Source organism: Semicossyphus pulcher, unplaced genomic scaffold (assembly GCF_022749685.1).
Source record: "Semicossyphus pulcher isolate SPU_LCO1_2020_fin unplaced genomic scaffold, fSemPul1.0.p SCAF_15, whole genome shotgun sequence".
Taxonomy (NCBI): domain Eukaryota; kingdom Metazoa; phylum Chordata; class Actinopteri; order Labriformes; family Labridae; genus Semicossyphus; species Semicossyphus pulcher.
Window position 1 is genome coordinate 13,132,697 of NW_027211659.1, and position 427,712 is coordinate 13,560,408.

Below are 427,712 nucleotides of genomic sequence, written 5' to 3' on the forward strand. Positions count from 1 at the left end.
TCTGCTGAAAGGTAAAGCATATTTTCTTGTGTATTATTCTACTGAATGTTAGGGTGCTATTAGGCCTATCTCCACTCATCCCATCTAGTTAGTCCACAATATTTCAGTAGAAAATTGTATGAGTTTACTTTTGTGTCTTTATTATTCAGTCAAACATAACAGAATTGAGAATGAAAATTTCCACACTGCAATTAAAAAATTGTTATTTCAGAGCAACTTTTTACACTGCAATAAAAAAAAATTAAGTGATTAAAATGTTTTCTTGCAGGTCAAAAGCTAATGTTTGCCAATTCATTATATTATTATTTTTTAATCCAAAAAATGTAGCTCAATAAAACATAAAAGTAACCTCATAAAAATGTAATTTTTTGGTCCCTCTGATTGCTGTTGCTCTGTACTGTTTTTCAGATTACATTTTATTCATATATAATAAACTGATGAAATATGATGATGCATTTATTCCTGTATCTATAAAACTATAGATTCGTTTGACAGTAGTTAAATTAATAAAGTCTTAAAATGCACCAATAATTCAACAATCTTCATTTGTTTTTCTTCTTTAATTTAAGTACGTTTTGTTGGTTCTGTAACCATTGAAATTCTATGTATTCATTTTTGCTCTATTATGCAGCTTTGGTGAATTTTGTGTGCCTCAACAATGCCATCTGCTGGGTCTCCTATGTACCTACACCCTCTCAGGACAACAGCATGTTCAGGTAGAAACTTTGGATTGATGTCATACCTTTATAAACAGGTGTTTATCACTGGGATCTGGAAGAATTATCCGTTTCCCTTCTTCCTTTGAAACAAATATAGACACCTAACCTAAAACTTTCTGAAAGATGAGTAATGAGCCTTATAGCCACCTTCTAACTATACGCATAGTAGAGCAATATCAGTGATAACCTCAGCTTTGTTTTGAAAGTTGTAGTTCTTTTAATTCCGATCCCAGCTGCTGTTGATTTGATCGTCTAATTATGTCAGAGCAGAAAAAGCAGCCAGGGAACATGTTAGAGAATTACACTGTCTCTGTGATCACACAGTGATAGAGAGGGATATCATCAGTGCTATAAAGAACATGGGCTCAAGGAGCAGATTCATGTATATGTAGGTGAATATCTCTGTAGTGCAGCAGCTCTTATCAAATAATTTGAAATAAACTTGCTCAGCATTTTGATTCTCCTCATCAATCATCTGTTATCCTGTCAGTCTAGGTGTCCCCTAACGCTCACCTTGATGTGGTCTCTGCAGGCTGCGCTGGATGATGCTTTAAGCTTTAAATACATCATTCAAGAGAGGACATCAAGCTGTGGCGTGATACAGTCAGACAGGAAGATTTTATTCTTGGCATTGAGAAATTCTAATTTTACACTTTGGATCTATTTTTAAATGTGCGAACGGTGACTAAGGAAGTTATTAATTTGGCAGTAAATTTGAAGAAAGTCTTTCCTTAAACATGTCTGTAAATCACAAAATTGATATAACTTTTCAGTAAGACATGTTTCCAGATATAAATACAGGAATGTGTCTCTTACTTAAGGGATCAGTAGAAAGCAGGGCTCTACAAACTCAACATACTTATTCTCCATGAAAAAACAAGATATTGCTTTCAAATATGTTTAGTTCTGGTACACCATAGATCAACAATAACTCTAAACTAGCTGCAGATTCCCTGACTTCTCTCTAATGACGAGCCAGTTCAAGAGAGTCAAACGTTCTATGTTGCTACAGTAGATCATCTTTTAACCCTCATGGCACTTTATTTTAGGGTGGAGTAATTCTGTATTTAGGTCCTGAAAAGCAAATAAAACACATTAGTTAGTAATTTTATTATGATTTCAGATTATTGTGATCTCTTCTTTTATTTAATAGCTGTTAAAAGTATCCGTCCATCCATTATCTATACCGCTTATCCTGTTCAGGGTCACGGGGGGCTGGAGTCATTTGGCGAGAGGCGCTGTACACTCTGGACTGATTGCCAGTCAGTCACAGGGCTGACACATAAAGACAGACAGCAATACATGCTCACATTCACACCTACAAGCAATTTTAGAGTCACCGATTACCTAATGAGCATGTCTTTGGACTGTGGGAGGAAGCAGGAGTACCTCGAGGGAACCCACGCATGCACGGGGAAAACATGCAAACACAGTGTTAAAGTATATGTAAGATAAAGAAATCGCATTTCTTACTCTTAACTTGCATCTATCATAGGTAGTGAAATAAACATATGCGGTGACTAGTCGACTATTATACAGTTTGTTCCGACCAAGCAATCTGATTGGATAAGAGGCATTCCATGAGTATGAGTGCTGATAAAGAGAGAACATCACTGGGACTTTTCCCTCTTTGTATCACTCACTTACAAAATACTGTGTATGTCTACATGGTACCTCTGAAGCACACAACAGACACTTATTTCACTGGTTGATGATAAATTAAAACAATCAGATAAACGTACGTGATAAGAAACAAACAGCTGATCTGTGGTAACCCGTAGACACAGAGTGCAGGAGAATATTGGGGTTGCTTGGCAACAAAAGTCCAGTCTCATTTAAGTTGTGGAACTAGTTGAGTTGGTTGAGCAAAAAATAATTTGTTGTTAATTGTTACTTTTCACTACTATTTGAACTTGCATAACGCTTGTAAGGCCGAGTGCGGCCGAGTGCCTACGACCGAATCACAGCTGTGATGGTATTCAGTACAACATCACTCCCTCTCATGTGATATTGCTTAAATAGCTCACTTGAAAGAGAATATTAATTATCAAGTATATTGATAATTGTTTCATAATTTATGTGAAATTTTAAGCAAAAATAGCGTACTTTAAAGAACTTACAATTGATGCTTCTGCGTCTTCAGTATGAGGTTTGCTGTTTTTGTTGTGTTGATTACAAAGAAATCAAGTTTTTCGCTGGTTATGAAACAGACTGAAATTTATTCTGATGACTCTACATGAGCTACAAAAGAAAACCAGACCATCAGCGACAAGATTGATTATTTCTATATAGTTATTTTTAATGCCCGAAACTGCTGGCGGGGGGTAGGTGTCAGACGAAGCGATTAACTGCACGCTGCCTTTGTTTACATTTTCCAGGGCAAACATTTAAAGTGAGTGATGCATATGACTGTTAAAGAAAGCAAAACCACCACTTAAGCATGTACAGGACAAAATCAGCAAAGAGATAAGAGGTACAGCTTTGTCCACAGGGGGCGCCAAAATCAACACAAACCGAAGTTCCTCATAGTAGCTTTAAAGATGCCATGTTAGGCTGTTTTATAGACCAAATGACCAATCAAATACTGAGACAATAAAAACAATCCATAGTAGCAGCTCTAATCTCAACACCTTACTCTAACAGATCTTCATATCCATTATTTACTACCAGTGAGAAAAGCCCTCTACAAGCTGACATTTGCTCCTTACAGTAGCAGATAAATAAACTCTGTATTTCACAGGGAGCTTGCTGACGCCTTAAAACTCTGCGATCACTGGCGTGGATAGCTCCCTCAGATTTATACTTCTTCAGTCCTGTAAGGAATTTACAACGAACGCTGCAAAGGACTGTTTTGTGTCAGACACTTGTGTACCAGACTGCAGGCCAGAAATTATAATGCTCATGATTTGGTCTTGTTGTGTCCCCTTAACACACTTAATTTCCACACAGGAAGCAAACATAAGCTGATAGTTCTTAATGCGGGGTTATTCTTCCGTGATGAAAGGTTGTCTAATAAATGCACACTCTGTGCTGACACACTTTACCCTGTTGTGCTGGGAGGCAGAGATAAAGCTAAATGAATTAGAACAGCCTGTGTTTAGATGACAGAGCAGCAGAATGAGCAGTCGTCACGTCATTATTGTTGTTATTTATCATTTTAATTCCAGCAGCGTCAGACACATGTTTCCTGTCCTGACCCACAGTTCCTGTTCAGGGGAGGAAAAAAAATGGCTGAACCAGGACTGTAGCAGCACTAGATTACTGTCATGGCCTTACTGGAGGTTGTTCTGTTCATTTAGCATGCATGATAGCAATCGCCACTCAGACGCTTGCTTAGCTGCAGCGTAATTGCTCCTGGGTGCTCGTGCTTATTCCTTTAGAAAACGTCCGACAGAGACATTTACTTTAGCAGCCTTTCAACTTTAACAAGCCCCACATTAGCTTTACACTCCCCGGCTGTGGAGACAGGCGGGTTACAGTCCCTGCACTATTAATCTCCTGCTTAAAATGTACTTTCTGCCAGGATTAATCAAGCCGTGGACACGCAGTCAATAAGAGGAGGCTATTTAGATAAGTGTAACCCATTATAATTACTTCAGAAGTCAGGGGCCTTAAGGTGTTACGATTGATTCTGTTATCATGGTTTTTTAATGTCAAGCACACCTCCTGTTTAAGGACATATTGTGGTGCCACACAAACACCTTCATTGCACAAGAACCTCACCTTTAAATTGAACTTTAAGAGCACAAAATGCTGCTGGACTGTGGAGTTTTTGAGTAAATAAGGGAATTTAAATTGCAGTCATGGCTGCATGTGTCTATTAATGTAGTGTGGAGAGAAGGGGGGAAGGGCTGGCAGGCCGCCCGCAGTCAATATCATCATCATCATCATCATTTCATTAGACTTGCCTCGCACAATGGGAACGTCAGGATCTATCAGGAAGCTAATGTGGCAGCGATTCCCAGGGGCGGCAGATATATTTGGCACATCAGTGAATCCACTGACAAGATTCATGGACATATAAGAGAGAGGAGTAACACGGCGGAGAGAGGAGAGTTTATTGTGTGTGAGAGGAAAACTTCTGACCTCCGAATATTCACAAACAATCAGAGGAACAAAAAGCCTCGTCAGTGATGGAAATGCTTCTTGCACACACTAGGAGAGAAGGCGACGGCGCTGTGAGGCCAATAAATTTGATGGTCTTTGTTTCATTTGCAGTTTTTTCCAGCGAGGGTGGATTGTGTGTGTGTGTGTGTGTGTGTGTGTGTGTGTGTGTGTGTGTGTGTGTGTGTGTGTGTGTGTGTGTGTGTGTGTGTGTGTGAGAGAGAGAGAGAGAGAGAGAGAGAGAGAGAGAGAGAGAGAGAGAGAGAGAGAGAGAGAGAGAGAGAGAGAGAGCCAGGTGGGAAATGGAGGGTGAAGAGACTAGTGCAGAGACAGACATTTCACAGTCTGGTGTTCAGAGCCGGCCTCCCTCACACACACACACACACACACACACACACATCCAAAATCCATCCTCCAGACTCTACTGCATAAACAGAAAAGCTCCAGCTTCTTGTTATTAGGACCGATCTCCTCTTGATCAAAATATGATTACGTGTAGAGTTGATAATGTATTAAAGTAACAAATGGGTTTAAAAATTATTTCATAGTATTAATCAGCTACAAACTTGTTCTTTCTATACTATAAGATTTTCATGTAAATAAATGTCTGTTGAGTCACTATCTATCGCTGAATGATGTAACACAATGGTGATTGAGTCTATGGCCCACTGATGAAAGCCTTTGCATTTGCAGTATTAGACTGGGTGTCTGTGGCGACTTTTGCGTGAAAAAAAATCACAAGCGGCGCCCAGTTAGTGACACGTTTTCCATCACCCAGCAGTGGTTGGTCTGCCAGAGAGGGTAGGCGGAGCTAAGCGGCTGCTTTTCCGGTCTCTGCAAGTGTTGCGAGTAAACAGTAATCTACTATGGCCGAACAAACAAAGAAAAGATCGATGACTACAGATACAACTTCAAAAATAAATGAAAATCCAAAGAGAAAGAAACAAACTTGACACTCAGATGAAGGCAAACAGTCTAAAAAGGAAAGCGACCGTCAGAGAGGAAAATCCGGAGTTATAACCGGAGCCAACCGTGGACGTCACACATGCAACACTGTCTGGATATCTGGGAAGTGTGCTCCCGCAGTTATTGTTTATCACCATAGGTGCCGCCAAAGAGAACGAAACTGAGATTTTCAGTATAACTTTAAAAAAATGTTGATTTCATAGTTTTAATCTGCTACATGCCGGTTCTTTATACTTCCTATACTAAGAATTGTCAATTTTATTGTTTGAATCAGCTATGTTTTATTCCTTCTAAACATTCTATAGTAATATGTAAATTTCATAGTTTTAATCAGACACAAACCAGCTTTTTTTCTGTACTTTCTGTACGGAAAGGGGGGGGGGGGGGGGGGGGACGCAGGTGCAGACCCAGGGGTGTTTCAAAGTTATCCCCGAGGGATAACCACAAAATCGCAGTAGCGATAGATTAGAAAGGGGAGGAAAAAGAAAACGAAACTGTATAGAGCCGCTACAGGCTTCCTTAATGAAATAAAGCACTAAAATGATTAACTAAATCACCGCTGCCAAGCAGCTGACTCAAAACCAAAATTGTCCAGTTGACCCAGAAAACTCGAAGCTAAAGGCAAAGGCTGCCCGGGAGGCCTTTGATAACCCAAAAGGCTGGAGTCACACAAACTCTCCAGCACCCCAAATGATTCCCTGGGAAACAGGCAATTGACCACAAGTACACACAAAGTTCTGAGTTGGTGTTTGCAGATACACCAACAACTAGAGAAACCACATGGAGAACCTCTCACTACCTCTGAAGGTGAGATAATGAGTCAGCCCAGGGCACTGGAGACTCAGGGTATATGAAGACTCCCCACACCTGGGCTTAATCAAAGCCAATCAGTGCCACACACACCTGATTGCAGTGAGTTGATTGTTTCACCACTCTCACAGGGCCGAAAGGTTGAGTGCCCTCACACTTTCTTGCCATAAAATACCGAATAGAAATGCATTTTTGAACAATATTTCTCATATTTAATAGACCAAGTGATAATTGTATAAAGTGATTGGTTCTGTGATTAGGGTACTTTTATTTTGAAGGCCATTCATTTAGATGAGGCCTGGTTTCATTTGCATTCAATCATTGTAAGATTCTCCAACACCTGCTTCCAAATTAGCCATGTCATTATGTTTAGCAAGTTTAGCTTCAGTGCTATCCTTACAGCAACACACAAACCATCACTCTTTCTTTACATGTGGCAAGATGTCAGGGGTAATTATTTCTAATATCCCATCTTACAGAATGAGTAGTTATCCCTTGAATCCTTTGTCTGCTGTAACTTTACACAGCAGCAGCAGCAGCAGAGACAGCGGCTCCGTAATGATCGCTGCACTGAAGCATGAAACAAAGCAGCAGCGTCTGCCTGCTGGAGGATGGGAGGAGAGAAACAGCCAGTCCCTCTACGGCTGTGTGGAAATAAAAGGCAGCCAGGCACAGCCTCCAAATAGGCGCCTGAGAAAAAAAAAACGGTGAAGAGAGCACAGTCTAATGCCTTTTATGATAAATATCTTAAAAGTGAGAGTAATGAGAGGAGTGGAGGAATTGGCAGGAGGGACTCGTGAAATCTCAGCTGTGAGATGATCAGCCAATAAAATAGTCCCTCCGGGGTGATTAATCTGACCAATGGCTGGTGACAGCCAGGTGGAAGGAGAGGATGGAGAGAGGTTTACACGGACTATATCAGGACGGGAATGGTTAATTAATCTACCATATTAATCCTTATTTAAATAATTTTATATGTTTGTGTAAAGCTTGGATACAGTTTTCTTAGTCACTAACTGTCAACTCTTTAACACCTTGGTGCACTCTTGGTGACCCTGGGCTCTTTTACCTGCTCAAAAAAACAAACTTAACATTGTTTTCTTATATTTTGATAAATCATGACCTGTCCTTATTTTATAAGAACTGCTTATAGAGACGATTCAGAACCAATGACATGAATCAGATTCTTTGTATGACATAAGTTTGGTTTGGATTTTGGTAGACCCCAACTATGAAACATGTTTAAATATATGGATTTTTCTATGTGTGTCTATGTTAAGTAATTGCAGTACTTTTAATGCAGTACTACCCCTCCCAAATACTATAATGTAGTTCATTTGTATTTCCATATATTCATAAGCGATCTAGCCTCTCACAGTGTCTGATGTCACAAACGTCTTAGTGTTTTCTTGCTCATGCATAACCTTGATATTTTACACTTTGGTGTAATAACAATGACTCAGTGTGATTTTGACATTTTGTCAAATGTGCATGTTTAGTTTGTTACAAAGGGAGGGCCTACCACTTTAATACATGATGCAAATTTATGACCATGTGCAATATTGCTTTTCTATATCTGGCTGTGTTATGTTAATTATCATGTGCAATATCACTTCCAATAGCAGGGGGCATACTTATATTTATAGACTCATGTGCAATACTTCTGCATATTATTGGTACCATTGTGTAATATTACATTCTATATCATGCGCTATTTTTGAATTCATAATCTTGTGCAATAAGTTTTTACTTCTGTCAGTAATACTGTCAACTTACTTTCAGCTTATTTTTGTAGATAACTTATTGTAATATTGTTATTCTATTAGTCTCTTGCATTAACCCATACACTTTATATTTTATATTTTCACTTATATTTGAGTTGTTTTTTGTAGTTCACTAATTTTGTACTGTACTTTTGGAGCAATCTGTCACTATCATTTTCTTTTAATTTAAATAAAGTTCTATTTATCTTAAATGGTTTAAAGACATATGTAGAACTAAGCTTAGCTCACCAAAAGTTAAGGTAAGTTTTCTCCAGTGTTATTTGTCATGCATATTCATTCTTAAAGCTTGTATGCCATTTCACACACTGCAAAAAAAACAAAAACGTGCACACAGGTGTACAGCTCATGTCTTTATTAGCGCTGTGGAAACAACAGTAATACTCTGCAAATGATGGCATGAAGTTAAAGTGCCTACATTGAATTTTCTAATTCAGGAATGTACAGTTAATCAATAAATAAATCTTATTACAGTAGCAAACTGTGCATTTCATTGTTCAAGCAAAAGTCTTAAATAATCCCAGCTTCACATATTGTTTTTCTCAACATAAAGAGTTCCTAAACTGAGCTTTTTAAGACAAACTAAAATGTTGCATATTATAGTTTTACTCCACTTAACACTTACAGACAATCATATGTCCAGAGAATAAAAGCTGCCCCAGCATTGTGCTCTTCATCTTTAACAAAGCTCCCACAGCAGCGGACGCACTGCCTCACGCTTTTAACTGACTGTCGTGACAACATTCAGTCAGTGAATCACAATGACATTGCACGGTTACACAACATAGATTGCACAAAAGTTAAGGGCGCTAAGTTACATATTCTTACATAACTGTCTTAATGCATCCATAAGGGAGAATAAGGGCCATGTTCATAAATGCAACTCAACCCTTCTTTGGTTCACAAATACACTAAAAGACTTCAATGTTATTTAAACATTGTGATATAATACAGTTTCCAAATAGGAAAGAGGATACATTACAAATGGACAGCAGGTAACCTATACACAATTATAATCTCTGGATATAAATAATGCGATTCATCTACTATACTGTATGGTCCATTTTCTCACTGTAAAACTAGGACACATTTGGCACAAAGGCAATGTAACAATACTATACACAATCTACACAAAAATGTCTAAAAACACAGCGATCAGGTACAGCTCTGCTTACAATGACTGTGTTATATAACTCCACCTATGGAATATCAAAGGGAAAGAACAGGAGGGTACAATGTGGCGGTGCATCCGGCTTTATAATTACATAGACGACATGAAGCACCAACAGTCAGTACACCATATATTTATATATATTTTACATTAATACTGTTTAAGTCAATGCTATAAGGTTAACCTACATTGTGCTCTGTGTATTGTGAAAAAATATTTTGATCTCATTCTGTTTTTATTGTTGAGTTTCATAATGTACAACAGTAAAATGTTTTTGTGTGGAAAGAATCAGTGAAGTGTTCGGATATTCGTGCTACGTCGTATTTACACGAACGTTAAAGCGGGGGTATTATGCTAATTTCAAGCTTCTTATTTAAAAAAAAAACCCTTAACACCCAGCTTTGTTGCTTATTGGTATTCAGACCCGGGTCAAATGACTCTGCAGTAGACCCGGGTAATTAACGCCTCGGCTCCGAGCGGCATTGATGGGAACAGAAAACCCGGGTCGACACGCTAATCTCCTACCCCTTTCTGGTGCGATTCTGTGACGCGCATTGAAGTTCTGGCTGCTGTCGTGTATATGCAGAAGAACAACATATTTATACATATAGCAAATTTGTTCTTTGTTTCGTGCAAGATGCAGCGACACTGTGACACTGAGAGAGCTTCTTCTGATCCGAGGGGTTTCCGGCGTGTTTGTGACGTCAGACGGTGATGCAGCAGAAAAGAGATCGAAAGCAGTGTTCTCCACTGGCAATGGGAAAAGAGACGATCGGCGCCGGTCTTCCCGGGTCTGAAAAACCCACGTCAATGCGCTAATTTTGGTGGGAAAGGGGTAACAGTTAGCTCTGTCCCTTTAAGAAACCCCGCCCCTACAAGCTCACTTTCCTCTGATTGGCCAGCTCTCCGAAGCCTGCTGAGGGGTCACAAAGTGCAGGGAGTAGAAAAAACTGTGTGAAACCTGGCGTTCACAGCAGCCTGCAGACTGAGCTGAGAAGCCTGGGGATTACTCCAACATACTTTTACCTACAGATTTGAAACTTCACCCCTGTTTAGTCTGGACATCCAACATTGTAACATTATATATATGTCTTAAAATGTGAAACAGCATAATACCCCCTCTTTAAGCATTTATTTAAACTTTATTTGACATTATATATGTAGGTCTATTTCAATTAACGTGGTTTAGCGAGAATACCAGTGTGCTTCTGTGATTCTTTCCAGCTTTATCTCCTTTATACTCCATGTGTGCAGATGTTTTACATATAAGTCATCGCTGCTAAAGACACAAGAGACAGACAAGAGACACACAGGGCGTTTTTTTTTTGTTGTGCATTGCCAGAGAAGGCCTGTAAGCGAAAATGTCACCGTCTTTATGAGACAAAAGGGACGTGAAGCCAAGCTTGTGGCTTCCCAGAGTTGCAAAAGACCAATGTTTTGGTGGAATAAGGTGGTTAACGTGTTGCTCTTACAAGTCGTTCCCCAGCCGCTCGAGCTCCTCAATAAGGAAGTCGATGTCTGACCTGGTAGCGGCTGGGTTGGAGATGACCATGCGGAAGAAGTTGACCTTTTCACCTTGTGGCTGGTAACCCACCATCGTAGTCCCGGACTCCATCATCAACGCCTTGATCTTTGGCGCTACCTGTAGTGGAAACCATGCAGTGATATAATCAAAACACCAGCATGTGCATAAAACTTTGCACACCCAATCTCGGAGTGCCATGGAAAATAGAAATATAGCTAAAAAGGCAGATTGACAGGTTATTTACCTTGTGCAACCTCTCCCGCCTCTCCTGGCCATCAGGCAGGCCGCGCAGGCTCGGTGGAAGATACCAGAAACACACATTAGTGTGCTGCGGCTGATAAGAGAAAATGGGAACAACATTTGTAATGAGTGCAGATTAAAAAAAAAGCGCCTTCTGTAATTTCAGCTTTGCCTGTCAAGTGCAATCAATCCTCAAACCGACTTAAAAAACCAAATATATTGTTGTTTATTCATCAAAGAGGACAAACAGATGTTTAGAAGGCAATTATCTCTGATTTATATTCATGTGATAGCTCGGAAAATAACATATTTAGTTACTACTAATGATCTCACCTCTCCATCGAACACCATCTGGTAGCCTTCTCTGTTTTTTATTTTATTGTAGAGGTACGCCGACAGATCCAGGCACCTGTCAATATGCTGCTCAAATCCCTCAGTTCCCTTTGAGGTAAAATAAAGACATGTTATTAACATAGTATGGAAACGGCACAAAAACGGTTGATAGAGGTGTTAGAAGAGAAACAACTGATCAAATGAATACCTTTGCTTTCCACATGAGCCAGAACTTAAAGATGTCGACGTGCCGTCCACACTGAATGGCCTTGTCTCCCGTGTCGTATGTGATGTCATACTGTTTATCAGTCTGGAAGAGGTAACCGGCACACATGGAGTTGCAGCCTTGTAATAATCCCTGCACAGTAGGACACAGTGACGGTGGAAGAAACAGGAAGGTTAATAAAACACCGGCAGAAAACTGTTATTGTTCTTTGTATGTGTTTCTGCAGGAGTGTGGTGTTGTGTAGCAGTGTGTGCAGCAGTCTCACCCTCTCTCTGACCAGAATGGCGGAGCACTGCAGCGGCACTCCCATCATTTTATGGGGGTTCCAGGTGACTGAGTTGGCCCTGCGCAGATATTGAAACAGTAAACACAGCTCGGTGAGGGAGTGTGTGTGTGTGTGTTTGTGTGTCTCAAGTCTTGGAGTTGTAATCTTAGAGGACTTTGAAATAACTATGCTCTTTTGAAAGATACAGCTTGAGAAATCTGTGGTTGTGTAAAAGCTGACTACAGATCTGAGAATGTTTTAGCCCAGGTTTTAAAGGGGCACCCCAACAATTGTATATACCCATTCAATGATGATGAGGGGATTGGGGTACCATAGTAGCCTAGGATTTTAGGTGAGCATGAACCAATCCAAGGCTGTATGTTATTCCCAATCGGTCTCTCTCCTTTGTAAACAAAACATATTGATACAGCTTTTAGAATTAAAATCTTATCAGCATAACACAAGATATCCTGACTTTTAGTCTCAGGTTTGGGTCTTTCCACCAAAACACAGGATCCTACATTTCCAACAATGCTATACTCAGCATCTATCCCATGCCCATTTCTATAAAACTCAACACCAATGATGTATATAAAGATGATGACGTGTCTCCATCTACTCTCATTGTACAAAATTGAAGCCTCCTCTACTCTGCTAACCCGGAACAGATCGGCTGCAGGAGCCGTATTTGTCAACAAAGCTGTCAATCATCCTTTTTACAGCGTGAAATAACTAATTAAAAGTAACATGTCGGAAAAATGAACTGTTGGACATAAATCAGCATGATAATAACTAGCTATAATGACAGAAACCATGTTTGAGAAACATTTATTTGCCGTGTATTTTGATTTTATAGTTTGACTCATGTCCCATCTGTTAACATGGAGGAGGCCGGCTTTATGACCTATACTGCAGCCAGTCAGCAGGGGGCGCTCCAAATGTTTTGGCTTCACTTTTAGAGAGCTGTCATGTCGTCCATCTTTTTGTACAGTTTATGCTCAACACCCCTAGTTTTTACAGTTTTCATTCCTAATATCTTACTGTCTCCAACCCTGATGACATCATAAGGTTTAAAATAGCCCTGCTGATGTCTCTCTACAGAGAACCTGGTGTCTTAAAATTGGTGCAATCCCCCTTTAAAAAACACGTCTCCCTGTCTGCATTAATTATCATTTACATGTTTTTGTATTGTGTTCTCTTACCTCTCGACTCCGCTCAGCTTGTGCCTGTGTTTCCTGGACATGAGCAAACCTCCTCCCCATGCGCCCTGCACAGGAAACATCACATTTATAACAGTAAGGATGCTAATGTCTATCACAGCAAATGATTGTATTGAGGATTATTAAAATTCTCTTACGTCCACATGCAGCCACATGTTGTACTTTTCACAGATGTCTGCGATCTCATTGATGGGATCGAAGGCTCCGTACACGGTGGTGCCAGCGGTGGCATTCACAAACATGGGAACATACCCCTGCAAAGCAAAGAGATGAGGAAAGACATTGGCTACAGTTCTGCTCTGAATTCAAGATGTTATGTTCATCCTCCCTCTCTGATTGTTAACAGACTGAAACACATCTCTCAAGTAATGCACTCCTCCAGTCTGCACCTCCTGCTTTTCCATTACTTTTAGTCTGCACATCACTTTGACTTTGAAGAATTAGTTCCAGGAGAGGCACTTTAGACCGAGGCAGAATCACATGTGAGCAGAAGGAAGCATTAACCTCACTGAAATAACCTCGCAGCTCCGGCTCACATCAGTGTTTCCTTTTCTACAGGTAAACTCGACAACTCAGAAGAGTGTTTCTCGCTGTTACTGATAGGAACGAATAAATAAGTTAGTCTGAGTCACTGTTGTCGACATTCACCTTCTGCTTGGCTTCTATTACTTTGGCTTCCAAATCTGCGGGAATGACTCTCCCTCTGGGAAAGAAGAAGACACACAGGAGTGAGACATCAGGATATTTGATCTTTAACCAGACTGTCTACATGTAAAGCATAAAACAAACCTCTCATCTGTCTTCAGAAGGATCAGGTTCTCCGTCCCGAAGCCCAGAGCTGCACTGGCTTTCTTGATTGAATAGTGGCTCTGCAAGAACACACGTTCATCAGTCATTATTCTGGTATTAATGGTCAAACTTAAATAGATAAGAACAATCTGCGATCCAGAGGCAGTGTTGGACCTACGTGCTCTGAGGTGAAGAGGATCAGTCTGGGTGCAGCTGCCATGCCTTTGGTCTTCACTTCAGGGAAGAACTTGTATCGTGCGATCATCACACTGTACATGTTGGAGATGGCTCCTCCTGTAGAAGGTACACATTTGCACACAAATGTTTACTTCCTGCACCACTACTTTAATGTGGCGGCCTAAGTTTCAGATCCATAAAAGTAATGCACAAATAAATTTGGATGCATTCTTTCAGAATAAAGTACCGGTCAGTTTATGAGGTGGTTACAGTTAGCCCCGTCTTTTCAGTCTGCATACACTGTGTTGCATAATGAGTACTGTATATTTTGATGCTAATATTATTCTACCTTTACACAAGCACAAACTTGAATGTATGACTTTTAGTTGTTTTAAAAAGTAATTAGCAGAGATGTGGACTGGAGTCATGGTGACGTGGACTCGAGTCGACTTGAGACACAGTTTTGATGACTTACGACTTGACTTGACAAAAAATGACTTGAGACTTGACTTGACTTGAGTCATGATGACTCAGATGACTTGCGAGTGTTCATTAGTTTGAATGTTAGCCGTGTAACTATCAAGTATGTACGCAGCGCAAACTGGGAATCATGATTGGATGACTCAAAAAGCTCCCCGGTGTGTGATTGGCATGATTGGATGGCTGGCTGTCAGTCAAACTCCTCGCTATGGCAATGCACAACATCAAAGCCTCATCAGTCGTACTTGTAACTACTCAATACGGTCTCTGACCAGACCATCATCATGGCTGCGTCTGTCTTAAGATAATGCAGATCCAATTCATTGTCATACTTTTTGAACATGTTTTAAAAATTGGCCAATAATATCATTATTAGACGGGCTATTAATACCTGATCATTTCTCTTTGTAAGGCTGGATACTACAGGTAAGAGTGCTGCATCTTTGGTGGAAAAAAAGTGACTTGACTTGCCTTGACTTGACATAACATTTGACTTGACTTGAGTTGCCCCCCCAAAAAGTGACTCAAGACTTGCTTGAGACTTGGACCGAATGACCTGAGACTTAAATGAGACTTGAGCAAAGATGACTTGCTCTCAACACAGGTAATTCTATACAGCGGTACTGCAACTTTTCCCCGGGTAAAAGACACTTCTTGTTTCTGATCTATGACATAATAATGAGTGTTACACTAAGAGTTACTGATCTCCTGTTTTGCTCTCACCTGGAGAAAATATTCCATCTCCTTCTCCATCACGCCAGCCCACGATCTCTCTCATCTTCTTCAGCGTCAGCTGCTCCATGAGCACAAAGACAGGCGCGATCTCATAGGTAAACCTGGAGCAAAAAAACACTGTAATATAAGGCCCGTCTTTCATTCCTTATTAAACAGTTATCTTTAAATCTGTGTTTTATTGTGTGTTAATTGCACAGTGGTTTATAATATAGCTTTCTCTGTTGCAGTTTAATTAAAGCAACAACAGTTTCACGTACAGGGTGATGGGATCGATGGGCAATACACCCTTCTAACAACATGCATTTGTATCCTCTAATTGTACAGCATGGTTACTGCGCGTGCTGCTCTCTCAATATAAATGGAACACATACAGCGTTCAGTACGCAGTCACACTTCAGTGACAGCGCTGTGTTGTTGCTTAAGAAATTGCCTTTTGCTGCAGGGAAACGATGCACCATCTTAAGCTCATTTGTACAGTAACAGTGTGTTTTTGCAGAATAGTCAGCGATATATCTGAATTATCAAAGTGCATTAAAAGTGCCTGAAAGAAAAGCACAGTGGATTCGGAGTTAAAGCACACGCAAGGCTCATCCGTCTTCTCCAGGCCTATATTCCTCTAATTACATAAGTATCTGTGTGTTCATGCACAGAGAGTAAATGAATCAGTGGGACATTAAAGAATGTCACATTGTGCCCCTCAGCATCTTCTGCCTATACGAACACACACACGTTGAAATATGGACGGAGGGGAAGAAATAAACAAGTCATATGCCACGTCGCAGATGTCGCACATTAATTTCATCGCATTCATTCATGCAGACACTCAGTCACCCTGATTATGTAAGACCTGCATGTGATTGTCAGTCTATTAGTGTCAGTCAATATCTGCCAGGGGTAATTAGGGTTGATGGAGTAATTAATAAAGGTAAATTACAAGTATGTACGCAGCCTCCACCCTCTGGTTCAAGTCATCCTCGCTGGAGACAACAAGAGCAAACAAGCTAAGTACAGTGTGATTTTGGAACAGGCTGTGGAAGAGAAGCTGATGGATGTTTGAACCAGCAGGAAGAAACACGGCTGATGAAAACATGTTAGAGGATTGTTAAAGAGATTCTGCAAAAGGTCGAAGCTTGTGTCAGAACTGAAATGTATTCCTCAGAAGGTTCCCAAAAGAAAATATAGTACCACTTTCTTAAGAGGCATGCTTTATAACGGGGTAATACGTTCAAATTAAATACTTCATTATTGGTTTGTAGGTAATTTACTCAAGCTTTCAAAATCAGCCATTTATAAGAAAAGAAGGACAAGTCCCCTTTTCTGATGTTTATCCTACTTGTATTTATAACAATACAATAATAAACATTAGTAATTGATTAATTAACACTTAATAATTGGTTAATAAATCAGTTTTAGTTCAGATTTCTTGCATGTCTTTTCCAGATGGTAACTTACCATACCAACCATACAGTCCTGTCAGTCAAAGGGATTTTTTAAAAACCAGGCATCCCATTACTTGTTAATGTATTATTGTTAATGTATGTTTAAAGAATTAGTGAAGCACTAATAGAGTCAGTAGTTTCATGTTATAAATGAGAGGGCGTTACAAAGTTTCTCTCCATCTGAAATTAGACTTATTAGCATTAGGAAATATTTCCGTCTGTATTGCCATCTCCACCAACCGATTTTATTGTAGGGATGGGAATCGCAGGCAAACTCACAACACAATATGGTACGATACGATACGATACGTGTGACACGTATGGTACGATACGGTACGATACGGTACGATACGGTACGATACGGTACGATACGGTACGATACGGTATGAAACGATATGGTATGATACGTATGATTCGATACGGTACGATACGGTACGATACGGTACGATATGATCTTTACGATATGTATGATACGATACTTATGATATGTATGATACGATACGTATGATACAATACAATATGTATGATACGATGAGTTACGAGGCCCACGATAGCGATAAGATACGATACCGGCCCATGATAAAATCACGATACATCGATCCTGCGATAATTAATATATTTCCAAACAATCATGCAATGATACATCATGAAATCTAATTAACTTCTGAACTTCTTCGGCCAATTAATTTAGGTTACCCTCATTCATGTCACAGGTGGCACGGCGAGGTGTCATGAAGTAGTGGCGCAGAGAGGCAAAATTGCGAGGAAATCTTTTTTGGGTGATCTTTTTTGTAAATTGATATTCCGATATTCGGCGCCAGCCTATCAATAATTGTATTGCACGAGTTGCACAAGTCAGGACGACGATATATTGCCGTATCGATATTTTGTCCCAACCCTATTTCACTGTGATATTGCATGTTGTGTTACCAGACTGTAAGCTGCATCTAATCCCACTAGTGCATTTGTTCTTTATACACTTTCTTTAATGATTCCACTGGGATGTCACAAAGTTGAGGTTATATCCCCCGAGCTGGTTATTAGCCACTAAGCTACCAGCTTACAAAGTACAATTAAAAGCAATCAAATGAAATCGCCTCAAGAAACATATTTTGTCCAACTCCATTTCCACACATGAAGGGACACAAAGTTGAACAAACAGCTCTGTATATATATTGTATATTGTCGATAACTCAGAAACTGCAGCGTCGTGAAAAACCAAAAGAAGGATTTATTGCAGTGGAAGAACTCGCTGAGTCTCAGTGAGGGCTGTTCATGTTGTGTACAGATGGTCCGTGGGGCACGCCGGGTCCCCTCCTGGCATTGTTATGTCACAGGAAGTAGCATTAGATGAAACAAAGACAGCATGTAAACTGTGAATGCAAATCAATATGCAATTTAGTTTGCCTGCAGGGCTGAATGATGTGACCACAGCCTGAGTGCGGGGCAACAAGGACAATACTGTCGGGGGGGTTGGCTACACAAATATCCCCCTTTGTGCTTTTTATTTTCCTGCATGATTGACAGCCTATGAAAGCGTGCAGGGTAATCTTTAACCGGAGATGGTAATTGCTGTATGCCACTTTAAGTATTCCTCCAAATTAAAAGCCTCAATTCTGCAAGGGCCATTTAAAAACCGCTGAATGCAGGAAGGCTTTAAAAAGAAGGAAGAATTAAACTGACTTAATGATGCTCTAATTATTACGGTTTTAATCCGAGTAATTAGCTGTATTTATGGAGCGATACGATTATTAAAACATGACACTGTATCACTTTACTTACATGTTAGTGTTGGCTGTAGAGGTGAGCCACTCTCCTGCCAACCCAACGATATCTAATCCAGTGGACAGCTGGTTAAAGAACCTGGGATGACCTGAGACAACAAAGCAACATCATCCACCAGAACACCATCAATCACGTGAGAATCTCAGTGAGAAAATGGCTTATCTGTAATCATTACTCTGGCATGTAAGCTAATGAGAGTTATTGATCGCAGCAGGCCACACTGCGCCTTCAGGCCTCTTTGTTCTCACCTGTCCTCACGCCGTACTTCAGAGTGTCCCTGCAGTCCACCAGGATCTGCTCCAGGGACTCGGGTTGATCGGAGAGCTCCAGGTTGAAGCCCTCCATGCCCTCCAGCAGCTGGTGAGGGTGGTGGAAGTCCAGCACCTTGGTGGATCTGTCGAAGGTCTTCCGGACGTAGTTGGTGAGGATTTCCACGACCTCCAGCAAGAACTGCATGGTCTGCTCCTCTCCATTTTTGGCAGGCAGAAGATCTTCAAAACAGAATGCATCCATTAAAGATCTGTTAGCTGAGAGTTTTTACACGTAAATTTGATAGTTTTCTGATATACGCAAGTTGACTGAAAGGTTACGTTACATTACAATACCATACGATGCAAAACCGTACGATACAATACGATAACGTACAATATGATTTGATACCGTACAATACGATATACGGTACACTTTTATTGTAGGGTGTGGATTTTGTTCTGGACTCTAACGCCGCACACATTTAGCTGCCTCAACAGCACTATTGATAAATAAAAAATACAACACAAAAACACAGTTGTAATCAATATTGCACATAGTTTACCTAATACACAACAAAGGGTTAAAAACAGAACTGAATTAATGCCAACCAACAAATGCAATAAAGGTCACAAAATAGGATTTGCTTAAGAGTTATTCTAATATTTTCCTGCAGCAATTCTATGTTTGTCTATATTACATTTTCAACACAATATTAGATTTTATGTTTAAACATTTTTTTTATTTAAATAAACGTAATTTCTCCAGTCAAGCCTACCTCTGGCGTACAGGTTGGAGAAGTCGGTCTCTGTGCGTCTGAAACGCGCCTCTCCGCCGCTGTTGTCGCAGGACAGCAGGTTTTTGGCGGTGCGCTCCTTGAAGGAGCTCACAATCCTGCTCCTCTCCTCCAGACTGTTGTTCTTCTGCAAAAATCCTAAACGTTTACAGGAAGAAGAGGAGTCCGCAGGGTGGTTACAATTTCCGTACATGGTGACAGCTGTAGCTTTTTTTCTTTTCTTTTTTTTTACTCTCTACCAGGCCTTTTAATAATTCTCCTCTCCCATTTCTCACTTTTATCTCCTCTATATCTCTTTCTCCGGGGATCTACTCTCTCTGTGCTCTTCTGAGAAAAGGTCCCATCCTGCACAGGGAGTCCTATTTATGGGCGGAGGGCCCTGTGGGATGTCGAGCCCGGTGACATCAGCATCAAACTCCAGTCAAGCATAAACAAATGGCTGTCATGTAGCGGCTGTAAATTCTTATGGATGCTCCTCTGATGGTCTTCCCTTGTGTGTGCAGCAAACAACACAGTAGCCGATGACAACACAGCACCAAGGGGCGTTGGATAGAAGATTTGAATTGATCAGAAAAGCGTCTTTTTTTGGGAGAATATCGTATTGAAATAAATTTAATAGAAAATCTCTATAGAAATTCGCACATAAGCTTCTTTGGTGAGACTAAATCTACTGTTTACCTCTCTTATAATCCAACCAGAATGCTTTTTTGTTTTCCTTTCCTCCTTATTATGTTTTGCAGCTTTTTTTTATGGCTCTGGATAATTAAATGTCTTTAATGAAAGCAGCGGAACGTGTCGGTCAAAAATACCTGAAAATTGCGTTGCGCACTGACGCATGAGATTTACCATTATAGCAGATGCCAGTCCGTCTTTAGTTAGAGCAGTGTGAGGCTGAAATAGACTGTTGGAGAGGGAATGGAAAATCCATCCTGCAATAATCTCCTCTTTTATTTCATCATGCAACACAGGGACAAATGTGTGGTTTTAATGCTCCTTTTATTCATTCATTTTGGTTAAAATACCACGATCAGTTGTGATGCTCGTTTAATATGCTAGAATATATTGGTAAATTTAATGTTTCATGCTTGTTTGGATGACATTTATACATCATTCAGTGTAGTAATCCGTGTTATTTCCCACTTAGCCGCAAGGAACACGATGCAGGCCGTGCAGCCTTATGGGTGCAGGAAACCTTTGCACGTGATGTCTTTCTGAAAAATGTTTTATTTTATTTAAAAATAGATTTTAAAAAAGGGAACTTACCACATATCTTCATTCCCAATTTTCTAGTGCATCCATGCGCAACTCCATACCAAGCATCATAACCTGAAATGATTTAAGGAAACATTTAGAGGGCCTCACACAGAATTAAAAAAATGTGTATTTTTATCTTGCACGATTTATATGTGAAACACATGAGGGCACGTGTGAGGCTGGAACAAAAATATCCACAATGAGAGTCCTGGGATGATTTCACGTTAACTCCCCCTGGCCCCTGCATGCGGATTATTAGCCCATTTCCACTGTATGTCACCGTTCATGACCCGGGCGAGGACTTAAAATTAATTAGCCGTTTGGATCCGCGCCAGCCTCGAGATCTAATTGAGTGAAAAGATGCTGGTTTTAAAACGCGAGCATCGGTGGACATGGAGCGGCTGGCCGGTGACAGATAGAGAATTACTGCGTTATCAAGCGCTCACAGCCACAGCGAGAGAGAGGGAGGGAGGGAGGGGGGTGGGATGGGGAGGTGGGGTACCGTGGACCAAATCCTCAAAAGCAGCAATTTAGGGGAGGAGGGGAGGGAGGGAAGGAGGGGCAGTACCGTTCCCCACATCCCAATTTAACCCTTGCTTTGGATCATTAGATAAATCATTGGCCTTCTCAGCTCATTGGTCGCACTTTAACTCGGTGTTCAGTGATTTTCCTTGCACGCCAGAGGAAGCGAGACGGGCAACAAAGAAACAACAAAGAAACAAGAAGGAAACAGGATCATGAAGAAAAGGAACAAGAGCACATGTGCTGACGAATGGCTAAAAGGAACAGACTTTACATTTGCAAACAAGCAGTCTGGAGGCAAAGTGCAGGCTATTTCTGCAGGGGCCTAACAAAATAAAACCCCTGCTTAGTAACTGACACGTGACAAAACAAAGTAATTCCTCTATTAAAGTCAAATTAAAATGTGCATTTATGCACGTGCATGAATTATTATTTCCAAAAAGGTAACATCCCCTAATATCTGCAAATGTCACGTGATTTTAGACCTCTATACTCTGGGATAAATCAGGCTTTTATTTTTGAGCTGGCTGCCAATGAATGGACGGTTTTCTACAGTGGCCCTTCTCCTCTTCTTGAAGGCTACAATGCTTAAGTGTGCCATTAGGGGCAATTTACAATGGCTGAATTAAAAGCCACTTCAGGGGCAATTTGAATTTTTTTTTTCCTCCATGCAGGCACTTTATTCTGCAAGGATGCATTTAGGCAAGCCATGAAAAATATACAAAAATAAAAGCATGGATGCATTACCAATAATAATTATTATAATAATAATAGAAATAAATAATAGAAAATAAAAGTTTCTGTTGATAAATATGAATAATAAAATGTGAAAACGCTTCCTGATCAGCAGTTCCGGTGCTGCAGCCTCGGGCTAATAGCTTCAGTGTAATGTTAGCGGAGGACAGCAGCTTCTGACAGCACATTCTTCTGTCAGCAGAAGCCGGGAGGTCTGTGATGCTGAATGAAACGCAGCGGTGATTTGTGGCGAAGGAAGCCTCCTCAAATGGCAGCGGATTTTCTTTCCCCCCCCTCTCCCTCTCCCTCTCTCTCTCTCCCTCTCCCCCTCGATGAAAATGATTAATGGCATTGCCCACAAAGTAAATAGCACACGTGAAATAGCATTTTATCTGTGATGGACCTACTTGAGCCCGGTGGTTGTAAATTTGTCGAGTTGGGATCCGGTTCGCCGGCAGAGGAGGAGGAGGAGGGTGCAGACGCCGCCATCACTCCGGAGACCCTGTGCCAAAGTCCTCACCTCAAAAAGCCTGGGCACTTTTTTTCCCCTTAAATGCCCCCAAAATCTCTTTTTATCTTTTCAAGATGAAAGAAAACACAAGAGAAAACCCACAGAGCGTTTAAGATGCTAAAAGAGATGCTCAAGTTTGCGACCTGTAGACAAGGACACGGTCTGCCTTACAAGTTATCATCCAATTATTCGGCTTAAGATGCAAAAAGAAAAAAACAACAAACCGAGTTCCGTTACAACATTTCACTGGCAGAGGAACTAAACCCTCCAGTAGTCCCACTTTAACCATTTAAAAGCCAGTGACAGGAGCACATTATGTCTTGCTCCTGCTCAGGATGGATAATGGTTGCAAACACTAAAAGAGAATCTTATATTTGAAGACAAGGTTATTAATAAAAACAATCAGATCGTAAAAAGTAGGCTACACACTGAATTTCTGGAGGTGAGGCCATGTGCAAAAAAAGTAATAAAATATGCAAATAAAATCCTGCAAATATTAAATTATTTGTCATCTAACAGTATTGATCATACGGCCTGTGTGGCCACCAGTACAGCCTGGCTTTGTCTTCACAAACAGCTCAAGGTGATCATTGCACTGGTGACTGATGCAGGTTAAAGTGAGACACAGAAAAGGACGACATGCATCCCGTTTTCCAAATCGGTTATCAAAGGCTGTCAGCTTTTTTTTAAATCCTGGAAAACAATTAAACATGCGCACTATTAACAGTTTTTACACACGTGCAATTCACGTGCAATCCACAGGCCATGTCATGTCTTTTAAAGCTGCTATTATGCAGTGACAAAACCTTTTAAAACACCTGTTAGAGCATCTCAATGACAATAAAGAGTTCGTTTGGTTAAGAGGCGTTAAGACCACTCAGATAAGCAAATCCACTTACCTTAAAGATGTGTGTCCAGGTAACAGGTGCAGTCCAAAATAAAAAATAAAAAAGTGATTTTAGCACCAAATTAAGTCCTGAACAAGAGACTGCTGCGCTCTTGGTAACACTCCAAGAAGAAGAAGAAGAATCAGAGCTGTGCTTCAGTCCTCCGTTAGATCCACACAAGGTGACCTTGCTTTTGTTGAAGTAGGCTTGATTTGCTGATATTTAAAGCAAGCCTTGTCTGTTTATTGTCATTGCGCACGAATGAATCACGGGCAGCCCTAATACCTCCACCGGTGCTGCACATTTGTGGAGCAGAGCCCGTCTGCAGCCAGTCTGGCAGCTTTGACACTGATCGGCGCCGCTTTCGGCCCCTAAACTGTGACTTTTTTTCTTTTTTCTTTGGGGAAGTGTTGATTGTCTTCTGATCTTTATAGCTCTGATTTGAATCCCGGTCACGAACGTGGACTTGAAGTTTGATGCGATGAGCAACACATTACGTGAGGAGGGATCAGGATCAAAGAGGGGCGGGGGAGAGATGGAGAGATGGTTTTGTTCTTGTGGAAAAAAACAAGAGGACAACAGAAGACAAAAAGAGCCACAATCACGATCCTAAATTCTCCTTTAATTGCTTTTATTTATTAATTCATCCCTCTCCAATCACATGCATGATTTTACCAGCTCAGCATCATCAACTGAGCTCAATAAAGAAGACGATCTTGATTATTCTTATCTAACCTTCTATCTTATCCATCTAATTTTTCCACTTTCTGCACAAGCCGGATGGTTACTGAATGGTGAAGACGTAACCTACGACATCATGACACTCTCAGAGGTACAAAAAAAACACTTACATCCACAAGGTGGCAGTGAGAAACCAAGAATGAGTCCTGCAGGCGCAGAGCACAAATGGGCCACTACAAAAATACTTCATGAAGCTAATTATAAACCCAGCCATTAATCTGGAACACGTCACCATCACACATGAACGCAGGGACGTGAGTGGACACACACAAGACAAGCCAATCAGAAGCAATCACCCACAATTCCCCAGGAGATTTGTGTCCTCACATATCATGAATCTGATTAAAGCCCATGCAGTGAAAGTGTTTGTATACAACACAAAGATCACATGACATCACACGCATGGACAGTGTTTGAGAATAAAGTGTTTCAGCACTGGACAGCTCCCCAGTCTGCTCGTGCTTTAACAGGCTGCTTCAGTCACATGCTATCTCCTCCCTCTAGGGCCCCCAAGGTTTATTTTATGCCTGATAGGATTTAGTAATTTGACCTAACATATATTTATTTTGCTTTATAGAACATGTAAGCATAATTTATTATTATTTTATGTGCAATAGAATAAGTTATATCTACAATACCTGCCTTTAAGAATGGGTTCATATTTTTTTTTTGCCATTTTAAGCATGAAATTCTCCTTTTGTTACTGTGACTACACTGCATCTAAGTGCAGAAACATGGTCTGTTAAAACACATAGAGGGAATTTTGTGCTAAAAACACTGTAAGGTTGAAAACACCCACTCATCCACTGAGCTGAGGGCTCATAATGACCTGAACCTAAAAATGCATTTCCAGTATGGACCGAAGAAAACTATTACAGTGACAAATAACTCTTCCAAAGAACATATAGGCATGTGATTATGTGTTAAAATAGATTTGGGGGAGAAAAGGTGAACCAGTTTTAAAGTCCCATATCGTACTTTCTTTGGCAAATTATCAATTTTCAAACCATAACCATCTTTAATGTTCAATTATGTGCACACGTACAAGAAATTTGACTCCAGTTTTAAGTTGCTATTTTTGTACTTATACACAGAAAAATTAACAGGAAGATAAAGGTATAGATAAATCGGAATAAACAAGGTAAACATTAACATAAAACTATACAAATAGGTGAGAAAATAGTCCAGCTTTACCCTTCACAATAAAAGCACTTCTCCTTGTCACACATCTGCTGTATTCTTGTCCTCTGTGTAGAAAAAAACACCCAGCAGTGGCTGTGACGTACAAAAAGCTTTTTTTGTTTCTCAGCAGCAAAGGAGCGGATAAATCCATGGGAAAAGCTGTAGGGTCGTTTGGTTTTTTTCACCAGTTGCTGTATAAAACTGTCCACAAGATGGAGCATTATCCAAATATACAGAGTGAGAAAGAGAGTGAGAAGAGGGGGTGTCAGGGAGACAGACTAGTCCTGCATTTGTGTTTGTGACAGTGATTATTTTCACTGCAAGCTGTGAGCAAAGTCTGACTCACCAGTGGCCCAAAAAGCCTGAGAAAGACGTAAGAAATCACCACGTATAACACGGCCTTGTTCTTGTTGGCGAATATTCCTCGACTGTCGCACAGCCTCTCTCGTGTCCACTCCATCCTCGAAACTTTTTCACCCTTTTTTTTAACTTAAGCACACATGCATCAAAAATGAAATTCAGAAGCCACTGATGAAGTTCTTCTTCACCTTTTTTCCCATTATATGGCAGGTGGCAACCAGCAGTCTGAGTTTTTTTTCTCCTTAAATCACTCTATCTGACATCTATTCTAAATCTCCGCCTCTGGCAAACATTCACCTGCTGAGAGAAGAGGAATGGTGGTGACGTTTGACTCTTAACCAAGTGCTCAGAACTAAGGATTAAGGATAAAATGCACACTCTAAAACCTCTGTTTGATCTTTTTAAAGCAGGGAATCTGTGATAACATCAGCAGTCATTATCCATGTCATTTCCAGGGCCGTAGCCAGAATGTAAGAAGAGCTGGAGCCATCCAAGTCCCCCTCTTCACCCCCCCTTCCCCAACACCAGTAATAATTATATATTTCTTCTGACCAAGGCTGTTGCCAAACCAGGCTGTGATGTTTCCTGTCAGAAATTTTTTTTAAAGCTCCAGAGAAGGTCTGAAATTTCTCAAAAAAAAACCCTGAGCTGGTAAAGGCGATTCCTTCGCCTTTCTCACCAGAGTGTCTGTGTCTGCTGTCCAGGTCAGATCCTCAGTGATGTGGACTTCCAGGTATTTAAAGCTACACACGCTCTGCATAGTTGTTCCACTGATCTTCAGTAGCATGCTCATCCTTCATTGTTGTGCTGTCTCAAAGTCCTGAATCAGCTCCTTAGTTCTGGCAACATTACTGAGCAGGCTGTTCTGACACCAGAGATCAGACCCAACGCCACTGTGTTTGGAGCTAAACCTGGCAACACAGTCCTGTGCACAGGGAGTTAAGTAGGGATAAGATGACGCAACCTTGGGACAGATCTTGAGCTCAGGGTGAGGAAATTTGAGGTGTGTTTGCCCTTGTCCGAGTTCGTTCATCTTACAAGCAAATCTGTGGACAATGGACTTCAGCAGAAGTGCGACCAGTTGACAGCAACCTCACATAGCCCCTCTTTTAGCTGTCAGGATGAGAAAGGTTGTGGAGATCCTTGGACACAACATCATCCATGGATTGGTTTGGCTGGTACTGTAGGTTCACTGGCAAGCGAGGCATGCGAAGATGTGGTCCTTGATCAGACTCTCGGAGCATTTTATGACAACTAAGTCATACATGTGGATGGGAGAAGCATTCAGGCACAGACACAAATGAAGGACCTCTATAAGCAGGCAGGCCTAGGAAAAGTTGAATGGTTTGGTGAACACTTAGTACAGGACCTCAGTACTCATCAAGGCTATCTTAGCCTGCAGCTGTCCTGGTGTTGACACTGTCAGGGCTCTCCGCATGTTTTGCTCAGTCATAGAGAATTTGTGCTCCAGGCCTTTATTAGAGACCAACTGTTTCCAACGTTTGACCGCTTTACAAAACAATCAGGGTCTTGTTTGGGCTCCTTGTAATGTTTCAGATGTCTGAGCTGTTAGTAGTTCCAAGATCACACAGACGCAAGTGTTCTTATCAATGCCTGGTGTTCTCTCTAAGTACACCAGCACTGCCACTGCCTTTGACCATGAACTGGTCCGTAATAAAAAGTGACAACTGGCTGATTATCTCATTAGCACGAGATGACCAAGCTAGTGTTCTCAGAATAACAAGATAATTGACATGTGGCGCCTCAAGATGATGGCATTAATAAGAAATTGCAAGCACCGTTATCGACTTCCACGTTATTGCATTTATAAGACATTATATTATTTTGTCACTATAAATGTCAATCTACAGCAACTGTTGTTACGCTTACCTGTGCAGAACATATTGCATTAGAAGGGCGGAGGAACTCTGGAGATTGACTTGGAGACCAGCGACAAGACAGCTCGTGGGTTTGACGTGGTTACTGATGATCTTGACAAAGGTCAAGGCAGGGCCTCAGGCAGGACAGGGAACCAGGAGAAGGTGTCAGAGGTCCCCTCCACTGGAAACCAGGAAGGGATTGTGTCAGCTCTGTAGCACCGGGCAGCAGAGTCTCTTGGTAGCTGAGTAGAACAGTCTCTGTGACGTGGGCAGGTGAGGCTCAGACCACAGTGCAGGTACATTCTTGGGCGCTGTGCAGCGGAGACTCTTGGGAACTGATGACATTAGGAGCCATGATGACAACCTCTATTTCTGTTGCATCCAAGAGAATGAAAATGGCGAGGCGAGTTCCCGGCCAAAGAGATTGCTAGATGTCAATGTGGATCTTCAAACTGTCCACAGAAGGCTCACATATTTCAGATTGAGCTTCAGAACAGGCAGGCGTTGAGGTAGCCTGCTCAGGACAAGCAGCTGGGGGCTAGATGGCAGGCTTGACAGCTTTTGACAGGAAGGTTGAAGGCTCACAGAGGAGAACCTTACAGACTGGAGAGCTGGCTGAGAAGAAGGCTTAAGGCCAGAAGGCTTTGAATAAGGCTGGTAAGCTAGTAAGCCCAATGCTAGCTGACAAGGACGCAAGCCAGAACAGCAGGCTGAGGTGCAGTCTAGAGATTTTGGAGTCCAAAAGCTTGCAGATTAGGTGCAGAGGTGCTGAGAAAGTCTGCGGTCCACACAGGAAATGAGTCCCCTAGCCAATGCTTGGCCTCTTGGCCCTGTTTGCCACTGACAGGGCTGCCTTTCTATTTTCTAATTTCATCTGAGTAAAGAAAGATCACAAATTAATACCCCAGAAGGCTCACAGCAATGAGTAGTGATGATGAACTTACAACTAAACAAAGGAAATGGTGTGCTATATACGTCATGAGCATAATGAGTGAATGTCAGACAGGTGAGCAGGAAGATAAGATCATCTCCAGGGTCATAACGTTGAACAAGAAATTTTATTATCATGGACAGAGTCAATCAGATTCAAGTCTTAGTGCTAAGCTAAGCTAACTAGCAGCTGGCTGTAGGCCTGTGAACAGATGTGGTGGGCTTCTTTTTAATAACCCTGATAGAAAGTGGATACAGCACAAATTTCCCAAAAGTTAAATATTTCCTGAATTATATTTCCCGCAACTCCTCGAAATGTACACAGATTAAGCTCAAACAGGGTCGAGGACAGGAAGTAGCTCAAGTACTTGCACTGCTTTGTATTATTAGGTGTACACGAAGCTAAATATTTATCTGCATCTAAACATACTTATGTAATTGATAAATTAGTTATGAATAAAAATGACATGTTTTAATTACATTTAAATCACTGTGTGTGCACTGATGTAGAAAACATGGAGCACAGTGTGAGACAGACTGCTGACCTCATACATATAAGTCTCCCTTAAAGAGTCGCCATTTTAATCAGAACCGGCATGAAATTACTCTTTATCATGTCACTTTTATATGGCTACATATAAGAAGGCAATGTAAAAATCCAATTAGACAAATTTTCATGGTTTAAATGCTCAATACTCCCTTTTTTCTCCTTAAAAGCCAATTAAAATATGCAAAAGTACAATCCTTTAATTTTCTCATAAAAATGTAAATGACTCAAAGTGGTTCATTACAATCAGAGGAATTATTTAAGAATGGAAAATAAGTCTTCATGTCCTCATGAAACCATAAAGCAATGACATCTCTGTAATGTAACACATGTACATTAAATAAACTATGGTACAGCAGGGACATTAACTCTTCTTCTGATGCTGATGCTTTGAAGACGCAATGAGATGCAGTATGAGGTCATCTTAAAGAGCCTACATAATGAGGCTTATAGTCTCTGTATGATCGAGTATGTTGTCCTAACAAGGGGTCTCCTGTAAGACATACAAACTCCCTCTCACCTTCTCAAGAGCAGAGCTTGAATCTCTTACAGTTAGTCCACTTTAAGGGTGTCTGTAGTGACAGGTGCCAAAGCAGCTTTCTTTTTACTCATATGCACGAGAGTCCAGGCTGAGGGTGGGAATTAAGAAGTCACACTTAAGAAGTGATTCAGATTGTTTTTGTGGGGGGCCAAATGGTGTTTTTTTTTGCTTTTGGTGCCAGCCTCCAGTGGACACTCAAGGAACTGCAGTTATTTGCACTTCTGCATTGGCTTTATTTTTTCTAAAGGTTGCAGCTTGGCTTTAGCGAGTGTTTCAGTTTCACTGCTGAGCAACCAATGCTCTTTGTGGTTACTTGAGTGATGAATGAACTTAAATGCTCTGGAAAAATATTTTCCCTAAGTTACACGGTCCCACGGGATCACAGAAATAAAATGTAAGAGACATCATGAACCCTATTACATGTCATTGTATGATCCAATTAAAATGACAGTTTAAGATAAAACTAATGTTGCTTTAAAGGCGCAGAAGCATCAACGAAGATTCTTCTCAGACTGCTCACTGATTTAACAATCAATTATTATACTACCCTTATTCTATTATTATATATTATATTATTATGTCCAGACAAACTTTTTTTGCCACACTAACTGTAACACCTGCTGCACTTTCTTTCAGGCACTTCATAACCATCCTTCATAGAGTGCAGCAGGGCTGTTGACATCAGGGATTTGATTCATGCCACTGCTTGTCAGTCATTTTATTTTGAAAAGCCTCTGCAGAGCCCATGCTACGGTGAGGTAGGATCATGTCTGATGAAAGAGTCTGTCCTGTTGCTGACTGAACCTGATCCTCAAAGCTCAGGTGACTGCAATGGATTATTTACTCCATTTTAGGTCTAAGCTTTGATTCCTAAACATGATAGTTAAAGGTATAATAAGTAGGCTTTTCCTAGAAAAATAAAATATAGACTTTTACAAATATAATACAGTATAAATCTCATCACTTATACTCTATAAATGTGTGTTGGTGAGTGTGTGTGCAGACCCTTGTGAGACCCTTCCCTCTGCATTTCTTCTGTTGTTTTGCTTTGCACGGGACGTTTTCAGGAGGGGCGCTGTTGTGGTTCCCTGAGCCACAGCGTATCTGTGGGAGTGGTTAAATTAGCAATTGGGTCCCGTTCAGACCGGCGAACATGGCGAAAGAGCGATGCGGAGTTGGCCTTTTTTCTGTTGGTCAGGTAGGTGCCTCGAACTGGGTAGGACGAGCTAACGGGCGGTTAGCATGCTAGCGCAAAGGTAACCGGCGGTTAGCATGCTAGCTCAAAGGTAACCGTGACGCTCTCGGTGTTAGCTCGGCGGGGTGGGCGTGTTCTCGCACGAGAGAGTGAGAGTGAGCTTCTGGTGACGAGGAGCCCAGGAGGAGGGGCCCAGTTTGAATGTGTTGTTGACAAAATGCAAGGAATAATCCTACTTATTATACCATTAACCTTGAAAACATATTTCTTTCTCCAAACCAGAAGTTTGATTATGAACTTCTTTCAGCACTCATTGTCACTTTTAATGTTATAGTTTAACACTTGCTATGTCTCTTCTATACAGCATGAATGCAGTGTTATGTAGTCATAAGCAGGACTGTGTTAACTGTATTTGATAACATCTTTAGCTTTGATTCAAAATTAATGAAAGATTGATGACACAGTGTAAAAAGTATTTACATGATAATACATATTAACTCAATAACTCATGTAGGTTGAGCCTGAAAGTTGATTCTTGACTTTGGAAATAGTAAACATTAAAATATCTTACCTCCAAGTCCACTGGCTAGAAGGCCTCTGGCGCCATTAGCTGCACTGGGTGGTCTTCATCAATGGATGGTGTTTGCAAAGTGGTCATGAGGAGGGAAAAACATTTAATAAAATAAGAAATAACAGAGATGATAATTAAACAGGTTTCAAATAATGAATATCAAAAATCTTAAATAACAAATACCTTGTATTATGTAAATATGAAGACATATCTCTGCTGTTTTACATCTGTTTACACTGTTACAATAAGTGGATTAAAAACGACTCAGTCAATATAGCACCGATACAGAGCTGGGTTAACCTCACCTAGTGCTAATGTGTTCTGACTGTTGGGTTGTATAGCCAAACGTGTTACTGTAAATGTGTGAAACATGTCATGTATGTTATGTTAGTTTTAAAAAATTATTTGTGTTTGTGACATTCAAAACTGCAAAGGACACACGTTATATTCAGACACAATAGTGATGTTAATGTTTAAAAGAGCTACAATAGATGACAACCACATTGTATTTTAGTTTGAGTAAATAACCCATTAATAATAAAAAATATAACGCTATGCACAGTCAAAACTGCCCATCGTCAGGTGGCTTAACTACGCGTGGTACTGTGTATATGTCACCTGTTATTGCACTAGTGTTTGACCCAGGGATTGTTTGTGTATAAAAACTAACTATAGATGCTTCACAGGAGTTACAGTTTAAATTGTCAAACAATTAACATTATAGTTTGTTTTAAATTATTATATTCAAATTGATTACAGAATAAATTACAAAAAATGTGTGTAGCCCTGAAGAGAATGACACACAGCATGAGATCATTAGGAATAAGCATTTTATCTGCAATAATACTAATACTAATAACGTTATTGATTCTTTTGTTTCTCTCAGACAGTAAAGATTAATGATTTTAAATCGTCCACAGACAGACATTCCTTTCATTAAATTTAAGAAATAGACTTAAGCCACAACATATGATATCTTCTGTATGAACAATGAAGCTTTTTGGCCTCCTGCAGAGTTAAAGAAAAGTGACTCTGTCTTGGACAATGAAGCCAATCAGAGCCCGGCGATGCCTTTGTGCCGCCTGATGCATTCAACTCATCCATCCATAGGCATCAGTTTATAATAGGATCAGAAAATTTGGATAAAGACTTTACAGTTCAAATGGTCACATCCCATCAGACTACTGTAGGCTTTTTCTTATCGCCTCCTTTTATGAATGTGTGAATGTATGTTAATAATCCTAGAGATTGTTCATTCTGAGGATTTTAAGAAACTGGATACAACTTTTACGGTCCATCTTGCACAATGAAGTGCATATACTGTACCAACACGTGTGCAACAATGTCGTAAAATAGTGTACTATAATTCAATATAATGTGTCTAATTTCCAAATACATAAGCTGATAGAGTTAACATTAAACTGCAGCAGTTTTAAAGGTCCAATCAGTCATTTTTAACCCTACAAATTACAGCTACTTTCATTGTATACCAACACTTTTATAACTTGTGTTGTCTAATGTTGGTCCCTGAATTCATTATTAATATGTTATAAGGTTATTTAAAAGTAAAATATAGATTAAAATGATCACATATTATAAAAGACGTAGGGTAAAAAATATGAGATGTGGGGCTAGTTTACTGCTAACGTCTTTGGTTAGACTTTTAAATTCAGGTAAAGTCAGTTCGGGATATAGGTTAAAATCCTGCATTTTTTGTGTGTGCGCGTGTGGTCGAAAACACTTGTTTACATTTGGATGACCAATTTCACCTTAAAGTCACTTTAAGCGACAGGATCTCAAACTGGATCTCAAATGGCAGAAGCCTGAGTATATGCACACTCTAAAGTTTGAGCAATAAGTGTAATGATGAATGAAAATTGAGGGGTACAAACAACTCAAACATGTTGATCACTCAGTATATTAAAACTCGCAAGCTGTAAAACGATAGTAAAAGTCTTTTAAATGCTGGTCTTTAATGCATGGACCTCTATAAAGGAAAATGTGTCCGCTCTGTTGAACTACTGAGGCAACTTACAAAAGGGGGCGCTGTTGAGGCAGAAAAAACAGCCGGTTTAAAGATGTCGATGAATGGCAGCGGCTGTTCTCTTCATCCTGACATTTCCCCTTAAAACAGACATACGAGAGTGTCACTGCTGGACAGAAGTAAAGTTTCTCTCTGCTTAACTGAAATCCTACATTAAATGTTTGGATCATTGAATCATAGATGTGTTGGATACTGACAAGTGCCTTACTCTTATTTAGTTAGTTACATGGATACTTTAAGGTTAAATATAAAGGTGTTTATTCCTCAAAGGTCACTTTAGATTCTCATTCTTGATGAGAAAATGTGGGTGGAGGACGACATCCTGGACGCTGATCAGATTCCAGAGAGCAGTTAGTTTAGTGCACTTAAAGCAAGGCACTGCTGTGGTAAATAAAAATCAATATTAAATGACAATTAAGGTACAAGTGTGACATTATAAGTGTGTCATTAAGTCTTAAAATCGGACCTACAGTTGTAGGTATTTCCACACTCTGCTGAACAGAAAAAGAGTAACTTCCTAAAGGTCAAAAACATGATTGTCGTTAAGGCTCTGAAAACCTCAGTCGGACAGGTGAGACATTAAACTAAACGTGCTGCACATCCTGCGTGGAACAGTTATAGTGATATTCCAGCCAAAAGGCGAAGTGTTTATCAGTGAGTGGTTGTCATCTCAGCCTACGGTGTCACTGCAAAGTCCTCAGAGGTGAATGTAAAATGCACAAACTGGCTCATCAACATGTTTTGTTTTGTAAGTGTTCTTACAGCCGAATCTAAAGGCAGAAAAATTAACATCAAATGTGGGATATTATTTAAAGCACCGACTGTATTGTTATTTTATTTATTAAGTGGGTCGTTTGCATTTTAATCCATTTAAAGGTGCACGTTTTTAACTAAACATCTTATTAATGACCGAAGTTAACACCTTGATAGTACACATTAAGTTTGGAGTTAAACAATTATGTTTCAAAATAAAAGCACCTGCATGCACTTTTAAATTGCTCAGGCACCTGTGATGGAGAGGAATCTCTTTAACGCTTTATGTCAGTTTTTACTCAGTTGGCGGACACGTTTTGGGGCTGGTCCAGCTATATTTCAGTATTCAACACTTAAGTTAAATTGTTTTAAGACACGTGTCTAATTTGTAGATTTTCAAAAAGAGTACAGACCAACTCAATCAAGTCGTCACTTAAATATTGCTTTTCTTATGATAGAGGTTAAACAACACCGACCAAAGAAAATGGGATTTTAAAATATGCAGACGTCTTATTAACGTTCAGTATGGCCAAAGTTAATATTAAACATGCTTCTATTTTAGGGGAATTCATCATTTTTGACCATCACCAACATCTGGCAATTTAACTTCAGCACACTTTTACTCCTCAATCACTTAAATTTAAAATTTAACTTTACAAAACACAAAGAAATAAAAAGACTACCTGTGTTTAACTCTCACAACTTTGACAACAATTCACAAAACACACGCTTCATATACCGAATGGATTTCTTTTGACCTAAAGCCTGATAGTTTCACCGTCCGTATACCTGGATGATACCAAATGAATTATTCTGAGTTGAGGAAAATGTTATAATCTTTATTCTCACACAGTATTTGGGTCATATCAACAATAGCAGATCTTTTCAAGAGCATGCTTAAAAACACCCCATATGGAGCAAAAAACGGACACTTTCATTCAACAAAAGCTATTAAATAGAATTTACAGGGGAGTGAAATCTTCCACCGAAGACAATGATCAAAACACAAGTTGAAAACTTGTCCTCCTGCTATGATATAGACAGTGAATTCAAACTCATGAGCTACAACTTCTCCATGGTCCCAAATTAACTTATGAAACTTTGTATATATACACACATGTGCTACACACACCAGCAATGTTAGAAACGGTTGTCAGGATGTGAGAAACCAACCAAGGAAAGAAAGTAAATATAAAAACTGCAGCTCACTGTGTACTAATGTAGGACTGACTGTATTGCACTATAGTGATGTCTACTGTTTAAAACGACTACAAGGTGTGTTACAACATATTCCTCGTGTCCTCCCTTTTCACGTGGTCGAGTGTCTTGTCGTGGCACTTGCTTTTTTTGTTCTGGTGAGTTTTCACATGTTTTGCCAAGTGGTCACTCCTCATGAACCTCTTGCAGCAGTCCGGGCACACAAAGCGCTTCTCCCCCGTGTGAGTCCTCAGGTGTCTCTGCAGCTCGTCCGACCTGGTGAAACTCTTGCCACAGAAGAGCCAGTTGCACACAAACGGCCGCTCCCCAGAGTGCCACCTCAGGTGCGCTTTGAGGTGCGAAGTTTTCCCATAAACTTTCCCGCAACCCGGTATGTGACAAATGTGCTGCTTCTTCTTCCCAGGCTCGTCGCTGGACGTGGATGACTGGCAGTTCGGACACCTGCACCTCCTGCAGCGCCGCGCTGTCGCGAGAGGGGACTTTGTGTGCAGCAGAGCCGCGATTTGCGTCTGATATTGCGCAAAGTCCGTATGTCCCAGAACCAAGCCCCTCTGCAGCTGGAAGCGATGTGGACCGAGAGTGGAAGAGTGGCTGACATGGTTCCCCTGCTGCAGGCTCCACCACGGGATATCCTCTCCAGGGTTTGGGGACAACTGTCTCTGCTGCTGGTGGTGCACGAGGCCGGAGGGTCCCGTGACAAAACTTGGCATCGCGGGCGGAATGGGAGTTGGAGCTGCGTAACTGACAGCGGGGACGTAGGTGGGAGGGCAGGTGGACTGCAGAGACTGCATGGAGCAAGGTAACATCTTCACGGGGGAGAAGTCATAGGGGTACGAGGGGTCCGCCGGAGGGGTGAGAGGCAGTTCGTGGTGCGAGCTGAACGAGCTCTGGATGTGCGCAGACAGCTGGGGCTTGGAGGATAGTCCGAAAGTAGAGTTGCCGGCCAGGCTGCTTTGAGGGTTTCCCTCGTTAGTCCACGGGTGAAATAAGCGCGAAGGGGAGCCCAGAGTGGGGTCGTAAGGGACCTGGAGGAAATCTGTGTGGTTGGATCCGTGGTGATGCCCGATCCGGTTACAAGTGGCAGCCAGGAGAGCCAGCGGAGAGTGCTTACAGTTCTCTGGAGAGGAGTTTGGAGTGCGATCCTGGATAACCGAGACAGACATTTTCTGAATTAGAATCATTATTTAACACACTTTATGATGTAGGAAATCAAGAATAATGAGCAACGCGTTAAAATTCAGCAAATAATAAAATAGTTTGACTAAATAGTTTGAATTTAAACTGCTCTAAATCGCCTGTGTAGCGCGAGGCGGTACGACGTGACATAAAGTTAGCGTTATGTTGCAGTAGAAGTCATTAACACGCAAACAATTAGCGTTAGTAATTAAATTATATGACACCAGACCATCAAAGTAGCACGACTTTCTTTTTTTTATCCTTCAGACTCGTATCCTGACCGTAAATCAACTCGCACGAGTGATTTCACAAGTTATTAAAGTCGTATAAAGTAAACAGAAAGTTGCGCACAAACCTGGAGAAAAGCCTGGAGTGTTTCATTCCGCAGTACAGCCACTGCTGCCATGGTAAACGTCCTCCTCCCTCTCGATGAAAGCAAATAAAAAAGAACAGCTCTAATTTAGATAAATGTGTGCATTCGCAGTAAAATATCGTGTCGGGCAGGTCTTCACTCCTCGCTGCTTCCTCTCTCTGAGATCTCCTTGGTCTATCTGAAGAGTGAGGGATCACTTCTTAGAATTTGATAAGGACTTTGGTGGGCCGCCAGCCAGTCAGAAATAAGATTTATTACTTTGAAGTTTGCCGCTGCCCAATCATCAAAGAATAGCGGCTCTTTGAGAGGGGAAAGCAAATCCTTTGAATCCACAAAGCTCCTATGGTGTGTTTGTTGGTCTGGATAAAGGAGCTGATTATTAGGGGGGATGGGAAGGGAGGAGATAAAGGCGGGACAATTAATGAAGTAATCACTATGTGGGAAATGTATATACACAAATAATTGGATTTTCTTGATCAAAGACCCCCATGCCGCCTGGAGACCCCGGTATTGGATGCTGTAGTCATCTGATCCTCTTTTTGTAATTAAGGATTTGTAGCAGAACCCTGTGTGACAATGTGACATTGTTATCTCTGGAGATCTCCAAGAGACCGTTTGATGGAGGAAAGAGACCAAATCAAGTGACTCAACACAAAGTTCTCATCTCTGAACAATCTGCGTCTCTTTTACATTTCTAATTTGAATTAAAATTTCTTTGTTGTTCCTTTGAACTGCAACACGGCATTAAACACTTAATTATGCCCTCTCTGAGATATTTAAATAAGCATTTCTTCTTCTTCACTCATTTGTTTTATCAGAACCGTACCCCTAATTTTTCCCCCTCTTTGTTGAGCATCAAAAAAATGTAAGCTTCCAGAGCCCGAGGGTAAACTCCCAGCAGCTAACTCAAATTAAAACATGTTACTTAACATGACACAAAAGGGGAACCTCTGTTTTAAGTTAGGTGACAAAAGCAGCACTTGAAAATGGTGATGTCTCAATTATGTTCCTTATAAACTTGTCAATATGTCTCGGGGGAAATGTTCACATTAAAATGCACTGAAGCATCCAAGAGTTAATGTACGATGACTTTAAAACAAAGTATAAGCTGCTATATAAATATCATGTTTGGTCCTTTTTTGTTTCAGAACATTAAAGCAAAAGTATAAGTTTTTTTAAGATAATATCCCAACTTTTGCAGCAGAGCAGCCGAAATGGAAGTTGCAGTTTTCAATATCAACCCTCTGATCTTTATCTGGCTTCCCTGCAGAAACAATCACTGTCCTCTCAACTAGTTTGGAGCGGCAGATTTTGAATTAGATCTGTTCCTTTGAAGGGATTAATGTTCCCAGTCCTCTCCCACGGCTTTACACACAGTCATGAGGGAAAGGGGGAGTCCTGCTGGGCTGAACTGGAGCCATGTTAAACTACAAAACTGGCTACAGGAGCGGTGTACTCACACTGTAGTTGACTGATAAAAGACTGGTGGAGATTAACCTTGTTTACATCAAGTTATGGTAGCAGTGGAAGATTAAATTATAGTATATAAAAAACATGCAGAAAAAAGGAAGTGCTGGGCTTTGAAACCTGGATAATGTCGTATTAAAACGGTTGTTTGGACAAGAGAGTGTCTGTACTTCTGGAGTAGCTCTAACGACTTAATTTACCTATAAATCATTAACTAATGCTTTAAAAATACTTCATAAGCCACAGGAAAGAGTTTCAGGTTGCCAGGTTGTGAGGTTTATCTTCCTCCATGAAAACAAGACAACATGCACTGTCTTTTTAAATCATCAGGAGGATTCAAAAACACGTTATTGTGACTTAATAACATACTGCAGACTTTTTTTAGAAAGTGAGAAAGCCACGTAAATCTGTTAATCTTCTACCAACATTTATGACACATCCCAATCAGAAGGATAAACACATGCAAAAGGGAATCTGTCACAACCTGGCAACCTCAAACTTATTCTCATAATGGTTTCCAAATGATCTGTAGAGCATTCAGAAAATGATTTACTCACCATCTATGAAGCTGTTAATTACTTCTTATGAAACGTACATCATTATATTACATGTATTCAATTTGGGCGTCTTTGTATTAAAGGATTTTGACACAAAGGAGCTGAAAACAGGTGCAAAGAGAATCATAAAGGGGCCGAATGGTTTATAGATCAGGGTTGCCAGGTTGTGAAATATTCCTTCAACTGGTGTTTATTCTTTCTATTTGAGTAATAATTCAGTTACAAATGTGGGTTAAATATTAATACATACTCCCGGGTTTCGCACTTTCTACTAAGCATTGAAGTCTGCAGTGTGTTGTTAAGTCTTATTAAAGGGTTTTTATGTTGGAAGAGGATAAACAACAGTAAAAGAGAGCCCAAAGTTATTGTTGTTGACGGCTTATAAGTGATTCATAAAGCATGAGAATGAGTTATGGACCATTTATAAAGCTGTTAGTCACCAGTTATAGCCGGTTTATAAAGGACGGCTTTATTTAGAAGGTGAAATCAAAGGAAAAAAATAGGTAAAAAGTGAATTAAAAAATGTCTACTAGCAGATACAAACTGCATCACTGACTAGCTCAGACATCACTGCTGTAAACATTTTTAAAGTTTGTATTTGTGCAGAAAAAAAGGTGTCAGCTAGTTTTTTCCTCTCAGGTTTAAATGTCAGATAAATGTCAAATGTTGTAATCTGCTCACTGTCAAAGCGCACAACTGTTAAAGTAAAGGGACAATCCACCCTAAAACTGAATCCACATCTTCCTGTGATCCTGAACAGCAGCAGCGATGTCCGGATGTTAAAATAGCAGACTGATTTAGGGTGGATTTCCTCTTAAACCAGCTTTACATGTGGGCTGTCATGCTATGCAAAGGGAAATTTCAGCCACATATGACAACTGCATGAATTTTGCGAACCATCAGCGTTACAAAATTATTGATATCTTCCTTTGAGATACTCGCTTCAGCCCCAAAAGCAAGCTCTTACATTTTAATGCATCTCAATAGGACTCCAGCTGAGGGATGGATTTGGCTGAGCAGGACTTTGATATAGTTTGTAAGAAATTCATGACTGCGGGCTCGACACAATGTCCAATCCCCGAGGTAATTTACTTGCTCCAGACCTTTACCGTCTTACGGCCGAGCCTCGAGTTTTACAGGGTCACCTCGGCAGCGGTTTGGGCTTTAGGAATCTCTTCCTGCGGCATGATGGGAAAATTTACTCGGAGGAACCCCCACTGCAAATGGTTTCTACCTGTAGTCTCAAAGGTTTGAACATGGAATCAGTCTGTAGCGTCCGTGTATTACATACAGTACTTTAAAGTATTAAGCAGAGTCGATGAGAAATACTGGTGCGAGGTGGAGAAGTGAAGCTGCATTTAGGGATCAGCAGAATGTCTGAAAAAGCAGCTGCAGAATTTACAGGAAGCAAAACTCACACAGGTCTTGTTTATAAAAGGTAGAGACTGAAGCTGAAGGTATTTTTCAACAGAGTTAAAAGTCAGGGAAAGCATAAGTCAGTTTTTTGTTGCTCTCCATATTTTGGCACATATTCCTGCTTTGATCAGAAATGTGAATTTCCAGACTTTAAGACAGATTAAACATTTCTAGAAGTTCAACAGGTGATTGTCATTCCTCTAAAGGTAGTAGTTTAATTTTGTCTCATTTTTTGGAGCCTTTGAGGACAGTGGATAGTTTCGGAGACAGAGGAAGAGAGAGTGCGGACGACACATGGCAAAGGGCCGCAACATCGAGGGCCTCGCCTTGCCTGATTTTACTGCCGAGCTAAACCAGCGCCCTCTTTCGGCGTTACTTTTTAACTTTTAAAGTGCTAGTTATAGCAGATTTGAGACAGTTAAAGAAGGTTCTGTTATGATTTTACTGTAGATCATCCTAAAAAAGACAGCGTTGTCGAAAACCGATCAAACTGAGATTAAGTTAACTTCAGCTGTGGCAGTAACTTTGACGCCATTCTGGGGGGTAAATTTTGTTCTTCTATCTACTTTTGTTTTTCAAGGTGTTGCACAAGATATGAAACGGACACCAGTGAAAAAAAGAAACCAAGAGTCAAAGGTCACTTGTTTGAGCAGATTTATTTGACTCATATAAAACAGCAGTGTACTAGAAATAAATAAAAATGTACAGTAGATGTAGACGGTGAGTTCGTTTTGGTTCAGGTCCAGCGCAAAGATGAAGAAGGCAATCTGCAGAGGAGAGAGAACAACGCCGTTTACATTCAGGTGTTACAATGCTTTATCATTGTTCAGCTTTCAATCCATATAGTTTTAGTTGTAGGATTTCAACTTATAGTACTGACCCCGGATGGGTCTTAGAGAGCCGAGCTGAATGTGATCTCGACGTTTTGATGCCTCTGACAGAGACAGCGGAGGATTTGACAGAGTCGAGGGGCAACGCCAAAACACGAACCCCCTTTTTTAACTTTCCATATTCTCCGGACAGTCGGAGAGAAAACAGGTTCCACATCTGTCTCATACGAGAGATATCAGAGGCTGGGGGATGAGGGTGAGCGGGGAGGAGGGGTGCATGTGTGAGAGTGAGAGTGCGTTTGAGTGTGTGGGAGAGAGAGAGAGAGTGAGAGGAGAGAGAGAGGAGGGGAGGGAAAGACGCTGGAGGCTACTGGGTACTTGAGCCGCTATAATGGTGTCTCGTATGAGAAAACATCTGTGAATTTCCTCAGTGATCTACAACAAAGTATAACTCAGAGCAGTCACTCAGCAGAGCTTTGAAGTTGCTGTCTGACAGAAAGCTGCCATTGTTCGCAGCCCCCAACACACAGAAACTCAAACTTTGGTCTCACTAATTTTCCCTGCAATGTGATACAACTCTTCCCCCCCCCCCCCCTCCCTCTCTCTTCCGAGCCCATGAAGCCGGGGATCTGTGCATATTCAAGAGCAAAGAGCAAAGCCTTGGCAATGTGCAGGGTTGGCCTGGGGTCACGGAGGGCGGGGCAGGTCATTTTACCTTCCCTCAGCCCACCCTGGATGCAATAATCCGGCCCTAAAGAGGGAAACTTGCCCCGTATGTGATGATGTACAAGCTAACAGCCTGCAGTGCCCTAACAGGAAGAATTACAATGATAGATCTCATCTACATCATCATTTAGGCTGTGAAAGAAATTCAGATTTTCTCTGTTTTTAAGAACAGGTTGTTTAGGTTTATTTAAAAACATTAAAAAAATGTTTTTTTGACTTCTTTCCAGGTGTTTTTGCTCCAGAGCAATTAAGCAAGAGTTGCTGCATGCGTCTTACAACTTTTGGTACAAAATGATGTAATTTGGGGAAATAGTGGCACATACAAACACTTCAACTGGTTACAACAAGGTGTTGGCTCTCAGCTCAGCGAGAACACAACAGGAGGGTTTTTTGACTTCCAGGTTTGTATGTTTTTTTAACGTAACAAAAAGATCCTGGGGTAAATAACCAACATAAATGCTTTTAGCTCAGTATATACTGAAATAAAAATGTTCGGAAGAGAACACAAAAGCATGTAGATAGTACGCAAGGAGGTGATCTTAAAGCTCCTGTGAGGAACTTTCGGTTGTGTTGATTTTGGCGCCCCCTGTGGACAAAGCCGTACCTCTTATCTCTGCTGATTTTGTCTGTACATATGAGTGGTGGTTATTAAAAAAAAATCTCATCCTGCTTTCTTTAACAGTTATCTGTATCACTCACTTTAAATGTTTGCCCTGGAAAATGTAAGGCAGCGTGCAGTTAATCGCTTTGTCTGACCCCTACCCCCCACCAGCAGTTTCTGGTATTAAAAATAACTATACAGAAATAATCAATCTTGTCGCTGATGGTCTGGTTTGGTGTTGTAGGTCATATAGAGACAGCAGAATTAACTTCAGTCTGTTTCATAACCAGATAAAGACTCCTCACAGGTAGGGATGTCACGAGAACCGATACTTTGGTACCAAGTCGATGCCAAAATTCTGAAAACATGATGGTACTCATTTTTTAACGCCGTCCAGCCGTCCAGTCCCTATTTCTCCCTGATAATGTTACATCGGGAACAACAAATCCGTGCTGAAATAGGCGGGAGGAGAGCTAGTAACGTTAGCTGTTAGCAGCTGGTAGACAGCACAGTCCTGCTTGGCTAAATAACAGAGCTAACAGCTAGACAACGGAGGTTGCATTGAGTTACATTATGATGCGTTCAAGCTCTATTCAGTAAAAATGAGTATTAGGTTATTAGGTTATTAGGCAATGTTATCACGATGTGTTCAAATACAATCTTGTAAAATGTAGTCTTTGGCGACAAACATGAATAATATTCAATTGTTTAAAGGAGATAGAAAAAGAGAGATACTAGTATCGTGACATCCCTACTCACAGGAGCTTTAAGGGACCAAAATACTATAAGAAAATAAATAAGACACAAATAAGAAAAATCTCTGACCCGACTTAAAACAAAAGCTTGTTTGGTCGCACACGAGGTCGTACGTCCCTGCTCCTCCTGGCAGGGGCAAAAAGACAAGCTTTCTGTTACTCATCCCAAACTGCAACAAGGCCGTAGTAATTCTCACACTGTTACCCGTCCAGCGTTTATTCAACGGCAGCTGGTCGCACCATCTGGGAAAGCAGCACTGGGGCAAAACAAAACAGGTTACACCTTTGGCCATGCCAAGACTGCGAGTGCCCCACTCCGTCTACAAACTGAGAGAGGCTAATCACAATTTCACGCTCTGATTTGTCAAATCCCATTCCAGCACCGGAGGCACAGAGAAAACTTTTAAGTCAATAAATTTCATGCTGTACGGGATAACAGCTTTCCCATACTGCTCCTGTTGTTCCAAGTAAGCCCTTTTCTAAGTGCTCCTCTACATCTCTGTGTTGCAAATGAAGAGGAAGCTGTAATTATGACCAAAACATTCGGTCACCACTAAGATTAGCAGCCGGGGACAAACTCTGATCTCCTCATGCATGCATTTTATATTCATGCTAATGCTAACAACAAAACAGTGCATGCATAGAGCGCCCTCAACAAACTGCAGGTGTGAGGAAGCTGAAACAAAAGCCACTGGAACCCTAATGGCATCCCTTGTCATTAAGAGACCTTTGATGTATGTACTCAACAGACTCTTTTATCTCCTCCTTCCTCTTACTGCCTCTGTCCCTCGCCGGCCCGGCCAGTTTCTTTATTAACGCCGTCTTTAGGGAGCGTCCTTTAGCTCAGAGGCCTCAACACACTTCTGACATCTGGGTGACGCTCATGCATGTCGCTTTCTTTAACAAGCAAAGAGCGCGACAATGCTAACTTTGGAGCTGTTTTAGACGTCTATTTATCCCGTTTTCTTGAGGCAAAAAGCCTTGGATTTAATTCTTTACTTGTGGTTTGCAATCAAATATAGTGTGATTTATTCCCACTGTGTTGGAAATCTGACACATCTGGATTCCAAAAGCACGTAAACTGCATTAAAACAGTATTGGAAGAGGCTTCACATGAAATACAGGTATTCAAACGTTCCCTTTGAACTCAGAGGATATAGAAACAGGACAATGTCGGCCTAATCGTGCTCCCCCTTTGAAGTGAGACATCACTATTAGGTGAAAAGGTAAGTATGTTTCTTTGGAAAATAAAAGCTTTTCATCATTTGTTAAGGCTGCAGCTCGGGTGATTTTCATAAGGGTGGTTTCAAACTTTTGATAACAGTGTTTGGGGAGCTGCCTGGGATGGAGCTTTAATGAAAGTGCTGCGCATGAAGCAAATAGCTAAAATGGTTAGAATAACAGCAGCAGCAACGTTAGCCACATTAAAGCAGTCCTCTCTCCCGCACCAGATGTTGTCAGATTTAATGAGGAAAAACAAGAGGGAGCGGGATTTAGGGAGACGTATTAAAAAGAAAACACAGGTGTCAGGGCCTCGAAACTTAAGAGTCTAGTTTGTGTCTTTAGCAACCAGGCAGCCGAGCCCGGACCAGCAGTCTTAGCAAGCACTGAAGGCTCGGATCATTCATGACGACAGGATTTCATAACATTTGCCTTTTGCAACACATAATCAGCTAACCAAGGCAATTATGTACACACCTCCGCTCACCTCCTCTCATATGCTAAAGCAGGCAATCAGCCAGGGAGTTAATTTGGCAGAGAAAAACAGGGGAAGAAACACCCACTCTGGAACCATTTGTCACCACAGTCCAACCTTGTTATTCAAACTAGTGAGCCTATTTGAAATTCCTCTCCGTGGTAAAAACAGGGCCAAAATAATCAAGGGAGCATGATCACACTTAATTGATTCAGTGTACTTTTAAGATGCACTACAGGGTGCTGGGGTGACCTATTTCAGACTGCTCTTCAGAGGAGCCAACTATCCCAGCAAGGGAGTAATGCACAAGCAGGATTTTAATTATTGCAGGATCTGTGGCTGCGACCGGAGGTGAAATGCTTCTGAACCGACTGTGACAGCACATTATAACACTGCCAGTGGTCTGGGATATTACTCTTTCAATTTTAATGCAGAGTTTAACATGACAATGTGTCGAAAAATAGAACTTTATTATTGATGCTGCTTAAAGATGAGAGCTGATTCTAAAGTCGAAACAGCTTTAAGTAGTTGTCCGCAGATAAATGGAACCAAAAATGACAAATTTTATACACATATTGTTTTTTAATTTAATTAAATAAGAGCTTCTCTTAAAGATGTACTGCGTTTAAGTACAGTTTTTTGGGTACTTAAATTGTTCTATTTACTCCAGTGCATGTGTAACAGCTGTATTTATTGGCTCCTTTGCAGATGATGATGTTTTATACACATCGCACATTAAGCCCAACAAGTTAAAAATAACTCAATCTCACTAAAAATAACTAGCTGCTATATAAAATGCTTCTAACGCACTCATGCATAAGAAATAATAATACAAGAATGAGTAGTTAATAATGTATATGACTGCATATGATCCTGCACACTTTTCTGCAGGCAGCCTTGTGCTTTTACTTGTTATTGTGTATTTTACATTGTTGAAAGGTGGCTACTTCTGAAGTAAAGCATCTGAATACTACTCTATGGGTTGTGATACTTCTAGGAGATGTGCTACAAGCATTGTGCGCAGCCACAATAACACTGCAAACAGACTGCAATGGTTGGAAAATGACAGGGGGTTTAAACCACGGTGTTGACATGCGACACAACCAGTGAACTTTAAACCATTCATCATTTAAATTTAACTCACATGTTGTTTTAAATACATTCAATCTTAGAGGAAGAGGCGTCTAAAGAATTGTTTTATGTTAAAAATACAAATATGACATATTAGCAGTGATGTTTATGTGATGAGTCTGAGTCCTGCGTCTGACCCTCTCTGCTCTGAGCGCTGGGGTTTGATGAGCCTCTTTAAACCCACCAGGATCCCTGTGAACCTGAACCTAAGTGGAGCCAGTCTCGCTATCTAGGCAGAGCTCTAATGTTTTCCCCGCTGAGCATAAGGAGGATGAGCTCCTCAGTCATACCACCCCACTCTTCCTATTAAGATCAAAATCTCCTCTCAGGCCCTCGGGTGTCAACAAAGGGAGATGCAGTAAATGATATGCAAATTGAAAAGAAAAAAAAAAAAAAAGCTCCACAAATCAACTCGCCAGCCCTGCATTTCCGACACTTCACATCTTAAAAGAAAATTCCTGTATTTAGGGTGAAATTCAAAGTGAGGTCTCGCGCTGCCTCTGTGAGGCTATGTGTGGTGATTCCAGCTCTCAGACAGCACAAAGCCCCTCGAACTGCAGGCGGCTCGCTGTGGGAGAACTCGCAGAGAGACTTGGGGGTTTCAGGAGGATTTGTCTCTGGATCCTTCTCAGACAATAGACATAATGTTAAAAAGCAGGTAGATGTTTCCAAGGCAGGTTAATACACTGTCTGCAAGATAATGAACCCGTTAGAATGAATGTGGAGCAATGCTGGAGCGATAATAGAGAAGTCAACTGAGGGAAAATATCTAACTGAGGTAACACGTTAAATATCTGCTTGTTAAAGCTTATAAAAAATAAAATAATTTGTTTGCTTTCCTTCAGTTTATAACATTATAAATCTCTAACATAGGTAATAAGAATAATCGCTTATTGCAGCCCTGACATGGAGCTACAACACTGAATGATGCGACATTAAAGCTACGAATGGAAGCTCAGCTTCAAGTGTTTCTTTGTGACTCTGCAAAATGTTTTATATTACTGAAACCTCCCCGCCCAGTGCACCACATGATGATGTGTTCTTTGTGGTGCGTGTATTGTGATTTATTTATTTATTGATGCAACATCTGTACCATTTGACAGCAGTTTGTGAGCTGAATATTAAGTGGATTTAAGCGTCTGGAAAAATGACAAAAACAAAAAATTATTTGCGATGTTTTCGACATGTTGAGAGGCACCATTGAAGCAACATATGTAGCCCTCCTTCTTGCCAAACTTTAATCAAGCAATATTGCTAAAAATGCTGTAAAAAAACACGGCAAATCTTTCCTGCTAACGCTTTCCATCCACTCTGGATTAACAGCCGAGGGCATCGCCTGTTCAGGTCGCTTATTCTGCACTGCTGCTACTCGCTCCACATACCACAGCACATCCAACACGGAGCATGTTCTTTGGAGTGTCTGTCTACATGTCTGCTGCGTCTGTCTTACCGGTTGACATGGTTGTAAGGCTCAGCTCTGACTGACGAGAGGCCCGCTAGAAAGGGTGGGAGGGGGGTTGGTCGCGTACTCCTCCTCAGGGATGGAGTCCACAGTTGACAGTAATTTGTAGTACTCGTCCTCTCCATCCAGAACTTTGATTTGACTGGGATGGGAGAGAAAAACCAGGAGTGGTGAGAAGTAACTGGGATAGAGAAGATTTTCAAAATAAAAGAAAAATATTTGCACATACAGGAAAGCTTTCTGATTTAAAACAGGATGTCATTTATAGAACAAATACAAGTCAGACCTTCAACAATTAAAATTAGCATGCTGACAAAGCCTTTATATGTAACCCCCCACTCTAATGACGCAGAGCAAGCGCTCATAAAAAGCCTGTTATTTTCAGCTCTCCATTTACATTGTAAGAAAACAACTCCATTTCTGGATTCTCCTATTCCACAAAGGGCCTGCTCTGTTTAGAGCGGCTGTAAGTAGGAAAGCAGTTATTTACCCAAGTTTTCTCGGCTTCCTCTTGCTCCCCTGGTAATCCAGAGTTCTCTGAGGAAAGGGCCAAGAGCACACAGTCAAAAGATGAGCAGAGAGTCATTAATTTTTAATTCAAAGTGATTTTGTGTTGAATGCGAGCAGATGCTGATAATATCAGAAGTCACAGCATAATTTTTTCTGATCAAAGGGCTCAAGTGAGTCTGATGAAGCATGCATCTTGCTCAGCTTTGATAAACCACATCAATTATTCACCGTGAAGGCAGACATCCTGACATGAAAGCAACAGATAAAGAGCATAAGCACATGTTCAAGACAAGAGGCAGAGAAGCGTGGGGGTGGGGCTCCAGGGTCTGGCACAGGTAGGTTTAATTGTATTATCATGTGGAACCAAAGTCAGACAAAGGCCTTTATCGGCACTTTGAACTCACATTTAGCTGGTTGTAGTACAGGCTGTCTTCGGGGCTGTTGAGCAGCTTGGGCTGCTGGCCCCGCCGGCGAGGAGTTCTCTGCTGCAGCTTCATCACTGGACCTGCAACAGAGGAAAAACCGGGGCAGTGATCCAACCGAGCAAAACAACAACAAGCAGCGACACGATACTGACGCCGATGACGGCGGCTGCAAACAGATTCTGCCCTCGACTTTGCTGAAATCTGTACCCTCGTGTGACAAAGTGGCAGAAACGTTAAAGATTTACTTTGGTTTAAGATTATGTAATTTCATTAATAAGCTGACTCAATAACAGTTAAACATTACATCAACTCTGCCACATAAAGCAGATCTAATTATATCTCCTCACAGGTGCACAGCAGACTACAGCACTACTGCTGCAATGGTAGGTAATAAGGTAAGGTAATAATACTTAAACAATAGGTGAGAGAATGCACTACAAATAGAGTGGATAAAGAGCATTTATTTTCAGTACATTGAACATTTGTCTCAGGAAGGAGCTATATGTTAATGTATCCTGTAATTGAAGAAGTAGTTAGTTTAAGCTTGTTTCCTGTTGCAGAGTTTAATGAAGGAGGTTGTAGAGAGTTGTTCAGAGTGGTTGTTTTAGTTGTTTTGGTGACAAGAAGATTATATATTTATACATAATGAACATTGTTGTTTGGAACTAATCATGTGCTAATAAACAACATCAGAGTTACAGTGTTGGTTCTGGCGTTCTTCAATTGAAATTAGCCTACAACAAATTAGTAGAGAATAACCACTTAACAGATCTGAACTATAGGTATAATTTAAAATAAGATCAACACATTTATGTTATAAGTTATTGAAATATAATGATACAGCTAGCAGCAGGTTAACTTAGCTTAGCATAAAGACTGGAACTGGTGTAAAACAGCTAGCCTGGCTCTATCCAAAGATCTAGCAGCAGGTTAACTTAGCTTAGCATAAAGACTGGAACTGGTGTAAAACAGCTAGCCTGGCTCTGTCCAAAGATCTAGCAGCAGGTTAACTTAGCTTAGCATAAAGACTGGAACATGCGTGAAATAGCTAACCTGGCTCTGTCCAAAGATCTAGCAGCAGGTTAACTTAGCTTAGCATAAGGACAGAAACGCATGTAAAACAGCTAACCTGGCTCTGTCCAAAAATCTAGCAGCAGGTTAACTTAGCTTAGCATAAAGACTGGAACGTGGGTTAAACAGCTAACCTGGCTCTGTCCAAAGATCTAGCAGCAGGTTTACTTAGCTTAGCATAAAGACAGAAACGCATGTAAAACAGCAAACCTGGCTCTGTCCAAAGATCTAGCAGCAGGTTAACTTAGCTTAGCATAAAGACTGGAACGCGGGTAAAACAGCTAGCCTGCCTATGTCCAAAGATCTAGCAGCAGGTTAACTTAGCTTAGCATAAAGACAGAAACGCATGTAAAACAGCAAACCTGGCTCTGTCAAAAGATCTAGCAGAAGGTGGACGTAGCTTAGCATAAAAACTGGAATGTGGGAAACATTACAAAAACAGCATTATGCTAACATATTAACACATTATACTTCAGTTTTGTAACCCAGTAAAACTTGTCATTTTACACTTTAGTTTATGTGTTGATTAAATTACTTAAATATTGAACTTTAACTGTGCTGCCATTGGTTGTTTGTTTTTAGACAAGCTGTTCCACCAGTTTCGAGGCTTTATGCTAAGCTAAGCTAAACAGCTGCTCACTCTAGGCTAATTTTTAGTGTACATGCATGGGAGTGGTATCCATCTTCTTATCAAACTCTTCACAACGATGTAAAAAGGGTATTTCCCAAAATCTATAGTTATGTGTAGCAATGACATTACCATTTTAAGTAAAATGGCTACCATTAGCCTTCCTATAAAAAGTACATTTGCACGATTCACACTTGAAAAAAAACCTTATAAAAATCCTATATGACTCAGCTGATCTACAGGACTCTAGATGTACATGTTAACCCTCCGTCTAACTGCCTAAACTACTGACATAAATCTGAACCATGGCAAATGTTTTAAACATAATAAGAAGTCATTTTCACATTCACATTCCCGCCCATTCAGTGACTTCTTCTTCTGCTGTTTTTTTCCAGCAGATGACAGAATCTTTGGCAGACAGTAAAGATGTTTTCATGATTTTTCAAAACAGGATTAATTATTCATCGCACCACAGAAAATAAAAACGTTACTAATAATTTAATAAGGATAACGAGATATGTGATTATTACCTGAATATTCAAACATAAGACAATGAGAAGGCTTATTATATTCTCCTGCTAAAGCACACTCGAGGTTTCAAAATTTACAGGTTTTCAAAGTGGGTTTTAAGCCGAGACACCTTTACAAGGAAGCATCTATATTTAATGTCAGATAACGTTTCATCTTCTTTGCCTACGTTTGGGGTGAGACAGGACATTTCTTCATCATCTCTTGCTACCTCGGCTTCTCTACCCTGACTAAAGCTGCATTTGCTTTTTCCATCTTAACACTACTTTGTACTCACTTTGAACAGACCTCATCACATCTCAATCCTATACATCAAAGAGCAAGGCCCCCCCTCCACCCCCACCCTCTTTCCACCCCTCCATCTTTCCTCGGCTTTCTTGATGTTATTCAAACCAGCACAGGTTTACTAAAGTCACACTTTGTAAATGCCCAGAAAGTTCCTGTCAGGTCTGAGATATTAGCCAACTTTTACCGTGAATCTTATCTCTCTGTGCCTCAGAGGTGCAAACCGTCCACTGTGATGCCTTGTCACCCCTGATTATATTAAGGATATTTGGATGGATCTCATGTACTGAGGAATATAACTGTGAATAAAAAAGCTGTGCTAAGTAGCTTTAGCTGCATCAGAAGCACTTTAGTTTGAATATGTCATTAAAATGGTACAATGCTGCTGCTTAGCTTTGACAAAGAAAAGGACATGTTGTAGTGAGGAGGAGATATTTCCACCCTAAATATTACTTAAACAATGTCTGTATGTAGGACAGTGTTCTGCTAATGATGCACAAAATGGAAAAGCAAATGTTTTATTCCCCTGAAATAGCTTCAAAGCACTCAATCACACATAATGAATCCTAACGTCCTTGAACGGAGTTAAAAAAAACTGAATCATATCTAAAATAGACTGCAAAGAAAGATTATGTGCTTTTGTTATCTCACAAAATAGCAACTCCACAAGTAGAAAAAGAAAGTTGAAGTGGCTGCATTCAGAGCAGCCATTAAAGAGACTATAGCTGTGTCTCAATTCAGGGGCTGCATCCTTCGAAGGATGCGGGCTACGAATGATGAGTCACTCGTAGCCTGAGGAGACCGCTAAGGCCGAACTGAAATGAGATGGTCTGGCCTACAGAGGATATCCTGTTTGCGTCACCAGCTGTTCCCACCCTTAACCTTGAGTCACCAAATGCCGCTACTGTTGCCTAGCAATAGGTAGCTAGCAGGCTAACTAGCTATCACAACTATCGCACGTAACATAACCTATTATTAAAGATAATTTCTGTCTGTTTTTTTAACATTTGTATTGCTAGCTATTCGACTGAGTTGAAACCAAAAACCACCATCTCATTTGAATTGGCGCACAATGAATCTTGGGATACATTGGGCCATGAAGGATGCATCCGATGGATCCTTCCGCAATAGTCAGCCGCACCTAAAGGACAGCCTTTGATGCGCTGCTGTACACAATCGGCCTTCAAATACGTCCTTCGAAGGATTCAGCCTCTGAATTGGGACACAGCTTATATTTGCTTTAGATGCTCTACTGTGGCTAAAAACAAGATCTGTTGTAGGGAACACTTTGGTTTTAATACCAAAATGGCGATTGGAAAGGGAGCAATTTACTAATTGCAAGTGTTGTACTTTAAATCCAAACCAACCCTGTCTGAAAACTTCAGTAAGGGAAACTTAAACCTGGCCACTACTGATTCCACCTGTTATAAAAACACCTGCCTCTGGTTAATTTACTCAGCTACAGATAATTATATAAATTCTGTGAGTTGGCCAAAATGCAAGACAGAAGGTCGAAACAACTCACTACTCTTTATACAGTCCACTCTCTTAATGCTGTCTGAATGGGTAGTGAGAAATACTGTAGTCAATGTAGTTACCCATAATGCATTGTGAAAAAAACGTACGACATTAACAGAACACTATATACTACGTGAGTAGGCTACTTAATTTGCCGTGTCTGAAAGCATTTTGTTAGCTTGCGATATAGACCTCTACAAACTAAACCCTAGAAAGCTATTAGGGAGTAGTGAACGGATAAATGAGGTGGAAAACATTGAACGTTTTTGCTGTTTCCAGATCAATATCCTTTCTGTTTGTTATGCTACACTACATCAGTCTTAGTCATGCTAGTAGCCATGCCCTCCAATTTAGTCAGCGACATCTATCTCCACTTTGGTGCATGCTAAAATTTCTCCACCAGCATTGATGGATTTTTTAATATCTTGGTTGGCAAAACAAAACATTCCAATCATCCACGCCTTGTTTTTAGCGCTAATTAGCAAATATTAGCATGCTAACACACAAAGCTACATTTGTGAACATGGCAGACATTATAGCAGCTAAACATCAGAATGGTAGCATTGTTGCTGTTAGCCTGTTAGCATACTGATGTTAGCATTAAGCTAACGGCAAAAAACTAAAGCCTGAGTGAGCCTCTCATGACCGTAGACTCTTTTACAAAGTGGACAAAAGCACGATGGAGGTTTCTTCTAATGCTTTATTTTAGCTGTTTGTATTAGTGTAGACATGAGATTATATTGTAATGCTGCTTGGTTTATTAAATGCTATATATACTACAAATACAAAGTTGATAGGAAATAATGCATTTTAAATTAACATTTCAATATTGGTTGGGAAAATCTCATGTTTTCCTGAGATAGCACAGCCGCTGAATCTGCAGCTTCAGATCTGGAGCCCAAAACATGACACACGGGGGCTGAGCATCACCATTTATCCACTTTGACCTGCAGCGATTAGAGCGTGTAGCAGATCAGAGGATGGGTCAGGCCTCCCATCTCTGTGCCTCTGTTTGGGAAATCACTGCCATTTGATCCAGGCCAGCCCCAGAGGAATGCTGCTCCTGCAGATATATTACAGGCCAGGAGGCTGCCAAACTGGCTTCTGGTGTGGGAGTGCGGCTCGGACATGGGCAGGCAGAGCTGGGAAGGGGTCAGACAGTGGCTCACACCGGGGGTTTGCTAAATGATCGTGGGTAATGTCTGCTGTTTGGGGTGGGGAGGCATAATGGTCGACTGGGAATACAGAGGCAGCGCAATTCATACAATATTGATTTCTCCGTATCAAAAGGGAGCCAAGCCGAGTTTGCTCCTCTTGGTGAGAGACTTACATATTGTACATGTTTGCTTCTTGAGATAAAAAGGGCTGGAATTCTTTTGGAGATAGGTATTTCTTTCATTTTCAAAGAGCAGCAGATGACTCGCATTACATCTCTAAATACCGCTTTGAAATCCCTTGAAAATCAGAGTGCTGCTCAGAAAACAACATAAAAGAGCTGCTAAAAGGGATTTTTAGTGGAATAAATTAAAGATGTATCGATTTACTTCCCAAATCACGTGCTGCGATCACCTGACTTTTCCCAGACCACAGAGAACCACTCGGGCTTTGTTTATTCAGATGGAGGGAGCAGAGGCACCAAAAGGCATGGATTATAAGGAAAAATCATCAGCAGGGGCCTTTGATGTCTAAATGAGGCATGTGCAACCCAGACCCCTCTCTTTACCTCACAACCGCCTCTTCTCACACACACACACACACACGCGGCTGCATAAACACAGACACATGCAGACGGTCTCGTGCACACACACACACATGCATGCATGCGTGCACATTAACACAGACATTAGTCCTCGGTTGCAAACAAAGACTCCAAACAGATATCTGAAGCTGAAGAGGATTTCCAGAACTTTTCTGAGATTTATTACCGCTCTCGTCATTTTGGACATCATACTCAAAAAGCAAGTCATGTGCTTTGAATTATAAGCCAAAATTGGTCATGTCCTGCAGATAATGCTGAAAAAGAGTAGTTCCTGCATCTGTTTTCACTAATGCCTGCAGAGGATGTTGTTACTTACAACCAATTTTTCACACTGAAATCAATCATTTCCCCTGACAGCAGATTTGGAACTTTGACTCCTTAAGAGATGTTTGCGTGAAGGAAAAAACACACTGAACTTTGTAGAAGTCCATCATTTGTCAGAGATATAACACAGGTAATTTATAACTGTGACCTAGCAGGATGAGTAACAAGTAAGAAGTAAGGAGGGAGACACAGATGTCAAGGAAACCAGGCCAAAAATAGATTAAATATGTAAATGAGTGATATTAAGCTTTGTGGAATCCCGAGTAGTTTTATACAATTAAAATATGTAAGAAAATAACAAACTAATAAGGTTTTGTGTTTGAAAAACTTTGTTAAAGAACATCAAATGAGTCAGTCTACATGTGCAAAATCACAGAGAAGTTGGAGTATGCTTTTCCACCTTGATTTTATGTCTGAGGAGATTATTCTGTTGGAATTGTGATGATGAGTAGTTTGGAAGTACATCCTGTTAACTACTCCCACTGACATTAAGAGGATTACGTAGGTAGCGTCAGACAGAGGCAACTCCTTCCGTTAAGTTGAGTCTTTCCTATCCCTTCCAAATCTCTGCTGCCGCTACGTCGAGCCTGTAATTTGCCTAAAACTGAAGGCATCCGCTTGAGACGCTGCGATACGTGGAGACAGACAGATCAATCAGAAGGCAGAGAGACAGCGAGAGGGTGGGAGCGTATTTGTCTCGAGAACATGGAGAGGGTTGGATCGTTTGTCGGGCAGATGCGTGTGGATATGGTGATGTGGCTGCTACTTTGTTGGTTGTGGTGGTGGTGGTGCTTGTGGGTTGAGGAGCAGCACCTGGTGGCGGCAAACCTCGTGGGAGGACATGTGGGAAGACGTTTAAGAGCTGAGGGAGGGAGCGAAAGTGAGACGTTCTGCTGAGGGTGGGTTTGACCTCAGTGTGGGTAAAACGGAGTCCACGTTCCCGTTGAGCTCCTCCAGCTGCAGCTGTAAAGCGCAGAGAGAGCTCAGGGCCACAAACAAAATCAATTCTTATTGACTACACCGTGTTATGCACTGAGGGGACATAACTAGAACCAATAAGTCAACGTGAACTTTTCTTCGCACCGTTTTCATTTCTCTCCTCTCTCATCCTTCAAACGAGCAGGTTAACTATCTTCCAAGGCGCGGTGGTAATTGCTCTCTGTGTTGTGGCTCCACTTTATCACTGTCTCTCTCTTGACATGTATGTTTACCACAACTATAATCTTCAAAAAGCCTGTTAACATAAGTAGCTCAGCTTTCATAAACCATAAAGTCAGCTCTGACTGATCCTCAGCACCATCCTGTTTACCACGCTGAGGAGCATAAGCAGCACTCTGATCATATCTGCCGCTTGCTAGCAAAGGCTTTCTTTCCGCGCACGCCTCTGTGACTCATTTCCAAACATGTTGTGTTAATATTCAGGATTGGGAGACAGGTGACGAGAGGTGGCATCGTTTTGAATGTGCAGCTTATACGAGTACGCTGTGTATGTGTAACTTTTTCACTCACAAACACGGGAAATCAAAGGTTGGAGCTGCAGATATCTGAGAGCGCCTGGAGTACAAAGTGCTTTAATGCTCTCTTTGCACCATAAAATGCAACATTTGGGGTTTATGGCTAAAGAGGGGGGGTATTTAGCTAGCCCGGTGTCAGATATGCACTAAAACAGACATTTACCCACATCATCTCACCCCCTGGTCTGCCTTGTTTCATACATGAAAGAAAAACCAGGCTAAGCACGTCACTTGCAACTCTCGGCTTTGTTAAATCACTTAGAAAAGACCCAACGTCCGTCAAACCCATTGAGGGGTTCCAGGTCATGCCCCGGCGTTTTGGCATTAATGGGAGCAGGGTGTAGAGTGTGCGCGAGTGTCTGGAGGGGTGGGGTAATTTGATTTCCACGGCTAATTTTCTGTTTTTTTTTTTCTCCACTGGTGTCCTGAAACACTCCAGGTCGAGCCGCAGCCCGGAGAGAAAGCGACGCGATCACCAGAGGCGACAGCAGGATGAGACGCAGGAAGGAGCACGGTCTCCAAACATCTGGCAGGGCAAGGCTTCTACGACTCGCTCAACCTCGAGATGAAAAAAAAAAAAGGCCCTCAGATCTGCGGGGATCAAAGTGTGCCCTGGGTGCCTGAGCCACCGTGGCCTCCCTCAGCATATTCAAATGGGGTTTCCTGAAAGAAGTCGGAGCCACAAGCAGAGCGGGGAAACGAGGCAGTGACGGTGAATACCTGAAAGTCTGTGTGCTCAATCATAAAAATACAAAAAGCAATCGTACAGCCCATGGCGGATTAGGATCTTTTTTAAAAGAATAAACTGAAATATCGTTTAAACAATGTTCATGTTCCTACGGGTAATTAAGTCTGAACAGAAATTAACCTTACAACAAAAAGAGGTTTGAATGAAATTAACTAAAACATAAATGATCAAAGCAAACTACCCTTCTTACAAAGAAACTTTTGCTTGTTATATGAGTCAGTAAAACCTTATGCTGTTCTGATACATAAACAATAAATCAACTTTTTTCCACTGTTACAAGTTTAAGACTTTTCTTCATACTAGATCAGCAATTGTGCTCTTCCTTGTTTTAAGACATTAACCCTTTTTACAGCGTTTTTGAAGGTGTAACACACACGGCGCTATTTTGCCCTGCCGGCTCCGCTGTTTACACTGACGCCATTTCGCCTCTGTTACTACCTCCGATGCCGGCTCAGAGGCGGAGCGACTTCGCCCCACTGTTCCGCCTCTGTGCGTTTTACATAGAAGACGAAACGTAACAGAGGCGTAATAATCCCGCATTGAACTGGCAGTGTAAAAAGGGCTACTGACACTGTTTTCAAAAAAGTTAAAACAAATTTATTTCTGTCAAAAAACGTTTGCATTTCCCTTCACCTACTTACAGAAAGTACTTAAGAACACAGACTTGTGTCTGTTATGATCAAATGATCAAATCTTAAAGAAAAACACATGCTTTGAAAATCCTTTAAATTGAACAATCTGAGTTCACAGCTGCTTTTCCACAGTGAGGTCACAACCTGTCAATAAGGGTTCTAGGTAGACATGGCTGAAGGGGTCACAAGCCTTGATTTGGGGATGAGTGCATTAGGTGATACAAGACAAAGTAGATGATTGTCCTCGGGGTCATGCTTCAAAAGCTCTACTTTGATGTTGTTGTAATCAAATAATTTAAACTCAATTTAAGCCAGTAGGGATCATTAGTGCAAAGGAATGTGACTTTTACACAACATATTATGTCGCCAGGTTTCAAACTAGAAAGAAATGAAAAAGCACTGAAGTAATTCTGCTAATATTGTGTGTTAAACAATGACTGGAAGCTTCAGGAAACAAAACATACATCTGAGCAAAATGCCCTCACACTGGCATTCACTGCAACGATTCCTCCATAATCACTCTGACATTATAAATTCATCAAACTCTGCCTCCCTTCAGCAGCAGTGATGCCTGGGAGCGGGGGGTCACCTGTATGCAGCATTACCGAATTAGCCGCTATCTAACCCAGACCTGCTGTGGCGTGCTGACACTAATCCCGGGCTCGCTGGAGAGCCCTGTCTGTGTTACATTATCATGTCTAATCCCCGTAATCTCTCAGCCGCGCCGCTAAACGCTATTTCACCTCCGTCTCCTACCTCATACCCCTCTAATAACATTAATGAAGGGCCGAGCCCCCATTACCCAGGCTACCTCGGCGGTGACGGCCGTAATCAGAGGCCCCCTGCACAGCCACCCACTCAGCCTTCCAGGCAGCAGGAATTAATGTAATTCATCGCCTGGGGCAAAAAGCAAACCAAACATATGTTCAACAAATCAGGGTTTGTGTATTTTCTTGTCACCGTTACTGTGCAGGTCTATTAGAGTCATTGATGAGATCCTTAGTGAAGGGCTCGCCGTGCGGGAGAACGAAAGCTTTGAAGTGCTCATGCCACTTCGAAAAAAGCCCCCCCACTTGCCACGAGACGTTTATGATGAGCTGACCTGGGTTATTAAAATACCTCAGAAATGATCACCCATAATGCTCCTCTCTTTTTGCTGTCAACGAAGAATGGCAGCAGAGGATTGGCTGGGATGAAAGGTTGAAAGGGGCCCCGTATTAAAAATGGCACTTTATCCATTAAAGCGGGATTTCTGCTGTCTCTTTGTGTAATTACCTGCACCCGCCAGCTCTGTGCTCGGGCTTACCTTGTTTACACTGCATGTCTCGCAGTCTAGCTGTCTCCCTGCAAGGCTTCGTTACACTGTCTTCTGCTCTGCCTTTGTCTCTCTTGATGTCTTTCAGTTGTCTGTCTCGGCTGTCGGGGCCAACCTTGAAAGAGGAGGCGTAAAAAACACACCCAGAAGAGCAATGTCAATGAAAGCAGCGGATAAATAGACACAAGTTAAAGCAAGCCCCGTAATGTGTGTTTTTTTCAATTTAGTCATGTAGACGCTGTATTCATTTATTTACAATTTACAATTTGGCACTCATATAACTCAAACCCATTAATGTGCTTTGCAATGTTAATCAAATGCTAATGCAATTGCATATCCCCCTTTGCTAGCCCTACCTCCTAGCAAACAGCAGCACACTGACTTAATTGTGAGGGTGAAAAACAGCTCATACAGACTTCCTCTCATATTTAATTTTATCTTTGAATAAAAGAGCTATAGGAAAGTATTAATCTGCTTAACATTTCTAAGTACATCCTCCAAAGGATTTTGCTTTTTTAATCTTACATATGCTCAGCAGAGTTACTGGCAAAAACTGTACATTTTCCTCATTTCATCCTTTCAACATCAAATGGTGAGCAGCAAAAATTGGATCAGACTTCAAAGACTGTGATGTGCTCCAAGTCACGGAGTGGCTCTTCTATTTCACATATTGAATCCGAGCAGGATATCAAAGTGCTACCAAAGAACCTCAGGTCTTTACTAAAAAAGGGGTCTAACATCTGTAGAAAGAGGAGCGCAAAGACAAATCACCTCAGGGAAGAGCGAGCATTTATTCTCAGCCGTGAATTTCCAGCCTTTTGATTCTCTCGTTCCCGTACCACCCTGTCTTCTCCGCTGAGATGGAGGTTGGAGCAAGAGAACTCTTTTGTCTCAAGGACTCAGAAAAAATCCCAAAGAATAATCTGGGTTAAAGCTGCTTTGTGGAGGAGCAGCGTTTTGCATACACGTCTAAAGTCAGGCATTAGAAAATGCTCATTGATATTCTGTTACTTACATTTCCTCTGTGTATGTGATCCGCATGTGCGTCTCTGCTGTTTGGGATGTGAGACCTGTGAAAGTAAAAAGCATATGAACATAAACATATTTGTTACTACATATTAATAGAGCTACTGTTTAATGGTATAAACAGCTGTGCTTTATGATCATTCCACTTGTGCAGAGCAGGAAGAAGATATTGTTCTTTGTGATCTTTTTCTTCTGCATTATTAAAAGAAACAAACACCAAAAGAGACAACATCTGCTAACCCAGTGCTGCATGCCAGCTGCACTCATGCTTCTGAGTGTAGAAAAACAAAAATCTCATCCAGCTCGGATTTTCGTGATGCAACTGGAGGCTCGTGCTGTTTGGACGCAAACCCAGCATTCATGCGTGGCAGAGAGAGGAGTGATATCAAAAGGGAAAAGAACAGCATGTAGGTGAGAACATAGATTTTACAGGAGGAAAATGGGCCAGATCATGTCAAAATAAATCTATATGGAGAGATTCCAACGCTGATTAAACAGAATTGTTAAGTGGAGGTTTGAAGTTTTTCTCACCAAGGAATATGATTGTAAACACGGAGAGAAAAATCCCAGATGAGGCTGCGCTCGGTTCGAGTATACAACAAGCATAACATTTTCAGATGTGTAAATCTAGTATTTTGGAGTTGGAGTCTGGAGAGAGACGCACGGCTTTGACCAAAAGTCACCCAAGACTTTTGAGATCTTATCACCCCGTGAGGAATATGTGCACTGACAGGCAATGTTATTATCATAATTATGTTGTGTCCTTTTCCTAACCTGCCGCACATAAACACCATTTTTTAGTCTGTGTGTTTTAAACTTACATTATAAAGTGTGAGTTGTGGTGCAGAGAGAAGCTAAAAAAAAAAGGAGCTAAAAGCCGTCATGCACACCACGTGTGTTGCTGTTCACTCGGTGGCTGCTCTCCTGCTAAGCGCATACTTTCTTAATGACCGGCCGGCCCATATGCTGAATAAACACAAAGTCTGCAGCTCGTACATCTGGAGACCAGTGCAGCGCCCAGCCCCATTTGTGGTCAGACAAGTGTGGTATCTTGGTGGAAAGATATTTATTACGTTTATAAAAACTCAAAGAGGTGGTGCGTAGGGAGGAGCTTTCTCTCCTGCTTGAAACAACAGAACATAACTGGGCGAGACAACACCGTCCAGCAGGGCTCAATGTGAGTGATGGGTATGCAGGACCTTTTGCTCCAGAGGCACTCTCTAACCTTGGTCTCATTTTTAGGTCATATTAGAAGAAGATGAAACCAATAAAGAAATAACAAAAATCTAACCGTGGAAAAATAGTCCCGAACCCTGAAGGACAAGAGATGTCAAAGCTCACCCCGTATGTTCCTCCTTGGTGGTCTTTCCTCCCGCCTCAGGGTGACATCTGTGCCTCTGGGGTCTGCGGTCCCGACGCACCCGATGGCCTCTGTAAGCTGCGCAGGATGAGAGTGTCAGACATGCTCTCGCATGGACAGAAAACCATGTACATTTAAACAACAATATAGTCCAGAGAGGTAGTTATGGTTCCAATGAACACGATTTACAACAACCTATGAAAGCACTGAAGCAGCCTTGTATTAATAACACTTAATTTGTAGGAGGAAGTGAAATGTGTTTAGCATCAGTATGAGGAGTGGGGAAACACTGTGTGATTATTGAGACATACTGGGCTCAGATGGACGGTAAACGCAGCCCGCTGACTTCCTCCATCGACCGGCATTGTGTTTTTCTTGTAAAATTATATGCGCAGGAAAAGAAAGCTCAAGTACATTGTTGAGCCATGGTTCTATTTTGCATGGTCTAATCTGATCGATGGTGAGCATGTCCCCCAGGCCCTGCTGAGATCTGAGAAGCCACCAGGCTCATACATTTGAAAGGCATCTGTTTATTTTCAGAATGCAAATGCAGCCCACCTCAAAGGCTATAAGCTGCAGAGAACACACAATGTGAATGTGCTGGAGTGCTCCGCCGGGGGGCTGAGGCCCCACTTATGTCAGGTTCAGACCCCCCCACCTCCCTCCTTCCTGAACCCCAGCGGCCACACACAAACACACTTCTAGAAAAAGAAAGACAGCAGCGACAGAGAGGCTTTCCTCACGCCGAAACCATGTTTACCCATTCTGCAGCGTTATTTACAAGGGTTTTAATGGAGGACATTTACACAAGGTGTGCAGGCGACTGAGATGCTCCATGTGCCAGATGAGGGCAGCCCTTAGGAGAGCCGGGGGAAACAATGCCAAATCTCCTCCCCCTGCCCTCCTCTCTCCTGCCCCTTTTGGCACCCTCCCTTGTCCTCCAGTGAGAGGCTCCAAAGAGGAGGGGGAGGAGGGGGGGGGGGGGGGGGGGGCCCGGGAAGGTTAATGTGCCCACTTTGATCTTCGTCAAGGCACACTGAGTAAGAATTAATTTACATTTCAGATGAAAAGGTTGACAGTATAAAAAGGCATCTTGTTTCTGGTATGTGAGAGCTGTGTAATAGGCCAGGAATTTGAGAGAGGAAGTCGTGAGGAAACAGAAGGGATAAGCCCCTCTCTTGCCTTTACTGGGAAAGAGATGAAAGGAAAAAAAGGATCTCAGTATGCACTGTTCTTCTGAAACATGGGGACCAAATGCTGCCCAAACTTTCAAAAGCTTTTCTTTATGCATTATTAATTAATTATTACTGTTTCGGAGGCCACTCATTGAGATCAAAAAGGTGTTTCACAAAGATGGAAGGTTTTCAGGCCTTTATTTCTTCCCCTTTTGAAAATGAGGGGAAAAAAGTGGCGCGTATTTCCACCGGACACGGGGCGACATGAGGAATTCCAGCGGTCGGCACTTGAATATCTAACTTCAGAGGAAAAATGTTAACGTTTCTTTACCTGACTGAATGCGAACTGCGGCCTCTTCCCGCTCCTTTTTTATTTGCTTGAGGTTCTGCCGAGCAACATGGCCCCTCCAGGCTAGAGAGAGAGAACAGACAGTGTGTGTGTGAGAGAGAGATTGCTGACCTGCCTCTGTGAAACAAAATAGACTGCACATACTACACAAGATCCCACTTCAAAACACTGCTAAACCAGGTGGCAGAGGGATGGATCCCTTTGAACTCTCTGTGGTTTTATTGTCTGCTGTGAAGCATTGCTCTTAACCCTCGTAGGTCAAGCTGTGGTTATCAAACTCATCTCTTTTATCAAGACTCGCCCGCACATAATAGACTGGAGGTCATTAAGAAACAGGAGGTCAGATTCACATCAAATTCGCACCTGTTTCATAATTACATCTACATTTTCAAGTATATTTGGATGTTATGGACTGAAGCTTCTTTCCTCTGTCCACTGTTGAACTGATACGAGCGTACCTGACTGGATGATGATGGCTCCGCGGTTTCTCTTCTCCTTCTCTTTTCGGTACCGCCGGGCGCCCAGCCAGCCTTTAGTGTAAGCCTGCATCACCACCACCCGAGCTATCACCTCCCTCAGCAGCAGGTTCAGCTGCTCCACGTGGTAGTACCTGAGAAAGACCTGACAGGATGTTCAGCCCAGGTTAGAATAACCACTTTTTTATAGAATTGGATAGTTTGGAAAATGTTTTATACATTAATTGTTGGCACATGTGATACCTATTGAACAAAAAACACTGATTTCTTTATTGTTTCATATTACCTTAGTGGTCCCCAGCACCCAGCCTTCCAGTTTGGCCCGCTTCAGGATTATAACAGCATTTTCTTTGCTCCTCTCAGGCATCTTGTGAGCACGAAATGCAAGGTAGTAATATCTACAAGAGACAGGGTAAAACTGTTAAAGATTTTTTCTTATATAGTTCAGCACTTCAAGAGCACAGTCGAGTTGTAGCAAAAGTTTTGTACTCGATATTTAGTTTGATGCTTTGCAAGCTTGAGTTTAAAGCTTTGCAAAACTCATCAAAAATTACATTTTTGAAAATTATAGTTAAGAATGGCTTTATAAGTGTTATTTTTTATTATTATTTTATTTTATTTTTTGGCCTTTCATGCCTTTACTGAGAGAGGAGAGTGAATAGTGTCAGAGACAGGGGAAGAGAGTGGGGATGACAAGCGGCAAAGGGCCGGGGGCGGGAGTTGAACCCGGGGCCGCCGTATTAAGGACTACAGTTTCTCTATATGGCCGCCGATTTAACCACCTATTACCTTAGACTAGGGTGGCAGTGGCTCAGTGGCATAGTGGGTCTCTCAATTGGAATACTGGCAGTTTTATCACCTACTTCTGCTATCTACATGTTAAGGTGTCTTTGGGCAAGACCAATGACTGTATAGGTACAACGTGTCTCCATCTGCTTTCATTATGCGGAATTGATGCCAAAATATCTCCCATGATAGGTGCTGCCATCTTGCGATGGTGACGTCATCTGGAGCCAGAGATCGGCAGGGGGAGCAGCTTTAGCCACTTCTGCTAAAACACACTTAAATTACCGAGAAAAAAAACAGCATCCCGCACGCCGGCGTATTAAACAGCAGAACAGCTTCTTGTGTTGGTCTGAAGCAGACGTTCACAGATATGGAAACTTCAATGACTGTAGTGACTGTTTTAGTTACGTCTCCTCTCGTTGTTCCTCCTCTACTCTGCTAATCCGGAATAGATCGGCTGCAGGAGCCGGATATGTCAACAGAGCTGTCAATCATCCTTTTTACAGCATCAAATAACTAATTAAAAATAATTTTGTCAGAAAAATGAACACTTGGACATAAATCAGCATGATAAGAACTAACTATAATGACAGAAACCATGTTTGAGAAACATTTATTTGCCGTGTATTTTGATTTTATAGTTTTACTCATGTCCCATCTGTTAACATGGAGGAGGCGGGCTATATGACCTCTGCTGCAGCCAGTCAGCAGGGGGCGCTCAAATGTTTTGGCTTTCCTTTTAAGGAGCTGTCATGTTGTCCATCTTTTTATACAGTCTATGGGCAGGACACTGCTCCTGAAGGCGTGTGAGAATGTGAAGAGTGTGTCATGACGGGATTTAAGTGGTTGGAGGAAAAGAAAAAGTGCTGTATACAGTAAGTGCAGTCCATTCACCATAAGGCAGGGAACAGGGGAAACAGATAGCCTGGCTCCGTCTAAAAGTAACAAAAAAACAACTAGTCGCACCTCAAAATCTCAGTAATTAACATGTTATACATTGTTGTTTGTTTAAAAGTGATTAAAAACTAAAAAGGTAAATAAGTCCCCCACTGTCAGTTGCTTCCTCGGGAGTGGTACTGATCTCATCATCCAACTCAAAGCAATAACATTATTTATTTCAAATAATGTCAAAATACTTTTTTGTTCTTTATTTTTTTTTAAGATGTAAAATAACAGTTGTGAAAATATGAGCTCACTCACAATCAACACTTCTACATTTAAAAGACAAACACCACATATTTGTGCGAATTAGTGCTAACTGTGAAATTTAGGATAACTGGACAGTGAAGTATCAGAACCTAGAAGTATTTTGTTTTGATACCTCAATCGAAAAATGAATTAAAAAAAAAAATCCTACTCTTCCGTCACCGCCAACATTAATGCAATTTAACTCTTTCATCTTTCCCACTTTCTTGGCCCAGCTGGTCACGGCAGATGGCTGTCCGTCACAAAGTCCAAATGCATGCTCATTGGTGGATGATTGTTGGGTCTCTGTAAATTATATTACATAGGTCTGGACCTCAATTTGTAAAGTGTCATAAGATAACTTTTGTTGTGATTTGGTGCTATATAGATAAAAAATGATGACAACTTTCCCCTCACATCTACTGGAAGCATCCCCACAGCTGGAAAGTTGCCTGCTCACTCAGAGCAGAAAAATGAGCCTGACTGAGACATGAGTCGTCAACAGAGGCCCTTTGTTGGGAGCTCTTTTGAATGAATCATCGTCTCTTATTTCAGTGGCCACAGAAAATGCCCATCAGCCCGGCCCTATCAGTGTTCATCAGCTCCACTGCATGTTTATCGCTCACATTGTCTGGATCCGTCCACTGATCCTCTTGTTGTAGTTTACAAAATACCAGCATAGGACCAAAATGGCTCTAACTGTTTGCTCAGGGACATCAAGGCTCCAAAACGGCTGGTTCATCTCTTGTGTTCTGGAGTTGGTCAAAAAAGAAGAACAACAAGAAGAAGAAAAACTTCTTTGAACTTGCCTCCCCGCCTCGGTCTACAGCCTTTCATTCTAATTCCTGTTGATACCTGTTATTTCTTTGATGGTAAATACAAAGCACTGCTTGGCAACATCAGACGAGCCTTTGATATGAGAGCACAAATTTAAATCAGTTTTCACTAAAGGTGCAGTTTAGCCGGTCGGGTCTGTCTGTATGACTTCTGCCTGGCTTAGGTAGGATGATATGGATTCAGTAGTGAGGTTTAAAAGTAGTCTGAAGAGCTCATACACCCTCTCATTCACACACTCATGCACAGGTGCTTGCGGAGTAAACAGTAGACTCATCTTCCAATAATTGAACACTCTTTAAAACTAGGACATTCAGGGAGCATGTGGTCATTCAAAGTTTTAGGTCACAAAAATTTTAAAGCTTCCCTGAAGCAGTGAGACTAACCAGCCATCTCAGAAGCTTTCCTTCCCACAGGCCACAAGCCCAATTTAATTAAATTTTATATCATATTAAATCCTCCACATTAGAGGTGGCTGGAATATTTTTCAAAGGAAAACTGATCAAACATAAGTTTCCCTGTATTTTCCCACAGACTCGTCTAAGTGTGTGTTTTCCTAACAGAGCTGGGGATGTGAAGGTGTGCGCTTTGTAGATTTGCTGCTCGACATTTGAACAGGAGCGTGTAACACTTATTAACATTTATGTTATCCTGTCCCACATTTTGAAAAACAAAAACACCCTTACGTAAAGTCCTGCTAATGATGAAATCTTGTTTTAATTTTGCTTTAATGTAATTCCGATGGGACACACATCTGAGCTTTTCCAGGTCACTGAGTTGAAGAACAAACTCTTTATAAATACATTAAAATGCATCACCCCTTATAATCACAGTTCCTCCCTGTTTGAATTGTGTCCATATTTTGCAGAGCGGAGCATCCACCCTGTTAAGAGAGCTGTAGGATTTACTCTTGCACTATCACTAATGACTGCCAATTAGTCAGCCTCTTGCTCTGCTTAACTCGTACCCCTATCTAATTAAAGAACGCGTGTTTTTGTGTGATGCAGAGCACGGCTCTCCTGTTCAGCTCCGTCTCTGGGGTTGTGTTGACGATCAGCTTGTGTGTGTGTAGGTGCTGCCTGTCTGGACGCCTCTCTCACCTGTTGACAAACTCTTCAAACAGGATGCGGTGGGAGTAGCCTTGCCGGCGGATGTTCACCGTCTCCAGGATTCCCGTGTAGCGCAGCTGCACCATCACCCTCTCCTTGCAGAAGCGCAGCGCCTGCCTGTCGTCGTTTGGTTTAATGCAGCGCACGAAGTGGGGCTTACCCACCACCATCTTAGACAGCAGGTCCATCAGGGAGAACTGCAGACACACAATGGGACGACAATAAAGAGTGGGCAGAGATGAGGAGGGAAAAACAGTTATCATATGAAGTCACACAATCAGTTGTTTTTAACTATTTGCACTTCCTCTTGAGGATTCTAAATGTGTGTCTTTGATAACAGCAGACAAGCTGGAAAGTTATCAGAATATATCAGTCCCAACAGGTTCTGACAGACTATTTTATGTAAAAGATATAAATCATGAGTTAACAAGGAATAAAAAAAATAAAGCAACAGTATTTTTTCTGTTATTCTTTATCATCAGTTGTGGTAATGTTTAAAAATTGCGTTTAAAAATAAAGTAAGTGTTTGTTTTATCATCACTGTATTAAGTTCTTATGGCAAATGTGCAGACTGTTACATTATAACAGATCTAGCAGACATGGACCAACACTGTCATTCATTTGGAGAAGAGTTTCCGACCACCTGGAGAATTAAAGTTCAATATTAAACTCTCCTTTTGGCTCCGTTTTGGTCTCTACCAACCCCTGATGCTAATATTTAGCTCTCTAGCTGCTTTACGCTCTGCACCAGCTTGCTTACTTTGTGTGTCTCCTGTTTGGTGTTGGAACTACTGTTAATTCTCAAGTTAACTCTACTGAAGAGACATTGCTTTACCTGAGAAGGACTTAACTTGAGAGACTTGTACGTACTGAGAAAGTTCCTTGTTGCTTTGTTATGATATGATGTTACTGCTATTGTCTGTAAAAGCAAACTCATCACATATTTAGTATGTTTCCTATTAAAAGCCTTAAATCTTTTCCTTTTTATTAAACAGTGATAAATGTCTACAGGAAGTGCTGTGTTTAATGAAAAGCAAACTGAAATTGAGAAAGCAAAGTAGAATTCAAGATTTAATTACCAATGAGCGCAAATAGTTTCTTTTTATGAACAGAAACTGAGAGAAACATGAGGGTTATGTTGTTGTTGCACTGATGGAAATTTAGATTACGCTGAATTTACTGTGTCAAATCTTTTAATCAAATCATATATGTGTACACCTCTAGAGGGAATGATTCATGTGTTTAAGATGATTTCTGATGTGGATTTTAGCTAATTTTTTAACGGTTTTAGTTGTTTCAGTACATGTATACAGCAGGTTAAAGTAAATTAAATTTGTATGACTTACTAATACTACGATTTGATTTACATAAATGCTCTGACAAACTCTGGCAAAATTTGGCTGTTTCAGAGCACAACCTGTTTTTTTTAACATATTTTCTTACATCTGGGTTTGAAGTGGATCCTTCTAGATGCTTCTCTCACAGAGGTTTGTGACGAGCTGAAACTATGCTCAATGTGTGGTGGTCTGCTGGCTTTAACTCCACTGATCCTACTGCCCATACTATGTTTTAGGCATTTCCAAGCAGAGTGTGTGAGCACTTTCTTTCATATATTTCCCAGAGTGGTATAGGAATTAAATATGTACGTAAGTTGTAATATAAAGAGTTGTAACACCTTTAATTGAGACGTATGATTCAAGCTACACCATCAATATCTATGGGCTAGTTTAGAGATTTTGTTTTGTGTCTTTTTTTTTGCTTTCTTTCAAGACTTCATTGGTACATTTTTTTTAAATTGTGGAACAGATTTTTGCAGCGACACCATCATGATTTCCCAGAGGAGTACATCACATGTTCAACAGCAGCATGAAAGAGAAACACCTACACGGAAGTAGGACGCTACAGTCTGTCTCCTCATGCTGGTGGTTTCTCCTGGGTGACGCATCATCTCCATGGTGTCCACCTGAACACAAAAACAATGAGTGAACACACTGCATGGACAAACAGGCCAGAATCAGGCCAGGTGACTCACTGCGCAGGCAGCAGATTGAAATGAGATGCAGTTTATGTGCAACCTGCCGACTGTGAGAGATAAAGGTGTTTTTCCAGCAGGTCTCCTTCGTCTAAATGGGCCAGTTGGGGATACACAGCTGTACTAACTGTGCCGTCTGTAAAACCTAGCCCCATAAACACTTAAAACTAACAATCTAGAGAATAATTCTGCACTGCTGAGGGGCATGGGAAAATTGCAGAGCATTCTGAGTAATGAGACTAGCCGTCACCGAGCAGACAGTCATCCCGAAGACGACGGATTAACGAGGACACAATATAAGCTTTCTAATGGCCCTCGTGGTTCATGGCTTCATCAAAATTAATGATGCAATGGATATTTTATAGTAAGTCTACCAAGCAAAGTGCATATCTTAAAATTTTATTTCATCCTAGAGCGGAGATAGAAAGGTACGACAACTGTTTTCTGAGTTACATGAAGGGAATCGGGCGCTTTGACACTTTGCTAGTTCGACTGAGATCACAAAGAAGCACAAACGGTATCTAGAAACACTTTTCTAACAACGTCGCACAACTTTAATCTGGTCCAACTTTTTCTAAGAGTTTCTGTCAACTTTTCCAAACTCTGATTGAGAACATGACGACATACATATTACATCAATCACACTGAGTTGTCATTAAGACGGCCTCTCTTGTTGGAGAATAAGCGAGTAGGTGCTGAGGGGACGTTCAAGAAAGTAGAGCAGATTGTTTCCAGTTATTTTAGCCCCTCATTGAGTATTTCTATAATCTAAAAAGATACAGCACAAAGCTTTTGTTTACATTAGAAATTGTGAGGCTGCGTGAAAAAATTGTTCAAAAGAAATCATTTACATTTTCCAAAAGCCAGACTGTGATTGATGTTTGGAAGCTGCACATGATTCAGAGTTAGTGGAAAAACAGGTCAAGTTTCAAAGCTGATCAGCAGATTTTCAATGTATTTTCTGTGATTTAGAAATACATTCAGACACTATTTTCTTACCTTCAAGAGGTATTTGGGTGACTGAGTACGGCATATGTCGGTGAGTGACATGGACATAAAAGAAGAGAGAAGTGGATAGACAAGAGAGTGACCTTTAAGGGGGGTTTCCACCGTAAATCATAATGTGATTTCTTTGATCGCTTTAACAATCAAAGAAACTGTTGAAATGGGTGAAGATATTTTCAGTTTCATATCTTACAGACATTATGATTTGACCAAATGTTTCCCCTTAAATAAAGTAAAACAGACACAATGAAAGGAAACAGCTGGAGTGTGAATTCATAGGTGATGAAATAAGAAAGCACCTGCTATCGCTAACACACTATAATCTGTGACACCATGAAAATACATGAAGAACCTCAGTGTGAATATGACTTATATTGGCAGTCAACACTTTCAGTGTGCTTCCTAGAAATGACTTGGAGTGTTGATACATTAAGGATTATTGCAGTCATGAAGCCATCGTGGCCTCTTAATAAAGTTATGATCTAGAAGATCTCAGTTTCGTTCTCTTTAGCGGCACCTATGGCGATACATGGTAATTGCGGGAGCACACTTCCAGTTCCACTTTAGTGGGCCCTAGGCTCAATCATTGTTTTACGTCATTCAGCGATAGATAGTGACTTGACAGACATTTATTGAAATGAAAATCTTCTAGATTATATCTGTTAGTCGCTATCTATCGCCGAATGAGGTAACACAATGGTGATTGAGCCTATGGCCCACTGATGAAAGCCTTTGCATTTGCAGTATATAGTATTATTACAGACTGGGTGTCTGTGGCGACATTTGCGGAAAAAATTCCAAGCGGTGCCCAGTTAGTGATGCATTTTCCATCATCCAGCAGTGGTTGGTCTGCCAGAGAGGGTAGGCGGAGCTAAGCGGCTGCTTTTCCGGTCTCTGCAAGTGTTGCGAGTAAACAATAATCTACTATGGCTGAACAAACAAAGAAAAGATGGATGGCTACAGATACAACTTCAAAAATAAGTGAAAATCCAAAGAAAAAGAAACAAATTTGACGCTCAGATGAAGGCAAACAGTCTAAAGAGGAAAGCGACCGTCAGCGAGGAAAATCAAGAGTTACAACCGGAGCCAACTGTGGACGTCTGGTTATCTGGGAAGTGTACTCCCGTAATTACAGTTTATCACCATTAGGTGCCGCTAAAGAGAACGAAACTGAAATCTTCGAGATTACAACTTTAACAGACATTTATTTAAATGAAAATCTTTTTCATTATTATAGATTATAACTTTAAACACACTGAAGTCTGTGTGACACCATGAAAAGGTGCTGAAATACACTTATTAAGGACCTCAGTGTGATTATGATTAACACTGGGAGTAAACACTTTCAGCATGCTGCCTAGAAATGACTTTTAAGTGTTGCTACATGAGGAATTATCGCACTCATGAAACTATCACAGCCTCTTATTAAAGTATATTGATGCCATTGTCTTCTGTGACGACCTACAAACAGTTTCACAACACTATAATACTCATTAACAACCCAACAACAATAGTTAGTAACTCTAAAAAAAACTCTTTCATGCCGTAGACACCAAATGCCAGATGGCGATGCTGCATCACCACAAGCAACACGGCAAACATAACAGGGGTAGTCAATTAATGTGGCTATGCTCCACAGCACATGTTTTTACTGGGTTTCTTATGGTGCGATGCCTGTGAGCGACTCATAAAAACACATTATGTTTGTTCTCAGGTGGTTTGTGCAACAGGAGCGCGAGCCTCACCTTGGTGCGTCCTGAGCTGAGCTGAGGCGGCAGAGAGCGGGAGGCGGCGGTGACCCGAGCTCTGGACGTCGCCAGATTCCCTGTAAGAAACCAAGCCATAAAAATAGTCATACGTTTGAACAGTTGTAGGAAATTAACATGGAGACACAGTTAACACATTTCCTCTTATTTTTATAAGTAGAAAATACAAGTAAAAGAAGAGACAATCTGCTGTATAACATTAAGAATAGTCTTTATACTGCAACACAGTGTTAAAGAGTGCAGGAGGCTCAATGTGAGACGAATCCCTTGGACTCAGGAGTACAGCTGCGTGCACAGCAGTCCAACAGCCCCACACACAGCGGAAAGGATATGAACATAGCATATGCAAGACAGTCTGAACATTTCAAAGTTTCTGCACAAGATGTCCAAATGTTTTCTCTGGCTATATCTTCAGAGGCTAAACTGTGATTAATAGCAGTGAAAGAAGCCTTTGAAGCAGGATTGGTGACATCAAAGTCCTAATCCATGGGTGGCAGGATTTTTATAATGAGTGGGAAGTATCTTAACACATTTCAAAGGGTTTACTCCATGAATAAACAATAGCTGCACAGATGTGCCACACACACCTTTAGAAAAATACGTCTGCAGACACAGGAGGCAGCGTTACCCAAGCAGCCGTGTGTGGCAAGGAGGAAAACCTTTGTAAGTTTTTAAGATAAAGCTGAAGTGACAGGGCAACAATTGTTCTAGATTTTATGCCGCGTGCAGGCGAACTTCGAAAATGCAAATGTGAAGTCGGCTTCTGCTGTAAAATTTCAAAACTCACGTCAGTCGTTCGGGACATAGTCTGACAAGGAGCCAGAAAACTTAAACACCGGATCAGCGACGGAGGACTCGGCAACATTAAGAGTGTATTAGAAGCATCAATCAAACACTGGGAGAGATCAAAATCAATTTATGATGGATTAATTAGGAGCCAGACCTCTTCTAACTTTAGACAAAGAATGCCTCGCGCGTGCCAAAGGTTTTAAAGTGAGGCGGAGAAATGTGGCGTCTCATGGGCAAACACACACACACAGAAACGGACACACACATGCTGTAGTCAAAACAAGCCAAAACATATGATGTGGGAGCACTTCAAAGGACTCAAACGGTCTTTTAAGCTAGCGATGATGCTGCTTTCTGCGTTTGACAGTTATCTGCTAACTTTTATTTATTTATCTACTCATTTATACATTTTGTAAATACACTCAAATCCAGATATTTTGTCACACTAAAATATGCACTTTTAAAATGTGCTTGGATGAGCATCCACATGTTCAGAATCAGAGCCTAAAATTAGAAGAAAGGAACGTGTAAAATATGATAACATGGAAATATGAGCAGCAAATTGCTTATTATAAACACATGTTTGTGAGCGGGCCTTGTGTTTAGTTTCAAGGGGGACAGATTTTACAACCTCCAACGCCCCTTTGGCGCAATCTTAACACAAAAAAAAACACCACGCACACACACAAAAAAGTATGATCTCTGAGAACAGGAGCTGTTAAACTGTGTCGGGTATATTAGCAGCACACAGGCAGGGAGGGCCCCGCTCCAATTAGCCCAGAGTAAAGCTGGATGGATTAATTGGAGTGGGTCTTGTGCAAATGAAGTGCGCTCTCTCCTCTCCCCATTAGTGCTGCTGGGCCAGATCATCTGAGCACATTTGTCATGATGAATTAGCGGCTGCGAGTGGAACGGGCTCGTGGAGTGTCACTGTGCTTTCACGCCTCTCACTTCCATGACACCATCAAGGGGAGATGAAGGGGCTGCGCCGCGATGAGAGAAACTATGACAGTTGTACCTAAGCCTCGCAAATGGACACTCGCTTGCTTTCTTCGTGTATTCCTTGGCGGGTCGTATTAATTCATTCTTCTGGCGGGTTTCATATCCCCTCCTGACTACATGATTAGAGCACGGGTTAATAGTCAGTATCCTCAAAGATTCCTGCCTCTTGAGACATGAAACCAAGGGAACACCTGTGATGTCCGGCCTGAAAGAAGACCTTCTAATTTAGATACAGTGGGGAACTTGTCTAATGATGTGGTGGATAATTATTCAAACCACAGAGACGGGCAAGAAGAAGGAAGATTTGTTCTTTGACAGAGGATTCAGTTAAAGAAAAAAGGCCATGTGTTATTAGTTACAGCTGGAGGCCATTTTTACTTTCAGAAACAGACTTTTGATGGAAATAAAATAAGATACAAAGATTGTTTATTAAGAGAGGAGAGCAGGTGAGGGGAATATTTCCCATCAGGTCATAACGTCTCGAGAAACAGGCGGCGGAGGAGCGTCCCACTGATCGTCTCTGCTTCACGCATGTTGCTCTTGGCATGGACTTCCAGGACAAACACAGAGCGCGGCAGTGCAGTGTGTGGGGAAGGGAAGTGGAGGGGGGGCAGAAGAGAGAAAAAGCCTTCCTTGGCATCTGTGCATTCACTTTGAAAATTAAGCCCAGCAAGAATCCTGTAGGAAAAAAAAAGCTCAAGCTGGCAGTTGTATTGGGGTTCTATTGACAAGAATAGTCAATGTGCTTGGGATTAAAAAGCAATCCTGCGTTCAATATGACACCTCCCTACATGCTTTTATGAGTGCCAGTGTGCGCCTTGTACTTCAGAAGCTGTGGATCGAGCTGTCGACACGGGGGACAATCAAAGTTGTAAGAGAGAGCAGCCTTCCCGAGCTGAGTGAGCAGACGCTCGCTGGATATCTCCGCCGCTCTCCCGCTCTCTTTTTGAAAACATGTGATCTAGAAACTCAACTCAGCACCCAAGCAAATGAGATTAAAGCACCCATAACCCCCCGCCACCCACCGCACCCTCCATAACCACCACCGTTTATGCCTAGAGATGGCTCCGGGGGCTGTTGATTTAAATGCCATCCACTACTGTCAGAGCAGATCAATCATAAAAAGCATGGTGTAATTGGCTTTTAGTGACACAACACAGTGTTGCATTTATCAAAGGATGTTGTACCATGTGACTTAGGAGAGCTGGCTCCCTGCTATTGATGTGCGAAGCCGTCAAAAATCCCACTGCTGACTCAAAACATTCTCCGATACTGCGATTTAGGGAGAAATTGAACAAAAGTATTACTTGGTGAGAGGGAGCGAGTGGAAGCGGAGCGGGAAGACTGTGGCGTTTGCCCACTGGGATGAAAAAGGCTTCTGCTGGGAGAGAACAAAGAGGCAAATGTGTCATATCGCAGGGAGAAGCCCGTCATTTCAGGAGAGGGGGATCTCCTAACATGAAGGGAGACGCTGAGGGCTGCAACTGTGGCTTCACATGAAGATGGAAAAAGAATGTAAATTGCTCGACATACAAGGTGGACTTGACCTTTTGACCTCTAATATCCCTGGAGGATGTTGTCTCTTTTATTAACCAAACAGATTTAGAGGTATAAACAGTTCCCTAAAGAGAGAAACTCAAGGAATGTCGTCACTCACAAGAAATGTAACACCTGAGATAGAGTGGGCTTAATTTATGGGTTGCATTATTAGATGTATTACGGTAAAATTAACCCTGTTTTGAATAAACATTGTTTTCCCCACATATCTTATTTTAAAGTGTTAAAGAAAAAACATAAATGGGGACATCAATATCGAGGAAACATACATTAAGTCTCATTTCATTGGGCACACATCACTCTGCACGTCCTCCCTTTTCATCGCACTCTAACAAAGGACTGGCAGTCTGGAGATGCTGTGTGTGCAGATGTGCTGTTCTACAAGCTGCTAGGCCAGACAGCCCTGCAGCCACACACACACACACTCCCACAGAGACCCATATACTGTGACCGCAGGCTGCCCAGGCCCTGGCAGGCCGCACCGAGCCCAGCCAATTCAAACACGGTGATCCCCATGATCTGGGAAAAGGCCCCAGCTCTGATGAATTTGTCCATGCAAATACATCCCATTTCCTCTGACAAAACACCACCACATGTCCGAGCCTCAAGGAGCCGCATTCTGCAGGGCTCAAGTGGCCTTGCTGTTCACCGCCTGGGAGCTTTTTTTTCACTTTCCGGGGGCGCTCTGTTTCCTACTGTTCTTCAGACATGAACTGCATCTGAGAAAGCATCACATTTTCAATCTGGCACGTGGGATGAAGGTGTCTGGAGAAATATTTCATAAATTAGGACAGTGTGTGTGTTTGAAACTTTAAACAAGATATAAAAGAGTAAAATTCTAATGTTTGGCTGGAATATTCCTGTTCCAGTGTCGTCTCATATGTGCACAGAAACACTAACATTCCCTGCAAGTATGTGTGTAGTGTGACATCCTACATCCAGTGTTTTATCTCTGGAACTGTGTCAGTCTGCAGGTCTACGAGGGTGTCCCCTAGTGGTGACACTGCGACGAGACGACCCAGAGTGTGAAACCACCCCGGTGTAAAACAGATCAGTTCCATCAGATCCCCCCAGATAAAGGTAATTTCACAGATAACAGTGAATCTATAATGTGAAGTAAAATGCAAATTAAATCCCCCCACCAATTTTACCCTGAAGAGTAGATTTATAATTTTCTTATGCTATACTGTATCTCACTTTAAACGGAGCTCCATCTTTTCCAGAATGATAAGCCGGAGCCGAGTGTTTCATAGCTTTTATCTAACTAGATGATCTGTGCTTTCACAAACTGCAATAAGAAAATAGGACCTCCAACTCCCAAAAATTAAATAAATACTGCGAGCATTTTTGCAGTTAAACTGCTTTTAAATGAACAATAAGAAAGCAAAAGAATCTGTACACTTCCTGTGAGCTTTGGTGGCGCTTTTAAAGAGAAAAAGTCCAGAAAAATGATCCCATTGGTCTCTTCCAGCAGTCTGAGTGGCAGGACAGACAAAAGTGCAGAGGAAAACAGGAAATAAGGAAGCTTTTAGACCTAATTGACAATATGTCATTGGCAGTAAACATTACAGCACATCTAAGTATCAATTCAGGGCACTGAAATAAAGTGTGCACTGAATTTGTTGTTATAGAGTACTCCTCTGAAGCTGTTAATTGCAGAGGGGAAGTGTCTGAAAGCTCCCTCGTGCACAACCTGCAGTTGCAGTTTACAGACACATCTCACAGAGAGTCTCAGCTAAGGTGCCTTTTGTGAGTAGAAGCTTCTCTTAATGCCACTGGGACTGAAAGCAGGCATTTACAGGTCCCTAAAAAGGAAGTGAATCACATAATGTGGCTTAGCAGAAATAAAGAAGGAAGTGGGAATCTGATAATTTAACACATCTATTAGCATTTCAGCTAAGTCAAGTGACCAGGAGGCCTCAGCCACGGCTAATGACGAGCACATTACTCTACCTTCATTTAACCAACAGAAAAGAGGTGGGAAGAGTTGCTTTTGTGTTCTCTAAATACTGTTTCTTCATCCCCCGGGTATTTAGGAACCTTATCATAAAAATATCCCACTGCACCCACAATCTGTAGATAGCATTCAGCAGTGGGAAACCAAGAGGGACAGCTTAGTGAAAATAAAAACAGAGCGCCGTGCAGAGAGCTGAGCCTCTCAAGAGATAATGGAGGCTGCAGATTTATCCGAGCACCGCACACAGAGGCTTGAAACGAAGGGGGACCAGGAGATGCCTGCGAGCCGCGTCTTTAAGAAACCCACTTACCTGAACATTTATGGAAGCAGAAGACACCAGCACAATTCACAGAGTAATACAGCGAGGACCCGGCATTGTTAACAATAGTTAGTCTAAAAGAAAAGTTTCCATCTCCATTTCCATTGTGGCTAGCTGGTGAATAATCTGCCTGTTAGTGGGGGAGATTTTCTACATATTGAGGCCTATATGATGGCATACCTGTTTTAGTTAAAGGGCTGGAAAACAGCTGCTGCAGAAGTTTGTTCTCTGATGTTCGCAGGACCACGACGATGTCCGCAGGGAGAGTGTCTCTGTTCTTCTCCAAAAATCCATGCACGTTGTACATTACCTGTTCAGTAGGACATAAGACATACACACAAAAACAATTTAAATATTATTCACATTTTAGTCAGGCAGTCTGGTCTGTCTGTCAAAGCAAACCAGACCATCAGCGACAAGACTGATTATTTCTATATAGTTATTTTGAAACCTGAAAATGCTGCTGGGGGGGAGGTGTCAGACGAAGCGATAAACTGCATGCTGCCTTTGTTTACATTTTCAGGGGCAAAAAATTTTAAGTGAGTGATACATATGACCGTTAAAGAAAGTATATATTTTTTTAAACAACCACTTATGCATGTATAGGACAAAATCAGCAAAAAGATGAGAGATGTGGCTTTGTCCACAGGGGGCGCCAAAATACACACAAACCAAAAGTTCCTCACAGGAGCTTTAAAGATATAACCTCGAAGATTTTCATGTCAATAAATGTCTGTTAAGTCACTATCTATCGCTGAATGAGGTAACACAATGGTGATTGAGCCTATGGCCCACTGATGAAAGCCTTTGCATTTGCAGTATATAGTATTATTACAGACAGGGTGTCTGTGGCAACATTCGCAGAAAAAATCACAAGCGGCGCCCAGTTAGTGACGCGTTCTCCATCACGCAGCAGTGGTTGGTCTGCCAGAGAGGGTAGGCGGAGCTAAGCGGCTGCTTTTCCGATCTCTGCAAGTGTTGCGAGTAAACAGTAATCTACAATGGCTGAACAAACAAAGAAAAGATCGGTGACTACAGATACAACTCCAAAAATAAGTGAAAATCCAAAGAAAAACAGACAAATTCGACGCTCAGATGAAGGAAAACGACCGTCAGCGAGGAAAATCAAGAGTTACAACCGTAACAAAGGGAGCCAACCAACCGTGGAAGTCTGGTTATCTCGGATGTATGCGCCTGCAACTGCCTTTTATCACCATTATGTGTCGCCAAATAGAATGAAACTGAGATCTTTGAGTTTATCACTAACTAATTAATCATAACCCAGTAATTCAAATTTAAACAGTATTTGAATTCTCTCGCAGCTGATTTACCTACAAATTGTTCTGAAAATTGTGGATTTTTAAAAAATCTCATGTTCTGCCAGCTATATAATCATTGTGCAAAGCATATTACTTTATAGAAATACATAAAGTAAGTAGAATTTAACTTTTTTGTGAACATTCAGCTAAATCACCACTCTTATGACACCAACGAACAAGGCAGGAAGTTATTGTTGTTCAGATCAAAGACTAATTTCTTACATTTCCTGCATAATGCTGAATCCCAAAACAAAGCTCCATGCGTTTTGGTATCCAGAAGTACTTGCAGCGCAGATTGTCTTCAAACTTGTCTGTAAGCAAGAAAGGTACAAAAAAAGCATTAAATAGAACAGTTAGGAAAGTTTGACATTGTTTCAACCTCGTGGCAAGAGCTGCAGTTGCATTCCAAAAAGCAGTGACCCTTGACCTTCATTCTTTCATAGTTTTAGTTTGTTTGGTGTCCGAGCATGTTGCATGAGCAGCTCCGGTCTTACCCACTAAGGTCTGGTCAGTGGCCTGAGGGAAGCGGCTCTCCTCGTCCAGCAGCGACAGCAGACCCATGGGCTTCTGCAGGAACATGTCCAGGATGGGCCTGTTGTCCTCGTACTCCACCAGGCTGGCATCCACCCCCTCGCTCTGGTATTCCATCTAATTAAAAGCAGTGAATGTCGCATAATCTAGTTAATGATTTCTCTAAATGACCCAATTAAAAAATCTTGGCTAAATATGATTTGTGTATGTGTGTGGGGGAAAAACAGTTTCTAATCAACAAAACCAAACAGCTGCAGCCGGCTGAGAGTGTCTCTGACTGAAGTTTACAGCATAATAGAGTCTTTTACTGAATGCATAAAACAGAGCAGCTCTGAACTAACAAATAGAGCCACTTACTTATTCATAATTTATTTCACTTTGCAAATAACCCAGAGTCAAATCATATTATTGCATCTATTAAATTTCAGATCAAAAAGTTGTTTTAAATATATATTTTACTAATAAAGTGGAACCAATGGATCTAAACCGTCCTCATGTTTAAGTCATTAACTCAGAATAATCAGTTTCTTTGTGCAGCGGGACTGAAGACATCTACACCACATAAAAATCCCTTTCCACAGAGCTGCAGCCCTTCATCGGGGGCAGCTCGCTCTGGTTTGTGGAAGAGAAACTTTTCAACAGGCCGTATTTCAATGATCACTGCTGTAATTAAAGTATGAGGGGTAAATGTAGCTTTGAATTACAGTTCTGTTCCTGGAGAGTGAAGGAAAATGTAAATTAATAAGCAGGGAGTATTATCAGATTTTATTACACGGCTGTGTTAACACTTGATTCTGATTGGTTAATCACAGCATTCTGAAGTCTGTTATTTCCCGACAACAGACCGTTGCTATGAAGAACAGACCGTTGCTAGGGATGCGGCTCTAATCACACAATCTGGAGGGCTAACTGTAATCATATCAATCCGCTGAAAGAAGTCCGGTAAATTTGATGTTGGTCTGTTAACACAGGGAAAAAAGAAAAGAGACAAAAACAGCGGAGAGAAAGCTTTATAGGCTAAAAGATGCAAAAACTGTAGGCTACGACAGAGAGATCTACAACACTGAAGACAGGACATGAAGTAAACATTAAACAAAACACAGTGTGGGATACGATGGTGTTTAAAGAATGGAAAAGAAAATGTCAACAGACTCTGACAGTGACAAGAGAGAAAACCAATCAAGTGCTGTGCTGACTCCTGTGGTCCCGTTAATTGTGTCTGACTTCACTAGCAGTGAAAATGTTTCCATTTAATGTGAGTAAAAACAGCTAGCTTAGCTCATTTTAATGTGAGTAAAACAGCTAGCTTAGCTCATATTAATGTGAGTAAAACAGCTAGTTTAGTTCATATTAATGCGAGTAAAACAGCTAGCTTAGCTCATTTTAATGTGATTAAAACAGCTAGCTTAGCTCATATTAATGCGAGTAAAACAGCTAGCTTAGCTCACTTTAATGTGATTAAAACAGCTAGCTTAGCTCATATTAATGTGAGTAAAACAGCTAGGTTAGCTCATTTTAATGTGAGTAAAACAGCTAGCTTAGCTCACTTTAATGTGATTAAAACAGCTAGCTTAGCTCATATTAATGTGAGTAAAACAGCTAGGTTAGCTCATTTTAATGTGAGTAAAACAGCTAGCTTAGCTCACTTTAATGTGATTAAAACAGCTAGCTTAGCTCATTTAAATGTGAGTAAAACAGCTAGCTTAGCTCATTTTAATGTGACTAATATTAGCTAGGTTAGCTCATTTTAAGAAGGCTAGGGTTAACCGTTGCTATGGACTCAGCTCTAAATGTGAGTTTAACAGACTATTTTTAAATGGAAAACAGACATAATTTCATATTTAAATTAATAAAATCATTTCCAAATCAAACATTTGTGTAAATTCCTGATTTCATATAGATATAGCTGTGTAAAAAGCAGGATGATATGTAGTGAGCAGGTTGTTATCGCGGAGGAACCCCTTCAGGGTGAGACAAGACCACAACCTGCTCACTATACATTATCCCTTATGTTTGACATCCTGCCTGTTAGAATTATCTTGTTTGTATGTTATTCAGTGTATTCTTCTGTTCATGTATGCATTTAAATGTAAAGCAGGTTGTTTCTTTTAGAAGGATGGTGGCCACGTTGAAGCAACAAAATGCTTCTTGATTAATGTCTATCAACTTCCATCAAGGATAATAATAAACTGTTTTGTACTTCAGGGTAAACAACTCCATTAAATCAATTAAGAGAATCATTTAGTGTTCCACAACAGTATAAACAAACCTTTACACAGCCTGGCTAAAAGCATTTCTTTCCTAATGGATGTGATAACACAAATAATATTAACATGACTCATTTATGTACCCTTGTTTTACAGGGAATTTGTTTTTCAGCGTCAATTTATAAATGCATTTATACAAAGCATGTAACAGTGAAAACTTCAGTATCTCTGTGTTTTTAACTTACCTGTTCAAGGGCAAATATGTGCTGGTTGAAGTAAAACTGGATCTGCTCGTTTGCGATGTTGATGCACAGTTGCTCAAATGAATTCTTTGTGAAGTTTTCAAATCCAAAGATGTCCAGGATTCCCACATTCATGCCGCTCTCTGCGGCACTTCAAAGGAGGAAAAGGGGACAAACAAACTTATTCTTCTATGCAACGAGCAATGAGCAAATCCCCAGCAGTCATATTAATTGATAAAACTTTAATGATAATCCCAGTTCAACCCAAATACAGAATCTGGTCCGGACTGCCACAAAAACATCAGTTTTCAAAAAGTCGGAGCTGCTTAAATGGTTTTATTTCAGCCTCTATTGATTTAACCTCCAGTCATTTTCAATATCTGCACAAACAATTCTCATTTCTACAACACAGCGTGAAGACCCTGCATTTTATATTCAGTGCTTGGAGCTGCTACTTCTCATCATCAGTCATAACCCACTGTATGTAGAGGTCACCTTTAGTCTGTGCTACGCGGTTATTAATGGCAATAAGGAAACAGCAAAGATGACTGGAATGTAGACAGGAACTCTGGCTTTTGTACATCTCTGAGAGACAACTCCTTGACAGTCGACGCTCATATTTATGAAGGAATTCTTGTGGATCAATGAACAGCCTCTTTGCAGTCTCTCTGAAGTCTTTTTAATCATCTGAATATTATTTTCTCTGCACGCAACTCTGTATCAAAAATTTATTAAAAGTGTTTTTTTATTCGCTCTCCTTTTACTTGTCTTGTGCTTGCCCATTGATATTCTCCTCTGCATGTTTGCATCTACCTCTACAGACTTCCACAAAGGTCATCAGAGCTTGGCAGAGACTCTGCCTGATCACTCGAGATAATCAAAGAGGAGAGGGTAACATCGAACGTCCGCGCAGATGTCCATCACCAGCGAACACTCACCATATATTCATGTCAGGCTGCAGCAAGGAGTTGATGCGGTTGACTATCCAGCTGAAGAGGCGGCCGTACAAGGCCTTGGACATGGCGTCTCGGACGTCGGTGGCTTTGTCCACCGTGTTCGTGCGGATGATGGTCTCGCCTCTGGTGACCACGCACTGGGAGGTCAGCGCCTCCTGCAGCTCCTCCGGGCCGATGCTGAGGAGAGACGCAGCTGAGAGGAAGACGAGAAAGTTAATCAGTCTGATAATCAAGAGCTCATCTGCCTTTAGGATTAGCATAATTTTACTCTGGGTGTCTTTACATTTGTTATGTAAATAGGAAGGGGTACTGTGCTTGTATATATTATGCTTTCATGCACACAGGAATTCTGTTATGGCTGATTCATTGTATATTTTAGGCCTATATGACAGCTGATATGCTGTTGCCTTTATAAGTTATATAAACATAAACATAAAAAACAAAAAACAGGGCCCTGTGAACACATTTCTCTTAAAGCTTTCATCCAGAAATCTTCCCCCTGCAGAGAAGAAGGTGATTTCACTCAAAGGTGCACTCCTTAAATCATCACACATAGAGGGAATAAAACATAAAATAGCCTCCTTTTTAAAAAAAAATCTCATCTAAACCACAAATAATCTCCAGGGAGACCATTAAAGCTACCTGTTTCTCTGGCTTAAAGGAGAGTGTTGCTAAGTATTACAGCACACACTGCCCAAATAGATCTCACCGTTCTCTAAGGCCTCTGCGTTAGGCACTTCGCTCTTATCAGTCTGGTGTTGGGATGTGATGGAAGCAAATTCAATGTTGCCGGTGTTCAAAATGGCTGAGAGAATTCTGTAAACAGAGTTGACCTCCTAAAAAAAAAAATACAGATATCAAATATGTTAAATGATCCACAACCACATACGTATTTATATACGGTTATTTCATATATTTGAAATAGTTTTCAAGTACCTCTTCCGTAAAGCCGATGTTTCGGAAACACTCCTGAATCGCGTCAAAGTGCTCCGTGTACAGTTTGCTGGAGATGATGTCTTGCACCACTTTGCGGTGCTGACTGTCAATATACCTGCAGATGCACATTTTGACAATGGGTGTTTATTTCCAGGATGGGAAGGAGTACTACAAATATGTCAATATTAGCTGCTATGCTAACCTGGGAGGAGTCTTGTCTGGCAGCCTGTACGTCTTCAGCTTGTCTTGGTGGTAAAGACCAGCGTACATGTAATAAAATATGTGGAAGTTTTTCTCCCCCCTGAAAGAAAACAAACATTATTAAGAATAACATCAAAGGGAAGCCAAGTCACACCGAGTCTGAGGAGCACATACGTAGCCTGCTTGATGACCCTCGACTTCTCCAGCAGGTACTCGGATATCTTGGCCCCGATGACCGCTCCAGTGGGAGTGAACTTCATCTCCAGGTATTTCCCGAAGCGGCTGGAGTTGTCATTGATGGCCGTACAAGCGTTTCCAAAGGCCTCTACGAGGGGGTTCACCTGCAAGATCTTCTCACGCAGCGTCCGATTGTTTGCCTAAGAGCATCGATATGTTTCTTTAGAAATAGCTTAGAGTTCATGCAGTATTCAGCACTCGTAGATTTAATGAGGGAGGGAGAATAAAGACACTGCTGCTATACCTTTCCCAAGAAGGTTAGATGTTGAACAATCAAATGAGCGCTCTCTGTTTTCCCCGCACCGCTCTCCCCGCTGATTATGATACACTGAAACAAAGGGAAACAAATCAACTGAATAACACATCAAGCAAGGAATATTTACATTATATTACACACTTTCTTCCCTCACAAAACTAGGTACAGGTCATATAAATCATATATTCAAGTCAGAACAGGAAAAGGAACAGGAAGAGCAAGATAAAATCTAAAGAGAACATCCCATCCCATTTTCATAAAACATAAATGTTGTCAATTTCAAAGTCAAATTTAAATGTTTCCACTCATTAAATGACGTAGGTGTAGAATACCTGGTCTTTGCAGAAAGTCACCATGCATTGGTAGGCTGCATCTGCAGTAGCAAAGATGTGAGGAGGGTTGTCAGCCCGCTTCACACCGTGGTACAGCTTAGAGAACTACAAGAAGGCAAAAACAGTTTTACCAATAAAATCAACCTGGATTCATTTTTCTATCCATATATCATTGAAATTCACATTTTCACCTATTTAATTTTGCATGTTAGCATGCTAACAATTGCTAATGAGCACTACACAAAGAGCACAATTTAGGCTGATGGGAATAGTTTGGCAGGTATTTGGTCATAAACAAAAGTATGGAACAAACTGACACCTGATGTGACCTGATTATGGGACTAGATTAGGATCATGAGTTACAGTAATATTTGAAAGAATCATGAATATTTTTACCCAATTTCACCAAAATCAAACATAAATTTATTGTGATATTTTGCTCAAAACAAAGAACCTCACAGGGGATGTGAGAAAGGGGATCAAACTATATAGAATTCAAACTTTGGGGAATATTAAAATCTGTACAAAATTCATAACGATTTATTTAATAGTTTTGAGGTTTTTTGTCCTGGACGAGGTGAAGGTGGTGACCAATTGACCAGCCTGTCATCGGTCCTAGAGCCACGGTGCTAGCATTGCTAAACAAATGATTAAACTTAAGTGTGTGAGAGAGTATTTTAAAGTCTGATTTTAAGGTAGATTTTTGCTGCTAAATAACAAGCCTTATACATACAGTTGAGCTAAGCTAGGGCCAGCGGCATGCTTGTGACTGGTCCGTGACCAACCTGGGGAGAGTAGATGCTGAGATTCTGGAAAGGATTGAGGGCGATGAGGATGTCACCAACATACGTGTACACCTGCAGCTCATCATACCTCTTCTGGAGATGGCTGATTATTTTCTCCTGTGAAGAAAAAAAACGTCAAGAACATTGTACCTTGCACCGATCAATGCACGATGAGATAAACACATTAAATCTTACCTCATCTAAGAACTCCAGGTTTACCAGATCATCATCGGGACAGCTCTCTATTATGAGGGTTTTACGAGTATTGATCCGGTCGTGCCTGTATAAAAGCCAAGGACATGATAATGCCTCAGAAAGCTGTAAAGCGACCACCGAATGAGAAACAGTGGTTTGACTGTGTGGATGTAAGACCCAGTCACTTCCAAGGTTTGTGTGAAGCCCTTAAAGCTCTCCCAGGGGACACATCTCCCATTATCACAGGCCGGGATTGCACTTCATCTGTGTTTTGACCTATCACTCTACAATGAGCCCCAGCGGGCAGAGGTCAACACTGAGCCAGCTGGCTCTAAGGGACTGTGGAAATCCTCTGGGGACACCAGAGAGTGTGTGAAAGAGAGCATGAGAGAGCGGCGCCTGTGAGTGCCTCCTGCTTTATGTGCCTATACATGTGAGTAAATATGCACAGTTGGCTTCAATGTACATTTAACAATCAGCCATTTATATTAAATCTAAAGAATAAAGTTAGAGATATATTATGTGTTATTGTCATCAAATCCCAATAAACATTAAAACCAACACTGACTAAGTGAAGCTGCACAGGTAAATGTTGATATAATACGAACATTTGTAGCGACTATTGATGAAACCCTAGCTTAAAGCTAGCTTATGTAAACAGGAAGTCACTGTAGCATCACAAACTGAGGCATAACTGTAAAGAAAAACAGCCTTACGGAGTCTTATTATAAAATATATATTAGAGCTAATATATTATATTATATACATTAAAGCTAATACTCAGTTTTTCGTATTTTCAAACATAAAAAGATGGAGAATTATGTTGAATTACTAGTATTTGTGTAGATAAGAATGAGTGGGAGATATCCTTGCTAATCTAACCATACATTTTTTGTGCTTTAGTCTCAATTTAATCTAAATAGTTATTAATATTTTCTTGTTTTGTGTATCAAACACTGTTGGGTCAAAAAAGTCATACTTTATATGACCTCCTTTACTATTCAATCGCAACTGATGTACATTAACAAGCTAATGTTAGCTTAAACAGTTAGCTCACCTTGCTATCTAACAATCACATCTAGTAGTTACTCAGTCTAAATATTCAATATTAAATAAGCTCACAAGAGAACAAGTTCATGTGGAACAGCCTGTTTTAATGCACAGACCTATAAACAACCACTTATACTATAACTAAGGTGTGTTATTAATATGTTACACCTGTTTCCTGAGGGCTATTTTATATTAGTCCTCAGTTTAAAACAGTCTCACAACAAATGCACTATTTACTCCATTGTGGTCACGTTTTGTTAAGTCCTCAGCTGTTTTGTCACTTTTTTACACGTCTTTACTGCAGCAACATAGTTGTAAACCATCCTAAAGTATGTTTTTGTACAATACAAATGAATGAGCTAAGTGCCACAGAGCAGGGAAGTCAGAAAGAAGCGAATGATGGTCTCAGGAATGTTAGTTTTGTTCTTCTTGTGAACATTGTTGACAGTCATGAAAAATATAAAAGAAACAACCTTTAAATCAGAGGTACTACAAAGGCATACAAACTTTTTCTGGTGACTTCTCAACTCTCAAAACTGCAAAAACAATAAAATATCCTGTTCAGAAGCTGTATCTATATTCTATTATAATAAATAATCAATCATATCATGAAGGAAAATATTCAAGCTTCAGGTTAGGAATTGTTTCCTCCTCTGCCTTTGTTTTCATTCTGTATTCTGAATAAAGTGTAAATGCAGCAGCGCGGTAACAAAGTCTCGATATGTGGCCCCTCTAAAGTGAACACTCGTCATCAGACCTCTAGCCTCCACCTCTCGCCTGCTTTGAAGTAAATCACACTATTCCACCTACGGCAGCTACTTTTAACTCCTCTGTGTCTTTATTCTTATCTGGAGTCATTGTGTGCTGATCTGTGGCATGAGAGACTAAACCAGGCGAGCCCAGTTCTCGCCCTACAAGCTCCTAATCCCATTATCCACTTTCACTGTGGACAGGAATTCGGGATCAGGCTCAGACTCTGCACACTCTCTGGAGTAAACAGAGCTGGCACAACATCAACTCTCTCTGTCAAGGGCAGGTTCAGCGAACTCCTTTATAATGAAGATTAAGCTTTGCCATAGTCAGTATTTCTGCAGTAAATAACAGGAGGCTCTCTGATCTGTCATTGGCTGCAATGAGAGTGTCTCTGTGAACTATTTATCAAGACATATTAAGGAAAGAAATCTACACACTGTCTCTGCGTATGTTTCCACATACACTTAATACGTATAAAAGGGAACTTTAAGAGACACTGCTATTATAATCTATAATCTAATACTTAAAAAGGAAGCAGTATGGTTTAAATGTGGCTTATTTTCACAAGTAAATCCGTCTTGTGCAGAATATTTACTCCATCATTTGTTTAATCACACGGGTGGAGACGAGCTTTGCACTAAAGACCCACATAAAGAATGGTTTCCACATCCACTGGCCTAAATGGCATTTATTAATCTAAGGTTAGTCAGCACAATCACTCCTTCTGAATTAGTTACACTCCCCTAACTTCTCTTTAATCACACACTGTAATGTCCATTACTGGGGCTCATCATCATCTCAAGAGTGTAAGGAGATGAGAGCCTGCCCCCTACTGGACAGAAAATGTATCACCACTCGGTCAAAGCCCTTCAATGACAGCACACAAATAAAGCAACCAGTCATGTTATGGCAGCAATGGCATATTTAAAAGACAATATCATATGATAATAGTTGTTACTCACTTAGTTCTGGTTTTGCAGCCCACTTCCTGCTGCTCCTGGATGAGAACAGCCAACTGCTTTTGGAGAGCCACGTCTTTGCCGTGGGCCTGTTTGATGAAGGGATGCTCCAGGAGGTGGGTCACAGACGGACGAGCCTCGAAATCCTTTATCAGACACCTTGCAATCACAAAAAGAGAGGGAACGTCAAACACTGCACACGCATTATCTATAATTTTCGGAGTGAGTTAAAACACCTAAGGAGCAACCCTGCAATCACCTGAACATGGCAGAGAGCTAATTTGTCTGGATCAGCACTGGCAGATACTCACAGCAGCAGGTGTTTTTAAGTCTGGGTCACTAATCTGTCTCTCTCTGTCAGAGTATCACATGGTCGCTATCACCATGGCCCCAGAGTCCAAACAAGCTATAGCGGTCCTATCTGTGATGAGCAGTGTTTGCCAGTAGGTAACGTCAATTTGTGATGCAGGCCCGTGGCTGCAGTTCAGCATCAGTTAACTGCTGATACGAGTGGCTGCAAAATATTGACTGTACAGCAGCAATGAGTAGATTTTGCTTCTGACACTTTTGATGTATTGTGAGACACAAACTATGAAATTAGAAGGGTTGAACTTTCTACCTGAACTCAACAATGCATACATCAACAATCCACATTTGTTCAGCTAGTCTTTTAACGCCTGGATGTGTGCATGTGTGTGTGTGTGCAACAATTGCAGCAAGAGGCGAGATAGTAGAAAAACACCAATCTAATTCCCACCACCTAATCTAACCGAATTTCTGTTTCTTTTATCAGTTTGTTCGGCTCCGAGAGTTAATTCCATGAATTCATTAGCGTCAGGACATTAAGCAGAGGTTGCTGCTATTAGCAGGGCTGCGCTGCCGGGATGCCGAGCGGCAGACCACTTTGTCACAGGAGTCAGCTCTTTGGCTGCACAAGTGCAGACACTGGTGATGGATTTATTATCCCGAAAACAGCCCCCCTTCCTACCTCAGTTCCCCCTATACACACATGGACACACACACACACATAGGCCTGACAGGGCTGAAAAGGCTTCACAAACAGCCTGCAAAGCTTGATAACATTGTCCAGCCTCCCCACATTCTGGGCTTTGTTCAGATTATTTCTGATATGATATCACACAATCCATTAACGCAGATTAAAGAGCTGCAATCCAGAAAGTATCCCATGAAAACCATTGAAATAACACTTGTAAAAATGATAAAAACTAGCTTAACAACAATGCGTGTTAGCTAGTTTAAGAGGCAATATGTGTCGACTCTCCTAACCAATCAATAACAGCGTCACAAAAAAGGCCTTCGAGCAAGATGGTCTGTTTGTTTTTTCAATTACTCCTCTTCAGTTAATGCGTTTCAGTCCAACATAAATGTTAGCCAGAAACCGCCCACACAAATAGTCCTGTGAACAAATTGAATTTTATTTTCTCATTATGGTTCTAGGCTCACACACACCTCTGTGCGGTGTTATTAAGGTTGTATATTCTGAACAACCATTACAAGCCAGCCCCGGACATTATTAGCTCTGCACAGTGGAGGAAATGATAAGTGATCTGGGCCTCAGATAGAACTGATAACTCAGGTGAATTAGTTTGTTCCCTGGTGGCAGATTTACACAAATGAAAGTCAATGAACAGAAAGACAAGAGGGTTGATAGAATCTGGCTATAAAATATCAATTTCAATTCCCAAAGTGTTTACATGCACTTTCCTGCCTGCTGGGAATGTACTATAGCTGTTCCTGCTTTAAAAAATGTTGTGACCATGTACGTTTTATTGTTTCCTACCGGACAAATGCTATGTTCTTATTTTCCAATGGTAGCTTCTCATCGAAATGCTGATTTAGATGATTCTCTCTTTTCGTGTTGCTGTCTACTGTCTTCTTGGAAATAAACCTCTTTTCCAAACTCTATTACAGCAGAAGGACAAAGGTTGTCAGGTTAAAGTTAGAAGACACTTACTGGCCGATGAAATGGCTAAAACTCCTGCACCACTGCTCTGGACTTCTTAATGTAGGAGACGGATTTCTGAAACAAAATAACACATTAAAAAAAAGTCAGCAAAGTGAATTCAAATCGTGTTCATTGCTAAAAAAATTAAAAGCTACAGGCCGTCTCCTGAGCTATCTGACAAATGATCGCTGGCAGCCGGAGTGTGACCGTCAGACTCCTGTGAGAGTTTTTGGTCCGAGGAAGAGCTGGTTGGGGTCCAGGTCCGTGGCAGCCGCAGAAAAAGTGACAAATGATAACAGCTCCTCGACTGTCTGGCAGCAAGCATCTGCCACGGGGAGCCAAAAGTTATGGGAGCTAGTTATACCTCTGTCAGCAGCATTTACGGAGGCCATCCATAATGAGGCTAATACTTTTCAAGTGAGCTCGATGACAGGAGGCAGGTCTGCATGAGGAGCCAAGGCTGGACTGGACGGGCCTGAGTACAGTCGTCTTCGCAGGGAGCTGCCAATCTGACAGCTGGAGGCTGAGCTGTTTGTCACTGTCATGAAAACAGTGACAGACATTTATTAACCGGGGTAATTAGTTCAAACATGTTGTATGACAAAGCTGGCAGACAGGAAGAATATGAAAGTCTCAGGAGTAAACGAGGAAAAAATGCTTGAATTTGGGTTTAAAAACGGTTTCATTTTGTTTATCACAAACAAACCGGAGGTAGACGCAGCTACACTCGACATTTCTGACATTTTCTTTCCCTTTCTGTGGAAGGGAGGGAAGGATGTTGGGGTACAAAATCTGTCATTTTCCGCAGCACTAACTTAGTCGAGTCTTTGATAAGGATTCAGACAGGCAATCCTTTCCAAAGTGCAGATCAAAGCCAGTAACTGACTGCTTCAATGCAACCTCTAATATGAGCCTGAAGACACGTTCTCGCCTTGATGTTGTACCATACTGCTTATACATTACAAAGTCAATATAGCAGCGCACTGCTGATAACACTGTCAAGTGCGCTCATTGTGCTTAGCAAATTCAGGCAGTTTTTTTTTTTCTTTCAGTGTTTGTGAGAGTGCTGGCTCATATTGTAAACACAAATGGCTTATTCAAATCCAGGTCCAGGCTGAGCGTGTACTGTCAGACGCTCCTCACAGTGGATTGAGGCAAAATCACAGAGGTGTCAACAGCGCTTGACGGCTGTAACTAAGCCATGAAGGAGGACAAAAATCAGGCCAAATGCAATCTTTGAATAAGATACTTCATATGCAGAATTAGGAATTCCTGCCTTTCCCATGTGATGCAAAACACTGTTCGTTTCATTCAAGGAATTCTTCAGAGCTACACTTTGTTCGACCTATCAGAGCCCACTCATGCTTAAGATCTCCCTATTAAAGCAATCAGTTTTTTTCCCTTTACATAAGTTAGAAAGGATTATAAAAATACATAAAATTATTGCATAACCTACTAGGTGTTTTTAGGAAGTCGATTAAATTGGGGAACAAGAATATGAGGTGAGCAGTTCTGCAAATAAATCAAAACTGCATTTAAGATTCATAAACACTGTTAAAGGTTTGATGTATTTCCGTGCTTTAAAGACATACAGTCGGTCTATTTTCAGAAAAAACACTTCCCTGAAGCAGAGACACACTGTGGCCTTTACACAGGCTCAACAGGGAATGACTACACAGGTCCAAATAAAGACTTATTCAGCGAATGGACCTCCTGCTTAAAATTTCAGCTCATCCATCACCGCAGCCACAGCAGCAGCACTTCTTAGCGCGTACATGCATGAACACGGAGAAGTACTACTACATTTATCATGTCTCTGGTGGCCACTTCGCCAAATGCTGCGGTCGTGGACACCACACAGAGCAGTGAAATAACAGCAGCATCAAAGAGGAGGCCTTTTACTCATGATTGGAAAATCATCCAACCAGCCAACGAGCTCCTGTCAGGGGTCAATGCTGCATCCGAGTCTGTGACATTACGGTGTATGTATCCCAGCAGCCTTTTTACACATAAAGTTGGAAAGTGGAAAATCAAAGTCATGCGAGTTCTTTTTAAATGATGGTTGGACTTCACAGCAACAATGAGAGATTTCGTGAGAGAAACAGGAAGGCCGTTTCTCTCCAAATCCAATGCAAACTAATCTGTGACAGTTAGCAGCGAGAGCTAGCACGGCTCTAGTAATAGCACTGTTAGTTAGTGAATCCACCTATTTGGTGTGGACCAGACTGAAATATCTCAAAATATGTTGTCTTAGTAGCCATATAACTTTGTACAGACATCCGTGGTCCCTGGAGGATGAATCCTGTAGATTCTAGGGACCCCTAACGTCCCTGCCACCAGCACAGCCACTAGTTAAACTAATCTTTCTGAGTTAAATGTCTTGACATCTATTTGATAACTAGAAAATGTAATGCCTGAACCTGCGCTTTGATTTATTTTCAATTAAGCCTCCGCTAGTGCTGATTAGCAAACGTTAGCATGCTAACACTCTTCACTACATGGTGAATTTACACGTGGAATTCAAGCTCCTTAAGTTCAGCGGGTTAGCGTTAGCATTATGAGCGAGTAGCATTCTGCTATGAGCATTTACCTTAGAGCCAGCTGCTAGCATGGCTTTAGTTACGTGCATGATTACCAGAATCTTAAAATACATGGGAAGCAAATTCAAGCTAATCTGCAATGGCTCTTAAATATCTACATATTTCAGGTTCATCTATGTTAATCAACACACAGGGAAGGCACCTAATAACTGTGTTGATGTCCTTCAGGCTGTTCTGCTCCACAGATTTTAACTCGGGCTTCTCCATGAAGAGCTGTCTTTCACCAGCACACCGGTCTGGATTTCATGATTTGATCAGCCTTTGTTGCCTCTGACAAGCCATCATTTACTCCTCCTTTCCATCTCGCCTGTTCATTCAGACAGCTACACGTGCTGTTAAATATGTGGCTAATATCTACAGGGATCTGGACGAATAAACACAACCTTGGACGCCTTTGCCATTTGCCTCTAACCTTTACAACACATTTTACCCACGCTTTGATTTGACTCTACATGGACACTGTCCCTGTTATGTGTTGAGATCACTGGTGCAAGCAATTAACCTTCCTGCATATTAAATATCACAGACCATCTCTTTGTCTTGAGTGTGTGTAATTAATTTTGCAGTTGATGATTTTTACAACTTTACCCTCTGACATGCTCCATTACCTTCATCCATGGTCACATATCTGTCATTAGCATTCTTACATCCTCTTTTGAATTAGAAAAAAGACCTGATTCACAAAAGCCTCGGATTCACAACTGAAGCTACAAAATATAGTACAATGATCTACCGGTACTTGAGATTATATGCATGGATGGACGGTCTGTCACAACTCATCAAGTATCAGATAATTCTGAAGCACAAACAGACCACGCACCAAGGTGACCCTAATTCATGGAGCTCATCAGCGTCCCCTCTGACAGATATCAGAGCTCCTCTTATCGTTTATAGCCTGCTGGGACGAGAGTCGTTTCCACCTGTGCAGGTTTCCCCTGTAGCAGAATCAAAACTGTGACATAATGGCTATCTGCTGCTGGCCCCTGTAGGCAGAGTGCTGATACCACTGAGTGTTTATTTGCTTCTCTTCAGAAGCCATTAAATCTTTAGCTTTACAAGAGGGACTGTTTCTGGGAAACTTAGCGTGGTATTCTCAGAAGAAGAGAGAGACAGGAAACAAGAGGGACGGAGGGAATTGAACCGTGAAAAAGAGCTGATGTTGAAATGTATAACATGAGCCACAACTGGGTCGTATTTTTCTTGTATTGAATCGTATCTTGTAAATCATATTTTGTGTATAGGAGGAGGGATGATAAGGTGGATGAAACACACAAGATTAACTACATGACAGTGAAGCCTTTAGCCTGGAAACACATTACACTGTGCAACTGTAAAATATCACAGTGATCAAAATGCTTATTGCATGTTTTAGTGCTTGTATGGTTTCATAAAACATGTACTTCCCAAGGACAATCCTTCCTCTGCTAACGCTTTGTGACGTGTTAAATAGAGAAAAAAAAATCTCAAACTTTGCAATCATCAGAACCTGCGACGATGAATCTCTTTGATTTCATCATGAATCACTCTCACCGCCACTAAACACCCAAAGGTGAAACACGTTTCCCTATTTAGAAAGTAATTCATTCAGGAGTCATAATTTACGCCACGTTTTCCAGCGTGATTTTTGCCTGCCGTGCCGCGGCGGTGGGAAAATATATTTGAGATAAATGACATGTTAACAGAATCATTTCATGGTTCAGCACGTTTGCTGTGATTTATACCACAAGCGGCGAGCGTTTCAGGTCCCGATTCGCACTGAAAGGGCAAAATATCTATTTTGATTGCAAGAGAGACGGAGGAATGACGGTTAGAGATATATGTCGAAATCTATCAACGTCCTAGTTATCCACAAAGTCAAAGAGTATTAGAAACCTGCTGTATTGAAATAGGATTGGACATTTATGATAGAAATGCATATGCCCCCTCTTATGATGGCTGTTGTTTGATAAGGGAAAGTGATCATCCTGTTTGAGGTTGCTCTTTTAAAACAATCACTATAACCTACACCAACTCCACCAAAAAGCTAACATACTGAAAAGTGCACGTCAACCTCATCCTGAATTAGCAGCATTCATTTCACCGAGGCTTCCCACTCCTCGTCATCCCTGCTCTTCTAATTATTTTCCATTCTGGCTGAATTCGGTGCTGATGAAATGCTGCGTTAGCTCCATAATTCCTGCCACACAACCCGTCCCGTGTTCCTCCCCTGGCTTTGGCGGGGAGGAGATAACATTGTGACGGGGAGGAGGTGACAGCCTCATCTCAATGTGAATGGAGCTAATCACCAATGCAAATTGCAATCAGAAGGGCATATCTCCACCTAACTGGGAGATAATTGCGTGATTGTGCTGATAACAAAAGGTCAACCGCGTGCAGCCACTAAGCTCTCAAATGATCATCAGACACACACACCGTCTCCAGCAGTGAATATTTTTACAGATTGAATCAGTGCATTAATTTTAAGGCCAAACAGTGCTACTTTTTTTTGATGATGAAGATTTTAAACACTGATTATTCAGCAGATGCCATCCAGTTTAACTCTTCGTTTTCTACATTTAAAGTGACGGTAAATTTAACCCAATTTATCAGGAAAGCCACTGTTATTTCTTTCACCACCTCTACTGTCAACTCCACTTCGCCATTGTCCTCCTGACATAATGGAAAGCAGTATTTGTGTGTCCTTGTGTGTTCGGCCTCCAGCTGTGTGGTAGGAGTGCCCTCTAGTGGACTCACCGTGGGATCTTGAAGAGGGCTTTGACTGGATGCATCTCGGCCAGCGGGGGATCTCCGTCTGCCAGCTCGATGGCTGTGATGCCGAGCGACCACACGTCACAGCGGGCGTCGTACGAGTAGTCGTACTGCTGTTCGCAGGCTATGACCTGGCGGCATAACACAGCAAGTGACCATCTGTACATCTCATTTAGGCTGATATTGATGCACACATGTGGAAATGTGATGGTTTGGAGAGCTTTATTTAAATTTTTACCAATTTTTTTTGGTCAAATTCTTGCAATAAAGCTTTTGTAAACATCAACTTGGAGAAATGAATTCATAATGTTGAGAGAATATGGTAGTAAAAGCATCATAAAGCTCTGAGTGAGTAACTACTTTAAAAACTGAAAGGTAGGTTAGTTCAGCTGCCAGTAGTCGTTTCCACATTCAATAATTATAACTGACACTACATTTTACAGCTGAGTTTATTCTAATTGCCCCTGAGGTCCCTCCCTACCATCCCAATCACCACACCTCATCCCTGCCAAAGAGTAAGTGGTGGGGCCTCAGACTCCCAGCTATTAACCTTGAGGCGACCTCCAGAGCTGCACCCGTGGAGGGGAATACACAATGACAAAAGGGGGGAGTCACACAGAAATAACTGAGCCCCCTCTCCTGCCCTCTTTGTGGCACACTTTGCTCATTTAAACTGTCCCATTAAGCAGTAAAAGATGTGTGCTATTTAACTGCCAAACTATTTTAATCGTAAGCGTAGTCTCTGACCTCAGGAGCCATCCAAAACGGAGTCCCGACTGATGTGTTCCTCCGTAATCGTGCGCTGGTGAGTTGAGCTGAAACACCTTTAAAAATGAAAAAAAATCTTATTAAACATAAAAATTAGCATGTTTATCAGTGTGACGTTGCTAAGAAAGAAAATATAATTTATGATGGAGGCTATCAATAAAAACCTAGCATATAATTTAGTGTGGCAACCTGCCAAGCGGTAATAATAATGGGCTATAATCGTTTCAAATTATGTAGGACAGATTTTTATCAGCATGAGTCCACTTCATCTCCGTGACACAGAGGACATAAACATGCCTAGGGGTGACTCCAAGTCATTTGCCAGAACAGCTTTCTTTTAATATGCAAAGGATCAAATAACGCAATTTAAATGAGCAATAATAGCCCCGGGTTAAGGCTACGGTCCATGAAATAAAAAGATGTTGTGGTGAGCGTGGGACTAAAGTGTGGAGCACATAAAATGGTTTATCTTATGCACGTGTTCGCCTTCACAAACAATTTTGCAGGAATGTGCCGCTGACACTTCCCATAGATCAGTCAAATAGCAGAAATGAGTCATTTATCTAACAATGCACTTCAGAGAAGAGATAAAGCTGAGAGACCGCAGCACATTTGTCTCTTTCTATGAATTGGTTAAATAGCCTCTTTCAAAGATCATTACCAAAGTCAACCAGTTTGACTCCTCCCTCAGTTGTCAGGAGGATGTTGTTGCCTTTGACGTCACGATGGATAATCCGGTTGTTGTGCAAATGCTGAAGACCCTTTTAAGTTAGAGGACAAAAAAAAACAAAAGGTTCTCAGTGTGAATCACAATCTTATTATTCCTCATTTGTCATCAGTATAAATTAGAATAGGTTGCATAAAACATTGAGTGGTACAATCTATATAAAAGAACTCCCACAGCTGTTGAGAGGGAGAGACATTCATTACTGCCTGCCACACTCCCCCCGCTGAAAATAAATCCTCAGCACGCTCTCTGCGTGTTTGCATCCCACCTCCCCCCGAACATTAGCAGCTTTGCAGCGGGCCATCTTACCAAGAGGGCACTGTATAAGATGTACGAGATAACGGGCTCCTGCAGACGCTGGCCTCGGATGAGCAGGCCTTTGATGAGTTCTGTGACAGAGCCGCCGTTGCACAGCTGGGTGGGAGACAGAGAAACTGGAGTGACTCGTCCATCACTCACAACTCTAGATTATGATTCATGGCGAGAGCAAGCCCACACGCAAGCAAGAGGAAGCAATGCAGCATCACATGGCAGCACAACAGCACAAACATTTAGGTGGGATGGTTTCTGAACAAACTATAGGCCTACTTTAATACTTCAGAAGTACTATAGGGTCTCACTTAAGAAACCAAGCTATCAGTCTGAGACACAGAAATGCAGAATTTGGATGACAGTGAGTAGCACGAGTTAAAGCTAATGTGTGGTATTGTAAACCAACAGTTATGTTTACATTTAGTTTTTCACATCAAAACACATCAAGTTTAGCCTTTAGGCTCAATACAATACACGTTTCTTCCTCACAAGGTATTAGCAAAGCAAATTTTTCAATTTTGTTTAGTTTGGCCAAACCACTCTCGCAAGTGAAAAATGTGTCCTGTATTATTTAATTTTTAAAAAGTATCATTGTTTGCTTGGGAGGGTAACTCCAGATTTTTTAACTTGGTCAAAGAAATATGTTTAGTATAAATTCTATATTCTTTAAGTGGACTTGGAGCACCCTGTGCAAGTTCTTCATGGAGCTAGCTAACTAGCTACATGTATGTAGCTAACTAGCTAGCCATATAGGCCCATTCTTAGTGTTCAACTGTTCTAATCGTGGAAAATTAACGTGAATGGGCACGATATCAGACCCGTTTGTTCAGGTCTGGACTAGGCTTCCACTAAAAGTCCTTAAAAAATACGATTGACATTTTGAAACATATGCGTCTTTTTTTTTTTTTTTTTCAATGAGTAAGCTAGAAAAGGAGATCAAGATCTCATATCAACAGCTAGCTGGTTAGCTTGGCAAAAAGACTGGAAACAGAAGGAAAATAGCTAGCCTGTCTATGGCTTTTTTGTTTTATTTCAATTTTTGTACAGATTAAACCAAAAACATATACATTGACAATTCGGTATCATTAGACGTGAACAGAGCCAGGCTAGCTGTTTTGCCTGGTTTCTATTCTTAATGCTAAGGTAGGCTAACTGGCTGCTAGCCCCGGCTTCATACCGTAGACAGACATGAGATTGGTCTCCATCTTCTCGACTAACTCAAAGCAACAAATGGTATTTTATATAAAGTCAGACAGATTTTTTTTTGTGTGATATTCAAAACTATTTACACTAGCACATTGTTAGCATTTAAATGCTTCACTGTAGAATAAGGGTGGGAACTGCAGGGTTACTCACAATATGATACAATACGATACACAATACATGGTCCAAGATAACGATAATATCACGATACAGCGATTCTACGATCATTGATATATTCACCTCAAGTACCAGCCATAGTTGTCCACCTGATAAGTTGTCTGACTTGTAGAACATGCCGTAAAACTTCACTACATTTGGGTGGTTTGACAGGGACCTCAAGATGTTGTACTCGGCCTCGATCTCCTCGTCCACATCCTTTAAACAACAACAAAACAGGTAAAGCTAGGAGGTAGAATTGCCTAAGATGTAGCTGTGCAAATGAGAAGGACAGACACAGTGCAATGTAATAAAAGTAATATTTATGCCGTTATATATCAGGTTGTGTTTCATTTCAAAACAAGGCATAAAACCAAGTAATAGGCTGACTATAATTAGACTCCTACAGACAGGGTTATAAACTCTGTAACAAAGGGAGGGACGGCAAGGGTGCTAAACTATTTCTGGAAGTGCTTTTCTATCAAAGTAAATCTCAGAGGAAGGGAAGAGCTGCAGTCAGAGAGGCAAAATTTCTCTTCCTGGATGTCTGAGTGATAGTGTCAGCGGTCTAATCAGGGAGAGGGATGAGAGAGGAGGCAGCTTCATCTTCACAGCCATCAGGGGAGCATCATGGTGGATAGCGCTGCCAGGATGGGGATTGTTCCATTGACACAATCACAGGCAGTTTCAGACCCAGTCTTACTAGCACAATACGGTGCCAATGCAGAGTCTACTGCGCCCTTATCAAACAGACAAATGAACGGATATACTGAGAGGATACAGCCAATGCAGGAACTACATTCTCTGGTAAGGGACTGTTAGACTTTACATGACAGGAAATAAATGAAAAGGGGAGACGTTGATATATAACTGGAGGAAGTACAAGTACAACTGCATCAAGATGGAGAGGGGGGAAAAGAACGGGCAACTTACTCTGTTTGAGTGGCTCGTGTGCTGAGACAAGTCACATAGTTATAAAGAAAAACACAAGGGGTTCAGTCTTTGATTTTTTCTGTCACAGTACTATGAGTTCTTGCAGTTATGAAAAAAATGTCACAGTGAGTGGGAGTTGGAGTTTACATCCATCAAGCCTAAAATTAACTATATTTTAACCACTTTTATTAATTCTATTTTCATATAAAATTAATCTATACTGTGTTGTTGGACATAGATGATAACAGAACATGTATGATAATAATAATGCACCTTAAACTAAATCAGTGGTTCCCAGCCTGTGGCTCAGGTCCCTACAAGCAGGTTACTTGATCAATCCCGGCGTTTATTAATTAATTAATTACAATGACGGTAAAACAGGAAATACTTTTACTGCCACGTAAGAGCGTCTGTAAGGCTAGCCCTAAGCACAGCCGTACTTCGAGTTTAATGCAAAAGTCAGAATACTAACACGCTAATGTTTAGAAAGTATAGTGTTCAACATTTGAGCATGCTAACATTTGCTAATTAGCACTTAAGGCATAGCAAAGCTTTATTTATTTTTATTTTTTACAATTTCAATAGAAGTTTATAATTTTGTTCGGATGGTTGATCCAAAGGACTTTGACCATACTGCCAGCAGCTAGCATGGCTTAAAAGTGCAGCTACACATTTTTTCTTTTCTCTTTACTTATCTTAGATTTTTGTTTTAAACCTGATAATTCTTCTTATTCTAACCTCTTAAATTAAAGTGGTAATCTCAAAGATCTCAGTTTCATTCTCTTTGGCGACACCTACGGCGATAAACGGTAATTGCAGGAGCACACTTCCCAGATATCCAGACAGTGTGTCACGTCTACGGTTGGCTTCGGTATTAACGGTTGGAACGGTCGATTGCTTTCCTTTTGAGACTGTTTGCCTTCATCTGAGCATCGAATTTGTTTCTTTTTCTTTGGATTTTCACTTATTTTTGAAGTTGTATTTGAAGTCATCCATCTTTTCTTTGTTTGTTCAGCCATAGTAGATTACTGTTTACTCGCAACACTTGCAGAGACGGGAAAAGCAGCCGCTTTACACATAAGTGTGCTTGTTGCGTTTGTTCCGCCCACCCTCTCTGGCGGACCAACCACTGCGAAAATGCGTCACTAACTGGGTGCTGCTTGTGATTTTTTCCGAGAGAGTCGCCATAGTCCACAATATGGCAAAGGCTTAATGAGCAAGTGAATAAGTATCTGAATGAACTGATGGACTAGAGTATATAACCTAAAAAGTACCAGGGACTTTTGGGCCATATATTATTTAATGAAGCCCTTGATGATTGTCATCATCATCCATAGAGCTAACTCTTTTCCTATAACGCGTTAGTTCAAACAGCGAGTGAGGTCTGTAATGGTTATACTGCAGTCAAGCAAAGCATAAGATCCAAATCTCCTTTTTGCTCACTGGCTATCAATACTAGCTACTTGAGGCAGTCAGTCAGCCTTAAAAGAAGCTGTATCAAGACATTAATGGAGTATATAACAGATGCCATCCAGTAGCAACAGAGGTTCTGAAGTAAACATGGCTCTATATCTGACTTACATTGATCGGGTCCAGCACTTTCACTGCGGCCTGACTCCCATCCTTCTTGTTGGTCACTCTGTACACTTTGCCGTACGTTCCTTTGCCGATGGTCTCCACTATATCCCAGTTACCTGATGGATCGTCTAAGTTCTCCATGCCTATCATGCTGGACTTGTAAGGATACAGTCCATACAGTGACCTCCTGGAAGAAGAAACACAATCCAAGATGTGTGGTGGAAAATGCAAGATCAGTGACAGAAAAATCTTAACATAGCTCTTGACATAATAGTTGAGCCTAACAACAGATCAGACTTTTACCCTTAAAATAACAAGTTAACATCACAGAGAACAAAGTAATTAATAATAAAAAAGCATTAGCCGTGTAGAGCTGTGCATGTATGGCACAGAGGAGTACATCTATTCCCAAAGGCCATCTCATTGAGCTCAGTGAAATGACTACATCTGCCAAGGGAGCCACTTAACAGGTTTAACGCAGGAGAAATCAAAGCCAAGCTGGAGGTGGAGACGAACGCACTCTACTTACATGGCAAGTGTTATTTTCTTCTGACTCATCAGGGCTGAGAAGAAATACAGCTAAAGAGTCTCTTGTGGTCATAATATACCAACGCCGATAGCAACAGCAATCGCTTCCTCAAGAGGACGGGCAACAAGTGGCGTTTCACAGAGACACTGAATTAGCCCTCTCCACGGGGACCTCGTCACTGGCCGTTAAGAAGTGCAATCTCCTCAGGATCAATTGGATTGGACAGAGATTAACTTGACAAGTGGCGTCCTGAATGAGCAGTGAACCTGCATGACACCTCCACACAAACTGATTATAATGAAGAGTGTGTTATAAAGTGATGTGCATTATAATGACTAATGATTAACAGCGATGCAAAAGTGCAACATAAATCACCCTCTACGTCTACAAGTGATGTTTCTGTGCAAGTGTCAAAACAGCTGAGACGGAATAGCATGATGGATTAGGAAGTGATGCTGCCATGTTGGGATGCATGCATCCTACTTTTGGAAAAATGGCACACATTCTAGATAAACAGCGACGGAGAGGAATGTTTGTGTGCGATATCACGACTGCTCCACTCGTCATAAACGTGTTGCGCATCAGAGAGGGTGTGTGACCCTGAGGGAGGGGGACGTGGACGAGGGGGAGATCAGAGAATTTGATGTGAAAAACATGAGTGATGTTTAACCCTCGGCTGCACGTGAGGACAGATTTATGGATTGTTGTGCATGCTGGTTGAGCAATGGGGAAGATATTAGATGGATGAACCGCTTTAGTGAGGGGACGTTCAAACATGCAGCGCTGAGATCAGACCGATATCCTTCAGTGTGTCCTTCAGGGTGCATTTCTATAACACACAATTAAATACTTATACTTGTAACCACTACAAATTAGAGATAGACCGATATGGTTTTTTCAAGGCCGATACCGATACCGATAATTAGTAGTCAAGGAGGCCGATAACCGATATTTGAAGCCGATATTCATTTGCAGTTAAAGTGAAAATATTGGCGTCAAATACAAACTCCAACACTTAACTTTGTTTAAATGCCTTTAAGCATATGCATCAGAGCCAAAATAACCCAGTTTTAAATCGATCTCTTATCGGCCATCGGATTAAAAAAGAAAAAAAAAGAAAAAAAAAGGCAGAAGCCGATATGCGTTAAAATGCCGAATATCGGCGCCGATAATCGGCCCAGCTGATAATCTCTAAGGTCTATCCCTACTACAAATATCTAATAATCCATTGATTGTTGTAAAGCTAATCCTCCATCTTAAACTGTGTGAATGATGCATCACACACCTGCCTTCTCCATCAACAGGCCCATTTACTTCCCATTTATTGTACACTATAGTTGTTTTGCAACATGTCTAACCCGCTATGCGCTAAAAACATCACCCGTTGCCGAGATACCATTACCAGCCTTTTTCTAACAGACGTATCATATTTCCATACATGCACTCTTCGTCTATAAAGACCATCCGCAGAGGAAACCTGCTCTAAAATATCAAAGTTTTCTGCAATTCAAAAGTTTAAACCCCAAATGTGCAGCAGCAGATTATATGAGAGTATAATGTTTAAGTGTCTGTGTGCGCAAGAGTTAGTCCTCAAAAACTAGAGTCAAACTGAGCATTAGATGATCATAGTTATAGGCTGCACAGCACAAATAACCTCACCTACTTGCAGAAATTCAATCATAAACATATTAAGAGTCTGCAGCCATCATTCACAAAAAACTAATGTGGTTCTGCATCTTTTCAGTGCTTAAAAAGTGGTCAAAACATCTCTGATCATAAAGCCAAAAGTCACACGTACCTGTCTCTGTGAAAGTGTTCGTCTCTCCCTCGCAGCAAAACGCTCCACACTAATTCATGCTAATCTACTGGGATTAATAATTCACCAGTAATCTGCAACGTGATCTGCCACAGGGTTAAATATTCAGGCGGCAGACGCATCCACTCATAATAGAGGCTGATATGAAGCATCTCAGGTTGCACGCAGGTTACCAGGAAGTTCATGATAGTTGCTAAGTCATGTGACTGCTTAGTCTCCCCCTCTCTGTACATGGTGTTCTTCATACATCTATTTGACAGGGACAACAATGTTCAAAGCATCTCTGCAGCTACTGTATGAAAGCGCAAGTAGAAAGTTATAATACTACCCTACTAAGTGTCTGTCTATAAGGTCAAATTACTGTATATTACAGAGCGACAGTGACTAAGCACAAGACATTGTTCCACCTGATAAACCACAGCGCTGGATGTTGACGCTGCCATGAGTTTAAAGCCCCGGGGGTTTAAAGGAAGTGAATATTACAAAGAGATGCGAAGCCTTCCCACCACAAACCACCTCTTTGCTACATGGATGTGTTTTTATTAAACACTGAGGCGACTTGTAACAGAAGGAGGCAAGTTTAATGTAATTGAAAGAGACATTTTTTTCATGCATGTTTCCTATTTCTGTCTATTAATAAGTATGTATGCAGTTTTACACACAAAATAGCCTCAGGCACCAGTCACCTCCCCGCAGGCCTGAGATACAGATCACTCACCTTCAGGACTAAGAGAGCTATGTCAAGCTTTGTGCCCACATCCATCACACGCATGGACAGTTGAATTATTTATTTTAAGACCATTCTTTTTTTTTTAAAGATTATTTTTTAGGCTTTTTGCCTTTAATGGAAAGGACAGCTGAAGAGAGACAGGAGATGTGGGGAGGAGAGAGTGGGGGATGACATGCATCAAATGATCGGCAGACCGGGAGTCGAGCCTGCGATCAGTGTGTTGAGGTATGTCGCCTCTGTACCTACCAGCTGAGCTAAACCAGCGCCCCCAAAAAATTGAAACATTGTTTATTGTGTATTCATTACGTCTTATGTGTTATGTTTTAATACCTTAATTTACCACTGTGGATTGCTCTACAAATGTTGTGATATGCGATATGTGTGTGTGGTATGTTGTTGGGTACAAATGAAGTTCCTAACCGATAAATAAAGTTATTTCAATCGAATTGAATTGAAAAATGCTCTCCTGTTATATACTGTTTAATGACATTGAAAAGTAATGGTGCCAAACATGTGGGTCAGGGCCCCTTTAAGGGGTCACAAGGTTATTCTGAGGGTTGCAGGAAGGTTAAAAAAATAACTTATGTTACACAAAGTTAGGTTTGTTTTCTCAAACTTTTATCTAATCCTTGTTTTGCTTTGTGTAGATTATTGGGTAAGTTTCCTCCTGTAGAAATACTCTGAAAAAGAATAATAATCCTTGGTTGACCTGATTATAATGTGTTGGCTAGGGATTAGCAAGGATATTTACATTGTTTTTCATTGATTGTTTTATTTGCTAGCCGCTAGCAACAGAGCACTCGATTTTGTTTATTGTTCCTACCTCCCTCTGAAGTTTTTGCAGTGGTCTCTTTGCCAGTTTTGGGAGTTTGGGAACCAGTATTTAAATGTACCTGACAATATACGGCCTATCTGACAGAGTTAAAAATAATTGCAAATACTAAGCTTTCCTTCACTTGTACACCTGCTGTCAAACTTTGTCTTATTAAGCCAAAGCAAACAGAAAACACAAAACGCTGTTCTCTTAACAGGACAGGATCATCGCTGCTTTAGAACAGGACACCACTGATCCTAGATGGCATCGCTCAGGTTACCCTTTGTTTACCATGCTGTGTCAGCATACCTAAAAAGGGACATTGTATCTGCTGTAATAAATGCAGGTCAGTGAGTCTCTGTGACACTGTGAAATTGCTTTTAAATAATTGCCAATTACGCTTAAATCTTTGAAATGTGTATAAAAACTGAGCTTAAGTGTTGTTTTGTAATAATAGTGAGCGCAGATGCCTCTGAGCTTAAAAAACACGCCCTGCAACATGTGCATTTCCTGCGCATCTGCATAATTCCACGTTTCAGTGGTTGGAGGTGGTATCAGCTTTAGAAGATGTGAACAGCTGCAGCACACGGATCGTCTTTGACACCAGAAACAGAGCAAAGTGAGAGTGAGTAATCTAATTTTCTGCTTCCATCAAACTCGCACAATCCCACCCTCTCTGGTAAATGCCTTACGGGAACTCCACTCGGTAAAACCCTTTGGTAAGTCTGTGGAGAGGAAAAAAAACTCCCAACTATAATCCCTTTTAAGGGGATATGAAGAGGCTTTGCAGTAAACCTCCACTCGCCACGAGCCAGACCGAAAGCACCGTGCCCTTGTTCTCACCCTGAATGACCAAAGCCTCGCACAACCAGACACAAACATTCATTTTTTCCTCACAAGAATAACCCTCCCAAGTTTGGCAGTGCAGCTGCATAATTAATAATTTCCAAGTGAGAGCTTTGGATACACAAAACATCAACTTAATTAACAAGAAGCCGACATCATCAGCAAAATAATCAACCTAAAAAACACAGTCAGAAATTACGCTTTGCCATCTAATCAAAAAAGCACAGCTGTTTTAGAAGGCAACACAAAATATTAAGTGACGTTGATTAAAGCGGCTCAATCAGAGTCACGTGCTCAGAGTTGTGTGTATTCTTTATCATCAAAGTCCTTCCTGAGGTTTCAGTATTTTAAAAGTGGTTGACCTCAAGGTCAATGACAATGCAAAAGACAATATAATGTAACAAACTCTGACCTCTAAATACTAAACTCTACCATTGCAAAATAGTCAAATAGTTGCATGAAATACAGCTTAAGTTGCAATGTTATTAGCATACACCTCATTTTCTTTTATGATTGAAATATGTCAAATTTGATGTGTTGAAATGTCGTTACCTTAGTGTTTGATACATATTACAAAAAGTTATACTCAAACAAAACAATCGGTACAAGCTTAAGGTATCTTTACTTTACTTGATGCAACTTTTTACATGTATTTCACAGCTTTGGTTACTTTGCAAATTGAAATTACTACCATAAAGTATTAACAAAAAATCGTTATATGGATGTATAATACATGTTAAGATAAGATTTAATACGTAGGGAGAAACTCACAAGCTACCTGGCCATATACAAAATAAACTACATTGTCCCAACCTTTACCAATCTCACATTAATGCATTCATATTTACAAACCTTTAATATGAAATGTGTTTATCAGAAAGGGCCCTTTATGCAGAATGAGTACTGTTACTTTTGGTACTTTGAAGCTAATTATTTTTACCTTATACTACTTATGCTATGCTCATGCTACTTATGTCACTTCGAAAACAGGACTTTTACTATGACGTATTTGTATTCGAATAGGTCCTCACTACTATCTTTTTTCATGTAACTTCTCACTGACTGTTGAATTGCCCCACAACAACAAAGAAACACCTTATAATACCAATTAACTCAACTGTATGGACAGTATTTTAGCTTGTGAACCATTAACAAGAATTTAAGTGTTTCAGATTTAAGCTAACAGTGCAGGCCTTCTGAAGAGGAAACATGGGTCCTACCTTGACTTTGCCGCCACCGTAGTATTTCCATCTCTAAAATCTGCAAAACAAGGAAAAGTGTTCAGACATCTGGAGACCTCTGTTAAGTCTTGAATCCATCTCTTGTATATCTGTAGCCATCACAGCAGTCAGTTTTACAGAAATAAAACTGTTTTGACTCCATCTAACATTCTTTACGTGCAGCTTACCCTCCATAGCAACATATCCGAACTGATTTGCCTGTTTACTCAGTGAGGCATTTTAATTATTAACAGTATGGACACCTGAGCAGACCAGGTAGCTCTCAGCTGACCACTAACAGCCTTCAATGGTCTATTCATGTTCTGTGGAGGAGCAGTGGCCTTACCTTGACAGGAGGTAAATGAGGCAATGTCCAGTGTTGCTTTCCGTAGCACCGCCTGAAACACCAACATTTCACAGCATGAAATGTGTCGCACAAACTCGGTGGTTTCACCCAGACAAAATCGCTCCACTGGTCCATATTAGACTGTTTTTTTCTCTGTGACTAATTGGCAGAAAAGGGAAGCTTTGTTTAGCCATCGGTCATTACCTAGAGGGCCTCCCTTGTTTATGAAACTCCGACCCAATTATCCTCAAAATGCTCGGTCACATGGGGTTGAAATTTCTCTCTGGTACTCAGAAAGGAGCAGTGGACCAGACGGATAAACCTGTACATGCAGTACTTCTGTGCACTCAAGTATTTCTTCTGGAATTTTCTACATAAAACTCCTATTTTGTTTTGTAGCGTTTTCAGCTACAGCACCTTAAAAAACACGAGCTGAGAAGTGGAAATATTTCATCTGCATCCGCTTCTTACACAAACTAGATCCTATATTCAGACACATACATCCAAGACAACACGTGATTTCTGCACAGAGGTTATGATCTGTTGCGCTCCAGTGAACTGAGACCCCTGGTGGACACAGTATGAGGTGGATGTCTGCACCCCTACCATCCACATTTTCCTCTCTACAGTCCACAGGAGTGGATTGAAAGTGGAAAAAGGCCATTATAGAAAGTAATATTTAAGCTTTATGGAGCTGAGTGGAAAGCAGAGACATGAAATCATATCTTCTCTCATCCATTCAGCACTCATGTCAGTCAGTTTCCTTGGAAGTTACTTTAATCACACCTGCTTTAAATGACTCTCAGTGGTCGACATAAAGTAATAGTATTATCGGTTTTATGTCGACATAGAAAGATGAAGGCGGCTGTGACATTGACGGACTATTTTGGCTAACCTGATACAGTTTCATTGCTTGAATACAGTGTAAGAAGACAGGGAGCAGAAAACACAAAAATGACTCAAATCAGTGTGTTTATACTTTATTCACATATGTTACATTTTGCATTAAATGTCCAAGTCACACTTTCTGGTCAAACTCAGAAAGTTTGAGTCAGCACCTACAGTAATGTACTGTATTCTCTCTTCAGTCATACAGGAGAACACACAAGAGCTTTCAGTTACAATTTACACCCATTACTTGTTGGCTATTTGGTTGCGGTCATTTACAAAGTGGGTACTGCAAAATAAAAGCGAGAGGAGAAACTCAGTAAACAGAAGAAAAAAAAAGCAGCATGCATGAATTCATGGAGGAAGTGTTTCAAGTGTTCACTTAAAAGATTCCTCGACGCAGCACGACGTGGCCCAGCATTTCAAAACCAGACATCAGCAGTATGCCGCCACTCGAAAAACTAATCTTGCAGGCACGACTGGATAAATTTCCTCTCTTCAAGAAAAAAAAAAAAAAGATGATAATCAGAAAATTAAGTAGCTAAGACACTTAAATAATGGTGGCTTAAAGGATGTCATGCACAGTGTATAACGGATACTCAAGTCTGATAATCTTGTAATGTTGGAATGCAACTATAAATCACAACTAGATGATGCGTGAGTAAGGGGATAGTCATCACAATAAATGATCTATACTGCAGTTCGGACCGGACAATCAAACGCATAAAAGGGGGTAACTTTTTTTTGACAGCACAAAAATGAAGATTATCTGCATTTGTTCTCAAAGACAACTTACATTTTATAGTTTCATATCTTGAGGGGAAAATTTAACAGGGTTAATATATTTCTGCTCTCACACAGCATTCAGCTTTGCCACTGCAGCAGGACACCGTATCTGTGCAATGACATTTCCTTTCCTTAAAATTGTACGCTACTTAATCCTGTATGCTTGACTTCAGGTATTTTGACAGTGAATCTTAGATTATTCTCTGACCGGTTGTAGCTTGGAGTTTGCCTTTTTTTTTCTCTTCACAGCCAACCAGAAAGAAAAAAAGCGCAGATAGAGCAGGACTATGAGAGCTGTAGTGAGCGTAATGAGGTGACCGCATAACCTCCTTAAACATCAAAGTAGTTTGAGTTCAACATTCCCAGCCATCGACCGTAAACTCAAAGCACAACCTTAGAAAAAAAAAAATCTTCACAAAAAGTTAAAATACTTACTTGAACAATGAGCAGCAGCATTTATTTAAATATCTAAAACGTATTTTAAACAGCAAAAAAAACAAAAAAAGTAATTCCTGAGGATGGATTGCAACTAGACCCATAAAAAGAGTCTTTGCTTGTTTGCAAAAAAACTCTAGTGTGTTGATGGGTGGACTTGTCCTGCCTACCATCACATGTCAGCAGACAATGAGTGCACATTGCAATAACATCGCTACACTCATCAGGAGCTTGAAACTCATGCCAGCACAGCAGAGCACATTTTGATAAATAAAAGGGATATGCATTAATATCATCATAAATGGTGCAAAACGTAATCAAACTCTGCAGGGATATTCAGCACTTGATATATGTCTTTTTTTTTAACCCAAACAAATACGACAGGCTTCAAACGCCTGCACCAAACCAATTAAATTTCTGGGCAAAGTTGTGCTTTGTACTTTGATGTTACCGAATTCTGTTTTGTCCCTGCTGAAAACCACACAATAAATCACTTAAACACACACACGTGTTAATCTTTAGGCATGATTGTACACCAAACTTCACATAAACCAAGGCTGTGGCAGCAAATACCCTCACCAGATGCTTGTGTTTATCACGTTAAAGAGTTCCCGAATATTTTTGATCGAGGCAAAACAAAAATTCTTCTCAGTCGTGGGTTGCTGTTTTCAAGTGGACTTTGGAAGATCTTAGAGTCCATTATAGTGAGGCCCCCAACGCTTATTGATGTGATCAAAGGTGTGCGAGACCCACTGTTGCTCCAACACTCGATACCTCTCCTCACATAAGAAGAGAGGCTTGCCACGGCTGGAGAGAAGCCAGAAGGGAAAAACAAGAGTGAGAGCTGTGTTTGTTTGATTTCTCTGCAGCAACAAGTATGTAAAAGAGAAGTGTGTCCTGATTTCTTACTAGATCCTCATTGGATATTATTGTGTTGTACTTTAAAATGTATTCAAATAAGTCTCGTAAGTATCTAGTACTAGTATCTATAGTAAGTATCTAGTATAAGTCAAATAGTATCTGTGTAGGGATGCACGATATATCAGGCATATGTTTTTTTTCCACCTAATTGCAGAGAACATCAAGTCTCCCCTGTAGTGGAATTAATATCATGCCTACTCTTAATGTAGTGGTCAAAAACTGCCATACTGCAGACATCTTGCACCCTTCTTCACGCTTGACGGAAGAGGCATTGTACAAAAGGTCGCGTGTCTGATCACTCACGTTTCGGAGCGCACCTGAATGCAGCATTCCCCCGAAACACAGCAGTAAGGGAGGCATGCCCGGACTTGTTTACTGCACCTACTACGGAGACATCAGTGATCGCCGACGGACTCTTTTTATCGTGTGTGCGTCCATGAATATGTAAGTTAATTTTGCACTGATGCTTATGTTACACGCTGTTAGCGTCGGCTTTTTCGCCGTGTTTGATGTTGTTAAGTCCAATAAAATGAAAGTGATGAAAGTTGTTTAACTTCTATTCATTGGCTCAAGTGTCTGTGACTTTTTAGTCTTTATTTGTATGTTGTTGATAACTTTGCGCAGGCATTTGCCGAGTTAATGCTGTAGCATTACGACAAAGTTTTTTAGGGAATCATCGAGCATTTAGGCAAAATTAAAGCGTTGTTTATCGGCAGAAAAATGACATATCTGCCGATGCCGATATGTCATTTTCAAGCCATTATCTGCAGATACCGATAACATGCCGATAATATCGTGCATCCCTATATTTGTGAATACTAAAAACATGTTAAAACTCATGATGGTAATGATAATGATTAATGATCAGTGTGTGCTGTTAAGGTACAATATTGTCCCACAATGCATTGCAGAAAGAAACTAAAGAAGCTGTGAAGTTTAATTAACAGTTTTCAAAACTCCCTATTTGAAATTCATCTGCACACACACACTGCATCATTACAAAATGTTGCTTTGTACACTGTACACTTGAAAATAGTACACTTAGATACATACTGTATACAGTAAATATGTATAAGTGAACTGGGACACAGCACAGGTGTATTTATGAAGTTCAATGCATGATACATTGTGGCATTTATGACTGTGTGTTCATACCGTAAATCGCGGTCCTCCTCTCCATGGGCATCGAGGTAAACAGAACCCCACAGGCAGAAACGATGTCCTCGGATGATGATGATGACTGAGGCATTTATCAGTAGAAAGATGCCTGTAGCTGCGCCACAATGTTGGGAGTGCTACAAGTGACAAAAAAAAAAAGCAAATATTTCAAATCTGCTCCTCACATCGTCAAAAAAGCTGCAGCCTTTGAAGCCCTGAGACTTACCAAAACACATTCACAGATACCCTGCTGTTTGCAGCAAACGCCTTTGAGACAGACGAAGGCGCCACACACAAGGCAGAGTGCAGGGTCTTTTGGCACCTTTTTGCAGGCAGTGCAGGCCTTCCTGTGATAGTACTGGAAGATGATATTGTAGTTGTCGGGTAACTGGAGAAGGCGGGGCGCTGCCCACTGAGGGTCCTGGACAAGTAAGCTCTTCAGAGGAGAAGACAGATAGAAATAAGGTTGAATAAAGTATTCAGGACACAACTTCATTGTGCAAAACAGACATCACGTCATTCATTAAAACTCTTAATGATAAAACCCCGATTGTTTTAGCCCTCTACAGAAATCATGATAGGTCAAAGACTGCCAGCTCTCAAGTGTTAGCTCTCCCTGTTATAAAAGGAACAAAGCCTACACATAATAAACTTCCCAACTTTTTATGACGTCCTTTGTCTCAAAGATGTAATAATAAAAAACGTCCTAGGTTAAGTATCAGCAAAGTAAATTATCATTCAAGACACTCCATGTTTTTCACCAAATGATGTACAACATCCAAGGTTGCTGCAGCACCGAATGACGAGGGCATAAGACACATGGCTAGTTATGCAGTCCCTCTCCTCAGAGACACTATCAGCTCTGGACCTTGTCAAGCGAGGTTGAAACTAATTTCAAAGTGTCAATATCCCCTCGAGTTACATAAATCGTTAACAGGACATCAAGTTCAAAAGACATGCTTTGAATATTCAATTACAGAGAAAGATTGTAAAAGTAGAACGCAAATGTAAAACTCAACCTCATGCTGATTTTTTTTCTTCTTCCACTCTAAATTAGCTCTAGTTTGTTAATGAGGCAGAACTACTGTAACCATTCTGACTGGTAATTTATGTTCACATTTACCTGTAACCTGAACATGAGATTTCAAACTTCAATTTATGTGGTCTTGAGCGCCTCCCACAGGCGGTAAGTACAAGCGCATTCTCCCAATTTCCCAAGACATCTACGGCTGGCTCCCTTTGTCACAGTTCTAACTCTCGACTTTCCTCGCTTTCGTTTGTAGAATGTTTGACTTAATCTGAGCGTTAAATTTGTTTATTTTTCTTTGGATTTTCACTTATTTTTGAAGTCGTATCCGTAGTCATCGATCTTTTCTTTGTTTGTTCAGCCATAGTAGATTAATGTTCACTCGCAATGCTTACAGAGACCAGAAAAGCAGCCGCTTAGCTCCGCCTACCCTCTCTGACAGACCAACCACTGCTGAAAACGTGCCCCTAACTGGGCGCCACAGACGCCCAGTCCATAAAAATATGATATACTGCAACTAAAGGCTTTCATCAGTGGGCCATAGGCTCATTCACCATTGTGTCACCTGATTCTGTGATAGATAGTGACTTAACAGACATTTATTTACATGAAAAAGTTTGAGAGTGTTACTTTAAGAGGGCTTACAGCTAAATACAAGCTACCACCATTTTTTTTATAATTCTTCTCATTATTTTTTGTTTCCCATGAATGCATGAACCAAGGGTAATTAGGCTCCAAATGTTGATACTGCAAGATAATGATCCCTATCAAAAGCTATAATGAAGGCAATAATAACCGTTTAATATACGTGAGCTGAATATTTAAATGCAGCAGTAAAATTGGGAGGGTTAGAAGAGAAGATATGTAGCACTCTTATTATAATAATACAGGTTTGTGTTTCTGTGTGACATTCACATTCATACCAATGATTGCTCAGCTTGCATCTGAGAGAGCCCTGTGACCTCAGTGCACCACTGTGTCACCAAGTCGAAAGCGCTGACCGCCCACGTCAGACATGAGGCACTGTGCACGACGTTTGAAGGCTGAGGGGCCGAGGGTAAGAGCCCCAAACACACAGCCAAGGACGAGAACTCCTCTTCCTCCTGAGAACACACAAACACACTAAGGTTAAATAATCTCTGGTCTACTCGTGCGCAAAAACAGGACAAAAATGACGAGCAGAAATATCCTCATTCTAGCTGAATGATACATACAAGGCAGCCAGTCAGGTTGTCTCCGTAAAGATGATGCTGCAGAAGGCAGGAGAGGCGGAGGAAGGGCATGCAGAACTGCTGCAGGCTGAACTCGATCGACTGTGGGGACCACACACTGGAGATCAGCTGGAGAGGGGAAACAACAGTAACACCTGATCAATAACCAGCCAACAGCTCACTGATAATACTGTTATGTATATCTCCCCTGGAGATCAGTAAGATATTAGAGTGCTGTCTCTCAGGGCGATGGCCGATGCATTGTTGAAGAGAAACTGAATAAAGGCCGAGGGCAGAGAGAGAGAGCAGCATCCTGAAGGCAGTTATGTTGTGAAGAGCTAAACAGTCGTTTCAGTGCCTCACCATCGATGTTTCCTCAGTGTTCACCTTGTAGACACTCTTGTCCTTAGAGAGCTCACTGATAACGTGACTGAGCAGCGCTTCAAAGGATTTCTCAGCATTTGCAGCGTTCTGTGGAAGAAATAAAAATGCAGAGAGTCAAATATAAAGAGACGTTTAAGGGCAGTTGAATCAGGCCTATAATCTCCTCTAACAGTCAGCAAACTCAAGCTTCAATCTATTCATTCCATCGAGCTGAAGGGGAGAACATTTAACTTTAAGGATTTTTCAGCTAGCTGAAATCTCTTCCTATATTGTTGCAATTCCTCCGATTGACTTTCTATTCCAGTCTCAAAAAGCCTTTGTCTTGTGATGGGAGAAGGATGCTGGAAAACATCTACATCAACATAAACTCCGACCAGTAGAGGCATAACAAATACAGGAATTTGGCAGTTTGAAGTAACCCCTCATCCTGGAAGTCATGTGTAGTTTACTGCCAGATTTAAAAGCATTGATCTGTAGTCACACAATGGTTCATGTTTCAGGTCTAAAGACGACAATGAAAAATCGTTGTGCTGTTGCAGCTGATGTATAAATGAGATGAGGATCACTGTCTAGGTTAGGTGCGTGATCCCGGAAGGGAATATGGTTTGTCACTTCTATACCACGCTACTTGGGATTTTTTTTTTTTCTTTGCCATGGACTTAAATCACTTGGACGCACTACTGCAATCAGGTCTGGCTGTCTGTGTTTCTGTGAAACCCAAAGACAGCATCTTTACAGATAACAGCAAACCATGGTGAAGCGCGTCAACCTAGGTCACTCCTGGATCAACCATCTCAGTAGCCTGATTATGAGTCTGAGCTTCTTTAACAGTTTTAGTGTTTCACATAGGCTATATTCAACGGCTGGATAAAAACAACCAATCAGAGATTTGCAGGGATGAAGAATAAAAGCTTATCTCCCTGTGCCAGAGCTGGGCAAAAAGCCACACCCATTGAAAAGACAGAAAATGTCAACAAAATGCAGATAAGACACACAAATTGTGTGTGGTAATCGCGAAGATCTCAGTTACGTTCTCTTTGACGGCACCTATAGCGATAATGGTAATCGCGGGAGCACACTTCCCAGATATCCAGACAGTGTCGCATGTGTGACGTCTACGGTTGGCTCCCTTTGTTATGGTTGCAACTCTTGATTTTCCTCACTGTCGGTCACTTTCCTTTTTAGACTGTTTGCCTTCATCTGAGCATCAAATTTGTTTCTTTTTGTTTGGATTTTCACTTATTTTTGAACTTGTATCTGTAGTCATCGATCTTTTCTTTGTTTGTTAACCATAGTAGATTGCCTACCCTCTCTGGCAGACCAACCACTGCTGGGTGATGGAAAACGCGTCACTAACTGGCCGCTGCTTGTAATTTTTTCAGCGAAAGTCGCACCAGACAGTAATACCGCACTAGTCCGTAATACTGCAAATGCAAAGGTTTTCATCAGTTGGCCATAGGCTCTATCAGCATCGTGTTACCTCATTCAGCGATAGATAGTGACTCAACAGACATTTATTTAAATGAAAATCTTCAAGATTATAACTTCAAGACATTGTGACAAACCATCGGGCTAGCTGTAAAGTGCGTTGGGTGAGATTTTATAGATAACTCTACTGAAGGGATACACTTCACTCTCCCAAATGAGATTCCCTGTGTTTGGTGCTTTATTGTGCTTAACTAAGATCTGTAGCTGTGGAGGGGAACTCATGACTCACATCAGTCTCTTATTCAAACCAAGGACAAAAACACTTTCAAAGTGAAATAAAATGGTCAAAGCATTATCAATCAGTTTTCTAGTGTCACATATCAGAGTTTATAATGCATATCAGAATGGATCCCTCATGCATCTTCCTATTCTTCCTTTCAAGTATAAAATGTGCTGCATCGTAGAATATAATGAGCTATGCAGAATAAGCCGGAGCTAATAATTCTTTGCTCACAATAGACTATCTGATAAGTGGTAGAGACATTACTGAGTATGTGTTCTGATAAAAACTCAACTGGTTTGGCTAGTATTTTATATCAAGGAAAAGCTGCGAGCATTTATCAAGCTGAAGGTGGGGGAATATAAAACAGCAGTCTTATCTCCTCTGCTGTCCTTTGTCATAGATTTATAGGGGAAGAAATTCAAGTCCATGGATTTCCTTCCTCTGGGCTCTGATCTTTGTTCAGACTGCATCTTTTTTAACAACTTCTATTTAATTACAACGGCGGCCTACCATATATGGATGCCGTCTTCAATGTGGACTTAAAATCCATCTTAACCGCAGCTTGTGAATGCCTGCACTACTGTCCATGACAGTGTGGTAGAAAGATACTAATCTTCCCCTGCATTATGGATGGAAACGTCCTAAAAGGGAGGCTTTTAGCTATTTGTCTTTTCATATTTAAGCCAGCCACTCACTAATACAGATTTAATAGACTGAAGATAGATAGCCAATTAATGCAGCCGTTCTCCGCTTTTCCAGATAATGAAGATCGATACTGTCGACGGTGGAAATCACGAGAATGAAACTGGAAAGACCTCAATTCATCTCAATAATAAACAATACACAATGATTTAGAGGTGTTGTTGAGCAGTGTTAAGGAATAATCAGAGGATACAAGCATGGGATACAAGTGGACTCTTAACGTTGCTTAGAAAGTTCCACTGCAGGAAGTGAGAGTGAAATATGCTACAAATATTCTACTTTTATTTTAACTACATTAAAAGCTTTTCTTATGTCACATTTTTTATTTTTACAGTGTGACCACTTTTTTTGCCCGAATCTTTATTAATATTATCCTTATCTTTAGAAAGGAAAACTAACAAATCAGCAACAACGGGAGATAAATGCAAGCCTAGAAAGAAGCACAAACCGTATAATACATAACACAATACAACAGTTAGTTTCCGACTAAATAATCTGATTGGACAAGAGGCATTCCATGAGGGGTGATATAAGCTGTGTCCTAATCCAGGGGCTGCAGCCTTCAAAGGAGGCGGCCCATGGACGATGCTCCATTCACAGCCTGCGTGGACCGTTAAAGCTGAACTGAAAGGAGACCAAACGCTGCTCCTGTCACCTAGCAACAGGTAGCCAGTGGCCTAACTAGCTAGCATGACCAAAGTCAAGTAAGTTAACCTATTATTTTAAAGATAATTTGCTTCCCTTCTTAAACATGTGTAAGGCTAGCTATTCGATTGAGTTGAAACCAAAAACCTTAACATTTTAAAGTGTATTCCTCGGACGCGTAAAAGTCCTCCATTTCGTTTGAATTGGCACGCAATGCATCTCGGGATACGGTGGGCCGCGAAGGATGCACCCGATGGATCCTTCGCGGCCCAGGAAACAGTGGACGTATTTGTCGGCCACATCTGAAGTAGCTTTCGAATTGGGACAGCCTTTGACGCGCTTCTGTGACGCAATCAGTCTTCAAAATACAGCCTTCGAAGGCTGCAGCCCCTGGATTGGGACAGAGCTACAGAGCACAACATCAGTGTGACTTTTCACTCTGTGTATCACTCCGCCTCAGCCAGGTGTTCTGAATACCGTTAATTAACTTATTAAACCGAGTGTGATACTGCTTTTATTTAACAGCTCTCAAAGTCGTGATGTTGTACTGAATATCATCACGGCTGTGATTATCTGCGGCACGAGGCCACAGACGATACCATGTGGTACAACATCACTCCCTCTCATTTGATATTGCTTAATTAATACATAGGGCATGACCTGACATCACTGAGTCTGTATACATCAGAAAATAAGCGCGGTGACTAATGTGACTTTGTTTTACCTTCTTGAGTGCTCCAGATGTGCTCCACGCCTGCCTTTCTTCAGGGCTGAACTTTGATGAGAGAGCAGCCAGAGCCTGGGCGAACTGCAGGTTGTACAGCATCTTCACCACACAGGAAAAGTGCTCTGTGTAAGTGGAGAAAGAAGAAACATAATCAGAAGTGGAGAAGCACATTCAAATGATTTCTGTTAATATGTAAGGACGTGTTTTTTTAAATTTAATTAAAGAAATTCTAGCATTTTAAAAAAAGGCCAGTTAGAGGGATGGTAGTGATTCACTGGGCCTTTGTATTTGGTTTCTCAGTTGTGCAGGGTAATTAGCAGAGCGTTTCAGGTGGATAATGTAGCCTGAAGGATATTTAAGTTTGGTGTAAAGAAAAACAATGAGTGCCATTTGTTTTCCTCTGCAACAAAGGGCTGCTGACAGCTCCACCGCCCTGGTCACTGTGACAAGTGTCAGCTCACACAATTAAAGAGGTAGAGCTGAAAAAGGGAAGAATCACAATAGCAAGAAAGGGTATAGGATTCCTCAAGCAGTGGTCATACGATACGTGTACTAGCTCTCTTAAAAACACACCCCGACCTTGAGAATAATCCTTCACAAATTCAGTATAATGATTCATAAACACTAAGCATAACTGTTTCAATCAAACACTGCTACCAATTAATCCACTTGCTAGCAATCAACCTTATTCAGTCATCAATGCAATGATCTTCCTGCTGCAACATTTAACATGGCTGCAGCATGTTGGGCCAGGTCTTTAGGTGGCCTCTTCTAGTAGGGGCTAAGATAAGAGGAGATGCAGCGACAAGCCACAGATGAAGGGCACACGAAGGAGGAGCAGCCCTCCCATCACCGGGGTCGTGGTCTCTCTGATCCTCGCAGCCAAATAACAGCAAGTGGAGCATAGATAAGAGACGTGAAATGCTCCTCTGCAGCACTCAGATCTGATTACTACTGATAATGGGGCTGTCCTTGTGGAGCAGGAGAGACTTCCCCTCCCTCTTGGGAGTGTCATGGTGCAGATGTAGGAGCTGTACCTTTTCGGAGAGGCTGTGGCATTGTGAGCACAAAGATGATGAGGAGGGAGGGGACGTCTCGGAATAGCATGGGTACCTCGGGCCTCTCTTCGTCGAAGCCACTGAAACGGGATGAAAAACAACATAAGAAACATGCATTTATTTATCAACTCAAACCAATAAGTGCAAATATTAGTACAGCTGCATGGAAGACTATCTTAATATCCAGCAGAACACTTTAAATAAAAAAGAGTTGCAACTTAATGTACTGTCATTTAATGCTTAAGCATGTCAAACTTTATAAATTAGGCAGAAAATCCGCTCTCTAATAACTTGAATGATGCAACTGATGCAAAAATGATTGCAGATTTACTGTGAGAAGCAGGAGCTGGTGTCCGTCTCATGCTGCTTATAAAGGCTTTAAACAGGAAAGTAGGTTTTAAAATCCTACAGTGATGTAGCTTTGTAACTACCCCTGTATCGAAAATAACATGTCAGCATTACCTCTTACCAATAGGGGTGTCAACGAATATTCTAAATTGTAATATATAACTGAATTGTAATAAAATATTCAGGTATTTGTTTAATAAAATTAATATTCGAAAGATAAAATCAGCACTACCACCGCTCTAGTGTTCCAGTCTATTCTCGTATGTCCTTGCGCACGCTCTCTAAGTTACGAAGCATCTTTGAATGCACACAACGTCACCTTATACATTAATAATCAGTGTTGCGAGATGTACATAAGCTATCGTATTTGTACGATATTTTTGCCCTTTCAAAGAAAACCACAACAACGGTTCAATGCATCTGTCACTCATTGCATCCCTGCACGTAGCAGTGTGGTATTTTGACCCTTCCTTGTTTTGTTTTTTTCATATGTACGATAGTTGTTGGTAAAATACGATCATTTTAAAGCTGCAGTACGATATTGCTTTCGTCGTTTATGGTAATGATGGCGAAGAATTGAAATCCCAGCCCGGCTGGAGAGAGAGAGATTCTCACCCCAAGCATAACAGACAGGTGTAGGCATGTTGTTGTTTTTTTTTAATATGTTTGTCTAAATAAATATACCTGTCACACCACAGCTCGCTCAGAGCGCTGGATGTCTGTTCTACCGTCACCTAATTGTGTTGTATATTTTGCAAGGCGTAGGAACCCTGTGTTGATCTTGTGAAAGGCAAGTTTATGTTTGAATCACTATATCTTTGCGAGAACGTTTGTCTGTCGTCTTGCTGGTGTGCCCTCTAGTGGACTTATTGTCCAAAAATAGATATTCGAATAGTTTGAACCTTTTTAGAAGGAATAATCAAACGTCAATTTTGACAGTGCTACTTATCATCATGTCTGACAAAAGCCATAAGGAGCATTTGCGCAACCGTAAAAACAAGCCATGACTTTAGGAGTGTGTTAAAGGCAGCAATGTTACCACCTGCATGTCTGGAGGATTAAAAAAAAAGCTACGAGGGCAAAGGTCTTGTTGTGTAAATTTGCTTAACAAACATTAAAAGCCCCCATTCCTTGAGCTTCCTTAATGCATTCCTAGTTACACATTCATGTTATGTGCCATCTTCATTTAAATGTCTCCTGTTCTGTTGACAATTCAGCGAGGCTCCAATCTCCTCTCTGCTCTTGAAAGGCCTCGGGGGTTTTCATCGAGGGGAACTGCACTTAAAGAATAATACCTTCCATTACCAAAGCACTCACCAGTTAATTCTACTGTGCATTGAAGGAAAGCCTTAGAGGATGGAGCTTTCAACCCTGCACAGACCCCTGCATATAAACTATATTTCCCAACTGTAAAAATCCTCACACATTCCTCGTTGGTTTGTCTAATACAAGTGCAAGAGCGATGTTGTGCATCTGTGTAGAAACATCTCTCTCCGTCCTATTTAACTAGATCAGGTTGGCTGCCTCGGGGTGTCAATGACAGTGCTCCCTCCCGAAACCTTAACGGAGTATTTTTAAACACCAAATGGCTCCTCTGAGAATACTTTATGGCTGTGAGCGCTTTAATAGTAACAGGTGTAAGAGCTGTCTTATAACACTAACAGGGAGGAAAGGTTGTTCAAGCTCATCGTGTTAAGTGCTGCCAGTTGCTACTTTTTTTTGTCCGGAACCACGTTTGCATTTAAAAGCATGATCCCATATATGCTGTGTATCAAGAAAGTAGTAGCTATGTCCTTTATATTGCGTTACGTGTGTTTCTGTTGAAGCTAGGTGGACAGCTGGGATGTAAGATGCTCGTATGATGTTGGCGGGTGCAGTTGTTCCCAGCACAGTGAATTTGACAGGGTCGTTCGGCTCTCCGTGGAGTGCCCGGTAATTTGCCAGATGCAGCAATTATTGGTATCTATGGAAACTAGCATGGTCCCTTTTTTCTGTTTTTAGCTCCTCTTTGTGTGGAGAAAAAAAGCTGTTGGGGGCAGGAGGAAATGGTGGCGTTTAGAGGGAGGACAAAGTGCTGCTTTGATTGGGTGTTAATGTGAGAGAGGAAAGGTGTAAAGGGAAGAGGAGACTGGGAGGTATGAGGAATGTATGAGCAGGTTTATAGATTTACTCTTAAAGAAAGTCACTCACTCTGCCTCTCTGCTTTGTGTGACCTGAGTCAGCTTAGTCCAGGGGTTGTACGCTGAATCGATGCTGTACAGACGCATGTGCATGGCCAGCACATGGAACAGCTGATCTGAAAGAGGGAGGAGAAAAAACAACAATCATTGTTATGTTCTCGACAAGGGCTGACAGGAACAAAAGCAGCAAGCGTGTGTTTATCTCGGTGTCAATTGTTGCGCCCAAGCAGCAACCGGCGTAGATCACATGATGAAAGCAGTTGACTTGAACTGACTGCGGCTAATGGTTTGGCTCAGATAAAACCAGGCCAGGCCAGATGGATACATGGTGGTGCTCGATAGCCTTGAGCAGTTCTTCGGTCGGGTCACACCTGTTCGCTGTGAAACTAATGGAACATGAAGACAAACCCCTCCCTGCGAACACACTATCTTTTATGTACACAGTAGCTTTTAAAAAGCAGGACACTTCACAGCCTCGATTGTCTTTGTCCAGAGCAAACCTGTTACAAGTACAACATTTATGACATTGCAGCAAGCCTGGGCAAAAGGCAGGAAGTTGACCCGTTCATTTTCGATGTTAGGTAACAAATTCCAAAGTGAAAAAAGGTCCTCGTCTTTCTGATTAGTGCTGAAATAAATTAACCTACTTATTCTGATCATGAACTCATTCCAGGGCCTCTTAATACCACAAATTAAGATTGCACAAGAGATTTAAATCACATATGAACAGTTTAAACACAGCAACCTTCTGTATAACCTAAACCTTTCCCAGTGAGCAACACTAATCCTATTTGACTTTGTTTTACAGCGAATTATGATGCTGTAATGCAGTAAAGTGCTTCAAATAATAAGCTCTGCAATTTGACTTGTGTGAACCATCAATACTTAGAGCAACACTGCCCTCCACAGGCAAACAAACACATAGCACAAAGAAACCATAGTGTTTGTGTAAGTCCTCTGTTGCATTTGTCTTCTCTGCAGCGTGTTCCCCTGTCTTCCCACACTAACACTGAGCTATTACCAGGAATTAACCTGGATAAGGTGGGAAAGGGAGTGGTAAATAAATCTGGGTTTCTCGTTGTCCTCTGCTGCTGGTGTTATTACATTGCAAAATGTATACAGATGGAAAATGCATATTAAAAGAACCTTAACCTAGCCACTTCAAATCGAAATTGTTTGCATGTGTGGTGATAAAAACTACCATAAACTTTCTAGTGTCCAAGCATGGAAACATTTTCTAAAGGGTTTCAATCAGTCTGCTCTAACAGAATGTCACTCTGCTCCTGGAACTACTGAGACAACTGAAGGATATCAACACACAAAGAAAAGGAGTAACATGACAGCTCCATAAAAGTGAAGCCAAAACATTTTGAGCGCCCCCTGCTGACTGGCTGCAGTATAGCTCATAAAGCCCGCCTCCTCCATGTTAACAGATGGGACACGAGTCAAACTATAAAATCAAAATACTCGCCAAATACATTTTTTCTCAAACATGGTTTCTGTCATTATAGTTAGTTCTTATGCTGATTTACGTCCAAGTGTTCATTTTTCAAAGTTTATTTTTAATTCATTATTTGATGCAGTAAAAAGGATGATTGACAGCTCTGTTGACAAATACGGCTCCTGCAGCCGATCTGTTCTTAATTAGCAGAGTGGAGGAGGAATGGCGAGAGGAGACGTAACTAAAACAATCACTACAGTCTTTGAAGTTTCCATATCTGTAAATGTCTGCTTCAGACCAACACAAGAAGCTGTTCTGCTGTTAAACATGCCGACATGCGGGATCCTTGATGTTTTTTTGGTCATTTAAGTGTGTGTTTTGGTTCTACTGTGCAACTCTGTCCAAATGAAGTCACCAGTGCAAGATGGCAGCGCTCGCCTCGGGGGTATGTTGGCTTTAATTTCGTACAATGAGAGCAGATAGAGACGCGTCATCCACTGATATATACAGTCATTGGGTGTGACAGTGACATTTAGATTTTTAAGTGCACTCACTTTTACGACCGATATTTGAGAATTACGTGCGTCCTCTCAGGGGAATATGATCGCACAGTGGTCTACATGTGAAATCAGTATCTCAGAGAGCTGTCATCGCTCTCCAAGTACCACAAGTCTGCAGAACTGAGGTCAACATGATTTGCCTTTAAACTCCCAGCACGGTAGCAGTCACATAGTCCCCAAGATTACTTCAAATATTTGCAGTTAAATAAAGCAAGGACATTGAGGCTGGACTTCATTAAGCTAATTTCAAGGGAATTGCAGGCAGTTTGCCACTGTGGTCCATCATATCCTCATCACTTGAACAGAGGAGAGAGCCTTCTGGGAAACGGGCTTATGAACCCCGAGAGCTCTCGCAGTTAGCACACGTCTGCCGTTTTTCCTTCAAAGCCATTACCCTAAGAAGAAAGAACACTAATGTACTGCAACTGAGTAAATTTGGCTGTCAGCACGGCTACATGGTTAATGTAGCTCAAAAATGGCAAACCTCCAGAGTGAAATCTCTTTTCAGCCACTCAAGGATGACAGGCCACTTCACTGCAGCAGCCACAACTCTGACAGAATAATTAAACAAACAGGAACAAGAACAAGCTAGCGCTTCAGATCAACTTTCTACTGCAATACCCCATTCTTTATCAACATTTTCAATAATCAGTAATGAATACAATGAGTATTGGCAGTGGAGTTTCCTCCCATAGACACGTGCCCTTGTCAGTCTGTTGACACGATCAACAAAAACAGCACTTAACCCATTTGTCTGCTTCATTTAGCCTGCCTGCTCCCAACAGCTCACTTGGGACAGCGTCTATTCTTGGCTGCCACTTCTAATCGACCGTTTGTTTGTTTTTCCTTAAATGGTTCAACTGTAACACAGACGAATGGGTTTGATCTCAAGTCAGACACTTTATTACACAGAGACTCATGGGAAATGGTGTACAGCCGCCTGCAATAACACACCACTATAATTGTCAAGTTAAACACCAAAATACACCTGACAAAGCAACACATAAAAGTGCCACTTTTGTCAAATAGTAAGAACACGGCAGGTCACTGAAAACACCCAAAACAAAGCACAGGTAAAGCTAAGGTGGCCAATTTCTTTTGGAAGCATCTTAATAATTGTTGAAAGTATCCAGATGTTATGGCAGTAATCAATACATCACATTTTCTGACAAAAAAGGGAATAGTTTGGTTGTGAACCTGTAATAAGTTCATGCATCCCACAGGGGAGCAGTGGAAGGGGGAGTACAGGGCAACCCTAACCCTTTTTCTGCCACTCTAATGCAACTAGCTTGTTAGCTGTAGCTTGTGGAAGATTCTGCTCATGCATCGTAAGTTCATAAGCAGTGTGCACAGGTAGGTCCTCTCACCAACACTCGCTATACTCATCATAGTTGTTCTTCTCGACCAGTCGGCAGTGCATGTTCATGCATTTTGTTCAATTGGATCCTGTTAAATTCAAACTTAGTTTTTAACTTAGAATTCTTGGACACTAAGTTAAAATTGTGCTAACTATAATGTCCTATAGATGTAGTAAAATCAGGCCATAGACATTCCCCGAGAGATATAAAATAGACTATTGCACAAATTGTATTGTAAGATGTGACAGATAAAGAGATCTTAGAGTAGGTACTCACTGAGACATGAGCGTTTGGCAGCAGCACTGGCCCCTCCTGAGCACAAGTTTCCTCCCCGGTGGACAAGTTCCAGCTCCAGGTTTGTCCTGAGGAGACAGAGGCAGATATATTACAAAACCAAGCAGGTAAAAAACAGCTCATGAATTGCATATACACACATACAGTATATACACCAACTCTACCATAATTGTCAAACATAACCCTTTAAAAGGTAAACTATACCTACAGTGATTAATTTGCTTACTCACTCTCACTCTTAAAGTCAGAGTGCTGTTCATTTAAATGGCAAACACACACTCAGGGAGAGTTGAAACCCTACATTCACCCACAGACATGTGAGGAAATGTTTATATAGCAATATTTTAGCCAGAATATGTTGATGTATTTAAATTATAACTGGATTTTCCATCACCCAGCATTTGTTGGTCTGCCAGAGAGGGTAGGCGGAGCTAAGCGGCTGCTTTTCCGGTCTCTGAAAGTGTTGCGAGTAAACAGTAATCTACTATGGCTGAACAAACAAATGCAACAGGCAGATATTCATGGTATTTGGCAGGTGGCATGTGCTACATTCATTCCCTGCTTACATGGCTCAATTAGTTTGCTATTTATAATATATTTTGATAACAACAGTATGCAAACATTGAAAAACCACCTCCTTCAATCGATGACCTTCATCACATTACAAAACATCAAACAGAACAGAGTGTGTGCCTGTGTCAGAGAGGGGACCGTGGTAGTGGCACAAATCGCTGAGTATCATCATACTCGGCTTCGGTTACGCCTGCCTCTTTTACCGGTTTGATTAGGAAGATGAAAGATGCTGCCTCGTCGAGCCATTTTGCCATTTAATGCGCTTGTTTTGCAGCAGCAATTCCGTATCAAGTAAATGACAGCTTTCCAAGACTGATTTTGCACAAGCTGGACTATTAGCATAAAAGCTGTTCTACCACAGTTCATGCATAATCCCTAATGTGGGTTCCCCATGCATAACCAAACACACTTTACTGCTGAATTTTAATTTCCCTTCACCAAAACAGTGAAAAAATAAAGTAAACCTGTAACAAAATACATAGATGGTTAAAACAGATAGGCATGACTAAAATAAGACTGATCTGGGCCTGTTTTCATCCCGCCACTGGCCATTTCCTTCTATGGGCCAGGGAGGTGGGGGCAAATCCTCAGGCTTCCTGGGAGAAAAAGCAATTTCACATAGATAATGCAGCCACGGTGAAGCTCCATCTGGCTTTTGCTGATAAGAGTGCCCCTGTGACAAAGGAATTTTCCACTCCTCAGGCAATTTGCGCTGTTCATTGAACTTCAGAGAGCCAACAGGCACCAAGACACACTCAGGGGATCTTTCTGTTCAGGGTGGAGGGCTGAGGGAACCGAGGCACTGGGTGGGCGAAAAGGTCTGGATGGTTATACTCAAGGAAGGACGGAGTTTTCCGAATGGGAGTGCTGAGAAGTTAGATATCAAAAGGTGAAGTGAAAGGTGGTCACCGCTCTGACCAGCTTGTTGAGAAGATGAGGGATTTCCTTTTTTGGATTATGTTTTAGTCTTTTCACCAGACGATGGCTGACAGGTGGTGATTCCAGGACATCATCTGCATCTCAGAGCGCACAGTGAGATGTTCAATGACAATGTAATGTAGGCTAAAGGAACAGTGTGAAGGAGCACTTAAAAGACCAGTCAAAGGAGGTGAAATAACCCCATACTCAGACTTAACGAGTGAAAATACAGCAATAGTCAATACCATCGTACTGTGGCCTCAAGTGACAAAGCTACTAATGCTGCTTTAAAGGGGCGCTGTTCTAGCAACACCTCCAGACCCATTGCAGCAGTTTAATGACAAGTATGAAGAAAACCAATCAACAAATCCTTCACAGCTCCCTGAACACGTTTGGAGAAAAAAAAGCAATCCATATATTTGTTGCACGTACTTTGCAACAGCTGCAGTATTGAATTTCAGTTCAATTTCAAGGCGTCTTTTTAGAGTCAAACTTTCACAAAGAAAGACTCTGACGCTGAGAGAGGACACTACTGTTCTTTTGCATGGAGTATCATTGTTATTCAAGCCGAGGAGCTGACATTAACGGAGATCAAAAGAGGAGTATATACGAAAGCATTTATCCAACTGATCTGAAGAGTCAGCCGCGTGTGTATGTTGTAAAAAACGTGTGCTGTGATGCAGAAAGAGGACGGCCAAGTTTAAGGACAGCAGACACACGAAGGGAGCCCAAAATAAAACTCATTTCTCAGATGCACGCATATAAACGTGCACAGCTCCTTCTGAAGTTGTACTAAGTCAAGATCTTGATCCCGAGTCTTTCAGCTAATGAATCAAGTGCGTAACATAGTGCCTTAATGCCACTTATTGTGTTACATTCATGGGTCAATATTCAGCCCAATCACACTACCTAGCGGTTTGGACTAGAAGGACACCAAATCGCATGCATTAACTTGCGTGCAAGCACATTATCCAGGTCTGCATCATGCTGTCAGCAGGCTAATCATGGTAGCAAAGAAGTCCATTGCCGCAGCTGTATCCTCCAGCTTCTCCTGTGGTTCTATGATTTGTTTTGAGGCCATACTGGAAATATGTAAAAAGAAAATATCAGAAATGTTCCTTTTTGTTTCAGGAGGCTAGAGGGGTGTATAAAATGTCTCTTTTGGTTTCTACATTTTTCCTAAATTCAGAGAAAGTATACAAAAAAGATATGTACTTGATGTGTGTAATTTTTTTTTTTGGTTGGGGCAACAACTCACTCCCAACTCAAAGTGGCGGATTCAATGTTTTCCAGTGGAGTAAAGACCTCAGACTCTCATCGACCATTCAAAAGCAACCTGGCCCAAGGCTGGCTGTCTGGTCTGTCTGATAGTGGACCACTTGTCCACTGTGCCTGGGAACTCTAAACTGAATCAATGATAAATCTGAAGTTCAGTAAACCCACGCAGTCTTTCCAATGACCCCTCCAGAAATGAGGTATTCCAAAGGGCTGTAGTTTCCCTGACAGCAAGAATTCCCAGAGAGGCTTGGAAGTAAGATAGAGAAGGACATCCTCCAGGAAATCAACAAAGCTGAACAGTTCTCCTTTGGATACCTCACCAGGAGCTGTTGCCCTCGTCAAAGGTCACAGCTAAAAAAAAGTACACAACCACTGTTAAGAAGGGTTTATAAGCTGAATCCCATCTTAACTCCTCACCTTGCCACAGAGTACATGAAGAGGAAGTCATTGTCGGGGGAGCCTGGGTTCTTGCCGTAGTCCATGTATTTCTTCTGGGTGGTGTTCTTGATGTCCTTAATAACAAGCTCCATCTCTTTACTCAAGTTGGATTCAGTCTGAAAAAATACAAACACAATTAAGTCAAAATGATTTCATGAATAAACTTAGGGAAGCCAACATAAATAAGAAAGACATTTTACATTAAAGGGGAGTATTATGCTAATTTCAAGCTTCATATTTCACTCTGTGATACCTGTGGAGTCGCTTAGCATAATTTACAGTTAAAAAAACTCATCTTTTTTTCTCACACTGGTGCTCTGTGCAGGCCCCATTCAATTATGTTCACAACCTCATTATGATGGCAACTTATAATACATTATTTTGAGCAGACAATATTTCCAATAAAGTCAATAATCAAAACAGTTTCTCATAAAGCATATCCAATTACAGACCTCAATGCTAGTCCCTCCCAGCCAGGTGAGACAACTGGGCTTGTCACTATTTTGCTTCATTGAAATTTCCTATTTATGTGTCAACTCCTCCACAAAGTTAAGTTAGACTGCAGTTTAAGATGGTTAATAGAATTATCTAACAGCATCAATGGTTAAAATTTCAATTCAATCTGGATTTAAACTGCATTACCGTTAACAAATACCACATTCAAACACAATAACACAATACTTTAAATGTACTGTTCAAATACACCACAAACTAATCATGTGAAAATGGTTGTTAGACTTATGAAGGCTATGTTGTTTGCGTAATTGGGGTGCTAATTGTGCTACCTTTTAAACTGTGTTAACTAAAGACAGGATGTATAAATACATTTTTTATTTTTGCTCTGACAAAGAATTTAAAAGTCAATCAATAAATGGACAAATATGACGTCCATCTGTGTAGATTATAGGTTGAGTGAAAAAATTGCTTGTTATAGCCCCATCAAAGATGTCAGGTGTTTGATTAAACAGTCTCTGAATCCTCCAATAGAAGAACAGTCTCTCTGAAACAGAACCACCCTGTTTCCATCTGCATCAAAGCTCAACGTACCCTCACATCTGCATCAAGCTGATTGTTTCTTTAATTATAATCACTGTTTATGTTTCCACCAGCCAGTAATGATAGTATGTTAAACTACAGCTGTGTAAAACATATTGAATGCTAATCGTGAAACTTACTGGGAAAAGGCCAAGTTTCTCCTGAAGATCTTCCACCTCCTTCACAATCACGCACGTCTTCTTGTTTGTGGGTGCGTGCCAGGCACCGGCTTCTGTGCCCCGCCCGGGGCGACAGGGAAGGACACTGTTGGCAAACTGCCGACACAGTGGGCACGTAAATTCACCCTTGTCAACAGAGAAACCCTGGAGGACCTGGTCATTCTGAAAAACAAAGGTCAATTCCAGTCAAAGCAATGTTAAAAAAAATACTTACATACGTACAAGCCTTAAATACTTGCTCAATTGTCAAACTGTCATTGATGTATTTCACGTCAAAAAACATCTGTAATTAGCATAATGACTTATCATTTCATGAGGTCAAGCTTTCTCTTACCCTCAGAGACTCCATGTATGACTTGTGGCAATCTATATGCAAAGTGTGTCCACAGGTCTGGACGTAGACGCCCCCATCCCAACCTATTGACACGGACTGCAGACAAGAGCTCTGCAGAATTCACAAGAGAAAAATCACATCAATAAGAGGGCAAACTCATGGCACCTTTTGTTTAATCTTAATGTTGATTAACAAATAGTATTTTAAAGCCAGCATCTTTTAACATGCAACATTACTTAGGATCAGTGTGTAATCATGCCTGATATAAGAGCAGCTAGTGCTACTATTTAACAGACAAAACCCATATCCCTTATAGCGCCCTAAGTGCATTCAGTTTTCCCGAGTAAATACAGGCCATATTTCTTGAGACACCTACATCTTTGAAGAACCGTTGCATGAGCGTGAGCCGGACATCGTGAGCCACTCCACACGTGTCTGCAGCGTAGATGTGCTCCTCATCACTCGTGGGTAGATTCTTCGCCTCTTTGCTTTTGCAGCGGTGCCCGAGAACTGAAAGTTAAATCACAAAAGTCAGTGATCAGTGATGATGTGATGATAAATGTGTCTAACCTTTAGTAGGATTGTGATTGTGGCCAGAATTCAATTTGAATTTATACCTCAAATAGTTAGCAATAGTAACTGGTGGAAGATTTTATAAGATGTTTCTTGTTGGGGTTGGAGTCTTCTGAACCATTTTCCAAGGAGACTAATCACTAATCAAACGTGTCACTGACTTGGATGACAGTGAGTGATCCTCCTCTGTCCACTAAAGTAGAAATAGATGACCTCTTGCATTGATAGGCTCCATGCACATGTGAGCAACGATCAGCATGAATGATAAATGAGCCAATTACGACAACAGTTAACCCACCTATTTTAACTCAGATCAAATGTGCTATAAATAACTGTTGTGGTTTAACATGCAGCACTGCCTGCGGTGACATCGATAGTCATGTCTGATTGTTTAAATAGTGCTAAAGCGATCCATGTGTCTTGTGTGTGCAATTAATGTCAGCGTTTGTGAATAGAAGGGGAGGATGCTGGGATATGCAGTACCTGAGGACGCTTGGAGGAGAACTACGAGGCCGGTGGGTCTGTCCTCGGTGGAAGGTCCGCTCTGGCCACATATCACGCAGTCATAAAGAACCTCAGACTCCATCACTTCAGACGCTCCCAGGTCCATGGCTGCCTCGGTGTCGGGGGATTCTATTGGAGGAAAAAAAAAAGAGGAAAAATCTTAATACAAGTCCGCAAAGTCATAACTATGGGATACAGTGGGAACAAGCTAATTGTTTCCAATACTATCCACTGTCCTCTCTATCAATAAAGGCATAAAAGGCCAAAAAATTAATCTTAAAAAAGAAAGTGTACAGTAAGAATTTAAGAATGAGGACAGACGACCAACTTGCGTTACGGAGCATTAAACACCCTTATATTAATGCTGGGAACAAAGGTTAATTCACTCTCTGCGGCGGCTATCTGCATGATTGGCAAAGCACTGGAGAATAATTACTGTTGTGAAATTAGTTTTAAATGTTAAGAACTGTGTTCAATTTAAGCAGTAAATATTGTGCAAAATGTCAAGCCGGGTTGGAAATTGATTTATTGCTTTTTGGAAAAATATGTTCTCAAGAGAGGTCACCGTGTTCCTGGGGAAATGAAGGATGCATTACTGTGGATGTCAACGCCACAGCTTTAGCCCCGGGGGCCGACCCAGTGCATAGAGCCGTCACCGTGTGCGCATGAGCAGAAACAAACACACGGGTAGGACAAGGACACATCAAATGTTTGTGTGCTGCTGCTTTAAGCTTCCTACAGCATACATTTGTGAATGCTCCTTTAAAGTTTAGTATGCACACATTATTTTTATTGTTAGCTTAGGCTTTAAGAACATTGGTAAGGTTAACGGTGACACCAACACTCTCCTTGCAGATAGATTTAATATATTGTTATTGCTATGTTAGAAAGAGATCAGTTAGTTATTTGAAGCTCTAATATCAGCACGTTTTAGATGTTGGCCAACTGAAAGGCAACACCTTGATTATGTTACACACATTACAGGCCGCCATCTAACTACAGCCTTCATTGCATTCACTTGATTTGAATAATAACCTCCCTTCCATTTTAATCTTACATCAGTACAGGTGATATTAAGCCAGCAGTGAGCTTGAAGTAAAGCGACTGAAGTTTCCGCTGCGTAGAAAGAGGTCAGAATACAGTCCGACTACAATGGCCCGTCTGTTCACAGCAGCCATTATTCATTCACTAACCATGCTGTGTCAGGGTGGGCCCTGAGAGTCCAGCCCACTATTAGCGCTTTGATCCTGTGTGCCCTCAGCCCACAGCCACCCACACTCCCACAGGAGCACTCTCCTCTCAATTTCTCCTAACAGGCCTGCAGAGACCGCCAGCAAGGACTCGGCCTGCTGTCACCTTGCCCCAGTGAAAAAGGCAAAGCAATGACGGGTTTATTTCAGCCAACAGGGATTTTCTTCAAGGGCTACTGTAGCAACATGTCCTTCAAAACAAAAAGTGTATTTTTGTGTTTTCATAAGCCTTGTCCACCTATGTCAGAACAAACAATCAGAGCAGCTACTGAAATTGTACGCAGTACAGCATTGTCAACTCAGTCCTCGCTGAAGACTTTGTGTTCTCCCTTTCTACATTTTTACACCCCAAAATAAACTTACCAAAAATTCAGACTTTGGATAAAAGCTTGAACTCTAGATGAGAAACAAATGGGAAGCTAAGCTGCTCCACCATGAAGCGTAAGTAATTAAAAAAATGCATTTATAATTATTCACTCATCTGTTTGCCTGAATGCTGCACATGACTGAAAACTGAGCCTTTAATTTAAAACTATGGTACCCAAAATATGTCAAGTAAAGGTTATGTTAGTTTAAAAGCCTCACTGCACCGCTGCTCTGCCTTTTGGCTTCTTCCCAGCATCCTGCAACTAAATCAGGTAAACTCTTTGCACACACAGAATTCGTGTAGCGGCTGCTGTGAATGATGGGTTACTAATTTAAAGCTCTGCGACCAATCCACCAACAATAAGTTGGCAAATAATGTAAGGTGGACTTTTCTTACCAACATCCATGGCTGTTTCCATGAAGCTCTTCTGTCTGGAAGCAAATTCAGCCAGCAGCTTCTGCTGTCTCTCTCGAGCCCTCTGACGTCTGTAAGGAAGAACAGGTGAAATACTTAATGTGTGTTATTATAATACAATCAACTTCACAAAGGTTGTACAGTATCCAGGTAAGAGCATGTTTCCCCTGATCACCCACAGCATGAGCAACAGACTCTATACGGTTATACACACAGCAGGTGTCCGACTTCAACAAGGCTGTGTTGTAAACGTTGGAAAGGTTGATTATTAAACTAACATGGTGTGTTGAGCCTCGCTCTGCAGGCTCGTGGGGTGAGAGCTGACTGTAAATTAAGTCCCTAATAAGAGGACATAAACAAATACTGACAGGAGCGTCACAGCTCAATAATTTTCACTGATGGCTTCAGGGTTGCCGACAACCAGCATGAGGAATGGACAGCAGCTTCCCACCCCTCACTGCCACTGACTGCGCTGCTGCCTGACGGTTGCCTTGGAAACAGCACTCGTTCATGTGAATGGAGAGAATCTACCTTTACCTCGGTCTGTGAGGTGAAGCCAACCCCAAAAGCAGGTAATTATTGAATGGTTATAGCCCGTTCCATCATCATTAGAGGTGGGGAATGGGAGACATGGACCAGCGAGGGAATGTGAGGTGAAAAGCTGAAACCCACCAAGTTTCCTTTGAGTAGTTGAGCAGTTTTCATGGCGGTACTGAGACGGACTACTTCTTTGAAAATGAAGAAAGGTGGTAAAAAGACTTTTGATATCTTAAGAAATAAATTTAAATTTAATAAATGTAGCTTAAAGGGCCAGTTTGCCAATTTTCAACTTCAGTCCTATCATGCTATTATGGGGAGCTAACGCCATTTGGTAGAAAAAATGCAATTTCGCTGCAAAAGACTGCAGACCTGAAGATTTTTTAGACGATCCATCCGTATATTCTCGTTGTATTTCGGATTCTGTACCGCTCTGAGCCATTGCGTGCAGCGAAAACGGTCTTATTTCACTCCAGCGTCTCTCGCTGGGCCGTTCCTTTCAGATGGAGGAGCACAATGCACGCTGGGTGTTGTAGGAATGTAGAATGGGCGAAACCACGAGCTGTTTGTACAACCTTCTCCACAGCTATAGCGCCAATTTCAAATATTATTGTTTCTATTGATTACAGAGAACACCAGCTTTGGCTGAAAGTGGCTTTTTCCAGGGGTGAATTGTTCCTTTAAAAATAAGCATCATCAAGTCCTTGCAGAATATTTGTTTCTCGCCACTCTGCACCTCCCAAACAAGATAACTAAAATCTCTTATTAAGAGAAGCAAGCCTACAGTGTTCTTTAAGCTGCTTTCATTAGGCCCTGCAGTGATGGAGTGATTGGTGATCGCTGTTAAAGAGACATGATCTGACAGGCTGTGAGGATAATGGAGGATTATCACTACCTTTAATTTACACAATATTTGTGTTTAGCATTCAGTGTATATGTACAAAATAGATGTTTATGTGCTTGTTGCTTTTGTTACCTCTCTTCTTTATCCATGGCTTTCTTGTCAGTGGGACTGTTCTTCTTTGGTGGCACAGGAGGACAAACCTTCCCACAAATGTCCTGGATGCTACGCTTGATTTGGCAGCTGCGTGTGGCCGCCTTGGTGAGGATGCGCTCGATGGCTGTAATGCCATCTCCGTGAGCGTGACGGCTCGTGTCCATATCCTCTAGCCAGGATGGCGACAGAGAGTTCTGCTTGGACGACAACTTCTGGTGGAGCTTGATGAGGAGCGACAGCATGCTCTCCCGGATCTCCAGGATCTCCGTCACCAGCTGAGGCGGCGTGCCTGGAGGGACCCAGCGGGTCGAGGAGCTCTTGGGCCTGACGACCTGGGTGGCCTCCGTGCTGCTGCGGTTGATTATTTCCTGGAACTTCCTCCTGCGCTCCGCTACGAGGCTGAACACCTGAGCTTCACGCAGGTTCTAAGAAAGCAAAGAACAGAAAAACATATTTTACATGGAAGTACATATTTGGTTAATTATGTTCTTCCATTAGAACATTTGGTTTTGTTTGGGGGATCCTACCCCGCAGTGTTGCACACATATAGTAGAGAAATTGTCACACACAAACGTTTTCACAGCAAACAACATCATATTAGCAAAATGTCCAATTGGACAGAACAGAGAAAACCCTTGCAGTTCCACCTGCATTTTGTCAGATCTTGGAGCACAAACACCCTCTCCTAAAAATACACCTCTAATAGCCTGATGGGCTTTGATGGATCGGAGAGGTGCTTCATTGCCAAAGATAGGAAGGCACAATACATATAAAAGTCAAATTAAATAGCTGTTATAAAATTTCAGCTGACGTTTCACAAACACCTTCACTGATGGTGCTCAGAACAACCATATCCCTGGACAAGATTCAAATCATCCTGATGTTAAAGCACAAAAGACATCTGAAAGATTGCCATGACCTGACCTGACAGAGAGGACCTGAGCGGCACTGTTAAATAAACATCCATCATACAGTCCTGTCTAGGCGACATCAATCATTCTGACATGCGGTTAAAAAGCATTTACCCAAACCTGCATTACACATGTAATTAGTTTCAGCAGTCAGGAGGGAGGGGAACTGCTGAAGCACAGCATTATACACACACACACACACACACACCAGAACACACAGAGGCAGACGTCCTCCGAGGTGCACAAAAACAAACATGTGCAAAGACATTCTGCTATATGAATGATAAAAAGGAGACAAATGCAGCTGCTAGTGGCATCAAAGCCATCAGCCTTTTTATAGAGATGGATGTTAGTAGATAGCTACCTCTCTCCAATTCCCTGTTAGACGCCGGGAGTTCTGTGGAGCAGGTACAGCAAAGTGAACAAAAATAATGATGATATAAAAGAGGATGTGAAAAAAAAGGAAACATGAAAGTAACGAAAACAGCAAAATACGATGATGAATAAACTGTGCTTATGTCTAGGTGGAGCTCAAAGAAAATGCAAAAAACAATCTTGGTGTTTTTGTCTGTGTAGTATGCATAAATGGTCATATTAGCATGCTAAGTGTAGCTTTTAGCAAATCATGGGAGCACTAAAGTTATGAGGATCTATCCTAAATAATGAATGTTCAACCAGAAATGAGTTCTTTAAATTTCCCATAAAATCAAAATAAATGTTCATTGTTTTTAATCACATTTGTAATGCACTGATCATAAACTAAACACCACTATCTGTCGCAGGAATGATAAAGAAGGTTTGCTTAATGAAATGTTAGAGTTTGTCATATCCCTGAAATCATGTAGTGGACTTATCCTGCACTTATTGGCTTTTGCGTCCAATGACTTCCTTTTCTTTTTAAATGTGTATTAATCCCCCACACCACACCTAGGACCTAGGAGCCAACTAGCAATTTTAGGTTATCACTGATAGGCCCCAAGGCTTTGAGGCACCAGATTCACTCTATCTTAAAAGATATAATCTCAAAGATTTTCCTGTAAATAAATGTCTGTTAAGTCACTATCATAGAATGAGGTAACATAATGGTGATTGAGCCTATGGCCCACTGATGAAAGCCTTTATAATTGCAGTATTATGGACTGGGTGTCTGTGGCGACTCGTGGAAAAAATCACAAGCGGCGCCCAGTTAGTGACGCATTTTCCATCACTCAGCAGTGGTTGGTCTGCCAGAGAGGGTAGGCGGAGCTAAGCGGCTGCTTTTCCGGTCTCTGCAAGTGTTGCGAGTAAACAGTAATCTACTGTGGTTTAATAGACAAAGAAAAGATCGATGACTTCAGATACAATTTCAAAAATAAGTGAAAATCCAAAGAAACGGAAACAAATTTGACGCTCAGATGAAAGCGTAGGAAAAAGGAAAGTGACCGTCAGCGAGGAAACGCAAAAGTTTTCCAGCTGAAAGCTTTTAGTCAGGTTTGAAGTAGACTCGTTGGGGAGGCTGTTGGTGTCATGTGGCCAGTTGTGTGGGTGGGTCTCGGGTGGGGTGTGCTGGGTTTGCCGCTGTCTGTTCCTTTTTTTTACAAATCTGTTTTCTGTACATAGTGTCTTTTTATGTTTCATGTTCCTATTATATATGCTTGTCGTGTATGATTTTTGCCTATGTTTTTAATCTTAAGCACATTAAGTCAATATATCTGACTTGTCTATCCCTAGCTTGCCGTTTTCTAAAACCAATGTGTAAATCCAACAGAACTGTGGCAGCTGTTTTATGGGAAGTTTTAGTTTGAAAGTTGAATCATCTGTTCACAGCCTTTATGTGTTTTTAGAGAGACTACGGTACCTTTTCTATTTCGATGCAGCCACTACACTACCACTTTACAAAGCTGTTATACATGGTTTATTACATGTTACTAACCACACGTAGTAGTCATAAGCACAATGCACTGTTTTATGTGCCAAAATTAGAAGTGGGAACCAAGCAGCAATGGCATGAAATGGTCCACTGGAGGACACAACACAGGCCTGGCATGCTCTTCGCTTATTGAGTGTTTTAAACCTCTCAGACAAATGCCTACTAATACAGTCGAGCAGATACACAGTTACATTGGCATTGGAGTGTGGTTTTTGGACGTCTGACAAATTCAATCAAATAATCACTGGGCTTCGATCTCCTGAGAAAAACATCTGGTTTCTTGAGCATTTAGAGCACTTAGCATTTTGTTTCCTCTCCAAGCCACTGGATTAATTCACTGCCATAATGTACTGGCAGGAAGCAGACAGCTGATAACAAACTGGAACCTCACTAGAGGCTTCACTTTCAGTTGTTTTCATTACATCGTTATTGCACTGAACTCAATGGTTTTGTAATCCAGCTCAGCCTTAAGCAGAGCTCAGTTTCACCTGGCCATAAGAAGAAGCTTCAGTGCTGGTGCTGGGAGGAGCCTCTCTCTTCACTTCAGGAGCCGTCTCAGGAACCCGGACCCTCACAAAGTTGATGACGTGGTGCAGGTTGGAGAGGAGGTTGGTGCCTGGGAACCAGCTGTCATGGCAGTGCTCCTCAATGCAAGGCTCCTGGAAGCACACAATCCTGTTACACTCTGGTGGGTGCTAACAAATCTGCACAGCGAGCACTGTGGTTGCAACACAATATCTAACCTCATCCTCCTTGTTTTCTTGAACCTGGTTGTCCAAGCCCAGCTCGATCAGGTACAGGACCATGCACAGCACATGCTCAGACATGTTCTGATGATCCATCCATATCTAGAACATGACAAATGATTAGATTACATTAAAGAACAGGTAGAAAATTTTTGTACTTTTTTACTTTATTATGACAAATTTTTCTGCTATTTTTTATTCTGCACCTTTTTTATTATCAGTCCTGTAATGTACAAATATCTTGTTCCACCTCATTATGCGTGTACAAATTGAATATGGCAAACAATACCGCTTCTAATTAAGCTCAAGTAGTACATTCAGATGCATGGACAGCACTGTATTATACCACATGAAGAGTCGTTGAAAGGCTCACCTTGTAAAGGAGAGTGAATATCACAATGTGCAGCGTCTTGCAGTGCAAAAGCTTGATTAGACCTTTGTAACAAGGGTGCAGAGGAGTCCTCTCCTTATAAGGTGGCCACGGGTTGCCAGTGTGCATACCAGACTGTTTTAAACTATCAACAAGAGAAACATAGTAAATACACAGGTCACAAAGACGACAATAGCAATAGATTGTGATGAAGTGACACCTTACATCGTTCGGAATTAATTCACTGCACAAAAGGTTTTAAGTCTGTGCCACAGAACAGCTGATGGGCAGCACAGTCGCTCACTCTATTAGTGATGATGTGATCGTTGTTATATAAAACCAGGACCGGCCTGACAGGCAATCCATCATATTCAAACAGTGCGAATGAGCAACATGAGGCTGCATCACACTCTGAAGGTGGCAATGGCAGCTTCAATATGTTTGAAGGAGAAATACGCCTCAGTTTCATCAGGTTAGGAACAACTAAACTGTTTCAGTGCATGTGGAAGAAGCACAATCATCTACATCACTGATCTATTCACAGTTTCATGCACAGCTGTGCTGACTGATATCCCATTATAAACACAGAAGTGAGGGACCTTTTTTTGGTATTAAAAGTCTTAACAGGTTCAAGCTACCCTCAAGAAAATTAACCCTGGGGTATCTCCTTCAACTCCACCTGACACACCTGTCTTTGGAGACGTCTCTACCACAATCAAACAAGAAAGATTTCCTCAATTCTAAAACAATTTAGACTGAAATATTGATTTTTCTCGACAGCTATCTAATTGGAACCAACTTGAGCGCTTGGTTGACCTGACCTTTCTTATCGTGTCCCCTAAAGTGCAGGTGATAGAGATGAGCATGCAGCACTGAACAGAGCATGATGCAGGTTGTTGATGACGCAAAGGGCTGGACATGATGTGCTGTATAACACTCAAAATGCTAAATGTTTTTGGGAACATCACAGTTAAAAGAATTGTTTAATAATGTCGCTGCATGATGTCACTTCCTTCAGATAATTAAGGCAACAGTATTAACTTACAATGCTGAGTATCTGTCCATAGCTGACTGGACATCACGCCGATAAACTGTTCTGAGAACGACCATGATGGGGTCGAACTCCTTCTCCCACACCTCCGCTGGTTGAGAAAAATGAGAGAAATGTTTTGTAATCTATGGTACGATGTGACATTGATGCACAATCTCCTCATTTTCACCTTCTCTTTACAAGTGGTGTAAGGCTGCCCCCAAGTGGTCAACTGAGAACTATTGACATACAGAAGATCTAAAACTCGAGACCTCCCATTCAGGCTTCAAGATCAGTTTTACTCATTTGTGTCCACATCAAACGGTACATGACATTTCCCGCTCTGAGGGTTAGGTAAGAAATATATTACACAAGTAGACAATTGAGCACAAGTGTTTTTTCTATTTTGTGTAAGGCTATATCAACACTAAAGCTACTGTGAGTCATATACCAAGGACTCAATTGTTCCAGGGCCATGCAATAACAAATAAAATACAACAGATTTTGATAAATACAGGTGCATGTTGTTAATATATTTCCAATCATAGTAAAGAAATACAGCCAGGTCACATGTCACTCTGGCATTTCCCCCCCCAATGTTCTCCCTCTATTAAACGAACCCTTTACACATGCAGTCCCCGTTACTGCTGGCCCCACAGGTGGCCAATAGAGGGCAGCAGACAGACACATCTACCGTTCTGTTAGAGGTGCACACTGCCAGGTACAAACCCTTCTAAGCAGGTGTCTTAAATTAGATATGTTGTTGTCCTGTGGTCCTAATACCTTGTAACTAACATGAACACCTGACAGCAATGACGTTGTTTTTGGTTTTTATGTTCAAACGCGCAGTACTTAAGCGCAAACAACACTTACCATGTCAGTGACATCCCCACCATTTTTTAGAAAGCTTACATGTTTATACATGTTACTTGTTACAATGGTCACAGACAACCTACCTTTAGGTGTGTACATGCCCTGCTGCATGGAGCCTCCAGGCTCAAACACCGGCGCTTTGAAGTCCGCCACATCAGACAGCATCTTCTCAAAACTACAACTCCCTGGAACAATGCCGCTCTTTGGGTTGGGATTCTCAGGAATCTAAGAAAACACTGTTAAGGAAAATCAAAAAATCATGGAGCGCTGAGTGTAGTAGCTGCTTTTTAAAAGGCACTTGTTTAGTCTGGAAGGATACAAGGTCTAACAGCGCGCTGTGTGTACGGTCATTCATACACAACTGCGACACCATCTCAGCACGAAGGATCTCGTCATCTGTCATCCCTGTTAGAGAGAGGGAGAATGTAAACACAAACAGACACAGATTACAGCCCTGCATTAAATACCAATTAGCAGAGCTTTGAGTGGAGACTGTGTGGTTTAAGCAAATGTAATGTCATGAGTCTTTTAGACAGGTAAAACAAGAGTCAGCCTGTGGCCATAGTTCTTTTAAGGTAATGGAGTTTTCCTATGTGGGGTCGAAGGATAAGAATGAGTGTCATTATTAAATCACTTAACTTACAGTGGGAAGTTACAGCTTTCCTTTGAAGGTAAATATAATATACACTGTTTTGTGCAACAAACACAAAGAACAGCATCAGTGGAAATATGTTTGACATTGGTAGACATTCCCTGTTTATCTCCAGCATGCAAGCATCAACCAATAGCAGCACTTGCAGCATAGGTGTGGTGACTCTTAAAAATGTCACCAAACTGTTTTTACATGCCCTCATGCTTTCAAAAGCCAATAACAATACATCAAAAATGTTAGGATCAACGCAACACTTTGACTGCGACTTGTGATAGGAAAAGCACCAGTGTTACTATTACAACTGTAGTATTTTCAATTGTCCCAGTAAACCATACCAATATTATCAGGACCCTGAAACTGGAGCAGCTAAATGGAATTTGTCATCTATGACAGTACAAAATGGCTTCTGGAAATTAGGCCTATGATAATATGCGCTTCATAATTCAACTGGATGATTCAGACTACCATCACAATTTACAAGCTATCAATAATGCTAACGAGTCGGCTCGTTAGAGGTAACGTTTGAAGAGAGCGAGAGAGAGACATTCACTACTCCATTTCTCATTTTTAAGAGTAATAATAGTAATAAGATAATGTATTTTTTAAACATTTAGTAATATGGAGTCATTGTTTAGCTGATTGTGAACAGTACATAAATATAATGCAGGGAACTTATTGACAAGGAAACTACCAACAATTGTATTATTGTACTTTGGTCACCTCCAGGACTGAATAGAGATAAGCTACAACTGACAACAGTTGGAAAAACACAACGTGCCACTACTACAGCTTATTAGACTAAGCCCTGAAAAGCAAATACATTATGAGCTTTGTGAAAGTAAAATTTAACCTAGACATGCTTTTAATACAGTAAGCTGTTAATTTCCTACTCCCCGTTCACTGTGTGCATCCACTTACCCAAATGAATGCGAAGGCTCGTCAGTATCACCAGGAAGGTCAGTGCTCCTTCAAGCATCGGCCTCTCCTGCTCGGAGTCCAACACAGCATTCTGGTGCTGAGACGCCATGGTCAACAGATCGACCACTTTAAACCTGTGCGAGGAAACACAGTCAATACCACTCATTTCTGTTAATACATAAGTGCATGTGTATGAGTGATAGCTTACCTCTCAAAAACACTTGAGATAAAGTAGTCAGGGTCGAGTCTTGATGCACAAACCTGTGAAACAAATGATCATATTTTAAAGAAGTGCAGCATATGTGTGTGATCTTGCTTGTGGGTGCGGTCCGTACTGCTGCAATGCAAACCTGGAGCAGAAAGATGTCCGGGTCAATCATGGAGTTGCAGAAGTGTGACTGCACGTAGGTCATTGCCTGGCCCTTGATCTGCAGACCGTTCCTGACCCACATGTTGCTGTGGATCTCCGACAGGCATGCCTGCAGCCATACACACAGCAAAGTTCTGGTTAATATGAGGCTATAACCCTAGAGGAGATGTATGCATGATTACAAAACACAATTATGTGTCTCTAGTCTTGTACCTGGATTTGGAGCGGATGCACCATGATCTTCATCAGCATCTCTTGGTCTGGCAGGAGGCTGTCCAGGTCCAGGCCTTGGCACTTCACAGCCTGAATAATTTAAACAGAACAATTAACACACATAAAACAAAGAAGAATATAACACAGAGACAAGTTTTCAAAAGATGAGAGCCTTTGACGTACCTTACTGAGAAACATGGCATAGTAGCGGTGCAGTGGCAGGTGAAATGTCACTTGATTTGGAGCAGGCTATAAGAGATATAACGGCCATGAGAAACAAGGGGAGGAGAAAGCTTGCTTACAAAAGGAATCGTTTATCTTTTACATTTACCTCATCAATGAAGCCAATGGCGTCAAACCAGATCTGTAGGGTCTCCAAGCAGTAGCGTACCACTGTTTTTGTATATTCCTGTGTCTCCTGTTAACAGACATGACCAGATGATTAAAATTCATACAGGGTTATACACTATGTGCATACAGCACAGTGCACTTTAGATGCCATCATTAATGATCATCAGGATGCACACAGGAGACGTGCGAGTGTAGAAATAAGACTTACTTTGACTTTGCAGTGTGTTAAGAGACCCCACATTGGCTGTGCACAGGCCTCCAGCTCTGCTGCAAATGCTGCATAGTATGTCTGAGACTCGAATTCCACATGTTCATTCAGCTCCCGCTTATTCAGGTTCATACCTATCCCAGCAGGAGATGGTTTCAAAGGTTAGAAAAGCATACACGTGGCTTCTTCATGCCATGTTTTTTGTAAATCACACAAGAGTGGACCTTGTGAAAATTCAATGTAGACATCTTCACATGCACAGATTAGTTTTGTTTGCATAGCAGGAAAGACATTTCTATTCTTAGTAATCTAAAGTGACTGATGAAAGCCAGATAAATCTCTATCAACCACTAGAATCCAAAGCAAGAGCAGTGCAGCAGACATGCACACAATGTAATAGTGACACTGTGCACATGACATCAGCAAGAGGATCCTCCAGCCCACTGTGAGGGCGAGTTTTATTTTTAGTTGCGCAGTTGTGGTTAAGTACTCATAGCAAGTGAGCAGCACTAAGCACAATTCTAATTCAGTCATACACTACCCGAGTCACTCTCTCTGAGGTATTATTATCAGGAGAGGAAAGAAGAGGCTCACGCTGTCTGACTCAGCATATTGTTTATAAAGTCCGTTTAAATGATTGTCCTTGCTTGTGCAGATTTTCAGTCAGAGGGTTGTGTTTGATCTCAGAGGTACGAGTAGCATAGTGAAACACTTAGTCCTGCTTATGTTAGAAAACACTAAATACATTATGTATGTGTCATAGATAGTGTCATTTTACCATTTACCTATTACAACTATGACTTACCTTGGAAAAATGACACAAAGCTCATCCACAGCATCAACAACGAATGGTCTTCCAGGAACTTTTTCGCTACACTTTGGTGTGAGAGGATGTTGATAAAATCACTAACTAAGGGCCAGTAGGTGTTGTTCTTCAACAGAGCCTCACTGCAGTTCACCACAACATGGCGACTGTTCTCTTCATCTGAAGGAAGAAACAAGACAGGTGGACAATAAGTCGACGACATGTTGGCTCATTTTTTATGTAGTTATCTAAAAGCAAAACATCTAAAAGAAGTAGGCATATGTGGAATGAGACATTACACTTGCAAGTTACTCAAATGCCAATGCAGAAAATAAAAGAACTGTATTCAAAAGTGTAAAATTCAAGCTCATTTTACTCGCAGCTTGCACAATAAGAAAGGCAAGTGGGATGAAACATCCGTGCATGTTTTTTTTTTGCACAGAAAATGACTAAAATATACATAAATATGAAGGTGACCACTTCTGATAAACCTGGCCAGACAATATCTGGACAACTCACCCTGAAGTTCACTTTTAATAAGGCAACTCTCCATCATGTAGAGGAGGACGGTGACCATGATATCCAGCAGCTGACACTCCTCTGTCACATGTCGAGCCAGCTCCTCGTTGCTGAACAACTGCACACTAATATGTACAATGCGGTTGGACATGGTGTCCGACTCGTGGCTTTTCATCAGTGTTTTCATGATGAATGCATAATGTTGAACAAACGTTTTTGTAAACGTGATCTGCCAGACAGGAAGAGAAAAGCCCAAAACACAATTAAGACTCACTGTTAAGATGCTGTGGCTTAATTCTATTTGCCTTTAAAACCTAATACACGTGACAAGCATTGTTTCAGTTACCCGAGAATACAAAGAAATATTATAACAAAGACCAGACATGCATGTAAAAGTATAGACATGGAAGAGATACCTTGTAATCTTGATCTGGCAACATGTTTAGTAAGAAGGTGACCATCTTCTGAGGAAACTCGTATTTTATTGTCCAAAACAGCAACTCCTCCAGAAAGCATTTATGCTTCAGTGATTCAATGATACACGGGTCTGTAGGCAGAAAAGGGTCATTATAGGAAGAACATTAGATGTTACATACGCTGTGTAATTAAATTTTGTTTACATTTACCTTTGGTACTGCTGCTCAGCTTAACCCTCTTCCTCTGTCCGACAGACAGCCCTGCATCTTGGTCCTCCTGAGAGGGAAAAAAACAACAGCATAAATTTCACAGTAGACCAGTCCTTATCTAAATTAAATAGACTAACCTAATTGTTAGGTAATCTTTCGAATTATGCAAGTGTCACGTAAAATGCGTTCAGTAAAACTCCAAAACATAAACTTCATATTTTTGGATTCTTTGATTTACAATATCTTTGTCGGCTCTGGTAGCTTTTTTTCCTTTTTCACATTTAAAGAGATATTTTGCTACATTTTCTTTGATGTTCAATCATTGTTGATGGAACATGTAGTCAATCAAAGCAAAAAAAAATGTCCTCAGTGCATGGTCTATAGAGAGAAATGCAGAGATCTCCTGCTTACAGAGCCCTGCCGACTGTGTCTACACAAACCAGGATGCACTGCACGTGACTGGACAAGCAATGCATCCTAATATATTCATAATTTAATTAAAATTTTAGACTAATCGGTCAGACCCTACACTGACCTGTTTAATATAAATCGGCTTAAATTAGTTATTCTATGTGTGAATGGGACACGAACCTCTTTATTAGACTCGTCTGGACTCCCTGGTGCAGTGGTTCCTAGGAAAACAAAGAAAAACATGTAGCCATTAGCAGCATCTGAAGCCATCTGACGCCTGAGATTTTACATATAATACACAATAATACTAAATTAAAATAAATTAGCAGTATTCAAGGCTAAAAATAGAAGGGATATGCTTCATATAAAGTTTAATGGCTATCTTACCCAAGAGGACTATTGCTCCTGCACCTCCCTCTGCACCAACAGTGACATCGGCAGTAGCACCTTGGGCTTTCTCTTCCACAGACACTAGACCTGAATTCTTCAAGGCTGACAAATACTTGTCATAGTTCTTTTTAGCATACAAATTCTCCTCTTGGCCTGCAACAGGAAAGCATAAACAGAAGTTGCAAACAATGTTTGTAATGTCCAAATCTTAAGACGAGGAAAAATGTATGCAAATGAGCAAATTGGCAGTATTTGAAGTAAAGGACATCTGATTTAGGTGTTCTACCTTAGATGAAAATACATTACATGAAAAGGTTTTCATGTTTTCATTTCGTAATATCTTAACAGAGTTACGACATTTTAGGCATTATCTTTCAAATGTTATGTTTTGTTTTACAGTAAATGAAGCAGAATTCATCTTTTTAGGACTCTGCATCGGCAAACAAACATTTATAATAAATTAACAACACACATTAATAATACCTCAATAATAAAAAGATATTCATAAAACCAAGTAAGAAAACAATTTGGTATAGCAATGTTAATAAATGAGCAACCAATGTTTTGCACAAGAGACCAATGTGGACAACAACACAAGCTCTGGTGTAGGTTTTTACCCATGCTCAACTCCTTGAATGTTTGCTGATTGGTCAAGATCTTTGTCAGCACAGTCCTCATTGCTCCTCCCATCTTTGTTAGCTCCTCCAGGAAGGAGATCTGAGGCTCCAGCTGCTGCAGGACTTTCTGTAGATCTCTCTCAGATGAGGTGTCTGGTAAAGGAAGATAAGGTATATACACCATCAGACTCGTAGTTGATGTAAACAGTTGTATAACACTGGTATCCAGCTAGCCCAGCATGATCAGTTTTGCATATGATAAGCAAACAGAGATTTACATAACATAAAAACTGTCAAAATCAAAGTAAATGCGGGAATATTTTTATGTTTTAAATAAGTGTAGCTTTTAAGATTTTCAGTGGTTCAAAGTATATTTTCTCATGTCTTTGTAAAGAAATGTATGGTTGTTTTAACCTGGCTCAATGTATCCATCTCTGAGATATTGTATGATACACAGGATAAAGCGAGGAAGAACCATCTCAGACATCAAGAGAAGGTCTCGTGGTATTGATGGGATGTTCTCCCCAGTCCTCAACCGATGCCGTCTGCAAAACCTGCAAAAAAAAAAAAAAAAATACATGTTGATGTTACAGACCTCTCACAAAGATCAAAGTGTCATCTCTCTCTCTCTCTGACATTAATTCATTTTTTATTTGAATTCTTAAGCAGCTTAAATCATTCTAACAAGTGACACTAGATACTGAGCGCAATTCAAGTATATGTTTAATGTTTTTGTTCATCTTTTCTTTGTAATACTTGTGACATACATCAAGGTGTAGAGTGTAATGTAGGATTTGTTTGAGGTTCAAGAATTTTAGGATAACAACCCAAAGATAATTTTTCTATTTCTGCCAATACCCACACTGTGATCCATAGCAACAAAACAACTACTACATCCCTTGCTCATTTTTCAAGACTGTATTAAAATCAGCACTAAAGTCACTCCATAAGGTGTGAAACCATACTCTGACCATCTAAGAAAGCAGTATGACAAAATCTGACATCACACTATGTCGTTACTCAAGTTATGATTGAATTTCTGCTGATATTTTCTGCAGATAAAACAACGCTTTAATTATGCCTAAATGTGCTATGATTCCCTAAAAAAGCTCGACAGATATTACAGTTTTATTTGAAAGAAAATGTTACATACAAATGAATATGGCATTTTGTTCATAACCTAAGTTTAAGTAGTTTTCTTATATTGCCCAGTGAATGTGTACATTTTTAAAAGCACGTTATGTTATTTCTGCATGTGTCAGAGGGCCACTACAATAAGAGTAGGAATGATATCACTTCCACTACAGGGGATACTTGATGTTGATTGCAATTACGTGAAAAAAACATGTGCCTAATATATCGGTATCGAAATCGCCAATCGGCAAAAATGGTTGGAAAAGATCAACATCCAATATCGTAGGTCCCTATTGTGTACAGGTCAAAATAATATATCTAAGCTTTGATTATACAATAAGGTTTCTGAGGAAAAAACTATTATCAATCAGGCAGTTGAAAGGCAGTTACAGGACAAACAAAATGACTGTTTTATCCCTGAGTTATGACATCAATAGAAAATTATGGCTTTACTTTGGCTTTTTTATATAATTCTGACGTTAACAGTAGTGTAGGATGACACTTTTATATCAAGATATTCAGACCATATAAGCAGTCGTATATCAGTTATATATTGATAATTTTCAGCTACAGCTGCTGGTATAAGATTTGTTATTGTTAGCAGAGTTGGCTAACCCTCAGGGCAGAGATGCTTAGTCAAGGGTTTCCTATTAATAAATGACAGGAGCATCGTAATATTCAAAACTGATTTCGGCCGGCAGGACATCGTAAACGTATCAAAGATATAATTTTCTGGAAGCTGACACCGACTACGCAGATCAGATTAATATATTAGCTAAGTTAGCTGACTTCCCACCAAGACCTGTCAAACCCGTTACCTGGCTAACCCTTTTGGTTAGCATAGCCAGCTTAGCTAGCAGCTAGCTTGGACTTACCCACTCTCTCGCATGACATTACTGTCTCCACAGTCACAGGCCCCACCAGCCTGGCTCCTGAACATGTTGAAGTCATGGCCCGTGTGGTCGCCGTTATTGAAACACTCAGCACACAGCGACATGCACGGGGAGATGCCACAGGTACGGCATCGATACGCCACGAAATTAGCAGTCCAGACCAAACCGCACAGAGTCGCGTTGTCATAGGACCGGACCGTTTTGCAGAACTCCTCGAAACCTTCGCCTCCTGCTATCAGACATTTACACCAGTCAAGAGCTTCTGTGTCCGCCGCTGGTTTTTCGGGATTTAGTACGACGTCGAGCAGCTCCTGAAGTTGTCGGACCCCAGTGCTATTGTCAGTCCGGTTTAAGTCTGCCTTCAAGTGGGCGGCAGTGGCTTTCTTGTCCCGGCGCAGCAGCGACGCCGCCATCATGCACTCTGGCTTGTTGTCCACAAATTTATTTTTGTTGTCTTGTTTCCATGTTCTCGGACTTTCTCGCGATATGGCTCGTTGCGTCGTTGTTGGCTCGCGAACCTTCAACTGTAACACACACTGAGTGCGCAATGAAAATCTTTATTATGTATTTGATATAATTAAGCATTCTTGTAATTATTTTATCTGGTAGAAACTGCTATCCTTTAACCACCTTGGTTCATACCTAGTCATAAGCGCTGTTTTGTTTTCTTGTTTCTAGGTAACTGAGCCCATCCCTATAGCAGAAATCATCACCCTCTGCATTACTTTAGCAGTCTATTAGGACACAACCCTTATTGGTGTTTTTATGAGAGAACTACCACTGTACTGCAAATCACTTAAGTATATGAAAAAGAAAAATGCAAAAAAACCCTAAATTATTGATGCCTTAATGTTATTAGAAGACACCCCTTCGCTATCTTATTCTATTTTTGTTTATTTTATTTTATTTCTTTGTCTTTTATTAGGTTACAATTTTGTTTACATTGTGTGCTCCGTTTTCTAAAGAGTCTACTGCTGATGTTGTTTCACTTGCCATATATTGTTGTACAATTTCTATTAAAAAAACAAAACAAAAAAAAAAGCATTTACTGCACACCCTATGTGGGTTTGGGCAAAAGTATTCACGTGCTTTTCCATTTAGTAGATAACTAATTAATTAAATCAAAGCATAAATATAATTGTAATGTGTTACAATTTATGAGACACTTTAGTTAATGAGGTACATAACTATGATTTAAGTTTTTATTCATTTCTATATATGTAATACTTATATCCCAACACCTGTTTGAAACACTGCATTTAAAAACAAAAAAATAATAAAACAAACAAACAAAAAATTAAGGCAGGAACTATTACCACTTGTTCCCGGGTCAAGTCGGATTGTTTTGGTTGATGCGCTCGCTCCTACGGAAGTCGACTAAGCCATGCTCAAAATACAAACTTAGGGCGATTTTTGCCGAAGAATAGCCGTCTGAAATAACTCATTGGGGTTGTTGAACAGGAGACACGCGGGTTTGGGACATCACAGTCTCTAGTAATGAAACTAAAAGAGCTAGAGAGTTGCCTACAGCAAGTGGACGCATTTGAAGAGCCAAAAATCCTTCTTGAGCAATATCCAACCAGTCCTCATATTGCTGGTGAGGCGACAACGTGTGATCAAATGAAACTTTGTTGACAGCTTGCATTGTTCCCCGTAACGTTATTCTTTTTCCCGCAGCATGCATGCTTTATACAATCCATAATACGTTTGATGACATTGAGGGTAAACTAGTAGCTGATCTGGGATGCGGCTGTGGGGTCCTCAGCATCGGGGCTGCGATGCTAGATGCAGGGTAAGAGCATCCGTCCAACCTCATGACATTGTTCTCATTCATGTCAAAATATGTCGTATGATTGCTCTACCTTTAAATCGGATTCATCCCTCATTCCCCTCTTTTTATTTTTTCATCAGATTGTGCGTCGGTTTCGACATTGACAATGACGCACTAGACATATTTAAAAGAAATGCAGAGGAATTTGAGATTTCTAACTTGGATCTGGTCCAATGTGACCTCTGTTCCCTGGAGGGTGAGGCGTATGCCAAAAAGTTTGACACTGTCATAATGAACCCACCATTTGGGACAAAACACAATCAGGGTGAGTACACAGTTTCAAGTGCTGTAGTCTAATCCTAATTGGATTTTTACTTGAACAGTAGCTGTAACTCGGAAACTGCAAAGTAGAGTATCCAGAAAATTGTCCCGCTAAGTAAGTGTAGCCCTGTAAAGTTAAATTTTACTTCTTTGCTCAAGGTATGGACATGAAGTTCCTCCGGGCTGCTTTGACAATGGCGAAAACAGCAGTGTATTCACTTCACAAAACATCAACACGAGAGGTAAGTTTAGTTTCCAGACCTGTCACATTTACAGTACTGTGGTATTAGATTTAAATCTGAGGCAAGTCCAAGTAAACTGTCAAGGCCCTGAAGGCAGGTCACAGTTCGATTATCTTCATAAGGAAACATATTGAAGACTTGTTAAATATGTTTTAAAATATTTGAACATATATGTTCAAAGCTGTTGGTTACTTGTTAAACTGTTTTTATGAAGCTTTATGCATGGCTCTTTAAATGAAAAGGCAAAACTGGAGTGGAATACTTTTGCTTTTAAGCCTCGAGTTAAGTCAAGTCCTTATTTTAAAGATGTAGACTTAAGTGTACATATCTGGTATGAAGACTGACATGTAATTCCTTGTTGGATTACAGCACATACAAAAGAAGGCTACAGACTGGGGTGTGAAGATGGAAGTAATAGCAGGTGAGAATAATAACATCATTTCTACAGCTTTACTTTTGAAACACTGATTTTGTATTGTCCTTGCAGAACTAAGATATGACTTGCCAGCATCTTACAAGTTCCACAAAAAGAAATCGGTAAGCTATTACACTGTCCCATAACACTTACAAAAAAGTGTTTTCCAGTTGTCCTGAAGCTGTACTTGGTAAAAACATATCAAAACAGATCTTTGATTAATTTTTATAAATTGTTTTATTTGCTATTCACAAATGCAAACTTAAAAAAATAGCAAAGCAGATGTTCTCATCACTCAATGTAGGAAATCTACGAGGAAAAATAAACACACAATGGCACACAGATTTTCGATGTCACTGGTCTTACAAAACCAACTATCTGGTCAGCTGAAATTAAATTACTGTCAAAAGAGCATGTTTATGTTGGATATGATAAAATCAAAAGCATCTTAAGAAAGGAAAAAAGTTACACAACTGATGTGAGAGGCACAATATACAGGGACTTAAAAGGCTGACAACTGACAAAAAGTGTTGCCAATTCTTCTCTAGGTTGACATCCAGGTGGACTTCATACGATTCTCCACAGCCTGACACTTTGACTGGAATGAATTTAAGTTGCCTCTGCATTTTCACTGTTTATAATAAAGGTTTTCAAAAAAAGAGAGACTATGGGTGCGACCTTGTTACTAAGATCCATTTTCAGTTTTGGCAACCTTTGCTGCAGGACCATCAGCATCCTCTAGTTCTCTTTTTGGGGCTGCAGGTTCTTTGGGGAAAGAAAAGTAGATATAAGATTACAAATGACAATCAATAAATATCTTACCATTAATTACAATTTTGAAGCTTAAAAAAAAAAAAATGTTGAACTTACCATCATCATCGCTGTCAAATTTCGTCTTTTTGCCCCTGTACTGAGTTCTGCCCTGATCTCTGCCACCTCTTCCCCTTCGTCCTCCTCTCCCTCTACCACCAGATCTTCCTCTGCCACCTTTAACAGATGGACAAGATGCATCAGCATGAAATCAAAGATTTATTATAAATTCATGATCTAACATCTTGATCAGCTTCTATTTGAAAATAATCGTTACCTCTGCCTTTGTTTCTGTTGTAGGATTCTTGTTGAGCTTCGATTATCTTCTTCAGTTCCTCTTTCTCCTCGTCACCCTCGAGCACTTGCCATGTAACACTGCTGTCCTTGATTTTTAATTCCCCTCCGTTTGCCTCTTTGGCCTTATCGAACGCCTCCTTTGCGTTCCCATCGAACAGGAGTGTTCCCTTGTCGAGAGAAAAAAATGTTTTAACATCACATCTCTTAACCCTTTGTATGAAACTTGCGTGGTAGAGAGCTGGCTTACCTCTTTGGCCCCTCTTGTAAAGTCAACCCACTTAATCTTTCCGTGCCCCGAGAACAATTCATGAAAGTCCTCTCTTGAGACATCTTCGAGCTCTCCTGAAAACCTCAACAAGCAACCAGTCTGTTCATCAAGGAGCGCTCCCTACAAAACAAGTGATGCATTATTTATGTGACCAGAGCTCATCGCAGTGAGAAGTTTGTTAGCACTTGAAGAGATCTTACCATTTCTTTGTCTTCTGCATTTTTCTGCTGCTGTTCCTTGTCACTGAATAATAATTGTTGGGGAGAAGGGTCAGTAATGTTCCACAATATACAGTATGTGTTTAGGACAGGGATATTGCTTGAGTACTCACTGTTTAGCTTTTGCTTTTGTCTCTGCTTTGAAGTTTTTTCTCTCCTCTGCTTTCTTTGCATGATAGGCTTCCCTAAAAGAAGCAGAGCAATGAGATAATTGGTATTATATGTAGGGTTATTTAAAAATGAAAGTAATGGTTAACACAGCTCCAACCTACCTTGATAACACAAGCATCTCATTTTCTTTGAATGATTTTATGTCTTCACGTTCCAGAAACTGCTTAGAGGACTCTTCTGAGTCGAAGCAGACAAACACTGATCCCTGTGAAGAAATTGAAGTGGTTGAACACATCTCCCCAAATTCACTGCAAGAACATTTGAAATTGTAACCTAATATAGCAAATACCTTGAACTGCCTTTGCAGAGTTCTCCTCATCTGAATGTTTTCTATGGTGCCTTTTGCATTCAGCCACTCCTGAATCTCATCGAGGGAAGTTTCGAGAGGAAAACCTTTCTAGATGAGAAAAGAGAAAAATAAAATGTGAACACAACAGAAGACTGAAGGTAAAGAATAGAATCTCAATAGGTACAAGGGAAACCTGACAATCCATTACACAAATGTGAAAAGAAAATCTGTAAAGCCAATTAAGTGAAAATACAGTGTATGAAATGCATTGTTTATAGTTATAAATAATGGTTATAATGTAATGTTAACGTATCCCAGGACTGTTTTATTAAACTACATTAGTTTAGCTATAATTTCGTGACATGGATTTGGCAAGTTTCCGTTTGTAGTACGCTTGTAGTCCGAGTAATATTGACCAATCACGTATCAGCAGGCTGCGGCGTATGCAGGAAAAACAGTCAATGTGGAGAGCAAAAGCGGGCGGAACGTAATCCGCCGTAATGACATCCCGGCTCCCATCAGCAGCCATCTGACAATGATTTAGCTTCTTATTAATCTCTATAAACAGACATCTGCAGCAAGTTCAGCTAACAATCCGTTCTAGATCAAAAATTCTCTTGACGCTGTGTCACGAAAGCCATTCAGATTTCCCGGCTTCATCGAATGCATCAGAAATGATCGATTGGACTTCCGTTCAACAAACGAGCATTTTAAAAGTAGTTTTCTTCTCCTCTTCAGGACAGACCTGACAACGCTTCATTTTGACTTTTACAAATCTGCATCCTGATGCTGAAATTTTGGCAAAGGTAAGACCCGTTAATTAAAGTAAATCACAAGAAATACTGCTTCTTTTCCTGTAAACAATGCAGTACGCGGAAAAGGAAGTCTTGACTGGAAGTCATTTATCGCTAACTGCCGGCTACACGACCCTGGCATGTTCACCGTTGACCCCAGAGGCTATATCGTCGTCATACTGTAGCCGATGGGATGTGAGATTGGTTCAGCTAGGTCTACCTTATAAATCAACATAAGAATTCTGAGTAACTATGCAAGCAATTTAAAAACTTACAATGTACACGGATTTGTGTCTGAGAGCGTCTTTGTATTCATCATTCACTTCAGGTAGGGGTTTGTTTGGAGACCTCCTGACTTTAGTCTTGTCTTCGCTGATTTCCAAGAGGCCAGTCTTTGATTTCTGGAGAGCTGCAACGATGACGCTGCTTTCTGCAGTTAAAGACTTCAGTCTGAGAAGAGAATAAAGATGTTTCAACAAATACTCTGAACTCAAAGTGGGAAAATGGATATCAGTGCTGCTGTAGGAGCATGCGTAAATACTAATTATCTACATGAGCATGCATTATTCATCTCAGTGCACGGACACAGTACAAAACAAAGTCAGTACTCAGGGGCTACGGTTTGAGTTGTCTCAGCCAGTCCAGTTATGTCACAATAACTTATGGCTGGAGTTTCCTCAGCACCTTTAGGCCCCAATTTTTGAGAGTAATTGTAAGAAAGATTCTAAATTACTCCTGCACTCCTCTTCCAAGAATTATGCTTCATTACAAAGTTAAAGTGCTGACTCACACTGACTTTTGTCAACATAAAATTACAAGTATACATTTTTTTCCAGTTGGATTTCACCAAGATTTCCATGGAAAGCGTCTCTAAGTCCGATGGCCCTACATGAACACCTCTTAAATTAGATTATGACCAGTACCTTGTTTTGTGTGTACCTGCTGTAGCTAAATGTAGACAACAAGTGCCAGGGCGGAGACATGTGATAATCCGGACTTGCTTGTTATGAGTCATAATGGGGCCATGAACTGATTAGTCATCACCGTCTTACTCTACATTCACAATCAAATAACATCCATTCTTACACTCCTCCCATCAGCGAATTGAAAAATTCTTCCACTTCTTGGTTAACACCGTTTTTATTTATTTTTGCCCTATCTAGTTAATGACCCTGAGGTTGAGCTGGTGAGATCCTCAGTGGAACAGGTAATGTGACATTGATAGAAGAGACGTTATAACAAACCTGTTGAATTTAAGCATCGTCTCCAAAGTGACCCAGCCATCATCAACTTGCAGTTGTTCTTTGAGAAACTTGTCTCTCGGAAGATTGTGATCCCCAAAGTAGTACTAAAGGAGGATATAAAAATAAATATTTACATTTTTTATATTCAAATTAAACTGACTTTCACAAAATATACATTTCAAATCAGAATTACCTCAATCTGTCGGGCCACTTTCATCTCAATTGGAGACATCTCTGCTTGATTTTCTGCCATGACTGCTCTGTGTAGGAAACAATATAAAGAATTAGGAAAATACATCTCCTCTTTTTATAAATTTAACAGGTAGGCCAGGCAATTAAAATCCATCCGTTGAAATTTTTCACATCCAAACAGCAATTAAAACAGGAAATGTTCAGGGGAAAAGTCAATGGCAATCGCAAGCCCTTAATAGGGCCATGCAATAATTTCCTTCAGATCAGAGACAGGCAGTTTCATAATGATAACAATAAAAATCATTTGCGTGGCGCTCCTCTACACCAATGCTCTTGTGTACTTGACCACTACTTGAATGCTGTGACATTTCTCTGGCTTTCAATATATGGCTTACTGTTGCATCATAGAAACTGGCTATTCAGAGGTCTCTGAGTTATTCGGGGTAACTTCAACAAACAAACAAAAAAAAAACCTTTAATGAGGATTGTTTACAATTGAGGGCACAGAACTTAAGTTCTAATCACCATCTTTAAGACACAGCTGTGTGGCAATTAACAAAATATATAAAAATTATCTGCAGGTCCAAGTACCAAGAGGTTTATCTCTGTTGATTTTTTAGAGATCTGTTCTTAACTGCAACAAGCAGCAACAGCAGCTCTGGCCGGGGTAAAATGTGTGTATTGTACTGTAGTAGTGATTTTTTTGCAGTTTCACAGCAGGGCACAAAAACTACATTGGGCAACTGGCTATGTATCTTAAATAAGTTGACCAAGTAGAATAATACTAAAAAGCCAAATAAAACTAATGAAATATATTAAATGCATGTACAGTAAAGGGTTTTCCTTTATTCTGCTGTCACGCTGCTCTTATTGCTAGCTTGATAGCTAACCTGCTAGCTTAGCTTCCTCTGTAACGCAGCTGAAACGTTACACCGGCCATGCTGTGTCCAAACACTTAGGTTAAAAGGCAACTCACCCAACCTATTAAGTCCAGCTTTGCCATTACGTGTTCTTTCTATGTGATACTTTAAATAATACATTTTCTTTAGTGACGGTTTTGTAATCTTTAGTCACTCAGGTTAACTCCATTACAGCAAAAACATGTTGTGCAGACATGCTAAGCGAGAACAACTATTCTCTCTGTTATTTGGTTAACTATCAACCCAAGAACCTATCCAAGGCAATTCCAATAAACCATAAAAGCCCTTTACACCACCTTACTAAGTTATACTTACAGTACGCTCAGTCTCCGCTAACCGCAGTTAAAAAATGTCAAGCCTGAAGTCTTAACTCAGTCACTTCTCTGGTTGCACGTTGTAGTCAACTGCGTGCTACGGAGCACAGCGAGGGCCAAAAACTGGTTCGTTTATTGCTAACGCGATTGTGGCTCTCGGCAGCATCACTGGCAATCAACACAAGGTAAAACCTCTTAACTGGCAGACATTTCAGTCACTGATTCAGAGAGAGAGAGAGAGGCAAACAAGCATGTAGGAGTTACATGCACCCTAAACATTTTTTCAGTGGCTTTGTAAATATCACAAAAACAAAAAGTTACAAAGTCTTCATAAATTCTCTGAATATGGCTTAAGTGATTGTTTGAGTTTGACACACCAAAATAAGTGCCTAAAAATCCAACAGTTTGTTTTGCCTTACATTTACAAGAATTGTTTAGGTTTATTTCATGAAAAGAATTTAGCATCTGACTAACAAATTACATTTTCAAGATATCCCTAATATATTAAGTGATTTTCTCTCAAAATATTTGAGAACGGAGTAGTTATACTGATTAGTTTCAAAAACAACAAGTTTTACTGAATCCAATGCAGTGATCTTTGTCTTCAACAATAACCTAAGATATTGAGTAAGTTTCACGCTAAATGTCATGACGTTGACACCCGTCACCGCGTCCTCGTAGGAAATCTGCCTTTTCGTCAGGGAACGTGTTGGGTTATCAGGTGGAGAATGGAACACCTCAGGGAAGTGTCTGCAGTCCGGTTCTGTTTAACATTATGATTAATGATATTTTTTAGAATGTTTAGAGAGGCATAGGGAAGTCATTGTATGCTGACGATGGAGCTTTATGGATAAGAGGGAGGAATAAGGAATATATACAGAAGAAACTGCAGGCAGAAATTGTGAAGGTGGAGCAGTGGGCAAATGAATGGGGCTTTAAACTATCAGTTACAAAAACACAAGGCATATGTTTTTCTAGACGACACAAAGATATTTCCCTGAAATTATATGGGCAAACAATTGAGCAGGTCAGGGTCATAAGGTTGCTAGGAATGTGGATGGATGAAAAGCTGACGTGGAGGCATCATTTAGAAACAGTAAGAGATAAATGCAAAAAGGTCAACAATCTTTTAAGATGCCTGTCAGATAGAGACTGGGGAGCAACCAGAACATCACTGCTGAATATATATCAGGCCATTATGAGAGCAACATTAGATTATGGATGTATAGGGTATTTATCAGCAGCAGAAAGCCATCATAGGAAACTGGATGTGCAGCAGGCACAGGGACTAAGGATATGCAGTGGAGCTTTTCAATCCTCTCCAGTAGCAGCCATTCAAGTTGAAATGGGTGAACAACCGTTAAGGATCAGAAGAATTAAACTTCTGTTAGCGTATTGGGTAAATCTTCAAGGGCATGATACATCACATCCAGCTAAAGCCATCCTGGAGGAATGCTGGGAGCATAATGACTCTAATTTTACAAGTTTTGGCTGGATAGGAAATATAAAAGCAGAGCAAGCAGGTTTGGCTCAAATACAATTCAGTCCGACAGTCCCATACTCACATACTCCCCCCTGGTTATTTATAGAACCATCAGTAAATTTTGAAATAAAACAACAGCTGAAAAAGAATAAACTAGTCTCTCCCGGGAGGGTAGCTGAAAGTTATCTGGAAAATCATTTCTCTGATAACACAATGAATTTCACAGATGGGTCAAAAGACCCTGATACTGGACGAACAGGAGCTGCAGTATACATTCCACAATACAAAATACACATTAAGAAAAGGACCACAGATCAGTTATCAGTGTATGCAGTTGAGCTTTTAGCTATCAAATTAGGTTTGGAGTGGATAGAAGGAAATAACTACAGGAATACAGTAATAGCATCAGACAGTTGGGCAGCACTCACAAGCATCAAAACCATGAAATCATGCAGACAAGATCCTATAATCGAAATACATAATACACTATACAGAATACACAAGAGGGGTTTGACTGTCTGCTTTATTTGGGTTCCTGCCCATGTAGGAATAGAGGGAAATGAAGCGGTAGATATTCTGGCGAAACAAACACTTAAATCACACACTGTAGACATAGAAATTCCGTTAAGTAGGGCAGAGGGTAAATCAATAATTAGGAAACATGTTGGAAAAGTATGGCAAGAACACTGGGACCTTTATAATATACAAAAACAAGTTGGGGTGGTCCGAAGGAAGGGCAGGAGCCGGAGGGAAGAGGTAGTCATCACACATCTCAGGATAGGGCACACAGGACTGAACATCACACTACATAAAATAGGTAAACACCCTAACGGCAATTGTGACCACTGTGGTCAGTCTGAATCAGTCAAACATGTTTTGTTGGAGTGTAGAGCGTACGAGGAGGAAAGGAGGGCACTGATAACGGCAGCAGAGAAAGCCAAGGTATGCTTTAATATAGAGAGCCTACTCAGAACAGAATTAAACAGAATAACTGTTCAGTTAATGACATATTTAAAAGAAACAAAGTTGATGGAGAGGATTTAGTTTCCTCGTTTCTATTCTGTTTTGTTTATATTCTATTTTTTGGTTAATAAATATTAATTTATTTCTTTATTTTATTTTTGTTGTTTTTTTTGTTTTTTGTTTTTCTTATTATGTTTTATTTTTCTGCCAATCTACTGCTCCACACTCCAGTCCAGTAGGTGGCGGTAATGCACCTTAAGTCGGTTGCCAACCGCCAATTAAAACCAAAGAAGAAGAAGAAGAAGGGAACGTGTTGGGAGAGGCAGGAGACACCATTGCGGTAGTACTTCAAAATCCGGGTAAGTAACCAGCTAGAACAGGGTGATTAAATATTGATTGATGAATATCAATATGTATTGATGTTTCTTAGTGCATAAACAGCTATATAGGCTGTAATGTTATAAATACCGTCGTGCTGCCATGCTGTCCTTACTTAAGCTATCATGGCGTCGACAAAGAAGCGAGCATGACGCACGACCAGAGAGGGTAGCGCAGTGTCACCTTAAGAGTGGTTTTCATATTTTTCTAACGTCCGAGCCAAATAAAAGGAAAAATGTCCGAGAGTTGTCTTTAACGTTTAACTGTCATTTATGGGGCGCGACGCGCTAGCTTATTTGTCCTCTTCTTAAAGTTGACGGAGTGGGGGAGGGGGGTTCCTTCTCACACACCCACACACAGAGTGGAGTGCAGAGCAGAGAGGCCGCGGTGGAGATTGTGAACCAGGAGAGTAAAATAACGTTTAATCGAGTTGATTGTAACTCTGGCTTATTAAGCTATCAGTGATGTGCAAGCATGTTTTTTCATGAGATAATGATAACGATAGGTTAGTAAGTCTCTTTTAAAATGTGTTTAATCTATGACCATACCATGTTGCTGATCTAGAAACAGTAGTGGGTGGGGGAATTTCAGAAAGTGGAAAATGTGGGAGTCACAGAACTGTATCCACAGTCTGGCAGCTGTAAATTGGCTTGCCTATTTTTATCAAACTGTTTTCATTATGCTTATAAAGCATTGTATGTATTCTCTTAAGAACAGCGCTCTTGCCCAACTAATTGTATGTACGTATATTATTCAGGTTTATAAAGGTTCAGGAAAGCAGCGAATAAGCAAAATTACTTGCACCTTGATTTGGACAGAGTTTGATCTTTTTAAATTATTTTTTAGGGCATTTTTTACTTTAACTATAGTTGGTGGTAGATATAATTGTTAACATAAATGAGACTACAAATGGATGCACAACTGCTATGAAAACACACACATCCATCCAAGTAAAAATTCTCTGTGCTGGACAGAAGTATATTTTGAAAAACAGTCTACTCACTAGATAATGCTCCCATGAACATTTATTACCTCTGTTTGATTTTTTGGGAACAAGCTGGGGCTAGAGCTATCAATTATTTTAGTAATCGAGTAATAATTCCATTGATTGATCAAGTAATGGGACAAGTCTCTGAAAATGAACAGCTAATTGTCCACTGATTGCGGTAACTACTGTCAGCAGATATAACCCTTACATTTTTGTTTATCCAGAAAAAGTCCACATTAATGATCAAAAAAGCTGTTAAACCGTAATGCACACACTGCAAATCTAGTACAAACAATAACTACCATGTGCCAACAACAATGTTTTGTAAACTTTGGCTCTTCCATTCTGAACTTAGGGTTACTGTTCGTTCAAAAGACTGTCTAATGTACATTTGTTATTCATGTTGAAGAGGCAGCCTCCACCTGCTGAGCCTGCTCACTACAATCAATAATCAATTAGTTGTTCATATTAGGAGACCTGTCATATTTTCTCTTTTGTATATTTGCTATTTCTATTTAATAACGCATAAGTATTTTCTTATCTGATTACTCGATTAATCATTGGAATAATGGGTAGAATAATCGATTGCTAAAAAAATCAATAGCTGAAGCCCTACTTTTAAGTACCATGTAATATGATTTAATTTCAGGTGTTATGGTTTTATTTATTGTTTGTCATGTAAGTATTATAAGCTTACTTTCAATCTCACCACTCTATGGTCTCATTAATTGTCCTGCCCACAGCACTGTCTGGTTACACCTGACAAGTAGGGTTGGATAGGTTTCAGTTTTACCAGTATGGTCTGGTGTAGGACCATAAACTATTTTAATTTAAAACAACCAGACTTAACTAGCATTTGTCAGGTGTAGATGGAAAGATCGAGTAGCGTGCGGCTAGTTAGCAGAAGCCCCAGGATAGTGGATAAACTCGGCACCACAGGATGTTGCCTCTGTTGTGTGGTAGTGTTACTAGAGCTGAAAGTCCTGTGAGGAGTTTTCTGATAGTTATGAAACGGACTGAAATTAATTCTGATGACTCTGTATGAGCTACAAAAGCAAACCAGACCATCAGCAACAAAATTGATAATTTCTGTGCAGTTATTTTTAATACCTGAAACTGCTAGCGAGGAGGTATGTGTCAGACGAAGCAATCAGATTCAGGTTTATTGCCAAGTACGTTGACACAGGAATTTGTTTTGGTGGTTTTGGTGCAGAACAATTAACACAGAACTAGAATAAAAATAAGTAACTGATGAACTGCACGCTGCCTTTGTTAACCTTTTGTTTTCCAGGGCAAACATTTTAAGTGAGTGATACATGTGACTGTTAAAGAAAGCAGAATCAGATTTGTTGTTAAAAACCACCACTTAAGCATGTACAGGACAAAATCAGCAAAGGGATGAGGTAGCTTTGTCCACAGGGGTTTGCCAAAATCAACACAAACTGAAAGTTCCTCACAGGAGTTTTAAAGTTGTGCACAGAATGCTGCTTAACTATTCCAGCCAATGTTTACAAGAAGTGATGCATGTTACACTTTCTAACATTGTTTCACACTCGTACTTCAGTATGAAGCCTTGTTTTGATCTGTGTATGTACTCTAAAAATAGAAATGTAATGTAAATGTAAATAATATGAAGCTTGTAATTATATTGTCACAGGCTGCCTCCAAATAAATTATTGTATGGGAAACCCTGGAAATTTCAACTAATGTAATCCCAGATGATTGTAAGGCAAGGTCATAAATATTGTGTGTCTTGTGAAATGCATGCTGAGAGTTAGTCCTAATCAGTTTTGTATACCATGTCTGCCGCATGCTACTGATGAACCAGTCGATGGACAAGAGGAGTTGGAAGAGGAGGTGATCAAGATTTACTTGCCGTGGAACAAAAATGGGTCAGTCAGTGAACCTACTGATGTTGGGATTGTGATTGAGGGCATCCCTGTCCTCAGGAGTCTTGGAACTCTTGCCAGAGCCTGCTGCTATTTGTTGGGACTAACATATGCCCTAGACATGAAGTACCCCAAGAGTCTAAAATACAGTTTTGAGGTATTCCAAAAATTAATACCGGAGCTTGGTCCTGGAAACCTTTCTAACAAGGTTCAGAGACTGAAAAATTACCTGTGTATGTAGTTGCTGACTCCTATTTGTCAGGATGCAGAAGTTTTGTTGTGTAGTGAAGTTGTGTAACCTTAATGTGATGAACATTTATCTAATAGGGATTTGAGGTAAGAAACAAACTGTGAACTGTATTACCATTGTTGAGATGTAACCAGGTGGCATGGGTTATGGTCATGTTTTAAATAAAAAATTAATGAAAATGTTCATGTGTGTACAGTGGGTTTGTTTATATTTTGTTTTCATTTGCTATATTGACCTCAAGTGAAGTATTGGGTATAAACAGTAAAAAAAAAAAAGTAATGGTAACATTTAATTTTGATTAATCATAAGTCCAGTATGTGTTAAATTAAGTGAAAAACATAGAGTAAATGTAGCACATTTATTTTGTTTCATAATAGCGTCTTTTTCAGTTGCATCCATTTAATATTTCAATTACTTCTATTTGCTTTTACTGGTTTTGTCTTAAGATTACTGTTATATTTACTTAGGATTTCAACCATATCTACTCAATTTTATGTGAAATTTAAAAAAAATGTAGTTATTCAGATCTACTTAATTTTTCTTACATATATTTTAGGCTCGGTTTGTGAGTTAAATCTACAACTTTCTACAAGAAATATCAGTCCTTTTATATTTTTTATTAATTGATTAATTTTGTGTTTTCCTTTTACACAAATAAAGATATTTCCACCACAAATAAGTACGTTACACAAAGAAATTGTTTGATGTCAGTCAAATCTGAAATTTTAAAGCAGTTGATTAAGGTGAAAGTCAGATTTTAAATTTGCTTATTTTGTTAATAGCATGTTGTGTTATCTTGTTTTTGTGATTTTTATTATAGACTCAGTTGACTGGAAAAAATGTCTCACCTGCTTGTAGTTATGAATTCAGACTTGGTATAAGATAACCTCCCAAAGCATGTGAATTGATTTTCAGAGCAGTAGAAACTGCTACAGTATGGCCTTATTTTCAACTGAAGGGGTTTGTTTTCAGTAAGCGTGGTATAAACAAAAACAGACACATTATCACCTTTTAACTTGATAGGGCAAACTTGTTACCAAACGGTTTCCTGTTTACATATTAAGAAGTCATAAGCAGTTAAGGCTACATGCTGCGGCTATAACGATGCTAATGTGAGCAGTGAAAAGAAACCAAAACATGGAAGTTGCCGGAAGCATATAAAAACAAAGATCTAAAGATACTAAAACAGAGGTGAGAGGAATTGCAGAGTAGGTGATCATTTTCTGTTTGACGCTGAAAAATTTCTTCTGAAGATGGTTGGCTAATGTCACTCAGCATGTGTTGCTGTAAGTGAAGTCCTTGAACAAATGGAATGTTCATTCATATATTTTCCAAAAAGCACAAGCAGAAACAACTGTACAATTTATATTTAGAATAAAACATCTACAGTATATGTTTTTAACAATTCAAATTCAGCCCAGCAGGTTGTCATGTGATGTTTTTTTTTTCCCCCTCCTGGATTGACACGTTCTTAGAACGTATTCTGACATTTAGACGGCGCGCGTTTCAAACCTCATTCCTGGACTCAGCTCACTCTGCCTTTCGTTACTGAGAGTACCAGAAGCGTTTCCACAGTCGGAACAAACTCGAAAACGATCGTCTTATTTTTCTCTACAATGTATCTGTAAGTACTTGTGTCGTGTTTTCTTGCATCTTTAAGGATTTAAGCTCGGTACTGGTCATCTAAAATGCAGTCAATTTTCAATCTGTTGTAACTTGTACATTTTTGATGTTGATTTTAACTGGTATAGAAACATGTCTTATCATGGGAGGTAGTTGACATGTTTTCTTTCAGTTTTATTCAAAGTTTCTTGGTGCAGTTGTAATAAACTTTATGTCAAGTCTGTAGCAGGACTAGTGCGCTAACATGCAAATGTCACTTTTCAGTTCAACTGTTCAAAGCCAGAGCAAGGCTCTGCCATCGGTGACCAAATGTTTTGGGGTCACTCCTCCAATCAGCGTGGACCTGCCTGAAGAGGCGGACTTGATGAGGACAAGAAATATGATTGACATGCTGACATCCTATGATATCTTCGAGGGTGACTTGGAGCTTCAGCACATGTATGACACACCTTTTTCCATTTCATTATTTCCATATTGTAAAAAGTACAGTTTAGATAGTGAGAACTAAAATAACCTTTAGATTTTTATTGTGTTTTTGTGACTTTGCTTTTATGCAACTTTCATGGCTGTTTCAAAAAAGAAAAATCGATTAATAAGTAAATGCAAGTGGCATGCCACATGTTGGAGGGACCATGGCATGTTTTGTTTAAAAAAAAATGACACTGTTTGAAAAAAGCTTTTTGTGTTTTCTTTGCAGTGAGAAGGTTATTGAAAAAGTGGAGTCAGTCTATAAAGAGTGGCTTACTGAAACCTGTTTAAGTATGGTAAGACGTGTTTTTATACACCTTTCTTGTTGTTTCAAAAGTATCTCCATATATGATAGTGTAAACATTTGGTTGCAAAGATAATGCATTCTTATTATAACTTTGTAATTTTAGAACTTGCCTGAAGTGGTAACGGCCAAGGTGGGGGGCAAGATCTTCCCCTTCGGCTCTTACCATCTGGGAGCTCACATGAAAAGTATGTAACAGTTTCTATACCAAACTCTAGGAGTATGTTAAGACTGTGGCAACTTGTATTTCACAGCAGCTCGTGACTTTGGTTCATAAAATATGATAAAACTGTTAATTATCCATAAATTACAAAAATTACTTTGCATTCATATGAGTCTGTGCTGGTTTGACAGGAGCTAAAATTGACGCCCTCTGTGTGGGACCTGGTTTTCTCGAGAGAAAGGAATTCTTCACCTCATTCTACCAGAAGCTGCAAGCGCAGAAGGAGGTCCAGTCCATATGGGTATGCCATATAAGTGATTCAGTTCGCACAAGTCAAACATTTTTCTCTCTAATGCAACAAGAGACTGACGATATTATTGTTTCTATAGCCCGTTGAAGAGGCGTTCGTCCCAGCCATCAATGTGATATATGATGGGATTGAGGTAATTTAGCTAGAGGAAAAAAGAACCTCGACAATCTTTAATTAACGTTTTGTTTGCATGTGTTTAAGTCTCTGTTTTTGTGTTGCTGTTATTTACTAGATGGACTTAGTGTTTGCCCGGGTGGAGCGAAGGAGCATCACGAAGCATATTAACCTGCTGGACGACAAGTTTGTAACGGGCGTTGATGAACATTGTGTCAGGAGTCTCAATGGTAAGTATAAGATGAAAGATAAATACCTGGTATATTCTTTACTTCAGTGACAATAGTGTACCAATTTGTGTATTTGTGGTTGACTGTTTTTTGCCGTGGCTGTCCGTATTAATCCTGTCTCATGCTCTTTTATAGGCTACAGACTTACAGAGGAGATCCTGAGAAATGTGCCGAATCCGTCAAACTTCAGGCTGACTTTTAGAGCCATCTACCTGTGGGCCAAACGTGAGTTGCAAAATCCCACACAAAAATTACACATATGCACAAACAATTTCACACACTGTGTTGGGTTTAATTCTTAACCGGACTACACGTCATTAACTGCATCTGAAATCATTCTCTATTTTACATGTAGTGCACTATATGTACTATCTGACATTTTGCATCAGCAGTTTAATTAGTATGCACTTTATTATGCTGTAAAAAAAAAAAGGAACACAATGTAATGAAACATCAATGAGCAGAGCTTATATTCTACTGTCTGTCAAAAAACACACAATGCAGTATTTTATATAGATGTACAATATTTCAAACAAATGCAACTGTCTGTGGTGTCGACATTTGCTACCAGCCAAATTGCAATTTAGCAGAAATATACAATGCACATGTTTACTGTGTCTGCGTGGAGACTTCTTATAATACTTAAAGGCAGGGTAAGGTGTAGGTCTTCTGTTTGATAGTGTTTGTAATCCTGCTTTGTACATATATAGTTTATTGTATTTGTATTCACTTCCCCCAAACTTTACACCTTTTTGGAGCAAACTTTAAATATAATAGTGAGATATATTATATGTATATATAGTACAAGGAGGCAGTTATATGAGAGAAATCAGAGCAGGCTGTTGTTAAAACTACGAAACATTTTGAGCGCTGGGCCTTAATCCCTTTTCTCCTCCTCGTGTGTCTCTTCAGGGCGTAACATTTCCTCCGACGGGCTGGGATTCCTGGGTGGCATTTCATGGGCCATAATGGTTGCCCGAATATGCCAGGTTTATCCAAACGCTACGGCGTCCACCCTGGTCAACAAGTTTTTCAAAGTCTACGACATGTGGTGAGTTGTTCAATTTCTGGTGTCCATGATAAGTGAAAAAAAACTTGAAATGGGCTGAAAGTCGGGGGTAGTCTGGGTAATTTTACTTGACCATGAGTGGGAATAGATAATGACATGTTTTTATGATCTTTCGCTCTGAAAATGTTGCTGCATGAGAATCTTTTGTATTGAAAAATGCAAAAGAGGATGAGATGATGTTGAGAAAATGTTGTGTTTTTCTATCAGGGAGTGGCCAATCCCAATCGCCTTGAAGAAACATGAGTATCGCGTCAGCAAACTGCCTGTGTGGGATCCGAGGGTAAGGCCTCGCACAAGCATTTTAAGTTGCAAACATAAAATCAAATGTCCTTAAAAGCACAGATAAACTGAAAATACTGTGTTAATCTGCGTTTCCAGCGTAATCCAGGTGACCGCGCCCACCTGATGCCTATCATCTCGCCAGCATACCCAGAGCAGAACTCCGCCTGCAATGTGACTCGCTGCACCTTGGCCATCATGAATGAGGAGTTCAAGAGAGGTATGTTATCACTCAGCTGATTTTCTCTCCTCTTTGACCACAAAATCAATCTGCCAGGAATTTCAGTGACTGTGCTGTCATTTTGTATGAAGTTTATTCAAACTTCTTGTTGATTGTACCGAGTATACAAAGTATTAAGGCTTTAACAAGTTTCCCTTTGTCATTCACAGGCTTCACAATCACTGAAGACATCCGGCAGAACAAAGAAAGCTGGACACAACTGTTTGAAATTTCAAACTTATATGAGCAGTGCAAGTATGTATTACATAGTCTGAGGAGGAAAAGGAGGATTTACACACTCACACTCTTTTTAGTTACTGTTTATCATTTAGATATATTTAACATGTACGTCTGTGAAAACTGATGACTTTTAAAAGAATAGATTTGCTTGTGAACCCTGTAACAAAACAAAAGTTTTATTTGCATTCTGTACTCTTTATATACTGTATTGTATGTACTGTATGGCTTACTCTGAGTTGACTTGAATCCATTTGTTATTACACTGTGCTTTATGTTGCATCAAGTTGTATTTACATTTTAAAATAGGCTACTATACGCACACTATTTTTAAAATGTTTTTATTGAGCATGTTACGTTCCTTCTTGAATGCCTGTTTTTTGATTAATGTGCAAAACTGATTTAGCAAACTTGCTGGTTATTATTGGTGTCATTACTTATTTATTTATTGTGTGACAGACGAACATTTGTACCCGATTGTACTTGTTTAATGCTGGTTTAAATGAAGCTTTGTCTGTCTCTGTGCGGATTCACACGTTCTGTAAATCAGACCTAAATTAATACCATAATATAATAGTGATTGTTTTATGGATTAGCAGAGTAGATTTTGCTGTAATGAAATGAAATTGGATGAAGCTTGTTATCAAAGAAACATTTCTCTGATAAGTTGTTAAACTTATCAAAGAAATGTTTTGCTCGAATCAGTTGTTCATGTGTTCTGTCTGAAATATATTTATTGTTTCTGTAATTTCTATTGCATTTATTATATTGTCCTGTTTCAATAAACCTGCTGGTTTGACTGAAACTTTTTCATTAATTTCATCTGTTTATCTTCAATGACACAATAATTTAGCAATCAAAGGGTCAGAACAGGCATTATGTTTTTTTATAGTACAGCTACTGATGTAGTTACCAGCGCGGGGGAGTTGTGCTCAGCCTCCGATGTTATTTATGAATATTACGTTGTTGGGATAAAAATAGATCCACAGGGGTCACAAGGATCATAAGTCAACACAGGTTTTGTCTTTTAAAATGGTTATGATATGATGAAGAAAGGTGTCCATCTTTGCTAAGTAGTGCAGCCTGGCCTGCTTGAAATGTTGATCATGAATTCCTTCAACAATTAGTGAAACTGGAAGTATGATAAATATAGTAAGACTTGAATCTTACTATATTTATCATACTTCCAGTTTCCTTGTGCTGTCTGTTGCAATTGTTCTGTCTCTTATGTTTTGAAGGCATTTCTCTACGCTGGAAACAACGTCTGCTACAAACAAGCAGGATCCAGACTGGTGAGTACACAGAGCAAATAACGGGATAAGTTAAAGTGAAACTGCAACAACTGCAGACATTTTTGGAGACAATCTGACATCTTTGGGCGAGAGTACTTCTTATTCATGCCCGTGGTTCTCTTTGAGGGAGGAAACCGTTTTAATATTTTATTTCCAGCTGCTTTAGTGCTTTCCTCTTTCTGAAAAAAAATGTTTTGGTCCCACAACAGGGTCGAGCCAACGGGGAGCCGCCAGCTTCCTGCCACTGCAGCTGTCAGCGCAGGCCAACCGGCAGAGAAAAGGAAAGGCTGGCCTCAACCTCTGATGCCAGCAAAGAGGAGCAGAGTTGACCAGGTACGCCAAACTGTGCTTTGATAATGAGAAAATTTCATTTTAAAGGAATTTTCACATTTAAGGAAACAAGCAAATTAGCCTGCTAGCCAAGATTTAGAAGAGATTGATACAGCTTATGTTTGTGTGTCAAAAAAGCTGCAGCTAGCAGCCTGTTAGCTAATCTTATTGTATCTCATCAATCAGTAAGTAAGTAAGTAAGTGCTAAATGATGGTTCTTGGCTTTGTCATGGGTTATATTTTGGACTATTTCCTGCCTGGGTGTGATTCTGACATAAAGGAGCATGTCTGAAATCATTGGGAGTTTGATGAGCCACTTTTATTTGGGTGAATATTTATAAAGAATTCTTTAAGGTAAAGTTTATTATAAGTGATTTGTCAGCCAAGGCAGAACCGGAAAACAAAAGAGTGCAAAGTGAAGATCTTTTAGCAGCAGAAGCTTCTAACTGTAGCCATGAAGGGCACCTTTCAGTCCTTGCACCTCTGCACCTCCAGAATGAAAGAGCCCTGGAGCTCGCTGCCTAGTAGTAATGTTGAAAATTGGCATGCCAAGACCCCCCTTTACAAGGGGTTTGTCTAGGTGAGCCATGGGTATCCTGTGTTATTTATGACCCCATATAAATGGCATTATGATAGAATCAAGCTGCTTAAAAATGGTGCATTAACGTGAATTGGCAGGTTTTGAAAATGATCTAAAAACCCGGGTAGGCTCACCATTTTTATTGCATTTACCCATCCAATCATGGATAAGAGAAGTATCCTCCATGATTCATGTTGATGTTCTGTCTGAGTTTCTCTATTGATTCTGTGAAATTAAATCTGAAAACCAGAGCTGGAAGTCGCCTGAAGAAGAGACCAAGGTCAAGCCCACAGTGAGCCGCCAGCTTCCTGTTGCAGCAGCTGTCAGTGTAGCCCAACCGGCCGAGAAGAGAAAAGGCTCGCCTCAACCTGAAATGCCAGCAAAGAGGATGAGAGCTGTTGAGGTACGCCAAACTGTGCTTTGTTGATGAGAAAATGACATTTTAAAGGAATTGTTTCATTGTTGTTTTGTGTGGTAAAAAAATAAGCTACAGGTAGCAGCATGTTAGCTTATCTTATTGTATCTTATCTATCAGTACAAACACCAAGTAAGAGTTCAAATGTTCATGTTTGGTTTTGTCATGGGTTACATTTTGGACTATTTCCTGGCTGACGATAAGTCTGATTAGGAGCCACCCGTAGGCGTTATGCTCCAAGTGACTGGCAAAGTGTGTGAGACAGACTCCGGTCTTTCGCCTTGTACCAGATACATTTAGTTTTAGGAGACGAATTTGCTTTCCTGATCCAGTTCTTTCATGAAAAATGTTGCAAACAAAATATCTCCCATTCTGCCCCTCTCAGGTTGTGCCTGATGACGACCTGTCCGACCTGTCCGACCTGCCTCCTAGCACCTTCATACATGCTGCAGCGAAAAAAAGCACCATCAAGCTCAAACTTCTCAGGTACAGACAGAGTTATAATATAGACTTCTTACTTTCCTATATCCCTGTATGCACTTCTTCTCTCTCCCATGTTCGTCACATGACAGACTCAGCTACATAGATGGTTAGAGTCATGGAAGATAGAGCTGCATGAATGTTACATTTTTTACCACTAGAGGGCAGTGAAGTCTTTCTGCTGGGCTTTTCCTCAACCATAGCAAGGGGATGGGTACTCAGACGCACTGTTCAAAGACTGGTCACTTGGTGACAGCAAAACCTGATGCAATTCAGAGTTGAGGTAGCATCCTGATATGTCGGTAATATTTCTATCAAAGGGTCTTTAAAGGAAAGAGATACAGATTTTATAATCTTAAATGAATTGATTTGCAGAGCAGTAATGGTAGTGCTAAGAATAATTTTGTGATGCATTTGTGAGGATGATTTATAATGTTGTGCTTTTAAAAGAAGTATTTTTATTATACTCAATATTCAAACATTTTAAACCGAAGTTGTACTAAAGTGAATTGATGCAGCAACACTTCTCTCTTCATTGTTTGCCTGAAATGCAGTATGTCATAAGTTGAGGGATTTGTGCCAGACGAGACACTCAGATATTCAACCATAGGGAGCAGAATCATAACATGGCCTAGTTAAAGTTTGGGAGGGATTTTTATGCTTAACATTTTAAAGCTGATTTTATCAATTAAAACTTTTTTTAATCAAGGCTATAATAAAATCCTGGGAACACGATCAATACTAACACTTAATATTTGGTACACACTTTTTTGCTTTAAGTAATGTACATTTCCCTTCAGAAATTGGACAGTGTGATGTCTGAACCCTTTGTACTTATACGTTTTATTTGCACCCGTGGGTGACCCACAAGGGAAGGGGTTTCACATGCCACTCTTTGAACTTCCAAGTCTTACAACCTTATGTCTCCTTGTGTCTTTTACAGTCGCCACTTCTGATCGAGCTCCTGAGCAGGAGGAGAAACAACATCATCGACTTCCTGCCAACATTTTATTGACTTCTTTATTTCTTTATTGATTGATTTATTGCTTGATTTATTTGTTGATTTCTTTATTGATTGATTTATTGCTTGATTTAATTGTTGATTTCTTTATTAATTTCTTTATTGCTTGATTTAATTGTTGATTTAATTGTTGATTTATTTGTTGATTTCTTTACTGCTTGATTTAATTGTTGATTTCTTTATTGATTGATTTATTGCTAAATAAAACTGCAAATATTGTAAATACTCATATTGTCATATTGTTGCAATCATAAAATGATAGTGTAAAATACTATATGTCATCCTGCAGGGTTTGAATAAAAGGTTAAGCACATATACATTCTGGTTGATTGAAACTGAAAGTTGATTTTATGAGTTTTTAATGACAGTGTTATCAACACAAAGATATTTTCAGTGTCTCCACAATATTGCATGACATTCAATGAATAACCTTCAGAGACGTCATGAAAGCAACAGAAACAGTATAAAAAGGAAAAAGCTGACAACAGCTGAGATATCATGCTTTTTCTTGCTAATCTTGTATGGAAACATATCTGCAGTCTCAGTGGACTTCAGTGAGTCTCAGATAAAAAAGAGACTTACTGTATGTAACTTTCTGGCAGCAAGATCCCTAAACAGAGTTTTTGCCGAGCCTGCAAAGTATTCAGAAAGATGAAAGAAAAATGGCCGACCTGCATGTCAGTACTGAGCAGTGTGATGAGTGAAGGTGAGTGAGAACAAATGAAAACACACAGGACGAATGAAGTGAAACTGCATGAAAGTTAAATATGAGCTAATGTTGAAAGCTGAAAGTTGAAATGAAGGGTATTTGTACAAATAAGATTGTCACTAGAAACTGACTTGGTATTGGTATGAAAAATATTTAATGTTATAAATAAGATGACAAATTGAAAAGAAGGGAGGTGACATTAGCTCATAAAGAATACAGTAAAAGAAATATTTGAGTGATTAATTTATATGGTTACAATAACCAATAATCTTATGGTATCTTGAGTTTTGTAAAACTCTTCATAATGCATCTCTTAAACCTTTAAAGTATGCAAAGTCAAAGCAGAACCACATTCAGAGATACTTTTTTAAAAATGTGCTTATTAATTTGTAAAGTTAACATGATTAAGACTTTAAATGGAGTTGAGTTAATGACCAAACAAGTGATGGACAGGTGTTAATCATTGTCCCTGCAACACTGTCACATCATCCAATGAGAACTATGGTACTGTAATCATAGTTCTTAGTCACACCCAACAGTGTGAAATCAAAAACAAAACATTGATTTAACCCTAACCCCATCATGTAAAAGATTTCTTAATTTTAATTTAGCTTAGACCAGAATATGAGCAGGTCACAGTGTTTGACCCTGAAGATTCTGTAAGGGGACAGGGATGGATACATTTTCTGGCAGCAAAGATTTTTCTTTTGCCAAATATGCATCCCCCTGTTTTTATGCATCCATCCATTAAGTCCATTTACAGAATCTTTAGGGTCAAACATTGTTACCAGCTTATTTTGTGGACTTTTTTTGGTAACCAACAGTAAGAGCTGTAGTAGTTCTGTAGCTGTGAAGTAACACATAAAAGCTGGGCTAAATAGGAGGTGAAGTTCATTTCGACAGGTAGAATATTGCACCACATCTGCCAAATAATTTATCCACACCTTTTCTTTAATCCACGGTGTTGATATTAACCTAATAATAACATTGGCTAAAATACCACCGAACGCCAAGCAGCCAAATTAAACTCTTTCAGAGTTTGGCGTTTCTTGCGCATTTAAAAACACAACACACGTTTCAGTCAATCGTTTAAGAAAAAGTTTCTTCTGCAGAATCATTAAAACATAAATGACACAAAGTGCTTATAAACTATAGACTTGAGATCAATTCTCATCACTGATCAACCCACACAGAGAAGAGTGACATCGTTTTTAAAATGCACACAGCCGTTGATCGCGTTATAATGAGCGGTGCGCGCTCGCGCGAGGTGCATGCAATTCTCGGCGGGCAGGCATTACTCGACACAACACCTGCTACAGTATCTACATGAGATTATCAGTGTGATTGTGGTCACAGCCACAGGGAGCCGCTGTGGTGCAGTGCCGCAGTGTTGTGTCAATTCCTTGCTGTCAATTATTATTTATATATTTTATCTTACATGTATCAGAATTACACTTTTTTTTTCCTTTTAAAAACGTATTAGCACATATTTTTTATTTTGTTTGTCTATTGGTTACTGCTGTCATGAGCTGTTATCAACACTAGAGTGTGTCCTTTTCTAAATTCTCTAGATATGCAACACATTTTTCATCCTGCAGTTTGTTTTTCTATTTTTACCCTTAATAATTATTTCATTCTTTTAAGATCGTGATCATACATCATCAATTATACATCTTTAAATATTGCCTTTTTTATTTGTCTCAATTACTTTCTAAGTAAATCAATTTTGCCATGCTCCTATACTATAACCAGAAGCAATGAACAAACAATCCCAGACTCTCAATATAAAAGCTCCTAATCATACATGATTGTAAAAAACAAATTCAGCCAAACATAACTCTCAATATGATTGTTTACATGAGGTGTTATTAAACGTAAAATCCAATGTACCTTATGTGGAACACACTGATGTATTCAGGCAGAAATCACATCATGAGGGTAGTAATTTATTTAAACGAGTAATGGCCTGGTGGACGAAAATCTGTTTGGCATGCCCTGGTACATCAGTAGTCTGACGTCCATCCTGTGTATAAAAGTTGATTTAATATACTTAATGATGGTGATCTTCTTTCACTTTCTAGTCTTTCAATCTATTAAAACAGAAATAGTGAATGTAAACTAAATTGCAAACTTTAAAGCCCCTGAGTTGTAAGTAAAAAGCTTGTTCTTCCTTATATTCACAGTTTGGTAAATGTGTATCAGTGATCTATACCGAACACGACATATTGTGAGATGGTGCAGCAACACAGTTCAGCTTTTCATCTATTTGGCACAAATTGACAACAATCCTGATAAGGCTTTGACACTAAACACTGAAAACACAAACACATCCATGTGATCTGGTCGGGCTGGGAAGAGTCCCCACAATCTCCCAGGAGTCCAGCTGAGGGTCATATTTCTCAATACTCTGCAGATAAGTCCCCTTTGAGTAGGAATAACCTCCTGTTACATAAATACAATCATTTATCACCGAGGCCCCACACTCCATCCTCCTCTCCTTCATCACTGATATTTGTCTCCACTCGTCGCTCTCTGTGTCGTAGCAATCTGCGATCGTTGTCTGTCCACCCACCAAATACAGCTTGTTGTTGAGAGACACAGAGCACAGCCCGTACTCTGGAAAACAGAGGATTACGAATCAGAATACAGTATTCACCTTATTAAATCCTGGCTCTTCCTCTTTTTTCCTACCTGGATGGGGACTTATTGTAAAGATACTCCACTCGTTGACGTCTGGCCTGTAGACTTGGATTTTTTCATAGGTGCAGTTTCCTCTGTATCCATAGTGGCCTCCAGTCACATAGATTTTATCTCCCATTACGCAGGCTGTGGCATTTCCTACACCTGCGAAGGAAACAGAGGTTAAAGGTGTCAGCTGATCAATCACTTGCATCAATAAATGTCATTGACTCAAACCTCACATAATATCACCTAGAGGTCATGTGGAAAACTTGCTAGCACACAAATTGCTTATCATTCAGCAGATTGGGAGCAACATTAACATTCATTTGGAGTATTTTTCTGGGCACCTGGGCAAAAGCAAGCCAAATATTCACTCTCTTTTAGCTCAGTTTTAGGTCTCTACCAACTCCTGTTTTAAATACTGGCTATTTAGCTGCTAATTATTATATGCACCAGCTGGCTTACTGTCTTCTGGTGCTTTGCAGGTAGCAAACAGCGGGTTTTATTAGCGCTACAACCAGCTGCCTGGTTCTGGGAAACTGCGCGGTCAAACATAAACAATGAGCTGAAAGACGCTAAAATGTGTTGGAAGAGTTGGAAGATAATTCTCTGTAGGTGTGTCACAATAACCAATTCCAGTGATCTAGTGTTAATCTAGACATTTTAGTTGTGCAAATTTTAGTTGTAAAAATTATGAAAAAACAAATTTTCTGAGAAAGAAGACCTTCTGTTTGGATTGTTTTGTCAAACAGCTGTTCCAAAGGTCAAGGGTGAACCTTTGACCTCCCTTTGTTGTGTTGCGTTTCCTATTAACTGCGTGAACACAACAAGGTGCATGAATAAACTTTGACTATGGAAACAATCTTACCACAAATTCTAACTAACAGGTCTTGAGGAGCTCGTGTCGTGCGTACCTTGGATCATTTTGGCCACAGGAAACCATTTCTTCTTCAACGGATCATAAAATTCTGTGTCTTGCTCCGGCGCTCCTCCTCTATAGCCTCCGATGGCGTAAATACAGCCATGCAGAGCAATGGAGCAATGGTAGTATCTTGCTGTGATCATGGGGCAACCCTCGGTCCATTCATCATAGTCACAGTTATACACAGAGACTGTGTCCAGAGCCTCGACGGTGTTTGTCATGTAGCCACCTGTCACGTAGATATTTGCTCCCAGTAAACTGACGCTGTAGCTCTCTCTTGCAGGGTCAGGCATGTCTTTTCCCTGCACCCAGGTGTTGCTGATAGGATCCCAGATGTGGACTTCACAAAGCGGGTGCCAGTAGTATCCACCGATGACGTACATGCTTGATGACATTTTTCTGCCTGCAGACATCTCCTTGCCATTGGACCTTAAAGCCTGAATAATCACAGATTTTAGTTTTCCCTCACTGTGTACTAAGCTTTGCCGGTGCACCTCTAAAGTAGCCTTGAAGCATCTCTCATCCAGCTCCAGATGAATGCAGCGCAGCAAGTCTGCAGCATTGTGCACACGGTTATCCAAGTTATAGCTCACCCATTTGGATACAGCTTCAATCAACACTTCATCCCTCTGCACGGTGAGGTTCTGAGCAGCTAAAACTGACCTCACCCTCTCATGATCCAGCTCAAAGAACTCCTCCTGCAGAATGAGCTCTGTGAACCTGCTCAGCATCACTCTGCGGGCCTCCCTCTCCAGGCTGGGACACAAATGCAGCTGAGCAAAAGCGTGCATGCCGAGGCAGTTTCCCACATCCAGGAGGCGAATGAGAAACTCCTCACATGCTTGTTTCACAGAGAGGAACTGAAGCAGGTCTGCAGCCTCCAGCAGGCTCTGCACGTTGCTTTCAGTGATGCACACCTGAGCCGTGTACACATAGTTCACCAGAGCACCCAGGACGACACAATCCACCCCGGTGAGTTTGATGACACTGTTGGACCTCTCCCTCATATCAGCTGTGAACATGACTTTGAAATAGGAGCTGCGGGCTGACAGCAGTGCCTTGTGGCAGTTGAACACCTGGCCGGAGTCTCCACATTGCAGGGAAACGTCCGTGAACATACCACTGATGTAGAAATGCCTGAGAGCGTCCAGGAGCTCTGCTGCGTGGTCTCCATCACAGAAGTCGTATGTGTAGATCTCACTGTGGTTATGTGACATTGTATATCTGGAGGGATGAAAACATGGCAGTGATCATATGACCTGCTGTATGGACAACAAAGCAATATCAAGGGGTCACGTTCCCATTTATAATTAATTGCAATGCGAATGTCCCTTTGTTGACCCTTTAATTCGTAAATAAAAGGCTTACAAAAGCAAGAAAAACTACAGACTTACCTTCGACCTTATTCCCATGAATGACCCTTGCTGTCCACACTCATTCAGCTCTGTCCTCTCTTCTCCACAACACATGAACCTTAATTTAGCTCGTGCAGGACAGTCGCACGCAGCTCGATCCTATTTTGGTATTCCTGCGCATCGGCCATCCCCCTCCTCCTCCTCCTCTTTTTCTCCTGCAGCAGGTCCTTGACAAAACCAAGCAACCATTCAAGAGGAATCACCCCCAACACCGATATTTTTTTCTCCGAGTCTAAATATAACCTCAATCCTCACACAGTCCCGTGATGCATTCGCGGACGGCGCATTGGTGCACGTAACTGGCGATGCAACAACGCTAACAGAATACAAATCTTATACAAATAAGCATCGTCTTCAGTGCAGCACAACATGAAGCCACTGTTCGCCATTCATGTTTTCTCCCTTTTCTTGGCGTTGCCATGGCATTTTGAACCCAATTCCAGGGTGGCCAAGGCTTTACCTAATCCTAACAAGGATTACCAGCACAGTGCACAATATTCATGCCTGCACAAGATCTCAGACCACATGAGCTGCTCTGGAGTAATTTACAAAGACTTTACATTAAATGTCAACGAAAAAGAGAGTGTAACGACGCTTGAAACATTAGACAAGTACGTGTGTAAAACAGTGGTGAATAGCGTTTTCAAATCCTTTAAGCATTTATTTCAGTGAAAGTTGGATTTAAAGCCCCTGCGAGTTTTTAGCTGGTTATCAAACGGACCGAAATTAAGTCTGATGCTTCTTTATGACCAACAAAAGCAAACAAGACTATCAGCGACAAGATTATTTCTATAGTTATTTTTAATACCTGAAACTGCTGGCAGGAGGTAGGTGTCAGATGAAGCGATAAACTGCAGGCTGCCTTTGTTTACATTGTCCAGGGCAAACATTTAAAGTGAGTGATTCACATGTCTGTTAAAGAAAGCAGGATAAGAATTTTTTTTGTTAAAAACCACCACTTAAGCATGTACAGGATAAAATCAGCTAAGAAATAAGAGGTATGGCTTTGTCCAAAGGGGGCGCCAAAATCAACACAAAAATAAAAGTTTCTCAGAGGAGCTTTAAGTACTAATTTAAAAGTGAAGAGGATTGGTATGCAAGGCCAGACCATTGCAAAGGGGTTCTTTCATATACAACATAAGAAATGTTGGTATCAGGATTCAATACTTAAAGCTGTATCAAACTTATGAGCTTCTTTTGCATAAAAACCTTATTAGCTGTCATGAGCACTGATATATGCTGCTGTTGTCTTGACCGGGTCCCTCTCTAGAGTGAGACCCCTCCTCTTAACGAGATCAGTAAATAAAAGGTTGAATTAAAAGAAAAGTACCCCTGTATAATGTCTAATATTATAAAACACAGCTACAGTTGTCGTAGTAATTATTAGCTACCTATAAATAAAATTAGCTCCATCTCTATATAATGGAAAATACTATGAAGAATAAATAATATAATAAATAAGAGTTGTAGTAATAGTTTGTAGCTACTTACGTTATTCAAATTAGCTCATTAACATTTAATAGAGCTGAAATAAATCTCTACAAAACTGGATTCTTAGGTTATGTTGCAGGGCTGTTGTATTTGTATTTGAACTGTACATTTGTGCTTCACAGATTGTCAACTTGAGGTGAAATTATAAAGTTAACTAAAGGGGGAAAAAACACTCAGTTGTCATTTCTTTAAAAGCGTTCTTACAGTTTTTATCGTAAGTGTACTTTTTATTCAGTATTTGACATCTCTGCTGAAAAGGATCAAACAAAAAAACGAACAGCACACGACAGAAACATTTCATTAAGTTTTTACTTAAACAAAGTGCATGTAAACTGTCTAAACACTGGAATGTTATCAAAAGATCAACTTCTATAGTTGTTAGTTGTAAACGTAGGGACCAAGGTTAAACATGTTAGACTCTTGTGAGAACTTTGAGATTTAGAAAAGCGTTGCCGCTGTCATCTAAATGGTGAGCTGCGCTGCCTCCTTCACCAGAGGCTTCAAGGCACCGAGGTCACTCAGCAGGGAGGACACCCCGACACAGAACCACAGATCCCCGGTGCGGTCTGCGGGAGCACTGAAGGACTCAATCTCCACTCCCTCTGCGGCCAGACGTCCTAAACAAAGAACAATCAAAGAGAGAAAATAGGTGTGATTTAAGGTGAAAATAACTGCTGCTTATTCCATAGAGATCATAACTCAACAACCTCGCCTAACCACTTGAACCATAATGATCACCTAAATCTTCCTTTTAGCTGCTTTAAGTTACATACATTTGGCTGTTATGTTCCACTGCTACACTAAAGCTATGTTCATCCAGAGTGTGTTAAAACAGAGATCAACCTGTTGTAGCTTTCAGTTATGGCCTTATGCAAACAACTCCCCCTTAACCTTTACGGATAGTTTCTTACCAGCCACTGAGGAGAGGAGCTGAGGATTAGCAGAGGCCTTGAAGAACAGCAGATTTCCAGTGAGAGACACCGGCTGTCTGAACACACTGTCACTCAGCGCCAGCAGCACCGGCACACCACCTTGAACGGAACCGCTTGCTTTGTAGCTGCAGCTGTTGGACATGATCTCCACCTTACACACACCGCTGGCCCCGTCGGACACACAGTGGCTCTGGTTTACCTGAGGAGTCAGTTCACACAGATTTAGAATATTCTAATGCTTATAATCGTCATGCAATGTTTTTGCATGAGAGAGTCAATGTTGTACCGTGATTCCAGACTCCTTGGCAAGGCTCAGTACGTTTATGAGGTTCGGGCAACAGCCAGATTTGTGGTTCAGGAGTCCAACAAGGACTGAAGAAGTCATGTAACCAGTGGAGGACTTCATGCAATCACCTGGTTTGAAGACAAATGTTTATTCCAGTATTAGACATTTTAAAGCAAAATTGTTTTTCAAATAAAGTGCATCTTCATAAATTTGCATCGTTAGCTCATATACAGCAGTCTGGCTTGCCCCTTGTAACAAGCACAGTTGCTGTTTCACAGTCATACCACCAGAGGGAGGAAGAACACCATTATCCTCCCCCCTCTTTAGGCCATCGTTTACCACAAACTGGTTAGACTAGTGACTTAACCTTGAGTAGTGATTTGGACATGACTGAACGGCTTCTCAGCAGTAGTGCACGACTGCAGCACGGCTCCAACTGCTTCCCCGAGTTTGATCAGCTGGTGGGATTCCTGGGAGAATGTGCTGGCCAAAACCTGTGCATTTACCTACAAAAAAAGGAGAAGACATGGAAAGAGTCTACTTTTAAGGACTCAGTGTGATCGTGAATCCTAAGAATAGATGATCCCCATCTCACCGCCTCTAATAATATTGATACTACTTATGGTTTTAATGAAAGGCCATGCCTTTGTTCAGCTTGCAGGTAAATGAAGTTTGTTTAAAACAAACCAGCGTCTTTGGAGACCCTTATTACAGTTGCGATGGTGTCTTTGTGAGTTCTTTTTATATTTATGATGGTTCCTTTAATATTCTAAAGACTTTAAGTTCATTTTTTCAGTTTAGCGCCAAAATAAACTCTTATCAGCATAGATGAGTCTCATATTCTACCTGTGAGTCTCAGGAAAAGATGTCAGGGAAAGGAATTAAAAACTGTCATTTTCAACTTTAACTTAGAGCAGTGTTCAAATCCTTGCAACCACAAAAGGATTGGCCCCTGGAAAAAGCCGCTGTCAGTCAAAGCTGGTGTTCTCTATAATCCATAGAAGCAATAATATTTGAAATTGACGCCACAGCTGTGGAGAAAGTTGTACAAACAGCACGTGGTTTCGCCCATTCTACATTCCTACAACACCCAGCGTGCATTGCGCCCCTCCCTCTGAAAGGAACGTTCCAGAAAGAGACGCTGGAGTGACATACTACTGTTTTCCCTGCAGGCAATGGCTCAGAGTAAGTCTAAAAAAATCTTCAGGTCTGCAGTCTACATTTCAAACCTGATGATTTTGAACGAGGCATGACATCAGAGGCGGGCGTCCTAGATTGACGAATTGAGTTTAGCAAGCTCCCTGGCCTCCTCCAGATGACGTGTTTTATGTGGTCTGCATTTTTTTCCTACCATAATGGCATTAGCTCCCCATAATAGCATGATTGGACAGAGTTTGAAAAGTTTTAAAAAGGTACATAAACACAAAATAGAACTTACTGCTCCAACCAGCTTCTTGCCGTTCACCATGTCCACAATCTGCAGAGCGATGTCCTCCCCACAGCGAGCCTGAGCCTCCTTGGTGCTCGCTCCCAGGTGAGGAAGGCTGATGACATTGGGATGTTCGATCAATGAGCGGTCCTTAGGAGGCTCCTGCCAAAAAAAACAAAAACGCATTAAGTAAGTTTCAGAGCAACATGTTATTAATAACAATTCCCTGTAGTCATTTAAAGGGACTTGTAATGTGCAAAGTTAGATTTTTAATGTGAAGACATGGTCCAGTAATCTTGCCTCCACGAAGACATCGAGCCCCGCTCCTCCACACTGTCCGGACTGCAGAGCTCTGAGGAGAGCGGCCTCGTCGATGATGCCGCCTCGTGCACAGTTCACAACCTTCACGCCGTTCTTGCATTTGGCAAATGATGCATCATTAAGCAAACCTTTTGGAGGGGAAAAAAGAAACAATTAAAAAAAACACATACTTTGCTAGTAGTACTCATGATAGCTATTCAATGTTAAACTCACCGACAGTAGAGGGCATTAGAGGAGTGTGGACAGTGATGTAGTCACACAGGGGCCAGAGCTGCTCGAGGGACATCTGCTCCACCCCCCAGCTGGCTGTCACCTCAGGAGGAGTGATTGGATCATAGCCGACAGTCTGAAAAAAGAGAGCATCTGTTTCATCTAAATATTAAAAGGCGAAATTAACCACTTTGAAGTGTCAGGAATAATCCCTTTACTTACCCTCATGCCAAATGACTGCATTCTTGAGGCGACTTCCTTTCCGATTCTTCCGAGCCCCACTATCCCGAGTACCTTTCCGTACAGCTCTGCACCCATGAACTGTAAAATCGGAAGCAAAACAAAGATCCAAAAACTGTGAGGTGTCACATCCGATTAGCGATGAAGAGCTGAACAATGAAGCCAACCATGCGACAGTGATCGCTTTGTGTGCACAGTCTCTCAGTGACCACAGGGCCAAACAAAAAATCTCTGCTGACCTTTTTGCGATCCCAGTTTCCTTGTTTCATTGACATCGCAGCTTGAGGCACATGCCTGAAAACAGAATGGGAAAATTATGGCACATTTGCATTAGTAGAAACAAAAAGGACATGATCATGTTGCCCATAAAAAACATGATTCGTCTTGCCTTGAGAGGCTCATCAGCAGGGTACATGTCAGCTCGGCCGCACTGATCGTGTTACCGCTTGGTGTGCTGGGGAAACAAACCACAGTTAATGGACAGTGTGATTCAAACCAAACATGTGCAGTGAACGGAGACTTACTTCATGACAATAATACCCTTTTTGGTGGCAGCGTCGACATCCACATTGTCTACACCAGTCCCAGCTCTCCCGATGATTTTGAGATTATCAGCAGCATCGATCACATCGGCCGTTACCTTGGTTGCAGATCTCACTACAAGGCCATCGTAGTCCTGGAATAGGGAGAAAAACATACCATTAGTTTTTCTTCAAGCCCACAGACTCACTGTGTGTTCGTTACTTTGTGGTACTTTGATTGAGTTTTTATTCAATTGTACCACTAAAGCACAATTTAAACGGACGTGATATGGTCATTAAACTCATCATTTCTACCTCATCTGGTCGCCCTGACTTCTAAAGCAGCATTGTGTCAAACTTAATACTTAAAACTTAATAGCGTTAATACTTAAAATCATTTTAGTTTAAGTGTACACAATGTACAGTCAACTCAACCAAAACCGCCTCCCCGGGCTCTTTAAGGCTGGCTCTGGTGCTCTGGTTTGTTTGTGGTGTAAAAACATACAGACCCACCCAAAGGCCTGTGTCAACAAGACCGTCTCCGGAGCGGTGAAAGTGAGCTAAAGCCTCTACAATCATTTTGTAACTGCGGCAACGTGTATGTGTGTCAGCTCGTTAGTGTGGAGATTTTCCCCAAATCAGTTAGTGAACGGTTAAACTAGTTTTGTTTACTTGGATGTAATTTGACAGTCCCCTTTTAAGAAGTAAGCGAAAGGTAGCATTAATACAGAAGCTATCCTCCAGTATTATTATGGGACAAAACGCCTCTTTTCCCAATTTTATTATACCTTAAATAAGGTCAAGTTGAAGGCTCCACTAAGATAAGACAAGACAATATTTACCCCTATTGGTTTTATTGTAAAAAGCCAGTGTGAACAAAGCTAAGACGTTTTTTTCTTATGAATTAATAACAAGTTTTAGTATAAATGAATCCAGCTCCACTTGAACTGCTCCAGTCTTCCTCCCCTTTCAAGCGTGTAGGTTAGGAGAACCTGAAGTGCTCAACAAAAATGCTAAAAGCCAGTGTGTAATTTGCAATTCTGGGCTCCCCCTCTATATTTAAAAGGGCTTATTGTACAGCAGTGAAAATATAAGGTTCTTATTTCCAGGTGTTAAAACACTAGTAAAATCAAATGAGGAATTATGTATTCCATTTTTACTCATATATACCCTTCTTCATCGTCTTACAATGGGTTGGGGGATAAGCAGAGGAGGTTTGTTGCTTTAAAAAGAGTTAAAATTCTGCTCCCTGCAGATATTCTGCATTAAACTGTTAAAAGCCTGCTGCATGTGGTACTCACAGAGAGTGATGGGAGAATGGTTAAAGTCTGGGATGAGTTGCATCAGCTTCACAAGGGGCGGTACTTACACTACAATCAATTCTGTCACCCCAGTCTGGCAGAAACGTGTCCGGCTCAGAGGGAAAGCATAAGTACTTAGCCAAATAGGAAAGTACACACGTCTTTCATTAAATTTCGAATGAGAAAACACAGGTGCTGCGTGTCCTTTATAATGTTTCCCCTACCACAAGTGCGGGGGCAAAAAAACCCACTCGCTTTTCAACTGATGCTTGCATAAGCGAACAAACTTTCTACATGATCGGCAAACGAGAGCATGTTGCGTAGAAGACATGAATCAAACCACACCCGGTGCATGTGAAGGAAATTGTGCAATACTAGGTGCTAATCTTACCTTTATCTCCGCGATTAATTCATCCTTCTTCATGTTCTGTTTCTCCGTCACTCGGATGCCATTTTCCTCCAGGATGGCCCTGCAGCGAGGGTCCACACTTTCACTGATTAAAACCGTCTTGATGGAGATAGGGGCCATCTTGGTAGCTCTGTGGGCAAGCGGTGCTGCTGGTCGGCTGCTGATGCCTTCTTGAAGTAATATGATGGACACGGGAAGTTATTTTCCCTCTGTTGGTTTTGAATGGTTATCTCTGATTTAAGACAGCCCCCTTTCAGAGTAAACCCGCCTCTCGTGCATCGCCTGCTCTGACGTCACATAAAGAAGGCCATCCAGGATGGAGAGCAGTTTTGGCAAATGCTGAGACCAGTTTGATACGATTATAAAGCCATAAAGAGCTTGTTTATTTATTTTACAAAACTCACTCAAGTCCTTCATTACAGTGTCATATAAAAGGGCTGAAATATTATCTGCTATTACATTTCAAAATACTTATCATGCAGGAAGACACCCCATTCAGTGTTAGGCTACATTATTATTCACCTGTAGAATATATACCTATAATATGTGATTTGTTTAAATGCTTTATTTGCCCTGTAAGCAATATTAAACATGTTCATATCTGCCCTTATTTAACACCAGAGGCTCAGGAGAGTCCATTTTGCCCACTCCTAATTTACCAGACGCCGTTCATCACCTGACTCATTAGGCCGCACATGACAGGCCCCCTTGTCTTAGAGCCAGCTGAGTAGTTTGACCTGACTGTCACAGTCCTACAGTATATCTGCTTTAAACACTACTTTTTAAACTGTTTGTAGTTTGTAAGCAGAATCTTGTTTGTTTCCCTGCTTGTTTTACTCTAAACAGAACTAGAACATGAATCGATAGGAGTCCTGCAACAAATCAAATCTGTTGTCATGTGACTTTGGTCATATGACTCAATGGCTGGATTAACTTCAAGGCCTCAATTTCACAAAATGTTCATCTTCACATGTGTTTTTGTCTTAATGTGTCATGGTTCCAGGTTTTCATGTTCTGTCATTTTTCATTGGTCCCTCTCCCTCAGCACAGGGGTCCTATTTTATGCAACTTTATATTATTTCTCCACTCTAGGTGACAGTTTTTTTTCACTTTTTACTGCAAACCTTTCTCTGACAGTTTTTTATTTTTTAATCTCATATGATGAATACAAAATGAAATAAAATTTCTCGATGCCATAGATTAAACTTCTCAGCCGTAAATAATAATCGTTATTATGATCAAATCAAACAATAAACACTATTTTCAAATAGGTCATTCTACATTAAAGTAAGTTATTTTAACCTTTTGTGTTTTTATCAGGCTATATTCTAAACCTAATACTGAATATTTTTTAACACTTTGAATGCAGGACTTTCGTTTGTAACACAGTTTGCACTGCAGCTGTTTTACATCTATGATGTTACATTGAAACAGGAACTTTTGGAGCACACAGCGCCCCCTGCAGTCCATCAGCAGAAATGCTTATGATTAGCTTAAGCGTTGCCTGGATACAACGCAACAGATAGAGCTGAATGTTACCTGGTACGAGTTAAAGCTAGCTACAGTAAAAGTTTTTATTGTCAGTTTTTAATTTGTACGTAATATAATAAATAGATTTCAATGGCTTCTGTGGTTCAGTACGGCCGACGAAGAGGCTCCAGTAGGAGAGGTGAGATCAAAAGAAAAAGTAGTTTTGGTTTAGCTTAGCTAACCTTTCTGTTCGTAACCTAGCTCCTGTTGCTAGCTGACCATATAGGTAATATATTAACGGCAACAGTAGGCTAAAATTCTGCAACAGTAAATAAATATCTGAATAGTGTAAGAGAAGCTCTGAAAACTCAGGAGTTGCTTAATTTCCATGCATCTTTTCTCTTCAAAAGAATACAACTTCCTGTGTAAATCTTTATTTTACATATTTTTCCAGTATTACCTTTGCAGTTATGTTCTGGAAATAGAAGGATCCAAATTCCCCATACCTTTCCCCATAAAGAAACGTATGACTATGATTGTGTATTTGAGTATTTACTCATATTTTCTGTCGATGCTGTTTCCAATTTGTCTTCAGAATCCCAATAAATAATTCTAATAGAGCAGAAACAAATGCATTTATTACATTTAAATCGATGTTTAAATTGAATTGAATTGTATTTATTGTAAAATGAATATATCAGAATAAGCTTTAAGCTCTCCCTCATATCTTCCTGTTAGTGTTACATTTAAACAGTAAGGTAAAAAACTATGCAACTCAGTCACTTAATTGATAAAAATGATATTGATATGGCAACACATAATATGGTGGCAGTATGGTGTATATTATATAATACATAGTAAAAAGTGTGATTTTCTGTATTAATTATTACAGTCTATACCTGAAAACCACCATCTAAGGTACAAAAAAGTGTTCTTGTTATGCAAAAGGATATTCCTTTAAGTCAGGACCACTTACATAAAAAAATTCAGATGACTTTTCAATGCCCTTAAAAAGAGTGGATTCTAGAGTTTGGCATAAAAGAGGTCTTTCTTACTTTTTTATATTTTTTAAAGTGGTTTCAGCTGATGATGCCAACAGGATGATCCAGCCACAAGACCTCCAACAAGTCGCCGTCCTAACCAAGGCTGAATGGCGAAGGATTCAAGATGAACTGAACCAAACTAATAAAGACAAGGAGAGCATGAAGGAGGAGGCAAAACAGAGAGAAAATCTGCATTTGCAATCGAAGGAGATGGTGAAAACGTGGTCCAATACCATCGCTGTAAGTTGTCTGCACATGGATAAAAAGATGTGCTTGTTAAGTGGCAAAAAGCACTACTTATACTGCAGGTTAACACATTGGATGTTTACATTTATTTAAAGGGTCAAAGGCAAAAAAAGCTAGAGGCGAAGAAGATCCGGGAAGAGATTGAGGAGGAGAAAAGGAAGCAAATTGACAAAGAAGAGGCCGAATATAAGGAGCAGAAGCGGAAAGAGGCCGTTGAAAAAGCAAAGACTCAGCTGTATTATCAAACAGACCGTGTTAAAGGCTTACATGTAAGTTTGGCTTGAGATTACCGTCTCTCTGGTGTTTGTAATATGATAATGACCTACTGTTACTTCTTCCACAGCGTGCTCTCTTGCTGACGGAGGTGCTGAAGGAGAGGGAGGCTCAGATTGAACTGAAGCAAAGAATCCAGAGCGCCAACAAAGATGTGGACAAAAAATTCATAAACATGGTTCGGACCAGAGAGGACGAGGCTTTGAGAAAAGAGCAGGAGAAAGCCGTTGGGAAAAAGCTTGAGAGACGGGCTGTTGCAGAGGACCTGAAAAACAAGTAGGTCTCACACCAGACTCGATAAGCTGCTTTGAATTCCAAACAAGAGCTAAAGAAGATGCAAAAAAAATGAGAATATGATACCTTTTTCTTTAGGATTAAGGAAAAAGAGCTAGTGAGGGAGCAACAGAAGATAGAAATCAAGAAGGAGGAAGAGGCAACCCAACAGCTTCTAGAGCTCTATCAGTGGGAGCAAAGAATGGAGGAAGAGAGAGAAGCAAAGCAGAAGAGAGACCTGTTGCAAGCCCACCTGGTAGGGTCTTAGCAGCACAGGTTATCTTGCATCCTTATTTTATCGCACACACATTCACGTTCGTGTGTTTGTCTTTGCAGGAACATCTCACCAACAGGGACCTCATGAGAGCGGCAGATGCGCAAAAACAAGAAGCAGAGGAGCAGCAAAGGAAACTTTTTCTCTCTGCAAAACAAAAAATGATGAAGTTGCGGAAAGACAGAGAAAAAGAATTGTTTAAGTAAGGCCAAGAATAACAGCAGTAAAATAGATCCTTAGTTGTCACAGTTATATGTATGTGTTATTGTTATTCCTCAGTGAGGCCCAGGAGCGCAGAGAGAGGATCATGAACAAACTGACGGTAACACAACAGGAGCAAACTACCAGTGAAGAGGAAAGGATCGCAAAGGCTGTGGCTGAGCAGGAGGCAAAACAAGCTCAGCAGCAGCAGGAGGAGCATGAGAGGAGGGTTACTGCATTGAAGTTGATCGCTGCACACAGGGAATTGATGGTAACACAAGTTCAGAAGCTGCACCTGGGTCATTTATGTGGGGTTATAACCTGTGGATTCAAAGGACTTGTAGAGTAATGTCTTCTATTATGAAATCTTGTATTATCCAGTACCAGCTAACAAATTGCTAACACATCTGTAACACAAACTGTCTGTCATCAGAGACAAGAAAAGGAGCAACGGGACAAGATAGCTGAACAGAACACCCGAGACGCCCTTCAGGCCAAGAAAGAAGCCGACAGAATATTTTCTGAGAAACAGAATCGGAAGGCTCAGAGGATCAAAGAAGATGGAAAAAAATTACAAGACTTTAATGCAATGCAAATGGTAATGTTCAAAACTACCTCCACCTCATCATTACACATATGAATAGTTTTGGTTTTGTTTTGGGCCTCTAAAAGAAGACATTTCTCTTTCATCCTTCCAATACAGGCTGACAAAATTGCCAGACATCAGCGTTTAAAGAAAGATGAATACCAGTTTGAAGTGCTGAACGCAGAACTCATCGCTGAAGAGGAAAACAAGTTTCAGCAGTACTCGCAGCAAGTCATCGGTGCAGCGGCGAAGGCTCAGAGAAATGTGTTTCCGCTTTGCAAAGCTGCAAGAGAAGGGATCGGAGGAGGGCTCGGCCCCGTTTCTGGTGGAGTCAGACCTAGTTACCTAGTTCAGGACTGCACTGGTGCTCAAATGCCTCAGTATGTGTCAGGGGTTACCCAGAACATTAAGAAGCTTAATGAGGCCGCAGATATTCAAGACGCTAAGAGGAGACTTGGATTCACATGGTGAGGTCTCTTTTGAACATCCTGTTTTAGTAACAACCTGAAAATATTTAGACAAATGCTGCGTCTAAAACAACTCCATTACTCAGTGTTGAATGGTAGATTGGGATTTTTTATACTTGTCGTTATTTTGCATAATCATATGCAGATCGAGTGCTGCAAAACTTTTTCCAACCCAGACCCACCGCATAATGAGCTTAAATAGCGTCCATGGAGTGTCCCAGTGCTGTCATCGATTTGCCTTTGCCGATCACACTCCCCGCACCATGGACGCTATTTATTTTGTCCTGTTTGAGCACCGTATGATGGTGCATTACTTTCAGGTTGTTGTGCTCCACTATATAGTAAGTAGGGAATGACTTTGCACACATGTATTTGTATGAATGCTGCATTCTGTGTATATAAACTATGCAGAGCAGAGATGATTCATTCGGGTTTAAATACTGACTCTGGCCAAGCTGTACAGAGCGATTAATCAGCCCTGACAATAAGACGCATGAGTGTGAATTTCCTGTTATCACTGTTGATTATTGTGATTTTGGATGCTAATAATGATTGAGATCAATTGCATTTGTGACAGCATTTACAGAATATTAAAACAATTAAAATCAAACATGAGCCTTTTAATTCATAACTCCTAAACTACAGCTGGGGTTCTTCTTCAAACCAACTTACACAAAACAGAATTTATACAAATTGATTTTATGTTGTAATTACAGCATGACATCGGCATTTTTTCCATTCAAAAAAACAAAACAAAACCAGAGGAACTTCAAAACTGGTTAACAAATAGGAGTTTACAGTAATGGATTTACAACTTAAAAAAAGGTATTGGTTGTACATTTTATCCGACAGTTACGGGGAGAAGCATGCAAGAAATTATGAATTAGAGATTGATTGTTGTAAAAAAATATCTGGACAAAAACTTTTGAAATTTGCCAAACTCAAGGACTCCTTATCCCTTACAGCAACTGCGTTAAATAACATTAAAAAAACAGAAGTAAATGTTGTTTAGGAGAAAAGACATTACATGGCCTCGGCTGCAGTTAAATCTTGAAAGTGGAACTATTGTAAAGCCAAAATATAATTTACCAAAGAATCCAAAATAATAATAAAAAAACCCTTCAACCCAACTTCCTCTACCCATGTATAATTAAAAGATTACCTGGTGCATTTATACCTGCTGCTAATGCAGAACACACTGTAGGTGGGGCTGCTTTACAGTCACATATCATGTTCCTCTAACTGGCCGTGCAGCTTCAGCTTACCATCAGCAGTGAAATGCACTTAATGGAGGACACATCCACAATTTCCATTCGGAGAAATGAAGTCCTGAGTTCAGCCAAAGCTCACATGATGCTGCAGTCTGTCGTGGCATATTTGAGTGGGACTTAATGTTTGTAGTTCTATTTTGTGGTCATTTGTAATCAGTGAATCACAGTTTGGGAAATTAGCTTTCACATGCCATCATGTTAGCTTTGGCTGAACTGTGGACTATTTAGCACTGAATTAAGGATGTGAATAAGTGCCACTCTGGATGGAAAGCTGGCACTGCAAACTTCATGTAAAGTGGGTACAAAATAGGGATAGACTTTAAAACTCCCATCTTTCTTTTAGGCTCAGTCGCTGTCAGAGCTCGAGCTTGAGCTCGATTTATTCCTCCTGCTGTCGTTTCTGTTGTCTCTGCCTTTTGTACTATCTGGTCTCGGCTTGGCCGGGCTTCTTCTGTCTCTGGATTTTGAGGTACTATTTGCTCTGCCCCGCCTGGAATCTGGGCTCCTTCGACTCTTCCTTTTCTCGTCCCTGTCGCTGTCCGAGCTGCTGCTTCGTCTTCTCCTCCTGTTGGCGGCCTCTCTGTCTTTCCTATGAGACGAGCGGTCTTTGCTGTGGTCTCTCTTATTACTCCTGCTTCTGCTTCTGGATCGCCTGCCCCTGTGCGAGTCTCTCGGCTTATTTCTGTCTGGACTTCTTGTCCGACGGTCTTTATCCCTGGACGATCCTCGCTTCTTATTCTCCCTTTCACTGTTGTGACGTCTCTCCTGGCTCCTGCTGCGCTCTCTGCTACGCTCTCTGCTACGCTCTCTGCTACGCTCTCTGCCCCTCTCTCTGTCCTTTTCTCTCTTTTCTTCTTTGTCTTCTTTGTCTTTTGAAGCTGCAGGTCTACTCTTATCCCTGCTCCTGCTACTGGACCTGTGGCCATCTTTTGTAGTCGATCTTTCCTTGCTTTTTGACTTAGTCCTGGTTCTCTCACCGTTTCTTCCTTTGGCATCTTCTTTACTCTTCTTATCTGACTCATGGCCCTTCTCTCTATCTTTACTGTGATTGGTTTCTTCCTCCTTTTCCTTCTTATTAGCACTTCGGTCTTTGCTCCTTGAGCGACCTCTTCTGTCATCACTTTTGTGCTTGTGACCTTTCTCTCTGCTTTTTGACCTCCGACTCTTTTCTCTGCTTTTACTACGGCTTTTAGATTTGTCCCTTTTCTTTGCCTTGTGTTGGCTTTGCTTCTCGTCCTTCTCAACATTTTCCTCTTCTTTGCTTTTGGATCGATGTGACCGAGTTTTCTTGTCTTTTTTGCCATCGGTTGTGTTGTCATGCTTTGTGTTGGAGGTCCGTCTCTCTCTTCTTGGAGCTTTAGCAGCCTCATCCTTGTCGTCATTCATGTCACCTCTGTTAAGGGAAATAAACTGATTCAAATTAGGCTGTGGCCCTTGATTAGCTGAATACATTCAACATACTCACATGCAGCCTTATTTATTGTCTTTTATATGTTTTTTATATTTGTATTTATTGCTTTTTATGCAGCAACATGGGGCTTAAAACTAATTTCCAGAGGGCTCTATCAGAGTTATCCTAATGTGCCAGGTCAGCAGGAAAGCTTCCTAATGTGAAGACAGATCAGACAGACAAGTAAAGGTGAGGTTATCTTACCTGTCACCCTTGATCCAGCGCTCTCCAGTAACTGCCCTCATCCTCTGACGTTGCATCTCCTGACGCCAGTGTGGAGGGGTTTCACTGCGGCGAAAACGATCTCTGGACCTTGAACGAGAGCGCGATGGAGTCCGATACCGCTGGATGGAGAAACGGCAAACCAGTTACTTCTGTTCAACAGACGCTAAACGCACAGGCATTTGTGCAAACAAGATCTTTATAACTGGGGACAAAACATTTTATGTTTATGTATGTCACTTCCTTTAAAAGCAACTTGAAGTATTTAGATTTTAGTAAAAGGGAATTGTGACAAAGTGGACAAAACTCAGCTGACTTTTCCTCACTGGTGCAGTGGACCTACCCTTGGACCCCTGCCTTTTATCTTCCTCCCTGATCGCGTCATCACCAGTCTTCTGTGATATGCAGACTGAGAATTATATGATGCGCCAGTACTGGGAAGAGAGAAAAACAAAGCATTAAAATTAAAAGACAACTAGTTAATGTTTGGTTGATTGTCATGACAGATGTAGGTCATGCAGGCTAACCTCTCCCTCGGTCTTTCCTCTTTATTCCGTTGATCCTTTTCAGGCTCCTCTTTGGGCTTCTGAAGTGCCTGGGGACTCCTCCTCATGAGGAACCGATTCTCTGGGATGGCGGGAATTTCTTCAGGGCGTACAGTAGATGTGACCAACTCCTCTTGTTCTTTTTCTTCAGCACTTTCAGCATCAGACCTAGGACAGTGTTGCAGCTTAGAATTAAATCATTAAGTACCGTTCATACTGATTGATGAAAGTGTGAGATAAATTACTTTTTCTTTTCCTTCTTCTTCTGTTTCTTCTTTAGCTTTTTGGCCTTCTTTTTCTTCTTCTTAGATTCCTTCTCCGATTCTTCAGAATCTGAGGACGATTTTGACGAGCTGTCAGAGCCGCTGGAGCTGCTGCCGGAACTGGAAGAGGCTCGCTCCCTCTTCTTCTCCTCTTTCTTTGCTGCAAACGTTAAATAATCGGTTAGATAGCACTGCTTAAAGTGTAACTGCAGGTTGAAGTGTGAAACCTTTCACAAACAAACCTTTAGATTTGGGGACGAGCTCTCCGCAGTTCAACACTTTGATATCAGCATACGGTCGGCTATTAGGATCTGTTTTCTGGTTCTCCATGGTTTGGACAACCTCTTGGCCAGAAATCACATGACCAAAAACCACATGGACACTGAGAAAAAACAGCGGTGTTTAGACTCATGTATAGCTATGTTCATCTACGTCAGGCAAAAGATTACATTATGCAATGAATGAAGTAGCACTTACCCATCCAGATGTGGAGAGGGTTTGGTCGTTCTGAGTTGTCACAAGAGGCAATGCAAGAAAAGAAGACACAAAATCATTTTAAGGCTATATAATTAGCTATATAGTGCTTCAAATCTGCATTATTTTATTAATACGACTTTGTACTTACATAAAAAACTGTGATCCATTAGTATCTTTGCCCCTGTTGGCCATAGACAGCAGGTACTCCTTGTTGTGTTTAACAGCAAAGCTTTCATCTGGGGGAAAAGGAGAAGATTGTACTGCCATCTTGAAGCCAACGTCGGTTTGGATAACAACTGACAGCTCTGACAGTGGCCTCTTTACCTTCAAAAAAGCCTCCGTAGATGGATTCGCCTCCTCTTCCGTTACCTACGACACCAAAGAAAGAGTAGAACATAAGCAAAGGGCACTCAAATGAGAAACAGATTGAAGGCACTATGACACACCTGTTGATTCTGTCTAATTATATTAGATTATAAGCCTTATTGATGCTTTCATTAATAGATACTGACACAGTCTGTAAAAACTAACATCCTGGTAATGCAGTTGTCTTATTAGATTAGATTATAAGCCTTATTGATGCTTTCATTAATAGATAATGACACAGTCTGTAAAACTAACATCCTGGTGATGCAGTCACCTTCTTTAAATGGGCAGAAATTTGTTCAAAGCAAAGTAAACCATCCTCAATGTGACATAACTCACCTTCACTGAAGTCTCCTCCTTGAATCATGAAGTCCTTTACAACTCGATGGAACAGACATCCTTTGTAGTGCAGAGGTTTCTGGGTTCCTTTTCCGACGCCTTTCTCACCTGCATGAAACCACAGTGTGTATTAATATGAAAAATTAACCCAGAAGTTATACCTTTTTCTGGCATAATCTTGAAGAGAGCGATCATTATTCACCTGTGCAGAGGCATCTGAAGTTTTCACAAGTTTTGGGACAGATGTCTGAAAACAGTTCCACCACAACTCTGCCGACTGTGAGGAAAGAGCATGGTTGCATCAATAGAAATTACCTACAGTTTAAGTTCATTAGGAACAATTAGCTTAAACTAATGCAGTTTAAATACACCGCCCCAGACTCTCAGGTCTTTGATAGTGGCGCTGCATCCACTTTCTAGTTGTTTTGGAGGCTGTGGATTGTAGCGCTGTTGAATTGTGTTCAATTATATTCAGAGGCGTTTCTAATATCCTGCCCATCCCATTTATATGACAGACTGTAAACTCAATATGACAATGTTTTTAGTATACTACAATAAAACACAATTCAAAAGGCAGCTCAAGCTAAATCCTCCACAATGACCTCACACTTTAATCTACGCTGCTCTAAAAGTGTATGAACAAGAACTGAACAGTGCATACCTATACTACCTATATACTTTTACCTATAATAAAAGTAGCACTTGTTGCAGGGCTGCATAAAAGACTGTTTTGGCTTTAATCACCTGATAAACTGACAGATGAGTTAATATTATAGTAAGCAACGTTCGCCAGAAAGCTGAAGGTTTCTGTCTTACCGAGCACATTACTGATTCCAATGTCAAGGAAGCATCGAGTGCGCTGAACCTTGATCCCCATGATCACCTCTACTGATCAAACACCTGCAGATGAGAAATATAGATAACACATGGATAAGTGACAATTAAAGCTCCTGTGAGTAGTTTTTTGATGGTTATGAAACAGACTGAAATTTATTCTGATTATTTGATATGACCTGCAAAAGCAAACCAGAAACATGAACAACAACATTGATTATTTCTATATAGTATTTTGAATGCCTGAAACAGCTAGGGGGTGTTAGACGAAACGATTAACTGCACACTGCTTTTGTTGAAATTTTCCTGGGCAAAAATGTTATGCGAGTGATGCATATGACTGTTCAAGAAAGCAGGATGAGATTTTTTTGTAAAAACCACCACTTAAGCATGTACAGGACAAAATCAGCAAAGAGAGAAGGTACTGCTTTGCCCAAATCAACACAAACCGAAAGTTCCTCACAGGAGCTTAAAGCAATTAAGAATTTCCCAATAGGATGTCAATTAGCAGCAGGAAATTGCTTGAAAATCCTGCAACACTACCGGGTCTGATAAGTTAAACGATTTCTTTGAATGCTAACATTACTGAATACGACATAGTGCAAAATAGTTCACCTATTTGATAACTGCTGATAAATTACAGTATATTAAATAATCAACAGCAAATTTCCCGACCCAGTTAACGCTTTGACGGGAGTTGAATATCTGCAAAATGATGCTAGCTAATATTCGTTTATTTTTGACTCTCATGCTAACGTAAGCTATCTGCTAACTAGCAACGCTTTAAATTTCTCACTAAACCTGTGGAGCCGATACCGAAGGCACGTTTTTTGTCCAACAAAAAAACCTGCTTTAACTCTCACCAATCCGGACTCTTTCGTTTGCGTTTCACAGAGGAACACGATCATCCACAGCATCTATCTGAAGTAAGGCCTGAAGTTAGCATTAGCATGGTTACCTAGCCAGTAAGACATCATGAAGAGGTTCTTCGACTACTACATAACGAAACCAGACGATTTCGAAACATTATACGACACAAATATATCACCAAGACCTGTTTAATACAAAGTAATTTCACCTGTATATGTAAGGATATCACTCCATACAGCGAACAGTCCTCACAAACGACGAAAATTAAGTTTCATTCAGTGCTGGGCTCACTGTTTTCCAAAGATGGCGCGGCGGGGACGTCAATGTATTTCGAGACGCGTGCGCCAGTCAACGCAGCGGGGCTCGAAGCTTGATGCACTTGCGAGTAATATTCCCTGAAGCACTCCTTTCAGGTAGAACTTTCCCTCTTGCCACTAAACTCCTCCACGCGTTAAATGTGTGCCCATTTAGGGAGTAATTGCAGCGTTCTCATTTGTTCATGACAACAAAGAGGTGAGATGAGATAAATTATCATGGTATTGGACCTTTTTTTACATATCAAGTTTCGGTTTCACTGGAAACAGTCGCCCCATGTGTGTCCTTCGCTGTCCAAACCGTGCTCGTATTTCATCACATGGCGTTCACTATGTAAACGTCGCAGAAAATCATACAAGTATTTCTTTACATGCTATTCAGTGGCGGGTTTTATTTGATAAAATTCCCCTCTTATAAACGCTCAGCTCATACGCACCAATATCTGCTGCCTGATAGGCAAAACTCAGGGTTGGACGACACGCGGTGTCATTAATACGTCACTGGCTACGGAAGTGAAACGTTGTAGCACACATGATGGGTAGTTTTGACTTTGAACCAATGGTATAAATGGCACTGTTCTATGTGAGTGAGATAAATAATGTTAAATCTATATAAACTGCAGAAATATATGTTATAATCCAATAAGCAGGGGTCATGTTGGGTTGTCAGTCATTTTATGTGATTGTTACTCCATCCACGTGAATACCGCGTTAGCAAACTGTACTTAGCCACTGATAGCTAACTTCAGTAAAGTGGTGCACTGAAGGGATGTTCCTGGGAATCATTGAATGGGGCTGCGAGATAAAAATGGTATGAACTCGAGGTCAGCATGTCACACTGAGCTAACTTCACATTCATGCCATTGTTTTTTATGTAATAACAGTTTAACCTAAAACCAAACATAATTTAAGACATTTTGTTATTGGTTAAAGTCAAGAGTTTATTTCTTTTGTTGACAGGAACCTGTGTCAAGTAGCACCTGACCTCTACTAACTCCTCCAGACTGTACTTATGTGGATGCGATCTTTGCTGGCAGAGTATGCCTGACTTGATTTGAGGTCTGTGGAAATGTTTCGGCTCCGATGTGTGAATTCCTTCTTTCGGAGGCTCCTTCATGGGGGAACAGTAAACAGAGACCAGGTCCTGCAGCAGCTTCGGGTTTGCTCTGCTGAGGACCAGGTGTTTGATGTGGTAGGCAGGAACAAGGCCAAGCTCACAGTGAACCATGTCAGCCTGGCTGTGGGGATGCTGTGGGAGTTTCAGAAAGAGAAACCACAGATTATCAGGACTATTAATCTCATCAAGAAGCATCCACAGTTCTTGACTCTGCAGGTTTTGGCGGAGAACAAAATCGCTCTTATGGATGATTCTACGTTGGTTGACATGCTGTATAGTTTCCTAAGGTACATTATGATATAGAAACACACACAAAGTTATATTTAATTACAAGGTGGTCGTGATTATAAACTGTATTTTTGTCAATCTTTTAGGTTTAATGTGGATCCACACGACTCTCTTGTTCAACAATTGGTTTCAGAAGCATGGCTCAGAATAGACAGGTATGATCACATTACATTATTGTTTTTTAATCAGTTTAATGTGTATAAAATACCAAAAAAAGTAGTGAAAAATTAGTATCATAATTTCACAGAGCCCAAAGGGGACCTGCAACTGCAACTGAAATGAATTTTAATGACAAGAAACCAGAGAAAAGCAGAATATATACACAGAGGAGAAGCTGAAACCAGCAGATGTCATTTTATTTTCTATTGATTTGTCGTCTAATTGTTTCACACTAATATATTGATACACTTATGTGGACTTTGCAGATTTCCGATGGCATCCCTATCCAAGTTTGCCATCTGTCTCAATGATCAGTCACTTCAACACAGTCCCCTGATGGGACACATCACTCATATCTTGGATCAACGGTTGTCATCCATTGATGATGCCAGGTTGGTCAATATAAAGATATAAACAAAGACCTTATAATGAAAGTTCCCTAATGTTGTGTATTTACTACCCGGCCATGTTATTCCAGGATCCTGTCTACACTGATGATAAGCATGTCGTCCCTAGTGTCTCCCCGGCTTCGGGACGCCCTCTGCGCCAGGGTGGATGATCTCCTGGACACCATGGATCCCTCGCAGTATAACAGCCCGCGGAGAGTTGTGCAGTTCCTGCGCAACATGAAGTACAGCCACCGGCCTCTGCTGGAGAAGTGCAACAAGATCTTCTTGGGCAACATTCCCAGTATGGATGCAGAGAATATCAGCATCATCATAGGGCTGTACCAGTCCCTGCAGTTCAACAACTGTGACTTCAGGCTGGCTGTAAAACAAAGACTGATAGAACTGATCGACTCCAGCAACGATCCTTTCTCCTTCACTAAGCTGTTTGTCGCTCTGGCTCCGATGGCCAGTGAGGAGATCAGAGAAAGGTTTGTATCATCATCAGCAATGATGATCCATGAGTGGATATTTAACCTTTTTATATGAGTCCTTGATCTCACAGGTCTCCATTGTTGTTTCTCTCCTTTTAGATTGGAGAACACTGCCCTTATGTTGGCGGATGAGCTCAATGCACAGCAGGCTCTGGCTTTCGGAGAAGCTTTAGAGGAGATTCAGAGCAGGAATCTTAGCTTACTCAACAAGTGAGTTTGTATTTTACGAAAAGTTTCTCTAAGGAATATTTAAGGATGTGTTTTAAATGTAGATGTAAAAATTAATTGTTTTCCAGAGTTGCTTCAGTAATCGAAAGGAACCTTCATGTCTACAGGCCAGTGGAAGTGGCCAGAATCACCCAAGCGCTCTTTATGTTACAATACCAGAACCCTGAACTCTTCACGAAACTTAGAACCATTTTAGTCAAGTAAGTTATCCAAGCAAAAGAAGTCAAGTTTGTTCTTTGATTGGATAAAACATAACACTATAAACGCTTTATCTCTCAGCTATCTGCACAGCAGCGTCTTCCCCTACGAGGTGACCATGCTGACTCGTGTTCTCTCCATGCTGCCCTGCCCGCGACTTGATGAGAGCGTGTTCTCACGGGTAGAAGCGGTGGTGTCGCAGTGCAACCTCAACGACCTCAACACCATCTCTTTCGCCCTCGCAAAGTGGGTGCGAAACGATTCCTCCTACCGCCACAACACTCCCAGCAAGTACGTCCGCCTGCTTCAGACCCTGAACCACTGCGGGCAGGAGAGGCTGCGGACGGCCGACCGGCTCGACTTGCTGCTGGAGGAGCTCAGGTACATCTCGGGGGAGTGGTTTGAGGAGATGCTGGTTGAGGAGACGATGGTCACACTGCAGAGGATGATGGATCAGATAAACTGGAGCAACGTGCCGGAGCTGTCTCTTTTCTTAACCAGGATAGGTCACCTCTGCCCTCCTCTGATGGACCGAATCGCCAGTGTGGCCATTAAAGACATTAACAAGGTGCGGTAACAGACATTACAACATGTTAACTAGAATAATTAAAGTTATATTAACTTTACTTTTCTTGTATCACATTTCAAGATTAACCACTCTGCAACATATGCCACCATACTCCCCTTCTCCGTCCTCAATTATGATCCTGTACAAGCGGACGAGTTGTACGACGCTTGTGTTCAGCGCATGATTCCTCATATCAGTAAGTAAGTTGGTTTACACATAAGTGATGTTTTTTTTAAAGCTTACCCTTACACATTTCTCGGTTTTTGCAGGCTCCTTTGACCCACACCTGCTGGTTCTCCTGGCATACGCCCTCGCTGTGGCTGACACTTTTCCTGAGGAGCTCGTCAGAGCAATCTTCAGCATAGACTTTCTTGGAAAATTTGACGCCCAACTAGAAAGTATGTGTTTTAAGTATAATTTCTAAAATGAGCACTTGTTCAATAACACAAGTGTTAAGGTTGTCGTCATTTCTCGCAGCCCTCCCCCATGCCCTCAACATGCGGACCAGACTGCGTCTCATGGAGCTCAACCGCGCCGTCTGTCTCGAATGTCCTGAGTTCCAGGTGCCGTGGTTTCATGAGCGTTACTGCCAGCAGTTACAAAGGAAAGGTAAAGAGATGAACAGAGAAAGTTTTTATGAAATAGAATTTTAAATATATCTATTCTACAAATGGTTGGTCAAAATATTTTTCAGGGAATGGCTCCCTTAGTCCGGCCCAACAGCAAATCCACAGAATGCTGGGTGAAGTTCTTGGCGGCATTAACTGTGTTCGAGGAGCAGTCGTCACTCCATATTATTACACCATAGGTGAGTGACTCTGAGTAGTTTTCCATTGTAATATAAAAGACTGATATGATGATATTTTATCAAATGTTTTTTTATTTTTTTCTGTCTTTAAGCAGGGGGGGGCGGCTTACACAGTGGATAGCCCCTTTATTAAGCAATATCACACTGCAACAACAGATTATTTTTTGCTCCACCAACTCAACTAGTTCCACAACTAAGACTGGACTGTTGTTGCTAAGCAACACAAGCATCCTCCTGCACTCTGTGACTACAGGTCACCACAGATCAGCTGTTTTTTATCATGTACATTTATCTGTGTTTTAATTTATTATCAACCAATGAAATAAGAATCTGCTGTGTGATTCAGAGGTACCAGCTTGATTAATGTAGGTATACATGGTCTGCTGTAATGTTAATTAACAGTATTCAGAACACCTGGCTGAGGCGGAGTGTTACACAAAGTGAAATGTCCTAGTGATCTCTTGTCCAATCAGATTACTTGGTCGGAACTAAGTGTTGTATGTTTCCATTTATAGAGGCAATTGATATGTTTGAATTTCAATTCATAACTCCTAAACATAAGGTTTAAGATACAGTCACATTACATGATAATTATCATGATGTCAAGTTTCTGCAGCTGGTTATAAATATATAGAGAGTAAAGCGATCACACTCTAAATGTATATACTACAGTTTTTATTCTGGTTGTGTGATAAATATAGTAATGAAACATACTAGTTTTAATTTCCATTTCCACGCAGCAGTATTTCTTTCAGCCTGAGCACATCTGCTCGGTTAAAGTTAAACATAATTCCACTGAAACAGGAAGTGCAGGCTTTAATACATCCATCATAAGGGCTTCTATAAAAGTCAATGCGGAAACTGAGGGAAAAGCGTATTTCATGACTGTATCTTTTATGTTGTCAGACTTTGAATGCATACTGGACAAAAACCTGCAGCCGGTGCCCTACAGCGAGCCGAGCACTCTGCAGATGTCAGACAGAGGAAAGGTTCACTGGGGGACAAGCTCACCGGCAAACAGCGACGAGCTGCCGCCTGGAGCTCAGCGGTAGGGAAACAACAGAAACCAGCCTGTATACTAAAGATGAATAATTACACCAGTCCAGAATGAAATGTGTTTGATGTTCTGTTTTTTTTACTCATCACACAGAGTTGCTGTGGACTTACTTGATTCAAGGTCCTTCTGCAAAGGTTCTCACCACATGAAAGGTGAAGCCCTGATGACAAAAAGACACCTGGAAATTCTGGGATACCGCGTGGTTCAGGTCAGAAAACATTTAAACATACATGTGCTGTTACACATGTATATACTGCAGCATGTGGTAGATGTTGGTAATATTGCAGAGAACACAACATAACCTGTGTTTTTTTTACACAGATCCCTCACTTCGAGTGGAACTCTATGGAGCTTTCAACACAGGACGCCTGGAAGGAATATCTAAAGAAGAAAATATTTTCAGAGCTTTCTTCTTGAAGGACTTTATTTATTGAATTATGAAAGATGCTACTGAGAGTTTTAAAGCCGTACGACTGAACAGAGTTTAAAAAATATGTTCGTACACTTCAAGTGCTCCTTAGTTTGACATGAGTCTACCTCATTCATGATAAGCGAAATTGTGAATTATGTGCTTTTGTATGAAAATTAGTATTTTAAATAAAATGTGAAGCTGCAAATCCATTTTTCCCTGAAATAATTTATATGTTTTGTATGATTTTTTTTCTACAAATGATAATTAAGGGTTTAAAATATTCCCATTTTGCCTACAGTTGTTTTGCCATGAGTGCCATGTTATTAACTGCAAGAGGAACATTTCAAGATTCTTGGAGGAAAGCATTAACTACTATGTAAACCTTTACCAGTTAACAATCATATTCATCAATATATTACTCTTATTTTGAAGGGTGAGTTCCCGACAAGAGATATGTTTGAGATGAAGAGAATAAACAGTAATGTCTGGTCCAAGCGACAGTGACGGTTCAGTTTCAGATACTGATGACTCATAAGAAAGTAAAATGACACCATGATTAACTTTATTAAAACCATAAAATAGGCAGAAAGATCTAATGTGTTTAAGTGAAAGCCACTACGTACAAGCATTTACATGATGATGTTGCCAACAAGTGAATTAAACATCTCTGGACTGTTGTTACAGTTTGGGCATTCTGGCTGCATTCAGCCTCATGGACACGCAGGACGCTCCAGCTGCATAACGCATCTCTCGAATCATGCCGGTCCACTCTTTCTTGTCCTCTTCATACCTGGTAAGAGAGTCAAAACATGCTATTAAAACACACTGTTGAGTGTTATCATTGTGAAAGATGACAGCACAGATATTCTTCAGTACAATTATTACGACACATTCAACACGTACTGCCAGATGTCGACGATTTCACTGGGTGCACACTCTTTGTTCTCGTTCTCCACCATGGCGAAGCCTCCCACAGCGTACAGCTGGCCTCCGCAGCTCACCAGGTTCACTGAACTCCTCTCCTGAGGAAAGTCTGTGAAGGGCGACCACCTGCAACAAAATGCAGCTGCATTAACGTCACATCTCAATGACGTGGTTTATAGTAATAAAAAAACTCAGCAAGTGTTACTTAAGGGTAACAAGACAACTAGAGGAAAACAGTAGAAAACATGTACTGTGTATCTACGCTCATCCTGTCCAGGGTCGTGGGAGGCTGAAGCCGATTCCAGCTGTCATTGGACGAGAGGCGGGGTACAACCAATCACAGGGCTGACACACAGAGACAGACAACCTTTCACTCTCACATTCACACCTACGGGCATTTAGCGCCACAAATTAACCTAACGAGCATGTCTTTGGACTGTGGGAGGAAGCCGGAGTACCCGGAGGGAACCCACGGGGAGAACATGCAAACCCCACACAGAAAGGCCCACGCCGTCTGAACCAGGATCCGGACTAGGAACCTTCTAGCTGTGAGGTGAGCGTAACCAACTTACAATGATGATGTGTGCTTTCAACAACACAACAGAGATTGGAAATAACCAAATAAGTACCAAAAACACAACAGTAACCAGTCAAAAACTATGATAATAAAAGGCACATACTTGTTGGTAGAAAAGTCGTAGGCTTCACATACACCCGTGATGCCTTCTTCATTGACCCCTCCTGCTACAATAATCTTCCCGTTGTGGATAACAGCACCAAACATGGATCTGGGTGTCTTCATGGAGGCCACCTCCTTCCACTCTGACTTCTTGTGGTTGTATGCAAACATCTTGTTGGTTGATTTACTTTACCAGTGAGCAAAAAGGATTCCAAAGAAGCGTTAATGTCATGTGAAAATCATGTTGACTTAGTATGAGATACTTTGGCATTGCGATCTTACTTGTCGTCTGTTTTTCCTCCAATGCAGTACACCAGCCCGTTCTCGGAGACCACACAGTGGCCGTGGATTTTCAGGGGCAACTTTTTTGTTTCGGACCACTTCATTTTTCTAAAAATGGGCAGACAAAGTTACAAAGAGCACAGTAATGCGTTCAATAACAAGGACAAATCCACATGGCTGGTGTGCTGAACTCACTCAGTGTCATAGCACATAACTGTGTCATGAGACTCATCGGACTGTAAATCTTTTCCGGCCACAGCAAAGATGAGATTTTCAAATTCCCCTGTAGCGAACAAGCAGCGCGGGGAGGGCATGGGGGGCAGAGCCATCCACTCAGAAGCCAGACTGTCCAACTGAAAGACACATAAATGAAGGATTTACATTTGTTGGGATCAGTACATCTGCAATGTAAGGGATCTTTTTGTACCTGGTAGAGGTAACACTGCAATGGGTTTTCTTTGTCCTCTTCATCTACAAACAGCCCCCCCAGCACGTACAGATTGTTCTTCTTTGACACCAGGCTGACGTGGTTTCGGGGGATCTGCTCTGCCATCGCAGCCAGGAAACACTCGTTCTCCTGGGCATCGTAGGCCACAGCAGCAGTGTCACTGACCATCAGGACCATGTCTTTGGAGTACATGCCGTATCTGCGGCTATCGTTCAGATAGCCAGGCAACTTCCCTTCCTCTCCTTCCTCATCATCCTTCCCCTTTTTCTTCTCGGGCAGCTTCCCCGCGAAGGCATCCTTTATCGCTTTGATTTTCTTTTGAAGCTCTGGATCGGCCTTAATCAGCTCATCCTTCTCCACCTTCTCCTTGAAGTACTTTTCTGGGAGCAAACGGAAACGAATGCAATCAAAGGCCTCCTCTAAGGTCTTCACACGCTTCTCCTTGTCCTTCCTGATCCACCTCATGAGGCACTCAAACACCACCTCCTCTTTTTCCACATTCAGTGCATCCGCCCCAATAATGGCAAAGAGTTCAGGTGGAGCAAGCTCTAAGAAGTCCTCGTCCTTGGAGATGGTCTCGAATCGATCTGCGATGCAATCTCGAGCTGCTACTGCCAGCCTGACGCAGTTCAGCATCAGCCCCAGCCTGTAGATGGCGAGGCAGTTCTGCTTTGACAGCCTCTTCTGGAGATAATTCACACAAACTGTGAACACTGAGGGGATCTGGAAGCGGTTGGAAACAGCCAAAATGTCCTGCACATTGTTGTCGTTGATGTCAATCTCTGCTGAGTACATGTAGTTCACAATCACCTCCAGAATGCTGGGTTCCAGGTTCTCCAGAACAACCTCCTTTTTGTCTACTTCCTTTCCGTCCCCTGAGAAGAAAAGCTCCCGGAAATAAGGACTACAGGCTGACAGAATGAGGCGATGGCAGGGGATGCTTCTGTCCCCAACCTTTAGGACACAGTCGATCAACTTATTCTCATTCAGAAGCTCTTTGAGTCCATCCTGCAGCAAGGTGGTCTGAAACAGACGCAGATCTTCCCTCAAGCCCTGGGGATCCATTCTGTGAGGGCAGAAGGTGGCTGGAAGCGGGGCAGTGAATGAAAGACTGTCCTAGCTGGTGAAGACAGAGAACTATAGGCAGCCAGGTCAGAAGTGACTTCAATATAACCGTGTCCCTCTAAATATAGACAAACACCCGCTCCATGAAGAATTCGGGTTGGCTGGATCGGAGAGCTCACACAGCTGTCATAGAGCAAAAACAACTGAGGGGCCTTGTCACCATAGCGATTAGTAACAACATTGTATGGACACACAAAAATAACCTATGATCTTCTCATGTCATTTAACCTTTACTTTCTCATAGAAATAAAAACACAACTTTTAAAGCACAAGAGCAGACCTATATGTTCCAGTACTCTGCTTTATTTGTTGACAGATACGGCTTCTCTTTGCTACAATCATGTGTGTATTCAAGGCAGTGATTCATCACTAACCGACAGTAGTGACCACTTCATGACAGAGTGATACAGTCTTTGTGTGTGAGGCATTTACAGAGGAGTCATCTCACACGCAGACAGGGTCAGTGAACAGCTGCAGCCACAGGAGGTGACACTTTGTCCTCTTTTTAGATTTTTTAAATACTTCAGTGACCTGTGCGGTCATTTTTTTTAGCCAGAGGTCATTGTGTTCTTTCCACTTATAAATGAATTATGTCTATGAAATGTAAAAAAAAATACTCTCCAATATCTATTTAAATACATTTATTAACTTTAAACAATACAAACATTATATTTCACATTCTGTTACGACAAGAAACACATTGTATACAAATATGTCATACATGAAATTCAGTATTTCCTTCTTATGAAAAAGTATCTAAGCAAACTGTACACCCTTTTTTTCTACAAATAAATAATTACAATTTTTTTATAATTGTAATAAGTACACAAAGTACATGCTGTACATGTCTCATATCCACTTCAGCCCATGACTTCCCACAGCCCCTGTAGTGTGAAGCCATCTTTCAGTTTTTCCACGGCGAGGCCCAGCTCCTCTGAGAAAACTGGCTCACGGTCTTGTTGCTTTGGAAGAAACAAATGCCCCAAAGATGTTATAACACAACAAACTATCCAACATATTTTATAATTATAGGTAATATTGATTGTGACAAGTTACCTTATTTCCATCAGCGAAGTAAGCCTGTGGGCAAAAAAACACACAAATCACACATTTAATCAAACTAACAGGAACATGCTGTGTGTAATAACAGGTTATTGTTGTGTGATGAGCACCGCCCTGTTCTAACATGAGCACCAGGCAACATAAATTCATGTTTGTTCATTATGCTGGCGGCCATTAGCTAACAGCTATTCTGAGAGGCTGAAACTGAAACCACAGACTCCCAGCGGAGAGATGAGTGTAAGGAAGGGCCAACAGAAACACTCACAGTGAAAGCGTCGGTCTGCTCGTCCGGCTCAATTTCCACATCATCAGGAGGCTGCTCCACGGTGAGCTCGTCCAACGGCTGCGGCTGGAAATATTGGAAAGACAAAACAGTGCTATGACAACAAGAACAGCTGAACTGATGAAAAGCTACAAAATAGTATTCAAAACATTTATGACTTTGTAGATGAAAGGAAATCAGCAGTTAAAATAACAGTCATTCTAATATAGATATGTGATATTTAGAGTTGGTTGTGTCCAGTTTCAACAGTTTACACTTTCTCACGTTTAAACAGTTCAGGGTCATTTAATTGAATTTTGTGCACGGATGCCGACCTTTTCTTCCATTTCATAGTCCACTCCAAAGATGGGGTTTGCAGAGTACACCTTATGCAATGAGTTGATTTCCTTAAGCGCATCTTGAAGCTTATCCACAGGGTCGATCTTAAACCCGAGCACATAACCACCGCTCTGAAAACAAATAGTTGATTTGTGAATAACAAGTGACAAAACTCCTGTGAATAGCAGTTCAGGTGAACGTGAGTAAAACTGCGGTGTAAGAAAGGTTACCTGGCGTGAACTCTCGATCACCAAAGCCAAGCCAAACTTTGAGTCTCTTATTCTGATAGACCACTTTGGGGGAAAAAAGGTGAACAATTAAATTAACAATCAATTCCATTACAAACACCTTAATTTCCATAACTGTTTAAAAATATTTTGAGTAAAGAGAAGGAAAGAAATAGTTTATGAGAAGCAATCAAAAAGGCAAATACTGTATATTTGTAATACATAATTTCATGCAAAAATTTCCCATAAGTCAAGCTGAAATTGAACACTGGATAGGTAATGTTATTGCACTTACAATTTGAAGGTAAGGAATGCTGACATTGAAGCTCTCATTCATATTGGCGTGCCACACTATCCTAACATTGGTGATAAAGAAGGTACCGAGGTTCCCCTTAAAGAAAAGAAAAACAATATCAGTGAAGGTGAATGATCTCTGTTGTAGTTCACTTGAGAAATTAAATTGAAAACAATAATTTCAACAGATTTTATGCTCCGGTACCTGATCACTGGATAAATTCCAGACTCCGTTGATTTTATCGTACACTTGTTCTCTTGGCAAAAGTCTTAGCTGCTTATTTTGGATGAGAGCGGCACGCAATTTAAGATCTCTGTACATTTTAGATGTCTCATAGGCCCTGAAACAAAACAAAACAAAACATGTGGAATATATTTAGAATGATATGCATTTATGCAAAATTTAATCAGAGAAATTGAACATTGTTTTAATTGTGATTTTACCTGTGTACAGCAATGACTGAAGTAAAGAGCCTTGGACTTCCTGGAACCACATTTGTGAAAATGAACTCAAATCTTGTGTTGTTGGACTTCGTCAAGATGTAGAGCGCTTCAGTTTGGCCTCTCAATTTCTTGAAAAGAGCATTCAGTTCATAAATTAGCATTTCTTGCTGTCTATTACATGTATTATGTTCTTAATTTATTATTTACTTCGATAGCTAGATGCAATTCTGTGGTATTGCCGGCCTTGCATTGATGAGGTTGTATATAAAAAATCTCAACATAACTAAAATGACAACACTTTTGAAGCAATTAGATTTGTTCATGAGAAATGCTTACACTATTTAAGGTTTACTTACTGAGTTAGCTGTCCTTGTTGTGATGTTTATGATGGAGTTGTAACCCACAGCTGAAAAATATTACAATACATTAAGGTTGGCTAGTTTTTTTATGTGGTTTCACACTTTATGTGGCTTTTCCATCTTGACTCAGTCAGTAACTAAGAAATAGTTTCTTATTCTGTTCCTTAGTTTTCCTTTCACTATAAGCTTCACTATTCTATCACTATAAAGCATTCAATACAACTTTGGCCTAATGTATTGAAAAGGTGATTAAAACTACAATATACTTAATAACATAAGGACATTAATTTCATCCCATCAAGAGGTAAAAGCCAATTTTTTTCAATATTCTGTAAATGTTGACAATGGTCGGTCTCCAAATCTTTAAGTTACTGCAACAGGAAAAAGTAAAAGATGTCTATATAATACAATTTAATAAAGAAATCTAAAGCCATGCAAGGGCAGAAACATTCAGATTATAGGCTGCTACAGGAGACATCATAAAATACAACAAATAAATAGTTATGTATTAAACGTTATTTGCAGATGTACTCACACAAATTGACTCTTGGCAGGGCCAAAGAATGCCAAATGATTCTCAGGTTTGTTACCAACAGTCGTCCTGCAAGAAAGTGAACATTATGCTTTATTAGCCACATAGATTACAGGTTACTAGTATTAACATCCATGGTAGCTAACCAAATGTTACCTCGATCTCCGTTGTTTCCTTTTGTATCTTCTATGGAGTCCAGACAGTCTATTAGTACTTCTCCTGGACGAGTTTTCATCTGTCTGTATGTAAGGACGACAAAGTGATCAGTGACAGCTCAATAGTAAGACTTAATTTAGCTACTGTATAATGCTGATGACAGTAATGTTAATGCTACCATTAGCTAACCTACGACATCTCTACAGAAAGACAAATATGACGTTGTTTTACACAACAAAAAAAACAATGTAACTCAACAATTAGAAAAAAACCCTGCAGCCTCGTATTAACAGCAGGTATATTACTTTAACTAGCGTTACCTTTAGTTAGCCAATTAGCGTAGCTCAGCTCGCTAGCTTGTACACTATTGAAATCCCCAACTACTTCGGTAAGGTAAGGTTAACTTACTGTGCTGTTATGTCAAATCTGACGTCTCTGTCTTCCCAGAGAGCATCTAACACAGATGTCATGATTGCAGTTTATCACGTCGCCTTAGCTTAGCAACGTTTACTAGCAAACGGTACCGTTGGTTGCCTACCTAGCATAAATGTTGTACTGGCTAATCGGAAAAGCCTTTACAGCGTCACAATCACCATGGCAACCGACGGCAAGCCAAAGGGGACAATATTCGTGACGTGGAGCACTTGTTACTCAAATTTATAAAAATTAGTTTTTCCCCTAACTCTTATTAACTACTATTTGTTGAACATTTGTCAATAGAACCATGCAGATAAGCTAGTTATTCTGCTGATTTGACATACACAGAGCAGACAACACCATTAATTTTGTATTTTATTATTAAAAAACATACAAAACATTTAATACGATATACACACACTGCCCAAATAGACAGGCCATTCATGAATGAATTGCAGTACCCAGACAGAAATGGCCCTCTATTACAGCTGCCAGTTATAACCCGAATGGACATATTGTAATAACAACAATTGGAATGCACTCAAAAACATCGTATTATTACTGTCTTGCTAGAAATATATTCAGTATATGCAAAGTAGCTGGCTTATAGAGGTATAATAATCATGTACAGGCTCATTTTTACTTTTTAATACAGTTTTTGTAGTTGTCATTTGAAACTCAGGACAGCCAAACCCTGAGTAAAGGAGTTCTTCTGGTCTATTAAGCACAATAAAATTTCTTTGAGGTAATGAAGTCTGTTTTAGTCAAAGTTAATCTTTATTAAGTCAGTCAGTCATTTATTGAGCTGAAAAAGCATCATGTCAGCAGTTTTCAGGATATGATTTAGTTGGTCATGACTTTTTAGCACTGTTTTGCTATATTATCAAAATGCATTTGTGTTTGAGGACAAAGGTGTTAGAAAAGTGCATGAAACTTTCTGAACACAAATGACAGAAAGAATCAGTAACAAATCCGTAATTTGTGGAGTATAAAAGCTGCCTCTCCGATGGCTTCCTCTCCGTTTATCCTGCAGGGAACAAAACAATATTATAATTAGAAAACAGAAATTAAAAAGCGAATGTGGACATTTGCTGTGGGAAATCTCTACCTGTTCTGAACAGAACACAAGTCTTCTTGCATTCATCTTCTGTTTCGAAATTGTTGTCATTTCCACCACAGCCTCCATACCAGAACTGGGCACAGGCGTTGGCCTGCTTGTCATAGTACCAGCGGATTTTGTAGCTTCTGCAGGTGCCTTGGTCCAAGTTGAGTTGACAGCGGGAATCAAGAACAGGGGCTTCTGAAGAAGAAATGGTGTGTGAGATTTATGAGCTCAATAAATAATTCAAGACCAGCTGTTACTTATAACATAAAAATGTTTGTGTTTCTATTCACACCTGTGCTTTTCCTGCTGTCATCGGTCAAAATGTCCAATAAGAAAAGGGCTTAATGTGCAGGAGCGCTGTACTCACCTTCAGGCAGCACTGGACTCTCCGATGGCTGCAACTCATTCAAGTTTAAAGATGAAACTGAGCCGAGAGTTGACGAAGATGTGTCAGATGAGGACGAAGATGACGTAGAAGATGATGAAGATGATACGACTGCCTCATTGAAGACGGAGCTTTCTCTTACAGGTAAGAAAGATGTCTTGTTAACTACAGCTACAGTATTACTGCCCCGGGCTTGGGCTCTTAAGTCTAAATCTTCCCCATCGTCATCCTCCACCTTGAGTGAGATGAGATCATAAAAACATGTCAGCATTGCAAAGAATTGTGAACCATCAGTGAAGGAAATCAAAAAAGAACATTTTATTTTAAATAATTAGAGTGAAGACCTGAGCAGGGAGAGGATCAGCACTGATGGGAAGTGCAAAAGTGTCTCCTCGGGCTCGGATGCTGGGGCGCCTCTGATTTGGGATCTCCTCTCTGTAATTGTAACCATTCCCTGTGTTTCCATATCCATTGTTTCCATAACCATTATTATATCCGTTGTTATTCTCTACATTGCCATTGTTTCCATTAACACCATGGCCGTGCCCGTTGTTGCCGTTCCAGTGTCCATTTGTAAGACGGTTGTAGATAAGGGCGCCATTTTCATCCTCACAGAACTGGCTGACGAGTTTGGACTCCAGTGCTGAAAAGAGAAATTAATCAATGACTTAACTTTTAAAACAGTTGTAAGCACACTGCTGAAAACACAATATTTACAACATCAGGCTGTGATTATTACCTGGCAGAGTATTGAAGTCATCGATAAGGTACATGTGTTCGCTGTCGGGATCGGAGGCAATGAGGTTGAGCTCTCGCAGGAACTCCGCCTGCGTGGGATCAGAAGAATTGACGATCCCCAGGGCGTACATCTCAATGTTTGCAGCATGAGCTTCCCTCACAGCGATGTCCAGTTTCACAGGCTCGCGTTTGTCAGTTTGACCATCAGTGATGACAATGGCTACTTTTCTGACTCCGGGCCGAGCGCTGTAGAACGCCTCCTGAGTCGCCTTTCTGATGGCGGTGCCGGTGTAGGTGCCCTCGCCCATGTAAGGCATTTTTCTGATTGCCTGCTTGACGTCCTGTTTGTTCATGTAGCGAACCAAGTTGAACTCCAGATGGACGTCCAGGCTGTAGAGGACAAGTCCGATTCTGGTGGAGTTGCGTCCGACTGTGGTGCGGTCCACCAGCCTGGTGACGAAGTCCTTGATGATTTCAAAGTTCTCGGGGCCGACGCTCTCTGAGCTGTCGATGACGAACACAAGTTCCATCGGCCTTTCTTTGCATTTGATGCCACAACCTGAAAACAATGAAATACTGTCATTACATGTACTTGTCTACTATTAGACTCTGGTATAGACAGCTCATTGCACATTATACACTGCCACATACTGTCCCTTTAAATAGCAGGTATTTATGAATGGTTTCAGCAATAAACTGGACTGGCTTGTACACTTACCACAGATTTCTTTGATCAGCTTAATAATATCTTCTCTCTGAGAAAATATGAGAACATTTATATGAGTACAAAATAATTTCTTATTGAATACAATCATGTTTTTTTACTTTAGAACTTTAGTGATGAACTCACTGTGAGGCCTGCTTCTCCTTTCACTCCCGGCCTCCCCTGCGATTTGAGAAAAACAATATCAATGTTTCTTAATCTAATAATGATAATGATGACTGTGATGTCCTGATGATAGTATACAGACATAGCGGAGAATTCTGTTTTGCTTACTGCGTCACCGGGGACTCCAGGATCTCCCAGGTCTCCTTTTGTTCCTTTCGTTCCCCGCTCGCCCTGTAATCCCCGATCACCCTGCAACGAAAGGAGAGTATTTCATCATTCAGGGATGCCGTTCATCAGATATCAATAAAATGTTTAAGACATGCGTGTAAATCTATCACCTTAGCTCCAGGAAATCCATCCCCTTGAGGCCCTCTGGGCCCAGTCAAACCCTGAGATCCTGGCTCACCCTGGAATTAGATTTGAGTTTTAGTGAGATACACAGGAACACTCCACGCTCTCAATAGATCATAAATTATTTTTATGCTCTGTCCTGTTGGTTTATGTTTAGGCAGTTATGTTGTGCATCATGTCAGCACAAATTAAGTGAATCACATTGCTTCAGTCTTAGCTGTGTACATCATGGATCATGAATAGCTGCATGGTAAGTCCTTTAAAGTTTCTGTAAAACAGGTGCAACATTTACCTTCGGGCCTTGAATGCCTTCTCCTGGATGTCCAGTTGGACCAGGAGGTCCCGGCCTTCCAACATTACCCTTAAAACAAATGTTAGAATTAATCAGACCACTCATTTATTAATCAAAGTACAACTATCCTCTTGTCAAAGGTTGAATTTGTGTAGTTTTTATGTATAATATCAACTGTAATTGGATCGAGCTATTTTTTTAGGCAATTTATCTTACAACTGGTCCTTGTAGACCCTCTCCAGGTGGGCCGGGCAAACCTGGCAATCCTCTAAAGCCGATGTCACCCTGAAAAAGACATGACAATATTCAAATATAAAATGAGCATCTACATAAAAAATATGGACAAACGTATGAATTTTTAAAAAGACACAAACCTTGGGACCAGGAATTCCTATTCCTTCTGGGCCTGACTCGCCCTGTAAGCCTGGCAACCCTGGAGGACCCTAAAATAAGTACATAAATCAGTTTCCCAACATGCAAAGCTTTTACTGGTTACAGAACTTGAGAAAATGTTGATAATACAAACCACAGGGCCGGGGATGCCTTCGCCTTTTAATCCAACTGGACCTGGTGAACCCTGATGACCTCGATCCCCCTGATTCAATGAAATATAGTAATGAAAACCACCAACATTTTGCAGAGGGGGAACAATATGTAATAAACGTTTTAAATAAAGGAGACACTGTTTACCTTTGGACCAGGTAATCCATGGCCTGTTTCTCCAATAGGCCCATGAGGACCAGAAGGGCCTGGATCACCCTGGAAGCAACACAAACAAGTCACAGGATTTATAAGTGGAAACACTTTTGTTGCATTAATTTGCATCAAAAATGTTCTTCACATTTTGGCTGCCTGCTACCTGTCACCACTGAGCCAAGCTCTGTGTTACAAACAGTTTGATGTTGAGCTGTTTTTGATTTACCTTTGGACCTGAGATGGAGCGTCCCGGCTGCCCTGGCATGCCCTGCTGGCCTGGTATCCCACGTTCACCCTGAAAAATGACAGTTGGCAAGAGACTGAAGAACCAATTCATGCATGTCTTTATTTTGCAAAGACTTGAGCTGCCAACATCCTGCAGAAGACTTGCGTATACTACTTCATTAAAATGCTTATTCTCACCTTTGGTCCAGAGGGTCCAGATATCCCAGGTGGCCCATGTAACCCACGGATGCCCCTCAGACCCTGGTCACCCTATTAGGTATAACAGCACACATCATGATTAGTATTGGTTCCCATTTAGCTATTAAACAACACAAGTACATATAAGCTTTTACATACTTTCTCTCCTTGAGTGCCAATGCCTTGTGCCCCCTCAGCACCTCTTAAACCAGCTAAACCAGGCTCCCCCTAAGAGAGGAACGGGAGATGAGACATAGAAACAGTTTTTTCTTTTTAAATTGGGATACAAAGTCAAACTTTTCCACAGAGTAGGCTTGTTGTACTTCACCTTCTGCCCTGGAGCTCCATCCTCTCCCGGAAGACCAGGCAAGCCACCTAAACCAGCTGCTCCTGGCTCTCCCTGTGATGGTAGAATACTGTTATTTGAGTTTTGATAATAATTACAGTGGCACTCCACACATGCCAACACAGCCTGTAACTCAAATGACTTGTTTGGCTCAGGACAGGTGCTGTCTTACCTTTGGCCCTGGTTCTCCAATGCCTCTTTCTCCTGAAGCTCCCTGCTCTCCTGGTAAACCCTGGTCTCCCTAAAAAACAGAAATAGTATGATGTCATAGGTCATTAAAAAAAGATTAAACTCACAAGTAAGAGGCAGTTCAGATCAATGATTCACAACGAGACTGGACGCAACTACCAAAAGAATCCCTTGGCATCTGATCGGAAACGTTCTTAAACTGGGCCGTTTACATCAAAGTAATGCAACGTGCACAGATGCAGCTGACCGTCTCCATAGCAACGACGCACTGACATACCCCACTACTTCTGCGTTAATACTATAACGTTAGTGTTAGACCTATGTTACATGAATTATCCAGCTGGATTTCTGTTATCGTTATAAAAAGATTTGGATGACAGTGACATGCTCGCAACGTTAGCTGTGACACTGATTAATAAACGCAGAAGATGGAGAGTTGGGAAAGAGAGGATCTGGAGCCATCTTTGGCGACTGCAGAGCCAGAGACAGGGTGCCTACCCCAATTTATGCTGTTTCCTGATTAGCTGAAGTGAAATAGCTCATTCTGTTCTAAAACTGCATTTGGGGATTTGACGAGTCAATTCTGCAACTCAACGCAACGGCTTCAGACGCTCTGCAACTAACCAGTTCAAACCGCTGCAATTTTCTCTGCAACATTCTAAAACCGTTGTGAATCATTGATCTGAAGTGGCGTGTGAAATGGGAATTCTCTGTTCCATATAATCCTTTGCATTCGTGCATATTATACAGTGTGTGTACGTGTGTGTGTCAAACCTTAGATCCAGGTAAACCCTCTCCTGGAAGTCCTCTGCCTCCCGGAGGACCTCTTGGACCTTCAATTCCCTGAGCATTGATGAAGATTAGAGTAGTTTTAGTGTTGAGTTCCTTCTAATTTGTTTGACTTTTTAAAAATACAGATGAAGACATTTTGCTGACCTTCTCTCCCTGTATGCCCACTCCTGTTTGTCCAGTTGGCCCTGGAAGACCTGGAGGCCCCAGATCACCCTGCAAGAAACACAGTTAGATACACACGTAATTTCTTAGAGACCCTCTCAACTACATGGTTGTCCATATGTTCTAATATCTACTCTCATTCCCTTCCCAAAATTTTAAATAGCGTTAATGACACGAACAACCTCATCTATATTTTAATACTAAAGTATTTTATAGTACATTGTTCAGTCTTTAGCCCTCATTTTCTTCATTAACAATCCTATAAAACTCTTTTCTCTTTCTTAGGTGATGAATCCATAACCCACCCTTTCTCCTTTGATTCCTGCTCCCTGTTGTCCCCTTGGCCCCCTCGGTCCAGCGAGCCCCCGATCCCCCTGTGGAACAAAATCAGGTCACCTCCGTCAGTTACATCACAGACACTTGCCATTGGGTCTCAGCCAAGTCTGCATTGTTCTCAGTTAGGAGAGTATGGAAGACGAGCATGTCGGCTCCTGTTTCCCTCTTGTGATTGATAAAAAAAATGATCCAATGCACAAGGAATGGAGCGTTTTTTTTCCTGTATTCATGGCACTACATGACTTTTTCCAGAGCAGTGATTTATGAAGGGAGGGATGAGAGCAGCATGAGCAACATCCGAGTGTCATGAAACACAGACATGCAGACCTGATCATACTATCTTTATATGTGTGTGTGTATGTGTGACAGAAGCACCCTGATCCCTTTTTACAAGAGGTACAAGTCAGCAGAGGAGTAAAATCTGGATAGCGAGGAAGTCTGGCACAGATCAAACAGATGTGTAGTTGCTTGAGGACATTTGCAGTGTACTTCTTTTTTAGAGTGTACTCAACAACTACATAAATATGCTCCTCCCATTGTCAGACGTAGCAACAAGTTGGTTCTTGTTAGAGGGTTTGATGCAGTTTTAAAACTCTTTCTTGGGTATTATACATTAATCTCACTTCAATGTGTGTTTTTTGGACATGTTTACCCTTGGTATCTCCTTTTGCTTGGTTTATTTTTAAATGGATGGCCCATAGTGCAGCATGTTGCGGCACGGGGAAACAATACTGTTTTAACAGGCTTAAAACATCAACAACAGAGTAAGTAGCTTGACGGAACGCCTGAGTCAGTGAGCTGGAACAGAGTAAGATCAGGTTGTGACAGATGCAGGGCATGGTCTGCAGGATGACCCAGAAATATAAAATTAAAAATACCAATACAACTTTCTTTTATTGCTGTATGTTTTGGTTCCATGAGTTACATCTATTGGTTATGCCAGCCTCCCACTGTACTCGTGTCACTCTGTCACTCTTATTATTAACCTACAAAATGATTCATGCACTGTCTACGCATGTACATTTTTTATATGGTCAAATGAAAGCAGTTAGTTACTGCATATGGCTAATTTAGATTAAGTCGTAATAATAATCATAATATCATAATAATATGTTTAGAAATTGTGTTCTTCTATAATTTTATATTGATGTCAGGATGTGAGCAACTGAGATGTAAACACAGGCAAAATCCCTCAGTAGATTAAACCTTTTGTACTATTAAAAGATAAGGATTAAGGGACCCAAAGATTTCCTGTCATTTATTAAATATGTGCTGCAAAATTACCACACCAAAGAGATCTACTTCAGATATTTTCTGGCTTCTTTGATTAAATTTGCTGCTTGATTTCGGCTTCAGTTCCCCGCAGCATTGTTTATGAAAGATTTACAACTAAGCAGCTTCACTGGTGGTTTAGAGCTCTGCTGATTGGATCCTTGACAGACTAATTGATTTCGGGGGAAATGTGGCTATTGCTCTCCTGACTTGTGCTATTACGTCTATCTTCTAATGGATATCTTTATCTTCTGTTTGTTTGAAATCTCTTTTCTGGCTCGTTGTAAGTCATTACAAATAAGGAGCAAATAAAAAGTAAAGCAATTGCAGATTTTCTGATACAATTTTTTTTTTCAGATGGATCAAAAAACTTCATATTTGCTTTAGCTAACATTATATTCTTTGCTGGCACTGCTTTGTTGTTTGGTATTGTCACATGACAATTTGCCTGAAACCAGTTTATTTTTGTGGGTGCTAATAAAATATGATCAGTGTATTGACAGGCGTACCTGATACTGATTTTAAGGCCATATTGGAGGCCGATGCCGACACTGGCATCGGTATAATACTAGTCAGGCAATATGGTAGTTTTGACCCAGACAATGTTACTATTGTTTTGATGAGAACGCTTGAAATAGTACCTTAGGTCCGGGAAACCCCTCTCCCTGGGGTCCTTTTCCCCCTTGAACACCTTGTGGTCCTTGAGGCCCCTGTAAACAAAGCCAAAGTGTTGAATGTGTCACTCAAACTCCGCCGAGGTCAAAGTACCTGTATCAACTTTCTCAATGGTTGACATCACAGATAAAAAGTCATCAGTATGTTTGTCACAGATCCGACTCTGTTTCCTCTTCACTTACAGGAAGTCCGGGTTCACCCACTCCAGGAGGACCGGGAGGACCTGACCTGCCTTGGAATCCCATGTCACCCTGGCGGAAAAATATCGTGAGTAAAGACACAGGTAGCAAATAAACAATCAAAAAAGTAGGAGAAAATGTGCAGATAATTATCTATAAAATTATTTACTTTTGGCCCAGCAAGTCCAATACCAGTTTCCCCCTGAATTCCAGGTGGACCAGGTGTGCCACGTTCACCCTGTGATGACAAACATAATAACAATAAACACAAGCTTAAATCATGTTTGATTATAGCAGCAAGACCTGCAACTTAAATTTACTGAATTTGTATACACACTCATGTACCGACATGCACACGTGTGTATAATATGCTCCTTTGAAGCTGAAAATAATGCTGTAAATCCTTCAGCTATTGTGGGTTAGTGGTTGAGATATGTGATCTCTTCCTGTAGGTGATGACAAATAAGAGCTAAACCTGAGCTCCAGTAATGTTTAGAATATTAATATTCTAAAGGGCTTTTTATGATATGTAGGGACCACCATGAGTCCTGTTAGTCTTTGCAAGTGCTTCCTACATGTCATCACATGGCGAGACACCAACTCTCCATGTGTGTTATTAGCTGCAGGCCTTGTTTGAGACGATGCTGTAGGCACTGCTTAGTCTGTATTTAGACACAGGATACAAGCTATTAAGAGAGCCTGTAGTGAGATTTTTTGCTGATGGTTCATCCGTGTGCTGGTGAATAACAGTAATGATGGGGTGGGGGGACTTTTGGGCTCATTGCCAAATGCTCACATAGGGGGTTTATTACTCAGACAAACAGGCCTCTGTGTCTCATAGTAAAAACCGAAGTACTAAAGCCCCAACCTCTTGTTTAAACTAATCATAAAAGGAAATGTAAAGGTCACAGCAGATGTGCACCATGAGGTAAGTAAAAGTTTGTTCAGAGGGGGCTGACCTGCTTTCCCTGAGGGCCCTCTGGTCCGATGTCTCCATGTGGTCCTGGTAACCCCTGGGTAGAAAAAAACATGCAGCCATTAATTAAGGAGTTTCCAGAGACATTTGGATATGTGTGTTTTTGTCTTTAACGATGGGAGGAAATGTTTGACATGATGTGGTGATTTCTGCTTCTATTTTCTTTTGTCTATTTTACTCACACATAATAACATATAAAGCCATCCAATGAATACCTATAATATCAGCCAACAAGTTATAATTAACCTTATTACCTCTATTTTTTTGGTTATAAATGTCTTTCTTTTGTCAACTTGTCAAAACAATTCAAGTCTTACCTACTTAAGACAGGCTCTATATTGAATAAACACATATATTGCATAGTATTACTGACCTGCAGACCTCTGAGTCCTCTTCCTCCAACTGAGCCCTCAGGGCCCTGAAAAACGTCACATAGTAAAAACAAAAACCATACATAAAACACTTTGTATACAGGAAGTAGGAATTATCAAATTAAAAAACACTATGTTTAGTATGTGTAGTGTCAACAGCGCTGCGTACCCTGTCTCCTTTGATTCCTGGAGTGCCGCACTCACCCCTCTCACCCTGTGAAATAATTCGAAATTGTTTACTTTTTTTTGTAATAGAATGAAATGTTATTAATGTCGTTATCTAAGTCATCATAATACCTGCTCTCCTTTGTAACCTGGTTTTCCCTGAAAACAAAATAAATGAGATATGTAAATAACCGAAAGTGACAGTGTTTACATTTTAATTTTTTTCCTTTGGAAAATTGTAATTTACCTCAGCCCCCTCTCGCCCGGGTAGACCACTTAATCCTGCTTCACCCTGATATGACAGAAAACACACAGATTTATTATATCAGTAAATTAGAGTTAGCCAAAGTCACTGCAAAGGAAAGTCTGAAATTGCAGGTGTTAACTAGATAAGAAGAGAAAGAGAAGATGGAAAAACTCAGGTAACCATTTCATGGCTAGTCCATTTTATTTACAATATAGAGCAATATATGCTACTTGAAACTATAAGAGCACAGTACACAGAAATACAAGCGATAACATGAATGGAGTATAGTCATGTTGTCAGATTTCAATGGTAGACTTGCCAAAAGGGGTGTGACAGTAAACTGTAAAACAGTCTAAATGCACCAAGTGAAAAAGATAGATTACTGTGAGATTAGAGTGTAGTTTAGGGGTGGTCAGAAATATAAATAGGTTTTTGTGGCACAAATGAAAGCATCTGAAAATAAATCCCATATTTGATTGGTAGTCAGTGACGAAAGACCAATACAAGCTGCCAAATCTGACTGACTTATTCCCATATGAATTTTAATTCAAACCATCTAGAACCCAGTTTACGAGGACTAATATGCATAACCAGTTTTCTATGGAAGGTACAGTGTTTTCTAAAACACCAGTGGGAGCATATAAAGGAAAGAAAATGGGGCCTAAAATTCAACCTTGTGGTACTCCACAGGAGTGAAGACAGAAGAAGAGTTATAACAGAAATGCATTTGGAATGTTTACCCAATACTTGGTAATTTTCAGATATAGATTGACCCAGTTCAGGAAGCCTGATAACTTCTTTTGAATTGAAACAAAGAATTTAGGTGTTGAGCATATAAAGGAAAGAAAATGGGGCCTAAAAGGATATAAAGGAAAGTAAATTGGGCCTAAAATTGAACCTTGTGGTACTCCACAGGAGTGAAGAGAGAAGAAGAGTTATAAAAGAAATGCATTTGGAATTTTGACCCAATACTTTGTAATTTTCAGATTTAGATTGACTCAGTTCTTTTAAACTGAAACAAAAAATTTAGGTGTTGAGCACTCAGGGAGTGTTATTGGTATATAACTTGCTAAAGAGCCTGCCAGCTATGAAATCCATCGTCCATCAAAGAGCACACACACCTTTTGCCCTCTAAGCCCTGGAGCTCCATCATCTCCTGGTCGACCTTTCTTCCCCTGGAGAATGAAACAAAGTCAGGGTTAATATTGGATTAATTTCTTCTATTGACATTTTGCTCTCTTCTTGGTGAGCTCTAAATCCTCTTTTCCTATAGACAGGCATTGTTTGAGAAAGCCACAGAGGGAAGTGTAATTTTGTATAACGTGATGCGAGGGCTGTATGACAGTTGAAGCCATAAGAGGACATGAGTTGTCTTGTCCAGAGGGCCAGGGGTCATTGTCTTGAGTTGCACCTGGACAGCGTGTGTCTGCGGCTATCTTCCAGAAATCGCTAGTTTGTGACCATTAAACTAATGAGAGCAATTATGAGAGCCTCTTCGTCTGAGTGTAAGAATGTAAAGAATCTGTCTGAGGAGAAAGCACCTGGTTAACGGCCACCCAGCTGTCTGTCAGCAACACGATTATCTGCTGGCTTGTTGAAAAGCTTAACATCACCTGAGCTGTCTGCTTTCAGACAAGGAAAGGGGCTTGAGTGGAATTTTGCATATGAGTGAAAATTAGGCGTCCAGAGCGGATGGGATCATCTTCTTTCAGTGTCCCACTTATAATATGTGTAATATATGGTGCTCCATACTGTTATCCCTGTAACCCTGCGTAGCGGACCGTGGCAGAAGAGGTTGTAGGTGAGATTTATGGTGGTCAAAGGTCCAGTTTTATAGGGAGCGGAGCCTCAAATGTGGTGCCTCTGGTTTCCATGGGGGACATTGTGTGTTAGATGAGAAATGCACAATTACTGGCTGAGACTAGACACACAGAGTTGCAACAAACATATTTCTTTAGGAAAAGCAGACTACAGTCTCTTTGCTCCCATTTCTGTTGCCATAGATGTGCTTATAGAATGCGGGATAGGACCACCTAACGGCTTACTCTGCTCGTGCAAATGCCTGCAGGCTATACTGAGCGGAAAAAAAGCTAATAATTATCCTCATTGTCCAAAATGGCACAATTACCATTCCTAAAATATCAGGATCATGTTTAGATTTCAGGAATCCTTCCTTCTGACAAACTGACTTGTGACACTTCAAAGGAAGTTGATCTGTGGTTGAGGGATATTTGGGAAAAGTTTGAGGCTAAATACTCACCGCAGACCCGCTTTGCCCCCTCTCTCCTTTCTCACAGGCACACCTCTGAGCCAGGGGGCACTTTGAGGAAAAGAGACATGTTTACTAAGCTGTCATGAATGTAATTCTATACGATCAATGAGGCCACCTTCTTACACATCATTAAATGTCAAAAGATTCTGTAAAAGAGTAATAACTGTAAAAGTACTTACTCCTTCATCAGCCAATCCAATCTGCAAGCAAACAAAAGTTTATTAATATTTATATGGCAGTCCCTGATGACTTATGCAGAGTATTTATAATTGTTTAATGTAGCTTTAAACTACCAATATTTTTTGGGAAACCAACTGTATAGGCACTTAAAATGCAGTGTGATACATAGATGCCTAAATGCAAGTTGTGAGTGACTGTATAACTCACAGGGTCTCACAGTTTAAACCCATTTGTCCCCCTTTAAAGGAATGCAGTGTAAGGTTATAGACAAAGTAAATCCTGGGGGATATGCTCATGCAGATGTCAAACAGTATTTTTCTAAAGCGGTGTAAAAAGCTTCAAATCCAGAGCTGTCACACACATTCTTTCATTTGTCTCTCTTGAGCATTGTCATCATTCCATCTCCGTACGAGAGCCTGAACAAGCCTGTCCATGTGTCATCTCTGAATAGACTGTTATTCAAAGCAAATATATGGCCATTCTTCTCAGTGTCGTCTGCTGAAAGACAAGGTATTATACTCACAATCTCAGTGACGATTCTTTCAACGATGTCTTCGTCCTGTAAGTTATGGAGGAAGTGTGAGGCCGGGGAGCTGGCGAGAAGCCGGAGTTGGGCTACGTTTGCCGGCTCGTTGGCTGCACGGGTGATGCCCAAAGTGAAGAACTTGATGCCCTGGTTCTTGGCGTCAGCAACAGCAGAGAAAATGTCAGGGTTCCTCGGGTGGGAGACGCCGTCTGTGAGCAGCACGGCGACTTTGATGCTGCTGTGGCTGGATTCGTCCAGGTAGATCTTGGTCATGTTGGTGATGGCGTAGGTGGTGTAAGTGCCGTGCCCGATGTAGACAATGGGAGCTATCCGGGTCTTGAAGTTGTCAGAGCCCCTCCAGTCTCTGAAGGTTTGCTCTGTGATGACATGGCTGCTGTACTGCAGCAGAGCCACCCTCAGGCTCATGCTGCGGCCGGTCTGCAGCCGGACCCCTTGGAGCCGGTCCACTACGTTCATCACAAACTGCTTTTCCTGCTCATGATTTTCTTTGGCACTCTCAGAGCTGTCCAAGAGGAAGGAGAGCTCCAAGCTGCAGTCCTCATCTAGGATGGCTGTGTGCACACAGAACAAGATGAAGGGCTCTCTATTGACAATACAACATGCTTCACAAGTGTTATAACTTTGACTAAGTGATTCATTCCATTTTGATTTAACCATTTCTCCCCTTACAAATCTATAAGTCTTCACACATTGGAGGAAAAGTATAGATTAGTACAATCAGAGTAGACATGCACAAGATCAGGTTTATCATTTTTGGGTGCTATAGACAAAATAAATGAAAGCATGCACGCACGTGAACACTTTTAGACTTTAGCAGAAACATTTTTCATTCATTCATTTTCTTACCTTGTCCATCATGAACATTTGCAGCCAGAGGTTTGACCCTGGATTTCTTGTTAGATTTCCTCTCTTCATAAAAGTCCTGGGCCCAGACACAGGTCAGTGCTGTGACCAGCAGCACCCATGAAACGGAGGGGAGCATCTTTGTCCCAACTATGGAGAAAAATAGCAACAAAACTGATCAGTGTTTCTGTCCACAAAGGTAGCTTTTACAGAGATTGCATCTATACATTTTATCTGCTACGCTTAAGAATATTTCAAAAAGGTTAAAGGTCAAACTAAAATTCTTTTTAAAGCAAGTAAATCCTTAAAGCAACAGAGCAATTGTCTTCACATCAACTCACAGTGCAATCTCCTTTGGAAGTGCTGCAATTTCTAATTTGTGCAGCCTTAAATGTAGATGTTTAAAAGGTAGCAGGTACAGCAGAGGACCGGAGCGCACAGTGAGCTCCAGTTAGCTCATCGATTGTGCAGCAGAAGCAGCAGCGGCAGTGTCAGTCATTCTGTGGAGAAGAAAGTGAGAGACCCTGAGACACTCCTCTTTTATAAGGAGGCACCCAAAGACCAGATCACATGGAGCCCTGCCAAGACTCCCGCTCTGCCCTCGGGGCAGGGGAAGGCTGCTGGGATATGTTTGCAACAGTGAAGCAACCTTTTGTAGAAATGTGCAATTTAATGGCTGCTAGTAAAATAAAATATAGATTTATACTTAAACACAATCACACTTTATTTGCTGTAATTGCATGTTTGAATTTAATTGAAAGGTTACCAAACATTTACAACTTAAAAGATACATGAATACCTTTATAAAACTGCTAATTATTTCACTCTATTTTCTGTTGCATGATACATTTATTTTCTATTAAATCGTCTGTTAGTTAAGTAGGTAAAGTTTGAAGAAAAACCTGGGCGTGTAAACTACAACAGGGTTACAGCAGAATAGCCCTTATAATAAAATAAGCAATCAAATAGAGCTAAAAGCTTTTTTAAAGAGGTGAAATAAAGTGGCATTGATGCCAGCATAAATTCCACAGGTATAGGGGTTTTAAAATTTAGAGGCCATTATGGCAAAGGCCTGGTCACCTTTGGTCTCTGCCCTGGACATTGGAATGACCATAACAGCCCTGCCTGAGGAAAAAGGGTTAAAAGGTGACAAGCTTTATACATTTATTATTAAAAAATCAAGCAATGGCAACTAAGATCCCGTGTTGTTATACTTAAAAATAGTAAATAATCACTATAAAATAAGATTAATCTATAAAAGTCAAACAACAAAGCATAAAAGATGCATTATCTTAGGGAAACAGCAGGTAGAGAGAAATATGAGGAATGCATGAAAACTCAAGGAGAACACCAAACATTTCCTCAAAAGGGTCTCACACTGAGGATGAAGAGGCAGACAAATAAGAGTACACTAACTGTCCAGTATTTAAGCGTGAATATAAAACATCTCGAGCATTTAGTGGGAGCTGTGAGGCCCCCACAGTAACCTCATGTGCTCTTACTGCACTGGATTCAGAATACCTTTTGTCTGCTATTGTGATTTGTTTCCTTTAATTATACTTTTATGAAAAGGGGGTTGCACCCAGTTGGCGAGTGACATGCCATATATCTGCCAGAAAATAAATAACCTGGAGCTGTAGGTGGTGCTTCACCTTCGTGACCCTAAAAGATGACCATCTGACCATTCACCAGCAGAAGTGACCTTTTAGCGCTCTCCTCCTGGTGTGGGTCAGAGATGGGGCCTGTCCTGGGCGGACTGGCTGAGGGTTCATGGAGCTTTCTGCCTGCTGTGTTCAAGGTGAGGAGGCTTTGTATTGCAAAGCTCCAGGCGAGGAGTAATTAGAGGAGGCTTTCTGACACAAAGGAATGTTGCACTGAATGATGGCTAAATGGCAAAATCCACTCCAAAAGTCCCAATGATGAATGACAACCTTTCATAGTGTTACTTTATACTGCAGCTACATTTGTTAGTTGTAAAAATTAATGTAAAGACAGGTTGTCTTTCATGTAGCCTATGTCTGCACTGACTGAGTGCTTTTTCTATGTCTTCCATTATGTTTGTGAGTACCAGGGATTACAGATGCTTAAAGCTATTTGCAAGTGGAAAATCTTAAACCTGGGATAAAACATACTGAAGACGTACTTAAGTGGCAATAACTGCAGCAGTATAATTGAGGTGGGAAAAGAAAGACACTTTTACAGTAACTGGAAGACACCAAGGAAAGAAAGAAAATAGATGTAGGACATTTTTGCTCTACTTTCTTGTGATTACAACATTTGAAAAAAGGTTTGTTCAAGCATGAAAAGTTGTGAAAATAAAATCTACATCAATGATTGACCATATAGGCAGAATCAGTGACCAGTAGCAGGCCGTGATCGCTTATGTACATCTTCACATGAAACTGGGAGCCATGATTTTGCACTGAAAAACAGATAATAAATCAGTGGAAATTATATCATTAGAACAGCTGTGTGACAATGTTGCAAATGCATTAACAGGAAAAGGAGGTTAGCAAACACAAACGGGCTGATCATACATGTGTACAATGCAGTGTGATTATTGATTGATTATGAATTATTAGCTTTAATGCTTAAGGACGAACAAACGCCTCCTTACCTACCTTTAAATCAGTACAGTGGTATTTTAAGTGATATAAATGTATGTCCAACAGACAGTTAAATGTCGAGTGATAGTTACCACGTTTAGGATAATATAAATCATGAAATTAATGAATACACCTGCAATATCATATTGGAGCATTAGGGGGCAGCAGCAACAGTATAACCATACACGTGTGTCAGAGAATGTATGTGTTGGTTTTCGCTGCCCTCTTTCGGCAAGTAACGGGATAAAAACAACACAGACCGCGCATGCTCAGCCCGGCTTTTGACTTCAACAAGTACAAGAATCGCCTTTAACTGTGTGTGTGCCTTCACCTTCAGCCATCTTAACCATGTTGGGTGCTGTGGGACGCTGCTGCAGCGGAGCTCTGCAGGCTCTTAAGCCTGGGATCAACTCTTTAAAGATAATCAGCGGGAGACATGCAGCTCTTTGCTCAAGTGAGTGAATACTCTTAATGAACATGCGCCGACTGTCAGCGTTACATGTCCTTTACGCTGGTCTTCAACTCAAATGTTTGCATGGTCAGTGGGTCAGGCCTCAAAGTTAGCATGAAGTATCTTCATTCATTTGTGATTAGCATTCTGTATTCTATTAAGGCAGCTAAAGTAAGAGATGAGCCGTTATTTGGACGCATTGTGACGTAAATCTCTGAAGCTGTGGCTTCAGTCGTGTCCTTGTTTACTGTCTCCAATGAATGACCTTTCCAAGTACCTCTGTAAAGTCATGTTCCTCACATTGCCCTTTAAAACTTTTCAGCCTGCAATTTTCATTGGCAACAAAATATGAGCAATGCTGCCCTAAAGTAGAAATTATGGAATAAATTGTATTTGCTTAATTTGTCTTGTAAGTGTTATATCACATGCATGCTTTGAGCCTTGTTTTGTCTCTATAAGATGTTTTGTTTGTTAAATCTAGTTGAAGTTTTCATATATAAAATGTTTTTTTTAATGTTTCCATTTATGTCATTGGCCTTTTCTGTTTTTGTCCCCTCAGGCAGGGGTTATGCCGCCCCAGCTGCTCAGGCAGCAATGGCCAATGGCCACATAGTTGCTGTGATTGGTGCTGTGGTTGATGTCCAGTTCGATGAAGGCCTTCCTCCTATTCTCAATGCATTGGAGGTGCTTGGCCGTGACAGCAGGCTGGTGCTGGAGGTTGCACAGCATCTGGGTGAGTTTGATGAATTGAGGCTGGGGTTGAAACACTGCTTATTCAGTCACTGTTGGGATGCCTTGTTATGAAATTGACCGTGTCTCTCCCGATGTTTTTCTTCAGGTGAAAACACAGTCAGGACGATCGCCATGGATGGCACAGAGGGTCTGGTCCGTGGTCAGCAGGTTCTGGACACTGGCGCACCCATCAGGATCCCTGTGGGCCCTGAGACCTTGGGCAGGATCATGAATGTCATTGGAGAACCCATTGACGAGAGGGGTCCAATTACCACCAAACAGTAAGTGATGAGGATATTATGATGATGCTTGAGTTATGTATTTTCTTCGCCATAAAAAACATTAACTTTATGAAACACCTGTAGTTTTTAATAACTCAAACAGGAGGAAAGGGTGCATTTGTTTGTGCAATTAAGAAACAAGAATATCCCCAACAATCATCTTTAAACAGTGTATTTAAAAATAACTCTTATCTTACAGAACGGCTCCTATTCACGCTGAAGCTCCTGAGTTCACAGACATGAGTGTGGAGCAGGAGATCCTGGTCACTGGGATCAAAGTGGTAGATCTGCTGGCACCCTATGCAAAGGGTGGAAAAATTGGTTGGTGGATTATCTGACACCTTAAATTCAATTTATTTTGGTCGGTACTCTTCTTACATTTATAATATGATAATTGGTAATTGTGCATGTTGTATTCCTTCAGGTCTGTTTGGTGGTGCTGGTGTTGGAAAGACTGTTTTGATCATGGAGTTGATCAACAATGTGGCCAAAGCTCATGGCGGTTACTCAGTATTTGCTGGTGTGGGAGAGCGAACCCGTGAGGGAAATGACTTGTACCATGAAATGATCGAGTCTGGTGTCATTAACCTGAAGGACACCACATCAAAGGTGACAGCCTAAATGGCTTACATTATTATTTTTAAACACAGTTTGGCATTTCTGACACACTCTGGCTATTTAATGTAGCTCTTTAGTTTTGACAGTTTCATACGGAGCTTCTCATTGTAAACTTAATTAGCTTAATGCTCTCAGGTAGCGCTGGTGTACGGTCAAATGAACGAGCCTCCAGGTGCCCGTGCCAGAGTCGCTCTCACCGGTTTGACTGTCGCCGAATACTTCCGCGATGAGGAGGGACAGGATGTACTGCTCTTTATCGACAACATCTTTAGGTTCACCCAGGCTGGTTCAGAGGTATGCAATAGATTATTTGCAGACATCTTCAGTGAAATTACACTTTTTATTATCTTGCATCTGAATGTATGTGTCCTTTTTAGGTGTCTGCCCTGTTGGGTCGCATCCCCTCTGCTGTGGGCTACCAGCCTACCCTGGCCACTGATATGGGGACAATGCAGGAGAGAATTACCACCACCAAGAAGGGCTCCATCACCTCAGTACAAGTGAGAGGACATAAGATGTCAATTACTTCAGCACAGCCTAATTTTCCAGATTATTTAAAGACAGTAATGGAGACTAATTCCTTGTATGTGTTTGCATACTTGGACAATAAAGCTGATTTTGAATTGGTCATTTTCAGGCTATCTATGTGCCTGCTGATGACTTGACCGACCCTGCTCCTGCTACAACTTTTGCTCACTTGGATGCAACAACTGTGCTGTCCCGTGCCATTGCTGAGCTTGGTATCTATCCTGCTGTTGACCCCTTGGATTCCACTTCCCGTATCATGGACCCCAACATTGTTGGGTCTGAACATTACGATGTTGCCCGTGGTGTGCAGAAGATTCTTCAGGCAAGCCTTATATTGGACGCTACCACAATATAAATGGCTGTCAATATCTGCAACAAGAAAACTTGACTAAAATCTACTTTCTTTCTTTTTTTGCAGGACTATAAATCATTGCAGGACATCATTGCTATCCTCGGTATGGATGAGTTGTCTGAGGAGGATAAGCTGACTGTAGCTCGTGCTCGTAAGATCCAGCGTTTCCTGTCACAGCCCTTCCAAGTAGCAGAAGTCTTTACTGGTCACATGGGAAAGCTGGTGCCTCTCAAGGAAACAATCAGTGGCTTCCAGAACATTCTTGGAGGTAGAGTGTGGCACCAACATCAACATTTCCATATTTTGCAAACTTCATGGACATTAAATGCTAATTTTATTCTTCTCTCTCCAAGGTGAATATGATGCCCTGCCAGAGCAAGCTTTCTACATGGTCGGTCCCATTGAAGAAGTAGTCCAGAAGGCTGAGAAACTGGCAGAAGAGCATGGCTCCTAAGTGAGCAAGGTTTTATTAGACAAACATTTGTACAGTATAATTTCTATGTGAGAAACTTCTAACATGTCATGCTAAGTATGTTATGTTGTGGTCCAATTTCTCTCAAAAGATGAAGATAAAATAAAAAATTGTGATATTTATGTTTGTTTTAATGGACACATGATTAACACAATGCTAAAGCTTAGCCCATCATGTGGCGAAGGTTCTTATTTAATTCCCTTTCTTGTAGAAGGAGGTTGGTGCTGTGTTCTTTGTAGGCTTGAAAATCCTGTAAAAGAACGACAGAACAAAAAATGTCAAACACGGCCTTACCAAACATGGGTAGAATACACTTTTAAATATTGCAGATTTTAACTAACCTTTTTGAATTCTTCATATTTTGTTGTGGCTTGATCGAGGGCAGACTGGAGAGACTTCACTTTTACATCTGCATTAACGGCTTCTGCTTCCCTTTTAAACCTAAAGCAACGTCAGGGACAAATACAAACTTTTTTAAGAAACCCGCCCTTACAAGCCCACGTTCTTCTGATTGGCCAGCTCTCCGAAGCCTGCTGAGGCTGCACTTTGTGATGTCAAAAAGTGCAGCGTGTAGAAAAAACTGTCTGAAACCTGGCGCTCACAGCAGACTGAGCTGAGAAGTCTGGGGATTAATCCAACACACTTTTACCTACAGATTTGAAACTTCACCCACGTTTAGTCTGGACATCCAACATTTATATATATGTCTCTTTTCTTACAGCAGTAGTATGTTGTTTAACACACACTTTACCTGTCCTCTGCTTTGGCCCTGGCTTTTTTCTCTTCTTTCCATTTTGTCTCAAGTTCCTGGATTTCCTCCTGCTTCACCTGCAATTAAGATCATTTTTCCTATACATTAAGTGTTTATCGGTACAGAACTGTGATTCTTGTGCGAATACTCTTCAGTTACCTGTATCAATTTCCCTCTTTCCATAGAAAGATGCAATAATTTGTCCTTCTCTTTGTTGAGGCTTGTTATGCTTTCTCTCATCTTGGTGTCCTTCAGCGCATGCTCCTCTCCAGCCTTTTGTAGCTTCATCTTAAGGTCTGATCGTGGAAAGAAGGCAAACATTTTTTACAAGTGCTTTTTCAATTTTGCAGCACTTCTAAGAGAATCTTGACTACACACCTTTGCACATCTCAACAGCTTCTCTTTGCTGTTGCTGAGAAACAAGCACTTGACCAAGTAGCAGTGCCTCCTTAGCTTGATGCTGGGCTGCTTGTTTCTGGAGTTTTGACTGGCATCCAGCTAGATTCTCTCTTAACACAGATGTAAAATACAAAAATCAATATAATCAGTATTGTAAAGAACATAGCTAGGGCTGCAATATTAACAAGAATAATATTTACAGTTTGTTCTTATAATAGAGTGACTGGATCCAGTTAGTGTTTGGCGGTTCCAGTGGGTGAAATGCTTACAAGATGAAAAGATGGTTCAGCAGTTGCTTCATTAACGGTTTGACCAAAAGATTCTTACCGATATTCATTTTCCTTTTTTGTGTATGCCTCTGTCAGCTGTTTGATTTCTTGGATCAGTTTTTGAACAAACACTTCTTTATCTTGTAATTTTTGGGAGAAAAGTGTTTCATTTTCTGCCTGCAGTTGATCGTTTTCCAGCTTTAACACGCCATTTTGATTTTTGTACTCGTCCATGAAAGCAATAATTGCTTGATTGTTGGCAGCTAAATCCATAAATCTCCTCTCTATTAGATCTGCTTTTTTTCTTTCGCCGTCCAGTTCTGTCTGGCAGTCTTTCATCTGGCTCTCCAGCTCTGTATTGATTTTATGCAAGGCTTCAAATTGAAGAAGCAGCTCATCTGCTCTCTGTTTCATCATGCAGATCAGACTTGACTGTTCATTTATCCTGGATCGCAGCATCCCTGTCTCTGTTGTATCGTCCACAGAGAGGGTTCGAAGTTTCACCAGAGACTTCTGAATACAGTCCATATGCTAGGAACAAAGGGAAAAGCCATGTGTTAAAATATGATGGATATACACTTTTTGCAGCTTCGTAGTAAATTATCCTGTCCTATCCTAGCAAGGGCCAGACTGGTGCTGCACTTTCAAGGCTGGTGCTGATATCAATATATAAAAATTAATGAAATAATCTGATGGTGATGGATGGGTGGAGAGAATTTAAATCCACACATTACCCACAGGAGAAAATTAAAGTTTAAACTTGGAAGTGCTCTTTATTGATGACAGTGTTTTTAAACTACCTCATAAAAGTGTTGGGTCATTTATACTTGCAAATTACTGTTACTACTCTCTCAGTTGACTTGCGAATGCTGATAAATCTATTGGCCTTTGATTTATTGATTAGGCTGTAGTTTGGATAGTCAAAGTGACATAACTTAAATGGTCTTTTTTTTTTGATTTAGTGGAGTTGCCACTTAATGCACTGCCTACTTCCCAAACAATTTACACATACATGAACAAACAAATAAAGCAAAAAATATATATTAATCATAAGTGAGTTTACTTAAATTGGAAAAAAGCGAGATAATTTATCAGACACCAGAGCTAGCATATTGCTGGATAGCAGGAGAGCTAAATATACGGTTTTGCTTTTGCGTGCGTTGAGACGTCATAAGACGAGCGCGAGACACGACCTTTTGCAACGGCTGAAAAAAAAGAAGTTTGCAACGGTTGCTGGCTCTATCTTACATTGATAATTTAGCTCACATGGAAAAGTTGTTCAGTCTTTATTTGTTAATATTGTTGCATTGACAATGCAACAGTTGCGCAAGAAAAATAGATTTACTTAAAATATGCAGTTTGTTTAGGAGACTGCGAACCACAAAGTTAGCTTCATTGCAACTAGCCTGAGAGTAATTTATGTAATATCTTCCCACAGATTGTATCGTTACTGCTAACTTTTACATACCTCCGTTTGGTTGCCGTCCTCCTCCACCTTCAGGAACTTTTCTACATTTCTCTGTGGAGTTGCCATCCTGAAAACATATAGAGAAAGGGTAAAGTGTTATCTTATGGTTTTAACCGAGATACTCTCTTTTCCTTTCTCCCTCTATGCTCGTTTACACATTTTCAAAGAAACGCCACAAAGTCACAGTTGCTCGGTCGCTAATGGCAACCATCTTTGAGTTACCCCTCTCCTCTGATTTACAAGCAGCGGCAGGTGGAGTGCTGGTACCCTGCTCGGCCGCATGGTGGAGCTGTTGGGCTTCTGATATGCTGCTCGCACTGAGAAGGTATGGGCCATCATCACAAAAAACATGCTGGAGATAGGTCTTCTTACGTTGTTTAAACCTGCTTCACTTTGGAACAGTATGATTTACGCTATTTCCTTTGACAAATGTCATTTTTTTAAATTTTGCGTTATTTATTGTTAGTCTTAAATTCCGTCCTTTTGTCGAATTAATTGTTTATTCAAACTTCAAAGTTTCAGGGTAATATTTATATTGTTTCGAGATCTAAGCGTTGCAAATCGTACCCACAATTTATATTTGTGGCAATTTAGGAGGTTTTTTAAATCTTTATTTTGCGTTGTTCTTATATAAAATAACAATGACTTCTTGAGACTCTTGTAGTAGTTTAATTAAGTTTGTTTTGAGGACGTTTGTGTAACAATAAATACAACAAGGGTCGCTGGTCGGACTCGAACCAGAGATATATGACTACGTGACTCTTCCGGGCCTCCAGGAAACCCTGTTTTAAAGGTTTTCGCTGTTTTACATTGCTATTACTCTCATTGTTATTTTACCCACTAACGCTGGTTGGCATAGCCCTTATTCCTAAGTGCAGGGCAAATAAACAGTGATGATAGCCCGCTGAGAGTGAAAAATCACTGGCACTCGGGACAAGTCGGACCTGCATGGCATTATGCAGATTCCAGGGCCAGAGGGATTTATCCGGAGGGCCGAGGCTGGCTTGGGGGAGCGGCCGTCCTGGCCTTTGTGCACGCCCCTTTCATCAACTAGCGGGCCAAGAAAGACAGACAGAAGAAAGCAACAGCATCTCAGCCTCAGTCCCTACAGCTCCTCCATCTGCACAGCGGAGCTGGACGGACCAGCCAGAATGTGGAGAGCACTGCTACTTCAACTCTTTCTCATCTTCATATGCTGTGTTAGATGGTGCCACTCTGAGGGTGAGTACTGTGTTTTTTTTCTCCTTTTACATTTTTTCTGATCACACAGGCTGTCAGCTGAATGATTCAGAGGACTTGTAGAGTTGTTGTGCTACTACTGACTCACCCAGTACAATTGGAGCTCATCAAAACAAACCATTTAACAACTTAATTGAATTTAAATGCTTGTCTACTTTTCTTTAGTCCAGACAAAAATCAATACTACGAGTTACAGAGGATAATCAGAAAATTAAACGCATGTAAACAACCTTGTTTATGATTCAACAGGTCAATGTTATTATACAAGTACACAATTCCCTCATGTATTTATTACGTGTCCAATAGGTAAAGTCCTTCCTGCTCTAGAGCTAAATGTTTAACCACATAGTATTACTTTAAAGGTTGAGCACAAAGCCGTCCTCAGACAGATTGGAAGTTCTCTTGAGGAACTTTTGCCTGAGCTTTACTGTTGCTAGGTAACAGAAAAGAGCATGTGACTTACAGACAATCTGTGAGGACTCAGAGCTACTGGTACAAATCTCATTCAGTGGAGCAGATTTTACGCTGCAAAACACTGATTCAAACTTGACTCCTGCTGGAGGGGAGAACTTTATTTTCCGGTGTAAGACGGAGTCAGACGAAACGCTCAGACCCTACTATTTTTACATGAGAGTCTTGTGTTTGTCTTGTGTATGTAGCCCAGCTAGAGCCTGCTTCTCAAATTGTAATCTGCTTTCTTTTTGCTCAACCCTTAGTATGTAAGCTCCTTAGTGTGAATCAAGCAACTAATTACACTGCAGCTGCTGCAGAATGGAGCCATTTCCACCTAAGGAGCAGTTAGACGTTAAGAAAAAAGCTGTAGGAGTGAGGTCATGGCTGGAGCTTTCATTCATTTCTTTAGGAAAAAAAGGGAGAAAGAGGACGGCCCAGGCCAAAGAGTCAAGTGTATAACAGTTGACACTTATTATAATGAATCACTTGGTGTTTCCCTTGAGCTACAGTAGTCAGTTGACACCTGCTGATGATGAGGTCTACAAAATGATGGCTTGACTAAAACAGCATGCTCTTAGGAGACTTGTCAGCATGTTCGTGTTAATCATATGCTTGGATCTGTTGTGATTAACAGACAAGGATGTAGACTGCCTAAATACAGTTAATAGGGTCATTTATCTAAAGCCTGGATTTATAATAACAATGCCATGTTAGGTATCAAGTGCTTCCAGAAAGTTGATGTGTGAAAAGATGTGTCACTAATATACTTATTGGTTAATTATGTGCTTTGGCTAAGAGTGGACAGGGTACTACACAAACATCATTGAGGCTGATAAGTGAGCTCCTGTAACACATTATCCAGCCCTTTAGCTTGATTCTGCTGACACTGGCATTAATAGCTAATGTGACAGTGTGGGGTGATTTCAGGGTACATTTTTGGTTAACTATCTTCTGCCATTTTTGCTGCTCTAGACATATTTTGCCAGTAAATCTAGTTGTTTTTGTCGTTAATCATTGCTCCCTAACTTAATAACCTATTAGGTGCATGAAGCAAAACATGAAGCAGAATAATTACAGCATGTTATTTTGCGTGTATGTTCTTCAAATGTCAGGCCTTACGTTCTTAATTTGATCAAATCTATTTGTAGTTTGAATCTGACATAATTAAAAAAGGCCTTTCTTCAAGGCGCACAGGTTTGACCAGCAGTCACATTAAACCTCAAACATGCCGGCCTCTTTTCCGGTTGCAGGAGCCTAAATCCTTGTGCAACAGTTACACTGCGTTAGAAACAAGAACACAGTTGGCACCAATCTGTAGCAAATCCTTTCTTTTCCTGCAGCTCTCTCTGTCTAGGTTACAGACGTTGAGGATGGAGTGTATGTTCCGATAAACAGTTGGCTAAGCTGTGACTCACTGTACAGAGGAAAAATGAGTTGTCCATTGGCAGTTTCGCCTCTTGTCACTCATGCTTTTGTCAAGGCACGTACCAAAAATTATGTTAAGTATTCCTCAATTCTAACCAGACCGAGGCTTTATTCCTCACTCTATTTATTCCTTCCCTTTGCTCCCATGCCACTGCCAAAGCCCCTTGTTTTTTTCACAGTTTTGTGTGTAGCCGTAAGAGCCAAAGTCACTTGTTTGGCAATTGACTGCATTCTGCTGCATTGATTTCCATATGAAATAGGCAGCAGCACTTCGCTCTGACAGCATGGACAGGTCCAGCGTCTCATGCTGCCAGCAGCCGCTTTCTCCACTTTTCTCCACACACATTCAGCGAGTCCAGAGGAGTTGGCCAAAACAAGACAGCATTGATGATCTTTCAGACGTCCCAATGTGACAAGAAAGAGATGTTTAGGCGGTAGTGGACAGGTGTTTTCTTAATGGGTGGCCTTCAGAGGGGAGCTTATGTTTCACTTATCACAGGAAGTAAGTCTTACTGTACTCTGCTTGTCCATCTCCAAAGTGGCGATTTTAGGGTGACACTTCCAGTTATGAGTTTGCATCCCTGCTGGCACCTCTTTTGTGCCATTGTAAATTCACAGTGGGGTTTAAGGCGTTTGGGGGGCTTCATTCTAATGAAAATTCCTCTACTGCGCTTCTTTGTTGGGCAATAGTAGGGCTTCCTTATCTTCCTGCAATGGAAAGCGCGGTGCTCTCTCCTGCTGTGGGTTTAAGTTGCTAATTAGAAAAGACAAGACTAGAAAGAAGGGAAAGGAAAACATTAAGCTAAAGAAAACCACTCAACCAACCAAAAAACACGAGAGTTTGATTAAACACTCTGAATAGAAGATTTTCCGTATTTACCCAGGCCGTCCTCTTTCCTTATATTAGTGAAATTGTGGCTTTGTCGGCATAAAGAAGTAGAAATTAGATGATAAAGGAAAAGGGTACAAAGAAGACGTTCTTTGCAGAATGTCACACGAGATAGTGCTGTTGAAAGGTTCAGCTTCAGTGTGTCTGTCACCTTTCCCAGAAGTGATACTGTCAGGAAACACAGGGTGCATTTGAAAGCCTCCGGCAGATTGGTTTCTCCTTGGCATACATGGCTTTAAGTCGACAACATAGGTCTGAATGTATGGCAGCTATAACCATGTTGATGTTTCCATGGGCAGATTTTGATTTTAATCATTTCTGTTGCCATTTTATTGATGCATATTTGTATAAGGGAATTAGAGTGTTTATGTTAAAGCACATTACCTTGCCATTTGTATACTGTATGCAACACTTGTCCCTGCTGCCATACAATAGATGATGCTGAAACCTCTAGGATCACTGCCTTTCAACAAAGGCTCCCTTTGAGCAGATCGCGAGCAATTTTATCATTAGTAAACCGAGCAGGAAAAAAGTTTAGCCTCTTGGATAGCTGCTGGGAGTGAAACGTGCAGCTTGTTTTGTTGTGTTGGTCTTAAAGCAGTAGGTGGTTTGCTGGCCGGTTAATCTCAGACAAGAATTCTTGATGGGAGAGTATGCAGGGCTTTTAGTGTAGTAGCACAAGCAGTGACCCGACGACTGTTGTGGAGGCGATCTGTCTTTAAAAGAGACCTCTGGCTCGAAACACAATGAATGTTTTAATCCCCTTAGCATTTATTTTGTCGTAGTTTACCTTAAAGACGACTTTACTTCAAGATATTATTGAATCTCTGGGATATTTGGACATTTGATGATAGTAACGCCAATATTTTGCAATTGTAGGAAGCTAATTGAGAAGGAAGGATGTTTTTCTCCTGGATCAGATAGACGACTGACCCCATGAGTGCACCACCAATCACCACCTCACAGCTCTTCTTACAAAGAATTTGGGTTGAACTGGTTGCGGTACCACCCAGTACCACTATTTATTCCAATTACATTTCAGACCGGACAGGAACAGCATGCACCATAAATCAGGCTGTCAGAGAGACAATCAGAAATTGCACATTCCTATATAGACGGGTCTGATGGAGTGCTCTGCCACTGAACTATGCTGCCTGAATCAATCTCTCCTGGAAAACGTCCGGGAAGGTAGAGTGGTGGTGGTACCTTATCTCTACAGATGCCACTCAGAGAGAACATCAAAAGGAGGCTCATGATGAGTGCGGGAAAAGGTTGTGTAACTGCTGGGGGGGATGGCTGGCACGCTTGTCTCCAAGGCTTGTCGATGCTGTTAACAACATGCTGCATCAGTAGAAGGCATCCCTACCACCATAGGTCAGGTTTTTTTAAAATCAAATATAAAGTATTTAAGAATTTCGAAATCTTTTAGAGCTTTTTTCCCCTTAGCTTTGGATGGACATGACAGCTTTGGATGTAATTCTAACAATATTATTATAAACATTGAAATAGGACAAGACATAGATGAAAATTACAACTGTTGTTCTAAGAACATGTAAAAACAAAAGCTCGAAACTGAGCTGAATTTAATATGTAAAATTTCACTTCTGTGTAGGGTGTGAGTTGGGGCAGTTCCGCTGCGGGACAGGCCGATGTATACCAGGTGACTGGCACTGTGACGGGACATCAGACTGTGTAGATGACTCTGATGAACACGACTGCCGTAAGTTAGTCATCATGTCGCACTGAGAGAGCTAAGAGACTCGGTAATAATTGTTGGATGTCAGATCCTTTAGTTTAAGTCCAGCGTTTTTAAAATGAACAAGTATTATAAGCTTAATATACTTAAAGTACCAATCTTAAGTTTAATCTAAAAGGTACAAATTGATTCTATACTTTGTTTGTAAAATCTTTATCTGCAAAGTAAGTAGTACCCTCATAAATTCAGGGCATAAGTATATAGTAGCATAAAATAAGTAAAGCACAAGTAACTCAAAATAGTACTAAAGTAATATTCTTGTGAAAAGACATAGTCCCTTTCAAGTCAACACAAGTCAAGTCTTGTAAAAATGCTCTGTATGTCTTCCCACAGCTCAGGTAACATGTGATGACAGTCATTTCCGGTGTTTGAGTGACGGCGAGTGCATCCCTAAATCGTGGATGTGCGATGATGAGGAGGACTGTGAAGACGGCTCAGACGAGAGGCAGCACTGCCGTAAGTGCATTTAGAAGAAGAAGACGAAGACATACTTTATTAATTACATTTTTTTAACTCTGTTAGTACAAACATGCTACACACACAGGCCCGAAATCACACATCCACAAACAGTAACCTATGGACATGCATTAATGGAGAGTGAAGGGGCCGCACATGGACATGCGCCCCCAGCAGTTGGGGGATTCGGTGCCTTGCTCAAGGGTACCTCGACAGTTCCCAGGAAAGGAGCTGGCACCTGGCGTGCTTGGTACATACTCGGTCCACCAAGCCAAGTCCCTACAGACTGATCTACCGTCTACCCCCGCTCTTGGTGACGCTCTTAGAGACAGCTTTCTTTGAGGCCTTCTTCGGTGCTTTCACTTGGTCAGGCATGATTGCTTCCTAGGAATATCTTCTGTAGAATAACATTTAACATTATGAGCAGTTTTTTGTTTCATTAATGAAAATATAAATACATTTAAATCATATAAATATTTAGGATATGCCCCAACCAGTGCTTTATTGAAACTTGTATCAGACTTACTTTAATCTCCCTATTAAAATCCAGGATGTGTTGAATTAATTATTCCTGACAGGTCGATGAAGTTATGTGGGTTTGAGCAATAAGATCTTTATTACTGACCGGCCAAAGGTTACTGTGGCATTGAGGAATTTCAGGAATTAGATGAAGTTCAGGTATCTGTATCTACAGTTCAAGATCATCACATGCATATAAGAACTACTGTTAGTGAATAAAACCTTTCTTCATGCTGCTAACACACTCTCCAATCTTCTCCCCAGCTGGAAGGACATGCACCAGTGGCCAGTTCAGCTGTAGTAACGGAGCATGCATCCCCGGAGAATACCGATGTGACCGTCTCGCCGACTGCTCAGATGGGTCTGATGAGAGAGACTGCCGTAAGTCTTCTCCAGGGTGGTTTCCTTTTTTTTTTTATCTCAGGCTCCTGTGGCATTTTAATCAATTTGTTAAGATTAAGAGGCTCGCTGACTGACAGAATGGGCCACAATATGCTTCTTGTTGTCAGAGGTTGATTGCAGATTCCTTGGTGGATTAGTCAAGCTGAAGTTCAGCTGCTATGCCATTATTGTGCCGACATGGTAGACTCGCAGCGCTACACACTGTGGTAATCTCACAATTGCATAAAGAATGCTGTGGCGACTACCGTTGTTATGGTGGTGGCATTAAATTTGCGTCTCTTATCCTTCCCATTCGCTAAGCTTTTCACGTTTTAAAGGCTAAATGGAGCACAGTTGTCAGGCTGATTTGAATGAATAGCCTTGCCCTGATGATGATTTAATCTTTCAGATTACCCCGAGTGTACAGAGCTGAGGTGTGCTAATGGAGCCTGCTACAACCAGACACAGCGATGTGACCACGTACTTGACTGCCGTGATGGCTCTGATGAAGCAAATTGCAGTAAGAAGCCAATAAACCTTAGTGATGAATGGTTCAATTAGAAGTGTTAAGCCTACATAATATAATAAGAAATAAACGTAACATGTAACATCATGATTAAATCTATCTTTGTCTTTTCCTGTTGTGTTTTCTTAGCACAGCATTGCAATACGGGCCTGTTCCAGTGTCATAATGAGGTGTGTGTTCCTCAACGCTACGTCTGTGACCATGACGATGACTGTGGGGACCGAAGTGATGAGCTAAACTGCAGTATGTGAACTTTTTCCCTCTACCCTCTCTTTTCTTTTAACTGAACCCCTACTTACTGTCTTGTCTTGACCCTAATTGATGTACTTTTTCTATGTATTAATATTCTCCATTTCACCCACAGCATATCCTACATGTAGAGGGAACTACTTCACGTGCCCCAGTGGCCGCTGTATCCACCAAGTCTGGGTGTGCGATGGAGAGGATGACTGTGAGGACAATGCAGATGAAAAAGGCTGTGGTATGGATATTAAAGTTTAAAACATCTTAAAGCAATTTAATTTTTACTCTTCAGACAGGAAAAGTTTTGCTGGTTTAGAAGCACTACAAGTGGTTAACAACTCTGGCTCTCTGTGTGATCCTGATTCATGTCCAGTCTCCATGGTTGGTTCGGGCTAGCAAGACGCTATGCCTGTGCTCCTTTAAGTGTGTTATTCAAATGGCTCTTTGTGGCACAAGATCGCGCAGCCCCCCAAAGGGCTTTAGAATTCCTACACACGGCTGTGAAGAGTGTGTGTTTTTAGAGGATGGGCTGCAGAAGTCCTCTGAGCCCCCATGTGACCCCCTCAAAGCTCCACTCCCCTGCATCGATTTAAAGTGACAGTAATTTCCCTGACAATAAATTCTTAGTCACAATTTTCTTAGGATCAGAACCGCATTCTTTTGGAGATAAGGCTGCCAGTTTTCATACAACATCTTTTAAATCCCACCAGGAGAACACATGTAAAATGCTGCCCTGTTTTCTGATGTGTTTCCTTTTTTAAGTGTGTTCTGCTCTGACAAAGATAATGACTTTGTTTTGTTTTTAGATAATGTTCCGCGGGAGTGTTACCCAGGAGAATGGCCCTGTCCATCCTCTGGCCTGTGTATCCCGATGGATCAGCTGTGTGATGGGACGGCTCACTGTCCCGATGGAGAGGATGAAACCAACACCACCGCTGGGCGCAACTGCAGTTAGTACCAACACAACCAGCAACAACAAGACATTAAAAGATATTATAAAGAGAGAAACTGTCGAGTATAATCGTTCATTAATGTGGTTTCTGTGTCGTCAGGCATCTTGAGATGTGCCTCTCTGAGTTGTGAGCATCGTTGTCATGCGTCCCCTGATGGAGGAACCTGTTCGTGTCCTTCTGGATACATCGTCAGCAGCAACAATAGTCGCTCGTGTATAGGTAAATGTCCTTTACTGAGGTTGCATCACACTCACCCAATGATGGAGACTCTTTCATATCAACAGTGCAGACATAGAAGGTGTCTGCATTTGCTAATGTGATAAGATAAGCAGTAGCTAGTGCTGAAAACATTTTCATACATTTTTAGTGGTAGGAATTTTCCCCTTAGAGTTTGACATAATTCTATTAGAGGGCCAGTTTGCTGATTTTCAATCTCAGTCCTATCATGCTATCACGGGGAGCTAATGCCATTATGGTAGGGAAAAAATGCCTTTGGAGGACGCTATCCGCTTCTCCAATGGGCCCTGTAAAACCTTCGCCAGACTACGTAAAACACGTCATCTGGCGGAGGCCAGGATGCTTGCAAAACTACACTTCCTCAATGTAGGACGCCCGCCTCCGATGTCATGTCTCCTTAAAAAAATGTATGGTTTGAAATGTAGACTGCAGACCTGAAGATAGCCATTGCCATTACCTGCAGCAAAATGGTAGTATTTTACTTCAGCGTCTCTCACTGGGCCGTTCCTTTCAGAGCAAGGGGCGCAATGCATGCTGGGTGTTGTAGGAATGAAGGGGTGAACTGCTCCTTTAACAACACAGAAAATCATTCAGAAAAAGATTACCAAAGAAAGTGCAAAGTGTGGTGAATGTAAACAATGACACTCAATTCTTATTGCAGTCAGAACCAAATCAGCACCAATAAGGTTTTCAAGATCTTGAAGTGCTCATAAAATCTGCTCTTTGTGTCTGGACTTTAAAGTTTAATGCATCTTTGGAAAACAATACATTTAAAGTTTTCAGTATTCTGTTGTCTTTTAAATGTATTAAAAGTGTAATTTGACTCAAAAAAAGTAATCATTTTTAATCCTCTTGTTCTGTGGTTTTGATTCCATGCTGAAGACTTCGACGACTGTTCGATGTGGGGTGTCTGTGACCAGCTGTGCGAGGATCGCATAGGCTCCCATCGCTGCAGCTGTCGAGAGGGTTACATCCTGGAGCAGCACAGATTCTGCAGAGCCGCCGTATCAAGTGAGTGTCATTTCCTCTCGGTTTCAACAGATAGTCTTACATACAGTACGCTCACATTTTGAATGTGTGAATGCTTCATCCAAATGAGGTTCATTAGCATAGCCTCCTTTCCTGTTTGCCAAGCACTGCGGCTGCTTTACTGAGCGTCTGCGCTTCTTTCTGGTGCATTGTTGCGTACCAGAGGTTGTTTTAGTTAATCTCTCGCCTTTGTGAAACATAGAAAGAGTGTTGACTGAGAGGCTGACCTCTCTGCCTTTAGCTTTGGTGAAAAGAGTGTGTAATGATAGTGGCTGGAGAGTACTCTACCTTCGTTAGTCTGAGTCAGGGATTCTGATTCTGTAAATTTCCACGGATATTTTAGCTGAGCATGCAAACTACAAAATTGATTGCTGTTTCCTCATGCTCTGGTTCAAACCTTAAAATGTTAAATGCCTTCTTCGTGCTGTGTTCTTTGTATCCTCTGCAGCTGGAGTCCCGTCCTTGATATTTTCCAATGGCAGAGACCTCTTAATAGGTGACATCCATGGCAACAGTTTGCGCACTTTGGTTCATTCACAGAACAGAGGGGTTGCAGTGGGAGTGGACTTCCATTATAACCTCAATAGGATCTTCTGGACTGATACCATTCAAAATAAGGTACTTTTTTAAAATCAAATTCCCATTCCTGATGCTATTTGTTGGTCTTAAAAAACTGTCTCGATGAAATATTTTGGTATGGCTGAGTAAGAGTAGACCAGTTTCTCGGTTGAGGAAATACTTGAGTTGGACTGGAGGATGAAATTCTTTCAGTTATCCTTTAAAAAATCAGCAATGTTGATACTATAATAATGGGATAGCTGTTGGCTCCTTTGCGGCTGGGTAATAATGAAGGGAAGTAGATGAGGAATGGAATCCAAATAGCCTAATCTTGAAACCTGTCTGATAGAAAGGTATGATGTTCACATACCAGGGTGCAATTTTTGCAACTCGATCTCGTTCAAAGTAATCACGCTGTATTTGTTTTCAGTGGCACTGTCTATCTATATGCATTCTTTGGCCGGCTAAAAAGCCTTTGTTCAACTCCTCAATGTTTTGAACTACTGCCACTGGGGCAAAAGGCTAAGACGTTTCTAAGACTGGGCATCCGATTAAAAGTAGGGAAGGCACAAACAGGGCATGTGAATGCATCCACAAAGGTTAAACTAGCAGGCTATTTCCACATCTTCAGTTTCTCTTTAAACAGGTCAGTTGAAAATGGATCTTGTTTCCAAAGAAGCCTTGCCTGCTAAGGGCTGTAACTACCTAACCAGCGGCCTGGGGACAAGGCTTCCTGTCTGAGAAACTAGTGCCATCATAGTATTAGTGGAGACAGATATAACAAGATAGGATAATCTTTCTCTCTCTCTGCCTTTTAGTACTTACCTATTTTATAACAATGCTCATGTGCACACATACAGTATATGGTGAAATTGTTTTAGTATGCTGTAATTATTTCTCATCATAAAGACATTTATATCTAAATGATACTTCTTAGAGCAAGGACTGGATTTCCTCTCTCATCACTAACATTTAAATCAATGCATGAATGCATCTCTTTGTGGCCAGTGTAGAAAGCAAAAATAGTTACTTTTCAATGTACCTACAGCCATCTGAGTGTTTTACTGAGCATCCTCCCTTTATTTCTGGAGGCACTGACTTACCCTGGGGCTAACTTCCTGTCAACAATGGCATCTTTTGTGTACAGGTGTTTTCTGTGGATATGGACGGTTCCAACATGCAGGTGGTTTTAAATGTATCAGTTGACTACCCTGAGAACTTGGCGGTGGATTGGGTGAACAATAAACTGTATGTGGTGGAGGCCAGCGTCAACAGGATTGACATGGTGGACTTTGATGGAAGTAACCGGGTCACGCTCATCACTGAAAACCTTGGAAACCCTAGAGGGCTGGCGGTGGACCCCACTGTCGGGTAAGCACATCTCCCAATTCATCCTTCCACCCATTCTCAAACCCCACATACAGTAACTGTCGTGCTCCAATGGCGTGGAATAATGGGGTGTGTGTGTGTGTGTGCGCGAGATTAGCAGATTGCCCTGGGTGGATTAGTGAGGAGCAATGTAAGTGATGACCCCCATTGTAATCCAATAGTATAGTTCAAGGGGGGAGGAGAGCCAGGTGGCAGCGGATAATTTTCTTATCGTAAATTAATGTTCAGCTCTTAGATGCAAAACCACCCACTTGGAGTCATAATGTGAGGCTGTGGATGCTAGATTTAAGTTACACGAGGGATCCTATACTCCTGTGAATCCTGTAGTGATTAAACCCCAGAGAGGACTAGATGATTAAATTTTTTAACCTCCTTTCACAGGTATATGTTCTTCTCAGATTGGGAGGGCCTGAATGGACAACCTGGCGTGGAACGGGCCTTTATGGACGGGACCAACCGTTACGGGATCGTTAGAACTAAACTTGGCTGGCCAGCTGGTATCACTGTAGACATCGAGGCCCAGCGCATCTACTGGGTTGACAGTCGCTATGACTACATCGAGACTGCAACATATGACGGCCTTCATAGGTAAATATTTAATGAGTTATCCCTCAAAAAATATGCAGTTTTATTATTTTAATTGACCAGAAAACGTTAAAGCTAATCCTTGAAATTCTGTGTGTTAGCCACAAGAAAGGCCTGTGTATTCTAATAAATCAATGCTCTCAACACTTTTAACAGAAAAACAGTGGTCCATGGAGGTACCGTGGTCCCACACCCATTTGGAATCAGTCTGTTTGAGCACAATATCTATTACACGGACTGGACCAAGATGGCTGTGATGAAAGCCAACAAGTTCTCTGACAGCAGTCCTCAAGTTGTTTACAGTACACCTCAGGCTCCGCACGGAGTAGCAGTGATTCATCAGCTGCAGCAGCCATATGGTCAGTGATCACAGTTCTTATTGTTCATTGTGCGCTATAATGTAAATTTACCCCGATTTTCTGACATGTGACTGCAAGCGTTACTGAAGGAAAGCCATAAATAGGAATAGTTAAAGCAGATTACAATCTATAATTCTTTTCTTATAGTTTACTGGGATTGTTTTTGTTTGCAGTGCCAAGCCCCTGTAGTGTAGACAGAGGTGGATGTGAGCAGATCTGTGTTCTGAGTCATCGGAGTGACAATGGAGGATTGGGTTACCGCTGCAAATGTCGCATGGGCTATGATCTACATGCCGATGGAAAGCGATGTTATGGTAAGAGAGCACAACTGTTATCAGTGTAATTGTTTGTTTCTTAAACAGATCTCGTTATATTTCCTGGTTTAAAGTGGTAATCTCAAAGATCAGTTTCGTCCTCTTTGGCGATAAATGGTAATTGCGGGAGCACACTTGCATGTGTGACGTCCACGGTTGGCTCTACCTGTAACTCTTGATTTTCCTCGCTGACGGTCGCTTTCCTTTTTAGACTGTTTGCCTTCATCTGAGCGTCGAATTTGTGTCTTTTTCTTTGGATTTTCACTTATTTTTGAAGTTGTATCTGTAGTCATCGATCTTTTCTTTGTTTGTTCAGCCATAGCAAATTACTGTTTACTCGCAAAACTCGCAGAGACAGGAAAAGCAGCCGCTTAGCTCCGCCTACCCTCTCTGGCAGACCAACCACTGCTGAGTGAAGGAAAACACGTCACTAACTGGGCGCCGCTTGTGATTTTTTCCGTAAATGTCGCCACAGACAGCCAGTCTGTAATACTGCAAATGCAAAGGCTTTCATCAGTGGGCCATAGGCTCAATCACCATTGTGTTACCTCATTCAGCGATAGATAGTGACTTAACAGACATTTATTTAAATGTTGTTTATTACTTTAAAAAAAAAAAATTATGGAAAAATTATGTTACCCCCTAAAGTGTAAAGTGTTTTCATCTTGTATGTATTTGTGAGGCTTTGCCATGAATGATCCTCTGATTTCCTATCCTTAGCCGTGAGGCAGTTTCTGCTGTTCTCCAGCCAGCTGGCCGTGAGAGGGATCCCCTTCAACCTGTCCTCTCAGGAAGATATTATCCTGCCTGTCACTGGATCCCCTTCCTACTTCGTCGGGGTGGATTTTAGTGCTGAAGACGATGCTATCTTCTTCTCAGACACAGCCAAAGATATTATCTATAAACAAAAAGTGGATGGGACTGGTGAGCATCTTGCAATCGTTCTTGTTGGGATTGTTTAGAAAATCCTTAAAAAATGTACACATGACATCATAACAATAGCGTAATAATCCTAGGTAAGTAGAGTATGAAAAACTACTAGCAGCTAATATGTTTTCCGGTGTTTTCTCTGTGCATACATCCTTGGATAATTTCTTTCCGAGCAGAGAGCTCTACCATGTGATCCGGCCAGGCTTATACAGGGAGTTAAGGGAGTGCCTGATGGGGCCGACTGGTACTATGGGGGAGGGAGTGGACAGCATGGACAGTGTGAAATGGATCATATAATCAACTTACATCTCAAACTAATTACTTAAAAATGAGAATGACAAAATAATCAAGAATGTTTCACCAAGTAGTTTTGATATTTAGCTTCAAAACTGTCACTTAAGCTGTGTTAATGTGTTAATCCATGAGCAGTCAGACCGCACACAAAAAGAAACTCCACTGCTCTGATCAGTGATGTTGTTTTTGGAGCTGCTCTAGTTTTTTTTGTCAGGTCCACATGGGGAAAATGCAAGCTGACAGCCTATTTATTTAAATGTGTTCCTCTTTCATCTCTGTGTAAAACGGTGGTCTGACTGCTTTGATCTGCACAGGCAGGGAGGTGCTGGCAGCCAATAGAGTGGATGGCGTGGAGGACCTGGCTTACGACTGGATTTCAAAAAACCTCTATTGGACTGACCCGCGATACAGGAGCATATCCGTCATGAAGCTAGCCGATAAGTCCAGGAGAGCCATCATACAAAACCTCAACAACCCGAGGGCTATCGTTGTGCATCCTCTCATTGGGTAAATATGAGATGATAAGACTAGATAGTTTGCTTGTACTCCTCTCCAGAGAGGTTACGATGACAATGAAGAGTCAGCTATAAAGCTATAAAAAAGTTGTAGGGATCCATTTAGATTGAAGCCCTCCGACAGCGCCGTACTGAAGCTCCATCGTTACATAGCCTATATACTTGTACACTGAAACACACAGTGGCATAATATAGGTGTCCCAGTGTTTGCAGGAGCTTTACACACACACAACGTTGTTTCGTCCTAGCTCCGCCATTTACACAGATGCCATTCTGCAACTTTACCCCACCACTCCGCCTTCATGACTTTTACACAGACTGGGAGGCATAACAAAGGTGCTGAACAGTTAAAGTGCCTGCAAAGTCATGGTTATATGACTATAAGGCAATAGTCCTACCCATTATATGATAACACACTCCCAATGTATCTGAAGGAATTTAAGCCAGATACAGCCCATGTGTCTGAATGTATGTGTCCGGCGACATTAAGATATGTTCACCCAAACAAAAAATGTCCCCCATGCACGCTCCCACCCGATAAAAGGAAATCCTTATTTAGAACAAGCTGTTGATTCCAATTGCCTCAAAGTCATAAGGCCTCTCTGTCCAACAGCTGAGATTAGTTGAGCGTGAAGGGCAGTATTGTAGAGACCACTAAGAAGTTGGCTTAAACAGAAAAGCTGTACAATGTTAAAGTATCCAAAATCTAAAATATGACGTCTAAATAGGTGTTTTGCTTCGGCATACTATAGATCTCTCAAAGTGTTCATAGTGAGTACATTTTTTTAATTAAATATGATGTGTGGTTTTTTTTTGGCAGATATATATTTTGGACCGACTGGTACCGGCCAGCGAAGATTATGAGGGCTTGGGGTGACGGGTCACATGCCCTGTCTATAGTAAACACTACACTTGGCTGGCCTAATGGCCTGGCTATTGACTGGAGGTGAGTCAAACATCTTTATAGCCATGTAGCTAATATAACTGTCCCACAATGCACCATTTAACCTTCTTTATTACATTTCAACATTTATGTAATTTTTCATTCTTTTACCCATAAATTTTGATTTTTACAGCAGTGGTTTTTCCTCTGACAGCATGCACTTGCTCTCTGCTTTTATCTCCTCTCAGCGCAATGCGTCTGTATTGGGTGGATGCCTTCTTTGACAAAATTGAACACAGTAATTTTGATGGACAGAACAGGATTTCTTTGGACCGCATTACACAGATATCCCATCCATTTGGGCTCACCATTTTTGAAGGTAATAAGCACTGGGAATAAACATCAAGCTTCCTGTACAGTTCCATTTGAGGATCACGTATTTAATCTAAGATCTAAGATCTAGATCTAAGATGTTTATATATTTAAACTGTGGTTTGTTAATCTTGTTTTAATTTTGCTCATGTCGAAAGAGCAGTTAGTGATACCATGAGGAGATGAAAGATACAGTAATCGAGGTTATGCTCTGTTGCTCCTGTGTCATGAAGGCTATGCATACTTTACTGACTGGCGCCTGGGTGGTATTGTACGTGTGCGCAAGACGGATGGTGGGGAGATGGTCGTTATCAGAAGGGGAATCAGCCACATCATGCATGTCAAGTCTTTCAACTCCAACTCTCAGATTGGTCAGTATCTTTATCCACTCTCTCTCTCTTCTCACTCCACTATTCATGCATAGCTGAGACTCACACACGTCAGTCATATCCCTGGTAATTACACTCCGCTCTCCTTCTCAGGTTCCAACCTCTGCAACAGGCAGACGAATCCTAACGGAGACTGCAGCCACTTCTGCTTCCCGGCTCCAGACTCTCAGAGGGTGTGTGGCTGTCCGTATGGCATGAAGCTGTTGCCCAATCAGCAGACGTGTGTGGAGGACGCTTCCAATGAGCCCCCCACACTGCAGTGCGGAGCCAACTCCTTCTCCTGTGGCAACGGCAAATGTGTCCCAAACAGCTACAGATGCGATGGTGTTGACGACTGCCATGACAACAGTGACGAACTCGACTGTGGAGTTAACAGTAATGTTTTTCTTTGTAAATCCAGACCAGAGTACCAGAGTAACACACTGATTCATGCTCAAGCTTATTTGTATTCAATCGTCTCTTTTTTCAGACACCACCTGCTCTGCCACTGCCTTCACCTGTGCCAATAAGCGCTGCGTGCCTGTAGGATGGCGCTGCGACGGGCACAATGACTGTTTTGATAACAGCGATGAGTTGAACTGCCCGACACGGGGTCCTGGATCGTGTCCTGCCAATCAGTTCACCTGTGCCAACAACCGCTGCATCCCACATACCTGGCGATGTGACACTGATAACGACTGTGGGGACAGTTCAGATGAAGCTGACTGCCGTGGGTATCCCTCTATAGGCTGTTAACTTTAAAAGGATTTGCACACAGACTAGTTTTGTTCTCAAGAAGCAAATTACATGCCAGTATAGTGGAGAAAACAGGTATTAAAGAAAGTACTGATAAAGCTTATTTGGGCTTGATGAAAATGTAACTATAGGTTTGATTAGATAATAAATTAACCCATGTTTATGTCAGGTTCCTTCTCAAAACTATTTATAAACTTCACATTTTTGTTCTTCTTAAAACATTTAAATGAATTGTGTTTCTACAAAAAAAAAAACAGATCTTGCAGGCACATGCAATCCAGGACAGTTTCAGTGTCCGGACCACCGCTGCATAGACCCCAACTATGTCTGTGACGGGGACAGAGACTGTGTGGATGGGGCGGACGAGCAGGGATGCAGTGAGTACCTTCCAGTTTTACATTATTTTTACGATATGCTTATCATCTTTTATACAAGTATGTATAAAATCTATAGATGAGATCTTGTATCAGCTCATGTAGGCCTTCTGAATTGGAGCTTTATCACACTTTCCCAATAAAGAATTAATTCATTTGTTCAGTCATTCATAAATTATTTCGTGCATTCAGCAGCGTCTGTCTGCATCAGCTGAACATGCTCAAAAAGGTCAATTGAATTCTCTGTAAAATTCAACAAGCATTTGCTAAACCTCTTAGTTTATTGATCCCATTACCTGTGTTGCACAACAATTGAGCTCAGCATACTGTATATACGAAACCGCGGAAATAGTGGATACCAGGTTTAACTTACTCAACTGGATTTTTCAGTCTACAACTGCACTGCGAATGAGTTCAAGTGCTCCAGTGGTCACCAGTGCATCAACTCCTACTACCGATGTGACGGAGTCAATGATTGCAGTGATCGCTCAGATGAGCATGGCTGTCGTAAGTATTTAAATTCTGCCTTTGTGTATAGGTTATATTACTGGAGCATCACTCAGTCTTTCACCAAGGTTACTAATATATATAATTTTTCTCCGTTGCTAAGTAACTGTTTTTTCTCCTCTCAGCTACGAGGCCACCTGGGATGTGCCACCATGAGAGTGAGTTCCAGTGTCAGTCAGATGGGAGCTGTGTCCCCTCGACCTGGGAGTGTGACGGTCATCCAGACTGCGAGGATGGCAGCGACGAACACCACGCCTGCCCACCTCGCACCTGCCCCTCCTCGCTCTTTCGCTGCGACAACGGAAACTGCGTGTTACGCGGCTGGCTTTGTGACGGGGACAACGACTGCAGGGACATGAGCGACGAAAGAGACTGTCCCACGCCGCCTTTCCGATGTCCGAGCTGGCAGTGGCAGTGCCCTGGCCACAGCTTGTGCATCAAACTCAGTTCAGTGTGTGACAACACTCCTGACTGCCCCAACGGTGCTGACGAGTCTCCTCTCTGCAGTAAGTCTGATCTTTGCTTAAGCCTGGAACATGTTCTTTATCCACCAGCGAGACTTGATTGTTTTATTACATTTTGCTGGCCTCTTCAAATTCTATTAAATTTCACATCCCATGACAAACAGGATCATACTCTCTATTAATTTTATTGACATTCTTGTTTTCTGTAAACAGAAGGGGCTTCATTTTTGTGTTGAATGTTATCTGTTTGTCTTTGAGTTCTTGTGTTAAAATCATGCATGTGTGTGATCTGAGCTGTATTAACCTGAAAATTATCTTTGATTGTCCTTTCTTGCCTTTCTCACTACTTTCAGACGAGCCTTTGCCAGGTAGGAACAAACTCTCAATCATTGGTAGAAATGCCGCAAGTAGTTTTGATTCATATTTAACAAAGACGTTGTCCCTATTAACTATTTTGATATGTATAGATTTGTTTCAAAACATAATCAAAGAAAGCTGTTCTTGCTGGTAGAATGAGTGTGGGAATAATTGCACCAAATGTGTATCAATGTAGTTCGTTGGCTCAGAGTAGCACTTCTAAAGATGTAGTTAGTGCTTGTTGTTCGTTAGAGAACGTATTTTAATTCATGTGTTGCATGAGTTATGATTTAGATGATTGATTTCCGTTTTGGGGTTTTAAATTGTGCTTTCTCTGCTTTCACCTCAGATCAGGAGAGCTGTTCTGACAACAACGCTGGCTGCACCCACGGTTGCATTCAAGGTCCGTTCGGGGCCCAGTGCACATGCCCTGTGGGTTTTCAACTGAGCAATGACTCGAAAACCTGCGAGGATGTAGATGAATGTAACCCCCCTGGACAATGTAGCCAGCACTGCTTTAATGAAAGAGGCTCTTTCCGCTGCCACTGCCAGGATGGTTACACTCTCGAAGCAGACCAGCGTACCTGCAAGGCCTCAGGTGAGGAGGCTTAAACCTACTTTACATGGAACTTATTGCTCCCCTGGTAGTTGTAAAAAAAACTATAATTTCATAATGCAGTAAAATAGGAAATAGGCCAATTACCTTTCCCACAGTGATTTGGTTGTCAAGATGATTAGCGTATACAGTACAAATCTCCGCTGTGCAGGGTAGGAATGAGCAGTGATAAAGGGGGAGCCTGGCCCCCAGACTGTGAGACGGACACAATGTCTTTCTTCTCCCTTGTCTCTCCCTGCTGCTCTGATTTCTTTAGATAAGACAAATAACATATATGTCACTCACTGGCCATCAGCGGCGTAATTAGGACATAATCACTAACAAAGGGCTGTTTATGGGGAGCGTGCCTGACATGAGCTCCTCTTCCACACAGATAACCCGCTGAAAGGCTCTGCAATACAATAGGTCATTATTTGGACAAAAGTGCATTCCCTACGGATGGCCATGTGAGCAGGGTCTATTTAGTGGTCCTGGTGTAGGGTTTTGGTAGACATGTGAAAACTGACAAGTGATCTAATTAGCATGAGAAAGGACATGAAAATATCTAACAGAGCTTTGATGTCTGTTTGCAGATTCTCGTGAGGCATTTTTGCTCGTGGCAAGCCGGAATCAGATCGTTCAAGATGACATAACCGCTCAGCCCAATGTGGTCCGCTCACTTGTTCGAGACGGACGCAACATTGTGGCCCTGGATTTTGACTCGGTCGCTGACCGTGTGTACTGGTCAGACACGAGCCAGGACAGGATCTGGAGTGCTAACAAAAACGGCAGTGACAGAACAGTGGTGAGTTTACTGACATGATGCACTGAAACTCTTTATGTTAATTCCCAGCTCATAAACATTTTTAACTAATAATGAGTCTCTTGCGGACAGATATTTGACAGTGGAGTGACTGTGACGGAGAGCCTGGCTGTGGACTGGGTGGGCAGGAACCTGTACTGGACTGACTACGTCTTGGAGACAATTGAAGTGTCTAAACTGGACGGCACCCACCGCACTGTATTAGTCAGTGAAAATGTCACCAACCCCCGAGGCCTGGTGCTGGACCCCAGGGATAGGTACATTAAATATGTGTGGAATGTAATGCATGGTCTGTTATGGTGTCTGCTCGGTGTTAAAAGTGTTTGTTTTGCAGTGCTCACCTGATGTTTTGGACAGACTGGGGGAGGAACCCTCGCATTGAGAAGGCCAGCATGGATGGCAAATTGAGAACTGTCATCATAAGCAACAAGCTGTACTGGCCCAACGGTCTAACAATAGACTACCCGAACAATTTGTTGTACTTTGCTGATGCCTACTTGGACTTCATTGACTTCTGCGATTATAACGGCAACAACAGGAAGCAAGTTCTGGCCAGTGACCTGGTGAGTGTATGAGAAGGAAGACAAATATCTGTAAAGCTCTTATTTATGCTGATCATCTAAAGTGAACAGAGCACGTTTAATTTCCTTTTGAATAGCATGTGTAAGACACACTTTTTTTTCTTTTGCTACTCTCTATGAAAAGGTACTGCAACATCCCCACGCAATTACCATTTTTGAGGATTTTGTGTATTGGACCGACAGATACATCAACCGTGTGATGCGAGCCCATAAGTGGCATGGGGAGAACCAGACAGTGATGCTGTTCAACCTCCCTCAGCCCATGGGTCTGGTGGCAGTACACCCAGCCAGGCAGCCAGCAGGTATGACAAATATAATCCATAATTCTGCATCAGTATTTGCTGATGCTGACCACTGCGTTGGCCTGTATCATGCTATGCAGAACCTATGTAGTTTACTCTGCTGACTCTTTGGGAATGCGTGTGTGGTTTGACCAATTTTAGGTGAAAATCGCTGCTTGAGGAGTCCCTGCACTCATATCTGCTTGCTTTCCGCTGTGGGACCGAGTTACTTCTCCTGCGCCTGCCCCTCAGGCTGGACACTGGCAGCGGACCAAATCACCTGCACCAGAGGTATGCTTCTCTGCCAAATGGAGGGGAACACTCATCACTCAGTTTGATGAAAAGGAAGTCGGGTCAAATGCAGTTGATAAATATATTTACTTATAAGCTGTTAATCTAAAAAAGCCGACCAGTTGCAGCAGAAATCCTGTTTTTTATATCATTTATACGAAGCCGTCTCAGTGTCGGTAAGAGGACAAATCTTTCAAAATACTAAACTTGCATCAAAAATCACTCCAGGTACTTGTCAACAGTGTCCCATTTAAATTCCCTTGTAAACTGCTGTTCCATTCATAAATATTTAGAATCATATAAGCATGTCTTTCAAGGTCTTTAGAAGACAAGGGACCTTTAATTCAAAGTCCCCCTTAGGTCAACAGCTTAACTCATCTCAGGTTTCAGCCCATTCAAGCCAAGCAGAACTCAGTCTCCCCCTGAGGCCGACGATTATCCAAGAATGAAAATGCCCCACAACCATTCATCGATTCTAATCTCTGACGACAAAGCAAATCAGATTGTGGAAACAACTTTCACCAGTCAATCCTCTTTGGAGATAGATCAGGATTCCTATTTTGCACCAGGTTTCAAACATTAAAAACAAAGATTATCATGGACTAAATCTATATCCTGTAAACAGGCTGCTTTCCTAGCGCTGTTTCAAATGAGTTAAGTAACTTTTGTAGGATTAAGTAGTGCACAGCTTTTACGCATATTCTCGTCCTAGGGAGGTTTTGTTTTACTGTAGAAAGAGCTTCTTTTTTATTGACTGTTTTTGTATTACTTTTGTAGTTGAAGATCCTTTCCTGGTGGTTGTGAGAGACAGCATCATCTATGGCATTTCTCTGAACCCAGAAGACAAGAGTAACGACGCTATGGTCCCTGTTGCCGGGCTTCAGAATGGCTATGATGTTGACTTTGATGACAACGAGCAGGCAATCTACTGGGTGGAGCACCCTGTAAGTTACTCTCCAAAGACCCTTTTGTCAGTTTCCTTGATCTTAGTTTGCTACAGTAAATGGGGAACGTGTGTGCTGCATAGAGACGCATATTTGGGATAAGAGTAATTATTTATTATACACACTAATAACTCAATTATAACACATGAATTACTCTGCACATCCACACTCTGCACTGGTTGAGATGAATCTGTCTTCCTTTGTTTGCAGGGTGAGATCCACAGGGTGAATTCAGACGGTACCAACAGGACAGAGTTTGCACCTGCAGCCATCCTTGGCTCCCCTGTCGGCCTGGCTTTAGACTGGATAACAGAGAACCTGTACTACACCAATCCAGCCACACAGTCTATTGAGGTGAGTAGTTGTACTTTTTTTTTAACTTTATTACACATTCACTAAACTAAATTGAGTATTTTTAGTGATTGCAGTTGTAAAAGAAAAACAGGAAAGTCCAAATAAGGGCAGTGTCACAACACAGCTGAGCGGTACGGTAATTGCACTTTGTTTGTTTTTGTGCTCGGCTAGGTTATGAAGTTGAGAGGGGAGGTACAGTACCGGAAAACTCTGATCACAAATAACGGCTCTCCGACTGGCGCTGGAAGTCCTCTTGGCATCGCAGTGGACCCAGCACGTGGGTAAGCCCCATTTAACGCAGTCCTGGCACGGCCTCTCGTCCTAACAGCTACTGAGCTCTAACAGCCTCCTCATCGCCATCTGCTCTGCCTCTAGAGAGAAGTGAACGGTGTTACTGAATAGCCTGCTGCACACTCAAACCCCAGCAGCGAAGAATAGTGTACGACATGAATAAAAAAGAAAGACCTTGAAACATTTTTTAACTTGTTTGAGTATAAAATGTACACAAGGTATTTAAAGATGTATAGAGATCCATGATTTTGTAAGTAGTATCAGAGAACAAACTCTAACCTCTGTTCTTGTTTTCTTGAATGTTTTCCCAGCAAACTTTACTGGACAGACCAGGGAACAGAGAGCGGCATCCCTGCCAAGGTGGCATCTGCGGACATGGACGGTTTAAACCCTGTCATCTTGTTCACCAACAACCTCGATCACATTGAGTTCCTCACTGTGGACATCCAGGAGAACAAGCTGTACTGGGCTGTTACAAGCACTGGCATGGTGGGTCGTTACTGTCACAGCTCTCAAGAATCACAATCTGTTCATTTTCTTTAAGTCAACCTCATTGTAATATGGATAACTGCACAAAACCAATGTTTAACTGGCTGTCTGGCACGTGAATCTCCACAGATTGAGCGAGGTGATGCAGATGGAAGTAACCGCATCACCATAGTAACAGGCCTGTCTCACCCCTGGGGTGTGGCTGTCCATCAAAACTACCTCTACTTCACTGATCGGGACTTTGAGGTCATAGAGCGTGTGGACAAGTCAACGGGTGCCAACAGGGTTGTGCTGCGAGACAACATTTCTGGACTCAGAGTCCTGAAAGTGCATTACCGTGAGAGTGAGTGAAACATCCTCCTCCTCATTCATTTCTCAGGTTTTTGTTGCTTTTGCTTATTTGTCATACTGTATCCTCTCTCCAAACTCAGCCTCTGCAGGTACATCCAATGGCTGCACCAACAATATGGGAGCGTGTGAGCAGCTGTGCCTGCCTCGGACACAGGGGCTGTTTACCTGCGCGTGTGCCACAGGTTTTAAACTGAACGCTGACAACAGGACCTGCGCTCACTACCAGTCCTATGCGGTCATCTCCACTCTGTCTGCAGTCAAGGGCTTCAGTCTGGAAGGGGCAGACCACTCTGAGGCCATGGTGCCCGTGGCTGGGAGAGGTGATTCTCATAAATGACCTATTTCTGTGCAGTATGTTCCATAGGTTACATTTATTTTAAAAGTTTCTAAAATGTAAATAAGTCCAGTTCAAAAGAAAAAAAGGAGTACATGGAATAAATAAGTGATTGACAGAGTAACGGAAAATTACATTTCAATATGGTTATAGTGTTTGGAGAAGTGATTTTAGTCTCTAATGACTGCGTTATCCTCCTGCAGGCCGTAATGCTTTACACATCGATGTACACATGGCTTCGGGTTTCATCTACTGGTGCGACTTCAGCAGCACCGTGGCGGCACAGAACGGAGTCAGACGGATCAAGCCAGATGGCTCAGGATTACGTAGTATAGTAACATCTGGAATAGGTCGCAACGGCATACGAGGAATCGCTGTGGACTGGGTTGCAGGTATGTCATTGTGCTATATGATGTTTCAACACAGTCTGCAAGAAGTGTTGATGGACGTCACTTCCCAAACAAAACCATTCTTTTAAGATTTTCTTTATACATCCCTTACGTGCCCTCCTGTTCAATTTATAATCTTTGTTATATATCATATATTTGTCATTAATTCATGTGAGTTACTTCCTCAACACTTAATTAGATACAGGTTAAATAGGCTTGTTATTTTGATTTTTGTTTTGAAATGGATGTAGATTAAGTTCAGCCCCATCAAAGCATCCTTCAGTTGTATCATAGCGTTGGCGGCAGACAGCCTTTCTGGGTGACGTAGGCCTCAGGCAGCAGACTGTTGAGTCAAAGTTGAAGAAGCTCTATCAAAGTGCTGAACTCAGAGAGCAGGCAGATCAGTTCCACACCAGTGACAGATGGATGATTTGATCAGCTACTTTAGATTAAATTAGAGACAGCAGCAGGCAGGAAAATCTGTTTGCTAGTTACTCGTTTATAAGTGCATCTCCATAAATGAAGACACAAGAGAGAATCTGTTGTGATTGTGATAAAAGACCTCACGATTTACATGGTGCCACTCTCTCCTCAGGAAACCTGTATTTCACCAACGCCTTCCTAACTGAGACATATGTGGAGGTGCTCCGCCTGAACACCACTTTCCGCAGGGTGCTGCTGAAGACCCAGGTGGACATGCCACGCCACATCGTGGTGGACCCAAGAAACAGATACTTGTTCTGGGCTGATTATGGGCAAAACCCAAAAATTGAGCGAGCACTTTTGGATGGAACCAACCGCACAATTTTAGTGTCGTCGGGGATTATTACTCCTCGAGGTCTTGCTGTGGACTGGCAAACTGGCTACATCTACTGGGTAGATGACTCCTTGGATATGATTGCCCGTGTCAACCCTCAAGGAGGGGAGACAGAAATAGTGAGGTATGGCAGTCGCTATCCAACTCCCTATGGAATCACAGTGTTCGAGAGTAGCATCATTTGGGTGGACAGAAACCTCAAGAAGGTGTTCCAAGCAAGCAAAGAGCCTGGCAGCACAGAGCCGCCAGCTGTCATTAGAGACAACATCAACATGCTGAGAGACGTGACCATCTTTGACCAGCGTACCCAGCCGACCACTGCACAGGAGCTTAACTACAACCCCTGCTTAGAGGCTAATGGAGGCTGTGCCCACTTCTGCTTCGCCCGCCCAGCGACTTTAATAGCTAACCTGGAGAGAAAATGCAGCTGTGCTTTTGGGAATCTTGCAGCAGATAACGAGAGCTGTGTGGTGTCGAGGGATGATTATCTCATCTACACGACTGAGAGCACCGTGCGCAGCTTGCGCCTGGACCCAGAGGATCATGCTTTGCCTTTCCCTGTGGTCAATGTGCCACGTACGTCAGTGGCTCTGGATTTTGACCTCACAGACAGGAGGATCTACTTTACACAGAGCTCAGGCGCAGGAGCAAGCAAGATCAGCTACATCAGCTTGTCCTCTCCCACTGCAGCTCCTGTAGTGGTGGCTTATGGTAAGTTTTTAAGGTTACACGAAAACACACTTTCATTTATTCCTCTTGGAGTTTTTTTTTTTTATGATGTTACTTTGGCTCCTGTGTTTGGGCAGATCTTGGGGCTCCTGATGGCATCGCCTATGACTGGATAAACAAAAGAATTTACTACAGTGACTATGTCAACCAGAGCATCAGCTCCATGTCTGTGGACGGCTCTCAAAGGACTGTCATCGCTCATGTGTCCAGGCCAAGGGCGATCATGTTGGATCCCTGCAGGGGGTGAGGCTAAAATAACAGACAATCTCTTTTTTGATTATATTAAAACAAGATTAAAATTAATAATCTTTCCTTCTTTTAAAGATACATGTATTGGACTGACTGGGGAACCCATGCAAAGATTGAGCGAGCCACTTTAGGTGGGAACTTCAGAACAGAGATTGTGAACAGCAGTCTGGTGTGGCCGAATGGACTGACCCTGGACTACGAAGAACAGAGGCTCTATTGGGCAGACGCCAGCTTGTAAGATCTGAAAAATTGAAAAAAAAACACTGCTGAAATATGTGTTGTGCTTTTCTATAAGCTTCTGCTATTATCATCATTTTCCTCTGCCATCAGACAGAAGATTGAGCGATCTTCTCTCACGGGGGCCAATCGGGAGGTGATCGTCAGCACAGCCATCTACCCCTTTGCTATGAGCATGTTTGGCCAGTTCATCTACTGGACTGACTGGAACACACGCAGCATCTATCGGGCCAACAAGCACGACGGCTCTGACCAGAAGGTCATGATTCAGAACCTTCCATCCCGGCCCATGGACATCCACGTCCTGGCCGGCAGGAAGCAGCAGCAGTGTGATAGTCCCTGTCAGCAGTTTAACGGAGGCTGCAGCCACATCTGTACACCAGGTGCAACCAGTTTCATACTGTCATTTTATTTTCTATTAGTAACTGAAACCCGAGCTATTTCTATAAACTGTTCTGTGCAATTTCATCTTGTTAGGACCCAATGGAGCTGAGTGTCAGTGTCCATCAGAGGGCCGCTGGTACCTGGCTGACAACAAGCACTGCATCCCTGATAATGGGACTCGCTGCCAGCCAGGCCAGTTCACCTGTATGAACGGCCGCTGTATTCGTGCCCAGTGGAAATGTGACAATGACAACGACTGTGGAGATGGCAGCGACGAGTTGGAGAGAGTCTGTGGTACGGTTTTCCTTCAAAGCCTTGAATAGACGTGTTCCATTGTTTTTGTCCTACTACTCTTTGGTCCATGGATCAACCTGATTCTCACTGTTGATTATTAGACATAGTCCTCCTGCATGATTGAATCCGAACTCTCCTTTACGCACTATTCAATGCAATTCTTAATCTTTAATCTTCACTAACGTGTTCTGTATCTTTGCTTTAACAAATTGCAATCTTAGGACCTAAACCTGACTTCAACTCTGTCGGTGTGTATGCTTGCATTAACATTCACCTAATCAATAAGTATTAACATAAATCAACACTAACAAATCAATGTTTTTATATCTTTGCATGCAGTCCCACAGCTGCTGTCATCCTTTATTGCCTTGTCAGGTAAAATGTGCTTAAATCCGCCTCCTTTCTTCTGACCCCGCTCTCTGTCAGCCAGAGCTCTGACCTGTTCTTCTTTCTGATTGGCAGCCTTCCACACCTGCGAGCCTACAGTGTTCACTTGTGGAAACGGCCGTTGCGTGCCCTACCACTACCGCTGCGACCACTATGACGACTGTGGAGACAACAGCGACGAGGTGGCCTGTCTGTTCAGACCGTGTGACCCCAACACAGAGTTCAGCTGCAACAATGGCCGCTGTATTGCAAAGGACTATGTTTGCAATGGCATCAACAACTGCTATGACAACGGCACTTCTGATGAACAAAACTGCCGTGAGTCTCTTAAGGAGGACGATGTAATAAACCTAATAGTTATCACGTATGTTCTGTAAATATGCCCTAACCTCTGATTATTACAGCTGAGAGAACCTGCCAGCCAGAGCACACAAAATGTCAGTCTACCAACATCTGCATCCCACGTTCATACCTGTGTGATGGAGACAACGACTGTGGGGATATGAGCGACGAGAGTCCCACACACTGTGGTGAGTTCAGCATCAGTATCATTATATTGTAATGATAAACACAACATGGTTTTCTCTAAGGGTGCTTTCACACCTGAAGTCCAAATCAAAGAGTAAATTGTTACAAAGTTGCATTTTGCCTCGAGTTTGGTTTGTGTTCACACGGCAGCTTTTACCAGCGGACCACTGCTCTCTGATTGGTCAAAATTTCCATGTGGGAAAACTCCCTGAAGTAAACAAAGAGAGAGAGAGCACACTCCTCAACCACACTCAACCCGATCACAGACTTTAATGTTCTGTTTTACTTTTAACCGGCATTGTTCCACAAATCGATCACCTCTATTCTCCTTTAGTTAATTTATTTATAATTATACTATCATAATTTACTCTTGTAAAAGTTGTTTGGTCAGTCCATATTTCTCTTTCCTCGTCGCTCCCTCACGTCTTTCCTCTACTCATCTTGCTGCCTGGCTGCGTGGCTCTCTCTGCAACTGTCAACACCTGTTAAGAACCCACAATGCACAGTTTTTTGATTTGTTTCCTATATTAGCTTCTACTTTAGGTCCGTTTATGCTCTCACCTGAATTCGGCTTTACTCCGAAAGTCCAGACCAAAGCTGTCAGGTGTGAAAGCACCCTAAATGAGAATTAGATTAATATTTCACACACTACATTATCATTTTGTGGCATGCTTAACAAGTGCTGTATTGCATGACTGTAATTGACAGATCCATCAAAAGGGAGTATTGTAAGATAAGATAAGATAAGATAGAACTTTATTAATCCTAACGGAAATTATAGCAGCAGATAGCTCCAAAAATGCAGTACAAAATTAGAGAAATACAAAAAACAACTCAAATATAAGCGAAAATATAAAACATAAAGTCTATTGGTTAATGCAAAAGTGAAACAAAGTCAATCAATATTACAACAGTTATCTACAAAAGTATGCAATGTGGTTTCTGACTTTTACATATAAACATTAAACATCAAACCTTAAAAAGCAAACATCTTTTTCTTGTCAAATTTAGATTTAGTAAGTATAAATTTGTTTCCTGTTAATTTGACCCACAGTAGTTTGTAGGAAATAAATAAATATTCTCAATCTGGATTAAGTTATGAGAAAGAAGTTATAACAGACTCAAACAGACTTCCCCCACCCTTCATCACCCTGATGAGAATCCCACACTGTCAAGTCGTCCGTGTGATTTCATGCCTGTCTTCTATCTCCTTCGTAGCGACATCCACATGTTCCCAGAGCGAGTTCCGTTGCTCGAGCGGCCGCTGCATCCCCGCCCACTGGTACTGTGATGGAGGGGCTGACTGCGCTGACGGCTCTGATGAACCCCTCTCCTGCAGTGAGTGTCGCGCAACTCTCTCACCCACCCCGAAAAAAAGGGCCTGTAGGCTTTGTGTTTCTGCCCCCGCCCAGCTATCAGCTGCTCGGTTTATTGTGTGTTTGTGTCAGTGCGGCCAATCTGCATCTGTGTGCTGGTGAGAGAGTGTGTGTGAGTGATGTAGCAGAAAGTGCGAGTCAGTGGTGTATTTCTTTGTTGACGATGTGGTCAGTCAGGCCTCCTATTGTGCGCCGCATTCCTCTGTGCTGACGCCCCTCAGTGTCCTCTGACAAACAGCACCTCCCCCTCCCTTTGTCCATCAGGGGTTACAGAGCCTCACTTTGGCTTTTGTTTAGATAGCTCACCATGCATGGGAATGTGGAGTTGCCATGACTATTTTGAAAGCTTTGCCAATGTTGTATTGTGCCTTACTTATTAGCTGAAAAGCAGTGGGGGGAGTACCTGAGGTAATTAGCAATCACAAAAAGGAAAAACATTTGTAGAAAATAGGGATTCACATTTACACTGAATCTAACTTATTAAACAATATATTAAAAGACAGTAATGTGCTGTTCTATCTAGTTTAACGTTGTGATTTGTCTCTGCAGCCACACAGGCCAGAACCTGCAACTCAGACCAGTTCCGCTGTGATGACGGCAGGTGCATTGCCTCATCCTGGATCTGTGACGGGGACAATGACTGTGGAGACATGAGCGACGAAGACCAGAGGCATAATTGTGGTACGCATCCTTCATTACCTCTTTCCATGTCTTCTTTCTCTTTGTCCTCTTCCACGTTCTCTGCTGCATCTCCTCCCCTCGCAGCCTATCCTCTTGTTCCCCATCACTCCTCCACTTTTGCCCCCTCCTGCTTCCCTCATCCTGTCATTATTCAGGACGCTGATGGATTAGGATACACACCACTGGGGGAGTGTTGTGTGGGAGACACTGGCAGTCAGTGCCTGGTATCTTAGTCTCCTGTAGAAGGTCTCCATCCCAAGGAGCTGACATTCCTGATTTCTCCTGCCTCACTCGTTACTTTGTGCATGTCTCCTTTCTCCGGGCTTCCTGGCTCAGGGTGGATCAAGACTCTTATGTCTCACCAATGTGTGCTCCAACAATAAGGTGCCTGAAGCTAAAGACTTCAGCACAGCCTGAGCCTCTGTAGGAGACTCACTTCAAACAATGTGCATCAATCACGTTAGATGGATAAAGAAGTTGAAGTCACGGCTGTATGTTTGGAAATAGAGTTTGGAATGTTCGGACTGCCAAAAATGCCGGTTACGCTGGGTCATCACCATCATTATTTAACTTCTGTAAATCCCCATGCTTTATTTTGTTTTGTTTTTTCCAGGCAATCGCACATGTTCAAGTTCTGAATTCACCTGCGCGAACAATCAACCACCGCAGCGCAAGTGTATCCCACGTGACTGGGTGTGTGATGGAGATGCAGACTGTGCAGATGCATTAGACGAACATCAGAACTGCACGCGCAGATCCTGTGGCATCAACGAGTTCACCTGCAACAATGGCCTCTGCATACGTAGCGCCTACAGGTTAGAAATTGCATCATTAAATTAAATCTGCAATCAGCATGTGTGGCAATTCGTGTTCACCTTTTGTGGTTTAAATCAGGTGTGATCGACGAAATGACTGCGGGGACGGAAGCGACGAGCAGGGCTGCACGTACCAGCCGTGCCAGCAGCACCAGTACACCTGCCAGAACGGCCGCTGCGTGTCCCACGACTTTGTCTGCGATGGCGACAACGACTGTGGGGACGAGTCTGATGAGCTGGAGCACATGTGCCACACGCCAGCCCCCACCTGCCCCCCGGGAGAGTTCAGATGTGACAATGGACACTGTATCCCCCTGAGCCAGGTGTGCGACAGGAGCGATGACTGCTCTGATAACAGCGATGAGAAAGGATGCGGTGAGTGTGAGTTTCGCATGTTCCCTCTAGGGGACATGTCAAAAAATGCTGGAATACAACCGCAAATTGTCATCAGGAAATGACTGTATGGCAGTTTAGACAACAACAAATACCTCCTCCCAAATACCTGGATACCTGTGCTTTCTGTATTTAGCAACTTAGTTGATATTGTGCTTCTTTGACTGTAGGTGTCAACGAATGCACCGACCCATCCATCCATCACTGCGATCACAACTGCACCGACACACCCACCAGCTTCATTTGCACCTGTCGCCCCGGCTACCGCCTCATGTCCGACAGCAAATCCTGCGACGACATCAACGAGTGCGCAGAGACCCCAAGCGTGTGCAGCCAGATCTGCGAGAACACCGTCGGCTCCTACATGTGCAAGTGCGCCCCGGGATTCCTCCGAGAGCCGGACGGCCGCAGCTGCCGCCAGAATAGCAACATCTCGCCCTACCTCATCTTCAGCAACCGCTACTACCTGAGGAACCTGTCGACAGACGGGGAGGCCTACTCGCTGATCCTGCAGGGCCTGACCAGCGTGGTGGCCATGGACTTTGATCGCGTCGACAAGCGGCTTTATTGGATTGATGTGAGCCGCAGAGTGATCGAGAGGATGTCTTTTAATGGCAGCAACAGAGAGGTGGTGGTCAATGGAGTTCTGCACGGAGAGGGCCTCGCAGTTGACTGGATAGCGAGGAAACTTTATTGGGCCGACAGCTTTTTGGATTGTCTCAAAGTGTCTGAGCTGGATGGTCGGTTTGTGAGGAAACTTGCTGAACACTGCGTGGACGCTAATAACACCTACTGCTTTGAAAACCCAAGAGCCCTCGTGCTGCATCCAAAATATGGGTGAGTGTAAGGAAAGGAGGATTAATTAATATAATAGAGCCCTCAAATTATTATGTACTATTAAATATAGAGATATAATTATCATGTATTCTTTCTTGCCTCCCTGTTAGTTACGTATACTGGACAGACTGGGGAGACAAAGCCTTTATCGGCCGTGTTGGGATGGATGGTACCAACAAATCAGCCGTCATCACCACAAAGATTGAGTGGCCCAATGGGATCACCATTGACTACACTAACGACAAGCTCTACTGGTCCGATGCTCATCTCAGTTACATCGAGTAAGCACACACGTCAGGAAGTGATCACACTGATTTTGCTTTCAGTAAACAGACTTGTAACCACTTTTTTTTCCTTCCTCAGATACTCAGACTTGGACGGTCGCCACAGACACACGGTGTATGATGGGAACTTGCCTCACCCGTTTGCTCTGACTGTGTTTGAAGACACTGTATACTGGACCGACTGGAACACGCGCTCAGTGGAGAAAGGCAACAAATACGACGGCTCGGGTCGCCAGCTCCTGGTTAACACCACTCACAGACCGTTTGATATTCATGTTTGTCATCCTTACAGGCAGCCTATTGGTGAGTCACGCATTCAAGAGCTGTTTCTTAACTCAACACACGTTGATTTAAATACAGGTATCAACCTCAAGCTGAACAATACCTGGCCTCTGTTTGCTGATCGCTGATTGTGGCTCTTCCTCTTGACAGGAAACAACCCTTGTGCGGTGAACAATGGAGGCTGCTCTCACCTGTGCCTCATCAGTCACGGGGGGCGGGAACACACCTGCGAGTGCCCGGACCATTTCCTGACTGTCCAAATAGGAGGTGTGAGCCGATGCCTTCCCATGTGCACCAGCACCCAGTACAGATGCGCTAACAATGAACGGTTCGTCAATATTTCTCTCTTTGTGGTATGCTGTTTGTTAGCGTGACAACCATAAACAATTGGACAGTTTTTCTTATAACTATCACAAAAGGTTTTTAATATTTTAACCTACCCGGAAGCAGGTTTTAATTTCCTTTTCCTTTATTAAGAAGGAAAAAAGCATAGGAAGCAGTATGTACATTGGCTGGTCACTTAATCCATCATCTCTCTTTTCAAAACACAGGATTATGCAGTTAATGTGTCCACAGTGCCCCCTGCTGTCTGTATCATAATATAAAAAAATGTTAGATGCTACATAAGCCACATTTAATTCCATACCAACTCCCAATTCCCAGCCTTTCATAGAGTTGTGTGCATTAAAAAGGCAGGGTTATATATATATTTAATGGTTCAAGGAAGTTAAGTAAAACACATTTTGGATGTTGGATGCTGAACCACCTCTCCTCCAACAGATGTATTCCAATCTGGTGGAAGTGTGACGGTCAGAGGGACTGCAGAGACGGTTCAGACGAGCCCTCCACCTGCCCCGCTCGCCACTGCAGGCTCGGCCAGTTCCAGTGCAACGACGGAAACTGCACCAGTCCACACTTCCTGTGCAACAGCAACCAGGACTGTCATGACGGCTCGGATGAAGACCCTGTGCTATGTGGTGGGTTGTGTTCTCTTAAAGCTGCATCATTTTAAATCCAAAATTCTACATTTGTTATTGCTTTACTTCAATTTGTTTCTGATCTTGTGTGAAAACTTGTCTTTCCTTAGCCACACACCAGTGTGAAACCAGGCAGTGGCAGTGTGCGAATAAACGGTGCATCCCTGAGTCGTGGCAGTGCGACGGCGAGGACGACTGCAGCGATCAGTCCGACGAGGACCCCGCCCACTGCTCCGCCAGGACCTGCAGCCCCGGACAGTTCAAGTGCCGCAATGGACGCTGCATCCCTCAGAGCTGGAAATGCGATGTTGATGATGATTGTGGAGACAACTCTGATGAACCGCTAGAGGAGTGCAGTAAGTTTATTTACTCTCAATCACTGTCTTTTGTAATTAAAGCAGGTGTCAAACTAACAAGATGCATCTTGTGTTCATGACAACCATGGTGTATTCTCCGCAGTGGGACCTGCATATCGATGTGACAACCACACAGAGTTTGACTGCAAGACAAACTACCGCTGCGTGCCACTGTGGTCCGTTTGCAACGGGCAGAACGACTGCAGAGACAACAGTGATGAGCAGGGCTGTGGTGAGTTAGCAACAACCATCCTTTAGACACAATTGAAGTCGTGTTCAAAGCGTGGCATTGACTTGAAGACAGGTATTTAAAAGAATTGGATATCAAGTCACCTGTATTTGCTTATATGACTCCAGAGATCACAGTAGATTTTACAGCATGGAAACAAGATAATGTTTTTAAAGACTGAGTGAAGGGCAATTAGCCAACACCTCAGCCTCCTGTGGAACATTACCCAGTGAGGTAGTGGGAGGTGCTGATGGAGAGAGTCTCACCACTCACCCTCCCCCACCATTTGCCTCTCCCTGAGAGCACCGCAGATTTATGAGCTGTCCGGTGGTACGGCTCTACATACATGTGTGTGTGTGTGTGTGTGTGTTGTTGCTCTGTCCTTGCGTGGGGGCAGGGTTCACACAAGCCTCTTTGTACTTTGTTAGGATCCAAACACACTCGCCGCGGTCCTCCCGTCTCTTATCGGAGGCCCTCACTCCATTAGTGCCATGCCCGCGCAGCACGGGAGATCCGTTGCTAATCTTCCTGTAAGAATGTAGCAGATGGGCCAGGTGGAGGGCTCGGGGGGCAGGACTTGCTCACACTGAGATATCTTTGACCCCCAGCACCGTGTGGTAGAGACGGCTCAGACCGGCTCTCCTCCACTCCTCTCCCGTGTGTGCTTCTCATCTCCTGTAGTCTTATCCTCTACAGAAACACACCGGTTAGAGGTCCAAAGCATGCTGCTCTCCTCCCTATAAGGCTAGTTTAATTAAAAAGCAAGATGCCTTTCATTTCAAACCAACAAGTCCAAATATTGGCATTCAAAGCTTTATATGCAGACATTCTGTATTTTCAGAACATCAAAATGTTCCTTACGTCTAAATCTTGTGTTCTCCTTCTTCTGCAAATAAGTATTTTTCTACTTTATGGGCCGTATTAATATTGCCTCGCATATAGCTCAAATTTATGCTACCTAAAAGACTTAACCACGGCTGCACGGTGGTACAGTGGTTAGCTTTGTCGCCTCACAGCTAGAAGGTTCCCAGTTTGAGTACCAGTTTGGACATAGGGGGCCTTTCCGTGTGGAGTTTGCATGTTCTCCCCACTGGTGCGTGGGTTCCCTCCGTGTACTCCGGCTTCCTCCCGCAGTCCAAAGACATGCTCGTGAGGCTCATTGGTGACTCTAAATTGCCCGTAGGTGTGAGTGCGAGCATGAAAGGTCGTCCGTTTCTGTGTGTCAGCCCTGTGATTGACAGGCAATCAGTCCAGTGCGTACCCCGCCTCTCACCAAATGACAGCTGGGATAGGCTCCAGCTCCCCTGCGACGCTGAACAGGATAAGCAGTATAGACAATGGATGGATGGAAATGATTGAATATGCCCCTATTTGTATTTTCTTTTACATTTTTTACAGAGAGCATTTTGCTATATTATAAGTGTTGGAAAAAAATCACCCTTATTATCTTGTTTATAGATACAATTCTTATCATCATCCTCCAAAGTCAAAATGAACAGAGAGGCCAAGTGCTTCATCATTTTCACATGCTCAAGGGATCCTTAAGTTGCTCTTAGAGTTGAAAAATAGTCACAGAAGAAGAACTTTATTCAGACTTTCTGAGGTAAAAGTATTATAACCGGTGTTTCAAAGTAAACCGTTTTTATAATCCTGCACCTCTCCATCCCAGATGAACTGACCTGTGACCCTAGCGGAGACTTCCGCTGCGACAACCACCGCTGCATCCCGCTGAGATGGAGCTGCGACGGGGACGACGACTGCGGGGACAACTCTGATGAGCGCAGCTGTGGTGAGTGCCCTTTAAAGTGACATCACTCAGCTTCGTTTGAGTACCGAAGATAGCGTGAACACTGAAAAGCTGGGAACACTGCTTTGATATCGTCAAGTGTCTGTTAAATAGATTTACTGCGGGATTGTTTCTCAGCTCCTGCGAATTGTCTAAATAAAAAATGAGTGTTGATTGCAATTAATAGTCCTGCTATGATTTTATCAGACGGCGGGGTGGTTTTGTAAGAGGCTCGACACTTGAGCCGACGGTGGAGCGCTGAGCGAGGAAGCCTTATCAGCTGCTAGAGAAACAAGCTGTCCTCAGCGTGTCAGAAAGAGGGAGTAAAGGAGTCTGTCACCCTTTGCCCTGGAGAATTTAAACATGTCTCAGAACATGCCAGTTAATAGCGATTATGTAGCCTCTCAAAGGAGGAACAGTGATGGGGTTAAATCATGGTAGTAACGCTCCACTTGTTGCTACGCAGCTTGAAGTTTGTCTCTCGTGAACTCATGAGCTCACTGCAGAGTAATGGGAGAGGATGCTGCTGGTTTTAGTGTGGCAGTCTGGTGTTGAGAACCGTGTCAAAGTTAAATTCAAGATCTCCCTGATTGATGTGTGTTATGGAAGTTATTTTGATTCCTCACTGTGTGATTTCTGTTTTCATGTTTTCCCTCAGCTCCACGCGCGTGCACAGAGAGCGAGTTTCGCTGTGATAATCTGCGCTGCATTCCTGACCGTTGGGTCTGTGACCATGACAACGACTGTGAAGACAACTCGGATGAAAGGGACTGTGGTGAGTGGAGGCTCTTTGTTGGCTGGCTGTTTGTGAGTAACGGAGGGCTGCACTAAACAAAGAAGCAATAAAACTTCAAGTATCGAAGCATAGAATAGACAGACAGGACCACCAATAGTCATCTATTCAAAAATAGGTTATTCACTGGCCTGCACCCTGCTTCCTCTCTTAATGTGCTTATAGAAAGCATCACTGGTTGTCACGTATCTAAATGTTATTCTATTTGAGATTCATGAAATAAAAGAAGATTTTATATGTAGGAATAAGAAAAAAATGTCTTTAATTTCACTTGCTAATTGTTTCTCTATTGTAGACAATGGCACAGCTCACACTCTCCTTTCCCATGAGTCCAGTATGCTTTGAATTAATGCTACATTCTGTGCTTGCTTGGCTGTGCTGCAGAGCTGCGGACCTGTCATCCAGGTTACTTCCAGTGCTCCAGTGGACACTGTATTGCTGAACGCTTCAAATGTGATGGGAACCCCGACTGTCTGGACTACACAGACGAGACGTCCTGTCGTAAGTGTCTTGCATTTAATGTTCTTTTTTCTTCTTATTGATCATTTCTTGGAGTTAGGAGTTTAAATATCAAACTTGAATAAAGAGAGCTGTTCTGCATTTCAGCGACTCGCTTTCCCAATGGCACCTACTGCCCGACCTTCCTGTTTGAGTGCAAGAACCACGTATGCATCCAGCCGCACTGGAAATGTGACGGAGACAATGACTGTGGAGATAATTCAGACGAGGAGCTCCACCTGTGCTGTAAGAAAAAAATACACCTACAAAAGTGCAGCACAAACAAAACCGAGGCTCATTAGGTTCTCGCCACAAGAAAACTTAAGGCTCACCTTTTGTAAGTGAATGTGTCTCTGTTGATCCGCAGTGGAAATCCAGTGTGAGAGTCCGTTCCGTTTCCGCTGTGAGAACAACCGCTGCATCTACAGCCACGAGCTGTGTAACTCTGTGGACGACTGCGGTGATGGCTCTGATGAGAAACAGGAAAACTGTAAGTATTGTTGCAGATGTTCTCATTTATCTTCTTAATCTCATGCAAGCTTCTACTTTTCTTTTCATAACCTAACTAAATAATCTGTATGGCATCAATCAAGCTGATATGTTTCTTCCCCTTTAGGTCAAAGCCCGACTCATGGACCCTGCTCTGATGAAGAATACAAATGCAGTAACGGTCAGTGCATCCCTCTGCAGTACGCCTGTGACGATTATGACGACTGCGGAGACCAGTCGGATGAGCTTGGCTGCCGTGAGTTCATAACAAAGACCTTACCTTAGCATAAAACTGGATCACCTGTAGGTGCTTTAGTTTCCTCCTTGAATGTGTACTTTGACATTCACAGTGTGTTTGTATTTTCTCGTGTCAGACCATGGCAGCGGGCACACGTGCAGTGACAACATCTGTGAACACAACTGCACAGACCTGACAACAGGAGGCATGCTCTGTTCATGCAGGCCCGGCTACAAGCCAAGCCCGACAGAAAAACACAACTGTGAAGGTAAATTAAACATCAGTTACACTCACACAGAAGTACGTCTCTACATTCAATTCAATGTTTTTCCTCTTTGCATTTCTTCCCCTTTCGACAACAGACGTGAATGAGTGTGAGGTGTATGGCACGTGTCCTCAGGAGTGCAAGAACACAAAGGGCAGCTACGAGTGTTTTTGTGCTGATGGCTTTCTCTCTTTTGGCGAGCCACACGGGACAGAGTGCGCCGCCCAGGGTAAGAGCTCGCAATCGCACACAAAAGAAAACAAAGTTCTGCCTCTGCATTGAAATCGCTAAGAGCATCTTTCACATCTCATTTTCTGTACAGGAAACCCACCAGTGCTGCTCCTGCCGGACAACGTTCGCATCCGTCGTTTCAACCTGTCCTCTGAGCAGTACTCTGACTATGTGGACAACGCTGAGCACATCCAATCCTTGGACTACCTGTGGGATCCGGAGGGAGAAGGACTCAGTAAGACCTTTTAATGTTCTTATTTTTAACTGCATTGAATATAAAATCAACAGTTAAAATAACCTTTATCCCCTGATGTGCTGTAGGCATTGTGTACTGGACGGTTCTGGGTCGTGGGTCTCAGTTCGGATCCATCAAACGTGCCTACATGACAACGTTTAACGATCACGGCAACAACCCGGTGAAAGAGGTGGATCTGAACCTGAGATACATCGCTAATCCCGACGGCATCGCTTTGGACTGGGTTGGCGGGTAACTCACCAAGATCATGACTGAGCTATTGCAGACGTTGCTTTGATTTTTGATCAGTTTCTCAGTATGTATTTGTCACCTTTTACAGGCACATTTACTGGACAGATTCAGGCACCAATCGGGTTGAAGTGGCCAAACTAGATGGTCGTTACAGGAAGTGGTTGATCCACACAGACCTCGATCAGCCTGCTGCGATAGTTGTCAATCCATCACTCGGGTATGAAACAAAATAACCTGATGCTTGCATTCTTTATTCCTTGAAGAGGCTTTTTGTCCAGATAATAAAATAATATTTCCTCTCTGTGTTGGCAGAATGATGTACTGGACTGACTGGGGCAGGAAGCCCAGGATAGAATCAGCGTGGATGGACGGGCAGCACAGAGAGGTGCTGGTGAAGGAAGAGGACCTTGGCTGGCCTACTGGTCTGGCTGTGGACTATTTGAATGGAAATAGGATCTACTGGTGTGACTCCAAAGAAAACATCATTGAGTCCATGAAGCCTGATGGGACAGACAGGAAGATCGTCATATCAGGAGGTCAGCCAGTTTTCAGATATAACAGTGAAGGTGATTCAACATGCACAAAGATTTACATTTTAATTATTGTGTTTCCTCTGTTTCAGACATTGGGCATCCCTTCAGTGTGGATGTGTTTGAGGGGCATGTGTACTGGACAACAAAAGAGAAAGGTGAAGTGTGGAAGACTAACAAGTTTGGGAAAGGAAATAAAGTCAAAGTTTTAACCATCAACCCCTGGCTGACTCAAGTCCGCATCTACCAGGAGCACCGACACAACCAGTCAGGTCAGAACACAGAGGGGCACACGTTAAGGTTGTGACATGACCCAGTCCATCTTTATGATTGATAATTGATGTTGCTCTTTCCTCTGCAGTACCCAACCCTTGTAAGAATGTGTGCAGTCACCTCTGCCTCCTGCGTCCTGGCGGCTATACCTGCGCCTGCCCGCAGGGCTCCTCTGCAGTTGAATTTGACTCCAGTAAATGTGACGCAGGTAAACGCGCAGCCTGAGTGCGTCTGCTGCTTGTTTTATCTCATTTTGCATTCATAAATCCATTCTTCACACGTGCCTGGCTGGTCCTGTGTGTTGTTTTGTGAAACTGTGCTGTGATATTGTTCACTGTTGTTGTTGTTGATTTTGTGTATGCCTGGCTTTTGCTCCTGCAGCCATTGAGGCACCTGTTGCAATGCCCCTTGCATGTAGATGCATGAATGGTGGAACCTGCTACACTGATGAAGGCGGTCAGCCCAAGTGCAAGTGAGTTTAGTTGGTGCCATTAACGGCAGCGATTGATTGAGTCTCCATCAGTCATATTCACAGGAATGCTTTTGTGGTATTTTAAAATACACTTCAGGAAGTTGTTTATCATGTTCATAATGCTTCCTGCAGATGTCCGTATGGTTATTTGGGCAGCTATTGTGAGGTGGGAAAATCAAGAGGAGCTCCTGCGGGAACAGGTACTGTAATCAACCCTTTATTTACTTATTGTCATTCACAATCAGTTCATTGCACACACTAGCTCGTAACATTTTATCTCCCCTTTAAGTTGAAGTGTTGACTTAACACATTCTTCCTCTACTCTGGTTAATATGTGGGAGCTGACTCACAGTAAAAGTCCTGATCTGTTGGCTTCACTGGAGCAGATCAGGGCCAAACGTGAGGAAGTCACACTTCTTGCTTATCTTGCTTAAAGCTACTCCAACAAAACAGTTTGGCAAACAGTCCGCTCAGCAATTTGTAATGATGTTGATCGGCCAAACTCATCACACATTCCTTTAATAAATAGCCGAGTAATACTTCAATTGATCACTGTTCAACTTCTCGGCAATCCAAAGCACATAAGCGTTATTTAACGTGATAGGAATGTTTATGATCAGCACCTTATGGCAGGTGTACAATATGCAGAAACTGAATACACTCCACTCTTCCTTCAGCTGTTGCTGTTCTACTGGCGGTTATTATCATCCTGATCACTGGAGCCCTGGCAGTTGGGGTTTTCCTCAACTACAAACGAACAGGATCTTTCATCCCTTCCATGCCCAAACTACCCAGGTAACTTGGTTTGATGGAAAACTGCGCTAAAGTTTCTGAACGCAGAATTTAGATCAGAGTTCAAGCAGCAGTATTTTGTTATTTTCCAGCCTCAGCAGCCTGGTGAAGTTCCCTGACACGGGGAATGGGGTGACGTTTCGCTCCGGTGATAACGTTGATCTCGGACCTTCACGCATCGGAGTGTCATTCATTGACACGGCCATGCAGATGGTGAGTGCTGGGAGGATGCTCAGTAGCAGTTAATATTTTCTCAAGTCGCTGAGAGTGTACAATCAGCATTTTTTAAACTCAAAACAAGGTTTATGTGGTAATTATTGTCAACTTAAAGTGTTTCGCACTCTCTAGGACTGCTTGTATCAGCAGTACTTGAGAAAGAAGTTTTGAGAGTGTAAAAATAAATCTTATCAATCTAATATCCCCACAGGATGAAAATTTTTCTGTTGAAGCCGGGAGGCAGCCAATCACATTTGAGAACCCTTTGTACGCCACTGCTCCTGTGTCCAGTGATCCTGCTGTCATTCATGCCACACAGGTACTCTTACATACATTTCATGTCAGAATGTTTAAAGGGTCTATCACACATGAAATAAATGATACTAACCCACATAAAGACTTCCAGTAGTTGACAAATCAGACATACTTTTAACCATGTGCAATACATGGTTAGGTTGTTTTTGTATTTTCCACATTTTTCAACATTAAGTCCTCTTTTGTTAGTTTTACATCCTCTTCTAAAATCATTATTATAAGGAAGAAAACACAACAAGAGGTAATTTATTTTGTATTGTTCACTGTTATTACATACTGTAAAGTATATGTAATAACTCCTACCAACAGGTTAGATTGTTTGTGAGCCTGACAACTCAGAATTCATCATTTTGAACACATTTTATTTCACTATTGTTATATGATCGACTCTGGGTCAAAAAACAATTAGTTGCATGGATATCTTTTCAAGATCCAAATGTGAAGTGATAGCAATGGAGTTGTAATGTCCATCTTTCAATCCATTATCTATAACGCCTATCCTGTTGGGGGTCTTGGAACAGAGGGTGGCTGGAGCCTATCCCAGCTGTCATTGGACGAGAGGCGGGGTACATCGCCAGTCAATCACAGGGCTGACACAGAGAAGCAGACAACCTTTCGCTCACACCTGCTGGCAATTTAGAGTCCCCAATTAACCTAACGAGCATGTCTGTGAAAGGGAAGCGAGAAGATGCATGCTCGGGGAGAACATGCAAACTCCACAGAAAGGCCCACCTCTTTCAAACCCGGTTTCAAACTAGGAACCCTCTAGCTGTGAGGCGACAGCTCTAACCGCTGCATCACTGTGCAGCCCAGAGTTTCACCGTTTTGTTCACATTTTTTCTTTAACAAACAAGGAGATACCAGCAACGTATTACTTAGGAAGACAGTTTGTGGTCAAAACATTGTCATTGCCACATAGAATAGATGAAAAACAGTGGAGGTCTTATGTGATCCCTCAGAATCAAAGATTAATGTCATTATTGTGCAATTGGCTGCTGAAACCTGACAGGACAACCTGCCTCTCAACAGGTGACCGTTAACATGAGCGGCGAACAGCTGGAGAACAACTTTGTGAACCCGGCGTATCGCGCTGATCAGGGCGTGGGAATCGTGAACACAACCTCCGTCAGCGCCAAACCTGTACAGGTGAGTCTCTTATGTCCTGTGTGTGTGTGTGTAAAACAACATAAGCTCAATTATTTGTGTGTGATGTCATCTTTTTTGTTTGTTTGCAGGAGTCCAGGTGGAGCTTGTTCAAGCGGAAATTAACGCCAAGCACCACGTTTGAAAACCCTTCATATTCAGAGGTAATTTGGTCACAATATTCACATTAAGAGATTAAGAAGACACAAGGCAGAAGGTTCATTTGTGTATTGATTTGCAGATGAAGGATGAAAAGCCTGTAGGAAGCAGCGGGGACTCCTCCGCCCCTGAGCCGTCTCCGTTTGCGCCCCCCGCCAAACCTCTGAAGAAAAATCGTCCGAGCGCCTACTCGCCTACAGAGGACACTTTCAAAGACACAGCCAACCTCGTGAAAGAGGACAGCGACGTATAACCCCCTCTCTCACAGATGGGGAAATGAAAAAAAAAAAAAAACACGCTTTGCACAGAATTTATTTTTTTATGCAGCCTGTGTACAAACTCAAATTGTTGTAGGAGAGAGAAACACATTTCTATAGAATGAGAAAAAAGTCTGGTGTGACTATGCCTTCTGATATTTCTTATGCCAATTCTTGTGTTAATGTTTTCTTTATTCTGATGTACTATATGTATATCTTTGCACTGAAGCTGCTGATAGAAATGTTAATAAATAAGTTGTATATTTGTAAATTTGAACAGTAAGATTTTTGTCAGAAAATATCTTTGTAATAGATCCTATGAATAGTTCAACATAAACACGATAAGAGACATAAAAAGTGAGCTGCATTCTGAATGTACAGTACTTACATGATGGAGGGTTATGTAGTAATTATATTTTTATTGCCACTGAACAAAACTGAAGATGTATTTACTTCCTCTTCATGTTTATATACCTCATTTCAGGGCTGGAAACTTAAAGCAACACAGTAATAATTGGGTTCAAACTTATCCAAACTTATTAAATTCTACCTTTTGTTTCCCAGACTTTGAATCAACGCGATCATGCTTGTTGTATTGATATCGGAACAATGGCCGAAATGGTTTGGAAAAATACTTGAACGTGCTCCTGTTTATCACATGGAACTGAATTTACATAGTTGATTATCTTGACATGACCCGAGGATGCCGATGTAGACAGATGTTTTATAAATTCTTCACAGAATGATTTATTTTGTATCATAATGACGACAAATAAAAACTGTATCTGTGATCATCCACAACATGCCCGCATGGTTTTAAATTGCTGCTGCTGAAACATGAATGAATAAATTTCCTATTTTGTAACACTGTCGTGACACTTGTTTTTTACCTAACAGAAACTTTGCAGCGCCTACTAGACTGTTCTTTCATCCTTAGGTGAAGGAAGAAGCACTTTGACCACAAAGTCAGACACAAATGGCGGCATGTAGGACAGAGGAATCCATAAAAACTTGGCATCCCAGCCTGCACTATAACGTGTGCGAGGGAAGCGGGCTGTCAGCGCGTGCTGCATACACCTGGTCACTTTGGAGAGGTCTGCACTGCAGAGGAGGCCCATAGAGAAGTCCTGAGCTTTCAGATCTGAGGGGGAGAAACAAAAGGAGGAAGTTAGTATGTTTAACTTAATTTATTTGTTGCAAATGTCGGATCCCATCGGCTATAGTCTGAAGACGATATAGCCTCTGCGGACAACGGTGAACACGTCGGGCGTGTCTGGTTCAGCCAGCGGTTACAGATAAACAACTTCCACACAAGACTTCCTTTTCCGCGTGCTGCATTATTTACAGAAGAAGAAACCGTTTTTCTTGGGATTTACTTTAATTAACGGGTCTTACCTTTGCCGAAATTTCAACATCCTAATGCAGATTATTAAAAAGTAAAAATGAAGCTTTGTCAGGTCTGTCCTCAAGAGGAGAAGAAAACGTTTAAAATGCTCGTTTGTTGAACGGAGGTCGGACTGATCATTTCTGATGCATTCAAGGAAGTCTGGAAATCTGAGTGCTGAACGGCTTTCGTGACACAGCATCAAGGGAATTTATCTTAAGTTGAATATTATTTTCTGCTTTTGCTCTCCACACGTGGTTTTTCCTACATACGCAGCAGCCTGCTGATACGTGATTGGTCAATATTACTCGGACTACAAGCGTAGTACAAACAGAAACCAGAACACTTGCCATCCCTTAAATCCATGTCCCTGCCTACAGATTCTACATTTCTATGTAGAATAGAAATGCAGATACTACATTTCTATGTAGAATCTGTAAAAACAGATTAATATGTTGCTGAATGTGATGATGCCACTCACAGTCGTCAAAGTACGTAGCCCCGTAGGAGTCTTTGACACCCTGAGGGAGGCGGGCCCACAGCCTCCTCAGGTCTGGCTCAATGAGATCCAGCTGTGTGACACCTGTCTTAAAGAAACCCGGTTCGATGATGCTCACTTTGACCCCAAACTCTTTCATGTTAATCCTGGAAAGAAAAAGAAGAAGGGCATAACGTTTCTGATGTGTAACTGGAAATCTGCATATAACTCTTAAAGCCTGCTTTTTATTATTCATTGTTTAAGATGAAGCCAGTTGTTCCCAACGTTTTGGCTACACATCTTCAGACTACTATGATTTGTTATCAGTTCCATCCAGCACCTTATTCCCCTCTAAACTTCTCACATGGTTTAATTTAAAGACCTGTTATGGGCATAAAGATACTTAATGTTCTTGCCTTAATGCTTAAAGACTCCCAGCACTTTAATTTAATCATATCTAGATGTCCCCTCCCCAGTGGTATCTAAAACATATATTTAGTATTTCTTTCACCGTGACAGCAGCATTGCCTTGGCCGTAAAGAAAGTGATGTATTTGTTGGTTTCTTATAACCTCTTCCTCGTCCTAATCTTCAGAAGGTGTGTGATAAATCCTGAGGTACCTGAGGGAGTCGGAGAACGCTTCCACTCCATATTTGGACAGACAGTATCCTCCACCAGTGAGAGACAATCTGCCTAGCACACTGGCCACGTTCACCACCCTGCCCCGCGCCTTTTTCAGCAGGGGCAGAAACTGGAGAGTGACGTCAATGACTCCGATCAGATTCACATCCAAGACCTTTGTGAAGTCCTCGATCTGCATCCACTCGACCGGTCCGATGGGTATGGACCTGCCGGCGTTATTCACCAGACCCCACAGACCTGCAGAGACACAAGGCAGCAGAAGACGGGCTGATATCAACTTTGAACCTCAGATTAAGTCTTAGGAGTAAAAAGGCCTGGATTCCCGGCACTGTTTACGTGTCTATATTGTATTTTAAAAGGCTTCTTTTGCGCACTACATAACAACTTCACTCTGGATAAACTACTGATAGTACTGCAGTAATCACTAATTCTTTATCATACAGTTATTTCCGACCAAGTAATCTGATTGGATAAGAGGCATTCCTTGAGTGCTGACACAGAGGATAAGATCAATGGGACTTTTCACTCTGTATCACTCCGCCTCAGCCCCATGTTCTGAATAGTTCCTTAACATTACAGCAGACCGTGTATGTTTATATACCTCTGAATCACACAGTAGACTCATGATGCTAATTTAAAACATACAGATAAACATGATTAAAAACAGCTGATTGGTGGTCACCTGTAGACACAGAGTGCAGGAGAATGTTTGGGTTGCTTGCCAACAATAGTCCAGTTTTAGTTAAGTTGTGGAACTAGTTATAGGCTGGGAGCCAGGCCCAGCCCTCAGGATGTTTTAGCTACCTGTATGTAGGTATGGAATCTGGCAGGGTGAGTCCTGAAACGTATGGGAAAGTAACAAAATAAGACTTAGGCTGCCATTTTATTTTGAAAAATCAAAAAAAATAAGGACTGTCCAATTGACATATGCTCATCAAAAATGAGATTAAATTAAAATTCACTATCTCACATGTATGTAAATAACTGCCCAAGTTTAGCTTAAATTTGAGCCCAAGATGACCTTTCTGTCTTCAAAATGACCCTTTCTATGACCCAAATGCTTCATTGTACCTCAAATCACAAAGACCAGAATTGTCAGTTACCAGCCTTCCAGATGAGTTAAAGCACGTCTCTTGTATCCAGCAACATTTTCACCTGTACTGCTACTACTGCTATCTGGACTTAAGAACGTAAAACATAAAACACTGAATACTATAGTAGGTAAAAATTAAATTCTTTAATTAAATTGGGAAAAGGTATGTTGTTTCTGCACAGACACCAATACACTCAAGCTGTGAGCAGTTAAAATTATAGTAACAATGCAGACTAACATGACCACCATAAGATCATGAAGCCAGCAATCAATATTTAGGAATATTTTAGCCTAGAAAGAAAGAAAGAATGTAAACAGGGCCTGTGTCTGTCTTTAATGTGCGGCGCCTTGTCACTAAAACGTCCTCTCCATGTCCTTTTCACAGGTCTCCTTGGCTGCTCTCGGCCCTTATGGTGGGCAACATGGAAGGTAATACCCCTACTCTTTTAGTTGATGGAGCAAAAAATAATCTATTGATGATTATTACTTTTTACTCCTATTTACCGCTTGGGTTGTTTAAAAGCAATATTATATGGGAGGTCGTGATGTTGTACTGAATATCATCATGCTGATTATCTGCGGCACTCGGCCCGCGGTCTCATGCTATTGTTTGTTTGTATTAGGCCTGGGACCAAGTGTTATTTTCATTATTGACTAATCTCCCAATTATAATCATAAAATAATGGATTAATCATTTTAGCCGGGCTGTGCAATGTTATAAAAACATTAGTTCAATCATTAGTTTTATTCCACTAATTCTCCAAAACCCTGAAAGATTCACTGACTAACTTAAAGGCTGAAATCAGAGAACGTTTGACATTTGTTCATGTAAAACACTTCAAATGATTGTAAATAAGATCATCTATAATCTGTCATATTAAATAGATAAGTATTTGTAGTCATATACGTTTATGTTTCTATGGCATGTTTAAGAGTCTAATCATATTCTTGGTCTGTTTTTACATTTCTAAATTGTGTTGTTTTTACACCAGCACTTGAATAAACTCTCTTAACGTTATATCCTCGTCTTACAGTTATGTAAGGAGTGAGACGGACATATCTCACATTGCAGGGGCCAGAAAACTAATGAGACTCTTCTATATAATATGTCTGCAGCGGAAATGTTGTATCTAATCAGTGTTGCAATTCCTAAATATTGCACGCAACTATGGAGATTAATATAGAGTACATACTGTTTGATAAATATGCTCTCTCCTTAGTTAAGTCCACCAGACCCAAGACGGACTAGAAACTAAAACTACAAGAAAGCTTTTAAAAGTTTACATCACAGTCAGGATCAGCTTTTATCAATGTATGGGTCAGATTTATGTGTGAGGAAGCTTTACTGTGCTCCTGGCTGTTTAAACTCAGCCTATGATGTAAGTATTTTCAGTAGGAGGATGATGAGTCGATGATGGGATGGTCCAGGTTGTCTTTATCTCCTCCTGTGCCTCACTCTGACTGGCACCCCTATCTGTGTGAGCATGTGTGCCCCCCGCCGTCCGCCCCGCCTCACCTCGCTCTCCGACCTCTCCTCTCACAAACTCCACCGCCCTCCCGATGCTCGCTCCGTCTGTAACATCCAGCAGGAGGGTCTTCAGCCTGGTGGAGGCCGCCGCCGCCGCCAGATCTGCTGCACCTTTCTCAGTGAAACAGGCGGCGATGACGTGGAAACCTTTTCCATCCAGCTGCCTGGCCACCAAGTTCCCAAAGCCACTGTCGCAGCCTGTGATGAAGACGTGTTTGCTGCTGAAGCCCTCCACCCGATAGGAGTCTCTGATGAACCAGCGGATGAAGGTGAGAGCGACCAGAAGTGAAGCACAGGACAAGGCCGGGTGCGAGAGGATCACCTGAAACACACAATCCACAGCTTTGACTCTTTTTTTCTTATAAATATTCAACACATATTTCCTGTAAAAAGTGTAGAAAACAGAAGGGAATTATTGTGCAAATAGTGCAAACAAAGAGAAATCTACTCACCTCTAATAAACATGTTGTTAGATTGTCAGTGGACAACTGCAGGGAGAAACATAAAATGTATTTAACACCAAAACTTTGCATAACTACAGTCAGTACATGTACTCAAGTTTCCACGATACATTCATAAAATAGAAAACCTTGTGACAGATTAAACTTCTGGTTTACAAACTAATTCAATCAATGTCCTTCTCACATTTCACATGTTAATGTGTTGTTGGCAGCAATGACACATTTCCCCTCTTAACTTCACTGGTGGCTTGATTAAAAGATTGCTTGAGGCACAGAGGTCAAACTGGCTAGTATTATATATAGAGAGAAAACTTAAGCTACATTTACGTATTTAAAACTTTCCTTAAATCATATCATGACCCCTCAGATTCATCTTGAGGCCTTTTGGAGGCTCCTGACCCCTAGATTTGAAAACACTGGACTAAACAATTAACATGTCACATAATTTAAAGTAGAAGACAACCTGGAGCAGCTACAAATGCAATAGTATTAATAATGTTATACTGGCTGGTACTTTTAGTTTCTCTTTGACATTCTGGTCAAACACTAAACACAGACCATGTCTCCACCTTTGGCTCATGCTTGATGCAAACTGTTTGAACCCCAGGCTCGAGTATCTTTTTGTTACCAAGCTAAACATGTTAGAGCTAACTCGCTGTGTCCATGAGCTTCTTTATTGTCTGCAGGGACTTTATCTACCGGCTTAGCTACAACATTATCTAGGTAAACATTGTTAAGCAATAGCTTTCACGTCTGATGCACTTTATCCTCATTAATCCTAATCCTTAAAGGGTAATAGGAGCAGTACAAAAAGAAAACCTCGACTACCGAACAGGTAAAACGGAAGCTTACCTTCAAATTTACTTTTACTAGAACAGAACGTAAACTGAAACAATAGCTGCAATTAAGTGCAACTCAAAACCCGTTTTTTTAACTTGAATATAAACCCCTTCAATTTATTTTTTAAAAGTACTTAACCCCACAGACTTGTGTCAAACAGTACTACATAGGCATATGTCTGTTTAACCAATTTGCTACGAGAGCAGCCTGCAGCTACTTTTTGAAGCTCCGGCGCCCTCTAGTGGGATAATCTGGCCATGGCAGCTGCCGCACACTAGACATGTTACTACCTTATTTATACAGTTTGTGGTTACTACCAATGTTTTAACATAATGGAGGGTTTGTTTAATAATTTCCCAGGGTACCAACAGGGTATTAACTGGTATACATCTGTTGTACAATAATCTATGTGCTAATAATTACGTAACAAAAATCGTAGTATAGATTAGATAAGATTGGTTGTGCCTATTCAAAGGAAATGAAAGAAATGACAATATTTACTTAATGACAGATCAGTTTCCACTTGTACTTCATAATAACACAGAGGCACAGCTTAGGTAACCTGTAATTTTTTTTAAAATATATATTATTTACAGAAGATTTTAAAATATTAGTTATATATTTAACTACCAAACAGTACAATTTGGTCCATACTGGCCTGCAGTAACATGTTCGTAACATATGAATGCACCGGCAAATCAACAACAACAATATCACTCACAGGGTCAATGTGTTTCCATAATAACAACTTTTTTATGAGCATTTTGTTGCTGCAAAGTTGGAATGATCTTCAGACCTCCTCAACCACTGTGCTATAACAATACACAAGAGATTCACTGAAACAACAACCATTCACTTCTACTGTAAGTGGTTTATTAGCTTTTTAGCTTATAAATCCAATTCAGTACATTTATTTTTGTTGATATGGTCCTTTAATGCAACACTTTTCACTAAACTACTAGAGGGCAACTTATCTCACTGTCTTGTTTTGAGCAAAAAATAAATAAACAAAGCAATAATTCACTAAAATGTTCATTAGTTAGCAAGTTACTGATCAGCTAATATCCAATGCTAGCCATGTGTGCGCTCCTAATCAGAATCAAAGCCAATTAACACCTATTTAGGATGTAGAATGTGTAACAATAAGGCAAACATACCATGGCTGCAGGTCTTTAGATGAAGATGTTTAATGATCAGGGAATAAGAGTGAACTGCACGCAGTCAGGATCCTCTCTCCGTCAACAGCGAAAGCTTCCGCTGAAGTTGTGTTATTGTGTCATGATAGGTCAGTGTGTCTGCTTACGGAGTCAAGGTCCATCGTGTGTATAACAGCGGGGCTGAATGTTTCGCCAGCGTGGGGATTGTGTAATAGACACAACAAGATTACACGACCTCTAGTTGTGATATATTCACCTTAAATCCACTTTTGAAAAACCTCGGCCCAAAGGTTACAGCGACGCACTGTTCACTGTAACAGCGCGTTCTCACACACAGAACATATTGTTTTCTATGTTTGATATGAAATTAACAATGTGAAGAGCAGGTTTAAAGAGAAACCTCGGAGCCAAAGTCCATTAAGAAGAAAAGCTTTCAAGTTTCGTAGAGGTGTGACTTTGTTCAGATCAATATCATATGACTTAAAGGGGGGGGTATTATGCTAATTTTAAGCTTTACTTCACCCAGGTTTGGTCTGGACCTCCATCAATGTAAAATTATATACATGTTTTAAAATGTGAAACAGCATAATACCCCCTCTTTAAGAAGCAAAGGCCGTTATCAGTGCTCTGTGGTCACATAACACTTTATTTAAATGTTTTTTATCTTAAGAAGTATGTAAGAAGTATATAATAAAGACGCAAACAAGTTAAATAATACAGAAATTTTGATTTATTTAATGATTTATTATAGATATAATGCTGTCAGGGGTTAAGTTAAGCAAATATTCTACATGTATTGAATTAGTGCTCTTAGTGTTGGACTTCAACTGTACAGAAACTACAGTACAGATACTATTGGTCTGGGGCTACTTTTGTAGAGGAATCTGTCACATATGAAGGAGGGCATGTAGGAAAAAGGCAGCCAGATGAACTTTGCGTCCCATCCAACAGTGTAGCGCGTCCGAGGATGGACGGCAGAGATGGCGTGCTCCATAGAGCTGACCACCTTCATCAGGTTCCTGTCTGCCAGCGTATTAATCCTCTCCTCACACATATCAAGAGCTGAAAGAGAAGCATATTGTATTTTACAGGCACGTACATTTCTAATTGGTTCCTATGTATTTTGGCACTGAAGGTTCAATTGTTGCATTACTAAATACTGAATGGACAGTTTAACAATAAGTTAGTGATTATAAAAGATTAGATTGACAAGCAAACATTTTCAATTCAAAATATAAAGAATAACGTCCGTATTCATCTAAATTAAACTCAGATTTATGTCCACTGTGTCCAATAATAGATAAATACCATGATATAGTTCTTTATAGAAAACTGTATTTATTGTTTTTTTTTAATACGTATTTATTATGTTGCAAACATTGTTAAAAAAATGTCTCTAATGATGCAACATTTTGATCTTCTTGGTCGGTTAAAACGTCACTGCAGCTCGACAGAAAACACTTTGCCCGTAGTATGACCTGTCTTGAGACGTGCAGCTCATTGAATTTGGTCAAAGGATCAATAAAGACTGAGGACTTTAGCATAGAGCGGGTATTCTCAGCCTGGTGGGCAGAATTTAAGTCACTGTCCTTCTAGACAATAATGCTGAGATCAAGAGCGAATTTATGTTTAACAGACAGGTATGATTGTTGAGTATGTCTATCCGTTTTACTGTTAATACCCAGGATTCTGTAAAGCAGCCCGGATACTGGTGAAGTATCCATGTGGAATAAAAGTACGTGAATTCTATCCTGGAAAAATACCCTGCACTGTCCTTACTTTACCTTTAGACTAAATTTTTAGTGATTGTTTTGAGACTGTCTAGGTCAGAGCAGCTTTCCAGTTCCCTGATTTAAGTTTCTTCTATACCACTTTTAAATATTTTACCTCTCAAGAGAAGTATGTTTATGTTATGTTCTCATTTGATTTTCTTTTTTTGCTATTTATATTTAGTCATTTATTTTCCCTCAGTGTGCTATTACTGTGTGCACTTTGTAACTTGGTCTTAAAAAAGTCCTACATAAAGACTAAAATTAAATTAAATTCTCTTATGTATGATTCTGAATTATCACATTTTATTTTTGTTAACCTTCTTAAGAAAAAAATCTATTGAACTACAGCAGGGGTTCCCAACATTTTTGACTTAACGGACCAGACAGTAGCTTCAATGTGTTGGACGGACCGGGGGGGGTTTAGTACGGGACGATCGACGGCAGGGAGAGTGTGATCTACAAGCAGTTTATCAGTATTGATATGATCCAGCAGTGAGCAGTTTATAATCATGCAGCACAGTGAGGACATAGATCTGTGTGTTTCTAATGGTCATCCCCTGACTAAATAGGGTCATGATCGGTACCGTATTTCCATGAGCAACTTAAAATAAATAAGCTTCATCTCCTCATGCTGTGATTGAGATGAGCTGGAGGTGATCCATGCGTACTTTATCAAAATGATCGGAGTTATGCGCGCGGGGAGGAGACGGACGTTAGGAGAGCAGGAGATATGACACAGATCTGTGTTTTGATGCTCTGTAGCCAACCTGTCTCAGTGACGTCGCGATCGGTCCGTATTTCACAATTAAAGCAAACATTTGTCACCACATTCTGTCATATGTCCATATGCTGTGCAGTTCATATATTTCACTGATAACACAGAGCTGTAGAGAGGCATCAGGCTTCAGGATCAAAAACTTTCAGATCAGACTTGCCAGGTCCGCGGTTTTTCCAAGGAATTGGTGTCATTTGACAGTGTCTTTAGAGGCGCGAGGCCCTGTACGGTTGCACACTTCGCATAGCCCAGGCGACGATTCTGACTCCATGTATGACTGGAATGTCACAGACACCTATTGGGTTCGCGGCCCGGTACTAAACGACTCAAGGCCCGGTACCGGTCCACAGACCGGGGGTTGGGAACCCCTGAACTATAGCAATCAATGTATTAGCAAAGTGCAGTAACTCACAATTCTGCAAGAAATTAGGTCCGTAGTCGTCCTTCACATCCTGAGGTAATCTGTCCCAGAGCTTACTAATGCCGTTCTGCAGAACCGCCACATCAGTCAAACCTGTTTTGAAGAAGCCGGGCTCGATGCACAAGACCTTGACTCCAAAATGGGCCATGTTTAAACTGAAACACAAAAAGTAAGTCATGAAGACACATGTGAATAACAAAGTGTGTTCAGCATGAAAACGTGAAAACTCCTCTCACCGTAGACTGTCATTGAAGGCCTCCACTCCGTACTTGGACACGCAGTACGGTCCACCAAACGAGCTGATGCGCCCGAATATGCTGGCGACGTTCACCACCCTGCCTCTGGCCTTCTTGATGAGAGGCAGTACGCTCAGTGTGACGTCGATTACGCCAAACAGGTTGACAGCCATCATGGCCTTGTGGTCCTCTACAGTCATCCAGTCATTAGGACCAGACGGCAGACCGACTCCAGCATTGTTCACGACAGCCCACAGGTCTAGAGCAATAGGAACAAGAAAAAACTGTTTCTCTCATTTTTGCTGGGAGATAGGTAAGAATAAAAATCAATAGCAGCTCTTTAGCTTAGCTTAGCATACACACTGGAAACAGATGGAAACAGCTTAATCCATTCAAAGACACACTGTAATAGCATACATCATGGTTTTATGGCTGGTTACATGCCTCACTGTTTCCCATTTCCACACACTGGTGAAGTCACCACGCCTGGCAACGTAAAGCTTCAGTGTTTCAGTTTAACCTGTAATCATGTAAACTGGTTACGTTGGTTAAATCAGGAAGTAAAACTGGAACAAGGGGAATAAGCATCTGTAGATACCAGAGATGCATTCAGGTAATTTGTCACCCTCATGATCATGATCACAGAGTTACCTGAAACACTGGCTCGGACACACCTCAGCGAGCACCCGTGTCTGACTTCACAGGAGATCGAATCCTTAAAGTTAAGGAGGCTTTCCTGCTGTTCGACCAGACAGGAGATGGGAAGATCAGCTACAGCCAGTGTGCGGACGTCATGCAGGCCCTGGGACAGAACTGATAATGAACAACAAGATGCTCGACTTTGTGCAGTTCCTGCCCAGACCATCGCTAAGAATAAAGATCAAGGCTCGACAGAGGATTTTGAGGAGGAACTGCGTGTCTTTGATAAAGAGGGCAATGGCAAAGTTATGGGAGCAGAGCTTCGTCATGTCCTCGCAATGCTAGGAGATGCTCTTGGCGGGACACGAAGATGCATCATGGTCAGAATGGTCATGAACGGATGAAGACAGAACTTTTCTTTAACCCTGCCACATGTAACCTCTAATCAAGGCTAGCTGTCTCCCCGTTTCCAGTCTTTATGCTAAGCTAGGCTAACTGGCTGCAGGCTGTAGCTTCATGTGAAACAAACAGACACAAGTGTGGTATCAATCTTCTCGTCTAAGTCTCAGCAAGAAAGCATATATGTTTATTTCTATACAATATATTGATTTTTTTTTGTTTAGATTATATATAAAATCCCACTGACAAGCATCATATGAAAATGATTTAAAAGCACACCCTAAAAATAAACAAAGCCACTCACATTTCTCTCCCACCAGCGTCTTGATGAAAGCTGTTGCCTTGGCGACACTCTCAGAGTCGGTGACATCCAGGTGAACGGTCGTCAGTCTATCAGAGGCTGTCTTCTTCAGCTCGTCCTCGCCCTTCTCAGTGTAACAACCTGCGATCACACAGAAGCCCAGCTTGTCCAGGTGCTTGGCGAGGAGGTTTCCGAAGCCGGTGTCACAGCCGGTGATGTAGACGTATTTATCTCCCTTGTTGGACACTCTTTTTCTTTCCTTGTACCAGCGGTAAATGAACCAGAGGACCGGCAAGCCGAGGATAGGCAGGAACATTTTTCTAAGTATAAAAAAGAAACGCCTTATTATACGGTTTGCTTGATATTATTTATGATTTAAATGTCAGAGCATCGAAAGGGCCCATTCCACATGGGATCACATAATAAAATTATAAATCCAGACTTCCAGCAGTTGACTCATTTTAAGCCAAAAGGCAAATCATTTCTGTGTACCAGATGATGTTCTTCAATACAATGCTGGTGATCACGGTTTAAACATTCAACTGACAGCAAACCTGCCCCCCCCTTTTTGCTGGACATACAGCATATTATTAAAGCCTTCAGGTAAGACATTCCAGCATGATTCAACTTGGAGCTACATTTTTGTGCAATGAGGATTTTGCCAGCAGTAAACTTTTCCATACTCATCACATGCACCAACTTGCTTTTATACAACAGTTAACCCCCTACGGTACGATGTTGCCTCTAGGCAACATACACATTTTTGTCCTTTTAAACTCACACAATACATCCCCACTTACGATGCAATACTTTGAAAAGGAGCCAGGACCATAAGGAACCAATAGCACTGTTTGAATTTGTCACATGACACTCTGGAGGTTTCAGTCTTTTCAGTCTGGAAAAAAATTGATTCACAATAATAGATGAGTAAAGCTTAATTTCTAATAGTTTAATGTACTATATTTGCTAATTAAGTAATGGAAACTTGTTAAATTGCAAATGTTGCCTTGAGGCAACACCGTACCATTATGGATTCACCATGACATTTTAGTATTGCGTATTTAGGTATATATACTGTTCAAAAGCATACCAGTCATCATAATTCTCTTTTTATCTCTACAATTTAACCTAGATAAATTTGATGTAGTAAAGTAAAGTTCAGGCTATTACTGTACGCTGCAGGCTATAGTCTACTATTACAGTGAACTTTTTGAGTCTTCTTTGCAGAGCAGCTATATTTATTATATATCTTTATACACAGGAGACTGACAGACACTGATGAAACTGAAAACAAGCATTCAAATGAAGCACCAATGATCCAACAGTGGGATTTGACATAACTGTCTTATTTTGCAGAAGGTTATGATAGTTTGTTTTGTTAAATGGTTCATGTAAAATGAAATATGCTTAGACTCTTCGACACATTCGTTCCAACAGGTTGTTCCACAATGGTATAGTGTTGCAGGCGACATTCAGGCATGCAATCTTATGTAAAGAGTTATTTTTGAATGCTTTTACATTTCAAATGGCATGCATTGTAACCTGTTGAGGCTACTGAGTATTTTCCATGTGTTTTTAAATAAATTTTGTTCAAAATTTGAAACAACTCTTTTTTCATGACTTACCATTATGGTACAGTGTTGCCTCAAGGCAACACACCCCAAAAAGTACCCCAAAAAATGTTTCTTGAAAATTTCTTCAGATTATGTTTATTTGGTCTATTTTATGACCAAAAAACACTCCAATTTTTTTTCCCCAACTGGCATCATAATGCGTACCATAGAGGGTTTAACAAGCGGCAAATAGTAGTAAGAAGTAAGAATCAACGGATTGTTATTTGCTCCACAAACTGAACTAGTTCCATAACTTAACTGAAACTGGACTGTTGTTGCCAAGCAACACAAAAATTCTCCTGCACTCTGAGTCTACAGGTTACCACAGATCAGCTCCTTTGTATGATGTTTATAATTTATCATCAACCAGTAAAACAAGAGTCTGCTGTGTGATTCAGAGGTACCAGCTTCATTAATGCTGTAAAGTTAATTAACAGTATTCAGAACACCTGGCTGAGGTGGAGTGATACACAGAGTGAAAAGTTCCAGTGATTTTGTTCTCTACATCGCCACCCTCTTGTCCAATGAGATTACTTGGTCAAAATCAACTGTTGTATAAAGTACATATATTAAAACATCCAGACACGTCCGACTTTGTTGATAAATAGCTCGATATTTTTGAAACCTTTTTTTTTAAAACATTATTTAAGGTTTTTAAACCTAACGTATTGTAATATGTTGGTATTCTGGAAATTACAATACCAATCTAATATGAAATGTTAAAAAGGACGCCTACCTGTGGTGATGTAGAATATCTGTGTATGATTCTCAAATGCTTAAAGCAAACGCACCAGACAAGGTGCGGTCAAAGATATGAACAGAAGCAGAAGTCACACAGAGTGCGACAGCTAAAAAATATCACAAACTTAATGATAACACAAAAAAGAACTACTGAAATACACAAACCTGGTCATGTTATGATGATGTTTGGCTCGCTAACTAGCATTCATTACTATCCTGGTATTCACACTTCGTTAGCAGCCTGTTTAAAAAGCTGGATATCATATCCACGGTGTAGCCTACTGTGAGATTCAAAGTAGTGAAACAAGCTTTAAACTGGTTGAACATCTTTTTGGACAGTGAAGAAAAAAAAAAAAACTTACACGTTTATTTTCTGCGTCAGAGCACGTAAATGTGTCAGACAGCCGGGCAGCAGGGTGTGAACCTCCAGGAGGACAGGTGAGAAAGACCGAAAAAGTTTGATCGTTATTTTAACTTGATGCAACTTTATATCTACTGCGACTTCCGGGAAACTCAGCTGCCTCCTCCTCCTCTTTTGCAGCCTCTTTTCATCGAACACTTTGTGTGAACAGTGCCATCTGCTTGACTTTATGTGATAGTGTCAGGTAGAAAAAGAAGAAGAAGCTGAAGAAGTTACATTAATTAGTATTTGTCCAGAGCAGGCATGGAACTATACTAATATTTCAATACAATTGTCTTCTTGTTCTTTATTTTGAAAATATAAATTCAGGAAAACTTTACAACTTGCATTTGCATTAAAATAAGACTGATTTCACAGTTCAAGATTTGAATCTGTATGGGCCAGTTTCACGGACAAGGCTTTGATTAAGCCAGGAGTAGGCCTGAATATGTACTAGTTAAACCAGGAAATTTGTGGCTTTCATGTACGTGGCTTAAGTTTAGCTTAGTTAGTCTGTGACTATGGAGTCCTGGAGTAAGGTAAGTAAGCCTAAAAGAGAACACCAGGGTTACGCCTCATTAGGTGAATCTTGAGAATTTGTTCAAAATACGTTAGTGAGTCTGAAAAAACTCTACTAAAACAAAACTGTGTCCAACAATCCAGTAATTTAAAGTAAAAGCCAGACTGTTTTCACTGAGCAAGAGAAAAAGAGTGGTTGGGCTGCAATTTTCAGTAAGTTGAACACAAATGAAAATATGACAAGAAAAGTTCAACTTCTTGTGAGATATCTGTTTTGCTTTTCTTATATTTCTATTTTTGTGACATACATTTTTAGACTCTGTGGAAGAACCTTAAAGTGGTGTAAAAAAAAAAAAAAAAAAAAAGCAGAGATCAGAAGAGTGTGATTTAATACTGGTGAATTGTGTACCAGATGATGACCTGAGCACAAATGATAAATATATCAAGAAAGTAACTTGGTTACTGTTTTTAGTAAATATATCCCACTGTCTGTGTCAATCTTTATTCTTCTTTCATACTAAGGACCAAATGAGTTCATTGCTTCTAATGGAGTATTTTAATCACCACAAACTATGTCTTTAAGACCGATCGATTTTGTCACTCTTTTAATTTTGCTGCACACTATTAAAACATTTTAAAAGGCATAAATAATCCATAATGAATACATTCCATATTTAAATGCATCTCATCTGGTTGTGCTTCAATGTAAAAGCATCTCTGTATGAAAGTCCTTGTTGGTCATTGCTGGCCTCAGCTATGGGCACATCTGCTTGAGCCTGATTTTCCATTGGAGGATCAGGACAGCAATGCTGCTTCAGGTAGTAGCACTCCGGTTACACTTATCCACAACTACTTGTCTGACTGGCCTCTGTAGTGCATGTTGGTCTTCATTTAGATATTCCAAATAGTCCATGCTTCTTCACAAACAGTACTAAGCAGAAGTTAAACCTGCCTCTTTGAAAGATTAATTTAAGCTTCAGTTTAGAGTAGCCCTAACCTTCCCTCTTGCAATTATCTTAGTTTAATCCAGAACAGGTTAAGTCTATGACTATTTTAAGGCAAGTCTATGCAAGTCGCTTCAAGTTAAGACAGCTCAGACAGGCTTTTTAGTCTGGGACTAGGCTTAAGCCTTCTCTGTGAAACTGGCCCATAGAGTATAAGTGCAACAACACGTTAGACAAGTCATACAAGTCATTCAGAATTTCTCAAACAATGCAGAGTATGGATGTTACATATTTTTAAGTGTACCTCATGTTATTGAAAACGTGATAAGACTCATAAGATTTGTTGTATCTTGAGGTTTTTTTTATTGAGGATTAAATAATCATTGTGCAAATCTTGCTTCATATGTTGTCTCATCCCGGGCCTCTTTAAGTGGAGTGTCAGGTCAGGTCCTGTCTTTGCTTTGTGCTCTCTGCTGAAATAAAACAACATTACAAAGGTCAATACACATATGGTGCAGTCTGACTTTTGACTGTGTATCACAAGCTCCCACATTATAATCTTATTATAATGTTATGTATTACAATCTGTTATTTGCATGAACTAAGATTGAAAATATAGTCTGCATTGTCTTTTTAAGGTGGCATGTCATTACATGGGCTGCAACATTACATGACATATTAGTAGTATTCTTTATATTTAACAAGCTTTAAGAAAAGTTTGAACAAAAGACACAGCTGTCATTAGGTAAGAGGCGACGTACACCCTGGAAAGGTCACCTGTCAATCACAGTGATGACACATAAACAACCATTCAGGCTCACACTCACACCTATAGGCAGCTATAGTATCGTCAATCAACGAGCATGTCTTTGACAGTGGGAGGAAGCCGGCGCACCCAGAGGGAACCCACACATGCACAGGGAGAAGATGCGAGTTGATTTGCCGTTGTGTTTTCTGATTTGCCGTTGTGTTTTCTAACTTGCCGTTGTGATTTGCACTTCAGGGCCACCGTAGGCTGAGGGATACAAAAGCACACATTTGGCCTCATTGGCTTTAGGAACACCATCACTGGATATGACAGTTACACAAAGAGGCCACAAGATGGTGCTGTTCTTCAGCTAAGTGATGCCATCTGTAAACTAAGTTGTCCACTTTCCCATTTTAAAGTAACAACCTCACGAGTGTCTTAACTCAAAGTTAACCTGCCTAAATTAGCTATTACTCTTATTCTGTAACCATCATATATTTTTGTCTCATATTTTGTGCTTGGATAAAACAAATCATAATCTGAATTTAAATAAAGACACTTGAAAAAGGATATCATTCTGATGTTCTTACAAAATCAATCTATGACTGCCTTACAGAGAAGTAACCTTTCCACTCTTTGGCCTCACAACCATCGATTGTTGCCTCCACCTCCTCTTGATGTACAAAAATAAAGCAAAAAAAAACTGCCATTTAAAGCTCCTTTTTCGCTGGTTATGAAACAGGCTGAAATTTATTCTGATGACTCTATATGACCTACAAAAGCAAACCAGACCATCAGCGACAAGATTGATTATTTCTATATAGTTATTTTTAATGCCTGAAACCGCTGGTGGGGGGTAGGTGTCAGATGAGGCCTTTGTTTCCATTTTACAGGGCAAACATTTAAAGTGAGTGATACATATGACTGTTAAAGAAAGCAGGATGAGATTTTTTGTGTGAAAAAAACACCACTTAAGCATGTACAGGACAAAATCAGCAAAGAGACTAGAGGTACGGCTTTGTCCACAGGGGGCACCAACTTCAACACAAACCGAAAGTTCTCACAGGAGCTTTAAGGACAAATTCCAGTTACCACTTAACTCATTCAAACATTTTCTGCAGCATTTCACAAGATACTTAACTCTTGTATTGCATCTGATAGTGTACACATTTGAAAAAGAAGACTATTTTGGCAGAGAAACGTATTTCCTACATTGACTATAATGTTGTGCACAGTTGGTAACGCAGGCCTCTCCATGCCAGAAAACCTTCAGCTCCGTGAGAAAGATCAGATTAGTTTATCAAAGTGGGCTTTCCGAGCTCCTCCTTCCTGTGCTATTATCAATCACCTGTGTTGTGAATAATAACCAGTTGTAAAGATGGAGCAAACTCTGAACCCAGGCCCTGTCCTAGCGGTCATTAACCCCCGAACATCTGCTTGATATGTATAATTAGGCCTCCATTTCCACTTGTTGTAAACAACATTGAGTACATACTGTATGTACTAATAAATATAAGATTAAATAAGGAAGCTTTACACTGTTGAAAAGTTACAGTGATACAGATAATGTCATATGAATTTGTCATGTCATGTGAATTTACCTTTGGGGATCAATAAAGTTATTTTTATTGTTAACCCAAATACACAAATATATAAAATATATATAAAAAGTTGCCAGATTAACATTTTTCCCATCTTATTTTCTTTTTGTCTTTAAAACAAACAACAACAAAAAAAGGTAATTCTGTTGAGTTCTAAGGACAAATACGGACTATATTTTAATTAATATTACATTGTGATTACAAAGAAAACATCAGACCACAGCAAATGGCCTCGCGGTCATTTAACCCGATTTACAATCCCTCATGATAAGCAGTAGACAGATATTACACCAAGATGTTCTTTATCAAACAGTGTTATTACTCTTTACATTTTGGCGTGGGTTTGTTTCCGAAGACACAGTCCACTGGTGTAACTAATAGCAGTTAATGTACAATTTGGTTTAGTGATTACAATAAAGTCTAGTAAAGGTCATACAGCTGACACCGGCCTTATCACTCTAAAGGGGGCGTAGATAATGACAAGGAGAGGCATGGTTACTTAATAATAATGTAGTTAAGATAGGAATTTAGTCTGATGAGCCTCAGTGATGAACGTGGATTTCTGAAGAAAGCAGAGAAGTGCAGGTACAGTACGCTTTGATTTTCTTACACATAAACTGATATGCTGTGTTTATATTCAGTCTGGATTCCCCTGGTTATCACCTGATTATTGCTGCTCTTGTCTGAAATGTGTATTTTCTTTAAATGTTTAAAAGTGTGTCATCACTGTTTTAACTATAACACAAATATTCACTTATTAATATAATATATATTTTCTTTAAAGATATCATTGTAAAAAGAATATAACAGATTTAACGGCACTTATTGAATTATAATTTAGATTTTGTTTGGAAATCCACGGTGCCGAGTGAGGACACACCTGGCTGAGTCAGGTCGGCCAACATGAAGAAATCAGATGAAGATAAAAGAGGTGAGTGACCTCTTTCAATGCAAAAGAAAAAAAAGGACACAATAATATCAGGTATTAATAGAAGACACCAAAACAATTGTCTCTAAATATTATTTCCCTCCTTTTCTTCGGCAGACATTGAGAATGGGTAAGTTTATGAAACAAGATTTCTCATCATGATGAAGACAAAAATATATTTAAAATTGTGCTGAAATATTTCTGGGCCTGACTTAAATTTACTTGTTACAGAGATGGGAAGACAAAAGAAAAGACAATCAGTGTTGGATACTTTCAATTGGTAAATACCTCTTCTTGTTCATATCTTTCTAGATAAATAAGCAATTTAAAACCCCCTTGAATTAAATGTTAAATGCATTGTCACAAAGTTCTTCGATTGTACAAAACATGGACACAACAAACAAAACACAAATGAAAACTGACCTGGCTCAACGTTGAGCATCTACAGCAGAAACATAAATCATATATGATAGTAAAACACTGTCAGGGACCATTTTTCTGCATTATCAGTGCTTTTATTTTGAAATTCAAATAATTATTTATGATATCATTTTTTGTAAATGTGTAAATTTGTCATCTATTGTATTAAATTTAACATGTAGCCAGAATTGACCCCTTATCTGTGTTGCCCTTCCCCCTGCATCAACTCTTCCTAACATGCTTTTATTCTGAAACTTTAAGTAGGTTTAGCTGAAATACTGAATAATCTTACTTAAGTAGCGTTTCAGAGACAGAACTGATTATTAATTTTCCTATTATTTTCACCTTCTATCATTTCACTCCTACATCTCTGGTTAAAAGAATTTTACAAACCCTGTTTGCAGTTTCGTTTTGCGACTTGCAAAGACGTGGTGATGATGGTGGTGGGCGGCTTGTGCGCCCTCGTACACGGCGCAGCCTCCCCTCTCATGCTCCTGGTGTACGGCATGATGACGAACACGTTCGTGGCTTATGAGTTGGAGATCCAGGAACTGAAAGACCCAAACAAAGAATGCAACAACAACACCATCTATTGGAAAAATGGCTCTGTTTACGAAACTGTCGAAAACAGCACTGTGTACTGCGGGTAGGTCTGTAATTTACTGTTAATGTGATTGATGGGATGGTTTAAAGCTGCTGTTTTACTCTTTTCATTCTCCCTGCAGGGTGGACATTGAAGGACAGATGACCATGTTTGCATATTACTATGTTGGAATTGGAATAGGAGTCCTGGTAGTTAGTTATTTTCAGGTAAGGATTTGTGCTGAGTAATGATGACCTTTGACATAGTAGCAGAATATTTTACTCATAGGAACTCTTTGTACCTCGTTCATACCTTAGATTGCCCTCTGGGTGTCATCGGCTGCAAGACAAATTCAGAGAATAAGAAAGACCTATTTCAGAAAAGTAATGCGGATGGAGATCGGCTGGTTTGACTGCAACTCTGTTGGAGAACTGAACACAAGGATATCCGAGTGAGTCGGGCCTCTTCCTTATCTGCACATCACGCGTGTTATCAGTGTTATCAGTGCCTGAATGTATCCGTTCCTTTACAGTGACATCAACAAGATCAACAACGCCATGGCTGACCAGGTGTCCATCTTCATCGAGAGGATCTCCACGTTTGTGTTCGGCTTCATGGTGGGCTTCATCGGCGGATGGAAGCTGACTTTGGTGGTCATCGCTGTGAGCCCGCTGATTGGTATAGCTGCAGGACTCATGGCCATGGTGAGAGGACAGTTGTGTTTACATCGACATACCTTTGTTTCCTTATTTATTTGCAGTAAGAATGATTTAAGTTTAGTATAACAGTCTCTGAAATATAAAGTGGGGTTCAGTTAGCTTAGTACATTTCAGAGCCCAGAGTCTTTTTTAACAGTATCTGTGCTTCTACTTGAGCAAAGAATGTATGTACTCTGCCTCCTCTGCTGCTGAGTGGGAGTGCATACCGACTGCTTGTTGAAATCTTATCTCACAAAGTATAAATAAGTGATTTTTTTGTGTATCATTTTCTCTCTTGTGGCTGAAGGCTGTGGCCAGGCTAACAGGACGAGAGCTGGAGGCCTACGCAAAGGCAGGAGCAGTGGCCGACGAGGTTCTGTCATCCATCAGAACTGTAGCAGCGTTTGGAGGGGAGGAAAAAGAAGCTGAAAGGTATTATTTTTAAGAGAACAAGAAGTTTTTCTGCTTTTAAAAGGATTATAAACCTTTACTCATGAAGTTAAATGTTTTCAGATATGACAAAAACCTTGCAGAAGCTCAAGCCTGGGGCGTGAAAAAGGGTGCGATTATAGGCGCTTTTCAAGGATACCTGTGGTGCATCATCTTCCTGTGTTTCGCTTTGGCCTTTTGGTACGGATCCAAATTGGTCATTGACACCAAGGAACTGTCTCCTGGTACTCTTATTCAGGTATGTACAATAAAATACATTTAACTTCTAATACTCTATGAACTTGAAAGACAACTGCTGTGTTTTATACTCAGGTATTCTTTGGAGTACTCATGGCAGCGATGAACCTGGGCCAGGCCTCCCCCTGCCTGGAGGCCTTCGCTTCTGGCCGTGCTGCAGCAAAGAGCATCTTTGACACGATTGATCGGGTAAAATCAGTAGTTAATTCCTCATGTAGATACAATCTAGATTGAAAACACTTCACTGTAAGAGACAAAACCTCACCATAAAATGAAGTTCTGTGTTGTTACGTTCACAGGAGCCAGAAATTGATTGTTTCTCAGAAGAAGGTCGCAAGTTAGATGAAGTAAAAGGTGACATTGAGTTCCATAATGTCTCTTTCTTCTACCCATCCCGGCCTGAAGTCAAGGTAAACTTCTTTAATTACACTGTAAAAAAAGTTAAGCCGGTGTAGCATTTCTCCTTTCTCAATATTGAGCGCTACTTCTTCTGCTTTTTCAGATTTTAGATGATCTGAGCATGCAGGTCAAAGCAGGAGAAACCACTGCTTTTGTGGGACCGAGCGGATCTGGAAAGAGCACCACGATCCAGCTCATCCAAAGATTTTATGACCCAAAGGAAGGAATGGTAACACTCTGCACAGACTCACAGGACATCAGTGTAAAGTTTGAAGACTTCAATGTAACATATTATACATAACTCTCTCTCTCAGGTTACTTTGGACGGCCATGACATACGAACTTTAAACATCCAGTGGCTTCGATCTCTCATTGGGATCGTAGAGCAGGAGCCGGTGCTGTTTGCTACGACCATCGCAGAAAACATCCGGTATGGTCGACCTGGAGTAAACATGGAAGACATCGTCCAGGCAACAAAACAGGCTAATGCCTACAATTTTATTATGGATCTACCACAGGTACGTTTACATATTCAGAGATAATACAAAATAATTACAGTAACTAAAAAGTTTCCCAGTCGCAAGGTGCGCTTGTGTTAGTATTTTAAAGTTAAAATGAACTTGCTGTGACTTCTCCACTAGCAATTTGATACTCTGGTGGGAGAAGGTGGAGGTCAAATGAGTGGAGGACAGAAGCAGCGGATTGCTATCGCTCGGGCTCTGATCCGAAACCCCAAAATTCTGCTGCTGGATATGGCCACGTCTGCCTTAGACAATGAGAGTGAGGCTGTAGTCCAGGAGGCTCTGGATAAAGTGAGTATCTGTCTGCTTATAGACTCCATTCACCATATTCACAGGGCGGCCATTTTCTTTTACTCAAATGCTGTTATATTGTCCAACTTCTGTATTTCAGGTTTTAAGTCATACAAATGTATCTGAGAACAGTTATGATTTCACTGTTTCTCAATAAATAAGCAACTAAAAAGAAAATTGACAGAAAATATCTGTTGGGACATATTTCAAAGTAAAACAACATATTTGATTAGCTACTGTTAGACATCAGCTAATGCTAGCATTCAATCACTTCCATTACGTTAGCTAGGAAGCCTTTCCTATTGTATTGTGTAAAACTACCAAACTGTAAAATAAGCTTTTAGCTACTTCCTGGCTAACGGTTATATCATCTAGTAAGTGGCTGAATGTTGACTGTTGTCTGACTAAGCGCTAACACTACTTAAACTAACATTACATTAGCTAGTAAGTACGTAACTACTCAAGCCAGCATTAAGGTAACTAGAAAGCCTTTGTTGTATTGTGTAAAACTACCAAACTGTAAAATTAGCTTTTAGCCACTTCTTAGCTAACTTTAATATAATCTAGTAAGTGGCTGGATGAACTGTTGTCTGATTAAGCACTTCCATTACGTTAGCTAACAACAGTTGGCTAGTAATTATGTTAACTAGTCATTTATTCCAAGCCAACATCAAGGTAGCTAGGAAGCCTTTCTTATTGTCGTGTGTAAAACTGCCAAACTGTATTAGCTTTTAGCCACTTCCTAGCTAACAGTAATATCATCTAGTAAGTGGCTAGATGCCAACTTAAGTTGTTGTCTGACCATAGCTAAAGGGTTATTCACTAGGTTATTATCTTTAAATGTGACCATGTTTCCCTCCAGATTTTTACTTGTCATTGTCTTTTCAGCTGTGAATGTATGTAATGTAAGATTATGAGAAACCCTAAATATTAACACCTAAAATTATACAACTAAAACACAACAGACATTATAACATTGTTTGAGCTTCCTCCCTCAGCATAATGTTAGAGGAAAATGGACGCTGTTTGTATATGGTGAATTATTGAGCACCCTTTGACTTCAGCAACTGTTTTGTGGAATTACACCCATTATTGCAATATTGTCTGTAGGTGCGAATGGGCAGGACAACAATTTCTATAGCCCACCGTCTTTCCACAATCAGAAATGCAGATGTCATCATTGGTTTTGAGCACGGACAAGCTGTGGAGAAGGGAACTCACAGTGAGCTGTTAGACAGGCAAGGTGTCTACTTCACACTGGTCACCCTGCAGAACCAAGACACATCCAACCCAACCAATGGTAGGATTTATAAATGGCTTAAACTGATTAATTTTGATTGAGAAAGCTCTAGTGGTAGAAATGACATAGTCTGCATTCCAAGATCAACTGATGCTTCCTTGCTTGTATTAAAGATTATTTGATTTGTTATTTTCTCTGCAAGATGAAATCACCGAAGATCTTGATAACTTTGGTACAAAAGCGAGGAGTGGAAGCTGCAGATCCAGTAAAAGGTACCGTTGATCCGGCTCAAAAAGATATCAGGACACAATTTCAAGGAATAGATATTTATAAACCACTATAAAATAATTGAATGTTCTCAATTTTACTGCTATAGGAGCCTTGTTCGACTGAGATCTCAGAGCACTTTATCATCAAGCAGCCTCAAGATCCTTTCAGACCTGATGATCACACCAGAATCACAGACACTGACACAGGACAGTGCAGAGGAACAAGCAGAGCCGGCCCCAGTAGCACGTATCCTCAAATACAACCAACCAGAGTGGCCCTACATGCTACTGGGCTCACTGGGAGCTGCTGTCAATGGCTCCGTCAACCCCATCTATGCTGTCCTTTTCAGCCAAATTCTCGGGGTGAGCCTTTTATGTATATTTCAACTACTTATTATGAATTTTGTTCTGTTTTCCAAATGACTTCTATTATCTTTGTATTTGCAGACCTTTGCCATTCGCGACTTGGACGAACAGAGGGCGCAGATCAACGGGATATGTGTTCTGTTTTGCGTTGTGGCTGTGATGAGCGTCTTTTCCCAGTTTTTACAGGTTTGCATCCAAATTTGATATTAAATAAAAACAATCAACAGAATAATCTAGGATTTACAAATGGATTGACTCTGATTTAATATTCCAGGGTTATGCTTTTGCAAAGTCTGGGGAGCTGCTGACCCGCCGTCTAAGGAAAGTTGGATTCCAGGCCATGCTGAAGCAGGAGGTTGGATGGTTTGATGACCCCACAAACAGCCCAGGAGCTCTAACCACAAGACTGGCCACTGATGCATCCATGGTGCAGGGGGTGAGTAACAGATTTACAGGCCTGTATCCATTTTTTACAACATTTACAAGACAAAAAAGCTGATCTGATTGCTATGGTGTCTGCAGGCAACAGGATCTCAGATTGGCATGATTGTCAACTCATTGACCAACATTGGCGCCTCTTTCATCATTGCTTTCTACTTCAGTTGGAAGTTAACATTGGTCATTTTGTGCTTCCTGCCACTCATCGGGCTGTCTGGGGTGTTCCAAGCAAAAATGCTGACAGGTTTTGCTAATGAAGATAAAAAATCCATGGAATCAGCTGGTCGGGTAAGCTCCACAGGCCATTTGCAACAATTGATGATTGTCGTAGGGCGGTCATTTTCTTCTTTTGTCACACTCAAGGTGGGAAGCTCAAACGCTGGTTTAATGGCTTACTCTTCGAGGTCACATAAATGTAGAGAAACTGACTTATCATTAGCATTTCACTGCATCCAGAATAAACTGTAAAGATAATAGATTGTGGAAAAAAAGACGTCTTTCCATATTTCTTCTTATAACAACATATTCAAAACCCCATTAGCTAACACCAGACAGCAGCTAAAGTTAGCATTCAACCAATTCCTTGCTAATTTTACCATTAGCTTGGAAGTGGCTCAAAGCTAATGATACTGGTATCATACGATGCAATAGGAAATGCATATATTCCAAATTTTCTTGTTATAACCACTTTTCAGATAACTCATTCGCTTCCACCAGATAACAGCTGAAGTTAGCATTTGACCTTTTGCTAGCTAATAGCTTGAAAGTGTTTGAATGGTAATGAACCTATTTGATAGTAGACACGATGCAAGACAACAAACAAAACAAAATGTTAGCTAAGAAGTGGTAGCTGACTGGGTATCATACACTTTGTTTTAGCGTGAAATGTTGTCCGATGTCCCACTAGATTTTGGCCATTGAGACACTTCGAGATGCTCATCAATTTAGAAAGGCAACTTTGAACAAAGTACAACATTATAAAATCATTTGGGCATCCCACCATGAGCATGGCGTCTGAGGAAAAAGGCCACCAAGTGTATGGCGAATTGTTATCCATACATTGCTCTGAGAAACCAAACTGTCTCCGCAGGTATCCAGTGAGGCTCTTGGTAACATCAGGACGATTGCCGGCTTGGCTAAAGAGAACTCCTTTGTGGAATCATATGAGCAGAAACTAGAGCTTCCATATAAAGCTGCGAAGAAGAAAGCCAACATTTATGGGCTCTGTTTTGGTTTCGCCCAGTGTGTCATCTTCATGGCATATGCGGCTTCATTCAGATACGGAGGCTATCTGGTTAGCTCTGAGGGGCTACAATACATGATCGTTTTCAGGTTGGTACAGTTATTTATTTCAAAGAGTCGTTAGTAGATACTGTTTTAAAATGTTTTTCATGATGTCTGATGGTGTTTTCTCAGAGTGATTTCAGCTGTAGTTATAAGTGGGACAGCACTGGGCAGAGCTTCCTCCTTCACTCCAGATTACGCCAAAGCCAAAACTGCTGCTTCTCAGTTCTTCAAACTTATAGACCGAGTTCCTAAAATCAGTATCAGCCACACAGAAGGAGAGAAATGGGTAGGTGATTCCCGTAAATTAAGACATAATCATAGATAATAGGAGGTCATTTTGTCATGAGGTTACTTTCAAATGATAATGCTTTATGTTGTCTATCTTTAGGGTACATTCAGAGGGGAATTAGAGTTCCTCAACTGCAAATTCACCTATCCAACTCGGCCAGATACCCAGGTGTTAAAGGGCCTGCTTGTGTCTGTGAAGCCTGGTCAGACTTTGGCGTTTGTTGGTAGCAGCGGCTGTGGGAAAAGCACCAGTGTTCAACTGCTGGAGAGGTTCTACGACCCTGATGAAGGGCGAGTGGTATGTACAGATCCATACATTGATTTTTTTGATCCCAAATTGACTTTGATGTATTCCAAAGCCTGTCTTAATCATGTTGTCTTCTATTTCCAGTTGATTGATGGCTGGCCATCTCAAACAGTCAATGTGCCCTTCCTAAGAGCTCAGATTGGCATCGTGTCCCAGGAGCCGGTGTTGTTTGACTGCAGCATCGCGGAGAACATTCAGTACGGAGATAACACACGTAGCGTCAGCATGGACGAGATTGTGGAGGCCGCTAAGAAAGCCTACCTTCATGACTTTGTGATGACGCTGCCGGATGTGAGTTTAAACACTTTGCAAGACATACGAAATCTTACATGTAGCATGTTTGCTCGACTCTTTTGTCCACCTCCAACAGACTTGTGTTAGCCTGTTTGTGCTCTACTCACTTTTCTCAACATCTCTTCATACATTTTTTTTAAGAAATATGAGACTCAGGTTGGTGCCCAGGGCTCTCAGCTGTCAAGAGGACAAAAACAACGCATTGCCATCGCTCGAGCCATCGTCAGGAACCCCAAGATCCTGCTACTCGATGAAGCTACCTCCGCCCTGGACACAGAGAGTGAAAAGGTAATCCATTTCTAAACATCTTAAAACCACACAAACGTCAATGTATTCCTATATATAAGCAAATCTTTTAATAATGTCCATATGCTTACACGAGACACAACGATTACTTCCTGACATAGCTCTGTTTTCCTGCAGATGGTCCAGTCGGCTCTGGATGAGGCGAGAAAAGGTCGAACCTGCATCGTCATCGCTCACCGGCTGTCCACGATACAGACTGCTGACATCATAGCAGTGATGTCACATGGAGCTGTCGTCGAACAAGGCGCACATGATACACTCATGGCTAAGAGGGGGGCCTATTATAAACTAGTCACAACAGGTGCTCCAATCAGCTAGGCGCCTACAGATGCTTAATGAAAATGATTTTGTATAGATTTTATTGTGAATCTGAATGATTGTGTTGTTGTCTTGTGGCATCATGCTGAGAAAATCATATACCGACATCGAGACTGTATGTAAACAATAATACGATTTTTATGCTTCTTCATACAGTCATGCATAGAAATCATTCTCATCTTTGAGTGTAAAGAGTCACTTTCAGTAATTATAATGTTTATTATAAACAACATGAATATTTATTGTAAATTGAATTTTTTATGAAAAGTTTAGGGTACAGATTTTTGTTTTTGTTTTTTTTTGTATTTGGAGCGTAATTAATGTTTTGAATTATATTTATGTACTTCAGGATTATTTAGCTAATTATCAAACTATACTGTATTATATGCTGCACTTGCCTTAAGTCCAGTTAGTGATAACTTAGGCTGTCTGAGAGGCAGGGACAGCTGCACAGTGCACGACGAGTCGTGGTGCATTTATGGGAAGATTAAGATTGTTTTTATATAAGACTCATAATATGAGATTTTGAGTGATTTACTACTACACCTCTGACCATAGCGCTCAAAGCGTCTGCTAGAGAGGCGTCCATATCTTTGTCTTCAGAAGTGCCAAATGTTTTCTTCTAGTATTAACATTTTTCTTTTTACCAAAAAAATATGTTTTAAACTTTATCAACTTTGATTTTTAAACATCAACAGTGAGAGGATTTGGGGACACTGTTGGAAAGTATAACAAAATCCATAGGGGTATCTGTAACAGGGAAAATCTGTTCATCATTGCTGAATAAATGACAGGATGCTGAATCCTTTAAAGGACAATCTTTTGACATTTTTAAAGAGGAATTGACAAGAATGTAAAACATTTGTACTCTAGGATAAATATAACCTCAAACAATGTTTGAAATACATTTCTATAACTGTTAGATTTCTTATTTGTTTATGCAATGTTATTTTCATCCTCATTTCTTCTCAGCTCTCTTTTTTATCTTTATTTTTTAGCAAAAGTTGGGTTCAATGAGGGCAGGTTGTTGTGTGGCCCTATGTTGTGTTGCCCTCAGCACCAGGGCATTATAAAGTACCCCCAAACACAGATGTGTCTTTAAGCTCGGCTAAGCAGGTAGCGTGTGCACTTAGGACACTTACATCATGTAGTGCCAGGCTTCAGGTGCCACTGGATGCTCGGCAACCACAGGCGAGATGTGAAAATTGGTTCTACTGGAGAGTTTAACTAATCTGCCTAATCTAGTTACATCAGAGACTCTGTTCTACCTCATTACATTTTGGCTGATTAATATCTGAATTCGCCTGAAGAAACTTAGTGACCCAGTAGAGATTATGTAATCCACACAGAGCAGGATACATACGTAGAGCTACAGTTCACACAGGGGTGAGGAGGAGGGAGACCCTGAATGATTTAGAGGGTCCTGGGAAATGTAGGGAAGTATAGAAAAGTACAGAGTGTGAAAACCTACAGGAAAAACCACATGATGTATTCTAGAGGTGTTGGTGCTTCCATGTGCCTTGGCACTGATTTTATAACTCTGGAACTTTACTGGAAGAAACATAATACCACATTTGTCCAAAATTTCAAATAGGTTACTGTACTGAGATTTGGACATTGCAAAGGCCTCACTGGGCCTCAAGGGGTCATTGTCATCATAGAAGAGACCACTCCCATCAGAAATGTTTTTACATCAAACATACGTATTTGACTCATCTGACCATATCTTGGTGGACCAGTGCCTATGCCGTTTGCTTCACTGATTGGATGTTATGGGCTAATTGCATGCAGTGCACCTCACAACAGGGCCTTAAGTCGCTAGCTAGACTCTTCTCCTCTGTAGTGGTGGAATGAGTTACCAAACTCCATTTGGTCCGCAGAGTCCCTTTCACCTTTAAGAGAAAGCTAAAGACCCAGCTCTGTCATGAACACCTCTGCACTTAATGATATTGATGCTATAAATGATGATGACATTGAGGATGTTGTTGATGTTGATTAGGATATTCATGATGAAGATGATATTGACTTTGTTGATGTTGTTGATGGTGATAATCATTTAAAAAAACAAATCTGCTTCTATACGCCCTGTGCACTTCCTGTTGGCACCTGTGTCCGATCACATTTGAAGTCGTTTGTTGGCACTTTGTTCCCTCCTGTCTCGATCCTTGCTTGTGTTGTATTAACTCTCAGATGTACGTCGCTTGAAATCGTAACATTTTAAAATGCAGAGGCATCTGCATTCATAATGATTTTTTCCTACAGTATGTCACCACGCTGTCTGTGTTAAGGTTTTTATATTGCAGCATGATGTTACTTTTGAGAAACTCAGTTATCTATTATTATATGATCATGAAGTCCCACTTATTTTTCAACAGAGCAGCAATGCATCATCTGAAAAATGATATATATATCGTTATATATATCATATCTTACTTTAACGTTAGCAATGTTAGACTTTTAAAATAGCCTGACAAAGAATTAAACTACTAAAGGTGAGGTGTTACCTTGTTTCAGGCCTCGAGTAAAAGTTCAGTCATGATAAATGATGAATTCCATTTTTCATTTTAATCCTTACATTATTTTTGGATCTGATGATCACACTGTTAAAACATGTCCTGTCGTGTGTTCATATAAGTTGTTTTAGGGCGAAGGCATCTCCAAAATAAAATCAATTCAATATAACCTTCAAAATAAAAGCGTGTAATAAGAAACTAGGAATTCCAAATTGATAAAAAGATCATCCCTTTTATTTACAACAGTTTTGCATATTACAGCATCAATGCTTCACATATAAGTTCATACATCAGTTCATACTGTACATGTAAATCAAACAAAACAAAGAACAACAACTAAGACAAGACTACACGTCATACTTTGCTATTTACATCACATGAAGTTAAACCACATAAAAATGTATTTCCTTAACAAAGTGTCTTGTTTCAATGAATATTGCAAGTTCAGTGCTTATGTGACTGTGCAATAACTGTAAATAACAGTCTGACATGTGATATATGTGCATTCAGTTGTCTGAAGACAGGACCGAACCCATTTGATATCATGTGTTGTAAAGTGATGATGACAAAACTTCATACTTCATAACCTAAGCTAGCTTCCTGTCCTCATCTCCAATCAGCAAATGAACACAGTAAGGAATAACAGCGACCACGCCGAGAGGAACTGAAGCGCTCTTACAAAACGATAAAATGTAGAACAGGACCTCAGTGTGAGTGGGCATTTTGATCAAGTCGTACAGTTGCAGAGACGTGAGAGTTGCTGTCACACACATGAGTTTAAATCGGGTTTTGTAGCCGTTCTTTCCCTTACAGCTCTGAATGAACATCTGCGAGTTCACAGCGAGGCCCAGGCCAAACAAGGCTCCCAAGTTTCTCACCAGACCGGCGAAAGGTGTTGTGTCAAGATGGATCCAATCTGGGTTAGAGCACCACTTCTTGGCTTTGGTAACCGACCACAAGAGATCGATGTCCATTGCTTTGAGGAGCATGTAAAAACCAACAGCAAAGCAGAAGAGGGAGATATTGGTCTGGAGGTACGCTTTCAAGCTTGCATTGTAGATTGAGGGGATGTGATCAAACACTTCAGCAACAAACATACCTACACAATGTAGAAAAACAGAATAGTTAAAGATGACTGAAGATTTTTATGAATATACAAAACATCAGTTCAGGACATTTTTGACTCACCAGCTAAAAGGCCGAGTATAACCTGATGTGGGAAATGTGTTGCAATAAAAACTCTCGAGATGCAAACGCTTATCTGAATTACCCAGAAGGCCATCCACAGAAAAGACTTCAGAAGACGAAACCTGCGAGGATTGGAATATTTAGACCTGACCAGTATTGAAAAAACCAACAACGTAATATAATGCGAGGATACAAATCAACTGCCCACCTTTGAAAGCTCGGCACAGATGTGATAGTGGAAGACGGCCTGGTGAAGTTGAGAGCAGCGGTGATCATCACATACCACACGCATGATGAGCCCATAGCATGACCAGATGGATTTCCTGCGTAAAGAAACAAGTATTTGATTATACAAGATAGTGCTTTTTTAAATATATAAGCAAAAATATACCGCATGCATGCTGCTTACCTGGCCCTGTTTCACATGAGATGTGAAACTGCTCCAAATGTGGGAATGAATCGTTGTGGTAGAATTGAGTTTCTTGCACCCACCAGTAAGGTCGCTGCCCAAAGAGAATCCTGAAAAACAAGTATCAGATTAAAGTCTATTTTTACACAAGACAATAATATAAAATATTACCTTTACAGTTTGCTTACCATTTGAAAATAAGATTTAACCAGTCTCCAAAAACTGCCACCCATATCATCTTGATGCCCACATTATGGCTTAGATGGAACCAGAGGGGGAAATACACAGAGAAAATATTGCGAGGGTCTCCCACAGTTGACATGAAGTTGAGGAAGTCGTGGCAGTCCCTGTAGTTGTTCTGGAGGTGCTGTATAACCAGCACCCCACCGCTGTAGAGGAAGTCCATTTGAAGTTTTCTTGCAGTGTGTCCGATTGCCACAGCAGCTTCTTCAGCACCAGTCAAAGCACCATGAACCACTTCTACACCGAAGATAGCTTTATATCTCAGGCTGGCATCATAAATCATTCACCGGTGCCATAGCAACAACTGCAAGCTGTTCAGATTGAACCCATGAGGAGTAAAATAATGTGTTCCCAAGTCATGAGAGCTCAGCATTTTAGGAGATGTTACAAAAACTGTTTACACCATGACTGGGTGGCCATTAGATGTTTTACAGGCCATTGCTTTTACAGTTGTTACATATTAGCCATCGTACACACTGAAAAAGAAAGTGCCCCACGTAATCCCCTGGATCCCTTCAGCCTCATTAATATTCTCATTTTCAGTGAACGTAGCAACAGAATAGGCTTCCCGTAATACTGTTAGAAAAACACAGTCCATCTGGCACCCAAACTTAGTTTACCATCATAATATTTTCTTTTGACTATACAGCAAATGCTTTTTTTGAGAGCACTTGCGTTTACAAAATTGCCAATAACACTATTTTGATGAAGTATTTTAAACTTGATGTTGGTTAGTTTGGGCCACTGACATCTCCTCAGATTTACCACAAGGTGGCAGCAATAAAGGCATAAAAGCCGTATTGTAGTAAGCCAAAGCACTATTGGATCCATTTCAATAAATAATAAATAAATCACAAAATGTATAAATAATTAATAATCATTTTATAGCCCCCGTTTAACAGCACCAAATTATCCTTAAAAAAGCGTTTTTTCTGATTTTTTTTTAAAGCGGAAGTAGAAGACATAAAACGCAATTTCCGGTTTCCATACCCCGCCTCCTTCCTGTGTGCAGACCGCGGATTTTTTGAAAATAACGGCTAGTTCAGTAGCAAGACGCAAAACAAAAAGAGTAAAGACATGTGAGTATTTCAGATTTAAAAGAAGTAGCTAGTCCAATGCCAATCTCTAAACAAGTTCGTTGATTTTATTTCCTGTGCCATTAAAGCGAAGTTACAGCAAACTAACATTTATGTTTCTCAGCTAACGTTAGCGTCAGTCTGCTATTGCTGCTAGTTTGACATTATTATTTCAATCACTAAGGCCGTTTAACTCAGGTAGAAACTTAGTGTCGTCTTGTTTGTTGTAGGTAGCGTTGTTTGACATTCATGTGTTTCATTCATTGTGTTATAATGAACACAAACCTGACTCAGTCACCGTCATACAGCTGTGGTCTGGTACAACCACACTGGTGAAGGCAACCCGCTTGTCATTGATTTCGACGCCGTTTATGTGTTGTAAACGTTTGGTAAACATTCACTAAACTCAAAATTCATGTCTAGCTAGTTTATTTTCGGGGGTGTCAAGCGGTACATGGGTGGATAGAGTTGGGTCTGTTGATGGGTCAAGGGGGGCGGAGCCTGCGTTCTGCGTCACGCGGTGTTGTGCGTAGTTATAAAATAAATTTATATCCATGGGGTGCGTGAAGCGAGTTCTTTTCTGCTTTCCTGGAATCATCTTGTCACTTTTTGGATAAACTTGCAGAAACAAGAATTAATATTACCGTATCCTTGCTTCAATCCAAAATTTAACCCCACAGGATAAACACCAGCCTCTTTGTATCTCTATTTGTTTCAGATTTAATTCCATTCAAGCTATTTAATAAAACACAAAAGCATATGAAATATTTATATGAAAATTTTACACAAAGTAAAAATATATGTTCTCTGTGTTGTTTTTTGTCCCAGATTGCTGCCATCTGAACACCATGACGTCCATTACTGATCCAAACATGAGTGACAGGTTCACCAGTGCGATGGAGGACATCCACAACAAACAGCTCAAAACATATGGTGAAATAATTGATGCGACGACAGAGTTGTGCCAGTCTCACAGACAGTTTGTGAAGTCTGCACTTGGTATGTTTGAAATATACTTATTAACCGTTTGCCACTAATACACGCTTCTGAACAATACATATAGAAAACTGTTACAAAACTCTAACAATCTAATTGATCTCTTCTAACATCCATGTTATTCTGAAATGTACATAAGGCTCTCGGACAGATAGATTTTAAGCCAAAGGAGCCTTTGCTTTGGAATATTTTAACTTAAAAAGTGTAGACAACCCTATTAATCGCTGCAGGTGGCGTAGTTCTTTTATGAAAAATAACCAATACACTTCTTTGTCAAGGAAGGAAGGCAGGGTTTTTATAGTTATTTCAATTAACAGTACTTTTTTTTTTTAACAAAATATTAGTCTGACAGCTTTAGTGTTTTGGTTTCCAATTTAGCAGAAAAAAAGTGGGCACCGTGGGGCTGTGCTTTTGGAGTCTTTCATGCCACAGAGTATGACTCAGCGTATCTGGGTTGGTGGTAAGGCCTTTCATTTTTGCAGTCATTAAGTTAACTTCAGAATTGGTGTTTTTTCCTCCGGTGGAGATTCGTGTTCAAAGAAATGCAAGGACGATGAGATGCTATTTGAGACAATACAATCATTCAAAAAAGGTGAGTTGACTCAGTTTTACTCGATTTTTTGGCCCCATATTACCTGTAATTTTGTTTCAGTGCTACAACTGTTATATGCTGAAAAATGTCTGAGAAACACTATGTATAGCCCCTTGAAAAATGTGTTATAATGCAGCTTTAGTGGCTTCATTGTTTTGGTGAAAGCTCACTTGGACTGATGCAATTTTCCCCCCAGACATGGAACAAAAAAATGCATCACTGAAAGAGAAACGTCATGCCATCTCTGAAGTGATGTCGGAGATTCAGCAGAAAGAGATGCATAAAGACGACATTATCCAGAAGATAGAGAAACTTAAAGAAGAACAAGCCAAGAGAAAAGAGGGTAAGTTCATCTTTAAGAATTAAATTAATAGCATAGATCACAAAACTTTATGTGCGGCTGTGGCATACAGTCTTTTAAGTAACTGACCCTTTCCCTTTTTCTCCTCTTCAGTAATTGAGTCCCAAAACAAAGCAAACAAAGACAGACTGAGGAATCTCGGGAAAGCCAGACTCGTCTTTCAGGATCATTTGGGGATGGAGATACGAACAATCCTCAGCAAAACACAATTGGTTAAAGGTAAGCAAAACACAGACATAACCATATTCGATTTCTCTCTTGTCTTGTTTCTATTACCCCTCACTGTTTTTCTACATTAAAGCAATAAATATGGAGATTTTGAGGGTTTCAAGTAAGTACACCTCAGAGGGTTTTCCTCTTGCCAAAGTCGTGAGCTCTCCTTCTAATAAGAAAGCATTGCTGCATCCTGATGGGACTGCCTGATTTTGTTACTTTAATACCTCTTAGTTTATATTGTTTTACTGATTAGAGTTGAATACTGCAGTTGGAGAATTGGCTGAACTAGATTGGGGAGCAATTTTGAGAAAAACCGTGTCACAAACACAGCCATGCCTCTGTGAAACACATAACAGTATTAGTAGTTTATCTAGCCCTGACTCGTCCTTCAGTTTAAAGCCCTTTTCACACATGCACTGCACTCCTGAACATGTCCTGACTTTACCTGGGTGGGCTGCATGTGTGAACGATCCCGACTTCATTCGTCTCCACCATATGTTTGTTCACAAAACGACTTTAATCTGCTCACCTTGCTTCTCTTCAGTTACACAGCAGCTCTCTCTGTATCTCTCTCCCTATCTGTCTGATTTGTCCATCACGAGCTGCACGTTTTACAAAGTTGCTTAAAAAACACAACTCATGTTCTGTATTTTTCACCCGCAATCTCGTTTTCACAGCAGCAGGTGAGCCGCGTGTGAAGGAGGCTGGTAGTTACCTATCGAAACGATCAACCCGACTAATGAGACCGACTCTATTCACTTACAATCTTTTAAAACAGAATAAGATGGTCAGTATGTAACAGAAAACGTCGCACCTCAATCAATGCATTTACAGGAGGTATGTAATATCGAACGCGCGCATGCGTTTTCTGCTGCAGGTATGGGAGAGACGGAACGTGAGGGGCGAGTGTCCAGCAAGTTTATTGATCGCGGATGATGATCTTTATGACAGATAAAAAAAGACACATGACAGAATAAATTGCCAAATATACTTGCCCCCCCGTCCATGTCCAACAGGGAAAAATCACCCACTGTGAGTGACATGTGTGAAAGTGCAACTCTGGGTAATGTCAGGGTCAGACGGTCCTGAAATTGGCAGGAGTCCGTGTGTGAAAGAGGCTTTAGTAACTGAGCTCAGAATTTACTGAATGTGTTGTTTTTTTGTAAAGGTGAAAAGCTGCAGTTTGTTTTCCGGAACATCAACCCTTCAGACCAGGACAGCGCCTATGTTGTTACAATGGGGATTAAAGCAGATGGATCATACCAGAGTAAGTTATATACATTTACTGTATATCAGAAGACAAGACAGTAATAGCAGCATTTTGTGCAATTTTAATGAAATTTCCAAACTGACTAAACTTTCTCAAGATTTTCACAATTGAAAAAATAGTCCCCAGCCTCTATTTGAATAACATTTGCATAAAACCATGCAGCCAAGCTGTTTGGGGTAGACTATGAATCCATATTTAAAAACTTTATTTATGATGAGATTTTAAACATTTCGGTCAAAAAGTATTGAAAGTCAGACTACAATACTACTTTTTTTTTTTATTTTATTTTTTTATATATAAATATGACCAACCTTATTCTGCAACATCCATTATCAAATGATTCTCAAAGCTTCCATGATACTGATCTAAGTCTTCGATCTCTACAGTTGTGTCGAGTGACCCCGCCCTCGAGTGTTTGCCAGCCTTGGAAAGTCGGCTTCAGGAGACCAATAACCTGCCTGCATTCCTGGCAAACGTCAGGAAGGAGTTTATCGCTCAGGCACGCTGCTAAGTTTGGAACGATAACAACTAAGCAGTTCTTGCTGCAATGTGGACTAATTTAACCAATAAGTTAAAGCTATATTACAGAATTTGGACTTTTTAACTTCATAAATACTTGTGTAAATATTATGTACAGGTGTCCTGTCTCATTATTTCTTAGCTTGGTCAAGTTACAGTTGTACGGAAACTTCTATTTGATATTGTTTCAACCTTGAAGTTTGGCCTTGTGAGCGCAGATGGGAATGGTGACAGGGCCTCACTGTCTTGTGTAGCAAAAGTTTGTGTAACACTAGTTGAAGTTGTTTTACTCAGAAACACATAAATAATGCAATTAATCATTTATTATAATGTAAACATTTTTCATTTATTGCTTCATGTGATGATTACTGAATTAAAAGTTAGTGAGATAAGTTTTAACGTGTGTTAATCATATTAATCTATTAATATACATATTTATAAAATACTCACAATAGTTGCATTGGTCTGTCCACAATATGGAATAAATAATGGGGAAAATATTTTTGGTATAAACATTTACATACATTAAAAATCCAACCAGCATTACAAAGTAACTTTAGAGAGAGCAGTGATCATAGATCCATAACAGAGAAATGTGCGTCATTATTCAGTACAAAAAGAGGATGTGTAATTCTTCTTGGTCTGAAGCTTCCACTTGCTTCTGTTTAATTTCTGGTGCTTCAGAGGTAAATCTCTTTGATCATAAGTGAGATTTTTTTTTTGCTGTTCACAAGTCAAGTATCAAAGGATCGAGTCAGGCATCCGAAGATTTGACGCTGCTCAACAAAGGCAGCTCCTCCACGTAGGTCGATGGGAAATGGCCTGTCTTCCCGTTCAGTTCGCCAAACCACCAACCATTCTCTTCTTTTCTGTGAATGTCTAGAAGATCTCCTGTGAAAACAGTTTTAGGGGATTAGTTAATTAACCACTACTGTTTTAGATAATCTACAGTAGAGTTTACACCTACCTTCTTTCACAGCCAGTTCATCATCGTGTTCAGGCGTGAAATCGTACAGGGCCTTGCATTTTCCTATACTGCACACCTCCGGTGTTATTCGACCTGTTGAATGTTGATATTTGTCATTGCTTTGATTAAATGATTAAATTCCAGATGTTATGAATGAATAGGGTTGTAATACCTTCTTCTTTGTCATCATCAGTGTGAGGCAGTGCTCCGTTAACAGTGCTGTCACACTCGGCAGCTACAGGTTCATGCATGGTAGCTGGAGGAGTGACTTGGCCCGAGGTGCTTTGTAAGGACTCTACAGACTTTTGCGTCCCAAACTGAACCGGTCCTTTGTAGATGATGGAAGCTCTCAGCGACTGTCGGGATCTGAACGGGGTCCTCCTGAGTTTGACTGGACGGGTCAGCTGAACAACACTGTGCTCGCAGTCCTTAAACATAAAAAGATTTCACGTTTGGAAATATCATTTATTGTAGAAATAATAATATACTACAACAGTCATTCCTCTCCAGACGTAAAACAGCTTTTATAGGCTGAATTTTATCGGACACACCTTCTATCGCAGACAATACATGTTGTTATTGAACATGCATCAAAGCTAGTTAACACCCAAGAAGAAAAGACTTCAAAATTGATACAGAGGTGTTCCTTATTTAAACGAAGGGTCTGTATGCCTTTATTTAGAGACTATGGATAGTTTCTGAAACATCAAGGACTGAGCCTCTGTAGATGGGATGAGCGATTTAACCGCTGAGCCAACCGGCCACCCAGAATTTGTATCTTATAAAAGGGAACAATATTGTTTTTATGTATTTGATAGCATTAGGTAACTTTCAAAATCAAGCAAGAGCAAGGCTGCCTGGCCTTGTTTGACAAAAAATGTTAGCAACCACTGTCTGAGACTCCAAAGACATGTCCCCATTCAGCAATTACAACACTATAACCACATGAAAATATGGTAAATAAAAGGCTCTTTCACAGTACCTCTCATGACTTATGCACCATTATAACCAGACTAGTATCCTGCTGTGGTTTCAAGCAGTCAGATATACAGGGCCGCTGTGCAGAGCGAGACATAGTGCAGAGGGAAAGGGCTTTCTGACGGCAATGTGAAGCGCTGACAAAACTAAAATATAGCTTACACTGATATGTTTGTTTATATGTACAACTCTTTTAAGTGGCTAAAGTACGTGGTACTCCTGACCCCGTCTGCAGCGGTGCTCAGCTTAGCATCCGTGTAGGAACTCCGGCCGGCTCCGCCTAACAGGAGTCGTGCTGACTGTTATTGACTGTACTTAGTACTTCATACAACCCCACTTCAGAAAAACCAAACTATCCCTTTAATGCTTTGCTGAGACGCACCTTTGAAATATGTTAAATATAAATAAATATAATAATCTCACCTTGTCTTTCCATTTCATGATGCTGTCTTTAAATCGGTGAAAGGACAGGGGTTTCCCTTCTAAGTCCCACAGCGACAGAGAGAGTTTGTAATGAGTGGCCTCCAGGAGATCCAGTTTTAGAGTACTCTACAGTAAAACAAGAAGGCATTGGTAAACACTTCAGCAAATCTAATTTATAATCAGTATCCATTTGTACACACCACTGCACTATCCATCCATTCACTGTACACACACTGTACTCTGTGTACCTCATCCAGCTGCTGTTCTGTTTCCTCAAGGTTCTTCTGGTTTGAAAAAGATGGATTTTCTGTGTACGTTTTCATCAGCTTTTCGATCCCTGCAACGAAAATGTCGAAATAAAATGAATTATATAAGGTCCGTTATGAATCACAGAGTTACTCTGAAATAATTTTCTCCTCCATTAGATTATGTTATGTAATTTAAATGCATTAGAATATTGTACTAAACTCACCTTCACTGTCTTTTTTTGTTTTTGCAATAGTGTCCTCCAGGCGCTGAATTTTGAGTTTGATGGCCTCTTTTCTTCTTTCTCTGCCCATCAGGGATTTGCCGTCCTCCTCCTGTTTGAATTATTAAGTTACTATGATGGTCCTGGTTAAAATCTACCATCCATGCAGTGATGCCCTAAAGTTAAAAGGCCATATATACATTCATACTGAGTATACAGCCATAACATTATGACCACAGACAGGTGAAGTGAATAACATTGATTATCTCGTTGCTATGGCTCCTGTCAGTGGGTGGGATATGTAAGCCGACAAGTGAACATTTTGTCCTCGAAGTTGATGTGTTGGAAGCAAGAAAAATTGAGGGGCAAATTGTGACGGCTAGACGACTGGGTCAGAGCATCTCCAAAACTGCAGCTCTTGTGGGATGTTCCCGCTCTGCAGTGCTCAGAACCTACCAAAAGTGGTCCAAGGAAGGACATCGGGCATCTGTGGGATGTGCTAGAAAAACAAGTCCGATCCAATCTAGGCCCAACCTCGCAACTTACAGGATTTAAAAGAACCTCCTGCTGACGTCTTGGTGCCAGATACACACATTCAGAGGTCTAGTGGAGTCCATGCCTCGACGGGTCAGGGCTGTTTTGGCGGCAAAAAGGGCCCCTACACAATATCAGGCAGGTGGTCATAATGTTATGGCTGATGCTTCATTTCACACCCTGTCACAAAATGAAGAGCATATCTTCAAATCTGCAGCTTGAACACTCCCATCAAACGGAAACCCCCTGCACAGATGACTGCGTATGTCTTTGACTGGATGACTCACTGAATGAGTCCGTGGCCTGCAGACAGGCCTCTCCCCAAAATGAAACAGATCCTCAGAGCACATGAAAAGATAAAAGCAGACTTACGAAATAATCAGCCATCAAAAACTCTGCTTTGCTGTCGACGTCTGTGATGTTGTTTTCCTCCACCAGGGTTTGTATGTCTTTGTCCATGTCCACCCTTTGGGCTGCCTGTTCTATCTGTGTTTGGCCCTGAATGTGGCAGAAGTATGTCAAAGTTATTATATTCATCAGAGGGTTTTAGAGCATTCATATTAGCCTGAGGGAGGTCAGAGTGTCTTACGTGTTTGAGGGTCTGCCCAAAGCTGGACATGTAGAGGTTGTATCTATTCAAAATGTTGCAAAGGACTTCTACTCGCTGTTTCTCCAGCTCCTGTATGATCTGAAAAGGCCAGCATAGTTCTGTTATGCTTCTATTCAGCAGATTCAATCCCTTTTCAGAATCTGCTTTTCAAAATAAAAGCACCAGGTGGTAGAACTGAAACATCATTGGATTTAGCTTAATTTTAGCGGCACACAAAAAATCCTAATATCTCAGTGAATACAGCATGAAATGATGTGAAACATACTTTGTAGACTGTGGTGATCTGGTGCTCTACACAGAGTACTCTACTGAGTTTAAGTAGTGCTTAAAGGGCATTTTCTGCTTCCAAAAGCTCGCCGGTTCAACTCTTACCACAAATGAGGTGCCCTCGAGCAAGACACTGAGCCTACCTGCTCACTCACAAAAAGCCACTCTGAATAAGAGGACCTGCTCTGGAAATTAGGAAATGTTTTTTTCCGCACCTGGTAGCAGTTTTTCAGTGTGTTTTCCCACTTGAGTCTCATTTGATGACCCTCCATGTTGATATTAAAGTACTCTTCATCCACCCGCGCCTGCATCTCTGCAGACTTAGTCAGCCTGTTCAGCATCTATAAGTCAAGAGGAGGGGGTAGATATCTGTAATTAATGTGAAGGCAGCTTTTCAGCAATTATTCACTCCTAGATAATGAAAACAAGTTCTGTGTAGCAGTGGAAACTAGTTTGTTACCTTCTGTTTTTCTTTTTCTGTGCAAATGTGTTTGTTGTTCTCAACAAAGTTGAACAGAGCCTCATGCTCTCTTGTTAGTCCAACCAACTTCTTCTTTATCTGTTTTCAGAAAGAAAACACAAGCATCCACATGAAATACAACAAATCATCCAGGTTTGCCTTTGTATCATGTACTTAGGCAAAATCACACTCGAGGTCGTGATGTTGTACTGAATATCATCACGGCTGTGATTATCTGCGGCCTTGTGCCTACCACCGAATCACAGTCGTGATGATATTCAGTACACAACCTCGAGTGTGATATTGCTTTAATACAACAGTTACACAATCGCAAATAGTAGTAAACACTAACAATAAACAAAACATTATTTTTTTGCTCCACCAACTCAACTAGTTCCACAACTGAAACTGGACTTTTGTTGCCAAGCAACCCAAACACTCTCTTGCACTCTGTGTCTACAGGTTACCACAGATCAGCTGTTTTTTTTATCATGTACATTTATCTGTTTGTTCTACTTTATCAAGCAACCAGTGAAATAAGAGTCAGCTGTGTGATTCAGAGGTACCAGCTTGATTAATGTAGACGTACACAGTCTGCTGTAATGTTAATTAACAGTATTCAGAACACCTGGCTGAGGTGGAGTGATACACAGAGTGAAAAGTCCCAGTGATGTTGTTCTCTATATCAGCACTCATGGAATGCCTCTCGTCCAATCAAATTACTTGGTTGGAACTAAATGTTGTTCAATGCATTATAACACATTCATAACACAGTGTAAAAGTTGCTGTAGAGTAAATCTTATGATACACAGGGCTTCAGATCAAGTACACTTTTTTAAAATCATAAATCATAAATCAAAAGGGTGTATCATCAATCTACTCATACTGCAGGGAAGGTTATAAAGTCATATGAACATCATGTTGCTTTCTGCCACCACAGTGAGCAAAGACGGTTGTTATGGCTTCTCATAACAGTTCCAACACATTTCTTTTTAATTAAACACAAGGTACTTGTGCCCTAATAATAAGGATAAGCGCTCAGTAAAGAACCCCCTCCCCTTGTTCCCTTATCCTAATACTTATAATAAACCTAACCTACCACCGCAACCCAAGCAGCATTGCAAACTTTAACAGACCAGTCCGATCATGCAAGCTCCAGGTATTGACAATGCTGATACACTGATACTACCCACCCCACCACATGGCTTCTACTGGCCCCCACATTTGAATTAAACACACGAGAGGTGCCCTGTCTGGGGCTAGCACTCACCCCCGCCGGGTTAGGCATTTATAAGACTTAAAAACCGGAAAAAAAACGGACCACAAAGTATTAAACCTATAAACCCTGAATTTGTTAACGAATGTGATCCTACTTGTAATGGCTTTTAGCTGTTATAACACGACATGATGCATTATTAAAGCTAATGTCATCTCAATAAAGATATATGCATGCATTGTAATGCATTATGCAAGTATGTATAATGCATTGTATATTCTGTTAGCGTTTCACTAAAATGGCAAACATAACATAAAAGTTAACACTGACTAATTTTTATGAATTACAGATTACTGTATCAGCCTGATAACTGTTTCTACAGTGACTCTGTCACAGCTGGTCAGACTGTGGGCCAGATTCACAAAGATGTTTTAGACTGGCCTATAGTTGTTAGGCCAGACTTAATATTGCTCATAGATTAGTCTAATGCAAGTTAAACAGTTTCACAAAAATAAAGACCGACTCATTTTAAGCCAAAAAAACACCTTACCCCCAGGCTAACTCAGCTCTAAGACCCATGTTACCATAGTAACAATCAGTGACACCTGCTGATCAATAGCACCAAATTTTGAACGTCTTTGATGGTTCTTTTAACGGTCAGATAAACACAGTTTACTGCTCAAATAACAAACATTTTCTGCTGGGGTAAACGGACTTGAGCGGTTAGATACGGTTACTCGGTCGGCCATTTTTGTTTTGTAAAAAGTCTTAATTTACTCAGAATTCAATGCACCATAGTCCTGCTTATGATAGTCAAGAACTAAACTGCTTTGTGAAACGGACGAATTTAGACGTCTATCTGAAGTCTGACTATTTGTTATATCTAAGCCATAGTCAGAGTCTATCTAACCGGCCCTGTATCTCTGTAATGTTTCATTCAAGTTTTAGAAGAAGAATGTTTACCTTGAGTTGCTCACTCCAATTAGTGGTAACAAGTTTCCCATTTCTTTCGATGGCATTGTCAAGCTATTAAAGCACGGGACAGGTTAGAGTCACATTATGACTGGGAACTACAACAGACAGATTTATGATACAAGATCAAGGATCAGTTTCATACAGGCCTCTTCCTCTTATTGTGCTCGTCGAACACTTGTCGTATTTCCAGAATTGCTTCTTGGTGAAATGCGTTTCCTAATGATCTGAAATGAGAAAAGATGTATTTTACTCAAAATCCAAACACATTTTATTATATGGACAGCTGCGGTTGAAAACTACCTGTGGGCGTCTGCTCTTGAGTACATCTCATCTGACACATGACACCAGGCACTGTAGGTGGAACTGAGTGGGGGAGCCAGCATGAAAAGGTTAGAGCTGTGGGCTAATAAGCCTAACACCTGCCAATGTTTAGATCACATCTATTATGCTGAGTACATGTTATTTCCCACGATGCCATTATTTCTGCACACCCATTTAGCAGTCCCCAGATAGAGGTCATGTTAAATGAAAACAGATAAAAGCACTGTGTCCCTTACTTGTTCGACATTCCTTTGGAGGCCCTGATGAGTTTGCCTGCAAGTTTTTGTAGTCCTTTAGCGTACGTGAGTTCCAGCTCAGCCCTGAAACAGGAACAGAGACATATACTGAGTCAAACAATAACTCCTGTCGCCATTAAAACTTCAGTCTAAAGGCCTTTAAATAAGGAGCCTACCTTTGTTGAAAAACTGTCATCAGTTCTTTGCAGAAGTTTTCCCCTGTTTTTGAAAAGCGCTTCACATTTTGATAGAGTTCGTTATACTAAAAAAAGACAGAGAATAGGCTCCATGAAGTTTTTGCTACAAGTCGGTGATAGTCTCTTTGAATAAAACGCATTTTAAACTCTCATTTTCTACACCAGTGCTTTTAGAAAGGAAACAGTGAAGTGGCTTTTCAAAGAAATACTCACAGAGCAGGTGCTGATAGGGTCCTTCATCTTAAGACTGTGGCTGTTTGTTGACTTTGGACCGGGAACTTTGACCACCCTCCTCCCAAACGCACTCATGCGGAAATCACCTGAGTGTATGTCAGTGTGCTATTGAAAGGAAAATTCCAGTTGGAGGAGTGAAAAAAATCAACTACAAATGTGAGCTCAGGTGGCATGGCAAGCTGGTCTGCCACAGATTAAAACAAAGGATATGAAATCAAAACAAAGGCCCCCATCTATCCTTTTGTACTGCCCTTTTTTTTTTTTAAACAATGACTAGATGTAAGTGGATAACACTTTCTACTAAGTCACTCTTCATAAAGGATTTGTCCAATATTTACTTACTTTCTTGAGAAAAGTACCAAGTTCCTCAGCTAAATGACCTGGTTGGTACTGAGCAGGTAGTATGCAGTATTTTTTTAAGAGTTATATTTACACCAAAAACAGCTGCCTGCTGCAGTGGAAAAGGACACCATGAGAGCAGTGAGAATAAACCAAATGGGACCGCAAAACCAAATCATCATGCTAAAAGACACTCAGCAAAAAAATAGTTGCTGGTTCAGTTAAAAATGGCTCTGTTCTATTAAAAGGCCCAAATCCCAATCTTAACCCTTAAGCCTAAACATTGAACTCTCACGGACTTTAATGATGTCAGGCGTGCAGTGCGTGAGTCCTTGAGGGTTTGACAACTGCATAAAAATCAGGAATAGGACACACTATCATGGCATCACATGTTGTCTGGAAACAACATGACGACCTCCAGCGTGTAATTGTGTGTCTTGCATTACAGTATTTATATATTTTAGCAAACTATTAAAAGTCAGAAAGACATTTTAAGCCTTTGTGAATATTTAACTGAAAAACTTTTCTAAAGATGTACTATAAATAACGACAAAAGTGATTAACTCAATGTTAGCACTACAGATAATCCTATTACGCTTCCTGTCACCGTCCATCCTCGCTGTGTTTAAATTTAGGTTTTTTTGTTCAAACTTTATTGTATACTACTTCAATATAGGCAACGAACATTTGTTTACATTTAGTTGGGGGCTGGGCAATCACGTTTGTATACGTCACCAAGTTGGCTATGAACTCTGGGTAATTACGAAATGAAAGTTTGCAGATATGCGGACTCTCGGAAAGTTTACAGTTTGGCGTTGGAAAGTCTGCATCAGAGCCCTCACGCACTTATCGGGAACGCGCCTCAGAGTCCGTGAGTGTGGAGATTGGTGTCTCAGGAACCTATGACGGCGACAGGTCCCTGAACAAGCATGCACAATACCAGGATCCTGAAACTGAGGCATATCCATACATGGAATTCACTAACTTTATGTACACCTGAGTTTTCCAACTCTGTCAGGTCGAAATAGTATCTGCTAAAACGACTTACGGCTGTCCTTTATAAAAGATTCAAAGCATAATTTTTACTGTTTTCTTTTGATAAATGAACATAATTATACTTCAAGTCATTATTTATGGCAAAAAGTTAAATAAGAATTAATCACAGGGCTTGTTAATTAGTATTTCCTAGCTAATAATGCTCATTGCATACACCAACACGAATTTGCAATCGTCATGTTTTTTTTTATTGAATAATTCAAACAACTCATGTCTGCCTCGTAAGAGGACAAATGGCCTGTAATGAAATGCCATCCAGAAATGTACCAGAATACTTAACAAAATGCTTTAACAGGGAATACAGCATGTAGCCATATCTGATGCACACACATAATACTGTTATTGACATCTCATATACAGTTTGAGTGGAGAATGTACTTAAAAATGTGAGTAAACGTCGCACATTGTGGCATTTCTTTGGGGGTGTAGCGTTAAAAGTAAACCCAGGTCTTCAGCACTTTGCTAATACTCGTTCTCATGGTGTGCGATGTGGAAAAAACAGCTGTGTTGTCGTTGATGAAGGTTATTTAACCCATTAACCCTGACATCAAAGCAGAAAAGATGTCCCACTACCATCTGCAAACATATTTATAAAAAATAAATAACATAAAAAGACGCAAACATAAGAATAACTCACCCCCAGTATGCCAGACTACTGTATGTTAAAGTAGCATGCTTACACCATAAAATGGAACGCTTTCATTCACTGGCTTGAACAGAAAGTGGGTTGTACCGATAGGAGTGCTTTGATATTTCACTGAGTGCAGTTTGATGCAAATATATAGATGAAGAGGATAAATTGAGCAAGGAAATTAGTAAAGAATGAAGATGATAACGAAACTGCATTCACATAAACGTATCAAGAACTTCCAGTACCAGACGGTCGGTGTTGTTCATGTCTCCACCATACACTCACACACACACGCACACACACAGATTGATGGATGGTGTCTTAAGCATGGCTCCAGTGTCGTGATATCTGGCTTAGTCAGTGTTCCTCGGGGTACAGTGCTCCTGTCAGGTAGCCGTTAGTCCCGTGATTTTTATTGGTCCCGTTGGTGGTGCTGCTGTGATGCTTCTGATTGGGTGGAGGGCTGTCGTCCTCGTCGGAGCTGGACTCAATGTCGCTGCGGTCGTCTTTAGACACCTGCAGAAGTGAGAGGGATGGTTTGAGATTACATTTTTCTCATTATAATTCTTATCTGTGTCATTATCTGTGGCAGCCATGCATGGCTGCGCTACAAATGGGCCTTTGCTTTTCAAATCAGGAGTGTTCTGCCAATCAATATGAGTCAACAAGCTTTAAGAGCTATGAAAAGTATCTGCAAATGTAAAATATGGAGGCCTCTGAACATTATTTTAGCTGCAGCTTGTGATTATTTTCATTATTAATTATCACAATTATTTTCTGATTGATTGCGTAATATTTAGTTTATGTCAGAAAATAATGGAAAATGCTCGTTTACAAATACCAAGAGTCCCAAACCAAAGATATTCAGTAATATGAAACAGAATAGTACCGAATCCTCACATTTGAATAGTTTCAACCAGTGAACCAGTTTAACTGATAATTGATTCATCAACACAAAATTGTTGGCACTTCAGTTTTTAAGGATCAAATCGACTTTTTTTTCTCTATATATGTCCAACCGCACAGAAACAACATTCTGAAGAACTGCTAGCTAACTGTGGTGCAATTACTATTAGCAGGTAGCTGTCCTGCTAATAAATAAACAATATAATTCAACATGCTAGGTGTAGATTTATCCATTTTAAAAAAGACAGTATTACAAGGAAATTGTAAAATAACTACAAGAAAACCATTCAAATATCTACGAAAAATGATAAATGACATTGAAATTGTAAACAAGACTAAACCAGAGACAACGGCTATGCTAGCAGCTCTGTGACCCTCTTCGCTCTGGCTATATGCTAACGCTAGTATAACAACAAGCTCATGATAACAATGCTAACAGGGTGTTATTCAGCAGATATAATATTATTTATAATAGACCTGCTCTTTTTGTAAAGTGTCTCGAGATAACTCTGGTTATGATTTGGCGCTATACAAATAAAATTTGATTGAATTTGATTGATTGATAATACCATCTTAATTTAGCATGCGAGTCTGCTAAAATTTGCAAATTAGCGCTACTACTACTTCTATTTGGTATATTTTGACCTGATAATGATGTGATTTGAAAAGTCACAGTGTCACCAAAGTAATTACATATTATAAACAGAGGGGCATAAATGTATGTAGCAAAGTTTTAGCAATCAATCCAGCATCTTCACTCAAAGGCACAAATGTCAAGCTAATACGAAAGAGAAGGGATCAGCAGTTATTTTGATTCAGCCTTCCCTTTAGCCAAGCTGCTAGCTGTTTGGCAAAAATAAAGAAAATAAAGATATAGACACCATTTTGATTAAAATGTTCCCCTTTAAAGCTACTTACATGTAGCGGATTCCATTTTCCCACCTTGAAGGTTGCAGGGCAGCAAAGAGAACAGAAAGGGAAAGTCAGCATTGGTTATTCAAAACATTACACAGCAATTAATTTGTATGCACTACCTACAAACAACCTTTTATGCAAAAACAGGTATAACTGGAAGGATTTTGCAGAGGTACTCGGAAGAGGAGCAGATTATAGTGACTCACTTTTCCTTTGGAGATGGCTCGGCACGCTGTCTTCACTATGAGGTAGGACCAGAAGGAGTGAAGAAGCTGCAGCAGGATCAGAAGCAGGTTGAAGACCCACCAGGACGGGTAGGGCCCAACTATCTCCCAACTCTCAAACAAGGTTGTATTTAAAATCCTACAATAGCATCAAAGGGAGAGGGAGATAATGAACTTGATGTTTTTCATTAGAACTAAAAAAACAAAGCACTCTCTTTTAGAGGGGGAAGTTACGCATGTACTGAGGAGCAGATAGTCAAACAGAGGCCTGTGAAAAGAAAAGAGGTCGCTCAGGTCCAGCTCTTTGTCTTTTTATGATGTGTGTACAGCACAAACAGATGTGTGTCTTTTAAATACAGGAGCCTGTTGTTCATAGCTCAATAGTAGGGCGATAAATCTTAGTGTAATTGCTTATAAGGAGTAGTGCAACGCTTCACATGACATGCAACAAAATTTGAAGGATCTGTGTTAAATTTATCCCTGAGCCAAATCTTGCAAATGCTTGTCTGTGAATCATCCTCCAGATACTGAAGCCATGGCAACAGCTTTACAGTAATGACAACTTTACAACGTGTGTGGTGGGGGCCGACTCAAATGTAGTGTAGGTTCACTATATAACAATGTGGAAACAAAAGGCAGAGAACTGTGTGCGGTCTAAAAATGCTGCACAGACTAATGCAAAATCCTCTTGTATTTAACAAACGCTTGCTTCGGGATAGCACAAGATATAAAAGAGAAGAAACTTGAGTCTCGATGCCTAAAAATAGCATTTCAGTGCTGATATAGAACGGATGGTATCTAAAAGAAAAGCTGCAGCTACCTGACTTGGAAACTATATCAGTCTCCCTTCACTGGGGAAGGGTGTGATAGCACTGCTGCTGATGAGTGCTGTGCACACGTTCAAGGACTAGAATTGATTTGTGGTTCCTGCAAATATCATCAGGACCGACGGTTATAATTGGCATTCACCGTCCTCTGTAATTTGACTTTTAAATGTCTGGGTAAAACAAAGCTGCAAGAAATTAATTAAAATATTTAAACCTGCCTCTTTTCTCTGGTGCAGCAATTAGGATGGATTGGGTACAACTTGAAATGCAGAATTAAAGCAATGTTAATCAAAAAAAAAAAGGACACCACAAAAGAATAAATGATCCTTGTGCATAGAAAACCTGCTACAATCGGGCAAACCTCTTTCAGTGATAAAGTGAAAACCATAACGATCTGCTTTCATTTGTTTGGCTTTCTTTGAGAGGTTAAAGCTGCTGTATCCATAGTAACTATTACTTAGCAACAAAATTCAGAGATGTTGCTGAACTGAAAAGTGAGAAAGTAGTAAAAAAAAAAACGCACAGAGATCTTTATGACACTGACATGAATTTACAGGTATGGTGTGCCAAAATGTGCAGAGCATCTCCTGCACAGGTTGTTAAAGTCTGTGACTGCCTGTATGCACTGTGCTGTGCGCTAATGACAGGCTAACGCTGCTAAAAGAATGCTAAGTATGGTGCACAGGAAAGAGAATAAGACTTACCAGACAGGATAAACTCCCAGCCTGGAACTTATAAAGAGAATTGCAAACATTGCAAACAGGAGGTTGCAGAGTATCTGACATTTGGCATAGTTGGCCATCTTGGCAGCCTGGGAAGAAAAAAACCAATGAATATTTTTCCACTTAAATAACTGCTTAAAATATGTCTGACAATATAAGAATTAAAAAGCTGCTTTCCTGTATTTTAGAGGGTATAACTTGTGCACTGTCCCTTTAAGAAACAATCTAACACAATGACATAAAGTGCATAATACAAGGACTGCAGTTAGATTAAGATAAAGATTTATAGTTCAGGGTGTAAATTAAAAAACACTCCACCCACACACCCAACCATCTTTGCCTCCATTTGCCCATCTGTCCATCCACACCCTTTAATGCTCCTCCCATCTCACCTCTATTAGCACGTCAGCTGCGTCGTGGAGACACATGACCAGGGTCCCCACTCGTGCCATGTTGTTCACGTAGGAAAAAGTGATGAGAGAGATTGTTGCCACATGGTGCAGGAACATGATCAGGAAATCCTGGGGACACAGATGCCAAGGAAACGTCAACAACTAAACAAAGTATGGTTTAAACTGCCTTACGGCTGTTTGAGTCAGTGCATGCGGCACATAAACAGAGCATCTAGTACAGTACAGACATGTGATTAAGTGAGAAAGACATGACTGCTGTGTGCATATACAATAGCCTTTTGTGTTAGCGGTAATGCATAGCAATTTGTCACTTATATAAACTGAAAACTATTGTGGAACACAATGGTGCCCGTTTGCAAAACTTGCGCAACAGCCTCCACATGTTTGTGTTTCCTTGACCTTGAAATGCCCTTTAGAATCCGCACGCCATTATTGCGTCGCTCTTTCAAAATAAAACCTCTATTTCAGTGAGCCGTGTTCGTCATGTGCCACAGTGATCTGTACAGCTATTGAAAAGATATAAAAAGTTATGACAGGACAATGACTAATCGGCAGCTACACAAACAAACACAGCGATACGCCCTCAGTGTCCGAGCAGCCATGAACACTGTGCTGCTGCAATTCTGTTGTTGAAACATGTTCAAATATAGTCTAACAATATAGCCATTTCAAAATATTTTGAAAGTAGTGGTTTGGAGATATTTTTGATAATTTATTTAAAGAGGGGGTATTATGCTGTTTCACATTTTAATACATATATATATATAATGCTACGATGTTGGACGTCCATACTAAATGTGAGTGAAGTTTTAAACCTGTTGTTAAAAGTATGTTGGACTAATCCCCAGGCTTCTCAGCTCCAGTGAACGCCAGTGACGTTTGTGACGTCACAAAGTGCAGCCTTGGCAGGCTTCAGAGAGTTGGCCAATCAGAAGAAAGAGGGTTTGTAGGGACGGGGTTTCTTAAAGAGACATAGGCTGTATGAGGGCCTGCAGAGCACCAGTGTGAGAAAAGAGTTTTTTTAACTGTTAATTATGCTAAGCTACTCCACCGTTATCACAGAGTGAAATATGAATCTTTACCTTTACCTCTCATACTATTATATACCACATCTTTAGATCAATATTACTGATGCATACTTAAGAAGCAGTATTTTAAGTGGAGCTTCTTTAAATGGTTGCATATCTTGCTGGTATATTTGTTGGGAAGATTATTCTATAATCTCATATGTTTTGTAGGATAAATCTTTAAATTCAAAGTAACTGGTAGCTATAAATTGTGTAAAATTGCAATATGTGAATCTGAACTGAAGTGGAATAGTAGTTTAAAGTAGTGTGGAAAGTAAATACTTCAGTAAAGGTCAGATTTGGACCCACGTACTTGTAAATTCACTTGGTTATATTTTCCAAGCAGAACAAAAGTTGTAGTTTCTCCACTTACAATCCAAATCAAGCAGAGAAAGAAGGAACACAGAAGTACGAGCCTGTAGGTTTGGTGACTAAGTGCGCAGACATTTGGCACGGGGAAGCATTCCACTAGCAACATCGACTAAAAGTCTCAGCTCAAAGCACCCAGAACCAGTCCAAAGTGGCTTCAGAATGAGAAGGAGGATGAGGAGGAATGAAGTAATGATGCGAGATACAGAATGAAAGCAAGGCAAAAGAGTGTGCGGGGAGAACATACTGGAATTGGCAGGGGATGCAGAGGACCTCCTCAGTGTAGTGCTGTGCATGAAAAAACTGAAAGGAGAAACAAAAAACAGACAACATGCCAACAGTCAACAAAGAGATGACAGAGTGAAGGCATACACACAGCATGGCATCATGGGAGGCTGCTGTGAGTGTGGAGTGTGTTGTGGAGAGGGGAGGAGCTGGGGATGGACTGGAGACAGGAGTGAGGTCATGGCTGGAAGGCATGCAAATTAATACGAAATGAACCAAAGGTGTAGCCGTTTAAATGATGAAATAAGATGAAGAAAGTGGGTTGAAGTTAGCAGGAATGTTTGTACAAACTGATACTGGATGTCAGTTCTTACAAACACTCAGTAAGTTGGGTATTTTAGACTTTTTAAGCTGAATGATTCTGATTTTTAATTATGACAGTGATATTAATGAAAGCTACAGCACCTTGAAGGAAGCCTAATTGGTTAAGACAAGGACGAATGCCTAACACTGATGTGTAAATACTACCCAAAATAAGTTATGTGTGTAGATTAAGAATTATATTGAGCAATAAGGATGAAAGGATCATAAAACTAATGCTATTTCTACAAGCATGAATTCTTGCCTGATGAAACTATTTATATAAATAACATTCCAGTCTAACTAGTTGAGGAAAAGTTGTGCAAGTTTTGTGAAGTTAGTAATCCTTCTTTACCCTCGCAGTGTTTTGTAAGTTCTCACATCATTGAGGAAACGTTAATGTGGAAAGCAAATGCTCAGAGACTAAACATTACAGAGTCATGGTGACAGTAAGAAAACAGATGGACAGTCAGCCAAAGATAATGATATCCTCTCGGTGACAGTACAACGTATAATGACATAAACAGAACCAAATGTTCTGCTTTCATACTAAAAAAAGTTCCTAAAGTGTCACTTTCTCACTTCCAGTAGATGTTTTAACAACCACTCATGTAACTGGAGATGTATTATGTTTGTCTTGATGTGGCTTGCAGTCATTCTCACCTTCCTCCTGATGTCTGTGAACTGGGAAAAGAGTAAGGACAGGTAGAAGGACAGCTCCAGTATGTAGTAATAATGGACGTCCACAGTCAGCGGCTGCATGAACACAAAAAGCAACATGGTTAAAATGAGTATTTCTAAGTCGGAGTTTTGATACAAGTACCAGTTGAGTATAGATCAACAAGACTTTTACCTGGTAGGGGTAGTTGTACCAGCACTCTTTAGTGTTCCAAAGCCACGGAGTCTGCAGGAAATGAAAAGAAATACTTCAAAGTTAATTATTTTTAACATATAAGAAACAAATATCACAATGTTGTGAGTGAGACTGAGATTAAGAGAGTACTGGGATAGGACTTTTTAATGTTCTTTTCCTGAAAAGGTATCATACACAGCATTTTATAAAAACATATTAAAGGTAGGATATTTACACTAATGGGCTTACAGCCTTTCAATAAAACCTTGAAAGAGCAGGCTCCATTAATGGCTAAATCAATGCAGTGTTATTCTGTTCCCACACATACAGCTGCAGTTCAATGCAACATTTCCTTGTCATTTAAGATCTGACACATGAATATCAATGTGACCGCTCTAAAATGAATAATCCCCTTAATGGATTCTGAATGAAATCAAAGTGGTTTCTAAAATACTGAATGAATGTTAGAAGAGCTTTTGTTACGATACATACTTCCACATAAAAAGGAACCAAAGGGGTTTCATCCTCGTATGAGTAATGACATAACGGCATCAGGATGACGACTGAAATGGTAACTGTGATACATAAGAATGTGTTATGAGCAAACAGTGACCCATCACTGTAACCGAGTTTAAGTCTCCTGCACTCCTCTCCAGACCTGCTGCTCTATTAATAAATCCCACAGAGACAGGAGCCTGCAGCCAGGATTGCCGAAGAATGAACTATTTTCACAAAGTGCTTTGTCATGCAACTTGTGTCTTCGAAAGACTTTTCCTGCTCTGCTAACCCAACTGCTGCTCTGTGGATGAAACATTTATTGCATTTTTCCCAGCCACGTATTTCAGTTGTAATTAACTGCTGGGGAGGACAAAATGACCATTTCTAAATTTCAATACTCAGTAACGTCAACATCTGCCGGGAATTCAAACTTTCTTAACAGAGACTGTGATATTTAATTGGAGTACTCAAATCACCTACACTCCCTGAACTTCACGCGGGAGGCAATGCATGATAGCGATATTGATTTTCCTCAAACCAACCTCAAACTGATGCATCATTAGAAAGTAAATGCTTTCAGTTTTTCAATATGAAAATTATTGAGCTAAAGCTAGCCAAAATTTTTTTTGTTAATGCTAAGCAAATGCAAGGCCAAACAGTGGATAAACAGCGTTATTTTTCTTCCTAATACAGTTCCACCTAGTTACGTCATCCTGTGCTGTGATAAGCTAGTACTCATTGCCTAACCAAGTTGTGTTGGAGCCTCCACCTTACCAGACTAATACGCTTCACAACTTGGTTGTTAAGAAGGCGCTCTTCGCAGACGCTTCCCAACGCTAATTGCAGACTTGAGTTTTTTGCGCCGCAAGTATTTGGTTAGGTTTAGGAAAAAGTCATGGTTTTGTTAACATACTAAAGGTGCTTTTCGACGGCAGGAACTTTCCCCAGGAGCGAGGAACTTTTTAAAATAAGGCGGGACTGGAAAACTACTGGGGAACAAAACAACATGGATAAGCTAGTCCCATAAGGTTTTAGCACTCTCCTGCACTGCAGTTGGTTAGTTGATATTTTAGAAACATAAAATACATAAGAAAAGCATTAATAACAAACAGTGCTGTCACATGTCTTATCCTGATAGTTAATTTATATGAAACAAATAAAAAACCATCAAAAGTAAAGCATGCTAACTTTAGCTCAAAGTGCTAATTTAAGCAGCATGCAGTGTTGTGAGATTTTACGTGTAACCAAAACGCCATTTATTATATTATTAAAGATATATATATATTTTTAAAGAAATATATGTAACACTAAAGTGACTCTGAAGCAGTAGTCACATTACCACAGAAGAAAAGTTATCCATGTAACTAAAATCACCTCAACTACAGGACACCAGCGCTATCTCTTATGTTTGTAGTGTATGAAGCTGCTAACAGTTAGTCATCTGATCTGTCCTCTGTCCTTTGTGCAAGCAGTCAGTATAATGTACAATTCAAGTAACTTTGACTTATAGCTGCTGACATTCATGATCAAAAGGGGGACATGTCATCACAGAGCACCACACCCATGTTTGAAACACACACAGTATAATGGATAAAATGTGACGAAGTGCTGTCATGTGTTCCCTCTCAGTGCACAAAATGTGCCATAGAGGCTGCCCTACATACTAAAAACATTTTGCACGCTGGTGCCCCCCACATGCAGCTGGCTGCTCCTTAAGACAGTCTGCTGAACGCCACATACTTTGTTTGAAATGGATTGCTTATTAATGGAAAGCATTATTTAGCATTTGTGTTTTTATTTGTCAGCTGCTCCCCCTTTCCTTTAAAGCTCCTTGTACTGTAAGATCCATTATTAATGAAAACATTTTGTACTATGCTCTATTACAATCTGCCTTTACAAAATTAGTCTCCTGCACTAGAACATCCACTTTAGTTGCCAGTCTCATGCCTATAGGCACCAACATATTCTGAAACCACAGGATTTTCATGCTAGACATGCTGTGTAAAATAGATTGAAATCTTAGTGAGTCATCAAACTTACATATGCACTAACAGCCCTGACAGGAGGCTGATGCTCATTTGTGTTTGGGCAAAACGTACCTTTTTAAGGAAGCGCACTCCATAGGTAAAGATGTAGAGATAGAATGTAAATCTCCACCTGTAAGAAACAAAGAAAGGAAAGATATATAAAGTATGAATATGTAAATAAAATGAATTTATGCAATAAAGCTTTCATTAGTTTTGCAGTTTTTGTTTTTGGGCATAACCTTGAAAGATCTGCGAACGGTGGTGATAAGTAGCAGTTAAGTAGGCTGGGGGTTAACTTTGGAGGACCCCTACCTCAGAACTGCAAGTATTAAAGAGAATAGCCCTTAGCTGTGCTGTGTGTTTAAAATTATCTTATTTAAGCCTTTTTTTCTGTCTCATTTCCATTTGTTCTCAAGGCTATGCTTTTCTAATTTTTTGATTAAGGATCCAGTCAGTAAATAAAAGAGATAACAAAGTGTGTTTTAGTTTGCTGAAACTAATTACAGAATTATGCAGCTGCATCACACATTAATATTAATTAATACAACTTGTCCTGTATACTTAATGTAGTGTTGGTCCTAGGTGCAGCACACTTTGGCACACTATCAGGCCTGTAATCAGACATGTGAAGTGTGTGTGACGTCCTCTTACTTCCCTTCATAAAAGTATAGAGTGAGTCACTGAAAAAGGATCATCACTCACTTCTCAATGAGGAGAAAGACAACACACTCGCACACTCCAGTGAATAGACCGAGCCCATCTCGCTCTGTGCTTTATATAACCCTGCACATAATTTACAGTAACTACATCCACACAAGGGAAGGGAGAGTGATCATGAGGTCTGAGCTTACAGGCAGAGAAGGAACTGCCTGAGCTGACACTTAAGTGATCAAAGCTTTGCTGAGTCGGGATATGTGCATATATATATATATACCCGACTCATAACAGTCAGCAACTGGGAGGAAGGATTTAAGACTGGCCAACTAGCAAGGCCCCTTTCAGCACAACACTGGAAGTTGCATCAGACAAAACAGTTGGTTGAGAAGAAGATTTAACCGCAGGGCTGGAATGAGAGACCCCCTGTTGTTTGTTATTGAGTTGTCACAGCATTTCACAAATTTAGACCAATTAGAGTAGTTTTTTTCCAGTGAAGCTAAAATGAATGCACTTCTGACTACAGTGTGATACAATGTAGAGGAACAAAACAGCTTGATTTCTGTCATATAGAAGAAAACATCAAACTATGCCCTCCGTAGATATGACAGAAGCTGTATAGCGCATCAGGTGAGACGAGGTTTGCATACTTTAAAGGCTGCGCTGCGTGGTTGTTTCAGCTGGCCTCAAATCAAATAAGTTTTGACAGCCACCACCCCGAAACACAACATGACATCAACCAAAAAAACGAGGTGAATCAATATCACATCCTCTCAGCGCACATCCAACGGAGCTTATCCTTTCATGTAAATGTTTGTTCAAGATAATCACTGTTAACACTTTAATGAACACCAGAGAAAGTACTATCACGGTAACACACGGCCTGTGGAAGCCATCATTAACTGCCTTTATGTGCTTGATCCATAGTATTGTAAAACCAAATTAAATGGACGAGGCTACCTGGCACACAAAGACTGTTGCATGGCAACTGGTTCATCAAGCCTGCAGGAGTCTTTTTCAAGTGCTGTTGAATCGCTGCTATATATGTACAATCACAATGAGTCACAACTGCTTCCCGTGAAGAGTTGCTTTATTCCTAAGTCAGGCACAGATGTTTTTTTGTTATTGTGAGTTACCTCTTTGTCACACATGCAGTGTTGATAATGATTGTTGGTGGGAAGCTAAAGTGTATTACATTTAATTAGCCTGGAGCGACTGTTTATGTGCTGCACATGATGTAGCAGAGACTAGCCAATTACACTTAAACTTAATTAGCAGTGAGAATTAGTAAGAATTAGATTTATGTTTTATGTTGAACTTGTCCTGTAAAAACAACATAAAAAGTACAGATTATATGACACAGTAAGACTAGGCTTAGGTAATGTGGTACAGTACACTGGGAACCGCCGTCTTTTCATAATAGCTTGATTATACACTAATGAATCATTCATGATTCATATCCAATGAGACAGTGGGTTATAAACTGGGACAGATCCACTGATCACTATTAAATCAGATGTACCTGTTTAGACAAAGCATGGCCTCAGGCAGGGAAGATTCGGAGGAGGGCAACTTTGATTTGATCAAAAAATCCGTAATGAGACTGCTTTTATTCTGAGAGTGCTACCTAGCTTTGGGGAAAATAATAAAAAGCAGGTCATGCTGGCTCATTTAATTCCACTCTGTCACTTCTCCAGGTGGGTAGTGTGAGCACCAGCTGGCTGCAACTGTTTGCATTGGGATGGTTCAACATTACAATTAGTCATGATGCTCCAGCTTTGATCAAATTTCTGTTGTGCCTTGATTTATCCCCTCTCTGCTGTTAAACAGGAGTAACATCTCTTTTACTCTTCAGGCTGTAATAGCTGCCCCTTCCACCTTTGTGCATTTTTCTCATTTGGTTTGATTGCTAGATTGCGAAATTAAAAATGTGTGTTAATAGCCAGTAATTTGACTGGGGTGCTCACGGAGTTATGCTAATTTAAGTCAAAGTGGGTGTGTCCGCATTCTCTAAAGAACAGATGTAAATGGCACACCTCACAGCTGTCCTCTAAGCATATGCTAAGGAAAAAACGTGCTAATTATTGTTGGCTTGTTGTCTGTCGAGCTGCATCGAGGGAGTTGTGTTGATTGAAAGGTATGAAAATCATACACCTACATATCGGTTACAGGAAGTGCAGTAATGAGGATAATGGTGTCTCTTCTTTTATAAATAGAATATTTGTGCCTACATTATTATATTTTTTGAGTCTAAACAGACTTTGACTTTGCATCTGAATAAAGTCTAGAGAAAGAATTGCAAATTAAGTGTTCATAGGGCATTATTTTTTTTTTTATAAATTTGACAAAACCCTGAGATGAGGTATGGTTGCAATTAAACATTCACCTCAAAAACAGACCAAAAACTTACAGGAATAGTAGTGAAATATGTTAACATGCTTTCTTTCTAAGAGTTAGTAAAGAAAAGAGATCACTCATGTGGTTGTACAGTAAACATGAAGCTACTGCTGTTAGCCAGTTAGCCTAGCTTAGTTAAAAACCAAGCAATGTGGAAACAGTTAGCCTCTCCCTAGCTAGCACTTAATATATTGATGGTTTAACCTGTATTAAATAAAGTGTATAAACAATAGGATATGGCAGTGTGCTGGATTTTTTCTTGACCTGATACAGTGACTTCCTGAAGTCTAAACTACTTGTGTGGCACCGTCACAGTTATCACAACACTGTGAGAAGCTAAAGCGCCTGTCCAAGAAGTAGCCTCGGCTATGAGTGAGTGATATACTGTGTAAAGCTACTGAAAGGTACATTTGGTCACTTTTACCACCGAGCTAGGCCAGCTGTTTCGCTGATTCCAGGCTTGTAAGCTAAGCTAACCAGCTAATGGTGGTAGCTTCATATTTATCGACAGATATTATAAATCTTCTCAATTAACTCTTGGTAAGAAAAGGAATATGTGTATTCCTCAAAGGACCTGTCATATTCGGTTAAATATATGAATTGCAAAAGAAAGTAAGACTTAAAACTAAAAAAACAGTAAGAACTGACTTAAAACGTTCCATTTAGTATAAATCAACACCACATGATCATGCTAACTAAAGCCTAAGATAGATATTACAAGATAAATATATTAACTATAGTTAGTAATATGCCCCAGAAATGCCCTGTCTCTATGTCTGTGTGATTTGCATTAATTTACTTATGATAATTTCTTCTTTTTTACTGAAAGCAGAGAGGAGAACGGGCGGAGGAAGATGAGATCAGACAACAGAGGCTATTGAGGACATCAAAGGATGCTCCTTCCTCAGTCAGCTGTAACTGCCGCTGAGAGGAGGGACTCTGTGGTAAAACTACACTGAAAAAACTGCTCAGCTTAATTTGTCTTTTAGTCTCATAATGAGGCTGTAAAATATTTTTTTCTTCTGCTGCTGGGATGAAACATTGCTGACTGCATCCAGTGATTTCCCATAGATTTTTGATGTAAATGCAAAAAACCTCACAGAAAAATGTCAAAGATTTAAGTCATGGAGGTTTCATGCTAAAAAAAATCAATACTTGAACTTGTTAGACTCTTTTTTGCAGCATGTTTCAGAAAACAAGAGGCAGTGACAATAGCTGGTAAACAAACTGCATGCAGACTCTTCATTATTTTCAGACTAAACGCGTCTTCTACATACTCTCTGTCTGCATAATGAAAAGAATAGACAACAGATCAGCCGTCCTGACAACAGGGAGACAAAGAACGCTATCAGTCTGCAACAGCTGTGCATGAGGGCCTAATTAGAGCACAATCACTGCTGGAAGGACTGAAGCCGGCCCCATTTGGAGAATTGCACCGTAAGCAACTGAGACAGACAACCTGGCCAAACCGTTGCAAAGCCTAACATCGTCTGCAGTCATTTATGCTGTATGCAGATAACAGCTTTGGTATAGTGAAACAGAATGAATGCCAGCTATAGTAAACATGTTCGAAAAAGCTCACAAAGCAAGATTTCCTTTTCGGTTTCCTCTCTGAGGTTGTAATAGGAGTCCAGTGGTCTAATCGTCCAGCAGTGTTCTCCTGAGTGAACAGCAGCCTCGGGCAGATCAGACTATGTGAGGCTCCCCGTGTCTCAAACTGCCAGATTGGCTCCACTGGTGTCAGACATGACTCTGCTCTGACAGCAGCGCTCGCTTGTTGGCCTTTAACATCACACTGCTAAGTAAGTACAATCTCCCTGATGGCGAACGCTCCACTGCAGTTTAGCCAGTTCTCTATTACAGCCTGAGTGGGTTTGCAGCACCACCGGCACTCGTGTTGCCGCCAACTACGTAAGGTACAGCAACGGTTAACCAAAGCCAAGTGGACCAAACCAGTATTTAGAGCTGAACAATTAGAGGATGAATTTGAAGGAGAGAAAATAAATTAACCACTTTTTGGATAATTCAGTTACCGTTTGAGTCATTTTTCAGTCAACCGAAGTTTCTAAAATGTGAGTAGTTGCTACTTTTTCTTTGTAATAACATTGTAAACTGAATATTTTTGGATTTTAGACTTTCTTAGACTCAATTATTAATCAAGTCATTGAAGATAAATGCACATTAATACATAATAAAGAAGTAGAAACCACCTTATATTTTACTGGCACCATTTACCTATTAGTCAAACATGTTAAAATGAATGTGTGCTTTAAAGCAGCCAAGGAGTTTTGCATAGCATATTCAAATGAACACGCAGAAACACAAAACTTGCCCTGATAGGGTGTTCAATCACTGTAAGCATCACACCTGCTTTTACTACAGTCACAGGTGTGTTAATGATGAGTGGTGATGCAGCGCGGACTATTTAAATCAGCCTTCACTTACAGCTGTACTACCAACAATAAAATAACGTTAAACCTGACTACAGTAGTAAATGTGATGTCACTGCGATGGATTACCTACCTCAGGCAGGTTAAAAGTCTGTGCTAGTTAATTTTTACCAACTTGGATGTTCTTACAAACTCACAGCTAAGTTATGTGTACTGTATGGTGTGATAATTTGCCTTACATGCTTTCACAGAATCGTGCGAGGGTGCTCGGCTTCTCCTGGTTGCGGCGTTGTCTGAACCAGCGCTGAATGGTCCGCACGTCCCAGTCCAGCTGCTTGGACAGGCCCTCCAACCTCTTCTCATCTGGGTGCTGGCAAAAACAAAAGGAACATGTTGGATTCAGCTTTCATTGTGGTAAAAATGTCATGAGATGTAACACAACATTAAAAATAACAGAGACAACACACACAGCACCTTGGTTATAGCAGTGAAAACCTTCTCCAGGATGGCATTGGGTTGTGCTTTCTGTGGCCCGTTGGCTTGGATCTTCAGGCCCATCGCACATGGTCTGGCAATAAACCTGGAATTAAAGCATTATAACTCCTTTACAGTGCACTACAGAGACGTTCAATTATATTCAGGCACAGGGTCACAAATCTTTCTGTCACCAGTAGGAACACCTATGTTTGTAATAGGTGCTGGATAACAGTTAGGCCTATTTACACCCTGATATGTGCATCTGCTTCTTCCCAATAATTCTTCATTTATTCTACCGGGGCATGAAAAGGTTTTAACTAGAAATGTCCCTCCACAGGTCATCCTGAAGAAGAGGATATTTTAGTCATACAAGAAAGGAAAGACAGAGCAGTGTGAAGATTATTGTGTTTAGTCCATTTGACACGCAACATTTAGCATTTAGACCACTTTACCAATCTTGTACTGCCTTTAAGTGCCTGACTACTTTTGGCAAAACACTTGAATTTAACATTTTTGGCTAGCAGGGATGAAAGGATAGTTAAATACCTTCTCCAGGTAACAAGTAGCTATGTTAATAGACAACATATACAAAGAATGCTTTCATGATTTATGCAGTATCTCATAGATTTAACACATAGTGCTGCTTATTTTCATTTTCATTTTCAGTTCCTTAGTTTATAAGTCATTCTTCTAATTAATATTATTATTAATAATAATAATAATTATGCTAGGGTATAATTACTGGAAATAAGTGAAGGGGTCAGTGGGGAAATTTAAAGCCTCTCTCACTACTCCCTAAAGAGACTCCTGACACACATAATAAGCATTGCTGACCATCATGTCTCTATTCTTTGCTGTTGATGGTTGTACAAAATAAGTCAACAACGTGCACACATCAACAGCCATATAATAACTGGAGCAGTAGAGTTTAAAGCAGCACCAGGATTAGTGAAAGAAGCATGTTTAGAGCAGAAATTCAGCTGTGATCTGAGAGGAGAGACGTTGGATTTGGGCAGGTATGGTAACTTGTCTGCCCTGTGAGAGCACTGACAGATGCATCAGATGCAGACAGAGGGCAATGCTGCAGGCCTGCAGAAAGAAGGATGATCAACCCCGTTGATTTGTGGGCTAACCCGATAAGATGCCATTGTTTAGGTAACATGCTGACGAACATGGACAGCGCCGCGTGCTGCATCACTCACAGGAACACTTCATCGACATAACAAACCGTATCGCGGCCACCTGGATCATCGCGTGTGCTTCAGACCCACCTTTCGAAAACCAGCCGGATCATAAAGATGCAGAATGCTAAAGGACACGCCAGATACAGGTCCTCGGCTTGCGGGAACGTTGCCTCATCTGTGTTTTTTAAGTCAGCCCAGGTTACATTATGGGGTAGCCAGAACCTCTCGTTCCAAAACCATGCCAAAATACCGGCCATCTCCCTGCAGCAGACACTGAGACCGGGTCGGAAGAGAAATCGATGGCCCCGCTGTATCCCGGAGGTCTCTCACAGGCGATCTAAGCGTGCACACACGGCTGATGATGAGATCTCCGTCCGTCCGCTTCCCCTCAGCTCTCCCAGTGTAGGGAAGTAGACTCAATCAGCTCCTCCGCGACTGATTGGTGCGTTGAAATGTCATGCAATACAGTCAGTGTACGTTATGCCGGCGACACCTCGGCGTAACCAAGGTAAACCACTTCATGTATCACTCCTTTACAGTAACGTTTAGCCACACAGAACACATTGCTCCCTTTATTAAGTGGTTTTAAGATCCTGAATGGCATTTTGTTTTTGTTTACTTCGTTTGTTTTGCGGTTCTCTTCCGGATATTTCGGAGGAATCTTACAATAACCTGCTACCAGGTGATATTTCACCTTTACTATAAAATTATTACCAAACTCAAATGATTAATTTAAGGAAATAGTGATATTTAAGCGCAGATAACATGGCACACTTAAGCATGGGCTTCAAGACTACCTCGTGTTTGGTAAACTACGCCACCTACTGACAGCTTTGATGCAGTGAACAGTAGATGTAAACCTGACCTTGCAAATATTTTCTTTCCCCATAAATGAATATGTTCATTTTTGTTCTTAATTTTTTAGAATAAAAGCTTTTCTCTCTTTACTATTTAGGTGAATGGCTTTGGGCAACTATAAAATAAATAATATTTTATGTATTTTGTGGCTGTAGTTTGTGGTTCTCTCGAACAGTATTTCAATAAAAGTTGGCGTTACATCGTTTTAAAACACTTATAACAAACAAATATTAGAAATACATCTAAAATAAAAAAGAATACCTTCATGAACAAAGATATATTGTATGGTTATTGTATTAAACTGTATATATTTCAGTGATGCAATATTATAGACCTATGAGAACAGTACAAAACATTGTGTGTTTTTTTATTTGAAAAGTACACCTCATTTCATACAAAATTCTCATGAGATTTTATTTATTATTATGATAAATAAACTTCATTCTATTCCTATACCAGAGGCTATATTAATGGATTATGTTGTATAAAAGTAAATACACATGATCTGCTAATTAGCTATAATAAAAAGAGCAGCAACTGACGATTATTTTAAATATATGCTTCTGCCATTTACTGTGTCCATTCAATAAAAAAGTACATCTAAAAGAATAGTTCAACCACAATATTTTAGAGCTCAAGACTTCAAATCGGTTTCTTATTTATTTTTCTGGCTAAATAATAAATTCTGATTCATCTTTACCTCTGCAATGACTACTTTTTATCCCTGTCATCACACAGTAGACTATCTGAAAATGTCATGGCGCCATCTAGTGGCCAGTGTCAGCAACGTCTTTTGAAGTTGTGACTGCATGTGACATATGAAATCGTCACACATACGTGTTCCTGTCTTACACAAAGCATCTGCCAAGTCGTTTGATAAGATAATAAAAACACGTCCAGATTCTGTTTTGACATATTACTCCTTTAATACATCAACCTAAAAATACACACTTTATTTAAAATGTGAATTAAAGAATTAGAGCCAGCAACAGTCTTCTAAAATGATTGATAGCGATTTCAAAGCTCGTCTTCCTGTATGCATAAACCCTCGTGTAGTCAACTGGCATGTCACTGGGCTGGTAGCGTGCGCGTGTGTATGTGCGCGCGCATGTGTGCGGTCCGTTATTTTCCGGGTTGTGCTCATCGCTAGCGGTAGTTGCTCTGCTTCAGCCGCCAGCTGACACTTGTACTGAGGAGGAGAGGTCAAATTTGACTGTCTCCCTCTCTCTCCGTGTCTGTCTGTCTGTGAGAGAGGCTGCTAACTAGCGCAGAATCATCATCATCATCATGGCGGATCAAGGCGAATCTCCGGCTCCTGTCCACCACCCGCAACCAGCGCTGACAACCAGCTGGCCAATTACCAGGGAGTCGTACGAGCTGCAGGAAGTCATAGGTTAGTACCCGGAGATGTGATGAACGCTATATATTATCATGGAAAGGCATGCCGCGGAGGGTTATCATCTGTGAATGGCGATGAAGGCCTACCGGCTTTTTCATATTCAGTCGCCTGCCTCCTGCAATGCTTTGCAATGCGGATGTTAATAAGCACATTTAGGGAAACTACCGGTTTGTGTCTGTGACTCTGACGAAGCTGAATCAGTGAAAACGCAGGTTACTACACGGGTAAGACAATGTCATTCTCCATAAGTGCGCTTTAAGTGGCTCCCCGGATAATTAGAGACCTACTACAGCTTGGACAGAGTATGGCACGTGCCCAGTTTACAAGCCATTACCAAATCACAGATGCTGTGACTGTAAAACCTGTGTGTTAACACTTACTGTTATATCAGTAATCTGTGTTGGCATGTAAACAGTATTAGACAGCCTGTCAGAGCATTTCAAGTGGGTAATGTTTAAAATGTAACATAAACTTAACATAATAATAATAATTATACAACTAATAATGTTATCTACAATTGCAATGATAGTAATACTAGTAGTAATAGTGCCTTGTAAAGTATTTATTTTAACATCACTGAAACTTTGAGTTAACAAAAAGTAAGAGACTCAACTCCTAGCAAAGCTGTAACTAACTTTTTGTAATGGATTAATATGTTAATTTTTTTATATAACATTTATTTTGTGAAATACCAGAAAATAGTAAAAATGGCCATCACTTTTCACTCGATATAAAAATTATACTATGCACAATGTTAAAGGAATGTGTCTTTAATGTCTAACAAGCCATCTAAAATACAAAGATGTTCAGTTTAACATTAAAGAAACATTAAATCCTCACATTTAGAACACATTTTTTAATTCATTATTAAAATGCTAACATACTGTATTTCCCAAATAGCTAGCAAATAATTTTCAGCACTTACTTCCACAATAGCCATGCATCAAAGACAATGACCTTACAAATGCTCCCTCACTTGTTAGGCATTGTTTATATACCTATAACAAAAAAACAATAATATATAGCCTTCAAGTCTACTATGCATGTTGTCATCATAATTTTAGACATGCCTGTTGTTAAAAAATTATGTTGAATTTTCTTCCACTAATTCTACTTTTTTAAATTGTAAAAACATCGCAGAGAGTTCAATTTCAGTTTTGTCATGAAGCATTTCATTTTTGAACTATAAATAACTAAATTAGCCAATGATGAAAATCTCAAATGAACTGAAAAACAGCCAGAGGAAGTTGCCTGAATATTTTTGGCAAGTTCATGTACTGTGCAGATGAGCTGACAAGTCATATCACTACTGATAAGAAACTCGCACCACAGCTGTTTGCTGCTGACTGTGAGGAGTGAGGGAGACCCCCTCTCTGTTCTCCTAATCAAATGGTGAGCAGTCACATCTCCAGTGTTTTCTCCTTCTCCTTATCTGCTGCTAGCAGTTGGCGAGCAATATGCTGTGTGTCACAGCTTCTAGGTGTGAACAACTTCACTACTCCAGCGTGGCCTGATTTGTAATGAGTAAACAACCCATCATTTTGGGAAGAAAGAGCAATAATCAAAGTCAGTTTTTGTTATTTTGTGTGTCTAGTGTTTCAGCCAGCACTCACGGATGATACATTTCAAAATATAAACGCAAAGCAGACAGAAACAGAGACCCAAAAGAGAGATACTGTATACACTGAATGTAATAGTCTTCTAGCCGTGTGTCCCTCTTTGCTCCTGTCCACTTTGTCATGTCTCTGTTGTGCTGTGATTCCAGGCAGCGGGGCCACAGCTGTGGTACAGGCAGCCCTCTGTACCCCCAGACAGGAGCGCGTTGCCATAAAGAGAATAAACCTGGAGAAATGCCAGACCAGCATGGATGAGCTATTGGTGAGTACAATAAATATGGGCCTATTTTCTCAGTGTGTGCACCGACTTATTTTGTAGCTCTCTTTGATAGTGTACGACTACTTTCCCTTTGATCCATACAATGGCTGTTGTGTGTAAGTCTGAGTAATGATTTTTATTAACAGGTTATTACTCCCAAGATTTTGCCTCAGTTTCTTATAGATTATTACAAAAGAAGTAAAAATGTAGCCCAGTTTTTCATTATGTGACATGTCCTATGTTGTCATTTCTCCCTTTCAATAGAAAGAAATCCAAGCTATGAGCCAGTGCAACCATCCTAATGTTGTCACCTACTACACCTCCTTCGTAGTGAAGGATGAACTTTGGTTAGTCATGAAGCTTCTGAGTGGAGGTGAGCTTCAGCTGCAGAGCTACATGGGACGAAATCCTGCCTGCTCTGGCTTGATTATACATGAATGCTGATGATAATGCATGAATATAATTTTGCAACATGTTTGTGCTTTGAAAGCTTGATAACTAGGTAATAGCTACGTTGGTTATAACCTACTTGTACTGTAGTTGTCTACAAGGAAAACCGAAGTTGTCACACTGAATTAGAGCCTGACTGATACGGACGATAGAGAAGGGAAAAATACACCAATTTCACCAAATGATACTGCAGCCTATATCGTTGATTTTTGAGCGGTTTTCTATGTGGATTGTGCACTCATTTCACAACGATATGACTCTGCAAAGCTACTCAAATGTCTGCTCTCTTTAACTTTATTATAGGAAACTTAATAATGATTTACATTGTTACCCAATTCTAGTGGGGACCACCGTCGGCTAAGCACTGATGCTCTCATACATGTGCTGACAGTATTGTCAAGTATGACGTTCGAAATGCTCTTTTATGGACAAACATGATTTCTAAATCAACCCAAGCAGTGTTTTGTCTATTATTTGTTCTATAAAAACATGTTTATATAAACACATATCAGAAAACATATGCACTAGGGATGCACGATATTGGATTTTTTGCCGATATCCGATATGCCGATATTTTACAACTCATTTAGCCGATTACCGATACCGATACCGATATTTTTTTCCCCGCACACCTAATTGCAGAGATCATCAACTCTCTTCCGTATTGGAATTAGCGTACAGTATAATGGTGATACTCTTATCACATTTGTTACAACGGTCGAGGTGAAGGGTCTTGAGATGGTTAATCAAGTTTGTAGTGTTGAAAGACTTTGCCTTGGCTCCTCCTCGCATCATGCAAATAGCAGTTTTGCGATCTATTTCGGACACTTTGAAAAACGTCGACACGACATTTTGGCTTCTAACTCTCTCTCGCTGCAGGTAGACACACGTGGCGTCATCACGCTGCGCCACACAGCAGCCCATTATTTTATCGGTTAATTATATCGGCGGATGTCGGCGTGTTGGCCGATATCCAATAGTTCATTTTTAAGCCAATATCGGCAGATAACGTGCCGATAATATTGTGCATCCCTAATATGCACAGATACAGATAATTCAGTGATAGGCCTGTATCAGCCAATTTATATCGGCCAACCGATATTTATCGGTCAGGCTCTACAGGATATTGTCTATTAACTACATTGATTGCCATCATGTCATTAATGTGTTTTTAGCAATAAGACACTTTGCATTTCAACCACAATGCTCTATCATATTATTTCAGTTCAGTACTTTATGCTGGATTTATTACTGTTATATAGGAGCAGTTGCAGACTCTTAGCATGGTTAATAACACCTGTGGTCCGATGATGTCCCTTTGCTCATCCTTTACGGCGAGTACTTGTCCAGGAAGCACTGATGTTACTGACTTTAATGTACCTCCAGTGTCTGTACAGCAATTAGCAGGCACTGAAATGATTTCCAGCTTGTCGTAGATATTGATCATGTAATAACTCTGTGTTCTCCTCATTAGTGTGTGAAAAATTAGCAAAATGACTTCATACTTTTATGCCCTGTCTTTTCAGGCTCTATGCTGGATATAATTAAGCACACAAGCAAAGAAGAGGACAGAAATCGAGCGCTAGATGAGCCTATTATTGCTACGATACTAAAAGAAGTCCTGGAGGGCCTGGACTACCTGCACAGAAACGGACAGATTCACAGGTAACACTTTAAACATTCTGAGTTTTTCATTAGTTTATTATTAGAGTAAAGAACCTCATTGGAAGCAAAACTAGCAAAGTTTATGCCTATAAAAAGGTGTTTTTTTTTTTTTTTTTAAAGATGCTCTGGATAAGAGGGTAAAAAAAATGTTATGTAACTTATTAATTCACAAGCAGTGTAGTGGTTGTGTCCTGGTTTTCAAGGTCACAGGGACGCGGGCTTAAAGCTCTGTCAGCCCCTTGGGCAGAGTGCCAGATAGTAGTGGTCTGTTGGACCCGTTTACAGAGACGAAAGAATCAATGCCGCCCCACATGACTTTGTTGTTTGACTGGGATTGTAATTTGTTGACTACAGGGATGTGAAAGCTGGGAACATACTACTCGGAGAAGATGGATCTGTTCAGATTGCAGGTGTGCTGAAAATACTGTCATACTGTTACAGTTGCTTTTCTCTTTTGATTTTTGAGTTGTAAAGAAGGAACCTCTATAATTGTGGTGAAAAACTCTGGGCCCAATCTTGACAACCCACCCTGCAGATTCTTACCTCTCATTAAGGTGGTTTAACTCTGAAGTTTTAATTAACTAAATATTAAAATTTAATGAGCTTTTGTCTACATTTCCAGATTTCGGAGTAAGCGCATTCCTAGCCACAGGGGGGGACATGACAAGAAACAAAGTCCGAAAAACCTTTGTGGGCACGCCGTGCTGGATGGCGCCAGAAGTGATGGAACAAGTGAGTCTGTCTCTTTCAGCTGCTGCTGACATTAAGTTCATCATGTCTCATTCAGAGTGTATTAGCCGGAGCGCTCAGTGCTAATCCATTTCTCGATGTAATACTTTTCCCTGATTTATTTTTGACATGTTAACAGCTTAAATCACACATAAAGCCATACAGACGTAATTAAACATAACAGATGACTGTAATTTAACACCTGCAGGTTCGAGGTTATGATTTCAAAGCAGATATATGGAGTTTTGGAATTACAGCCATTGAGTTAGCAACAGGGTCTGCACCATATCACCGCTACCCTCCCATGAAGGTGAGTGTTTTTGATGTTACTGTTTTATGTCATAAGTACAGTAGCTTATTTATGACAGCTGTTCTTGTAGTTTTCACCAGCACTGGAGTAAAGAAGACTTCAGTGCCTGTTAGCTTAAAGCTTCCTCCTGAGCCAACATGTTTCTGTGAAGTTTCATCATTAGCACGAGAAAAAACACATATGCAGGCAGCACTTTTAGACTCTGTGCCGTAATTTGGAAACCAAATAATTAGCAAAGAGGAAACCTTTTATCTAAAGAAACCTGCAGTTTTACTTTCTAAAACAGCTTCTCTTCAAACAGTTTCCTGCTTTGAGTTTCTTTTCCCCTATCTGCCTTCTGCTGAGTTGTGAGGGCGGTTTCGACCATGTTTTTTTCTCTGTCTCTTTTAGGTTTTAATGCTTACCCTACAGAATGATCCACCCACTCTAGAGACGGGCGTAGAGGACAAAGAAGTGCTAAAAAAATACGGCAAATCGTTCAGAAAGCTAATAACTATGTGCCTTCAGAAGGATCCTGCCAAAAGGTTTGAGTATACCCACCAGACATTTCAGCAAAGACAGATGATGCAATTTTTGGCCAATAAAAACTACCTGAGTTAGAGTCAGTTAATGCTTTGATGTGTTGTGATGTATTTTTAACAACTGCACTTTTCTTTATTTCTAGGCCCACAGCGGCAGAGCTTTTAAAGTGTAAATTCTTCCAAAAGGCAAAGGTATTTAATTCATCTACAATATTTCTTTGTTGTCTACATACTTCCATACATCAAACAACGTACAGTATAACATTTCAGAGGCACGTGTTGTTGTCCCTCTCTTGTACTCATTAATTTAAACATAGCTGTATGCATTTTTAGGGAAATGTTGTTTAAGATAGGACACACAACAAAAACCTGTTACCTTATACGTAATATTATTTATCCAATAAACCTTTGAATGGTTTTATAATTAGGATGATTTACACTTTTGTCTCATTCAAAGGCAGGAAAAAGACCAAGGACAGGCTGAACAACACGTTTTCAGATTGGCAGGTTTGTGATGTCACAAACCTAAGGAGTCAATCCCGCTGATGGACGGGGTGACACTATGCATATCATAACGTACCTATGGCAACCACTTCGGTGATATGCGAACCAGCTGTAACCGTCATCGTAATTTTTGCAAACTCACTACTGACTACTAACGTTAATGTTATTACTACTAATTTCAACAAGTTGCCACTAAAAGACGGCAGAGACCTGTTTTGTTTTCGGCTGTAATTTTACGAAAGGAGAAGCTGAACATTCCAGAACCAGTTGGAGTTTGCATAGTGGGATAGCAGATTCAGGAGTTTTTAATGAGGGAGAAGGAGGAGATGCCTTGAGAGGATTTTTACAAGGTAATTAAACATATTTTGCAAAAAAAAACTTATCAGACACAATTTATTATTTCAAGCAGAATATTTTTCTTTTAAAACATGACTGGAGCTGTTCTATCACCCCCTCTGTCGCAAAAACAAAACACTTCTCTGCCATTGTTTTGTGGCAACTTGTTGAAACTTTGCTAACTTGGATTTTAGTAATTAATAGTCATAACGTTAACGTTAGCAGTCAGTAGTGAGTTTGCAAAACTTACAATAGCGCTTACAGCTGGCTCGCCGAAGTGGTTGCCATAGGTTACACATGATGATATGCATAGCGTCACCCCGTCCATTAACAGGATTGGCTCCTTAGGTTTGTGACATCTCAAACCTGCCAATCTGAAAACAAGTTGTTCAGCCTGTCCTTGGTACACTGCAGTTTAAAAGCAGACAGGCCCAGCCATGGAGATGACTGCTCATGTTGTCCCTGATATGTCTTGTAGCTCATGAAAAACAACATGGAGATGTTTACAAGGTTAAACACTTGACTTTCACTGGAGGGGGGCTTTAAAAGCTGAGTATCTGCAATGCAAAACAGAGTGATTATTTGGATCAACTGAAGCAAAGTTTGTACGATGTTAATTTTATGAATGCGATTAAGCAGAAGCAAGCACTGGAACATCACTGTTTTGTTCCCAATTAGACTAATTTAGTCACTCGTCAAACTTTTAACATTTTAAAAACTTAACCTTCAATTATTTCATGAGCCTTTTGTACTTTTACTACAACCAACCTAATTGATTTCTGAGGGGTACAATTAGTACTTCGATTTTTGCGACTTGGTTTTTGATTAATGCAGTCCATCATTTCACCATGTTTATTAATGATATTTTGATTCCTGTTTTGATCTTCCTCTTGCAGAACCGAGAACATTTGGTCGAAAAGCTTTTGTGTCGTGCACCAAAGATTTCCCAGCGAGCGAAGAAGGTATGTTTACCCAAACATTCACAGTAAAATAGCTCACTTATTGACTAAACATGAACAAATTATGGCAGAGCGCTGGGATCGACTGAAGTCTCTCTCTTCACCAGAGCTTTGCATTTACTGTCAACACGAGTTACGCACTCTGACTCTCTGCAGCACCTCAAACACTTTATGCCTAAACTGTTGTGTAGATTATGTAAAAATATGGGCCACTGCAGCGCAAAGGCAGCCTGCATTGATGTGTGGACGCCCTGTGTCGGCGGCTCACGGTGCAGCACGTGGCACCTTAAAGAATGACAGGATCAAATGATAACATTAGATAAAACAAAGAGGCGCATTATCGTTCAGTTTCCTCGCTCAGTTGCCCACTGGCCACAGTTTACTGAGAGGAAGTGCAGTTTTCAGGCACAGCTCGTATTGGTATCACATAACACTCCGCTTGGATGGCCAGGACAGAAATGGGAACAGAGGGCCATCGCCGGGAGGGAGAGTGGCCGAGCGGAGGGGTGGAAATTCACTGACTGGTCGGGAGTAAATGGAGGGCATAGTGGATAGCAGGGCTGTTACTGTGTATGACGTTAACATTACGCACAGACAGCAGAGTGTAAATACAGAGGGAGGCGTGATGTTGTTAAGCTTTGTTGATGGTTAATAAGGTAACTACAGGCATCTCGCAGGCATAACAATGAAATGAAAGGCGCTTATTGCTATATGTGGATTTCCTATATTAAGCGCTACAATGCAGTGTACTTTAGGCATCACTATTTCCAATAAGTATAGTCCGCCAGCAAGCTTTGATCTAAACACTGGCCCTTTCTCAGTGTACTTCCACGGATTAAACCCTTTATGAATGCTCACTTTAATAACTACACCTTGTTTTAATGCAAGGAATCAAGAGAGCCTGCACAGCACAGTTATGTAATCCACTTGATAGCTCCCATTGATGAGCCTCAGAGCCAATGCCCTTGTTGTTTTGTGCTGATTTGACCTACAGAGTCGTCTGCATTATACATTCAGCAAATATTACCCGACGCTTGCACAGAAGAGCTACACTGCAGCAAAACTGTCTTCACAGGATGCTGTGATGTCTTTATAAATAAAGACCAAAGTGGCCCCTTCTCGTCAAATCTCCAGCTCCTCTGTAAACCCACCCACATTTAACATCTCGACCTCTCTGACTGCGATAGTTTCCCTCTGACCTTCTGTTCCTTGCTGCTCTGTTTCTGTCGGGTTTTTTTTGTCCTGTCGTCATGGTAAACACGGGCAGCTCTATTCGCAGGAAACAAGCACGATGTGGGTGCAGGAGACGAGCCTTTAAGCCAGGCTGAAACCTTACTCTTTAAATGGGACCTAACGTCTCCTTGCACACGGTCAATGAAAAGTTGATGGCAGATCCTCCGGTCAGCTGTCACCAACAGAGTAATTTGAAATAAAAATCTAATGAAAGGAGGGAGAAACTATGGAAGTATTTCCTAATTAAAAACGAAGAGGACAAGAGGAGACCGGATTTGTCATACTTGAAACATGAGTGTAAAAAAGATCATACATAGGCCCACTGTAAGGGCACTGAGCTGAGTAACCAGCAGAGGGCGGCATAGCACCCACAATAGAGCTTACAAATGACACTCAACGGAGGTATTATTGTTTAAAGATTAGACATTAGGGACCTATGAGCAGTGTGGGTTTGAGTCATTGATTTATTATGAAGTGAGAGGTTGGAAAACGGAAAGGATTGATATTAAGGTGTGGTGCAGTGCAAAAATAATGGTTTAATAGTGACTGAGATCTGCATTAATGCTCTCTGAATACAGAGCATTTTACCCAAATGTGCACCAGTATTAACCCCTGCAAACCCTGACATTAGTGAATAACATCCAGGTAATATACCTGAGCATATATTCATACATTCACAGTAGGGTGATCGTGTATGGCCGCTCCAGTGCACTGATCTGTGTCCATTTTGCTTGAGGAGGAAAAGGCAGATCCGAGGGAGCTTTTTTAAAGTCAGGTTTGGGAAGGAATAAAAATCCTGACATCATCAGGAAGGTAGTTTTTGTTTCACGGTGTGGAATTTATTCGACCCCTGGTGCTGGTGGCTGACAGTTTTGTGTGCCCCTGTAATGTTGCCTTACTCGACTAGTCATGTGTTGCCAGACTTTAGAGCTGCCATAAATTACAGAATACATTAGCACTGATAAGAAGTTTGAGTCATATCTGTCTTATATATGATTTATAGTATTCAGTTGTACTGTTGCTGTGCCTAGTAGAGTATACAACCTGCAAAGTAGCTTCTGCACCAGGTGTCTGTCTTTATGTATAAAGACTCATGCATAGTAACTTGTCTGTGTAACAATCATTATTATTAGATAGTTACAGACATGTTAAGCAATATGTAACTCCTAGGTAATGCTTGTTCAAAACACAATGACAAAATACATCCACAAATCAAATTGTGTTTTTAACAAGCAACCTTAACTGTAATAGCTTAACAATGTCGGATCTTTTTGTTGCTGTAACAACATATTGCAGTCTGTTGTTATGACAACATGATAAAAGTAGTTTTTACTAAGATGTGTGGCCATTGTTAGAAATAACAACATGTTTTCTGATTTCCACATATTACATCATTTTGTAGTTTTTGTACTTAAATGCTTTGGCAAAAGTGTTTCATGTTACAGTAGCCTTTAAATTGATTTGAATTAACTACACAAGACAAAGTAATATGTAGTTTGTAATATTTTACATTTGACAAGAAATACAAAATACGTTCGTAAACTCAAACACATGGCTCCGAACCCCCGCCCTGTCCCACCCACATACAAACTGTACAAGCTGAATAAGGGCTCTACTCAAAGGCGGTAGGCAGTTGTGACAAAAACAACATAAATTAGATAAATAAGATCATAAAAAAGAGAAAAAGAAAGAGAGACGCAATGTCAACAATCCTCATTTAGAAGACTAATGGTGTATCAATTCTGATATATAAGCTTTGGTAATGTGTCCTTATAGGTCAAGTAGGTTTACCAGATATTCAACAAGGTGTCGTAGTCATTTCAGCCATTAATGTCCAAGAACCATCTAGCTATGAGAAGACATGAATCGGACTTCCAAGTAATTTCTAAACACTACCTGGCATGCACAATGCTAGTAACATGTAGATTTAACAGTAAAGAGAAAAAGCCTCAATAATATGGTACATAGTATTAGAGAAAAATATGTCATAAAAACATGAAAAATATCTTTAAAACTAGATAATGCTGCAGGTTTTTACAGCTTCATTAATAAGTCACTTTACTGTGGTGTTGTCTATTTACAAACTTTAAGGTCTGCCTATAAAACCGAAAGGAATCATGGGTAAACCACAGTCTACTTATGCGTTGAGTTGAATGACATCATTAGCATGCAATTTACTGTCTGCATGTGTCGTCACGGTCCAGGTGAGGAGAGTCCCAGGCTCCAGCGGTCACCTGCACAAGACGGAGGATGGAGACTGGGAGTGGAGCGATGATGAGCTGGACGAGGGGAGTGAGGAGGGGAAGGCGGCGGTGAATCAGGGCAGGGTAGGTGACACTCAACGAAGACAAGCATCAGCATTTGCAACAGTAACAAAAAAAACTAGTAGGAGTTATTAAGATGTTGCTCATTATTGTTGCATGACATGTCTAACCTGTAGATTACGCAACTTCCCCATCGTCTCTGACCCCGTATATTCCTTCCCTCCCTCATCACTCAGAGTTTTTTTCTTCTTCTTGATAGCAGATGGTTTATCTCGGAGAGAGCCTGTCACGAGGTTGCTGTAATGAGCTGGAAGATAGCTGCGAGGATTTGAGGCATGAGGAAGTAGACAGCCATGATCAAAGAGCCCTTTGATAAAGATACCCGGCTCTAATGCATGATGCAATAACTAATATGTCAGCAAAAGTAATGATTTAGGAAGTAAGCTGCTGGAGATAGTATTTTAACAGGATGTGTTTTTCGCTTCCTGTCGTTGAGCTCAGCTTGGTACTTTTTTTGGCAGTTTGTGCTGCTTATTACTTCTGGACAGATGGAGAAACAGGCAGAAAAATGTCCTTTACAAGTTTTTTGCTCAATGAGAAAGAAAAAAAATCATATTTCTGTGAGTATAAAAATGTTAATGTATGTTTGATTTTTCCCTCCAGTCACGAAGGGTCAAAGATGAGGCCAAAGATGTAAGTTAGCTGCTCCTCTCTTCTACCAATTTAACACGCAATTACAATCATCATCAACAAACAATTATATTACCCAGTTGTGTTTGTGAAGCTTGTGGAAGAATCATGCATTCAATCAGGAGCGTTTATTCCACCAAACACATTTGTATGGAGCTTAATCAAAAGCAGCAAAGCACGGCTTTTTAAACCGTCTGTTTCTGCGGCAAATTGCTCCTCATTGATTGTTTCGAATTGACGCTCCTTTTGTTGTCTCTATAAGATGAGCTGCGATTTGATATTGTCTGAGGATGTAAAAGCATTTGCCTCTCATCTTGTTCCCCTCCTAGAATGAGGAGAACGCCAACAATGTCCCTATTGAAGGCTTGTCTATTCAGCATCCCCAGGTGAGGGACTCAGCAGCAGCAGCGCTAATTTGTCATGATTCAATGACCTTGATGCCAGACTGATTGTCTGTGTGTGTTTGTGTACATCTATCCTGTACATGTGTGTGAACGTGTGTGAACGTGTGTCTCCTGTAGGGATGCTCTCAGCAGTAATAACTCAGAGTAAATGGCTGTCTGCCTGACGGCGCCAGCTCAGTGCTCGGGTGTATCTCATCTAAAGACTCTCTGCCATTGCAACCCATTTTCTAAGGCTATTGTCATTTTGAAAATGAGCCGAAGCCGTCTGAGGTGTACGTAGCTCACTGCCGCAGTTAGGAACGAGCTTTGACAGCTACTCAGCAGTCATTTCTTATCCTTTAATATCCATTCTCTGCCATACAAAAGGCACATTTGTAATACAATAGTGATAACAGCGATAGATCCACCTTTATGTATAGTCCCCCTTTCTCTTCCTGTGCAACTTTCCCTGCAGCTGCATTTAATGGGCGACATTCTTCAGGAAAAATAAACCTCACTCGCGGAGGGTGCGTTCAATGCCGCTCGCAATTGTAGTTTATTTTTTCTGACTATATGTTTATCTAGCAAAAAGAGTGGCCCTGCAGCGCAAGATTCTCCCCCTTATTGACTTGAAAATGTTTGTCTAATCTTCAAGTCGAGCCGCGTGCCTCATCATCAAAGGTTTTTCTTCCTGCAGGTTGAACCGTACGAGGATGCGCCCTACATTCCAGGTGCTGTGAACATGGTACTACGGCTAAGGTGAGACACCTTTCTTAGATTATTCCCTCAACTGTTTGCTAATAATACACCACGCAATCTAAAGAAAATCACAAGTGGAAGCCTAAAAGAGCTGTTGCATGGTTCCTTAATGCGGCAACACTGCCCTTAAATGCGCAGGCTTTTAATAGACATAATGATCATTGCCTGCTGCAGAGGGGATCTCTCATTGCTCTGCATCCCTTCATCTCCCTTTAGTCTCGGCGGTGGTGCCGTATGGAGGAGAGCGTCACACTCCGTCGCTTCTCTGCCTGCGCTCCACAATCTGCTCCCCTGCTTTCATAGCAGCCTTTGCTTCTTACTGTAGAATGATGGGAAAAGAGAAGCTTGTGACTCAGAGTCAGAATGACCAGAAGTCTAAATTTAGTGGCCTTTCAATGTAACATTTTACCAGTATGCAAACCCAGCAACAGAGCGACAGAGAGGATGCTTTTGAGGGTGCAGCCACAGGCGCACAATGGGGGCACTTTTTGGACATTTGAAGGTCTGCCTGTAGTTCCCTGATGAGCTGCTTACAGAGCCGACTCTTAGTGGAACAGACATCTGAAGGTCCCTCCCCGGGGCGTCCAGCATGGCACGGCAGGCCATTTTATTCTGTGCTTACTAACAAAAAAAATAAGCGGTGTGGATGCAACAGAAGAGAGTCATTACTCTAAAACAAACTGAAGCTTTTTTGGTTCCTCAGCTTCATAATTGACTAATATTTTCTCAATGTGTGGATTTTAAAGCTCCCCATATAAACGGACACAGCATTCATGTTTAATCACATCTGGTATGAAATGTAAAAAATACAGTAATCCTGGTGACTTCGGCACGAGCTTGTTAAAATGTGTCACAGCAGAGTCGCGCAGCTGCTGAATTAATTTGTACGGAGAAACGAGTTCACTGTGTTTAATGTGATCCCCGCATTAGGCTGTCAGGTCGTCTCTCTGGTTTGTCTGCTGAAATATTCACTATTAGAGAGGCAGACATGTGACGGATGCCTCCTTAGATCTGAGGCCATGACGCTTGATGCCACTTTTGTTGTATAAATGTGAGGCTCTCATACACCCGCCTGCTGGATTACCAAGACGTTTCACATATATGCTCTCAGTATGACATTTTTTAACGATGGGATTTTTGTATTATACTTTATATTCCCTCAGCTAGACAATCTACACTTGACAGGACATCACATTATTTTTGATCCAGCAGCACGATGCATGAATCCTCTTGAAAACTTGAATAACATCAAGCTCTCCTTGTGTACAATTCATCCCTTAAATCAACAAAGTGTCCTCCCTCCGAACAACATGTGCTGAATTAGAATCAGCACTTTGCTTTTATTTTGAAAGGGAGTTTCGAGTGTGAGGGAGCAGATTCTGAGCGGTGTGCGCCTGACTGAGGAAATTGACCTTATTTTACTGTTGAGGAGGATTTGCCTGCTATGTTTTGAAGTGAATCAGCACAGGAGGTATTTTGAGATGAGAGGCCGCATCATATTTTGGGATTTTCTTTGGATCTGTTTATGTGTTCTGGCGGGTAGAACGAGATACATTTATGGCAACAAATAGCGTGAGTGTCTTTAAGCAGGTTGATTACTGTAAATGAGAGCTTTATGTGGAATATCAGTGACAAGCAGACAGGTTGTTTTTGCATAGGCCTCACTGTCAGTGCAAATAATTGCAATATTTTTACTTTATTTACTAATTTTTCGGGCTTTTGCCTTCATTTATAGGACAGCTGAAGACAGGAAATGTGGGGAGGAGAGAGTGGGGGATTACATGCACCAAATGTTGAGTTGAGCCTGCGATCAGTGTGTCAAGGACTGTAGCCTCTGTACACGGGGTGCCTGCTCTACCAACTGAGCTAAACCAGCGCCCCAAATAATTACTCATAGTATAGTATATAGAAATATTTATAGAAATTTCCAGGCAGCACGATGGTCCCGGTTCGGACATAGGGGCCTGTCTGTGTGGAGTTTGCATGTGCACATGCATGGGTTCCCTCTTGGTACTCCTGCTTCCTCCCACAGTCCGAAGACATTCTTCTTAAAGTCGAGGTGAAATGAAAAATGTCATTTTAATCCTTTTAGATCACATCCCCGGTAATATTGTGCATCTATTTGACAATATAGGCCAAAAAAAATACAGAAAATCCATTTCTTCGCATTCTTATATCAAAATCCGATCATTTTTTCTTCCGGTAAAACTTAGTTTCATGCGTGCAACATTTAGCCGCAGAGCACCAAGAACGCTTGGTCAGTTAGCTAGCTACTGCGCTGTGGAGAACGTTTGTCTACGCCCACTTCTCAACGATCAAATCAAATCCCTCTAATGATATGTCCCTCCTGCATGTCCTGTTTCACTCGGAAATACGTCACGATACGGAAGCTAGATACTCTCGAAATGCCGTTTCAGCTCGACATTAAGCCCACAAACACTCTCCTTTTTTGCTTAGTGGGAAAGGTTACAATCGGCATTCAGACCCGGGTCAAATGACTCTGCAGTAGACCCGGGAAATTATCGCCTCGGCTCCAGTCTGCATTGATGGGAACACAAAATCCGGGTCAACATCCTAATCCCCGCCCCCTTTCCGGCGCGATACTATACTCTGTCGGTAACTTCTGCAACTCCTTGTCATCTCAGCTACAAAATCCGCCCATCTCTGTCCGAGCAGCGCCCGAACATCGTTCCAAATTTGTCACGCCCAGTTTAATAAACAGACTATAAAGACCTAACCACCATAACATCTTCACTGTTTATTAACCCTGTCTCCGGCACGTTTGTGGCATCAGATGTTGACGCAGCAGAAAAGAGACGAAAAGGAGTATACTTCACTGGCAATGGGAAAAGAGACAATCGGCATCTATAAGCAGGTCTTCCCAGGTCTGAAAAACCTGCGTCAACACGCTAAAGTTAGGTGGGAAAGGGATATAAGGTTCATTGGTGACTTTGAATTGCCCGTAGGTGTGAAAGTGAGTGTCAAAGGTTGTCTGTCAGCCCCGCCTCTCGCCCAATAACAGCTGGGATAGGCTGAAACTGTACTTACATGCTAACATAAACCCTCATTTAAAAAAACAACATAAATTATTGTAGAAAAAAAATATGTTCCCTGAAAATATTTGAAAAAGTCCAGTGGTAATAAAAGTAACTGCATTGGAGAGAGCAAAATAAACAGCTGATTGCTCTCGTCTCTCCACTAATAAGGGAGTTCAGCCCATTAGACCCAGTTTATGGAAATATGATCCCCTCAGTAGCAGAGATGAGGGAACAGCAGCAGCAGCATGATTGGATTTTTGTCAACATTTTGTTTGGAACTCATTCAATCTTTTTTTTTTCTACAAAGGCACTGAGGTGTCCTGAGAATAGCACCGTCAGCAGCTTGAAGGGGAAGTTCAGACTTGCATAATGTTGGTGCAAAGTCACCGGAGCTTAAAAAGCTAAAATAGAACAGATGCAGATTGATTTCTCCGAGCAGTTCAGTCTGGAGGTGACATTTCCGTCTTTTCGTTTGTTTAAAGGGTAACGACTAGTGGACAAATGTCAGGGGAGCTTCTGTAGAATCTTCTTCATATTTAAGACAAACGGTTTTGCCTGTGATGTCACACACAACCCTGAAGTTGTGTTTATAGCTTGCTGCCATCCTGTGAGCTGCTTAGAGCCAAATCAATCCCATTCAACGATCCACAGGCATCTTACTCTGTCAGGACATTGGCTATATAAGATTGGCATATGATACGGTACATTTGAGGTTTTTAGTTCGTTACTTGGACAGAACAATCAATGTGGAGATTATTTTATGGGTCCATTATTTCCAATGTATTATATTTGGTTCTGGAAAAGGTTAATCAGATATTGTGATGTATTGTTATATGATCGTCTTGCAATATATCAATTATCGCAGAATCGCTGTATCGTGATATTATTGTTATGGTGGGCCACGTATTGTGTATCATATCATATCGTGACTTACCCTGCGATTCCCACTTCTAATTATTACTGGAAACTGTTCGGATCCACAATTATAGGATTGTAGGTTTGCCTGTAGGATAGGTGTGGGACAAAATATCCATATGGCAATATACAGTCGTGCAATACAATTATCGTGAGGCTGGCACCAAATATCGATATATTAATTAACAAATATATGGCGCCCTAAACATGGCGTAATTTCTCGGGGTAGCACTCATGACATGAATGAGGCTAACATGAACGGAAATTAATTGGCCAAAGAAGAAGTTGATAGCAGGATAATAGAAGAAGAGGAAGACAGTGGGATAACGTCGGAGAGCAGTGAAAAGAAGTTAAGAGATGCACCAGCCACTTATAAATCCAAAGTCTTTATTTGTTTTTACAGTTCTGTAAATTGAATATACAAAATGAAAACACGTTCATCGTTTCATCTCAGTTTGTGTGCTTTTTTTTCTGAACAACTATTTTATTCAAAGTTATGTACATTTTAATTTACATTCAATTCTTCGGCAAACCAATATTCAACTCTCAGTTCATGGCATCAGCTTCACCTGCAAAAATAGGGTTCTTTCAAATTAAATAGTGGGTACAGCTGGCTTTCAATTTAAAGTAAGAAAAAGCAGGATATGTATATATATATATCTGTCAACATACACCTACGCACCAACATTCATATAAAAGCATATATGCATATGGTCATGTGCATACATACATACACCAAAAATACCTTTTTAAGCGATCATTTCTTTGATCACCTTCATAAACCGTCAACATTATCTTATCTTATCGGAAGTCTAAAGTAAGCAATGACAGGAGCCCATCAAATTAAAAACAAGCCAATCTTTACATGAAGTTTTGCAGTTATTTCAGTAACCTCTCTTTCCATTGGTGAATGGTGGGTGGTAAAGGTTTGTGCCAGGATAACGTTACCATTTCCCCTGCCGCCAGTATCAGGATGTGTAACAAACGAGCCTTCCTTTTTTCCTTAGCTCCCTCAGGTATTGCACAATGGCTCTCGTGGTAAATCAGCACTCAGATTGGCGCGTATTTGCATTTGGATCCCCTTCCAGAATCAGTTTTGCACAATCCCAAAAAATGTGTGTGCGCTCTCAACATAGATTTGTTTTACTTCTGTCATATTGTGATACTACAGAAGGAGCTTTAAAGTATCTCATTTTCAATTTCCAGTTGAATTCTTTCCACATTGGACTGTTTGTGATGTCTTCACACACTTCTTCCCATTTTTCATCTTCAGTGATAACATTTTGCGTTCTTCAGTTAATCAGATATCGTGATGTAGCATTATATGATTGTCTTGCAATATATCCATTATCACAGAATCGCTGTATCATTATTGTGGGCCACATATCGTACCTGCGATTCCCACCCCTACTGTGGACCGTTGTAACACTGTATTGTGCATACTCAGCCGACCTGCTGCTCACTGACAGAAGGAGGTCGGCTGCAAATTAGAGTGAATCAATTAATTGAAAGTGTAGAGACTGAACACTTTGCTATAATTAATAACCAGTGTCGTGGGACTTTCCAGGAAGATCCTTGATAATCTTCAGGGAAATTATGGACCCTAAAACGGCCATTATCAATAAGCTGCCTGATTGATATTTTTACAGGCTACAGTTTTTTCCAATTACTATGCTTTTTTTCTTTTCTGTTTGAAACATTGAGCCTGTTTTCTTTATATACATTTAGCTACATATTCCTTTATGTGCATTCAGCCATGTGATACGCAATTAAGATCAGTTATAACAGTGGATTCTCCCAATACATATATTGACTGTGCTTGTCGTGAAAATAGACAGTAAAAATCTCAACACTGTTTTGCACTCCTTTTCCTAACCTAAAAGTCCCAGTGGTCTGCGCGGTCAGTCGCCTCTGACATTACCTCGTGTGCATGTGGAGGCATTTAAAAAGACTGCCCCTCGCCCTCTGAGCCTTTGCCATTGTCCAGAGGGATTACACAGTCATCTCACATGCGCAGGTTAGCTCGCAGTGTGTCAGAACTAAAAAGAGGCACGCTGGGTGAAATGCTAATTTTACTGCTGTTGAACTGTAGCAGAAATAAATCTCCACACTGGTATTTAAAAGGTGCTGTAACGCTCACCAGCGTGACAGTGTTCATTCTGCTACACATGGCTAATCCCAAACGGCCGTATGTGTCTGACAGAACGCTTTCTGAACGCTGACTTTTCTGCAGAGAAGCCAGGAGGGTTTAGAGTTGTGATCCTCTGACATACACGCCGCCTCGCCTCGGCAGTGTGCGCTCTCTGCTGGGAATAGAGAAGTTTTTTTAACGTCCATCTGCTCCACCAGAGTTTGTTCTCTCTTTCCGCCGTAACTCTCTAAAATTAAAAAAGTCAAGTTGACTCGAGCTCAGCTGATCAGTAAATCCACACTCCCACTGTTTTGTATAGAACTCCTTCTAAGAGACTCATTGCAGATATGTCTGTGGTTGTGTGTGTTGAATTATGGCTGTAATCTCATTTGAAATGAGGGTTGTGGTCTGGCTGTGTGATTTATTTAACAAGACTATAAACCGAATTAATCTTCAACCACTGCACTGCCTTTGGGTGGGCTCGCATGTCCGGCTTTTTTTTGGCTTCTGCGGAGTCGCACGCACATTTTAAAGGGCATGTTTTAAAGGAAAATGATGCTAATGAATGCAGGTTGATGCTGCAAAGAGGCGGGGGGCACATTTCATTAATACAATCACGAGAGCTGGGTGTTTACATGCCGCCTTCTCTCACTGCAGTCGAGGGTGGAGGACTCAAACCACCTCAAAGTTACAGTTATGTTACAATGCACACTTATATTTGGCCATGCTTCGTCTTCTCAGAATCTTGTACAAAAGCAGCTTTTTCACATCCTCCTACAGTATACAGAGTATCTCTGTAGATGCAGAGTGTGTTAAAAGGAGCATTTAGAAAGCTGTTACCTTCATACTGCTCAGTATGTGGAAAACTACTGAGTCATGTCCTCTGCACACTGTATACTGTGTTGATCAGTTGCTACAGTAAATTGTCCTTGCTTTAATGTTAAACCGTTTAATTTGGAAGGGAAAACTGTTCAAAGCATCTTCTTAAAGTGCCTCATTTACCCAATTGTCATCTTTGTTAATTTGGGAAAGGCCATTTACATTTATTCCATAAAATGTCTGTGTGCTGTTAAAGGAGTAATGACATTAAGGAAATTATCAGTAGACCATAGAGTGTGTATAAGAAGTGGTGGTTGCCAGCGAGACATCACTCAATCGTTCGCAGGCTAACGTTTTGAAGACTTAAGTTTGGCATGCTGACTGTTGCCAAAAGTGGCCAAATATGGACAAAAGGGTTAACACACATTGCTACGCATCTATCCTGATCAATGACTGTATATATAGATGGACGACACGTCTCCATCTGATCTCATTGTACTAAATTGAAGCCAAAATAGCCCCCTTGGTGGGCGCTGCCATCTTGCGATGGTGACATCATTTGGAGCCAGAGCTGCACAGTAGAGATTGGTGGTGGAGCCGCCGTAGCCACTTCTGCTCAACAAAACACACACTTAAATTACCGAAAAAAGCAGCAAAGATCCCGCTCGTCGGCGTATTTAACAGCAGAACAGCTTCTTGTGTTGGTCTGAAGCAGACGTTCACAGATATGGAAACTTCAATGACTGTAGTGATTGTTTTAGTTACGTCTCCTCTCACCGTTCCTCCTCTACTCGGCTAATCCGGAACAGATCGGCTGCAGGAGCCAGATTTGTCAACAGAGCTGTCAATCATCATTTCTACAGCATCAAATAACTTATTAAAACTAAACTTGTCAGAAAAATGAACACTTGGATGTGATCCAGCAGGACAAGAAGTAACTATAATGACAGAAACCATGTTTGAGAAAAAATTATTTGACATGTATTTTGATTTTATAGTTTGACTCATGTCCCATCTGATAACATGGAGGAGGCGGGCTTTATGACCTATACTGCAGCCAGTCAGCAGGGGGCGATAGAGATGTTTTGGCTTCACTTTTAGGGAGCGGTCATGTCGTCCATCTTTTTATACAGTCTATGGTAAAAACGCTTAAAAGACATCGCTGCTAAGCTACTTGCCCTGGACTAAATGGCACACAGACAAAGTAAATGACTGGCTTGGAAACATTTAGCACATACAGAGAATTATTTTCATAAGAAGTTAGAACAGAGTAAAACTGAGTTTAAGGTGATTATATGTGAATGTTATGTTTCAGACTTGTTTCTACTGCCCCCCAGTGGTTGTAAAAAACATGAATGCAGCTTTAAGTTCAACAGTCTTTCACTTGTTTTCATCCAAGTGCATTGTTGCGATATTCCAGTTGTGCTTGCTTGTCAATCTTGTCCCTTCTACTTGAACACATCAGTCATTTTCATGTCCATACACAGCATCTGTCTTGACCTATAGAATCACGACTGTTCAAAGACAAAGTACTCAGTCATTCCCATCCTCTTCTCTCTTCTTACAGGAACTCCAGAAAGGAGCTGAATGACATCCGCTTCGAGTTCACTCCTGGGAGAGGTAAGAGCTCCGCCTGCATGGATCTGAAATGTGATAACATCTTCAGGCACTGTGGATTGCCGTGTGTGTGCAAAGGCTAATGGCCGTGTTTGTGCTCCTGACGGTATCTAATTCAATATCTAACACAATTACCTGCTAAGTGGAATGTTGCAGCCCCAATATTTGTCATATTATTCCCTCACAAGACACTGCTGATGGCGTTTCCCAGGAACTGTTCTCTGCCGGCCTGGTCCACGGGCACGACGTTGTTATTGGTAATGTTCCACCTCTTTATTCTGTTAAATTGTGCAGGTGTCAGCCCGTATAACACAAATCATCGCTTAGAGAGCATCAGGATTTACTAGAAAGGCTGTTAGCGGAGAGAGACATTTAATCCATTGGAGCCACAGAACCTGATTTAACTAAGAATGATAGAAAATGCTTATTTTTTAATATAAATCACATAGAAAAATATACTTATACTTAAATACATTGATTAAAAATGATGTTGCAAAAAAATTCTCTACTTCCTAACTCTGCATGTTGATCATGTTTTCTATTATTTAAACAGTCTATTCTTTCGTGCCCTCTGCCTTACAGTTGCTGCTAACCTTCAGAAGATTGTAGATGACCCAACTACCTACAAAGTATTGACCTTTAAGCTGGTGAGTGTCCACATGATTGATGGGTGATGACACCCTCCGTGTTTGTCCTCGCTGACAGCCGTAAACAGCCTGTTGGTGAAAGGGTCAGTGAGGAATAAACACACAGCCTCAGTGTGAGAGGAATGTTTGGTCTGTGAAGGATACTGTAGACGAGATGACTGGATCGGTGAGGTGGAAAATCCATTCGCACGAGAATAGTGATTCAGACCGTCTGTAATTTTGAATTAATTAACACATGCCAAAAGATTTCAGCAGAACTCTGAGCTCACTGCAGCAGCTCCGGATGATGTGTAGGTCGCACATTCGTTAGAGTTAATTTTTAGTTCCTTCTTTTCCACCAGAAGACACATCAGCTGCTGTTTTTGCAAATGACATTTAACTTGTGATGTTGTTCAGGAAGTTACAATTTTATTACTCGTACAGACTGAATAATGTAACATGGCTCCAAATTGACCTTCATCATGACCAGTTAGCTCATTTTTCAATGCATTTCAGTGGATTAAAAGCCTGATCTAGTGCGCAACATTCTATGTATTCAATTAAAAATTTAATCAATTTATATCTTGAAAGTAAAAATTGGAATTGTGGGGCGCTCGTTTAGCTCAGTGGGTTTGAGCAGGCACTTTGTATACAGAGGCTACAGTCGTCGACGCAGTAACCTTTGCTGCAGATGTCATTCCCCACTCTCTTCTCCCCATATTTTCTGTCTCTATTCAGCTGTCCTATGTAATAAAGGCAAAATGGGCAAGAAAATAATCTTCAAAAGAACAATTGCAATCGAAAGAAATGTCGCGACAACCGCGAGCTAGTTCAGGCAGACAACTCGATCATGCGTCATCTTCCACAATCACCTGACAAACACTTCCTCACAGTTTGGCGTCTATTTAAGCGGCAAGATTTCCGGTCTCTCCCTCTGCTCTGTCATTGCCACCGCTGCCCTGCACCAGTACTGCACTCATACTTTCAGCCCCACCACCCCAGCATCCACCAGCATAAAGGGGTTTAAGATATTATTAGTGACAATATCACTCCTCAAATTTCTGCATGTAATAAGACCCTTATAAGTCCTTATAAGATGCTTATTTACATTAAATATATGTTAATAACACTATATAAGTCAGTTAACAGTTAACTGCTAATTACTGCATAATAAAGTATGTGTTAATCTTAATCTGTAAAGTTTAGTAAAGGCTTAACAACTGCATAATAGGTGAGTGAGTGAGACTCAATGAATGAGTTTGTAATGCTATTATAAACAATTATAAGACACAAGGCTTTTATTAACTATAAATTGTTCAAAAGTTTCTCATAAGTGCTTCTAAATGTCTTATAACATGATTATGATACTATTATTAACACTTATTTTGTCTTATTAACATATATATGATGCTAATAAGCATCTTATAAGGACTTATAAGGGTCTTATTACCTATTAACTAATGATTATTACAAGGACCTTAATTTAAAGTGTTACCCTTCAGAAATTCAAACTTTTCTTGTGTTATACCATTTTTAAGACGACTTACAAATGGGGCGGTGGCTTAGCTAAGTTGGTAGAGCAGGCGTATAAATCTCAAACTAGTTGTTTTTAATAAAGGAAAATCTTTACAAATTTTAGTACAAAAACAAAATAAAACATGTTGACACAACATTTAAAACCCTTAGGGAGGTATGATGTGTCATTTAGTTCAGACCATCCCATAAAACATTTTCAAACAACGCAACCAGTGAAGGTGGCATAAAGTGTGGATTCTGTCGACCATCTTCTCTTCACCAACAAACACCAACAACAGTCAAACTGCAAATCTATTCATCAAAACAGGTCGAGGTCACAAGTGTTGTGACTTTCCCTACATGAACCAAAGAAGACCAAAATCTCAGTATCACAATTCAACGTTTCTCCTTCAGCTGGCTCTGCACCACTGCTGTCTGACGTGTCCGTCTCCATCTTCCTTGTGATTTAGGGCCAGTTTGTTCTCCTGCTCATCATTCACTGCAGTTGTTTACGGGGTGTGATTTTTTCCCTTTCGTTTTTTTATTCAGGAACGGATGTGAGTTATAATGTACAATACTTCAAACGAAACCTACTTAAGTAAAAGTAAAATTACAGATTTTAAAAACTCCTTAAAAAAGTAGACAAAAAAACTACTGAATTACAGTAACATCTGGTCATCCACAACTCTGTACTCCCACACTCTCACACTTCCTGTCTCTTCAGCTGTCCTATACAATAAAGGCAAAAGACTACAGAAAAGTGCTAACCTTATATTTAACATTACTAATATAAATAATTGACAACTTTAATAATGAAAATATACATTATTTTTATAATTATATATTTTCTTTCCACTTTTTATACTTCGACAACATGTTTACTCTGCGTAGTTCAGTACATAGTAATGACATATTTTACATATAAATAGGCAGAATTATTTAGTATATTTAGAATAATCACTGCATATTTATTGCTCGGATAAAGATTTACATAATTCAAATAGATTTCTTGTAAAATCATGAAAGTAGTTCCTGTTTCTTGGCAAGAGCTTTAACAAAAAGACAGAAAGGTTCTGATCTCAGTTCTGCCTCAGGCTTTTAAAGAGTTTTTTGACTCTCTGCCAATAAGAGATACTTTCCAGTGTTTATTTTAGTGTTTTTTGGCAGCCTGTCTGTAACTCCTGCATGAGCAAAATGTCTTAAGGTCAAACAGAGTTTTCCACCAACAGCTGTACTTTTATTTTTCCAGCTGGTCATTCATGCTCCTTGTTTAATTATAATTGATACTCTTGGGTTTAGATGTTTATTCACTCCACAGTTCACCTGTAGGTCATGTATTTTGAGTGGAGTATTAGTTATATGAGGTATGTTTGTAATCCAGACTCATTAAGTTGAATGCATGTAGCATATGTGCCAAAAAAAGTCGCCTCTATTAGAGAAACAAAATTATGTAAATGATGATTTATCGACCTTCCTGATGTGGGTAAACAACATCTGTGCTCCGGGTCACAGGGCTTTACACTGCGACCTCTCTGTCGCCTTATCAGCAGCTTGTGAGCGTTGCAGGTGGAGCGCTCTCTGGAGAGTCAGAGTGAGGGCAGTGCCGGACACGCTAAGCAGATATATGAGCATATTTCCATATCCATATGTTAACTCTGCTCCGCTGCAGCCCCGTTAAATCCTCACCAAGAGTTACGAGTGAGACGTCACAAAGCCCGGGCAGTGAGAATAATTACCCTCACTACGGGGGTGGTTCATTACACTTTATGCAGATAATTTATAGCGTGGGTGTGACTTTATGACTTAACTGAACAAGAGGTCAGTGTAGACTCACAAAGAGAAACCTGTTTTCATAACAGTCCAGACAACCGCAGAGCGCTCAGACCCCCAGGGAGGTGAAGTGTCTCTCCCTGATCAGGTGTGAATTGTTGGCTGACGCGTGTTTAGGCACCTTTTCACATCGTTTTTCTCACAGGAGGAGAGCTGAACGAAAAAGAAAAACTCCCTTCATGACAAACCCAAATGCACAGAGACATATTGCCCCTGTGGATCGCATCTGCGCAGCCTAAAAATTGGGGTTAGAAGAGGTGCTGGACCGTCAAACTGTCGAAAATGGAAATAGAAATGGAGGCCAAAACATAGTATGAGCCTACCTGAAAATGTTACACATCTGAGATGTTATACACATCGTACAAACATAATACGCTGCAACAGCAGCCTTTACTTTTCAGCAGGTTCTGTAATCTGACTGCCGGGCTTTGTTCCCATTCAGCTGCAGGCGGAGAGAGATTGGGCACAGATGTTGGGCGATAAGACCTGGCTTTGCATCCACTGATCCCAAATGTGTTTTATTTTCACATTAAATCCACCTGCATAATATTCATGCTCCGACCTGATAAACAGCAGCAGAAGAGGCGCCAATACTGACCTTATTAAACAGACTGGGTGTCGGCCAGCTGTGACTCAGCCGCATTCATATTCTGCTTCCTCGTCACTAACATTGTAAAAGTGAAGGAGTGCAATTTAATAAACCTTCTAGAATAATATAATTAACATTTGCGCAGGCTAGAAAAGGTCACGTGAAGGTTAATACTTATATCAGGAAAATAACAGTAACATTTATTTTGCTCATTCTCAGCAAACTCCATAACAAGCCTAAAAACCAACAATGCGTCAGACCGCCTTTCAATATTTTCCAAATTGCCTCCAGTATTTGTGCCACTCAGTCCCAAGCCTATTGGTTTCTGTTCTAGGTATAACAAAAGATAATGGGACACGTCGAGGGCTGCACGAGCTGTCGCCTCAAAGCTGGAGGGCTTCTAGTTCGAGTCCCGGTTTGGACGAAGTGGGCTTTTCTGTGTGGAGTATCTTTTTTTTTGCCTTTAATGCCTTTATTAGGACAGGAGGACAGTGGATAATGTTGGAAACGCAGCAAAGGGCCGAGGGCGGGAGTTGAACCTGGGGCCGCCACATCGAGGACTGTAGCCTCTGTACATGGGCCGCCAATTTAACTGCTGAGCTAAACCCGGAATTTATGTTCTCCCCGTGCATGCAAGGGTTGACAAGATTTTTGTCATGTCCCAAAATATATACTGTATATTCGAGCAATGTTGGATACTTTGTTGTTTAGCGAATGTTCCCTAAAGTCCTCATGAAACAGCTATCAGAGGACTATTTGATTCTGCATATTTATAAACATGAAGCTAGGAAGGGACATGTCGTGAATATTGATTGGCGTTCACAGTAGCTTATCAGGTTAAATTTGAGTTTTAATTGTGACATTTAAATTTGAGAAAGTGTTTCACTGGACACAAAATGACACATACCGATTGGATGAGTCATTTTTATGTTATTTGGGAAAGAAAACTCTGCCGCTGTGGCTCAGTGGTGGAGTTGGTCGTCTCTCAATCGGTGACTGCTACAGTCACATGTCGAAGTGTCCTTGGGCAAGACACTGAACCCCAAATTGCCCCTGAAGGCATAGCCATCAGGTATGAATGTGCTTTGCCATCAGTGTGTGGATGAGTAAATGCAGCTTTGAGTGGTCGGAAGACTAGAAAAACTGCTTCTACACTACATGTCACATTCACCCTTTCACCCATTTACCAACTCAAGTTTAAGGGATACCAACAAATACACTCTGTATTCTTTGTTTCTCCGGATACATGCATATAAGTTACAATTGGTGCAAGACATATGTGATCAAATATCTTAAATATCTTTTTGGCCTTTGCCTTTATTGATAGGACAGCTGAAAATGGACAGGAAATGTGGGGAGTAGAGAGTAATGACCGGCAGACCGGGAGTCGAGCGTGCGATCAGTGCGTCGATGACTTCATTTAAACTTTCAACGAGAGTAAATAGTCCAGTTGTTGGGGGACTTTATTCAGCAGAGGATTAACACACTTACAGCTCTTGAGGATTTATAGCAGCAGGATGGTGCACTTGGTGTGGACTCAAAATAAGCTACAGTGGATGTATTCATAGTAGTGATGGAGCATGTCAGCCAATGCAAATATGTGTTGTATTTAGGGGAGTTTTTGCAGGTTGAAAAACTCTTACATTGTGAAACAATCAAATCACTAACTTGCAGTCCTCTCAATCCCTTGATTAATCTGCGCCGTTACACCACAGCTGTTCTAGAGATTTCCCCGGATTAGTCATGTTGTCGGATATGAGAGTCGGGATGTGAAACAGCCCCGTTGAACCTCTCGATATCTTCCTCCTCACGCAGGCTTCCGGCTGCGACGACACGGAGATCCCAGACGAGGTGAAGCTGATCGGCTTTGCGCAGCTGAGTGTTAGCTGATGCCCTCTTCACGCCTGGAGAAGGTGAGACGGGGGAGACAGTTCAGGGCAGACAGACTGAGGAACACACCACCACTTCCTGCAACTTCTTCCCCCAACACTCCCCCTGAAAACTCACTCCCTCCTCCCTCACTCCTTCCCCTCCCCGATGCCAAGCTCTGCCACCGGCCCCGCCTACACCTCCTTTAACGCTCACTGTCCCCTGACCTTTGACCTTACCGACATTCCACCGCCCAGCGCACAAACGGGGATCAGGATACAGCCCAGGAACCTAAAGATGTACTCAGGTGGTGACGTGAGGTGATTAAGATGTAGCTTTGAATGTTTTATTTATTCATTTCTGTTTCTCTTTTTTTTGTTTTTCACCACATTATACCTTTTATTATTTCTTTACCATGACCTCATCTTTCATTATTTATGAAATGAGAAGGTATTTTATTTTGTTTTCTCACCTTTTTTTGTTGCCACAGTAAAAACAAATGTTGCTTTGTGTTGCATCTCACAAACCCCCTCATTTGTGATGTTTCCCTGAGGTCTTTGTCAGAATGTACGATGTACTTAATCTATGGGGAAAAAGCACATTTTCATAATAACATAATGAATGTCGAAAACGAGGATGAATCATATTTCTGCGTCAATGCTTATTTTTCTTTGACCAGAAGGGGACCATTAGCTTGATTGTGCAGAAAACAAACGAGACCCGGATGCTACTGTGTATAATTTGCTGCTCTCGACAGTGCTAATGCTTCAAAAAGTTAGAGGTGCCTTGTTCATTTTTCTGTGCCTAAGAAAGTAGTGAATGAGAGCCGAAACCTGCTGTTGACCATTTCACAAATGTATTACTCCAGCGATGACACAATTTAAGTATGTTCACTTAAAGAGACAAGCTACAATGCACTTTCGGGCTGAGAGCAGACGCTTAGCCCCTGGAGACGAATAAAACATGCAGTCGTATAATCTGCTCTGGTGCGTTCAGATGCCAGGTTTAATAAATAAAAACCACAGCAGTTTAATTTTCTCGCTCTGTCCTGCTGCACTACAAAACCTTTTGTTTCCAAAATAAATATAGTAGTTTCTAAAAAAGTACTGTATGACAATGCATCTGAGGATGAAACCAAAAGGCAACTATAGAAAGGGTGACGAGCCATTTGTTTGTCCAAACAAGTCCAGTAGCTCTGAATTATTTTAAAGTATTGAGATGGTAAATATTAACCTCTAATAAATTCTTTATTCTGAAGTAATTTATTGTGTTTTTTTTATGTACAGTATGTGTACCATTTCAGCATATTACCCCCTGTTCCCTCTGTAATCAGCTGATGTCAAATTTCTGACGAAGAGCAACAATAAAGAATTGCTATTATTTAAAGAAGGTGTGGCGTGTTTACTGAAAGCTAACAGTGTCAAAACATACCCAATTAAAACACTTCCCTTTAAACTAATAAAATATGATCATTTTTGTCAGATTTAGCAGATGTGGGATAAAAACGCCGACTCACAGCTGCCGTTAATCCTTCGATTTTTTATGTCGACTGCAAGGACTTGAAGTCTAGTTATGCCAGTTTAATCAATAAAGCCAGACGTCCGAAATTAAGTCCTGGATTCACTTGTAAAAGTTGGAAAAAATATAAAAGAAGCAGCAGCGTGGGATCCCTCAGACATTCAACAGATGTTTTATACAGACAGGAGAAAAAAGAGTCTGAGCTGTACAGCGGAGCAGCTCACAGATGGCTGCTTTTGAGTTCAGTTGCAGAGTCAAAAACAAAACCAGGGTTGTTTTTGTTACATAAAAGAAAGTAAGAATACATAATTATTTCTCTGCAATTAAATGTTGCTTAATTTAGTGCACTCGGTTGTTGCTGCAGCTTTACTAGGTCTGTCGTAACCAGTAGCTAATGTTAGCAAACTTTATATGGATATAACTTTGCATCTGAAAATATCGAGTGTGTGACTTTACTTTATGACTTGTCTTTTGTTGTTCTACCCAAAGACTGTATAAAAAGATGGATGACATGACAGCTCCCTAAAGCCCGCCTCCTCCATGTTAACAGATGGGACAAACTATAAAATCTAAATGCACTTAAAATAAATGTTTCTCAAACATGGTTTCTGTCATTGTAGTTAGTTCATACCATGCTGATTTACATCCAAGTGTTAATTTTTCTGACAAGTTTACTTATAATAAGTTATTTGATGCTGTAAAAAGGATGATTGACAGCTCTGTTGACAAATACAGCTCCTGCAGGCTATCTGTTCCTGATTAGCAGAGCAGAGGAGGAACGGCGAGAGGAGACGTAACTAAAACAATCACTACAGTCATTGAAGTTTACATATCTGTGAACGTCTGCTTCAGACCAACACAAGGAAGCTGTTCTGCTGTTAATCACACCGACGTGCGGGATCTTTGCTGATTCTTTCCGGTAAGTTAAGTGTGTGTTTTGGTTAGCGGAAGTGGCTACAGCAGCTCCACACGTCGATCTCTACTGCGCAGCTCTGGCTCCAAAAAATCACCAGTGCAAGATGGCAGTGGCTGTCACGTCCATCTTCATATACAGTCTTGACCCTTCCCCTGTAATTTCAAAATAGTTGCCAAATTGATCAGTAAGTTGCATAAGTTTATTTTTAAAAAGCTCTTTTAGTAGCACATTGAAAAACCTGCCTTTAAATTACATACGAAATGTAAACATAAAAGACACCTTTAGTGACCCTCTGCAAATCTTTAACAAAGAAGTCAAAACAGGCCACAAGTAAAAGCGGTAATATAACTTTAATTATTCAAGTATTTGTTCTTTAATATAAAAAACATACAATATATAACAACAACCCCTTGCGGGATAGATGCTTTCACAGTAAATGTCACATTAGCTTATAATACTACAAAACCTTTGAAAAAAGAAATGAAAGTTTGGCCATGAAGGCCACATTTTCTGAGAACACAATGTTGTCCCATGATGTCGGTAGCAGTGCTTCGGTAATCACTGATATGCAAGATACATATGATAATACATCCAGTCTGTAATGGTCTCGGCTACAGTTAAAATCAGACTTGCACGACATGATTTCTCCTGATGTGTGGAGGAGTTGATGATCTGAAATAGACTTACTGCCTACATAACAGAGAGCAGCAGCTGGAGTAATGAGGAGCTGGTAGCTGAGAAACACCTCGAGTATGAATATGTCAAAGAGCGGGAAAGAACCGAAATGCATCTAAAACACTATTCAGAGGCGGTGAAAGGTATGTAAACAAAAACATAAGGCAGATTCATAAGAAAAGAAGACCATTTAGCAGCTTGATTATTACCAATGCAAGAGAAGTGCAGCTCATTTTCAGCTTTGAATCTCACTGTGTTCAGAATAAACGTAGCAGCTTTAATGTAGCTTTAATTTCATCTCAACAGGCGGCCTGGTTTGTCGTCGGATCAGAGTAAAATTTGCAATCTCATTGTTCGGGAACACTCCTTTCATCACTTTTTAAATGTACCCTATTATAGATGTATTACGGTAATTTAACACCTTATTGATTCCTGCACAGAAGTTCCCTCTGGGCTCCTGCAGGAGGATCAGGGTGCTGAGTCAGCAGCCGTGCAGCTGGTACAGATTCAGTGTCTTGCTCAAGGACACTTTAACAGGACAGTCAGTGTGAGGGCTTCAACTAAGGTCAGTCTCTTCCTGTTATAGGCCACACATCATAATACATAACGCTGATTGACTTAATGCTCTTAAAGAATAGTACATGAACAAAGTGACTTTCAGTTACAACACCACATCTGAATGATGCATGAGAGTACACGCTTCACAAGCCTCATGCAGGCGTTAACAATCGTGAGGTGGAATCAGCAGAAAGAGACATATATGGAAGTTAATGAGACAGCAGAGGCTGTATAAAAAGATGGACGACATGACAGCGCCCTAAAAGTGAAGCCAAAACATCTCGATCGCCCCCTGGTGGCTGGCTGCAGTATAGGTTATAAAGCCTGCCTCCTCTATGTTAACAGATGGGTCAAACTTTACATACATTTCCTGTCATTATAGCTCGTTCTTATCGTGCTGATTTATGTCCAAGTGTTAATTTTTCTAAGTTTAGTGTTAAGTAGTAAAAAGGGGTTGTAACGTCATGATTGACAGCTCTGTTGGCAAATGCAGCTCCTGCGTCAGCGATATTTTGGCTTCATTATTCCAAAACGAGAGGAGGTTGAGACGTGTCGTCCATCTTTATATACAGTCAGTAGGAAAAAGAGACTTACAGCAGCCCTCAATGTTTTACATTACTAAGTGTGGTGACATTTTAAAGGAGAGAAAAAGGCAAATTAAAAGAGTTGTTTTGTTCAGTGGTCCATATTTCATCTAACATCTCAGGTGCTTCTTGCTCGACATGTCATTCCAAATGCGGTGCATCTCCTCCGGGGAGATCTGGTGCACGGTGATCACCCGTCTGTACCTGCACAGACTGTAGGCCATTTTCCAGTGATTAAATCCGCTGTTCTGGTACGGGTGTATACCCAGCTTCCGCAAACACAGTCCCACATACACGTCCTCCAGGTGCAACAGTCTCGTGTGTAAAGAAGTCTTGTAGATGAGCTCGGCTACGTCTGTGGAGAACACGTAGCCGGTCCCCGAGCAGAAAGGCGGGTATCTGCTCTCAGGGTACAAGTCCCTGGACATGTACCATTTACTGCGCATGTCCCGTATAGGACCACCGTTTATGACGTAGCCAGTAAAATATCTCCGCCTCGGCTTGGTGGTGGGCTTCAGGAGCTTGTAGATCAGGTTGTCCATGTTGACGAAGATGTCGCTGTCTGTTTTCATGACATACTGCGCTTTGGGGCAGAAGGTCGCCACCCAGCGCATGCCCATCATCGTCTTCAAGGTGAGGTTGTGGTAGGAGTCAATAAAGTTCTCCACCACGATGTCGTGAAAGATCTGGCTCTCCTGCTCCACCATCTGGTTGAGGACGGAGTCCGTGTTCTTGCCCAGCAGAAAGATGGTGAGGATTCGGATGTCGCTGAAGGTGCTCTCGTCGCCCCAGGTCTCCCTGATGGCCTGCCGGGCGTCAAACTCCTTGTGCGTGGTGCTGATGAGGATGACCAGGAAGGGCGTGACGCTCTCACACTTCTTCGCCTCACTGATGACGTACTCGAAGGCATGTGGGTTAAGGGGCCGGGTGCGGATGTTGGTGAAGGTGATGTTTTTGGGGGGTTTCGCAGTCTTACGTATAGGCAAAGACATGTGGCCGACATAGGTGGTGGTTGGGCGAGAGATACTCAGGTACCACAGAGCGCTCGCCCAGCATAACACCGTCAACAAGTATAAACATGACACTTTTGAAGGCATTATGCTGCATTGAGGTGTGTTGTGACGAGCAGGATCTTATAAGGCTTTCTTTCCATTAGCAAAGCTCCTCCCAGCGACGCAGCATTAAGCTGCTCCAGCGGGCAGTCTGACATTAATTGTCAGTTATGGATTACTTTAGAGAGAAGTGGTGCTGTTTGCCTTTTAATGCAACGCACTTTAAAATCACATGGACGTCCAATTTATCTTGGGGACGCTGCTGCTTCTCCATTTAAATCTGAAAGAGAGAGAGAAAGAGAAATTGTAAATTAATGTAAACATACATGAAAATTAAACGCGAAAGCAAGTATTTTGATAAATCGATTTATAAAGCATCTCTTTTATTTTGAAATCCAATAAACTCCGAAGGTGGCATCTCAAACACGAATAAAAGCCTTTGCCATCAGCAACTACAGCAGCAAGACAAACCAAAGAGGAAAAGCAGAAGAATCATGTTTTATTTATACAATAAAAAACTTCAAACACAGTGCAGAAAAGTTAATTCAACAAACTCAATTTTTAAATATTCATTTGTTTAGCCAGAGGACGAACAGAAAGGATCAAATCAATATCTTATAAAGGTGATATGTTGAGACGTGCTGGGAAGACTATGGCGCCATCAGCCCTCTAACTACAGTGACTCATCATCAGACTCATTAATATCACACATTATTCATGTTAAGACACTGTGATGCAAGGGTGTGTTACATCACCGAGCCAAATTCACTCTTTGGTGATATGACAATGTAGATTACTGTTTTATTTTGCTCACACATTCAGTGAAACACAGAATACTTGGTGTTATGATGGTGTTATCTTACTTTTTACTACTATGTGCCGCTTATATAACTGTTGTATAAAAGCAATATCACACTCAAGGTTGTGATGCTCTACTTTATATCCGCTCGGCTGTGTTTCGGTCATGATGATATTCAACATCACTCCCTCTCATGTGATGTTGCTTCATTATTATAGCTGATACGTGTGTAAGAAGAATTAAATATTGTAATGTTCAGTTTAACTATGGTGTTACCTTTATCTACAGCAATGGTTTATAAAGTAACTAGTAACTACAACTGTCTATAAAATTACAACATTTTATTTAGATTCATAGTGGAGTTTTTTTGGCTCCACAACTTCACAATTGCTGCCTACAGCTCCAGTAGACAGGAAGTTGTGTTTGCAAAATAAAGTCCGATATTCTCTTCCTTCTACCTCTGTTTTGGTCTCCACCAACTCCTGAGGCTCTTTAGCTTCTTCATGCTCCACCAGCTAGCTGCTAACTGCCTGCTGTTTGATGCTAAGCAGGATGTGCTTATGCAAAATATACGAACATAACATAATGTGAATGAAGCCATGAATAATACCACTTTTCAGTTACTTTATTACTATAAACTGAATAAGGTGCTTATACCTGATTGTAAATGAGTAACAGATTAGAACTTGACAAAAGGTATGACAACAATTTCACCATTCACTACTGGATCCTTGCGCCCAGGTTGACATTTCCAAAGAGCCAACAAATGCCCTTTTAAACTCAGTGTAAAAAAACAGAAGGACATTAACATGCTCTCTTGTTCTGTGGCTCTAAAGAGCTGCGGGTTTGGCAGCTCTCTGCATGACAGCGTGATACGGTGGCACAAAGGGAACACTGTGCCATGATAAGCCTTTTCTCTCTAGGGCGAGTTTATCCATGCTGCACTGCTTCTCTGAGCTGACAGACATTTGGCATGTGTGTTTTTTCATTTCAGCATGGACACTGAAATGGCATGTGTTTGTGCTTTTGCGCAGGTGGCTGAGCAGCTACAGGAATACATGATAGCATGAAAATTACAAAAACCTCTCTTTGGGAGCCGTGAGTGACTTTTCCTTTCATTCGGATGAGGCAGATCAGACAATGCACTCACGGGAAAATGGTCATAGTGGAATAGGACTCTACATTTCCATCTTCAAAGCTGGCGCTGATCTGTGAAATGTAGCTGTAATGACATGATTTAAAGAGGGGGTATTGGGTATTAATGCTGTTCCACATTTTAAGACATATATAATGTTACAATGTTGGATATCCATACTAAACTTGGGTGAAGTTTCAAATCTGTCGGTATAAGTATGTTTGAGAAATCCCCTGCTAAAAAAGAACGCTTGCTTTCAGACAGACTTCTCCAGACGCTTCACTTTGCGATGTCACAAAGTGGAGGAACTATGTATTTGGGCATCAGTCTGAGACACAGCAGAACTTCCTGCCCTTGGCACAGTTCAAGGACACGCCCATCCAGCAGCTCAGTCTGCCTTGGAGATTTGATTAAGAGTGTCTTGAAGAAAGTGTTTCTTTGACCGTGAAGGAAAGACATCAGTGTTTACTTTTCCAAAAGACAAGAGCACCAGACATTCATTTCAAACTAAAAAAGTGAAGTTTACTCTACTCTGACAACTCACGGTAACACGGCCACAGGGTAGGAGGCGTGCCTCAGCGGTGAGTTCAGCCCCTCAGCTGGCCAATCAGAAGAAAGTGGGCTTGTAGGGGCGGGGTTATGACAGGGAGGCTGTATGAGGGCCTGAACAGAGCACCAGTGTGAGAAAAATAATGACTTTTTTAAATTGGAAATTATGTTAGGCTACTCTACAGGTGTCACAGAGTGAAATATGAAGCTTGAAAATTAGTGCAATACCCCACCTTTAAGTTTTAAAAAAGACTGCATTACCTGCTAGTCTATACCCATATTGTCACTAAGGCATGCTTTGAAAACAATCCGGCACATTCTCTGGACTTATTTTTACTTTATTCTTATCTTGGACTTTGCCTACATCTATGCTGTTTATTTAGAATCAGTTGGGATACAGAGCAAAGCAGATTATTTGTCTGGAGCTGTCTTAAAAAATGCTGTTATTCCTCAATATATTGTGTACTGAACCCTTTCCTCTGGAGTGTTTTAGTCAATGTTGACAGTATTCGCGGGTAATATCAGACCTCTCCTCTTGTGAAATTACAGTGGGATCTCACAGGATTTGGCAAAACAAGCCATATTTCCCTCTAACAACAGTTAACTCAGAGGAAATACACAGTGATGCCAATATTTTCTAATACCGTGAGGAGGCAGGAGGGTCAGGTAGAGTGAAGACAGAATAACAAGGGAGGAACGAGTAATGACTGTTTGCTCTGAGGTTAATAACACGGTGAAAACAGAAACCTACCACAAAAAGAAAATACTGCGTGTACATTTACACACGTTCAAATAACCAGAGCCAGCTGGTAGCGAACAGTCGCTGTGTCCCACATTGTCACATCTCACTTTCCAGACTGAAGCAAAATATTTATGAGACAGAGCGGAGGCAATGTTTACGTGACAGTTCATTTAGCTGCCAGTCTGTAAAACGTTACCCTCAGTGGCTTTTCAGAACAAACATTTCCAAGCTTGTCTGGGCCTCTCTCATGTGCAAACACTCCAGCAGATTAAATGCACCGCTCAATCTGTTCTGATGCAGAGGAAATATCACTTCTTCTGAATGTCTGCTGTTCATTAGATCAGACTGAACGCAGCGTGGTGTATGTGTGAGGAAAACTGAGGTGAGAGAAATTACATGTTTTGTTCCTTCTCTGTGAACAGCGATGAATAATGTACTGACAAGACAAAAAGTGGCAGAGTGACACAATCAAAGCAGAAGAAAAGCCACAAATCTGTGTGAGTATAATAGTCATGATGATTGTGCATCATTCAGATCAGACATGAGACAGTGGAGTTGTCTGTATGAGACACGGAAATATAAATCTATTTGCATCAGTCTTAAAACAGAGAGATATCAGATGGATATAAGGCGAAAAACGGCTAATTCAAGGAGCCAGAAGGAGAAGAGATGTAGCTTCAATCCTGGTTATGTTGATGTATGGAGAGATTTTTCTCTTGTACTACCATCTGGTCATATTCTCACTCCATCCAGAACTTTGGTTCATAAGAAAAACTTGCAAAAATAACTAAATTACCATTAATCTCAATCTACTTCCACTTGGTTTGTGGACTACATTCCCGAAGCCACATGCGCAGCATTTTGGTCGCCGCCATCTTGGATTTTTGGAGCCAAATGCGGCCATGTTTGGATGACGAGCTGAGTACACATTGCCACGTCTATCTTGGTTTACAGGTCACTGTGGTTGCAACTTGTCAATCACAGGTAGCCACACCCTAAAGCAAAGCCTGCTTTATCGTCGATTTTGCTCCAAATGGGACCATTATTTACAAAATCAAGCTGTGTTGAAGAAGACTTCCATCCATCCATTATCTATTCCGCTTATCCTGTTCGGGGCACAGTCAATCAAAGGGCTGACACATAGAGACAAACAACCTTTCATGCTCACATTCACACCTATGAGTCACCAACTAACCTAACGAGGCACCCACACATGCACAGGGAGAACACGCAAACTCCACACAGAAAGGGCCCCTACTACGTACATGCCAAGATATTAGACATGCACACATAAAGCCTGTAAAGCATCTGCACATTTTCTTGTCAGTGTGAGCATGTTAGCATACTGACGTTAGCATTAAACTTACTGTGCCTATGTACAGCCTCACAAGGATACTAGCATGGTAGTTAGCTCTTAATCTTGTTGGTCTGATTGTATTTTACAGCATTAAAGTGCTGAAACGAATCATTTTGCATCAGTGTTTTCAAATGATGCCACAATGAACTTTTAAAAGCAGTGAGTTAGCTTATATCCAGTTACCTCCCTAAAATGTGCCCTTTGACCCTTTTATTTTTGCATAAATAAGAAGCTCTAATGTCCTGCCTGATACCTGGTACTATTTCATTAAGCAACACAGAAAGGTGCTCACCCGTCAACCAATCACTTCAGACATAGCGAGTAAGATCATTCATGAAACACGATGATGATGTCATCCTCTGCAACAGTCTCTCTGTCCTCTCTTCACCTTTGCGAACGCTCTTTCGAAGCACTGAGCCCTTTTTTCTTTCACAGCTCCGCCTGTTATTAGTTACAGAGGTCTTTCAGGTTCCCTCTCTTGTCATCTGCATGTGTGCAGTCTGACGAGTGGCTGCTGCAGCTTGTGTTTCCCTATCACATGGAGCAGAGCCTGCAGGCCGCTGGCCAGACCTTTGCAGAGCTATTATTCCAATCAGTCTCCATAACACTGCATGTCACAGTGAGAACCAGTCATAAAATCTCCCAATCTGTGGGACCAGACTGGGCCGGTGACTGGCAGGAAGCACGGCAACACATGAAACGGGATATTATGGGAAGGAACGAGGAGCGTTGGACCTTCAGGACACAAGAAAGACAACAGGGAGGGGATAAGAAGGAAGAAATAATTAGCCTAAAGCACCAAGAGAGGCCTAATTTAGCATGATTTATTATATAGCACGAGGTTAACTTGTGTGGGGAGCACAACACAAAAGACATCCATTCATCATGACATGACGTTTCTTTCTCCGGGCCTCGTGGTTTGACTGTTTTGGCGGACTGGTTTCTAAAGAGGGCTCTTAGCTCTCCTGTGGACGGCAAAAACATGTTTTGATTCATGGCCCTCTGACCGTCTACAGACAGGTCTCAGAGAGAATAGAGCGCCAGATTGAATGAACTGCTTCATACGAAGGCGGAGTACTGAGGAGAGCCTGAGCCAAGTCATTCATTACATTAGCTTTCATTGCAAACACGTTTTTATTGCTGGTTGATACTTTATGAGATTCATTTTAATAGAATTTTTTTTACATTTTAATATCCTCGGTTTTATGATTCAAACACTTCTTCTGCTTTATATTTGACATTCAGAAATATATTGTGGAGGTTGGATTCCTCTTTTTTTATGCACTCCTCTCCTGACTTTTATTTTGAAATTTCATTCACCCCTTGCGTGGAGTAAGCCTGCGTGTACACTATATTCCATTATATAACAAATAATAATGAATGATATATGAAACCCTGTTGACAGGACCACCTGATGCATGAAAAATGATGCGAGTATTGCAGCGCAGTAGTCGAACATTTACACGCTTCTAGCTGAGACTTCAGTGACCTCGGAAAGACACGAGAGTAGCTGTGCGCATATTTCTGATGCTTTTAAAACATGTTCTTGAACCTGTGGATATTTTACGAGCAGTTTTTCTGCTCGTGCACAAAAGCACAAATCTAACAAGAAGAGAAGTTGAAAAGAAGAGAATGAGCCTGTGAAGCTTTTTCATCCTGCTGTCCCTATAAATCTGCATTCCAGAAAGACTGTGGTGTACTGGAAGGTTTTGTGGGGGGGGAAGTCATGTTGCCCTGGTTTCTATATGGACCCAAAGTGCTCAATATTAAATAAAACACATAAATAAATCTCCACTTTAAATAATCAAACTTTGGCTCTGTTTTTATTTCCCTGTGCCATTCACTGAACGGTAACTAATTAAGAGTGACGCAGCAGCTAATCACATAACTGCCCCCGACGATGTTTGTTATGACAGGCAGACTGAGAATTTGTGATGAAAAGTGGCGTTATGAAATATCAACAGACTTTGGAAATAGGACGTGGCTGGAGTGGAAAAACGGGGCAGCAGTAAGAAGACGAAGGATGAGTAACAGTTAAAATTATAATGAGCTTAATTTAAGAACAAATGGTCCTGTCTCAAGTTCAATTTAAATTTCAAAAAATCTCGAGTAAATAATTTCATTTGAAAAGTTTAACTGCTAAAACAATATGTCTAAAAAGTCCATCACAAACTGCCTTGCACTGTCAGACTCTGCACATGCATATCCATTATCTATAGCGCTTAACCCAGCCAATCGCAGCTGTCATTGGGCAAGAGGCGGGGCACACCCTGGACTTGTCACCAGTCAATCACAGGGCTGCCACACATAGAGACAGACAACCTTCCACGCTCACACTCACACCTACCGTTGAGTCACCAATGAACCTAACGAGCATGTCTTTGGACTGTGGGAGGAAGCCTGAGTCCCCGGAGGGAACCAGCGAATGCACGTGGAGAACATGCTTACTCCACACAGAAAGGCCCACTTTGTCTGAACTGTGATTCGAACCAGGAACCTTCTAGCTGTGATGAGACAGCGCTAACCATTTGAACAACTTAGAGAATATGTAAATAATTTCATTTCAAAAGTGAAATGCAGTGAAAGTCAAACATCCAATATAGACGACAACATACATATTTTTTGCCTTCATATTCAGCATTAAAATTGCATTATATTTCTTGAAATGACAAATTGCAAAAAGCATGTTATGCCTCTGCATCTCTGACAATCGAGATAAGATTGAAACCAGACAAAAGCCTAACTTTGTATTTCCCTCAGTCTCCTGTTTCCTTTCTTCCTCCCTGACTGAAACACTGAAGTGAATATTGTCATTTACATATTTTATACCTCAGGCTTTATCTAGACAGCGCTCTGCTGCTATATATATATGTGACACTGGAGGAAAATATACACTAGAAATTGTGTAGTAGAAAGTGAAGCTACATTAAGCTCAATGAAAACTCTTTAACGATTTAGATCACAGTAACGTTACTCCACTGGGAGCTGAAATCCCCTGATTAACGTCAGAGAGAAAATTATTACCAGTTAATAAATGCTATATACCTCTAAAGCACACATCTGCTTGGGTGGATGGTGCACTGTTTTCTACTGTAGACATAATTAGAGTTCAATGCAGGAGTGGCTTCATGGAGTGGATAAAAGCACACACACACACACACACACACAGTTTGCATGTACACTGAATTAAGCAAGTGTAATACTAGGTTTCCTGATACATAATACACTTTTAATCACATGGGATACAGTGGCCAAACATATGATCAATAAGAGTGTATGTATGCTCTTATTTATCCATTAGCATGTCAGGCTAACTAGCATTTAAAGTACTTTTCAATCCTGGATTTTCTACCCTTCCCTCAAAACAAACTAGAACTACATAAATGTAACATCTAGGATGAAAATATTCTTCCACGATATATAGTCCCTGTGTGCTGTACTATTTTTGTGCTATTTTTTCTGAATAAGATTCGATTCCTCATTCCAAAGTGTTCATTAGCATTATATTGTCCTCAGGCTAACTCCGCTCCTCTGGGACTCTACTGTACTTATTAACAAGCACGACATGGAGATTTTAAAGCGATCCGACCTTCAGATTCTGGCTGTCCAGAGCTGTTGTTGCTATCTTTAGGCCCGGGCACAGCAGATGCTGTAAATAAATCATTAGCTGAGTCTGAAACTATAAGCTTTACTTCCAGGTTTTCGGGTTTGGAAAAGATGACGGGCAGGCGGGCGGGCGGGCGGTGCCAGAGGAGTGATAGTAGAAACAGAGGAACTAAAGCAGAGTCAAAGATCCTGAATCGATTATCACCGAGGGGGCTGTTTGCGTCTCTCTGCCGTCACGTGTTGCAGAATAATATTAGCGATGAGGAGGTGTGATGGAGGTTTTCAAAGCAGAGCTGCAGACAAACAGGAAGCTGACGTCCTGCTGGGATGATGCCAGCTCTCTCTCTCCCTGAACAGATGCTGCCCGGTGTCCACCTTTCTTTGTTCCCAGCTCCAAAGAGAAAGAAAGTGCACGCTGAATAAAAATGCTCACCTTGATGCCGGTAAAGGACATGACACAGGTGAATAAAAAATACTTCTCGCCAGATTTCATCCATCAATAAACCAACTCCTAGATTTTTAAATGAGAAAACAGCGTCTACTTTAAATTTATGTGCAGAGAAAATATTGATAAAGACAGTGCAGCCTCTGTCTTCATACAAAGCGACCATCTGCCTGATGACAAAACAAGCCCCTAACCAAAACTCATTCCTCCATTTATAACAGACTATCTGAATGTTGATTACACAATTCATCACACTTTGCTGATTCAATAGAAATACCATAAATAATGACGATACAGTTAATTACCACGCGTCAATAGAAAGCTGCATAAATGGGGTCCCCTGTCCTGCATCAATCACTCTGCCGCTCTGTGATCTTATGTCTTACTGCCTGTTTGCGTACATCTAACAGCAGGTGGTAAATGTATCTGCTCACCTGCTGCTCATTGTATCCATGTAATGGGTATTGGTGTTATTACTGGAAATCAACCCATAGCCGCAAAGCAGCGATAAAATAATGAAGAATAGATCAACACAGTAAGAAGAGTAAAGTGTATTAATTTATCTGACTGATCAATAACCTATTTAATATCATAGAAAAACAAGAGATAATGTAGCTACTAATGTAAACAGGGCAGGGTTTAGAAAATCGATTTTTCTGATTCAAATCCATTCTCCTTTCAATGACCCAATATCAATTCATAAATCCCGAGATCAATCTTTAAAAATATGTGTAAAAACGTGTCTGATCACTCTGGTTTCTGAGCACTCCTGAACGCAGCACAAGTCAGCGCTTCCCCTCGAACCACGGCAGTGAGGGAGACATGCCCGGACATGAATATGTAAGTTAGTTTAGCACTGATGTTTATGTTACTTTCTGTTACTCTCTGAGTGTATTTTCGGCATGGGGGCGGCTGCGGCTTAGTGGTAGAGTCGGTCGTCTTACAATCGGAAGGTCGGGGGTTTGATCCCCAGCTCCCTCAGTCTACTTCTACACGTCGAAGTGTCCGGTGGCTATATGAATGTGATAACTGATTGACAGTTGGGCACTTTATGTAGCAGCCTCTGCCATCAGTGTGTGAATGTGTGTGTGAATGGGTGAACGTGACATGTAGTGTAAAAGCAGCTTTGAGTGGTCGCAAAGACTAGAAAAGCACTATAAGTATATATATACAGTACAGTACGCCTTTCCCTATATCTCATAGTCTCGTGTGGTTTTGTTCTTCGCGCTATGAGATCTCGCGGCCAAATCTCACACCAAGTTGAAGCCCAGCTCATTTAATCAAAACCATGAGCCAGATGTTCAGACTAAAAATCTGAAACTGGACAAAAAGGTAGGAAGCTGTCTAATTCATTAAATTGGTAATATTGTGTTGACTGCTGTGTGTTAGTCATGTTAAATAAAAAGTACATGATGTAACTTCTTTGGGGTCAATTCTTTTTGTAAACATTAAACATTTTGATAATGCACCAAGTTAGAGGTGCATTGATATTGTTACTAAAATACCCCTAACGTACATAACATATCGATTCGAATCGGATTGGATCAGAAATAGATCAGAAACTTCTAACGGGCTTTTCTGTTTTTTAAAGATTTTATTTTTGTTTTAACCTGTGCTTTTATTGTGAAAATGTGGGAGGAGAGAGCGGGGACGACGCGCAGCAAAGGGCAGCTGCTTCCAGGACTGAGCCTCTGTACATGGGTTGAGCGATTTAACCGCAGAGCTAAATCGGCGCCCCTAATAGTGCTTATAATGTCTTCTGACCACTCAAGGCTCTTTTAAACTACATGTCCCGTCACACTTTCACACACACATTCTGACACTAATTTAGTGCCAAACTGATGAACTTATAATCCACACACATTCATACAGCAGTTTGGGGTTATCTTGCCCAAAGAAGGAGCTGGGGATCAAACCATAGACCTCACGATTCGAGGGGCGACCCACGCTACCTCTGTGCCACAGCCGCCCCATTGTAAAATGTGAAAAATGTCTGACGCTCAGCTTCTCAAAACCACTCATGACCTCATTGAACTTTCCCCACTGAATTGAAGAAGAGGTCTGATTTTGTGTTTAACGCTCCCTGTGGGGGCCGTTTCCTGTTCGGAGCAGTGTTTGGTCCCAAAAATGATTTCAAACACTACAGGAAGAGGACACACTTCATACTGAATTTAAATGTCTCTTGCTGCAGAGGCCATTAAAAGGCTTGAAAAATGTAAGTACCATCTATTTTCATTGGGTACTTTTTCTTCATTCATGCAATATGACTGTTTGTCTAGTAGTTTTTACTGCATTTACAGGGAATACACAGGAGTCCTGAGAACAGCTAGATAGACTTCTTAAACTGTCAAAAGTTATTGAGTCTTTAAAAAAAAAATGAAGTCCATAATTCATTAAGAAATTAAATGTTTCCTTTGTTGTAGTTTTCCCAAGAAGCATGTCTGTGAAACACGACTCTTTCTCTCCCCCATACACGGGGAGACAATCACTGGGATGGTGGCTGAAGCTATTCCGTGTCTCGTTTTGTCCTGCATTCTCCGGATGGTTGAAGTCCCCGTCCTGTCCGCTTCTGTATCTTGTCTCGGGTAATAGGATGTGAAGGACCCTCATTACAGAGGGCACAAGACACTAAATTAAACTGCACGCGACGTTGCACACAACAGCAATCAAACCGCAGCGCTCTGATCCGTCTCAAACCCTGAGGCAGAAAAAGAAAGAAAAAGGGAAAAATACCATCTCTTCTTTTAACCTTTGATCCCACGACTCCACACACATGTTTCTGTTTAAAGTAGACTTTGAAATGTGCAGATGAATCCTTTATTTTTACAAATGAATCCTTAAAATACTCCATTAAAATAATTGGCCATTACGGTGTTTAAGGTTAGGCACTGTCCATGAGAAGCTACGAGGTGTCAAACCGATGGCAGGCCAACAGATTCATTAGATCTATGGCTTGAACATTATCCAACTCCAGCAATAAGTGGACACCTAAGGAATTAACCCGATTAATAACCGAGTCTATAAACTCTGGCAGGAGAGTATGGGTCTGACTTTATACATTACACAGCACATGATGATGATGAAACAGGTTAAGATACATGCAAGATATATTTCAGTAAAAGCACCATACAGCTTTAAGAAGACGACCTAACTGAGAATTTCTCTTACATCCTAAACACTTCTGAATCTACTTGCATTATATTACAGAAGGAAAGGTTAAGGTCTTTTAATGGCAGGTTTGACAGTTAGCATAAGCCATTTGTCCTCTTAACTGTCTGCTGCATAAATGCTGCACAGTAAGTGTTTGACCAATTAAATGATAAGGCAGCAGTATTCTCTATATTCTATGCTCATCGCACTTACAGCAATGACTTGATTCACTAACAAGAGCTCTGTGTTGCCTTCTAGTTCTTCCACTATTAAAACTATTAAAACAAACCTGTAAGCTGCACTATTTTGCTGCCGTAAATACACAGCAGAATTCCAAATGTTTATTCATCCGCAGCAGAAAATAGTCCCTCGCAAATGTACTATTTCATCCTGTTTGAGTCACATTTTATCATTTATTCTAAAAGATATTGTGTCCAGTGTTTAAGGAAATTGTTGAGTGTTAAAAAAATTTAACTCTATATTTATGACAGGTAAGATTTACTTCTTCACTCAGGATGAATGAGTGACAAGCAATAATGGCAGCTTTACCTTTGAATAATCAACACACACATAAGGATAGACTCAAAGAAGGATATTCTGTAAGCCTATGTAATACATCCGAACGTGACTGACACCCTTATATAAAGATTAAGTTTATACTCGCTGCTCTAAATACCCAAAATAATGACCCAGACGGGGATTTTCAGAGCTTCCAGCTAGACATTATTATGGAGAGGATTATCTTACACTAAATGCCAACTGCACATTTAAGATCACTTCTCAAATGTCAAACAAGCACAACTTGAGCGATGTGTTCAATGTTACAGAGAGTGCCCTGGATTTTTGGCATTAGCGCACAGCCAGGGGATAAATTGGATCGAGGCTCTGCGGGTTTCGGCCCCCCGACACACAGGCTCCAAGTCATCACCAGGCTCAGCTAAGCACTGACATATCCTCCATCAGCTGCAGAATTATCCCCTTATACTTTTCTACTGTGGAAACTAAAGGTATTGTTTACATGCTGGTCATTAAAATTGATTTTCTGGCTTAAAAAGACTGACAGTCGCAGCGACCCACCCACTGCGTCCCGTGTCAGCGCCAACATGATTAATGTGTGTGGACGAGCAGCACCAGTCAGTCGCACGCTGACAGTCACGCTGACATAAACTAGGATTAATGGGCACGGCTTTGTGATATTCTGATTTAACAATACACAAGTGTATTGATTCTGTGACCAGCATCCTCCAGCATCCCTGCTAATCTGCAAACTTGGTGATCCTGGTGGCTGGTAGCAATAATGGGAATTATTCTCCCTTCCTTAGCAAGGCAAGGTACAGTACCAGGCACTTTAACAAGGGTCTGCTTCCTGTCTGCATCCGTGGTGTTGACTGGATCTATGAAATTAGTAGGACCAAAAACCTGCAGCCTTGGAGCCAAACTTATTTTCACCTTGGAGATCACTTTTTTTTTTTAATCAAAATTTTTCCTTTACAGAAGAAGTTATTAACACGAGCGCTTAATGCCGCTTACAAACTCTCTGTGCATCTTACAAGACATGTTATCCATTAAGCCTTGTGAGGAAATTCCAAAGCCACATTGAGAGTTGTGTTTTAGTGGAAACCATGCAAACAGGCAAATTCTACACATCTGTGAGGAGGCAGTGTTAACTACATAGCCACTGCAGCCGCCAAAATATACACCTTGTCTTAGGAAAGCAGATGTCAATAGACAGGGGCGGACTCAGGTTGTCTAAAGGGGCAGGGGCAAATAAAATTGCAAGGGCACCAGCTGAAAGAAAGTTGTGATGCGTTAAGGTGCATCAGTTACAAATATTTTTTCAACATGTGGGGCAGCCCAGAAGGAATATGATAATGTTTTCTTACACATTAGGACACTGTAGAGAGCTAGTCTATCTAAGGGTAGGGCTGTGTCGGTTTTTTTTATATCATCCCTAATAAGAAATATCTTATAGACCTATAGCTTGAAATCCCAGGTTCAATAAATGAACTGAAACTGAAATAAAATGTGAACATAATAAAAAAAAAGGTCCAATATTAGCAGTAAAGCATTAGCAGCTTTTTGTCCCTTCACTCAAACGCCACACGTCGCATTTACGGGTCGTATAGAGAAACAGTTGGATCTGAATGCTGTCAGGTTTTGAGTTTGCAGAATAAGAACCAGGAGAAGCAGCAGTGAAACACTTCTCCGTTGACCCCAAGAGAGTGAAAGAAAAAGTAAAACTGAACCGAGAATGACGATAAAAAGGCCGGTATGCGTAGCGGCGGGAGGAAGAAGGTGAACGATTAGCAATGATATGTACGCGTGGCATCACAGCACGCGAGCACGGCAGCTCAGAGTCTCGGATCGTCAGTTGATCAGGATGAAGGATTAAGACATTTACACCACAGTGAGTGACAGGAGGGACGGGAAGGACCTGTGCTGGCTTTATAGATGGTAAGGAAGTTTTAAAAAACGATGATAACCAACTCTAAGCTTAGTCCAAAAGGCAACGGGACTTGGTTGAAGCTCTTGAAGACGTTTCACCTCTCATCAGAAAGGCTTCTTCAGTCGACTGGTGGACGGAGCTAGAAATATAAGCCTCTGTAGGTCATTAGTACGCTAATAGACGTGTAGGGTGAGTTGTTAACCTGATGGCAGCGACCGTCGTTAGTACCCTCTGGTGTTGATGAGTCGTCAAGTCAAGAACTTCAACCAAGTCCAGTTGCCTTTTGGATTAAGCTTAGAATTACCATGATCTACCATGATCTCTCAAGCAACAATTTTATGATACGCTGTATGCATTAAACAACAAACAAAACACATACGGATATGCTAAGACAGCTTCAAAGACCTAACAGGAGTCTGGTTTGATGCGGTGGCGGCAGCGACTTGGGGCGTCGGTTAAGCACTGAACCGCGAGTCAGTCGTGCCTTCTTTGTAAGGAAGTCAAACTCTATCAAAAGCTAACTGTAAAGATTATTTTATAGGAACCCTCTTTTCATCCAGTTTATTTACTGAGTCACTCATAGGATTATAAAAATCCTTAAGCAGATCATTGCTCCACTCCTGCAAATATTTCACATGAGGGTTATGGGACTACAGTGCAGCACGGCATTCAGATTCTAACAGACAAACTGAGAACAAAGGAAGATGTTTTTTACTGTAAACACCCTGAAACTAAATCCTAACCTCCTCATCTTCATCCCTGTTGATGAAGCCGCACTGTATGAGTATACTTCGGTGTGTTTGGCCGGCCTCATCACTTTTGCAGAGATGGGGCAGAAATGCGGAGCTTTAATGAGAGGATGTTTGCTACGGAGCCTCTCCAGCCGACCGTGTCACATCACAGAGCAACCAGGTAGTCATTAGAGGGACAGATGGTGCTGCGGCTGATTGCTCTCCCTGCTGACCTATTTGAAAGTGTATTTCCTCCTCATCATGAAGAAGTGGTGAGCAATGTAGGAAATATGATGTTCCAATGAAGACAAAAATGCTAAGTACGCTTCAATAAGCTACAGGACTCCTATTGGATGTTTGATGTGTGGGAGACTACAAGGGGATAAATTAGCTTGAGAAATACCCATGAATAAATCGGTTTCTTATTATATGAAGCCTTCCTACTGGTGGATAATCTATGTATTCATCTATATAATAACAGCATTTACAATGATGTTCATGGCGTAACAAGCCTCCTCCACCAAAAGACCTTTAATAATACTATAATAATAATAATACCCTTTGCAGAGTGAGCATGCACCCCACTGGACTTTCACATTTACAGACTGAGATACGTTACATCACTTCCATAACCTGATGACAAAGGCTGTGTTTAGGAAGTTCATTTTACTGCTCATGTGAAAGGTCTTTGTTTTGGAAAGGGGAAAGTGTGTGTCCAAACTTGAATTATCATGCTAGGGTGCAACAAGGCAACACAGTGAGCACCCAAAGCTCACCACTGTTCCCTGCTCCCTGTCGTTCCTGGATGTCTGATTCCTATATTTCACTGTCTTGGATGAATTATGGGCTGCATGGTTGTGCAGTGGTTAGAGCTGTTGCCTCACAGCTAGAAGGTTCCTTGTCAGAATCCCTGTTCAGACAAAGTGGGCCTTTCTGTGTGGAGTTTGCATGTTCTCCTTGTGCATTAGTGGGTTCCTTCTGGGTACTCCGGCTTCCCCCCACAGTCCAAAGACATCTAAATTGCCCATAGGTGTGGGTGTAAGCGTGGAAGGTTGTTTGTCTCTATGTGTCAGCCCTGTGATTGACTGGCGATCAGTCCAGGGTGGACCCCGCCTCTCATCCCGTGACAGCTGGGATAGGCTCCAGCACCCCGTGACCCTGAACAGGATAAGCGGTATGGATGGATGAATGGATGGATGAGGAGCAGCCACTTGTTTGGGACCAAACAGTGTTTACCCTTCAGACAGTGACACTGTGTCACATTACTGTTGGGGATTTTGAGTGGTGAATGGAGCATCCTGGGTTACTGGGGGGTTTCAGGATACCTATGCATACTCAAAAGCAGCTCCACCTCTTGATTCTACCCAAAGCCTGTCAAAGCATTCAAAAAGAGTTCGACAGCCAGGCAGATAAGGCACAGATCATTCATGCCAAGTCATGGCACATGTTGATTTAGGCCAGACTTGGTTGAAAGAAGCTCCTCCTCACCTCAGTCTTTGATGCCTCTTTAGACAAACCTCCTGAACCAGCAAAGGAAAACTCATCGTCAGATCGCACACCTGGTGGTAATAAGCCCACAGAGACTGCAAAGTTGGCTTGTGCTCCATGATCCACCATTGCTATGTCACAACTCTCTCTCTCTCTACGGGTGTGAAAGTACTGTCAGTCATGTACAGACCCACGTGTAGGGCTGACCCCGGCAGTCAGCCAAAAATATGCAAGTACCTTGGTGTCGGTGATCCTTTGCTTTCCCAGCTTTGCTAGCTTGCTAGTTCTCGCATTCCCCACACTGATCCATTGTACTGACTGAGAGGAAACTTTCTTGAAATGTTCCTGTAGCACAAAAACCATCTACAACCAAGACATGAGATGGATAACATGCAAAATGAAAATGTCAAAGCGGGATTGTATAGGAAGCTAAAAGTGATTTTAGATCTGTGCTGCAAAGAGGCACAATGCTGTATGAAATATCAAACACAGAGCAAAGGGGAAAGTTGTTTCCCTCGCTGAGCAGCCAGAGATCCCCATTATCACCTTAACAACCTCATTTCAACATGTAGGGAAAATATCAAACAGCCTAAAGGCAGTCATCTCCCTTGATGACACCTCTGATGCTGTGAATTTACATATGAAGCCACATATTTTTACTTTCACAAGAAATAGCAGGAAGAAAACAGACAGGGTCGCAGAACGCCTATTGAGATGCAACATTTCGGAGCATGATGAAACAGGACGCAGCGGCCGTAGCAGGAATAATGGAGGCTAGATGGAGGAGAGATTAATAGTGGGTCACTTCTATGGTGGCTGCATGTCTGGCATCAAAAGACGGAGCAAAAGGTGTCGAGGAGTCTTTCTCTAAAAGCCACAGATGGTGGAGAAACTGCACGGAGGAATGTATAATTTTTTACGGTGTGGTACCAAACCACCAAATAAACAACATCTTGTGAGGGGGAAACAAGGTTTGGAATAACTCGACAAACAAATAAGTAATTAAGGCTGTTTTTAACTGCATGCACCTTGTCTGCAAAGTATCGTATCAAAGTTCTCCAGCAATTTCAAAGTCTACCAAAGTAAAGTACAGAACAAGTTAAACAACTCTGCAGATTTTCTGCTTGTGTTTCTGGTATAATTGCACTTTGAGGCGGTTAGATGCAACACACAGGTGCAGAATTTAGGATAGAAAAAAGTCTCTCTGGGAATTTAAATTCACTATTCCCCAAGGATGGACTGATGTGTAAAAGTACAGGCAGTGAAACTCGTCCTTTATACTAGATATTTTTTTATTTCAAGAGACTGGTGATGATTTAAACAAAAAGATTTAAGTTAACACTGTGGTTGCCTTTCTAATTAGCCAGTGATTGAATTGCCAATGGGCATAGACCATATGTGTTTCATAACTTAGCATTTGCCAACGGCTAGCTGCTCTCCAGCTCCGCCCTCTTGTCCAAATATGGTCGCCAAAACACATATTACCGAACTCCGGACTTTGAAATGGCAGCGTGTCATGATTTGTCACACATGACAAACTTTAGTCTCTTCAGGCTCTGTTTGCAATAAGGCAGTGCATTATAGCCTTTTATGCTCTAACTGCAATATTGCTTTGTTGCAAATGCTGCCTAGTATAAAATAATAAGTACATTAAGGTATTATTGCTTTACAGTACATGTTTCTTAAGTAACCTTAATGCATTGAGCTCCTTTCTGTAAGCTTGCGGTACAGGTTTCTACCTTCAAAGTCTACCGTTAGCCTGCTGTAGCTTAATTACCTCTAATGAACAGTAGCGTAGCTTCACTAGAGTAGCGACAGTTTTAAAGTAGCTTCCCCAATACTCTACACATTCTGCTTTTTTTTTGGCCTTTTATAAACAAGCTTGCCTGCCAACAGCAAAACCCTGTCACTGCAGGATGGCATTTTGGGGGAAAGATTAGAAGACATTTTGTGGTTCGCTCCCTGCTGCTAGTCATTTTTCACACGGTCTGCTAGCCTTACAGATGCACTTCAAAAGAAACTTTTTCTTTCCTGCTCACAAAACTTACTTCCAACAAGGCTAAAGCTAGAGTTAGCTAGCTGAAAAAATGTCTGTGGTTGGTTGGTTCTCTGATTGTTACTGTCTTTGTGTGTGCTGCTGCCATTCTCTTCACAACATTTCGGATGTTGGTGTGAATCTTTTCAATTAGCAAAGCTTTTTTTCTGTTTATTAGCTTTTGTATTGTGACGCTCTCATGCTAATTTAATCCTTTTGTTGCTCCAAAGGTTGTTGAGTCCAGTGTAGTGTCCTTTTAGAGTAATTAGCCACAAACATATTGAGCTGAACAGGACACAGTGAAGAGAAAATATGCATGTTTAGTATTGCAGAATATTAATGACTCATATACAGTACACATACACACAAATCAATGCAATGCAGCAATTGACTAACCTATCCTCTTGTCTAATGGTGACGATGATTTTTTTCAGTCTGGACTCTCACAACACCATTTTAACCATTTAAGGAAAGTTGGTGGTGTGTCTGCTCACAGTAGCCCCAAGCTTGTTTATATGAACAGTTTGTTGTATATGATCAGTCATGGTTACATGGTCTTGCATGAAATAGAACATGTGACTATAAAGAGATGTATGTGCCGGCCTACACTACTGTAAGGCTCCATAATGTCCTGTTTTAATGAGACATAAATGTCAGGATTCTATGATTTAGAGCATGGTAACCATGCAAGACAGATTTTGCAGTAAAGGTTTAAGGGAGTTAAACTTATCTATCCTCCAAATAGTTACATGAAAGTTCAAATGAAAACCAAAGTAAAAAACTAACACTTAAGGAGGAGGTTGGAGTAGTGTAAGGGATCAGAGGATGAGGCAACATCAAGGGCTAAAAAATGAGACCAAAGCAGAAGTGCCAAAAACTGCAGTTCCCCAAACGGCCACTTGAGATTGGCTTTAAAAGTGAGTCAACCCCCATAAGGCCCCATGTTAAAATGTCCAACTTTTACAGCAGATTTAATCAGCATGGTACTATAAGATTGTAAATAAAAAAAACTAGTGCTGTCAAAATTAACACGTTTAATTTGAAATATTTAACGTTTAGCTGTGTTTACTTCCTGTAGCAATTCCTGTGAGTGTAGCCAATTAAGCGACTCGCGACAAATTTAGCGGACCAGTGAAATATATCATATTGTAATTCATTCCCATGTATGCTGCTAATTGCAGAGTAATCGCAGTTCGCGGCTCCTCTGCTAACAGCTCCGAGTTGCTCTCTCTCCTCTTGTCCCGTGCGCAGCAGCACTGTGCAGGCAGTCAGGGGCTGGCGGGGCTGGCGGGGCTGGCCTGGGGCAGCGTGCAGGAAGAGGACAGCAGTCAATCGAGCAGCTCGCTTGCCGCAGCAGTGCTGTGACAACTGCCACACCGAACCATCCTGGCTAAAGATGGATAAGGACAATGATGGTTTTGAAATTCAACTGGCACTTATAGGCCGAGGTTTTGTTATTATTTCTTTTAGTACATAAGAAATATGCCTTATAAGCTGATAGTCAGTTTTGATGGCCTTGAGGGCTTTATTGGAAATCTGTGGTTCACAGGAGAGAATCTGTTTTAAATAAAAAAAAATGCCATTAAACAATAGTAGTTTAACTTAAATATTCTTTTGTGTTGCTTCAACATTAATTTCCTAACTTTACATTTAAATATCCATTATTACAAGCTTCAGTCTTAAGAAGAAAAAAGCGACTAAAAACACATTTGTTCAAGATGTCTTAGCTCCTGTATTTTTCGATCAATGAAATTCTAGTATTATTTTATTCACATGTTCGCACTAATTAGCAGATATAAGTGTTTTATTGTGGCAGCCTGTGCATAAGAGTCTGGATTGTTGTCACCAACTGCTCATTCTCCCACCCAAGATGTATGCGAGGGAGCTTCAGTGGGGCTGCTGGCTTTAGCGCTCTCTGATTTTTCAGTCCTCTCAACTTTGGTCAGTAACAACCCAAAATAGTTACTCATTCTGTGTAAAACACTGTGGATAACTATTTAATCTGCCAGCTGATGAATTTTCCTTTGGCAACGACCACATAGCTTTGATAATTTGGCTACTATCGTGCTCCATTCTCTTGTCCAAATATGGTCACTACTGACCCCATAAAACTAACATGGTGTCTGACATGATGTCATACTCAAGGCTTTGAAAAAGGCAGTGGACAAAAACAATAAGTGACATACACTTCTTTTATATAGTCTGTGGTTACAATGGCTGAACTGTTCATCTGCATGAATTTAACTGGACATTACAAGTCAGCTAGAAGCAATGTATCCATTACGTGTTTAACCTAAATAAAACAGCTAACACTCATCTGCTTATGCAATCACTAATGCTAACATCCATTGCTAAAGCAAGGGTCTACGAATTTCAGTTTGACCTAACCTGCAGAGATCTTTCCTTTCAGCATATGGCGTCTATATTTCATATAAAGATGGAGGCTAAATGCATACCGTTTGTACAGAACTTCATTTAACCGCTCTCAGAGTTGGTGGGTTATCTGTCCAGATGGCCACTGAAACGCTGAGAGACCTGTATGATCTCAGCTCAGGTGGCAAAGCGGACCATGTGCTTTTCCACTGTGCCACTGAAAAGTCCATATGGGAGAATCATCCACCGATCATCAACTCTGGAGCTGGCAGGAACACATTTCCGCAGGGCTGATGCCTCACTGACATGGTGCCTGAACCCAAGCTGTCCAGTTGATAGTCTCCTGGTACACAAATATGTTGAAAGATTCAGTAACTTTAATGGAATAATAAAGTGAGATACTGGTGGGTGTTAACAGCACAGATGCTGCTTCAGTATAATGTCGCAGTAGGGGATACTGGGGACAGTTGCAACACTTGCATTTATCTCAATTTGGACAAGACAACCACATTTATATGTATTAAACGTTCTGCTTTGTATGTCTTTCTGCTTATTATGCATACTATTAAAGATGACATACTGTTCAAAATATGTATTTGAATGGCAGAAGTCAGATGTTGCAACTGACCCAAACCCACATCCCATCAGTCATGACATAACAGCATGTGCTAGCTAGAAGCCTTTGACCCATGCTAACCATGTCACTTAGAAGGCAACAAAACAATGATCCTATTGAAGTAAGTTTTGATTAATTTATTCAAAATATAGGAATAAACATCTCATGAAAAAATATTTAATGCCAGTAAAATATACGTATTGTTTTTAAATAAATGCAGCAGCAGAAGTCTAATGTGTTTTCTGCAATGTCAAACTGAGCGTGTGCAGTTTAAGTGTCATCTCTCTGGGATGTATTCAAGGAATAAGACTTGTTAATAAATAATAATAATAAATAAAAATTGTCCCTTGTTGCAACCGTCCCCAGTCTCCCCTACTTTTTTCTGAATAAAATTTCCTTTCACTGTTTCACAACCGAAATAGAAAAATAATAAGGTTAACAAGTACGACAAATAATGTACCCTGCCTGACTGGTGGTGAATCTTTTTATGGGCTGATTTCTCGGAATAGTAAACGCAAAATGTAATTTATTTGGTTGTGCGCAAATTGTTAAACCATACATTTTCCTAATGAGGTCCTCATCTCCAGGTTAATGGGGGTCTGTAAATGTGCGCTTCATGAAGCCAGGCATTGACATGTAGATGGGAGTAAAAGCCACTGAGGGACCAGCACATGTGACAGGAAGTGATTAAGCTTGCATTACAGTGTTGCTCATCTCTGCACACCATTAATGCACTATAAAGATTTTCCTCTCTGTGCTCCAAATGCTGGTCACAGTTAATGTAAATAACTTAGCGTGACCCTCGCCACCGCCTATCCCTTCAGCATTAATGATGAATCATTATGCAGGGGAATCTGGCGTTTTCATCGCATTATCTAACAGGCTGCAGCACCCCTGTCAACCCCAAAGAAACCTCTGTCTGAATCCCATTATCCCTCCTCAGCTTCAGCCTCTTGCAGAGTGAAGAGGATCACCCGACCTTCTTATAAAGCACTTCACCGCGACACATGTTGTTGACCACAGCTGTGTCAGAGACTGCATGAAGAAACGCCCTGTGAATACAGAATTAGATGTCAAACACCCACACATGCGCGCGAAGCCCACACACAAGTGCTTTTGTTATCAACTGCACCCACGCAAAATGCAACACAACTTCCTTTTGTGATAACACTGTTTGTCTCTGTGTGTTCCACTCGACAAAGCACAGGTACTCTTCGATCCCCTGCCCTTCCCCACTCTCTCCCTCGCTCCCAAAGCTCTGTCATGAAATATGCATTCACATTCAATATGTTGTGATCCAGAGTCAACACAGGGAACCGGAAGGAATAGCCTGCTTCCTTTGCCAATCCCAGTAGTAAAACCTACTTCTTCTAGCTTCAAGCCTCCTTTTCATCAGTACAGTGCTGTGGATAATTTATGACCCAGTTAAAGCTGTAAGGCAAACACAATTACAGCCGTCCGCCGAGAGTCCCTTTGTCGCCGACTTGGACCTTTTGTCTCCATTAGTCATTAAATACATGAAATTACAAAATCAGGCCCCGAATTCCTGTTTTTCATCACAGCACAGATGATTTCACACATGTATGTTATGCATCTTTGATCTGTCACATCATGTAACTTGGCTGTGTGTTTGTGAAAGCATTATCAGAGCCAACAGCAGAACCATTTGAGAGACTCAGCAGGGCAGAAAGCAGGGCACGGGGAAGGATGATGGGAAACATCCAGTACAGCTCCAGGGCTCCCATTCCAGGTAGAGGACATAAAAAGATAAAAGTAGACAAGAGTATCTAGAAAAACTGTGTCCAGAATGTTTCGCCTGCTCTGAAGCAACATGTCAGTGTCATCTGAGCAGAAAGATTTAAAACCCAAACAGTTTAGTAAGTAAATGAATCAAGTAGTAAATAAGTGCAGACATAAAACTCTTCTTACTTTGTATTACAATGACATCTGTCAAAAACAAACAAAGTTAAAGAAACAAAACAATGAATTTTCAACATGGACTTGTTCTGATATCAATACCAGTTTAAGTATCAGCCTGTATCGGTACGGATACCAGTATTATACTATACCAGTATTAGCCCATACGATACAAGTATCAAGTATCGGTATCTGCATCGGTATGGGCCTCTGATACTGCCTAAAATGTGGTATTAGTACCGATATCAGTATTGGAATCGACCCATACTTATACTAGTATCGATATGGGCCTCTAATACGGCCTCAAATGTGGTATTAGTATTGATATCGGTATTGGTATTGGCCCATACCGATACCAGTATCCAGTATTGAGATCTGTATCGGTATGGGCCTCTAATACTGCCTAAAATATGGTATTAGGACCAGTCCTAGTTTTGGTATCGGCCCATACCGATACCAGTATCCAGTATAGATATCGATATGGGCCTCTAACACTGCCTAAAATGTTGTATTAGTACTGATACCTGTATTGGTATCAGCTTATACCAATACCAGTATCCAATATCGGTATCGGTATGGGCCTCTGATACTGATAAATGTGGTTTCTGGCATCAGCGAGTACTCCTAGCAATGCAGAACAAATGAGCCCCTGAAAGTGGACTGGTTTAAGATAAACTATTGTGTGACAATAACAGTTTGCTTGGTGCTAGCAGATAGTGTAATGTTAGTCATAGCACGCAAAATGTCAGTAATCTGTGTTTTTCCACCAATATTATGTATATATTTTTAATCACACTAGTATCAGAGGGGTCATAGGTCAAGTCTAGGTATCGGTTTCGGAAGGAATCTCTATTGTACACTTGTCTAAAGCAACTTTCAATGTTTCTTTGAAACCATATGAATAATGCTGTTCAGGAGTTCTTGACAAATAAATCTCCGCTATACAAGCCGATGGCTGCAGTACTGAGACAGATGCTAATTCCAGCACTGCCCCAGAAATACAATTACTTCAAGCAGTTGTCAGTGTGTCCACACTGCACCCCTGCAGAGACATTATAATGGACATCCAACATTTGAACTCGTTCTCAAGTACGCTCTATCCTTACAAATTACAAAACACACTTGATTTTAGATTTCTGTTGTTATCAATAAAATGCGGTTTGTCTCCATCTTAAAAAGAAACACAGCAAGCTACATGACATAAAGCAAAATCAATACTCTCTTCATTCTCTGTGATCCAGGGACAAAGTGATTCATGTCAACATCATCAGAGAGAAAGCTCGCTCCATCTGAAGTGTTGTTCAAGGCCGCATGTTCAGTTCAATGAGCACAGAAGCCTAAGATGATGAATGGAAGGGAAAGTGGAGAAGGACATGGTAAATGTTGCACCAAATCCCTGTGTTGTGTTTTATTTTCTTCCACCTGAAATATCAAGAAGAGATCGTGCACAAAGGCCTTCAAATCGAATGGAAAGAGACAGAATACAATCGCAGATCTTTGTGATTCTTGTACCTATTTTGCATTTGTATAAATGTCTAAACCTTCTGCTGCTATAATGTTTGTCTTTCAAGGATTGTAGTTATTTTACTTGAAGTCAAAAGCGCACACACAGAGTTATAATATATGCTTCCACTAAGTCATTTTGGCTGGGAGCCTCAGTCTGCTAAGTGGTGTGCAAATAGAGAATTTAAATTACCATAATACCACATTTCTGGCTGCTGTAAATGGCACCAAGGACGTGGAATCGTGTAGAAAAAAACAAAAAGGCTCTTGTGCTGAGCCAACAGCTGCTCCAAAATGCTATCAACGTTAAATTGTGTGAAAGGCCTCCAAGGGTACGACCTCTGGATGCCCTTTTTTTGATGACTGCATACTTTGAACCAGCGCCACATCAAGAGGCAAAAGGCTGTGAATGTTTGCTTTCAAGGTACTGTGAATGAGAAAAACACTCATTCAGTATGTGCATGACAAATACATATAAAAGTGTAGTTATTATGACGTAGAGCGACAAAAAATATTGGATTTATTGATTAGTCAATTAAAGGATATTTGTTGTATTTTTTTCTAGTATTTTGATTATTAATTTAGCATTTTTGGAGAAAAAATGTTACACATACTAGTTAAATGTAAGAATTTTCTGCTTTAATTGTAATTTATTCTAGTAATTGAAGAGTCTTTGGGATATAAATTGCTGGTTGGGCAAAAGAAGATTGAAAATGAATCCATTCAACATAAAAAGAAAACGGCATAACTGATTACTTTGGCCACTCAGGGGCAGTGACAGGCTCTGATTACAATCTTTTTTTTGACAGAACTCCCATTGTATCGGTATTGACACCGATATTGGTATCAGTATCGGCCCGTATCAGTACAGATACCGGTATTTGCATCAGACCATGCCAATACCAGTATCCAGTATCGGTATTGGTATCTGTATATCAGTATGGGCCTGTGACACTACTCAAAATTTGGTTTCTGGTATCAGCGTACTCCTGAAAATGCATTGACGTGATACCAGAACCAATGAGCCCCCAAAAATTGGTTTCAGGTAAATTATTTTGACAATAAAGCGACAGTAAAAGTGCGGTGCTAGCAGATATGATAGCTAGCAAAATATCGGAAATATAAGAGACATTGAGCAATGTAAGCATTCATTTAGAGTAATTTTTCTGGCCACCTGGTAAATGTCCAATATTCACTTTTCTTTAGAGCCTGTGTCCACTAACGCCGCTTTTTGCGCTGACAACTCCACAACCTCAATTTCAGAGCGCTTCTCGCTGCTGTTACTATTGTTAGGTTGCGAAAGTTGTCTGCACTTCCACTTCACTCGGTAGTGACTGTTAAGTCTGTTTTAAATCACTCTGTAAGGAAAGGAATCGTGTCCTGGCGTTAGCAGCTGCTCTACACCTGGAAATTGTACCCTGGAAAAAAACGAAACGATCTGCTTCTCCTCCGTCATTGTTGTTGACAAAGTTGATATCGGAAGTCCCGCCCCTTCTTGATTTTGATTGGTCGGTGGGGGTTAAGTGACAATGACGAGTGCGGAAAAAGTTAAACTATTTTCAACTGAGAGTGCTGCGACAAAAAAGCTGACGCTGAGGGCATTTTTGCACTGAGGACGCTGAGCGCTGAAAACGCTGAACTGCATTGGTATTGTATAGAAAATAGGCGCAGCCAGCGCAAAAAACAGCGTCAGTGGACACGGGCCATTAAGCTCAGTTTTGGTCTCCAACAGCTCTTATCTGGCCCTCTGCTTAACACCACTAAGCTCAACAGCCTATGTAGTGTACAGTCTTTGTTTCAGAGGCTTTTAGCTGAAAACATTTATCGTCTACCTCTTAAATATGACACTGATGAGTAACAACTTTATATGAAGGTAAGCTTAACTTAGCATAAAGACTTGACACAGTGGGAAACTGCCCTGTCCAACCTAAAGAAAGTAGCTAACCATCACATCTTCATTTCATGTTCTGTGGAGTTTCTCTCCAGCTGATTTTTAACCTTTGGAAAAAATCAAGCTGCTGTTTCCCCCGTATGCTCGGCTAAATTTACTGACTCATGCACCATAGCTTCATATTTTACTGATGGACATTTGAGTGGCAGCTATCTAAACTCTGCGAGAAATCAGGTAAGCATGTTTCACAAAATGTCAAATATTCCTTCAGTGTGCACATCTTCCTCCACATAAACAAATCTTTGAGATGTCTATATGTGAGAGGTTCAGAAATGTGGATGTGATGGGTATCTGACTCAACAGAGAAAATCTATATCCATCACAGCAGGGCAGAGAGAGTCTCATACTTTTCAAACGGGAGAGGCTACAGAACGACTGCCAAGAGGAATAACATGCAGAGCACAACAACAGCAGCCTGCCATTCATCAAATGCCAACGCTTCAGGTACACAGAAATGTTGTTTTGTGTCGGGATGAAAGAAAATGCTGCTGGTTTGTGTGCAAATAAGAGCAAATAAGAGGTGCACCGCTGTGTCCTGGTTTGTTGCAGAGAATCAGACCCAGACTTTTAACAATGTCACAATTAAATGTGTTTCCAACTAAAACTATTCACACTAACATACTTCTTTTTAATTTTCAAACAGCCTGCATGGACACTGTTTGCTTCTCTGCATGGCTTTGTGTTGATTGTCCAGTGGAATTAAAACCATGATTGTGCTTGAAACAACACGCTCCCATTTGTTTCCATTTGGCAGTTTGGCTGCACATCTGAGGTTACCCACAGGAAAAAATCACTTCTACTGAGCACGGAGAATTTAAGATCCTCTGGAGACACTGTGCCACTGAGACCGGGCATATGGTGCATTATTTCAGGGCCATCCAACTGATTATAATAAAAAGCTGCTGTGTGTACTCTTTCCAAACTTTGAGACCTGGCATAGTGACTCTGCAAAGACACACAATGTTAGCCTTAAGCATTAAATATCAGTAGTTAATCTAAAACTACTACTGCAGACATGAAAACAAACAAAATCATATCAATCAAAAAAGTATAAATAACAATATATAAATCTTGGGAATCTGCCTTCATACTGCAATTTGTGTGTGAAACTACATGTTTGATGTGCTTGCCTGAATCCCCAGCAGAACTACTAATGATGCTCTGAGAACAGCAGGTTTCTATAGTTGATATCATTATTTCTTTACTTGGATTGTACGCAGGAAGTGCGGTTGTATTACCACCAATCCAATCATCTGTCCTCCTGTGCAGCGTCTCCACTGTCAGGCCGTGCTCACTGAGTCTGGGTGATTCAGGGTCACTAACAATTCTAAGGTTATCTGCCGTCATGTATAGTCTATTTATGGCACATTTGTTTTCAGATTTCCTGGGAATTTGGTCAATTTTATGTAGTATTGTAGTTTTTAAGAGGTACAGTGTGGACAGTTGTTGTTGAGGAGAGAGCAGAATATGATAGATATTGAAAAATATTGAATCTAAGTGGGTACAGATTGTTTTCAGCCTGCATGGAATTGTTCTTTATTTACACTGTTTTGTGTCTATTAAAAAAGTTTTTATAAATTCCCAAACTTTGCCACTAGATTGTATTGTACAGCAATTAATTTTATTATCAATAAAAAAAGGGCAGTCTGGCTTCTTCTTACTCTCTTTCCTTACTCCTTCCTTCCTGTTTTTCTTGACAACTAGTTTCACTTTAAATCGGCTCTGGCTTCACGTCGAGCGCTGTCACAGCCACTGTTTACAGAAGTCCCTAATAACCTTCTAATTTTAAGAGTTAAAATGCTTTTGAAAATTGAAACAAACAACATCTTGTTTAATCCTTCGAGAATTCAGAGGTGTGTATGGACAGTTTAGGTTTGTCTGGCGACCCCACAGCACTTCTCCGGGCCAAGAAACAGTGCAACTGCGTAACAAGCTAGCTTCTGCTAACTTTAGCTTTAGCATTAGGGATGGGCATATTCTGCGGTTCTAATAGCACCACACCTGTTTTACCAGCACCTGTTTTCTTCTTCTCTTGTTATTTAATGGCGGCTAGCAAACAGCTTTCAGATGCGCTGCAGCAACCGTCTGGTGGTAGTAGCGCATTACAACCAGGTGCCAGAAAAAAACAATGGAAAAAATATATTTTTAAGATGAGATAATAGTCGCATTAACTTTTCGATTTTTTTTTATAAATGAATGACTGAATATTCAAAATTCATGACACATCCCCGGTAAGCATGCAGATTCTGTTGCTCTAAGACAGAGCTAGCTAGCTAGACAGCTAGCTATAGATGAGTGGTATCAATCTTCTCATCTTTCTCTTGGTAAGGAGGAGAAAAATTGTATTTCGAAAATGTCAGACTTTTATTTTGACAACACATTTTCAGCAGGAAACAGAGGGTTACGAAACTGTATCAACAATAAATAAATATCTCAATAAACTAACGAATAAACGGACAGACAGACAGACAGACAGACCTATAAATACAAAGCTTGATTACATATGTAGGACGAAACAAGAAAAGACAATGAAGCTACAAATGTTCTTATCTATCGTCTGCCAAAATCACTACTTGTCACATGTTTGATTGTCTTTAGCTCCATTTTTATTGGATCTGTGCAAATTGCTCGGTTTACTGTGTTAGAGGCTTTATTAAACATGCCAAAAACAATCACCAGGCAGATGGAGCTGTCACAGGCCACATCCTGACTAATCGATCTTCTAGCAATGTGTTTCAGACGTACAGCTGACTTCAAATGTATAATAATATCCTACCATAAGAAATGTATTTTACACTTTTGTCTACATTTAATTTCTGACTTCATCTGAAACATTTTTGAATCTATTTTAGATTTCTCAGATATGAGCTGACAAGATTTCCTAAGTAAATTATAATTACACAAGTACGTATTAGTGATTTCATTAAAGCGCAGCTCTAGATTGTCTAAAAAAAGTGTCTCATTGTGCAGACAATAATTGGTTCTGACAGTCAGTGATGAGTGAAATAGAACTGCAGAGTAATTACAGAAGTAGATTCATCTTAGTTACTGTCTGTAATTATGTCCTGACAGTTCAACTGTAACTCAGTGAGGAGACAGATTGCAGGAAGGACACCAGAACATCTTCAAAATCTTGTAAATTAAAACACAGTGATGCAGTGTTATCATGTGTGTAGATTTCTATATGTAGAGTGAAATATAGTGTGGATTTAAAGGCTCATCTGTGTTTGCTGCAATGTGTGAAATGGAGATTTATAAAGATGGCACTTTTCAGCATCAACATCAGACCGATGCTGGTGCAATTTCCCTAAGTCTGTTTTCCAGTTGTAAATGGATGCTTTCTCCATCTCTCTCTTATCTCAGATTATGTTTTATTCCAAACAGCCACATAAAAAACAGAAGTAAGAATATGAATACAAAACAGCAGCTTATGTTTCAGGTGAATGTGTATTCACGTGTTCCGTCAAGGCCGAAGCGCAATCAAGACAAAAGCAGACTCAAAACAAACCTGCGAGAAAGAAAATGTCCCGAGAGCCTCAGATCTCAGAGACACACAAACACACTCTGTGCCGCACAGCTGCAGCAAGTCACATTAAATCGACTTTAGTTGTTTGTGCCCAAATCACAAGTTGGTGCCAGGGTACTCTACATCTAGCACTGGGTTGGGAAGATAAGAAAAAAGTCTGCACAAAAAAAGACCAAAACATTTACAGGGGGAAAAACATTAAAAAATCACCACCTTAATAAAGTTTTACAAAGTTTCATCAAAGCCAGTGATGGAACAGCCTTGGGTTGTTGCATTCACTTACTGCTGAAAGTAGAGAAGTGCCTTTGAACTGTGATACATTTAATTACTTTTTTTATGTACTGAAGTTCCTTTAAACGATGATGCATTCACTTACTGTTGTTGTACCTATACAGTATAATTCAAGGATTTTTAGGGCCTGTGTCCACTAACAGAGTTTTATTCGCTACCACCATCTATTTTCTGTACAAAACCAAGCAGTTCAGAGCAACACCCTCGGCGTCAACTGTATTTTGTTGCCGGCTCATAACGTTCTCAGTTGACAATAGCTCAACTTTTGGAACACCACCACTCTCGTCAATTTCACTTCTTTCTCACCGACCAATCAAAGTCAAGAAGGGGCGGGACTTCGGATACCAACTTTGTCGACAACGGCGGAGAACAAACTAATCCTGGCTGTGATATTCTCCCAGCCTTTTCCTCACAAGGTTTATCTCATGCACCCAGACACCCAGTTTTTTCAAGGTTACAATTTCCAGGTGTAGAGCTGCTGCTAACGCCGGGACACAATTTATTTTCATTGTTTTTACGTTATCTTTTCCTTTTTAAGTTTCCTTGAATAAAAGCATATGTGAAGCTTACACAGAGCAATATTAAATAGTGTAACGGTCACGACCAAGGGAGTGCCACTAGGCAGCTTTTGTAACCAAGCAACAGTAAGCGGCATTAAGAAGCGCTCTCAAATTGAGGTCAAGGACGCTGCCAGCGCAAAAAAAACGCTGTTAGTGGACACAGGCCCTTATTATCGTTCCTTAACATGGTTGTAGATGAAAGGAAACAAAATTAGGTACCCAGATCCCGGTTTAAAAGAAAGCAATAATATACAACAATAATCAAAACTTTAGACTCTGAGTAGGAAACTATAAACTCTGATACTAAAGGTCCTATGAACGGTGATGCCTCCACTGACTGTTGTTGCACATCAGGTCCTATAAAAGGTGATGCCTTCACTTAATGTTGTTGTACCTACTGAAGTACCTGTGATGTGTTCACTTACAAACACAACTATAGAAGTGTCTTTGAACAGCGATGCATTCACTTACTGTTGAAAATACTGCCCTGGCTGTAAACTGTGTCACGTTCACTTACCGACGGACATTATGAAGGGAACTTAAACAGAAACCCTCCTGTAATCTAAAGGAAATATGTGAACAGACTACATATTCACTGACTACAAATCATTGGACTAAACGGTAAAAATTAATTCAAATAAGCAAAGTGATTTTTGATTTCCACCTCTCCCTCAGTGTGTGATGTTGTTTCTACATCTAATATAACAAAGGAGCTCAGACTTAATATGATAGTAATAAATCAAACAGAGGGCTTATTGGTTGAACATCAAAAACTGAAATGTGAGCAGTTGAAACTTATTTTATAAATGTTTGGAGTTTCGTGTGTGTATATGATGGATTGCAGGAATATTCTGTTAAAGGACGAATAATTTAAATTTAACTTCTCACAAACTCAAAATAGTCAGCATAAAACCTTTAGAGAGATGTATTGAGTGTCTGTACCATTTCATATGTTCATTTTGGAAAAAGTATTAAAAAAAACCCCATTGCAGTTCACAGCATGATTTTCAATACTTTTCCCATCAAAGCACCAAATGGTTCGCATACTTTTTCCAATCTCAGTTCTTCTACAGGTTTGGCAGAATAACTTTATTTGTGCGAATAATCAATCAACTGATGGCTATTTTGCAGTCATGTTTGATTACCTGGCCCATATTAAGTTAATACTTCTTTTTTTTAAGATAGATGGCCTAACAAGACAAAAACACCACTTTCAGATTTGCTGGCATATAATGGGCAGTTTTTGTGACATTTTATAGCTATTATTAATTGGTGTATCATGGAAAAAATGCAAAGCATCCCACTCATAATAATATTAATAGTCAGCAGTTGCAGTCCTCGTTAAACTGACTTAATGGTATGCAGATAACTTGACATCCTTGAGAGCAGAAACCTCTGACGCTGAGGCCATTACAAACACATGAAAAAAACACACTCTATCTTTATTTTGTCCTGAAACATTGCCCTTCTACAAAGCAATTACGGAGGGAAACGAGGAGCCGCGGTTACTCTCCGGGAATACAAAAGGACGACACTGCAAGAAGGATTTGGGCCTTTGAGCACTTGGACACAGAGTGATTAACCTTTATCTCTCAACCTGTCCCTGTCAGACATCATTAGTGAGAGGACGTGAACAAGAAAAGATGGTATGAAACAATGTGGAACATTATGCATGTACACCCTGCTCATTTTGTTTCTCTTCAAAGTGATGGAAAGTGCTTTGACATGCTAATGTTACGCATCAGAAAATACAGCGGCGCACCATGCTGTTATAAATGATAGACTAGAAAATACACTGTAATTAAGGTAAATTCATTGTCACATTTTGTTGCCACACTACTTTTCTTGACTGCTTATAATTATAAAGAACATAGCATAGCATTATATTTGGTTTATAAGTGCAGCCATTCCCAAACCTGTAAAAGACTGCAAATATTAGCAGTATTCTGCAGCCCACCCATCCTGATCAACATCTAGGACTAAAATGAAGCAGAAAAGTTCTCCGTAAAAGTGGGCCAACAACAAAAACATTTTTTTATGCAACGAAATATGTGTAAACACTAAACAGTAACAAATGCATAGTAGATTTCTTGTGGCCCAACACTAGTACCTTGAGGGACACCATAGGGCCATGACCCACACCTTTCGAACCACTGTTTAAGTGCAAAAATGTATCTATTAATTTAACTGTCAACCCAACTAAGTCTTCAATTTTCTCACTACTTTTCTTCCTCTGGACGTCCATTATCTTGTAACGCGGCTCATTGACCTCAAGCAGGTGATCGTGTCATGACTTGCATCACACAATATGACTCCTTCTGGGTAGACAGGGCCAGGCTAATGAGAGCGCTGCAGGTAAATGCAGTTTTCTTTTACACCACATAATCCCTCAAGCTGTGCTCATTACAGGCAAACACATATTTAAAGTGGCCCCTTGGTATGACGGAGTAGAAAGTAACCCAAATCATTATTCCATGACTGTTATTAGTGCGTATATGCTGTATAAAAATAGCAGCTTCCATGAGCGCTATTTTTATCAAAAGACAGAACAAAACTGCAGGCATACAGTACATGCAGTATATTAACATTTAATACTGTAATGGTTGGTAGAAAGTGATGTAATTTGAGTGTCTTGCATCCTACAGATCAAATTCAGTCACAGAAATAGACATACAGATTGACCACCATATACATTAGTGTCTACATGGTTACTGGGCACCATTTGATGTATCACATGTACCGAAAATCAATTTTCAGCTTCCCCTTCTTCTCAAAAACACACTTAGCAAAAGCAGAGCAAACAAACAGGAACTACAGTAGACAGGACAGGATATGTAGTAAAGTAATCATTCATTTTTCCATTTGGAGTAATTGAGATAATGGGGAGAAATGGTCAGAAGAGTATTGCAGCCTCCCACTAAATCATGCACTCAGTGTTTCCGCTGCTTGTTTTAGTTATCATTGTAATTTGCAACTAAGATAATTATCCAAATGGTGCAGGGTTTGGACAACATATGAACGAATAACATTGTGTAAAGAAGGGTAATTTGTATTCCACTGTGGAGTGCACTCAGAGTTCAAATAAATTGACCTGCTGACCTCTATGTTTGCGACCAAAGGGAAAGCTGGTTATGTGGATCAAAACATAAAAATAGGAAAAAAGGAAAAACTAACCTTGTGTCTTTTACATAAAATATTTTAAAGTCACACAGGGAGCGGTTCAGATTAATATAAGTTATCTGGCATCAGGGGCATGAGGAGTACTTGAAATCCCTGTTAGAATATTATGGCTACGAATCTCTTTTTCAATTAAACCATCTCACTGGAATAATTCTTCTACTTGAATTGTCTCGACCTTGAAGACTACACTGGCCCCACGCTATACAAGTCTTTTTAATAGCATTTCAATAGCAAGTCTTTCAGCATCTTAGACGCTTATATGTTTACATGTCATCATCTTCTGCATGAACACACAATAATAAAGTAAGACGGCACCTCTACATGAACATGTGACATCCATCAGGATGAAATACACGATATGTTTGCACAGATGACATAGTTTGGTAAATCTGACTTGACACACTATTGCAAGTAAGAGAAGTTTATGGTTAAAAAAAATGCCCTTGTTTGAGAGCCAATGTGTTTTAACAAGTGGTTAGCTTACACACTCGAGCTATGTAGGGGCTAACACTATGCAACACATCATCCTTGTCATCATTCCTGTCCTCAGAAAGTCTCAAATCTTGCTCCTCTAACCCAGGTCATTCTTGTATGTCTTGGTTGCTAGCTTACTAGCTCACAAGTTACATATCATTTTAAGACAAACTTTCTTTGAACATTTATCTTTCTCTGCTAGCACTTTCCTCTGTTCCTAGTGTGCTAGGCTAGGTTAAGCTAGGCTAAATCCTGTTTCCCTTGGTTGCTAGCTTACTAGCTCATAAGTCAGTTGTAATTTTGGGCAACCTGTTATTTGGAGCTTTTGGAGGATGTATTTTATCTTTCTGCTAGAAGTTCTCTTTGCTCTCAGTGTGCTAAGCTAGGGTGAACACATCCAGTAGTCTTCATCGCTAGCTTAATAGCTCACAAGACACATGCTATTTTTAGACAAGCTATCTTTGGAGCTGTTGGAAAATGTAGTTTTCTCTGCTAGCAGTTTCCCCTGCTCCCAGTGTGCAAAGCGCGGCTAAATCCGGTTTCCCTTCATTGCTAGCTTACTAGCTCACAAGACAGTTCTAACTTTTGGACAACCTGTTATATGGCGCTGTTGAAAGATGTGGTTTTCTATCTGCTACAATTTCTCGCTCATGGTGGGCCAAATTAGGCTATACATCTTGTTTGTCTTGGTTGCTGGCTTACTAGCTCACAAGTTGCATGTAACTTTTAGACAAATTTCTTTGAAGCAGTTGCAGGGTGTATGTTATCTTTCTGCTAGCAGTTACGTTTGCTCCCTGAGTGCTAAGCTAGGCTAAACACATCCGGTTTTCTTCATCGCTAGCTTCCTAGCTAACAGGACACAAAACAGGATTGACAAACTATCTTTGGAGTTGTTGGAAGGTGTATTTTTCTCTTTTAGCAATTTCCTTCGCTCCCAGAGTGCTAAGCCAGTGCTAAATATCCTGTTTCCCTTGGTTGCTAGCTTAATAGCTCACAGCTGTTGGAAGATATATTTTTCTCTCTGTTAGAATTTCTTTCCACTCGTGGTGGGCAGAATTAGGCTAACTACATCCTGTTTGTCTTGGTTGCTAGCTTACAAACTCACAAGAAACATGTCGTTTATAGACAAACTTTCTTTGGAGCAGTTGGAGGGTGTATGTTTCCTTACTGCTAGCTATTTCTCTCCGTTCCAGGTGGGCTAAGCTTGGCTAAATGCATCCTGGAACAATCTCTCCACTGAATACTGACACTGCAACACAGATACTGAATACTGATACTGCAACACAGATACTGATTTGCTCAATGTCCACCTTTGGCTCTTTGGAGTCTTGCTGTTGTTTTGTTCTTAGACCCGAGACTTTGAATCTTGTTGGTAATCAAACAATAGTTTGATCTGATAACATCCTATAATCTGAGAAAAATGCTGTTATTAACGTGATCTGAAAGGAAATCTTCAAATGTTTTGTCATTGATTAGTCAGCATTGACTGGAGAGACATTCTGAATTGCAATATCATTATTGTTCTTCGTCTGTATTATAAAAAGGTTCAAAAAGTCATATGTATGCTTTTACCTGCACAATTATCTCAAAAGTAGTAAGTCTTATGAAGGAATCCTGTTGGTGTACAGATAAATACGGAAGAAATCTTATGTGCTATGTGTCCATGACATTTGTTTGACTTTAGTTTTGTCAGTGTTCTTCCTGTCATATAGCTTTTAGCATCATTTCCTCCAGTGGTCTTAGACATGTGCATGTTTTATGCATTACACTTTAATGTGCTGGATATGTAAATGCGTTCTTCTTTGATCTGTCAAACTTATTTTCCTGCTGTCTGCAGTAATTGACTGGCCTGTAGGAACGGCTTTCTGTAACACCTGGAGGTGGTACGACAATCGTGCCCCTGAATATCTGCAAAGCCAGATTTGACTGAAAAAATATCCTGTTTACAAAGGATATTTTCAGAGTCCCCTTTAGCTAGAATAAGTCCCTCTGTCTCACAGTCTTCCACAAAGCCACGGCAAATATTACCCGATTCAACTTTCAATCGCCTTTAAGACAAGTATTAAATCATGTTCTCATATAACTGCAAATGGACCAATGAAACCATGTGCATTATTCTTCTCTGCCTCCATCATCTCTTGAAATCTTCCTCAGTGCTTTTGTGCTTCTTTGTAATAATGGATTGATACAATTACTGCCTGACTGATGAATACACAGCGAGAAGCAAATACGCACGATTGTATCAAATGGTTTGGTTTAGTTCAATTCCTCTTTCACCCTGGAGCTTCAGGGAACAACAGAGAGGATACATAATATCTCTCAGACATGACAGTACAATTCTGAACACACCCTACAAATTATGTTTGCTCATTAGGCGTGTCTAACTGGAGAACCATTTCCTCTTTCACTGGGACCAGAGGACTTCCATCCTGTTATACTCAGCAATTGAGTTTCTCTCCTCTGATGGAGAATACATCCTGAATAGTAGGTTGTCCTGCTGAGGGTGTCATTGAATTGAAACAATTAGGATCATCTGCAACTGTCATATTCATTTACTTTTTAAGAAAGGCTGAAAAGTGAGGGGCCAAGGGGCTTTGTATTTGCTAACCTTTGACCTGTGAACATTTGTATTTAAATGAGTTAAAAATGGACAGTTTTAATGCAGGAAATTAAGTAGGCATAATTTGGCATTTAACACACTGTTTTTTTAATTTAGTGCTTAAACAGCCTGGGCTAAAACTTTAAAAATAAAACATTTCTATATTTCTAGGCCTAACAACTGATATTACTAATACATTTGCTTATTAGCTCAGTAAAAAACTGGTCATCTTTTTATAATGAAACAAAAAATGATATCAAGCAAAGTCACACGAGAGGGAGTGATGTACTGAATATCATCATAGCTGTGTTTCGGTTGTAGGCACGAGGCCGCAGGTCAAACATTCTCCTGCACTCTGTGTCTGCAGGTCACCACAGATCAGCTGTTTTTTATCATGTACATTTATCTGTATGTGCTAATTTATCATCAACCAGTGAAATAAGAGTCTGCTGTGATTCAGAGGTACCAGTTTGATCAATGTAGGCATACACGGTCAGCTGTAATATTATTTAACAGTATTCAGAACACCTGGCTGAGGCGGAGTGATACACAGAGTGAAAAGTCCCAGTGATGTTGTTCTCTACAAAAGAATGAAGACAATGTCAATGTGTATATAAAGATGGACGATGCGTCTCCATCAGCTCTCATTGTAAAAAATTGAAGCCAAAATACCCCCAGTGATGGGCGCTGCCATCTTGTTATGGTGACGTCATTTGGAGCCAGTGCTGCGCAGTAGAGATCAGTGGGTGGAGCCGCCATAGCCACTTCCATTAACCAAAACACACACTTAACGTATTTAACAGCAGAACAGCTTCTTGTGTTGGTCTGAAGCAGACGTTCACAGATATGGAAACTTCAATGACTGTAGTTATTGTTTTAGTTATGATTCCTCTCGCTGTTCGTGCTCCACTCTGCTAATCTGGAACAGATCGGCTGCAGGAGCCAGATTTGTCAACAGAGCTGTTAATCATAATTTTTACAGCATCAAATAACTAATGTTTGAGAAACATGTATTTGGCCTGTATTTTGATTTTGTAGTTTGACTCATGTCCCATCTGTTAACATGGAGGAGGCGGGCTTTATGACCTATACTGCAGCCAGTCAGCAGGGGGCGCTCCAAATGATTTGGCCTCATGGAGCTGTCATGTCGTCCATTTTTTTATTCAGTCTATGATCAGAACTCATGGAATGCCTCTTATCCAATCAGATTACTAGGTCGGAGGTAACTGTTGTATTATAGTCTGTATATTGATTTAAACTTGTTGGCTCTTTTAAGATCCAGTACAATAGTGGGAACATACTCTCTTCTCTCTTATCTCTCTTATAGGAAGAAATTCAGATAATGTATAATTTTTAAAGTCTTTTAAATGATGAAAGAGCTGTATTGAGGTTGTTAAAAGGCCTAATTTGGCCCACGGGTTCTGATCTACAACTAAGTTGATAAGGTGAACACGTTTTTATAAAGTAAAAGCAAAAGAAGTACAAAACCAAATTCCCTAGAGCTCTCTGCAGGCGCACCAGAATAACAGATGAAAAGTGCTGCAGGATTGCTCTGGGGAATGATCTAATGGTTGGGTTTTTTTCAATTCCTTAGGCTAAAATGTTTCTATTAAACCCAAGTCTCAACTAAAAAGCTCTTTACATGCAGCCATGCTAGTAGCAGCTCCAGCTTTAGGACACACAGTTTCAGGACACTCAAGAAACAAATCAGAATGAAAGTTCTGTTTAAAGCACATCACACTGTATGTTGCAGGACTGAAGTACTCGCCATCCTCCTGAGCTGTGCCTCAAACATTTTCTGCAGGCACCAGCGAGGCCCCTCTTCAGTAATTGGCTGGGGATTTTGAGGAATATCAATTCCAGGCGATGCGGTGCTTTGTGCAGGGTGCTGGTACAGTGTCACCTTCACAGGCTGTCCCGTCTCCGTGCCCCAGCAGAGAGGAATAGCACTGAAATCTAAGGAATCGCATCATATTTTCTGTGATCGCTGCCCTAGATCAAGTGAAAGGGACTCTCAGGCGCAACACTGAGGCTTTATAATCTTGACACTAACGTCGTTATAAAGACTGAATCACACGGCACACTGACGCACATAAACACAACTAATTGAATCAGCTTTTTACTACAAGCAGACTTCTCTCATTCTCTCCCTGACAGACTCTAGTTTACGGGCAGCTTTCCTTTGTCGGCATGACATCAGCTATAAATATGGATACAGGCAAGGCACCAGCTCTCTCTTTTTCAATGCAAATGCGTGTTTTGAAGACACAAACGCCCTTGACGTGAGGCCAAGGAAAACAGATCTTTGTCTCTTTGAACTCACAGAGCATGATGGGATCCTACAAATGGATCATTTTATCTAACATACTTGTGCTTGTACATAAGTAAACTATGATATGCTAACTAGCGTAGCATGTTCTGCTGTGTCTGTGCTGTCTTTATACCAGTTGCTGTTTTTGTTTATACAAGTGTGTCTGCATTATGCATGAGAGCCTGACACATTCTGTTCATGCGTCAGTCCTGTATTGTGTCGCCAATAAAAACCTCACTGCCCATTAACCAAGTTCAAACCATTTACAGTACACCTGTTATATTATTGTCTCTATAAAATAGAAGCACCTTTGATTTTTCACACTTTTTTTAACCCTTTATGTTAAAGAAATAAAAAAAGGTCAAATGTTATAATATCTTGGTGCACATTGTCTACAGTACATACCTGCAGGTGCTAATGTAGCTGTCAATAACACAGGTCAGCACTGCAGCCTTACACTCACCAGCCACTTCATTAGGTACACCTGAAAAATCTAATGTAATCCAACACACCAGCTCAGCCATAACATTTGCTTTTCTGTTGCCTGTAATGTACAGGCTTTTTTCTAAGCTGTCATAGAGGTGTTAATTCAATGATACTTCAGCATCAAGTGTATCATCAGTGTACCTCATGTATGTAAATAGGGAGGACAAAAAATTAGAGACACATCTCAATATAATTGAGTTCAGCACAACAGCACCTTTAACTATGGCCTCAGTAATAAACATCATTTAATTTACACACTTCAGACTCTCAACAAAACAAAAGTCAACAAAAACTTCCAAAAAGCAGAATCCATGGCAGTGCTGTTGTATTGAACTACATTAGATTGTACAGGTGTACCTAATGAAGTGGACGGTGAGCGTATATCCAAATAACAGCAGCAAAAAGTAGTATCTATAGGTTAAACTTAAACTGCTGTTTCCTGTGTGAAGCCCCATATTCTGTTATGCAAGCACAGCTCGCCTTGTCTCCGACTTATCAAAATAATAATTATATGTAATTTCCCCTTTTTGCTCTCGCCTTGAGGCGAATCGCACAAAGCTTTGACAATAGAGAAAAGGGCATCGATGATTTCTATTTCATTTCATGAATGTGTGTTTGAAATGCAGTTCCTTCAACTCTCAGAATACTAAAATGTAGCCAATTAAACGTCATTCAGGTGGAAACTGTCTTGGTTATGTGACTTTAAGTGTATTTTAGTATATCCTCACATTTCAGAATCTGGCACAAGCCAGCATGTGCCATTTCACTCAGTTATTAACTGTGTTTAGACAAAACTGGTGATCATTCATATGCGTACAAAACAGTTGATTTTACAGCTCTTTAAATTGAACCAGGCTTTACAAAACCCAGTGAGATTCAGACACACTTTGGAAAACACAATGAGCAGCGCCGGTGTGTGAAAATGGCTCATTTGCACACTACTGCACTACCCTAGTGTTTCATATTCAGCTGAGTACAGTGTGAGGCCTGAAAGTGTCCACAGCAGTCAGACTTCAGTGGGAGTGTAAATAAGGGGGCTGAGGTCCTGAGGGACTACTTTCTGCTGGCGAACGGAGTAATAATTCACTCCATGACTTAACAAATCACATACATCAGGTAACAGTTTTGCCTCTTTAGCTCGATAAATAACAGCAGCCTCTTGTAATTATAGATCAATCATTTGTTAACATTGGACTTATACAGGACAACACAAATATGCATCTATATAAGACAGACCCAACTGCAAGAAAAGAACTGCCAATCGGATGATTCTGCAAAACCATGGATCACATTCAAAGAAAACTATTCACCTCTAATGCTGATGCTCTTTCAATTCTTGACATCTGTTTGTGTCACATTAAATTCACGCACAGAACTCATGTCTACAAACAGCCTGATTCCTTTTATTTGGTTTGGATGTGGAGAAAACTTTTGCACTGATATTTTTTTGCATTGGCCCAATTTCCTCCAAAGAGAGCAATTTGTTACCTCAGAATGTACAAGTCTGTTTTGGAGGCGTTCAGAAGCGTAGCAGCGTGAGGGAAATAAATCAGATTTGGGCTGAGCCCGGAGTCTGTTAAAGACGATGAAGTTGCTCAGCTGACTGAGACGGACCATCAGCTGGAGAGCATACATGTCAAAGGATTACAACACAGCTCTGTTATAGGAGAATACAGAGAGTCTTGCTGCGCCACCTCCACTGGAAACATCCGCAAGCAAATCCTTTGAGCCAAAAATAGCAGCAGATGCAAAGTGGAAAATCATTACCATTGATTGACTCCCTCTGAAATCATTATAATTCTAAAAGTTATAGTGGTTTTATAATTAGTATTAAGTATAATCCTAAATTATTATATTGTTTTCTATGTGAGGAGTCAATCACAAATGTATTCATTAATTCTATAGAAATCTAATTGTACTCAGGCATATTCACTAAGTGCTCTCTGTTGGCTTAACTGTGACTGTTAGAAAATTACAGTTAAATAAGATAAAAGAGCTGCATATTATCTGATTTGCTGCTTGCAGGAAGATTCAGATGATTAAGTCTGTTTAGTCTCTAAGAATGATACAAAATAATATGTGTCCCAATTCAGGGGCTGCAACCTTCGAAGGACGTATTTGAAGGCCGACAGAAGTGTCCTCCTTTAGTCGGGGGCGAAGAAGGATCCATCAGGTACACCCGATGTATCCCGAGATTCATTGGGCGCCAACTTAAACAAGATGGCGCACCCTTAAAAAGCTGAGGTATACACTTTTAAATGTAAATGTTTTTGGTTTCAAGTCAATCGAGTAGCTAGCTAGCTAAGTATTAAAGATAATAAAAGGGGCCTTAAAGGTATAATAAGTAGTATTTTTCAACACATTCAAACTGGGCCCGTCCTCCTGGGCTCTTCATCACTAGAAGCTCACTCTCACTCTCTCGTGCGAGAACATGTCCACCCTGCTGAGCTAACACTGATAGCATCACAGTTACCTTTGCGCTAGCATGCCAACCCGCCGGCTACCTTTGCGCTAGCATGCTAACCGCTGGTTAGCTTGTCCTACCCGGTTGAGGCAGTGATCTGTCCAACTACAGAGAGAAGGCCAGCTCTGCATCGCTCTTTGGTCATGTTCGCTGGTCTGAATGGGGCCCAGCTGCTAATTTGAACCACTCCCACACTCACCTATACACTGTGATTGGCTCAGGGAACTACAACAGCGCCCCTCCTGAAAAGGATGCAGACCTGAAATGAGACACAGCTATTGTCTGTTATCTTTCTACAGAACCATGCGACAACCTCTGGGCCTGAAAAACCAAGTCAATGGGAAGTGCCAAAACTGCAGTTCTATTTCAGTTATATTTAGGCTTAAAGTTATGCTTAATTAGGGGCGTGACTGCTTTGAGTGACAGCTGGTTGTCCTACTAGGTGTCACCACAGCTAATTCCACTTGCTGAACTTGACAGCTCGATCGTTTTTGTAGTGTTGGTGCCTTTTTGAGAATTTATTTAATTTCAACTCTGGCTGTCCATGAAGGTGGGGTAGAATTGTTGGCTTTTTATCTTAGAGAGGATGTCTGGCTGTAGCGATGAGAAGACTCATGAGTCACGCTAACTTGGTTCATTTCGTTCACCTGCCTTTCCCTCAACCACACAAAACATTTTTGTGAGCTAGCATTCAATAAGCTCTCTAAGCTTTTATAGTCTAATAAATAAACAATTCTGATCTCCTATCACCCCAGTAGAATCATTTTTTTAGTTAAAAATCTAGCCAGCTAATTAATTTTCCTTGAGCACTGACTTTAACTTTGATAACAGTGTTTTCCAACTCCTCGCTAATCTCTGGCGTCACCACGGTGTCTGAACATGGTCCTTTTACGCTCCAAAAAACGAACCCAATATGACAACAGATTAAACTGCAAACCTAAGGCTTCAAAACAGTCATCCACATACCAATAGATGAAGCCACGTTGGCTACGTCCACTTCCAGTTCACAGTCTGTGTGTAGACAAAATGCTGCTTATAAAATGAGCCACACTGTCTGCATCAGCAGTGTTACTTGTGTCATGTCTCCTGCAGAACTTTTCCGGGGGCCCTTTCTGTCACGGCAATAAAAAATGGTTTGGTCTGCAGGTCACGGGGGAAATCAAGTCAAACTTCAACAGGCGCCCGGCTCAGACTCATTCCTCTAATAAGGTGGCCAAAAAGCGGTCATGGGCTGGAGTTGTTCCTCCGTGCCTCAGTCAAACACACTGCTGCAGTTTCGCTATTTGTCCCCCTGAAACAGATGGAACACTGCACACGTCTCTGTGTGGAGATGATGTTTATTCACATTCATTCTTGAATGAATGTGTCAATAATTGTTGTAGGCTTAAGAAGCCATCACAAATGTACCGTATGCATAAATATATATCATATACAGCCCTTTCAAATATGATCATGTGCATTAAAAAGCAGCAAAAGAGATGGATATAGAATCTGTCTGTTCACAATAAACCTATTTTAGCAGGACTACACAACAAAGCAAAGGCCAATAAGACCAAATGTAATCAGAGGAATGGGCACACAGAATTGCATATCAAATTGTAGTTTACTTAATCAGTGGCATGTTTTAGAGCGTTTTAACCACATTCTCCTAAGTGAGAAAAATCTCATGAATAATAATCAGAAAAGGCAGAGACAGTGCTCCAGAGTGTCGTTACAAGATTTAATACAAAAAGTAATTACAGTACGCATGTAGGAGGATCATCATGATTAAAGCTGGGAACATATTAAGATGCACACACACACACACACCCACACACAATAACAAGACTTGAATGCTTTTCGTCATAAAGGAGGCCCTTTACGTTTTATATTTAGATCTAAGAGCCCACAAATTGTTGCTTTTCTCAATAATTTGGTGAAAATGGCGCAGAAATGTTGCATTCACTGCTGCATCCCTGGAGTAAATAACACACACGCATTTGTATGTAATGTAATATATCATTATTTCACAATTAAGGGAAACTTAATCAAATCTAATGTAATTAAGATAGCAAAACTGTAAATGCCTCCTTACTGGAAAGCCTGTTTGAGTAGGCTGTGTGAATGGGTAATTGGTACAAAGGCTGTAGTGGCATGGGGGGGTTCTTCAACACACGCCATTTGATTATTCGAGGCGAAAGAGGTCTAATCATCGCTTCTGAAACAGTTTTTTGTTATTTTTCCAGGAGGGGAAGCTCTTAAGATGCTGCTCAGTGTGAGAACTAACTTTGCTATATGTGTCAGCAGCAGGGCCACACCTCAAACTCTGCCTAACACATCTTCTCCTTCTTCCCTCTCGTCCCTTGATCCTGTACACACAAACCTCTCCGTTCTCTTTCTACCCCCCCACACCGCCTCCTTCAGCCAGCCTCAGATCAGCCTGACCCGACGACCTTCACGTTTTTACATCAATACTTCCTCCGACATCTAATTTTCTGTCAGAGTTTCTATAAGTGAAATATGCTTCTGAATTTATCCATACCCAATATTTCAGAATAAAAGTGTACAAATTATAAAGAGTCTTTGAGGCCTTCTCACTGCTTTATCTCTTTGTACAGCAGCTGACTATCTGATCATCAATATAAGTACTTCTCTACATGTCTCTGATGACTGATAACGCTGCTGCTACACTGCGCTAATTAAAGCTTTATTCAATATTAATACGAGAGTCTAACAGTAAAGCGTTTACAATCAGTTATTGAGGCAGAAAGGAATGGTTAATCAATTTCTGTTTAAAAATGAAGCAACCATTTTGATCATCAATTATTAGCCCTTTTTCAAGCTTATGTTACAATCTTCCCACTCGATTGGGAGGATTTGCTGCTTTTCGTTCCTCCTATCTGATCGTAAACTGTATATTTCAATGATAGATGCACGAGCTGCAGCCTTTAACGAGATTCTGAGCTTTTACTTTGAAAATACAGCACAGTCTACAGCTGAGCAGCATCATCAAACAAGCACTACAACAACCGGAGCATATTCTCAATGTATATATGAATCATAACATCCTGATGGGAAAAGCCAAACCACTGTTGAGTCGTTTCCCCCCGCTGCCACTCACGGTGCATTAGGGCAGAGGATTGTGGGATGCAAGACCATAAAAACTGGGAAATGCTGTGATATGATCTGATGCAAAAATGCTCCACAGTCAATACATCCTGATTCAACAGAAGAAGAAAATAAGCCACTAAAAGGGCAGAATGGTCGGGGTGCAGTTATCGACTGTATTATGAAGACGTGTAAGTTTTAAAGGGCTTTACAGACAGCTGCGGTAAAGTGCGAAGAGTGTGAGCCTTTCTAACACTTAGACACGGCAACACGAACACTTTTACATTACTTTCAGCTGACAGAAGGCTGAACCGTACGTATCCATCGTGATCGGTAACCAGGTGGTGTTTGCATGTCTTTCTGGTGTATTAAGGCAGTGTCCAGGAAGTAATCTATTCCCTCAGCCCATGGTTGATTAATGACAATAATGTACACAAGAAAGTTCAACTGTTGCATACTCGTATCTTAAAAAATGTTAAAACTCTGCATAAATCAGATTGACAATAAATTGTTGAATTTCTGAAGGAACACTCTACACAGCAGCTTAGAAGGAGTTACACTCAACAAACTAACTTATCCAAGCAGCGACACTATAAATGACACAGTCATGTTTGACTTTTAGCTTACTGCCTCCTTGCAGCTGCTGTGCTCTTAAAATGAAAGCAATCTCAGCCTGTTCGACTTTGGTTTAAAGGAAAAGGCAAAGAAGTTTCAGCATGTACTGTAATATACACCGATCAGCCATTACATTATGACCACTGGCAGGTGAATAACTGATTATCTTGTTACAATGGCCCCTGTCAGTTGGTGGGATATGTTAGGCAGCAAGTGAACATCTCATCCTGAAAGCAGGAAAAATGGGCAAGTGAAGGATGTGAGCGACTTTGACGAGGGCCAAATGTGGGGTGTTCCCACAGTGTGCAGTGGTCAGTACCGACCAAAAGTGGTCCAAGGAAGGAAAACCAGTGAACCAGTGACAGGGTCATGGGTGGCCAAGGCTCATTGATGAATGTGGGGATCAGAGGCTGGCCGGGGTGGTCCGATCCAACAGAAGAGCTACTGGAGCTCAAATTGCTGAAAAAGTTAAAGCTGGTTCTGATAGAAAGGTGTCAGATCACACTCTGCATCGCAGTTTGTTGTGTATGGGGCCGGTCAGGGTGCCCATGCTGACCCCTGTCTACTGCCAAAATCACCTACAATGGCCATGTGAGCATCAGAACTGGACCACGGAGCAATGGAAGAAGTGGCCTGGTCTGATGAATCACGTTTTCTTTTACATAATGTGGATGGCCGGCTGCATGTGCGTCTCTTAGCTACATGGGGAAGACATGGCACCAGGATGCACTATGGGAAGAAGGCAAGCCAATGGAGGTGGTGTGATGCTTTGGACAATGCTCTGCTGTGAAACCTTGGGTCCTGCCACCTACCTAAACATTGTTGCAGACCACATACACCACTTCATAGAAACAGTATTCCCTCATGGAAGAGGCCTCTTACAGCAGGATAATGCGCTCTGCTACACTGCAAACATGGTTCAGGAATGGTTTGAGGAACATGACGAGTTCAAGGTGTTGACTTGGTGTCCAAATTCTGTGGGATGTGCTGGACAAACAAGTCTGATCCATGGAGGCCCCACCTCGCAACTTACAGGACAGGTCTTGGTGCCTGATACCTCAGCACACCTTCAGAGGTCTGGTGAGTCCATGCCTCGACGGATCAGGGCTGTGTTGGCAGCAAAAGTGGGACCTACACAATATTAGGCAGGTGGTCATAATGTTATGGCTGATCGGTGTATAACTTAAGTTGTTTCTCATGGTTCTGTCTTTGCTCTAATTATTGTGAAGCTGCCAGGTAAAACACAGCGTTGTGTGTGTGTGTGTGTGTGTGTGTGTGTGTGTGTGCACGCGTGTGTGTCAGAGGAGAGGATAAGTTCCACTGAAGTCACTGCCGTTCCTGCTGGCTTTTTGCCACTCTCAAATAGGTCAGGAGATGTTACACATTTCTCAGTAAATAATGTGTCAAGCTGTGTTTTAGGAAAGAGAAAGTGCCGAAGAAACACAGCAAGAAAGGAAGCTGTGCCCATGTGAACCTATCATTAGCCTGCCTGTGCCCTGGCCGTGTGGGACCAGTAAATACTGTGCTATTGTCTTTACTTGATAACCATTACAGACTGAAACAGATGGGGTGCATTGTGTAACCATGTGCAAAGAATAAAACAATCTTCAAGTTTGCAAAGCATCAAGTTTCAGTATATTGCACATATTTACATCACACTACATCAAATTTTGACTTTAAATTTAAATAATGCTGTCTTCCAAGATAACACCAAGAATCAATTCCAACAATTCTATCCCTCTAACAGGTAAAATATTTTTTTCTCCTTCATTTCCCTCAAACTGACCTCAGCATTTAATCTAAGAGCTAAATACAGAATACCGTGACAACATAAATAACCAGTGAATCTAAGCCCATTGTAACAGGGCAGGCAACACTGACTAAGCAAAGATACAGTACTCTAAAACCGGGATTAAGGCTTTAGACACTGCAGACTAATTACACCTTGCAGGGATGTGATTAGTGCGAGCCGTCAAAGTAAGCACGGCACACACAGACGAGTCCTCGTAGTTTGAGCACAAGCTCTGCAGCAAACAACAAACAGAAAGATTGCGTGTAGACACACGGGCAGCTTGGCAGGAAACACTCGTCTACTGACTGTACCAGCAGATGGACATGTAATGGAAACCATCATGTGGCGGAACGAGAAAGAGGATTAGTGTTTGATCCAGATAATGATCTGAAATGTCCCAGTAATGGCAGCGAGAATAGGCACAGCTCCTCAGGAGAGCCTGCTTGCTCTTGACTTTGAACTTTAAAAGCTTTTCTAATTATTTTCATCCCAAAATGTATTTTCTACATAACGTAAGTGGTCAAATAGTATCAATAGACAATAAAGTATCTCAAAGGCAGAATGCAGGAAAAATAGATTGAAAAACTAGTTCCTAAAAGAAGAACATATTTTTAAGATAATGTAGCCTATTCCTCTTAGAAGGGTTTAAACAATTGAAATGTTGTTTTTAATCTAAATTCTTATGACAGAAACATGTTCCCACAGCTTCTATGCCTTAGAACTTCTTTTAACTACACACATCTGTAGATGTTTTCTGGCGTGTGTAGAAAATGTCAGATCTTTTCCATTTTCAATATTTTAGTGGGCTAAGGTTGCAGTCCGAGTCTGATTCACTCAGCATCATTCATTATTGACCTATAATAAATAATAAAAGTAATCAATTTAATCATAATACAAGCTGACATGTGTTAAAGGGAAAAAAAACAAAACAACATTTATCTGTAACTGATTTATTCCTTATTTTTATGTATTATAGTAAATAATATATGACAGTAAAGTCACATATAAGGCAACCTTTTAAATTCCTGAGAGGCCTTAGCATCCTGCAAGACAGCTGCGAGGGAAAAATCACATTAAAAAGGGAAATACGTCTATTTAAAGTTTGATAGGCTACTATGTAACTTGTCCACTTGCACCTCCCATCGTCTCGGACATCCTACGCATTTCTAAGTGCAGAGGGGACAGCCCTTGTGAAATAGGACGGAGACTAGTGTGTGCTCAGCGGGGATTGAGCCAAAGTAGCTGCATCACTGTGGACTCAGCCGGGTAAAACTGCAAAGGACTAAAGCAGAGATCAAAGCCCCACAATACCCGGGACAGCCAAAACCATGCGGATGAGCGCCCCGAAATACGGACGGACAGATTATTTTCAGCCGATTGTATAAAACATTGCAGAAATAAGAAAAAGTAGATCCACCACATCGCACTGCATCCCGCAATCTAAGTGAAGCTCCAGCTGCACTGCACGCGCCATGTCTGAGAAACAAAGGTCCTTTTTGTGCTTACCTCTCAGTGTCTCCATCCCACTCAGACTTGTGGTCCTGATGATACGCTGCTGCTTATGCTCCAGCATCCTAACGCACTGTTTTCGACCAGGAGGGGGGAAACATGATGGTAGTGCAACCGGGCTGACGTACCGCCTGACGAGGACGAGCCAACCAATCAGAGTGTAATCCGATAGCTCCCTTACCAATCCGCTCAAGGGGAGAAAGTGAGGAGCGCGCGCACACGGGAGAAGCAAGGTAGATTGACGCTGTGGGAGAATTTCAAGAGAACTCATGCGAACTGCTTCACAACAGACACACTACATAACTCCTGTCCTCTCCAGGTGGGAAACACCAGCGTGACCAGCGTCAACACCAAAAAGGGTTAATGAGCCAATTGAGTATGTACAGAGGTGTTTTGTTAGCTTAATAATGTTATATATCCTGTGGAATGAAAGCTAATGTGATAGCTTGTAGCCATGTCTCCAGAGCTAATAGATAAACAGCAAAAACAGACTTTTATTAGCAAAAAATAGAATTAAAGATAGAAATATAAAGTATACAGCCGAAAAAACGACAAAATATCATTTTAAATAAAAGTACTTAACTATTTAAGCTACAGTACATTGTCTCAGTATGTGGGCTGGGTAATTGTTTAGTATTTACAAAACTGTATACAGTGCTATAAACTCTACACCCCACAAAAACCTATTTATGATTCTGAAATTTATATATAAGCTTGTATAGCAGCTCAATTTCCCAGTAATACACTTCTGTACATTAAGAAACTTGCCTTATAAAATAAAAATATCTTTAACGTCTTGCAGTTTTATAGGTGTTTTAATCCAGGAACCGGAATGCTAAGCTTGTTGACGTCCACGTTGAGGAGCAGTAAGAGGATGAGTAACCACATTTGGTCATAAGCTTATTTTAGACTGTAGGCTGTAAAATTCATCTAAGACGTGTGCTGTATCCTCTGCTGCTCTATCAGACAGCATGTGTTCACGCTCTCCCTCATCTGCACTTTTTTAAAATACTCTATTTCAACATTTTCCCTACATGGAACTGGATTCCCAGTCTACTGTAGGCACACATCCGGTTTGAGCTTTAAAATCCCATCGAGGGTGGGGGTAGCTCCCAAAGGAGATTATACTGACGGTGTGAAGAATCCGCT

At 40.9% G+C, this 427,712-nt stretch overlaps 27 protein-coding genes across 29 annotated transcripts; 9 read left to right on the forward strand and 18 right to left on the reverse strand.

Moving 5' to 3' along the window:
- Positions 1-8,730: 8,730 nt before the first annotated feature.
- LOC138592127 (glutamate decarboxylase 1) lies at positions 8,731-24,139 on the reverse strand. The gene is made up of 17 exons (XM_069662763.1): positions 23,732-24,139; positions 22,729-22,897; positions 21,074-21,136; positions 19,793-19,948; positions 19,014-19,256; positions 18,763-18,853; positions 15,530-15,642; positions 14,328-14,443; positions 14,150-14,229; positions 14,009-14,063; positions 13,498-13,614; positions 13,343-13,407; positions 12,141-12,219; positions 11,858-12,007; positions 11,650-11,757; positions 11,321-11,410; positions 8,731-11,193 (listed from the first exon to the last, which is right to left on the reverse strand). The coding sequence occupies exons 2-17, from the start codon at positions 22,808-22,810 to the stop codon at positions 11,020-11,022; spliced, it is 1,782 nt and encodes a 593-aa protein (XP_069518864.1). The 5' UTR covers positions 22,811-22,897; positions 23,732-24,139; the 3' UTR covers positions 8,731-11,019.
- An 11,156-nt stretch (positions 24,140-35,295) lies between these two features.
- Positions 35,296-37,388, reverse strand: sp5a (Sp5 transcription factor a). Its single transcript, XM_069663536.1, has 2 exons — positions 37,213-37,388; positions 35,296-36,823 (listed from the first exon to the last, which is right to left on the reverse strand). Exons 1-2 carry the CDS (start codon positions 37,261-37,263, stop codon positions 35,744-35,746), a joined length of 1,131 nt encoding a protein of 376 aa, XP_069519637.1. The 5' UTR covers positions 37,264-37,388; the 3' UTR covers positions 35,296-35,743.
- Positions 37,389-41,377: 3,989 nt separating this feature from the next.
- myo3b (myosin IIIB) lies at positions 41,378-108,173 on the reverse strand. Its single transcript, XM_069663164.1, has 37 exons — positions 108,107-108,173; positions 107,761-107,800; positions 101,809-101,992; positions 99,379-99,513; positions 97,933-98,037; positions 97,558-97,657; positions 96,876-96,952; positions 96,114-96,259; positions 90,790-90,855; positions 88,818-88,973; positions 86,053-86,137; positions 85,858-85,974; positions 85,073-85,177; positions 84,729-84,812; positions 84,422-84,624; positions 84,249-84,347; positions 84,047-84,161; positions 83,820-83,946; positions 83,093-83,303; positions 82,158-82,305; positions 79,669-79,822; positions 79,397-79,485; positions 78,036-78,165; positions 72,211-72,290; positions 70,460-70,480; positions 69,314-69,391; positions 67,420-67,625; positions 63,801-63,912; positions 63,497-63,659; positions 63,021-63,101; positions 61,496-61,619; positions 60,144-60,198; positions 59,120-59,243; positions 48,786-48,886; positions 48,362-48,408; positions 47,860-48,013; positions 41,378-41,437 (listed from the first exon to the last, which is right to left on the reverse strand). Exons 1-36 carry the CDS (start codon positions 108,171-108,173, stop codon positions 47,881-47,883), a joined length of 4,068 nt encoding a protein of 1,355 aa, XP_069519265.1. The 3' UTR covers positions 41,378-41,437; positions 47,860-47,880.
- Positions 108,174-109,079: 906 nt separating this feature from the next.
- ubr3 (ubiquitin protein ligase E3 component n-recognin 3) lies at positions 109,080-149,709 on the reverse strand. Its single transcript, XM_069663102.1, has 39 exons — positions 149,266-149,709; positions 147,671-147,810; positions 147,257-147,409; positions 146,637-146,792; positions 146,430-146,470; positions 145,839-145,905; positions 145,629-145,759; positions 145,213-145,441; positions 144,694-144,873; positions 143,889-144,022; positions 143,661-143,747; positions 143,513-143,578; positions 143,330-143,419; positions 143,097-143,225; positions 142,955-143,007; positions 142,747-142,880; positions 141,496-141,581; positions 141,260-141,401; positions 140,319-140,415; positions 139,277-139,418; positions 138,901-139,005; positions 138,646-138,816; positions 135,317-135,762; positions 133,786-133,874; positions 131,752-131,901; positions 131,072-131,205; positions 130,696-130,806; positions 130,323-130,523; positions 129,127-129,263; positions 125,923-126,008; positions 122,298-122,403; positions 119,739-119,839; positions 118,699-118,823; positions 114,896-115,003; positions 114,536-114,661; positions 114,245-114,424; positions 112,521-112,730; positions 112,292-112,431; positions 109,080-111,022 (listed from the first exon to the last, which is right to left on the reverse strand). The coding sequence occupies exons 1-39, from the start codon at positions 149,697-149,699 to the stop codon at positions 110,905-110,907; spliced, it is 5,535 nt and encodes a 1,844-aa protein (XP_069519203.1). The 5' UTR covers positions 149,700-149,709; the 3' UTR covers positions 109,080-110,904.
- Positions 149,710-150,656: 947 nt separating this feature from the next.
- On the forward strand, positions 150,657-152,773 carry mettl5 (methyltransferase 5, N6-adenosine). The gene is made up of 7 exons (XM_069663774.1): positions 150,657-150,880; positions 150,961-151,075; positions 151,195-151,379; positions 151,535-151,617; positions 151,987-152,038; positions 152,105-152,154; positions 152,581-152,773. Exons 1-7 carry the CDS (start codon positions 150,781-150,783, stop codon positions 152,620-152,622), a joined length of 627 nt encoding a protein of 208 aa, XP_069519875.1. The 5' UTR covers positions 150,657-150,780; the 3' UTR covers positions 152,623-152,773.
- ssb (small RNA binding exonuclease protection factor La) lies at positions 152,246-157,635 on the reverse strand. Its single transcript, XM_069663773.1, has 12 exons — positions 157,551-157,635; positions 156,317-156,383; positions 156,124-156,227; positions 155,155-155,329; positions 154,086-154,193; positions 153,898-154,001; positions 153,739-153,810; positions 153,608-153,650; positions 153,387-153,527; positions 153,120-153,306; positions 152,903-153,019; positions 152,246-152,797 (listed from the first exon to the last, which is right to left on the reverse strand). The coding sequence occupies exons 2-12, from the start codon at positions 156,374-156,376 to the stop codon at positions 152,718-152,720; spliced, it is 1,191 nt and encodes a 396-aa protein (XP_069519874.1). The 5' UTR covers positions 156,377-156,383; positions 157,551-157,635; the 3' UTR covers positions 152,246-152,717.
- Positions 157,636-164,746: 7,111 nt separating this feature from the next.
- Positions 164,747-169,305, forward strand: LOC138592462 (poly(A) polymerase type 3-like). Its single transcript, XM_069663277.1, has 11 exons — positions 164,747-165,561; positions 165,821-165,887; positions 166,002-166,083; positions 166,250-166,359; positions 166,448-166,501; positions 166,601-166,712; positions 166,848-166,937; positions 167,625-167,763; positions 167,989-168,061; positions 168,160-168,280; positions 168,451-169,305. The coding sequence occupies exons 1-11, from the start codon at positions 165,368-165,370 to the stop codon at positions 168,642-168,644; spliced, it is 1,236 nt and encodes a 411-aa protein (XP_069519378.1). The 5' UTR covers positions 164,747-165,367; the 3' UTR covers positions 168,645-169,305.
- A 5,964-nt stretch (positions 169,306-175,269) lies between these two features.
- On the reverse strand, positions 175,270-178,528 carry klhl23 (kelch-like family member 23). The gene is made up of 4 exons (XM_069663525.1): positions 178,343-178,528; positions 176,941-178,172; positions 176,036-176,188; positions 175,270-175,960 (listed from the first exon to the last, which is right to left on the reverse strand). The coding sequence occupies exons 2-4, from the start codon at positions 178,163-178,165 to the stop codon at positions 175,650-175,652; spliced, it is 1,689 nt and encodes a 562-aa protein (XP_069519626.1). The 5' UTR covers positions 178,166-178,172; positions 178,343-178,528; the 3' UTR covers positions 175,270-175,649.
- Positions 178,529-180,037: 1,509 nt separating this feature from the next.
- Positions 180,038-185,702, reverse strand: phgdh (phosphoglycerate dehydrogenase). The gene is made up of 12 exons (XM_069663349.1): positions 185,486-185,702; positions 183,797-183,948; positions 183,661-183,726; positions 183,512-183,566; positions 183,255-183,353; positions 183,036-183,168; positions 182,802-182,950; positions 182,511-182,663; positions 181,440-181,578; positions 181,073-181,200; positions 180,766-180,985; positions 180,038-180,471 (listed from the first exon to the last, which is right to left on the reverse strand). The coding sequence occupies exons 1-12, from the start codon at positions 185,621-185,623 to the stop codon at positions 180,317-180,319; spliced, it is 1,587 nt and encodes a 528-aa protein (XP_069519450.1). The 5' UTR covers positions 185,624-185,702; the 3' UTR covers positions 180,038-180,316.
- Positions 185,703-187,123: 1,421 nt separating this feature from the next.
- cfap210 (cilia and flagella associated protein 210) lies at positions 187,124-190,340 on the forward strand. Its single transcript, XM_069663796.1, has 9 exons — positions 187,124-187,172; positions 188,057-188,256; positions 188,358-188,531; positions 188,606-188,811; positions 188,908-189,064; positions 189,145-189,284; positions 189,362-189,554; positions 189,717-189,881; positions 189,987-190,340. The coding sequence occupies exons 1-9, from the start codon at positions 187,124-187,126 to the stop codon at positions 190,338-190,340; spliced, it is 1,638 nt and encodes a 545-aa protein (XP_069519897.1).
- A 615-nt stretch (positions 190,341-190,955) lies between these two features.
- Positions 190,956-197,292, reverse strand: ppig (peptidylprolyl isomerase G (cyclophilin G)). Its single transcript, XM_069663048.1, has 13 exons — positions 197,182-197,292; positions 196,086-196,169; positions 195,472-195,546; positions 195,270-195,377; positions 194,889-194,933; positions 194,713-194,800; positions 194,565-194,594; positions 194,330-194,469; positions 194,070-194,247; positions 193,807-193,992; positions 193,623-193,713; positions 193,262-193,401; positions 190,956-193,000 (listed from the first exon to the last, which is right to left on the reverse strand). Exons 2-13 carry the CDS (start codon positions 196,144-196,146, stop codon positions 191,953-191,955), a joined length of 2,190 nt encoding a protein of 729 aa, XP_069519149.1. The 5' UTR covers positions 196,147-196,169; positions 197,182-197,292; the 3' UTR covers positions 190,956-191,952.
- Positions 197,293-197,824: 532 nt separating this feature from the next.
- Positions 197,825-203,193, forward strand: fastkd1 (FAST kinase domains 1). Its single transcript, XM_069663312.1, has 15 exons — positions 197,825-198,098; positions 198,248-198,691; positions 198,779-198,847; positions 199,118-199,243; positions 199,330-199,728; positions 199,831-199,941; positions 200,028-200,159; positions 200,239-200,725; positions 200,807-200,921; positions 200,995-201,123; positions 201,203-201,334; positions 201,420-201,533; positions 202,440-202,581; positions 202,684-202,798; positions 202,912-203,193. Exons 2-15 carry the CDS (start codon positions 198,357-198,359, stop codon positions 203,005-203,007), a joined length of 2,502 nt encoding a protein of 833 aa, XP_069519413.1. The 5' UTR covers positions 197,825-198,098; positions 198,248-198,356; the 3' UTR covers positions 203,008-203,193.
- Positions 203,194-203,558: 365 nt separating this feature from the next.
- Positions 203,559-206,472, reverse strand: klhl41a (kelch-like family member 41a). The gene is made up of 6 exons (XM_069663356.1): positions 205,315-206,472; positions 205,083-205,240; positions 204,888-204,995; positions 204,607-204,792; positions 203,906-204,052; positions 203,559-203,792 (listed from the first exon to the last, which is right to left on the reverse strand). The coding sequence occupies exons 1-6, from the start codon at positions 206,398-206,400 to the stop codon at positions 203,681-203,683; spliced, it is 1,797 nt and encodes a 598-aa protein (XP_069519457.1). The 5' UTR covers positions 206,401-206,472; the 3' UTR covers positions 203,559-203,680.
- Positions 206,473-207,086: 614 nt separating this feature from the next.
- Positions 207,087-210,659, reverse strand: bbs5 (Bardet-Biedl syndrome 5). The gene is made up of 12 exons (XM_069663357.1): positions 210,544-210,659; positions 210,136-210,218; positions 209,983-210,048; positions 209,445-209,494; positions 209,089-209,216; positions 208,850-208,985; positions 208,646-208,741; positions 208,354-208,416; positions 208,120-208,254; positions 207,788-207,871; positions 207,517-207,540; positions 207,087-207,422 (listed from the first exon to the last, which is right to left on the reverse strand). Exons 1-12 carry the CDS (start codon positions 210,603-210,605, stop codon positions 207,321-207,323), a joined length of 1,029 nt encoding a protein of 342 aa, XP_069519458.1. The 5' UTR covers positions 210,606-210,659; the 3' UTR covers positions 207,087-207,320.
- Positions 210,660-210,950: 291 nt separating this feature from the next.
- col28a2a (collagen, type XXVIII, alpha 2a) lies at positions 210,951-225,062 on the reverse strand. The gene is made up of 35 exons (XM_069663152.1): positions 224,927-225,062; positions 224,057-224,631; positions 223,533-223,553; positions 223,342-223,401; positions 222,203-222,256; positions 221,082-221,126; positions 220,967-220,993; positions 220,839-220,883; positions 220,672-220,716; positions 220,282-220,335; positions 219,492-219,560; positions 219,326-219,394; positions 219,110-219,178; positions 217,166-217,234; positions 216,843-216,911; positions 216,681-216,749; positions 215,890-215,958; positions 215,700-215,771; positions 215,531-215,599; positions 215,372-215,443; positions 215,175-215,243; positions 214,943-215,011; positions 214,779-214,847; positions 214,627-214,695; positions 214,469-214,537; positions 214,253-214,321; positions 213,948-214,016; positions 213,778-213,858; positions 213,631-213,666; positions 213,499-213,535; positions 212,782-213,339; positions 212,387-212,685; positions 212,025-212,277; positions 211,661-211,852; positions 210,951-211,579 (listed from the first exon to the last, which is right to left on the reverse strand). Exons 1-35 carry the CDS (start codon positions 225,060-225,062, stop codon positions 211,575-211,577), a joined length of 3,702 nt encoding a protein of 1,233 aa, XP_069519253.1. The 3' UTR covers positions 210,951-211,574.
- Positions 225,063-227,877: 2,815 nt separating this feature from the next.
- On the forward strand, positions 227,878-231,072 carry LOC138592294 (ATP synthase subunit beta, mitochondrial-like). The gene is made up of 10 exons (XM_069663046.1): positions 227,878-227,983; positions 228,540-228,713; positions 228,819-228,993; positions 229,193-229,314; positions 229,418-229,602; positions 229,747-229,905; positions 229,989-230,111; positions 230,249-230,461; positions 230,558-230,759; positions 230,845-231,072. Exons 1-10 carry the CDS (start codon positions 227,878-227,880, stop codon positions 230,943-230,945), a joined length of 1,560 nt encoding a protein of 519 aa, XP_069519147.1. The 3' UTR covers positions 230,946-231,072.
- Positions 231,066-233,916, reverse strand: LOC138592293 (coiled-coil domain-containing protein 89). The gene is made up of 7 exons (XM_069663045.1): positions 233,851-233,916; positions 232,441-232,913; positions 232,093-232,223; positions 231,874-232,010; positions 231,715-231,791; positions 231,305-231,404; positions 231,066-231,213 (listed from the first exon to the last, which is right to left on the reverse strand). The coding sequence occupies exons 1-7, from the start codon at positions 233,914-233,916 to the stop codon at positions 231,127-231,129; spliced, it is 1,071 nt and encodes a 356-aa protein (XP_069519146.1). The 3' UTR covers positions 231,066-231,126.
- An 890-nt stretch (positions 233,917-234,806) lies between these two features.
- On the forward strand, positions 234,807-278,351 carry lrp2a (low density lipoprotein receptor-related protein 2a). Of its 2 annotated transcripts, XM_069662674.1 has the most exons (81): positions 234,807-235,071; positions 239,469-239,576; positions 239,946-240,068; positions 240,852-240,968; positions 241,378-241,488; positions 241,624-241,737; positions 241,859-241,975; positions 242,544-242,687; positions 242,790-242,909; positions 243,810-243,938; positions 244,405-244,574; positions 245,662-245,885; positions 246,285-246,491; positions 246,645-246,847; positions 247,021-247,161; positions 247,882-248,085; positions 248,700-248,892; positions 249,721-249,846; positions 250,032-250,162; positions 250,389-250,526; positions 250,638-250,919; positions 251,014-251,253; positions 251,537-251,656; positions 252,044-252,160; positions 252,286-252,666; positions 252,978-252,992; positions 253,331-253,579; positions 254,170-254,381; positions 254,472-254,656; positions 254,734-254,962; positions 255,105-255,282; positions 255,424-255,552; positions 256,330-256,496; positions 256,707-256,850; positions 257,022-257,131; positions 257,453-257,630; positions 257,760-257,973; positions 258,062-258,301; positions 258,519-258,707; positions 259,300-260,232; positions 260,328-260,493; positions 260,575-260,733; positions 260,830-261,119; positions 261,214-261,414; positions 261,636-261,662; positions 261,754-261,789; positions 261,877-262,119; positions 262,206-262,331; positions 263,548-263,667; positions 264,255-264,386; positions 265,000-265,201; positions 265,281-265,576; positions 265,765-266,431; positions 266,542-266,712; positions 266,795-267,018; positions 267,148-267,325; positions 267,778-267,974; positions 268,085-268,330; positions 268,434-268,562; positions 270,229-270,348; positions 271,004-271,120; positions 271,523-271,639; positions 271,745-271,882; positions 272,004-272,126; positions 272,253-272,381; positions 272,500-272,631; positions 272,726-272,857; positions 272,951-273,094; positions 273,181-273,346; positions 273,435-273,563; positions 273,659-273,882; positions 273,969-274,148; positions 274,238-274,357; positions 274,531-274,621; positions 274,754-274,821; positions 275,299-275,416; positions 275,506-275,626; positions 275,841-275,948; positions 276,974-277,090; positions 277,180-277,251; positions 277,329-278,351. In XM_069662674.1, the coding sequence occupies exons 1-81, from the start codon at positions 234,807-234,809 to the stop codon at positions 277,497-277,499; spliced, it is 14,244 nt and encodes a 4,747-aa protein (XP_069518775.1). In that variant the 3' UTR covers positions 277,500-278,351. The 2 variants fall into 2 exon arrangements, with proteins under 2 accessions (XP_069518775.1, XP_069518776.1); XM_069662675.1 differs by lacking the exons at positions 252,978-252,992; positions 261,636-261,662; positions 261,754-261,789 and having other exon boundaries at positions 235,002-235,071.
- Positions 278,352-278,417: 66 nt separating this feature from the next.
- On the reverse strand, positions 278,418-284,599 carry rdh1 (retinol dehydrogenase 1). Its single transcript, XM_069663451.1, has 6 exons — positions 284,570-284,599; positions 283,081-283,116; positions 282,617-282,950; positions 279,986-280,244; positions 279,369-279,532; positions 278,418-278,644 (listed from the first exon to the last, which is right to left on the reverse strand). Exons 1-6 carry the CDS (start codon positions 284,597-284,599, stop codon positions 278,418-278,420), a joined length of 1,050 nt encoding a protein of 349 aa, XP_069519552.1.
- Positions 284,600-285,834: 1,235 nt separating this feature from the next.
- Positions 285,835-292,484, reverse strand: dhrs9 (dehydrogenase/reductase (SDR family) member 9). Of its 2 annotated transcripts, none has more exons than XM_069663070.1 (5): positions 292,346-292,484; positions 289,633-289,949; positions 288,291-288,549; positions 288,046-288,209; positions 285,835-286,148 (listed from the first exon to the last, which is right to left on the reverse strand). In XM_069663070.1, the coding sequence occupies exons 2-5, from the start codon at positions 289,943-289,945 to the stop codon at positions 285,925-285,927; spliced, it is 960 nt and encodes a 319-aa protein (XP_069519171.1). In that variant the 5' UTR covers positions 289,946-289,949; positions 292,346-292,484; the 3' UTR covers positions 285,835-285,924. The 2 variants fall into 2 exon arrangements, with proteins under 2 accessions (XP_069519171.1, XP_069519170.1); XM_069663069.1 differs by lacking the exon at positions 292,346-292,484 and adding an exon at positions 292,149-292,302.
- Positions 292,485-297,977: 5,493 nt separating this feature from the next.
- Positions 297,978-305,835, forward strand: abcb11a (ATP-binding cassette, sub-family B (MDR/TAP), member 11a). The gene is made up of 23 exons (XM_069662667.1): positions 297,978-298,189; positions 298,269-298,353; positions 298,444-298,577; positions 298,659-298,830; positions 299,132-299,256; positions 299,338-299,512; positions 299,587-299,700; positions 299,811-299,921; positions 300,014-300,139; positions 300,225-300,428; positions 300,552-300,722; positions 301,833-302,022; positions 302,165-302,234; positions 302,339-302,594; positions 302,679-302,783; positions 302,872-303,033; positions 303,120-303,323; positions 304,126-304,367; positions 304,452-304,608; positions 304,711-304,908; positions 305,002-305,208; positions 305,353-305,499; positions 305,635-305,835. Exons 1-23 carry the CDS (start codon positions 297,978-297,980, stop codon positions 305,833-305,835), a joined length of 3,768 nt encoding a protein of 1,255 aa, XP_069518768.1.
- A 3,100-nt stretch (positions 305,836-308,935) lies between these two features.
- Positions 308,936-310,627, reverse strand: LOC138592382 (glucose-6-phosphatase 2-like). Its single transcript, XM_069663172.1, is given in 5 exon segments — positions 308,936-309,447; positions 309,537-309,658; positions 309,745-309,859; positions 309,946-310,055; positions 310,134-310,627. Coding segments are annotated over 5 exon segments (1,353 nt in total).
- A 1,468-nt stretch (positions 310,628-312,095) lies between these two features.
- Positions 312,096-315,516, forward strand: spc25 (SPC25 component of NDC80 kinetochore complex). The gene is made up of 6 exons (XM_069663690.1): positions 312,096-312,263; positions 312,787-312,852; positions 313,049-313,195; positions 313,307-313,432; positions 314,598-314,696; positions 315,086-315,516. Exons 1-6 carry the CDS (start codon positions 312,113-312,115, stop codon positions 315,208-315,210), a joined length of 714 nt encoding a protein of 237 aa, XP_069519791.1. The 5' UTR covers positions 312,096-312,112; the 3' UTR covers positions 315,211-315,516.
- Positions 315,517-315,821: 305 nt separating this feature from the next.
- On the reverse strand, positions 315,822-323,131 carry nostrin (nitric oxide synthase trafficking). Its single transcript, XM_069663663.1, has 16 exons — positions 323,085-323,131; positions 322,851-322,936; positions 322,675-322,758; positions 322,418-322,480; positions 322,260-322,341; positions 322,106-322,168; positions 319,927-320,025; positions 319,682-319,807; positions 319,179-319,277; positions 318,962-319,087; positions 318,059-318,167; positions 317,835-317,923; positions 317,587-317,712; positions 316,358-316,613; positions 316,186-316,278; positions 315,822-316,109 (listed from the first exon to the last, which is right to left on the reverse strand). Exons 1-16 carry the CDS (start codon positions 323,109-323,111, stop codon positions 315,973-315,975), a joined length of 1,665 nt encoding a protein of 554 aa, XP_069519764.1. The 5' UTR covers positions 323,112-323,131; the 3' UTR covers positions 315,822-315,972.
- Positions 323,132-324,675: 1,544 nt separating this feature from the next.
- Positions 324,676-341,989, reverse strand: cers6 (ceramide synthase 6). The gene is made up of 11 exons (XM_069663077.1): positions 341,727-341,989; positions 340,453-340,558; positions 340,218-340,348; positions 334,610-334,667; positions 332,013-332,063; positions 331,823-331,915; positions 329,118-329,246; positions 328,708-328,814; positions 327,159-327,315; positions 326,956-326,979; positions 324,676-325,647 (listed from the first exon to the last, which is right to left on the reverse strand). The coding sequence occupies exons 1-11, from the start codon at positions 341,894-341,896 to the stop codon at positions 325,489-325,491; spliced, it is 1,185 nt and encodes a 394-aa protein (XP_069519178.1). The 5' UTR covers positions 341,897-341,989; the 3' UTR covers positions 324,676-325,488.
- A 1,668-nt stretch (positions 341,990-343,657) lies between these two features.
- Positions 343,658-372,912, forward strand: stk39 (serine threonine kinase 39). The gene is made up of 18 exons (XM_069662903.1): positions 343,658-343,890; positions 345,662-345,774; positions 346,036-346,144; positions 347,748-347,886; positions 348,241-348,296; positions 348,509-348,618; positions 348,824-348,925; positions 349,316-349,449; positions 349,590-349,638; positions 351,183-351,248; positions 354,683-354,805; positions 355,406-355,435; positions 355,762-355,818; positions 356,513-356,574; positions 365,045-365,097; positions 365,283-365,351; positions 365,677-365,741; positions 371,470-372,912. Exons 1-18 carry the CDS (start codon positions 343,785-343,787, stop codon positions 371,542-371,544), a joined length of 1,518 nt encoding a protein of 505 aa, XP_069519004.1. The 5' UTR covers positions 343,658-343,784; the 3' UTR covers positions 371,545-372,912.
- Positions 372,913-374,300: 1,388 nt separating this feature from the next.
- On the reverse strand, positions 374,301-376,871 carry b3galt1b (UDP-Gal:betaGlcNAc beta 1,3-galactosyltransferase, polypeptide 1b). The gene has a single exon (XM_069663499.1). It carries the CDS (start codon positions 376,869-376,871, stop codon positions 375,885-375,887), a length of 987 nt encoding a protein of 328 aa, XP_069519600.1. The 3' UTR covers positions 374,301-375,884.
- Positions 376,872-427,712: the final 50,841 nt, after the last annotated feature.

Excerpts from the sequence above, each read along its gene's own strand:
- dhrs9 (XM_069663069.1), bottom strand. Across the intron at positions 288,210-288,290 it reads GCCTTCAATGACAGTCTACG|TTTAAACATGGCCCATTTTG; the intron begins GTGAGAGGAGTT and ends TTTGTGTTTCAG. Across the intron at positions 286,149-288,045 it reads ACCTAATTTCTTGCAGAATT|CTCTTGATATGTGTGAGGAG; the intron begins GTGAGTTACTGC and ends CTTCTCTTTCAG.
- LOC138592462 (XM_069663277.1), top strand. The coding sequence starts at position 165,368 with ATGCAAATGTCACTTTTCAGTTCAACTGTTCAAAGCCAGAGCAAGGCT. Across the intron at positions 166,360-166,447 it reads AGGAGGTCCAGTCCATATGG|CCCGTTGAAGAGGCGTTCGT; the intron begins GTATGCCATATA and ends TTGTTTCTATAG. Across the intron at positions 166,938-167,624 it reads CATCTACCTGTGGGCCAAAC|GGCGTAACATTTCCTCCGAC; the intron begins GTGAGTTGCAAA and ends GTGTCTCTTCAG.
- LOC138592127 (XM_069662763.1), bottom strand. The coding sequence starts at position 22,810 with ATGGCGGCGTCTGCACCCTCCTCCTCCTCCTCTGCCGGCGAACCGGAT. Across the intron at positions 18,854-19,013 it reads GAAGTACGGCGTGAGGACAG|GTCATCCCAGGTTCTTTAAC; the intron begins GTGAGAACAAAG and ends TTGTTGTCTCAG. Across the intron at positions 11,194-11,320 it reads GGCGGGAGAGGTTGCACAAG|GTAGCGCCAAAGATCAAGGC; the intron begins GTAAATAACCTG and ends TTTCCACTACAG.
- rdh1 (XM_069663451.1), bottom strand. The coding sequence starts at position 284,599 with ATGTTACTGCAGGCCAGTATGGACCAAATT. Across the intron at positions 283,117-284,569 it reads AGGCCAGTATGGACCAAATT|TTGTCCACTGACAATCTAAC; the intron begins GTACTGTTTGGT and ends TTCTCCCTGCAG. Across the intron at positions 282,951-283,080 it reads TAACAACATGTTTATTAGAG|GTGATCCTCTCGCACCCGGC; the intron begins GTGAGTAGATTT and ends TGTGTGTTTCAG.
- klhl41a (XM_069663356.1), bottom strand. The coding sequence starts at position 206,400 with ATGGATCCCCAGGGCTTGAGGGAAGATCTGCGTCTGTTTCAGACCACC. Across the intron at positions 204,793-204,887 it reads GGAGGAAAAACAGACGACAA|TAAATCAACCAACAAGATGT; the intron begins GTAAGATCGCAA and ends TCACTGGTAAAG. Across the intron at positions 203,793-203,905 it reads GAAATCGTCGACATCTGGCA|GTATGAAGAGGACAAGAAAG; the intron begins GTACGTGTTGAA and ends CTCTCTTACCAG.
- fastkd1 (XM_069663312.1), top strand. The coding sequence starts at position 198,357 with ATGTTTCGGCTCCGATGTGTGAATTCCTTCTTTCGGAGGCTCCTTCAT. Across the intron at positions 198,692-198,778 it reads ATGCTGTATAGTTTCCTAAG|GTTTAATGTGGATCCACACG; the intron begins GTACATTATGAT and ends TCAATCTTTTAG. Across the intron at positions 201,335-201,419 it reads CCAGCAGTTACAAAGGAAAG|GGAATGGCTCCCTTAGTCCG; the intron begins GTAAAGAGATGA and ends AATATTTTTCAG.
- mettl5 (XM_069663774.1), top strand. The coding sequence starts at position 150,781 with ATGAAACTAAAAGAGCTAGAGAGTTGCCTACAGCAAGTGGACGCATTT. Across the intron at positions 151,380-151,534 it reads TGGGACAAAACACAATCAGG|GTATGGACATGAAGTTCCTC; the intron begins GTGAGTACACAG and ends TCTTTGCTCAAG. Across the intron at positions 152,039-152,104 it reads GAAGATGGAAGTAATAGCAG|AACTAAGATATGACTTGCCA; the intron begins GTGAGAATAATA and ends TTGTCCTTGCAG.
- nostrin (XM_069663663.1), bottom strand. The coding sequence starts at position 323,111 with ATGAAGGACCCTATCAGCACCTGCTCT. Across the intron at positions 322,937-323,084 it reads ACCCTATCAGCACCTGCTCT|TATAACGAACTCTATCAAAA; the intron begins GTGAGTATTTCT and ends GTCTTTTTTTAG. Across the intron at positions 316,614-317,586 it reads TCATGAAATGGAAAGACAAG|GACTGCGAGCACAGTGTTGT; the intron begins GTGAGATTATTA and ends TTTATGTTTAAG.
- abcb11a (XM_069662667.1), top strand. The coding sequence starts at position 297,978 with ATGATGGTGGTGGGCGGCTTGTGCGCCCTCGTACACGGCGCAGCCTCC. Across the intron at positions 299,257-299,337 it reads GAGGAAAAAGAAGCTGAAAG|ATATGACAAAAACCTTGCAG; the intron begins GTATTATTTTTA and ends AAATGTTTTCAG. Across the intron at positions 299,701-299,810 it reads TCTTTGACACGATTGATCGG|GAGCCAGAAATTGATTGTTT; the intron begins GTAAAATCAGTA and ends TTACGTTCACAG.
- cfap210 (XM_069663796.1), top strand. The coding sequence starts at position 187,124 with ATGGCTTCTGTGGTTCAGTACGGCCGACGAAGAGGCTCCAGTAGGAGA. Across the intron at positions 188,257-188,357 it reads CGTGGTCCAATACCATCGCT|GGTCAAAGGCAAAAAAAGCT; the intron begins GTAAGTTGTCTG and ends ATTTATTTAAAG. Across the intron at positions 189,555-189,716 it reads CTGCACACAGGGAATTGATG|AGACAAGAAAAGGAGCAACG; the intron begins GTAACACAAGTT and ends GTCTGTCATCAG.
- sp5a (XM_069663536.1), bottom strand. The coding sequence starts at position 37,263 with ATGGCAGCAGTGGCTGTACTGCGGAATGAAACACTCCAGGCTTTTCTC. Across the intron at positions 36,824-37,212 it reads CACTCCAGGCTTTTCTCCAG|GATCGCACTCCAAACTCCTC; the intron begins GTTTGTGCGCAA and ends TCGGTTATCCAG.
- bbs5 (XM_069663357.1), bottom strand. The coding sequence starts at position 210,605 with ATGACATCTGTGTTAGATGCTCTCTGGGAAGACAGAGACGTCAGATTT. Across the intron at positions 210,219-210,543 it reads AGATTTGACATAACAGCACA|ACAGATGAAAACTCGTCCAG; the intron begins GTAAGTTAACCT and ends CCTTACATACAG. Across the intron at positions 208,255-208,353 it reads TGATCGAGAGTTCACGCCAG|AGCGGTGGTTATGTGCTCGG; the intron begins GTAACCTTTCTT and ends ATTTGTTTTCAG.
- ssb (XM_069663773.1), bottom strand. The coding sequence starts at position 156,376 with ATGGCAGAAAATCAAGCAGAGATGTCTCCAATTGAGATGAAAGTGGCC. Across the intron at positions 153,528-153,607 it reads ATGCAGAAGACAAAGAAATG|GGAGCGCTCCTTGATGAACA; the intron begins GTAAGATCTCTT and ends CTTGTTTTGTAG. Across the intron at positions 152,798-152,902 it reads ATTTGACAGCGATGATGATG|AACCTGCAGCCCCAAAAAGA; the intron begins GTAAGTTCAACA and ends CTTTCCCCAAAG.
- ppig (XM_069663048.1), bottom strand. The coding sequence starts at position 196,146 with ATGGGGATCAAGGTTCAGCGCACTCGATGCTTCCTTGACATTGGAATC. Across the intron at positions 194,934-195,269 it reads AGGAGGAGACTTCAGTGAAG|GTAACGGAAGAGGAGGCGAA; the intron begins GTGAGTTATGTC and ends TTGGTGTCGTAG. Across the intron at positions 193,714-193,806 it reads GAGGAAAGACCGAGGGAGAG|TACTGGCGCATCATATAATT; the intron begins GTTAGCCTGCAT and ends CTCTCTTCCCAG.
- spc25 (XM_069663690.1), top strand. The coding sequence starts at position 312,113 with ATGACGTCCATTACTGATCCAAACATGAGTGACAGGTTCACCAGTGCG. Across the intron at positions 312,853-313,048 it reads AATACAATCATTCAAAAAAG|ACATGGAACAAAAAAATGCA; the intron begins GTGAGTTGACTC and ends TTTTCCCCCCAG. Across the intron at positions 313,433-314,597 it reads CAAAACACAATTGGTTAAAG|GTGAAAAGCTGCAGTTTGTT; the intron begins GTAAGCAAAACA and ends TTTTTTGTAAAG.
- lrp2a (XM_069662674.1), top strand. The coding sequence starts at position 234,807 with ATGCAGATTCCAGGGCCAGAGGGATTTATCCGGAGGGCCGAGGCTGGC. Across the intron at positions 251,254-251,536 it reads TTCAGATGAAGCTGACTGCC|ATCTTGCAGGCACATGCAAT; the intron begins GTGGGTATCCCT and ends AAAAAAAAACAG. Across the intron at positions 277,252-277,328 it reads AAAACCCTTCATATTCAGAG|ATGAAGGATGAAAAGCCTGT; the intron begins GTAATTTGGTCA and ends ATTGATTTGCAG.
- LOC138592293 (XM_069663045.1), bottom strand. The coding sequence starts at position 233,916 with ATGGCAACTCCACAGAGAAATGTAGAAAAGTTCCTGAAGGTGGAGGAG. Across the intron at positions 232,224-232,440 it reads AAAAAGGAAAATGAATATCG|AGAGAATCTAGCTGGATGCC; the intron begins GTAAGAATCTTT and ends ATCTGTGTTAAG. Across the intron at positions 231,792-231,873 it reads AAAGAGGGAAATTGATACAG|GTGAAGCAGGAGGAAATCCA; the intron begins GTAACTGAAGAG and ends TCTTAATTGCAG.
- phgdh (XM_069663349.1), bottom strand. The coding sequence starts at position 185,623 with ATGGCCCCTATCTCCATCAAGACGGTTTTAATCAGTGAAAGTGTGGAC. Across the intron at positions 183,727-183,796 it reads AAGGGTATTATTGTCATGAA|CACACCAAGCGGTAACACGA; the intron begins GTAAGTCTCCGT and ends TTGTTTCCCCAG. Across the intron at positions 180,986-181,072 it reads CCAAGGAGTCTGGAATCACG|GTAAACCAGAGCCACTGTGT; the intron begins GTACAACATTGA and ends CTGACTCCTCAG.
- klhl23 (XM_069663525.1), bottom strand. The coding sequence starts at position 178,165 with ATGTCACATAACCACAGTGAGATCTACACATACGACTTCTGTGATGGA. Across the intron at positions 176,189-176,940 it reads TGTGGCCAAAATGATCCAAG|GTGTAGGAAATGCCACAGCC; the intron begins GTACGCACGACA and ends TTTCCTTCGCAG. Across the intron at positions 175,961-176,035 it reads TACAATAAGTCCCCATCCAG|AGTACGGGCTGTGCTCTGTG; the intron begins GTAGGAAAAAAG and ends TCTGTTTTCCAG.
- b3galt1b (XM_069663499.1), bottom strand. The coding sequence starts at position 376,871 with ATGCCTTCAAAAGTGTCATGTTTATACTTGTTGACGGTGTTATGCTGG.
- stk39 (XM_069662903.1), top strand. The coding sequence starts at position 343,785 with ATGGCGGATCAAGGCGAATCTCCGGCTCCTGTCCACCACCCGCAACCA. Across the intron at positions 356,575-365,044 it reads AACATGGTACTACGGCTAAG|GAACTCCAGAAAGGAGCTGA; the intron begins GTGAGACACCTT and ends CTCTTCTTACAG. Across the intron at positions 365,352-365,676 it reads CGGGCACGACGTTGTTATTG|TTGCTGCTAACCTTCAGAAG; the intron begins GTAATGTTCCAC and ends TCTGCCTTACAG.
- col28a2a (XM_069663152.1), bottom strand. The coding sequence starts at position 225,062 with ATGCTCCCCTCCGTTTCATGGGTGCTGCTGGTCACAGCACTGACCTGT. Across the intron at positions 220,884-220,966 it reads CAGGTTACAAAGGAGAGCAG|GGTGAGAGGGGTGAGTGCGG; the intron begins GTATTATGATGA and ends ATTATTTCACAG. Across the intron at positions 220,717-220,838 it reads CAGGAATCAAAGGAGACAGG|GGCCCTGAGGGCTCAGTTGG; the intron begins GTACGCAGCGCT and ends GACGTTTTTCAG.
- LOC138592294 (XM_069663046.1), top strand. The coding sequence starts at position 227,878 with ATGTTGGGTGCTGTGGGACGCTGCTGCAGCGGAGCTCTGCAGGCTCTT. Across the intron at positions 228,714-228,818 it reads GGAGGTTGCACAGCATCTGG|GTGAAAACACAGTCAGGACG; the intron begins GTGAGTTTGATG and ends GTTTTTCTTCAG. Across the intron at positions 230,760-230,844 it reads CTTCCAGAACATTCTTGGAG|GTGAATATGATGCCCTGCCA; the intron begins GTAGAGTGTGGC and ends TCTCTCTCCAAG.
- cers6 (XM_069663077.1), bottom strand. The coding sequence starts at position 341,896 with ATGGCCGGTATTTTGGCATGGTTTTGGAACGAGAGGTTCTGGCTACCC. Across the intron at positions 332,064-334,609 it reads GAGTGCGCTTCCTTAAAAAG|ACTCCGTGGCTTTGGAACAC; the intron begins GTACGTTTTGCC and ends CATTTCCTGCAG. Across the intron at positions 327,316-328,707 it reads CTGGGAGTTTATCCTGTCTG|GATTTTAAATACAACCTTGT; the intron begins GTAAGTCTTATT and ends ATGCTATTGTAG.
- ubr3 (XM_069663102.1), bottom strand. The coding sequence starts at position 149,699 with ATGATGGCGGCGTCGCTGCTGCGCCGGGACAAGAAAGCCACTGCCGCC. Across the intron at positions 146,471-146,636 it reads AGGAGCAATAGTCCTCTTGG|GAACCACTGCACCAGGGAGT; the intron begins GTAAGATAGCCA and ends TTGTTTTCCTAG. Across the intron at positions 143,008-143,096 it reads CGGACATCTTTCTGCTCCAG|GTTTGTGCATCAAGACTCGA; the intron begins GTTTGCATTGCA and ends TTTGTTTCACAG.
- myo3b (XM_069663164.1), bottom strand. The coding sequence starts at position 108,173 with ATGTTGGTGTTTCAGGCGGTGCTACGGAAAGCAACACTGGACATTGCC. Across the intron at positions 79,486-79,668 it reads CACTGACCAGACCTTAGTGG|ACAAGTTTGAAGACAATCTG; the intron begins GTAAGACCGGAG and ends TCTTGCTTACAG. Across the intron at positions 67,626-69,313 it reads CTGTAGCGTCCTACTTCCGT|TTCTCCCTGATGGACCTGCT; the intron begins GTAGGTGTTTCT and ends GTGTGTCTGCAG.